Genomic DNA, 576,716 nt, shown 5'->3' with positions numbered 1-576,716 from the left:
AGGCTCATTTAGTGTCAATGGTCTTGAGCCTGTATCATGGAAATTTATGTGTAAAATTATAGCATGTGACTGTACTTTTCCTTACAGAGGAATTGCGGTAGCCAATCTGGGTTTGTTTTCATTTTCTGGGTCTACATCATACCTAACAGTCAAAGAAGTATGAAGACAAAACCTTGGAAAGTGAGTCCTGCCCCTTCCTGGGCCTCGCTATCTCAGATTCTCTTCTTGCTCCAAGCCATGCCTGGTCTCTAGGCCAGTCTCAAGCATGAAGAGGATGTGGAGAGAGAACAGTTTGAAGCAATGCTCAGTACATTGATGTAGATGAATGGACCTGGCTTGGTTATAGGAGGAGAACGAGGCAACCAAATGGAAGGAAGGAAGGAAGGAAGGAAGGAAGGAAGAAAGGGAGGGAGGAAGGAAGGAAGGGAGGAAGAAAGGAAGGAAGAAAGGAAGGAAGAGAGGGAGGGAGGGAGGGATTCTGTGGCTTGAGTGGGTATTCCAGCAGAACCCTTTTATTTTTAATTCAGACTGCTTTAAGGAAAAGGATAAAAAAAGGATAAAAGGAGAGGGAGACAACCAAAAAGGAGAAACACACTGAATGGAAACCCTCGCCCACCCACTCACTCACATAGATACATACATGTATATATAGAAAGCTGAATTCAAGGCTGAACTAGTCCCCACAGTTTGTAAGATATAGTTTAGAAGCCAAATATAGCAGGCAAGGCTACTATTAAACACAATAGTGGAGACTTTTTATTTTAAAAATGGAAGAAATGGAACCTTTATTCTCTGGAAAGAGAAGGCAAGTTCCATAGCCAAAGACTAGATAGATCTTGGGTTTGGAGAACCCTTTGCTTTTTCATTGGCACTTGTCCTCTATTTACAGCATGCCCACAAGGCGGACCCAGAATTGCACAAAACCATGCTCACACCAGGAGTTGGTTTCCATGGCCAGAACTGGAGCTCTTATACACACAAATCTGTTTCTGTTTTTCCTACACAGTGTTCTTGATTTTAGTAGTTTAATTTAAGAAAGAGGAAAAGCACTTGGGTTTGTACAATTGTTAAAATGGTTGGAGTTGGAAATCATGGTTCATCTGTCCCAGCTCACTGGGAACTCTTCCAAGGATTTATCTACTGCTGCTCCTACCTTAGTTTCTGTAAACACCCAAGAGCTATTGTTAAGGAACATTTACTCTGCGTAGCACTAATCACCCTGGGGCTTCTTTGATACTGTTTGTTGCCAAACACTGATTCCAAGTTGGAGGTTGAAGCTGTTTCCTATCATTGATTACTTTAATCTCCTGGTTTTTAAACAACTAGCCTATGGGCAGGGTGGCAGGTTCTCTATGGAGCAATTTACATGATCTTTTTCAATTTCTAATTTGTAGGATTAGCTGATGGAGTAAGGCAGATGTTTCTTTGCCAGGCTAATTCAAGGGCAACAAGAATGCAGATCAATTCCAGATGGTAATAGAGGCAAACATATAGTCTTGCTGTTCACATTACTTATCTCTTTAAATATTTGCTTGCATTATTGCAGCTAAGAAGTCAGAGAAAGTATCTTTTTCCTGTGTGTATACATGTATATGTGTGTATATATTCACACACATATATACATACAGACATATATACACAGCACTTGATTTTTTTTAAAAGGAAATATTCATAACATAACTTCCCTCCCAATTTTCCCACTAATTTCATATGCAACCCACAAGTTTGTTAAAGTGCTTGGAGTTGTACTCTATCAGTGGAAGTTTGCAAGAAAAGATTGGACATTCATTTGTCTGGGATGTTATAAGGACTCTTGTCTTGAGCAGGGGTTGGACTAGAAGACCTCCAAGGTCCTTTCCAGCCCTATGATTCTGTGATTATAACAGTATTTTATCAAAAATTTTATAAAGCTCTGGAATTATGGTCCTTTAGGTCCTCAACCTCCTAGTCTGTATAAGAAATCCAACTCTCTACAGAATGCATTTTATTTTGTTACCTTATAATTAGCATTTTCAAAAAAATGTAAAACTTTAATGAAATGATCCCTAACACCCCTCTCCCCAAATAGTCTTTTGTATACACTACATTGGAAGTATATGTGTAAGGATGGAAGTATATGCCAATGAATTGCTGATCCCAAGTTTACTAAAGCCAGCCTATTTCAAATAATGATATAAGAAAATGTCTTATTTCAATAAAGCCTATTTAACATCAGTTATACTTTAAGGTTTGGACATAAAGGTAAGTAGCAGTTACTAACTTCTCTCTTGTTTTGTTGGAACTATATAACAAAACCCTTTTAAATAAAGTTCATGTAGAGAGCAGGGGGAATGGCCTGAGGGACAGGAGGAAGAACAACTACCAAGTAATAAGTTAGTGAAGGTCTCAGATAAACCCTCCCTTGGACAATTCTCAGAGAGAAAGGGAGGGAGAAGGAAAGCTTATTTGCAAGAGTCTGTTACTATTTGGCTTTACAATAAAAGTAGTACTGACCTACATGGCACTGATTTCCTAGACTGACCTACCTTGATGGGCTGACAGGTTATCCCTTTGTTATAATGAGGCTTATATTATGCTCTGTCCAAACCAGGCAAATATCTTATTGAATATTGTAATCTAAATATCTTGATAAATATAGGTGATAAGATTATAACAGTTGTCTTATCCCATGGATTATTTTTATACTTCTGCCTAGTGCATCGAGATTGAACTGGGCTTGTCAAAAATTTTAATAATATATTTTTAAATGGTGCAATACAGTAACTGAAATTAGGCAGAATGCAATTACTTCTTTGGATGATACTGTTTCTTTGTCGCTTCAGTAACAGGTTTTAATGTTTTCCTTTTGAACTGATGATGTCTTATTCAACCCCAAGATCGCATGTTTTTACCAATGCTGTGTTTTCTCCTTATTGAAAGTTATAAAATGGTACACATCAAGTTTCCCATCTTTCTCCCCCCTCTTTTAGCTGCTTTTGAAACATTTTAGAACTTTTTGCTAGTGCCACTAGTAATTCAGAAAAGATTGGAGCTATTGCAATAGGTAAGGAAGAGGGTAAAGTTCTGCTGCATGTAGATTGTATTTGTTTCATCAATGAGACATTCCTGGTTTTATTTCTTTAATACAAGAGTTTAATACCTGATCTGATTGCTCTGTAAATTGAAGCAAATAAGACTTTGGTTTGGACTTCAGTAATACAGTAAATTTGATATATTTAAGACTGCCCTTTTAGTACTGACTCCCATGTTTCCTTGGGGCATAAAGATTCCTAGAAACTTGTTTAGCTGGTAGTAATGTATTTATCCTAGTTTTGGCATAACTGAAACCAGTTTTAGACAGATGGTCTAGCATTCGTTTGAGTACCTGAGATAAGATAAAGGTAATTGGGATAAAACTAATTTCAACATTGATTTATGGTTTAAGACAGAGGAGTCAAACTGTCGGTCTGCGGGCGAGATGCATCATAGAGTGTGCCCACCCCATTGCTGGCAATAGCAAAACAGTTGTGAAATGTCATGCCACGTTGCAAGTTTGACATCCCTGGTTTAAGAGGACTTCCTATTTTTCCCATTCTTTTGTATATGCTATTTAATAACTGTCTTTGGCAAAGCATGCTTTGAGATTTTATTGTAAAAATTGAAATTACTAGTTGGAAAGGTGGAGTTAATTTTGCAGACTCCCAGTCCTACGTTTATTGAAACTTTGAGGCTGGAATAAAGACAGTTAAAATTCAGTTCCTCTTTGGACTTAACTGGATAGTTACCATTTGGCACTGCTAATGTTTTTGTAACTATGAGCATATTGCTATGTTCATCTTGGTTTCACTACCTGTATTATCTATTGGGAATGAGATGAGGCTGTTATTATGTGGCTGAAGGGGAATGTTAAGACATTATGATACCATTATCATTAGCAAATGGCAAAAGATTAGAAATTTGAATTTTGGAAGGCATAACCTGTTTAATCCCTCTCCTTTTCAGCATCCTGGTTTTCATAATGAAAATATGATGAAATTGGCATAAAAATACTATATTTCAAGACTCACCCATAGTAAAACCAATAATTTCCTGAACTAAGCTAAAATACATCTTTTTTTTCCTCAGAAGCTCAGCAAGATGAATTCTTTGCCTTGATCATTTGCAAATGGCCTGTTGCCAATCAAGATCAAAAGTTGTAAAAGGCTCACCCTTAGAGGAGCCATTAATCACTGATGACCCAACTTTCAGGAAGAAAATATCTAGAATTCCTAGAAATGAGATTCATGAAAGGAATGAAAGTATTTGAAGACTGATAAAGGGAAAAGCTTTTTACTGTGGCTGTACTCTATTCCCATCCACAGAGTTATGATTCCCTTCTTTTCCATCTTAGAAAGATATGTAAAACATAACGAGATGGAAGAGGCATAAACCAAATGCAGTGTTAAAATTTATTATGCAATAATTAAAGAGGTTCAAATGAAATTTTATCTTCCATTTCATCATCATTGTTTTCCTGTTGCTTCATCCATTTTTTTTTAATTAGACAAAAAGAATTAAGAAGAGAAAGAAGGGATTGATGTCTTTTGGTTGATCGCATGAAGACACATCCATTTTGAGGCATCTATGTTACAGGCAGCTTATTCACTCACAGAGCTGAAATTTGATTGTTCCTGTTTGGCTAGTTGAGAAACTATTTCCTTTCTATTTCACTTTTGTGAATAGAAGAAAACGTGGGCTATCCTAGGTCAGGGTCCTCCCCCTCCTTTCTAAAAAAGCAAGGGTGACTAGAGAGTTGGTTGAATACAACACTCCATGGTGACAATTAGCTGACTCTTCTGCTGTCAACAGCTGATAGATTCTTAGGACAGCCATTCATTCTGTTTAATTGTGTATACATTTTTAACCTGTTGTTCATTAAACACAACAACAACAGCACTGTTAGAATCCATTTACAGCTTTAAAAATACAATTAAAAATCAACAATCCAGTTGAATCCTCTCAAGTAACAAGGTTTAATCCATAAGCGGTTTAAAGGCTAAAATACAGGAAAATAACTGCCTGGGTGAATGGATATCTCTTCAAATGATACAGAAAGTTGCTCAGCCTCAACCATATTTGAAAGGTGAGGAAATTACATCACCAGGGCTTTTGTATGATGAATATCCTATTGGGTGACAGTTTAGTGAATCACCACCCATCACTAGATCCTGGTTGATGAGGAATAGAAATGTGTAAACTCACAGTTTAAGGGGAAACAAAAAAAAAACAACCCACATTTTGTCTTCAGTTGATACTAATCCAACCATTTTGGGAGTGTTCTGAAATTAAATTTATTCATATTTCAAATTTATGAGGCCACTTAACAGCATTTCTTTAAAAAGGGAAGAATGGGAACTGGGCAAAAATTATCCAGGACTTTGAACCCAGGCATAGCTTAATGAGTAAGGTGCTCTTCCAGATCACGATTTGTTGCCCTCAAACTCTTAGGAATTAATTTCAGCTCCAGCTTTCATCAGATCACAGTGATGGAAATGCTAGCATCAAATGAAGTCCAGCAAAAGGCTGCTTTGTCTCCTTCAAAAACTCCCTTTCTCAAGGTTCCAACTTTTTTTTAAAATAAATTTGTGTTCAAATAGCAGTACTTTCTAAAAGTCATACTTTATATTGAGGGATTTGCATTTTAAAAATCTTCATCAGGAAAATTTTAACATGTCAGTGAGTAAAAGCATAGTGTTGTGCATTTTTTTCCTATAAATATATCCTTTGTTGGTTTATGTTAACAGTTATATAAATTAGGGGCAGATGCAGACAAATTGTCTTTCTGTTATGAGACGTGAATGTGAAGAGTTATGGAATGTTCTACATTTTAAAGGAATACCACTTGGTTGGAATAACATTAACTTGCTGCTCTTTGCAATTCTTGTAAATTCTGGTAAAGAGAACAGGATTATTATTTTTTTTAAATTAAAAGTTTTAAAAATTTTTTACAATATATAACTCAAAACCCTCCCACCCCTCCCCCCTCCCCCACTTCCCAGAGCTGATTACAGGGTTACAAATAAACAATCATAATCTAACTAACATTACCCAACTCTATTAACAATCAAATCCATAACATACTTTAACTTTTTTTTCAAAACAAATATTAACAAATTAATAATAATAATACAGTTAAACCATAACACTAAAAATAGTATAAATTCAATCATATTAAACTATTAACAATAACCTAAAGTCTACTCATAAGCAAGATAATACTTTTCAGTCTCATATTTCTTTTGAATATAATCAATCCATCTTCTCCAAACTGAAATGTATTTTTCTTGTGAATGGTCCTTCAAATAAGCGGAAATTTTCGCCATTTCTGCTAAGTTAGGCACCTTAAGTATCCATTCTTCCATAGTAGGCAAAGAGTTTTTCTTCCAATTTTGCCCCACTAATAATCTTGCAGCTGTTATAAGATTCAACATCAAATTAATTTCTTTAACATCAAAATCAACCGTAATACCCAACAAAAATAATTGTGGAGTAAACTTTATCTCTCCAGGATTATTATTTTTAAACAAGTTGTACATTTGTGCTTGAAACCGACTGAGGATGGTTACTCTGCTGATAAAACAGAGTCAGTCCAATGTCATTCCACATTTGTGTTGTTGTATAATTTCCATGATTTTGCTGACACAAATGCATTGCAGGCATGTGGCTTCTTATATGGAAATGTTTTCCATATAACAAAATTATCAGAGTGAAGAGAATAGCTCAGAGTGAAGGGTGTTCGCTAATTTTGAACTGATCTGAAACACAAAAAGAATTTGATAGCGTAAATGTGAGGATTTTTATTGTGCTGTCAATGTTAACATTTCTCTAGTGAATAATGTCGACAATAGAATGTTAACTACCTTTTTCTTCTCCTCCCCTTCTTCTTTCTTCAATATCAGTTTATTTGGGGGGGGGGGGATAGACTATTTTTTCCCAGAGTTGGTGGAAGAACATCAAAGTGGCACTTTGAAAACTATCTCAGGTTATAAATAGCTCTGCAGGGAGATTCCGGCTTCTGCTTGGCAGAGTCAGACAGAGGCTGCTAGAAAAGATGAGTTATAAAAAAGAATTATTCATTTTCCTCTTCTAATTAACGAGGTATTGGTAAAAAGTCCTGGGAGAGTTGGGCTGAGCAAAGTACAGCCCTTTCCTCATGCCCCTTGTGGTATGCATCAAAGGAAATGCCATTCTCTGTCAAACTTCTCCCTCCCTCTTTCACATGTACGGAATGGCAAAGTATTTCCTCCCTGACACAGTCTTGACTGAGATTAATGGGAGAGAAATGGAATTTGCAGACTGCTGATCTAACACAGGAGATTGTACTTGGTACGGGCATGGAATACTGCAACTCCGTGAGTCAAAGTTGTTACTAGGGAGCCAATACCTGCGGAGAGCTGGTATCTCTGGAAAACACCTGATCCGGATTGAGCCCTGAGGGGGCCTTTGCAGCAGCTTCTTCCAGCCACAGCTGATTGCTCAGAGATACTTGAATAAGTTACATGGGTCGAAGCACTGGGGAGAAACAGTGCTGCGCTCCAGCAGCCTGTTCCATGTGACTTAGAAGGTAATACTTTGGGGGCTAGTGTAGCTCAACTTTACCTAATTTACTTAAGCATAGGTTCTCTTCAATTATAGATGCTGAGCAAGACTAATTACAGAGCTTGGAAAAACTAACCAGGGCAGCAGGGGGTGGGGGCTGGGTTACAAAAAGGTACCTATCCGTTAAATGAGTGGATTTCATGCTGCTGAAATCTTTTGCAGACTGACAGGCCAATGCCTAGAGGCCAATGTCCTTATTTCCATATCTGCAGCACACAGAGAAGAGGGCAGATTTTTACTCGCCATTACTATTAATTATTAATTTATTTATACATTTATTTAAAAGACTTGAATGGTTGCCCACCTTAAGCAACTCTGGGCAGCTCACAGCAATAAAACCAATGACTAGAAAACAATCATGAAAACAGCAAGACAATAAAATAATAAAACAAAAACCTTACACCTTAGTCATCTCCTTAGGATGTCCCACAATAAGCTCCAGTTGCTCTCCTTCCACACTTTCTGTCTATACAATCTTATCCCAGCACCTTGGTAAAATGCCAGGTCTTGGTGGCCTTCCAAAAGGTAAAAGGGTGTGGGCCTGCCAAATTGCCAGGAAGGAAAGTGTTCCATAAGATAGGACAGTGTGGTGGAATGTAGCCTGGAGTCCCGGGAGGGAGGGGCTGCTTCCCAGAGACTGAAGAGGCAGTGGGGCTTGGAAGGTCTGATATGCTGGAAGAGGGTTAAGACGGCCCCTCCTTAGTAGTTTAGAGCAGTGGTTCTTAACCTGGGTGATATTGCCCCCCAGGGGGCGATTTCATTTTTCAGGGGGGTGATGGAACGAAAAGGGGTGATGCGGGGGCAAAGGAATGAAAAGGGGGTGATATGGGGGCGATGGAGCGAGACGTTTTGGGGACACTTTTGAGACTTTTTCGTGCAGTGAATCGCTGTATATCTGTATTACAAAAACATCAGATCACTCACTATTCGTGGATTGAATTGTGTTTTCAAATGTTCCTCCAGCTAGCTTCAGTACAGAATGCCATACATATGTGAAGATGCATCGCTTATCTTCATTCATGTTGCGCAACAGCCTCTACCCATACAGTGGCGCGCCATTGGCCAGAATATGGGAGATATGGGAAAAAGACTGGAAATAAATTATTTGCATCAATATGTCCTGATGACAATTTTAAAGAAAACAAAAAAAGTGTTTGCATAAATTGAAGAATTGAGAGGTTATGTTGGGGGAGGGGGGCGATGACAACTTCCTCATTGACTCAAGGGGGCGATTCATTCAAAAAGGTTAAGAACCACTGGTTTAGAGAGTATATCTATAGTTAAGCAGATAGTTGTTTTCATCTGGCAAGCTTTCTGCCGGTAAGTGAACAACAATTAAAAAGTACTACTCAGAGGATAGATGTCAGCCCTCCCAGGCAAGCTAGGGAGGAAAGACAAGATGAAATAATTCTATGGTATTGTGAGATTACATTGTAAGAGAATCTTGCACGTCTGAAGGCACAAAATTCCCACCTACACTTCTAATTACTTAATCCATTAGGGTGGGACTTTCCTAAGTCTCTTTCTCTGATTGTTAAGTGACTTTAAACTCCTGCCTCTCTTTTCTGCATCTCCTCCTCTCTCTCCCCAAGGTCATTTCTACATTCCATTACACATAAGCAGGAACATGCACCCTTTGAGGCTCCCCCTAAATTTGTTGCCTGCAGTAACTAGCAGTGGTTCTGTATGGTTTCAAACAGGAGTTTTTTTGAGCCCTATCTTTGGCGTGCAAAATTTGTGCTCTGCTCCACGTGAGCTGTAGATATCAATGAAAGATGGACGCACCTACTTTGAAATGGGTACTTCGGTATTCATTTTGGACTGCAAAAAGGCTATGTGACATGTTCAGTCTAAGGACTGTAAGATGTCCACATGATGAAATATAGGAATTTGCAGATTGGATAAAATTTGTAATCCAGCAATCCAAACAAATGCCTAAAATTATACAGTATCTGAATCAATACCTGTGTTGCAAATACATTGTATGTAAACTTACATTATCTGAGACTCAAACAGTGACAGTGGTGATGGCCCAGGTGCAGAAGAAATTTTTGTGATTGTTATTACTAGATGAAGTTAGACTGTTGGGACTTAAAGCTTCTGTAAATGAATGGAAAATGAATAAAAGTCTGCTCAAAAAAGCAGGTTGATCCAAATAATTTCCTGGAATCTCTTAAGGTTTAGGGGCAACCAAAATTATTAGGTAACAGAGCAATTTTAAGGGAAGGTTTTTAGCTTTTAGAAGTAACTAAAGGATGCTAAATTCTGCATGTTATGGATAACAATATGTTTTTCTTCTTCCTTCATAATGTTAGAACTTGGTCATCTTTTACAAGGAGGAGATTCAGCACTGAGTCTCTGAAGTCAGAGTCAGTTTTGAGTCAGAAGGTACCTAAACTGAATAAATTGAAATTGAGTAAAAGTAATTATTTACACATTATATAGCTAAACTGTGGAATCTGCTGCCATGACATGTAGTGATGACTCCACTATGGAATGTTATCAAACAGGACTGGACAATCCTATGCAGGCTTTGGTGACCAGTTCTTAGTATCTCTGTCACTACAGGCAGCAAGCATTGAAGCAACTCAGGAAAAGGGCTACTGATTCTGTCCTTCTTGATGAGATATATGAAAATAGCAAGTTCAACAACCGAAGCCCAAGTCTTGACTGATTTCCCACAGCAAATCAATGAGGCTGAGATTTACCAGAATCTTCTGCAGAAGTGAAATTCCACTTTCCTCAAGTTTAGAAAGCCTCATTCTACCAGAAAACCTGCTAAAAAACTATCCAGAAGCAACAATTTGAATGCTAATTTTAGACATGACCAGTTGCGTTATTTTGGAACATCTTCTATAAAATATCTTTTCTTTCTTTTGGGGGACTATTTGTTATGGGAATGTTACTTCTGATGCTGCCAGTTTATAAACCTTATTCCAAAATCACTCACAGATGATTAGTATACAGTACATTTCTTTCAAATTACATACCATTATGCAGCAGTTGTCAGATATCACAGGATTGCCACCATGCCTTCACACAACCTCTTATGAGTTTTGCAGACATTGGAATGTCACTCTGCTGCCTCCAAAGCTCTCTTCATTTTCTTGGGCTCTTGTGAAATGTGCAGTGGATAAAAGGCTTAGCTGGATAAATACTTTTCAAGCAATAGGCACCTAACTGTCATTGAGGTGGAAGCACCTTCCAAAATCAGATCTTGAATTTCAAGGGCAATTCTGTTTAAACTTAGACAACATTAGTATTTATTTAATTGGAAAAAACTAATTACTTTAACATACTCAATAAAGGGAATGATTAAAAATAAATAAATCTGCCTACTACAACAATACCACTGATGGATTGCCATGAAGAACTTTACACTACAGTTATGATGACTCTGGGTGATGGGCTAAATATGTCTAATAGCAATAGTAATAGTACTTAGACTTACAGTATATACCACTTCAGAGTTCTTTATGCCACTCTCTAAGCATATTGCCTCCAACAATCTGGGTTCTCATTTTACTGACCTTGGAAGGATGGAAGGCTGAGTCAGCCTTCAACTGGTCAGGATCAAACTGCAGGCAGTCGGCAGAATTAGCCTGCAATACTGCATTCTAACCACTGTGCCACCATAGCTCTTGAAAGTGAAGTGTATCTGTACAAATCAGATAAGGGGAGATAAAAGAATTCTGTTGGATTTTTGTGGGAACTGAACTGAACCAGGTGTTTTTCTCTTATCAGTCTTTGCAGCATTATCCACATGAGCATCAACAGTCATTTTCCACTGACTAAAAATCCACAGATATATCTGAAAAGAATGTATGTAAATAATGGAACTTTGACCTAAAATGCAGCATGTCAGATAAATCACATTTTAACTCTATGTATCAAAGGACAAACAAATGCAGAATGATTTGAATTTTAAAAAGTTCTTGGCCAATTTCAGTTAGTCCAAGATTAGTGAAATGTTTACAAAGCTTTTGCACTTACTATACTGTACTTGTTACAACATTTTCTACATTTTTTTAAAAAAAAAAAATCCAGTGGAAAATATCACCAAACAAAAATATATTACAGAAATGGAATCTTTAATGATTTGTATATCTCTCCAGTACTATAGTGCTTTGGAACAGCAAAAAAAATATATATATATATTTTAGTTTCTTGGACATTTTTCTTCTTTTAAAAATGATGACAATGACATTACTCTAACATGGATCATTACACATTATTTTTCCTTCCTCTCTTGTTTTTAAAGCATGAGCTTTTTTATGTAGTGTAAATTATACTTTCTAGCATGCATGAAACTATGTCCATAACTTCAGAATGGCAGGAATTACTAAAAGTATTTGGTAAAGGCCATTACAAATATTGAAAAAAAAAGTTGAGCTGATTGTTCTAGACATCACAGAGAGATTGACTGTTAGATGGTTTATCAGCTGGCCTGAAAAGGGTATTTTACAGCTACAAAAACACAAAGATTTCAAAAGCCTTATTTATATAATTTGTTGTTTTGGTCAATGCTGCTCAAAGTAGTATTAGAATTTTAGTAAATAAAGCAATCCTGATTACCCAGGGATAGATCCTTCCTTCCTTCCTTCCTTCCTTCCTTCCTTCCTTCCTTCCTTCCTTCCTTCCTTCCTTCCTTCCTTCCTTCCTTCCTTCCTTCCTTCCTTCTTTTCATAGAATGACCACCAACCATCGGCAAGGATTGAAGCAATTTACAATAGAAACACTACCAATATTTTATTTTTAGTTAGTTTCTGATCCTAGCCAAATTCTTCTTCTTGACTTTCTAATCAGTTTGACATAGGCAGGCAACTTAATCTGTTCCAGATGTTCCTGGAGAAGATGGCTTCCTTTTATCATTTACTATCATAAATACTAGCAGCCAATGGGAGATGTAGTTCAAAACATCTGGCTGGCAGCAGGTGGCTTATTGTTTCATGATGAGAGAAGGTGAGAAGGCAGCGTGGTGGTGGTGGTGGTGGTGGCCTGCCCAGTATGTGGATGATTGTAGTTTCCAGCAAACATCCTTTGAGATGAAGAAAAGAAACTCCAGAATGGTTTCTGCCCATCCCACCTCACTTTCTCCCCATGACTCCTCCTCCAATCGTTTGTGTAGTGGCAAGGCTAGGCAAATGAGGATGTTTCCCCAGTTGTCATAGCAACATGATGCATCTTTCAGTTGCTACAGTAACCTGGGGTGCTTTTTTAAATTCAGGACAGGTAATTCCCCTTGCCTTCCTCTCCCCTTGCTTTAATTTCTTTTTTATCGCTTTCCTTCCAGGAACACGCCCCCTTCTCCTTGTGCCACAAGCAAAGTGGGATGGTAGAGATAAAGAGGCCAGTGCAGTGTCAGTACTGAGCCTCTGCAATCAGCTGAGAGAGGCCGACTCTGCAATGAGGAGCAGGGAGAGAAGGCTGTTCCCTACTAAAGGAACAGGCCTGTTGAAACCGCCCTTCTCTCTGTGAAGGCAGCTTGGGAAAATACACAAGGCACTGTTGGAAGAACTTTCCAACAACACTGCAGTTAAGACCGGAGCTGAGCCATGCCCATAACACCAGAAGGCCTTTACATGACGCTGCTTGCCCCTCACTTGCCTTCTGCCTCTGTCTCTCCTTCCTTTGGCTGCTTGGAAGGAGATGGCGAGGAATGGGGAGGTTTATTCTCTTTACTTGTTCAGAAGCAGAAAGGAGCATTGATGTTATAGATCTGAAAATGCAAGCTCCTAATCCTGGTTCCATGTCCCTTGTTCTTTGGAGTGACAGCATGGCTCCCTAGGAATGTCCTTACAGTGATGCAGTGGGTGGACATCTCCCTTTCAAAGGCATTAAGTTTACAAATAGGCATCAGGCTATTGCAGCTGATTCAACAGCTTGTTCTCTAAGGCAACCTCCTTAGTTTCTTGAGCAAGCATTTCTCTTGATTGAACTGGAAATTTTATTTCTGTGATAATAAGACACACATGATCATTCATACACACACACACACATGCACATGTATATAACGGTGTTGACAAATCTGATAATTATTTTGTTACTGGATATTAAAATGGGATTTTAAGCATCATGCTAATAAGACAGGTGAGTTGAGGAGAAATGTTAAGCAATCAGAATTTGGCTTGGGCCTGAAATCTGGATCAAAATCCATGAAAGAATAGTCAATGTCTTAGCACAAGAGAGCTGATGTTGACAGAATTAAAGAATCCAGAAACTGTCCCAGGTCAAAAGGTGAAAGCAAAGCTTATGTTAAGATTTGAAGAGCTGAGTTCCTGTTGGGGTTAGGAAAACAGCCTTATCCACAGGGTTAAAAGTACAGGATTTTCGGAAGCATGAAAGAGCTAGTGTTGGAAACACAAAGCCTTTTGTTCAGTGAAGTGATCCACTCTGGTTTCTGGAGCAGATTCCCTGGGCAATTCCCAGGAGTCATTAGTTAAGACTACAGTGTTCAGTTTATGGGGATGAAAAGTGAGTGAGAAGGTTAAAGGCCAAGGGCAGACTAGACACGAAGACAGACATTAGAGTTAGAAGCAAAGCCAATGCGAAGGCAGTGATGAAGGAGGAAAGGAGCACATCTCCTGCATGTGTGCAAACAAAACAGGCAAAATACAGACATGCAGGCAATGCTGACAGGCACAGTCAGTCAGGATTAGGATAATCAGCCACAGCTCATTCTGTAGGCAATACACAGAAACAGCCTGTTAATAGGTTGTCACAAAATGGTGCTGGGGATGAACGGATTAGCGTAAATCCAATCTGTTTCTGTTTTGCATGTTCTCAGTCATAAGCCTATTTTGCCAAATGTCCACAGTAGCAAATTAAATTTAAAAAGAATTTAAAATGCATACACAAGAACTTCCAATTGATTTCATATACATTTTTATGTATACATGTTCCATTAGGATACTTGTGGAACAATTTCCTGATATAGGCATAGATTGCTTTTTTTTTTGATACACCCATATGCCTATTTTATAAGAATGTATGTAGCTGAAAATTACTGCAAAATTACAGAGCCTTCCACAAGGCTATGTAATGGCATCTACACTATTCAACATACATATCAGATATGCCGGTGACAAGGGGATGCAAATTTGGATTTGCTGATGATTTGGCCATAGCAGTACAAGAAAAACACAAGGAGGTAGCTGACTGCCTCCTGTCCAAAGATCTTAAAATCTTGGGAAAATTATTCTCTGACTGGAGGCTTACTCCTAGTACCATCAAAACAGTAACAACGTGCTTCCAACAAACTTAACAACAAATTAGCACATGAAGCCCTTGAAGGTCTACTTAAATAACAACTTACTCCCCTATGATCCCCATCCAAAGTACCTGGAGTAACATTGGACTGGACTTTCTCCTACAAGACACACCTAGAGAATACGGTGGCAAAAATCAGTACTAGGAAGAACATACTCCAGAAATTATGTGGCACTAAATGGGGAGATTTAGCTGTCACCTTCAGGTCATCAGCAATAGGGTTGGTCTTCTCTGCAGCAGAATACTGTGCCCCTGTATGATGTAATAGCTGCCATACTAGTAAGTTAGATGCCAGACTCAATGACACCATAAGCGGTTGTATCAAAACCACTCCAACTTGCTGGCTTCCTGTTCTGAACCATATGGCACTACCAGCTTTACGAAGGCATGATGCACTACTAAGAAAATACAGAAAAATTATGAACAACTCACTCCAACGGGGCATGCTGGCCTTCCTCATTTATCAGCAGGAAGACTCAAATCCAGGAAGCCCCAAATGGCACTTGCACAACATCTGCCCAACAACTTTAACATCAATTCCCAATGGGAAGCCAAATGGGTCGCTGAACACCCAGTCATAGAAAGACATATAAATGACCTCATAAAAATGGTGGCAGGCTGTGAACTACCACACCAACAATGGACAATCCTGAATAGTTTTCGCCCCTTAGGGCGAATGTCTCCCAGGATTGTTTGTATAAATGGGGCATAGTATCCTTCCCTCAGTGTGACTGTCAGGTCCTATGTCAAACTGTAGATCACATTGTGATCAGCTGTAAACTGAAAGCATATACCGGTCCAGTATCTGATTTTTTAAAAATATAAATGATGGAGCCTTCCATCCTTCTGGGATAGGTAAAATGAGGACCCAGATTGTTGGGGGCAATGTATATATATATATACATTGCTTACTGGTGTACACCGCTTAGAGAGTGCTTGCACTTAAAGCGATATATAAGTCTAATAAATAAATAAATAAATAAATAAATAAATAAATGGTTAGATGGCCTGGACAATGATATTTGAACATGGATTTTTTTAAAATATTTATATTTTATTGGGTTGTACTAATCTAGTTGAAATGTTAATATATATTGCTAGTCCACGTATGATATGCCATATGCTAAATAAATAAATAACTGAAAAATTTGGAGAAGAGCAGAATCTATGTAATGATTAATAATAATTACAGTAATGTTGTCAAGATGTATTGATACTATATAATACAGTATCTATATAGTATACTGTAGTACACTATACTATATTACATAATCTATTATTCAAAAGTCAATAGTATAAAAGTATCAAGATCTGAAAACTGAAATATTATGGCATAAACCAGATGTAGTGATCCCAGTGATTATTGACACATTGAGTGCCATATAGCAGCAAAATATGTTGAACACACTTGGAAAATCTGCATTGAAAAATTTCCATTTGTCAATTGCAAAAGGCCACAAAGCTTGGATCCACATTGATACATTATAACATCCTAAGTTCTTGGGAAGAACTTAATGCATATGAAGGACAAAGCCAGCTAAAGAACTGACAGCTGTGATTTCACATTGTTGTATGAATAACAACAACAACAACTACAACAAAAGTCAGTTTGGTCTAGTGGTTAAGGCACCACATTAGAAACCAGGAGACCATGAGTCCTACTATTTGCTTTTTATGCACTGTATGGTAAATTGAGTATTGCCCATCTGTTTGAAACTATTTGATGACTTCAAAAAATCAAGACAAGAAAGAAAGAAAGAAAGAAAGAAAGAAAGAAAGAAAGAAAGAAAGAAAGAAAGAAAGAAAGAAAGAAAGAAAGAAGGAAGGAAGCTGTTTTCTTCTTCCAGCATGATAATTTGTTGGTATATTTTCTAAGAATTCTCTTGGCGATCATGTTGGCAATCCTGTTTTTATCAGCAGCCGCATGAAAAAGTGCTGCTGAGTTTTGTCCAAACCAGTCCCTTAGATTTTGAAGCCACAATGTTCTTCTTCTTCTGCCTGGACCTCGTTTTTTTCTGGGTGTCGCATCACATGTCCGAAATATATTATATATGTTTGGGTTTGTTTTACAAAGACTGGCATCAGGCCACAGAATACACCTGAGAAATATTGGAGTGTGATAAGAATTTTAGTGCTGAAAATTGCTCAGTTGAACTCATCTGAATCTTAGAGCATGAATTAAGCCAAGTGGCTCTAATTTCTTTCTTCTATTAATAGAATACAGTACAATTCATAACAACATGAGAACATTATAATTTGTGCCAAAGTTCAGAGAAAGTGCTAGGGCTTTTGAGCTTACACATAATATAAGCTATTTTTAAAAAAGTCCTTTTAAAATGTTTCTTTTTCATCCCAATAGGCTGATTTTCAGGAATCATTTTTTTGAGTTCCAGTAAAAGATTAAGCATACCAAATTTTATGCAAAAATAGGGCAACATTTTAAGCTATGTTCCTTTAAATGTTAAGTTTTAAAAAAGGAATAATGAAATTTGTCTTTATTTGGGACCTAAGGTAATGAAATATACAGTGAAAATGGACTCTATGGCAGGGGTGTCAAACTGCCAGCCCGCAGGCCAGACACATCACATGGAAGCCGTGCCCCCCCCATTGCCGACAATAGCAAAACCATCCCAATATGTTCAACAATGTCACGTGATGTCACGAGTTCGACATGTCTGCTCTATGGAGAAGAAGCTGTGTGCCAAATTTCAAGCAGACCGAATGATATGTTCCAGGGTAGAGTGATAGTAGTGGCAAGGTTCATTCTTAAATACAACGGAATTGATGGTTGGCTAGGGAGTGGTATAAAAAATAAACTCACTTCTTTTCTTAAACAAAAACATGGTTCTCAAGTCAGTTAAATAGAAATGAGAAATTTAAGTAAAAGCATTAAACAAAGGATTCTTTATTAAGTTCCCCTACAGATGCTGTGATTGGACAAAACATGATAGTCTGATCACATGATTCATTCTGATCTGAGAGCAGTTCCAGTAGTCACTTAATCCAACACTCTCTCTCCTTCTCCTTTCCATGAAAGCATTTCATGAATACAAGTAGCAAAAATCTGCAAATATTTTTTTCTCTTTAAACACTCCTTTTTGGTATATAGTCCTGCTCCCAAAATAGATATTGGAGGCAGAGCCTTAATGAAGGATTTTGAACCAAGGATAGGGAAAATGAACTGTTGTTTTGCCTTGAGTGAATTAAACATCAACCAACATGCTCAGAGCTTTGGGATTTGCAGAGTTAATTCAGAGTCCTAAAAGAAAGCATTGATGTCCTTTCCACAGGGCAAGCTTGATTTTCCTGAATTTTAATGCTTTATAAGATACATATTTAATCAGATTCAGATTTGCTCTTCTATGTTCCTGTTCCAGCACCAATAAAGAGTGTGTGTTTGTGTAAGTGGGTGGGTGGAGATAGTATCAAATCAGCCAGCCACTCAGCTGTAATCCAGGACAACCCATGGCAATCAAAAGAAAGATGCATTTTTCACATTTGCATAGATCCTGTCATCATATTTTTCTATCCCATTTTGCATTAATTCACATTTTTAAAAATAATGATCATACTTAAATATGTATTCAAATACAAATTTCCCAACTTATTTATTAAGAAATGCAGATTGATTGATTTAAGTCATGCCTTGAAAAATGAGCAGAGGTGAGAAAATTGGGGACCTTGATCACTGGTGAGCTCACCATTTTTGAGTCCACAGAAAATAATACCAGTCTGAGCTTTACTATCAAGAGTCCCTCTCCTGCCTCTATTAGCTTTCTCCGCCACTATTTTCGGTCTTCTGACTTCCATTCAATAAGACTATTTTAAAAAAGAAGGTGGCTGGGGTCACAGAACATGCTGAATCCTAAAACATTATGTTCATATCATGAACCGTGTTCAAACACGTAAGCCAACTTATAGTTGAATGTCATCCCCCGAACATGCTCAGCTTAATAACTTTGTTTAATGATTGTTCAAATTTATGATGGCACTGAAAAAGTGACTTATGATCCTCGCATCTACAACTATTGCAGCATCCCTGTGGACATGTGATCAAAATTCAAGTGCTTTGCAACTGGTTGGTACTTATGATGATTGCAGCATCTCAGGGTCATGCGATCACTACTCATGAGCTTTCTAGGAGGCCTCAGACAAGCAAAGTTAATTGGAGAAGCCAGATTTGCCAAATTTGCTTAATTTGCTTATTAGTGTGATTCCCTTAATAACTGTGGTGATTCGCTTGATGACTGTGGTAAGAAAGGTTGTAAAATTGGGCATGACTCACTAAATGGTGCATTACTTAACAACAGAAGCTCCACTCCCAATTGTGATTGTAAGTCAAGGATTACGTGTAATTAGTGATTTCCCATACTATGCGGGACCCCCAAATATTCAACTGTCTTTTAGTTTAATTTAGTGTGTTATACAAGCCTATCCAATATTTTTCTGTAATGGAAGTCCAGGTTTTTGGGACAATCCAATGAATCAATAGCAGCTGATAGCTCACCTCCCTAGGAGATGTCCTAGTTTATAGGTTATTATAGCATTGGAGGGCTGGCAACTATTATCTTGACTATCATGTATCCCCATTGTGGCCTCACCTTCAGAATCCTGAGAATTAAGACATTATATATGTCCATGTAAAAAATCAGACTTGGTGACACCATGATTGCATAGCACAACAGCTTTCAGTGAAACCTGTGCACAAGGAGAAAACATGTTGTAGATCGTGCTCCTAAGCAGATGCAATGGAGTCATCAAACATAATATTTATCTATAAAGCTCCTCATTTGGAACCTAGTCCTTGCTGAAGCAATGTTTCTTTCACCATGTTCCAGATCAATTATCCCTAATCAAGGGGTGCTTGTTTTAGCAGAACATAGCATTATCATTGCTTATACACTAAGAGTGTCATGCCCAGTTTAGGCATTTAACCCTCAGAATCACAAATCAGTTCAAAGCAAGTATTAGGCCAGGCATTGTAGAAAGGATATAAGATGGAGTTGCAATCCAGTGAGGACAGAGTTGCTCTGTGCTTGAGAGTTATTTCCCATTCCCCCATCATTATGCCATGATGTGACAAGGATCAGTGCAAGACATCTCAAGATGTTTCTTGATCCTGAGTAATTTTTAGCCTATCCCTAGCAAGGCAATTTGGCGATTTTGTGGCTGCAGGCAATTGATGCCATGGTTTGTCTCTGATGTTGAATTCCATTCCAGTACATTTTCCAATAACTAACTGAAGTTGCTCTATCTGGCACAGTGTAATGGCTGTATTATCCATGGCCCTTTGGCCTTGAATCATTAATGGAACCTGTAAGGACCGTGATAAACACTGACGAGCCTTGAACCAGAAATGGCAACATATAATTGCACTGCAAAGTTCAGGGGGAAGGCCAGAGCAGCTTAGCTTTCTACAGACCCAGATTCTGCACTAATGAGCCAGCCTGGCCCCTGCTGCTGAGGGGCTCTGCAATTGCAGAAACAGAAGGAAGGAGTGGTGGCAAGGGTCCATGTGTGGCTGCATGAGTAGGTTAGCATTCAGAGCTTAATTGGTTCATTGTCAGTCTAAAAGGGGGAACCTAGAGGGGGTAGGTTGAATGCAGAGGCCATGTATTGAGGCCATCAGGACTCACATAAATATAATGGACCACATTAATGCCAAAGATAAGCAAGTAGCTGTATTATTAATGTCAGGGGTGATAGGAAACAACTATGTGTCAAAGTTGTCTGGACCAATTATTCAGTACATTAAGAAATATTTATTAAAAAGACTTGCTGCAGTTATACATTGTGTTTGCCAATCTTTCTAGTTGTTATAACACTCTCCAAGCTGGATCCCTAGAGCTTGCTGTAAACTTTTTTTTGCATTGAAATATGACATATGCGGTCACCTAAGTCTATCATTTATCATGACAGTAACTTCAGAAAACATCTATAAGGGGGGACAGGCATATTTGGAAATGGAAGATATTATAGCTAGAGATTCTAAGTAGTGGCCTAACAAGTTCTTGGCCCATGTCCAATTTTGTTAAGTGGCCCTAGGCAAATCTTAGGCTGTAATGGTAGCCTTATTTGTAGGCCTATTTTAAGGCTCATCGAGGAAATACATATGAAATGCCTAGACTATCTGAAATGCCCCAGGGATCAGATGGGGAAGAGGATATTCTGTGTTAACAAGCTACATTTTATTACATTTGTTAATAATGCTTTTGTGCCATTTCAGTCATTTAACTCTAAATAGTTTAAGCAAAATATAAAAATATTTTTAAATATCAATTTTTCAAATATACCAAATCATCATCATCATAATAACACCATCAGGATTGACAAAATTATTACCAGTCATTTGCAAAAGGCAGCTTTACTTGGAACAGCTTACATCCTGTGACACCTATAACACTCTCAAATAAGAACATCTGCCTATCCCAGGTCCTTGGAAAGGACTTGATGGGTGGATGGAAATATTAAACCCAATCTGAACCTCTGGTTGACTGTGTGATGAACAACAACAACAACAACAACAATAGTAATACCTGTAGTAATAGGCATCTTGGGTGCAATCCCAAAACAACTGGAAAACCACTTAACCACCATCGGCATTGACAAATTCATCATCAGTCAACTGCAAAAGACAGCTGTACATGGAACAGCTTACATCCTGGGACAATATCCATAACACTGTCAAACATCCAGATCTGCCTATCCCAGGTCCTTGGAAAGGACTCAGTAGGTAGACAAAAGTACCAAATACAGTCTGAACATCTGGCTGACTTTGCAGAGAACCATAATAATAATAATAATCAACAACATGACAGAGTAGCAGCAAAGGCGCATTGGAAGACCTGCAAGTGTATTATTTGCCTGCAAGCAAGAACTGGTGGGGCCATAAATAAAGTCATAGAAAATGAAGAAACTAAATTGCTCTGGGACATTAAAATTCAAACAGACAGGTACCTACCACATAATACCTGTAATACCATCTAACATCCACACCTGCCTATTCCAGGCCCTTGGAAAAGGCTCAGTAGGTAGACAAAAATGACAAATCTAGTCTGAACATCTGGTTGACTGTGCAACAAATCCTCCTCCTCCTCCTCCTCCTCATCGTTATCCTCCTCATCATCATCACAACCATGAACAAATCCAACATAGACCATAATATCATAAATCTGTAAGACCTTATAACACTGAAGCATTTGGATTTTTTTTCATCTCAGCAAAATTTACTATTCTTACCTTAGTCCTTTAACACTCAGGGTCATAAAATGAGATCCCAGAAGCTCGAGTCACTATAACCAAAGATGTATGATACCAGGAGTGATAGTTCTAAAGCAGACATGTCAAACACAAGGCCTGGGGGCCAGATGCGGCCTGCAAAGTGGTTTCATGCGGCCCACAAAGCCATCCTGGAAACAGTGAGGGAACAGCCCCCTCTGCCTTGGCCCTGGCCCAGGCCAGCCAGGAGCCAATGTACAATTTTGTGGTGGCCATCTATGCTGAAATGCATTCAGTCTTAGCTCCACAAGGCTGTCTGGAAATAGCAAGGAACCAGGAGAACCTTGAGCAGCAGCCTTGAGGAAGTGGGGCTGGGCTTGGTGCCGTGGGTGCTCAAGGGCCAGGCTGGGCATTTGACCTCTGTTGCCCAGGGCTCCTGGCAGCCCGCACCACCATCCAGCCCCCCCTGCATGGCCTGAGAGGAACAGTGAGGCTCTTCCAGTGGACCATGCCTTGGCACTTGCCCTGGTCCCACCCCCTTCTGCCAGAGACCCTCATATCTGTCCCACTCCTGCCCAGGCCCACACAGGCACCCTTGACACGAACAATGTAGAGCTGGCCATGCCCACCTAGCAGGCCACACCCACTCCATCCAAGCCCACCCAGTAGGCTGCACCCACCCTGGCCACACCCACCTGGCCCCCTGAGGGCAACCACAATGCTGATGCGGTCCTCAATGAAATTGAGTTTGACACCTCTGTTCTAAAGCATGTGCAACACCATGCGTTCTCCATAGGCTTGTAAGTTTAAAGTGTTTTATTGTGAGACAGAGAGGGGTCACTACCAGTTAGGAATCAAGAAGGATAATAGTAATCTTCCCTATAACATCAAGTTAAGATTATGTAGTGCTATGTGGAATTTATTCACATGATTTTTATTGCGAGCACCACAGAATCTTGGGAGAAAGAGGGTATAATTTATTGTACTAGTAAGAAAAAGAAATGATGATTGAGTAAGCTGTAAGTAAAGTAACAAAATATTTCTTTAAAAAATCCACAAATGGCATCATCAAGTCTGGGTTAGTTGGCATTATTTTAATATGGATGTGGTAGCAACAAGATCTACAAGAAACTTAAAACCAAGATAGTTTGTTGATCCATCTAGCTTTCCATTGTTGTTTACTGAGGGCAGCTTTCCAAGATTTCAGGCAATGTTTTTTCTACACGTCAATTTACATGGGCTCAATGGCTATCCTAGGATTAAATGATTGTATGAGACATCCTCTCTTAAGCCTGTACAAGTATTGCTTGACAAAGTGGAGATGCAGCCTGTCAATTGAATGCTGAATGCATTTCAGGGAAGGCAAGAAGAAAATGGTTGAAGAACCTCATTCTTTCTTTTGTTTTGCCCCAATCATCAACCACAAAGGATTGTATAATTCTATTTATGCTCTTTAAAAATGCTTACACGAAGTTTTCCTTCTCTGCACGTTCTAAGTTAATGAGAAATTCTGATTCTGATTTCTGACCTCTTAAGACTGCCAACTCAAGAGTTCATCTGAATTTGGAAATGCGTGGTGGTTATCCTGATCTGGAGGCTTATGCGGACATTCTCTGCTAATTAGCTACTGTCTGAAATGATAATGCCAGACGAAAGTCTAGCAGTCGTATTTCATAATTTACTGAAATGTCATAACTTTGCAGAGCCCTATCAAATTCCAGCAATTAGAGCAAGTATTAGCCTTGTGTATATATGTGTGAGGGAGGGAGTGTTAAGAATGCCAGGAAATATGAAATATAAATTTGCAGCAAAACAAAATAGTAACTTGTGGAATACATTTGTTCAATGTATGTATGTTGGAACACAGGAATACAACTACTGTAAAAAATTAAAAAAGTTGGTGGAGTTGGTGCCATTAATTAAATATGTGTCATTAATTCTGTTTTGACTATTATTGACCACTTAGATTTTCTCCAGGATAATAACAATAGCACTTAGACTCATATACTGCTTCATATTGCTTTACAGAATTCTCTAAACAGTTTACAGAGTCAACATATTGCCCCCAACAATCTGAGTCCTCATTTTACTGACTTTGGAAGGATGGAAAGCTGAGTCAACCTTCAGCCATTCAGAATCAAAATCCTGGAGTAAGAAATAAGTTAACCTGCAGTACTGCATTCTAACCACTTGCACCACCACGGCTCTTAATATGATAATATGGGAACATACTAAATACATAAATGTATGGCTGTGTGATTCACACCCACATAGACATATACACATACACATTCATAAATGCACATCAAATATGCAAATTTTGTGAATGGTGAAGCTAGAGATTCAGTTTAAAGACAATTAGCTCACGGGTCCAAATGAATTGATTTACCATGTTAGATATTCAAATTAGAGCTTCAAAACTGATTTTAAAAACTTGATGAGATTTGTATATGTGCAAAAAGATTTTTTTTAAGACTCAAATTCATGAATTGATTTGAATCCACTAGATTGGATTAGTTAATCTGGTCCTCCAAATAGGTTAGAGTTCACAATATTTTTCAAGTGTAATAAATTATTCCAGTTAATCAGACCTGAATTGCATGAGCACACATAGCTGCTAAGCATAGATTTGTGACATTTCATACTCTGACTGAATTCTGCAAACAAGGATATATTTTTACCGTTTTAACAAGAATCAGGATACTATTCACTTGAATATAGAAATTTTATGTTTCCTTCTGTCTTCAAATGAATATGATTATCTTTTCATCCCTCCATAGGAGTGAAAAACCCTGATTTTTTAAAAAAAAAGTTATATCAAATTTCTGACTAATAATTTAACAATATGAATTACATTGTAGTTATATGAGATTTTATATAGAAAAGTTATTTTTATTCAAATAGAAATGGGCACACATTGAAATTCACATGTGTGCTAATTCCAAGACAATATGTATATACTACGTCTAAAACACCATAAAACAAACTCTGGCAAAATAATTGTTGTTTAAAATTAAACAAAGGAAAACTGATATTTGAAACATAGATAAATCCAAAACCTTTTCTACTTAACTCTGGCTAGTGCTTATGGAGATTCTCAATCAACCAGGATGTCATGGTTGTCCCAATGGTGCTTTTCCAAAGGCAACTGGACTTTCTTGATTTTTTTCCTTGAAAACATTTTGCTTCCCGTCCAAGAAGTATCTTCACTTCTGACTAGTGTTAATATTTTTTTTAAAACAACAATTTCTTATTGTGGAAGTGAAGTTTTTTTTTTTTTTTAAAAAAAAAATTCTGATTGAATTAAAAGCATTAACTGAGGTAAAAAAAATATAACACAGAGAGAGGCTGGGTAACATTAGGATAGCAGTCTTGCTTGTGGGAGAGTAAACTGGAGCACTAGGATAGGGAATGGAAATAACTAGTTCTGTCTGATATGAGAGCTATAGGAGAGAGCAAAGAACAATGGAGATATTTGAAAAATGATGTAGCCATCAGCTAAAAATGGTTAAGGTTTAACTTGGCTTCTGATGCTTTCAGGTAACCTTGGTATTTCCTAAATTAAATGAATTGGTAAGAACGACATGGGACACCTTGTTGAAGATTCAGCAAGCCAAATGACATATAATCTCATAGGAATAATGGCAGGGAGAAGAAAACCATCAACATGAGAAGATGAAACTGTGGTACCTGTGCCACAATTGCATTTCCACCAATCCTGCATTCTTTTTCAGATTGATTCTCAGGGAAATTGCCAGCTTTCATTTGATGCAAAGTCATTTAATTCTCAGATGAGTTCAGTGTCTCATATAATCACTGTGTCAATGATGTTAAAGGTCTGAGATGCCTTCCAGAACAGGGTTTGTTTATTAATATTTTGACTACTTTGACACACTAGGCAGGCAGGTTGGCAAAAGGAACTTAACTTCCAGACTTAAACAGTTGAAACTGTTAATTGGCCTGCCAGAAACATTTCTTTGGTAGCCACAGTTTTCATACATGTGACAAGTTTCACCAGGCTGTGGAGGGGCCAGTTTGCATGAATTTAAGAATTATTGGAGAACTCATTGGAAATGTGGGGATTTTTTTTTTATTGTCTTGGAAGGAAAAGTACCTTTTGAAAGCACAGTTTCCAAACATGCTACAATATATGAGCAGTAATAATATATTGGCAGATAATAGCAGCCTGAAAGTATCCTTTGCTACAATTACATCACCATAGACTAGAGGTGAAACACTCAACCTCTAAATTTTCTGCACATTTTAACAGAATATATTCTGTGACAGCAAGTATTTCATATTCAAGCCAGCTTTTTCAACAAATGTAGCCATTTAATTGCATTGTTCAAGGAGTTAATATCTCACAACAAGAAGGAAGAGTCAACAATGCTCATCCATTTAAATCTCCTAAGAAGCATTTCCTCCAGTAGGTGAACTTTGATGTGACTCTAACTTGTAAAGTAGGTTGCTCTGAGACTGATCTTTACTGCTGGGGTTATGAAAGGTGCTATCCAGATCATATGACATCTCTGAGAGATGGTACCCTGTGGTGTCTGATGATGTTTATGAGATAAGTTGAGAGTGCTGCTCTGATATTCTCCATGCCTCAGTTGGGGTTGTGAGTCTGGGCTCCCTGTCAGTGACTCGGATTCTGTGCTCCACTCTCCTGTGGCCAGAAAGACGCACTCATTCCTCTAAGAAAAAGTCCAAAGAGATTAACAAAGCCCACCCTTTGCCTTTGGTAATAAGAAGCTTAAATAAAAATCCATACTCTGCTGCTGACCTCTGACCATCAAGGGGGCTTTGCAGAAACTTTATTGCCTTCTTAAGAAATGAACACAAACCTGTCTTTAATTCCTTCCTGGAGCCCCTGTGAACTGTGTGGCTCAAGCAAAGGTAGCCTGGGACTTGTTAGGAAAGAATTTATGTGACATCACCTAGCACTGAAGGGGGAGGGAGGCTTAATCATTTTTAATTACATCCCATTGGAGCTTTGTTGGTACTTTTGAACATGATCACTTTGTTGGCCTCCCCTGACTCACTGTCACTCATCCTTTTGGCATGATGGCTTAGCTGATGGCTCAGCTTCAGCTAGTCCTGTGGTGATGTCCATCAAGAAATTCATTACCGCTTCCTCTGTGCTAACGAGCTGTAATACAGGGCCTTTGAGGGAAAGCCAGACAGATTTCTCCTTTATAGGCCTACAGAAAGCTTAGGGTCATTTAGTGAGAGATTGAGGAAGCTGACATTTTTTTTATGTTGACTGTAAATTTAATTCTTTCTATGTCTAGAATGGCATTACAGGAAATAGTATTTCTAAGAGGAAGCCAATGCACCCTCTGGATGAGGGCCAGGAGATCAGAAAGGAAAAAACAGAAATAGAATAGAGAAGCATCTCATCATTCACTAAAGTAAATCATGACTGCATGGTTTAACCCATGAATGGCCATCTATTTTGACCTCGTATGCATGGGGACCCATCACAAGAAGACCAGGATCTAACGTAAATGTTTGGTTTGATTTAGATTTAAATTAAAGTTTAACCTAAACCCATTAAGCATTTTGATTAAGTATTTAGCATGTTTTACTTCTGTTTCATTAAAATTATAATTAGATGGCAATTAGAATTGTTCAACAATAGAAGAGATTTCCTCAGGAGATAGTAGATTCTCTTTCACTGGACAGAAGCTGGATGACCATCTGTTACAATGCTCTAAGAGTGGATTCCTGCACTTTCGGGAGATTGGATTACATGGTATCTTCCAACACTTACATTTTATGATTATGCAATTTCCCTAATCCATAGTTAATACTAATTACAGTTCTAATTAGATGTAATACTAATACCAATAACAGTTCTAATTAGATTCAAATGTAATGGCTTACTGCATTCACTCGAAAATTGAAGTGAGTTTTCTAATTTCTTAAAGGGGATGACCTGCTAATCCAAGTCTCACTCAGGCTCATTTTAGAGCGTAATTGTATTTAATATCTAAAATCAGCAAACATTTCCACTACAATGTTTCTTCATATTATGAGCACTTACAGTTTCTCTCATTTTTGTAAATATGTCAAATCTGGGTCATCGACTTTGATTCTGTGTTTAAAAATGTTTACATAAACCATGTCTGAATTTCATATACATCTCCCCAAACACACAGGGTTCTTCACTAACAACAGATATTGCCTGTTCCTCTTCTCACTACTTCATCAAATGTACTTATTATCTATCTATCTATCTATCTATCTATCTATCTATCTATCTATCTATCTATCTATCTATCTATCTATCTATCTATCTATCTATCTATCTATCTCCCACCTTTATTATTTTTATAAATAACTCAAAGTGACAAACACACCTAATACTCCTTAGTAAACATGAGACAGTGTTTGATTTTTCTTTTTGCACTCCATGAGAAGTTCATATAGCAATTCCAACACAAAAAGTCATTTACAACAAGGTAACAGGGAGCCAATTTGGTGTAGTGGTTAAAGCATCAGGCTGAAAACAGGGAGATGGGAGAGTTCTAGTCTCATCTTAGGCACAAAGCCAATTGGGTGACCTTGGGCCAGTCACTCTCTCTCAGTCCTAGAAAGGAGGCAATGGTAAATCACTTCTAAAATCTTGCCAAGAAAACTGCAGGGATTTGTCCAGACAATTGCTAGGAGTCAGCAATGACTCAAAGGCATGCACACACACATTGTTGGATACTCCTTTAATTGTTGGAAGTCTACAGTTATTTTAAAAATATTTAATCTATCAACCTGTTTTATGTGTCTCAAAAATATAGTTATGTCCTTTATGATTGTGTTGTGCTATTGCAACACTGCTTTCTAATGGGAACTATCAATTAATACAAACTTCTAGACAATTGTTTCTTAACTTTGGCAAGTTTGAAATGTGTGGACTTCAATTCCGAGAATTCCCTAGCCAGCATGTTGGCTGGGGGATTCTGGGTGTTGAAGTCCATACATCTAAAAATTGCTATGGTTGAGAAACACAGCCTTAGGCAAATGGTCATGTAGATGAACCAACTGTGCAAATTCTCATCTTCTCTGGACATTTCTTTAGCAGACTCATTTGCAAATTTGGATATAGACATGAAATATTAATTAAATTATTTAATTCAGTTATTTCCCACCTGGCATTAATAATCAGTTCATTAATGAGTTAATCAGGAATTAACCATGGCTTTTAACAGTAGCAGCACTAGTACAAGTATTGCCAGATTTGCTGGCCCTCCCTCCAGTGCCCAACTGCTAAAAAAAAATCCTTTCAAAGGAATTTCTGTTTTGGTTAATTTCAGATTCATCAATAAAGCACATCCAAGTTTGAAGCTGGTGGAAAGTCAAAAGTCCCTCCTTGAGGAAAAAAGATAGTCTAGAAATGCAAAATATTAAATAATAAATAAATACACATCTAACAATTTCTTAGAAGAAATGTTTTTGACAAGCTCTTTCTAAATATTGTTGTAGTAGGCAAAATAAAATGACCAATGTGATAACTGAACACATTTGCCACAGTATCTGGCCTATGGTCTCTGATGGATGGGGTACTCCTTAAGACGGGTGTCAAACTGCCGGCCCACGGGCCAGACGCGTCATGTGGAAGCTGCGCCCACCCCATTGCCAGCAATGGCAAAACCGGCCCAATACATTGTGCGACGTCATGTGATATCGCGAGTTTGACATGCCTGCTTTAAGACAACCTCTGCCATTGGTGGGCTTGAGACATGCTCCTCCTGTTCCTGTATGGAGCTGGGTTGAGTATGTTACACTGGCTGGATTTAGGAGATTGTCAATAGCAAACTGCAGGGAGACATGTTGCCAGCTGCTTTGGAGGAGGCTGTAGATGCCTCCATTTGGATCTGGCCATTTTTTTACAACTCTCACCCAATCTGCAGTTTTCCATTTGTGGGGAAGATTATTGAACAGCTGGTAGGAATACTGTAATACTGCATTTCATTTCTTTGTACTGTGCCTAGTTCTATAATACAACTGCATCTACATAAATAGCAATAGCTCTTAGACTTATATACCAGCCCACAGTGCTTTACAGCCAACTCTAAGTGGTTTACAGTGTCAGCATATTGCCCCCAACAATCTGGGCCCTCATTTTACCAATCTCAGAAGGAGCCTTGAGCCCCATCAGGATTGAACTCTTGACTGTGGGCAGAGTTTGCCTGCAATACTGCATTCTAACCACTGCACCACCAGGGCTCTTAAACCATCGGTATCTGCACTTTGTTCCAACATCAGTAAAAACATTAATAACATTTTATTAATTATTGTTGATACTGGCATTGCAAAATTTAGAGAATAATAGTTTTCCTGTGATAATTGCTTTTTTGTTTATATACCAGTCTGAAAATATAAAATAAACTTAGATTCAAATTCAAACTAAACAAATGTCTCTCCTACCTTTATTGAACAGACTCTCCAGCCTGAATGTGGCTCCTTTTCCCCATTCTCCAAGGTGGTTATGATACCAGTTTCAGCTTAAGTACAGTATTGAATCGGAACTAAGCCTACTTGTTAATAACAACCTCTATACACAGGCTACATGATCCCTGGATTACTTTAAATAAGTCGTTTAATATTGTGTCTCAGTTTGTGCCTGCAAAAAGGGACTAATATTATTGCAAGATAAGGAGGCTGGGTATTATTGAGTGGCAGGTGCCACTTTAATGTAAAAGGATGAAATCAGTGAAATGTTAAGAAGTATATGCGGGTGGGGATTTATTGCAGTTGTTAATTTCCTGCCTAAATACAGTATTTTTTTTTAAGAAAAGGAGTCTAGTTAAAAATAAAACATGGAATGTATACTTGCTGAGATCTTTAATGTGGTGCTTATCTAGATCTCTTAAAAATAATTTCAACAAAGTGATTCACTTTCCTTTAATTCTAGGATTTAAAGTATGTTTATTGCAGTTTTTCCATAAAAGTCCCATAAAATCATTTACTGCGCAGAAAAGATTTCATTTACCCATAAACATTAGGTTTCTGTTTTCTGGCAATGAAGGAATATCCATTATCTTCTCAAAAAATCTCTGTACTTGAAAATTTCTTTTTACGTAATACCCAGAAGAACTAATGGCATCGTCATTAATTGCAGTCTCAGATATCTTGAAAGAGAGCTGTGTGTTACTGTCCACCGTACTTACTTAAAACATGCTTATTAAAAAAGAGAAAGCAAAGAGGAAGAATAAATAGACAATTTTCTTAATGGAAGGAAGTAAAAAGTGGAATCTCTGAAGGATATATGTTGGAACTAATGCTCTCCCATCTATTCACAAAAAAATCTTGATTTAGGGGCGAGGAGAGAAGTGGCCTTGTTTCTCAATGATACAAAATTATTCAGGGTGCTGTTGCTGTTAATTGCGAAGTCGTGTCCGACCCATCGCGACCCCATGGACAATGTTCCTCCAGGTCTTCCTGTCCTCTACCATCTTCTGGAGTCCATTTAAGTTCACACCTACTGCTTCAGTGACTCCATCCAGCCATCTCATTCTCTGTCGTCCCCTTCTTCTATTGCCCTCAATCTTTCCCAGCATTAGGCCTTTCTCCAGTGAGTCCTTCCTTCTCAATAGGTGGCCAAAGTATTTGAGTTTCAACTTCAGGATCTGGCCTTCTAAAGAGCAGTCGGGGTTGATCTCTTCTAGGACTGACCCGTTTGAACGCCTTGCAGTCCAAGGGACTCGCAGGAGTCTTCTCCAGCACCATAGTTCAAAGGCCTCAATTCTTTGGCGCTCAGCCTTTCTTATGGTCCAACTTTCACAGCCATACATTGCAACTGGGAAAACCATTATTCAGGGTAGTGGAAACCAAAGTGATTAACACATTTCTTTAAATTGAGTGAATAGCCAACCAAATAATAAATTCAATTAAATTGAAATTTCTAGTGATTCACATTTGTGACAAAAAACCTTTACTATACTCTGATGGTCTCTAAGCTGTCTGGAACTAACCAGGAAAAGATCTTGGGCTAATAGTGGATTTCCCAGTAAAAATATTGACTTAGTCTCTGGTTACTGTGAAAAAGGCAAATTCCATGCTACAAATAATTAGCAAAGAGACTGAAAATTAAAAAGTCAACATTGTAATGCCCTTACACCATTCTATGATGTACTATGTACATTACTATGTATGTACTATGATGTACTATGTATCATTACTATACTAGAAAACTAGCATAAAACATAATATGAACTGAAAAAGTATAGAAAAGGGCCAAAATGACCAGCACATCCAAATGGCTTTCCTATTAGAAAAGGCTAAAGCATATTTGGTTCACTTAGCTTGAAAAAAAGGGAAACATGCTGAAGTAAAAAAGAAAAGATAACTGAGGTATATAAAAATGTGACATTGGGAACAAGAACCACCCAGTGAAGCTTAGTAGAAGGGAGTTTAAAATAGGGGAAAGGCAACCCTCCCCCCCTAATAATAATGTATTTGTAGCAGTCATTACTACGCAACATGTTGATGGCCATTTAAATGGTCGATTTTAAAATGGAATTAAAATGGATAGCTCATAAAGGAGAGGTCAATCAAGGATGATGTCTTGAACACTTCATACTTGTTCTTGGATTGGAAGCAGCATGTTTCAAATACCATTTGCAGGGAACACTGGTGGGAAAGTGATATGTCCTTTTTCTCTTCCTGGTGCTGAGTACTTCTGAAACACCTTGTTGGCCTTTATCAGATAAATTTTTACAGCATTGTTTGGTGACTGGGAACTGGGATCTTGTTAAGTTCTGCTGTGATTAGTGACTGGGAACTGGGATCGTGTTAAGTTTTGCTGTGATTAGTGACTGAGAACTGGGATCTTGTTAAGTTCTGCTGTGATTAGTGACTGGGAACTGGGATCTTGTTAAATTCTGCTGTGATTAGTGACTGGGAACTGGGATCTTGTTAAGTTCTGCTGTGATTAGTGACTGGGAATAAGTTCTGCTGTGATTAGTGCTGAATCCAGCATCCTCTCTGAGTGTCCAAGGCCTTTCCCATGGGGTATCCTTAACAACCTTTGGACCCACTCCAGCATCCAGAGGGCTGCTGAATTTTCAGAACTTTCTGTACCTAATTCCCTGGAGAGGCAAAAATAGAAATGGATATTATCACTACACTGTTTACTAGGCTCCAGATCCTCAAATGATGTCAGCCAATAGTTGCATATTTGTCAAAACTCTGTTAGACAAAGCATTGTGGGTAGGGCAAGAAGCAATGGATGGGAATTTGTTAAAGAGAGATTCAACCTATACATGAGAAAAAGTTTCCTGAGAGTGAGGACAATTAATCAGTGGTATGGCTTTGCCTCCAGAGATTGTGGGTGCCCCAACACTGGAGGTTTTAAAGAAGAGACTGGACAATCATTTGTCTGGAATGACACAGGGTCTCCTGCTTGAGCAGGAAGGGGTTGGACTAGAAGACCTCCAAGATTCCTTCTAACCCTGTTTTTCTATCTTCTATGTTTCTCAAGAATACTCTCTGGAGCCTCCTAACTATGTTGCCCTCTTTTTTACTTTCTTAGATTTTCCATCTGGGATGCAAGTAATGATTAGATGAGGTTGAACATTTTCTTTCAGTTATTATACAGAAAAGATAAGAGCACAGAGGAGATGAAGTTCTCAGGCAGCATAAACAGTTGTGGGAGTTTCAATCCCATCCTAAATAGTATCAAGTGGAGGAAAGTAACTATACTGTCATTAAGCCCAAGATTAAAAACAACAACAACAACAAACATCCTTTATTGACTGCCTCCCTTCTATTGTCTTCCCCTAATATTCCAAAAAGTATTTTAATCTGTAAATTCCTTACATTCCTTTCTTATTCCTTACATTCCTTTTTTATTCCTTACATTCCTTTCTTATTCCTTACATTCCTTTCTTATTACATTTAGTACAAGACAAGCAGGTTAATAATGCTGCAAAAATAATGCAAACATTAGATGACCAACCATGTCCCAATGCTTGTCCCTTTGCCTGGTACAAGTTGTCAACTGGGGAGACTGAAGTCTTTTCTTTTGTGAGTTCTGGCTAGGAGTTACATATGAAACCTTGGCAGGTGAATCTTCCATCTAGTCATCCTGTCTAATAGCCATTTATAGATCTCTTTTCCACAAACCAAGCAGCTTTTTAATATATGCATTTGGGAGTAACCAGAGACTGTATTGAGTACAGAGTCAGGCTCAAAAATAGAAGAGCTGAGATTTGATGCACTTAGTCTTCTGGATCCAACTTTAATCAGCTAAACCAACCAAATAAATAAACAGGGGAGAATGCCTCCTTCAGTGGTTTGTTCCACATAACATCATGGCAGATTCTAATACACACACTTTATACTGATACAACTTTTCCAGAACTATCTTGTTTTAGGTAGCAGATAGAGAACAACATGTTTGACTGCTCCCCATGTCAGAGTTTTGCCTGCTTATCTGCCGGCCCTACCCGGTCAAGCCTTCAGTTGAAGGCTAGGTCTGAAAAATGTATCTGTCTTTTTTCCCCCCCTTATAAGAAAGGGAATTTTCTTTCCCTTCTCAAAGTTATGGCCAGACTCTACCCCCCCTTTCCCAGCCCTACAATTTGCACTGCCTTAAAATGTGATACTATCCCATACAATTCATTTTTATCTTTACATTCTGTCATCAGATAAACAGTGACTCTGCCTTTTATATTAAAACAACAGAGGTTCTGGCATCTTAAACTAACAAGGTTTTTATCAAGTGAAACATTAATGGATCATAGCCCAGTTCATCAGATGCATGGGCTACAGCAACAGGTGATGGGTGAAGGAGATTTAATTTTGCCCCCAACCTGCTGCGGTGTTGGAGAAGACTTTGGAGACATTATAGGAAAGTTTTTTCCAGCCTGGTGGGTGGAGGAATAAATAGAAGCAAGAGGCATATGAGAGGTGAACGGATTTAGTTTTTCCCCTTCAAATGGCATATAATCATGCTGTCAAATGTTGGCTCCTAAATGGGTGATTTGATGATGTGATTTACTCTTAATTTTGAATGTTTACACACACACACACACACACACACACAAGAACTCAATAACAATCTTAGGGTAGGCACTTGGACAAGCTCTTGTTCAGACCTTAGGTTTTCAAGGAAGGCAGATACATCTGCAGAAACATTCATTCAAACTCATGCAGGTCAATCCCTGTGCACAATATCTGTTGCCAGGAACAGAGTAGCTGTACTGAGAGGGAAATGCTGGATTTGACAAAAATAGTGCAGGAAAAAGCCTTAACTGATCATTTGGAATTTTGATTAGTATATGTTCAATTAAAATATGCCCTCTGACAGATCAGATCTTGTGAATATTTTTCCTCTAAGGAATAATTGAAAATGAGTAAGGCAGATGATTTTGAAGTCCAATATTTTCGCATGCTTCTGTTGCTTCATTCACATGTAAAGAAATCAGAGTAGTCCCAACTTATCTCACTTTATTTCTGTACATAGTTAACAAAAAGTGGGTTATAGCTGAAGACATATGTAAGGCTCCAGGAAGCTTGCTACAGATACACCAGGCTCATGAGATATGCTGGACTATAAACTAAGCAATTTGTACGGGCTTATATGACATGTTAAGCTTCCAAACAACAAGTTAAAACTACTGTAACCAAGCTTCAGAAATTGTGAAAATGAGGTTACAATTAATACCTTAACTTGTTCTCTGAACTAACCCTCCTTCAGTTATGGTCAATGAACTATGCAAATATACTAATTTCATCAGTAGTATACTTTAACCAACTGGCTAAAAACATGATATCGCATAAATAATCTCAAGCTTATACTCAAATATAGATGGATAAAAAAGTACACATATAGGTTGGCTAAATAGGAGCACATATAATACCCAAACCTCTAATTTCTTGCTGAAAAATCAGTGGTCTGGTTTTCAGTTGTCAGAAAGACAGGACAAAGTCTTTGTTTGACCCTTACAGTGGACTAAAACAAGTTGAAAACAAAAATATTATCTATAGTATTTTTTTAAAAAGGGAATCCTAGCTCCTTTCCCAATTGTGCTATCTCCATCTATTCCACCCTATTGTCTCTTTGAGCTTAGTTTTTTTAAAATGTAAATGCACAGCAACCGAATTAACAGAATAACAGAGTTGAAAGACACCTCAGAGGCCTTGTAGTAGTCCAACCCCTTGTTCAGGCAGGAGACCCTATACTATTCTGGATAAATGGCTGTCCTATCTCTTCTTGAAAACCTCCACTGATGTGGAGGCAAGCCTTTCCATTGGTTAATTGTTCTTGCTGTCAGGAAATTTCTCCTTGGTTCTAGGTTTCTTCTCTCCTTGATTAGTTTCCATCCTTTGCTTCTTGTCCTGCCTTCAGGTGCCGTGGAGAAAAAGTTGACACCCTCTTTGTGGCAACTCCTTAGATATTGGAACACTGCTATCATGTCACCCCTTGTCCTTTTTTTCCTTAAACTAGACATACCCAATTCTGGCAACTGTTCTTCATATGTTTTAGTTTCCAGTCCCCTAATCATTTTTCTTGCTCTTCTCTGCACTCTTTTCAGTGTCTCTAAATCTTTTTCATATCATGGCGACCAAAACTGGATGCAATATTCAAACTGTGGCAACAAATACAAATACACGTGAAGCCTGAAAACGTGTTTTGGGCCAAGAGAATCCCACCTAACTAGCAGGTACCTTAAATGACATTCTCGATGCTTTCCTTAAGCTCTCTCTTGCTTTTTGTTCTTCACCTTCTCTGGCTGGTGCTGGATCTGAACAAACATGTCTGCTCTAATGAGCACCCTATAAAACAGATCCTACAACTCTGCCACCCTTCCTTCTTCACAAAGCAAGGACACAATAGGTTTACTATTTGAAGTCTCTTCTCGGGGGTCTTTTGTTCTGCTAGTCTGTTAAATTTCCCTGGTCTTCAGCCCATTCATGATGAATGCTGATGCCACTGTCAGAGAGCCCCCAAGTCTGTGCTTTTATTGTTCAAATGACTGAGGTAATGAGGTCCAGATTTGCTGTGAAAGAAGATGAATGGCATTTTGTTAAGTGGACACATATACAGAACGCTCAAACTGCAGACTTTGCAAGAAAATTACTCCCCTACTCAAAGCAAAAGACTGACAAGTATTTGCTCCTCTACTCTTTAGATATTCCTGGGAAAGAAGCCAAAGATTCCATTGTCCCATATGACTTTTGCAGTGGAAATAAGTAACTGTGTTGAACTTTGTGGTATACAAAACTTCTCTAAGTTGTCAAAAGGTAAGATTTTTCATCACACCTTATCAACCTACCCAGAATGCTGTGGCTAAAAGAGGCCATTTCTTTAAGTCCATTTCACATTATTAGTTCTTTACACCAGTATAGGGAACTACAGCTTTACAATAAGGTATAACTTAGAACAGGGGTGTCAAACTGCTGACCCATAGGCCAATTTTATCATACCAAAGCCGCGCCCAGCCCATTGCTGGCAATGCAAAAAGAGTCGCGATACATCACACCATGTCACATGACGTGGCAAGTTTGATACCTGTGACTTAGAGTGAAGGCACTGATCAGGTTGCTGGATCAAAAGGATCATGGCATGATAAACACTGCAGAGTGAATATCTCTCATTAAAGCCATAGTTATACTTTTGGGTACAGATTTCTTCCATTCAGGCACATATGAATATGTCAAGGATTCCCAGTAGACATAATTGCATGACAGATTGGAGATATGTTAGGGAGCTATGACATTTAGCTCAATATTTGCCTGTCTGCTGACAAGCCATAATTTCCCTAAAATTCTTTGTTACATTTTCTGAAGAAATTGGGGATTGAATTGGGGCCTTCTGAGCCCTGCCTATTTCAGTGACAATCCATTGCTCATTGTGAGAAGGACTTAAGGTAAAGATTTACTTGGCCCATTGCCAATAAGGACATCACCATACTTGAATGCAGGAACAGATCCAGGAACAGATGAAGATGAATAGCTTTCAGGATACAGGATCATCATCCTCTACTTCCAATATCACTGCAAATGCACCCAGCATTTGCCCTGCCCTGCAAAAGATTGCTGTTTTCTGATTGCCATCCTCTTAGGTCCTGCACAGCATTTGGTTCTGATCACTTTCTTTCATTCTAGCAGCAGCCTTAGCTTGGATTGGCTGCAGAGCCTGGCATACCGTTCCACCAGCTGCCAATTGTTGCCTAGTGCTCTCAAGCTACTATGTTTCATTCATTCATTCATTCATTCATTCATTCATTCATTCACTGCATTTATACAGCCATTCACGTGACTCTGGGCAGCTCACAATACAAAGTATAAAAACAAGAAAGAAAGCATTAATATAAAGCTGAAGTCTCTAAAATCTATAATTCAGTCTCACATATTGGGCTCTTCTACCTCATCTCAGTGCCTGGAGAAAAAGCCAGGTATTCAGAGCTTTTTGGAAGCCTACCAAGGTTGGGCCTCATACAGAGCACATAGCAAGAATTCAGTTAGAATGAGTTACTAAGGCATGAGTTACTAAGAGTAGCATCTTCCCTTCCAGGAAAGTTGCAATTTGTGTATAAGATGAAATGACTTGAAGGCTTACTGTGCACAGCTGCCATTTGCTTGTTAAACAGCAGCCCTGAACACAGAAGGGCTCCCAAATTGCATTAACTCTGTCAGAGTCCATAGTAAAAAAATGGGACATCCTCAGATCCAGGAGGATGTCTAAAACCCAAAGACACTCTGTTTGTCTGGGATTGAGTTGAAACCTGTTCTTCCCCATCCAGACCTTCACAGCCTACATGACCTGGAAAAGAAGCTTGATGGCATTGCTTGGGTGGCAAAGGCATAGACAAATAAATGAGTATTATTTGCATACTGGTGGTACATAACCCTCTGCTGACAGATGACCTCACTTAGTGGTTTCATGTAGATGTTAAATGGGAGAGGGCAGAGAACTGACTCCTGAGTCTTGTGGCCAAGATCACTTCTTGAGAGTTGCTGGGTTGTATGCCCACATGTGTGGTTAGGAATAAGATAGTGTAGGAGTTTCTCTGGAGTACTGGCTATTCTATTACTCATTAGGATTCCTCCCTGAGCTATTGGACCTGGTTGCCAGCCCAGTTCCAATACAGCTCAGGAATTCATGGATTCCAGGACAACCATCAGCTTGTCCCAACCCATCTTGTTTCTAATGATATGGATGTTAAGCCTGTTTTGTTTTTCTTTTAACTTTGAGCAGCTGTTGCATGATCTGGATGTGAAGGATATTACCATTTATCAGATGTCAGATCATTTTCTGCTCAGTTTGTGATTTATTGCCCCTCCCTCTCTCCACAGAACCAAATTTGTTCAAATGATATGCCTTGGCTGTAGGGTTTCCAAGAGATACTGGAGGAACTGCCAACAGTCTGGCAGACGAAGTGGCTGAGGTCCTGGTTCACCATTGGCAAGAAGCAGCATCTCAGGTTTTTGACCTGATCAGTGCTGAGTAGTGTCATTCTATTGGACAATCCCAACTGGTCCCTTGGTTTTCTGAGATCCTTTGGCAGATGAAGTCCCAGAAGCAATGTCTGAGTTAGGGATAGGTTCTAATGTATGGTTCATCCTCTGCTCCTCCTACCAGGGTTCACTCAACTACCTGTCTTATTCAAAAGTCCTTGTAGGCATTTACAGTTGAGAAATAATTGTACCATCAAAGAGGATAAGTGAAACAGAACAGGAAGCAGATAACCAGCAAGTTCTCTTCTTGTATTTTTGTGGAGGTAAAAGAATTACAGATTGTCTTGAACCTATGATTACAATTGGGACACTTTTAAGTGGTGGGATCGTTAAATGAGGCATCCTGTGCCTGACCCAATCTTATGACCTTTTTTGCTGTGGTTATTAAGTGAATCACCTCCAATCATTAAGCAAGGCATCATGTGATTGTGACTTGTAACCTCCTGCCATCTTTCCCATTGACTTGGTTTGTTTGGAGAAGCTGTCTGGGAAAGCTGCAAGTTGCAATCACATGACTGTAGATTGCTGCAATTGTTGTTGTGAGTACAAGGCAGTTGTCCAATACCCAGATTGTGATTGTGTGACGGCAGGGACATAAGTGCAAGGACAAGTTGCAAATTGTTTTTTCAGCACTATAGTGACTTTGAATAGTCACTAAATGAACGGTCTTAAGTTGAGGATGACCTGTAATTATCCAACTGCTATGGGGCAAGGACCTGTGGACAGTCAGTAAGTACAGTAATTGATCAGTCAGCTTGGATATCTTCCTGAGGTTATAAAACTGATTCAGTTCAAAAAGCAATGAGATCAATGAGAAAACTTATGGGGAAAAAAATCAATAAAATTTACACTAAGCCACAATCTGAGGGAAAATTGGTACAAAATGTTCTTCAGATGATAAATAACTCTGTCAACAATTGCCAAAATGGATAAATCATATAGCAATAAACATTGGAGATGCCATAACAAAAAATGAAACAAGTTTTATCATATGTGATGGTTATGTAAAAAACAACAACGAAAGCCCAAAGTACTGGAAAGAAATACATTAAAACAGCCAAAAAATTCTCAAAATAAAAAATTAATTATAGCCACAAATATTTTTATTAGTTATGATCCTAGAGAACAAATGAAAAGCATCAAAATTTATTAAGATATATTGTGACAGCAGCAAGAATCAATATTGGAAAAGAGAAATCTTGCTGTCAATATAAGACTGGGAGACAAAAATTGAAAAATACGCAGCAATGGAAAATCTGTCAGTCTATATTCATAGCAGAAGTTTAATCAAATTCAAGCAGGAATGTTTTCCTTATATTCAATATATATAGGCAAAGAAAGCAATTGGTTTTTAAGAAAAAGAAAAACTGTTTTAAAGTAACAAGAATAGCAATAGAAATTTAGTACATACATAAATAAAACAAATATAATTCAAACAAAAATGAATAACAATGTTCAAAGTAAAATATAAAAACTTTCAACTAGCAGTTAGTGGCTGGGTGGGGGAAGGTGGATGAGAATGAAATAAATATTTAACATTTTTAATATTAACCATTTTTAATATTTTCTTTCTCAAAACTCATATACATACACATGTGTCTATAAAATCTTTTTGTTTTTTCTTTCTTTTTTCTTTAATGTTTTACACAACCGATAAAAAAGCTTAAAAGTTTTGGGAAACGCCAAAACTTCAATAGGTTTTTAGATTACATCTTTTAAAACAAGAAATAGTATTTAGAAATGACCTTATTACTTTCATGTTGTTGGAGTTGTATTGAAATTAACAATTTATTTAAAGATATTCCATTTCAGTAATATGTAATTATATGTACTATCTCGGCTTTGAGATTCAATGTTTTTATATGTATATATTTTATTTTAATCACATGGGACTTGGCTTCTGGATAAAGGAATGGATTTATAATAAAAAGATTTATTTTTCAGCATCAGAAACACAAACATTTGGCTCTGTCTTTTCAGCAGTTTGAATAACTGATTAATAGAGTTCAAACATGAATGACTATAAGGAATTATGGCATCAATTCATTGATCTATGTATATGCTAAATATATGCTTTGTATGTTTGTATGTTTTTGTCTCTTTTTTCAGGTTTTTTAAAAAAATTATATATTCTTGTTTCATTTTTGGCATTTAGTTAATTGAAAAAGAAATTGATTCAAAATATGTATTTGTTATTACTTTTGAAATGTCTTATACTTTATGAAGATGATGCAATATGTTTTCAAAGACAAATTAAATACATTTTATATTAATTTTATACTGTTACTATGTGAATTTTGTATTAGTTTTTTTCTTTTTCATGTTTAGATTATTTAAATCACTATAATGTATGCAGATTCTTTTTTTTTAACCACACAATCACTGGTGTATTTTGTAGTAGTAACAAAAGTAGTGGTTGTTATTTTTCACCAATTAAAAACTTAAAGTGGGCAAATGAAGTAATCCTTTGGTCAGCTTGATTAGCCATTCCTTAGCTACTGAACTAGATAGAATATAGCATTATGAATGTTAGGCATCGTACAAGATGTTATGCTAAAATGTGAATAACTAATCTATGACTCAATGTGCTATATAAATATAGTTTGTTATTTTAAGATTGTTTGATTTTATCCAATTGGATAGTTCAGTAAGCCATGGCTTAGTGTGTGTGCATGTGTGGACCAGGCATGACAATAAGACATGGATATCCCAAAACTACAGTAAAGCATTTCATTTAAGCTTGTGTTTGCAAAATGCGATTATTAGTATGGGCTGGTCATCTGGAAACACTCTTAGCTATGGGATTCCCCTGCTACCACACAGCTTTTCTTTAAATCAAAAAGTCTTTTGAGTTTTCATGACTGACAAGGCCTTCAAGAATCTGCTCAAAAGTAAAGATCTGAAGCTGACCTTGGCTAAAAAATCACTGACATAAAAATGTCAGCATGAGTTTGCAGACAACCTAAAGGCAGAGCTCATGGCATTCTTTTTCCTACAATCCACCTTCTAAAGTAAATATGGCTCAGAATCAATGAAATATTGTACCAATCTTTAGCAAACTCGATTTGCCAAAGCTTCAGATTTAGGAAGCAATATGGTTAGCATTTGTTCTACTTTCTGCAGCTGCATTTGCTTCAGTCCAAAATGAAACCTGGGAAAAGAGGGATGTGGGAATAGGTAGGGGGAGAAAGAAGTAGTGCAGCTGTCTGCATTAAGATTCAGATGAATCTTTCAAGGGCTGCTACTATTCCTGAGAAGGAGGAAGATGGAATGAAAGGGAATCTGTCTGGCTCTTGATAAAAGGGAATGTCTGATTTTTTTTTATTATTATTGAAATTTTTTAAAATTTTACAGAATAAGAAAAAACAACCCTCCCCAACCCACCCCAACCCTCCCAGTCCCTCCCTCAACTTTCCCAGAGCTGAATATAGGCTTAATTAAATTTTCTTGAATTCTTAAAAAAATATATACATAAACCATAGATAAGTCTAAATACATTACTTAAATTACTAATAGAATAATTAACAATAATATATATATATATAAAAAAGAGATAAATATTAAAGAAAAAAAGAGAAAATACCTAAAAAAAGAAGAATAAAGAGAAAGAAAGAAGAAAAGAAATATAAGAAAATAAAATAATAATAAAACATATAAAGAAAAAGAAAAAATAATACAATCTATAAAATATTAAAATTTGTATATAAATTATTGATAAACTAAGTAATATTTTTTATATCCAACTTATGTTGTATAAAATCTATCCATTTTTCCCATACCACAAAAAACTTCTCTTGCGATTGATCCTTTAAAAAAGCCGAAATCTTTGCCATTTCTGCCAGATAAGATACTTTAAAAAACCACTCTTGCAAGGTAGGCAAAGATTCCTTCTTCCAATATTGCCCTACTAACAACCTTGCGGCTATAATTAAATTTAACATCAATATAACCTCCTTAGTATCACAATCGGTAACAATACCTAGCAAAAACAATTGTGGGGTAAATTTTACCCTCTTTCTAAAAATTCTTTGAATATTCCACCATATCTTAATCCAAAAGGCTTTTATATTTTTACACGACCACCAAATATGGTAATAAGTAGCATCCAAACAACCACATCTCCAACATTTGGGCTGTAAGTCGGGATACATACGAGACATTTTTTGTGGATCAAGGTGCCATCTATAAAACATTTTATAAAAATTCTCCCTTAAGTTCTGGGCTTGTGTAAATTTAACATTTCTCACCCAGATGATTTCCCAGGTATCTAGTAGAACTGGTTCACCAAAATTTTGTGCCCATTTAATCATACATTCTTTAATTAATTCTGGTTCTGAGTCCAATTCTACTAGCAACCCATAAATTCTCTTAATATGAGTTCGTCTTTGATCTTTTACTTGTTTAACAAAATTTTCATCTTCTCTAAGCAAGCCCACATTACGATCTATCTTCCATCTGTCCGCTATTTGTAGGGAATGTCTGATTTTGAGTAATCACCATTACCTGTTCTGACCTTTAGGTTGTTAGGTTAGAGGGTATCTGGTGCTGAAAGTAAGCAACCTTCAGCTGCTTTGGGATAGCAATAGCAACAAGACTAATAGACCGCTTCACAGTGTTTTACAGGCCTCTCTGAGCAGTTTACAGAGCCAGCATATGGCCCCCAACAATCTGGGTCCTCATTTTACCGACCTCAGAAGGATGGAAGGCTGAGTCAACCTTGAGCGAGTGAGAATCGAACTGCTGGCAGTTGGCAGAATTAGCCTGCAATATTGCATTCTAACCACTGAGCCACCATGGTTCTATAATATAATTATGAACACATAATAGTCCTATTTTGTAATAATCTGGTTCTGAGCAATTATTCAATGGGAACATAACTGAGGGGAGAAGCAGTTCATTTATGTTCCTCCAAGGAATGCCCAGTAGTAAGGGATGCTAATTGTTCCAAGGGTCTGAGATACCTCATCCTTCTTTTGTACACAATTTGAGATCTAGTGGAAAGATTTTCAGGTGCCAGGAATGATAAAAGGTGGCTTAACAGTAGCAAGGCAAAGATTCTCAACGGTGCTGTCTAAATATATGGAATTTGTCCATTTACTAAAGCAGAGGTGAGTAATGGTGGTTTTTAGATGTTTTGGATTTTAAATCCCATCAATTTCAGTCAGTGGGACCAGTGAAAAATGATTTGGTGCAATCTCCCTATCCAAAATATCTTTGAGTTACCTACCTCTAGGTCAGAATAACAGAAGCAAATGATTTTCATCAGTTTTACATTCAGCCAAATGGCTTACAATTTTCATTCCAGGTAGGCTTCTTTAGCAGAGTAGATAATTTGCCATTAGGTATGCTTGTTTATTTGCTAAACATGTCTTCTTTAAAATCTCTACACTTATCTGTATGGAATATGAAGTTATTTTATACTTGCTTTTAGTTATTGGAATTTGCTTAGAGTGGTAGGAAAGCATTAGAAAGATAGAATACAAATCATTTGCTGGAAGTAGATATCCTATTGATTAAAAGGTACCATGGATGTCTCACCCAAAAACCAAAACAATAAAGAGCCATACTACAAGTCACATGTTATGAGGGAGCAGTTAAGTTTCCCCAGACCACAGGTGTCAAACTTGATCGTATCACATGACATATCATGACGGTTTTTTGCCTTTGCGGAGCCGGGTGGGCGTGGCCTGCGTGTGGTGCATCTGGCCCACGGGCCACCAGTTTGACACCCCTGCACCAGACCATTGCTTGTTTGGGGGGGGGAAGTGACTATACTGCTTTTGCTGGTTCATAGTGAGCAACATTGAATCACCTCTCAGAGCTCTAGCTATAATGAAGTGGCTAAAATGGATACCAGTTAGGAAGGAGTTAATCAAGACATAGTTAAATAAAAAAAACATATTAGATTCATGAACAGTTATTTAGGGCTATGTAGGGCATCCAATGAATTCCCTTGTGGATAATTAGGCCTGGGCATTGTACAGCATTTGTCCCATTTAATGAGTATTTTTTTCTTTTAAGGGTTTTTTAAAATCATACAGAAAGAAAAGTTTTTGAATTAATGTTCTGAAAGTGGCAGAGCATTTGCAAACTTTTAAAAATAATGCAATGAAAAAAAAATGCCCACTACCTCCTGCACTGGAGAAACAGGAATTATATCTCTAATTGTGATCTTGTGATTTCTGAAACCACAAAAGCAAAACAAAACAAAACAAAAAACCCCAGGAGAAGTATCTGCTTTAGTGGTTGTTTTAATTAATTGGCAAACTGTGTGGTTTTGCAGAACATATTTGTCTAAAATGAGGCTGCCTAAAGCATGCTTCAATTCACCACAGATCAGTGTGTTGCACAAAGACTGCAGTTGATTTGTCAATTTCAACTTTCCTCTCCTTAGGAGAGAAAAAAAATGCTTGATGAAATTCAAGGGCATCTGCAGGAGAAAGGCAAAAAAGTCAAGATGGCAGCTCTGACCATGCAACCAAAGTCTTATCCTTTTATGTGTGTTGTAGTATTTCAATTTCTTGGTTGTGGTTTCCATCTTAACCTTTTTGACATACACCCCATTGGATGCCCTTGGTAAAATGGCTTACATCCATTGAGAAGCTGCTCTTACAAATCCTGGGGTTTGCCTTTCTCCAAACTGCAGAAAAATAGACAAAACAACAGAAGCTCTTTTGAAATGCTGGTTACCAGGTACAACTTTAACTGGCTGGTAGGTTAGGTTGCATTCCTCAAAGAACGAATGCAAATCTTCAGAAATAACTCTGACCATATTCATAGTCAGCGACAATGTGGCTTGCTTTTATCTCAGAATGCTGCGTGAAGCTATTGTGGTTAAAACCAGGTTTATGACTTACTGTTATGCAAACTGCAACCAATTATGGCTTATTCAACAATGTGGCTAAGTAGACTATGATTTAGTGCAAAGTTCAATCCAAGCTTCCAGGGAGTCACTATGTCTAGAGTTGCCAATTGACCAAAAAAATCCAACAGCTACCTCTTTGTTGGATTGTTTTGGAGACATGAGGCATTTCAAGGCAGAGAGAGAAGCATTATTGCCAAATTAAAAAGAGCCCTTTAGACCTATTCAGTATAGAATCCAAATCAGAACATCACTGACAGATGGCAGTCCAGCTCTGTTTGGAAGGGAAATCAATCACTACTTCTATAGGTAATTGATTCTGTAGTCAGACCATTATTTCCATATTAAGATGCTATAAAAAACATAGGAAAATGGGTTGAGAAAAATCTGGCAACAGTTATGAAGCTGCTACAGATGCAACTGCTTGGCAATATATAGAACTGAAACACATATTGACAAAAGAATATGGTCCAGATACTTTAGCAACTTCAGGGGCTTCTGGAATTCTAGGATCCTTAAGAAATGCTGTTCTTGAAGCAAAGGCAAACATTCAGTTTTATGTGGAATTAAAAAGTAGGATGGTTAGAATTAGCAATATATGTGAAAGGTGGAATGAGGAATTAAAATATCCACTGTTGGAAAATTAATGGTTCCAAGTTTCAAGGAATCTAAAATACATTTCTTATGATTTAAAAATGATGTTATTGATCAGAAAATATTGCTTCATGTTAATCGGCTTTTTTAAATGTTTGTTTTAAAGCAGTTGGATATTAGATTGTGTGTGTGTGTATGTGCATGCATTGATGTTGCAAGTAATTTAAGGGGTCTTTGACTCACGTATTTGGTTTTGCCCAGTCATAATTCTGTTTTAGTTTCAGGTTATTGAACACAGTGATGGGAAAAATCAGTAGTTAAGGATATAAATATGTTTATACTGCTTAAATATGGAATGTAACATTTTCTGAAGAGCTTTAGCATTATTGAGACTTGCCAAAGGGAATACTTTTATGTAGATGTCTTCTCTTGATGTTAACAAGTAGTTTACAATTTGTATTTGCTACCAGTTTTTGAAATATTTTTTCCTAGTTTTTCTCCCTCTTTTGTTAAGTTTACTTTCATCAAAGTAATATATATAGATTTTAATAAACTGTATAATCATGGGTGTATTGTTTTTTTGTCATAGTAGTAAACATTTAAAATATATAAAAGATCCTCATGAAGTAAATATTGTTATCCATGATATATTCTTTAAGAGTTATGTAGGTCCATATAACTAGGTATAATAGCATGACAATGACTCAGGTAATTCTTCATTAGCTAGAGCTGCAAAGGCCGGTGAATGTGGGAGCTGGAAGGCCACATCTGCCTATTGATTTATGAGTGATGATGAATAACGTGGCTCACAGGATTGACTTTTCATTGTTTTACCCCAACATGCAGTAAAATAGTGTTAATATGGCATTTGTTTCTCCAAATTTACATAACTCATCAGAGCTTTCATTAATAGCCTGACAAGATTTTCCATAGTCCTAAATATAAACAGCTGACACAAACTCCTGAATGTTGTTGGAAACTGGATTTTGGCAACCAATCAAACATAATCCTTCATGCCTCAGGATTAGCTGAGTGAAAGGACCTTGTCTTGTAAAGCTGTCACTTAGAAGGTTACCATTGATGGAGGGCCACAAAGTCTTGAACCCTTGACCTTGTCTAAACCCATCCATTACAGCTTCCCTGCACCCTTCTGACAGAGAAAGGGGGGTGCACACAGGCCAATCTGGACTGCAGAAAAACACATACATGTGGTGACAAGTCAAGCGATTCACGCTCTATTCTTGGCTCTGAAGCTCATTGTGTGACCTTGGCACTTTTTTGCAAATCATTTTGAATGAGTCACATCTAACCTGCAGGCATTTGTAAAATGGATTTAATAAAAACTGGGGGAGGGAAAGTTATTGCTGCTAGAATAGCTGAGGGAATAAGAAATGATTAGACAGGTTAAAGTTTTGCAAAGTAAAAAAAAAAAAAGATTTTCCCCAGACAAAAACATTAATCCTCAGCAATGTGGCTGGCTCACACATTACACTGACCCACTGATGTGGATGGAGTGGGTGTGGCCTACTGGGTGGGCATGGCCAGCTCTACATTGTTCAGGTCAAGGGTGCCTGTGGGGGCCTGGGCAGGAGTGGGACAGATCTGAGGGTCTCTGGCAGAAGGGGGTGGGATTGGGGCAAGCGCCAAGGCATAGTCCATTTCTTCATTCCTCACAAAGGGTGACACCTCCCCAGCATGCACCCGGGGGGGGCAACATGGCAGGGCTGGTTCCTCGCTGTTTCCAGATGTCCTTGTGGAGCTAAGACTGAATGCGTTTCAGCATAGATGGCCACTACAAAATTATACATTGGCCAGGGCCAGGCAGCGGGGGCCGTTCTCTCACTGTTTCCAGGATGGCTTCGCGGGCCACATGAAACCACTTCGCAGGCCACATCCGGCCCCCGGGCCTTGTATTTGACATGTCTGACCTACTCTATATAGCAGTGTTTCTTAACCTTGGCAACTTTAAGATGCATGGATTTCAATCTGCAGAATTCTAGGAATTGAAATCCATATGTCTTAAAGTTGCCAAGATTGAGAAACAATGCTTTACAGGCTAGTAGCTTCAAATGTATTAAACTGAAGCTCTCTGAATTCCAGCTGGAAACTCAGCGAATGACCATGTTTCACTGAAAACAAGACCCAACCAGAAAATAAGCCCTAGCATGATTTTCCAGGATACTTGTTATATGAACCTCACCCCAAAAATAAACCCCAGTTAAGATCGTCAGCCAGATGGACGCATTTTGTACCATATTTTCCCCAAAATAAGACCTATCTGAAAAATAAGGCCTAATGCATCTTTTGGAGCAAAAATTAATATAAGACCCAGTCTTATTTTTGAGGAAACACGGTATAGTGCAATACTTCTGGAGAGCATTACTGTGAGTACCTAGCCAGATCCATTTATAAAACATACAGTAGATTGTGCCTTAATAAGTGGGAAACTAGCCACCACAGTTAAAATTTCAACTTATATTTGCATTGCACCTTAAGCTGCTTCTGCTTTGTGCTCACGCTGGCTTGACTTTAAGCCAGTTTAAGAAAATTCTGTTTAGACTGAGATACTTTGGCAATAGGTTGTAAGATATTCCATCTAGTTTGCAGACTAAAGGACTGACTTACTTGCAAGATCATATCCTCCCACTTAACAATTCCTCCCATTAGACATTTCCCCTACTGTCCCACCTTCTCATTACAGGGAAATAATGGCCATTTGTTTTCCTTCTTGTGGGCAGGTCTTCCTAGAAATACATACCTCTCTCACAGAGAGAGAGAGAGAGAGAGAGAGAGAGAGAGAGAGAGAGAGAGAGAGAATCATTCACACAGATACCTAAAAATATAAATATTTAACATTATGTTAAATGTGTATATGCAATGTTAACACATTTTTGATGCAATACAATCTCCTGGAAAATAAAAAATTCGCCCACTGCCACCATGTTGTGCTCTTATATCTTCTCCAGCTTGCCATAATAGTAGCATTGAAAGAGTTCAGTAACTTTGGCTTAACATTTTAAACCAACAAACTGTGATATACCAGGCAAAGGTCATAGCCACTCTGCCATTTCAGCATTGCTGAAAAAAGGAAGTTCTAAAAGTTATGACAGCCATTGGCTGAGTTCAGCAGCTGTTCTTTCCTCTGTGAATAGAAGAAAAAAATGTAGAGTAGGAGTTATCCTGTAAGAATAACTCAAGTGGTTTAAATCTACAAGAGGAAAATGTGCTCAGGGACAGTTTTATGATGAGGAGAGGGTAAATACAGAGTAAGGCTGTCCATTTTTGGCTTCAAACTAAGTTGCTGGCTGGCAACAGGGCAGTGAATAGGCCTTGTATATGGAGCATCCCAGATCCAATCATTAACATTTGTAGTAGGTTTAGAAAATACACCTTTCTGAGATGCAAAAGAGTTAATGCTATTATTAATTAATACTAGGAAAAACAAATAAAAGTAAAGCTCATCCTCATTTAGCAATCCCGGGTGGGACCAGAACCTTGATCATTAGATGAAATGGTCACTAAGTGAAACCAGAACTGTGAGTACAGTCTTACTTCAGCTTTTCTTTGCTTTAAGAACCTGTGAAGATTGTAAATGCAAGAGTTGGTCACAAAGCTGCTTTTTCATCCCTACCAGAACTGCGAGTGTGGTAGTTTGCATGCCAGTCACTATAGGAATAAAGATAGGTACAAAGCAGTGAGGGGGGAGTGTATGTACACCTATGCACAAACCTGCACTGCAGAGTATATCCCAAATGATAATGTGAGAACAAGATCCTTAATCTGAAAGAAGGGTTTATGGACTCTGCAGGAGAAGATTTCATATCCCTCCCCTCCCCATAGGTAGGAACAGGACAGGCCTCTGGTGGAACAAGAGATTAACATTCATCACCAACTTCTAGTAACTGGGCCCTTCAATTGAGTTTTATTAGCTACTTCTTAGTGGCAGCTAGCAGCTAGCAGCCAAATCTAGCTCTCCTTTCCACCAAGGGAACTGTGAAGCAAAGAACCTTTATTACAGTTTGACTCCCAGACTGTGTATACAAGAAAGAGTTCTGAACATACGCACATATAAAACTGACACTGATTATCAGGGAGGTGAAAACCTGGAGCTGCAGGTGTTCTCTCTGGGTCCCAAGACCGGGGTAATCAATCAGAGTCTGGCCCAGGCTCCTCTTCCTTTCTGCAAGCTTGCAGTGCAAGAAAACTGTTTTTTTTGGGGGGGGGGTTTAAGCAGATGGGCTCTCCTGAAGTCAGGGCTGATCTGGGGAACAACTGCCTGTCTTCAGGTAAAGAGCAAGAAACCACAGAATTAGGCCCAGCACTTGTTTGTCTCTCTTTCTGGCCTTAGCATAGTTTCTGCACCCACCACAATCCTGTAACCCAGGGATCCCCAACCCCTGGTCTGTGGACTGGTACCAGGCCGCAGCATGCCAGCAACTGGTTTGCACAAACAAGCAAACCCCATCCGCGGGATGCAGGCAGTACACGAAACCACGGCCCCTCTGGTCCGCGGAAAAACCTCTCTCCACGGAACCGGTCCCTGGTGCCCAAATGTTTGGGGACTTCTGCTGTAAGCTGTTCTGCAGCTGTTATGACTGGAGACTAGATTTATAGCCCGCAGAAAATCACAGGACTTTGGGGGCATTCTTGATTGCTTTCCTTCCAGTCCTAATGGAAAAATGAAATCTTAATATTCTCTAGGAAAAGAAGCATCCATTTAGTATTGAGTCTCTGTAGTTTCAGGTTACCTATGGGAGAGAACACTGCACATGCTCAAAGATGGGAGAGGGGCTGGAGATTTGGATCGCCTTGGCTATGGACCCTGGGCGTATATAACCAGATATGAATGGGTGGTCATATCAAGTCTCTTTCTTGGGATCCTCTAACTCAGTGGTTCTTAACCTTTTTGAACGAATCGCCCCCTTGAGCCAATGAGGAAGTTGTCATCGCTCCCCCCTCCCCCAACATAACCTCTCAATCACAACATAGGAAATAATTCTTCAATTTATGCAAACATTTTTTTTGTTTTCTTTAAAATTGTCATCAGGACATATTGATGCAAATAATTTATTTCCAGTCTTTTCCCCATATCTCAACTGTTTGAAAAATTTTGCTGCCACCCATCACTTTATTCCCAAACTTTGTGATACATGTATTTCATTATTATCTTATTTATTCAAAATACTTAAATGTAATGATAAGATAAGATAACCTTTATTGTCATTTTGGCACACATCACAATGGCACACATCAAAAATGAAATTTAGTTGCCCATTCTCAAAGTGAAACACATACATGACACACACCTAAACACACTATGAACAACATATGTATAGACCCACATCCCTATATATACAGTACGTAGCAATAAATATTAAATATTGTCCATCTTGAATATATAACGGAAGGAGGAAGCCTGAGAGTTCGCAAGGTTAATGCTGTATGGAATGAAACTCTGAGAAGAAAAACAGTAACATTTAATGATTGAATTACAAGTGAAATTTAAGATGCAAAAAGAAATATAAAAAGGGTAGAGGCTGCTGTGCAACGTGCATGAAGATAAACGATGCGTATTCACATATGTACGGCATTCTGTACTGAAGCTAGCTGGAAGAACATTTGAAAACACAATTCAATCCACTAATAGCGAGCGATCTGATGTTTTTGTATGACAGATATGCAGCGATTCACTGTACGAAAAAGTCTCAAAAGTGTCCCCTCTCGCTCCATCGCCCCCATATCACCCCCTTTTTGTTCCTTTGCCCCCCTGAAAAACGAACTCGCCCCCTGGGGGCAATATCGCCCAGGTTAAGAACCACTGCTGTAACTGGCATATGTTGCTCTAATTATTCCTAGAACAGAATAACAACTATTAAAATGTTTTAAAACCATTTTATCCTTCAGAATCAGAAGTAACTTGATGCTGATTCCATTCATCTCCATAGCCTTCATGGATTCAAAAAAGAAGAAGCAGCTCAATGAGAGTATACCTCTGCAGTGCTGTCTGGATCCTGGCAGTCATGGAAATCTTGAACATTTAAAAGAAAAATTCATAATAAAGCTTAGAATACAGATAGGATCGACCTGTCCCCCAAATAATGACATCAAATGCATTATAAAATGCCATTTGAGCTGGTATTAGATGATAAAAAATGCAACTGCTCAAATGACCTTTTCCATACAACTTCAACACACATTGCCATGAGAGGAGACATCACCTCCAAGGGCATCTTTGGGAAAGCTCTTTCACATGAGAACACCAAAATCCTGCTGACGAAACCATTGGAACCAAACTGAATCTAACAGCGGAAAAAACTTTCTGCTTGAAAATTATTTTCTACTTTTCCTTCTCAGGATAATTACTTCTTTGGATGGTAGTTGCCTCAGTTGTGACTGGAGGATGGTGGAGCACTGCAGTCTCTGTCAGGATTACTGACACATTTCACCTGTCTGACAGTATACCCTCAAAGCATTCTGGCCATTATTATCCATAATCTGATTATAAATGACTTATCTGAAAATCATTGAGATTTTTCAATAATTCTCTGCTCTGGGATAAGAGAAGAAATTATCAGGAGGCTTCTGTTAAGTCTTACTACAGCCTTTCCCATCCTGATGCCCTTAAGACAGTGGTGGCAAACCTATGGCACACGTGCCACAGGTGACACTCAGAGCCCTCTCTGTGGGCACGTGTGCTGTTGCCCCAGCCCCACCTCCCCCTACAACCCCCTCCTCACCAGCATCCCCCCTGGTGGAGAGTCACTCCCGGGCGGGGACCACGTGGAGCAGCACAGCCAAGCACCTGGCAGCCAGGCAGCGGGCAAGACTCCGCCCTCACGCCCAGTCGCACACAGATGATGCATGGAGTGTGGAGAGCATGGCCACCATGGGGCTGCTGGGTCGCCTGGGTGATCTGTGATGTGCCGTGGAGGCAGTGAGTGGCCCTGCGGGCGGGGCAGTTTTTGGACACTCGGTTTCTAAAAGGTTCGCCATCACTGCCTTAAGATATATATTGGACTATGACAATTGTATTTTTCTTTGTACTCATGATTTAGAAGTTGCCTTAAACTCTACAAATGTCTGACGTTTCCTAATCATATTTTCTGAGAGTGTTTGCTATTCACTTTATGACCATCCCCTGCCAGCACTTCAGTGTTTTTCCAGTTACTTTTCTTCCCTCCAAACACACAGATACAGCATTCCAGACAGTTTTTTGCAAGGGACAAAATTATCTTTGGAAGTTTCGACAAGGAGTTGGCAGGTTGAGAATAGTTTAAGTGTCTACTCCACAGCAGCTTCTCTTGCTGAAATTGCCTTTTTCCAATAGTGTTTTGCAGTGAAGAAGCCAGCTGTAAGATTTTCTCACCTGTATTGTTATGTACAGTCACTGAAATGTTAATTGTCCCTTAGTTCTAATTCTCTTTAGATAATGTTCCCTGTTTCTAAGGTTTAAAAAAGGATATAAAAAAGCCACCCAGAGTCACTTCATCATGAGATGAGTAGCAAATAAATTTAACAAATAAATAATCAGGGTACTGCAACTTGCCATGGTTACAGCGAGAACTTTGACCCAATAATCCACTGAACTGTTCTCTCAAGACCTATTTCAGCCATATAATTTTTGCCACAATGCATTCCTTTAGTAGAGGAATCTCCAGCATACTTTGTCTGAAATGGTAAAGGGTTTCCTGCCTGCGCAGGAGATTGGACTATAAGACCTCAAAGGTCCCTTCCAAATCTGTTATTCTTTTATTTTGTTATTCTATTATACTTCTCTCATTTGACAGGAATTTGAATGAATTCCTTTTTTATTTTGATCCCACACATAACTTTTAAGCCATAAATATGAAGGAGCATTCTGCCTTGTATCACTCTCAACATCACCCTATATGATTAGATCCCATTTCTATTCTGTCTAATCTTGACCTGCCCTTTCATTCACCCATTCATATTTCAACTTATGTAGGCATGATCATATTCAGCATGCCTTACTGGTGATATTTTTACAATAAAAAATACAAGTATTGGAGATGTATTTATTTGTCCTTGTGAAAATGCAACATAAATATAAGAACAAACCGCCCAAAAAGATAAAACACAATTTGAAAAGGACAGCAAGATCTTGCAGATAAAATAAAATAAAAGCTAAAATTAATACTATGGAAACTATAACATGTGTACATACCTCACAACCAATTGAGGAGAAATTTCAGAAGTAACAATGTTTATCAATTTATTGGAGACTGATGGCATATTTGTGGAGTATAAGATTTATTTACATACTTATTTAGGCAGAGGTAAATAATTCATATTCACACTCCCAAAATTATAGTTAGATCTATGAGAAAAGATCTCTGCTGGTGCAGTAGTTGGATGAGGACCAAAGACACTTGATTCCAATCCAAACAGTTTCGTCCAACCACAGAATCTCATCTCATGACTTTGAGCAGATCACGGCCTCTTAGCCCAACCTACTTTGTGGGGTTATTTGGAGGGGGGACAGATTTGAAGAAAACAGTATAGTGTATATTGCCTTGAGCTCCTGAAAACTAAGAAATTTAAAAAAAAATGGATCTGTTTTGCTATCTCACATTACTAGACAAGACAAGGCAAGATACTTTATTAGAGTCATAGTCAAAGCAGAAAGAAAACTAAGTACAAATTACAAATTTTGAAAGAATCTGGGGATAGTCATTTAGACTAATTCCTCAAATAATAACATTCAGCATACAGAATACACTTTTATGAATAATAGCACATTGTATTACTGGAAGAAATTTTCCGCTATATTTCCATATCCTAATACAATTCTTTTTCAGTTTTGTCTTTTTTGGATTTTCTTTTTAAATTAATTTCACAAAGCAACCCTGAATTCTCTCAGTTGGGAAATACAGCAATTGCTCCCCTCTACATGACATTTTCTATTGTTTTCCTGGATCTCCACCCTACTCACCCACCCCTTCTGAAATGCTGGTATGTTGTGTCCATCAACACAAGTCCAAGTGGTTTTTTTTTTCTCTATCCTTCAAACAATTTTTATCTTGATTCCTAAACTGGGCTTCTAATCCTTGCATAATAAATCATTTGCCAACACTCATGTTCACTTAGGCAAGCAATGCTAGTCCACGTGGGAAAAAAATTCTGGAGATCCCTATAAGACAGCTTCAAGAAAAGGGAGCTGGTTGCAATGTTATGAACTAAAAAGGACACCTCCCTTTGCATTCCCCCTCCTTAAAATTCTCAGTAAATCCCAGTATAATCCTACAACCCTTGGAGGACTTGGAAATGTCCCTGCCCCCAAATCTCTAGGATCCCTAGCATTTTTTCCATATGGCTTGGCCTTGTTTTTATCGTTAGTGGAACCTTCCATTTGCCCACGTATTTTTAGTAAGCGCAAGTAGCAAAGATACACAAGGAGGTGGTATATTATTTCAAGGATCTGTAGTTTAGCATGGAGAAGGGGAATAACATTTTCCAGAAAAAGGCTTCCCATTTGAACATCAATTAGAGGTATTATTACTTTAAAAATATTGTATTTTTTCCATACAAAATTCATAATATAATTTAAGAATGCAGTCTTATAATGGGATTAAGACATATTAAACTCCAAGTAATTAAGCTCTGAAGAGAGAGAGGTATAAAGGATTGTCTTGCCCAATGCTGTATGTCAATGTGAAAATCCCCTTAAAGGTTATCTGGTATAATCCTCTGCAGATATAATCATGAATTTCCTGCAACACCCCTCTAGGACTGATGACTTGAACAAGACTTCAGAAATTACTAAGTCTAAATGAAAAGCCTTTAGAAATAGTGCTATGTGACACAATCATACCATAGAAACCCTTATTGCAAACACTTCATTGACAGAATAGTTTTTTTTTTAAAAAATAATATTATATCAATATATTATAATTATAAATATGTCTGCAGATGAGTTCTAAAGCAAAGGAGATGCAATCATCTCTCTCAAACCATTTGCTCCTCCAGTTGTTCACGCTTTTTATATATTCATTCTAGCCTCTAATTCTTTATTTCACCAGGCAGATCCTCCATCTATAGAGATAGGTGGGAAAAAAAGAGTACAAATTCTTGAGCACCTACAATATTTTGCCCTGAAATTCCTTCTCTTAGAAAAGGCTATTAAACTTTCAGGTTTTATTCATCCTCACTGGTAAAGGATGAATAAAGCTGAATGTTCATGTAGTGGAGCTAGCTGAAAGGCTTTGCGGGAGCCTGCCCAGGGAGAGGGAAGCTCGGACAGCTGCTGCTGGTTTTGGGTGTGGTGGGCGTGGTTCTGGCAGAAGGAAAGAAAGGGGGTGGGGGTGGTTGCTGTTGCTGTTGTCGGAGAGAGACCAGGTGAAGTCAAAGAGGGATCTGAGGTTTTAGCTGATCCCTTTCTGTGAAGGAGAGGAAAGGAGAGAGTGAGAGTGAGAAGGTGGAATTTTACTGCTTTCTTTCACAGGGAGGATATCCCGAGCAGAGGCAAAAGAGAGAGTGAGGAGAGAGAAAGTTGCTGGGGTTGCTAAATTCAGATTTTAACAATAAAAGAAAGGGGGGAGGGGTTTTGACACCGACGAGACCTGAAACTGCAAGCAAAGACAGAAGAGAAGGAGAAGCTGGTTGCTACTGCTTTGGAAATCAGCGACCATCCGAACTTTGATTATTGTTATTGTTATGAGTTGCCCTTGTGGGGTGAGCTGTTACTGCAGAATGCTGACTATCTTCGTTCGTTTTCCTATCAGTGCCTGGAGCTGGCATTTCCCCCATCTCACTTGTTTCCAAACGGTCACTCTGAAATCATTGACTATTGCTCCTATGATTGCCTGGGGCTGTTAAACATGATAGTCATGCATTGACTATCGGGGCTAGGGGCTGGTCATCTTTGTTCCTGAAACCCCCCCCCCCCTTAACGACAAGAGTCTATGCCACCTCCTCACTTCGCATGAGCTTCTGCTAGAAAGGACACTTTACCAACACCTTGAGACCGCAGCTGCACAGCGCGACGGAGGGGAGCAGGCTGGGAGAGTCTGGGCTTTGGTGGCCTCTGAGAGTATAACGCTACTTTCATTGTCCCATGTAAGCCTATATGTAGTATGTTAAGTTTCAGAATTTCCAAGTTAGCTGTAGTTTCAAATCCCAGTCAAAACAAGGCATGATTAATCTGGGTTGATTGCCCCTTCCTTTTTTTGAAGTGCGAAATCATATCCCTCCAAGCATAAATGGTTTGTGTTTGGTCCTATTTCCATTCTTTCCTGTGTCCTCTCATCCTCCCCTCTTAATCAGTAGGGCTGATTGGATTTCTATATAGCATGCTTCATTTACAATATGTCACTCTTACAGTGCTGACTGTGGCCGCTTTGAAATTTTTTAAAAGTATAATTGACCCAAAATTGGATTAGTGAAGCACTTGTCTTAAATACAAATGCCCAGAAGCAATAAATACCTTTTTCAGATCCAAAGTGGAGTGGTGAGAAGAAGACAAGTGTGCTGTATATCCTGTCACAAATCTCTATGCAGGTAAATGATCTTGCGTGTGCCTGGTGATACAGAGCATCTCATTGCATAGCAATTACTACAGGTGAGGATCTTGTCTTATAAGCATTCAGAAACATTTTTTTTTACATCTTCTTATCTCAGCAGAATTTCTCTCCAACCCTTTTTGCTAACAGATCCTTTCTGAACTTCAAAGCCAATTGAAGGGCACCTAGACTGTCCCTTTTGTTCTTATCTTTGAAGGTCCCTTTCCTTCTCTCCTTTTTCCAGCATGATTTACATTACAAAACACACAAAAAGGAGGATTTTTCTCCTCTTTCTTTTTCCGTGTGTGTCACCTAAAGATATATAATTGGGAGCAACGGGGTAGGGATCAGATAGGTGCAAAGATATGAAGAAATTGGATGCGGTTAAAGCAATTACTATGTATACAGCTGAAGTTTGAAAAAGAGATAAAATTGGTCTCTGAGCGAGGAATGAAAATAGACTTTTAAAACTCAGGAACTTGGTAAAAAACACTGTGTATCAGGAAATCAGATGGCATAATCAGAAGCTGAAAATTCAGAGGGCAAAGTATATATGGCTGAATGCACCAGTTGCTATCTGTAGAGCAGATGTGATCCTGTGCTTTATCATACAACTGCAGGGAGAACTGTCCCACGTGGAAGGAGAGGTGGCAAGACACAAAGCCAAGATTTGCTCTTTTCCTAAAACTCATGGATGCATTCTATCTTCAAGATTATCTTTTAAAAAAAGTGTGTTTTATGGAAATGTAAGACAGGAACCATAAATATATTTCTCTGTTTGGAGAAATCCAAGTGAATTAAAATAGATCAAATAATATAGTTGTGATTATAGCCTGATTTCAAATAGGGAAACAACTGGTTTTTCTAGTTTAGGATCTACACATTGCTGTATGGATGACCAGTACATCATTGTCAGCACATGTACAACTTTGCATTAACAGAGGGAAAGGCAGTAGAGGGAAAATGACTGTGTTGTAGGTTTTTTCTTACACACATACACACACACACAGTGCTTTTTTTCTAAAAAAAAAAAAAAAAAGGTGCCGGAACTCACACACATCATACAGCCCACCTTGCCTACCCTACAAGGTTCCATCCAAAAAAGGTGCCGGAATTCTGTTCTGGGCGTTCTATGAGAAATATATATATATATTTCTAAAATTTGGATTGCTAGCAAAGAATTAAGGGAGAACTGGAATAGCTATTTCGAACTCTTTAGCTCTTTTCAACCAGACATACCCTTCTGAGATTCGAACCTGGGCTGTCTGCATGTTAGGCAGCTGTATTAACCTCTAGGCCACAGGCTCTGTCTCACTTTTGCCAGCTGTGTTAGGGAGGGAAGAAACAGGGGAGGAGTTATCTAGAATGCTGTATGTTACACCCTGTTGCCCAAATATGGGAGAGAGAAATCTTTTGCCTTGTATCAGCTCAAACTAGAGCCATCCACAGGCAGCAGTCACAACTGTGACATCATATACATTTCTAAAATTTGGATTGCTAGCAAAGAATTAAGGGAGAACTGGAATAGCTATTTCGAACTCTTTAGCTCTTTTCAACCAGACATACCCTTCTGAGATTCGAACCTGGGCTGTTTGCATGTTATATATATGAATTCTTTTTAATGTAAAGTTTCATTTATTATCAGGTGCTTGAAAATATGGCCTTCTGAACATACTGCCATCTTCTGATAGTGTCTAAATCAAAGTTATCAATCTGAGGAAAAACAATTTACGTTAAAATAAAGGTGGACAGATTTTCACTTTTCACAGCCAGATGTGGGCTGCAAAAATCCAGATGACCAGTTGACGTCCTTTCTCTATTTCTTAACTGCCATCTAGTCCCTCAGTAGAGCAGTCTCTGATGTCAAGCACACTGAAGTACATGTCACTGATGTGGGGACACTTCCTTTTATTCTGTTAAAGGAAAGAATTGCAGCGGTGGGCAAGTGTTTGTCTGCAAATCTGAATAGAAAGAAATGAAGGAATAGGCAGTGCACGTCTGCATGAATGAGGCTGTTTTAGAGACTTCTACACATTTATTTATTAAGTTCTGGAAGTGCACATTAAATATGCTCAACCAAATGGATTCTTGTGTTTAGCCACATCTATAATACTGGAGTCTGAAAGCTACTTTGTCCTCAAGCAAAATCTTTTCAGCTTCAATAGAATGTATTCTCACCCTACCTTCTAAAACCTTAATAGGGATCCTAAGGGATGACCCCCTCCCATCTTCTTGGGGCAGTCCATAAGTTAAAGGATATCACATATACAATAGTTAACTTTTTAGAGATTTTACTTGTGTCATTAGAACAGTACAGGTAGTCCTTGACTTATGACATAGTTGAGCCCAAAATTTCCATTGCTAAGTGGGACAGTTGTTAAGTGAATTTTGCCCCATCTTATGACATTTCTTGCCACAATTGTTAAGTGAATCACTGCACTTAACATTGCACTAACTTAACACTTGTTAAGTTCTTAACGTGATTGTAAGGCGAATCTGGCTTCCCCATTGGCTTTGCTTATCAGAAGTTTACAAAATGTGATTACATGACCCTGCGACACGGCAACCCTCATAAGTATGAACCAGTTGCCCGGCATTCAAATTTTGATCACATGATACTGGGGATGCAGCAGTAATCATAGGTGTGAAAAATGGTCATGTCACTTTTTTCAGTGCCGTTGTAACTTCAAATGGTCTCTAAACAGAAGGTTGTAAGTTGAGAACTACTTGTATATGGATACATGAACAATATACACATTAGTAAAATATGGACATTATACTATATTATTGAATGAACACTCCTGTAACTTTTCTGCTTGTTTCTGCAATACTTTTTCCAGCTGATTTTTTGTTATTGCTTTCATTGGTTGGGACTTAGTTTCTCTCCTCTTCCTCTCATCCTGTATATGTATGTTTCTAAGAGACTCTTTTTCTATTCTCCCTCAAATTAGCTTAATTTTCTCCATTCTGTCCTCTTATGGTTGCCCAGTTGTGAGGGTTGGGGCTAGTTAAACTATAACCTGGAGTCAACAGATATGGGATGTGTACATTTTCTTTTTCCAAAATCTGTATCTCCATTATCTGCCATCCTGGAATCTAGTTATTTAATTCAACACTTTTAACCTCTCTTGCCTTGCACTGCATTTTCTCAAACTCTTGCTGAGCTTGTCAGTTGGATAGCTGACAACCTAGGTTCAAAATCCATGTACCATGTGATGGGATGAGCTCCCGTTACTTGCCCCAGCTTCTGCCACCTAGCAATTCAAAATCAGGCAAATGCGACTAGATAAATAGGCACCACTTCAGTGGAACAGCATTCTGTATGCCTCTGCGTATAGACATGTTGGCCACATGATCACTGACGTTTGATTTCTACAAGTGAAACAGCTAGTAGCTCATTTTGGTCAGAAAAAAAATGAGCTTTTGCTATGTTGACCCTCCACTATGTTGTTATTTTCAACCCATACCATTTTTAATTTCTCTCTTCAGTTACAAAGACTGTCCATTTTTCTCCTTGAAGAAAACCACTGCAGTGGGAACAACTTGTTGAGAGAAATCATTAAATAAACTCTGTAACATCCACCTTAGCTCCTTTGCATAAAAAAAGAGAGGAATTTCCCACCCAAAAACTATAAATATAAGTATGATTTGATCCTTGGAGAGTACTTGAAAATGGAAAAATCTATCTATTGCCTATCTCCTGAAAAGTAAAAATTACTCCAGCTGATATTCGGAGTCTACTAGAGGAAGGGCCACATTTTCTTAAAGGATATGCTGAGGTTCACATTTGACCTCTGAGTTCCAGAGGGAGAACCTACATTATGTGGCAAAAATGTAGCGATTAGGCTCCAGCCATGTATTTTATTATTTCCCCCTTCAAATTAACATTTGAAAACAATGTGTAGAAATGTCTGAAGGCCAAACCAAAGCTTTAGACCTGTGGTGGCATAGTGGTTAGAATGTAGTACTGCAGGCTATTTCTGCTGGCTGAAGGCTGCCAGCAATTTGGCAGTTCGATTCTCACTGGCTCATGGTTGACTTAGCCTTCCAGCCTTCTGAGGTAGGTAAAAATGAGGACCCAGATTGTTGTGGGTAATAGCCTGACTCTGAAGAGAGGACTGTAAAGCACTGTGAAGAGGTATATAAGTATACAAGTCTAATTGCTATTGCTATTGTTATTAAATACATTTCCATCCATGACAGCTGGCCAGGAAAGAGACAAGCATAGATGAACATTGGCTTGCAAAGAAATGGTTGATTTATTTACAGTATATTCATTTCCAAAAAGAAATGGATGCGGAAATATCTACTCTTGAGACTACTCAGGGACTAAATAAAGCACTAGTGGATCAACATGAGAAATTAAACTGCCATCCATCATCTGGACAGGACAGTGTACAGCTGAGAGCAGTGACTATGGAAGCTGACAAACATGTTATAGATCTCAATGTTGGATATGAGACTGAAAAACTTCAAGGAGGAAAGGCTGGGATTTCCAACCTGTTTTTCGAATAAGCTTTAGGTGATTCTAAAGTTCACGAGTAAAACCTGAATAAAATACTGCATTTTGAAGTGTCTGTTAAGCATTCCAGCTAATTATGGATATTTAGATAACGAATGGGTGGCATGTAAATTTAATAAAAATAAACTAATCATCATCTTTCTCAACATTTTCATTGTTTTTCCATATCCCATTTTCCCCCAATTATCGGTCTGCATTCTGCCTCTCTTGAATATCTTTAATCTCCGCTGAGTTATTTAGCAGGTTTTTAAAAAAAGTTTCTGAACTATTACTAAATTTCCAAGACTTCTATTTTACAAATGAAGTTGTTTTGTTAATAAGGCTAGTGAGAAAGGTCCCTATACAACCAGGATAACAGCATCTTGCAACAAAATCTTACAATGTGTCTCTGGTCTGCCTATTTTACCCCCAGGATGTTGCTTAGGGGACTAGCAAAAAAACCTCTCTAATATCAAAAACAAGAATCTCTTCTTGAATGTTGGTCTACTTCTATGTGCATTTACAAAGAATAACTTTTTACCATTGAAAAATACAAATACTTAGCATTACAGTTGATGGTGTTGCAAAAGGTTTTTGAATGAAATTCAGTGTACGCTTGGTTTGGTCTGTCTGGAAGGAGGCTTAAGTAGACAATTTGAATAAATTGTTTTCTGCTGCTACATGAACTATAAAGAGAGGTTAACTGTGAATTGCCCTGCAAGGCTATTGAAAACTACTTTTTCAACTCAGCCTTCCTATGGCTTTTAGAGCTATTAATAATGAAATACACTGCCAGATTATGTTGTATACTCCTCTGTCAATTAAATCTGCAGTATGGGGCTAAAAGCAATGGTTAATATCACAGAACTGAGCTGATCCTGTGGACAATACAGTTCAAATATTGGTAAGCAACACAATAGTTTCTAAAAAAATACACTCAGGGTTTGATAGGCAATCATTTTCAGTTCAACTCTAAGGCAAGCTGGCATAAGCCACTCTCTCCTAACCTCATCTCCTTCCAGGATGGCTTTGTAATTTAGCAAGATATTTTCAGAGGTTTCACACTAAGAACTAAGTATGAAAGAATAGGAAACTCTCTTCACTGCTACTTCTCTAGGAAACAGACTTGTTGCGAGTAAACTGATGCACAGTCACAGCTGTGCATGTCTAGACTCCCATCTTTGAGGAAAGTTTGAAATAGTTTCTCAGTGCGAGCCACAAAATTATCAGTCCAGATGGTGAGATATTTCTTTTTTGACCCTTTTTATCTCTTTCTTCACCTCCCTCCTCAGTTACTTCATTCCATTCCTCCTCCCACATAGTTGTCTCTTTCCTCCTCTGCCTCACCACCTGAATTTTTGTATAATGAAATCCTTACTGCTGACACAATTTCCATAGCAAAATACTAATAAAAGTTAGGCTTAAATTATCCCTGGTCTTATTTTTATTCCACCTTTGTCTTCTAACATTTTTTTCTCCCTTCATCTTGGGCCTTGGGATTTTTTAGAAGTAAAGAACCAACACTGCATTTTTGCGAAGAAGAACGGATTAAGAAAGCATAGAGGTATTGTGTTTGTAGACATACACTTGCTGTACAGAAACAACTTTAAGGCATGAGATCACTCATCCCACCATTTTTAAAAGGTTAGTAGAAGACAAAGTATCTAAGAGCAATTACACTGAATGGAGCTGGTTCTCTGTGGCCAACACAAGAGTGACTTAAAGAGACAAACTGGTGGTGGTCTCTCTCACCTTCTCCCTGAGTTAATCCAATAAGGGGTGAGCCCTGTGGAAAAGCAATGAGATCTAGTGCAATAATATGACCCAGATATGGCATGTTTCTAGTCCTACTTAAGGAGAGCAATCAGCAGGAATAAAGTGGAGAACACAGATTCCTCTGGAAATAGCACTAAAATGAAGGTAAAGGTAAAGGAGTCCCAGCAGATTTTACTCTGCTAGCTATTTGCAACTATAGAGGGCAGTGCTCATCTCCATTTCTTCACTGTCCGAAGACATTTCTGGCCAGCATGATGTCATAGAGGGCTGTTACCTTTCCAGTGAAGTGGTACCTATCTATCTACTCACATTTGCATGCTTTCAAACTGCTAGGTTGGCAGGAACTGGGGCAAGGACGGAAGCTCACCGCGTCACATGATACTCAGGTTTCGAACCTGGGCTGCCAGCTTTCCAGCTGACAAACCCAACATCTTAACCACTGAGTCAATGTGCCACCCCACTAAACAGAAGAGATCAGGCTAAATCAGTTATCATGCTTAACCAATTTAATGAGCTGCCTTAGGAAGTAAGCATGATTGAAACACCCAATAGAATACGCCAAGGATCCCAACAAGAAATTCAACTAAAAGTGAAGAATATTTGACACAAGCAGTCACCCTAGCTTCCTTGTGTCTGCCTTGCTTTTCTCCCCCAGCAGTGTAATCTTGCTGGGGGAAAAGGGCAGGGAGCTGGCTAGAAATAAATGAATCAAGTGACTCTTTGATACCAGGGAGAGTGGCATGTATGGCTTGGGAGAGCTCCTGTTACTCTTGCTGTCCCACTCTAATTTGTCCACAATGCAGACAGGCTTGGGTTACCAAGCACTAATGGATTTGTGACTGTATTGACAATTGTCCCTTTGCTTTAAGACTTTATCTGTTATTGCTATTGCTGGCTAAGGCTGATAATTGACAAAGGTGCCTTTGCTATAAGCATTTTCTGGCCTTTGCTGACCACAGTAACACAACTCTGTTAGGAATGTAATTTATACTCAGTTCATTTTAGCTGGTGAGGGGGAAGGGGGCCATCCAGATCTTGGGGTGGGGTGTGGGGTGGGGAACCTCTTACAGAGAAGGCACACTTCACATGTCTACTATTGTTTAAAAGAGTCATGAATTATACAAAGATTCCAGAGATCAGTATATATCAGTATTTGTAAAAGTATACGTAAAACTCTGGTTTATGTGAATATTAGTTTTAGCAGTTATACCCATGCTTTGGAAATAATATTTAACAATAAAACCCAATAAAATAAAACAATAAAATATAATAAATAAGGGGGGAAAATCCATGTGAATGTATACATTTTGGTAATTATGGAAAGTCAGATGAGTTAGGGGCTGACTTTCATATTTAAAAATTAACTGTCAGAACCACTTTCTAATACTTTTTGCTTTAAAGCTTTGCAAGCCAGCTATACTTTAGTAAATCCGCATAAGTGATTGATCGTTAAAATGAAGGTAAATAAAATATAGTTATTTATCAAGGGACTTGGTTGTTTTTGAAATTTTACCAGTAACCGTGTGATTATTATTTCCTGAAAACTTCCCTAAAATTTTAGGAATTACTGAAGTTTTATAAAAATATTTATGACTTCTGTAAACAATATAGAATTATCAGTTCTCCAGGGGGTCATATAATAAAGAAGTTTATAAAACCTATAAAATGAACATGTCAGATGGAGAGCAATCACTATCTTTTCTGTTCTTATGAATATAGTGTGGGAAGGTCCAAAAAATCCCCCACTGAAACTATAATTAATTAATTAGACTTATATATTACAATATACCCATACTGTAATCACAAAACTGGGCAGCTCTCACAAAACAATAAAAACACGCAACACCCCCAAACTACCAGAATAAAACTCATAAAAACTGAATAAAACCTTAGTGAGTTTCCTTTCCTTTTATAGTTCAAGTACACATGGTCAAATCTACTCCAGGAAACTGGAGCAGGAGAGAAGAAAGATTTTCTGTTCATATGATGTTGTATTCCAGTATGTGATCTACTATATTATGGCAGAATTCCTATAGGAGCCTCCTTGAAACATTCTCTGTAATTGCATTTAATCATTTTTTAAAAAAACTTAATCAATGTTCTCCTTATACAGTGATACAGCTGGGCTGAGACTGCTGGGAGTTCTTGTTCAAAACACTCAGAAAATATTTTGTGTTGGAATGAAACTTTCTTTTTTTTTCCTGATGAAGACTTGAAGTAGAAAATCGAGAAGCTATATTGTCCTCTATATGAAGGACAACCATTCTTTATGCTAAGGTAATTTTTGTTTTCCTTGATGTCATGTTTTCTCAGGCTGAGGCTGTAACAATAAGTTGACTGATTATGCCTGTGAGAGCTTCTCCAGATCCCTCAGCTGGGAGATTCAAAGATACCTGGACTATGTTCTATGCACATCTATCAGTCATTTGGGAAACTCTTAACTCAAAAGTATTTCACTGACAAATATAGGCCAATGAGGGAAACAGAACATTTTAAGCCAACAGAAGAGAGTCCAAGGCATTTTTCTCTTTATGGAACCATCACAACCTTCCCACACTCTTAAACTAGTGTTTGCAGAATGGATCAGAATTACTTGAAATCTATAATCCATACTCACTGACTATAGAACTAAAATCTCCTGGAGTTGCCTGACAATGAAATGGATGGCATATAAATTTAATAAATAAATAAAAATAAAGTGCAGCTGTCACATTATAGCCTTTCAGATTGTGGAAGTAAGGACTTCTGCCTGGCTCTTTTGAGTGTTATCACTGGTAGGTTTTCTGGAAACAAAAGTTGATTATGCCTGTCTATATAGCATATTCTGAAATAAAATGATGAGAATTTGAAAAAGTTTTTTTTATAAGTTGTATAGGCTTTGTTTCTATCTAAATTCTTTTCCATTTAAAATTGGATTCTATTACAGCATGTGTGAGATGGATACCCAAATGTAGATTCAGTCTTTGCTGATATAAAATCAATAGATTGATCATTGACAACTGTATAGGCCAAGATTTGCCATACGTCAAAGGACAATACCATGCTCATCACTGTCTTTTCATCAAGGCCATATCATTATGTGTTATGGTATTATCATAAATTCAAAATAAAGGGAAGTATATTTCAAACTGCATAAAAGCAGGAATGAGCAGCCATCTCTGGACTACATGAATCAGCAGATGGATTCTGCAGTTATAACTGTGTTTGCCCACTTGTACCCAGGCACACCCACACGGTGGAGGGATTGGCAGGGAGGAAAAAGCTTCAGTCACTGAGATGATTTATCCTTTCAAAGCCTTTGCTCAATATTTATTTTCCAATAATGGCAATGGGAAATCAGAGAACTTCACCTAAGTCAAGAGAGAGGGAGAACCAGTAATTTTTAAAGAAGTTACTGTGGAGGAAGGAGAGAAAACTTATGGTCTCTTCTTTCAGTTTGATGCAGATCCTTTGTTGCCTGCTACCAAGTGATCTTTTTTTTCTTCCCCACTCACTTTCTTCTCTATAGATCACTAGTTTTTCACAGGGCCAGTTTGGGGTCATGATTAAGGCATCAGTGTAGATACCAGGAGACAGTGAGTTCTACTCCCACCTTAGGTTGTTTAATCAGAAGCCAAGAGTTCAGAAGGAACTTGAAGTCATGAACCATTCTTTTAGTGGGAGGGTAGCCCTGCCAAGAGCAAATACCAGAACAGATGGTACTAGGTAGTCCAGATATATATATTAATGTCCAATAAATCCAATAATATTGGATTTAATTTGTTTAATTTCAGCTTGTTTTGTCCCTTTCCTCATAGGTCCCAGCATCAGCTGAGGGATTTGACAACATTTCTGGTTCAGCACAGAGTAACAGTATATAACTGGATATCATCAATGGCATCTCAAAGTGTTGAACATCTCTCCCAGCAGATTTCATGTAAATGTGAAATATTGTCGGGGAAAATACTGAGTCTTGAGGCATCCCCAATGAAATTCTCAAAGCTGATTCCCCATGATCATTGATTGGAATTGCTCACTGAGATAGGAATAACATGACAAATAATAATAATAATTGTAATAATAGACAACAATGTCAAATCCAGTCTGAACATGTGGCTGATTGCATGATGATCAACAACAACAACAACAACAATAATAAAGTTAGAAGGGATCTTGTAGGTCATCTAGTCTAACCCCCTGCTCAGGCAGGAAACCCTATACCATTTCAGACAAATGACTGTCCAGTCTCTTCTTAAAAACTTCCAGTGTTGGAGCATTCACCGCTTCTAGACGCAGGTTGTTCCACTGGTTAATTGTTCTCACTGTCAGGAAGTATGTAAGTATATATCTTAAAATTACAGCCTTAATCTCTGCAGATGGTCCAGAAGGACACATGAGTGAGGCTATCATATGCCTCCAGGTGGTTTAATAGAATCAAAAGGGACAAACTCCTCTCCATCTAGGCTCAACAAAAGGCATCAACCAAAGCAAATAATGCCATTTCAGTCCTATAATAATGTAGGATTCTTTGTTGCTGGGAGTCTGCATGTTCTTAATATAGCTTAAATCTAAGGATATTCTATATTGTAAGACTCCAGAAAAATCTATGGTTTGTAGGTGAAAAGGATAAAGAGCTATTCAACATTTGACTTTTTTTGTTGCAGATATAGGCAGTTATCAACCATTAGGAAAGTCCCAATCAAATCCATATTTCCAGATAAAATGATCAATGAACCTGCCTGGTTATTTTTTATTTTTTTTTGGTGGGTGGGTAACTAGACACCAGCCATTTTTTAAATTAACTTTTTAACAGTTTATATCTAGTTGAGAACATGTCATTGATTTTTTCTCTCTCAATTATAAGGACAATATACATAAATTAAGTATAACTATGATTTCTATGGAGAGGAAAGGATGATTTGTTTTGACTAACTTCATGATGATTAGTTTCAGGAATGTTTTAAATATAGAGATAACTTTTGGAGGTGTAAAAGCCATGTTAATCTCTTGTAACCAGACCTATTTCTATTCATTGAATTTAAGGGATTTTCCCCCTTCAGATATGATTTGAGATAGATTTTCAATTATTTATATTTAGGGTAATATTTGTAATGGGGATCTTAGCATGCTTTCCATGCTAATAAAGTGCCTTGGTTCTTAATGTAGCTGGGTGCCTAACACAGTAAAAGTAACTGTACCATAAACAGATACTCCTTTTTAACTTCTAACCCAGCCAGATTACATAACAGCACAAAGAGCATACAGCAAGAAAATATACTCAGTGTATTCTTAAAAGATTGTTGAAGTCATTCCTTGGCTTCAGTTAATTAACTAGTAGACTAACAGATATTGTTTCCAATCAGGAAACATTTGAGCAAATATTTTATCATCCCCTGAGATCATGTAGAACAACCAAACATTGTGCAGGTGGAAGAATCCTCTGATCCTCAGACTCACCCTTGCTCTGTTTTCAGACAGTAAAATGATCCTTGTTCAGAACTTGGCAGATCCAGAGACACCAGGCTTGGATCAACTTGCATGCAGCAAGAAGTGACAGAATAAGAACCTTTGGGGACCAGACCCAAAGCAAGCATAGCTTGTAAACAGATTGTAATCTGACCAGGTTAATCATTTTCAGCCCTTCAGGATTTGAGGTTATAAGTATTTTAGGATAAGGGAAGCTCCATCATGTCTGTTAGCTTGCCTCTGATGGGACTGAGACAGCAGTAATCCTAGGTCTGGTTTTTGTTATCACTACTACTGCAGAGTTACTATAGCAACACACTAGGGCACAGAGCAGATTTTCACTTCATTATGGTACATGTCTGAGGATCAGAGGCACAATTCCATGCTGAAAGTACTGTAGGACTATGGGGTCCATTTCCTGCATCCGGTTCTTCATTCTTGATTAGTTTCTATATGTACAGACATAGACATTGAAACACTATCTTAAGATCATACACGTCACTATTTTTGCTTTAGGAATTCAGAAAAAAGAGGTATGTTTGTTCCTTAAGATAATAAAATTCATAAACTAGATGATCTCAAGATAGCAATTAGTGCTGGATGTCTGTAGTTCAAGTCCCTGTAGGAGATCCTGAGAGATTCTTGCAGTCTATTATGGCCACAAACTCTTCATATAAAAAATTGTGGATGTTAATATCCATAGCAATGCTTTGGAGTGTTTCTTTAAAAAATAAAATATATTAATAAGGTCAGGTAGACCTCTAAGTACATTTCCTTAGTAGGAAATCTTATTGAATTTTACTGCTGAATAAAATATGCCATCTGATCAGGTTATATATAACAGAACAACAGAATTGGAAGGGACTTTGGAGGTCTTCTAGTCCAACCCTCTGCTCAGGTAGGAAACCCTATACCATTTCAGACAAAAGGTTGTCCAGTCTCTTCTTTAAAATTTCTAGTGTTGGGGCATTCACAGCTTCTGGAGGCAGGTTGTTCCACTGATTAATTATTCTCATTGTCAGAAAATTTCTCCTTAATTCTAAGTTGCTTCTCTCCTTGATTAGTTTCCATCTGTTGCTTCTTGTCCTGCCTTCAGGTGCTTTGGAGAATAGCTTGACTCCCTCTTCTTTGTGGCAGCTCCTGATATATTGGAACACTGTTATCATGTCACCCCTCGTCCTTCTCAGTATACTAGACATACCCAATTCCAGCAACCATTCCTTATATGTTTTATCCTCCATTCCTCTGATCATCTTGTTGCTGTTCTCTGCACTCTTTCTAGAGCAGGAGTGTCAAACTGCCGGCCCATGGGCCGGACGCATCATGGTGAAACCCTGCCCACCTCGTTGCCGGCAATGGGAAAAAAGTCACGATGCATCATGACACGTCATGTGACATTGAGAATTTGACACCCCTGTTCTAGAGTCTCAACATCTTTTTTACATCGTGGTGACCAAAACTGGATGCAGAATTCCTAGTGTGGTCTTACCAAGGCATTATAAAGTGGTATTAACACTTCACGTAATCTTGATTCTATCAATTTTATTAATATTTGTAAGCTTAAATATAATTTAAAAAATCATCTCAATTAACTTGATGAAACTTAAGTTTTGAGAAAATATTGGCATATTTGTGCTGTAAAAGAGCTCCTAAATTTGGAATGATTTTTGCTACATTCATTTGAATCAAATGAGAAAGAAAATAACTCTCAGTATTGTGGTAAGTGGCAGCTTTGAAATCATGCTAACCATGTGGAAAAATAGAATTTTGAAAGGAAATAATTGTCACAGAATCTGTTACCATACATCAAGAAATAGAACCAGTTCCTTAATATGGTACAAAATAATAAAAAAAGAACTTCCCATTGTTCTGATTACTAACCTCAGTGAATTCTTTATTAAGAAACATTTCATGGATGCAGGCTTAAATGGAAGTAAAATTGAGAATTAATAAGAGACATTTTACAAATATGTAATAAGCCATATTAGTGTTAATTTTATCATTTTTCTGATAAACATTTTCTAAACCATAAAATAGAAATGTTATTTCTTGTTTTCTCTTAAAATAAATTAAAGAAATATTAGCAACAAAAATATAAATTTACCTTTCATAGTTTAGAATGGATGATGTTTTTAATTTGTATATTATTAAAATCTCATTGTTATAACCTTTACCTGGGTAAAATGTGCATCATATGGTGACAATTTGGGACCCATGACTCTCAAGGGAATGAAATTTTTGAAAAATTGGTGCTGTTTCAGGGCTAGTGGCTGCTCCTGTGCTGCTGTGGAAGTCTCAGGGGCTATGTGAGGGCCTGCCCCATTCTCATCTGGTTTCCAGCAGCTGCGGAAGAACACACCTCATTCTTGTGTTGTTTCTACAGGTGCCAGAGGCTCTGGAATCATTTTAGAAAAAACCTCATGTGTTCCCAGAACTGCCTTGAATATTCTGTGGGGACTCCTCAACAGAAGGAAAAAAAAATCACCTGAAGGTAAGGGGCACTTGAGAATGCCAGGCCAGGGAGGAAATCATGCAGTTTCCAAGGCTTCATATCTTTGAGTTGACATTTCTGAGCAGTGGTGACAATACTAGGGCTGAAGTGGACTCCTGGGGAAATGGTAGCTGGCTGAAGCCATTGAAGGAACCGGGGCTCTCTTTCAGGCACAGCCTTAGTATTGCCACTAATTACTCCTGTTCAGGGCAGCCTAGATGAGGAGGAGATAGGGAGGTGGGGGAGAGTTGCATTGTCTACATGATCATAAGGAATTGTGCACTGCCAAGCATCCAGGTTTTGATCACATGACCACATGGGCTCTACAATAATTATAATTTCAAGTAGGGCTTATAATTCCTTTTGTTCAGCACCATGATAATTTTGAATTGTTATTGAATGAACACTCGTAAGTTGAGACTACTTGTACAGTGTAAATGCAAAGCAATCTTTCTTCAATAATTTTCACTGAAGGAATGGGAAAGGCATTTGTTACCATCTTGATCCGCACTTAACTTAGGGGAAGGTAGCTATTGCTGCAGTATCATGCGGTATTGCAGCAATATTGATGCCTAATGGTAGAACAGCACATTCAGGATTCAAGATAGCTCTCGGTGAATGAAAATGTGCATTGTAACCTTGAAAAAAAAAACCCTCAGTACTGTAAAGTTGCTTTGACATGCAAGGCAATTGTTAGGGATGTGAGCCCCATGATTAGAAGGGAGTAGATTTGAAACTGGAGGTTGGTCTCTGCAAGAATGAGGTCACTGGGGAAATTTTAACCATTTGCTGTGGTGGTTTCAATCAGATTCTACTAGTTGTGAAAGGAGGAAATGATGCTGATGTGAAGAATTCAGACATTAAAAAAAAGCATAGTTTGAAGAAGGTTTGTCAAATTTCAATTGAAGAGAAACAGATGATTATGAAAGATCTTCACCCCAAAAATCCCATTGTAGCAAAAATAAGCATTGGTTCATTCAAAAATGGCGTTGTAATGATTCCAAAAATTACATTCAATTTATCAAAAAGTCATGCTTTGCTCTCACTATATATAACATGCAAGGACAGACCACGGAGAATGTGTTGATTTATCTGGAGAAACTGGCATTCTAGCATGATCAGCTGTACATCACTTTAAGCCAAGGAAAAAGAAGTGAAAACATTGAGTATTCTTAAAGAATGGCAGATCAACCACAAATGTTGTCATCAAAAGTGTCCTTTGTTAAATGAAAAGCATCAATGTTTGTTTAACTATGCATCTTTCTTCTTTAATAAAATAGTGTTTTCTTTCATTTTAAAGCCAAAACAATAACAGTCCGCCCATGCTCATTTTGTTTCTCTATTTAGGTAAGGAAATACCTCTAAAAGTATGACCCAACAGGTCACAGGTTGTCTACTCAGCCCTAAAATTGTTATTGACTACAGTACTCTCCCATAAACCTCTTCTTCCCTGTGTTGCCTCCTCTTGGTCCTTCTCAAATATTTTACATGGCCCAGCTGAGATTTAACAAGCAAAGAAAGGAAGCAGCTGAGGCCTGCCTGCATGCCTGACATAAGCAAAACTTCTTTAGAAGTGGTGGGAAGAAACATTACTGCTTCAGATAGGAAGGCTTTGTGAAGAGTGGTGAGAAGGACAGAAAAGATTAATCGGCAGTTCACTTCTTTCTAGCCAGGACATAGCATATGCTTGATCAGGGTCCACAGGATTCTCTGGGACACTACACTTCTGCCTCACGATCTGTTTTCCTTGTTACCTTCTGGGAGGAGGCTTCGTGGCATCTGAAGCAGAACATCCAGATTCAGTCACAGTTTTGTTCTATATGGCATCAACCTTGTGAACTCTCAAATTTCCTCTTTCTGCTATGTATTCAAAAAGGACAGTGATTAATGTGTGTGTGTGTGTGTGTGTGTGTGTAGGTATATGTATATAGCATGTGTATATGTGTGTTATGTATGTGTATGGGTAGATATATACCTTCTTTTGAGAGCAGGCAACAGTTTTATTTTTAAGGTGGGCCAGTGTGCTCACAGTAAAACATGACAATAAAGGTTGATGGGATGTGACCATCAAAAGTTCCTGAAAATCTAGAGATGTGTCATCCATGTCTGACAAAACTTCACACTTGCCGAAAGGGTAGGTAGTGAAAATTTGCTATAACGTTTTAGCAAAATATAAACATTTCCAAGCCCATTTCTATGGATATTGACACAAGAGACAATTTTTCTCTTTTAAACTGAAGGGGATCCGAGTGTCATTATGAATACTGTTTGCCTCACCACCAGCAGCTACCTTCAGTAAACTTATGAAGGGGGCTGCTATCTTATTGGTTAATATTATGCCTAGGTTTCTTATCATTTATTCAAAGGAAAGTTATTGATTATAGAGAGTCCTCTGAAACAGGAGCAAAGCTGCTGTGAATCTCACGAGTTTGCCTTTTAAGCTCACCTTTCTATTGAGCTTAATGGTTGGGCACTAATGTAAATGAAAATCTTATATTCAGCCTTTCCTGAAGACAGATAGTTTCTATGAAATTATATTAGGCTGAAGTCTTCATTGTTGAATGCTTAAATGTTTTTTTAACACCAAAAAAGTAGGACAGGAAACTCAATAGACAACAACCATTGATCTGGATCCTGTATCTGTAATTGCTGTTGGTGGCTTCATTTAGCCAGAAAGAATAGTAGTACCAGGTAATATCAATCTGGTGGTCTTCCAATGTCTTGGAATGCAGTTCTAGAAGCCCCAGCCAACACAGAAGATAGCAAACTGGGAAAGGCCAAAGTAACAAAGGGGTTGAAGAATCAGTCATTTCTGACTTGCTCCCTTCTAGCACTGTCGGGTAATGACTCTACAGAAATTCATCCACATAACTTCTGGCCTTGGATTTCATCTATGTTCTCGGGATGGCTAATTCATGGCATAGAGCAGGGATAGTCAACTTTGGCTCTTTTATGACTCGTGGACTTCAACTCCCAGAATTCCTGAGCCAGCTGTGCTGGCTCAAGAATTCTGGGAGTTGAAGTCCACGAGTCATAAAAGAGCCAAGGTTGACTACCCCTGGCATAGAGCTTACCTGATTTATTGGATTAAAGTCTAAAACAGATATGAGAGAGAGTGAATGAAAAAAAGGGGTAAGAAAAGCACTAATATAGTCTTACTGCCCTATATTCCATTTACACCATGCAACCACACTTTTTAAGAAGGAGCTGAGACAGGACTAGATACTTTCAAGTACTGACTTGGTTCTGCATTATGTACCTTAAGTACAAGATGGTGCATCATCATCTGGATGTTTTTACGGTTGATGTCAATGAATTCTATGGGCAAATTACATAATGCATTAAGAGAAACTTCCCTATGGTATTTTCTGCAGAAAATTTTTAGAAGGGGAAATGATTGTGCATATCATTCTATATCATATTGACACAAGAAAAATAACACTAGAAAAATATGAAGAGGATGTGTATATCTAGTTTTGTATGTAATAATAGTAAGAATTGTATTTGTTCAGTGTTGGGAAAATGCAAACACTATGGGAAGAAGAGAGGATCAGGGGAAAAAAAACTGGATTGTGCAGCATTGAGCAAATTTATATTGAAGAAGCTATGATGCAACATTGAGTAACAAATGTACCCGGACATCATGTTGTTTACTAAGCACTTATGATTTGTAATAATAGAAAATAAATAAAACACTGAGAGAGAGAGAGAGAGAGAGAGAGAGAGAGAGAGAGAGAGAGAGAGAGAGAGAGAGAGAGAGAGAGAGAGAGAGATCCCTAACGTATTTTCTGCAGAAAAATTTCAGAAGGGGAAATGATGGTGCACATCATTCTAAAATAAATTGTTAAGAAGCATGTTTTTTTCCCCCTCATCATTCTGTCTGTGGGTTTTATTAATTTCCACACAGAAAATGATACTGGTATTCCTAAGGTGAAATGTGTCTTATTAGTGTTTCTTCTTGGATGATCTTTTATTACCTTAGGTTGAAATGACTTCTTTTCCTGATTGTCCTTCCCGTTCTTTATTTTGTCTTCCTCCATTTGTCTCCAGGGCTCCCTGATCATCCCACTTTCCTCTGGTCAAGCCCCAGGCTGATGATGTTCAAGCTGACTTTGTGCCTGCTTATTTATCTTACAGTGAATGTCACAAGTTTTCATTTGAAGAGTATTCATAGGTTCCAGGATTTCTGGTAGAAGAGATTGTAACTGAAGTGGTGCATACCTTGTTTGTTTCTCATTTAGATTATTACAATGGTCTCCCAGACTTCTTTTTTCCTTCTCTCCATATCCTGATTGCAGTTTGGAATAGTACCATTCAGGTTGTACTGGACTTTCTACACTATTATTATGACTTGCTTTATTGCTTCATTGGCTTCCTGTCTGAGCCATAGTGCAGTTTGAGCTATTTGCGCTTGCCTTTACAGCCCTTTATTCATGTACACCAGGATTTGGCTGCCAGTTACTCCTACATTCCTTCTTGCTGTGGCTCTTTCCCAGAGGACAAAGAATCAGGAAAGCTTAGAATGTCTGGTAGGCAGGAAGAGGGCAAAGGGAGACCCTCCCTAGTAATTTGCAGAGTATATTCAATAGTTATGCAGGTAGTTGTTTTAGTCTGGTAAGATTCTACTGATAAACAACAATAAAGAACTTCTCAGAAGTAATTCCATGTGTTGTGCTTGGTGTCTTAGGCCTTACATTTTTATATTTTAAGTATGGCTGCTGGGTACCAATACTTTTATGTTCCTTTTAGTGCTGATTTAATAATGCTACTTTTCCATTCAGTATATATTCCATTTTTGAATATTCATATTATATATGCCATTATTCTCTGGATATCTTTAAGTAGGATTGGCAAATGTTACTTAGTTTAACAATTTATCTCTTATTCCTGAATAACAACAGCAACAACAACATCTACAACATCACTTGAACACCACCAGCAAAGCCCACCATCAATCAATTTCAAAAGGCAACTTTACTTGGAAGGGTTTACATCCTCCAACAATCTCTTTAATACCATCAAATAACAGCATTTGCCTATCTCATGTCCTTGGGAAGTACTTGATAGGTGAATAAAAATGTCAAATCCAGCCTGAACATCTGGCTGATTGTGCAACCAACCATAATAAGATAAAAAAAAAGTCTGGATAGTGAACATGGAAGATCCTGGAGACAGCAGAAGAGAAAGAACTGGAGAAAATCACAAAATACAAAGATCTGCAAATAGAAGTAGAATGACTGTGGGAAAAGAAAGCAAAGATAGTATCAATTTCAATAGTCACCTGGGGTGCAGTCCAAAGCAACAGGAACACCATCAGCATTTACAAAATCACCATCAGTCAATTGCAAACAACCTCTTTATTTGGAAAAGTTACATCCTGTGATAATATCTTTAATACCATCAAACAACATCTGCCCATCCCAGGTCCTTAAGAAGGACTGAATAAGTGAATAAATATAACAAATCCATTCTAAACATCTGGCTATGTGATGAACCATAATAATATCTGATTGGGGTTGCATATCTAGTTTCACAATGCTCTCTAAGTGAGTGCAGCCGCCTCCTATAACTCAGCTCAACAATTTTGAGTTGGAAATTTAAAATCCGGAATTGTTGCCTTCCTCCTCAGGGTGCAGGCTACATGGTTGATTTGCAAAAATGTGCCTATAATTGAGTTAACTTCTATCCCTTTGAAAGAATACGAGATGGGGGGGGGGAAGTATCTTCACTGGCAGAATTGAAAAAAGGATCTGAATCATTAAAGGCTAATTAGACATTTTCACAGTCATTGTGCTGTTTGCCCCCCATCAGGATGAGGCTAATGCACCTGAAGAAGTGAGTGAAGAAAGGTGATGAAGTGCTGAGCTCCTTCCAGGCACCAGCACCAGCGTTTGCAGGTTGTAGTAGATCTGGGGGAAAAGGAATGTAGGTCAAGAGAGATGCCATAACTCTATAAAGAGCCTTTGCAAAAGAAGAGACTGGATTTTAGAGGAGGGGGGGGGTAGAAAGCAGAAGGAATAAAGATATTCCATGTCTTATCAGCAGGGAGTGAGAAAGCATCTTACAGAAGAGGTGATGATAAGAAAGAATCTCTTGAGAACCAAAATAAGAACATTATCAGATGGGTTGCAGGAGATGGACAATGTGAGCTTTCCATGGCAATGCATTCACACATCCCTGCCAGTTTGCTTTTTTCCATATGCTTGAGTGGCCACGGGAGGGATGTTCTTTTGTAGAAAGCTTCATTGATGCAGATCGATGAGTGATGTCTCCTCACCTCTGCCATAGATCATGAGGTGCTGTTCCATCACTTAGAGACAGACACACTTGTGTGGGGAGGGGAGGGTCTTGCAAATGCTAATTTAGAGAAGGCAGAGAAGTGTTAATGAGGAAGTGTTAAATGAATACTTTGATCCTCCACTCCCATGGAATTCAAGGAAATAATTCTTCCCTATGAATAAATTGCATATGATGCCCAGCAATTGTATGCGGATTGTTCCTGACTTGTCTTATTTTTATGAAATGCAGCTACAAAGAATGCAATGGTATGTATGGAATCTGTATTTAGGATTTTTTTTCCCCTTTAGGAGTCTTCTTATCTTTTCCTTGCTGATAATTTCCCCCAGAAATTGTCTCTCAAAAAAACCATCTTTTTTGTAATATAGTGACCAAAATTGGCTGCAGTATTCCAGGTGTGGTCTTACTAGGGTTTCATAAAGCAGTATTAATACTTCACGTGATCTTGATTCTATGCCTCTGTTTATACAACCCAGGATTGTATTAGTTTTTTTGGTTGTTGCTGCACACTGCTGGCTCATAGTCAAGTGATCGTCCACTAGGACTCCAAGGTCCCTCTCACAGTTACTGTTTTTAAGCCAGGTCTTGCCCAGTCTGCACTTGTACCTTTGATTTTTCTTGCTTTTCTCCATATTGAAACTCATTTTGTTGGATAGGGCCCATTGTTCAAGTTTGTCTAGATCTTTTTGGATCCTGAGTTTGTCTTCTGGGGTATTGGCTACTCCTGTCAGTTTGGTGTCATCTGCAAATTTGATGAGTTCCCCTTCAATTCCCTCATCTAAGTCATTTATGAAGATATTGAAGAGTACTGGGCCTAAGACAGAACCTTGTGGTATCACACTGCTTCTCTCCATGTGGATGTAGTGCCATTGAGGACTACTCATTGAGTATAGTTTGTCAGCTAACTACAGATCCATCTGGTGGTGATCTTGTCTATTCCACCTTTTTCTACCAAGGAGTAGGTTGTGGTCTACTTTATCAAATGCCTTACTGAAATCTAAGTATACTATGTCCACCGCATTTCACTGTTTAGTCACTTTATCAAAGAATAAATATAAATATAAATAATATAAATATAAATGCAGGGTGAGCAGGCACTACTTGAAAAACAAAAGTTAACTTCACTTGATAAGAGTGGGTTTTTTTAAATGGAGAATAATAACAAGAAATTTCTCCCTCTAAATGTATTTTCCATTTTAGATTTAAAATGCTATTCAGCTGTATTTTGAAGAAGAAATGCACCGATTAAGAACAAGCTACTAGTAGCTAAGGTTTATGAAATTTGTTCCTCAACAGACTGGAAAGAACAGGTTCTAATAATAATGTACTTTTATGTAATATTTACAGTTATTCAAAAGGATTCCTGTATATTAGCATATTTCAAACTTGGCAACTGTTTAAAATATGTGGATTTCAACTCCTAGAATTCCCCATCCAGCATGCTTCTCAACTTCCATCCCACTCCTGATTGAAATCTTTGGTTAGCCACTTAGTGAAGAATGAATTTGTGCTTTTAAAAGGGCATCATCTAAGCAACATGTAGCAGTAGGGGACATCAAGAATGGTACTGGCAGCATTGATAGTGCTGGAGCCTGCCAATCATTGGCCACTGTAAAAAGATCTCAGAAGGGACCTGTGAATTGACTATGCACAAATGATACCAGACACTAAAAATTATTCAGTGCTCACAGAATCACTTTCTATAAAGGATCCATAACTGATAAAGTATTAGAATTTCACTGCTGGAAAATGTGATGTGATAGACCATGTTAATTGAGAAAAAGACATCTGATGTTCCGGTTCTTTCAACTAGATGAGATTGAAACTGACCTAGGAAGGATTAAGATCACATTCTATGATAAGACTTTTCTAAAGAGTTGCAACTCATCAAGGGAAGAACTGTACTTTCCCCAGGTCAAGAGAAATGTCCATCCTTCCTTCTTTTGAAACAACCACAATCAATGTACAATAATAGTACATTTTAAAAGATTTCAGAACTAAGAAGAACAGATGTGACAACAACTGGAACCTGCTATTGGTAGCAAAATAAAGAAATCATCAGATGGACTTTCTAATCTACTTCTTCCATAGTTATGAGATGTCTGCCTTGTATTCCTGTCATAAATATAGGTGATATTATAGATACTGTTTCCTATGTAACATAGAGCAGGAATTGCCCTTTAGAAACCTGCAACCACTGAAATTTTCAACCAGCCTTACATGTTGTATAGTGGAACAAGTTTGCATGTAAATTGAGCAAGTTCCTGAGTTTCCGTAGTTGTCTCCATCCATGGGTTCTTTCCTGCTGCTCAGTCATGTCCAATCTTAGAGACTGACAAGTCCCCATAGTTTTCTTGGTTTTGCCATCATCTCCTTCTGAGGGCTAAGAGAAAGTGATTGGCCCAAGGTCACCCAGCTGGCTTCATGCCTGAGATGGGATTAAGGCTCACAGTCTCTGTCTTTCCTCTCCCCCTCATCTCCCATAGCCTGATGGCTTAACCACTACACCGAACTGGTCCTTACTGTTTTCATTAGGAAATGGCTTTTTCTTCACTGTATCATGTTTAAAAGGATAAAGATCAGGAAACACAGCACAATTATTCTTTCACAAAATGTGGTCTATTTGCATCTTTCACCCTTACTGCAAGCCTCAGAAAATGTCAACATCTCTTAGATATCCTTGCAAAACTCAAAGTCAAATAACATTGTCTTGGCAAAACCATCTTCTCTCCAGTTTGTTTTGCAGCTTCCTCTGTCTAATCTCTAGGTTTTAGGTTGGAAGATTAATTGTTGGTATTGGAGGAGGTTGAATGTAGGACCTGGAAAAAGGTTTTTACACCCACATATACTCATTATGCTATTTCCTCTTCAAAGAAAACAGTGTGCAAAGCCCAGAAAAGAAATAGTAAGCCAAAGAAATTAAAGATATTAAATAAGAAAAAGAAACAACTAAATCTGGTTTGTACCAAAATTCCTTGGTAAGGCTGTACTTTTTTTTTTTTTTTTAATAAAGCCTAAAGAGAGATCTGCCAATTGCTGGATGGAAGTGTACAATTTGGAAGGAGCAAGAAGACATAAAGTTGCCAAAGAAGAGTCAGTGCCACTAGAAAAAGATATTTTTTAAAAATACAGATCTTCTCTTTCTCTCTCTGTCTCTCGCTCTCCCCTAATGCTCCAATAGCTGGACTACTTAGCATGTGTTACGGCTACAGTTCAACGTGATGGTTGCTACCTTTAAATCCCTATATAATTCAGGACCTGAATATCTACATGACCAAGGGATACTGTGAAGTAGAAGAAGTGGCTTTTTCTGGATCTCAGGCTTGCAGAAATTGTCACTTGCAAGGATCTCAGTTAGTCATTCCATCACTGTCCCCCTTCTCAGGAATAGCATTCCTCTAAGAACAGACAGGCTCCAACCTGCCTGTTTTGTTTTGTTTTTGCAAAGTTGTTGCGATGATGATGATGATTTTACAGATCATCTGTGGAGTCTGAGGGATGGCATCTAATTTGTTCCCTCCTTGTGTTGAATGTTCATATACGTGTGCTGGTCCTCAATGTGGGAACATGTTGTTATGGAGATTCTTGTATGTTGTTTTATTCCTGCTATTGGTATAAAAGTGAGCCTGCTCAGTCAATTAGCATTGGAGCTGCATATAAGCCCGGTAAATAAATAAATGCATACACAGAAAGGAAAACAGGGATTGTAATTTACAGGCTTCAGTTTGTGGCTTTATTTACTTTACAGTTTTCATATCTTGCTTGCCTGAGTCAAAACATTCTGTTTATGTCACAACAAAGCAAAAATTTGAAAATAGCAATAATTACCCCAAACCCAACCAACCAAATGAATGCCAGCCATGTTCACTTAGAGTTGAAGGTTCTATGGATGAAGCTGTTTCAATAATGTTCTGAATGCGATGAGGAGTGGAGCTCTATGAACCTCTGGGGGGTAGAGAGCTTCAAAATGTGCTGGCTGCCACAGGGAAGGGCTGTGGAGCCATCCATCTCTCCTACTTTCAGACGGAGGTCTTTCCTCAACATTCTCACCAGCCAGGTGGGTTTGGATCTAGAAAGTCGAAAGATCTGGTGCTTGTTGTGGGAAAGATTATGACCAAGTAATCATCTACAGCTCTTCAGAGATTGCCCATCTTAGATGAGGGAAAATTGAAATCTCACAGCTTTTAAAGCCCCTTTTCTACTTGGAGTTGCATGTAGTATAATGCTACATAAATCTGAAAAGTTTTCTGAGTTTATATGTCAGGATAAATCCTAACTCTTTTGTTTAGAAATGTCTTTAGTCTTAAAGGAAAGAATATGTCTCATCTGAGAACAAACTCATATAATCAATATGTCTGTGGTTATTTACCTACAGCTGGGATCAGACATCTGTCAATTTTTAATGTGCTTTCTGTCCAAATTCAAATATGTGAATAATGCGGGAACATATGGACAATATATTTCTTTTCCAGTAAAAGTAGGTTGTTATAAATGAAGAATTTTTCATCCCATTTCAATACATTTAACAATTCGCTTGGATATTATTTATTAATCACACTTGTCATTTCTGAAAAAGAAAAGGATTTGCAAGATACTGGCATTGCTGAACAAAGTAAAGATATTAAATAAAACAAAATAAGGAAATAAAAGGGCCTAAAACTGGACAGATCATAATGTAGCTATTTGCTTATATTTCTTGCAAATTTAGGGGGGGGAAATCAATATTTTGGTTAGCCAATCTTTAGATCAAAACAAGAAGCACAGATAATCCATGGAAAGACTCATCTGACTTAAAGTTGATGTTCTTGTTGGAAAGAAAGCAATACCTCATTAACCAATATTTGGCTCTGGTAGAGAGGTATCATATTAGGATCACCCTATATGTCTTGAAATAACAAGATTAGTTGGAACACTCAATTGTGCCAGAGACATTGGAAAGAGAAGGTATAGGTGCAGGCAGGAAGACTTCCTAGGAAAAACTGGAAATCGTGTTCTACCTAGGGAATATGATTTTGCCACAAACATAGTCTTCCAGTGTAATCTGAGTGTTTTCAAATAGTAATATAGTAGCTGTGGTGTGTCTTCTCTTCCACTGGAACAGTGGGATTTAGAAATGGATACCATGTACAGACATAGTCAACCTTCCATCAGACTGGTTATGTCACATTTGGATTATTGCCATGGTTGTGGTATATGTGGGTCTGATTCTGAAGAAATTTCAACCAGTGACAAATATGGCAATGAGACTTGTAATTAGGGCCAGGTATCGTGAGCATAGTATGCAAATCCTTTTTCACCTGAACTGACATTTAAGAAGAGACAGGACAGCCACTTGTCTAGAATAGAATAGTCCAACTCCCTGCTTGAGCAGGGGGTTGGACTAGAAGATCTCCAAGGTCCCTTCCAACTCTTTTATTTTGTTATGTTCTGTTATGTTACATAGTTTGTTCTTGAGCCAATTCAAACTGCTGGTTTAACCCTGCAAAGCATGCAAGAACAGGAAGGCCAATATCATGTGTCTTGATCTAGGCTGAGATTGGCTGCAGGACATAAGATATTTTTGGGTGATAGCTCCTCAGCAATGAAATATTGTTCTTCAGGGAAGCTTGCCAACACCTACAATAATAGATTGCTATCATTTTAGTTTCAGGCATCTCAAGTAGCTTAACTTTTAGAAATAAATTTAAGGTGTGTATTTTAGTTGCTGAAAGTGTCTTTAGCTGCTGCACCTGATTGCTATAGTTTTTGAATATACATACAATAACATAGTTCATTATTCTATATTGCTCTGGGTTTTTAAAAATTGTGATAAATGTTATTTCAGCATTACTGTAGTTTGGCAATCTTGCCTTTAATATATTGTTTTAACTTGCAATGTTTAATATTTAGCACAATCAGTTGTGTGCATGGTTGGCAAAGCTAGACTCATTATTGAGCAAATTCTAAATTTAATTGCAGGTCCCTGTGCTATTTTCATCCAAACGAAGAGATTGTAGTGCACATTTAACTACAGGATTTTTTTTCCCCACTTCACACACTTTTCAACTATGAAGATAAGTGACTGACCTTGGGATAATTGAAGGACCTGGCATCACTGACTGAAGGCATATCCTAGCAAAGAACAGAGCAGTCAGAACACCCCATCCCCTTTTCATGCTTTCAACCAATATTCCTACAGTGACTCTTTAAAAAGGCAAATGAGATCTCTGCCTCATTAGCAAAGATGGGGAGAGAAAAATATAGCAGCAGTTGAAAGAATGTCTGGTATTGTGTCTCTGAGGTTACTGTAGTTGTAGCTGGCCAGTCTGGCACTATTTCTAAAAGGTCCAACTGACCCTCTTTCTGTGGTCATGTTTGCTCCAGCACTGCATCCTGAATATAGCTGCCACAAATAGGGTGACTAATCTGAGTTGCTTTTCTTTCTTTTTCTTTATTTTTTTTAAATAAATACCCTAAATACCCCATCCTACACCACCAACAAGAAAGAATGATTATACGATGAAAAAATAAATCTTAAATATATTACAGTGATTAAAATATAGTCGACAAAAAGCTAGCAATATAAACATATATTAACCACAGATAAGAGTATAAAATTAATTAAATCCTTAAGCTGGTAGTTAGATCTAGTCCATACATAAAAGATACTGCATCATCTTCTCATTTTTAAAGCAAATGAGCTTTTCAAACCTAGATAATAAGCTCATATCTTGGATCCAGTCCTTAAAATCAGGAGAGTACTTTCCAATTATGTAACATTGTCCCCATTTACCCCTGCCCCAAGCTCAACTGAGCCAAAACCCTTTGTGAAATGACAGATTCCATATTTTAGGAATTTAGTTCCATATCAGGTAAGATCCTTAAATATAATATCTGCTCATTCCTTTCTAAACATTCTTTGAGAGGACTAATGGACATAAAATTATAAGTGTAGTTCATTTCTTACCACTCAGATCCACTGATTCTCCACAACTGGATATTGCAGTTCTGAACATGGATTTTCTTCTCCCTTGACCAGTTTCTGTGCTGTTTGAAAATGTGAGATTTATAGTCTCAACAATGACATATGTATATTTTACCTTAATATCATTCTTAGCATCAGGCTTGCATAATTACATGAATACTAAATCTATACAGCATACATAAAGTAGTTTTTCTATAGTGCATGCTTGTCAGGATATTTGAATCAGAAGTATGGCACCAAGAAAGATTAGGCTCTGCCTGGTTATTGCCTCCATGCTATTTCCCTGACTTAAATTGCAACACCAAAGACACACACACAAATAAACTCTATAGAATATTAGTATTTGTGTCCTCCCTTACTCTGTAATTAATTGACAGGACAGCAGAGACAGAGACCATATCACATCTTCCGCTTAACTTGATCCTAACAACTAACAGCCAACATGTACAGGTAATATCTGGGGTAAGGACAAGAGCATTCAGTTTAAATGGGGAGCTGTCCAGCATGACCAAGAACAATTGCTGCAGCAATGGCAAAGTTCCAGCTGAAGAGCTGTAGAACTTCTCTTGCTGCCATCCCATCTTTTCTTGTCATTCGGGCCCTAATTCAGAGTCCACCTCCTCCCTGTAATCAGAATTTATGTGTATTTGAGGTGTGGCCAAGTTAATACTCTCCTGTAAAACTCTATTTTAATGGATCACAGTTTAATACTCTTTGGATGCAATGGACTTTTGTTTTTCCATTTGGTTTTCATCCTCATTTAAAAGAGTAAGAATTTGTCCATTAAATCCAGGGTTTCTTGCAAATGATGTGATTTCTATTGATCACCTAATCATGCTAATGATGTAAATTGATGCAAATTATGTATCTTAAGATTTAATGTCCCCTCCTCTTTCTGAATGACCTGCTAAGGTTGAAATGTTGCTGTCAATTCTAGGTTGCTACCTGGATCCACTATCACTTTATTCCGGGGAAGTCATTCAAGTGGATTTGGAGCACAGAGTTGTGAACCAGCATTCTTCTCATACTACTATATATCCCTTCCAATGATAGGCTTGAAACTCTTGAATCCCTATTCAGAATGATTCAATTGGCTTGATGTAAAATGTCAGTGTTCTTTCCTATAAATAATTCACATGTTCTACAGTTACTATCTATATCTATCTATACACATATACAATACATATGTGTGTGTGTGTGTGTGTGTGTGTGTGTGTGTATGCATGTGCACACACAAGCACGTGTGTATGAGTGTATGTATCCCTGAATCCCTAGGCTAGATTACTGTCCCCCCACCCCCGATGCCTGCCAAATGTGTTGAATCAGGAAGCACCAAATATTGGCCAGAGTAGCATAAAATAATGTAGTCCACAACAGGGCATCAGGCTTTGAAAGAGGAACTTACTATAAGATATTCAAGGTAACACCAGGTTTATAACCTTATGGATTTCTTTTTTCTAAAATGGTTTAGACATGCAATGGACATTGACCTTTATTTGTAAGTATTGTTGACACGTACTTATATATCAATAGGAAATTATATTTGTGAAATGGGAAGGAGTGGGGGGGAATGACATGAATATAGTACCACAAGATGGGAATGCGGATTTTTATGCATCTGCCCAGAGATTTTCAATTTTATTTTTTTATATCAGAAAAAAAGAGAAATGTTTATACATAGTGTAAATATGCCTGATTTCTGGATAGTGGGAAAGTAGAGAAGTGTGAGGTTTTTTCAACGTGTTAATACACTCATAAATTTGGGATCAGATGATTTTTCCTGCAAAATGTTCATGCAAAAATGAAATAGAAAAGTAGGCTTTGGGGAACATTGTGCTTCCCTAATGCACTTCTTAGTACAACTAGAGGATTTTACCCAGGGGAAAGAGGCAAATTTATCCATTTCTGAATTAGCATCAAATCTGTCTCTCTTCCATTTCCTGAAATAAAGAAAAGAAGTGCTTGGTTGAAACTGCAACCATAGCATGTGTTTATAAGATTTACAGAACATATCACAAGAAGACTTGACAATTTAATTATCTCTGATATGGATTTGGATGTGGAGAAATATCTGGATTTCTCTCTTGTTCTCTCTTTTGTATAGTTTCTGATGAAAATTTAATGCACTGGTTCTCCAGAAAGAGTTGACCTTCTAACCCAAAAGGGTAATGCTGCAAGTACACTCTACATGGGGCTGTATCTGAAAGCTTCAACTGCTACAGAACGCAGCAGCACAAGGAGATATGTGCACTCCTAGAACAGCACATGCTATGCCTCTACTCCAAGAGCTACATTGCTTGACAATTTGCCCCTGGGTCCAACCTGAGGTGCTGATTTCAGTCTTTATAGCAGTGGTTCTCAACCTTTTTAATGCCACGACACCCCAACCGGTTGTAAGTCAAGGACTACCCAACTGGTCGTAAGTCGAGGACTTTCCCTGCCCGGGAGCACTGCGCATGCATGGTGCCACACCCTGCACCGGCCGAGGCGTAGCTGGCAAGCAGCAGAGACGGAGCAGGCCGGCCACCGGCTGGGCCACCAGCTGGCCCAGCCCAAGGGAGGTAAGGCACCCGCAGGGCCACAAGCGCGCCAGCAACCCTCCCTGCGCCCGCCGGCTTCCCACCTCCCACCCCTGGCCCTCTTTTACTTACATTTTTAGTAGTTGCTCAGCAGGGAGGGGGGGAAACTTCCAGACAGCTCGCCTTCGCTGCAGACAACTTGCAGCACCGTTTGCAGAATGGGACTTTTGGCGGGCTCAGCAGGGCAGAGACAGCCTGGACAATTCCTATTGGCTTTTGAAAGCCAATAGAATTAGACTCTATTCAAGAGAGTCTATTCTATTGGCTTTCAAAAGCCAATAGAATAAAAGGGAGTAGCACAGCTAAGGAAAAGGGGAAAAAAATGGCAGACTGCATTGTTTGGCGACCCCCGTGAAATGGTCGTTTGACCCCAAATGGGGTCCCGACCCACAGGTTGAGAACCGCTGCTTTAAAGCCTTTCATGGCATAGGACTGGATTATCTGAGGAACTGCTTCTCCCTGATTACATCAGCCCACCCCATCAGATCTTGCAGGGAAGGTATGCTATGGGCACCCTCCCAGATGAAGCCTCTTGTTTGACGTAGAGCCCGTCTTGCAGAATATCCTTCCCCCCCAAAATTACATTGGTTCCACCCTTTTTAATATTTTGAAAGGGCCTCAAGTTACGTGACTATGTCCGGGTGCCCCCAGAACCAGAGACTTGTCTAAATAGCTCCATTGCTAAGGGGATCATTTTTTATTTTCCTTTCATTTAGGTTTTGATATTATGGGGTTTTAGGATATCTATTATGTTTTTTATATTTGTATTTCTGTTTTTATATTTATTCTTTTTGTTGCTGTGCACCACCCAGAGATGAGTGGGTGAGATGAGTGACTATATAAATTTGACAAATAAACAAATGAATAAATAAATAGCATACTTTTAGATCTCTCAATTTCTGCCTGTTTGACCCATGAGAAAGTCTTGGTAGAGCTTTGGATCTTTTATTTTAAATGATCAGACAATTTTAAGCTGTATGTGACATCAGCCTTTTCTTTTTTTAATGGCCTAAATAAGGAGGGATTGCTCAGAGGTCTGGTTTGTGTAATATATTAACTGAACAAAAATATGGCAAAACATGGCATGATTTGCACAAGTTTATGATTTCTATGGCTGTTGGCTTCCTCACTGCAGTGATAAATGCTTTTATAATAAGTGTTTATTATTGTAGGATCAGAAAGCATTTGTGTTCAGTTTCAGGCCAATAATAAAGTTTAGGGCAAAAAAAATTACAAATAGAAATACATCATTAATCATAAACAAGTTCCTTACAGACAAGGTCAACTTTCAGAAGCATATTTATTATTTTATCTATTGCAAAGATATAAAAACAACTCCATATGATAAACCTCTCCAAAGCAGTGTACAGCAATGCTTAAAGATCATGAAGCATAGTAAAGCAGTGCTAAGAAGCCAAAAAATGACATGCTAGTAGTTGAAATCAAAACACCATATATAGAAAAGCTAGGTCTTCTTCAAAGTGACCTTGACTTCTGCTAACTTAATGGACATGTCAATGCTATTTTCCTGGCAGCAGGACAGAAATGATATGTCCTTGTCTTTTCTGGATGCTTTTCAACTTATCAGTCTAACTCTCAGCCCTGTGTTTCCTGGAGAAATCCAAGTATTAACCATGCCTGTCCTTGCTTAGTTCCAGAGTCCAGACAGGGTCATCCAGGGATAGCAATTTGCCAACTTCCCTATCCCCTGTATCTACAATAACCTCTAAGAGTATTGCTAGTCCACCATTAAGGTAGCAGTGTCCACCCTATCTCTTGCCCTTAATTCATCTTCTGTATCATGTTATGTGAAGTTCTGAAGTCCAGTATCTTATGAACATAATTGTCATGTTGAATTCTACTCAAAATAAAGGTGCCTATGCCTATTTCAAGAACAATTCAAATTATGTAATAAGTCAATATCTTTATTAGCCAATTCAAAGCAACAAAACAACGACATATTCCATATTTCATGTACTTAATTGGGTAAACAAACTCCCAAAGGAGGAAAGTAGGTGATGTTGAAACTGCAAGCACTGCAATTATTAGATATGAGGATAGAATGTCTTAAGGCAATACCAATGTGATGTTTACACTATTTCTGGATTATTTCTATACTCAAACAATCTTAAACTACTGCCTTTGTTCAACAATTGAACTATTTTGTTTCTAGCTCAGTTATGCTTCAACAGGAAACACACTAAATCCAGTTTTCCATATCTGAATTTTGCAAACCTTGAAGGCAGACTATTCTTTTATATTAGCGGGCAATTCCCCCCCCCCCCCAGCCTTCCTCACAGAGATAGCAACTTGCCAGCATTTCCTATCTGCCTCAAACTGTGCAAAGGGAAAATACTTTGGCAGTGTTGCAGCCCACTCACTCTCCAACTGCAAATGCTCAAATGTTTTTAAAACATTAAATGCCCACATAGAAGTCCTTGAGTGGGCAGGATACCCTCATTTTCATGAGCTGTCATGTATTGTTATCTCTTGTGGAGCTTTCTGTGATTGGTCATCAATAAAGAATTTAGCAAATGACTTGAAAATTATGAGTGCCTGAGGAATCAAAACACCTAAGATGCAGAAGGGCTGGGGGGGGGGGAAGGGGTGAGGCTTCTACGGTTTGGGGTTTGCCCTAAGACTTCCACAAAGTCTTTAAGTAAGAAATAATGGATCAAGTAAGGCATAATGGTTTGTCCCCTATTTTTGAAAATATGTAATCCAATTCTTACTTGGAACCCACTGGATAAAGCCTATAAGAGTCTGGGCCATGTGAAAAGATTCTGAATCCTGTTGCTAGAAAATCTAAATTAAATAGAAATTTTACAATTTAAATTCTGTGTAAAGTTCAGTTTACAAACTACTAAACATAGGATTTCGGATCATTTTATCTGCTACAGAATCCTATGTATGTTTCACCTAAAGGTGGAGCTGGATGCAAACAACAGCAGGATTTTATAATACTTCATCTGTATATTTATTGATTATAGTATCTAAATATAAACTATCATGCACATTTGTCATAGGGAAAGTTTTACGCTGGGAGCAATTGCGACAATATATTGCATAATTATATTTTAAAAGCAGGTAAACAGTGTACGAAATTATCCCCCTTGTACCACCCGGAAAATATTCAGCCACACAGTCATATTTCATAGCAGAGTATGACTTTAACCAATTCCTTTAACACTAATTATGATTCTTGAGTTGTATTATTACAGACTTATGTTTATATAAGTCTGAACTGGGTAGACATGAATGACTTTGCTAATTCAGGATAAGGACCCAGAAAACGTTACTGCCCTTGCAAATTAGCTGCTTTTGTGAACTCTCATATAATTACATGCAATTGCATACTCAATGGCCTGGCAATCTCTTTCTTTAAAAAACAAAAAAGGCACAAACAGAAAGGTGGACTCACTCCATCTACCCACCAGCAGGCAGTAAGTGAGTAGAAGATGACTTCAGTAAACTTGTCAGTCTCCCATACAACCCCCCTTTCATGTCACATTTAGCGCAATCCAATTATCACTTAGCAGTGAGTAAATACAATTTGCGAAATCGGCATGAGAGAAGAGGCAGCATCTTTACAAGGGAAAAGATGGGAAGTCTGTAGGATCCAGCTGAGGGAAATGGATGTCATAAGCTTGATGCTTCTCTGATGGATGAAGCATTTTATTAAGTTATGATGATCTGGGCAATTGTCATCCATCATTTCTACTTTCATGCCTTGTACAGCAATTATAGATTCAGACCAAGAATTTTTCTTTAATCCAATTTTAGTATGTTTGCTAAGGGCTATTGGCTACTATTTAGGATCCTCATTTCCATTTGCAATATTAAGGTGAGGGGAACATTTGATTGGGGTAGAGGTTATGTCTTAGCATATTTATGAGATGATGTATGTACTGATTTGTATAAAGATTTATATCCCTCTCTCCTGCCCTCATAAATGCATATGCATTATTTAGAATGTCTTAGACTCACAGAATTGTAGTGTTGGAAGAGACCATTTAGGCTTCTGACTTCACTCTCTTGCTCTATAGAAGAATGCAAATTAAGGATCCATGACAAGTCGATCTGCTTCAAATATTGGAAAGATTTACAATAGTTAAAATCACACCAAACAAAAATATTACTACTCTGTACAGAAGCATAAAGGCAATGCTCAGATGATACATGAACTACCCGACTGGCCAAAAGCTGTCAGAATTAAAGTATTCTTAACTTATGGAAAAATAGTGGAGAAGTTTCTTTCAGAATTGCCAATGAAAAGGCACTCCATAATACTTCTGCAAACTTTAGGAAGGCCTTGTTTTTTGCCTCAATCAGCTGGGTTTCAGAGAGAAAGGCTTTTCTACTTTTTTTTTTATTGCTGAGGCAGCCCTTTAAGTATTCTGAATCAAAACACAAAGATAGGACAAAAAGCTTAGATCCCATCCCTGGAAAGTTTGTATTAAAAGTCCTAGCTTAGAGTTATTATGTGTTCTCTCTCTCTCTCTCTCTCTCTCTCTCTCTGTGTGTGTGTGTGTGTGTGTGTGTGTGTGTGTGTGTGTGTAAAGAGGAACTTTCACACTCCACCTTTCCTTTCACACATCATTATTCTTTCTTCCCTTCTCCTTCTTGCCCTGGAGTGAGACAGACTTTCCTACCTCTGATATATTTATCATTTAAAGAATGAGAATGAAAGAAACCTTATCAGGCAAATAATCGTGGTATGGGCTACTGCCAAGTTTCCCAACTTCCCAAGAGATGAGCATTCTTCAAATTGATACCAAACTTTGTATTTGCCTTAATCCTGGCTATGAAAGGGGTCCATCATTTAACAACATCAGGAGGTAGCTGGACAGCTAACAGGCCTGAGAAGTCCTTCTGACTGCTTTGTTTGTTGGAGGCTTGGAGCTGCTGTTTGATGTCAACCCATCAGCCACCCCTGCCAGGAAGGGGGGAAAAAAGGTCTACAGGATGTTGCTGGGAAGCAAACACTGAGAATATTTCCTATCAGAAATGATGGATTAGATCTGAGCAAGAACTGAAGCAAAGGGAGGAGTATAACAAGAATAGGTGCAAGCTGGGAGGTGCTTCTCGTCCTGCCTTAATGAGAACAGGAAAACTCCCTGTTACTATCTTCATGATATAACCTGAGGAAGCCTTGTGGAAATGAAGATATCTGGCAGGACAGCCCAGAAACAAAGAACTAAATTAAAAAGTGAAATCTGAAGACGGCTAGGAGCAATCTGTAATAATGGAAAAAGTTATCCTGCTGTTTTCTGTGCAGATGTCTTAAAAGCTGGCAAGCAGATCACAAAGGGAACAGTCTCTGCCTGTCTTAATCCAATATTTTTACCTGGCAAGATCTGTGAGATATATCTGCCTCTGGATATGTCTTCGGGTTATTGTGATGGCTCCCCTAGTGCCACTCTAACATGGCTGTGGTAAATAAAAGGCATAGGAGGATTGTTAAGGCCTTAACCAGGAGAGGCAATCTTGTGCTGTCTTATCTCTTTTTAAATCATCATCCACTTATCTTTGGGAGAACTTCACAGTAGCCTAAAGTACTCTCATATGTTCTTCAATTGTGTTAAAAATATTATGAGGGAATTGCAGATATAAACTGCAGTGGGGAGTGGACATGTGCGGGATGAAATATTGAGGTTATTTCACTATTCCATTATTTTGTTGAAATAAGGAGGTGCCCATGAATATTGTTTCTACTGGTATCTAACATTACACTTGAGTGGCTTACCTGCTCTGGGAATAATAATGAAAAATCTCTAAATCAGTTTTTGACCAATTCTATTCTCTACAGGCCTCCTTTTAAATTCCTGCTATGCTTCTTACCTTACTGCCTGCCCTAATTCCTTTCGTATGAATAATTGCATGGTCCATACCCACCCTCAGATTATATATTAACTCAGTCAGACTTTTCAAGTGCTTTCTGTTGCTGAAGGCCATCCAAAGCATTTAAAGATGCAAATTGAGAGGCTTTGAGTCCATTTATAAGGGACCAGGTATAAGGGGTTGCAAGGAACATTCTCTGGATCTTTCCACCATGAGTTGAAATTGTAGGGTTTGATGTAAATCTTTTTCATGGCATCGCAACTAAGGTTAGCATCTTCTAATAACTCTCTACCTGCTTGTAAATTATAATAATCCCAGAGATCCACATGCTGATTTTGCACTTCTTTTGACCATGGGTACAATTTTGGAAGAGGTTCACATGGACCACCAGTGTGGTATGAAGTGTTGAGATGAGAGACCCAGGTTCAACTCCACCATCAAACTCACTGTGGCTTTGGGCATCTCATTCTCTCTTAGCCCAACTTCCTTTACAGTTTGTTGTGGAGAAAACATGAAAGAGGAAGTTTATGCATGCTGCCTTGAGCTCCTGAGAAAAAGTGTGATAGAAATCTAAGAAATGCATGGAGAATTATAATTGTGAATATGCCAACAGGAATTCCAGTATATTTTATAATTTATCATCACATCTCAGACTTTTGGCTAAGACCATGTTATAGTACATGCTACCTATATCTCTTGAAAGAGACTTGTAGCTGAATGCTTCTTTTGAATATCTGATAGACAGTCCTAGTGAAATAATATACATCAGGTCCCAGTAAATCAGAAACAACTAAACAGCAAACTATAAAACATAGTAATGGAGACATGACAATTTATAATATATACAGACAGGACATTTTTTGTCATAGAACACACCAGAACAGAGTTCCAGCACCTTTTTTTTATGGATTTTCCAGAGTTGCCTTGAACAAAATCCTAGTCTTTTAGATACACTAAAAATTGAAGGGTTTTTTTCAACTACAAAGGTAAACCTTGTAGGGTAGGTAAGGTGGGTTGTATGACGTGTTTGAGTTCTGGCACCTTTTTTTTTAACAAAAAAAGCACTGTATACAGTTATAAATGTATAGAGACAGTGACAATACAATATTAGAATACAGAGTTGTCCATTAAATAAGAGGCAGGAAAATTCAGGACAAGCAAAGCAAATATAGTCAAAACAGTTTAGATAATTTTAAATGAATTCTTGCAGGATTCTGTTAATGTAGCTTTACAATAAAGTAGAATTAGCTTGTCTGGTTGTGTTTCCTGTCTGGTCTATCTCATAAGGCTAACATCAATTTTGCAAGTATAAAAGTACATCTCTCTCCCCCCTTTCCTTTATAGCCCAAGAAATTAGGGAGGGTCTCTCCTGGGCCTCTTGCCCAACCTACATTCCTTCTGTGGGTCAGCTGCTTTTTATCTGACCATTCTCTTAACTGTGGCACTTTACCTTGTCTCCCCAGGTCCATACACCATTACACCATGCATGACTGCTTGCAGCAACTCATTGGCTTTTTCCAACTTCCTAAATCTTCTTCTAAGATTGACTATATAACAAAGTAAAACAAGTAAGAGGAGAAAAAAAAGTAAAATAAACTCTCCTTCACACCTAACCCACACCAATTCTCTAGATAATATTTCTATATGTTTATTTAACAAGAAAAAAATACTACACGTTTAGGGCAAACCAACCTTCCATCCATCTATAATATGTACGGTAAGCTGATGTGAAGGAGATATAGGCTGGGACCAAAAATCATCATCACCATCACCATCAACTCATTAAATGTACAGGACATCCAATTTCTAGTGACTCTGAGTGATTTATAACTCTAAGGTCCCAATAGATGGCATTTTTTAATTGAAGGAAATTGGAGTGTGCTGACCCTGCCAAATTGGATTTAGCAGGATCAATGGGACTCCACAATGGAAGACGGGTGACCCCTCAAATAACCAGGTCCTATGCCTTGAATCACCACCCATTAGGAAATTAGCAACCAGTGCAGCTCATGAAGTAGAGATGTTACATGAGCATGCCAAGGCACTGCTCATCACTGTCTGTGCTTCTGCATTCTAGACCAGTTGAAGCTTCTATGTGTCTTCAGCACTAGTTATGTATAGAACACATTGCACTAGTCAATCTGGGAAGCAATCATGGCATGAGTGACTATTCGAAGGCCCCCCAAACCTTTTTCTCCAAGGTTCCCATCAACTGCAGACCAATCATTTTCTCAACTTGCTTATAGTTGAAAGATATTTCCATATTGAAGGCTATTTCTACCTTCTGCTCTACATTTTTATAAATAAATAGTTTTCCCATTCCTTGGGAAAGTTTGAGATAACTGCTGAATGTGAAATGTAGAATTATGTTCTGAATAAGACCACCAACTATTGTCTCAGTAGAGAAATACCTTAGTGGAACAAGAGTATTTTGCGTGCTAAAAGATTATTTCAGGAAGAGAGAGGAAATACTGTGTAGGTCGGATAACTATATGATCAGTGTACTTCAGCTTCTTCCACTGTTGTTGGAGTTTGACTGCAATAAGTTCCAGTCTTCATTATCAAAAGCTTCGTTAACCCAAAATGAGGAAAGACAAAACCCACGATGTTTAGAGAATATAATATTTAGTGAAGATGTTACTAATTAAACCAATAATCTCTTCCAGTAAAAGTTAGGTACTAGTACTTTTCTTAAGATTCATGAGGGTTAACATTCTAAAACTTGGATAGACTGGATCAACCAACAGACTTTTTTTTAACCTCCACAGTTATTTTTAAATGGATGACATGGAAACAAATCAAATTGAAATTAGCCAATACAATTGAGCCTCTATATTTAATACTTTTATTTTTCAATCTCAAAGCTGGAAGTTCTTTGGAGAATCCATTTTCTTTTTCCTTTCCAATAAATGGAAAGGAAATACAGACTTTCTAATACTGAATGCAAGAGATCAAACTTTCACCTCCCAGCCGGCCTGAGTAAATTACCCTTTCCACGCCAAAGAAAACTTCAGTGTCAGAAAGAACCAGATGTTTGCAATTAACTGTCTCAGGTTCCTTCTGCCCTCCTGGCATAGCGCTTCCCAAGCCTTGGGAGGAACACGCACATAAAAAAAAAAATGCAGATTTTAAGCTAAATTGGTCCAATGTCAAGTTACAAGCTTGTCAACAGTCTTGGAATGAAGGACACCAAAGGAGTTCTAGGATAGCCCCAGTTTTCCTCTTGGAATAAGGGACTCTAGTCAGAAGGGCAAAAGTTAGGAGGAATTGGTTTGATATTAGCATTGTACTTGAAGTACCTGGGATCAAAAGGAAAGCAGCTTGGAAGGAGTAACCACAGTTGATTGCCTATTTAGTTGTGGTTACCTTAAAATATGGGTGAGCTCTTGAAACCAAGATCTGCTTTTGCCATTTTGAATGGCAAAGAAGTAGATATATCGAAGACAAAACTTACACCGAATTTGATGCTATTTAAATATAGCTAATACAAGTGAGTCCAGTATATTTAATACTTTTATTTTTCAGTCACATGAACATTACTTTTCCTTGCCAACTGTTGAATTGATACTGAGGATCCAAACAAATCAAAGGATTTGGAGGACCACATGCAGCTTGGGGATCTCAGCATTCAGATTCTCAGATCTCATATTTCAGACTCCAGGTTCTGCCACAAAATCTATACCTAAGGGGGTCTCATCATATACAGTATTTCCATCAGATGTGGAACCTTATGAAGCAAGCTTTTTCAGATCAGCATGTAGATGTTTGAAATTTTTTTTTTGTCTATGACCATATATTTCAGCAGTCCCCAACCCTTCCAGCTCTGTGGACTGGTGGGGGCAGTGGCAGTGGTAGCGGGGGGGGGAGAGGTTTGCGCCCACACCCACTACTTGTGCAAATGGACTTTGGTGTCCTCACCTACTTGCTGCCTGGTTTTCAGCAGGCTGCAGCCTGATACTGGGCCATGGCCCAGGGGTTGGGGACCCCTGATATATTTTAATGAATTAAAATCAAAATTAGTTTCTTATTCTAGCAGTAGGAAATATTGCATTAGTATGAAGATTCTCTTTAAAATTGGACTAATGCACCAGATCTTTTGTGTGTATCAGTTTTTACAGAAGGAAAAAGTCATTGACGAAATAGTCATTATGTTATAACCATATCAGAATGAATTAAGAGCTGTGGTGGCACAAAGGTTAGAGTGCCATACTGCAGGCTAATTCTGCTGACTGCCATCAGTTCGATCCTGACCAGCTCAAGGTTGACTTACCCTTCCATCCTTCTGAGGTTGGTAAAATGAGGACCTATATTGTTGGAGGCAATATGCTGACTCTGTAAACTGCTCAGAGAGGGCTGTAAAGCACTATGAAGTGGTATATAAATCTAACTGTTACTGTTATTGCTATTGTTAATGTTATACTGCTTGGTGAGCAAACTTAGGCAGCATGGACTGCTTTGATGTTGTGCAAATGAACAAAAGCCAAATGCTGAATGTAGCAAAAGTTCTTAGTTTATTTTCTTTCTTCTTCTATTTGCCATGATATGCGCACACAAACAATCTTCACTTGGGCAAGTTGCACTGAGTCTAGAAAAAGATCAGTCTGCAAAACATCAATGGGGTTGACTTTCCTGAGTTTGCACACCGATTTACATGGCAGTGAGCTATGCTTTCTTACCTGATTTAAAATTGCTATGTTACTATTGCAAGTTCAAAGAGAAACATGACACATATGAAGGGGGAAAGAAAACCTCAAGCAATTTGGCAGCAAATGAAAAGGCGTTTTGAAGAGGGCTGGAAATTATGGAATTGTGTTCAGAGTTCTGTCCTCCAGAAAAACTTGCACAAAGTCCTTAGAAATTTGCACAGCAAAAATTGAATCCACGTTGTCCAAGAATTCAGGCAACTGGTGTCATGTGAAATGTGCTTTGTGTTAGCTAATAAACCACACAATAAATCTGTGGCAGGAAAAGGCAAATTGCATAGATGATTCCAAAACTACATTCTCTGACCACCATCCAGGGTGAATTTCACCATGAAACTCTGGGTGACCATTGCCTGCCTGCCATCTTGTCAAGGGGGTCCTAGAGATAATAAACCAAGGTTGACACAGGATCAAGATAATTCAAAACCAAGCCCCACCAAGTAAGAATCTGTACCATTCAGTTTGTATTACCATAATAGACTCTTTCTTTCTTTTGTTTTTGTAAAGGCAAAATCCATAAGTTATGTGATTAACAGTTCTGCTAGATGACATGCTTCTACAATACAAATATGGAAGAATAATAGTATGTCCACTAACTACGTATTAGTTCTTACTAAGAACACATCCAGTGTGACATTCCATTGTCACAGCATCTGATTTGACTGAAATCAGCTTTGTTTAATTAAGAAAGGCAAGTCAGAAAACTGCCATAGTAAGCAACTTCCACCTCCTCTTAATTCCCAGCCTTGCAGGAGACTGGCAGTCCTAACATGCATACTTACTGGACCCCATTATCTCCTCTGTCAAAGGAAAGATTAAATGCTTGGGTGTCAGAGACACAAAAGGAAACATCATTTTTAACTGTCGTAGGGGGGTCTCCCTATGTTAGTTCGGGACTGGTATTCTGAGAATTTTTAGCATCATTCAAAAAGAGCAAATAGGAACCAGAAAAAAACTGGGTTTAAATATTTGAGATGGAACCCAATCAAATGATTGGCAGAAACTCAGAAGAATTTTTTTTTACTTTATTTTACATGCCATTTCCATGACCACCCTGACTTTCCTATGCTATTGATATTAGTGAGAATAATTGCAACTAAGTTTATATGGCTTTCAGCAAAATTTAAAATGTAGTGAGCTTTCTTCAGATTTGGGACATTGACTCTTTCTCTGTGAGCACTTAAATGTCAAGACCTCACTGCCATGCTGTTCGTCCCTGGGTCTTAGCTCTTATGTAACTCTTTTAATTGTTTTTATATTTATCTTTTTTAGTGTTTGTAAGTCACCCAGAGTTGCCTTATCAGGGAGATGGGTAGCAGATAAATTTAATAAATAAAAGTAAATAAAATAAATAAATAAATGACAATCTGAAAAGTTCTATCAGGAATAGTGAAAGTGAATCAAATATGGGAGCTCTTTCTCCAAGAATGTTTCATAGTATATTCTAAATTAAAAATAAAACAAATCAAACCATGAGAAAGCTGGTGATAGCAGAAAAGAAGAACTATTTCGATTCAATTTTTTTGTACTTGTTTAGGCAGAAAGCAGCAGGATATTAATAGATCTGTTACGACTAAGATTAGTTTGTTGTATACCTCTCTAACTCTCAGCAACACAACAAAAGACCATATGATATTGAGGTTTTAGGAGAAGGGTTTAAATATTTCTCTTCCTACTACTTGGAATTAAAAATGGACTGTTTCCAAAAACTGACTCTTGATATTGATCATTTATCCCAGAATTTGTTTCCAGTATTTTTTTTATCATATGGCAACTTCATCAATAATATTCAGTGTTGCCTCCAGAAGTTGTGGATGCTCCAACATTGGAGATTTTAAAGAAGAAATTGGACAGCCATGTGGACAGCCATGGTATTAGATTTCCTGTCTAGAAGATCTCCAAAGTCCCTTCCAAATCTGTTATTCTGTTAAAAGATGTGTGGATTTCGATAGAGTTATTACAATTAATACATCAGTATGGAAAGGTTTCGGGTTTTAAAATAAATAACAATAAGACTAAAATATTGCCTAAAATATGACTAATTTGGACAAGCAGACTTTGGTTAAGTTGACAGACTTTGAGGTTGTTAATAAGGTAAAATATTTGGGGGTTATTTTATCTGCTTCTAATGCAAAACTGTATAAAAACAATTATGAAAGGCTGTGGGTCAATATATGAAGAGATTTGGAAAACTGGGAGAAGTTGCAATTATCTCTTTTGGGAAGAATTGCGGCGATCAAAATGAATGTTTTGCCAAAGTTTCTTTTTTTATTTCAAATGATACCTATTTTAAAGAATGAGGTTAATTTAGATGAATGGCAGAAAGGTATTAACAAATTTATCTGGGCAGGGAAAAAACCAAGAGTAAAACTTAAAATTATACAGGATATTCGAGAGAGAGGTGGACTCAAGGTACCGAATTTGAAATTGTATTATGATGCTGTGGCTCTAACATCAATAAGTGATTGGGTTAACTTAACAAATGTAGAAATACTCCTCTTGGAGGGTTGGGATTTACTTTTTGTATGGCATGCCTATTTAATTTTTAATAAAAAGGTTGATAGGGCCTTTAAATCTCATATTATAAGGATCTCTTTACTTCGAGTTTGGAGGAAATATTATAGAAGTGATTTTAAAATTCCGTTATGGGCTATACCGGGGCATGCGATAGAAGGGTTAAGGAGAGGAGTTAAGATGGATAATGTTTCTTATGCACAATTACTTAGATGGAATGGTAAAAATTGGCAATTAAAATCTTTGGAAGATTTAATACAAGAAAAAATTATTTATTCATGGTTTTATTATAGACAAATAGTGGAGAGGTGGAAGATAGATTGTAATGTGGGTTTACTTAGAGAAGATGAGAATTTATTAAAACAAATAAAAGATCAAAGACGAACTCATATTAAGAGAATCTATGGGGTGTTAATAGAATTGGATTCAGAAGCAGAATTAGTTAAAGAATGCATGGTTAAATGGGCACAAAATTTTGAAGAACCGGTTCTATTAGATACTTGGGAAATTATTTGGGTGAGGAATGTTAAATTTACACAAGCCCAAAATTTAAGGGAAAATTTTTATAAAATGTTTTATAGATGGCACCTTGATCCACAAAAAATGTCTCGTATGTATCCTGACTTACAGCCTAAATGTTGGAGATGTGGATGTTTGGATGCTACTTATTATCATATTTGGTGGTCATGTAAAAATATAAAAGCTTTTTGGATTAAGATATGGTGGAATATCCAAAGAATTTTTAGAAGAAGGGTAAAATTTACCCCACAATTGTTTTTGTTAGGTATTGTTTCTGATTGTGATACTAAAGAGATTACATTGATGTTAAATTTAATCACAGCGGCAAGGTTGTTAGTAGGGCAATGTTGGAAGAAGGAATCTTTGCCTACTATACAAGAGTGGTTTTTTAAAGTTTCTTATTTGGCGGAAATGCCAAATTTCCAAAGATCTCGGCTTTCTTGAAAGACCAATCGCAAGAGAAGTATTTTTTGGTATGGAAAAAATGGATAGATTTTATACAATATAAGTTGGATATAAAAAATATTATTTAGCTTTTCAATAACTTATATTTAAAACTTAAGATATTTCATAGACTTTTTAGACTTATTTTTTCTTTTTTCTTCTTTTTTTTCTTTTTTCTTTTTTCTTCTTTTCTTTTTCTTTCTATTTTTTTGTATTCCTTTGTATTTTTGTCTTTTTATACATATATTATTGTTAACTATTTTATAACTTGTTTAATTAATGCATTTAGATTTGTTTATGGTTTATATTTGTTTTAAGACTTTTTGAAAAATTTTTAACTAAGCCTGTATTCAGCTCTGGGAAGGTTGGGGGAGGGTAGGGGAGGGGGGGGGGTTGGGGAAGGGATTTGTATTGTTTTGTAAAATCTAAAAATTTTCAAAAAAAAAAAAGATTCAACTCCCAGAATTCCGCAGCCAGCCATGTTGCTCAGGTTGAGAAACACTGATAATATACATAAGTTGCAATGCCTAGAGCTCAATTCAGACTTTTAAACAGCTCAGGCTGAAATATTTACTCTTATAAAGCTTATAAACCAGAATTGACTTATTCTGATTCTTGCAGATTATAACAAATCAAATGTTTTTTTAATGAGTGAAATAATATACAGTTTGGGAGAGTGGAGACAGGAAGGAGATAGTGAATGTGGAAATTCTTTGCTTTGCAGTGGGGTAAGTGGGGAATGGTGACAAGCCTGGGCAGAAAATCTATGAAAATTCAGTTCAGTTATTGTAGAGTTATTGGGCCTTTGGATAAAGTACTGAGAATTAGTTCAAAATCTGCCCACTTTACCAGAGAGTTAATTTTTTTAAAGGTGGCAGTGGGATTATCTTGCCTTTTCAGGAATGTTTTATGTTTTCTAGCGGGAGGGAAGGAATATAAATTCATTATGAGGGGGTGATGGCAAGGGTTATTTTTTTTCTTTTCTTTTTCTTTTTTACTGTAAATGATCTGTTTTATGATTTAAAAAAATATGTTACTTTATATCTGGAAAAAGTCTCCTGGGCACATCTCTCTTATTCCTTTGGTGTCTGCTTTTGTAACTAGTCTTTCATTAGACTGATATCCTACTTTTCCTTCAAGAGCTCAGTACAGCATGCATAGTAGGCTCTCCTTCAGTTTTCTCTAAAACAACGCAGGTAGCTTGGATTGAGGGAAACAGACCCAAAGTCCTCTGGTAAAGTTCCATGGTGGTGAACATGAACTGGGTCTCCCTGGTCCTATTCCAATAACCTAACTCCAACACCTTCACTACTACACTGTGTTCCATATTTGATTTTCAAAGTACATTGCAAGTGAGTTTGTTGAGTACTACAGCCAAGTAGGAAAAATAAGAAAGAAGGGGGAAAAAATCTTATTGGTGGCATCCACATCCATGGGGCAGCAGAGAGAGATCAAAATGATGTAATCCCTGCTCTTTCCTATGAGCATTGCATGAATGCCTCAAAGGGGTGCACATCAACATTAGTTTCATCATTGTGATAAAATTAGTGAGAGCCTGCAGATGCTGCTGGTTCTTCCCCTCTCAGAATAATTGTAGCATGTTCTCCCTGGAGTTCAGACTTTCCACACCCTTCTTCCAAGCTCTGAAAAAATACTACTGGCCCTGCAAACACTCTTCATGAAAAACTGAAAATACTGTCTGTCAAGAGTGTGTTATTTTGCCCATTTTTGAAGTCACATGTAGTTGGAAGTCCCAAATTCTCCAACCTTGATGGTCTTGATGTTCTGTTGGTTGTAAAATGACACAATTAATTACCAGAGTTTTTTAGGCAAGAGCACATAAATAAAAAAATAGGGAATGTTGAGGTGAGAGAGTCACAGCCATTTTCTCTACTGCTAATTTAAATGTTAGATTGACCTGAAGCATTGAACAGCAAACACCGTTTGAGATAAGGTGAAAATTTCAGGGAGGGAGGGAGGGAGGGAGAAAGAAAGAAGGAAGGAAGGAAGAAGGAAGGAAAGTTTAATTATTCTGAACCTCTTTTCTAGTCTTTTTTTTTTTTATTGAAATTTTTCAAAAGTTTTACAAATAAAAATCCACCCCCCCCTCCCCAACCACCCCACCCCCCCCCGACTTCCCAGAACTGAATATAGGATTATTTAACAAATATTTTAAAAATAACATTTGCAATTTATAAAATAATTGATAATAATAATAAAAATCACAATAATAATATATATAATAATAATATAGATAACATAAACTTTAAAATGAATAATATATACTAAAAAAAAAAAAAAAAAAAAGAAAAAAAAAATAAAAAGAGAAAAGAGAGAGAGAAAGAAGAAGAAAGTAGACGAAGAATAAAGCATATATATATATATATATAAAAAAATATATGAATAATAATACATAAAAAATGTATATATATAAAAAAGAAAAAGAAGAAAGAAAGAAAGAAAAAACAATCATTACAAATTATAAAAAGGCTAAATAATATTTTTCCATATCCAAATTATGTTGTATAAAATTTATCCATTTTTCCCATACCGCAAAAAATTTTCTTGAGATTGCTCCTTTAAGAAAGCCGAAATCTTTGCCATTTCTGCCAAATACGAAACTTTATGAAACCATTCTTGTAAAGTAGGCAAAGATTCCTTCTTCCAATATTGTCCTATTAACAACCTAGCGGCTGTAATCAAATTTAACATCAATATAACCTCCTTAGCATCACAGTCAATAACAATACCTAGTAAAAATAATTGCGGAGTAAATTTTACCCTCCTTTTAAAAATTCTTTGAATATTCCACCATATCTTAATCCAAAAAGCTTTTATATGCTTACACGTCCACCAAATATGGTAATAGGTAGCATCCAAATATCCACATCTCCAGCATTTCGGCTGTAGATTAGGGTACATAATGGACATTTTCTTTGGGTCAAGGTGCCATCTATAAAACATCTTATAAAAATTCTCTCTTAAATTTTGCGCTTGTGTGAATTTAACATTTCTTATCCAAATAAGTTCCCAAGTATCCATTGAAATCGTTTCACCAATATTCTGTGCCCATTTAATCATACAATCTTTAACTAGTTCAAGTTCTGAATCTAATTCCACTAAAACCCCATAAACTCTCTTAATATGGGTTGGCCTTTGATCTCTTACTTGTTTTAAAAAAATTTCATCTTCTCTAAGCCAGCCCATTTTACAATCCATCTTCCATCTATCCACTATTTGTCTATATTGGAACCATGAATAAGTTAAGTTTTCATGTGTTAATTCTTCCAAAGATTTTAACTGCCAGTCTTGGCCATCCCATCTTAATAACTGTACGTAAGAGACCTTGTCCATATTTACCCCTTTCCTTATACCTTCTATGGCATGCCGAGGTATAGCCCATAATGGTATTTTGAAGTCACTTTTATAATACTTTCTCCACACTCTTAGCAAAGAGTTTCTTATAATATGAGACTTAAAAACCCAATCCACTTTTTTATTAAATATTAAATAGGCATGCCATCCAAAAAATAGGTCCCAGCCTTCCAAATGAAGTATTTCTGTATTTGTTAAATTCACCCAGTCGCTAATCAATGTCAATACTACAGCATCATAATACAATTTCATATTTGGTACCTTGAGTCCACCTCTCTCACGAAAATCTTGCATTATTTTAAGTTTCACCCTTGGTTTTTTCCCTGCCCAAACAAATTTATTAATACCTTTTTGCCATTCATCTAAATTACGTTCGTTCTTTAAGATAGGTAACATTTGGAACAAAAAAATAAACTTTGGCAGGACATTCATTTTAATAACTGCAATTCTGCCCATAAGGGATAACTGTAAATTATTCCAGTTTTTTAAATCCTTCTGTACCTCCATCCACAGCTTTTCATAATTATTTTTATACAATTTTACATTAGAAGCAGATAATGTAACCCCCAAATATTTTACCTTATCAACAATTTCAAAGTCTGTTAAGTTAACTAAAGCCTGTTTATCACCATTAGTCATGTTTTTAGCTAATATTTTGGTCTTATTATTATTAATTTTAAAGCCAGAAACACGTCCATATTGTTGAATCAATTGTAATAATTTCACCACCGAAGAAACAGGTTGAGACAAAGTAACAACCAAGTCATCTGCAAAGGCTCTTAATTTATATTCTTTTTTATTAATTTCTATTCCTTTTATTTCTTGAGACTCCCGAATTTTAATCAACAAAATTTCCAGTGTTAAAACAAACAATAACGGAGACAACGGGCATCCCTGTCTTGTTCCTTTTTCTATTACAAAAGCCTCTGACAAACCCCCATTTACAATAATTTGAGCAGTCTGTTTTTGATATATATTGGATAATACTTGTAATATATTTTGTCCAAAATTCATCTCCTTGATTAAACACAGCATAAACTGCCAATTCACTTGATCAAAGGCTTTTTCAGCATCCAAAAATATCAGGCCTGCAGGGACTTGGTTATTCTTTTCTAAATACTCTAATAAATTAATAATTTGTCTAACGTTATTCTTCATATACCTTCCAGTTATAAAACCCGATTGATCCCTATGTATAAACTGCTGCAAGATCCCCATAAGCCTGTTAGCTAAAATTTTTGCAAAAATTTTATAATCCACATTTAAAAGAGATATAGGCCTATAATTTTTAGGCAAAGTAAGATCTTGACTATCTTTTGGAATCAATGATATAAATGCATTACGCCAGGATGGAGGGATCTCTAACCCCTGTAATAAATTATTAAACAGTTCACACAACGGTTGAGTCATCTCTTCTACTAAAGCTTTATAATAAATAGATGTCAACCCATCCGTACCCGGCGCTTTGCCCAATTTCAATTGTTTAATAGCTGTAACAATTTCTTCCTTAGTAATTAAACCGTTAATCTTTTTTTCCTGATCTTCTGTTAATTTAGGAAAGTTAACTTTGCCTAAATAATTATTTATATCTGTAATTTGAATATTAGTACCCTTATATAATTTTTGATAGTATTCTAAAAAAGATTTCTTAATCAATTCTTTCTGATAAACCAATTTACCATTATAATTTATTTTATCTATATTCCTCTGTTTCTGTTTTTTTCTTAACTGATAAGCCAACCATCTCCCTGGTTTATTAGCATTACAAAATGTATTTTGTTTCATAAATAGCAAATTAGTTGCAGCTTGATCAGCCATCAGCATGTTAAATTGTGTTTTTAACAATTTTAAAGCTCCTTTAACCTTTTCATCTAAGGGATTTGAAATTAAAAGTTTCTCTTTTAATTTAATCTCCTCTTCCAAGTCTTTCCGTTTCTGAGTCTGTTTCTGTCTATGCAAATTATTCATTTTTATCAAAATACCACGCATAAAAGCTTTACTTGCATCCCAGACCATTGACATTGATGTTCCCTTGTTCATATTTAAAGTAAAATATTCCTTTAAACATTCCTTTAATTTATGAACATTTTTTTCTTGTTTAAATAAATTCTCATTCACCCTCCAGGATCTCCTATCTTCCTTCTCTACAAACAGTTCCATCCAAACTGGACTATGATCGGACAATGTCCTAGGAAAAATTTTTACATTCTTCACCCTGTTGTATAAATCTGTTGTGATCAAAAAGAAGTCAATTCTAGAGAAAGATTGGTGTCTATCTGAGAAAAACGTAAAATCCTTTTCTTCTTGATTACGTTCATGCCAATAGTCTCTCAATTCCCAATCTTCTTTCATATCAAAAAAGGCTTTAGGTAATTTAGCCTGTTTAAAAAAGGTAGAAGAGCCTTTTTTGTCCATTTGTGTATCTAAAACACCATTCCAGTCTCCCATTAAAATCACAGATCTATAATCCAACAAAGTTATTTTCTGATGTAGTAACCTATAAAATTGCTCCTGTTGCTGGTTTGGTGCATACAACCCCACAATAAGAATTTTCTTGCCATATAAACCAAGTTCAAGCATAACATATCTTCCGTAAGGGTCTGATTCTAACAAGGTAGCGGATAAATTCTGTTTAACATAGATTACCACACCCCCTTTCTTCCCAGGGGCGGGAGATACAAAATGAGATCCCAAGCGAGGATTATTTAAATATTTTTGATCTTTAGCTGTAATATGAGTTTCTTGCAAGCAAATAATATCATTGTTATGTTGTTTCAAATAGTGGTAAATTTTTTTTCTCTTTTGAGGAATGTTTAATCCATTAACATTCCAGGACAGGAGCTTTGCCATCTCCCTTGGCCTTCAGCCTGGAGAAGATCCGCTCAAATTCTGCTGCTGATGAATATGTAGCAGAGCTTTTGGGTCTTGCTCCTCCCACCGGCACTGAAGCAATTTGCTGAGTAGATTCTTCAATTTCTTTTTCTTTTTCTTTTTTCTGTTGTTCTTTTTCTTTACGTTTATGTGCTGCACGGGTCATTCTCTGTTCTTTAACCTCTGGTTGAGACATCCATACCACCTGTCCAGCAGTCATCATCCCTGTACCTTCAGATTTCTGTTCCATCTCTTTATCACTCAAGACTTTATGCATCATGGGCAAAGGAGAGCCTGCTCCCAGGACCGTTTTATAAAATTCCTTAGCTTTAGCAACTGTATTAAGTCTATAACGTGTCCCCGCATGGCTCAAAACAATGCCCATCGGAATCTCCCATCTAAATGGCATTTGTCTTGCTTTAAGTTCATTTACTAAAAAAGCAAAATCTTTTCTGCTTCTTAAAATTTTAGGTGGAATTTCCTTTAAAATAATAATATCTTGGGCAGCAATCTGAAATCTTTTATTATAAAAAGTTTGTAGAATCTGATTTCGCAAAGACTTCTTAGCAAAATATATCACCACATCTCTAGGCAAATTCCTCTGTTTTGCAATCCAAGAATTAACTCTATAAATTCTTTCCACATCCCCACGTAACTCTTCTTTATCAATATTCAAAATAACAGCCAAGTCATTAATCACCATTTCCATCAAATCTTGAGTTTTATCTTCTTTCAGACCCCTTATTCTCAAAGCATATTCCATCTGTCTATACTGGAACATAAGAATATCATCTTGTGAAGTCTCCACTTTTTTCTCCATATCTTGAAATTTATAATCCAAAAGTTCAACTGTTTCTTCAATTTCCTCTACTCTGGAGTCCAGCTTCACAACCACTGAGGCCATTCCAGATAGAGCTAGAAGTATATCATCCCTCAAAATAGCATTATTCTGTTCTAAAAGCTCCTTCATTTCTTTCTTCATTTCCTCCTTAGTTTCAGATTTATTCTGGTCCAAAAGTTGTTTCATTTCCTCCCTAAACTGTGAGACAGCACTTACCATTATTTCTTTAATGTCTTGTGCTGATGTGCCAGATGGGGGAGGTGAAGGTGGAGTGGATTTAGGTTGCTGCACTGAGGGTATTATTTTAAGTTGTTGTTGCACAGTAGAAGTAGCAGGAGAAGAAGTTACTTTAGAAGCTGCAGTAGCTGGTTGTCGTTTTGAAGCCATTTTAATTTATCTTCCTTTCTTCTTAAAAATACCGATAAAAATAAGTAATCCAAAAAAAAAATTAAAAATAAGATAAAATAGAATAAAATAAGATCAATCTAAAAGTCCCCAAGAATAAAAAAGTAAAAAAAGTAAAAAAAAAGCAGTATTAAACAACAATTCAGCCGATCCGTCTTTTAAAGGAAAAAAAAACTTTCAAAACGCCATTTTACTTTCACTCTCACTTTTCCGCCCGAAAAAAAAGAGAAAGCTTAAAAAAATAAAAAAAAATCAGCGTATACTAAATAAACTAAATAAACTAAAAAAAAATAAAATGAAGCTAAACTATAAATAAAATCCTTTAAACAGTTCTGTCCGGTTTAAGATTACTCACGGTTTCTTTAAGTACGGAGATGGTAGCGGCGTCTCGCTTTGTTTCCGAAGAAACAAAGACAGCTGAGAGGCGGAGAAGGCAATGAACTCCGAGGGAACCCTCTTTCTACCCCCCTAAAAATAAAAATCCAGGGAGAGTTAAGAGGTTCTACCTCTATTCATGCGATCTCTACCCCTTCCCTTCGCCCGGGAAGGGGATTGCGAGCCGCGGGCCAGCTGGTAAACGCTGTGCTCCGCGGATCTGACACCTTCTCAGGAGGACGGCTACAAAGTAGCCGCCATCTCCACCGCTTTAACCACCGGAAGTCCGACCTCTTTTCTAGTCTTGAGCATCAGAGGAGGCCCCAAATTATAGGCCCTTGCCCCTTGGATACAAAGAGCTAATGATTTAGAGCGCCTTACCTTGCCTTAAATGTTCCAGGGTAAAAGAATGTCATTCATCATAAGAATATGCTTGTATTCTAGCATATTTACAAATTTGTGGCTGACCTGAATGACATTTTCCATCTTGTCAATTCAACTTACATTAGTTCACTCACAGAAATGAAGGCAAACAGGCTTGGTGGGATTTTTTTTTTTAAAGGAAAAATGGGAAACAAGTTCAGACATAGAAGAAAAGTCAACAAATTGGGTATGTTACAAGATTGTGGCTTCCAGAAAGTGTGTAGTAATCCCACCCACCCTCCACCACTACCCCCAGAACTCGAGGCTTCCTCTTCAGAGTTCATCATGAGCACATGTTGGGTTGCTACAGTGCTGGGAAGGTGAGCTGTAGGAAATTAGCGAAAGACCAAAGTTCACCAAACAGGCCGGGGAAAGTCTAATGAGTAAGTAATAAATTCTTGCTTTGGAGTGTCATTTTTAGTTCCATCTTGCAAGATTTATGGTAGGAAGTTGGGAGTTATGGAAGTTGAGAATTATGGAAACCAAACTCCAGGATATTTGTAGGCCCCTACTTTCAAAAAGGTGCCTAAGATAGTGGCAAGTATTGGGGATGATTCCATCATGACCCCAAGCAGAACTTTTTATGGTCCAACTTCAGCTAATGCTGGGGCAAATTACACTGGCTTGATGGGTACTTTCTTGTAGCGATTCTTGCAAAACAAGAGAGGAGCAAATGTTTATTTTATAAACAAAAGTAAAACAGTCACGTCAGTCTTCTTGCAGTCTTCTTGCAATTTCCAATCATCTGCCTCAGGGGAAGCAGGCAGAAGCCTGTCTCAGAATTCTTGTTGCTGTGTTGTTGTGCCACTTCCCAGAGTTGTTTGATAATCACAGCTGCAGCCAATGCAAGAGTCATGTCACGTCCATACTGTCACAAAACAGTTCACTTTCCAGGAATAAGGAAGAAATTTGCAAAGAAGGAAGCATTTTTACCTTTCTTCTGACTCCCTTCAGAGGGTCTCCATTATGTGTCAGGAAAACCAAATCAAGCTCCTTAAATATTAAAAAAAAATGACCAGAAAGAGAGATGAAGAGAGATTATGGTTTGTTTTAACCATGATTTATTGACTAGCCCTCTTTGGCTAGGAGCAATTATGCAAATATGTTTTTGTGGAAAAGCCACAATGGTTTAATTTGCATGACAAACAGATTCTGAAACAGACAAAATCCTATGGTCTATTCAGTTGCAAGGCTTCCAACTTCAGTCACCCTTTATTTATTTACTCCTTATATTTATACAGCTGCTGAGTTCACAAAAAGTATCTCTGGTTGGCATACAACAATCATAAAATGACAAATATGTAAGAATAATCATGATAAAAATTAAATTATCATTATTAAAAATGGAAATCGAAAATTTAAAATGTACACATCACACTGAGACAGTCAAAATCTCAGCCTTTAGAGTTGGCCTGTATCATTCCTTGGATAAGTCTTCCCTTTTGGTTTACATATTAGCATTCTTCAAATCCTCAAAGGGTGCTTTGCTTTGGTGAAAGTTCATGCAAAACATTTACTTCACCTTTCTTTTTTCAAACCTCATCAGTTGTTTCATTGCATTTCATCATCCCTGATATTTACAGTAATTCTGTGTTTAAACATTTTGTGACTTTAGATTGTAAGCAATAGATAATGTTGAAGCAAATTTCTAAGATTTTCACGGTTGGTGCTATATTGCATTTTTTAACCTGACCAAGACTTACTAGACATTTTATTCTAGGCTATCAGATCATTTTAATTGCCATATTTCTTATTATGTGAAGCATAACTTTCTTGTAAGCAATATTGAACAAATTTGAGGAGACTGCTCCAATTAGATGTATACTAGGTCATCACTCTTAACCCAATCATCTGAATCAAAATGTACCATATATGTTAGCTGTATGGCTGCAATTAAAAATTATCTACTGTGATCTCATCCTATAGTTTAAAATGGTAAAATAAGCATTTTAGGAGGTTTCTATGTAACCTGAGAAGATTGTACACAAACAGAATTTAAACTACCTCTATTTCATGAGGATATGGGGTTGAATGCTGAAAATTATGTCATTATAATTCCTCACATTAACCAGAATCTGTCATTCTTCTTTTAGATGTGAATTTTCTTCTGAAATATTTCTTTCAGATTTTTTGCCCCTTATGTATTTTTGGAGTTGAGGAATGGATTAGGTTATAGAGAAAATGAAATATAAGATGTGTAGTTAATCTATATGAATTATATTTCTTTCTCTTCTTTCTTGACAAACCGGGAAAACTGGAAGTAGTCAAAATAGTTATCCCATTATTACCTCTGGCATCTGATGATAAAGACAGTCCCATTTCAATGTTTTGTCATGTTCTGCTCATTGCCTGTAGGACCTCTTGAAATGATCTCTAGATTGGCTTTTGGAATTTAGTAAAAGCCAATTATAAATTGGGAAAATATCTTAAACATGCAAAGATGTGAATATTCCTCAGGTAATACGTATCTATCTTTAGCACTTGTAAGTAGTATGATTTATAGTGTTCATTTTTATGCTTACTTTTATTATTTTTAACTGCATTATTATTTCTTGTTGAGAAACAGATTATACAATTACACTAAACTATGGCAGCATGTGTTTACTGTTCATTATACTGATTAATTTAATTTCACATGCCAAAGTATTAATCTGAATTACACCAAAGTCACATGTTTTTGGCATGAGTGTCAAATTGCCCTTAGTATCAGAGTCCCACTGAGGTAAGAATGAACCCAGCTAGAAACTAGATTTTTATTCTATTGCAGGAAACAAGAGTCATAAAATGTATTTAAGTATTCAGAAGTTCTCATACTCTTCACATTGTCTTCTGCATTGACCTCTCAGAAGGAGAAATGTGGATTTCCTCTTATTCTCCTCAAGTGTCACACCCAAGTTCATAGACAATACAGTGAAATCCAATCAAGTTCAATCCTTTATTAGTTTACATCTAATGAACAGTGTCTTAGTGCAGCAACAGGATAACAGAGGATAAACTGGGAGATGAAGGTCTGTTTGAGTAGTTCAAAGGTTTACTGGGTTTTGGAGAAATATTCTTGGTAAACCAATTAAAAGAAAAGAATGACAAAATCAGGAATGAATTTCCAGAAAAAGTTGGTAAAACCAAGAAACCATTATACATTTTTGGTGATTATTTGGGGGGGGGACAAGGACAAAATACATTTTATTTCAGCCACGTTAATCTTTTTCATTTCCATTCCTTATGAGGTTACATGCTAGCCCATATAATCCAAGTAGTTAAATCAAGGGATATTTCTCTAGATTGACAGAATGGCTGTAGTCACAGAGGTGCTGAAGGACAGCACAAAGATGATCACAATTCTGCATATGGACCTCAAAGTAAATGAGCAGGTTATCCAGATAAATTTTTAAAAATTGTCCATAAAATCATGAAAAATATACCTAACTCTTTTAAATATATCTAGAAAATCAGCCAAACCAAAGGGAATGCCCATATATTCAAACTTCCCATAGGTAGCAAGACATGTTATTAAGGATTCATACCCCATGTTCATGGAAACCAAATCAAGGTACAACTTAGTGAATGATTACTTCTGCAAAGAGGGATAGAGTGAAGTTTTCTCTAATAGCTATGGAATTAAATCAGCATTCTAAAAAGAAAAATAGTGGGTGCACATTGGCATGGGGAGGAAAAAGAGCAAGTAAAATCTCTCAGTAGGTTTCTGTAAATAAAATTGTTCAGACTGACCAACTCAGATTCTTCCATGGGATAAAAATTAAACATGGGTAAGTGTTGTACAAAAAAAAAATCATAATGCAATTGAAAATATGATAAGGTAATAGGATTAGGGAAAAAATGAGATCTCTCTTTTTAAATGGCAACAAACATGGGCTATGACTCTTGTTGAATATGGGCTTGGCATACTGGAGAGTTAATGGTGATACAATTAAGGTTTGAAGAAAGTGTTCTGTTTCATAGTTGCTGGCACACACACTGAAATATTTGCTACAGTTAAAACAGATAGCAACGTACAGGAATGTAATTTGATTTCCTAGCAGAGAGTGCTTGCCTGAAAAATGCCAACACAATCTAAGAACCAAAAATGTAGTCCAAGTACATTCCAAGAATCACAGAAAGCCAAATCAGGTAAATAGTTGATTTTTTTTTAGCCTTCAGACCTGTCATCGTCAAAGGGTCATGAACAAGAATAAGAATCACAAGATGGAAAGTCAAACATTTGTTTTCAATGAAGATTGCAAGTAAAGCAGCTACCATTGAAAGCTGGCTGCAATCACTTTCTTCAAACCTTAATTGTATCACCATTAACTCTCCAGTATGCCAAGCCCATATTCAACAAGTTCATGTTTTGCCTTTTGCCTAGCATGGAGTGAGGAGTGTTGCTCTGCTTGTCTTTGTATACATCTAGGCCTAGGTCTTGGGGGGTGGGTTATGTCTCCTCATTTGCCTGCTCCAGTTGAACAGGAGATGCCTGTGGCTGATCAGCCTCAATTGAATCTGAGCTTACTGATACCTGAGGCTGAAAATCCTGAAGTACAGACTCAGCTGGAGCAACATCTTCAGATTCAATGTCAGAATCAGGTTCTGAATTGTGGCTACAGACTGGTATTGCTGAATGAAGTTCAGATGATTGCCAAGGGTGGGTAGTAATAGCTCAGTGATCTCAGGTCTGAAAGATAAAAGTCAACCAACTGTGATTTGCATAATAATAGGAAACTGGACAGGTTGGGTAGGTAGGCTGTTGTGTGTTGTGGATTTATCAGTGAAGTTGCCAGTGGCAACACTAGTCTACTAAGGCCTGAAATCAGATATCCATGTTGGAGGGTGTTATCAACAAAACCAAAATGAGGAAATGATTATTAACTCCAGGCATCTGGATTCCTTGTAGCATAGTTTCAGGCAATCCCAACTTTAGATGTCTTGGTGACCAGAAGTAAGCTATCATATTCCTTGGGCAGAAATAACTTGGATAAGTTTTCCCAAAGATTTGAAATTATCCAGCTAGAACTAATTATTGTTAACTTAAAAATAATAGCCATTACAGACAGTCAACAGTCACTGAGCAGTTAGGGCTGGCTCCTGAAATGTAAACTCTTCTTTGTTCAAATCTAGAGCTCTTTTTCTCCTCTTTCTGTGTTATGGATTCTTAATAGCAGTTTCATGTTTACCTTCTCCACATTCCTATTAAACAAGCCCTGATACTGCCATTTCCCAGTAATACTTCATACTTGAGCTTAATGGAACACTTACTTATGTAATGGCTGCCCTTTCCAAAATGCAGATTCTGATACTTGGAATTAGCATTCTGTTCTGGAAAAAAAATGCCATGGTAAAAGTCTTTCCTATGCCAGTTTATTTGTCCTTTGAGTTTCAGATCATGTATTAAACTGTTAATTTACCATCTAATGCTATATCAAAAAACATTGTGGGAGGTGTTTCTAGTACTCTTCATTTCAGTTAGGTCCAGCATTGTTTTGATTGGAGCTCTAAGGCTTGATTTAGAAAGAGAATCACAGAATACCTTAGAAATAATTTTACCAACCCCACTCAATGCAGAATCCATTAGAATATCTCTGACAGATGATCTTCCAGTCTCCGTTGGGGGATCGCTAGTGCATCAGAGCCCATTTTTCTGTAGAGCATCCTGTACACTGACAGACGGCTTGTATGGTCATAACATTCCTCCTGAAGTTTAGCCTGAGCCTCCTTCCTTGTAGTTTTAACTCACTGGCTCTACTCCTGCTCCCTGGAATAATAGAAAATAAACCCAATCCTTCTGGGTGGATCTAAGTATCTTTAGATTTTTGAAGATGGACATACTGACATATGGACACCATGTTGAGATTTTTATTTTCCCAGTGGGATCAGAACTGGTTAAATTGATTTCAATTTTAGTTACAAGCATGACATTAATAATACTTGATACAATGCCAAGCTGTACAATGAGGCTTTATAGCAGCTCCTCCCTTGCCTGAAGAGAATCCTGAACTTGAGTTTCACATAGGATAGAAAAGGAACCCTCAAACTATTTTTATTTCCAACATAAACACGGATGGACAGATACGTGCATGGATGGATGATGGACAATATAATATTGTACCCTTCTTCAGTCTCTTGCTTTTTGGGTTGCAGCTTCCACAATCTGGGGCCTTTATGGCCAAATTCCAAAGATCTTGAAGGCACCAGATTTGGGAAGGCTGAAATGAAGAAATGGAGTCCTCCGTCAAAATATCATTTCCTTGCTGTCTCTCATCAGGTTTTTGTTGTTGAGCAATAAAAGGCAAGGATCACTGTTCAGTTTTTATCATTCTCTATGCATCCATGTTTGCCTGGTATGTGCACAAAAGTAAATTCTGATTGTTTTAAGAGGTTCTACAAACTCAAACTCAGGAGTAAAATAAATTACATAGTATTCTGTGTAATGTTCTGTTGGTGTTCATGCTATTTAAGTGCAGGGCCAATTAAATATATAAGAAAAATGAAGGGGGGGGAAATGTTCAACCTTTTGACTGATAGGCATATGTTTTTCCAATTCAACCCATTCATGGCTTATCCCCTTGTAGCAAAACAGTGGAGAAAAAGCAAATGAATGTATTTTTACAGTACTTGGAAATACTAAACATTTCTGTACATAGCCCAAGGTTAGGGCCAGGCTATCGCTCAATATTGTGGTTGTGGCAATTTTTTTAATACATGAAGCACTGAAGGGAAAAAGATATACAAGAGTCCTGATATCAGCAGCCCTATCAAAGATGATCTGGCTCCTAATTTCTCTTAGGATTAGGATCTAATTTAGTCTATTATATGGTTATTATATGTGCATGGTTATTTTTAAAAAATGTTTCAGATATTTCAGTGAATTCTGATTACAACTTAAACAAAATTAAGTTTCCAACTCATTTAATACTATATGAGATCTCAATCTCCAAAACAAATTACTTTTGAAGTTTAAAGATATTTATGAACTTCAAGGATCATAACATTTGAAGACTGGACTCCAGCATTAATCAAAGGCAGGATACCATTTAATTAATCCTTTCAACTTACACTCAGGCAAATTCTGATGTGTTAACCTCATGTCCCTTGTTACTGTTCCCTTCTAGGTCTGTTGGTTTTTTTTGGAAATTCATACATATTTATTTTTTTAAAAAAAAAGAAGGTGAGGGGGAACAGGGAAAACCACTAGCCATCATGAAATGAGAGATGATGTCATTTCCTCTCCAGCTGTCATAGTAATAATAAATAATGATGATTGCGCAGTAGATGAAGGGAAATCAGAAGGGGAACAATATGAAGCATTGGCTGTGCCATCCCTTTGAATTGTTGGAGTGGAGCAGGATTAAGATTCTGGAAGCCATCAAGAAGTAAAGCAGTTAATGATTTTTGTTACCTCTGGGGAGTGAAGCCTGGAGCCAGATCTGAATGTTATTTGATTCCAGTTTAACCTTGGGAAGAGCCGGCGGTAATTGCTGTTTCCCAAAGAAGATCTTTTTCTGCAATTTGAGTGGAATTCTGGAACGGAGTTCAATCAGTGCTTATCCCTTAGAAGAAGTTCCATTTTGGATGATGGCCATGTGGATAGACAGTTAGGTTTCCCATTCCACCCTGGGATATTCTCCTTCAACAAACGTTGATCTCTTTGTGGCTGTTTAAAATAAGTGCAGTGAAATTGAGAGAAAAGGGCCAACAGCAGTTATGAGCAGGGAATACTCTGACTAATAGCACTGCATGATTTGGCTTTTACAGTGGAGCTGGCAGCACATTTGTACCATGGAAACTCAGAAAACTGACTCTCAGGAGAAAGTAAATACTCTTTTTCTGATTATTTTTAATAGCTAACTAGGCAAAGTAGCCAGATTGGAGGAATGTTTATTTATTTATTAGATTTTTATTCCACCTTTATTACTTTATTAGTAACTCAAGGTGGTGAACTTTCCTAATATTCCTTCCTCCTCCTGTTTTCCACACAACAAGGCTGTGCGGTGAGTTGGGCAGAGAGGGAGTGACTGGCCCAGAATCTCTCAGCTGGCTTTCATGCTTCACGTGGAACTAAAAGTCATGGTCTCTTATTTCTAGGCCAGCACTTTAACCACTGCACCGAACTGGCTATTTAATCATCATCTAATCTTAACTTATCAAGAAGGAAATCCTGGAAATTAACCACTAACTTGTAGCAGAGCTTCCTGACTTGGTTCAAAGCAGTTTTATTCCTACTCATCTGAGATAGTTTTTTTCCTTATTCTGTATATGTATCATTATCTGTATAAAAGCCCTGCAGAAAAGATAAAGTAACATAATTTCATTGAGGATAAAATAAAGATGAGAACAAAATCATAGAATTGCAAGGGACCATCTGCAGTACTGCAAGAAACATGTAAGGCAAGGTTTTATACCCAATGGTATCACCCCATCCCACTCAATCCAGAAGTGACATGCTACAAGGCCCATCAGTCTCAGAGTTTCAGCTGGCGGTGTCTCAAAGACCAGTTCTTTTCTTCTGTGTCCCCTGCTTTTTGGAATATCTTGTTTCCTGAAATTAAATCTGCTCTTACCCTCTGGAAGGGCATTAAAACCTGGCTCTGCTGGTTAGCCTGGGGTCCTGACAGGTCACTCTATAACTGAGATGGTCGGTGGTTTAACAGCGAAGAATCTACCTTTTGCTTCTTGTCACTTTATTTAATGCCTTTAATATATTTATCTTTATGATTTTAATGGTAAGCCGCTCAGAGTTGCTTTGCAGAGTAAGATGAGTGCCATATAAATTTAATATATGACTAGTATTTATTTAATATTAGTTTAATACTTAATAATATTTAATAACATTTTGTTGGGGTTAAAGTTTCGCAAGACATAAATATATTATTTACTTTTAATTATTTCCTATGATTAAAGATTCCAAGTTCCTCCTAGTCTTCTGATCATTTTCATTGCCCTACTTGAAGTCTTTTTTTTTTTTCACTTTGTTTGAAAATGCTTCTTAGAATATGGCATTCAGAATTTGACACAATATGAAATGGTGTCTGAATAACTATTATTTCCTGTGAACTATATTTCTCTATATATTCTCTGGTGGGTTAGACAGCATCACCACCAGATGAATCCGTAGCTGGCTGACCGGCCGTACTCAGCATGTGGTCCTCAATGGAACCGCATCTACTTGGAGAAAAGTATGTAGTGGGGTGCTCCAGGGCTCTGTTCTGGGCCCAGTGCTCTTCAACATCTTCATCAACGATCTGGACGAAGGGATAGATGGGGAAATCATCAAATTTGTAGATGACACCAAGCTGGCAGGAATAGCCAACACTCCAGAAGACAAGCTTCGGTTACAGGAGAATCTGGACAGACTTGAACACTGGGCGCTATCTAACAAAATGAAATTCAACGGTGAAAAAAGTAAGGTTCTACATTTAGGCAAGAAAAACCAAATGTACAGGTATAGTATAGGGGGTACCATGCTCAATAGTAGTAACTGTGAGAGGGACCTTGGAGTCCTAGTGGACAATCACTTAAATATGAGCCAACAGTGTGCTGCAGCTGCCAAAAAAGCCAACACAGTGCTGGGCTACATTAACAGAGGGATAGAATCAAGATCATGTGAAGTATTAATACCACTTTACAATGCCTTGGTAAGGCCACACTTGGAATACTGCATCCAGTTTTGGTCACCACGATGTAAAAAAGATGTTGAGACTCTAGAAAGAGTATAGAGAAGAGCAACAAAGATGATTAGGGGACTGGAGGCCAAAGCATATAAGGAACGGTTGCTGGAATTGGGTATGTCTAGTTTAATAAAGAGAAGGACGAGGGGGGATATGATAGCAGTATTCCAATATCTCAGGGGCTGCCACAAAGAAGAGGAAGTCAAGCTATTTTCCAAGGCACCTGAAGGCAGGACAAGAAGCAACGGATGGAAACTAATCAAGGAGAGAAGCAACCTAGAACTAAGGAGCAACTTCCTGACAGAACAATTAACCAGTGGAACAACCTGCCTCCAGAAGTGGTGAATGCTCCAACACTGGAGGTTTTTAAGAAGAGACTGGGCAGCCATTTGTCTGAAATGGTGTAGGGTTTCCTGCCTGAGCAGGGGGTTGGACTAGATGACCTTCAAGATCCTTTCCAACTTTATTATTATTATGGATCATCGCACAGTCAGCCAGATGTTCAGACTGGATTTGGCATTTTGTCTACCTATCGAGTCCTTACCCAGGACCTGGGATAGGCAGATGTGGATGTTTGATGGTATTACAGGTATCGTCGCAGGATGGAGCCTATTATTATTATCGATCATCGCACAGTCAGCCAGATGTTCAGACTGGATTTGGCATTTTGTCTACCTATCGAGTCCTTACCCAGGACCTGGGATAGGCAGATGTGGATGTTTGATGGTATTACAGGTATCGTCGCAGGATGGAAGCAGTTCCTATAAGGCCGCCTTTTGCAATTGACTAATAGCGAATTTGTCAATGCCAATGGTGTTCAAGTGGTGCTCCAGTTGTTTTGGGATTGCACCCAAGGAGCCTATTACTATTGGTACTACCCTTGCTTGCTTTTGCCACAGTCTTTCTATTTCTATTTGTAGGTCTTTGTATTTTGTTATCTTCTCCAGTTCTTTCTCTTCTATTCTGCTGTCTCCAGGCACTGCCACATCCACTATCCAGACTTTTTTGTCTTTCTTATCGACAATTGTTAAGTCTGGGGTGTTATGTTGCAGGTGCTTGTCTGTTTGAATTCTGAAGTCCCAGAGCAGTTTAATTTTATCATTTTCTATGACTTTCTCTATTTTATGATCCCACCAGTTTTTGCTTACAGGCAAATGATATTTTTTGCAGATCTTCCAATGCACCATTGTTGCTACTTTGTCATGCCGCTGCTTGTAATCAGTCTGTGCAATCTTCTTGCAACAGCTTACCAAGTGGTCCACTGTTTCTTCAGCTTCTTTGTTATTATTATTATTATTATTATTATTATTATTATTATTATTATTACTATTACTATTACTATTATTGTATGTATGTATGTATGTATGTATGTATGTATGTATGTATGTATGTATTTTCGAGCCAGTGATGTATCAATGTAATTGTCATGCCATCCATCATACTCTTCAGTGCTATGCTAATCAGAATGTTGTGTGGTACTTTTTCAGATGCTTCGCTACATAGCATTGCCACAATCTGCTGATCAAGTCACCTGATCAAAAAATGAGATAATGTTACTCTGGCAAATCTTCTTGAAAAATCAGTGCTGACTTCTGGCAATCACCACATGGTTTTCAAAGTGCTTGCAGATTGTTTTCTGATATGCTCTACAATCTGCCAGAATCTCTCCAGGGGTGGAATTCACTGCCTGCTGCCTTCTCAAGTAATTGTATGACAGGGCAAAAAGCTAAACTTTAATGCAAACAGATTGGTCGTCTTGTAAGCAATGATCAATTCCCTCTGTTTAAACAAATCCAAGGAGACCTTAGTTCCTGTGTTTTTCTTGGGCCAGTCCAAATCCCCTCTTTCTTACCCACTTTTGGAGGCTTTAGCATTTCTGCATTCTTTCCCTCAGCAGTGTATAAAGCGCTGTTCTTGTCTTAAGAACTTGCCCTATCCAAATGCTCTGACAGTTGTAACTGAACCTTTAGGATACAATTTATCTAGTCACAGAGATTTAAACTCATTCAAAAATTTTAAAAGGTATTCTCTGATCCAGTGTTTCTCAACCTTGGCAACTTAAAAATGTGTGAATTTGACACTCAGAATTCTGGGAAATGCTGGTTGGGGCATTCTGGGAGTCGAGTATCTTATATATCTTAAACTTGCTCAGGTTGAAAAACACCGCCCTGACCAATCATTTTCAACTAATCATGATTTCCTAACCTTTTCTTTGTCTGATGTCAAACAAAGGTAGCAAATAAAGATTTGCTTCTCTTATTTTTAAACATAGTCCTTGACTTCCAACAGTTCATTTAGTGACTGTTCAAAGTTACAACAGCACTGAACAGAGTGACTTATGACTGTTTTTCACACTTACAACCGTTGCAGCATCCCTGTGGTCACATGATCAAAATTCAGATTCTTGGCAGCTGGTTCATATTTATGACAAATTGCCAGGTCCTGGGGTCACGTGATCAGCTTTTGCAAACTTCTGCCAATGGGGAAGCCAGATTCACTTAACAACCATGCTACTAACTCAACAACTGAAGTGATTCACTTAACAACTGTGGCAGAAAGGTCATAAAATGAGGCAAAATTCACTTAACAAATGTTTCACTTAGCAACATAAATTTTGGTCTCAATTGTGGCTGTATGTCAAGGTCTACCTGTATTGTAAACTTAATCTCAAAAGTAATTTTTGCTCTGCTGAGTTCATGCACCTTAGTTCTGAGAATTGTTTTTCCCATCACTATCTCCACACTGTCTCTTCTGGATTATCAGCTTGTTATTTGCCCCACTTTTCACCTTCAGGAGTCAGCACAGTAGAAATCATAAAAAAAATCATAAATCACAATAAATTCCATTTGTACCAATAAATGTCTGATTTAAAATATCCTGTAAGGGTGAAATAATTTATTTATTTATTTATTTTATGAGACTTATATACCGCTTTAAGTGCGAGCACTCTCTAAGCGGTGTACACCAGTAAGCAATGTATATATATATATATATATTTACATTGCCCCCAACAATCTGGGTCCTCATTTTACCTACCCCGGAAGGATGGAAGGCTGAGTCAACCTTGAGCCGATGAGATTTGAACCGCTGACCTGCTGAACACAGTCAGTTAAAGTAGCCTGCAGTACTGCACTCTAACTGCTGCGCCACCTTGGCTCAATAATAAGTTTTTTTATGTAAAGTGAAACCCATATTTTGCCAAATGCTGTATAGACCCACATATAGATAGTCCTGTAGGAGCTTGCCCATTATGGCCATAGGTTGTGACAGCACCTAAATGATTACCTTGGTTAATCACCACAATCCCTGCTCTCTCCGTTATGGTTGTTAAGCAATCGTGCAGGTCATTAATCAGAGAACAGGATGTCTTAGGGGTTGGGGGAGACCCTGAAAGGCCTGGCATGGGCCAAGGCCCACACTGCAGGACCTCCTCACTTCACCCCTATCCTCCTTAGGTCTCCCTCAACCTCTGAACACCCTGTGCTCCACCTTCTGCTTCACTGTGTCCTCACAGGCCTTGAGTCTGCTATCTACCCTACTGGGTTCTACACTGCCTTCCCCCCACCCATCACAATTCGGTCCACTTGACTTTTTGATAGAATATCTTTGGGAAGAAGCAGTCAATCACAGGCATACAATCATACAATTTTTAACTAATTCGTTTTCTGAAATATTTTACCAGCGATTTGTAGCTAAGAACCAGCAATGCTGTGAGTCTGTTTTATAAGATTTTCAAATTCAAGCAAAACTTTAATTGTCCTACCTTGTTTCTGCAGTGCTTTTGTTACTATACTATTTATCTGAGCCGAGGTGGCGCAGCAGTTAGAGTGCAGTACTGCAGGCCACTTTAGCTGACTGTGTTCAGCAGGTCAGCGGTTCAAATCTCACCGGCTCAAGGTTGACTCAGCCTTCCATCCTTCCAGGGTAGATAAAATGAGGACCCAGATTGTTGGGGTCAATGTAAATATACATATACATTGCTTACTGGTGTACACCGCTTAGAGAGTGCTTGCACTTAAAGCGGTATATAAGTCTCATAAATAAATAAATAAGTCACTGAAACTAGTCAGAGAAATTCTGACTAGATTTCATCTTTGCCTTCTTAATAATAAAATACTAAGGGCTTTTTTTCTCATAGAACGCCCAGAACGGAGTTCCGGCACCTTTTTGGGATGGAACCTTGTAGGGTAGGCAAGGCGGGTTATATGACGTGTGTGAGTTCCGGCACCTTTTTTTTTTTATAAAAAAAAAGCACTGAAAATACTGCAATCTATATGAATTGCTTTCTCTCCATTGAACACGTGTCTTTCTTCTGTATGAATGTAAATGTTTCATAACAAAACAAAGGGGAATAAATCTGTACTATTTTTTCTGTATTTATCTAAAACTTTCAAAACACTGACTATTATTTTATTTTATGATCTCTTAGAAACTGTTTCTGGGGGGGTGGGGCATGAAAGGAACTTCCTCAAAGGTTGCATTATTTTTGGCAATCGGGTTTCTCCTGGGCAATAGTGTTGTCACTAGCAAATCCTTTCAACCCAGAAGTGCCCTTTGGTTAGCTTTATAGGTGCTTCTGACAGAAATGCAGACAAACTGTTTCTATTTGCATCAATCCAGAAATATTTATGCAGATCATCTGAGAATCTCCCACTCTATACGCCTTTTTTCAATTTCTAGTGCTAAAAATTAGATGGGCATATCGGTCAAGTAGGCCCAAAATTAAGGCAAGAAGTCTGAAATCAGATAAAGATACATTCTATCTCCATGTGTAATAAAACCCTGCACCCAGAAACCCCTGCAGAATGTTTACTTCTTAAGAGAACAGTGGAAACAAGTTCATCGGTTTCATATTAACTTATATTCATAGATTTGAAGCATTGCATGTCATCACATGTCAATCTGAATGAATGAAACCCCTACTACATTCGCACCTATAGGAACCAGAGATCATGCTTGCTTAACTAGTCTACAAAGTCAGCACAAGCTCGTCACACAGCTTCCCACAAATACTTCTCCTAGAACAGTGGTTCTCAACCTGTGGGTCGGGACCCCATTTGGGGTTGAACGACCATTTCACAGGGGTCGCCAAACAATGCAGTCCGCCATTTTCCCCCCCTTTTCCTTAGCTGTGCTACTCCCTTTTATTCTATTGGCTTTTGAAAGCCAATAGACTAGACTCTCTTGAATAGAGTCTAATTCTATTGGCTTTCAAAAACCAATAGGAATTGTCCAGGCTGTCTCTGCCCTACTGAGCCCGCCAAAAGTCCCATTCTGCAAACGGTGCTGCACCAGTTGAGTAGTCCTCGACTTACAACCGGTTGAGTAGTCCTCGACTTATGACCGGTTGGGGGTCACGGCATTAAAAAGGTTGAGAACCACTGTCCTAGAAGAAAAGAGATTGTATGATTCAGGCCCCCATAACATGTTTAATCCATAAATGAAATGTCATCATTTTTTCCCCTCTACCTCCATTTTTCCCTAGTAAAATAATCCATTTGCAAGATCTTTCAAAACCATTCATTCCCCAAACTCCCCAAACTTCTTTTGGTTGTCTTGTATTATTATGGTTGGTCACACAGCCAGATATTTAGACTGGATTTGGCAATATACCATCTACCAAGTCCCTCCCAAGAACTTGGGATAGATGGTATATTGATCGATGGTATATTATCTGTTCACAACAATATGAAGTCACCGCTGCCAGTTCTTAAGCTGGTTGGTCTTCATAAGCATCAAGTACCTCCCAAGAACCTGGAATATTGTTATGTATTGGCATAGTATATGTGCAGATCCAAGCCTTTTGTGGCCTTTTGCAATTGACAGATGGAAATTTTGTCAATGTGCAGTTTTTCTAAATGCTATCCAAGATTTTTTGGTATGGCACCCAGTATCAGTATTATTATTATTAGCCAGTCACTCCAAAAGTCTCTGTGGAGCTTACAATATATCAAAATATATTATTAAAATAGTTAAAAGCAGGACAACAAACATTGCATTCCAGACAAGAAAGCTGCCATACCAGTAAAAACAACCTAACAAAAAAACAGGACAAATGATCCACAAGCTTCCTAATCCCAGGCCTGGGGACAGAGCCAAGATTTAAGGGTCTTCTGGAGCCCTAGGAGACTGGGCACCATGCATATTTCTTGTGGGGATGCTATATCAGGGGCAGAGGCTGCAACAGAGAAATAATGCTTCCTCAATTTCATAAACTGGCAATAATTGAGGCTACCAGGGGACCACAAACTTTGCCTGAATGAATTAGCAGAAACTGTTGCAAGACAGGCCATGACAGAGACTTTATGTGAGATGACTAGCACCTTGAATTACACTCAGAAGCAACTGGCAATCGATGAAGCTCCTGGAGCAGTGTAGACATATTGGCATAATCAGATGTGTTTGTTACTGTTTGTGTCACCTTGTTTCTGGATGGTCGTCAAGGCCATTGTGATACTTCAGTCATAAGGGGATTAGGGCGTCAGTCTGAAGGGCCTCCTGGTCAAGGAAAGGATGCAGCTAGTACACAAAATGGACCCGTGCAAGTGATCTCTTGGCCATAGTTGCCACCTGCTCTTTAAACAGTAGCTGGGAATCCTCTATTTCATTTCTTTCTTTCTTTTAAACTATTATGAAAGTTTACAGATACAAAGATAAAAGATTAATACAAAAAAGAAATATATAAACAGTAAAGAAAAGAAAAAGAAAAGCTCAAAGAGATAGGAAAAACAAAATAAAAGCAAGAAACAAAGGTATATCATAGATGACTCCCCTCATGCCAGATAAATATAAACTATTTGAGTAATTCAACACCTTTTAAAATATTTCAATAAAAAAGAAATCTCTTCTTCCCCTATCTCCTCCCTTATCAATAATTAAATTATAAAAACTTACCATTCAATTCCAATCAGCAAAAGTCTACTGAGCTGCTAGAAATAGTAACATATTATATCTTAATCCTAATCTGATAGGTCCATTTTGTATTTTAATTTATCACTTTCTCTAAGAAATAAAGGAAAAGAAATCTCTCTCCATTTAAAAACAGATCTTTAAAGCCTTGTCCTCAGTCCTAATCAAAAAGAAATTCAAAAAGAAACTACAACACAGATATTTACCCTGATAAAATAAGTCCACTTGAATTTCTTCTGTTTACTATTCTTGATCTTTAATCTGGTCAAAGAATGTCCCACAAGCTGATTTCTTATCATTTTCTCTTTGTCTCCTCTCAGGAACAGCTTCATTCGTTTAACACGTACCTTTTGTAAATCCAAGATAAGAAGGCTTTCCAAATGGCTCTTCTGATTTATTTGTATGTCCCTTTTAATTATTGAGACATTTGTAAATTCATTGTGACATCTTTTTCCATATCATTCTTATATTCTGGTGTTTTTAACTCTGTTTCTGGACCCACAGCATCTTTTTAATGTTACTTTTGTAATATGGTATTTTTAAAAAATCCAAATCCACATTCAAATCAGTCTCAGTCCCTGGTTTATCCAATGAAAGCTGTTCTTCTTCTATATCCCCTGCTGTAGTATCAGACAATCTTGTAAATAATTTGTACATTTTTCCCAAATAGCTTTCATTTCTTCTACTACACCATTTCTGACAGATGACAATCCAGTCTCTTCTTAAAAGCTTCTAGTGATAGACCGAATCAGGAAATCAATTTCACAAATAAATGGATTTTACAGGTAGTCCTCAACTTATGACTGTAACAGAGCCTGCTCATCACGGCCTTATGATGATCATAAAGATGAGTTGGTAGTATGGCCGATTTCGTGACCTTTTTTGTGGCAGTCATTAAGTGAATCACCACAGTTGTTAAGCAAACCAATGGTTCATTAGGGGTATGTTTTTCCTGGAAACCAGAACTAAATGCTGGTTTTCTGAAAAATGGTCATAAAATAGAATAATCACAGAATGCTGCAAATGAAGGTGGATGAATTTCAAATCCAGGTCAGAAAACCCTTGGGTGTTGGGGAACTAGGGATGACCTCTACAAACAGTGTCAGAAGAGGTTGTGTGGAGCTAGACATGCCAGTTACAATTTTGTTGTGGTCAAGAAGACATTTAACCAGCTTGAGAAGTTCCTCTTCAAATGTATCAAGTTTCAATGGATCCAACTCTTTCTCAAGTTGTCTTAATCGAAGTTGGTTTTGATCATCTTGGTTGCTCTTCTCTGAACTTTTTCTAAAGTAGATAAACCTACAGTCTCTTTGAAGGTGCCAAACCACAGCATAGACAAGATGATTCCCCTCCTGGCTCTTAGAGCTATCAAACCCTTTGGAGATCCCTATTATATGATCTCTTTGCAAAGAGATTCTGTATGGAACAATTTTGTGGATTGATCCTTGTCTTCTCTTTGATCCTCAGAAGACTTCAGAGGAGGCAATCCATTCACCGGCTGCTTTCCCTGCCCCCCCCCCACTCCCATGATTGTCAGATCCACAAAAATAGAGTCATCTTCAATTAATTATTGCTGTCCCCAAAAGTCAGTCCTCTGCTTCATTTCTGTGGGTAGAAAGTACTGTCATGCTATGCAGAAAAATGTTCTTAAAATATCACAGTGCATTTTGGGAACCAGAAGAAGGAGAAGACACTTGAATTGATTGGAAAAAGGACCAAATCCCCCACCATTCCCAAAAATGAAGATATTATTCCTAGTATGGACATAATCACCTTCCCTAAGCAGCACTCTATGGTGAATTGAATAATTCAGTATTGAAATATAACTTCCAAATTATAATCTGTACTGAATAGGAATCTGAGAGTTGTAGACCAATACATTTTGAGGACCCTAAGACTGGGAAAAGCTGACCTGAAGATTTATGTTCCTATGTGTCTAAATGCAGCATTTCTTAACAAGGCCTGCAGTAACCTGAAACAAGAAAAGGGAAGCTAAAAAGGCAAGGATTCAGTGCAAGCAATTACAGTTAAAAATGTTGAAGTTACTAAATCTCCACTCCTGTTGACTCTTGGAAGTTTAGACAAGCCATTTTCTATTGTTTGGAATGTTGGCAGACTCTTGTTTAAATTAAGAACATTTTCTAAAATCAAATGAAATACGAGTTTTGTGGATGCAATGTTTTATGTTATAATTGAGTGGGCCAGTGTAAGGATTTCATGTTTATTCAATGGCTATTCAGAGCATATGGAATATATATTGTCTGTCTTGAAGAAAAGGGGCAGAAAATCTGTAGAACTGCCCTGCAGAGGTTTATGAAGTCTGAAAATGTGGTCTGCAACTTTTTATGTGGAACATCCCATATATTGGATGAAGCACAACGTACACCTTTCTTCAGTTACTTATTGTACCTTACTAATCAGTTGGGGACATACTGTATTGAATGGAAAATGGAGCAACCACATGTGCTGAACCGAGTGTACAAAAAGCAGCCAATCAACTGGATTTAAAATAACATCTGCAGGAGTTCATAAAATTCCACTTTCACAGATCTGAGAGATTAGTCATCCATCCACTCCATATTTCATACAGATGGCTATAAAAAAAATCTTCTAAATACTTTCTATGTTCTCATACTGTTTGCAATACATCTAACAAATTACCAGTAGATCTTGGGGACACCACCTTTTAAAGACTCTGAAATGTCTCCAATAGAAGGATGATTTGAACCCATTCCCCCCACCAAAAACCTGTATTATACCTACCTACCTACTGATGTATGTATTTCTCCACTTTTTTTTAGACTGTTGGAGAAAGTAGACTTGTAAATGGAAATAGGTGGAAAATCCAAAATATGAAAAATACTTCACATTATATTTAGCAGATTATTTTAATTACCTCTAAGGAGAATTATCAGACTATATGGTTATTCTAAATGGTATATTTTCAGTTATAGCCCCTTCTACCTGTTGGACTCAGAGCAACTGTTCCCATCATCTCTCCTAAAAAAGATCCTGCAGCAGACAGCTGATCCAATGTATCTTGGACCTCTTTGATAGATTGTGATGCCTTCATATTTGTACTTAGAACTGTCACTTGGACAACTCTTCACAAACTTAAATAATATTTTCCTATGAAAATATTACTATTACTATTCCACTATTACTTCTAACATGAATGAAAATCTATGCAGGTGGGTGAACCAGGCTCTATCCTTTGCACGCTTCTTTAATTTTCATATGAAAATTATGCTCTCTCCCTGTGACCAAGAATTATCAGAAAAGCCCCAGAAATGATGTATTTGGTGAAGTAAACAGCATGCATTTCCTGACGTAAACTATATCCACAAAAAAGTATGCCAAATAACCTTTTGAGATTATGATTCACTTCCTCAAGTGCAACCCCATCATTAGGCTGAAAGACATGGTCACCTCAGTTGTCCAAACTGGATGTCATGGGAAGATAATGCTAAGAGATTGGCCCTACTTTCCTACAGTAAGGAACTCAGAGCAGTCATGGAATTAAAATCCTTGGACAGATCTGTAAAATATTGCAGATACAAGCAACCCAATTATGATGGATAACAGCTTCTAAAAGGCTGAAGACCTGTTGGTATACAAACATTTTTCTAATGGACTGCTCGTAATCTATTTCTTATGTGGTTCTCACAATGGTCAGTTGGCTGTACCTTCAGTCCATTCTTCAGCTATTTATGTCTACCAAGAGTCATTTTTTTATTGTGGCAGAGTACCAATGGAAATTAATCAGTTTATTAATGAATCTCCAGCTTTGCTGTCTGCAATCGTCAGTAGCAAATTGATCCTTAATACCATATTACTGTTTTTTTTATTTGCTAATAATTGGAAATGGGTTGGATTTGCTATCATATATGCCAAATAACAAAGGTACTTTATATTCTAGGCCAGGAATCCCCAACCCCTAGTCCGTGGACCAGCACTGGGCCGCGGCATGCCAGAAACCAATCCGCACAAACAAGCAAAGCCCCTCCTTTGGGATGCAGGCAGCACACAAAAACACGCCCCCTCTGGTCCACAGAAAAACCTCTCTCCCCGGAACCAGTCCCTGGTGCCCAAAAGGTTGGGGACCTCTGTTCTAGGCTACCGATGTGGCCAACAGGAGGCTCCCTTGGCTGCTCTAATGCAGGCAGCAAAACATTGTGGTATCAGTAGGAAATGGACTATGGAAAGCATCAGCAGTGGCAGATTAATAAATGCTAACTGATTTTTTTTTGTATGAAATAAATTGGTAATAATATGCTGGGTGCTGTTAATGCAGTTGGTAATAAACGTTAACATAATTATGTAGTTATTAAGTTCCATTACCATCACTGGTCTCTACTTCCTTCTTTTCATTTCCCTTTGACCTCACTACTTCTTCCCAATCACTACCCCTATATGCTATGTCGCTAAAATTCAGAAAAATTCTTTGCGCATCTTTTGGACTATATGCCACACAAGTTTTGCTAGCCTTTAAGCAGCAAAACTCATTTTCACCTTTGTAACAACATGCCAGCAGGATAGTTGTGGTATGCAGACACTGCGTTCTTGGAAGTGCCTTTCCTCCCTAACCACCCTCACCCCACACATTGGATATTTTAACTGAACATAACTCTCTTGCTGTTTCCTTACTAGGCCACAACAAAGAGATGATTACAATAATGCAAGGATATAAAGGGTAATGATTCTTACTTGTGTTTTTAAAATACACAAATGCTTAGTTAGCAAAGGGACTTGGTTCCCCAAATGAACTTGTGAAACAATATGTGGCACCTACTTAGACTCCTCACAGACCTAATCCTATAAGCATCTTAAGGGGTCCTGCTGACATTAATTCAGAAACACAATAATGCCTTAAAAACACTATGGGGTTGGCCTGCCAAAGTAATCTCTTGGGCAGTTTTATACGGCAGACAGCTTAATGCTTTACAGAAATATAGGAGCTCAAAGCATTTCAAAGAACTTGAGCGCTGGTAAAATCAGATCATTTTTTTAAAATAGTTTACACTGCTACTCCACATATCAAAATGTTTCATATTAGTGGGGATCCAGTTCATTATAGGAACATTGTATTCAGCGCTTTTAGGTAACAGCTATGGGGTAATACCTTGTTTCAATAGAAACGAAAGGTTGCTTGTCCTTTTGTCACATTACTCAGGGGTCATATGCTGATGATGACCAAATTTTAAAATTATGAAATGGGTGGCGCCAAACAAGCTGTATTTTCATTCCTCCAATCACAGCTTTCAGTGTGAGTCATGTAATAAGAGATGAAGTATCCATTAATTCAGTATCACACTGGTGATGCTACATTACTTTGATTAATGCCGATGACTAATGAGCAACACTTCTTTAAAAATGGAGTTGGAGCATTTTTGAAACAGAATTATATAAATTAATATAGTTCATTTAATAAGTAAATTAATATAGTTCAGTTGAAATCAAATTATGGTTATTATTTGAGGCCGTTGTTTGTAAATGAAACCAATAGTTGGATGCAAGATTTTATTTATTTATTAATCAATCAAATTTATATAGCTGCCAATCTCATGAAGAGTGATCTAGAATGCATATAATCATCAATGAAAACAATGTAAATATAAAAACGGGCATCTAAAAATATAAAAATCAACTTTTAAAGTAAAGATTAATTAAAGCTAAAATATATACAAAATTAATATGAGCCAGTAACATTAAGATAATTTGAGGATGTATTAATAGAAAGATCGTGGCCAGATCCCAAGAAATAATTAGCCCATTTGATTCTGTGCTGCCCAGTTGTAACTGAAGTTTTTAGCCCAGTTCTGGACACTCCATGTTAATAATAACATTAACTTATTAGATAGCATCAGAGGAGGATAATCTAGTTGATGAAAGATCTGAAGGTATTTAACTAAAGTCTGGTTAATTAATAATTTAACTAATAATTAATAATTAACTAATTGGCTAGTTATCCCTAAGAAAGCTAATCATAGTTACCTTCAGATTGCACTAGAAAACTTTCATAACTGCACCAACTCTAAAATTATATTACTCTGATATCCTAAAATGTCCTTGTTTATTGAAAACATGCCTGAAGCGTTTCATATTTAGATCTGAGATAATGTGACTGTGGCTATTATAAACTGGGAATAAACATAGTGCTTTATGTAGCTTTTAATGCAGTCATAGCATACAAGTTACAGTACTCTCCTCAGGTTTAGTTGGCTGCAAGAAATAATTAGTTCAGCCTTTTCCAGTTTAGGTCTTTTTAGATTTGTTGTAACGGCAATGTTAGAATTCAGTCCAAAATTTCCCAGGTAGGGGAAATTTCAGGCTTAGATAAATTTACTATTAACAATAGCAATTAACAAACCCTCTAGATCAAACATATGGAAAGTTCTCTTTCCATCTTACTTGTCTTTTGATTGCCATCTTATTTGTCTTTTCGTTTTTCCAATATAATATAATATAATATATATATATATATATATATATATATATATATATTTGTTTTCTGAGGTTTTCGCGGGTATTTGTATATAGGTCTTTGGTTGTTCGGGTTTTCTCCCGCGTAAAATTGGAAGTGTCTTGGCAACGTTTCGACGAAGTCACATTCGTCATCTTCAGGCTGGTGTTTTTAGCTTCTTGCTTTGAGCAGCAATGTGTGGTTTTAGCTGTTTCTTCCTTTTAACTGCCAGTGAGGGTATGAACTGATTGGATGGGAGCTTGGCTGTGTTCTGATTGGGTGGAGGTGTGTTCTGAATGGTTAGGGGCTTGGCTGTGCTCTGATTGGCTGGGGGAGTGTTCTGTTTGGTTGTGCTCAGGATAGTCTGAGTTGCAGAGGGGTTTAAGATTTTGGGGTTAGGGAGTCGTTTGTCAATAAGGGCAGGTTTCCAAATGGCTGGTAGGCGGGAGGTATCATCTCGCTTGTTCATGCTGTGTGGGCGTTTTTCTATCTCGATGGCTTCTCTGATTATTCTGTTATTAAAATGTTCACTTTTGGCAATGGTTCTGGTATTTTTAAAGTCAATTTCATGTCCTGTGGCTTTAAGGTGTTGGACCAGGGAAGATGTTGGTTCCTCTTTTTTGACTGAGTTCTTATGTTCTTCAATGCGTGCACTTATTCTTCTGTTGGTTTGTCCGATGTATGTGGTGGGACAAGTGGTGCATGGGATTTCGTATACTCCTTGATTTTCTAATTCAATTTTATCTTTGGGGTTTCTAAGGATGGTGGATATTTTTCTGTTTGTGCAGAATGCTGTTTTGATGTTGTGTTTATGAAGGATCTTACTGATTCTGTCTGTGGTGCCTTTTATGTATGGGAGGAGGGCTTTGCCGTTTTCTTGTTCTTTGTCTTGGATTTTGGTGGGGGTTTCTTTTTGGATTAGGTTTGTAATCTTATTTCTAGGGAATCCATTGGATGTTAGTACATTGGTGAGAGTGTGTAGTTCGGGTTTTAGGTGTTGTTCGTCAGCTAAGCGTTTTGTTCTGGAGATGAGTGTCTTGGCTACAGAGTTGATCTGTGCTGGGTGGTGGTGTGAGAGAGCGTGCAGATAGCGGTTTGTGTGTGTTTTCTTCTGGTAGATGGTGTGTCCTAGGGAGCCATTGGATTTCTTGTAGACTAAGACATCCAGGAAGGGAAGTTGGTTGTTAGCTTCTGTTTCCATGGTGAACTGTATTTTGGGGTGTAGGCTGTTGAGGTGTGTGAGGAAGTTGTCCAGTTTTTCTTTCCCATGTGGCCAGATTATGAAGGTGTCGTCTACGTATCTGAGCCAGAGTTTGGGTTTGTGATCCGATTTTTCTAGAGCTTGGGTTTCAAAGTGTTCCATGTAGAGGTTGGCAATGACAGGTGAGAGGGGTGATCCCATGGGTGCTCCTTCTGTTTGTTTGTATTTTTGTCCGTTATAGATGAAGTATGTGTTGGATAGGCAGTGGTTGGTCAGATCTAAGATGTGTTTGGGGGGGTTATATTTGTTTTGAATAGCTGTCAAGGCTTCTTTGATAGGCACTTGGGTGAAGAGGGATATGACATCGAAGCTCACTAGTAGGTCGCTGGGCTGTAAGCTTTGTTTCTTTATGATCTCTATAAACTGGAATGAGTTTTTTACGTGTGAGGTGATGGATTCTGCATAGGGCTGTAGTTGTTTGGCGAGAAAATTGGCTAGGTTTTGTAGAGGTGAGCCTATGGAGCTGACTATAGGTCTGAGTGGGGTTCCTTCTTTGTGTATCTTGGGGAGACCATAGAGTTTAGGGCATCTGGATGATTTCTCTCTGGGAATGATTCTTTGCTGGATCTCTTCGCTAATGGGGGAGGCTTTTATTTTGGATCTGGTGGTTTTTTCCAGGTAGGTGGTGGGATCTGTATTTAGGGGTTTGTATGTGGAGTCTTGGAGTAGGTTGGTTAATTTGGTTTGGTAGTCAGATGTGTTCATAACCACCGTGGCGTTGCCCTTGTCTGCTGGTAGGATTATTATGCTGGTGTCTTCTTTCAGGTTACGTAGTGCTGTCTGTTCCTCTTTGGGTAAGTTGCTTTTGGGTGGCTTGCTGGTGCAGAGGATGTTGGTGATTTTGAGTCTGATTTTGTTAGCGTCATCGGGGTTGATTTTGGTCAGGCTGGTTTCAACTTCACATATAATGGTTTCAGTGGGGATGTGTTTGGGAGCGACTGCAAAGTTGAATCCTTTGGAAAGGACATTGGTTTCGGCTTTGGTGAGGATCCTATCTGAGATGTTATGCACTGTTTGTTTCATGTGTGGCTGTGAGGGAGGAGGGGTTTGTTTCTGGCGTTCTTGTAGTCTTCGGAGTTTGTTGGTGTGTGTATCTGTCTTGAGGGTGGTCTGTGTTTCGGCTCTCCAGACGGCGAGTTGTTTGGATTTGTCCCAAAGTGCGGGGTGGATCTTGTTGCTGAGTTTGAGGTGGAGTGTGAGGAGATCTTTGTTAATTCGGTCTAGGAGGAATCTTTTTGTGTGAAGTTCATTTCTGATTAGGGCCAATTCTGTTCTTTTCAGGATCCGTTTGGTGGCTGCAGAGTTGGAGTGGAATTTCAGTTGGAAACATGTGGGGATTAGATTTTGATCTCGGCAGTTACGTAGGAATGCGAGGTCACATAAAATGGAAGCTCTTTGGACTTCAAGTTTTTCATAGGTCCTGGTCAGATGGTGGATTTCCTCCCCGTAGAGGTTCGATATTTGTTTTCTGAGGTTTTCGCGGGTATTTGTATATAGGTCTTTGGTTGTTCGGGTTTTCTCCCGCGTAAAATTGGAAGTGTCTTGGCAACGTTTCGACGAAGTCACATTCGTCATCTTCAGGCTGGTGTTTTTAGCTTCTTGCTTTGAGCAGCAATGTGTGGTTTTAGCTGTTTCTTCCTTTTAACTGCCAGTGAGGGTATGAACTGATTGGATGGGAGCTTGGCTGTGTTCTGATTGGGTGGAGGTGTGTTCTGAATGGTTAGGGGCTTGGCTGTGCTCTGATTGGCTGGGGGAGTGTTCTGTTTGGTTGTGCTCAGGTTAGTCTGAGTTGCAGAGGGGTTTAAGATTTTGGGGTTAGGGAGTCGTTTGTCAATAAGGGCAGGTTTCCAAATGGCTGGTAGGCGGGAGGTATCATCTCGCTTGTTCATGCTGTGTGGGCGTTTTTCTATCTCGATGGCTTCTCTGATTATTCTGTTATTAAAATGTTCACTTTTGGCAATGGTTCTGGTATTTTTAAAGTCAATTTTGTGTCCTGTGGCTTTAAGGTGTTGGACCAGGGAAGATGTTGGTTCCTCTTTTTTGACTGAGTTCTTATGTTCTTCAATGCGTGCACTTATTCTTCTGTTGGTTTGTCCGATGTATGTGGTGGGACAAGTGGTGCATGGGATTTCGTATACTCCTTGATTTTCTAATTCAATTTTATCTTTGGGGTTTCTAAGGATGGTGGATATTTTTCTGTTTGTGCAGAATGCTGTTTTGATGTTGTGTTTATGAAGGATCTTACTGATTCTGTCTGTGGTGCCTTTTATGTATGGGAGGAGGGCTTTGCCGTTTTCTTGTTCTTTGTCTTGGATTTTGGTGGGGGTTTCTTTTTGGATTAGGTTTGTAATCTTATTTCTATGGAATCCATTGGATGTTAGTACATTGGTGAGAGTGTGTAGTTCGGGTTTTAGGTGTTGTTCGTCAGCTAAGCGTTTTGTTCTGGAGATGAGTGTCTTGGCTACAGAGTTGATCTGTGCTGGGTGGTGGTGTGAGAGAGCGTGCAGATAGCGGTTTGTGTGTGTTTTCTTCTGGTAGATGGTGTGTCCTAGGGAGCCATTGGATTTCTTGTAGACTAAGACATCCAGGAAGGGAAGTTGGTTGTTAGCTTCTGTTTCCATGGTGAACTGTATTTTGGGGTGTAGGCTGTTGAGGTGTGTGAGGAAGTTGTCCAGTTTTTCTTTCCCATGTGGCCAGATTATGAAGGTGTCGTCTACATATCTGAGCCAGAGTTTGGGTTTGTGATCCGATTTTTCTAGAGCTTGGGTTTCAAAGTGTTCCATGTAGAGGTTGGCAATGACAGGTGAGAGGGGTGATCCCATGGGTGCTCCTTCTGTTTGTTTGTATTTTTGTCCATTATAGATGAAGTATGTGTTGGATAGGCAGTGGTTGGTCAGATCTAAGATGTGTTTGGGGGGGTTATATTTGTTTTGAATAGCTGTCAAGGCTTCTTTGATAGGCACTTGGGTGAAGAGGGATATGACATCGAAGCTCACTAGTAGGTCGCTGGGCTGTAAGTTTTGTTTCTTTATGATCTCTATAAACTGGAATGAGTTTTTTACGTGTGAGGTGATGGATTCTGCATAGGGCTGTAGTTGTTTGGCGAGAAATTTGGCTAGGTTTTGTAGAGGTGAGCCTATGGAGCTGACTATAGGTCTGAGTGGGGTTCCTTCTTTGTGTATCTTGGGGAGACCATAGAGTTTAGGGCATCTGGATGATTTCTCTCTGGGAATGATTCTTTGCAAATCATTTTTCAAACGCCCACACAGCATGAACAAGCGAGATGATACCTCCCGCCTACCAGCCATTTGGAAACCTGCCCTTATTGACAAACGACTCCCTAACCCCAAAATCTTAAACCCCTCTGCAACTCAGACTAACCTGAGCACAACCAAACAGAACACACCAAACAGAACAGCCTCCCCCAGCCAATCAGAGCACAGCCAACCTCCACCCAATCAGAACACAGCCAAGCTCCCACCCAATCAGTTCATACCCCACTGGCAGTTAAAAGGAAGAAACAGCTAAGACCACACATTGCTGCTCAAAGCAGAAGCTGAAAACACCAGCCTGAAGATGACGAATGTGACTTCGTCGAAACGTTGCCAAGACACTTCCAATTTTACGCGGGAGAAAACCCGAACAACCAAAGACATATATATATATATATATATATATATATATATATATATATATATATATACACACACATACTAAATATATATATATTTAAAGCTGTTATTTTCAAAGTAATAGCTGCCTTCTGGAATTCATGTGACCTTTTAACCCATGTCATGGAACTTTAGAATTGGAAGAGACCATTTAGACCAGGGGTCTTCAAACTTGGTCCTTTTATGACTCGTGGACTTCAACTCCCAGAATTCCTCAGCCAGGCATGACTCCTGATTTAGACCATAATGTTCAACTTTTGCTCATTTCTGGAACCCAACTTAAGGTATTCATGGCCAATGGCTGTCTGGCTTCTGGGTGAAAATCTGCAGTGAAAGTGAGGCCATCACCAACATTCCACTGTCAAGCTGTTCTTATTGGTTGGAAATATGTGATACTCTTTGAGTTCTCTTCTTTGAGAAAGGCATTTCCAGCAATGCTGGTTTCAAAAGAGTCTTGTTGTTTTCCCCTCAAAACATCAAAGCAAGGGACAACTTTCACAAACAAGTTTCCCTTCCCTTCCAGTCTGAGACCTCTCAAATGACTCATAATTTGCCATTAATAACATTTTGCTTTAAATCAAAAATATTGTACAAGTTGTTTCCTAACAAAAGAGCTTCAGAATAAGTCAACAATCAGCATTTTCTAAGTTACATTGGTAAGACAAATAAATAAATCTCTTTATCAATCAGTTCCCTTTAAACAAAAGAAAAAAGAAACTGTTCTCAGATTAAAAAGTAACATTTTGAAAACAACTATTGAATGTTAATGCTTCTTTGGTGCAAAAGATTATCACATAAACTGGCAAATATTATTTGATAGCCCTTGGCAGTATGTTGCCACTGAATCATAGTAAATAGAAAATAGTTTTATTGCTAACCCCTCCCAAAAAATATATTTCCAGGCAATATTAAATGTTTTTTTATTATTTTAAATACAAAGTATCTCAGATGGTAAATACACTCATAATAAATACTTTATTGTAATAAGGATGAGGGTTTACATTTCAGCCACTGAAGAAGAAAAAGGTTATTCTTTTTATATTATTTGTTCTTACATTTACTATCTGTTCCTAAACTTAGAAATGAATCCCATTTTGTTTGGGAAATGTTTTTTCCCCCCCTCCAGTAAGTATGTTTGTTTAGGCTTGCAGTTCTAGTTCTGTCTTCAATCTTCTTTTTGATGCACCCACTTCCTCCAACTCGCCCAAGCAAATAATCAGTTGAATTACTGAACAAATGCTTCCTGATTCCTGACTAGCAAATTGCAAACCTAACCAATTCTGTTTTTAAAAGCATTGCAAAATATGCATTACTTGGGAAATTGGTTAGGAGCTGTGAAAATTGTTGCTTGTTTCTGAAATAGGCAATGTAGTCCTGTACTAAGAGAGAGAAGACAATACTTCTACAGGAAACTAAGAAAATGGCAAAAAAAAAAAAAAATATTACCAAGATATGCCCATGATTTGTTTCCTGATCATGCAAATTCTTTGCCACTTTTATTTTTAAAGAGTGGGGGCTCAAGATTTCTTAGTTCTTTTGCGCAAGTCAGTGTAGAACTGCTGGAGATATGGAACCACTTTTATTGTACTCATTATGATTCTTTCATTCAACCAAGCTGATTCTCGTTTATCAACTTTTCAATCTTCTAGATATGAGGAAGGTAGCCTGAAATATCAAATTGGCTGCTTTATCTCTCACTTTTTATTTTATATTCTTCCCTCATCCTATCTTCTGTCAATGTTCTACTCTCTCATTCTATGGAAGCTTTTTTATGCTTAAGAAATTTTTTCTTCTCCTTCCCTGGGATACTCGTGCATGCACACTCTGAAACACACCCAAATGCATGCACTCTGAAATACACACCACAGAGAGAGAGAGAGAGAGAGAGAGAGAGAGAGAGAGAGAGAGAGAGAGAGAGAGAGAGAGAGAGAGAGAGAGAGAGAGAGAGAAACAGTGATCAGTTCTAGAGACATGGTAGACGTACTAATGAACAGATAAAAGGATATAGCACAGTTTTGTGTAGACCATCGGGTGCAAACCTATGTACAACTTGCAATACTGAAGAAGCTATGATTATTGGGCTGCATCATCCCAGCTCACAGTTTTAAAATCTATCTGTTCTGCAACAAGCAGGTGTGAAGAAAACAATAAAAAATAAAGTTGGGGAGCTAATAGATGGCACTCTTTCATGTGAATAAACATCTTAATACCCCTTTGGCATATGCCAAAGTAGGACCGTATTGCTATTTTTTAAAAATACTTTGCTAATATTTCATGGCCATTGAAAACTTTGTTTTATAGGTATCTCTCTAAACTTCTTAGCAGCATCTTTAAACAAAGAGTAGTGTGCAGGAAATGTTTGTGATACTTAACAGAAATAAATTAAACAGATTACTTAGCCCAGCATCTAGTGTAACCCATATTGTCAGGTGACTGCTGTACTTGCAATCCTAATTAAAATTACTATAGAAGTAAGTCATCCCCCCACACACACATCAAATACTACTATTCTGCTTCATTTTGGTGGAGTTATGGTCCTGGGAGGATAACTAAAAAATGCCAGAAGTATATACCAATAGTTTCTAGTCCTACGACCTAGGATGTTCATATATGGCATAAAGGTAATTCCAGGTGTGCAGTTAAAACAAGCAGGCATCTATATTGGACAACAACAACATAAGAAGGTGTTGGAGTCAAATGATCATTTTAATGACAATGGCAAAGGCAGCATTTCATACTGCACAAGAAAGGGAAATGGTAAATCACTTTTGTATTTTACAAAGAAAACTACATTGGCAAACAAAATAAAGTGATTGATAATATGGAGCAGGATGATGGGCCCTCAGTTCATATGGCACTCAATATATTACTAAGGAAAAGATGAGGATTTTTTCCAAGTCCTAATGGTATTTATGACATGGCTAAGTTAAAACCTGTCAAGATATTTTGAATTTCATTGAAAGAGAACTAGAAAAACAGTGACATGAAATGAAAGATACTGTTAAGGATGAACGTGAAAAGAGACTTAGCCAAAGACTAAGAAACAGAAGAAACCAGACCAATGCAAGGAAAAATTAAAAAAAAAATGAGAAAGAAACTTAACACAGAATTTCATAAAGTTTCTGGAAGAGACAACAAATGTTATTACAATAACATCTATGAAGATATCAAAGATGAAAACAACACACTCTCCCAGGGACAGATATACAAAAAAATCTCTGATGTCAGAAGAGGGTTGCAACCTTAAATTGGTATGCTAAATAATACCAATAAACAGATAGTAACTGATTCAAAGATGAATAAACAGAGATAGGGAAGGATGATTCTGTATAGAAGATATTCCCTGTTTACAAAAACCTCTAATTCTAGTCAGATTGGCACTTCAGTCATTCTCAAATTGGAAAGTTACAGGAATTCATGGAATATCTACAGAAACATGGCAAATGGTAGAATCAATAGAAATTCTAACCCCAAACTATTCCAGAAAATCTGAAGATGACATGGAATCCAACAGATAAGAGGACAATATACATGCCAATACCTAAGAAAGTATATTTTACAGAATGTGCAAACCATTTAACAATATTTTTAATTTCATGTGCTATGAAAATAATTCAGTGCGGCCTTAAATGGGAATGAGATGCCATATGTCCCAGTTCATTTTAGAAAAGGTCAAAGAACAAGATAAATAATTGCTGACACATATTGGATAATGGAGAAAGGCAGAAGGATACCAAAAAGAAGTCAGTCAGTATGTCATTGATTATATAAAGGCTTTTGATTGTGTTGAGGATGTCATGTTCAGCCCTTAGGAAAATAGATATCCCAGAACATCTCACTTTCCTCATGTGAAGCCTATACATAACAAAGGATGCAACAGATGGAACATGGGAAAACATACTGGCTTGGGACTGATAAAGAAATGAGACAAGACTGTATTCTTCTCTCTTATTTATTCATTTAATATGCTGAATATATACTGAGGGAAGCTGGAGTGAAAAATGAATGTAATTTTAAAACTACAGGAAGAAATATCAGTAACCTGTTGATGATACTTATCTGGTAGCTGAAAGTGCAAATGATCTGCAAACTTTACTAATGAAAGTCAAATAGTACAGTGAGAAAATAGTAGTGTATTCTTTAAATACAAAGAAGACAAGATTAATGATAGAAGGTATAGCAACCAGTCTTTAGAAATGGCAAAAAAAAAACAACCCAACAACAACAGTGAAGTGGTGGAAAACTTCTGCCTTTTATTGACTATCAACAGAAAAGGAATCTGCAGTCAAATATATGCATAGAACATAGAACATAGACTTGGTAGGATACACAATGAGGGCCTTGGAAAATATATTCATATGCCCTGATATGTTTGTAGGCAGTGTTTTTCCCTGAGACAATCTATTGAAATGAAAGTTGGACTTTGAAGAAGCAAAACAGAAGGGTTATTTCAATGGCACTAGTATTTCAAATGCAAGATATGAACAAATAAAATACATTTGAGCTGATTAAAAGAGACATGGTGACACAGTGGTTAGAATGCAGTATTGCAGGCTAATTCTGCTAACTGCCAGAAATTTGGTTTTGACTGGCTCAAGGTTGACTCAGCCTTCCATAATTCCAAAGTCAGTAAAATGAAGACCCAGATTGTTGGGGGCAATAGGCTGACTCTGTAAACCTCTTAGAGAGGGCTGTAAAGCACTATGAAGGGGTATACAAATGTCCAAGTGCTAAATGCTATTATTGGCATTTTTGAATGAAGGTGTTAGAAAAGACTCTTGACAATAACCTGGCTAGCCAAGAAAATAAACAATGGACAAGAGAAGAAATCAACGCAGAGTTCTTACTCAAGGCACAAATTACCAGACTCAATCATGTTTATGACACATTAATTGAAGATCATATTCCCTTGAGAAGTTCCAATGCTGCAAAAAGTGGAAGGAAAAAGAAGATGATGAACAGCATCAGGGTGAATGAACTTGATTATATTATTGATGGGTGCATATTGGGATACTCTAAGGGCAGACTGGGGAGAAATTATTCTGTAGAAGATCCATCTATGTGTTGTCTAAGTGTCAATACTAAATTGATGGCACTCAGTCAATCAACCATATGGAAATGAGCAGGGGGTTGGACTTGATGAGCTCCAAGGTCACTTCCAACTTTTTATTATTATTATTATTATTATTATTATTATTAAGAGACGAGGTGGCACAGCAGTTAGAGTGCAGTACTGCAGGCCACTTTAGCTGACTGTGTTCAGCAGGTCAGCGGCTCAAATCTCACCGGCTCAAGGTTGACTCAGCCTTCCATCCTTCCGGGGTAGGTAAAATGAGGACCCAGATTGTTGGGGGCAATGTAAATATATATATACATTGCTTACTGGTGTACACCGCTTGAAGAGTGCTTGCACTTAAAGCGGTATATAAGTCTCATAAATAAATAAATAATAATAATAATTATTATTATATCTGTTGATGAATGTGATACACATTTTTCATGATCATTTCACAAGTTATGTTGTATTTATTTTGTCCTATTTTGGTTCAGCAATATTATTTGTTGGTTGAGGGATTTTCTTCTAGGAGAGTTTGGTAACATGCATTTGTTCAAACACCTAAATTTTGAGGAATTAGTCTGTGAAAAAATCAAATTGCACATTGATGGAGAGGATATGTTTGGGGAGATCTTAGCCTACTATATTAAAGATGAGGTCTATAAGGATATAACTTTAAATGAGTGCCTGGTACTAGGATGATTCACACTTTTCTGATTATGGAACCATAAGTGATCCAGATGGTTGCCAAGAAGTAAATGTGTGTGATTAGGGTAAGTTGAGTGTTTGTTTATATAATTTTTGAAACATTGCATTTGTTGACAAAGTTTGACTTTGCACTGTAAGCATAGGATGTGATCCAGCTGGTAAGAGGAACATATACTGAGTATACTGAACATATACTGTGTTGAGATTTTCGATATTAAAATAAAGAAATGGCTATCATGTTTGAACTGAGGTAAATACTGATCAAAACACCAGACAGCCTCTTTTTAATGTGGATCAAGAAAAAGAGCAGAATTTATGCAGTGAATACAAAGGTCTTATGTATTTCAGGCAGAAAAAAAAACTGGCTGTATGCTTCTGTGAAAGTCCAAGCATCCCTGATTACTATGATTGGGTAGGCAGTATTTCCCCTGCTTCATATAAGGAGACTGGGTTGTATTCCATTGACATTTAGTGGGATTTCATATTTTATATTTTATAGGAAGAGACAAAAAAAGTATGGTCCTAATCCAATATATATTCTAATGCTGTTGTTGTTAGTGAAAAATAATAGCTATCTTAATATTAATAAGAGGAGCAGCTCATAGACGAAAAGAAAAAGAGCAACAGAAGAAGGAAATAAGAGAATCCACACAAGAATCTGTTTCTGAGCCTGTGGGAGGAGCAAGACCTAAGAGATCTTCGATGGTAGATCTTCGAGCAGTCTTCTCCAGGCTTGCAGCCGGAGGAGATGGCAAAGCTCCTGACCTGGAATGTTAACGGCCTTAATTTTCCACAGAAAAGAAAGAAAATATTTCATTATTTGAAGCAGTATAATAATGATATTGTTTGTTTGCAGGAAACTCTTATTATTTTAAAGGATCAAAAATATTTGATTAATGCTCGATTGGGTTCACATTTTGTATCTTCTGCACCTGGGAAAAAAGGGGGTGTTGTTATTTATGTTAAGAAAAATTTGTCAGCTAAATTAATAGACTCTGATTCTCAAGGAAGATATGTTATGATTGAAGTGGGATTGTATGGTAAGAAACTGCTTATAGTGGGTTTGTATGTTCCTAATCAACAACAAAAACAGTTTTACAAGCTTTTACATCAAAAATTGACTTTATTGGATTATAAATCTGTTATTTTAATGGGGGATTGGAATGGAGTTTTGGATATACATAAAGATAAGAAAGGACTTTCTACTTTCTTCAAGCAAGCTAAACTACCTAAGGCTTTTTTTGATTTGAAAGATGACTTGGAATTGAGAGATATTTGGCGGGAACATAATACGGAAGAGAGAGATTTTACATTTTTTTCTGATAGGCACCAATCGTTTTCAAGAATTGATTTTTTTTTATTACTACGGATTTATATTTTAGTGTTAAAAATGTAAAAATTTTCCCAAGAACATTGACTGATCATAGTCCTGTATGGTTGGAATTAATTGCTGAGAAGGAGGAGAGAAGATCCTGGAGGTTGAATGAAAATTTATTTAGATATGAGGTGAATGTACAGAAACTTAGAGAATATTTAAAGGAATTTTTTATTTTAAATATGTCCAAGGGAACTTCAGTGGCAATGGTTTGGGATGCCAGTAAGGCTTATATGCATGGGGTTTTGATTCAAATGAATAATGTTTATAGGCGAAAACAAATGCAAAAACGTAAAGAATTGGAGGATGAGATTAAAATAAAAGAAAAAGCATTAATTATGAATCCTTTGGATAAGAATGTAAAGGCTTCTATAAATTTGCTTAAAACACAATTTAATATGTTAATGGCTGATCAGGTTGCAACTAATTTACGTTATATGAAACATAACACATTTTGTAATGCAAATAAGCCGGGTAGGTGGTTGGCTTATCAATTAAGGAAGAAACAGAGGTTGAGAATTATAGATAAAATAAATTATAATGGTAAAGTGATTTTTCAGAAAGAAAATCTTTTTTAGATTTTTACACAAAATTATATATGGGTCAGAAGGTACAGAGTTTGGATATAGATAAATATTTACAAGATGCTCATTTTCCGAAATTAACAAATGATCAAAGAGATGAGATTAATGGATTGATTATTCACAGGAAATTATTATGGCAATTAAGCAATTAAAAGTTGGTAAAGCACCTGGTACTGATGGATTGACATCAATTTATTATAAAACTTTAAGTGAGGAGATGATAGAGCCTTTAAAGGAACTTTTTAATAGTATATTATTGGGTTTAGAGATACCTCCATCTTGGAGAAGGGCTTTTATATCCTTGATTCCAAAAGAGGATCAAGATCTTACTTTACCTAAAAATTATAGACCTATATCTCTTTTGAATATAGATTATAAATTATTTTCAAAAATTTTAGCGAATAGACTTATGATTGTTTTGAACCAAATGATACATACTGATCAAACAGGTTTTATAACTGGGAGATATATGAAGAATAATGTTAGACAAATCATTAACTTAATAGAATATTTGGATAAAAATAATCAAATTCCTGCAGGTTTGATTTTTTTAGATGCTGAGAATGCTTTTGATCAGTTAAATTGGCAATTTATGTTAAGGTTGGTTGAAGAGATGAATTTTGGGGATAAAATTTTGCAAGCTCTTAGAGGTATTTATCAAAAACAATCGGCACAACTTATAATTAATGGAGGCTTATCTGATGTTTTTCAAATTGGAAAGGGTACAAGACAGGGATGTCCATTGTCCCCTTTGTTGTTTGTTTTAACATTAGAAATTTTGTTGATTAAAATTTGTGAATCATCTAAAATAAAGGGAATAATGATTAATAAGAAAGATTATAAATTAAGAGCTTTTGCTGATGATTTGGTTGTTACTTTGTCTCAACCAACCTATTCGGTATTGGAGTTGTTACAGATTATAAATCAGTATGGGCAAGTTTCTGGTTTTAAAGTCAATAATAATAAGACTAAAATATTATCTAAAAATATGACCAATTCGGACAAGGAGATCTTAGTTAATTTGACAGGTTTTGAAATTGTAAAAAAGGTTAAATACTTGGAGGTTTATATAACTGCTTCTAACGTAAAACTGTATAAAAACAATTATGAAATGTTATGGCTTAAAATGCAGAAGGATTTGAATGATTGGAAAAAATTGCAATTATCTTTGTTAGGGAGAATTGCTGCAGTTAAAATGAATGTTCTGCCAAAATTTCTTTTCTTGTTTCAAATGATACCTATCTTAAAGAAAGAGGTAAATTTAGAATAATGGCAGAAGGGTATTAATAGATTCATTTGGGCTGGGAAAAAACCAAGAGTTAAGCTTAAAATTATACAAGATGTTTGAGAGAGAGGAGGACTCAAGGTGCCGAATTTGAAATTGTATTATGATGCGGTGGTTTTAACGTTGATTAGTGATTGGGTTAACTTAACAAATTCAAATATACTTTTTTGGGAGGGATGGGATTTATTATTTGGATGGCATGCCTATTTAATTTATAATAAAAGGGTGGATAGGGTTTTTAATTCCCATGTTTTAAGAATTGCTTTATTGCGTGTCTGGAAGAAATATTATAGATTAAATTTTAGAATACCATTGTGGGGAATTCCTGGGCATGCAATAGAGGGGATAAGGAAAGGAGTGAAGATGGATAGGATTTCTTATAAACAATTGCTTAAGTGAGAAGGGAATAATTGGCAATTAAAATCTATGGAGGAATTAATGCAAGAAAATATTATTTATTCTTGGTTTCAGTATAGGCAATTATTAGAAAGATGGAGTATAGATCAAAAAGTGGGTTTTACTATGGAAGATGTGAATTTGATGAAACAAATTAAAGATCAAAGTCGAATCCATATAAAAAGAGTTTATAATGCTTTAGTGGAATTGGATTCAAAAACAGAATTAGTTAAAGATTGTATGGTTAAATGGGCTCAAAATTTTGAAGAGCCGATTTCATTAGATACATGGGAGATAATTTGGGTGAGGAATGTTACGTTCACCCAAGCTCAAAATTTACGAAAAAAATTTTATAAAATGTTTTATAGGTGGCACCTTGATCCACAAAAGATGTCTCGTATGCATCCGAATGTACAGCCCAAATGTTGGAGATGTGGTTGTTTGGATGCAACGTACTACCATATCTGGTGGTCATGTAGAAATATAAAGGCTTTTTGGATTATGATTTGGTGGAACATCCAGAAAATTTTTAATAGAAGGATAAAATTTATACCACAATTATTTTTGTTAGGTATTATTGAAGATTGTGATGGCAAAGAGATTATTTTAATGTTGAATTTTATCACGGCATCAAGGTTATTGATTGGGCAATATTGGAAGAAAGATTCCTTGCCTACTATGGAAGAATGGTTTTTTAAAGTTTCTTATTTATCAGAAATGGCAAAAATTTCGGCTTATCTGAAAGACCATTCACAAGAGAGAGATATCTTGGTGTGGAAAAGATGGGTAAATTTTGTACAGAATAAATATGGGATTAGAAAGTATTATTTAGCTTTTGAATAATTTATAGTTTAAAATGGGTATTTTTCTTTTTTTGGGATTTGTTGTTTTTATGTATTGGAGTTAAAGTATTTTAAATTTTTGGGATGTATGTATAGTTGATTGATGTTCATTTAACTTGTATGTTTTTTTGTTTCTTTTAACCCTGTATTCAGCTCTGGAAAGGAGGGGGGAGGGTTATGGGGGGTGGGTGGGAGGGAGGTATTTTATTGTAAAAAGTTTAAAAATTTTCAATAAAAAAAAATATTAGTAAGAGGAAGCATCTGGAAGACTGGCAGGATTTTTAATATCTGTATTGACTTGGAAAATGTAACACAAAGACTAAATGTACACCACCCAGAGAGTGTGTGTGGTGGGTGGCCTTATACATTTAATAAATAAATAAATAAGTAAATAAATAAATAAATAAATGGAAATTGAGTCTATTGTTGAAAAGTCTGGCCTGCAATAGATACCAAAGACAATTGTGTTGGTGCAGACTCAGCGTCTTACCACCCCAGGTTCTGGGTGCAGTCACTATGGTTGAAGGATTAAAGCAAACTTGTTTTACTTTGAGTCTGAAATATAATGGGAAGACTTATTAATAGTTGCTGAATGTACAGAAGAGAGACAGTTTGGTGTAGAGGTTAAGAATTGGGCTAGAAAACAGAAGACAATGACAAGCCACTTCCAAAATCTTGCCAAAAAATTTGCAGACAGACAGTCGCAGGAGTGAATACTGACTCAAAGGCACACACAAAGACACAGACACAAACACAAACACAGAAATGTGCAGAAGTAGCCTTAGGATAGCTTTTTCAGTAGCATGAGCTTGGATCCATTGGAATGTTCAAATTTATGAAATCTGTAAAATGACAAACTATGAACAAGAAGCTAATTTGATAGCATTCTCAAAATATTTTTAAAAGATAGTATAAAACTATAAAACAGAATGTGGAAAATCATCCCATTCTCAAAGAATGTTCAGAAACAACTGTTTTAGAGTAGGACCACATCTAGAACTTCTGGAAGAATTCTTTCCAGAATCAGGATGGCCTCTTCTATAATCAAAACAGAAAAGACCAATTTTAAGCTCACACCTTTTTCAGTACAATAGGAGCTACCTCTAGGATTGAACATTTCACACACACATACACACACACACACACACACACACACACACACAGAGTGTAAAAGGTTTAGGTTAGTTCCAGTCTATGGAAATTAAAAAAAAATACAATAGTAGTTGTGGGATCACCCAAAAGATATTCTAAATAGATGGGCTTGGAAAAATGCCTAAGATCTCCTATTGCCTTGCAGACAAGGGATATTGGTCTCACTCATCCCAGTGTAAAATCTTCCCTTCTTCCCTTTTGCAGTTCTAACCTTTTGCTGGTCCCTCAAATTCCCAGTCACTTCACTCTTAACAGTCCAGATGTGAGACAAGAAGAAAGATCACATCAATTCAGGGTTTATTGGCCCAGGAAGGGAATGAACTAGGGATCTAGAGAATCCTATCTGCTAGATTTTTAGTGTTAAATAATGTGGGATTGGTTTTTAAGGTCTTGGGTAAACAGCCTTCAGCTGTTTGGGTAAAGGTCCTCCTGAATATGTTTCCGGCAAATGTCATGTGGGAACAGCAGTAATTCTATAGCAACAATACTTTCCTTCCTTGTTCTCCAAAGGAAAAACAAAGTTATGCATGTTGCTTAAATGAGAAAGTGAATGAGTGATTTTTATGCATGGGACAAATTTAAAACATAATTAAGACTGTGACTGAGTGCAGTTGTGAGTCAAAGGCCATTTTATATTGAAAATAACAATCACCGTTTTTGTTATGACATTAGAAGGTACACTTTGCAGAGTTCTATTCTTTTTGGAAAGGAGTGTAAGTGAAACAAAAAAGAGAAAGAAGTATGAAAACAAGGACTTAATGGTCTGATGATGCTATTGACATTATTTCAAACTTGTCCTGAAAGTATGAGATTTGCAACCTAACATATTGCTATATTTCATATGCATAATTTAAAATATTTTAACTATAAGAGCGCAGTGGTTAGGATGCTGGGCTGATGATTAGCAGGTTTACGTTTGAGACCTGGTTGCTGCCATGTAGCGGAATGTGCTCCTGTCACTAGCTCCAGCTCCTGCTGATCCAGCAATTTGAAAATAGATGAAAAAAAAAATTAATTAAAGTATATGCTTTGAGATTGTCTAGTTCAATTCAGGCACTTTTTTCCTCTCTTGATAAAAATCAATATTGTATTTGAAAGTATCTTTTATATGCTTGCTTGCATCTTGCTAGAAATAGCTTATTTTGTTTCTCCTACCACTTTTCCCCTTACAAAATGTGGTATGGTCTCTGGAAAGCAAATATGGCTAAGTAATTCGGATTGGTTCTTTGCCTGCACCTTGGTTTCTTCTTTTTCTAAAAACAGATTATGAAATATTTAGATCACATGTATTAAAGTAATCCTGGTCCAAATTTTAATAAAATTAATGTCTAATTATTATTGATTTTTTACACTCTAAAACATAACAATAATCAATGATTATTTTCTTCCTTAGTATTAATGATTGTATTTTATTTATTATAGAGAACAATAGTCTTAATAGTCTTAAAAAGGTTTAATTTGTATGATTTTGGAACTTTAAAATTTTCTTCTACTGTAATCCTTCCTTCCTTCCTTCCTTCCTTCCTTCCTTCCTTCCTTCCTTCCTTCCTTCCTTCCTTCCTTCCTTCCTTCCTTCCTGTAACAGATAGACAAGTAGTCATTTTGATAATGAGCAGATGTCCATTTGTTAAATTTACAATGTAAAAATGAAGTATCAAAAATTTTGTCACTGTATGGACATTCAATGAAAATCATATAAATGAGGTTCAACAACAAGTTGGAAGAACTTTTAGATACTGTATAGAAGTTCAATATCATCTTGATACTCTCCGAGGGCTGTGATTAATCCCAGAGAGGCCAATGTGATGGCCACTTACTGTCAGGTGTCTCCTGTAGAGCAAGTAGAAAGCAAAACAATTGATACAACAAATTTAAGAATTTCTTATACGTAGACTTATTAATAATTTATGATAGCTCCTCAGCTTTTTAAAACTCCAATGGCTATTATATATCAAACATAAGTACTATTTATAATGAAATCTATGTTCAAATTCTCGTGTCTTCACAAGGGACTGGACAACACTCTCTTTCAGGCAAGAGACTGGTTTCCAGCTGTCTTATGTTTTGATAACAGACAGATCAGATATCAAGTTAAATTCCTCTGACCTTGAAAGAACTAACTCTCATCTCAATCCAGCTGGTTGTATTGACAAATACTGTGTACACAAGGATGTATACTTTATCAGTGTGAGCTTATGACCATATTTACTGGGAATTCCTCATTTGTGAGTAATAATTGCACTCCTCATAACAAATGGCATTCAACAGATTACCTGCATCTCTTGATGTAGGATAGACGTCTGTTGAGCCTTCAGCATTCAGCCTTTAATCCTCTCATTGTTTGTGGTAGTTTTTTTAACTCCAAGTTTTTATATTCTGTGACTTTAACAAGAAAAATTATCAGAAACTTGTCGCCTAAGAGTTGCCCATTGAAATTCTTAAACTTATGTACGCTAAGTTGGTGAAGCAGCTGGGGTGACAAAGAGAAGAATAGTCTAAGCCAGTGGTTCTCAACCTTTTTAATGCCGCAACCCCAACCGGTCGTAAGTCGAGGACTAACCAACTGGTCGTAAGTCGAGGACTAACCAACCGGTTGTAAGTCGAGGACTTTCCCTGCCCAGGAGCGCCGCGCATGCATGGTGCCGCCCCCTGCGCTGCCTGAGGCATAGCTGGCAAGGGGCAGCGATGGCGCAGGGCAACCACCGGCTGGGCCACCAGCTGGCCCAGCCCAAGGGAGGTAAGGCACCCGCTGGGCCCCACACGCGCCAGCAACCCTCCCTGCGCCTGCCAGCCTCCCACCTTCCACCCCTGGCCCTCTTTTACTTACATTTTTAGTAGTTGCTCAGCAGGGAGGGGTGAAAACTTCCAGACAGCTCGCCTTCGCTGCAGATAACTTGCAGCACCGTTTGCAGACTGGGGCTTTTGGTGGGCTCAGCAGGGCAGAGACAACCTGGACAATTCCTATTGGCTTTTGAAAGCCAATAGAATTAGACTCTGTTCAAGAGAGTCTATTCTATTGGCTTTCAAAAGCCAATAGAATAAAAGGGAATAGCAGAGCTAAGGAAAAGGGGGAAAAAATGGTGAACTGCGTTGTTTGGCAACCCCCGTGAAATGGTCGTTCGACCCCAAATGGGGTCACGAATCACAGGTTGAGAATCGCTGGTCTAAGCTAACCTTTATAACTCTTGAAGCCCTTCTTGAAAACCAGATATTTACTCAGAAAAGCTAAGATATTCCTCTGCTTAAAACAGAGAGGAAGAGATGCTTCCATGGGATGGAGGTAAGCAGCTGTAAGCAGTGCCCTTCCAATACTTGCGCTATGAAGGTCACATCTTAGTACGAAAGTGGCAGTACTGGATAGCAATAGGAGTAGCACTTAGACTTGTACAGCACTTCATAGTAATTTACAGCCCTCTTCTAAGTGCTTTACAGAGTCAGCATATTGCCCCCCAACAATCTGAGTCCTCATTTTACCGATTTCAAAGGGATGGAAGGCTGAGTCAACTTTGAGCCAGTCAGGATTGAACTGCGGGCAGTCGGCAGAGTTAGCCTGCAATACTGCATTCTAACCACTGCACCACCGCGGCTCTTATTACTCTTCCATACTGCGATAGGTGGCATATACATTTAATAAACAAACAAACAAAAAATCTGTAGATGCCTCTAGAGTTTAGCATCTCTGCTTAGGTTTATGGCATATAACTGCAACTCTGTGTATCTTTGGAGAAATGTCCATTGAATTCAACAAATGAAGTGGTATAAGGATGGCTTCCTTTTCTGCATGTATAAAGATTGCTTTATTTGTTCAGTATACATAATCTTCCACAATTCAGCGTAAAATGTTAGCTTTAATTAGCTTGTTAGCTAATATGTTTAAATAACGTACATGGCTGTCAATCTTATACATCACCCTCGGCAGTTGGCATGCATTGTGAAAAAATGGTCACTGGACTTTAGAGTGAAAGAGACTGTTTTAAATTGGACAATGTTTTAGAAGAGACATAGGGATTGTGGTCCACAGTAAAAATGCATTTTAGAGACTGCTGTCCTGACTGCAGACTCTTTGTCCTTGACTGCAAAGTTATTTGGGATTCCAGAATAGCTGTGTTAGTCAGTTGTAGCCAAAACAACAAAGAAAATTGTGGTGCTGTGGAGGCTCAAACAATTATTGTGGTTTAAGTTTTTTTTTCATTTTGGTCAGGCCCACTTCATCAGATCTATGAGTTGGTGACTCAATATATGTATTCTGAGAACAGAAAAAAATATGATGATATACAAAATTGAGCTAACAAAGCAAGGGAGAACTATACCATATATCTGATACATTTAATGCATAACCTCAAACTCTGAAAGATTGTTAAAGCAACAAATAAAAGCAACATTCAACAGGCTTCAAATAACAAAACATTACAATGTTATGCAATAACATTTATTATTATTAAGTTTAATCACACATTCAACTAGTCATTTAGAGACTAGATTTGACAATTTTATCTCCCTATCCATTCTTTCCCAAGGACCTAGGATAGGCACATGTTGTTATTTTATGTTGCTAAAGATATTGTTGCAGGACGTAAGCTTTTCCAAGTAAACCTGCTTTTTGCAATCGATTGATGGTGATTTTGTCAATGGTTAATGGTGTTCAAGTATTACTCCAAATGTTTTGGGATTGCCTAATACTATTGGTACTATTTTTGCTTTCTTTTGCCGTAGTTGTTCTATTTTTATTTGCAGGTTTTTGTATTTTGTGATTTTCTTCAATTCCCTCTTCTATTCTGTTGTCTCCAGGTACTGACATGTCCACTATCCAGAGTTTTTCATCTTTCTTATTGACAATTGTTCAGTCAGGGGTATTACATGGCAGGTGCTTGTCTGTTTGAATTCTAAAGACCCAGAGCATGTTAGCTTTTTCATTTTCTATTACTTTGTCTGTTTCATGGTCCCAGCAGTTCTTGCTTGCAGGCAAATGATATTTCTTGGTAGACATTCCAGTGCACCATTGTTGCTACTTTGTCATGCTGTTGCTTGTAGTCAATTTGTGTGATCTTCTTGCAGCAGCTAACTAAGTGTCCACTGTTTCTTCAGCTTCTTTGCAGAGGCAGCACTTGCTGTCCGTCGCTGTTGTTATCTACTATTTTTATTGTACTGGCCATGTAATACTTTGCTGTGCTATGTGTCTTTTCTATTCTTCATTTGGTCTTTCTTCTTCTTCTTACTATTATTATTTACTTCACGACTTGTTTTCCTTGTTACCTTCTGGGAGGAGGCTTTGTGGTATCTGAAGCAGAACATCCAGATTCAGTCACAGTTTGTTCCATACAGTATTAACCTTGTGAACTCTCAAGCTTCCTCCTTCCACTATGTATTCAAGATGAACAGTGCTTAATATTTATATGTATTTATATGTAACGTAAGGGTGTAGGTATATACATATGTTGTATATAGCATGTTTATATGTGTGTTATGTATGTGTACACTTTTGAGATCAAGCAACAGAATTTCATTTTTAATGTGTGCCAGTGTGACCACAGTAAAAAAAATGACAATAAAGGTTATCTTATCTTGTTTATCTTAAAATTTACCATCAAGTCTTTTTGACGGCTAATGACACAGACAGATTTTTCTCCCTGACAATCTATCCTTAACTTGGTGTTTCAGGTTGTTCTAACAGTCCATTCATTGCCACTGTAACTGAGTTCTTCCACCTTGTAACTGGTCATTCTCTTCTTCTCTTTTCTTCCACCTTTCCCAGCATTAGACCCTCTTCCAGACAGATGCATCTTCACATAATGTGTCCAGGATAATTTTGAGCCTGGTCATTTGTGCCTCAAGTGAAAATTCTGAGTTGATTTCTTTGATGAACCATCAGTTTGTTTTCTTGGCTGTCCACAGTATTCTCAGGAGTCTTCTCCAACACCAGAGTTCAAAAGCATCAATATTCTCCTATCCTGCTTCTTCAAGGTCCATGTGAAATAAAAGCAGTCCTAAAGAAAATCCCTCACATACATATAAACCCACAGCCAGTAAGACAAATACCACATAGCAAATCCAACAGGCAGATAAATAGGTTTTTATCTCATCCTGAAAAGGGCCAGTTTGGGAAGGGCTGTAATTAAATGGCAGCATGCAGGCATTGCCTGACAAAGGTCAGAAGATCAATCCATGGGAAAAATTCCATCAGCAGAGAGTTTAGAGCTACAGGGCACAGTTGTTGCCCTTCCTTTGCAATAAAAGGTTTGGCTGAGGATAGCAGTCAGTGTTTCCAGAATCAGTTTTGTTAAAAAAAATATTTGAACAACTTTTAACCTTGTTTAGGCTGGAAAGAAGGATGGATGGATGGATGGATGGATATCACATTATGTTGTGTGTGTGTGTGCTACAATGAAGATTAGAGGTATGTTTTGCATTACAAAGATATACATATTTGTTATAAAATAGGATATGTTCTATTCATAGTACAAGTTGTGCATATAAACTAAAACAAAATTGTGATAGTGTAGTGACTAAAGAGTTAACCTTGGATTGGCAGGCCCAAATTCATGTCCCCACTTGACCAAAGAGCTCATGGGATGGCCTTGGGACAAGCACTCTTTTTTAATTCAATCCCTTTACAGGGTAGTTGTAGAGGTAAAAGTATGGGATACCTTTGTGCAAACTACTGTTTGTTCTTGGAAAAATACAAGTTCAATGTCTATTATTAAAAAATAATAATCACAAAGTGTGTTGGAAAAGCTATTCCATTCCCAAAGGAAGGAACAGGGTTTCATCTTTTTAAATCTGGGGGCTAAAAATAATGCAAAGTCTTTGAGAGAAGATCAAGTTTATTTGGAGGGGCAGAAGAGGTCCAGTTCCCTTAAAACAAGTCTTGGACTAAGCTGTTCCTTAGCTGCAGGGCTAAGATAATAATGATTTGATGTGTGTATATATGCTAAATTTGGGGGGGACTGCTAACAAAGAGTTAAAGGGAGACTGAAATAGCTATTTTGATTTCTTCCTCCCATATTTGGGCCCACAGGGTGCATCAAAAAAACACTCAAGACATACATAGATAGATAGATAGATAGATAGATAGATAGATAGATAGATAGATAGATAGATAGATAGTTAGTTAGTTAGTTGGGGGGCTGCAAGGCAAAAGAGAGTATTAAAAAAAAGTAGAACTGCGGTATAGCAGTCAAAATGCCAAGGTGTAATCAATCAGACTGGTCTGTCTGAAAAATATATATATACACACACACACATATATACATACACACCATATACCATATACCATTAATATACATACCATTTATATACATACTATATATACACATACTAACATGCACACAGCCCAGGTTCGAATCTCAGAAGGATATGTCTGGCTGAAGAGAGTTAAGAAGCTTGAAATAGCTATTCCAGTTCTCCCTTTATTCTTTGTTAGCAATTTAAATATATATATAGCAATTTCCCTTTTGTCTGACAAAAAAAGAATGCCTCTTCTAAAATAATACTTGAGATAACATATTTCTGCATTATCCTCAAAGCAGTATGTTCTCTGAAATCAACCTTGTAGGCTAAATCACGAAGATTTCCTTAATCCTTTTTGTCTTTGACAAGAAGGCCTAAAGTCTGATATAGTCCACATCCTCTTCTCTGATTCCTCTTTTTTAGTGAACAAACTAGATGCATTTCCACATGCGACAACTCCTCTTTTGAAACCTTTAGTTGTCCTATTTTTCCAGTATTTCTTATTTGCACCTTTTTGCAATTCAGTGTTGAATATTTTAGCAGAAATATGAACAATCTGCTATAAAAATCATACAAAAGTACCCAAGAGTGGAAAAACATTAATTGAATTGTGGATATGGATCAAGGGATATTATAAATCAGGCAATGGATCAAGGGATATTATAAATCCACAACATTCAACTGGGAGTAAGCTCCTTCAAATTGCTTCCAAATTGGTACATTAAAAAGTATGTAAACCACATTAGGAAAAATCATAGTAAACTTACTGGGTTTTATAGTTTGAATATTCTTACATGGGTATGCAGTGCACAACAGTTTTAATCAATAGTGCATATTTAATTGTGGACAGATGCAAGTAAAAAGTTGTGTATTTATTTTTGCTACTGTGATCCTGCAGTGGGATAAAAGAAAAGAAAGAAAGAAATATTCAAAATAGTGTGTTCTTTTATTACCTAACATTTAGCAAAGGAATTATGTGCTATTCTGTTTTATAAATTCTAAGTTAGTTCATAGCTTAGGAAGGGATAAACAACTTATTTAAATTTATTGCTTTTTTAGCATCTAAAATAGAGAGTGGAAGAGAGGAAGGGAAAGAGAGAGAGAAAGAGAGCACAAAAACATGTACATTGCAAGCATTGTGATTGATCTGTAAATTTGCATATCTACTCTTAAAACTTTGTAACACTGATTCCACTGGGTAGTGAATTGACTGCCGACAGATATCAAGAACACCTATTATAACAGTTGCAATTGAATAGATCTGTGCTCTAAAGATCAGACACGGATTTTATCTTCCACGAGATATGACAGTGATCTTAACCCTCAGTAATAGGGGCTGCATGCAAAAGTACTTTGCAAATGCACTTCAGAGATGTTGTGACATTAGAAAAACCCCCACATAGAGGGGCTGTTGAAACTTTCTGCAGTTTTTAACTTAACTGTACACACTAGAAGATGATACCGTGTGCCAAAGAGCCTCTGATGAATTATTCATCAATGTGAAAGACATAGGGGGAAAAAAGGGGAGGGAGGAGAAGGAGGGGAGACAGAGAGTAGAGACAGAAAAATTATGCATCCTTCCTAGTTAGCCTTAGGCCAGAACCTGTCATGTGGATTTTTTTTTTCAGTGCAAAATTTTTGGCTGGTCAATCATTCTCTGTCCATGGTGTGATGGGGAAAGGATGTGTGTATGTGTGTGTGTGTGTTTGTGTGTGTGTGTGTGTGTGTGTGTATCTCTATAGCTGTACCCAGATTTATTCTAATATGGAAGTTGTCTGCAATGTCCCGCTTGCTACCTGCATAGAATTAATATTTTAACTGCCTGGGAATTTAGATGGTGTCTAACTTCTAATTATAATAGTATCTATTTTGCTCAAAAACCCAGGATCAGAACATGCTCAGGGTGTATCAATTTTATGCAGGGGGAAAAAAAAAGAATTGTTTGCAGAAGCTCTTGCGGCATGCACACAACATTAAATGAAAATCTATGTTTGCAAAAATCATATAATGACTCTCCTCACCACAGCTTACCACTCTTTCTTATGCATAGAGGAGAAAGGAGCTTTTCCTGGTAAAAATCAGGGATTCTTAAATTACATGCATTCATTGCTATGTCCTCTCTATTTTGACTCCCCATCCCAAAATAATAAACCTGAATTGATTTAGTTTGCATCTGGCCAGTGCTTATAATGTCAGAGTTAGCCTTATAATTGGATTGACTGTGACAGTTATTTCAATTGACAACATGAGAATAGCCTTGCTGGATCAATCCAAGGTTCATCTAGCAAGCCTTCTGCCTCCCATGGTGATCACTGAACAAGATGCAATCAAGGAGATCAAGCCATCTTCTCCCAGTTTTTCTTCCAGCCCCCAGACTGATCCCAGGCCTGAAGGAGATATCTTATCTTCAAGCCAGTTAGCCCTGCCCTCTAGAATGATAGAATAACAGAGTTGGATGGGACCTTAGAGGTCTTCTATTCCAACCCCCTGTTCAAGAAGGAAACCCTATACTATTTCAGACAAAATGATTGTCCAATCTCTTCTTAAAATCCTCCAGTGTTGGAGCACCCATAACTTCTGAAGGCAAGCTAACCCACTGAATAATGGTTCTAACTGTCAGGAAATTTCTTCTTAGTTCTAAGTTGCTTCTCTCCTTGATTTGTTTCCATCCATTGCTTCTAGTCCTAGTGCTTTGGAAAATAGATTGACCCTCCTCTCCTTAGATATTAGAAATTAAATATTAGAAATTTGTCTAGTCCTTTTTGAAGCCATCTCTACTAGCAGTCAGCACCATATCTCGTGACACTGGATTCCACAGGCTGATAATTGTGGGGAAAAAATGTCCTTGCATCAGTTTTAAATCTTCCACTGCTCACTTTCATTGGGTGTCCTCTAATTTTACATTATGGGAGATGGCAAAATCTTCTCCCTGTTCATCCTTTCTTTACCATACCTCATTTTGTAAAGTTTCTTGCTTGCCTTTTTTTTTTGCACTCTTTGTACCATTGCCACTAAGATGTGATGACACGAATGCTCCAAATGTGGTTATATAGTTTTGAATGCTGGCATGATCATTGCCACTGATTTATTATCTACCCATTTGGTAGATGATGCTGGGAGATGCTGTGGTACCACACCCCTGGTTAGTTCTCCTCAACCTCCTCACTTCCCCTTCATTCCCTGATGCCAGTGATGGCAAACGTTTTAGAGATTGAGTGCCCAAAATCCAGCCCCTCCCCGCCACCCCCACCCATCCCTGCTCCACTCCGCCCCACCCCTGCCCATTCCGCCCCTGCTCCGCCCCCATCTGCAGTGCCACCCACTGCCTCTACGGCCTGCCACAGATCACTCAGGTGGCCCAGCAGCTCTATGGCAGCCACGCCTTCCACCTGCACCCCGCAGCATCAACTGCGCACAACAGGGCGCGAGGGCAGTCATGTCTCTGCTGCCCAGCTGCCATGTCCTTAGCTGCACCTCTCCGCGTGGTCCATGCTCGGGGGTGACTCTCCTTGGGGGGGGGGCTGCTGGTGAAGAGGGGGCCATGGGGGGAGGCGGGGCTGGGACAATGGTCCACGTGCCCACAGAGAAGGCTCTGAGTGCCACCTCTGGCACGCGTGCCATAGGTTTGCCACCACTGCCTCATGCTCTTCAAATAAGCTTCTTCCTCAGATGTAGCATCTCTTCTACCACTGAAGTTCAGATTGGCAGCCCAATCAGCTTTTCTACCTGGAAGGGAAAACTGCTATCTTACCTATTTACTCAGGTGACAAAATGACCTGCTCCCCTCAGGCAGAAGTTTAATCTGGCATCCTGACTTGTAAATGGACCCTTCTTCCAAAGCTGATGAGGAAAGCTGAGCACCCAAACAGAAGCATTTCCACAGCTCTCAGTTTGCATCTCAAGATCAGGATGGTTCCTCCCAGGCAGGAAGAGGGGTAGGTTTCCTCTCTACTCCTCTCCACCAAAGAGTTAAGTAAGCTTGCCTGAGCAGATTAACTGAGCAAGGAGGCATCCGGCTCGGGTGGGGAGATAACAGTCTCTCCTGCTGTCAATTACGCCCGAGTTTTCTTTGTTGCGGAGAGTGTGTTTCTTGAAGGATGTGCCTGGATGGATTTTTTTTTTTTTTGCAATATTAAAAAGCAAGGCCCCATCTTTTATCCCCCACCCCCCACCCCGTCATCCATTTGCTCTCACTCGGGTATTCTTCCCTTCTTCTTTTTTTGCTTTCTACCTCTTTCTCTTTCCCTTCCTCCAACGCCCCCTCCTGCCTCCTATCTCTCTTTCACCCCCATCACCATGCTTCCCTCCCCACCACTCCCTTGCACTTCACAGAATAACTCAAGTCAGAGAGAGAGAAAGAGAGACAAAGGACTCGCTTTATTTATTTATTTATTTATCCCCTACCCCACCCACCCACCCACCCACCCTTCAACTTGCCTCTGGATTTTTTTTTAGGAAAGTCAGAGGGGGAGGAGAAGAGCGAGCCGTGTATGTGCCCGAACACGGGCGATTCCAATAATAGCCTTGGGTTCGGATCGCGTTGCTTGCAACCGGGCCGCGGATGAAAGCCGCCGCGCAGGACTGCTGGAACCGTCAGGAGGGGATGGGTGGAAGGAAGGCAGAGCCATTCTCTCTCTCGGGAGACGGTGGCCAATCCACCTAGCCGACACCCAGAGCGTGCTGGAATCCCGCGGCTCCCCGCGTCCGCCTGGCCAAGCGAAACCCAGCTGCAGGGAGGGGCGGTACAGGTGGAAAAAGAAGGGGGCGCGGCGGGGAGGGGAACGGCTATGGGTCCGTGCCCCGCTTGAATGGCCGAGGAGGTGGGAAAGGGGCGGGGCTATGCAAATCGCAGGCAGTAGAAGCCAATTGACTGAATAGGCTTTGGGTGCTCAATGCGAGAGAGGGGGATTTGTAAGCGTATGTGTGTAGTGGAGGAAGGTGGCGGTTTATTTCCCTTCTTTTTCTTTTTTTTTTTTTCTTTTTTCTTTTTTGCCAAGTGGGCAGGAGTGTCCACAATCCTTATTTTTATTCTTTCTTCCTGCCTTCCCTTCCCCTCCTTTCCGCTCCCCCCCTGCCGCCCGCCCGTCCGCCCCCACTTGCGCCCGTGCGCTCCTGGCGATCGGCCTGCAGCAAGAACTTCGGAGGGGCAGCGCCGCGCATTCGGGGCTGGGAGAATCCGCGGGGAAAAAAAAAAAAAAAAAAAAGTCAGGAGCGCCGCTCGGGGCGTCTCGGAATCCCCACCCGATTTGGCCGCCTTTCTTAACTTGCTCCGCCGCGAGCGCCTATCTATGGATTGGGAGAGGAGAGCCGGGTTCAACTCCTGAATCCCCCAAGTCCCGAACTGCGGAAGGCGCGGCGCTTCGATCGGGAGGTCACCAGAGCGCTCGCTTTCCTCCGGGCGAAGGGAGCGGGAAGGACGGCGCCGGTGGGACGTCGCTCCCAGGACAGCTGGTAAGAAATGCCCGCTTGGCGCCGAGAAAGGGCTGCTGGGGTCTTCTCTCTCCTCTCCGTTCCGGGTTGGCGGAGCTGGGAAGCGAGCGCTTCTCCTCGGCTCCTCGGGCGGCAGGAGAAGCGCCTGGGCTTGGGTCGTCCGCGGCGATCCGCTTGCAGGCAGAATCTAAGTACGCCTGCCCGGGGAGAGGATTAAGCTCGTAAGCAGATTTCTCTTTTTCCGCGAATCGCCACCCCCGCGCCTTCAGCCTTCACCTTTGTCGCCCCACTTCCAAACGAACGAATCCGGCTCTGTCGGGAGAACAGCCGGACGGCTCTCCGCCTCGGCAAAGGTACGGGACGGGAGGGGAGAGGAGGGGGCGCGAACCGAGAAGGGCGGGGAAGCGGAGGTCAGGGGGGGACGTCGCTCGGCTCGGGCTCCGGGTTCCACTTGCGGAACTCCTCCCAACCTTGAGTCCCGGACAGCGAAGCGGGGAGGAGAGGATTGTCAAGCGGCGAGCGGGAGGTCGGTGGAGAGGAGGCAAAGAACTATTTCTGATTGCAAACTTTCTGCGGCCTCCTCCCCATCCGGGAAATAGCTAGTTTGGCCCTTGTTTTAGCTCCGTTGAGCAGAAATTCGAAAAAGTGGGGGTGTAGAGGAAGAAGGGAGCCGAGGCAGAATTCTGGACCGCTTTCACTCGAAGCTGTTTTTTTTTTTTTTTTTACTAAGGTGGGATTGGAATCCTTTCTCTCTCTTTGTTAATATCTCCGGCGAAAGCCCTTTGATATCCCTGCCCTATAAAAAGGGGGACTCATTTAGCAAGGTGTGCGTGCGTGCGCGTGTGTGTGTGTGTGTGTGTGTGCGCTGCTAAGAACGCGGGCAATTTTGTATGTTTGAATGGCTGCATAAAGCGGGAAGAACCGCTTTTAAAGTCCAGGAGTTACGAGAAGGGTAGTAGAACAGGAAAAGGAGCTGATCGGTGGAAGAAACCAGATGACTTGAGAAAAGTATCACCTTTCCAGACCAAAAAGTCTCGGGGTTAGGCGCTGGAAAGCACGAGGGCCTGAGTGCATGTGTGTTTCCGTGACTTCCGGGTAACCAAGCCGCCTGAAGTGGTAACCTTCAAAGTTATTTCTCCCGAGAGACCTTTTCCCTGGGTCGATAAAGGCCGCTTTAGCATAGGCGTGCTTTAGAAAGGTCGCGCCGCATCCGAGACCCCCTTTCTTCGCCGGTGCGCTCATCGCTAGTGGTCCCGTCCAGGACAGGAATCCCGAGGCAGTCTGAGATGCGGGGCGCTTAGTCTGGACCTACGGATCGCGGGAGGAGGAGGAGGAGAGCAAATAAATGGCGCTTCTTGTTTACCTGAGCGGGAAATCACGAAGATCGGTCTGGGACTGTGGCGCGGTGGCGGGTTTGGCGAAGACTTGAACTCTGAGGCTTCGGGAGAAACGAGCCGGGTAGGACCAGACGGTCCAAGTGGCCCCTATTCTCTCTCCCTGCCGGGCATTTTCCGGGCGGCTGCGAGGGAGGGAAAGAGCGGACGCGCTCCGAGTTGGCTGGTGCGCAGCGAAGGTTAGAGGCTCTCATTTCGGATCGCCCTGAGGACGCACCGCGCCGGTTTCTCGATTGGCGACGCCTCGGGGAACTCGAGTGAGGCTGACGTTTCTCTTGGCCCGAAAGATCGCGCAGCCTCCTCGCTTAAGCGGCCGGCGGTGCTGAGCGAGCCAAAGCCTCGCTCGTCCCGTCACCCACCGAAGTGAGGGCTGGTGCTGCGGCTCTTGCTCCCTCCACTCTTCCCCGTCGCGGGGATTCGGGAGAAAGACCCGGGCCGGCTGCTGAGCTCCGGGACTAGGCGGGCCCCGCCGCGCCCGCCTTTGGGCGAGTTGCTTTTCCTCGGGCCGCCGGCTGTGACTCGACCGAGGGGAAAGCAACTGGTTTCCTCCGGGCGGGGTGGTGGTGGTGGTGGTGCGCCGAAGGAATTTGTGCTGCCGATGAACCTTACGGGGAAAGACCCGCCAGAAACGCGGTTACCATAAGCTTCCTAATTCATTTATGAACGAAGCCATTATATTTGCGTGCATGAACGTATAAGAGGGAACAATAACAAGAGAAAGAGAAAGAAAGAAAGAAAGAAAGAAAGAAAGAAAGAAAGAAAGAAAGAAAGAAAGAAAGCTGGACTTTCTTGGCAATTAAATGAAATGCAGGTAGGGCCTAGCTAGCCAATACCATTTTAAAAGGTTCCCAAATCCAGGCTCCAACAACTCAATTGTGGACAAGTTTCTGGATCTTGTCAGATGCTTTTTCTCTTCTTTGTCAAGCAAACCACCAAATACTAATATTTTCCCTTCCTGCTCTTGAAAAGCCCACTGTCTTTTTAAAATACGGACTTTGGTTTAAAATAACATACAAAACACTGTGTTGTAATTGGGATATTTGTGGAGTCCAGTCTTAATTAATTCAACAAGTAATACTACAGCCCTTCAGAGCATGAATGAAAATGCCCAGCTACCCAAGGCAGGTGATTCCTTCCTTCCTCAGTCCCTGTCCAGAGAACCCTCATTTCTCTCACTGCAGCATGAATGACAGACAGTTTTTATGAATGAGGTTTCAATAAGTAGAGGGATGTGTCTCCTGATCGCCATGCATGGCAGGATATGGCCTTGAATAAGATGGGGCTCCCTTGTGCTTTCAGTCTTGTGCAGTCAGCATTTGGGGAACTTTCGCAGGGGACAGTTCAATTCATGTACTGCTCAAACTAGTCTGTTACGATGCCAACATAAAGCTTGGTTAACTTTAAACCATTTTCTGTCGAGTTCCTCTGGTGCATTGTGTCATGCACACGCAATATTCACATCTGGCACAAACAGGGGAAGAGAAATCCAAGTAGATTTCTTTTTCCATTATTACACATGAACTGAAATGCTAAAAGAATACTTATTTTCTTAACCAACAGTTAGTTTGAAGAATTTACCATGATCAACATACTCAATGTGGAAGCCATTATGATCCACTCTGGGGGCCACTGGAATAATTGGAATCCCAAGGAAAAACTGGGAAAAGCCAATAAAACTCTGTCTACAGGTAGCAACAAAGGCGGTTGTGGAATGCACTCTCCTTCTCAATGTGTTTCTACACATACTGTAACTTTTGGGAATTGATTACTATAGGGCAAAGAATTCAGTAAACTTGTTTTGTATTTGCTACCAGGTGCAAATTATCAGAGGACAGATAACATGCATAGTTATGAAAGTGGGACTTTGCAGTAGCTGGGGGAGGGGTTGGAATTACCAAATAGCTCTGCCATTCCTCTCTCTTCACTGATTTTCAATTAATTTTCAATAGTCACCCAGCCAGCACTAAACGTTCAATCTTCATTGAGCTTATATTTTCTCCTCTTGGTTTTTCTGCAAACACAGGGATTTCCCTGTGTGTTCTGCTGATGCCTGCCTTTTATGAAGGGTTGCCATTTTGACTACATAAGGAGCCCCACATTCAAGGCATCCATACTGCCTTGCTTATTGATTAAACTAATTTAATACTTCTGTTTGTATTACAGAAAGTTTTAAGCTGGCTAACAAAACAATAGAATTATCCTAATAAACAAATAAGGTAATACCCTGACAGACAAACAGACAGACAGACAGACACAGAATAACACAACAAAAACATAGAATCACATGAAGCTACTTGAGGCTAGCAAGAAAAACCCTTCTTGATCTGTGAATGGCAGCCATTCCTATTTCAACAAGCCCTCAAAACCAGCTTTCTAAGTTTGGGCAAAGTGGTGGCGGACCCCTTTCGGGAGAACTGGGTTGCAAATTCATCCCCCCCCCCCAGATATTTCTTTTTTATATTTATTGTATTGTTTTCAACTGATTGTACACCATGCAAAAACAAGAGCCTGTTTGGTGTGGGGCTAAGGCAACAGGTTAGATAAACCATGAGCTGTGAATTCTAGCCTTGCCTTGCACCCAATTCAGCTGGATGACTTTGGGCCAGTCATTTTCTCTCAGCTTTGGGGAAGAAGTAAAGGCAAGCCACTTCCAAAACCCATTGCTAAGAAAATTGCAGGGACTTGTGCAGGCAGTTGCCAAGAGTCAACACTGACTTGAAGGCATGCACCCCCAAACCCCCACACATGCACACACCACCCATAGTCCCATTGGAGTTGGTCAGCCTATAGGTTTAATAAATAATTGCCTCTTTCTTTGCCTGTTCACCTCATCTCCTCTACCCAGAAGCAAAAGTTTACCTTCAGAGGAGCCTAGCGAGCCCCAAGAGATCACCCCCTCCAGTTCGTCCCATGAATATCTTTCTGCTTCCGCTCCACCAAGAATATCTGCCTAAGGTGGTTGCCCTATTATACCTAATGGTAGGTAGGAAAACACTGTAAATAAAAGGGAGATCTGGGCTCCTCTACCCCCCCCCCTCAAGAAATGATTGTATGAAATCCCTACCAATAATTGGTCATATGGAATGAATGCTCTGGGCATTTTCTGCCTTTCTAATCACTTCTAGGAGGCACAAGAGAGCACAGGAATGTAGCTAATAGCAACACTGTAGAACAGGCAGGAGATTTCATGAGGCTTTTATATGGCAATGTTAGGAGACCTATGCCTAGATCAAAAGCTGTAATGATTTCACTAGTATCGTTGCCCATTTGTGGCTTGCACATATTAACAGAGTTGTTAATAATTTTCTCACATATTCCTTCTCCCCTTTCTTTCTTTCTGCCATTCTCTAAAGATAATTCCTGCACTGTAAGCTTGTTTCTCTGAAGGCCTGGTGGTAAGCTGAGTGTGATCAGAAACCCCTCTGTGAATTGACAGAGCCATCAGGAGGTTTCCCCAATTTTCTTTAGTTCCCCAAAGGTTCACCTCACTTATGGTTCAGTTGATCTCCTTATTTATGTGAGAGGAAGAGAGGTTTAGCTCTAACATATGCAGAAGGATACAGTTTCTAAGTAAGGTACATGGTAAACATATATAGGGATGTGTTAGTCAGTTGGGTCTATTTCCCTCAGCAAAGTGTACAAAACTTTAGAATCAGGGAACGCTGCTGAAAACACGGCTTCTCTTCATTTATGCAGGTGTTTATTTTGCATTTATCTCACAACTTTCAGCTACTTCTATTGCTTGTCTTCTCCTTTTTTCTTTCGTTCTTATCCTTCTGCCCGCCCCACTCTTTCCCTTTGTTTGCCATCTCACTTGCTCTCACTGGCACGCTCATCACCATCCAAACGCAACAGCATTATCTGCCAGAACTATTTCCCAAGGCAGGCAAGGTTTTGATTCAACTGCAGTTGATTGCAGCAGTTATTTCGCAGTTAATCGGATTTTAGACATTCTGGTTCCAAAAAAAAAAAAAATCCCAAAGTGAGTGCTGAGTGAGGAATCTGCAAAAAGGGAAGTGCGAATGTGGGCTGAAAGAAAGGGAAATAATACAAATATTTACCTAGAGCAAAGGAAATTGCTATGATATATTGCCCCTGGGAAACTTTAACTCCTCCAATTGTGGTGTATTGCCCACAACTGAAGAAAGCTCTGTCCTCCTATGGGCCCATCCATTATTCTGAACATCCTTACAGCAAGGTTGGATTTGTCTGACTGATTCCAAGGATTTTCCTGTGAAATCCCTGAAGTTTGTTTCTGTCATTAACTCCTGCTTCTCTGCATCTTACCGGTTAACCAGAGAGAGCAGTACTGAGAACATTTAAGCCCCGGCTCCCTTTGTTCTGCTTGTCCCAAGCAGAATATAGCTGTGCTTGGCTTGCTTTGCCTTTGTGTTTTGTTTGTGTGTGTGTGCATTTCACTGCAAATTGTTCTGGATCAGCCTAAAAAAGTATCTTTTTTAGAAACTCACTGTAGTGCTAATAATGTGTATGTTATACATTAGTTTTGAGGTTTTTCAGATACCCTTGTTGGAGAAGAGCTCTAAATACCTAAACAGATTTTTTTTTTGCCTGTTCACATGTAGGCATACTGTTTGAATCATTCTAACATGGTTTATAACTGTATCCAGATGCGCGTTTAGTACAATAGAAATAAAACAAGAAAGGAGGCTTAAGAATGTAGAAGTTACCATGTTTCTGAGTTTCAAGCCCCTGTAATCCATGCAAAAAAACATTCTTAGAATATGGGTGGCACCAAATGGCCTGTTTTCTTTGCTTGGAACAAGAAGAAAAGAAGGAAAAGTCAGAGGTCTCCGGAGGCAAGGCAGGCTCAGCTGGATAGAACAATGTTCTGCCTTCTATTAGCAGAAGGAAAATTCAGCTGTGCTGCAAAAAAAAAAAAAAAAAAGGCAAATGCAGTAGATGGGACTTCCTGGGTCCATATTTTAAGAGCATCTTTAGGTGATGCCTTCTGATTGTATTTACATGGCAGGAGAGTCTGGATACTATGTAATCCTAACAGGCTGAAGGGATTTGCATACATGATTTTGTGTTTTGGTTGCCAACTCCTTTGGATAAAGTTTAACTCCTCAGAGCAAGTATCATCCAAATATAGTAAAAATCAATTACTGTAGACTCATTGAGAAATTGATTAATTAATTAGTTTGTTTATCACATTTATTTGCTGCCCATCTTGCATCCAACAAATCTGGGCGGCTTTTAGGAAGGCGAATTGCACTCAATGCCTTTCTGTTTCATAGAAGAAATTGGTTTTCCAGAATATTCAATGAAAGGTTCCCATTTTATACTAGTAGTAGGACCATCATTCTGAGAAAGTCATTTTTCTGAAGTACTTTGATACAATTTCAGATGCCGAAATTGTGTGGAGGAATAAATTCAATCACATTTCTGCTTTTATAAGCCTCCACCAACTGCAACCACAGAAAGCAGACAACTGTACTGTAATTAGTTGTCCAGTTGTCAGAATGGATACTTAACCTGTACTGTATTCTGAAAAGGCAGATCTTCTGGGAAAGAAGGCCAGGAAGCCAGTTCTGATCCAGAGGGACTGGGTAAAGGGCAAAAGTGTTATTTTTTTAAATGAGAAAATGTTTTGTCTTGAGGAAATGATGAAATGTTCCTATGAGGAAATGTATGTTTGTCGTCATCACTGAAGTGGGGAAATTTATGTGTAACTTACACCCAACAAAGGGAATACTGTAAATTACACATACAGAAAGTCCTGTTTGAATTCTGGGTAGTTACTTTCACTGCCCCCCCCCCCGCCCTGCACTCTAGCCAGGCAAAGCTGTCAGATCTCCTCCAACTCAGCTAGTCTAGTACATGCAAACTCTCTCTTTTCCTTCTCCTCTTAAAGAAAATGCATTTTGTCTTTTTTTTTGTCATTCAAATAATTAAGTCCAGATTTCTCCTGCCTGGTAGAAAATGGAGACTGTACTGTGCAAGTGTTCCTTTCCCTGATTCACTGCTTTTCTGTGCTCGGCACAGAGGTGGAATGAGCAGCCCCTCTCTGCCTCCGTCTCCGAGGGGGAAGAGCTACTCCCACGAGAGCCCCTGGTGGGTGGGCTGCTGGCTCTGACTCTTGCCACCACGAGATAGGACTATAAGGACTCTTTTCATTCCTGCAAGGAGACAACTTGATTACTGCCCCTCAATCAAAACCTGTTTACTTTACCAAATGAGAGCAGCATGTGAGCTTGTTAATTGCAGTTGGGCTCCAATGGCCTGGCTGGGATTCATGCCTCCAGTGAAAGGGAGCCCTTCTAATGTTCTAGCTAGTAGGGAGACACAGCGACCCCAGTTGCACTCATCGGGTGAAAAGTCTCCCCCACTCAGGGTCCACACTTCTATTACAGCAGCAACTTGCTTTAAACTTACTGAGGACGCTGGCAATATGTCTGATTCACTCTTGGGGTTATCTTTGTAGCCAGACATGAAACACTGTTGTAACAAAATCATCTTGAAATATGTACACCAACTTGCTCAGTCCTTGGATCTCTTTTCTTCTAAGGGAGGAGACAAATTTATCTACATTGAAAAGTATGGTATTCGCATTTCTTTTGAGGACTAGAAATATTTACTGTATAGAAAGCTAAAAGTGATTTGGTCTAGAGGCCTTCTTAACATGAAGAGATTTAGCAGAAAACCCAGAGGGCAGCAAAGGATTACACTTCATCTAGGAAATAGTCCGAACTCTGGGTTTGTGTGTGTGAGAGTGTGTGTTTGTGTGTGTGTGTACACATTCAGTACTAGGCAGTCTAATGCCAAGGAATACCCACATCACTCTAGAATGGGGTTAATATCCAAGATACTTTGCATTTGCCTTGCTTGTATAACATTTTTCTCTATGTGCTCAGATTAAGCTAATCTGGTTCATACATCACACAAAGAAGTGATTGCTTACTGTCTTGTGTGATCCCACCACTGTGATTTCTTAATTACAATAAGAATTGGAGAACCATGGTTAATGCAGTGTGTGGATCAGGTGGTCAGGATGATGGTTTGGAATTTTACTAAAAACATGAGAATTTATATGGTATCTGCCCTTAGATTTGGAATGTGACAACAGAATTTTTTTATAATTACTTTAAACACACCATGAGTATTGGAATCATGTTCACCACAAAGAAAAACCACTTTGGTTCAGTGCCTTCTCAGAGCCTACAGAAGATATATGTTCCAGGTAGTCATCATGGCATTTATGCAGACTATTGGAGAGAGGAGAATATCAGACACCATGTGCACTGAAATGCTCTTGTGCTCTGAGGGAATACTACACATACTAATTCTATTTATTTATTGAACATATCCAACAAATATTCTTCCTTCTTTTTTCTCTTCAACAACCTCATGAATGGGTGGCTGAGAGAGAGTGACTGACCCAAAGTCACCCAGCTGGTGTTCATGGCCAAGGATTTGAACTCCTGGTCTCCCATTTTGCCTTAACCACTAGACCTAATTTTAAACTATTGATGGACCATCTCACACCAGAATGGGAGAACTCATTGCAGTCAACTCAGCACAGCTGACTGGCTACAGTCAACTCACCACAGCCAATTCACCATGGCCAACTCGCCATGGCTAACTCGCCATAGGACAGTGTTTCTCAACCTTGACAATTTTAAGGCACATGGACTTCAACTCCCAGAATTCCACAGCCAGCATTGCTGGCTGTGGAATTCTGGGAGTTGAAGTCCACGTGTCTTAAAATTGTCAAGGTTGAGAAACACTGCCATAGGACAACTTGCCATGGCTGACTTATCACTGCGGGACAATTCAACAATTCAATTTAATTATTTAAAATAATTTTAAAAGTTATTTTAATTTTTGACATTCAGGTTTCATTTTGTCTCTCCTTTGGCATCCTTTCTTCAATAATTCTATTCTACTATTTGTTCAATATTAGTGTAATTCTTGTCCTGTGGTGAGTTGGCCATGGCGAGTTGGCTGTGGTGAGTTCTCGTAGACCCATCCCACACAGCATCAATTTCTTTGCCAAAGCATCCTCTTTCCTGTTCCAAAAGTTGAATTTCTCACCCTTAAATCTGTTTATAAGAAAGCAGAGATTAACTCCCAAGTTCTGTGTAGCTGGAGGATAGGATTCTGAATGGTTTAGCTGACAGGTTAGTATTTCTTCAATTCCCGTCTTAAAAGTTGAGGAAGTAACATTTTCTTTTCTTTTCTTTTCTCCTTCTTCCTCTGCTAGAGTGGCTGAGACGTCTGCTTGGATTTTGGATCCTCAGTTCTCTGCACCATGCCCCTAGTTGGCTTCCTGCTCTGGGCCATCCTTCTCATTGTGGGCTGGTGGCCCTCATACTCCAAGGATTACCTCTTTGCTACTCCAAGGGTGCAGCTCACTTTCAAAGGTAAGGACCCAGTTTCTGAGTTAAAACAACATTAATAGTGTGATGGTAAACTTATTTTGGGTTTTACTTTCTGGCAATCAAAAGTTCTGTATCTGGAACATAGGTTGGATACAGAGCAAGCTCCAGACTTGAAAGCCCAGTTTCAGTGGCTAGTTTATCCGAACGATTACTCTATTTCCAAGGAAGCTGCTTGAAGCAATTCCTTTTCTTAGGACTCTAGCCATGATTAGAAACAATGCTTTTCTAGAACAGGTTCCGAGAAGCCCCTGGGCTAGCAGCCTGCATCAATCAAGCACATGGCACATTGCACTTCCGTGCCTCTCTCCATCTGGAGAGAACTAGCCTTGCAGCTTGTGCCTTTTCCTTAGATCTTTGAAAGAGTCAAGCACCATGGCTGGCAGTGCAGGCAGCAGATTGACAGCTCAGTGAACCCAAGCTGCTGAATGCGCTGAAGAGTTGGCAGCCACTCATATACTGAAATCCCTAGGAAGGGACTGGGCTACGATGAATGGACCCTCTGCCTGTTGCTGAGAAGGAGACAGGTGTTGGGATGCACTGTCTGTAAATGTTCAGGGTTAGCTGGTGTGAAGCAATGATTGCCTGTGAAGGATGCTGAGCTGAGTTGACAAATGGAGCTCCAAGGGTAGGAAGCTGACATGGTAGCCTCAGCATGTGACTACCCACTAGGAACAGATGGTTGTACCTTATGTGTCATTTCCTCTTAGCTTCCCTTCCTTTTCCAGGCTGCTACTTATTATGGCTGATGTACATTTAGGCTGCCCCTTCTGGTTCACCAGAAGGGGATCATGAAGAACCCGCCTTTCAATATTCCCATTAAATATTCCCTTAACATATATTATGTTGAGCATGGGACAAGAGGTGTGTTATACAGTTCCTCAGAGGAGACCTTTAGGGGAACAGCCTCTGATGTTTTATGGGTCATAACTGAAGGCAATCAATAGGTTAACCAGCTGAAAACTATAAGGGAGTAGGAAGTTGATTTTGCACCTTGCCTAACTTGCTTATCTGTGAACACTCTGAATTCTTGAAAGCCCAGTAGGAGAATGTTGATTGTTTCTGCTGCTCTTCTTTCTCTAAACAAACATCTTTTCAGAATCTGTGGTGATAAATTGTGAACATGGAAGATTTATTCTATCTACATATCTCTTTAAATCAGAAAAAAAGCAAACCCTGTAATTTTCTTCCACATTAAAAGAGGGAATTTTGGCTGGTGTAACTTATCAGACAGAGGTGAGTGAACTGTGAGAAGTTCACACAGATCATCTTTGATTGTATCCACTCATCCTAATTTTGGAAATGTCAATACGGTATGAATTAACTGCCATGCTAGTGGGTTCAAAGATGAGGTTGAGGGGCCTAGAGTGTAAAAATACTATTAGATGGATGCATTGCATCACTGGAGACACTTGTAGATACTATGAGATTCTGTTTATGACTGCTCTGATTTCTATATTTCATTTTTGACCGTATTTGAATTTGTCCAGGTTTAATTCTGTCAAATGGGTCTGCGGTCAAGCCCATTCATTTTGTGTGAATACAGGCTATTTCTATGCTTGGAAATATGGGTTGAGAAACCTATGTCATTTGTTACTTGCTCAAGGTTTCAAAATACACAGAAGATATTAAGAATGTCTATGCTTGGAAATTGAGTTACATGCCACAGTGGCTTGTTCTAATCTACCTTTTCTTACATTTTTCTGCCTGAGGCAAAGGACAAGGTGGTTCCCCCACCTCTGCATTTACTTTTGGGATGCTGATTATATTTCCATAGTACTGATGGGCTAGCAGTCTTCACCAAATATACAAGAAACCTAGACTAAGAACTGCAATCAAGGCTTACAGAGCTGTGCCTTCCGAAGGGAGGAAAAAGGGTAGGCAGAGAAGTGCAAGAGGACCATCTGAGAGGATTATGCCTCTAGTATCTGCTGCCCCAAGTTATTGCTTATGCATAGGAAAGATAGGACAGCTCTTGTCTTTTTTGAAATTATTATTATAACTTTGCTTTGCCCAGAGCTGTGTTCTCTGCGCGTTCATCTCTTTTACAAAGAAGGATATAGTTCTGGAGAGCAATCTGACCTTTTCTTTGCAGTATGAAAGGAAGAACAAGAGTGGATGGAAACACAATCCATTCTGCCTTTAAGTGGTGTGTGTGTGTGTGTGTGTGTGTGTGTGTGTGTGTGTGTTTAATTGAAATCCTCCTTTTGGCTTGTTAAAGATTTCTGCACCCTGTGGAAGGGAGAAGTTCAGACTGAGGACTTTGAAAAATAGTGTCTTTGAGGTCTTTATAAAGAGGTTGGTTTCCTGTTGTTAATCTACATTTTTTTAAAAAAGTGGAAAAGCACTACCTTTGCCAGGGAATTGAGTTTTTTCACTGGATCACCTGACCCAGGGTTTTGCAGCCTTGATAAAACAGCAAGAATAAATCATAAGACTTGGCAATAGAGCTGAAGGCTGCTGGGAAAGGATGGCCAAGACAGCTAAAAGGATGGAAGAACTTGAGTAGCAGAGGTTGAGTAAAAGCTGGAGAGAGAGAGAGAGAGATGTGAAGTTGCAGGAAATGAGAGAAGAAGCTGGACTGGCTGGTTAAAAGCATACAGTTTAGATAAGCCGGGACTCTGGAGAACAATCTAAAAACAACTCAGAGGCACTAAGCCAAGGATTAGGAGAACAACATGAATGAAATAAGAGCTCAGGAGAGGAAAGAAGTGTTTTTTATGGGATTACTGAAGAACGTCTAGGACGGCCGTTTCTACAAGAGATGGTGAATAGATGGTGAATTGAGGAGTCTTGGAATTGCATTCTTCCTGGGAAAGATTTGATCTAATCTGATGGGTACATCCAAGAGCATTAAGTTTATTTCCATAGCTCTATGTGTGTAACTGGAGCAGAGGGTAATAAAAATGCAAAAAGAACTGTGGGAAGAGGATCCATGGGGAGAATGGGAATATTTATGACTGGTAATATGCTCAATGTTCTTCTTCACTGACTATTCTTCCAGCGATTCCTGCGTTTGTTTAAGATGCCATTCTCATTTGCATGATATTGCTGAGTTACTGTCACCATATACTTGTATGTTCAGCCACACAAGCCTTAATGCAATTATTCCTGAGCATATCTGCATGTTCAGGGACAGTGAGATTAGAGCTGAAAGATAAGCCTTATCACGCAAAGTATGTAGCAGAAAACACGCTTTGGACATGCTCACTGTCAGATCCATTGGAAGCTTTTTTTCTGAATCATCTCTAATTTCTCAAAGCCAGAGCTAGTTTACACTACAGCTTTGTAGTATGACAGATGCTTTTTAATAAGCTCGTTCTAAATCTGCCCACTAAGGCAGGCTAATGGTCTCATGGCCCATCTAAGTGTAGATTAGTCTTTAGCACTAAATCAAAAATGAATCCAAGGCATAGATAAAGAGATAATCCCTAAGTGAGTAGGCGGAGATTTCTGTGTATGCTTCCTTCATTTTTTAGCAATATTTTCCCTCAACAATATGCTCCCATTTTTCATTCCCTTTTTCTCCATTTCTATTGATGCCGCTATTATCAGTGATCACTGTGACTATGTTTATTTCAAACAACAGACCAAGAAAAACTAAGTTAATAAGGCTTTATTGATTCATGAGGTTATCACCTATTATACGTCTTCATTCTTTTTTTTTTCCTTCACAATTCACAAGTACAAGTGGGGTTCATGATCCCTTTTGCAAAACAGTTCCATGGGTGACTATGCAATGAGAGATAAATGATGAAAAGTGTGTGGTGACATTGCAACCCGGACACTATTCTTTTGTGCAACACTGCACTGCAACTCTGAAAGGCCCTCTAGGCAATCCTGTTTGGTTCTATCTCTGGTCAATTTTCAGAGATAGCTGGGATGCTTTTCTGTTGTGTACATTACAAAAACATTTCTAAATTTAAGGAATACATAATCTGTTGGTACCGCTTACTGCTTTGAAATGAGTTGTTATGTTAAAGGAATTTTGAAAGCATTTAATTGGTTTGAATTAGGCCTTGATGAGATATATATTTAATCTGAGCATTTGGGGATAAGAAAACCTCAGTATCAAGGAGAATATAATCCAATTCTAATTTTAATGCAACTAGCCTAATTAAAATGTTATATATACTTTTCAATTGTCCGATTGCCAGAAAGAAATAGTAAACTCATTTTGGAAGTCAGAAATGAATGGTACCTTTTATTACTACCCCACTCATTCTCAAAAACATCTTAGGACAAGTTTTTCTGCCCTATTTTCAAAGGGCCCGTTTTTGTAGTGTTGCTCCAATACTATTGTCTGAGCTACACTGATTTAGCTTAATGCAGACTAATCTCAGCAGCTAATAGGCCTATTTTGCCAAGAAAGGACCATCCCTTCAACTCTGCCAATGCTTATCATGCAGTCTAGTAATTTCTATACTTCCATTTCCCTGCACTGCTGTAACAGCAGAGTGGTTAAAGATCTTTGTTTAACCAAGCTTTCTTTTTTCCTGAGTCAATCATTTGTGCATCCGTATCTTTCTCCCTTTTATCAGTGTGGCAGATGAAAAGAATTGGAGGAAGGGAGGAGGTCAGTGAGAAAGTGGGAAACATGGGAAGGAAGAGTTAATCATTATTGGTCCTTAACATGGTCCAAGCCACCAACATTGCCAGTAATACTGCAGTCCGGGCCTTTAGAGAAAGGTGAGAGAATCAATGTAGAGAAAACCACCCACTTCCCTGGGGTTTTTTTTTTTTCTTGGCAGATTAATCAGCGGGGAAAAAAGCATAATTCAGTATCAGCAGGAAGGGGAAAAGTTATAACAAGGATCAGGTTGCAAGCAGCATTGTGATAAGCATTTGTGGGAAGTCCCCCCCACACACACAGAGAAAGAAATATTTTTGGAAATATTTAAAAGGCACAATATATTTCCATAAAGGATTTTAAAAGCAGAAACCAATCCTGTCCCCAAGTCTCTTTGTCCCAAAAAGAAACCAAGTTTGCAGAATGGCAGATGTGATAATCTTGTCAGAAAGACTGGAATTGGGAAACTGGGATTAGGAAGAAAGATCCCTCGAATCAACACCAAAAATCTAAGAGTCATCAGCCACAGATACAGGGAAGCAGGAACATAATAGAATTAACCCACCACCATCGGAATACCAGAAAGGCACACTCAGACTCAGGTCAAAGTTCATGCCACAGGAACAACTCCAAACAAAAGGCTCCAGAGGATATAAAAACCAACTCCCTACATGTGCTCACTCTCTTTTTCTTCCAGAGCCATCTTTCTGCCTTCAATAAACTACAACCTTATTCCTAAAGCTGTCGCCATGTTGTTTATCCCCGGCTTGGACTGAACCATGATGAAGACTTTCCTTCAACACATTGTTATGAATGTGCAGCCCTATATTAAATCATGATTTGGAATAACAATAGTGGAGCTGGCAATAGAGCGAGACTTATAGCTGCCATTTTAGTAAGTAAAGACTCTTTCCAGTTGATGTCAACTTCAACATGTCAGTTTTATGGCAGCAATGTGGAAGCAATTGGCCACTGCCTACTACTGAGACCTTTTTCAATTCTCAGTTTAGCCTACAGATGAGCTTCCAGGCAGGTTCCCTACAGTTAATACTGGGCATAGACACCAATGACCTATCCTGAAACAATGAAGCTTGAAATTAAAATAATGTTAGGATTTAATGGCTCTTGGAATTTTGAGAAGTATGACCTGTATAGCAGTAGCCCTCCAAAGAATTTGGAATTGGATTCCTTCAGCTTCAGTATACACAGGAGAAGCAGGAAAGAACTACAGGTTATTTTATCATTATTTTCTTCATCTGATCTAGAGGCTGTCAGGTGCATATGGGAATGCATCCAGTGTGCAGACAACTTTGCTCACCCACATGCACTTGCCTTTAACTAAGATCAAAGGGCCCATTTATGGTAGAGTGGCATTTCTCCCATTGCTCATGTGATGAATTTTACTGCTTTTGATAATATTACCTGAATATGGCAAATCTCTTTTTTAAATGTGGTCAGAAACGGACTCCAGGTTTTCTGACCAAAGCAGAATAGAGAAACTTCTTTATCTCTTGAAATGGTTTATTTCATTGATGCATCCTATTTGGGTTAGAATTAATCTGTCACTCTTTTTGTGCTTTTGTGATAAGAAAAAGCATATATATATATATATATATATATATATATATATATATATATATATATATATATATTAATCTAGGAGCTCAGTTGTTAGAAGGAGCATGTGTATCATAAAGTCATTTCACTTGATAGTGAGATTGCATTTTCAGAGTGTAGACCAGGGTTGCTCAACTGAAAGTTGGGACTGAAAACCATACTTGGTCTTTCATGTGAAGGGTGAATGGTACCAAGGTAAAGCACAACTGGGCTTACAGTAAATTAAACTGAATTGAACTAAATAGGATTACACATCCCCTATATTTAATGACTTATTTTTTGTCCCAATAATATTAAAATTGGATTGCAACTTTTGAGGGAGGATGATGTCAGGACAGAAGCCAGAATTACAAATTTGGAGGGTGCACGTGTGCCATTGCTGCATATTGGGTGGTGCTTTCCCTAATCCACTCCTGTTATTGAATTTTTAACCACTTAATCCTTGGAATTTAGAAAGCAGCACTGATTACTAAAGACTATTGTCTAGAAGAGCAAAAGGCTATTGTGTAGAGAGCAATGAGTTGAGATTAACCATCTCTGGAGATATTAGGAAGGCAGCAATGATGAGTTTTTATTGCAATGAGGTTTAAAGTGCTTCAAATAAATGATCAGAACTAATCTCATCACCTTCAGTTGCTAGTGTCAATCTTAACTGCACTAATGTATCTCACTTTTCACAAAGAATTAACACACCCACAAGCCAATACAACTGATAGCTTCAGTCTTAAAAGCAGGAAGGTATTACAACTGTCATGTCCTGAAGTGCTACTGACAGACATCTGGTTGGCCAACATGTGGACAGAATGATGGAGCAGATAGACCTTTGATTTGATGCCAACGACTCTTCGAAAGCTGTTAGTTCTTCAGAGCATTTGCATGATGCTGTTGAAAACTGAGCATTGGACTCAGAAGATGACACATGGCTCCACTGAGATAGCTGTTACATTTCCTAACCATGGTTAATGGTAAGGTAGAGGAGAATGCGCTGATAGGACAAAGCTGTGAGGAGAAAAGATTGCCTGAGTGACTACTTTGGAAGCATTGCTGTCCATCTGGTAAAGAGTAAAACAGTTTGCTTCCTCACTTCCTGCTGCAGCCAGTTCAAAATGCCTGTTATTCTGCTTATACCAGTGTTTGTACTAACACTCAGTAGGAACACCCAGACCACTGCTGCTGAATCATAATTAGATCCCTGAGATTAGCCTGTCAGTGTCATTCTGCAAAGAAATGGTACATACCGTATACCAGGTTCATTCCAGCTGAAGAACTCAAAGGCATCAAGAATCACTGTCTTACATATGCTGTCTGATTTATCAAGTTAAAATTATATGTACTGGCAATATGAGTAAAGATTTTGATAATTTTTGTTTCTTAAGTCTGAAAGTTGCTGGGGGGATGTCATTAGAAGAGAGCAGAGTATATCCTCTTCCCAGGGCTTTTTTTCTCATAGAATGCCCAGAACGGAGTTCCGACATCTTATTTGGATGGAACCTTGTAGGGTAGGCAAGGCGGGTTGTATGATGTGTGTGAGTTCCGGCACCTTTTTTTTATATATAGAAAAAAAGCACTGCTGGCTCTTCCCTCGAACAACAAAATTCTGATTAGCCACACTCTGCATGGATTCTGACATATATTTGTTGCTTTAAATCCACATGAACAACAGTTTTTCTAGACATCCTTCATACCTGAGCATTTATTTAGTATTATTTAGCTCTGACAGAAATATTCAATTTTACAATAGCAAAGTCAACCCATAATAGAAACATCTCATCTGAATCTCTCTACTCCATATTTCAGCCCCATGCAAAAAAATGGGGACATGTCTTCAGAACGGAAGTAACCAGCAATGAAAAATTTGGCAGGATCCTGACTGGCTCCCCTATTTGCAATTAAAGTTTGTTTTCTGAGGAAGGATGAGATGGGGGAAACTATCTATTTATATCATGTTGATATGTACATTTTGTTTCAGGATTCTTCTCAGGAAAAACAGGTTAGCTATTCTTAGCCAAGAGCTCAATAACCTTCTTCCCACATCCCTTCTTGTTGCATGAATTTGCTTATTTAGACGGTTGGAGTTAGCTGACAAGCAACCAATATTTTACCAACTTGCCACCTCTTCTATGCTGGATGGCAAGAACATAAGGTGTGGGGAGTGTGGCTGGAGTGAATTCTGCTCTATTTCTGTTCTTTGGTTGAATGAAATAAAGAGGAAAAAAATGAAGAACGTAGCTGTAGTCCATAACCTAGTTGGCAAGCAAGCTGTTTTCTTTGTATATGAATTAGTGATTCAGGCTGGCCTAGGAAACCATGAATGTAGGTTTACAGCTTCTACAGTCATTCCAAATGCTGTCACAGCATTTAGAGTGGCCTTGGGAACCCTTTCACGTTCACTTCTCAATCCAATGCATGGATGTGGACAGAGCTATTCTTTCTTTTGCAAGGAGGAGGAGAGAAATGTTATCAGCAAGAGGAGAAAAGGCAACAATGGGCATCTTCTCCAAATTTTGTTGATGGTCTTCCCCACCATTTGTTTCTACCTCATTTCCACTGACATGTAATCAGTCATGAATGTGGCCTTCAATAGAACAAAAAGTCCAGTATAGGCCCAGAAAAACATCCCTCAGGGAAGCGAGTGTTTACAAGATCATGATTGCTGCCTCATTATAACAAATAATAATAACTCTCTGAGTATTATTTCATAGTTGTTTTATAATGCCTATCATTTTTACAATCCGTCTATGGCTTATTGGGTCTTATGAGTAAGACTAACCAAGCAATATTATTGACGACCAAACAAAGCTTCAAGAGAAGAACCTGGAGCCTTGAGATCAAATCAGAGCGATTTGCAAGAACTCAGCTATGAATTAACAGGAGCAACCTTTGCCAGACAAAGTTAATTCTCAATTAAAATCGGTATTACTTAACAGAGTGACTTTATGCCAAAAGCAGCATGATATAGTCTCACTGAACTCCTAGCAGCAAATTAAAAATGATAAAAATAGCTTTAAAGAAGAGTGCCTGCATATCAGTTACACTGAAAGATGAAAGATTCCTCAACATCCTTGGTTAACGCACTCTACTGACACACTAACCTGAATCATGTGTGAAGGGCACCAGTTACCATGCATTGATGGCACAAATGCTTCTGTGACTTCTTTCTCCGCTAAAGCCAGTGCATTGCACATTGTGCAAGTGTATTGTCAAGAAGCATCTCCAGAGCTTCTCTTCTCAGAAGTAGTCTTATGTGTAGGAGAGTAGCAGTTGATGCCAGCAGGCACCTGTTGTAGGATGGAAACCACCATTAAGCAAAATGAGGCAGCCACTATGGACAAGAAGTTTTGAGTTATCATGTTGGTTGTGGCTGAATTTTTACTTCTAAGGACAGAGGGAGGGGAGAGACATTTTATTTCAAAGCAACTTTGGTGGCATGTGAATTGAGGGTGAATTCATGGAGAAGCAAATAATGAAACAGCAGTATGCCATCACAATGCTTACTTCATCATCAAATCTTCTGCTCAGATGAGTAGGAGCGGTCTTTGATTGTTCTCTTTCAGGCTGCAAAATGTCTTGATGAAGCCTGTTTCCCTCTATTTAATTTCTATCAGTTAGAAATATATGTGCTTTCTCTGGCAATTCCAGTGGAACCAGCAAGGGCATAAGGAAAAGGAGAGGCAGCGGTTGTGGAAAATTCAAGTTTAAACAAGAAAGGAAGTACTGCCAATTACAATAGCCAACATTTTCCATCCTGTAATGAGCCCGAAGTTGGTTTCTAATGGCTGTCATTTCCCCCATTTTTCTCACGACAAGGATGTGCTCAGGGGAGATCCTTGCCTCTGCCCAGCTTCCTGGTCACATGTGAAGAAACCCATGGGAATTGAGCAGTATAATAGGCAGTTGTGGCAGTGTATGTGCTGAATAGCCCTACTCCACCCTCTCCAAAGATATCATTCGGTGACTGCATCTGGCGATGCTCCAGCTGGGACAAGAAAACGTAGTTTTGAAAGAGCCACCCATTGGTGGGAGCTGCTTTGGAACTCTGCCTTAGAGAACTGTTTGTTCTGCTTCAAGTGCCTGGGTCTGGTCCTAAAAGAAAAATAAGCTGGGTATATTTGAGCAGCAGGGACAATAACTGGAGTGCAGTGTAGCTTTGGTGGCTCTGTTTCCCTTCGTGCAGTTTACACTGGGGGTGTGCAGAGGCAGTGAAACCCCCTTGGAGAAAACAACCTGTTGCTGAGGGGGGAAGAGTGTTTGTGTGTTCCACCCCACCCCGTTGCTTTCTGCAGGGGAATGTGAGGGAATGGCAGAAGAGAAACAGGAGTCCTGTTTTCAGGCATAATTTCTCCCTGCCTGCTTGACTAAGGTCAAATCATTAGACTTGCCCTTGCAACTCCCAGCCGCCAGCAGCATTGAAGTGGGGCCTCCTGTGAAATGAGGCCAAAGCCTGGAGTTCTAAGAATTCTAAGAATAATATGATTTATCCCCTACAGCTGTCCTCTCTATTTAAATATTTGCACAAAATAAAATGATAAAATCTCCCTTCAAACTGTGCTCGACTGCTGACAACTTCTTGGATACATCCATCTAGTTTCCTTGGCAACAATATGGAAGCAGCTAATCTCTGCTTCTGGTACTTTCTGGTGGCCTAGCCTACAGAGCTGGTCTCCCATGCAAGTACCGACCAGGCCTGAGCCTCCCCCCCCACTTTTTTTTTTTTTTAAAGAAAATGCTGGTTCATAAATAGCAATAGCACTTAGACTTATATACTGCTTCATGGTGTTTTACAGCCCTCTCTAAATGATTTACAGAATCAGCATAACATTGCCCTCAACAATCTGGGTCCTCATTTTACCGACCTCAGAAGGATGGAAAGCTGAGTCAACTTTTAGGGGGTCAGAATCGAACTCCTGAAGTGAGCAGTAAGATAGCGTGCAGTACTGCATTCTAGCCACTGTACCACCACAGCTCTTCCTGATGTACAGCATTTGTTCTTTGTCTTAAAGACCACGTAGGAAAAATATATGGCATGTATATATAATTGCCACTTCCTTGTTGAATTTTAGATATTTCAGAGGATATGTTGGCCCTGGTTATCAAATGAGGCACAATAAGACCACATCATTGTGGCTGTGGAGATGGAATCAAGAGACTCTTCTTTGAATGCATCCATTTCAGGGCTGCTACCTCAATCATTTTCTCCTAATATTCTGTTGATCTTAGTTTTGTGGACTCCTTAGTTCTGCTAAACCATTCTCTTTCCTAATTATGGGTGGTTCAGCAATCTGCCAACTTTCTTGCTTTTTCTATTGAAAATGGTATGTATATTCTCTTTATTCACCCCTAATAGTTTCCATTACATCCTATTCTTGGATGCCTGATTTTTTTTGGGGTATTCTAGGCATAAAGAATATTGGGTCCTATGCTTTAAATTTCCTTGCCAAGAGAAACCATTCAAGTTAAGTACTATAGCCTGAATCATATTACCTAGGCTGTGGAAAACAGAGTGGAAACAATCATATCAATGTAATTTCATTGCTATTATTTTATTACAATGAAAAAATATCAAGTCACTATTAATAGAAAACAGTGTGCCTTTCTCAAATATTATTTGCAGATTGCTCATTGAGAGATCTGAAGAATTTCTCGAATCTCTTGTTTCTTATAAGAATGAGCAACATCATGCATACCACACATGTGGCTTTTAGGCTTGAATATGAACTCAGTCTGTCTATAAATTATTGATGGAGTTTAGCCAAGGGGTTTCAATGAACAATTGAAATTGTCTGCACAGATTTTTTTTTTATTTTTTAATTTTCAAAATGCCAAAGCCTCATCATTTGGGTTTACAAATACTTATTAATCTAAGAGTATTTCATGTGCCTAGCCCTATGCAGTAGTTTTGTTTTTTATGATGGCAGCATCTAACTAATCTGTAAAAAATAAAGTATGATTGGGTCTGGGTAATATCTGGATGGTGGACCATCAAGAACTTTCAAATGTGCAGACTATACTGAGAAATCTAAAAACATACCAAACGTGGCAAGTTATTTTTGCTCTGTGGTCCAGAAAACAACATGGTCATGTCCATAGAATCCATAGAAGGAGACTTTTTTTTTATGATTGATTGCTGAAGGGGATCTGAGTTAAATATTCAAAGGGAGAAGAAGCATGACAAAGAGTTCTGATACAGTGGAGGATCCCATAAAATCAAATCAAAACCATAAGCAATCAATCCATCAAAAATAAAATATATAATATTAGAACCACCATGCCTGGGGGAGTATCAATATGCCTATAGGTGTAGGTCAGATGGGATAATGGCATGATGATGATGATGATGATGATGACAATGATTAAAACAGCTTCTAGTTTGCAATTAAGAGCACTCTCCAGCTGTATTAGTTTTGAGCCCAAGGTATTTATGAGGAAATTTGCAAAGCAGTTTTTCCTCAAATCTGGCTAGCCAAACTCGAGGCTTTTTTTAGTTGGTGGAAATTCTTGTAATGATCATTATTCTCACTTCTTATTGCAACATCAGAAGGCTGAAGGTAACCACTGATAAGATGAATCTGGAAGAATCAATAAAAAAAGCCACAGCAATAGTTGGAAGTGCTGAAAAGGTTCAATAATAACGGCTATGGGAATAGGAATTAAATAGGAATTTGTTTTCTCCATTGTGCAAATTATTCCCCATCCCAACACCCACCCATGTGTCAGCTGAACTGAAATTGTATCAGAACTGTGACCACAGCAAAAATCTCCTCCACAGAAGGAGAAAACAAGGAGCCTCGGGGATTTGGAAGTGAAGATGGCACCTTTCACCTCCAGGTCAACAGGGCAGGAGAGTCATTACCAGCAAGGAGATTTGAGGCCTAAGCAGAACAAGTTGGTGGTCTTAAATCAACCTGGCTTCACCATGTCTTCTTCTATTTGGAATTCCAGAAAAAAAAGTCTGTGAATTGAACTGATAGGTAATGCCTTTCAGCAGACATGATGGAAAACTGCTGCTGTCTGATGCTGAGACTTTGACTGGAACTGCCCTGTGGATCTTAAATTCTGATACACTGGAATGGAAGGACTAGATTTAGTTCCCATCTACCTTTACCTTTAGGATGTATAGACAGCAACAATGGATTTCCTTAAATTCATGCATATATCTTACATTCTGTATCTTACATTTGTGTGTGCAAATATTTGTATGTGTAAGTGGAAAAAGTATTATACTTATGCTATGGCTGCTTAACCAAACTCATTGAACTCCTTAACTAAATGTTAAAAGTTGAAGTACTGATTGAGAATATGATATACTTTCAAAGAAAGACGATCCCCCAATATGGAGAAGCATTTGAGATTCTTCTCTGTGGTTCTTGCACAAAGATTTTCATCCAGTGAAATCAATTTTGAAGCATAAAGGTAAATATTATTTCAAAGTTATAGAGTGGTCCAAAATATTCTAAAAACAACTGATAAGAAATCAAAATATATACAGACCAAGAAACTCAGGATTATTTAAGATCTCCTTATACATGTCCATGTCCTTGCAAATAAGTGGCCCATCTTCTATACTGGGTGAATTTTAAACTGTATTTTTTTTCAGTGGACAAAATTATTTATGTAGGTATTTGGGTTCAAGTACAGACCATCTATATATCTATGATTGACAATTTTCTTCCTGCCCCTGTTGTGCTTCTTATGATTGATCCTATGTCATAGCACACAGCAGGCAGGTGGTCCTTGACTTATGACCACAATTGAGCCCAACATTTATGTTGGTAAGTGAAACGTTTGTTAAGTGAATTTTGCCCCATTTTACTACCTTTCTTGCCACAGTTGTTAAACAAATCACTGCAGTTGTTAAGTTATTAACATGGCTGTTAAGTGAATCTGGCTTCCCCATTGACTTTGCTTGTCAGAAGGTTGCAAAAGGGGGGGGTCACATGACTTTGGGACACAGCAATCGTCATAAATATGAATCAGTTGTCAAGCATCTGAATTTTGTTCATGTGACTATGGGGATGCTACGGTGGTTATAAGTGTGAAAAATGGTCATAAGTCACTTTTTTCAGTGCCGCTGTAACTTTGAATGGTCACTAAATGAATTGTTGTAAGTCAATGACTATCTGTATTTCATAAATAAATGTATCATTAATTAACTTCTTTCCTTCCTTCCTTCCTTCCTTCCTTCCTTCCTTCCTTCCTTCCTTCTTTTTTTCTTTCTTTTTCTTTCTTTCCTCCCTCCCTCCCTCTTCATGTTTCACAAGCCTATGTTTGCACTACAGCTGAGGCTCTGCTGAGAAAAAAGTGATGGGAAAAAAACCAATGGGAGAACTAGCAGTAAATGTATGCTTATAAGGAGTCATAATTTTTTTAAATAAATAAATAAAATTTCCTGGCATAAACTTAAGAATTGCCTGGTAACTGCTATAAACAAGGCTGTTTTCTACCAGTCAAAATTCACCAGAATACTAAGTGGACACATACTGTTAAGTTAAAATACACCAAATCATTTTGTTTTATATTGGAGGACCTCAGCACATGACATACCTTCTCTCCAGAAGGTCATGAGCCCTTTCTTGTGCAGACACATTCATCCTTAACTTGACCTCCTTCACATTAACCACACTGGCTCAGTGTGTTCTGCTTCTCAAAGCCATTATTTGTCACCCTACAAGCTCTCTGCCAAAGTGAGTTGGTGCTAATCATCCTATCCTGAGGTTCTAGAATAGTCACCTAAGAAAGGAAACAGTCAAAATTTCACTATTTGCCAATCCTGAAATTATCCATTCTCCCCAATCTTCACTTAAACACAAATGCTATTAAGTCAAGTCTGTCCTTTTCATCTATTAAACTTGCTCTCGTCTTTATTGAATTCTTGCGCTAGGGAGGGAGAGACGAAATTCTAGAAAGTCAGAGGTACAAGATTACCCTAACAAAAATAACATCATCGTATGTGACGTTTATGATTGAAAATGAAGTTTTGAATTTATGATTACCTTAGACCTGGCTTCAGTACAAGATAAAAATTTCTTGAAAAGCTACAAAGCATAGTTTGGGATTCCTACCATACTCTACTACACAATCTTCTTCAGTCTGGCCCAGATTTTGGGCCTGGACAGAATTTTAGAACATCTAGGACATTGGGAGACCCTATACCAGGGGTAGGCAACCTTGGCTCTTTTATGACTCGTGGACTTCAACTCCCAGAATTCCTGAGTTAGCATGGCTAGCTCAGGAATTCTGGGAGTTGAAGTCCACGAGTCATAAAAGAGCCAAGGTTGCCTACCCCTGCCCTATATCATTCCCAACAAATGGCTGCTCAGTCTCTTCTTGAAAAATGTCCTCCTGAATGAATGCTTGACATTACATTTTTCCTGTGTTTTGTAACATCACTTTGCTAGTCTTTCCATTTTGTTGCTAATTATTCTGTGTACATTCCCCTGGATAAAATTCATAGGACCAAGGAGATTTTCTATATATGTCTTCTTTCTTCATGGGAAATAGTTGGCTTTAAAACATTTTGGGAGTCAGGCAAGAATTACGAATTTTATTTTTAAAAAGTCGGAGCATGTTACATTTTATGACTTGTTTATTTTTCTTTAGAAATAATGTATCATTCTGCATAACACTGTGTGCATTTGTAAAACAACTCACACTGTGCATTTGTAACATAGATGAAGGAACTGTTTCTGGCAGGCAGCCTTGACAAAGCTGCTAGCCATTCTTAAGTGTCTCTCTCTCTCTCTCTCTCTCTCTCTCTCTGTGTGTGTGTGTGTGTCTGTGTCTGTGTGTCTGTGTGTGTCAGTGTGTCTCTCCCAGTCATGGAAACAACTATAGTTATAAAAATCACTTGATTTTCCCTCCGTAATCTTTGGCTTTGTGATAAAATATTTCTGGAGTAAGAATAATATATTCTATCTCAAAACAATATATTTACTGTAAATATTGTATATTGTACATACATAAATATTATAAATACTACAGTATAATATTTTTGATACAAGAGTAGGATAGGGTAGGATTAGGATAGGATAGGAAATAATAGAAATAGAAATAATAGAATAGAATAGAATAGAATAGAATAGAATAGAATAGAATAGAATAGAATAGAATAGAATAGAATAGAATAGAATAGAATTAATTGGCCAAGTGTGATTAGATACACAAGGAATTTATTTCCAGTGTAGAAGCTCTCAGTGTACATGCAAAGCAAAAGAATCATCGTCGTCATCATCATCATCATCATCATCATCATCTATTAATAAGAGATGTAGTAAAAAAGATAATAAGGATATCAACAGCAATACAGCCCTACTACATGGGTAAATATACATGGACATTAGACAGTACTATGAGAATTAGATGTTCAGCAGAACATGTATGTTGCTGTATCAAAATAGATTTTTTTGAAACTAAGAAAACAAACTGATCAACACACAGAGAGAAAGAGAGAGAGATGTAGGCATACTGTACATCCATTAACTCAAAAGTCTGAAGATCTAATTGTAGCCATCTGTTTTATCACTTGAAAATGTGAAATACCTCCTTGTTGTTTTTCCAAATGACAAACAGGAAAGAAGTTAAGGCTGCAACCTTTTTTCTATAGAAACTATTGCTTGAAAGTACAGCTTCAACCTGACAGCAGCTTTATCCAACCTGTTGCCCTCCAGCTATATGAGGACGTTTATTCTCAGAATCCCCAAGCAGTTGGGGATTGAAAATTCTGGGTCAGAGTCTTCCTACATCTGAAGAATGCCAATTGTGTTAGGAGACAATCCTAACATCTGGAAGGTGCTAAGAATGCTGAGAGGTGCAGTCTCAAGACAGCTGGTTGGAGAAGTCACAGAGAGGCTGTTTTTTTTTTTAATCTATTCTATTCATACATTGTTTTTCTCAAATTTAGTTCAGTAGTAGCATTTTTATTTGATGCATGCTTATATCTAAGTGCAACACAAATCATTTTTCTCACAACAAGAAGGCTGAGTTCAGAGAAATTAGTAGCCCAAAATCACTAGAGATGTCCCAAAGGTGCTTCTTCAGGGGGCCACTGGACTTTCTTATTTTTTCTTTGAAGATATTTCACTTCTCATCCAAGAAGCTTCTTCAGCTCTATGGTGAGGAATGGAAAGACTTATATTCCTTGCAGACAGCTGGTCATTTTCAAAGAAAAGCAAGCAAGTCCAGTGGCCTCCTGAAAAACCACCTTTGGGACAGCCATGACCTGGATGACTGCCAACCTCCATAGACAAATCACCAGGGAGTTTCCATGGCTTGGGAGTGGGGTGGTGGTGGAGCTAGAACTTGGCCTTCTCCATTCCAAGTCCACCACCTTAACCACCAGCCCACCACTAGCTCTTAAATTTTAATCAAAAAATTACTCGTGTCAAATTAATTTCATAATTATTATTTATTCTCTTATTTTACATTCTGCTCCTTATCTGAGATTTGAGAAAAGAGTAGCAAATAGATATAATTGTCAAGATTTTTTTAAAAAAATGTATAGCCCTACCTATTTTGTGGCATTGCTTCATACACTCCAACAAGATCCTTAACCCTCCATGTTTGCAGTATTTCTTCATGCAGAGAAATGTTAACCAACCAGTTTTGTACTATGCTTTTATCCCTGCTGTTTCAGCTACTGAATGTGGACATTCCTGCTCTGCCCTTCTGAATTAGTCTCTATTCATGAGGAACAGCTGGTGTATATCTTGTACCAGTTCTTCCAGTCTGTAAAGGCATCTTTCAGAAGTTGACAGCCAAGAACTTGGGAAAATATTTGTTTATTTGAACACTTTCTTTGTTTAAACTTAAGAACTAAAAGCCACAATATGCATCTGAAGATGCCAAAAAGGAACAGACATGTTAATCTGAATCACAGGTTGTTCTCCGTGATAAGCTAACAGGGGTTACTGCATGCACACATTCCCTGCAGGACTTAACAAAAAGTATGTACACTTATAGTAGTATATGACATTATCTGATGTGTGGAAAGCAGAATGCATTTAGGGTGCAACATGAGACATAAATTTAAAAGATATCCTCCATAAGGATATTTGGAATTCCATATAGAGCAAAAAAATAAGCTCAAAACTGAGTACAGGTAGTCCTCAACCTATGACCACAATTGAACCAACATTTTTGCTGCTAAGCAAGGCAGTTGTTAAGTGAGTTTTGCTCCGAGTACATATATTCTCAATAGTATGCTTATATAAGTCTGCAGAACTGAAGACAACTGAACAATATAGAGAAAAAAATACTACTACAGTCTACCAATAGCCTCTCCTTTGCATGTATCAAAATAACAGAAAAACCCATTTAGCTCAACTTCAAAAACCAATTGTCTTTCTGCTTTGATTTCTCTGTTCCTCTCCATTTCATTATTTTGATTCCATTGTGATTTGGTTCCACTATGACTTCTCACACTTTTTTTTATTGGACTGGGACATAAACATTTGGGAACAACACTCAGTACAGACCACCACATGGTCATGTGAAGGCAGTATATAATTCAGGGATATGGCTGTTACAATGTCTTCAACAAATCTAACTGTTGTGCCTAAATCAGAGGAAATATTCCAAAATTTAGAACTAAGATCACATTTGGCTTCATTTAAATAGATCAACTGGTGCTCCATCCATCTCCATTCATTGTCCTTTCTTTCACCCTTGTCTACTTGATTCATCCAGTAGACTATCTGGGCATCTTGCCTTGCCAACACACAATTAAAGTAATCAGTGCTGTGCAAGGAACTAGTGGAAATGAATTAGGGTTAAAAAAATAGAGTTTCACCATTTTTACAAGCCACGCATAATATATATAAATTATGCGCAAAAACTGGCCAACACTATAAAGAAGACTCCCATCGACCTGTTTTAAGCCCTGATGATGTCGGTAGTTGACCGACGAAAGCTTGGCATTAGATTAAAGGTTTTTAGTTTAAATTTTTTCCTGGTGTTCATGTTTATTTGTTTTTATAATATAACTTCACCCAGGATTCGTGTTTTTAATGAAATTAGAAATATATATATATATATATATACACACACACACACACACACACACACATACATACATACACATACATACACACACACACACACACACATAGAGAGAGAGAGAGAGAGAGATAACAAATACAGATACAGATACAGATAGATAAGAGATAGAGAGTGTGTATTTCAGGATAAATGAGGGAATCAACAAAAAGCTACTGGTCCTGTCTCAAAGGTGCTTTTTTCAGGAGGCAACTGGACTTTCTTGTGTTTCTTTTGAAGACATTTTGCTTCTTATCCAAGAAGTTTCTTCCGCTCTGACTAGAATGGTGCAGAGTGGAAGGATTTGTATTGCTTTCATACAGATGGTCATTTGCATTCTTTTAGGTTTACCTGTGTCCTAAAGGTCACCTGAGAAGTGCAAATATGTGTGGAGCCTTGATAGATAGATAGATAGATAGATAGATAGATAGATAGATAGATAGATAGATAGATAGATAGATAGATAGATAGATATAGATATATAGATAATAGATAGATGATTGATAGATGATAGAGAAATCCTTTTCTCATGCACACAAAGAGAGGCACTTCAGAAGTTGAAGTCTCAAATTATTCCCAGCACAGAGAATTCAGTGTGAAGAAGATATAATTCTGCCCTTCTTTTCCACATGTTAATTGAATGCCTGGGCAAGCATGAGAAGAGGACTAGCATTGGATCCGAGCTGGGGAAAAAGGGGTTTAAATCCCTAATCGCTCATGAACTTCCCTGAGTGGGTTACGGAGAAAATTATTGAACCTAGCCTATTTCACAGGATTATGCCTGATACCCTACAAGGTATCCCAAGGTTCTGGGAGGAGATGAGAGGTGCAAATGTTGCAAATCAGAGCATTAATAACATTCTACCTTTCTAGACTTTAATAGAACATTCTTTAAAATTGCATTTGAATTAGGTCTTTGGGGGGGGGATTGCCTTTTTGTTGCCCATTTTGGTGTATCTGGGGACATTTGATTAACCTGGTTTTTTTTGTCAGATTTGGAGGAAACTGCCTTGAAGATAGGAACATGCAAAAAACAAAAGCCATTCCAGATCAGAAGGAGCTCTCATGGGACTAAAGTGGATGACATGTTTATCTGGAAGCCAGTTCCTTTGGCTTTTAAGGGTCGAGAGGAAATTTGGGAGGGGAAAGAAGCTGGTGGAAAATACTGGGAATGTCTGAGTGATTTATTGAAGGCAATTAGCCATGGAGAGTTTGTTTTCTCTAGGCAAAATAATAGTGTAGACCCAGCAAGGATTTCCGTCCTGAAGACACCAAAAGTCTCCATATGGAAAATGAAAGACCTTGACATAGAGATTAGGATTTTGAGGCCAAGCTTCTTTCTTCTTACTTCTGGCTTACTTTACATTTTACATTCCTCTGTGCTATAAGCAAAGCACAGAGTGTTGACTAGGATAAGGAACTTCATATTTGAATTTAAGTTAGTATTCTTGTGTTACTGTTAATGGTTTTGCTAGCACTTCTGGTATGTTCTATTCCTTAACTTAGTACTCCTTTCAAGGGCATAATTAATATCATCCCCTATTTTATAGTTGAGGAATTTAAGTTTCTTACTGGTCCCCAAGAAGTTGAATGTTAATTTTTTTCAGCTCCATTTTGGCTTCCTCTGCTGAACCCTTACTTTCAAAAATATTGAACGGCATGCACTTTGCTGGACCCTTTACCACACAAATAAGTACCAGGATAACCCTTAAGTGGAACAATTAGCAAATGAAAAAATTCATCTCATCAGCCGGTTTTCAGTTGGTTTTTGGTATCTTAGTTCTAGCTAAACTCAGTTCTGATTCTGCCTATCATTTGGAGGACATCAAACAACAGAGCTGCCTGTGAGATTTTAAAAGCCATACATTTGCCTAAAGGTGATGGTTTCTGATTATTCCGGCATTGTGCTATGTGTTTGTGGAACATGTGGCTGGGCCATTGCTTTATTTAGGTATATTGGTTTTGATTTGCTTGGCCCATTTTGTCTCAGCTTCTGGTTGCATTACATATTTCCTCCTTTGGGGTTGTGGGATCAGGCCTTTTCTTTCATTTCTGAGGAAAAGTGCTAAAATGATAGACAGTTGTTTATCCTTATCCAGGCGACTGCCACAGTGTGTGCAGGAAAAAAAATTGATGGAGGCTATGTCTGCACAAGACAGTAAAGCAGCCAGGATTAGCATCCCCCTCTTCCTCCCCACCCAGAAGAAATCATCAGAAGAAATTAGCAAGGTGTCCATGGTGAATAAGTAAATATGCGCATAATCAGCTCATATTTTTAAAAGAAATAAAGGCTCTGATAATGAGGGAGATGGAGTATGACAATGACCAGCATAAAATAAATTTATTCAAATAATAATGGAGGAACAGTGTGATTAAATGACTGTTTAATGAAGTACAAATCATGGCATAAGGATACCAGAAAACACCGTTCTAAACTCAGCTCTTTGGATAATAAAACGTGGGTTTTAATATTATGGAGCACAAATCATGTAAAAAAAATTGCACTGGCACTATATAGTAGCAACCATTTCTTCTTTACTCATTCTCAGAATGAGTGAATTCATTTATTTTTTTTTTCAGTCCTCAGTTGAGGACTGAATCATCCCAATAGTAAATATAGGCTCAGACAATGGGAGATTGCAAGTCATGATTTCTACTGGCAGCAACTGCGACAATTTTATTAATCAACTAGTGTTTTTTCTATGTAACCATCAAGACTAATTTTTGTGGTAATTATCTATCGTCTGACTGTCTGTCTATTCATTCTTTGATTTATTCCATCAGGTCTATCATTTTTGCTACCTTTTATCAGTTTTATTGTAATGGTCTTTGATTGTTGTGAGCCACCCAGAGTCACTGGGAGTCAGGTAGAATACCAGTTTAATGTATTTTATTATGACTGGATTTGGCATTTTTATCCACCAATCAGGTTTTTCCCAAGCACCTGGGATAGGCAAATGTTGTTGATGGTGCTAAATATATTGTTGCGCAGGATATAAGCTGTCCAAATAAAGCCGCCTTTTGACTGATGGTGATTTTGTCAGTGCTGATAGTGTTCAAGTGGTGGTCCAGATATTTTGGGATTACACCAAAGGTATCTATCACTATTGGTACTATCTTTGCATTCGTTTGCACAGTCATTCTGCTTCTATTTGCAAGTCTTTGTATTTTGTGATTTTCTCCTGTGCTTTCTCTTCTATTACGCTGCCTCTAGGTATTGCTACACTCAGTACAGAGTCTTTCTTTTTTCTCATTCTTATTGACAGCTGTTAAGTCTGGGGTGTTATGTGTCAGGTGCTTGTCTGTTTGAAGTCTAAGTTCCAAAGTACTTTAGCTTCTTCATTTTCTACTTGTCTATTTTGTGATCCCACCAGTTCTTGCTTACAGGCAAATGGTATTTCTTGCAGATATTCCAGTTTACCATTGTTGCTACTTTGCCATGCCATTGTTTGTAGCCAGTCTGTGTGATCTTCTATAGCTGCCTTACTCAATGACCACAATGCCATTTCTCCCAATGTGGTTGTTAAGCAACTACACAGGCCATAAAGTAGAACACTGGGGAGAGGGGCCAAGTCTCCCAGGAATGGTGGGACACCACACACTAGTGGCCTGGGCCTTCTCTCCATCCTACCAGGGAGAATGATCATGAGAACAGTGGCATTCACTAGTACTTTCCCCTCTGAAGGGGAAAACAGTAGCAAATGCCCTTGTTCTGAAAAGCTCAGAATGCATTTTCCTATCAGCTATAGGACTGTGAATGTCATCAAATGACCAGTCAAAAGTCAAGGACTAACTATATTTAATTTCTCTTTTTGTACTGGTATTGTAAATTAGTTTTTAATTGATTTTATTATTGGTCACTGCCCAAAGTTACCTGTTTGAGATGAGCAGCCAATCGAATAAAAAGATAAATAAAATGGTGAGAACCATTCAGAACCCTTCTAGGATACCACATTCAGAAGGAGAAATTGATTACCTTGCTCAGTGCTTTTTTTCTTTAAAAAAAAAGGTGCCAGAATTCACACATGTCGTACAACCCGCCTTGTCTACCCTACAAGGTTCCATCCAAAAAAGGTGCTGGAACTCCATTCTGGGCATTCTATGAGAAAAAAAGCCCTGATCTTGCTCAATAGTAGTAACTGTGAGAGGGATCTCGGAGTCCTACTGGACAATCATTTAAATATGAGCCAGCAGTGTGCTGCAGCTGCCAAAAAAGCCAACACAGTGCTGGGCTGCATTAACAGAGGGATAGAATCAAGATCACGTGAAGTATTAATACCACTTTACAATGTCTTGGTAAGGCCACACTTGGAATACTGCATCCAGTTTTGGTCACCACGATGTAAAAAAGATGTTGAGACTCTAGAAAGAGTACAGAGAAGAGCAACAAAGATGATTAGGGGACTGGAGGCTAAAGCATATAAGGAAAGGCTGCTGGAATTGAGTATGTCTAGTTTAATGAAGAGAAGGACGAGGGGGGACATGATAGCAGTGTTCCAATATCTCAGGGGCTGCCACAAATGAGAGGAAGTCAAGCTATTTTCCAAGGCGCCTGAAGGCAGGACAAGACGCAATTGGTAGAAACTAACCAAAGAGAGAAGCAACCTAGAACTAAGGAGAAATTTCCTGACAGTTAGAACAATTAATCAGTGGAACAACCTGCCTCCAGAAGTTGTGAATGCTCCAACACTGGAAGTTTTTAAGAAGATACTGGACAGCCATTTGTCTGAAATGGTATAGGGTTACCTGCCTGAGCAGGGGGTTGGACTTGATGACCTCCAAGGTCCCTTCCAACTTTATCATCATCATCATCATCATCATCATTGTTGAGTCCGTCGTGAAATGGTAAGACACGAGAAGCAGTTGTAGTTCTCAGGAAACCTTTATTCTTCAGTTCAGCTTACATTGGAATATGGCGGCAAAAGCCCACACCTCGCAGCCTCCTTTTATAGGACTTTCCCGGGTCAATGTGTTACTTTTCGCGTGCCAGCATGCGCACAAGCACTGGCGACAGCCTGTCTGGTCCCGGGCAGCTTGCACCTGCCCGGGACCGCCTGCAATGCCCCGAGCCCGCTTGCAAGGCTCAGGACATAACACCCCTTTCCCCCGGGCTAAAACTACGACCAATGCCAAATAATACACAACCCACTCTTAGTACAATGCTCTGCTCCCCTCCATGTTCGGAGTTCCCCCATTTTCATTGCCTCAGTGTTTCTACCCTTCTACTGGCTCTGTTTAGCCAATAGTGTTATGTAATCCTCTAAGTACTTAGGAGATTTCCTTGCTCTCTGTGACCTCCTAAGCTCTGGGTGCTTGCTAGGTACTCCCTGACTGAGGGGTGACGTGTGCCTGTTCCCTCCATTATGCCTTGGTGATTCCCAAGGACTGTGCTCCAATGCCTGGCCTGCTTGCTTGCTCACCGGGCTCCTCAGGCCAGGGCTTCTTCCAGTGTATGACCTGGTTGTCCCGCCTAGCTGTAGGCTCTCTGGCCCTTCTAAGTGACTGTCACTGTTGGGCGTTTCTGTAGAACCTCCTAGGTCCGTCCAAGACCTGTCAGGATGCTGTCTATCCCCTGAATCCTGTTCTGTATCCGGGCTTGTGTGGGTTTCAGTACTGTCCCAAAACTCAGTTGTCCCCTGAGTGTAGTCAGAGGTGTTGTAGTCGGGATTTGGTTCCTCGACCACTTCCCTGTGTGTTTGCCCCCTTCTAGGGACAGGGTTGAAGTCAGGCCAACTAGGAGGAGTGTGTGCCAGCTCTCTTGCAGGGAATGGATTGTTGGGATGCTCCCAGGTATTCTCTCTGACTGAAGTACTGAGTGATGCGGGTGAAAAGTGATCATGCCCCCAGGGTGACTCCCTGGCTGGAGTAGGCATTGATGCCTGAGTTCTAGTTGGGCTCCCTGACTTCCTGTTCGGAGCAATTGCGGAATTTTGGGATGGGCTGTTTGTGGCTCCCTCATTGGTACAGGGCAGCATTCCATGCCCCTCCCTTTGCCCAAAGGGCTCCCCCTCCCCCCCTGGAAAAGACCCAGGAGTCTCAGCGGGAAGGTCCCGTCTAGGGCAAAGTTGGTCAATGTGCCGACGCAGGACACGGCCGTTGTCCAGGGATACCTCGTAGGATAGAGGACCTGTGACCCTGGATATAGATACGGGGACCCATGTATGACCAGGCCCGTAATTACGAGTCCAAACCGGGGCACCCACAAGTAGTTGCCTAGGTGCCCTGGGGTGTGAGACAGAAGGAGGCAGTTTGTCCGGATGCAACCGGTCAAGCTTGGTAGTCAGTTTGCGCCCCCAACGAAATTCAGCTGGGCTTCTCCCTGTAGAAGTGGATGGTGTGGTGCGATAAGAAAGGAGGAAGTCAGCCAACCTGTGATGCCAGTCCCCGTAGGTGAGCCTCTTCAAGGCGTCCTTGGTGATGCGAACCATGCGTTCAGCCATACCGTTGGTGGACGGGTGGAAAGGTGCAGAAGTGGCATGACGAATCATGTTAGCCTGCAAGAAAGCTTGGAATTCGGAGGAAGTGAATTGAGGGCCATTGTCAGACACAATGACGTCTGGGAGCCCGTGTGCAGCAAAAATCCCCCTCAGTACCTGAATAGTCTTTGCAGTGGTGGTGGAAGAGACAGGTACAACCTCAAGCCATTTTGAATGGCTGTCAACGAGGACCAAGAAGAATTGACCCTGAAAGGGCCCAGCATAGTCAATGTGCACCCTAGACCATGGAGACTGTGTTTCCTCCCATCTATGCACAGGAGCTTGGGGCATTTCAGGGCGTGAACGTTGACAAAGGTGGCAAGCATGCACCTTAGCTTCTATGTCTTTGTCTACCCCTGGCCACCACAAGTGGCTGCGTGCAAGAGCCTTCATACGAACAACGCCAGGATGACCCTCGTGGAGGGAACCTAAGACCCTAGTCCTCATTGAGGTGGGAATGACAACCCTGCTTCCCCAAAGCAGACAACCCTGAGAGATGGACAACTCGTTCCTTTTAGACCAGAAACTCTGAAACTCAGGACTAGGACAGTGCTCAGGCCATCCAGACAAAACCCAAGAAAGGACACGTGAAAGTGTGTGATCTGTGCCTGATTCAGCAGCTACATCCCTGGCATTCAGGGGGGATTCGGGCAAAGCTTGAATGGAGAGAATATTGATGGCTGGCGCGGGGTCAGCCTCTATTACCGGCAGGGGTAATCTACCGAGGCCATCAGCATGGCCCATTTCCTTCCCAGGCTTTTGAAGTAGGGAAAAATCATATGCAGACAAAAGATAGACACCTGAGCATCCTGGGAGAGATGATTTGGGGAGTTTGTTTACGTGTGGTAAACAGTCCCAGCAAAGGCTTATGGTCAGTGAAGACCGTGAATTGCCTACCATATAAAAAATCATGGAATTTTTTAATTCCAGCAACAACAGCTAAGGCCTCCCTGTCTATTTGAGCATAGTTGCACTCAGCTGCAGACAATGTCCTGGAGTAATATGCAACAGGAACCTGAGTTCCATCAGCCCTGAGGTGGCTCAGTACAGCACCCACCCCATAAGGGGAAGCATCACAAGTGATGCACACAGGAAGGGACTCATTGAAGTGTGCAAGTACACTGTTAGAAGTGAGTAAGGCCTTGACCTCATTGAAACTAGCCTCATGTGTTTGTGACCACTGCCACACTGCCTGTTTATCTAATAGCCTGTGAAGAGGCTCAGCTACACTAGCCTTATGTGGAAGAAAGGAATTGTAGAAATTCAGAAGGCCCAGAAAAGCCTGCAGTTCGGCCTTAGACTTTGGCCTAGGGGCTTGCATAATGGCTTTTAGTTTGGATTCAGCAGGATGAATCCCAGCAGCATCAATTTTGAACCCCAGAAACTCAGTAGAAGGTACCCCAATTTTACATTTGTCCTTCTTGAGTTTGAGTCCCGTTTTCCTGAACCTTAACAGGACAGCCCCTAGCCTTTCAGCTAGAATGTGTGTGGAGTCTCCTGCAATTAAGACATCATCAAAATAGGGGCAAACCCCTGGTATACCCCATAGTGTGTTTTCCATTATGTTTTGGAAAATCCCAGGAGCAACATTTACTCCAAATTGAAGTCTCTTTACCTTGAAAGCCCCTCTGTGGGTCACAATAGTCTGAGCTATAGCAGTGTCATCATCAACAGGCAGCTGTTGATATGCTTGAGCTAGGTCAAGCTTTGCAAAAACGCGCCCCCCCTTGAGGGAGGCCAGGATATGACTGACCACAGGAACAGGATAGGCATGTTGCTGCAATGCCTTATTTAGAGTGCATTTGTAATCAGCACAGATGCGAATGTCCCCATTTGCCTTAAGAGGCGTGACAATGGGGGTCTCCCATGGACTGGAGTCAACAGGTTCTAGAATTCCTTGTTGGATCAGTTTGTCCAACTCAGTGTCAATTTTACTCTTTAAAGCAAAAGAGACCCTTCTTGCTTTAATTCTAATGGGAGTGACCATGGGGTCTAACTTTAATGACACAGGGGGTCCTTTGAATGTGCCCAGCTGGGGGCTGAAAACGTCTGCAAATTCTTTGCAGACTTCCTGTAGGTCGAGTGTTTGTAGGCTGTTGAGCCCTGTGACGTGTATCCCCAAGGCCTCAAACCACTCGAGTCCTATGAGACTCGTTCGTTCACCCTCTACTACTAGTAGGTCTAGTGGACCCTCAAAATCCTTATACTGTACGTTAAGGGTGGCCTCCCCCTTAACACACACTCTGGAGTTTTGAAAATCCGTTAGCACAATGTCAGAAGGCCTCAACTTGGCCTGGGTTCCGCTGGCGGAACAAATCTTCCTAAATGTGTGCATAGAAATGATCGAAAGTGCAGACCCCGTGTCCAGTTCCATAGTTAATGGAACCCCTTGTAGCTTCACCTTAAGTGACAGCTTTTTCTTAATGGGCTTGTGTGTGCCTGTCCTGTAGATGCTTCTTCGCAAAGCACAAAACCCCACCCTATTCTGGCTGGGGACCCTGGTACCTTTCAGGCGCAATTCTTCCTGAGGTTGTACCTTCTGACGGTCCAGGCACACAGCTGCAATATGTCCTTGTTTTCCGCACGCCCAGCAGATAGCGGAGCGAAACTTGCAGTCGGCTCTCTTGTGGCGACCTCCACAACCGATGCACTTGGGGAGAGCTGAAGAGCTTCCTCTTGGTTTTCCTTCCTTTGTGGGGTGGAGACGGTCCACTTCCTCGTCCGGATCCTCCTCGGAGTTTCTTTGGACTTCTTCCTGGTGCACGGATGCAGCATCTGGACTGTTTCTGATCGGCCGCATGTTCTTGATGGCGCCGCCCGCTGCTTCTTCTGCGGTGACCTCTCTCAAGGCATCTTGGAAAGACAAGTCCTCCTTGGCGAAAAGTCTCTGTTGCAACTCTCGATGCCTTAGCCCGCACACAAATCGGTCCCTCAGTCGTTCTTCGAGGTCCTTGAACTTGCAATGTTTGGCGGCTTTCCTCAGTGCGGCGATGTACTCCTTGGCCGATTCTCCGGGTCGTTGATCCCTCTGCTCGAAGGTGTGGCGCCACACGATGACGGACATCTTAGGTTGGAAGTGCTCCTTCAGTAACTTTTTTAGATCTGCGTAGCTGACAGACTCTAAAGGAACAGGTGCTGCGAGGTTCTCAGAGATTTCGAATGCGTCTTGACTGCAAATGCACAGCAGGGTGGCAGCCTTCAAGCTCTCTTCCCTCACCTGGTTCACTTTGAGGTAGTTTTCCACCCTGGCTGCGTAGGACTCCCACCTCTCTGGGTGTGAGACGTCGAATTCCGAAAGCCTTCCAATCCTCGCCATTTCGTATCAGGAAGGGTCTATCAGCCGGCCTACCCCCGAATGCACGCTGGATTGGCGGGTAGCTGCCGAGTCAACGCCGTTCCTGCCGCTCAGGACTCACTCGGATAAGCTTACACCTTCTCTTTTCTGATGTAAGGCAATCCCATCCTCGTCACCGGTGTTGAGTCCATCGCGAAATGGTAAGACACGAGAAGCAGTTGTAGTTCTCAAGAAACCTTTATTCTTCAGTTCAGCTTACATTGGAATATGGCGGCAAAAGCCCACACCTCGCAGCCTCCTTTTATAGGACTTTCCCAGGTCAATGTGTTACTTTTCGCGCGCCAGCACTTGCGCATGCGCACAAGCACTGGCGACAGCCTGTCTGGTCCCGGGCAGCTTGCACCTGCCCGGGACTGCCTGCAATGCCCCGAGCCAGCTTGCAAGGCTCAGGACATGACAATCATCATCATCATCGCTGTGCTAATAATACTCAGTTACAAAGTTACAGGTAACTTTAAGGTATATGGACTTCAGCTCCCAGAATTCCTCGGCCAGAATGTTGGGAACTGGGGGGGGGGTAAAGTCTACATATCTTAAAGTTGTTGAAATTGAGAAACACTTTGTTAGAGCTTTATAAATGACACTGAAGTTATGAATCTGAATTAGGGCTGATCTGGGTTCCTGTGACATGAAAAGCATTTAACTTTTAGAATGGCTTCCTACATAAGGATTTTTTCTCTATTGTTAGTATTCCTGAAGAGAAGTTTGATCCTGAATATATATATATATTTAAAAAAAAGCTGACTGAAAAAACCTTCCTGCTCATTTTCAAGCATGAGAGGCTTTGATTCCTGCTGCGATTCCAAATCAACCTCACTGACTTGATTGTTTCTGAATTTCCTGGAGGATGTTAGGTTATCACATATACCAAAATGCCTCTCAATTTGAGAAGTGCCTTGCATTAAAAACACTTGAGAGTAAAGAAACATTTCATCCCCAAGGTTTTTTTTTCCAGTTTCCTACCACCTGTGAATTTGTTAAATGGGAAAGAGCTTGGCTCAGAGCTAGTAGGACTCTCATTACTTGTAATTAGCTTAATTACATCATAAATAGCCCATCAAGGGTAGGAAACAGAGAAACAAATCAGCAATTCTACTTTGTGTAACACAACCCATATGGAACTTTGATCAAACCAATAACAACAAATGAGGATAAGAGAGAAAGGGAAAAACCCCTCAGTATGGGCCTTTCTATCTAAAGTCCTATCTTTGCTTTATGCTGAAATTGCCAGAAACTGAAGGTGCTGTTGTAGGGTCTGCGTCAAATAAAATGCAATGTTCTATAGCAGGGGTCTTCAAACTTGGCCCTTTTATGACTTGTGGACTCCAACTCCCAGAATTCCTCAGCCAGGCATGCTGGCTGAGGAATTCTGGGAGTTGAAGTCCATAAGTCATAAAAGGACCAAGTTTAAAGACCCCTGTTCTATAGTGAGTTATAGCAGCTTCTTCTCATTGTGTTCATTTTAACTGGGTGGGATCTGCTATCCCAGTCTGAAAAGCTAGGCGGTGTTTCCAAGCAGCAACAAAAACCACATTATTAATAAGTGCAGGAAAGAGTTGATCTGTAGATTTCCAGGTGTGTGCCAGCCTGGAGTAAGGATGTCCTTTAAAAAAGAACAACAGATTATTTTGGGTACTTGCATTTACTTTCCAATTTATTTGGCTATCTTTTTAGAGCACCTATTTTTAGAGCACCATTGTAAAGTCAAATGGCTATGGAGATTCTCAGTAGTCCAGTTCCAGTTCATGGTTGCCCCAAAGGTGCTTTCCTTCAAAAGGCAATTGGACTTTCTTGTTTTGCTTGAAGACGTTTCGCTGAACTGAAGAAGAAGCTTCTTGGATGAGAAATCAAACATTTTCAAGCAAAATGAGAAAGTCCAGTTGCCTTTTGAAAGAAAGCACCTTTGGGATATTACAAAGTTAGTGTCGGATTAGAGTGCCTACAATTCTGGATAACACATCTGGAATACCCTTGATTGGGGAAGGATGCATTTACACATTGTCTTTGATGAACCAATAAATACAACCTGGCTTGTTTTTTTTGCTTCGCATTTTTTTTTCACATTTGCCCTTGTTTAGGAGCCTATTCACATCAAAGCAACAAGCATGCTCATTCCTTTTATTGCTGCTATTCCATATGAGAAAAGATAGGCATAGGTGCTTGCAGGTTATGTACATGGTTATGTACATGGTGAATCTTTGAATGAGAAACAGGGAGTTTGAATTTAGACTGGAAGATGTACTCAAAATATATTTGTCTCCAGTTGCCCTTGGCTGTGGATTCTGAGAGAGGCAAGATTGTAGGAACAGAATAATGAGTTCTGGTCTTAGGATTCAGGTCCTCTACTGCACAAGCCTTAAAAGAACAAGAACCAATAGGGTAAAACCGGCAAAAAAAAAAAAAAGCACAGACAGAAGGAGTAGTGATATTTTCTTTGTTAATAGGTTGTTTTTCTCAATTGTGTAATTTTATTTTTGTTCTGCACAATGTCTGTCATTTGCTAATTAAAAATAGTTATATCTTAGATGCAGATCTTGGCCTTCCATGACTTGGTTTATCTGTCTTGTTTCTCATGAACTCTGCTGTTTACATCTTACTTTACAGTTGGATTATGTATTCCAAAATTTCTGGACCTGGTAACTTGAGTCATTAGTCCAAAATCCTAGTGGGTGGAAAGAAGGGAAGCGAAGCGAAGCGAAGCGAAGCAAGGAAGGAAGGAAGGAAGGAAGGAAGGAAGGAAGGAAGGAAGGAAGGAAGGAAGGAAGGAATCTTCCTGCACCAGAATAAATGGTTGCAGCTTCAGCTATAACTGGGAAAACAGATATAGCCAAACTTCCCAGAATGCAGATAGAGGATAGTAGGATGGAGAGCTGAGAAAGGACCTTTCAGTTTTGTGTTACATGGTTGTGATAGATAAGGGCCATGCATAGTTTTAAAAACACCAGCAATTGCAACTCATGGTGCCCCCCACAGCAGGTCTTTTAGTTTTGATGTTTCCTCCCATACACTCACTGAGATTTCCCACAGATTTAAAGGCAGCAAGCTCTGCAACCATGAACTATGAACTGACCTTTTGACAGCAAATAGCGATTATCTGTCTCTGGACAGCCTTTATTTATGGAAGCCTCAAGGAAATACTTTGGTTGCAGTTTGACCCACCACCAGCTCCTCTGCATTCTGCTATAAATGTTTCTGCCATTCTGAATTCTTTATAGTACTTAACAGGGCTATAATAATGACAAGTGAATTAAAAATATTAGGCTGAAAAAGAAAATGCAGTTTCTCTGCCAAATTGAAACTGATTCCATCTGCCGCAATGCCTCGCTCTAGGTGCTGTTTCTTGTTCATGTCCCATGAGGATTGGAAACTGTGAAATCTTTTTTAAAAAAAGACAGTCACTAGATGATCACAGATAATTAATTTTCTCTGACTCCTCATGGCAATCTAGAGCTCACTGAGATTTGGTAGCCCTAATCTTTTCCCCTCTTCACATCCTCCTTATCAAGAAAAGCAGAAGAAAGAGAAGTCTTTCTCCCAGCATCAGATGGATTGCTTATCATTCAGAATGCACACGAACCTTGCCTGGGATATTGATGAGTGTAAATGTATAGAAAGAGGGATTTGCAGTCTCAGCCACAGGCTCCTATCAAGTAAGCTCCACAAAAAGAGATCTTGCCTATGGAAGCTTTTACCTGCATATTATGCAAATAGGTGTATCCTTCCCAGCCTGTGATCTGACCTCTGTTTATCAAGGGTATAGACCAGTGGTGGCGAACTGATGGCACGCGTGCCAGAGGCGGCACTCAGAACCCTCTCTGTGGGCATGCATGCTGTGCCCCGGAGATGGCGAGAGACTGGCCCCCGCTGCCCTGGCCCCGCCCACCCAGTCTGCCATGACCATCGCGCCCACACACACCCGGCACCCGGTGATAAATAAGTGGGTTTGGGGTTGCAGTTTGGGCACTGAGTCTCTAAAAGGTTCGCCATCACTGGTATAGATCATGCATAGGCCATCTACACATATAGGTTATATGATGGTTGGACTTTGAATAGATGGGGGTTAAGGAAAGAGTCTGGGCAAAGCCTCAGTTTCCCCTTCTCATGTCTATATACACTGCATATCTGCACATGCTGAGCGGTGTATGTGTCTATTCTGCATGGTAGATCCTTAATCTTTTTCTGCCTATTAAATAATGTATATACGCTGTATTTAGCATCTGAAAACACTTTAAACACAATGGCTATTATCTTTGAAATGGAGACATAGAAATAATTTTAACATTTGGCAAAAGGACAGTTCTTCATGCTCTTCAGACTTTACCATCCATGGCAGAAACAAAACATTAGCCATATCCTTTGCATAGGTTTAAGAAACCAACTACACACGTTACATTGCCTATAGTTGTTCCCTTAAAAGACACTTTTGTGTTTGTTGTAATTGTTCCAAATTGTTCCAAATTATACTGTACACTGCTGAGAGCTGTGAGGGATATGGGTGGCCTATACATGTAATAAGTAAACAAATTAGCTTACAAATGTTACATATTACATGGAAGAAAACAAAGCCCAAAAACAAGGGCAGGATAAAATTTACTCTTTAACTTCTGAAGTTGAAGTTGCTCTTTATATAAATGCATATGTAAATACATACCTACATAGCTCATTTGGAGATTCCTTGAATATATTGTTCTGTAAATGTCTCTTATTCTATAATATGTATGTGTTTATTGTATGCCATCCACAATTTCTGAGTTGGGAAAGTTTACAAAAATTGTAAAAGGAATAAAAATAATCATCAAGTGAGCTATTAAGCCAAAGGTCTTCAAACTTGACCCTTTAATGACTTGTGGACATCAACTCCCAGAATTCCTCAGCCAGGCATGCTGGCTGAGGAATTCTGGGAATTGAAGTCCACAAGTCATAAAAGGGACAAGTTTGAAGACCTCTGTATTAAGCAAACATGGACTACTGTGTTACTCTTTGCAACACTGCGAACAAAGTTGAAATGTTAGTAGAGATTCCACTTTTGTAGAAAAGCAAGCAGACCAAAGCAAATACCACTATACTATTCTATACTTTATTGAGCTATCTTCTATGAGCTTCTGTTACCTTTCCCCTGTTTTGTTACAAACAGCTCAGAACCTATTAGAGCAGTATTTCTCAACCTTGTAATTTTAAGTTGTGTGGACATCAATTGCCAGATTGCTGGTGGGGGATTCTGAAGTTGAAGCCCACACTTCTTAAAAGTTGCCAAGGTTGAGAAACATTACATTAGAGTATGCATGATTTTTTTTTAATACTTGCTGTAAGTGAAGGGCATTTGTCATTTATTTGTCCATTTACCCAGTTTAAATAAATCCTTTTGGGGCCTTACCAATGGCTTTTGGTGTTCCTCATTTTCAAATGTTTGTTATCATTTTTAAACTTGGCTGCCCATTGCTTATCCTTTCCTTGATGAGGAAAGACTTACTTTGGGGGAATCTATACTAATTGTCCTTCAGCAGTGCTTGTTCCTCTATTTGCCTACTCATTTTTTTCTTTGGTTGCTTGTTTATACCAATTTGTCTGGAATTGGCATTTTGCTGACTGCCTTATTATTGGATCTCCTTTAGATCTGTTGCTAAAAGTTGGCATTACAATGGCTATCTCCCAGTCCTCTTGTACTAGAGCCAATTTTAGACATAGTTTTGTTAGATTAGGCAGTCCACAATTAAGTGCTTTAAGTACTTTTGGTGGATGTCTTTAAGGCCTGGAGATTTCAGAAGGTGCAATTTCTCAAAATATCCTAGAATATCTTTCTCTTTTAGCTCATTATGCTTTAGTTGTCCCGAAAACTCAATATAAGCTCAGCTACTGTCCTGTGTCTTCAGTAATAAATAAAGATGCAAGAAAGTAATTTTGTTTCTCTGCAATTTCCATTTCCTTCCTGAGCATCCCTTTACACTTTTGTTATCTTAACAGTCCAGCTGTTCTCTTGTCCTCCCTTTTTTGCTTCAAATATATTTAGAATTCTTATTGCTTTCCTTAATGCTTTTGGACATGCGCTCTTCAAACCTTCCTCCTCCTTTTTGCATTCTTTATTATCTGTACACTTTCTCCCAGAGTTTGTGTGCTCCTTTTTGTTCTTCTTGTTAGGACAGATTTTCCATTTCCTGAAGGAAGCTTTTTTAACCTTTACAGCTTCCTGAATGTTACTAGAAAGCTTGGTGGCCTCTTCCTGGAGTTAGTCGAACCTTTATTACATGGTGGGATATATTCCATTTGAACCTCATTGTAGTTTTAAATAAACTTATAGCACAGGGCAGGGATTGGTCTTTCTTGGATTTTCACTCCCTTTCACCAGTCCCCTCATTTTTGAGAAGGGTATCCTTTTGCAATCAAATATGACTGTATTGGATCCTTGTAGGTTCCCATTTCCATGAATGCTAGATCCAACAGTTTGGTTAGTTTATGTTTGTGTGAATCATAAAGGGGCTACGTTAAGTGTGTTGGGCAAATCCAGCTGATGTGTAAAAGTGCTTTAACTCTTTGAGTCATGCTGTGATCCCTAACTAGATTTCCTTTTTACATGCTAAAGCAAAAGTTATTCACATAAATTGACCACTTTTTAGAAATGTAAACCAAAGACATGGGGTCAGGACCATTTGAACCGAGGTCACTGTGGGAGGTAAAGAATTAAAGTCATCTTCTATGTTAGGATCTCAGTCTGGTTCAAATCCTCTGCATGTCCTTTTTCCAATGAAATATGGTTAAGGATAAATATTGCAAGTAATTCGACCCATACAGACAGTTTAGATTAAGAATGAGGGGTTTGCATCTGTGGTTTTGTTTGGTTTGGGTTTTGCAGCATCTCTAAATGGCCATTAAAAGTTTTCAAGTGTCACCAGTGCCTCTGCAGAGACTCACTGGATAGTATCTGTTTGACCTTCTGATCGCAGGTCAACCTCTGTATTTTCTTTCAGAATCCAAAGAACAGTTCCCACCAAATAACAGATGAAGCAGCAATTCTGTGTCTGGACTGAATCACTCCAGACTTTAAAGGAGGAATGTAATATAATCCAATATGCCTCCATATCATCAGTAATCCATCATCATCATCAGACACATAGAAATTTAATTGATTGATTTAAAATATTTGTATGGCGACCCATATTATATAAAACAATTGTGGATGGCTAACAGCAATCAAGAAAATAACAAAAGACTAAAAATTACTTGACCCAGCTGAGGTTGCCCTCTCTTTGCCATGCTGATTTCCTGAATTTACTTTCTCTTCTGCTCTTTTTGAGAACTAGATCTATCTATATCCTGTGAGATAGATGAGTATAGGAGCAGAGAATGATATCTACCTGGAAAAAGCAAATTGCCCTGAAGGCTGTTTCTCAATAAACCAAGGAGATGCCAACCCACAATGCTAACCTCAAATATATTTTTTCCCCAGAAGCAATATTCATGTTGCCAGGAAAAAAATTACTTGGCTGCCATTATAAGCCAGAGCTCAGGTTGTGGGATGGTTGGATGCCTCTGTCCTAGCATGGAGATCAATTAAAGTTCATCTCAGTTCCAAAATCCGTAAAAACTCACCTCCTTGGTCTGGTGCTGTCAAATGGACTTTCCTCCTCTATTTTACCTTCCACTCCCCTTTGCTTGTTATCTACAAAACTTGGTTATATAAATTTGAGGATGGTCTCCCTCTCTAGTTTGATTTGTATACCTCAACCTTCCCCACTTGGTTGTGTCTTCCAGGTGTGACATATTATAACCATAACTTGATCAAAATGTAGTCTGACATATCTGTAAGGCACCAGGATGGGCAATGCTGATGTATGGTATCCCTGAGCCTAGTTAATAAAAATAATTATATAATGATTCCAGTGGGTATCAACCACCTTGATTATAGTGTGAAACATTTTATTTTACAAAAAGTGTAAAACATTTTACAAGTAAGCCTTTCAGATATTTTCTAAAATAATTTCCTTTTATCATTTCACAATATGGCATCTTAGCAAGTGTGATGGACACCGTATCTTAATCATTTCTGATTATCTAAAAAAAGTGCCTGAAGAGGGAAGGGGCATTAAATCTGTGTCTGCATATATGTATGTATTTATCGTACGATACTATAGAATACATCTGGAAAAAAGTGTTTTAGAAAGAAATGCATTTGTTCATTTATAAAGCAACTAGTCTCATTATTCAAGCATAAGATTCATAAATCCTCAGATCTTTACAGTCAGGATGAAACAGTTTTGACTGACATTTCAAAACAGGCAAATTGCTCCAGAAATTATCCTGCATTGTTCTCAATTGGGGAACCATTACTGGTGCTTCTATCTCATTCCTTCATCTTCGGACTGAATAATGCATGTGGATATGCATACACTGTGCATGGGGTGGATTCACCAGCTGAAGGGGAGGGGACCCCCTCTAGGGAGAACAGAGAAACATTCCAGCTTGGACTTGATTCAGGGAGGAAACATACAGTATGAAGTCAAGGCAGACAGTCTGGTGAGAGTCTTGTAATATAGGTGATCAACAATAAAATATCAACTTGGTCCCATTCACAGAGTGATTCTTGTTGCTTGTGCCTAGCAGTGGAGGGGGAAGCACTGGACAGAAGAATAAGGATATCAGGGCTAATCCCACCCTTGAGCCTACAGTCTTGATATCACACAATTTCAGCTCCTCATCCGTGGTCTCTGGAACCATGTACTTAGAGGACAGCCTGAGCCAGTTTTTGTCTTATGTACCCGGGTATTATTGTGGTGCAGCTGATAACTGTAATTGTCTCCACGCTCCTCCAAAACCATACATGTGTTCAACTTTCTCAAAGCTTTCAAAAGATATTTACTGACCTCGGAGGTGGAGTTTCTAACATGAGAGAACACTATTCACACCTTTTAATTACTTCTGGTAGTAATGGTTGGATGAAAGCATACTCTTAGCATCAATACATGTAAGTAGCAATTATAATGATTTATTTAAAGCATATTTTCTGGACTGGCTCAGTGGAGTCTTGCCAGATTTTTAATTTTTAGGTTTATGATGAAATGTTCTATAAACAAACAAAATGACCTTTACAAACACTGGGGCCCGTCATGACAAGATGGTTGGATTACTTGCTTAACAAATGATTGCATCTGCAAGGCAGAATTTTAAAGGTCACACACACACACACACACATATATATATATATATGTGTGTGTGTGTGTGTGTGTGTGTGTACACACACACACACATACATACATACATACACAAAAGGAGAAAGGCAGAATACATGTGTGTTCTGACAACCTGATACGATAACCCTGGTGACTTTAAAATCATATAAGAGGGATTATGAATTGCGCAGTGGTTTAGTGATTAATTGCTTGAAGGCGGGCCACACAACCACAGCCTTTCTTTAGGCATTCACATTTTCAGGTAGCCTCCGTGGCCCCCAGATTGCTAATTGTTCTTTAGAGGATACTTTTGAAACCCTATAAAAACAGCTGTGTATTTCTCCATAAGGTTAGGCAACACACAAAGCATCAATCCTCTTTGAGTCCCTCTGGCAGAAGCCAAGATGAAACACCAACATGTTGGATATCTGTAATCCTATACCTGCATGTACTAAACCAACCTCATTTTGTATGCAGAAATCTCAGAAAGAGGGGTGTTCATGCTGTGTCAGGGCACCAGAGCTACTCAGTACAGACCCATCCCTGCATTCATTTTAACTAATAGCCGAAGAGAGCTTTTGTCATTCTTTCATCCAAGAAGGTGATGAAATGTTCTCACTTACACAGCCTTCCTTTGGGACTTCCAAACTCCTAGGACTGCCTCAAGCAGGATAGACCAACACTGCTTCTAGCTGCATCTCTTTCTTCTGGTGGCAATCAACATCTCTTTGGCTTTCATTCCTGCCTATGCCTTGGCAGCGTTCATCTGTCAGCTATTCCCCATGCCTCCTCCCTCCTCTGCATGCCTTTCCTGAGTGTTCTCCCACCTCCAGTAGGTCTTCCTGTCTTCAGGGAGGAAGTGATGGACTCCTGATTAGAGTTACAGCTTCAGTCCATTCATGTGGTTAATTTGTTATCTCAAAGGAAAGAGACGCATTTCCCATCTACTGTACTATAGTTTCCCCTCTCCTTGGGGAAACTGGCTGGGCAGTCTTGGTTTGGCCTCCCTCCCATGATCCCTGCACACAGCAACCAAGACTTCAGTTTTTATGCACGCAAAGAGCTGCAGAGCACCTAGGAGCTCGAGATCTTTCTATACAATGGACCTTCTTTTGTCTTGCAAATAACAAATTGTAGACAGACAGTCAGACTGAGACTATACAGCTGTTAAGCTAATAGGAGCCAGTTCCATTATAATAACGTAGAGATGGCATTGAGATAGGCACAAGGAAGCCAAGTGGATGCCTTTGCCTTTAAGTGTGAATAATGGAAATACAAGGTGGAGGTTTTTTTGACATCACAATGGCTACTCATCTGTTTCTGCCACCAGACAACAACTACTACTACTACTACTACTACTACTTCTTCTTCTTCTTCTTCTTCTTCTTCTTCTTCTTCTTCTTCTTCTTCCTTCTCCTCCTCCTCCTCTCTCTCCATCTCCCTCCTCCTCCCTTATATATTGTTTTATATATATATAGATTTATATACACAACAACATATTGTATATTTTGTTGTTTGTATTAACCTCTTGTAATGATTTTGTGATTATTTTTATATGGGTTCATTTCTTGCATTTTTTTGTTTTTATGTTACTTTTATAGGCTGCCCAGTGTCATTAGAATCAGCAGCATTAAAAGTGAATAAATGAATGAATAAATAAATAAATATATTAAGGTTAAGTGAAATCAAGCTTTTTTAAAAAGCTGCATCATGTTTCTCACTTTTTGGCACATTCCTTTGGGCATGCAGATTTTCTTTTATGAATAAATTAGATAAGTATGGGACAGTCAGTAATGAAACTACCCATGTCAGTTTGGTTTTTATTCGTTTGGATATTGTAGATATTGTATTGCAGTTATTTGATTACCACACCATTCTATTCCCTTGAATACTAATAATTCTTATCAATTCCTACCAGATCTTTCTGAAAGAGACAGCCTTATATTATAAAATCTCATGGAAAAGGTAGAACGTTGAAAAACCTATGGAGATAGGTTAGCTTTTTTAAAAAATGTTTTTGAGAGATGAAGCCAAGGAAGAAAAGGCCTTATTTGACAAGACCAGACCATTTGACTGGGATGGTATAAGGCTCCTGCCTTGAGCAGAGATTGGACTAGAAGACCCCCAGGAATGATTTTTGAAGGCCGAGTACAGTTAACGTAGGGGCCAGGAAAAAGGCGGTATGTGATGGTGGAAAGAAGTAAAGGAAAGAAGGACAGATTATAACCTGTAGGAAATGGAAAATGCTAAACAAAAATATATCTGAGAGATTAGAGATTGTTAAAATTGCTGTGGGATGGAGGGGGCAGAGAACAGCTTTCTCTAAGAGCAAGTGCTTCTGTTGGAGATATACCCACACTTCTTTCCAATTCATCAATTCACAGTATGATCTTGGATATATACAAGTAGTCCTTGACTTCCATCCACAATGGAGCCCAACATTTTTGTTGCTAAATGTGACATTTTTAATTATTTTTTCTTGCCACAGTTAAGTGAATGACTGCAGTTGTTTAGTTAATCACATGATTTTTAAGCGAATCAGACTTCCCCATTGACTTTACTTGTCAGAAGGTCACAAAAGATGATCACATGAACCCAGGACACTGCAACCATCATAAATATGAACCAGTTGCCATGCATCCAAATTTTGATTACATGACCGTGGGGATACTGCAACAGTAATAAGTATGAAAAATGCTCATAAGTTGCTTTTTTCAGTACTGATGTAACTTTGAATGGTCACTAAACTGTTGAAGGCCAAGGACCAACTGCCCAATCTCCGGAGACAGAGTAAAACAGTTTTTCCCGGACGCCCTCAGATATGCTGGACACTAAGTCCCATCCTCTCCAGCTGCATGGATTCTATCTATCTAATTCTTTCTGACTATTCTCCCACACACACCCCCACACACACACCATGTCTTTTGTGTCTCTCTCCTGGTTTCTAATCCCTTCAGGCAACTCCTATGCTCTTCCCAAGGGGGGAGGGATTATCTTGTGTTTTGGTGCCTTGGGTCAACTTACCTCTATCTAGTGCTTCCCCTTTATGGCTTTGGCTTCTCAGCATGGGACTTCGCTGGGAGGCCTCTCTATCCCAGTGCCCCTCCTTAGGAACAAGTTGCCATTAAGCAAGGGTACCTTTTGAGGTGGTAAAATACAGTACGGAATCACTCTGACGGCATTTCAATTAAATTAAATTCAGTCAGCCAGCTTAGAAAGGAAGAGACGAGAAAAGCTGAGCCCCATCCTACACAGACGCATAAGCCAGTGCAGCTCCCGCTGACAGGAACACTGGGAAGCCGTTATTGAATATAAACACGCTGTGTAATTTACATGTTAATTATGTTGAATGTGCTACAAGGCCATAATTAGAAACTAATTGGGTGAGAGCACATGTAATTGGTTTTGCTGGCATAGCGGACTTCCTCCTGATGCACCTGGGAAGGCTTTCTCATCCAAAGGATTAAGTTTTGTTGATTGTAATGACAACTTCTGGTGCCCAAGTTCCTTTAAAAACAAAAGAACATATACCAGGGATATAGAAGTATCGTATTATTGGCACATATTAAATGCATATCCTTGAAACATTTATGAAGAATGCTGTCTTCCAGATGGATCTGCCTGTGGGAATTAAAACTATCTACTCCTTATCTAAATCCAGAAGTGTAATTTTTGTTAGCTAAAAGCCAACCCAAAATATTTCAGAAAATGTTTAGTGTTAAGGAATTCAGAAGAGAGAGATCTTCCTTTTCACAATTGCTGGGTTTCTAACGATCAATCCAAAGTGGCTGAATTGAAAAAAAAGGGCTACTGATTATTTGCATACTTTAACTTATTCACAGATATGCCATTTTTCATTTCTCCATTGCTTAGCAGCAAGGCTGAGCTAAAAATACATTTAGCACTGGGAATTAATTGATATTCACTAAAATGCCATCCATGTGGGAGGTATGATACAGGACAGAGAAAGGGCACTGGGATTTGCAATCTGTCTCAAATGGACAAAACAAAGACTGGGGGGGGGTGTCTGTCAAATTAATTGCTAAAACAGCATAGAAGATAATTTTGTGCCTGCCTAAAATATTTGATCATTCTAAGCCATAGGATAACGAGGAATTCCTCAGAGTCTTTCGCTGTATGGCAGGCATTCAGGGCACATAAACAGTGAATTGTATGCAGAAGAAGTCTTGGCACTGTCTAAAACATTGTCATTCCAAATCACAATTATGCACTAGACGAGGACTCATGTCATCCAGCTGGCCATGGAAGCAGGGAAGCTTTTTCCAACAAAATGAACTTGGACGTGTAATTTGCACAACAGCAAGATGGCTCAACCTGTCAGGAGCTCTTCTAATGTCATGCCAGAAAAGGGGGCCCAGTGAAAACATACATATATGTAGACATTTTTTTAAAAAACAAAATCTGGTTCTCTAGATAATTTTGTTTAAACTGAACCTGTTTAAAGAAATAAATTCTGTTCCAGGATTCACTGATTAAAATTATACTCACAGTATGCTATTCTATCTGCAGTGAATACTATGGGAAAGGAAGTAGGAGAAATAGACAAATAATAGGATGTGAATTGTATTGGTAGGGGGGTGGAAGAATTAGATAACTGATAGATGGGTTGGACAAAGGAGCAGATAATGAAAGTTGTTGAGGAGAGAGAGAGATCTGTGTTCGTACAACATACATAACCAAATCAGTTAAATAATTATTGGCTCCATTTGTAGAACATGATAAACTTGCTTCATCATGGTTAGGTTTGTGGAGTTGCACAATCCAGTATATGGTTAATTCAGTAATTAGTAATCCAGTGCAGGGCCATTATTGCCTTAAAGTGACTACTCCTTCCGTCTACTACAAAGAATTATTTGACCAAGGGCAATCAATTTTACTGTCTAAGAACCATGTGATTGGCCCACTATTAATGCTTCTTAATGGGCTGATATGGCAGTGGTTCTCAACCTGTGGGTCGGGACCCCATTTGCGGTCGAACAACCATTTCATGGGGGTCACCAAACAACGCAGTCTGCCATTTTTCCCCCTTTTCCTTAACTGTGCTACTCCCTTTTATTCTATTGGCTTTTGAAAGCCAATAGAATAGACTCTCTTGAATAGAGTCTAATTCTATTGGCTTTCAAAAGCCAATAGGAATTGTCCAGGCTGTCTCTGCCCTGCTGAGCCCGCCAAAAGTCCCATTCTGCAAACGGTGCTGCACCAGTTGAGTAGTCCTCGACATACGACCGGTTGGGGGGTCGTGGCATTAAAAAGGTTGAGAACCACTGTGATATGGAGAGGAATTCAGATGGCAATCAAGGAAAAGTAGGTGCTACCTGAAAACAACCATAAAATAGCAAGGGTGGAAGGTAAATGATATGTAATTAAAAGTCACACTAGAAATGAACCACATTTGATATCCCCTCTCCTGTTTCATAACATGATAAGTGGAATCACCAAAATCTGTTAGAAGTCTTTAAAATTTTAAAATTCAGTTTGCAGAATTTAAAGCCAGTGATTAAATTATTTTGGTCTTGGACTGCAGACTTGGTTTAATTATAAAACTGGATTCTAGGTGTCCAAAAGGTGCTCTTTCAAGAGGCAACTGGACTTTCTTTTCTCAAAAAAGTCCAGTTGCCTCTTGAAAAAGCACCTTTGGGACAACCAGGACCTGGATGGCTGAGAATTTCCATAGGCATTTAAATTCTAGGTGAAGAAAAGCAAATTGCCAATGAAGTTGAATTGAGACATTTGATTCAGCAAGATAAAATATATTCTTATAGTTGGAAAAACTTTACATATCAATGTCCTCTAGATTATAACTGCAGAATTCCCTGTTAGTCATGCTACCTGGGAATGCTGGATTGTAATCCCAGCTCCTCTTGGAGGTGTGGAAAGCAGGCAAAATGATTTCAAACCTGAGCTGTGGAATGGAATATATATTATCCATCCATTTGTTACCCATCTATCTAGATAGCTTGCAAAGATTTTTCTTAATTGTGCCACCCAGTCTGTTTCTTAAGGAAAATGTTGTCTGTATTGAACCATAATATCACAGAATAGGAAGGCAACATTTAGGGCATTCAGTTAATGCAGGAATCCCAATTAAAGCATCTTTATGCTTTTTGCTGTGTTCTTAGCTTTTTTTTTTTTTTGCCAATCTCAGCTCATTTAGAAACTTTTTATTACAATCTTTACAGTTTTGCGTGACATGTACGGTATATATTCTTTTTGGGGAATCTTTTCCTTATCCTTTTAAAATTTCATTAAGATTGTTGTGTTGGCTTCTTCTAGTGCTTTTCCCATTTTCTTCCTCATTGGAATTGTTTGTAATCATGATTTTAATACTCTATTGTCTTCTTTAGGAATTCCTATTATCATGATTCCTTCTTCCATTCCTCTTTTGACAAGGAATCCTCATTATCATTGCTGTATTAAAATCAACTATTTTGAAGTTCAAGATTTGCTTAAACTAAGAGAAGAATATCACCATTGCCCCTCAATTACCTCCAATGTTCCTGTTATTTACACTTCCTCAACTAAATCTTCCCTGTTGGTTAGTTCCAAATAGCTGATCTTTCATCTTCTAAAAGAGAAAGTTGTCAGCACCACATAATCAGGAATTTACTGAAAGGACTAAGCTTGGCAGAATTTGTCTCCCAACAGATGTAAGAGTGCTTTCAATAAAAGCCCCCTACTAGTATACTTCATGCTTTTTTGAATGATCTGTAATTTGCTTTTGGAAAGCATCATCCATATCTACTCTTTCACTGGGTGGGTGATAGTAGACACAAAGAACAGTATTGTTTTCATTTGTTTCTCTATTATTTTAACCAGATGCTGTCTACTGTGCCAGTGAATTCATTCATTTGGATTTTTGAGCAGGTGATAACTCTTTACATCATCACCAAGTTCATTCACTTGGATACAATGCCTTTCTATTATTTCTGGGGTTTTAACAAATTGCATCCTTTAAATTCTACAATCACGAGAGTCATCCCACCACATCTTGATTAAATAAAAGTATTTGCATTCCTATACATTCAATTCAGTACGCTAACTCTGTCATTAATGGACAGATAATGAAGCTTGAACCATTTATGAACAAATAGTGTTTCTTTCTGATTTTTCAGAGTAGTTTAATAAGTCTTACTACAGCAGTTCATTATAGCTATCTCCTATAATTTCAGAATTCAGTTGAAACCCACCCCATCAAACTTGCCATGCTTTTTATGCATTTTGTATTAATAGCCCATATTCTAGAAAATTCAGACCTTAATCCCAGAAACCAAATATTTCCCATAGACACTATTTGTATACTCAGCCATTCATCTGTAGTATTCAGTCTACCCTTTCTGGATCTCTTCCAGGATGCAAGGATGGATGAAAAACACCATATGAGCTACCAGAATCTTGAGTTTGCTTCCTAGATCCTCAAAGTCAAAAGTGATACAATTGCAGCTGTCCTCATGTGATTTAGTAGGGAAGAGTAATTGTCCACTTGACAATTGTCAACTGAATTTAATAAGCCGTGTAAGTTGTTTCATCACATTTTTTTTAATTTTTGCTTCTGGTAAATGTCATACATCATGAGATTATCAGACAATTTAATTTCCAGATAGAAGCGTCTCAGGCTGCACAATTCTTCTGTTTGTCTTATTGCAGAACCCAACACTGTTTGGGGATCTGCTGTCTTTTTCTCCTGTTTGCTGTATCACTCAAAGTCTCTTTCCTCTGCAAGGGCTCAAAAGCTTTTTCTTTGTGATAGATAGCAGCGCAGTATGTCCTCATCATCTCTTGCTTAATCTAGTCCCCTGGGGGTGGGACTGTGTTTATCTTCATCTGCCACTATTTGTTGTAGAGCTTCCTGTCTTTGATCTGATTTCACCTGCTAGAAATATAGGCCAGGATGTTCCTCTCAGGCAGGAGTACAGACATGCTACAACTACACATTTCTGTCCATTGATCTTCATGTTGGTTACTTAAGGTACCAGCAATCAAGGCTTTTATTTTTTTTCTTGCTCCCTTCTCAGGTTCTCAGATTAGCCAACTACACACTGTCGGCTTACAACATTTGTTAAGGATTTTGCTTTAAACTCCCCTGCTGAACTTCACTGGCAATCTCTTGTTTGTTCTCCCTATTCACTCATGCAGAGTATTGTAAAATATTATCTAATATCTAATGCCTCCATCAAATAAAAACAAGTGCTATTTTACCCCAAACGTCCAGGAGATGCTATTACTTTTCATCATACTGAGTAGTGCAAAGGTCATGTCAACACTAAAACGCACTGGGAAATGTGTGTTTGTTTCAGGAAAAAGCAATTTTTGTATTTTAAAGACCCTTCCAAATTCATATTCTGCTTTTGGCCCAGGACACAGTTTTGAAATGTTCATTGGTTGGACAGAGCCTGGGAGTTCCGGCATTATTTTCTATCCACAGCCAATTAAAAGAGGATTAGGCTGTCGGCCAGCCATGGCAATGAGTTTTTGTTGATCTCCTCCAATATAGGGCTGCCGACTGTTTAGTGAGATAAGATATTTTGCTAAAAAAAATAATCAGTTGCCTTAATGAGTTGTTCTCTTATAGTGAGTAACTTGTTTCATTTGGAAACATGGGTGCTGTGGAGATACCAAGTCTCAGAATTTCTCACAAAGAAGAATTCCCAGGGAGAATAGAGAGGCATTTCCCAAGTCCTCAGAGTGAAATGGCAAGAGAGCACTGGGCAGGGGATCTAACTTTCTCAGAGGGCAAAGAGTGCCTCTGCTGAGCACCCAGCCCATGTCCTTCAGCAGATTCTGAATTCAGAAAGACCGAAGAAAGAATATTCACAACAGAAACTGTGGATTACAGGGCATTGATTGGCACCAGTTCCCCAGCATGGTGAAAACAGGCTGGCAGAGAGTGAGTAGTTTTCAGAATTCAGGGATTCTGAATTAATAACCACCTATTCAGATTCTTAGCTACGTTTAGAGGATTGATAGGCCAATTCATGAAAAAGAATTCTGTTCCACTGGGAATTCAACTCTGTTTTTAAAAAGATCTGAGTCTTTTTTTCCCCTCAAATCTGAAAATGGAATTAATTTTTATTTCTGCTGGAAATTCAGCTGGTCTGCAATGAATTCTGTTCAATCCACTTGTCTCGGGTAAATGTGCTTGGATCAGTAGGGGATAGAGAATATTATTGACTATAATAATAAGGGATGGATAACATTTCCGAACAAATCAATGTTTGGTGATCTGAAGTGGCTGAATTGACTTAAGAAGACAAATGTTAAGATTCCACAAATAAGGGCAAGGCAAGATGAAAACCTCCCAAGCACCAGGCTGTTTAGGCATTTGGATATTTATACCGCTAAGGAAAGTTGTGGAGACTATCAGGAAGAAGTGCTGCATTTTTAAGAAAATCCCATAGTAATAGGAAGACTCTTTTTATTTGAGTACCTGTTCACTATGGGTGAATGGACTGTGAGAACAAAACTAGATCTCATGTCACATTAGCCACTTGAACCGTTGCAAAGTTTTTGCACAAATGGCACCAGCTTTTCAGCCACTGCTCATTTATGGTGATACTGTTGCATTCAGCTTTAGTGGCACATCTTATTTTTTTTTTCTACATCCTTGGACCATTCCTTACATGAGAGAGCCTGACAGAGGGAAAGAGATGGCAGCCACAGCTGCTATTTTTGCCTCTGAGCATGGATGTCAGAGCATTCTAGGAGCCACACAGAGCAATCCATGATGGAAAAAAAAACTGTTATAGCTACTCATAATGATTTCCAACTGCTTTAAAAACATAGCAGTTTTAAGAGCAGATAATGTTGGAACTGGTAAATTGGGGAGTAATAAATTAGGAGAACTGAATCTAGAACAGCGGTTCTCAACCTATGGGTCGCGACCCCATTTGGGGTCGAACGACCATTTTACGGGGGTCGCCAAACAACGCGATCCGCCATTTCCCCCCCTCAGGGGGTGCCGCTGCGCATGCGCACCGCACATGGGGGTGCCGCTGCGCATGCGCGCCGCACATGGGGGCGCCGCCGCGCATGTGCATCACGCATGCACCGCGTGCCGCGCATGTGCATCACGCATGCGCAGCGCGCCACGCATGTGCAGCGCTTCCGTGTGACCGGGGGTCGCCATATAAAAAGGTTGAGAACCGCTGATCTAGAAGTAAGTCTAGGTCTTATTACTGGGACAGAGAATTCAATGTCCCATCCTGCAGCCTCACTAACCTAGCAAATGGCAAGAAATTGCAAGTCTTGCTTTCCAAAAAAAAGGACTTGGTGAGAACCAGATAGCCTGTTTTTGCCCTAAATGGTATTCTCCTAGGAGGTGCACTAGACTTAAATTAATAGCAAACTTTGTTAGCTTAATGTCAGTTTGAGTGCACACTGAGTAGGGATGTAAAAGGAATTATGCACAGACCTTTATGGGAATTAATCTGTGGGATCAGTCACAGTGACTACACCCATCAAACAGCGGCACTGGCTGTTTGATGGATATATTTTTACAGTCAGATATATTTTTAGTGCAGCATATAAGAAATAATAATTTGAGGGTTTTTTTAAAAAAAAATGCCATACACCAACTTCTATATGTATTCTTTTGTCATCCATCATCCATGGTTCTTGTTTCCTGTCAGCCTTGTGAGTTAGTCCACACAAGAAGCACACCCAAGAGTACTAGCTCTAATTTTATTATAAGCTTACATTAACAGAATCTTGCAAGCCTGAAAATACTTCTGTTCCCCTCACCTTTACAATCCAAAAAACTAGGGAGGGTCTCTTTTGAGAATTTGTTCTGTCCCATTCCTTCTGTAGACTCAGCTACCTCTTATCTTACCATTGTCTACTCTGGGGTTTTTTTCTTCCGGTCTCCCAAGGTCATTCTCACATACCATTCTCTCTTTCCCATCCAGCCAGCCAGCCAGCCAACAGAGTGCAGTCTCCCCCCTCACATCTGTTCTTTCCCCTTGCCCCAGTGCACCTGGTCTTAGAGGTTCCATGTGAGTGCATTGTGCAAATTGCCATAGAGGAAATATCAACACCGTTAGGCCTTGTAATCTGAAAGTTACCCTCAGCCTCCCTCCAGAAGAACCCCACAAACTCCATAGATTTTAGAAAATAAACAAGTGGAGATGAGGCAAAACAAACCAATGAGGGCAAAACATATTCATTGATCCTGAAATGGTGGCTGACTTTTTTTTTTGGATGGTGTTGAAGAAGAAATGAAATATCTTTTTAGAGGATTGATCTCCAGAAGAGCATTTCATCTCACAATATCTCTTTAGCATTGCCTTAGACTCAGAAGAACCTGTTAACTAGAAGGTGTGATCTGTACAAAGGAGAGGGCCGAAGACTCTCCAAGTGCTCTTGCCTCACAGGGTCTTTTTAAATGCATCTAGAATGAGCAGGATATTTATATTGCTTTTTTTAAATGCATCAAGAACGAGCAGGATATTTATATGGCTTTCCCAGATTATAATGTGACCTCCAATATTTTTCTTCTCCTCTTCCCCCCCCCCCATCACCTAGAAACTTAGGGATTAGGCCGCTCCTAAGTTGCTTGTCACCGTCAGCATTTTATGGGGACTTAGACTGGGGAGCAGGTCAGGGGTCATTATGTAGACTCTACTGCCTGTCCATCACCTTTACAATACTTAGATTAGACCCCCCCCCTTTCCTCTTCTTGGCTGTCACTGTGAATCAGGCCTGCAGTCAGTGGGAGTGATAACTGTCTATCAGAGCCCCCTTGGCCTTCTGTTCCCCCTTCACCAGCCTTGTGGGCTCCTTAACTGGATGGGTGTGTTCATCCACTTCTGATCACTCAGGCATGATGCCTTTTCAGGTTGGCTTTGTCTGTGGCTTGACGTTTGACTTTCAAAACAGGCAGGGGTATTAAAAGGCTTTCAGTGAATAACAGGGGCTGCAGCTCCATGGAGGCCTCTCGATGGTGCTTTCCATTCACCCTCCAGGAACAGGTTAACCCTTTTATTATAGAGAAAAAGGCCCTTCAGAGTACAGCTAAGAGTGACGGTGAAGTTTAAAGACCAAGGAACAGGTGCAAGAGCTTTAAAGAATTTCTAAATACCCACAAAGACATTTTCGTCTGAGACCAGCTATAGACAAGGCTAGGACACCCCATCTTGGTGGGGATTCAAAGGCCAAAATAGAATATGATCAGGAGATATAACCCCAGAGCAATGCAGTCTCTTGCCACAATGAAGCTATATCATTAGGTTTGTGTTGGGGACAAAAGTTGGAGAAAAACTAAAACTAGTGGAAATGCTAGAAATTTCTAAGACTGAATACACCAAATCAGATATTCAGGATTTAAGTACATTATATGGTATCTGATCTGATCCTTTGCCCTACAGTTAATTTCTTGAAAGCTATACACATCATGGAATGTATTACAGAGTTCCAGATACTTTCACAAATGCCAGTGTATTCCAATGGAAAAACCATCTATGCTACTTTGATATATTTTCTCTGAAACTGGTTGAATATTTTAAGGAGATGATAGACAGGATCATGGGACATGACAGTAGAATTTCACATAAAATAAGAGGAAAAAGTTCTTCCACTTTTAGTAAATGCAACACATATTTGTCATATCCTAACAATTGTTGACCACTTGTTTTAAAATGTTGATGAGATGTGCCTTCTCTTCATTATTGTGTCTCTTTGGCTTGTCACAAATCTTTGCATCTGTGCAGAAATGTAAACTACTGTAACTAACTCCCCATAGTAGAAGAGAGCTTAAATTCTTAGAAGGCGTAGCTATCATAGCAGCGGCATAGAATCAGAATTAGCATCTTGTTGGTCTTAAAATAACTGGATGACGAAGTTAACATCAGAGAGAATTCTGGGAAGAAACAACTTGATTATGGCAGACATGGCTAAAGTTAAAGGCACTACAATGAGTGGAATGGATTTAGATCACTCTAGTGGCTGTTAAACATGCCCTGTTCATCTTAATACAGAGAAAGATTCTAAAGTGGATTAGAAAGGTTTTCATCTATTGTTGAAGGCTGAGTAGGATAAAGTCCATGAAGGGTTGAGAGTGAGACTAAAAGAAAAACTCACAGAAGAGCAAAAGTGCTGTAGGAGGAATCTAAGATACCATTAGAATATCTAATAATTAACAGAGAGCCAATTTGATGCAGTAGTTAAGGTTCTGACCTAGAAACCAGGAGACTGTGAGTTCTAGTCCCACTACAGGCATGAAAGGTAGCTAGATGATTTTAGGACAGTCATTGTCTCTCAATCCAACCTCACAGGGTTTGTTTTGTTGGGACCATAGGAGGAGGAAGGAGTGTTAGGCATGTTTGCTGCCTTGAATTAGTCATAAAAATAGAAACAGATGGTGACTATGCCAGAAGACACAGAGGAAAGAGCAAAGGTAGATCTTAGAGGTCATCAGCTGGATCCAGGTCATCAAAATGAGAGAAATAGAATATTTGCCCCTAAATTCTGTAAGCGCATTTCTGATATCTAAAACAAGAAGTTATAGCATTTAGCAATACTGAGGATGCATGTGTATTATTGCAGCTACGCATCTATTCATTTCTTTCCTTGTACATTTGCTATCATTCAGGAGGAAGAACCATTTATCTAAAAATCCAAAGTAGCTGTGATTCAATTAGACATGAAGTCAGGAAAGTGAAACTTCTTGCTTTTTCTAAATAAATTTGGCTGGATTTTCTTCTTGCTGTCTTTAAATGACTAAAAAGAGAGAGAGAAAAGAAAACAGGGAACATATTTGGCTCTGCCTCTTTCAATCAAACCCATATATATATATATATATATATATAAACAATATGTTTTCCTCCCAAGTAAGTTAAAAGTATAATTAATATGTGCTAAATTAATGGATGAGGTACAAAAAAGTGCCTCATATTAACTATCCTTGGCCAAAATCAGTGTCTCTCAACCTTAGCAATTTTAAATTGCATTGATTTTTTTAAAGAAAGTTTCAGCAGTAATACTTGCTAGATTCTTGGAAGTTCTTGAATCAGGTAGTTTTAAAGATTTGGTTCACTGTCTTCTCACGGCTGTTGTCTCTTCACTTCCCCCTTCTTTCTTGGCTTAACCTGCAGAACCATTCAGTGAAGATGCAAGGAAGATAGTACTCTGTCTGCTCAGTTTTATCACTTCTTATCATTGTTTTCATACCCAGCACAGGAATGTATTTGTGCATGTGTGTGTGTGAGAGAGAGAGAGACAAAGGGGATTGACAAAATGAAGATTCTGAGGTATCACTCTCTGAGGATGCTCAAAAATGCTTATCTCTGATGGACAGTTTTATTCTGAAAGCCTTGGTTTTCATTCAAATGTCAACATAGCCAGCCAGTCAACCCAGCAGCCAATATTTCTGCAAGCTTCTATTTTGTTGAAACTTTCCAGCCCAACATGAATTCCATTAGCTTTCAGATATGCGTGTTCTGCAGCAGATTCTGCTTGAAGCAGTATTTGTTGCTTCTGTAATTGGAAAGAACTTTTCTTTCAGAAGGTCTAGTAGAAGATGAATCCCATCTGTGCCAGATGATACACAAAACCAGCTTGGCATAGTCTGGGAGCCCACAATTCCACACTGAACATGCTTTATCCCTAAAATTTGGAACCACCAGACTCTTCTTTAAGAAGGTGATGATTAAGATCTGAAGGTTGGGTCCAGGTGACATCAGCCATATCAATCTGCCCATTCTTTGAAATCAACTAGCAGTATAATCTTTCTTTTTCAAGACAGAGAGGGCTGATGTGCAAGCAATGGTGCCTGGACCCCAGAATTCAGAACTCTGTTTCAACTGGCAGCCAAGGGACTATTATTACAGTTTTTCAAGAATGCTCTAAATCAGAGGTCCCTAGACTGTGGGCTGTGGCCCACTATCGGACCATGGGCTGTTGGCCACCGGGCCACCTAAGTGGCTGGCTAGTACATGCATGTGTGTGCGCACACTCTCCCTACTTGTGCTAGCATCACAATGGCATGTGGGCACTAGCATTGCTCGAGCGCTTGTGGTCCTGTTTGCATTGTGCATGAATCATGGCCCCATTCGTGCGTGCACTTGCAGCTCCATTCATGCACTTATGCGTGTGCATGTAAAGGCATTTCCACACACCCCTTACGGGCTGCCAACAAGAAAGGTTGGGGACCCCTGCCCTAAATATATGTATCTGATTGAACTGAAGAGTTTATTATCTATTTATTTATTTATTTATTTATGAGACTTATATACCGCTTTAAGTGCAAGCACTCTCTAAGCGGTGTACACCAGTAAGCAATGTATATATATATATATTTAGATTGCCCCCAACAATCTGGGTCCTCATTTTACCTACCCCGGAAGGATGGAAGGCTGAGTCAACCTTGAGCCGGTGAGATTTGAACCGCTGACCTGCTGAACACAGTCAGCTAAAGTGGCCTGCAGTACTGCACTCTAACTGCTGCGCCACCTCGGCTCTTAAAGTTAAAGTTTTATGAAGCTCTGTTATATTTGTATAAATAACTGCTTATTATTGGACTTAATTCATAACCTGGTTTTATTGTTGTTGTGCTTCATTGACCTTTTAGATGACCTTAACAGCCATCTGCACCAAGTTTTAAAACCTATCTTGAGAAGGTTTATTGTGAAAGGCAAGTGATAAGTAATTTATTGTCATAATTGTGGTACCCCCCAGTAACAGATTCAATGGTACTTTTATCTGTTGCTGCCGAGAGAGCCATCAGCATCAATGTGCCACAGGTATGTCCCTCTATTAGGGGGGGACTCTCTACCTTTTTCTTTTCTTGGATTAATCAAAAAGTAATATATAAATCAAAATGAAAAATAAACTCTCCCAGAATCTATAGAAAACAACAGAAACATGTTTTAGTTTTGTCTCCTACCATGGATGTTTCTTTAAGCTCCCATCCAATACCCTTCAGACACGATGGAAGATAACCTCCAAAATTTCTAGCCGTAAACATTAGATGATTGGGATATAAATATTTATATAAATACAAAATCCAGGTTGTGGGTGAGGAAGACTTTCATACTTAAGCCTTAAATAATCAGATAGGCAAATACTGTATATTTACAAAGTTCTTAATATTTTGTTTCTGAAAATTCAAATTCTAGATTCAAAATAAATATGGTAAAAATTCTCTTAAGTCAAACTCAGGTCTGGATATCTACATGGATATTTAATGTTCTTGACAACAATTCAAATGTGGTTTGCCATTGCCTTTGTCCAGCATGTTTTTTCAACAACCCAGCTTTTGGCCCTAGCTTCTGGCCTTCGGAATTTGTGATGGCCTCCCATTCAAATTCTAGTCTGTTTCAAGCCCCTTACCTTTTCTGAAGAACAAGCAAGGTCAGCTGAGTACTTTCATCCAACACAAATCTGTAGACTTTTTTCAGTGCACATGCATCACTTTCTACCTAGTGTATAGGACTTTTTTTCAAATTTTTCAATTAATTTTTCTATCATTACATTTGATTAGCGCTTAATAAACATTGTGTTGTCTGGGTTAATTTGTTTGCTTAATAATACAAGTTACAGTCTTAGTCTCTACCCCTATTTTCCCAACTATTGATAAAATAAATTCCATGTTTGAAAATATTTTGTATCTTCTTTCTCTTTGATCCTCAACGTAAGATTGTCCATTTCAGCACAGTCTAGTATCTTCTTGATTATCTCTTCGTCTAGTGGTGTTTCTTTATTCTTCCAGTGCTGAGCAAATACAATCCTCACTGCTGTTAGTACATGCAATGTTAAATACACACTTTGCTTATCAGATTTTTCTGGTATTATACATAGTAAGAAAAGTTCAAGTTTAAAATTGACATGTTTTCCTAACATCTTTTCTAACCAAATGTGTATTTTTGTAATGATTGCTTGGAGAGCTTTTAGAACTATTTCAAACATTTACTGTATTTTTCTATGTAATGTTTTTCTCTAATGTTGAAATGCAACATCAGCAAGTTTTCACTGTTTTAGATGGTGGTATTTTAACAATATGCTGAAAGTTTCCAGCTGCAGTTGGTTTCTGGGATTCTACCCCTCACCCCACCCAAATTTCACCCTTGATGTTCTGAATTTGTGTGTTATGTGTTTTATTTATTTATTTATGAGACTTATATACCGCTTTAAGTGCAAGCACTCTCTAAGCGGTGTACACCAGTAAGCAATGTATATATATATATATATATATATTTCCATTGCCCCCAACAATCTGGGTCCTCATTTTACCTACCCCGGAAGGATGGAAGGCTGAGTCAACCTTGAGCCGGTGAGATTTGAACCGCTGACCTGCTGAACAGTCAGCTAAAGTGGCCTGTAGTACTGCACCCTAACTGCTGCGCCACCTCAGCTCTTATATTTATCTTCTTTTTGATGTGTAATTTAATGATGTTGTAACTTTTTCTATTGGTTCCATTCTTTAGCTTTTTAAATGGCCTTGTGAGCCTCTATAAAACAGACAAATGTTTTAGCTTTTTTTTTGTATCACTTTGGCTTGTAAATGAATATTGGTAGGACAGAAATGTGCCTAACTTTCCTCTAGATGGTCTCCAGTTGTGTGCAATCTTCAGTCATCTTTCGCACTGCTTGAGTGTGCTGTACAATGCCTGCTGTCAGTGAATACTGTTAGTATTTGGGAGTGAGAGTGTAGGAAAGCGTGCTTTCCTCTTCTAGTGCTTCAAAGAAGGATCACAAGAGCTTGAATTAGAATGCATTCTTGAAAGTATTTAGATTTTCAATACTATATCTGATATTGTAGATTGTATCTTGAAGGTAACTTCCTGAATTCCCAGATGAAAATTTCTTGAAGAAAGAAGACAGGAACTATCTATAAAATATTTGCTCAACTGCTGAGCCATGGTCTTTCCCTAAAGATTCATATGTGACCCATGTGTGAAGCTTAAACTCACCCGTTGGCATCATTCCGAAGTCCACTATATTCCTGTAAGTTTTGTATCTTGTCAGTTTGTTCCATTGGGAATTGTTTTGGGCAGACAGCTTCTGTGCAACTGCTAAAGCTTTTTCTTTACTCCTTTTTTTTTCCTAAAAAAATTGCAGCAGAAGTTCAGGAAGAGAGAGAGCAATTGCAATTGGAACACTCTTGACAATTGAACAACAAAAGTTTCTTCTAACTAAACCAAAAATATCAGCTCCTGACAATAATATTTTTTATTCCCTGGGTTCTGACTATTTTCAAACCATGGAGGATCTTTTTTACAAGGAATAAATGTGTTTTTCTATAGGGCAAAACCAAGAACGATTTCTTTGGGGCCTGAAAAGCATACATATTTATTGTGGTGTCAGTTTTTGTAAGATAAAACCCAGAAATGTAAAACGATGCTTATTCATATAATATAAAATGATCCCAGGGCACCTCCGAGAAATAAAATCATTAGCTAGCTTTGGCTGATCTGAAGATTGATATCTATTGCCTCATTTCCTGAAGGAAAGTTATAGAAAATCCTTCTCATTGTTTAAGAATTTTTCAAGTTTAATTTTAGATTTCAAGTACCATTCCTTCCTTTGTTTTCTTTGGAGAGATGACTTCAATATGAATCAGAGAAAATGTGCAGATTTTAGCCTCCTAAACTTTAAAATGTGTTATCTTTGCTGAGCTGGGATTTAAACTCTTTCCAGGTTTGCTATGATGGAGAAATTAATGTCTATTGCATTTCCAGCTTGAGCTCATTCTCTTTTCACAAAGTTGGATTTGGTTCCTATTGGGATCTTGATTTGTATCTTTGTAGTAGGTATTGGGATGGTTGCAGGATATATTGGGCTCTTGTAAACTGAGTTCTCACATTCTCCAAAACTAACACCCCCTCCTTCCCACAAGCCTCTAAATTAACCTGTGCTTGTACTGTAATACACAGATGTTGGCTATGGGATTGGCTGGGAGTTGCTCAGCTCCTACCATGCAGATTCTGTCTCGTTGCCAGGTTCTTATCCTAAACTACACTCAGCAAGGTGCAACCAGAAATCAGTTTGCAATTCTATAATTGGTATAGGTTCATGTTGCCTATGTTAGACTACAATCTGTGCTTACAATATTTTACACACAGTCTGTAAATGTAGGGCCAGCACTGGCATCTGTTCTTTCACACACATTTACATGATTCAAGCAGGTGGGAAAAACCAGAACTATTACTTCATTTACCTAGTTACTTACTCTATTTATAGACTTCCTCTCAGTTATTTTGGTTCTGAAAACCATTTACAATTAAGAATCATTAAATGCATTCAAACCTAAACATGAATCTAGAAACCATAGGGCTAATTTTTTTCACCAAATCAAAGCAACCACAGAGCAATGAAAGAGAACATCAGATATTTAGGGAGGTGGGGGAATGACGACAGTTGTTTAATTTAACTGTGAAATGCCATAGAAAAAAAGACTTTTTTTTTTTTGTTCCACTTCTGAAAAAGAGAGAATCGGAAGGTAGGGAATTCCAAAATCAGAGTCTTTATGGCATTAGCACAGATGGGAGAAAAATTATTTAATATGTTACAGTGTAAGACAGGAACCTTTTATTGGAAAGAATTGGCTGGCAGACAGACAGAAATCACGTTTTTCACATAAATAGTAAATTCTGCAAAAAACCTACTTGCAGCCTAACCGATAACGTTTGCGTTCATTTCTTTATAAGAATTGGTCCTGCACTCATTGACTGTGGATAAAATATTTTACGTATGGATTGCAGCATGAGCTAATTTTGAACATGAGCCAAGCAAGCATTGTCTGTCATTTAGAGAAACCTGGGGCTGTTCTGCTGTATGGTTCAAGAGAGGCCTCATCATAAGAGTTGAACTGAACATGTGTTTACTGCCAGCATGTAGTTTTCCCTAAAGCAACTGAATGGTTTTACTATTTCCATCCACCATCTACTTATGTGTACAAATGAACAATTGTGCAGAATATCTAGCTAACTAACCTGCATGCAGGCACCATTTCATTATGTTTCAAGCTTTCCCCCCTCTCTGACATAAGGGAATGCAGAAACGCTCTCAGTTTTGCTATATATAATGTTTATCCAAAATCTTAAAACTTGATTCAAGTGAAACAGAAGTACACCTAATAGGGCTGTATAAAAACTCAGTCCAGACATTCAGTGTTTATGTAAGTCTCCAAGAGAAAGTGATTTTTCAGATCAGAACATTGATCCAGATTGAATAATCAAAGAGAATTAGTTGCCTCTGAATTGCTCCAAAGATTCAGTGGCCTTCTGCATTTGTACAAACAGCATTTTCCCTAAATTAAATTAACTTGCCAAGTCTGATCACAACATGATAAGATGGTCTGATCCAGAAATCCAAATCAGTTTAGAGAATCAACAGTTTGAATCACATCCGACTCCGTTCACCTACCCCTAATCTCTGCTGACCTCCAAACTAGAATAAATCATTTCCCACTTACTGTAAATTTCTTTGTAGATTCAACTGCGATTTACATAGAAATGACATATGCATAGCATAGACCTGCTTGGGGAAAGTTGAATTGCTCAGTAACCATGTTGTAAAGGGCCCACTGGAAATTCCAAACTTCTGTTGGCTCCTTTAAATCAAAGTAGTACTGTGAATATTCTACCTAGCATCCAGAATAGAAACTGGTTTACCATTAACATTTTTTATTTCTTTTTCAGAAATAAAATATAAATAATGCAGCCCCTTTCAAAGTCCACCAAACTCTTTTAATTACTGAGTTGAGATTGGTGCTAAAAAGTATAAGGGCACAAATCCTTTTCTTAGGGAGGGGGATCCATAGAAGATAATATATTTGGTTACCTAGTCTATCTTTGATCAGCTATTTTAATTTCTCACACACTTCTCCCTTTTCTGTGTCATCTTGTATACTCCCTATTCATCAGTATTCTCTTTTCTCCTTCTCCTTTTTTGGAATGGGGCAACTCGCCACACTCAACTCACCATGGCCAATTCACCATGGCCAACTCATTGTGGGACAATTCAACAATTCAATTTAGTTATTCAAAATAATTTAAAAATATTTTAATTTTTGTCATTCACATTTCATTTTGTCCCTGCTTTGGCATCCTTTCTTTAATTATTCTATTCCACTATTCCTTCATCATTAGTGTAACTCTTGTCCCATGGCCAGTTGTCCTGTGGCGAGTTGTCCCATGGTGAGTTGTGGTAGACTCCTCCTTTTTAGCTGTGTGGATGCTTCCTATGGTCTTGATTTTCCTTGCTTTCACCCATCACTTTTCTTTGCTTCTTTTACATTCCTCTCATCTCCACATTGTTCTTCTGTTGCCTTTCCTTGTCTTGCCTCTCTTTGGATCTGCTGCCCTATTGCCTGTTCCCCATTCATCTTTTATTCTCATCCATTCCTCTCACAACTTGCCTTCACGGTCTCCAATTTTTATTTCTCTTATTTCTATGATCTCCATCTCACTTAATTTCTTCTTTCTGCTTCCTGGGGAAAACTTCTCCCTTCATAAAACACCCTCCTTCCCTAATGTTGAATCCAATCTGTTGTTACTGAAATAGGAGATTTCTAAGAGGAGGTTGGACCAACAACGCTATACAAGTTCTCCAACAGGTAAAGTCCACCATGGAAAACATAAATATCTCTTACTATCAAGATCTAAGTCTAATCCATTGTCTGTTTCACCCAGCATTTTCATACATACATACATACATACATACATACATACATACATACATACATACATAAAGTAAGAATCTGGGCTGGATGTTTCACCAGAGTTATACTCCTTGGTTTGAAGTTTGAAGTTCACCAAGCAAAGCAGAGACTGTCAGAGAGGTCAGGATCTGGTATTTGATAAATTAGTTCTGGGCTGCTCTGCAAGTCTGATGGATGTGAGATGCAATAAGCAGCTTAGTGGATTAGCCATATAGAGCAGGAATAGGCTTTTGCTTAGTCTGAAATGTAAATAATCCAAATAGAAATGCAATAATGGTGATAGACAACAGTACTTAGGAGAGGACAACAAAGAATAGTAGATTCAAAGGGGGACTACTCTCTAAGGTACAAGTCCTTGGGTCGTATTGTTCTCTATGTGCCCCACTAATACCCTAGCTGAATTACCAGATGCTTCTTTGCATAAGCAGGGTTATTTGCCTTGAATGTTGTGGCATTTTTGATAAATGTTTGTATTTTTGCCCATTATTATGCTGATTTGTTATATTATTTATTCTCTATGGAAAGTGACAAGCTGGACATTAAAGGAATAATTTGAAGCTGCCCTGTCTCTTTGCTTTCTTTTCCCTGCCAAAAGGGTTGGCTCACTGTCAGCTCTATAAGTAGAATAGAGTAGGTGGGAACTTGTGGAATAAATGCAAAACTATTACAGAGAAGACATTATCTCTTTTCCAGAAAAGCTTGTCAGCAATGATCTCCATCTAACAGGTTGAAAATTCAAGTACATGGTTGTAAAAATAGATTTCCACGGTAAAGAGGCTGAAAAAGGAGGAGGAAAAGTAATGGATTATGGAAGTGCATGCATGAAGAAGGAGGGATGAGCGGATGGGGAAACAGCTAGGAACCTGAGCCTCTTCTGAGTTTATGAAAAGGTTTTCATAATCCTATTAGAGCCATCAAATGACATAAAAGATTGGCCTTGGCATCTGATGGGGAGGGGTACAGGTTCTGCCAGCCTCCTGTGCACACACCAGATGGATTCAAGGGGAAAAAGGAATGATAGGACAGCCAGAAAGGAGAAAGTGGTCTATCCATCTCTCAGTTAATCTCCCCTTGGGATTGAATTAGCCAGGTGGAGAACCCTCTGGTGCTCTGCTGGAGATGGACCTGGATGAAAAGTCCAAAACAAGGCTGATTTGATGTTCCAACTTGCCTTTCTATAACTTGGCTGCCAATCAGAGACCGACATGGAGTCGACAGGGCTGCCCAGAGAGCAGACCAGTTAAGATAGGAATTGTCCAGAACTATTGTAGTAAACCCATATACAATGCTGCAGGTGTTGTGCTTTGACTTCCCTCATGGACATATTAAAACTCTTCTTGTCATCCTCTTAATAGTAGAACATCAGTGCAAAATAAACGAATTATTCTACTTACCACACAAAGGCAAATATCACAAATTGTATTTATAAATAGCATATAGCAATTGATCTTTGGGGAAAAATAAATAACTTTTAATATTAATATTAAATATTTTATAAATAACAACTATTATTATTTCCAAACCATCTGGGCACTAAACCTTTTTATTTGTTTCTGTTTTGTATTTCTCTTAAATCTCCTTGTTTCAGTACAAGTGGATTTGCTCTCTGGGTGATGGCGGAGATGTTTTTAGTAGCCTTCCTGACTTGCTAAAGATTATGTATATTGCTCTTTCTGTAGGAAATGGCTGTCAAGTGATTGGAGGTCAGTACACTAGTGGCTATATGAGGCTGGAAGAGAACCATTCATCCCTTTTTAGCAGTTAGAAGTGTGTTTTGTGTGTTTGTGTGTGTATACACCCATTTGAGTCAGTGTTGATAGCAATAGCAATAGCACTTAGACTTATACACTGCTTCACAGCCTTCTCTAAGCAGTTTACAGAGTCAGCATATCACTCCCAACAATCTGGATCCTCACTTTACTGACCTCAGAAAGATGGAAGACTGAGTCAAACCTTGAACCGGTGAGATTCAAACTGCTGAATTGCTGGCAATTGGGAGCCAGTAGGATTAGCCTTCAAAACTGCATTCTAACCACTGTGTCACCACAGGCTCTGCCCTGTAGCTTGCATAGCAAGATTTTGGAAATGGTCTGCCCTTGTCTCTTTCTAAGGGCTGAAAGAGAGGAACTATCCAGCTGGCTTCGTGCCCAAGATGGACTAGAACTAGTCTCATGCCTTAAACACTACACCAGACAGGCTCAATATTCAAATAACTACAAAAGTTCCCAGGAGGGAGGCATTTGTTGTGCTTTTCCAAAGCAACTTATATATTTTTAAATAATATTTTATTAATTTTCTAATTTTACATTTAGGTATTTAAAAAGCAATGTGGTGGCTGGGTTAATCAATAGTTCAATAACATACAAAAATCTTTAGTACAAATCTCAAGTTACAACATCAAATATTTACCCTCTTTTTTCCTTAATATCTACTATCTCGTATTTAAGCTAATACAGTTCTTATTATATCAACTAAATAAAGACATCATTATTACATTTATCAATAAATTTTTAGCTTATACATCTTAATTACTTTTACATTCAATCTTTATAGACAATCAATGTCCTGTTATTGGTTTTTCCCAGTTTTTAGATTCCCATCAATATTCAAATTTAACATTTGATATTTATAATTTCCAGGTTTTAGGTAAAGCTTGCCAGCAATGACAAAGTTTTCCTTATCTCAGTTCATAACAGAATCTAATATTCAAAATACACATCTTATCTATTTGAGTATAGTCTTGTTCTATTTCTTAAAAGTTATCTTTTCCCACCATATTAAATCATCTAATTAATAATACAGTATCCCCTTTAATAAATCAAAACCATTATATATATTGTCTGGGTTAATCAAATAAATCAAACATATTCATTTTTTTTCTTTTGATTTGCCATTGTGGCTGCCACGGCCACTGGAAGGCAAGCTCCGTCTTCCGCGTTCAGTTTCGTTTCACTGGGGGACCCTGGAAAGGGTCAAAACTCACCCTGTAGGGGCAATGAGCAAGGAGGGGACCCCTGCTTGATTACGGGAGGGCAGCAGCTCTTCCGCTTTATCCGGGGCAGCCCTTCAAACTGGTGGAGGAAAAACCGACCATAGCAATATGGCTTGTCACTATGCTGCAGACAGCCGAAGTCAAACTTGCCACCAAGCATTTCTAAAGCAACGCGGATGAAACTGGGTGAGATCTGATCTTCTCTTTAAGATCCTAAGTATTTTCTTTTCCTGTAAAAGCTGCCCAAAGTATCTTTCCCCCAGTAAGGAGAGAGGAAGGTAATTTCTACCCCACCCTCTAAGAATAGCGGCAACTGACTACCCAGGGGAGTTAAAGTACTAAAAGAACAACTTTAATCTAATTGGATTTATATGTTTCTGAAACTTAGGGACCAAAAGTTTTCTTATTTTTACTGGAGACTTTTGTTTTTATCTACAAAAAAGAAATACAATTGGAAAAAGGATTATAAAAATTTTGGACTTAAAAAACTTTAAACAGCATTGGTGACATCTTGTGGCGAAGCTTGGTATTACAACTTGTTATTGCCTAAAAGAGACTTGGCTTGAAGCCTAGACTACAGATAAAACTCTTTCAACCTTGATAGATACCACCTGTGAGAAACTCAGCTGTAAAGAGAACTTCTGGGCAGCATAACTGGCCTGCTTCAACTATGAATGTAAACCTTTACTGACTTTCAGAACTATATGTGGGGAATAACTTTCCTATTTCTTTATCTGAGGAACATTGGTTATTAGATGAGATGATGAAACACGTTGGACTATAAAAGCTTACTTGACAAACGACTTCTACTATAAAGACTACCTACAAACACGTGAAATAGAGGTCCCATACCTAGTTATAAAATTATTTTTATCGTCTGATTTAACACACTATTAAGAGAATATGAATGAAGACCGAGAAAAGATTCTTTCCATGTTGAAAGCAATTCATAAAACCATTCTTTCAGCTTGTGACAAAATAAGATATAAAAGAACAAGATACCAGCTTAGATATACAAACCCAAATTTTGACTACAACCAAAGAACTAACAATGCAGAAGATAACAGAAGAAGTGGAACAATCAAATACTAAGACAGAGGACTCAATTGACCAACAAATACAGTTAATGGAAAATCCAGAAAAGAGAGTGACAACACTGAAAATGGAAAAGATTTTCTATATAAATCAGAAGAAATTTGAGGAGAAAGAAGAAGAACAGATTGAATGGAAGATAAACATATCAGGACAATCATGGGGAATTGGAATAATAGGGTGATGGTCTAATGAATACAAATGGACTAGCCCTTCCAAAAAAATGGCAACTAAATGGTCTCTCTTATTAATAATATATAGAGGGAGATCTATTTGATGATTTAAAAGCACTGACATGGAAGGCTAGTTGGCAAAGGAAGAAAGCCAGAATAAGGCTGAAGAAAATTGGGGTTTTGATTTATTAGAGGGGATTTCGTATTATTAATTAGAGTATTAAAGGGAGAAGTTGAGATAAGGGGAATTTTAGTCATTAAATTTAAAATATTTGGAAATTAGTTGCAAACAAGGATTCTATTTGTTTAATATTTAAAAATTAGACCCAAAGCAACTTACTTTTGTGGTATCTCCATTTTGAAAGCATGCAGCAGGAGATGAATGTACTTAATACAATGTGTGCCATAACTTCTTTAGTATGCTTTCAGAACTATATAGTGACAGTAAGGGAGAATCATTATCCCACATTTTGGAAACTACAATGTCCCATCCAGTGGTGGGATGCAAATATGTGAACAACCGGTTCTCTGTGTGGATGCCGCTTCCAGAAGTCCATTCTGAGCCTGGTCAACAAAGAATTAGCTACCACTTCTGCCGAAGTGGTGGGAACCGTCCGAATCCCATCACTGGTCCCACTCTCTCTCTCTCCAAAAAAAAAAAAAAAAAAACCAAAAAACACCTTTTTTTAAACTGTCCAAAGTTTTAGAAACTACAATGTTTTTTTTTCCAAACTAAAAAAACTTGTCTTATTACTGATTTATATATCACTTTTCAGGATACAGTATTGCCAGACTGATTAAGAAGTAACTGTTAAGATCATTCATTTTAGTTGACATAACTATAGCGGGGAGTGAATCTATTGTGGAGGCAATGAAATTTGTGAGGTCAGATATTGTATGTTTAAGAACCTCATACGGTGAGAGTAAGGCTCACTGTCTGGTACAGGGGTCTTCAAACTTGGTCCTTTTATGACTTGTGGACTTCAACTCCCAGAATTCCTCAGCCAGGCACGCTGGCTGAGGAATTCTGGGAGTTGAAGTCCACAAGTCATAAAAGGGCCAAATTTGAAGACCCGTGGTCTGGTAGAAGCACAGGACAAAATATGCAACCTGATGGCATTTCAGAAGAGAATCTCTCTCATTTCTTTAGTTAGTAAACTAGCACTATCAGTCCCTGGTGCACATATCCCAACCGCAATATGTGCACTGTATGTCTTTCAGGCTCTGGGCATCATCTAGAACCATTTGGAAGAAATTAGGCAGGACCAGCAATTTCCTAAGTTTCCCTGAGTTCAGATTCAGCAGCCAATCCCTAGTCTGATCTCAGGAAAGGAAGAAATAGAATTTGTACAGCTGTTTTAGGGAGTCATTTTCAGCCACTTTATAAGTGAGGAAGATTCTGCTTCAGCGGTCTCTTGGGCGGCTTCTGAGCAAGTCTCCCTGGACATCGCAACATGCTTTCTATCTCATGTCAAGAAACTGTCCTGAGGCCTGCTTCATCAAATAATTATCCAGTGAGTTCTCAAATAATATCAACAAATCTGCCCCAAACAAGCAATTCATCATCCTTATTGGAAACAGATCGGAGAGGCATAAACAATCTCAGCCTGGCCTCTGGATCTCCCTCACTCTATTTGTGTGTGCATGCGTGTGTAAGCTGTGCTCCCATCAGTTGGGCTTCCTTGGCCAGCTGCACTGAATAAAACAAATACGGATTCATTAATTACCAAGCTTTCCATCAGGAAGGCCTCTAGAGAGCACATCACCCTCCAAAATCTGAGCTGTCTTGCCCCAGGTCAGGAAAAGCCTTTTTTTCATTTAAGGCAACATGAACTTTGGGAAAAGGAAACAAACCACTCAGTCAGGAAGAGATGCAGGGGCTCGGGAGACCCCAGGGGAGTGAAGTTCAGGGGCAGTGGTGGCTGCTGATTTAATATCCTTAGAAGCAAGATGAGTCCTGGCATGGCTGAGAGAGGAGGAAGAATAAAATGAGCATTTGACTTTGTCACTCGACCACTAAGCCTTCTTGTTTCCCATCTATTTTCTAGATAACTGTGAATCATTTCAGCCAGTAAAATGTAAATTCATTTCCTTCCACGGAAACACTCCCTTTACCCTGGAAATGGCTCCATTGTCAGTTTGCTACAGTCACCCCACTCCTTTCTTCTTCCATTTTTTCCCTTGCTCAGAATAGTTGAAAGGAGAATGAGTCACCCAGGAAGATGATGGAAGCACTACGATGTTCTGGCTTCCTGGAGTGACTCTCCCATTTCCTTGGTTGTACTGAGGAAATGCTTCCGAGATACACGATATCAGCTGTAAGTTTACAGGGCCAGGAATTTTCTCCCATTCCAGTATCTAGCATATTGTATATGAAATGAGGTAACTCGTAATACGTTCCCAAGCATATTCCTATTTTTCTCCAAGCAGATTCTGTTTACCACCCAGCCCAACCTAATACAAATTGCAATAACATCATATTGCTATATGGTGAGCTCTTAAGGCAATCTTGGAGTCTTCAGGCTTGAAATTATTTCCAATTAGTTGCAATGGTTCAAAGACTGCTGTTTTTCTGCACACTTCTTTTTTTTTTTTAAGCAATTCTACCATACATTTCAAAATAAGCGGTTTGAGATTGAAATTCTTAATTCAGGGTTATTCTATAAGGGGAGTGAGAAATTAATAACTGTTTCTGAATAAGTGCCAAGAATAAACCCTTACAGGAATTCAAGGAATGCAGACCATATCAGGTACAAAATCAGCCTATTCTGCAGTCCAAATCTAGATGTTTAGCATTTCAGAATAAAAAAGCTGCCCTTGGAGATCATTTAGTCAACACCCATGGATCTCTAGGTTTTGAATCTGCTACTTAGAGGATAGGAAAGATAAAGGAATAATATGAGCAGTCAGTTTGTTGGGAAAGCAAGGTTACCCATAATTGAGATTGGAAATTATGGAATTAGCAGCCTCGCAGTTGTTACAGCCGAGATCAACCTTCTGCAGTTCATCTTCTGGACTGGAGAAGAATGCATTAAAAGACTTCACACTAGTCACAGAAGTGACATCCAGGGTCAGGCAATATACTGATGCCAGTAGGGTCTCTTGCAGAGCCCTTCAGAAGACCAAGTTTTGAGCTCCACACTTATGCCTGTTACAGATATAGGCAGGCCAGCCAGAATAGTAGCAGTTAAAGTAAGTTAGGGACTTCTAGTAATCTTGGATGAGATTGCAGTTGTCACTTTTCTTCTCTCATCAGCAGTAATATGTGGCTTGCCTAACAGAAGTCTACAGGATAAAAGTAGATGCTTACATGTCTTGATCAAATAGAAAGAAGAGGAAATATTCAGACACAGAGGACTATTGATTGGTGCTGGGTAAATCAATAGCACTTTGAAGAGAAATTGGAAAGAGCTTCTTATGGAAAGAAAAGAAATGAAGACCTTGGGATTTTCTTTATGCAGTATCCCCAAAAGAACTTTCCATGTGCTTGAAGCAGCAAGGTTCTGCTAAATCAGACATTCCAAAATGCAATACAATCATGTTCATTGCAGAGAGTATTTATGATACCACCTGTAATAATATTACAGCCCAGCCATTAATTTTTGCTCCAAGGAGTATGTGGTTTGGATGTGGCTATATATTTGTTATCCTCAGTGCAGACAGTGACAAAGTGCAGCTAGACCATAATAAGCAAATGGTAGGGGATTACTTGTACGTCTCCCCCTGTTCAGGAATGTCATGAGGACCTCTCACTTTCCACTTAGTACAAAAAGTCTTGTACTATCATTAAAGAGGCAAGGGAATTCATGCTGTTTGGCTGATACATTTGTTATTATACTACATATTATACTGGGATCTATTTCTGTGAGGTAAACTGCCGGAAATGAAATGACTCATAGAGTTGAGAGTTGCCATTCAAGAAACTAAAGGTGGCATTTGGATAAAGGCACTTTTGTTCAGAGAAAAAGCATAAAAAGAACTAGATCTTGTTCCCACTATGCTGTTGGCTGTATCTCAATATGTACGTCTTTGAAGCAGCCTTGATGATCAATTGCAATCTTGCCCCTGAGGTTTTGCTTCTGTTACGCTGGATAATTTTGGGCTATGAAAACTGTCTCAATTCATTCTTCAATTTTAGAACCAATCCATTGAAATGAACGAAACATAAATCAGTATTGACTTCTTTTTATAGGTTTGAATGTTTCTAAACACAGTTGTTGCTGGGATTCAGTGCATTATATTTTTCAGGAAAATTGTTTCTCACCCAACCAACTGAGACCTAGTGTATTTCAAGAAACACAGACTGGAGAAAGCTGGTATATGATTGATTCAGTTGTATATACTGAATATACACAATATATAACCACTAAGTCAATTTGTCAGGAATATCTAGGTGTAACCCACAAAGGTGTAACCACAAAGTCAATTTGGCAGGTGTACATAGTCTGAAGAGGGACTATGGAAGCAGTTATGTCAAGGGCTGTGAGCATCGGCAGTTATTCCATGAAGAATGTCAGTAGTCTCATTCCAGGTCTCATTCCAAATGGTTGGAAGCTGAAATTGTCTTGCGAGGACTTTCTAGATGAATTTTCCACAAAGCCTGCTCCACAAAGCCAACAAGTAGGCCATACACAGATGATGTCTGATCTGATTTGAATCATTGATCTGAATCAGAATCAGAATAGAGCTGGAAGGGACCTTGGAGGTCTTCTAGTGCAGCCCCCTGCTCAAGTAGGAGACCCTATATCATTTCAAAGAAGTGGCTGTCCAGTCTCAAAAAAATCCCAGTGATGAAGCATCTACAATGTCTGAAGGCAAGCTGTTCCATTGGTTAATTGTCCTCACTGTTAGGAAGTTTCACCTTAATTCCAGGTTGCTTCTCTCCTTAATTAATTTCCATCCATTGTTTCTTGTCTTGCCTTCTGGTACTTTAGAAAATAAATTGACTTCCTTCTCCTTGTGGCAGCCTCTCAAATACTGAAATACTGCTATCATGTCCCTCCCTAGTCCTTCTTTTCTCTGGACTGGCCATTCCCAAACCCTGCAAGCATTCTTCATACGTTTTAGTCTCCAGGCCTCAGTTGCTTTTCTTTGCAGTTTTTCCAAAGTCTCAACATGTTTTTGTAATGTGGTGACCAAAACTGGATGCAGTATTCCAGATGTGGCCTTACTAAGGCTTTATAAATCAGTACTAATACTCCACATGATTTTGATTCTATGCCTCTGTTTATATAACCAAGGATTGTATTAGCTTTTTTGGCTGCCGCTACACACTGCTGGCTCATGTTTAAGTGATCGTCCACTAGGACTCCAAGGTCCCTCTCACAGTTACTGTTTTTGAGCCAGGTTTCGCCTAATCTGTATTTGTACCTTTGATTTTTCCTAGCCAGGTATAAAACCTTGCTTTTCTCCACATTAAATATCATTTTGTTTTATAGGGCCCTTTGTTCTAGTTTGTCAAGATCTTTTTAGATCCTGAGCTTGTCTTCTGGGTTGTTGGCTATTCCTGCCAGCTTAGTATCAACTGCAAATTTGATGAGTTCCGCTTCAATTCCCTCATCTAAGCCATTGATGAAGATATTGAAGAGTACTGGGCCTAAGACAGAACCTTGTGGTACCTCACTGCTTATTTCCCTCCATTTAGATGTAGTACCATTAAGGAGTACTCATTGAGTGTAGTTTGTCAGCCAGTTACAAATCCATCGGGTAGTGATGCTATCTATCCCACATTTTTCTAGTTTACCAAGAAATAGTTTGTGGTCTACTTTGTCAAATGCCTTGCTGAAGTCTAAATATACTATGTCCACAGCATTTTGCTGGTCTACTAATTTAGTCACTTTGTGAAAAAATGAAATAAGATTGGTTTGGAATGATCTATTTATAACTTTATTTGTTTCTAGAAGTTCACAGATCTGTTTTTTGATTATTTTTTCCAGTATCTTCCCAGGTATTGATGTCAGGCTGATTGGTCTGTAGTTTCCTGGGTCTGTTTTTTCCCCTTTTTTGAAGATGGGAACCACATCAGCTCTTTTCCAATCCTCTGGTAGTTCCCCAGTGCTCCAAGATTTTTTAAAGATATGATACAATGGTTCTGAGATAACATCTGCCAGCTCCTTCAGAACTCTGGGATGTAATCCATCAGGTCCTGGTGATTTATATTCATCAAGGTCAGACAGATGTTCAATTACCATTTTCTTACTTATTTTAATTTTTATTTCTAGTTTGTCTTTTACAGTTATGTTTTTGGTTATGTTTGTGATTCAGATGAGCCAGTTGACCTGGTTCTACAAAGCACAAATTGGTTCCAACCATCTATTCAATATGAAGTGTGAAAGGCGGTCTGTTATATTTTCCAAATGAGCATCTGTCTGCACAATCTATTTGGAACTGCCCAATTTGATGATTCTGTTTGACTTTCTGATCCATATCAGAATGTCAGTTTGATTGAAAGATTTGATTACATTGAGTTCAAATTAAATCTCTGCACTGGAGGTTTATGCAGGCTATTGTTGCTTTAGAGAAAGCTAAGTATGAATCAGAGACCATATTTCAGCTGATGTTGGTATTTAGATTGATCTATTCCCCCCTTTCTACATTCCAGTTAAATGAAGACAAGACTAATAATAACTGATAAAAAGACGAACATCTTTTTTTCCAGGCAGTCTTCTGCTCCCCTTTTCTTGGAATGACATACCTCTCATTATGTAACCAGCAGTCACACAATACCCTGGCTTGAGCCTGCCTGCCTTTCAGACACACACAGAGCTTACTAGGCTGTGACGCTAAAGTTAATGAGAACCTGCCATGTCCTTTACTTGGTCTGCTTGCAAGGCACGGGGGGGGGGTCCTTCTCCGATGGGTGCTTTACTTGCTTGATGGGATTTCTAATGCAAAGGGACAGCAGCCAGCCTAGGAGCTGTAGCAGGCCCACAGCACTCAGGGAACTGACTGGCACATTGCTCACTGGAGAACAGAACAATCTGTATTTCTGTGCTACTGCTAATTTACTTTAATTATTTCTTGTCTAGGTATGAGTGACTGAGCCATTGAGCAGTTCCCTCCCCCTTCTTACATGAATTCTGTCAGAGCTGCACTTCTTTATTATATAACTGTATACTTACAATACCAATTCTTTCCTGGGTTCTGTTCAAGGCTCAGCTGCATTAATATGTGAGTGATTATTGTTTAGGAAAAGCTTCTATAATGCTAGCAATGTTGTTGTATCAGCAATAGCTTTACTATAGAGACATACTTCTGTGTGTTACAATTAACATTAGACCAAACAAATGTGGAGAAAATCCATGAAAAATCTTCTTCGTCTCAGACTTGCAATTAATCTAAAATTGCAAACTTTGTACTTTGCAATTTATTTTTATGTGACTCTGTGATTTGTTCCTTCAGTTCATTTACTTTGTTCTGATGTAATTTTTAACCTATACTCTATTGAGCTCAGATCTGTGGATTTCAGAAAGTTTATTAATATTCTGGTTTGATTATGGGAGGTTTTTTTTTTGTTCTGACCTCTTTAAGAACAAGTATAATGTATAATGTTTCACTGATACCTAAGTGAGAACTGTAGAGATTTTACTTTCTGGTGATAAAAAGTGTTTATTATGAATGCTGTGTATCATGTATGCAATATTCCATTCATATCTGAGGCCACATATTTCATGATGAGAACTGCATATGTAGAGATTCTTGTGAGTTAATAGCTTCAATAATCACTATAAGATACCTTGTTACTTTAACATTTAATGTGTACATTCTTAGTGTTCATAATCTAGGGATGCCACTAATAAATAATCTAGTCTGAAGGTTGAAATATATGATCGAGGAAGCAGAATATATTCAGTATAATAAAATATGCTTTTTAAAAAATGTAGATTGTATCCTGTCTTCCTCCTAAAGTATTTTGTGCTTTTCCCCCCTTGCTTTTTAAAAAATTTTACATGGCAAATGGCAACAAAAAACTAAAACTGGGGGTGTTATTACAACATGGATATTGAATTTATCCACTTTCTTGATTCACACAACTTGGAAAGCCACTAAAAAGCAAAAGAAAACAAAAAACAAAAAAATCTTTTCAAGATTAGTATATTGTTTGAATGCAACTGCTAATTCTTTAACAGATCATTTAAGCACACGGGTTCTGCATTTTTATTACCTCAATTCAAGCAAAATATTTACTTGGAGCACTGTGGTAGATTAAGAATCAATATGTTATCATTAATTATTTTGCTGAAGCTATACATAAGGAACCATGCCCTTTTTTTAAAAAAAAAAATGCAGTGAGCTGTTGCCAACAAACAAATTGACAAGTCACATGGCAATGCTGTCAGTCACTCTTCCTGATCACTGTAATTTGGGAGTGCAGTCAGAGAATTTCCATTATTCATTTTCCAGATTCAGAGAAGGGAGGAGAAATGTACGGTTACTTCCAGTCACTGGTCAGCTGTTTGCACCAATATGAGCTTAGAGAATAAGAGAGGAGAGACGTACCTAGCTCTAGTACTGTAAAGCAATTAATTGCTCATTAATGTTTTTAAACACTTCTGTAAATGATCAGAGAGTATTCAGATGAATAAGGACAAGAACAGGTATCACCAGGATGCATAGAAGTGCCAAGAATTTAGAGAGTCAAACAAAAGAACTAGGAGAAAAAGGCTGAATAGTATAGATTACAATATTAGCGGCTGAGACCTTTCTGCGTATTAGGATAACACTGTAGCATCTGGGATTGAGTTGTTTCTCCAAAGGAAATATTGTTTTGTATTTTTTGTATTGTTTCCCTGGAGCTGTGGCAGGCAATTTTCCCATGGACGGGAACTTTTGCTTATCCCATCTCCTGATTCTGGAGATATCTTGCCTGCCTGCAGCAGTCAAGGCACCATTGATCCATTCTGCTGCTTTCCCATGAATCTTTTCCTCCCTATACACTGAGCACTCCTCCCCCCCCCCCTTATCCTCACAACATAAATGGATGCAGCAGTGTGAATTGCGGGCTGCTGTCAGCTTTTGCACCTCTCCATTGACCAGCTAGAGGGAGCGCTGGCTGACACATGGAGAGCTCTGTGCAATGAAGACGGGGAAGTGTAAAGCTGTTTCAAGGATTTGGGATGCACAGCCAGTAGCAGTGTAGAATTGCTCTGAAATTATTTTTTTCTGCTCTGCTACAACTTCCTAAGGTTTCTTTGTATTCAATGATATAACCCTCACTGTACCCCCCCTACTTCAGTACTTATAATTCTGCCAGGTTCATACAAAGAGATTAGAAAAGGAATTCAGAAGAATGTCTTATGAACTTAATGAGAGGCTCTGTCTGTCTGTCTGTCATCTATCTATTAAATTCCTATACAACCCATTTCACAGATACGGTGACTCTGGGCAGTTTACAATATAATAAAAATTTTAAAAAAGAAAAAGAAAACAATTAAAATTAGAAAAGTTGAATTTTGTTGTTAATTGCAAAGTCGTGTCCGATCCATCGCGACCCCATGGACAACGTTCCTCCAGGTCTTCCTGTCCTCTACCATCTTCTGGAGTCCATTTAAGTTCATGCCTACTGCTTCAGTGACTCCATCCAGCCATCTCATTCTCTGTCATCCCCTTCTTCTATTGCCCTCAATCTTTCCCAGCATTAGGCCCTTCTCCAGTGAGTCCTTCCTTCTCATTAGTTGGCCAAAGTATTTGAGTTTCAATTTCAGGATCTGGCCTTCTAAAGAGCAGTTGTGGTTGATCTCTTCTAGGACTGACCAGTTTGAAAGTTGAATAGAAAAGCTAAAAACCAAGATGGCAAGTGACCTGGGATTGTGGGTCTTCTCTGCCTGGTCCACCACCCCCATTGTAGCAGGCCCCTGTCAGGATCCCAGGCCAAGCGGCAGAACCAAGTTTTTAGACTCTTCAGAAGGCCAGGAATGTGCAGAGGCCCCAGCAGAAAAAGCTCTTCTCTTGGACCCTGTCAGCTGAAATTCTTTGGCTCATGGGATCCAAAGTAGGCCCTTTCCGCTAGAGGGAATGGAGTGGGGTAAACACAGTTCCTCAGGTACCCTGGATTCATGGTACAAAGGGCCTTAAAGGTAATGACCAATACCTTGCATTGGACCCAGAAGCAAATTGACAGTCAGTGCAGCTCATGTAATAGCAGTGTCACACATGAGGCACCTGAGGGGCCTCCAGAACTGTCCCCGCTCTTGCTTTTTGTACCAATTGTAGCTTCTAAATACTCTTCAAGTTAGCCCAATGTAGAGCACATTGCAATAATCCAACCAGGCATGAGTGACTACACACAGGGCTTCATGATCCAGGAAAGGGAACAAATTTGCACAAAGACTCTCCTACTTCCTCTCTTTGCCATCTCTTCTTTGAGCAGGAATTGCAAGTCCAGGAGACCACCAGATTGTGCACCAAGTCTGTCTAGGGTAGTGCAACTCCAGAACTAAGGATGATAAACCCCCCTGTTTCTGAGGCCCTTTGAACCAATACCCACTCCAGCGGAAGCCTGCTGTCCCCTATCCAAACTCCTATAGCAAACCTCCATTCAAACCCCTTTCTGTGTAGGATGGAGAAATATAACTTCCGTTTGTAAAATTAGTACTAAGCTTCAGGAACAGCCATAATTCAGTAATAAGGCATGTGTTTTGCACGCAGAACATTTGAAGTTTCATCCTCAGCTTTCTAGGTAAATCTGGAAAAACTCTTGTCTGAAAACCTAGAGAGCTGCTGCTGCCAAGAGTATAAATATTAACAAACCACAAGGATGAATTATCTGACTCCATGAAATGCAGATTCCTGTATTCCCTACATAGGGAACAGCTCCATGCCCTGGTTCTTCCCTTTTTTTTCCCTTTGTGGCATCAATACCTTAGAGAGCAGAGTTCATGATATTAGTACACCAGTATTCTGGTACACTTCCATTGCCGGATATTGTGATGCTACATAAGTTCTCTACAGAGTCAATAACTGATCCAGGTTATTCATTGACACAAATGGACTGAGGCAGGCCCAGGGATTGGGGGGGGGGGATATGTAGGGAGAAGCATGTGAGGAAGGCAGGGGCCCCTGCTTTCCTCTGAGGTAGCAACAGCTGGGGAGGATGCAGAAAAGGCAGAACCCAAACAAGGTTTAATACTTCTCTGGCCTCATTCACCCTTTCCTGGTCTACCCCCCTGCCTGCTATATGGGGGGCCTTCCAAATGCTGCCCTGCTTCAGTGCACTGACAGGCAAATTATGGAAGAAACAGATGTTGGAGCTGCTCCAGATCTTTCATCCAGATGTTTGTTTGTGTTGAACACAGACACAAATACAGACTCACCCCTGCATTGACATTTGGCCACACTGAGAGTTGCATATGCATTTTCTGTCAACATGCTTTTCTTAAGAATTGGATGAATGAATATATTCAGAAAAAAAGGCCACCACATGTAACTCTTACTTATATTTTGTGATTCATGGAGCCTGTAAGTGCACACACATTTGCATGCATAGTTCCAAACACATCTCTTCTGCCTTTAAGGACTTGCCAAATGATTACAACAGTACTGTATTTTTTAAAAAAATAATTCTGTTTCTTTTCACTGTGACAGAAAACAAAGAGCTGACTTCAGTATTGAAGCAATAAAAAGTCTTTAAAAATTAGCCATATTGGCAACATCATGGTTTGCTACTAACTTATTCCAAGCATAATGGATAAAGGAAACACATCTGAATTTAAGTATAAATAATAGTACATTTATGAAATAACAAGGCAAGGGTAGAAGAAGGTTGTAAACAGTTTAAGTTAGCCTTCCCCAACTGGGTGGCTTCCAGATGTGTTCGACCAACTCTGAGAATTGCTGGAGATTTATGGGAGTTGAAATCCAACATATCTGAAAGGCACTAGATTGAGGAAGATTGTATTAAGTTCCTGGATCATGGTTTAGATAGGTATTTCTGCACTGCAATAGTGCAATATAGGAGCACTGAGCCCTCAAAAAAAGAATGGAAACTGAAATGTAAGGAGACTCACAAAGTTATCTGGGAAAGCAAAGAGAAACTAGAGCTGCCCCAGAGGTTTTGCTGACTGGTGCAAGGGACAATCCTTCCCATTGTTTCACAAAGAAAACCCAACAAATTGGCAATGAGCTGTTATTTCAACAGAGTCAGTGTAGTTCACTGTCCCAAAGGACAGCATACCAGCCACCTGGCAAAGAGCTCTCCCCAAATTCCCGCATTCATTTGTTCAGTCCTTGGCCTGTTGCTTCTTCAAAGGTGTGATCTTGAAAGAAGAGCCCCAAGTTGCTCCTCACATAGGTTGCTGAAAGGCATGGCTACTAGGCTACTGATCTACTTCCTTCCTCACTTCAGTGTTTAGTGTTTTGTGACATTCCTGGCACAGCTTAGTCAGTCATTCTTCTGAATGGCTTGGAAATTCTTACAGAACTTCCATCAGGAAAGAATAGAGTAGAGTAGAGTAGAGTAGAGTAGAGTAGAGTAGAGTAGAGTAGAGTAGAGTAGAGTAGAGTAGAGTAGAATAATAATAATACCATCAAACATCCACATCTGCCTATCCCAGGTCGTGGGTAAGGACTCGATAGGTAGACAAAATGCCAAATCCAGTCTGAACATCTGGCTGACTGTGCAATGATCCATAATAATATAATAACTCAGGACATGGCTATCAAATATCAAAAACATCTGCCAGACTATCCCATCTCCTTTATATGGATGATCTAAAGCTGTATGGAAAAACATCATCTGAAATAGAATCGCTGCTCAACACTGTCCGTATATATAGCCAAGATATTGTAATGGAGTTTGGCTTGGACAAATGTGCCACACTTACTATCAAACAAGGAAAAATATGAAAACTGAAGGAATCAAGATGCCCCACGAAAATAACATTAAGAGTCTGGATGAGGAAGAGTACTACAAATACTTGGGTATCCTTCAAGCTGACAACATCAAGCACACTGAAGTCAAGAAAAAGATTAGAGGTGAATACATCAAGAGAGTAAAGAAGATCTTAAAGTCCAAACTCAATGGAGGAAATACCATAAAGGCAATCAACACCTGGGCAATTCCAGTCATTAGGTACACAGCTGGAATAGTGGACTGGACTCAAGTAGAACTAAAAGCAATGGATAGGAAGACCAGAAAAATAATGACAATGAATTATGCCCTTCATCCACGCAGTGACATTGACAGACTTTATCTACCAAGGCAAATAGGTGGGCGTGGAATGCTACAAGTACATCAGATGGTTGAAGAAGAAAAAATGGCTTTGGAAGAATATCTGAAGAACAATGATGAAGATGTACTGAAATTAGTATATCAGGAAGGCTTACTGACTACTGGAGAGACCAAACTGGCCTACAAGAAAGACCAAATGAAGAACAGAATAGAGGCATGGGAAGACAAAGCACTACATGGCCAATATGTTAAAAAAATAGCTGGGAAAGCAGATAATAACAAGACCTGGCAATGGCTAAGAGCAGGAAAATTGAAGAAAGAGAACGAGGGACTAATTCTGGCTGCACAAGACCAAGCCTTAAGGACAAATCTATATGGAGAGAAGTGTGTAGTGGGGTGCCCCAGGGCTCTGTTCTGGGCCCAGTGCTCTTCAACATCTTCATCAACGATTTGGACGAAGGGATAGATGGGGAACTCATCAAATTTGCAGACGACACCAAGCTGGCAGGAATAGCCAACACTCCAGAAGACAGGCTTAAGATACAGAAGGATCTGGACAGACTTGAACACTGGGCACTAACTAACAAAATGAAATTCAATGGTGAAAAAAGCAAGGTTCTACATTTAGGCAAGAAAAACCAAATGCACAAGTACAGCATAGGTGGCACCATGCTCAATAGTAGTAACTGTGAGAGGGACCTCGGAGTCCTAGTAGACAATCACCTAAATATGAGCCAGCAGTGTGCTGCAGCTGCCAAAAAGGCCAACACAGTGCTAGGCTGCATCAACAGAGGGATAGAATCAAGATCACGTGAAGTATTAATGCCACTCTACAATGCCTTGGTAAGGCCACACTTGGAATACTGCATCCAGTTTTGGTCACCACGATGTAAAAAAGATGTTGAGATTCTAGAAAGAGTACAGAGAAGAGCAACAAAGATGATTAGGGAACTGGAGGCTAAAGCATATAAGGAATGGCTGCTGGAATTGAGTATGTCTAGTTTAATGACGAGAAGGACAAGGGGGGACATGATAGCAGTGTTCCAATATCTCAGGGGCTGCCACAAAGAAGAAGGAGTCAAGCTATTTTCCAAAGCACCTGAAGGCAGGACAAGAAGCAATGGGTGGAAACTAATCAAGGAGAGAAGCAACCTAGAACTACGGAGAAACATCCTGACAGTGAGAACAATTAATCAGTGGAACAACCTGCCTCCAGAAGCAGTAAATGCTCCAACACTGGAAGTTTTTAAGAAGAGACTGGACAACCATTTGTCCGAAATGGTGTAGGGTTTCCTGCCTGAGCAGGGGGTTGGACTAGATGACCTCCAAGGTCCCTTCCAACTTTACTATTATTATTAGGCAGGCAGGAAACCCTATACCATTTCGGACAAATGGTTGTCTAGTCTCTTCTTAAAAACCTCCAGTGTTGGAGCATTCACCACTTCTGGAGGCAGATTGTTCCACTGGTTAATTGTTCTAACTGTCAGGAAGTTTCTCCTTAGTTCTAGATTGCTTCTCTCCTTTCTTAGTTTCCACCCGTTACCTCTTGTCCTGCCTTCAGGTGCCTTGGAAAATAGCTTGACTCCTTCTTCTTTGTGGCAGCCCCTGAGATATTGGAACACTGCTATCATGTCCCCCCTCGTCTTTCTCTTCATTAAACTAGACATACCCAATTCCAGCAACCGTTCTTTATATGTTTTAGCCTCCAGTCCCCTAATCATCTTTGTTGCTCTTCTCTGCACTCTGTATACAGCAGGGGTGTCAAACTGCTGGGCCCGTGGGCCAGATGCATCATGCCAAAACCGCACCCAACCCATTGCCAGCAATGGAAAAAAAATTATGATACATCACGGCACGTCACGTGACATTGCAAGTTTGACACCCCTGTTCTAGAGTCTCAACATCTTTTTTACACTGTGGTGACCAAAACTGGATGCAATATTCCAGGTGTGTCCTTACCAAGGCATTATAAGGTGATATTAACACTTCACATTTTGTTTTTAATCACGTGTGTGTTAATTCTCTCAGAGAGTAATCTTATGGAATTGAGATGAAATTATATTTTTTAGAACAACAAGAACCTGCATCATGCTTTATGTTGCTAGGTGATCATGGGTAGGCAAGCTGCACTCCCATTTAATAGGAAAGTGCTTTGTGTCAGGCAGGAGATTCCCTTGCTATCTACAAGCAGAGAGAATTTTATTTCATAAAGAGAGAGAGGAGGAAAGTATTCATTCTCTTTATGCCCAAGCTACACAGGACATGGATATCATTCACTTTTTTTAACCAATGTATAATCAAGATACCATAAGCAGCCTGCAGTTAAACTGAAAACCAGGATGTGTGAAAAAGAAACCCTGTTGTGCTAAGCATTCTGTTGCTCCTGAGTTTCACCCACAACTGCTTCCAGTATTTTGCTTTAGGGGAAAAGGTATGTAAGATAATTAAATATTGGGCCAAGAGTGGGGGAGTTACTTGAGCTCAGTGACATATGGTTACTTGAGCTTGATTGGCGCATCTGAGTTCTTGTCTGGCAAAGTTTTCAAAGATAAAAAACAGACCCTTATGAAACTTGGTGAATTCTTGGGTCCTACAAAAATATTGCTTTCATTCTTTTCAAAGAGCAGAGAGAGAAGCATGTCAATTTTTTTACAGAACAGCTTTGAATCACTTCCCTTTCCACAGTATGAAGTAGAAAACATTTTCTTGCTCCAGATGCTTTTTGTTCCTTTTTTTTCTTCCACTTTTTTTTTTTAAAAAAAAATAGTGATTCCTGTTGTTCAGGTGAAATGCAACTGAAAGGAGTCTCTTGACCCTGGAAATTAAACATGCCAGGCCAGGCTGGCACTGAAAACAGTCACCACTGCTTAGACCCCCCCCCCCCTCCTTCCCACCCTCACATGTCTTGTGTCACTTCCTACAACTTCCTTCTTCTGGAAAAGTTAGAACTCAAAGGGAAAGAAACCTGTATAGCAAAAATGCCTCTCCTCAGGCATATTAATTTCCTCTCCCTTCCCTTTCTTGTTGAAGTACTTGGATGACCTTGAAAGGCTTATTATTTCAGCAATAACGGGCATAGTTGAGATTGCAGCAACTCAGAAGAGAAATGAAAACAGGAACATTCCTCTGGGCTGGCTTTTTTTCCCCTCCAAAGAATATAAATGGATTTGGAGTTTCAAGGAAGAGGAGGGCCCCAGCACAGTCGGAGGTTTCAGAGGCAATGGCTGCTTGACTGGTGCTGGTCGGTGATCAGATCAACTGAGACATTAGCACCAGCCACAGCACCACCATTTTGTTGCCTCATGAATGGATATGAAAAGGTTGTCGCTAAAGTTTTGCCGTGCCAGTTGCTCTCAGAAGGCCTTAGGTAGCTTTGGACACTTTCAACATAAAATGTTATGTTAAAACATAAAAAGTTCATTCAGTAATGTAATATATCATTTAGAGGGGGGGACATACTGTAACTGATGCTTCCACACAACTATTATCTATCACTTTTGCATTCTGCTTTGTTTCCTTATTAACATATTTATAAGTTTTAATCTTAAAACTTAAAATTCTGTATATAAGAAAAGATTAATACAATTAAACCAAGATAACAAAAGAGCAGCCCAAACCCTTCAAACAGACTAAGATTTGCATGGGTTGTGATGGCTGAGTAATTTGTGTGCAGTGGTTAGAATGCAGTACTGCAGGCTACTTTTGCTAATTGCTGGCTGCAAAAGGTAAAATGAGGCCCCAGATTGTTGGGGGGCAATATGCTGACTCTCTGAGCCACTTAGAGAGGGCCATAAAGCTGTATATGTCTAAATGCTATTGCTATTGTAGTCAAGTGTTGATGCCAGGTGAACTCTCCTCACTTATAGGTATTCTACCAGCTGACCCCACTGCTGAAAATAATTAGCAGAAAGAGGTATATAAGAGCACACACTACATTATCATGTTTTGTTACCCTGCTTTGTTGAATAAACCACAGTGACCAGTTTATGTTTTGCTATGCCATGGACAAAAGTTTATAAACCATAACAGTCATCAGTGTGCAAAATGATCTGGATCTTATTTCAGAAGGCCTTCAGTATTGTAAACTGGCTATTAGTTTGGAGCTGGCTAATAATTATCAGATTATTTAGAAATTGCCAACCTTTCTCCTAGACCCTCTTTAATACATTGCCACCCACCTTCTGGAGGGCTCATTTTATAAGATTCTTCTTGAGGTACAAACATGTCTGTGAAGGTCAGGTATGTTCAAGATTGCTAGCTACATCTTACTTTATGTAAACCCATTGGATTGTGGCAGCAACCCTGAAGTCTCAAGTGATGCCTATTTGTTTAAGGCAGGGGTGTCAAACTCAATTTCATTGAGGGCCACATCAGCATTGTTGTTGCCCTCAGTGGGCTGGGTAGGTGTGGCCAGGGTAGGTGTGGCCTACTGGGTGGGGGTGGCCAGCTCTACATTGTTTGCATCAAGGGTGCCTGTGGGGGCCTGGGCAGGAGTGGATAGATTTGAGGGTCTCTGGCAGAAGTGGGTGGGACCAGGGCAAGTGCCAAGGCATGGTCCACTGGAGGAATCTCGCTGTTCCTCTCAGACGATGCAGGGGGGAGGCTTCTATAGCTAAGACTGAATGCATTTCAGCATAGATGGCCACCACAAAATTGTACATTGGCTCCCAGCTGGCTTGGGCCAGGGCGAAGGCAGAGGGGGCCGTTCCCTCACTGTTTCCAGGATGGCTTTGCGGGCCACATGAAACCACTTCGCGGACCGCATCCGGGCCCCGGGCCTTGTGTTTGACATGTCTGGTTTAAGGTGACCTAATCCAAATCCAGCAGTTACTATCCTAGTGTGTACATTGATTCTGTGACATGTTCTAGTCATGTCTAATCAGATATCACTTACCAGCTTAGACTAGCAGGTAAAAGAAAGGTTGATGGGGCTGGATGGATACGAATATGAATGGGTGAGAATATTACTAAGCAGAGGAAGGCCTGCTGTATTTCTGGTTACACTGAGGATGATAGTGAAACTCTGGCTTGTACCCAAGGCATCTGTAGCACTCCTGGCTGTCATCTGTGTGCCTCATTTAGTGCCTGAATATTCATGACCCTCATTAAATTCTTTCAAGCACTTCTCTAGCATTGGAACTAAAAATAGCTGGTGAAAGATGGAAAATTTCCTCCCCCTATGTACTGTAAGATAGAATCTGGAACCTGGTTAGCATGTAGGGCTGCCTCTTATCTTGTCTCCTGGAAAATATATTTCAAAAATGTGAGCTGTAAAAGAATTGACACTGCTAGGACATGCATGGTGGTGATTTAATACTTCCTTGGCTTCATGTGCTGTCGATTTTCTCCTGAGTGGGTTCTTGGAGGAGCCACAGTGAGACTATCTTCGTGCCTACACGATATTGCTTGTCACAAAGTAATTGGGACAAGGAGCTCTTTAAGGCTTGAAAAATCTGCTCATGTGTGAAATGCGAGAAGCAGGGTTGCAGACATAAAATGAATTTTTATTACTAATCTTAAATCCAGCACCTTCTGAAACTTGCAATTTTCATGCTGGCTGTCAGAATTTAAAAGTCTGATTTTCAAAAACCCACCAAATCTTAACATCCTTTGATGAAAAGCTACAAATTAATATTATGTTCCCAGTGGTTTTTGCATAAGTTGATTTTCACCCATTACCGAAACTTCCGCAACTGATCATGAATGAGTGTGAATGGGTTTAAATTAGCAAAATATGATATTTTGGGAGAAGTATGTTGTGATTCATTTCTCCCCTCCCAAAGCTGAATACAGGGAGAATCAAATGACTGGATGTAGGGAGTTGTCTGAAGGCTAGAGCAGGCAGGCAGAGGGAGTGGATAGATGGAGTTGGCTGAGTGCTTGTTAAGCAGTGAAGCAGCTAATGCCACCCAGCATTCAGGATTCCTGAGGAATGACATCTGCAGGGTTCCTCCTTCGAGGAAGACAAGTGCACTAGCAGAATCCCTGGGCACAGATAGAAAATTGTTTCCTTTTGGGTGGCTTCTTTGCACACCCTTTCTACCATATCCATAACTGAGGCCAGTGAATCCTATGAGCCAAGTGAGCTAACCTCACTTCAAGAGTTTTGAAGGTACAGGGCATCCTTGCCACACATGTTGAGAATCATTAAAAGTCAGAAGATGTAATATAATATGAAATACATAACTGGAGGCCCTAGGACATTCCCTACATGCACTTCTCCCAAAGTATTGGGTGTACATACCCTGAGCTCCTCTAAACTTGTCCACAACTTTTGTTTTTGAATATGGCAAAATGTCACTGGGTTGCCTAAAGTAAGCTCTAACGAAATTGATTTTTCAAACGTTGTATGTCGTCCTGGTAACAATATCTGCTAGTCCAGTGATGGTGAACCTTTTAGAGACCGAGTGCCCAAACTGCAACCCAAAACTCACTTATGTATCGCCAGGTACTGGGTAGGCATGGCCAGCTGGGTGTGGCTACGTTGAGCATGGCCAGGGTGAGCATGGCCAGCTCAGTGTTGCTCCTGGGGAGGGACGCCTTTGGAGGCCGAGCAGGGTTGGGGGAGATCCAGGGTGATTCTGGCAGGTGGAACGTGGGCAAGAAGCTCGTCCTGCAGGGTGAGACGAGGCAAGGTGAGGCAGGGTGGGGGTGCCATTGTTGCAAGGTAAGGTGAGGCAGCGGCCGGGGTGGCTGCTGCCTGACACCATCGGCCCCCGCACACAAAGGCCAGTGAGCGCATGGGTGCTGGGATGCATCTGGCCACGTGGGACCTCAGTGAGTTAGCAGGCGGCTGGTTGAAGAGGATGGTTGCCATCTCCAGGGAATGGCACGTGTGCCCACAGAGAGGGCTCTGAGTGCCACCTCTGGCATGCATGCCATAGGTTCACCACCACTGTGCTAGTCTGTTTTGTTTTAAAATTAAAGTTAAGCTATAGACAATTCTCTCTCTTCTCTCAGTGCAAAGGAAGACCAGACCAAATCTTAGGAGCATCTGAGTCCAGAGACTGTTTCCCTACAATGTACATATACAGAGATCAACACATGACCCAACTGTGACAGCTACATCTAGTTGACCCCTTACTGGATGAGCTGGGATTTTTCAAAATTTGGAATGTAACTTCATCACTCCTCCAAGTACTTAAGTAAAACTATGTGCGGCATGTGTCCTCCCTACCATTTTTTGTGTATTTTAACAAAAAGTGAAGTGTTTCTCAGTTGCTGTTAGGATGGGGAGGCTTCTCACTTCTTCCCAATACTGTTTGCTTATTCTCCGTGCCAGATATGTGACTAAATTATGGAAGGCAAATGCTGCCATCTCACTGTGCCAGAGAGACATTCGAACCTTTACAGGAATTTTTTATGGAGCAAGAGTTTTTTCTTCTTCTAAAGATCTAAGATCTTTTCTTCTAAAGAACTTCAAACAGAAACTTTGCACTTGGGGTTTATTATTTTTTTTAATGGCTGGGTGCCAAAGAGAACAACCATCAAGAGTCAAAAGTGTGGAGGACAGGTAGGATGGAAGAGAAAGGGGTGTGAGTAGCTTGGGCAAATTCCAGGGAGAAACATTGTTTTCCAAACCCCAGCAGTGTAATGTAAAATAATTTTCCAATGTAAAATAATTTTCCGTCTTGCTGTGCTTAAACAAAGCAAGCCCCAGCCTGGCTTTGAGACTGATCTGAGATATGCGGAATTAATGTCCTTATATGTTTGACTAAAGGTAACCAGTGGTGCTTTGCTGCCCCCTTGGCTGGAGTGAGTGAGTTTCCAAATAGCAGCTTTCTAACTTTCCCAGGACTTCTCACTAAGTAGGCCTCTAGTCAATGTTTTTTGAGGGACATTGATGATATTTGCTCCAGGCCACACTTTGAGGGAGTCTTCCACTGTTCAGGATTGGAAATGATCTTTTACTATTTCTATTCAAATCAATAGAATAAACTAATTGAGTTGAAATATAATTTCTGGAGTTCCTTCCAGATTTAGTCTACCTCACACTTTATAATTGACTTGCTGCTCACTTAAGAGGACAAAAATGTGGAAGACAAAAATTGCATTGCCAAAGGAAGCAGTGAGGGTAAAGGGATGAAAGGGGCTGTAGGAAGCACTCATTTCATGGGTTCTTCAAAATCTTTAAAATGTCTTACTTTAGCCCTCAGGAAATTCTACAATGCCTCTCCTGAACCTAGAGAGCTTAATGTGTTCATTGCCTATAACTAAAAACAAAGTCTCAACTAAAATCTCAGGTCCTTTCTTTAGTATCACGAAAGATGAAAAGTAAATAAAATGTTGGAGTCACTTAAAACCCACCTCTTTGGGTTTTAGGTGACTCCAACATTTTACTAACTAATATACAATATATGTTTGTATATTTGTTTATCTATTTGTCAGCTATTTCAGACAAACCTGACTTTGTTACTGCTTAGCTTACCTCAGAGGCTCTAAATTTCTAGCACTATCTTGGTTGTAGAATACACAGGGAATACACAAGGAAGAAAGGAGGGAGGACTTCTGGATCAGTAAGCATGGATGTGTGTCTCCAGATAATGGCTGACGACAGTAGTTCGGTTGTGGGATGGTTAATTCTTGCTTAGAAGTTCTGCTAGTTAATGCTTACAAAAAAGGGCACCTTTGGTAGAGAGTGATGATTAGGGCTGACATAGTGTTTCTCTTGCTTTCAAAGAAAGTTTGGCAGTTCAGTCAAGTGGCAGAAACAACATCATACAATGCAGGAGGTGAAGATGGCTGATCTCACCCAAGAAAAGCAAACTAGTTAAGCTAACAAAAGCCGAGCTTTATCTATTGAATGAACCTGATTAGAGAATTCAGGGCCATTTGGGAAACAATGTTGAAAGCCACTGGGCTAATCCGGTTTTTTTTTTGCCTTCTCCATAGCCAGTCTTTGGTCCATGACCAAATCTCAGTTCCCTCTCCTGGCAGCTAAGCTTCTTTTCTCTGCCTCTTAGGTGGGTTTCTGACACAGGCTTTTTCTGAAAGCAAACTCAGGAGTGCTTCAGGATTTCTCTTTTACCCACTGTTGCTTTGTGGAGCATAAATAAGAGGCAAAGCCAGCCATGGTCCTGTATTTCCAAATACCAACTGACCTGTCCTGGTTCCTTTCTCTGTCACTTTTTTGATAGACAAGAGCCTTGAACTGTTGTCTCTTAGGGGATGGGAAGGGAAAGGCTTAGCCATTGCATCTTATTCTCTTGCTGCCAATGGATGAAATATTTACTTTATTGTCATAGCATATTTGCCTGCTGCTGCTGTCTTGAGCACCTAACCATTTGCAGTGCATTCCGTTCTTAACCCAAAGTCTTGAAATTCTGATGCTTGGGCAGGCTATGGAATTGGGGTAGTCAAACCCTTGGACCTGTATTCCTAAGTAGGTTGAAAGTTAAAGTCTGACAATGAATACTTCTGATGACTGTCCCAAAGGTGCTTTTTCAGGAGGCAACTGGACTTTCTTTTTTCTCTTTGAAGATGTTTCGCTTCTCATCCAAGAAGCTTCTTCAGCTCTGACTGGATGGTGGGGAATGGAAGGATTTATACTCCTTGCAGATAGCTGGTCATTTGCATTCTTTTAGAGCAGGCATGTTAAACTGCCGGCCCGTGGGCCAGATGCATCACGTTGAAACTGTGCCCATCCCATTGCCGGCAATGGAGGAAAAGTCGTGATATGTCGTGCGATGTCACATGATGTCGCGAGTTTGATATGCCTGTTTTAGAGAGTTGTTGAGGCCACTTGGAGGTTTATCTGTTTCAAGGTCACCTGAGTGGTGCAAATGGATGTGGAGCCTTCTTGGAACTGTGTTGTAAACTAGAGATAGATGGTGTTGTATCCCTCCCCCTTTGTTGAGAGAAGGCTCTTCAATTTTGATATAGATGGCCTCTTTAACCCTTCTTTCAAACCAGCAGTCCTCTCTGTCCAAAATGTGGACTTTACTGTCTTCGAAAGAGTGGCCTTTCTCCTTTAAATGCAGATGGACTGCTGAATCTTGTCCTGATGGGTTCCATTTCCCACCATCTGAAGAAGCTTAATTAAGATTAAGCCATTTGTTATAATCCTGTGTTTTCATCAGCAGAATCTATACTAGAGGCATTTTGTGGTGCATTCTGATGCTAATATTGCTGTATAATAAAATTGCTACAAAGTGGACTCACCAGTATGAACATCACATAGTGTCTGCTTTGTTAAAATGGGAGTGTGTGAAATACACCCACCAATATACAGTGTTCTAAATCCAAGGAAACAGAACACATGCTAAAGGGCATGTGAATGTCTCAGACTATTGCATTCCATTCATGTTCTTTCTCTCTCTTTTTGCACCTATTAATTCTATTAAACCCATTTCCCTCATGTCAATGAAACAATGCAGTTAAAGAATTAATATTTCATCTGTTCACATCTGCCTAACATTGTTATTGCACAGTGGGAAATAGCTGAAGAAGAAAAAAGCACAATTTTGAGCTTGCAAACTTCTTCCCTTTAGATCACTTAAAGAAACTTTAAGAATTAACTGTTTGCTGATACTTATTGTGCTAGAGGAAGAACTTGTTTATTTGCATAATTTGTTTGGTCCTTTTGTTTCCTTCTCCTCTTAGTCGTATCCAACTATTTTAAGGCAATCCAATGAGTGATGATGATTCCCTTACCTACCCTGACATAGAAGATGGCAGGGAAGACCCAGTTGTTTTCTCCATGTAGCCAGACCTTGACACCATTCTCACCAGTACCAGAAATAATCCTGCAATACTTTCCCTGGTAGTGCCTAGTTCTCAAATTTACTCCAAAAGTCTACCATAAAAGCAACTTATGGAGAAATTGAATGTTGGAGAAAAAGTGTCAGGAGAACAGGTTAGGGGTGGCATCACAGTGAGAGCACAAAACTTCTGTGTGGATTTATCTCCAAGTGCTTTCCCCATATCACTACACATATCCAGCAGCAGAATTGTCTTAACTTCCCATCATAAGAACCATTTGTATGGACTAGGGGTTGTATGTTCTGAGGAATAACAGTAGTTGGATCTATCAGATATTTGGGGTGTCTTCCCAGAGATTACTGAACAATGAACTTTAGAAAGCATTTTTTCTATTTGCATGTATAATGCTCTTTATTGTTTTAAATGGCTTATATTGAGTTACTATATTTTCATTTGAATGTGCTATACATGCAAATGAAAAAAAATAAACGTATTGATTGATTTATTCTTTTGTTGCTGGCTCATTTCAACTCATAATTGGCTACTTGCCATCATGTCCAGATTTCTTGACTTCATACTTTATGCTTTGCTTGATGAAAAAATAACAAACTATCCTCTTCTTCCCTCCAACCAGCAGCAACCTAAAAATTCATGAATCTTTTTTTCAGAATCCCAAAGTCTTCACTCACACAGCTGTAGTAACTCTGAAACCTCTCTTTCCTTAATGAATCACCGGTTTGAAGCTTTCCTATCTGAAACAAAGTACTGATTACATGTTGCAGAAACAGCTTTTTTTTCTTTACTAGTTGCTCCAAAGTTACCAGCTGGCACTAGATCATAAGGAAATTATGAAATTGTTTATTGGAGTACTAATTATTATAGTTCTGGAATTTGTTTTAGTTCTAGAACTAAATACTGTCACAATTCTCTAATATTAAACCCCACTCCCCTCTTCTGAAGCAGCATAATTTGGTGAGAAGCAGAAAGTAATACTTTTGCTGTCATGGTTAAAGAGAATGAGTGAAGAATTGTTGCTATTTAGCACAAATCACCCAGATGTTGGATGATTTCTACCATATCTTTTGCTTCTTCTTAAAGTAGAGAGTTGAGGCTACCTTTTTGTTTCTTATCCTCCTCCTTCTCTTTCTTTTAAAAAAGGGTTTACTCTGGATATTACATTTGTCTAGAAAGAAGTTTGGACTGAGCATATTAAAGAAATGCAGCTGTATATTAACTTTGGACAGCTCAAAACTGCATGGGCTGTAGCATACTCAAAGTTGTGCTTTTGGAAAGTAATTATCAAGTGTACCCATACTTTTGGCAATAATTTCTGTGACAAAATAAAGTGCATTGAATTGTAAACAAATCTCTAACAGCAAATAGCCATATTGGGAAAGATGGAATGGACATTCTCAGTTATCTGAATGTATCTGGTTGTTTGATTAATCTTTTCAGTGTGTTAATTCATCAATGCTGGTCAATCTCTTATTATGTCTGGATTCGGAATACATTTCATATATTGCAATAATAAAGAAGATGTGGCCTAATTGAGAGGTCCCCAACCTTTTGGGCACCAGGGACCGGTTCCACGGAGAGAGGATTTTCCACGGACCGGAGGATGTGTGGTTTTGTGTGCTGCCTGGGTTTTGCTTGTTTGTGCAGACCAGTTGCTGGCATGCTGCGGCCCAGTGCTAGTCCACAGACCGGGGGTTGGAGACCCCTGACCTAATTGTTCTGTGGAAACATGTGTTTAACAAAACTCTCTCCCTCTCTCTCTCTCTCTCTCTCTCTCTCTCTCTCTCTCTCTCTCTCTCTCTGTGTGTGTGTGTGTGTGTGTGTGTGTGTGTATACACACATATACATATATTTTCTGGGGCTGCTGGAAAGGTACAGTCAATCTGTTTCGCCACCAGATAATGTGCCTGATTGTTGACCAGATGAATTCAGCTATGCTTTTCTTCACTACTGGTACAATTTCTCTTTTCTCCTTTGGTCTCTTAAAGCCTTTCTGATTAGCCTCATTTTTACCTGCTTCTTCCTTCTGGTTTATATCATTGGTTGGACTCCTAGATGCTCTTCTGGGGTTTTGACAATTGGAAGCATCATGGCTCCATTGGCAGTAATCATCCAAAATGTGTGGATATGACAGAAAAGTAGGGCAGCTTCAGTGCAAGCCAGTGTTTCTCAACCTTACTGACTCTTAGTGAATCCCTGCTTACCTTCCCATCGAAGTGGCACCTTTATTTATCTAGTCGCATTTGCATGCTTTCGAACTGCTAGGTTGGTAAGCGCTGGGGCGAGGATGGGAACTCACCCTGTCGCATGGATCTCAAATCTGGGCTGCCAGTTTTCCAGCTGAAAAGCCCAGCATCTTAAGCACTGCACCACTGCCCTGCCCCAGATCACATAATAATCACCATGAAAACATGGGATGAGTCTTTACTGATAAGCTAAATAACTGAGGTGGGGCTGTTTATGTAGACTACAAGTCCCAGACCATCCCACCAACAACAGGTGAAAGAATTGACAACTAACTCTACAGCCCTTTGATGATAATACAATAACAGTCAAGGAAACAAACTATTCAATAATCCTTAAAACAGAAGTGAGAACAGAATTCTGAATAAGTGTGTTGGCTCCAATTTTTCTTCTTAAAAGAACACTTGTACAAATTAAGAATGATGTCTCTGCCTAAGATGCTGGACTCACAAGAATTCAGGGTGGGAAACCTGCTTAGCCTTATGCCCCCTTCCACACTGAACAGCACACTTACACAAACAAAGGACCTGTGTGAGCTCAGTGCCCAGCTATGTAATTAATTCACTGGCAGTTCACTGGCAAACAGCTTCCTCAAATTAATTATTTGTTTTTTTAAAAGGTAATTATATTGACATATTGTACAGAGGTGTAGGGAACATTTAGTAGCAATTATCAACCACTTTGCAGCAACTAAAGCTGCCCTCTTTGCTCTCAATAAGTTGGAAGGCTGATTTCCACGGAGATTTATTTCCAGGAAAGATCTCATTTGAGTGAAATGACGATTCCTCACTGTATTGTTTTGCTGACCTTCATATTCCTCCAGGTTAAAATTCAGCGTCAGTAGATTGTAAAAGGAACTGCTGTTAATTTTAAGTGTGCTTTTTATTTGAAGTTGTCAGGAAGAGTAACATGTGAGTGGAATCAAGGTGTGAAATCAATCTCAGGCATCAGGTCTCATTCCTGGAGCTGATTTAGACTCTGTAGATGTAGGCTATTTCTACAGCAACACCTAAAATTCATTTACAGGCATGTAAAACTGATATGATAATACATATGGATAAACTGTGCCACTACTCTGTTCCCTTCTGAAATCCCACTTTCCAAATGCTCCAAATTAGATATTTATTGAAAGGACTACAGTGAATATCCAATATGAAGCCATGTTGTTTCATTGTATGTAAGACCGGACAGAATGTTTTATAGAAATACTTTTTAATTTATTTTTTTTTTTATTTTTTCTCATATGTATCATAGATGTTCTTGGGCCCCACAGATTGACAGTCTAGTAGAGAATAATGTAGAGTTAGATGCTGGGAAAGTCCTCGGCTTTCAATAATTCAAGTTAAATCTGGGTTGATGGAATCTCATGAGCTAAATTATGCTTACACATTGCATTGCTGCAAGAGGAGTGTTTCTTTGAATAATTTGTTAATGTCTACACACACAAGTATATTGCTCTATTTAAGAGTCAAATGTCTTACTGAGTTTTGGAGCACTTCGATTTCTCCTAAATCAAGCATACTATTCCCAGAGGTTGACTATTTTGGAATCAGGGTAGAAAAAGACATTTAATACAGGTCTTTCCTTCTGTTTGTTCCTATAGAGCTCAAGGCCACTGGAACTGCACGCTTCTTCAATTTCCTTCTCAACTCAACAGACTACCGAATCTTGCTGAAGGATGAAGATCATGACCGAATGTATGTGGGGAGCAAAGACTACATCCTCTCACTAGACCTTCATGATATCAATCGGGAGCCCTTGATTGTAAGAATGTATTTTTAAAAAAAAAATTATCAGGAGTAGGCAGAGGGAAATTCTGTTTGATGAGGAACAAAATGCTTCTAAATTTATGCTGAATTTGCAATAGAAAGATATTGAAGCAGATGAATCTCTCTGGAAAAGTAAGTTGGAAATAGGATTGCTTTTTTTAAATTGATCTTTCTACAGTTGATATATCATTTTTTTCTAGCGTTTAATGCAATGAAGAAAATATTAAACAAACATTAATATTTGTCCAGATCTTTTAGGAAGGGTTTTGTTTTGCTTTTTTGGAGTGTATTTTGTCTCTTCAATAGCCCAGAGATTTTTTTTCTTTTTCCTACATTATTCAATATAAGATTAGTCTACCAAATATAAAACAAAAGTATTAAACTCTTGACAGGCATCTCTTATTTATTTATTTATGAGACTTATATACCGCTTTAAGTGCAAGCACTCTCTAAGCGGTGTACACCAGTAAGCAATGTATATATATATATTTACATTGCCCCCAACAATCTGGGTCCTCATTTTACCTACCCCGGAAGGATGGAAGGCTGAGTCAACCTTGAGCCGGTGAGATCTGAACCGCTGACCTGCTGAACACAGTCAGCTAAAGTGGCCTGCAGTACTGCACTCTAACTGCTGCGCCACCTCAGCTCATGTGCCACAGTGCCATTTATTTATCTTTTTTTTTTTTTCTTGCTCACTTAAAGCCAAGTTTCCTTCGGGATCAGAGGGAGGCTCAACACGTAATCTGTAGGCTATTTGGTCAGAAAAGATTCCTATGGAGAATCATTTTTCATTTTTAACTCAGGAAAGAGATATGAATGGAGAGAAATAACATGTAGATCTATTCAGGAACACATAACTATTTATATTCGTGCCTTCAAGTCAGTGTTGAGCCCTAGAAGCTGCCTGGCAAAGTCCCTGCAATTTTCTTGGCAAGATGTCAAAAGTAGTTTGCCATTGCCTGCTTCCCAGGGTTGAGAGAAAGTGACTGGGCCAACTTCACCCAGCTGGCTTTGTGCCAAAGACAAGACTAGAGTTCACAGTTCCTAGTCTGGTGCCTTAACTACTAGATCAGTGTTTCCCAAACTTGACAATTTTAAGGCATGCGTTGCTGGCTGTGGAATTCTGGGAGTTGAAGTCCTCATGCCTTAAAATTGTCAAGTTTGGGAAACACTGTACTAGATCAAGGTGCAACTTCATAAAAACAGGTGACAAAATGGTGACGCCTTAACCAAGTGAGAGAAACATTGCTTATATCTATGCAATTTAAACTGGGTTTCATGATCATTCCTGTAAAATGTTTTAAATATTTAAATGTTCTCCACTTCTAAACTATTAGTTATGAAACAGTATAAGTTTAAAATCTGTATATGTGTATGTATGTACTTGTTATTATGATTCCAAAACAACCACATTGTACTTTGCACCTACTAATAAATAGGGTTTTTCACAGTCAAAGGAATGGAGTAATTTCCAGATGATCCAGAATATTTCTCCTCCTCCAAAAAGGTACTGCCTTTAAGAAACAAACAGCAAGGTGATGTGACTGCTGGCTTCTAAAATAATCACACTGAAAAACCCCAAGTGATTTCTAATGCAAAACCTCCAATTCAATATATTCTCTGGTTTGGGACCAGGGTTAAGGAGAAAATATGGGAAATTAGAGTTGTAACTATGAGATGTTGTTTCACTTGGCAGATCCATTGGCCTGCATCACAACAAAGGATAGATGAATGTGTCCTGTCAGGGAAGAACAATAATGTAAGTACTTCTGATATTATCTCCAAAGCTCATTCAGGGTGGGAAAGTCCTAATATTATGCAGGAAAGGTTGCTGGAAGTTCATCTTCACCTATTTTTAAAATAGAAATCACCATATACTCAAGAGGGGCATTGCTCACGCCTCCACAAGGATTTCAGGCAGACAAGAAAATCAGCAAATACTGACTGTGCTTTGCCACCTTTCCCTGCCTCATCCCACCTCCTGTTTACTCTCACCCTTTCAGCCATGAAGTCCAGATACTTTAGGTGACAGCTAATAATAGGATTCTGTTGACTACTGTGTTTGCTAAAAGATGACCCCATTTTAGGTCATTTCTGCACTATTCCTACAAGTGGTTTATGATCATTTGGGCCTCAATATTTCTATCTTAAGATACATTTGTACCTTAAGAAATATATAAGATTTGTATCTTGTGTATCTTATACAGTACCACACCGCAAGTTTGAATATAGGTAATCCTCAGCTTACTGCCATATTTGAACCCAAAATTTCTGTTGCTAAGTGAGACAGTTGTTAAGTGAATTTTGCCCCTTTTTTACACCACCTCTCTTGCTATGCTTGTTAAGCGAATCCCTGCAGTTGTTAAGTTAGTAACACAATTGTTAAATGAGCCTGGCTTTCACATTGATTTTGCTTGTCAGAAGATTGCAAAAGGTGATCCTGGGACACTGCATCTGCCAAAAATATGCACCAGGTGCCAAGCATCTGAGTTTTGATTGCGTGACCAGGGGGAATGTGTGAAAAACGGCCCTAAGTCACTTTTTTCAGTGCGGTTGTAACTTTGAAAGGACACTAAATGAACTATTGCAAGTCGAGGACCACTGATTGGTGAGAAAGAAGAAACAGTAAGCTGGTTTGTATAAATTTTTTCAGACCTTGGCAACAACGTCATGAACATAAGAACTGACAGCAGTTGTACACCTGCATTTCCCAATATCTTTTATAAGAGGACAAAATAAGGGCTAAATCTGGTGGTTTAGGTTTTTGATTTGAAGACAGCAACTGCTAACAGATTAGTACAGAATGGAAGACAACCTGTGGATTATGGACTTCGTGCAATCTTTGGTTTACCTGGGACAAACAGATCTGCCAGGAACCTTGCCCATTTTGCTCAATAATAACATCAGAAAATTGGCAGGAAGAAATTTACGCTTGGTAAAATCATGTCCCAGGATTTTCTTTTTCTGGAAATGCCAACTGGACAGTTGACATTACTAGGGAAGAGCTGTCTTGACCCTCTTTCTCCCAACCAAACTACCTAAACTTTACTTTCTTTGGTCCTCTAGAATACAGTCCCTCCCTCCTAGGAACCCAGGCTATGTTCTATCACAATTACAAAGCTACACAAATCTCACACTCTTCCATGATTCTTTCTTGTGGTTTCTTCTAACAGAAGTCCAAAAGTTTCCTGAACAAATGTTCAAAATGGAAGCTTGACCAAATGCCATAAACTTCACAGAGTTTGGAACATCTCCTGTCTCATGTAGGCTAAAAAAAAAAAAAAAAAAGTTTGTCTGGAATGTTATAGGGTTTCCTGCCTGAGCAGGGGGTTGGACTAGAAGACCTCCAAGGTCCCTTCCAACTCCGTTGTTGTTGTTGTTGTTATTTGTCTGAAATCTCTGGTTTTCAGCTAGTAATGGCAGCAACCTACACTAGCATGAGTAGTGAGGGAGGAGAAGGTTGTCTTCTCCCAGCAATCTTGTTCAACTGAAGGCTATGTTGGTATGTATAGTATGCAAGTGGATGTAACTAAAGCTCATGAACCCCAGCCTGGCAATTTCTATAGTTTTTGTGCCTGAAAATATTTTTTTACTTCTGTGCATGCAGATGAAGAAGCCTTATCAATATTAGATTGTAGGAACCAGGAAAATATGTTCAGCCAGAACTAAGTTCATTGGCAATAATGCATGCTATTTATTTGATGATGATGATGATGATAATAATAATAATAATAATAATAATAATAATAATAATAATAATAATTGTTTATTTGTTTGTTTGTTTATTTATTTATTGTCTTAATAGAAGGAAGTGAGGTTAGAGATTACCAAGCTGTTTCCTGCAAGGCCTAGCCAGCCTTTTGACCAACTGTCCTTGAACTCTGTCTTGTTGACATCTCTCAGCTGCTACTGTTTGGGTTTTAATTTCAGAGGAGCCAAACTCCCTGAGCAAAGGAAGCTGCATTTGCTTGCACATTTCCCTTCCTCTTGAACTTTATTACCCTTGGCTCCAGCTGAGATCCTCCAGACTGAGGCATGAGGCAAGGAGGAAACATGAGCTGTGGAGAGGAAATGGGACTCCATGCTCAAACACACTGCTTTATGCTTCATTCCTGGTCCTAGATCCAGTTAATTAATAAGCTTAGGCCTGGCCGCATGTTGAGAATTCTCTGCTTATTCTCTGGTGTTCTCTGTTGTCACTTACTAAATAGTCAGTATGTGTTTCATTAGCCAAGGGTTTCCAAGCCTTTTTATACTGTTCAATGAAGTATTTTTTTTTAACTTTGACAACTTTCAGATGTATGAACGTCAACTCCCAGAATCCCCTAGCCTGGGAGTTCGTACATCTTAAATTTTCTGAGAATGAGAAATATTGTTCTCTAACAGATCCACTCCATTAAATGGCCGTCCTAGTCATCAGTTTCTCCTTCTGAATAAGGAGACGGAGAACTTCAGAAGGTTTTTGAATGGTCCTTGCTATTTTGAAATGCAGTGCTACTAAGCTATCAACAAGCATCACATTTATCTTTGTGCAATTGCTAAAAAAGGAACATTAAATAAGATGAAAAATGACTAACATGGCATTATTTTCGCTGCTTAGGCTTCACTGCATAACAACAACAACAATAATAATGATGTCTTCCAATGATTTGGGGTAGCTCACAATAAAATAAAACTACAATTAAACTGATGAAAGATGGTAAAGATCAAATCAGAGGGAATAAGGCAAGGAGCCCTCACTCTCTCTTGCCAAAAATTCATTCATTTGTTTAATACATTAACACATTATTTATATCTAATTATTTATATAACTTTATTATTGTGTGCTGGCTGGGGATTTCTGGGAGTTTTTAAAATAATGTTTTGTTGCATTTCAACTAGCAACAGAAAAGAGAAGAAAAAAGAAGAGGCAAAATTGTACATAATAAAAAAGACATATCAAGTGTTTAAAATGAGTGTAATTATAATTATGTAATGTAAATATAGTCATTTCTAATATACAGTATAGCTATGATTTGTGCTGACTAGGGATTTCTGGGAGTTAATAATAATAATAATAATAATAATAATAATAATAATAATAATAATAATAATAATAGCCATTTGTCTGAAATGGTGTAGGGTTCCTGCCTGAGCAGGGGGTTGGACTCGATGACCTCCAAGGTCCCTTCCAACACTACCTTGACGTGGTTGTGGGGCTTGTGTACTCTGAGGAAGATGAGAGCTATGCCAGAGGTTCAACCATACTGGACAGGTCTCATCAGAGGAGTCAGACAAAGAGTGTCTCTCCCATAAAAAATATGGTGAGACGTAAATTTCAGAATGCCATACCGGCTCGGACGTCGCCCGGGTTAACAAGGTCCGCAGTAGATACTGGAGTTCCTGGATATCTGGTGAAAAATGGGTTACAGGACTCAGGACTGTTGGCTGAGCAACCAGGGCCAGCAGCTGCAGAACTACTGGAAGAAAAGGTGTTTACCCGTCGCAGATACACAGTGATGGAAAACAAAGAAATAATGATCTGTTACTACAGATCAAGTCCAACAAGAAGAGGATATCTAAAACGAATGCACCAGTTCTGGAAAGAACAACATCCAGAATCAGAAATAACAGAACAGAGACTAGCAGATCAACGCCGATTTATAACACGAAATAAAGTATTCACAGAAACAGAATTGGACGAACTGCAAAGGTTTACCCAGGGCAAAGAAATCAAAGCCTTACCAGAAGTAATTCAGAATGTAGAGGCAAACCAGGGGGAGTTGGCAGTGAAGGAATCCAGCAGAGATATACAACTGTTCTCATTTGGAAACCAGGCACCTCTTCCTCAGGAAGAACAAAACCCTCTAACTAAAGAAATAAAAGAATTGAAACAAAGAATAACTGAGCATCTAGAACAGCACAAAAACAACAGAATAAGGCTACCTGCATTGAAGCTTGTTCCAAAGAAACAGCTAGCACAAGCATTAAAAGATGCAAATACTGCAATATCAAGTATAAGCACCAATTCACTGCAAGAAACAAACCAACTAATGTACAGCACAGCTGCAGTTATAACAGAATACCTGGGATGCAAAATCAACAAAGAAGAAAAACAAACAAACAGTGCACCAGAAAAATGGAAGGTTAGACTAGAAAATAAGATCAGCAAGTTAAGATCACATGCAAGCAAGCTAGAACAGATGAAAGAAAAGAAGCTGAAGAACAAGAAGACCAAAGAATACCTAATCAAGAAATACCACTTAGAAACAAGGAAGATCAAGGAAGCACTGGAAATAATAAAGCAACAAATAACAGCTATAGCCAGGAAAATCAGTAGATATGAAGCTCGAATTGCAAACTATAGGCAGAACCTCCAATTTCAATCCAATCAGAAACGTTTCTACCAATCCATCAATGGAGAAACTGCAAGGAATCAGTCAGTACCTGACAAGGAAGAAACAGTGCAGTTCTGGAAGCAGATATGGGATAACCCAAAGAAATACAACAAGGATGCGGCTTGGTTAAAAGAGGTGGATGCAAATAAAACAGAAGTTGAAATGAAAGAACTAGTAATAACAACAAAAATGGTAGAAAAAAGAGCAAAGAAAATCAAAAATTGGTCAGCACCAGGTGAAGATGAACTGCATGGGTTTTGGTTGAAACATCTAACTGTTATACACCCACTCATTGCCAAACAGTTCAACAATATACTACAAGGAGGAGAAATTGAAAAGTGGCTAACAACTGGGAAAACCTACCTAATAATGAAAAATCCAGCAAAAGGGGCAACACCAGGTAACTACAGGCCAATTACCTGCTTACCAACAACTTTCAAATTACTAACTGGTGTAGTAGCTGATGCAGTGCAACAGCATCTAGTTGAAAACAATCTCTTTCCACCTGAGCAGAAAGGAAACCGCCCCAATAGCAGAGGAACAAAAGATCAACTCCTAATAGACAAAATGATCTTGGAAAACTGCAAGAGAAGGAAGACCAACCTGAATGTGGCATGGATTGACTACAAAAAGGCATTTGACTCTCTGCCACATGATTGGATAACAAAGTGCCTAGAAATAACAGGAGTCAGTAGAAACATCAGAAAATTTGTGCAAAGATCGATGGCACAATGGAAGACACAGTTGCAGATCAATGGTGAGAGGCTGGGAGAGGTTAATATCAAGAGAGGAATATTTCAAGGAGATTCATTATCACCATTACTATTTGTTATTGCACTGTTTCCTCTGTCAACAATACTGAATAACTCAGGACATGGCTATCAAACATCAAAAACATCTGCCAGACTATCCCACCTCCTTTATATGGATGATCTGAAGCTGTATGGAAAAACATCATCTGAAATAGAATCGCTGCTCAACACTGTCCGTATATATAGCCAAGATATTGTAATGGAGTTTGGCTTGGACAAATGTGCCACACTTACTATCAAACAAGGAAAAATAGTGAAAACTGAAGGAATCAAGATGCCCCACGAAAATAACATTAAGAGTCTGGATGAGGAAGAGTACTACAAATACTTGGGTATCCTTCAAGCTGACAACATCAAGCACACTGAAGTCAAGAAAAAGATTAGAGGTGAATACATCAAGAGAGTGAAGAAGATCTTAAAATCCAAACTCAATGGAGGAAATACCATAAAGGCAATCAACACCTGGGCAATCCCAGTCATTAGGTACACAGCTGGAATAGTGGACTGGACTCAAGCAGAACTAAAAGCAATGGATAGGCAGACCAGAAAAATAATGACAATGAATCATGCCCTTCATCCACGCAGTGACATTGATAGACTTTATCTACCAAGGCAAATAGGTGGGCGTGGAATGCTACAAGTACATCAGATGGTTGAAGAAGAAAAAATGGCTTTGGAAGAATATCTGAAGAAGAATGATGAAGATGCACTGAAATTAGTATATCAGGAAGGCTTACTAACTACTGGAGAGACCAAACTGGCCTTCAAGAAAGACCAAATGAAGAACAGAATAGAGGCATGGGAAGACAAAGCACTACATGGCCAATACATGAAAAAAATAGCTGGGAAAGCAGATAATAATAAAACCTGGCAATGGCTAAGAGCAGGAAAATTGAAGAAAGAGACCGAGGGACTAATTCTGGCTGCACAAGACCAAGCCTTAAGGACAAATGCATACAAAGTCAAAATTGAGAAGACAGCAACAGACAGTAAGTGCCGCCTATGCAAAGAAGCTGAAGAAACAGTGGACCACTTGGTAAGCTGTTGCAAGAAGATTGCACAAACTGATTACAAGCAGCGGCATGACAAAGTAGCAACAATGGTGCATTGGAAGATCTGCAAAAAATATCATTTGCCTGTAAGCAAAAACTGGTGGGATCATAAAATAGAGAAAGTCATAGAAAATGATAAAATTAAACTGCTCTGGGACTTCAGAATTCAAACAGACAAGCACCTGCAACATAACACCCCAGACTTAACAATTGTCGATAAGAAAGACAAAAAAGTCTGGATAGTGGATGTGGCAGTGCCTGGAGATAGCAGAATAGAAGAGAAAGAACTGGAGAAGATAACAAAATACAAAGACCTACAAATAGAAATAGAAAGACTGTGGCAAAAGCAAGCAAGGGTAGTACCAATAGTCATAGGCTCCTTGGGTGCAATCCCAAAACAACTGGAGCACCACTTGAACACCATTGGCATTGACAAATTCGCTATTAGTCAATTGCAAAAGGCAGCCTTATTAGGAACTGCTTCCATCCTGCGACGATATCTGTAATACCATCAAACATCCACATCTGCCTATCCCAGGTCCTGGGTAAGGACTCGATAGGTAGACAAAATGCCAAATCCAGTCTGAACATCTGGCTGACTGTGCGATGATCGATAATAATAGTAATAATAAAAGTTGGAAGGGACATCAAGTCCAACCACCTCCTCAGGCAGGCAACCCTATATCATTTTGGACAAATGGCTGTCCAGTCTCTTCTTAAAAACCTCCAGTGTTGGAGCATTCACCGCTTCTGGAGGCAGATTGTTCCACTGATTAATTGTTCTAAGTGTCAGGAAGTTTCTCCTTAGTTCTAGGTTGCTTCTCTCCTTGAAGTTCACATATCACAAAGTTACCAAGGTTGAAAATCACTGGTTTAACAGGATCAGCTTTATTGAAGTACTTTTCCCTTTTTTCCAGAACCAATAAAATCAGAAAGTGCTCTTTTGGGTCCATTAGAAAGATTTTCCTTTCATGTTCCTTCCATGCATTTGTATTCAGATCATTTTCCTTGTGTTTGAAAATAAGCAGGACCCAGGAGTCTGGCATTTGCCATCCCGACACCAAGATAGTTCTCTGGAATTGTACAACTATTATTTTCTCAGACTGAAGAAAAATTGCCAAGGACAAGAAGGAAAGCTTTGACCTGCACCATTTATAGTCTGTTTCAGCTACAAATGTGCTGTAACATAAGACATGAAAAAAAGGAATGTTGGCTCTGAAATGGAAAATAATTCAAACTTCTTAAAAAAAACAGAGGGAGAGAGAGCACCATAAATAGGGCATGCAGAAAATTTGTTTTGCAGAGATATCCAAAATCTCCTTGGAAGAAATGCTTCAAAATGTACATTTGCTGATTCTAAAGGGGCACCAGGCCTTATTTGCTCAGTCTTAAGTGTCACTTCATTGCACATAAGTACCTGCCCATAGGACTTTCTTGTTGCACAAAGAACTCTCTTTAATAGTAAAGCCATTTGCTGCAGAAGATCTTGTACATTTGAGTCCTTCATTGGGTCGTGAGGAAGAGAGGATGCAATTACTCACCTCCCCTTTTTGAAGTGGACACAATTTTACAGGAGCTTAAGTTAATGTTCCATTTGTCTTCTAGGGTGAGTGTGGGAACTTCATCCGACTTATCCAGCCCTGGAATCGAACACACTTGTATGTCTGTGGCACTGGCGCATATAATCCTGTCTGCATCTTTGTCAACCGGGGTCGCAAAGCACAGGTGAGGTGATGTTAGAGCATATGGCTAGAAAAGCAGCCAGAGTGGTAATAGGGAAGCATCTGGATGTGGCCTCAGCCTACACTGGAAGAGCAGAATCCAGATTACACTCCCATAGAACCTGGTGGGGGAAATTATGTTCAACAAACCATCAGAGGCTGACCTCTCGTTTTGAGAACTGAGACTGAGCCTTCGTTCATTTAGTCCCATGTTTAATCCCAAAGGCATAAGGTAATGTGCAATAATTTCTCCTCTAAGACTTGATATTGGCCTAAAGATACTCCTCCCCTGGATAAGTGAATATGTCAGTCTGAATCTCTTCAGTTGTAGACTCTCTCTATAGTCGTAGTGTTACAGTGACTCGCAAAGTGAGAAAAAAAGAGATATGTAATTAGGGATAAAGTAAGATCATTCTTGCTCTTGATGCAATTTAGACTGTCCTCTTTAAAATGGAGGTATTGAACCATTCTCCCTATCTACTGAGCATTTAATTCTTAGAAAGAAAGTTCAAAGCTGCATATGGCTTCCATACTTCCTATAGCTGGAGATCAATTATTCAATAAAACCCTTTAAAAGGCTCTGCTGAGAATCTTACAAAGTGGAGCCCATTTATAAATCCAGCAACATTAACTCAGGTAGCACCATTTAGTGTTTTAGTACTCGTGACTGCTGATATACTATGAAATCAGAACTAGTGTGATGTGTTTGGTATTTCTCTAGCATTTAATTTAATGAAAACTTGCAGAAAGATATTTGGATTGTTGCACTTCAGGTTGGTGGAGCAAATTTCTCTGTTCAAGAAAGAATTGGAAATTGTCTTTGCTGCTCATTCCCAGGACCATATATACAACTGAATATGAGATGGGGCAGTATAACTATGTAATACAGACTGCTTCCCACCCATATGGCATGAGACTGTCTCTCACTGTTTGTACTTATATTAAACACTTATGTCATATCTTGGTTCCATAGCTCTTACCAGCAGCATTTGATCTCTCCATGGCTGAGATCAATGATTCCAATGATAATAATGCTTTGCCCTTACCTACCAGGTATCCTTCTATATACCTACAGATCTTTGGAACTAGTAGGTCTTGAGAGACTATGCCACAAAGAAGCAAAATTCTTAGTCAAATAATGAATCTTATATAAAAACAATGAAAGAAATCTCTCTCCTAGAGAATGATTTGGCTCAGTAAATCAGTGTTCATAATGTTGCTTATTCTGTTTTAAGCTTATTTTTGGTTGGCTCTGGGAAATCCCTCAAAATCTGTAAAACTCTTTCATTTTTAATTTAAGCTTATTTTTCCCCCTATGGTAAAACACTGCAAGTAGAATGAGACCACTATTTTTATGGGTCTCAAAAACATTTCCATGCTTAACCTGTTTACACTGCCATCATTACAGGAAGTCTTCCTGGAAATGACTGAAGTACCTGCTTAAGAAAATGTTTACAAATTCAGGACCAAGGATTACATTTTTATGTTAGCTCAAAGGCAAGAGTCTTAAGCAGAGATCAAGTCCATACAAACAAATGGTTATACAGCCATTCTCCAGCCAATGCTAACATTTTTCTAAGCAAATAGAGCAATCAGGATTTCTGTGCTAGGTTCAACCACAAAGTTCATATCCCTGAGGCTTGCTGTAACAACTGCACAATCATCAATGTTTCCATTTGTATGTACTAGGAAATGTACGTACCATTTGTGTGTACTTGGATATTTTTTTTCTCTATGCTTAAAGGATGTGAGAGATTTCAAGCATTATGATGGTCCATGGACCTCCATCTTCTGTCCATTGACAATTGGGGTGTATTTCTGTAATGGTCACAACTCTGAATAAGGGACTAAGGGAGAAGTATATGCAACACTTAATGGATGCATAATTACTTTGGAAATTTGATCAGCTATGATGGAAAATGCACTTGTTTTGAAAAGGTGTTTTTTTTCCAATTCAGTGTGTATTCATGTATCACTAGGAGGATGATTGCAGTATAAATTGCCAGGAAGGCAGAAAATGAGGAAATGTTTCACAGATTCTGTTACGTAGATGGAATTTTGAAAAAGATAATATGAAACTCATTTAAAAAGGACCACAAAGTTTGAAGAAAAAAATTGTAACAGAATTTTAAAAATGGTCTATAAGTGTCTGGTGATTAATTAGGTATCATATAAATCATATAAATTATGTATCAGAATAAATCACGCTGATCTCATTTAATATCTGTGGTTTACAAAATAGGCATCAAAGAAATAGAATAATAGAACGCTGTAAGAAAACAGAAAAATTATAAGAATATTAAATGTACATTGCTTTATTACATATAGCCCAGTACAATGCATTTTATTTAGCAATAAACTGCCATTGCACTGAACAGAGTTCAAGCCCAGGAATGCATAGAATTATGACATGTTGTAGTAATTGATCCAGCATCTCAGGATATGTCATTGAAGTTGTCTACAATTATGTTTTTAAATTATGTTTTAAATTATGTTTTATTATGTTATTTGCATTTTGCATATCATTCATCACTTTTACAGTCTGGAAGCATGCCATGTTTTTATTGTACTATTAATAGAACATTATCCAAGTTTCATTTCCCAGCAACCAGAGGTTTTGCTGTTGTTAACATGTTTTCAGTTAACAGATAATTGACACCATCTTTGACGTTAATGGGTCTGTATAACCTCCATCCGGTGTGGCTTGGTACATGTTTATAATATATGTAACATCAGCCTTATCTTTGCCATTTAGCACACCTGTAATAGTTTGTGAGACTTTTTTCATTGTAATTTGCTTCGACTTACTGGTTTTAGTTATCACTGATCCTTAAAAATGATATAAAGAAAAACTGCTTGTATAGCAACGGAAAATGTTTTCACCATTAAACTATCTTCTCATAATCATTTTCCTCAAAGGTTTGCCTAGTTTAATTTCAAAACAGACCTCACAACCAATTTCTGTCACAGGTTTCTGTATCATATTGCTGCTATGACTTTCAGTTATAACTAAATGATAAAAAAATATAGAGATATAAATAACGTTAATGCTTCAAAAAGGACCATTTCTTCCCAAGATCCAAACAAAAAGCACAGCAATTATTGAAAAGAAAAGAAAATCTTTGCTGCATACTTGTTCTGTCTTTAACTACAGCTTATGCCTCTGCAAAAACCAAGTTAATGGCCCACCGAGTCCTGATGACTTACAGCTCTAACTCCTTGATCACACTGACTAGAAATTGTAATTTAGCAACATCTGGAGCCCCGGATGCTCACTAAAAGGTTAAAAATGTATTAGCTAAGCAGCCAAATCTTTGAGTTCTGCATTTTGACAATATAGCTGAGATGCCTCAGACCTTCTCATTCTTGACCCACCCAGGTATGACATTCTCCAGAGAGCCCTGGAGAATAGCTGACTATCCTACTCAGACCATAAAGAGGATATAACTATTTCTGAAGGCAATCTTGGTCTCAATGGTGATCAATATGTGTACATGACAGAGACAGTGAAGCTTCTGCATGCTCTCTGGCCAGACCCTGCCATTCCTGCTTCTCTGGCAGATGATGCTGCCAGTGCTAACTCTCTGCTCCTCCTCTCCTCAGGCTTTTGAGCTGAACCAGTCCATCCAGCAGGGAGGACGGGGAAGTAGAGCAGTTGACTCCTCCCTCCACCCGTCTCCAGTGGAACGCAAGGTGGGAATTGCGCTCTGCCTGTCCTTCCCCAAGGACAAAATGGCTCCTTCCCTAGCATGCCTGAGCCTGGGCTCTCTAACCTTCATTTTCAACTGGCATGCACCTAACAGGCAACCAACGGGAGGGGGGAGGGCCCAGTGTGGCCAGGATCGACACATGCCCTTCCAGCAATGAGCGCGCTTCCTGTACAGCCTCTCCTTGCGTCTCCTCTCTCAAATTAATTCCTCCTTCCCCAGGTTCACATCAGACTTGAGTCAAGAAATAAGTCTCTCAAGATTTTTGACATTAGCGTACAGGACAAGATCCTGTATCCATCCACTTGAAATGTAGACACATGAGATTGTTATTTCAAGCAAATGTTGAACTGGAGAGAGGCCGCCTCATAAGCTGCAAGTAGTTTGGAAGGATCAAAGTCATAATGAAAATGGGAGGTGGGGGTGGGGGAGATGTGGATTGGATGTATTTCTGTATGCTGTAAGAACACACGTTAACAGTATGAACAGAAAGGAAGATCCAAGAGGTTGGATGCTGCTTACCAGAGCATGTTTTAATTTGGGGGATAAGCCAGCTGGATGCATCCACAATTACAAATTCTAAATTTATTTTTTTTAGCTGTCGGAAAAAGAGGGAGGGAGGGAAGAAGGAAGGAAGGAAGGAAGTAAATCATGTAGTCCATTTAGTCTGGGGTTTAGAATTACTGGCCATGAGATTTGTTTATTTATCAAATTTCTACACTGCCCGTCTCACCTTAGTGACTGGGGGTGGGTGGGTTACAACAACACAATAAACAATATAAACACATGAATAAAAGCAGAGGTTAAAAAATTACAAATTAACAGTTAAAGAGATCTCTTTCCTAATATGTTTCTTCTTGGATTTCAATGTGATACAAATCCTTTGCCCTTCTTATATTTGGCAACAGATTTCTACATTGAGTTCAAGATGATGCACCTAAAAAGTTCATGTGAATGTGCAGGGCTGCACAATAGGCTTTCTAAGGCTGAACAGATTCTTTTGGCCATAATATCAAACTGTTGCCTGACTAAAGCGTTCTACAATAAAATCTAGACTTTCAAACATTTGTCTGAGCATATTAATTTCAAGTGTTGATATTTTGTAACATTTTAGTTCATAAAGTCCTAAGAATGCAGTCTAAATAAAGATTGTCTAACTTATGTAGTGGGCCTGCTGAAGGCATCAAATGTAATTCTTTCAAATGAATAGACTTTTTTTTCATCAGGTATTAATATTCCACCTTTCAACAAGTTCGGGTGACTTCTATTATTAAAAATAGGCAAAATACATAGAAAATTGATAGTGACTGTGTTTAGATAGATAGAAAAAGTGTTTACACACACATGGATGCACATGTACACATATGTGCGTATGTGTGTGTGTGTGTGTGTGTTTGTGTGTACACACACAAACACCTCTCTATAAGTATACACCTATATGTATATGTATACATATACATACCAGTGATGGCGAACCTTTTAGAGATCGAATGCCCAAACTGCAACCCAAAACCCACTTATTTATCGCCGGGTGCCAGGTGGGCATGGCCCACTAGATGGGTGTGGCTGTGGTGGTCATGGCAGATTGGGTGGGTGTGACCAATGTGGGTGTGATCACCTCGATGTTGCTCGTGGGGAGGGATGTCTGTGGGGGCTGGGCAGGGTTGGCGGAGATCCAGGGGGTCTCTGGCAGGTGAGGCGGTGGGCAGAAGGCTCATCCTACAGAGTGAGGCAAGGCAAGGCAGGGCGGGGGTGCCATTGTCACAGGGAAAGGTGAGGCATGGGCCAGAGCTGACACCATCGGCCCCTGCACAGAAGCCAGCGAGCGCATGGGTGCTGGGATGCATCCGGCCATTTGGGACCTCGGACAATTAGTGGGTGGCTGATTGAAGAGGGACGGTTGCCCTCTCCAGGGCATGGCGCGCGTGCCCACAGAGAGGGCTCTGAGTGCCGCCTCTGACACGCGTGCCATAGGTTCGCCATCACTGATATAAACTGTACACATATACACCTGTACATACATATACAGTATACATACATATATATATTTGGGGGAAATAAAATTACTTATAGCTGAGATAAACAGACCTCAACAGAAGTTCCCCTGGAAAAAACAATATTCTGCCATTGGTCACTAGAAAAGAACAGATAGAAAAGGGAATCCTTCTAGAAGAATGCAAGGTCATATATGTGGCCAGGTGATCTTTCAACTGTCCTTGCCCCAAGAGAAAAATGATCCCCTCACTCTCTGTCAAAGCCCTGCTATTATTCAAAAGCTCTGTCTACATGAATTTCTGAGAACATTTTGATGTATCTGGGCTTTATCTAGTTTAATATTGCTTGGCATTTGGAGCCCGAATGAGACTATATGCTCTCCAATTCCTTATAGGCATAGTCACATCTATTCTTTCGGCTTGTTCATTCATCTCAACAAATGTCCTTTATGTCCTTTACACTGACTCAGCCCATTTTTAATAAAAATTGTTGACTTTAGCCATTGTTCAGGGGAAGTTGGGCCACAGTTTATTTTGCTTAGACAAATCCCTCTTTAAGATGGCATTTATATGAAACCCTAATGGCATGAATATTGTCAAAAGGAGGAACCCACTAATAATTAATATTTTAACCATATAACTCACATTCCCCCTCATGATCTCTTTATCTTTGGATGCAAAGCTGTTAAACAATTATGATTTCCATTTGGGGTGTTGAAAATAAAGGCCCTAAGAAGCTCCTATTTTTATTTTTATGAGAATTATCTATTAATAAATAGCCACAGTTCTTGAACAGTATCTCTACAATGCCTGGTTATCTGCCTAAATTTGAGCTTTTGACTACAAAATACAGAAAAACATGTTGTCAATCAACAGTGTCCAATCTGCCGCATGTGGTCTTGGACAGCTAGGAATGCAGCTCCATAAGATAATTAGAAATATTTAAAAAAATTAAGAAAGTTTTTTATTTATATAGATTAACTATAATATATATTTTATATGCTTCCCAAGACCATTCCTCTTCACTCAGTGTGGCCCAGGCAAGCCAAAAGGTTGGACAACCATGTTGTAAACTATAAAAAACATGTTGCATACCATATTTTACATGGCTAATAAAGGTCCAGTTGTGCTTCTTAACTGACTTTGAATGTACTTTTGCTTTGAAATGGCTTTGTTAATATTTCTGATAAATTTATTTTAACATTTTCAATATGGATTTTCCCCAAGAGATTAATAGCATAAAACAGTGATGTCCCTGTCATATTTATTTCAGGATGGATCAAATAAACAATGGGAATTAAAAGTTATATTAAGTGTTATGCCAAGTCAATCAATCTGTCAAAACACAAAACTTTTACAGAGCATTTGCTTTTTTTAAATTTCCTGATGGTGCTAACACAGTAAAGCAATGATTTCCTAGCAATTTATTAACAAGACCTGGACTGCTGTTTTTCAAAAAAGTGAATTCTACCATCCTGGTTAGGCAGGACATCTGCATGGCTCTTTATGCATCTACAGCCTTTTCCAGCGACTCTTAAAAAGAGCAGAAATGACCCTCAACATACCATATCAGGGAGTAATTAATGTCGTTTACTTTAAAACTTTGAGCATGACATCTAATGTCTGGATCTTAGCAAACCAATTCAAATTTGTCTGCTCTTGAATATCTTCACAGAAAAGTGTGATTAGATTTGCTACTACATGTTCTTTCATATAGCTTGTTACAAGACAATTAATGGTTATCTGAAGGTCCCTGAAGTGTTTACCAGAGAGATATGATTCATGCTGTATTCACATTTATCTCAGTTTAATATCTCCTGATTACACTTCAGCACCAATTCAGATACTGTCATAAACAATGTGTCGTGGCATTATTTAAACAGTCCCATATGGATAGATGGATGGATGGATGGATGGATGGATGAATGTCATTTAAGAATAATTTGGGGGTAACTAAACACTTTCCTGAAATGTGCAGTTATTTCTCTCCACTGAATGCTTACAAGCAATGAGAAATTCTGCCTGCCTGCCAATGGTCTGAAAAATATGATATAGCAGGTCAATATAACAGGAAAATATGGGCTTCCTTGAAGAGGTTCGTCCTCTTTGCTTTGAAGGTGATTTATGATGTTTCCATGACTTGGCGAGCTCTAGAAGTAATATTTTGCATGCAGTGCCTTGTAACATGACAGCATGCAGGAAAACCTGGCAGAAAATAGCACTTTAATATTAACTATTCCTTTTTCCTATCACAAACAGACTTATTTGGGCCAAAAAAAATATTATTTTGGCAACTCAAATGTAAAACAGATACTTGGGGGACTTGATTAACATTTCCAAAATAAAGTGGTTGGGAGAGCTGTGATGTGGTTGAAATACTGATCAGAACTATAGCACATGAACAGCACTGCCCTTGCTAGAATGATCTAGGAGCATCTAAGAAAATGTTCCCAATGTAATGCATGGTTTAAATGTTGCAATTTAAACCATGTGTTAAAGACAATGCCTACTGTAACTTCTCTTGCCGCCATTGGACCGTCTAGGCCAATGTTGATGGAACATTCAAAATATGGACTCTGCTTTGCAATGAATCTCACTGATGGGGGAAAAGCTGTCTTTTATGGGGTGAATCATTTGTTTTCAACATGGTTTGGAGATATTTCTCCATTCTCAAACAAGAATAGCATTTAAAAAGGACATCATGGCACGGTGGTAGTGTGGATGAACTGATGTTCTCCCCACTGATTTACCCCAGAATCAGTTTTCATGAATGGTTCAAGGCCACTTTGAGGAGGCAGACATATTCTGGGTCAGAATTGCTTGAATTCAAGTGTTTGTAACTCTATTGCATGAATGTTCTACTCCAGAAAAGATAACTTTGTGCTCTATAGTTCATATATGTGTGCCTTATATCTGAGATGGTTGGAGGTATCCAGAGTAAAGGTATGTGATAACACAGATGGCATATCCATCTCTTGCCTTCTATTCCAGGATTATATATTCTACTTAGAGCCAGAGAAGCTGGAGTCAGGCAAAGGGAAATGCTCATATGACCCGAAGGTGGACACAGTATCAGCATTAATAAGTGAGTTTCTTGGCTGCATAATGTCAGTTTTTCTAGTGAGTATTGTATTAGTCAACAAAATCCCTTACAAGAATACTTTGCATCTGAAGGAGCCACAAAACTCTAAAATCGCCCCAAAAGTTGGAAATAAGATTTTTTTTTATCACAATGAGTTTCTGAGAATTCTTACGAAGAAATGGAATGAAAACTATTTAGATTACGTTCATTCATTTTCATTTATTAAAGAAGGGATTGCTTCTCCTATTGACATATGACACTGAATTTATTTGTATTTATTTATTCAACTTATATGCCGTGCATCTCATCTGGAGACGATTCTTGGTGGCTTACAATCATTACATTGTAATGATTTAATATAGAATTAAATAGATAATTAGCAGAATTAGTAGAATTATCAACTGTTGTTCTGTCATAATTAATTCATTAATTTAGTGAACTTGATATACCATTAATTCTTGAACTCTCTTAGTTCATAATAAAAATAAAATACAATCAAAGCATTAGAAACAATTAAGATAGCAAAGAAAAACCAAGGAAAAGAACTAATAATTAAAACAAACAAGGTTTAAAAGTTCATTTTGAAAGTGAGTATAAACAAACTTTGTAAAAGCTAACAAAGATCTTAGGCCAATGATGGCGAAACTTTTAGAGACTGAGTGCCCAAACTGCAATCCAAAATCCACTTATGTATCATCGGGTGTCTGGTGGGCATGGCCCACTGGGTGGGCGTGGCTATGGTGGTAACAGCAGACTGGGTGGGACTAAAAAGTTCAATCTATCAATTCCAACTTTGCAAGATCTTTTTTTTTCCATGAGAAGTTGAAATTGATTGATTGAACCTTTTTTTTTTGCATTGATTGAACCTTTTTTTTTTTTTTTTTTGGTTTTATAAAACCCAGCTGAAGGCCTAGGACTGGGGCGATGGTGCAAGTGCCCACAGAGAGGGCTCTGCGTGCCACTTGTGGCACGCGTGCCATAGGTTCGCCACCATGGCCTTAGGCCCTTCAGCACTGCAGAAACTATATTCTAAAGAACAGGGCTGGAAACAGAGATTGCCACTGGATGAGGTTAACTTCTCAGAGAATTCAGCAAGCATTGAGATAAATATTATTATTATTTACTAAATGTATATGCTGCTGATCTCATGGCACATGGGAGATGTTTTATTAAATATTCTGGACCCAAGCAATATAGAGCTTTAAAGGTATCCCATCAGGATGTTGAATCCATATTAATTCCACTGATCATGCAGAGCTGCCATAATTTCCTCCTGCAGTTTTAATCCTCTAGCCTTCCGTCTTTTGATAATCAACAAACTGTGTGCTTGGCCATATGAAAGAAAAGGGGAGGGACATGTCTTACTGGTTTTTATCCTCATGCAGACCTTTCTGCTTTATGCACCTGCAGATCGATTCCAAGCCTGGACATTCTCTGAACTTTGGCTAATGTGGTGTCTCCCTTTCCCAGATGGCTTCTCCATCTCTTATGTGGGAACTCCAGTTCCACAGATATTTTCCTTAGGAGGAGAACTGGAGTTACATAAGCTCACAGCAGGAAGATCATTAGGAATGGTATCATTGTCCTGCTTACCCCAGATTAACTAGTGGCACAACAGCTGCACTGTATCTCTCCACCCCACCCCCCACCCCGCCCAGTCAGTTCACGGACTGACCAGAGTTCTTGCTTCACACAAAACTCACAGCCCCTTGATGTGGCCTGCCAGCCTCTGATTTTGTCCAGACAACAGTATCCATTTACAGGACAAGCCCTAAAGTTTAAAATTAATTTGGCAGCAGCTGTGACCCCAGTTTGGGAAAAGCAAGAGTTGTACCCTTATGCCAGTGCATCAGGGCCTGATGAACAGCCTTGCTAGTTCCATTTGGTTCATTATTAAGTCCCCTATTATGAGCTTTGGAGCAGTAGCATCAGCAGAAAAGCCCAATGTCCCAGGCACACACGCTTTATTTGCATATTTGCTTAACAAAACTGTCAAACAAAAAGATGTTTGCTTTTTGCCCCTGAAAGACTATTTTAAGTCTTTAAGTGGACGTGAGTGGTTAATAGAACAAGACCTACACACCCTGGCCGCCTTCCTGCCTCAATTTTCCTAGTGGCTCTTTAGAATTTGGCAGAAGCTAAGAGCTTGGCCTCGGGCTCATTATGAAATAGTTAAAAGACTTCTAGGTTTGAATTAAGCTGACCTTCAGAATATAGGGATTCAGTGGGTTTATCTTTAGGACAGGGCCTGGAAATTAGGAAAAATAAGGAAATCTGTGTACTTCACTCTTCCTCTTTCCCATATCTTTCTGCCCAATATTGCTCCCTTTTGAGGTACAAACTACACAGTCCCATCTACTACTAGCTGCATGTACAGTATTTAACATTTAGGTTGCCTATTGAAGCACTAACCTGAGCAGCAGTTCTTGTGACTAAAGGCAAAGCTGTGACAATCCAGTTGTCAATATACTTCAGTATTGTTATAGCTGGCCCCATTCAGGAAAAATACATTTTGGATTCAGTTTCTTCTTCTCTTGACATTTATATTAAACACCAAAGTCATCACTAAAGGTTCCTCTTTCTGTTTTCTGAGATGGGCCAGGGAATAATCCCCCTAAACATGCTTTTCTTCCCAATATTCAGTTCACATATAGGTTGCGACCCACAATTCTTGTGTATGGGGGGAGGGGGAAACGGTCAGGGGGAAGCACCTTTCTAGTCTTCTTCTGCTCTGTTCATAGAAATATTATGAAATATCCAGACAGTGCTGTCTTCTGTTTGTAGACATCTCTTTCATTCAGCAAATCAGTGGAATGAGTAAATGGGAATCCTAGCTGAGTAGAGTACACTTGCTTTGTTCCTAGCATAGGAAAGAGGGTTATTTATCATCATATAGCTTAACTTTTCCAACCCTAATGCCCTCAACAGAAAAGTTGTGTTGGACAACTTTTTCCAGGACACTCTGCCAGCATGGCAATACAGTCATGACAAGAAATTCTATAAAGCATTCCTTAGAATAGAACAATTGTGTTTTCTTCCTCCCCTCCCCCTTTTTGCCTCTTGCTCACAGATGAAGAACTCTACGCTGGTGTCTACATTGACTTCATGGGCACGGATGCCGCCATCTTCCGCACTTTGGGCAAGCAGACTGCCATGAGAACTGACCAATACAACTCTCGTTGGCTCAATGGTAAGTGAGGGGCATAACACAACAGAGTTTGTGAGGGAGGACAGAAAAGGAGATTGTGTTCGACAAGTGAGTCCAGTGTACATGCCACACTGTGGGAAAAAGAACTGGTGCTGAAACTGATTTCTTAAAAATATTTTTCTGTCTGAAAGCAGCAGAAACATTGTCTGTGCAGAGTTGAAGGGTTCCTACACTCACTTTTTTATTGTATGTTCCTTTAAGAAAGAAATACCAATTGGCACACCTATACACTAATTTGCTATCATTATGCTTGTGGGAATACCCAGCTATCTCCTTCCTTATTTTTAAATCCCCTCTGTCAATGTACAGCGTGGTATATGACACTCCAGATTTGATTTCTTCAAAGTATATGGTATCATGTCTGGTCATATTAGCTTTCTCTGACTGGTTTCTTTTATTTATCCATATATAGCCTGCTCCTAACTCAATTATGAATCTTCATTAAGCTCTTTGGATCCAATCTTCCTTCTTGGTGCTTTGCGGGTCTTTTTTAATTATATTTCCATTCCCATGACACTCTCCATATCTTTCTGCTATATCCTCTTTCATATGATGCACACATTTCTTTTTCAATCTTCATAATACATTGATTCCTCCTTTCTGTTCTATTGTCCTTTGCTCATGCTGTCTATCAATGTTCAAGAAAAGGGAATAGAGTACTTTCTTTTTTTCCATGCTTGTAACATCAACAGATCTGAAATGCCTCATGGATGGGTGGTTTGAAAAACAGTGTTTGAGGAATATATACTTGTTGATTTGATGTTGCTCAATGCCAAACAACTTTGGATGGCTTGCATTTTAAAAAGTAAAAGCAGTAAAATATTTCAAAAAACCCAAATGATAGGGATCTAGAACAGTGGTTCTCAACCTGTGGGTCGGGACCCCATTTGGGTCAAATGACCATTTCACGGGGGTCGCCAAACCACACTGTCCGCCATTTTTTTCCCTTTTCCCTAGCTGTCCTACTCCCTCTTATTGGTGGCCACACACACTTGGGGGTCACCACAACATGGGGAACTGTATTATGGGGTCACGGCATTAGAAAGGTTGAGAACCACTGATCTAGAAGAAAAAAAATGAACAAAAAACAACCGAAAGAAGTTCCCAAGACCTGGGAGAACAGCAAAACCTTAAAAAGATTTTGGAACATCATTAGAGTGGGAACCAAATGGATCTCTGGAGGGATACTATTGCAGAGGACAGGCACTGTGGCAGAGAAGGTCCAAATGGGTGAACAAATAGAGGAAACCTCGAGGGGTGTGTCTGCACAATCTTGGGAGATGGGCAGAAACAAGAGAAGATAGGTAGTTCCACAAAGATCCAGGCTTCATAGATGATAACCAGTCCCTGGAATTCACCAGAAATCCCAGAGGCAAACAACACAGCTTGTGGAGCAGCAGTGTTACATGGGCATACCACGCCACATCCGTCATTGCCCAGGCTGCTGTACTTTGGATCAGTTGTAGCCTCTGGGTAATCTTCAAGGGCAGCCCCATGTAGAGCAGACTGCAGTAATCTGCAAATGCTCATTTGTTTACACTTAGCAATATCAGATAGCTGAAGATGACATAACTATACCAAGTGACAACTGACCTTTATATAATTTTGTTTAGCCAGCTGGGGAGGAATACAACTATTATCAGCTGGAGGGCCCCTTTGTTTGCTTCCATGCCTGTGACATATTTCCCCTTCTGTTAATTCAAAAGCAGGCTGTTTCTGGCATTATTCCTCCCTACAAAGTTGATGGTAAAGGGCAGATTTGTATTCTTGTCATTTTTGATAACTGATCCAGAGCATTTAATCCTTCGCCACATCTTGTCCAGCATGCATCATGGAATGGGAGACAATAAGAAAAGATCTTAGCCGCCTGTTGTTTGCAACTCCAGCTGTTAAGGAACAGCACAAGCAGCTGAGTAAACTGAGGTTGAGTATCATATTTAGAGGAATACCATTTTAGTAACTTGAAGAGAGCTATCAGTTGGATTACATGGGATATCACATGCTTGACAGTTCTTAATACTGATGTTCAAAAAAAAAATAGCCAAACTTCTCCAAATTGCAAGCCTCCTAGAAATTCTTAGAAGTTTCTGAAAGTGGACAGGTGTTCTTGCAGTAACATAAATCTTATGGCAGAGTCTCATACTAAGGAATGTTTGGTAGAAATTTTGGTTATTGGAAATTGACATCAAAATAATCAGTTTGGATTTACGAAATATTCCATGTCTTCAATAAGAAAAAGAAATGAGTGGACTTGGTATGCACTTGGCTGTATTCAAAAGAAGATATAGGAAGTATATTTCTGCCAATGCAGTGGCAGGCAAATGAAATCGCCTGAACACATCTTCGTCTGCCTGTTTTACAGAGACATCTACTACTGGCTAGATTGCCAGGCCATACAGATTTCAGGCTACTTTCTGATTCCCACATAATGTATATACTGTCCAACTACCTGTAAAACTTCCTAGGTATTGGACAGCTGGCTAGAACCAGTCCTGGTCAACACATGCCCGAGTGTTACGTTGCTATCTCTAATCTGTGGTTATTCAGCGTTGCAAATTCTATTGCAGTAGTTTTTTTTCTTGTAGTTCCTTTTAGACAGCACAGTTTATTATCTTATTTTATTTTATTCATCTGTTGAATTTTAGCTAAATTTTAATTTTAGTTAACCTACTAGCTTTTTTTAGTTTACACTTTTATAGCAGTTTTATAGCTTTTCCCCTTACCTTCTTTTAACTCTGTAGTCTTCACAAGTCCTAGACTGTTCTTATGTTATAGTTATCAATTCTATAGTCTCTGTAGAGTTGATAACTATAGTTATCAATTTTATAGTTGTCAATGAAGTTTTTACTTGATTCTGGTAAAAGTATTGGACTGTGGACTTGTAAACTGTGGCAGTTTAGCAAAGATGCAAACAAATATTTTAAGGCATCGGTTTCTGGCATTGGTAAATTCAGAGCAGGTCCACAGGGAGGAAGAATTTTAGTTGTAATATGAAAAAAGATTTTAGTATATGCCACCTTTAAATTTACCTACAGAATATTTTATGAAGTAATCCACCACTGCTTGGCGTGGATTTAAATATTTTAATGAAATATTTCCAGCTCTAAAAGTCATGAACTGATCAAAACATATCATAAACTAAACTTACAGTAAAAAGTGATGTTAGCAAACACCTCACGGAAATCTAATTTTGCTGGGGAAATTTATGTAAGGACTAGAACACAGAAATTTTAACAAAAATATAGTTTCAGAGTGTTATATTGATTTAATTAAGATCATATTACACCTGCTGACAATTAGCCAAAATGAAAATTTTGATTTAGACAATCTGCAAACAGAATCTATAAATAAGCTAAATGCATGCATGACGTGATGGAAGCAGGGCATTTTTATATTTTACTAAATGAAACAAGGTGGCATATCTGTGGCTACAGTGAAGGCACAACTGAACAAAACTTCATGAACTCTTTGTGAAGGTGCAAAAGCTGTTTTGTTGTTTAGTGAGGGGTTTTGGGGTGGTATTGATGGAAATGACCTTTGCAGTATGGCAGGAACCTTGATGAAAAGAAGTTTAACAATATAGAAGATTTCAGAATCTTCTTTACAGCAGCTGAAAAGAAAACTATTGTCCATAAAAGGACCTGCAGGGTTGATCAACTTACTCATAGCAACATTCTGTTGACACACACACACACACACACACACACACACACACACCGAAAACATAGGGTATGTCTAAATAAATTCTTAATCTTCTAAGTTATTGTTTTCCTGAATGTAGCCCAAACCATTCCATGAAGTACTGTGATACAGTTTATTATCTGAAAAGAAGCTTTATTTCTTTTCTTAACCATCCTATGCAAGCAATTGAACTACCGAGGACACCTTTTTTTATATGCTAATACATAGGAGGAATCTTTAGAAGCTGAACAGAAAATAAGCTGATGCAAGAAATAAAGCCCTGAGTGTGGTTTCTATTTAGATAAGGGTACACAGAACTAATAAGTTTGAGATGACTTTGTTTCTAAATTTTGAGAATTAGTATTACCCATGCATTCCTGTTCACTCATTTCAAGCACTGCTGTGTAAATAAAGAATTCTTTATTTCCTCATTTTACATTACAAATGGGATAATACAAGGAACAGAATTCAGAACACCACTACCGTGGACTATAGCCCAGTTAATCATGCTGCTTGCTACGTTTTCTGCAGAGCTGTGGTGAATAGCTGCTTAGCTCACTGAATACTGTGTCAACATCTTTTTTTCTGTTGGCTGAGATAAAGACTTGCCTTGAGTACAACTATCATCACATCCCAGGAGGGTGCTTCAGTGCAACAAACGGCAAGGGGTGCGGAATTCTTTCCAAAAATAGTTGAGATTTTTTGGGGGGAGAGTGGTGGGGCTGGGGTATGAAATATTGCCTAAAGAAATTTTTAAAAACTTTTTGAAGTGTAAAACATTTAAACAATAATTAATTTACAGAGGTAAATCTTTAAAGCAAATTGCATGTCAGAGGTCAGTAAGAAAGGGATTAAAAATCGTACTATCAGCATAGCAATGTTCTCATACAAATCTGTGGCACATCCACATCTACAATCTTGTGTACAATTCTGGTGGCCACATTTGAAAAAGATTATAGCAAAGCTGAAAAAAATACAGAAGAGGGCGATCAAAATCCCCAGGGGCTTCAAATATTTTCCTTTAAGAAAAAACTGAGTCTTTACATAGCATGTAATTAAGCTATGAATCCATTACCACAAGTTATGGTTGTGGTCACTAACATCAATGAGTTTAAAAAGAGATTTGATACATTCAAGGAATACAGATCTGTTGATCCATTTGTCTTCAAGACTCTGGTTTCGGTGTGACATGCTTCAAATTGCAAGAGAGCCAAAGCAGGAGATTGACATATCTCCATCTCCTGCTTCTGAATACCCAAAAGGCCACTGTAAAAAACCCAAAATGTAGAAAAAAGGTTCACCTTGGCTTGATTCAGCATTTATATAAATATATCCCTTCCTCCTCCTGTTTTCCCCATAACAACAACCCCTGTGATGTGAGTTGGACTGAGAAAGAATCACAGGCTTTCATGGCTAAGTTGAGACTTGAACTCATGATCTCCAGCTTTCTAGCCCAATGTCTTAACCTCTACACCAAACTGGGTCTAATGTGCATGAGCTGAGATAGGTTGGACAAACTGAAGACATAAGGACATACAAAAATGCCTGGCCCATACTGGTCCCTGACAATAGGCTAAATACTGTATTTAGTTAATTTATTGCTTGAATGCATAGTTGATTTTTATTTTTGCAAGTGTTTTATACTATGTTTTTTAATCTTTCTATAAGTCACTTTATGGAACCTGAATTTTATTCATTTTATTACTGAAAAAAACCCAGTGAAGTATATGACTTCTTAAATGCTAACTTAGTTGTTATTGGCAAACCAATAACAATTGGTTTGTTGCACCCAAACCAATTTTGTTAGATTTAGTAGTCTTAAATAGTCCTAAATTTTGCAGTGAAAACAACAACAAAAGCAACACATTTAAAGGGTTCCTTTTTTTTACTCAATTAAAATTCCAATATTCTCTTAGGATCCAGAAAATTCACCAAATTACTTCACATATGCAAAAAAAATAAAATAAACCAAGATTAGTTTGAGCATGCACTTTGAGAATGAAAATATAAACTAGTGCTGGTGAATCTTGCTGCAGTTGCATTATTAAAATTGCTTTTATTCTTTGGCCAGATAATTTATGTTCTAACTTTTGGAGAGGCAAAAATTCAGATTAAGAATCTGGTGTAGTAGTTAAGGCATCAGGCTAGAAACCGAAAGACAATGAGTTCTAGCACAAAGTCAGCTGGAAGAGCTTGGGCCAGTCACTTTCTCTCAGCCCTAGGAAGGAGACAGTGACAACCACTTCAGGAAAACCTTGCCAAGAAAATTGCAGAGACTGGTCCAGGCAGTCACCAGGAATACAATGCTGACTGGACGGCACTAAATAATAATAAAAAAAATATCAGATCAGGTTTCTGGTATATGAGCACAGATGTTTCAAGCTAATTTCAAGCGAGACCCAACTTTTGGCATGCAACAACTTTCTTTCAGTCTAGATCATTTTTCAACTGAGAATTTAATTTCAGATAAAAGAATTGTGTCCCAGACAAGGCTACAGAAAATGTGAGGCAAATAGCTGCAATTAACAGAACAAGCAATATGTTCCATTATAATATGCTAGGAAAAATTGCCAGTTGATAGAGTTTCGAGCCAGTTAACTTGGCAGTGCTTTGTATTCTGGAACAATAAGCTAAGTTCAAGCCTTAACTACAGCAGATTTGGAGTATGAAAAGAAAATGGAAGATGTTCCTTTTGCAGTGGGTGAATCCTGACACCAAAATGCTGCCGAGGAATTGTACAGATTTTGTTGCACTTGTATTCTCTAGATTTTGGTGTGCAAGGACCACATTTTCTTAAAGGATATGCTGAGGATCACATTTGACCTCTGAGTTCCAGAAGGAGAATTTACAGTCTGTGGCAAAATTGTAGCTACTGGTATTAGGCTCCAGCCATGTATTTCATTATTTCCCCCTTCAAATTAACATTTGAAAACAATGTGTAAAAATGTCTGAAGGCCAAATGGAAGCTTTAAAGCTGTGGTGGTGCAGTGGTTAGAATGGAGTTCTTCAGGCTACTTTTGCTGACTGCTGGCTGCCAGCAGTTAAGCAGTTCGATTCTCACCGGCTCAAGGTTGACTCAGCCTTCCGAGGTTGGTAAAATGAGGACCTAGATTGTTGGGGGCAATATGCTGATTCTGTGAACTGCTTAGGGAGGGCTATAAGGCATTGTGAAGTGGTATATAAGTCTAAGTGCTATTGCTATTGCTATTTAAAGGGGTCAGTTTGGGTACCACCGCTGTAAATTTCTGGAGACTGGGAGGAATATTTCTCCAATTCTTTTCTCCTAGTAATTGTCTTGCTTTTATTCCCCTCTGCAGATCCAGCATTTGTCCATGCAAAGCTCATCCCAGATAGTGCTGAGAAAAATGATGACAAATTGTATTTTTTCTTCCGAGAAAAATCCACCGATTCACCGCAGAGCCCAGTTGTCTACTCCCGCATTGGACGCATTTGCTTGGTGAGTGCAGAAAAAAACCCAGACTGGATGATGTTGAGAGTTTCCCATACAAAAAAAAATAAATCTACATAATCCTAAACATTTCTGTATTCCCTCATCCATCCTTTTCAAAAGGTAAAAACCTCCTCTGCTCTCATTGTTATTACACCTCTTATCATAATTTAGTACATTGTTCTATAGCTAGAATATCTGCCCAGTCCCATACAGTCATCTCTCTCACTCCCAAAGTTTTCCCTTGTGGGAACATTTTTTGTTTTTTAAAAAAAGAGTCTAATATTCTTGTTTAAGAGCAAGCCTAAAAATAAATCTATTGATTCCAGCATGATTAGGTTGCAGTTGTAAACTATAGTCTATGTGGCTTTGTTTAAAAAAAAAAATCACAACATTTATATCCTAGCCAGAACATATAAGTACTTCTCTGTTGTTCATTATGCCAACAACCTGGTGAAGTGAGTTTTGCTGAGTGTGAGAGAGCGACAGGCCCACCCTTAACCAGTGAAATTCCAAGACTGAGATAGAATTTCAGCCTAAATCTCACTCTTCTTTGGTTTAGAATGACGATGGAGGCCATTGCTGCTTAGTAAATAAATGGAGCACATTCCTAAAGGCACGACTCATCTGTTCTGTCCCAGGGCCTGATGGAATTGAAACACACTTCGATGAACTCCGTATGTATATTCATGGCAGGGATTGCATGGCGGGGGGGGGGGGGAGGGAGGTGAATGGAAAGAGATGAGGGAATACATAAGAGAGTCATTGAAGCCCTAAGCAATTTAGGAGATGGCCTAGTCTGCAAAGCTCAGATAGATTTCCCAGTGGCAGCCAATAGATTGGATCTGCTCTGTAGACTGTGCTGATATCCCTGGAAAAATATGTTTGTATAGTTCTCATTTAAAATGAAAAACTCCTCCCCCCCAAATTCTAAATAAAAGTGAGGGTAATTTCCTGTCAGTGTACAGAGCTAAGATTTTTTTTAATTGTGTATGCTTAAGGTGGAAAAACAAGAAAACTGCACTGAAGTTTATCTTTAGGATATCTGATAATATTTCACCTCTGTCGTCCATGAGGATTATGGATGGTGGAGCTACTTCAGGTTACTCCAAGGTGTCAAGCTGGGGAAGTCTGCCTTACATGCAAAGTATCCCAGAAGTTCGTTGAGTAGGTTATATAATTTGAATGATTTTTTAAAAACTAGTATGGCTTGAAGAGACAGCAGATACATTCCTTTGGGTAACCAAAACCATGGATATTTGCCTAAATCCAAGAAAACTGAACTAATATTTGGAAAGATTCAACATTAAAAGTCAATTTTAATTGCTTTGATGGTTAAGATTGAAGGTCAAAGGGGGGGGAGATAAGAAATAGTAGCAGCAATGACTTTTGACAGGATTTTTTGAAATGTGTGATTTGTCAACCATGAATGAAATGCTTTGCAAAAAAAAAAAAAAAAAGTCATTTTTCTCAAAGCAAATCTGTGTGCCACTGTCCTTGTGTCCTGCCTGGAGGCTTTCTGGAGTTTGCAGTTTAGATGGCTGTGGTAGGAAACAGGACCTTTGTCATAAAATAGGCCTTTTCTTAAAGGATTTCCTTTAATATAAGCAGCACTGTAGCAAAACCTGATTCTAAACAGATTGGTCAGATTCATTTTGGAAGTCCCATCACAATTTGTTTCTTTGTGTTACATTGACTAGCTTGCAGCACTTGCTAAAAAGGAAGGATGAGAGGGGAGAAGGAAGCTTTGAGTTACCAGATGTAAAGATCAGGGCCAGCTTTGAGATAATAGAAGATCACTCAGGCAGGGAGCCTGCTTAACCTCCTGATAGATGTTGTGTTTGGGGGCAAAGCAAAGATGAGGGGCTCCAGGACGGGTGTGATTAATGTTGGGGATCCCATTTGCTAGAAAGGCAGCCGCAATCGCTTAGCAGGGCTGCTTGTCAGCTTCCTTTCAACACCTGCTAAACAAATGGCTGTTGGTCATTTGGGGAGAAATCCCATCGCAGCTTTTAGCATCATCAGAAGCCTTTGATGGATTCTCTCCTGCCAGGGCACAAGTTAGCATTGGGCCTTCCTTATGCTTGCTTCGCCTCACTTCCTCAAAATTATTACCAGACGGTTCACTGGCAATCTTCATTCCCTAGGTCCTTCTGGAATCTCTTGGCAGGGTTCCTGCCTGCTTACCGGAAGGATCTCTTCGATCAGCATCTGAGGCTGAATTAGAAGCAACATCTGCATACTTTCCTGTACAGGGACATTTTTGATTCCCATTTGGAATCGAAATGAGAGGTTAAATAAAAACTGAAAGTTGAGCATGCTTGAAAATCTGCTGAAACATGCCAAAAAAAAAAAAAGAGTGTGGTTTTAGATAGTCCAAGTTGAATGATCATTTCTTGTATTTTAAACATTTTTTTCTAATCCAGCATGATAAAAAAGAATTTATTTGGTGCTTATTAGATGTAATTGTGGATTAGTTGGAGAGTACTTTGTAACTGATTAATGGAATTTGATTTAACCTCTGTCATCATCCATCCACCCCACCCCATGACACTGTGCTGGATTGATCTGGGGTAGCTTGTTTTGCCCAAGACAGTGAGTTTCCTGGCTATTTGTACCACTTTGTATGGCAGAATTATATACAGTACAAACAGGGAATGCAAAGCCCCAAATCTGTTTCTCTTAAGCTACCATGGATTTGATTAGTTTTTAAGAAGAGACTGGACAGCCATTTGTCCGAAATAGTGTAGGGTTTCCTGCCTGAGCAGGGGGTTGGACTCAATGACCTCCAAGGTCCCTTCCAACTTTATTATTATTATATTATTATTATAATAGCACTTCCACACACAGCAAAGATAGGCAGCTCCACAAAAAAAGCCAGGATATCAGTCAAGAAAGCTGTTCCCAATATATCTGGGTTAACTTCAGATTCCTTTGATTATCTGCTGCTGAATCATCAGGACAGTCAGTTGTGCTGTGTGATTGACTATCTCCTTTCTCTTCAAGAGGATGTCTTCATCCAGCAGACCCAGGATGTGAAGAATCCCATCATTTATGCCGTTTTTGCAGCCTCTGGGTGAGTGCTTCATCCGGTACTCATAATAATCTATCTTTTAGGCTTCTTGAGCAAAGTCCCCTGGCTTAACTTGAAGTCAAAATAATGGTAAAAGCAGATGCCATTGACCCCATTCTGCTCTCTGCTGAACCAAGGAGGGTTTGGAATTAAGGTTGGGTTGTTGTAGATTTTTGTGGCAGAGCTGGAACACAGCCCAGACATATTGGCTGCCAAATGTAGGGTTTTCACACAAACTCCACTCTAGCAACTGTAGCTGATGACTTGGTGGAAGGCAGGTGTTGGTTCCTCCCCCTTCCCAGGATCAAGGAAACATCATGTCTTTCTTTAGATCAGCAAGCAGTAGCAGCAGCTAATGCCATTTTCCTCCATGCTTCTAACTGTAATGACTGATACTAGAATGTTATCTTGTTGAGAACAAAGCAGGATAACTCCAAAACAGGTATTTGAGACTGGCCTCAAATCCCAACTTTGCTTTGTCTCTCTAACACTGATATCAGTGTTCCAATATCTAAAGGGTTGCTATAAAAAAAAAGGGGGGGGGGGTCAACCTATTCTCCAAAGGACCAGAGGGCAGGGAAAAGAAGCAATGGATGGAAACTAATCAAGGACAGAAGCAACCTAGAACTAAGGAGAAAAATCCTGATCATTAGAACAATTAACCAGTGGAACAGCTTGCCTCCACAAGTTGTGAATGCTCCAAAATTGGAGATTTTTAAGAAGAGATTGGACAACCATATGTCTGAAATGATATAGGATTTCCTGCTTGAGCAGGGGGTTGGACTAGAAGACCTCTGAGTTCCCTTCCAACTCTTTATTCTGTTATTCCCTACCTTACCCCAATCTTTTGCTAATCCTGGCATCTTGGGATTTTAAATCATTGCACATGCGATCAGAGGTTTAAAGGAGTTCCAAGAGTTTGCCAGCAACCAAAGATGAATGAAGAAGAATGTTCCCCCATTGAAACAATGAAGGACAGGGAAAAAAATACGGACGATAGCCAGCATTTTTACATGAAAGAGATTATTAATGTCTGAGATGAATGTGGAATTGTTGTTTTGTCTCTCTTTACACAGATCTGTGTTTAAGGGTTCTGCCGTGTGTGTCTACTCCATGGCTGACATCCGCATGGTCTTCAATGGACCGTTTGCCCACAAGGAAGGTCCCAACTATCAGTGGATGCCATACACAGGCAAAATGCCTTATCCCCGTCCAGGCACCGTAAGCATGGGGTTAGATCTCCAGCAGGTTCCTTCTCTCAGAACGCTGGCCTTGGGATGTTGATCCCTCTTCCTGATGAAAATATAGGTTCATATAGGTTCTCCTAAGAACACCCATTTTATTTATGACCATTTGCCCTTTGAATATATACATAAACAAGTATTTATGGACTGAAGTGTGTATAAGACAGAGTGTGCACCAATGCACAATTTAGGAGTCATTTGTGTGCACACTTACATTAATAGAATTCCTTTGTGATGTCAAAGTTTAAAATGAAAATCATTTATAGGAGAAAGAGCATTTAAGAAAAAAATTACATGTTCTTTGGCACCTCTAGCTAAAGGATTTTAAATACGAGGGCTAATAAAGAAGATGTTTAAGTAAAATCCCAAAGAAATACTCCATAGTTGTGCAAGCTAGAAAGTCCTGGGTGCTGACTAAGCTCTTCCCCTTTCTGCATTTTTCACAGTTGCAGTGAAAGACATTATGATGACATTCCCTGTTGGAAAGGGTCTTAAGCTGCTCTTCCTATTGATCCAATTCCTGCTTCGGCAGCCCAGTTTCTCCTTCTCTTCGGTTCCCCTTCTGCCCGCATGCTGGGATTCTCTGACACTTCACTGCATTCCCTTCCCGATGCTTCCCCAGCCTCTTTTATATCATGTCCTTTGGTGCCGCACAGCTCATCTCTTTCAGTGCTCGACATTTGGCCACCACGTGTGAGGCTGATTAGCATTTCCTCTCTAGATTGGTGGTCTCTCATTTAACTGGCATCCTTTCTTTGTTGGCAAAATATCCCAAAATAAGGAGAATTCATTGTTACATTTCATTGGCTCGGAGAGTGTGGTTTTCCAGTCTCTTTTACTTGTACAACCCCCCAGGGCCGGGGGGAAAAAAAAAGCTGGTCTTTGTTATATATGGGGAGGCTTCCAGAAAACCCAGAGAGCAGGCTGGGTTTGGCTCCCACAGCTGAGCAGCTGCTTCAGATGGGATTCTGAGGTTGTTGGTTTTTTTTTATGAGCATTACTAAAACACTCCACAATCTAAGAATTACAGTGCTGTTGGCAAATGAGAGATGCACAAAGATATTTCAGCCTAAGCGGGTCAGCCTGGTAAAGCAATGAAAAGTAAACCGAAGGATATGCTGAAAGAGTTGGATCCCTTTAAGGCGGTGGAGGAGGAGATCTGATGGCTCCACTTGGCAACAAATTCTCTTGCCCTGTAAACTCCTCAAATCTTTCCTTCTCCCAGAATGAAACAATAATTTTCTTTTAATTTAGTTGGAAAGTTTACATCCCGCTTTTCTAATCAGATGAATACCCAGGAAAGCCAAAAACAAAAATATAAAAATGCTGAACAAAAACTTGCAAAAGCATGCTAACATGAATGTACACAGGCCTATCCCACAATATTTTGCTAGCTGATTCTTGTGCCTTCAGGTGAGGAACAAAAGAGAATTCTTTTATGGAAAGCAGCCAAGGTGCTTTATATCCATTCACTGAATTTATATCTTACTTTTCTTTCAGGAGTTTAGAGTGGCGCCCTTACCACTCTCTCCTCCAATTCTTCCTGAGCTTCCATGGCTGATGGTGGATATGTACTTAGCCATTGTCCTACACCAGGCCATAGAGGAGATTACACAGGAAGTGGGGAGAAATAGAAAGCACATGGAGTATTGGCTTTAAAACATTTATATATTGGCTAAACCATATCTCATACTAGTATTTTTGCCTTCGTTTTTCAGTGCCCAGGGGGAACATTTACACCCTTAATGAAATCAACCAAGGACTATCCTGATGAGGTGATCAACTTCATGCGCACTCATCCAATGATGTACAATGGTGTCTACCCCATACACCGCCAACCTCTTGTGGTGAGAACCAACGTCAAGTACAAGTTCACAACTATAGCTGTGGACCAGGTGGATGCAGCTGATGGACGCTATGAGGTGCTTTTCCTGGGCACAGGTACCCACTGATGTGGATTGAAAAGAATACACAGCACTTCCACCCACCAATCCCCAGCTTGGAAGATGAGCATTTGGGTTTTATGCAAAACCAATTAGGATAAGCAGTTCTAGGGGAATTCATCTAAACTTTACTGTATCTTCTCTTCCCCCAAGTTTTAGTAAATTTTTGGGAGTAATTTATCTTGCAATGCAATCAGTTGGATGACAGTCACAGAGTTATCAAATCTCAACTCCAACTTTTCCATTTGTATTAGAATACTGTTTCAGGAGCACAGGAGAACATTTGGAATTTCTGCTTATTGAAGTCAAAGGAATTCAGGCTAGCATTTACTACTCCATAAGTCACACTTCAGAGTCCTTTTCTATAAAGAATTGACTCTTCATTTCCTATGGTTTCCTGTATTACTTGCAAGGCTGCTCCAGATGCAAGAACAGAATTCTCGTAATGTTTCTCAGTTTGAGTGAATAAGAGTCCCCCTCTTTGACTTTAACAGAGTAAAAATATATCAAGCAAGGATTCTAATGGATTCAGTCTCTTATCTATAAACATGCCCTTCTAGAAGCTCCAGAGTAGAATTTATCTGAGCCAGCAAAGTTCCTACCAGATATGTTGGGCTCCAGTGCCTATAATCCCGTGTCTGGATAGGAAGGCTGAAAGCCATCATTCATATTTGGAAGGCTATTAAGAAAGGCTGATGTAATATTATCTGCCAACCAGGCAATGTTGACCCATCATTCTCCAAAGCTTTGTTGGAGGTATAATTAATGCAAAGCGTACAATTTTGTACATGTCCAAGTCTCTGCTGAAGTGAATGGAACAGTACTGCTGATTACTTTAAGCATAAAACACACACAGCTCTAACGACATGATTTATCAAAGTGCAGAATTAATATTGAGGGAAGGCATGGCTAGCAGATGTTCCTTGCACTGGTTTGAATCTGATGTAGTTGAGTTCCTTGCCTCCCACAAGTCAAAGGAGACCAGCCAACAGGGCAAGCAGGTGGCCAAGAATACTAACAACCAAGGATGTTCCTCATTAGCTTGAAAATATTGCGTGTCTGCACAGTTATTCTTTGGGCTGCCCAATTCACTGCACAACATCCAACAGCTGTACACAGTCTGGCCATCTCCTGTCAAAGTCCGCAGGGAGTTTCTGCTTTCTTTCTAGCAAAAGGTGTAATGAATCTGCAAATCTTAGTTATTTCCTGTTGCAGAAAGAACCAAGTTCAGGGATCAAGGTACTGTTTGATGGAATTCATGGCTGTAGGTGGCATTCAATATAGAAGGCATATAGAAGAGGAATGGTTGGGTTTCTCAGATAGAAGTTCTTGCTTTTAATATCATCTCCAGCCATTGAATTCATAACAAGGTTCAACAATCAGAAGTCAGTCTTGTGAGCTCATTGTCAAAATGTTGAAAAGTAGTAGCAGCCAGCCCCACCTCTATGTTTCAGACCATATCTAATGTTTTCTCAGAAGCATTTGTGTCTGGTTTTTAAAATGAGTTACATAAAGTAATCATAAGGACTATTTCTATAAAAAATACCATTTAAATTTGAATATATCCAGCTGAAGTCTTTAAATATAGTTACAAATATTTTCCCTCACTTTGAAGTCTATATACCTACACATGTCACAAAATTCAAAATGGTGTTTGTGTTTCATAAGATGAGACCTAATTCAGCCTTGAAGGAAGCACTTGGAACCCATCTTTCAACACAAACAAGATAGGAATGATCAAAAGTCTTCCAGAAAAGCATTCAGAATTAAATATTCTTCTCCATTTTGTTTTTAAAATTTTCCCTCCCAAGTGGTCACTGCAAGAACAGACAATTTGTTTGCTTTCTTGCAATGTATTGCTTTACTCTTGCAAGTTAGGTAGAGCCACGGTTTGCTTTCATGAGTGGAAACTCAAAGTTGTCCTAATGCCAGGAGTTATCTTAGAGATGGCTGAAGATCTGCCTCACTTTCAGTTAACTAAAGAGAAAGGAAGAAAGCAAGATCCTGCAAAGATTGATCACACACATCCATTCTCAGCCCATGCTGCTTGCTATGATTATTATATTAGGAAGTCAAGTTGGTATAAAAATGAAAAGGCTCTACAGAATGATGAAATGAGAGTCCACTTTAAATATATTTTATTAACATTTTTAATGAATATTGACTTTGAACTGTAATCCTTCTTCATGACTGGCTAGCTCATGAAATTGAGAGTCCATGTAATAAAAAGCAAGCTCCTTACACTTTAACACACAGACACACAGAAACACACACACACACACACACACACAGAGCCATGCAGTTCTTTGAGGTTCATATAAACTGAAAAAAATATCAGTGCAGAATTTCCTTTATGTGCAGTTCTTTTTCTCTTGGGTTTAAGTTATTTCTGATTGTTATATAATGTGCTTGTTAGGTTTCTTTCCTTCATCTCAGGATTGTGAGCTATTCTGTGGTTCTGTAAATTCACGACAGGAATGGGACTTTTTTTTTGCAGTGGCCAAATTATGAGAAAAACCTGTCAGTTCAACCAGTTCTTGTATGGAAAATGAGAGCTGAATGAAACTTGACCAACATTCTCTTATGGCAACAAGCTAACCAGCCATTCCCAGACACTTTCCAAATATGCAGATACTACCATTTAAAAAGTTGTTAATGCTAGTTAAAATGGAAACTACACAAAAGAGAAGACCTACATAAAGGTCTGTTTCTATTATATTGCAGATCGTGGGACCGTCCAGAAAGTCATAGTTTTGCCCAAAGATGATTTGGAAACAGAAGAATTGATGCTAGAAGAAGTTGAGGTGTTCAAGGTACAAGTGATGATTATCTTATTCTAAAATTTTAATTACATGTGTGCTTGAAAGCAAGAATAATGTAGTGGCAGAATGGAAGATGTGAAGGTTATTGTTCACATTTCAGTTCAGCTATGATTTTACTAAGTAGTTCTGTCATTTGCTATATGGAGTCTGGATGGTGATCTCTGATTGGATCAATATGGTGGTTATGGTTAGGGTTAGGGTATGAGATGAACTAGGCTGAGAAAAAGTAACTGGTCCAAGGTCACCCAGCCAATTTTCATGCCAAAAGCAGAACTAGAACTTACATCTCCTGACTTCTAGCCTGGTGCCATAACCACTAGATCAAACTGGATCTGATTGAAATATTCACATATGCAACCGAAAAAGATACGTTAGTCTATTAGTATATGAAGAAACAAAAGATCTGATCAATCTTATTCTTTATGTATGTAAATGCACAGTATGCATGTAGACATCCACAACCAAACCCAAAACCTTCTGTTTAAAAGTGCAGTGTTAAAGGTCAGTAGGTTTTGAAGAGATGGAGCTGATCCAAATATTAATAATAATGAATACATAAATATTGAAACATTACCTTTATATGTAAGATCATATTAAACAATAATTGTCTAGGAATGGTGCAAGGGCTAGATTAAAATAACATATTTTGAACACCCTCCCCAAATCAATAACTGAATGCTTAGAACTGATATTCATAAAATTGCAGGCCCGATTTTCTCATTCTCCCAGTTTTTCATATAATTCTTTTAATTGGCAGGGATGCATCACATTAATTGGTCTACTCTCCCTAAACTATTTCAGGGACTAGTCATTCTGTTTTATACATGGATTAACCATTATGGATTAACTGTTTGGTTTCTCTACAGATTCCAGCCCCAATCAAGACTATGACCATCTCCTCCAAAAGGGTGAGTACTCTCTTCCTGAGAGTGTCTATGGCACAGGTCGGCAACCTGCGGCTCCGGAGCCGCATGCGGCTCTTTGAGCCTTCCCCTGCGGCTCCCAGCCTCCTCTGCCTTTGCAGAGAGAGACAGAGACAGAGAGAGGAATTGCGCTTCTCTCTCTCTCTCTCTCCCTGTGTGTGTGTGTGTGTGTATGTGTAAAAGAGAGTGCACTCACAGTGTTCTCCGAGGAGCTGAAAAGCTTTCTGGGCGGAGCTCCTCCCTTTGCTGCGTCTCTGCAGGAAGCAGGAAGCAGGAAGGGCAGGAGAGAGCTAGCTAGCCCAGCTAGGCTGACTCAGAAATTCTGGGAGTTGAAGTCCATGAGTCATAAAAGAGACGAGGTTGCCTACCCCTGATCTTGTTGGACAACAGCTTGAAGCTTGTCAGGTGAGCAGCAGATAGGAGAGGGGGGGGGAGAAAGAGAGAGAGAGAGAAAGAGAGAGAGGGAGGGAGAGAGGAAAGAGAGAGAGAGAAAGAAAGAGAGCGGGGGAAGAGGAGTGGCAGACCAAGGGCAGGTAGAGAGGGAGAGACAGAGAGAGAGAGAGACCCTTTTGACATCTAAAATGAAGATAACACTGCATATATCCTTTTTTTACCTGTGTGTGTGTGTGTGTGTGTGTGTGTGTATGTATATATACATACATACATATACATATATATATACACACACACATACATACACACACAGAAACACACACACACACAAACACACACACACCTATAATAAAGGTAAAAAAAAGGATATATGCAGTGTTATCTTCATTTTAGATATCAAAATGGTTTTGCGGCTCCCAGTGTTTTGTTTTTGGTGGGAAACAGGTCCAAGTGGCTCTTTAAGTGTTTTGGGTTGCCTACCCCTGATCTATGGAGATTCTCAACCATCCAAATCATGGTTGTCCCAAAAGTGCTTTTTCCAAAAGTCAGTCGGGCTTTCTTGTTTTTTTTCTTTTTCTTTGAAAACGTTTTGCTTCTCATCCAAGAAGCATCTTCAGAACTGAAGCATCTTTGGGACTTTTCCTGAGACAATTTCTAAATCTGGTTCAGAGCTGGTTCATCGAAAGTGTGCTCCCCCCCCCCCCAACTAGTGTTCTTCTTGGCAAAAGGCTAAGATACTTGGAGGTGTCCTCTCCTTCAATTCTAGCACTTTTCTATTTCTTTGAGTATGTATACTGCCTTGGGTTTAGTCCAAAGGTTCTTGATTATTGGGGTGAAACTCTGGGTAAGCTGGACAAGGCAGTGTTTCTCTCCACTTTGTCTCAAGGAAATCTATATCACCACCATCCCCATCATGGGTAAATTGTGGGAGCAGAAGAATCTGTATTTCGGTCAATATCTGAATGTTACTATGCCCCAACAGCAACAGCTCTATGTATCCTCAGCCATTGGGCTAACACACCTGGCCCTCCACCGCTGTGATGTATACGGAGAAGCCTGTGCTGACTGCTGCTTGGCCAGGGATCCCTACTGTGCCTGGGATGGCAAGTCCTGTTCCCGCTATTCTGCTTCTTCCAAGAGGTACTTCCAAGAGGCTAGAAAGACTGCTATTTGCTCTGGATAGGTAATCCTTAGCAAAGGGACTTCCCAAAAAAAAAACAACTGGGAAGTCAAGAACCGGGACATAGAAAGGGGTTATTTCTAAAAAGATCTGGAAGTATATTGAGCTGGTTTTACAGTGGAAAATTAGCAATATTGTCCTTATGTCTCACAGGTATAATTCCATCTGGGACCACTTCTGAATCTCATGTTATAGCCTATGAGGTAGCCTGTGAGCCATACATATATATATTTATACCATTCCCTTTCAGGTTAAGCAAAATTATGGAATCTTCAGAAAAAAGAGCAAGAAGTAATAAACAACAAACATGAGACTTAGGAGAGAAAGTGGGGTGGCTGGGGGAGGAAACCTCACTAAGTCTAGTTTACATAAACACTCTGTTATATTTCTCCATCACTTTCTTTCCACCGCAGCCATCCACCACTTTACACATTGCCATTTGCTCTGTAAACTTTCCACCTCTCTCTGAGTACGCTCATCAATTTCACCCGACCACAATTTTGTCAGTCCTCCTCTTCCTCTCAACCTCTTCACTCTTCTTTCCTGTATTCATCAGGTGAATTGATCTTTATTCGCTTCGTTTGTATAACCAAGGAATCTACAATGTACTTCTTTCACTTGGGTCACTGACTTGATTATTTAATCCCCATTTGTTCATGGTGTGGTGGTTCTGCGGTGAAGACCGCTGGGCTTGTCAGCTGGAAATCCAGGTTTGAGACCCGAGTGCCACACAATGGGGTGAGCTCCTGTCGTCGCCCCAGCTCCTGTCAACCTAGCAGTTTGAAAGCATGCAAATGCAAGTAGATAAATAAGTACCACTTCGGTGGGAAGGTAACAGTGCTCTGTGATGTCATGCTGGCCATGGAAATTCCTCCAAACAGTGCTGGCTCAATGGCCTTGAAATAGAGATGAGCACCACCCTCTATAGCCAGCAATGACTAGCGGAGTACAATCCATAAGGACTCCTTTACCTTTTACCTTTATTTATCACCCATCCATTCTTATTCTTATCTTTTCTGGTTTTACCACACACACCTCGTAAGTAACTCTATATCTCTGACATGATTGTCTTTTACTTCCATACAGCAAAACAGGAGCAGCTTGTTCTTATTCATAGATGTTTTCCCTTCTTTCAGCATGCATTCTCCCAACTATCAGGCGCCGGTAGAAACAGCAGCTATTGTTCAATAGGTTGCTCAGAATTTTATAAGCAAACAAATCCACTTTTCCCCTTTTAAACCACAACATCTACAGGTTTATTATTTTTCAAAACTCCAACAGCATCTATGATTACTCTTCATATTTTTTTAAACATATCCCTATCTTGTATTTGACATACCACGGTCATTCCTATACAATTCTCCAAAATACACCTTCCAGTGTTCCCTCTTTTCAGTTTGATCCCAGATAATTTCAGTACTTCTTAATTCAGTTCTTCCACTTCGCTGAAGAGGGCTTCTTGTTTAGTCCTCTTCAAAGCATTTTCATTGCTTATCTCCATCAAAATCTATTTTCTATACCTCTTTTAACTGCTTTTTGCTCTCTTCAACTACTACTTCACAGCTTTTTCTCTCAGTACATAGAATAACAGAAGGGACCTTGGAGGTCTTTTAGTCCAACCCCCTGCTTCTAATACAATACTTTTTACTCTTTGTTTGCAGCAATTATTATCTAACTTGCGTATGTTTTAATAACATTTTCATTTTCACATTTCATTAAGCATCTTCTTACATATTTCCTCATTAACAGAACTCCACATCAGTGGCATTTTGTAACTTAATACTTTTTATTCTTTCCTAAAAAGCTACTAGGTCCTCTTTCCTTACATTGTTTCACAGAAACACAACCTTCATTTCCTTAATTTAATTCATGAATTCAGACACTTACCACTTACTCTTCTGATACTCCTAACTATATTCCTGTATGCCATGTTTGCCCATAGATGGCTCATATGAAACTAAACTGTCCAAGACAACTTCAGTTAATTGAGGTTTTTCCATGCTGCTTTTTAGTAATAGGGGGAGAAAGTAAACTAGGTTGTCACCCTAGTCATATCAGTGTCACGTGTGGAATTCCATGATAACTGTGAAGACACATTACTAGCCAGTTTTGAAAAAAAAAAAAAACTGGCCATCATGCCATAACCTCATCCTACACCCCAAGCAAACCTATGCTGTTCTGTCCAAACTAGAACTAGAAAACTAGTAACTTCCTTGTAAGCCAGCATACTGGTTCGATGTTAGAAATTTTTCATTATTGGCTAAGAATTATTGAAGGATTCTCTGCATGGGTACGGGCCAGAAAAGTAGAACGATGAAGTCAATTATAAGAGCTTTCGATCATGTTGCTGTTTCTACTGTTAGCGGTAAGACCTGAGATTTCAGTTGCTGATCCGGCTGCTTCTTTCCTCACTGCAGACGTAGCAGACGTCAAGACATCCGGCACGGTAACCCTATCCGTCAGTGCAGGGGTTACAATTCCAACGGTGGGTACCAGATTCTTAGTCTCTAGGAGACAGAGGTTAGCATATCCTGCACTGGGGAAGTCTTGGGGAACAGTGACTCTGCTTCTTATGGACCGCTGTCTGTAAAGGTGGTTGCAGCTGCATTTCACGTACTATTTTAATCCATACAAGAGATACAAAGATGGGTAGTTTACCAAAAGAAATCAATGAAGGGTGGAACATCTTGAGGTTTGGGTACAACCATGATATCTTTCTTCCTCATATCTCTATAAGAAGATTCATGAAAGGTTAAGTCCTAATTCTTTATTTTTGTTTTGTAGGATAAAAATTATAACAACCAAAATTTCTAGACATTGCAGTTGTGCAGATTCATTTGTGGGATAGGTGAAAAGGCAACCATAAAAGGATTCACTGATCCAGTGTTTTTATTACAAAAGGGGGACTTTATTATAGAAGGGGAACTTATCAAATTTGCAAATGACACTAAGCTGGCAGGAATAGCCAACACCCTAGATCAGATATGTCAAACTCACGACATCACATGATGATGTGTGACGTATCGGAACTTTTTCCCCATTGCCGGCAATGGGGTGGGCATAGTTTTCTCATGACGCATCTGGCCCACGGGTCAGCAGTTTGACATGCCTGCCCTATATGATAGGCTCAAGATCCAGAGGGATCTTGACAGATTTGAACACTGGGCCCTACCTAACAAAATGAAATTCAACGTAGAGAAAAGTAAAGTCTTACACTTAGGAAAGAAAAACCAAAAGTACACATATAGATTGGCGGAAACCAATGTGTTAATAGCAGTAACTGTGAGAGAGATCTTGGAGTCTTAGTGGACAATCAATTAAATATGAGCCAACAGTGTGTGGCGGCAGCCAAAAAAGCCAACGGAATCCTAAGTTGCATTAATGGAGGGTTTTGATCAAGATCATGTGAAGTACTAATACCACTCCATAAAGCCTTAGTAAGACCACACCTAGAATACTAGAGGTTCACCTGAAAAGGATGTCTGATAATAAATGTGCTCACTTCTTTTGGGTAGATAGCCTTTGATTAGTCTAGAATGATTATGCTACAGCAGTGGTTCTCAACCTGTGGGTCGGGACCCCATTTGGGGTCGAACGACCATTTCACGGGGGTCGCCAAACAATGCAGTCCTCCATTTTTTCCCCCTTTTCCTTAGCTGTGCTACTCCCTTTTATTCTATTGGCTTTTGAAAGCCAATAGAATAAACTCTCTTGAATAGAGTCTAATTCTATTGGCTTTCAAAAGCCAATAGGAATTGTCCAGGCTGTCTCTGCCCTGCCGAACCCGCCAAAAATCCCATTCTGCAAACGGTGCTGCACCAGTTGAGTAGTCCTCGACTTATGACCGGTTGGGGGTCATGGCATTAAAAAGGTTGAGAACCACTGTGCTACAGAGATGTCATGTCTCCCTTTGTAATCTATCATCTGGTTAATTCTTCCTTCTCCCACTTCCAGCCAGCAAGAACTCAGTGGAGGCTGTTCAATATGGAGTGGAGGGAAGCACAGCCTTTCTTGAATGCCAGCCTCGCTCCCCTCAAGCCACCATCAAATGGCTCCTCCAGAGAGACACCAGTGATCGAAGGAAAGAGGTGAACAGACAGGCAAGGGAGAGAAGGCCATCTTTGGAAAGTAGTCAGGGAAAGGGGGTGGAGATGTTTAAACACATGGTAGGGAAAGGAGGAATCTGTATCCTCTTTTATCTTGAGAGAGATGTGGCTCTTTCATTCTTTCCCTTGAGCCTGCTTTCAACCTCTTCACTGACATCAGAGTATTTTTACCCATGCTCTAGATACCAAAAGGCACACACAATTATCACACAAGCTAGCGGGCAACCATCCAGGACACCTCCATATCTCACAAGCAAAGAGCAGAGCTGCCATTGATCTTGTTCAGCTAAGGCTGCCTCTCCCAACCTAGAACTTTCCATGTGGATTGGGCTAAAGCTTCTTTCATTCCAGACTGCACAGCCATTGGGCATGGTTGGTTGGAGAGGATGGAGTTGAGGTCAATATGGAGAGTGCCAGATTGAAGGATGCTGGAGTATGCTCTGAAAGTCTTTTCAACCTATTTCAGCTAAAGATGATCTTTCTCAATCCCCTCCCAACCCACATGATTTCTCGAGCACAGATACGGGGTTTTCTCAAGCCCTGCCTAAGCTCTCATTTCATCTTGAGCAAGAAGAATAGGAAATGGGCAGTTGGTAATGATTGATTACTCATTAGGTTTGCAGTAGAGGTTTTCTTAAAAAACAAAACTTTAGTAGTTGTAAGAGGAAATACAATGTGAATTGTGACACAAGAAGGCTACAAGTCCTAAAGGGATCCAAGAAGACAACTATGGTTGATGGTGACCTATGGCTACTTCCTTCCCTACCATTGTTTTCTAATATCTCCAAGCTTGGCTGATTCACCTCTACTAACCATTTTTTCTGCTGTTTCTCTTTCCACAGCTCCGCACTGATGGACGTGTACTGAGGACAGATCAAGGGTTGTTATTGCGGTCCTTGCAGCTCTCAGATGGGGGTTTGTACTCCTGCACAGCCACAGAGAACAACTTCAAGCACACCGTAGCCAAAGTGCAGTTGCATGTACTGAGCAGTGAGACTGTCCATGCTGTGCTCTTCCAGTCAGAAGCCCCCGTCCCCTCTGCAGCAGCCATGAGAGCTGGCCTGCCAGGCACCTTCAGCTCTCAGTACCATGACCTTGTCCAGCTGCTCACACAGCCCGAGATGGGACTCATCAATCAGTATTGCCAGGGATATTGGCGGCATGTGGCCTCCAATCACAAGGAGATTTTGGCTGGTCTCAAAGCCAAAGAGTTGCATGACCAGAAGAAGCCACGAAACCGCCGGAATCACCAACCAGAGATGGATCAGCACACATGAGAGTGGCAGCTGAAGGGGACTATGTGATGACAGTTCTATAATTCACCATTTTCATATATATATATTTCTCATATATATATGAGAAATCTCACACCACCACACACTGTTCCCTATCAAGACAGTATTTATTTGTAGGTTGTATATAATCCATGGGTCTTGCCTGGGTGTGAGGTGGCAAAGAGCTTGGAGGCATCCCCCATGGCAGCTCTTCCTTCCCACATGTATCTGTGGTACTGTAAAAGAATTGACATCTTGGAGGGTAGAGAACAGAGCCAAAGCAACTCTTCCCTTTGCCTCTCAAGTGTGGATAGCTGACCCCGGTCAGGGAAGGAGAGGTTCAAGGATGTCCAATGGCAAAGTTACTGTTTCCTTAGCACTCTTTCTCCATTATGGTCTTAGCACAGTTGGGCACAATGCTCTATGGATCCAGAACAGTGTGGCAATGACTTTTAAGGCTGGCCCATCCTCAGCAAAATTGAAATATTGCTGTTACTATCACTGAAACCATTCCTTTTTGGTGGTGTTTTTTTTTTAAGGCAGCTGTCAGGCACCAAACATTCTCCCAGTCCTACTCCCCTTACTACTACACACCCAGAGGTGTACATAAGCCCCTGCCACACCTACAAAGCACTTTCTTCCTCTTCTAGACATCTCTCTGACTCAAAGCACATATTGATGGGATGCCCTCCAGGGAAACTTGCTATGGAGACTGCAGCTCTTAGGGAGCCCGAGCTATTTGAGGAAGAAGGAAGTGCTCCATCAAGGATATCTATATACGACCCATGCGGTGCTCTTCCTGCTACTGAAAATAAGCCAATTCCACTAGGAGTTCAAAAAGGACTTTCTGATTGGACAGTGCTTCAACTGGAGTGCCTTCCCAGGATGAATGGGATTTGGCCACTCCGGGCAGAGGCAGCTGGTTTGGTTGAGCAGTTTACCATTGATGGACACAAGGGCCATATCCAAATGAGTTATGCCAGGGAGATGTAATGTACATATGAACCAAAGCTACTCTCCTGTAGTGCATGCATCAGGCATTTCCAAGACCAAAGACAGCATGGCCATTGAAGTAGGAGAGAGGATAAAGCATTGGTGCATGGCCATCAGGATATCTGGTTTCTGCTTTGCTAACCCATGGAGGAATCGGTGCCTTGGTTTCCCAACTTAAGTTCTATAATGTATTCATGTCAGATTGCCTGTAAGGAGTCCAAAGCTTCAGTATGATATCCCATCGAGCAAAGCAATATAAACCAAGGAGAAGTGTAACCATCTGACCGAAGGTGTTCTGTTAGTCACAGAAGAATTCTATAGCGTCAACATTACTGAGCAGGTCACATGGCCAACGTAAGAAAAAGACAGGCTGGCGAGAGCACGAAAGGGGAGATTCAGGGAGATCTGTTTGTCTTTCTCTCAATTGTAATGTGAGTTTATGAAAAACAGGCTGAAGATTAATAAGCATTCAATTGCATGGAATCATTGTCTCCCCCCAACCTTACCGTGATCTCGTCTTCAGAAATGAAGCCAATGTTGCTAGATTCTCAGTCTACCTTTAAATTATAATACAGGTAGTCCTCGACTTACAACGATTCATTTAGTGACTGTTCACAATTACAATGGCGCTGAGAAAAGTGACTTTATGATTGGTCCTTGCACCACAGCATCCCCACGGCTGCAACCAACATGTATTCAGAACAGTGCAGTGACCCGGGATCATGCAATCGCCCTTTGCAACTGCCCAGCCTTCTGACCAGCAACATCAATGGATTCACTGAGCCGCACGATTCACTTGAGAATTGCAGCGATCACTTAACCATGGCAAACAAGCTCATAAAATTGGGCATGACCCACTTAACAACTGCCTTGCTTAGCAACAGAAATTATGGTCTCAATTGTTATAAGTTGAGGACTAGTTGTAATTAAACATGGAACATGAACATGAACAGGTCACATGTTTCTCACCATCAGATAAGCACATTCAAAGAGGGAGGGGGGTTCCTGGGTGAAAAGGTGAATATTCCAAATTTATATCTTTATTTACGCTCTTGAATGTCTTCCCACTGAGCTCATTTTTCCCCTTGCTGTAGTCTTTCTTGAATGTCTTCCCCCCCCCCCTTGGAAAACAATTTGGTGCTCTTGGATCTATGAATCCAAGTCTCATTGATATAGGCATGATTTTTATCTTCCCCTAACTCCATGGGGAAATGAAATTAAAAGTAAGCCACATGGCATCTACTTGCAGAGCTGCAGCATTCTGCATATCCTGAATTTCTGATTGGACTAATCTGTGCACTGATGCAAGGAAAACAAATGCTTTCCTATGGCTATGGATCTTGTTAATATGGAGCTAATTACAAAAAGCTACAGGGACTACCATTACTGCGCATGGTAGGTATAGAAAGTATCTTGCACAGAGCTATATCACATTACCCTAAATGTATAGCTGGAGTAAGTTAGGGTGATAGAAACTATATTGTTACTGCTTCTGTCTGCACAGCAAGAAACTATTCGCAGCAGACCTGAAAACTGTGGAAATCTGCAGTTTATGTGATTCTGCCTACCCCCCCCCCCCAGGTGTATACCCACCTGCTGTTGACAAAAGGTATTCATCTTTCATGCTTAGAAACACAGGACCTTCTTCATTCACCCTCCCTCCTAAAAGCAGGCCCCCTTCCTCTGCCAGTCTGAGTGATGTGAGTATACTTTCTCTTGTAAATAACTGTAAATAGAAAAATAAACCTGAGATACGGGGCATCTGAGCAGTAGCTCCACATGATGAAGTCAGGCACAAAGCCACATTGCGCTTGTAATGTGAGATTCCTGTGGACAGAACAAGCTAATAAACACTGGCTTTGTTTTTGGAAACTCCAGACTCCTTCATCTTCACTCCCATCTTTAACTGAGTGCTCTTTTGTCTCACTGGCCCGGATTAGGGCTGCAAATTTTTCTATAGCCTGTCCCTCTAGGACAGTGGTGGTGAAACTAGGCACGCATGCGGGACTCAGAGCCCTCTTTGTGGGCACATGTGCCATGCCCTCTTCAACCAGCCGCCCAAGGTTCCACGTGGCCGGATGCATCCCGGCACGGCTGGTTTCCCTCCCCCCCCCCCCGGTTCCGTCCCTCCTGGCCTCACATGCTCCTCTTCCTGGGCATGACCCATCACCTCCTCAACTGTCAGCCAACTGTCCAGAGTGTGCTGGTCAAGGAGCCAGCAGGCTGTGGCTGCTGACGGACACCGTCGGCTCCCATACGCTCGCTGGCCTCTGTGGGGGGGGCAATGGTGTCTGGCAGCAGCTGCCCTGGCCCCTGCCTTGCCTTGCCCCACGGCAATGTGTCCTGCCCACCACCCCACCTGCCAGATACCCCCTGGATCTTCCCCAACCCTGCCTGGCCCCCACAGGCGTCCCTCCCCACAAGCAACATCAAGGTGACCACGCCCACTTTGGCCACACCCACCAGTGGGCCACGTGGCACCTGGCAATAAATAAGTGGGTTTGGGATTGCAGTTTGGGCACTCAGTCTCTAAAAGGTTCGCCATCACTGCTCTAGGATAAGCTTGTACAGCAGGGGTGTCAAACTGGTGGCCTGCGGGTCGGATGCGCCCACCCCAGCTCCGCAAAGGGAAAAAAAAGTCATGATACATTTTGTGATGCAATCCAGTTTGACACCCGTGTAATACAGTGCTAAGAATATATGCTTGTTACTGAAAGCTAGACTCTTTTACTCGTAGAGAAAGTACAACAGTGTTGGTTTTCACACAGCTACCATCACACACGCTCGCTCACATGTTTTAATCTTTCTGCCTCTTGCTGTTGTATTTGCAAAACTCCCCAGTAAATTTTTGTGACTCAAAAGACCAAATTTTGCACACTCTTTAATAAAGAGATTGGATTGGCTGTACCAACTTCCCATTACAGCTGTATCAGATTAGAACTACCACATCACACACTTGTTTTGGAGAGAAAGGAAGTCTAGGTCCCCTTCTGAAAGCAACATATTAGGAAACTAGCATAGCTTTCAGTATCATGTCATCCAAGGAGACACTTGGTATTAGTATAAGGAAGCCTCCAAACACAGAAGCTCAGAGAAACTGCTATTTGAAGTGGTGATACCTATTCCGTTATTGCATTCTCTAATCTTTGTTTCTTAAGCAACCCAAATTGGGGACTATTATCCATCATGGAAAAAAATGCATTTTGTCATTTGTTTGGGAGTTTTCCTTTTTGGTTTATCTACCTACATTTCACATTATTTCAGCTTCTCCTAGGGCAGGGGTAGTCAACCTCGGCTCTTTTATGACTCGTGGACTTCAACTCCCAGAATTCCTGAGCCAGCCATGCTGACTCAGGAATTCTGGGAGTTGAAGCCCATGAGTCATAAAAGAGCCGAGGTTGCCTACCCCCTGTCCTAGGGTTTTATGAGAAAGTTAAAAAAAAAAAAAACCCACCCTATCTAGCTGTTTTTTGACATCTTGGGTAACTTTACAAACTTGTATCCTGCTCTTCAGTAGCCCAGTTTCTCAAACTCACAAGCTCCAAAGATAACACCATTCCCATTTCTTCACCTAATCATGTGGGCCTTTCCTGCTTTTTCAGCTCAACAGTGTCCTTTTCTCATATCTTTTTTGAGAAGTAGCACACAGAACTGTGCACACTATGCCAAGAATGGTCACACCTCAAATAACACATCCAAGCAGTTCCACGCCATCTATAAATATGGCCACAAAAATCATGACTGGAAATTTCTGGACTCACGAGGTTTATACAGTTCATTATTTTAAAATCCCCAGGATAGATCTCCATCAGAACCAGAAATAATATAACGAAGCCCATTAAATTGTGGATTTCAGATTTTGATTTGAAAGCCATAAACTGGTTCAGGTTTCATTAAAGGGGGTATGAAAGGGATAGTAAGAAACTAAAGTTGACATTTGTGCAATAAACTCCACAGTCCAGAGACTCATTGCATTAGATGTTAAGCCCAACACCTGCATTTCAGTGGATGAAAACTGAAATGTCTTGTTTCAAGGCTATTTGTGCAGAAATTCCACTGATGTGTATATAGCTGTTGACCATAAAGTCACCCAACCAGAGCTTGTTTTCCATTTATGGAGCAACAAGTTAACCCCTATCCTTTCTTTTTCTTTTTTTTTAATGGAGCAACCAGTAGCTGATTTTATGCTGCTTCTGGTTGATGATCAATCTGGAAAGGACAAATGGTAGGTTTCTTAGGCCTGGCCCTGGCCCTCCATGGCCTGAGGCCTAGAGACAAAGAGGTCTTGTTCATAATAAAAAGAGAGAACAGGAGCTCCTGCCTCTCTAGGGTGTGCTGAAACAGCTGGTTAAGCAAACACACCGGGAAGAAGAAATCAGGGTCATGGACTCATTTCCTGTCCTTTCCTGCCACTGGCTAAGTTGGGGAATTGGATGGCCCATCAGGGACAGGTTTGCCACCCCCCACCCCCCCAAGGCTGTCACAGCCTTTTTCCTGCTAGGGCACAGTTGTGAAGCTTGACAGGGATTTTGTGTACCTACTAGTCTTTTGTTCCTGAAATGGCTCCTTGGGACAGGTGGTCATGGGAAAAAAATGAGAGAAGGAGGCATATTGCTCTGAAATGCTTACATTTCAGAGCAATATGAATGGTCCTTGTTTCTTGAGATGCTGAAGAAGAGGCAGCTTCACAAGTTCTATCGGCTGGTGAAACTTCATGACAAACTCGGAACTGCTACTAGGTAGAAGGCCAGGCTGAAAGTTAAGTCTGACAATTTTTTTGTACAGGCTCCAGGCTTCTATCTATTTGCACTGTTGATGAAAGGGTTTATTTTATGATGAAATATCTGTGGGAAGTCTTTTGCGAGTCACCATAAATGAGAACATTTATAGTCAGAACAGAAACCCAGCCAAATGTATTTATTCATTTTTCATATTTATAAAGTGCTCCAATCAGTTGTGCTACTGGACAGTGAACAACAAAGCAAAACTAAATCAAGCAGAATACTAACAAAATTATTAAAAATCATGATATCCCTATAGATCCAAGATGAGTATGCCAAAGCAAATTGGGCCAAAGGCATGGTAATATCTGTAGTTTAGTGCCGAGTCTTATAAGGCTTTAAAGGTGATAATGAATCAAGCCTGGAAGCATTATAGAAATCAGAGCAGTGAGCTTAGAATAAATGTTATGCTGAAGTGGCAAGTAGTCCAATTACCAGTAACAGCATTCTGGACCATTTGCAGCTTCTGAATCCTCTAGGCAAAATGCATTGTGATAATCCAACCATTATTAAAGTGGGGTATTACTTTTATGTTCTAGTCTATATAAAGTTGTACAGTAATTTGTGTACCAACTGAAGCTGCCATGGTTTCCACCATTTTTTTTTAAAGAAGAACCCCCAAGTCTAAAATTACAAACCAACTCCAGAACACAAACAACCCATAAATATTGATATTGATAGAGTGCCCAGATATTCAGGGACCAATAAAAACTCCTTCCTAGGATTTAATCAGAGCTTGTTTAACCCCATCCAGTCTCTAAAATCTTCCAGACTCCAAGGCATCTTGCTTGCCTTGATAGAAATATATATCATAACGTTGTCAGAAAATTGATGAAACCTCACCTCAAACTGACAGATGCTATTAAGCTTCCCAGTAGTTTCCTGTACATACAGATGTTAAATAGCATCCATCCCAAAATGATTTGAACATCTTTATCCACAAAGAAATCTGTTTGCTCTGCCAAATTTTCTCTAAAGGGATTTGGATACCTCTGGACAGTATGCAGATAAAACAAGCACAAAAAAGTAATGCTTATACACTTCTATTATTAGTATGTAGGCTCACATGTGTCAGCCCTTAAAAGTAGACCATACTAGGATACTGAAATCATGCTGGCCCATATTATTTTTATTATAAAGATATAGTAACAGAATATTGCAAGTCTGATTATGCTTCCTCCTTCCCTCTCTACCTTTATCTTTATGAGACCTCAGAGAGTCTTTTATGAGATGTTTTTTTCAGGTTACAATTCTGCCCCAGACTGAGGTTTCTTTTATCTGACTGTTAACTTAGTAGTGTCTCTTCCTCCTGTCCCTCAAGACCATTTCCTCTTCCCACTACAATATATGAGCAGTTTCCAGTACTCCATCATGGCTACTTTTGTGATCCATCATGGTTGCTACAGTATCTTTTCAGTTACTTAATTCCCCTCACCTCCTCAGTGAAGTAAGGAATGGCTTGGGACCAGTAATGGGGCAGAGGCCTTGTTGAACTAATCTCATTCAGCGCATGCACCAAATTCTCGACAGAGCCAAATTGCCAGAAAAAAAATTCCCAAGTGTCCTCTAGAATCCTGAATCCATTAGTCAATTGGGACAGATCCTTTCAAAAGGCCCATTGCCTCTGCAGATGTCCAGGGCTTCTGTGATCTGCAGTTTGACATTGTGGCAAAGGAGAGATGCCAACATCCTCCACCTTCACATCACATCTTCCATTATCTTTGCTCCAAAATAAAGACCAGTGGTGAGATCAGTAGCAAACAAATTAAATAAATAAATGTCTATCTTTATCCTTATGTTTTGTAAGCAACAGTTTTAAAAAAGTTATCTTTCCTTACTCATTAAGATGATGCAAACTGATTTTCCAGGAGCACCTTCTAATCAGAAGGACATTTTGGAATTTTAGAACTAATAGACCAGTGTTTCCCCACTTTGGCCATTTGAAGATATGTGGACTCAGCTCCCAGATATGCTTGCTGGGAGTTTTAAGTGGCCACACATCTTTAAGTGGCCAAGTTTGTGAAACACTGCACTAGACTATCATAGTGCAAATCTTGGGGTCCTTGGTGCTGATGTAACTGATGATGTTACCCAGTTAGGTAATGAAACATCTGCAAGAAAACAACCAATCTCAGAGAGCACCAAGGACTCTGGAATTCAATCCTGAGATACAAATATACTCTTCTATCAGTTGTGCAAACCTTGAATGAAAGAAAAGCAAGAACGTCTCATGTTCCTTCTTCACTACCAGCGTTTCCCCCAGTGGGCAAATAAATGCTCCTGGAAAGCCCACAATATAACAGAAAAGCAACAGACCATCACTGCATATCACTTGAATTTGGCTTTCATAGAAGTAAGTGGAAACTTTAGCATACATATTCTGATTCCTATCAGCAGCAGCCAGCTTGATTATTTCTGCTTTATTTACTATACATTCCCAAAGTCTGCAAATCTCTCAGGCATTCCAGTATTTAACCCTCATTTCTCAGCCATCCAATTCTGTTGGTATTCATCTTCATATTTGCTATAAAAATAATATTTTCTCTGAACATGTAGACCCCTGATGATGTCCCCCACCAAAAGTAATTCAGTTGCAGCTCCTATACTACCAAAATCTTCTTTTGTTTATAAAACTCAGCTTTTAGAAGTTTAGAAAAATGATCTCATGATTTTATCTGGAAGCTAGAGAGCAAAAGAACTGGATTTGGATCAGAGAATTTGGGTTCACTTCCGAACTTGTTTGTGGACTCCTTGTATAGTCACTGGAGACCCTCCACTCCAGCCTCTTATTTTCTTTTTGCAAACAGCAGCAAGCTAATTTGTGTTGGAAGTATGACTTCAATGGAACTTTCTCTTCAGCACTTCCCAGCCTTCTATTCTCAAAGAGCAATGCAATGTAGACTGAGAATTAATTGTTTACTCTGTATCCCCCAATCCATACTACATTGTGGATTTTGCTATAAGATTTCTCACCTCAAGAGACTTCCCTCTGTGTCCTTAGTTCCCAGGCACACATGCACAGGCCACTCGGTCTCTAAGTTTTTTTCTGGCATGATACACTTAACCTAGAGCTAGGTCCTGCCTCTATAATGCATTTATTTAAATATATCTCCTGTTATACAATCTCCCCCCCCCCCTTTGACAATCATTACTTAGGTCAGATTCTCATTTGTCAGACACAAACAACCAGAACCACGCAAGAATAGGCCCAAGTAGATGCTTTGTTTCTGACTGCCGGTATTGCAAGAACCTTGCCAGGATGTTGGCCTTCCCTTGGGAAATGGCAGATATAGACCTCAGGGGTTTTGCTCAGTTGTTTGTTCCCCCGAATCAACTCCAGGCTGGAATGACTTTTTATTTCCCTTGGAAAGAGCCCCTCTGCTTCCACAGATGATTCCACCACACCACTTGAAAATCTACTAATTAACTATTAACAGTGATGGCAATGGATTATGATAGGATTAGTAGCTTTATTAGCCAGCCTCTCTTTCTATGTTTCTTGCTCCCCACATCTTTTCTCCAAGAGGTGTTATTATTTTTGACATGGGGGGGGGGTGATGTCAGCCATATGATATTTTAAACCATCCTTAATTAATCATAATTAATATAATTTACCCATTGCTGGAGTGAGATCAAAGCACATGAACCATCCTCAGCAGACCCATTGGTGCTTTGTCCTGTGCAATAAGTATGGCAGGAACAGGAAGGGCCTGAAGGAAGGAATAGTACTCCTTCAAATGCTTGTCCAGGTCAAGGGCAGATGAAAAAATGGAAACTGCTGAGTTTAGCATGTGCAGGGATTGATGGAGCATTATCTCAGAAATGCCTTTAAGCTACTGAGCACATGATTAGAGCCTGGGGAAGATCTTGGGGCAGCCTCCTCGGTGGCCCTTCTTCAGTTGACCTTGCTCCACATTGGTGCTTCAGAACACCTGATCCCCAGTTCGGCAAAATCCCTCTAAGCCAGAGAGAGGCTGGTATTGGCTCAAGAAGGGAGCAACAATAGGCACTGAAGGCGCTCAGGAGAGCAAGACAAGAAAGAATCTGTCTTGACTTAAGGCTGGGCTAGAGAAGAAGGCAGCTCCAACAGGAAAGCACTGGAGCCCCCTCCCCAGGTTTTCCTGGGATCCCCTTTCACTGACTGAAGGCAAAAAAACAACAACACGGTGATGGGTGCAGGTGCGAGTGTGGAGGAAAAGCACTCTCGGGAGCTGGAAAAAAAGCTCAAGGAAGATGCCGAGAAGGATGCCAGGACAGTTAAGCTGTTGCTTCTTGGTAAGTAACTCCTCCAAAGAAAATCACAGTGACCTTGTCCACACTGTGACGGGCATTATCAAGGCGTTCTCCCTCCCCTTTCCTACATTGTCTCATTCACTTGCATGACTGGGTTGAAGGAGAGCAGTGCGCATTTCCTTCAGAAGCAAAGCAGTCATAACCCAGAAGGTCTTCTGTCCCATCATCTGTATAGGCAGAGTGGACAACAACATTAGGACGTTGTGCGAAGGCAAAGCTTTAATTCAAGTCCTATGAAGATTTATCTCCATGTATTTCTTTATCAAATTTTAAAATCGCCCATCTCCCTCACAGAGGGACTCTGGGTGGTATACAGATAAAATATCAAGCCATAAAAAGATGGGCAAGGGGTTGGACTAAAAGGTCCCTTCCAGACTTATATTTCTATTCTATTCTAAACCCTAAGCAAGGCTGAGAGCCATGTTTTTACATCTTTCCAGAAGGCCAGCAGAGTGGCCTTATGAGACAAACATAAGAGGAAAAGATACCTGCATTTTAGAGAAATGGGAACTTAAAGAAATTTCTTCTAGGTGCATCCACTGAGACACAGATTATTCTGAGGGAAGCTTAAGGCATCTCATATCAGCTCCTGTTGCATGTTGATGCTGATTTCCTTTGTCATTTGGGGGCTATACATTTAAATCTCCCTGGATCGTTGCTGCTTCAAGACTTTTGCTGACATAGCTCTGCTAGATCCTCTGCTTTAAATATAGAAGCTGTACCCTGCTTTTACACAGATGAAGGGAAGGATGGACTGAAGAACTGTAAGGATGGTTACCTTCTCTTGTATTCTTGGCAAGGCTTACTAAATTGACCGGGTTAGTTAGCTCAGCTTTCCCAAACCACATGTTCTGTAGATGTGTTCGGATTATATTTCCAAGAATTCCCAGGCAGCAGAGCTAAAGGAGTGCGCCAAATTAAAGCAGGATGAAATATCTAAAACAACTTGGGTCTACATTTACTATTAAGCAGCTTTAAAAAAAAAAAGTTAACATTGCACTGTGTTACACATTCATACAAACAATTGCTGCAACTGAAATATAAGGAAAGGGCAGAAACACAATGGGCATTGTGAAATGGTTCTTTGTCAGAGAAAAATGCATTTAAATATTACAGAAGTGCACGCTGTTATTGGCTCATTTCCATAACCTCCAAGAGAGCCATTGGTGTACTTTTTTAGCAACTTTGTTCCAGAATATTGATGGACATTTTCATTAGCAATACCAGCCAACCCACAAATTAGTACAGCTGATGGGCTTCCTTTTCCCACATTATTATTAAGGGAGTTAAATGAAGAACTGGCCCATGGGAACTGTTTTTCAGTCTTCCCTGGTCTGACTAGACCATTCAGACGTTGGGATTGCAATTCCAGACTGCCATAAGTATATGCCTTCTGCACAGTACAGGATAAGAGACAGCATGCCTCAGTTTCCCATCCTCAGCTGTGATGTTTTTATACCTTTGTAAGCTAGAGCTGTTCTTTTTCTATGAAGCACTGAGAATAAGCTGGTCTATGGCCCAGTTCTCATTATCTTATTATTTCTCCTGGAAAGGTGACCAAGGTTGACTTACAGCATCTTATCCTGACACCTTTGGTGGTGGTAGTCCTGCACAGAACACTTGTTGCAATATAATATGGAAAAGTCCTAAAGAGAAGTTCTTTAGAATTTAGAGGAAGGAAGGAAGGAAGGAAGGAAGGAAGGAAGGAAGGAAGGAAGGAAGGAAGGAAGGAAGGAAGGAAGGAAGGAAGGAAGGAAGGAAGGAAGGGCTTGAATTAGGTCATAAGGCCACTACACCTTTAGTTCAAGCTAACACAGTAAGCTTTAAAAATATCATGTATGAAATATTTTTCTTTCGCTTTTTTTCTTCCTTTAACACATTGTTCTTCCTAACAGAGCTGTCAAAATTTGAAAATAAAAAGCAATTAAGAAAGTTTGATCAAACGTAGAGCCAGTAAGAAAGAGAGAATCTCTGTGCTAGTCAAAGACCATTGAAGCTGACATCAATGTAGAATATTAGCTGGAAAGATTTGCACATAAGGCTGGTATGAAATGTACGGGTACAATAATTTATCTGAAAAAATGTCCATGCTAGATTTAAGCCCTCTTCCCCAAATGGAATTCTTATCGTATTCTGTTCATTGCTGAAATAAGTCTGTAATAACCACCCAGTTAGTTACATTTGGCTAGGGAAATAGGAAAATAAATACACTAAATTGAATCTGAATCTTTCCACTTCCAATCCTGAATCTTAACCACCACGTCAAAATGGTTTAATGCCCACTGTAGTATTTAAAATTAATGACTGATATGATAGTTGCGATTCAAGTTTAGGAGTAATTAGTAGAGTTAAAAGTCAGATGTAGACAAGTTGAGCTTGTTTAGTAGTTGAAAAAGCATTGAATTCTGTTGCAATGGTTGAATGTATAATGAAATTTGTATAAAACTGCTGCTGTTAAAAAAAAATCAGAATAGAATCTCCATAGATGGGAGCAGAATAAATAGAGCATAGGGATTAAGAAGCAAAATAAGGTGCTGTTTGGTTAAACAGGAGACAAGGTAAAACTTTAAAGATGTCTAAATGAAAAGGCCTTGTTTTTCTAAAGTGCAATGATGCAGAAATGAATTGCAAGTTAGGAGAGTGTAAAAGACATGCACAAAAAGAGGGGGGGGGGAGAAATGGAAGTGTCAATCCAGTTAGCTACAAGACTATGGTAAAAAAACAGAAGTGACAAAAGGGAATTTGGAAGTAGAACTGAGTGTCTTTTTCTCTCTCTGCCGCAAAAGGGGAGGGAAGGTTGAACAACAAAGAGCTTAACTGGAGAAAGTGGAAGGAGATAGCTACTTTCTTTTTTGCAGCAAAATATCTAGTAGAGATTCCTCTCCATATGGAAGAGACAGGAGAAACAACCTGGAAGCACAAAGGAGTGTCAGGCAGCAATTTGTGGCCAACATAGGAGAACCTGGTGGATGATGGATCACCAATAAGAGAAAAGACCCAGAGTACTGACCGAAAAAGATTATGGTTTGAAGAACCCAATGCAGGCTACATCAGAGGGTCGAGGATAGAAAAGATATAGCCTGGAAGAAGAGACCAAGCTGCAGTGTGGGAGGGTTAGGAATGCTGCTACATGAGAATTTGCAGACTCAGCTGATGATTTAGGGTGTTCTGCATGAAAGTATATATTGTGCTTTTAATATTTGTACTTGACCATTAGAAATGCTACAGCAAGAGGATTAGCTTCACAGCAACTTGAAGAAGGGAACAAATAAAATATATGTTTCTATATGTTTGTGTGTGTATGAGAGAGGGGGGGGGAGGGAGGGAGAGAGAGAGAGAGAGAGAGAGAGAGAGAGAGAGAGAGAGAGAGAGAGAGAGAGAGAGACCAACTGCCAGTTCTGAACTCAAATCAAACCACGTTTGTTTGAAGTTCATATAGTTGTGTGATATTGTTTAATCTATTGTGGACCTCTAGGTTTGATAAGGTTTAAATGTATTATTGTTTACAACCAAAGTCTTCTAATCTTTCTTTAATTTCCTGGGGGGGGGGGGTTGGGAGGTAACTGATATTTCTCTCTCTATTCTTGGGCACCAGGTTCTTAAAACAAAGTGCAAAATTATTGAGGAGAGCCCACCAAGGATTTTTGGGGAAGAGCAATTTTTGCATTCTGAACAAATCTATGACTGTGGAGGTGCAGCAAATGGGATCTGATGTTAATTTGAATTTGGTGCCATATAGAAAGGATTGGGAACTGGGAACAAGTACAGTTTAGTCACTTTTCAATTTTTGTTCCACAGGAGCTGGAGAATCAGGGAAAAGCACCATAGTCAAGCAAATGAAGTAAGTCTTCTTCCAACAATGTCAGTTTTTCCAAAAACATTACCTATCCTTGCTCTGTGTATAGTCCTCTATATACTTTGTGTTTCAGGAAATTAAAAATGTACAAATATCCCAACAGCCACCTTATTCTCATTTATTCTATGTCTATCCAGTAAGTTGCAATATTTAACTGAGTATGACTGTTCTTTAAAATCAAAGTATGATCAAGATAGATGAATACTTAGATGGAATACTACCCAGGGGTATAGGCTACATTAGAAAATAAGTTCTATAAAAGACTGTACATGATGTGTACGTGTAGTCATCCATCATTTACCATGATTTAAATAAGTATTTTTCACATACTATATTTTTAGGTGCATATATAAAAAGTGTTGGGTATGCAATCAAGAAACATATTTGTCAAAGAGGTAATTCAAGAGATTCATACACAACATAAAGCCACCTTGCAATTGGCAGGTTTGAGGTCTACTATGTTATGTAAACCCATCCCAATGAAGAACCATGGTTTATATAGGACAAAAGAGGGTATTGCATCTTCTGTTAAGGAAAGGGCAGACAAATCCCATGTACTAACATTTAGATTTAGCATTATTTGTGAATTAGATTTCAAAGTATCTGGTGAAATTCCTTTCTTGAGAATATTGAAAACTTCCTTGATAACAGAAAAAAGAAATCCGGAGGTAGCTATAATAAAAAAAAAAAATGCAAGGGAAAATGAATGAGAAGCTGGGTCTCTCCATAGCAAGTAACTTGTCAGAGGAAAAAGAGACAGTTGCATTTTGTTCAGAGTTCCTTAGATATACTTAGTGCAGTGCTTTTCAAGCTTGGCAAATTTGAGATGTGTGGACTTCAACTTCCAGAATTCCCCAGCCAGCATCTAATGTTCCTGAGAACTTCTGGATTGATTTTCTGTTCTTATCTTCCATAGAATTATCCATAAAGATGGTTACTCTTTAGAGGAGTGCTTGGAATTCATCTCCATTATCTACAGCAACACCCTGCAGTCCATGCTATCCATAGTGAGGGCAATGGGCATCTTGAACATCCAGTATGGAGACCCAGCCAGGCAGGTTGGTCACTGAGGAATGGTTATGTTCATATCTGGTTGTTCTTTGGGCTTTTATTTATTTATTCATTTATCAAACTTATATGGCTGCCCATCTCACCAGAACTGACTCTAGTCACAATAAATATATCAAAAACGATCATTATAAAAGTATAAAACAATCATTAAAAGTTAAAGCAGTATTAAAAATTAAATAATTTGGTATCTTGTCACTCTCTTCCACAACAAAAATGGCTGATAAAAAATAAAAGAAAATGGACATTGGACAATGGGTGATGGACATAATGTGATTTGGAGAATTGGGATTATACAGGCTTCCAGAGAAATTAATTCCAAAGATAACAAAAAAGATGTTGGTCAGAGAAACTTAAAGTAATCATTTTTGCCCAGACTACTCTTTTCAGCAAAGGAAAAAGTGAAGGACTCTCCCTCCCTCCCTCAGGAATGTGTCATTGATTGAGCTTCAGACAGGAAGCAGAGAGTGGTGAAGATGGCAGAAAAGATTATTGGCAGTTCCTTCCCTTCCATCCAGGACATAGCACATAAGCGTTGCTTGAGCAAGGTCCTCAGGATTGTCTGGGACACTACACATCCTCTTCACAACCTGTTTTCCTTGTTAGCTTCTGGGAGGAGGCTTTGTGGTATCCATAGCAGAACATCCAGATTCAATCACAGTTTTGTTCCATAGAGTATTAACCTTGTGAACTCCCAAGCTTCCTCTTTCTGCTATGTATTCAAGATGGACAGTGATTAACATTTATATGTTATTTAAATGTAAGGGTGTAGGTCTATACATATGTTGTATATAGTATGTTTAAATGTGTGTTATATATGTGTACACTTTGAGAGCAAGCAACTAAATTTTATTTTTAATGTGTGCCATTGTGCCCACAGTAAATAAAGACAATAAAGGTTGTCTGTCTGTCTGTCTGTCTGTCTATCTATCTATCTATCTATCTATCTATCTATCTATCTATCTATCTTTTGTCTCAATTGTAGGATGATTCCCGCATGTTGGTGCACTTAGCAGATACTATTGAAGAAGGCACCATGCCTAAGGAGATGTCTGACATCATTGAACGACTCTGGAAAGATACAGGCATCCAGGCCTGCTTCGATAGAGCCTCAGAGTTCCAGCTGAATGACTCGGCTGGCTAGTAGGACATCTTTACTTAGAAACTTTGAAATGGAGAACATGGCTTGGATCTGGAGATAGTTACGAGTGTGCAGGATGATTCCCAGCATGGCTTAGTTATAATGGCAGAGACAGGAGATAGATGGAGGCATTTTATACAGGCCCTATGCTTGTTTGGGCCCTTTTCTAAGCAGCTGAATTCCTATATTTCTGCCTCAGATGGAAAGAGAATGATTGTTCCCACACTCCAGGCAGATGCAATGGCATATAGAGTTAGAGGAGAGTGGTTTTATGACCAAAGTGGCAACTTTCAACCATCCCGGTAGGCAATGTGTACCATCCACTTCCTTCTAGGAACTCCTCTAAAACTTAGAGAGGACCTTAGCTGGATCCCTTCTCTGAGTGGGTGTGAGGGGAAGAGAAATGCTCTCTGGGATCCTGCCTGAATATTCTACGTCCAAACTCTGTTTCTCTCAGACCCCACTTTCCTTCAAGAAAAAAGATATTTCAAAATTCCACACCTTGCCTAATACCTTAAAGAACGGAAGCTGAAAGATCCAGGGTTCTTCTGTATTAATTACATTATGGAACCATATTTCTATGTTTGCAGTTACCTGAATGCCTTGCCACGGCTGGTAGTTCCTGGATACGTTCCCACAGAGCAGGATGTTCTCCGCTCTAGAGTTAAGACCACCGGGATTATTGAAACCCAGTTTTCCTTCAAGGATCTCCACTTCAGGTATTGTATGTCCTATAAGCAGTGATCCCCCAACAAGCAGATCATCCTCTGAGTCTAATGGCCTTACTTTCAAGAGGTCAGAAAATAGTTTTTAAGATTTTGAATGTTCAAAATTGTTCACTGGAGAACAAGATAAAGGCTAAGTGCCTATGGATATATGTGATTAGGTTTGCATGTGTTGTGGTTGGTTAGGAGCTGTAAAATCTCTCCTGGTCACCATTTCTAATGGAGTATGAGATGAATCAGAAATTCTGTTTTGTGATGTTAGGATGCAAGAAAGTCTTTGCTAAAGTCTTCTACAATAAAGAGAAATGGTTGATATAATTCATCCCATGGAGACTCCCCAACATTGTTGTTGGGGATAAGTTCTCCTTGAACTCCAGAAAAAAAGGTGGAAAATAAATTTCCATCTTTAACCTAAGGAAAAAAAAGTAAAAATTTAAAAACTGGAATGAATGTATCTTCTCAGAGCATAGTACAGTGATGGCGAAACTTTTAGAGACCAAGTGCCTTAAAACCGCCCCCCTGCCCTCCTACAGGGCCACTCACCACCTCCACGGCCCACCGCAGATCACCCAGGCGGCCCAGCAGCTCTACAGTGGCCACACCCTCTGCCTGCGCCCTGCAGCATCATCTGCATGTGACAGGGTGCGAGGGCGGAGTCTTGTCCCCGCTGCCTGGCTGCCACGTCCTTGGCTGCACTGCTCCTCATGGGCCACACCTGGGGGTGACTCTCCTCCGGGGGGGCTGTTGATGAGGAGGGGGCCGTGGGAGGAGGGGCTGGGGTGACGCTGTGCATGGCCACAGAGAGGGCTCTGAGTGCTGCCTCTGGCACACGTGCTATAGGTTCGCCACTACAGGCATAGTATCTGAAATTCAGATCATATACATTTATCTTTCACACTGAGCCTTGAAAACCAAAATAAACATTGAAGACTAGAAGTAATCAAATAATCTAGAACAGCTAATGAACAGAAAACAGGAGGAGGAGAAGGAGGAGGAGGAGGATGGGAAACTGATCATATCTGCTTTGTTTGAAATACTTTATATGCACTTATCCAGGATTATGAAAAATTAGCAGTTTAATAAAGCTACTCTTTTTATTTTTGTGAGGATGTGCTGCCCCCTACTGATGCATGGTTGGAATAACCAAATTTCCATCTGCATAAAGAGATTTTTAAAGGCATTTTATTATTTTCTTCAATAGCCCTTCTTTTCTTGTAAGTACACCTCCATGGAGTTTTCCTAATGACCCCTTTTCCCCATATGTGCATCTTATATCTCCATATTTTTCTATTTCAATTAAATTGATAAGATTTCTTTTGAGATGTTATTAAAAAAGAAAGATATTTTTGCAATTTTGCAGTTTATCCCAGGCTGTAGCTGAAAGGAAAATACACTTGAATTACTGTGAAAAAGGGTAGCCAAAGATCTTGCAGGTTTGTTAAAATCTAGCCTTTGATCTTTTTCTTGGCTGTCAGAGTTGACAGTGAAATATGCAAAGTTGTTCCAATGAAAAAATTCCTTGCCACTTAAAGATTCTTCAGCCCTAATCAGTCTTGGTCCACAGTTCCCAACTTTCCAACATCCCCTAACCCTAACTTCCTTCCTGCCTACATGAATATCTTCTGCCTCTAGATTGTAGATGAGAATTGGTTCCGTTTTCTCTTGTTTCTACTTCACCTTCCTGGGCTCACCATATGCTTAACCCACTAGTGGTTCTGGAAGCATACCAGCTCAGTGACTGGGATAAAAGTCACCATTTCAGGGAGGCTTGCTCCAGGAAGTGCCTGAAATCCCCACGAGTCCTTATGTAAGGAGAGTCCTAGCATCTTCAGCCACTTCTCCATCAGGTAGACACGTAATGGGATTGACTAAATGAAATTAACCCAATGTTTCTCAGCCTTGGCAACTTTAAGATGGTGGACTTCAATTCCCAGCATAGGAATTCTGGGAGTTGAAGTCCACCCGTCTTAAAGTTGTCAAGGTTGAGAGACACTGGGTGTTAACTCCATGCCTGCATTTACTTTTGGATTAAATGTAAATATCAGGATAGATTCCATAAGCTTATGGATTTTTTTTTTTTTTTTGGTGTTCCTTTAATACAGTATCCTCCTACAGTTAGCTTAGTTTTAGAAGTGTGGTTGATACACTCGAAGTACTTTTTAATATCCTGGGCCGTTTTTTCAAATTATTGCCTACTCTGCCCCACATCTTTATTCTCTCATCATTTTTCAACCCCCTTTACCTATTATCCCTTCAAATTCTTTCTTAATTAGTTTTCTACAGTTCCTTCAGTCGGCTTGCTTTTTCACATCTGTCCTTGAGGGAGCCTGCCTGATTTTCTTAATTAAATGATAGGACTTATTTTCTCTGCAAAACTATTGTTGGCCCTGCAGCTTTAAATCCTGCCAGACAGATAATTTTGCTTCCTCTCTGAAAAAATAAACTTTAAGCATTCTGATGTAATTCTTTCCTGAATAGCAGGAATAGCTCTGAAATGGGAGAGCCACTTCATCATGAGAAGTGCAGTAAAGTATTAACAAGTCACAATTCTGGTTCTGTCTATTTCTGTTTGGTCCATTCCTCTTCTGCCAATATTGTCTGTCTCAGTCTGTTTCTGTGCTGGATGCAAATTTGTCTTTCAAACATCAGTGCAAGAAAAGAAATGCACTTTTGTGTGCATTCTTCTTAACATAACTCTGAAGACGTTTCCAGAATAAGTTTGTGAAATATTTTCCTTAATATGGATACTTGGGTATATATAGCTTTAAACTCTGAACTGCATTTTTTTAAAAATTGAGAAATGGAGGTTTCTATTATGTAAGGCTATTCTATTTCAAATATTCAAAATAGTTACATGTACTCCTCAATTTACGACTGTAATGGAGCCTGGTAATTTCCATGTTAAGCCATGACAGACAGAAGTTAAGGCACCTACATGACTGACCCGATTTTAAATTTTTGTGGAAGTCATTATATCAATGCTGCAGTCATAACGTGAATGCCACTGTGGTCATAAAGCAAATGCCACAGTACTTTTTAATATCCTGGGCCGTTTTTTCAAATTATTGCCTACTCTGCCCCACATCTTTATTCTCTCATCATTTTTCAACCCCCCAAATACACTCATTTCTATGGGTGTTTTTTTTTTTTTTTTTTTGCCAGAAACTGGCAAAAAAGATTGAGAGCAAACTGGAGGGAAAAGCCATACATTGAGGTCACATGACTGCAACCATCAATAAAGGTGAGCAGGATGTCAAATGCCCAAAATGCAGTCATGTGACTGTGACTCTGTGCATGTGTGTGTGTGTGTGTGTGTGTGTGTGTGTGTGTGTGTGTGTGTTTGTGTGAGTGAGTGAATGACCACTGGAACGCCAGAACTGGGTCATAAGGAGCTTTGGAGAGGGGTGGAGTCCATTATAACTTTGAGCAATCGCTAAATAACTGATCATTAAGTGAGGACTTAATTGTGTATTTGTGTAATTGTGTATTGTGAATGAAATAAAAATATGAAATTAAAGCAATTCTTGATCACTCCAATTCTTCACCTTCCTCGCAGGATGTTTGATGTTGGAGGCCAGCGCTCAGAACGCAAGAAGTGGATCCATTGCTTTGAAGGGGTCACCTGCATCATCTTCATTGCTGCTCTCAGCGCCTATGATATGGTCCTGGTGGAAGATGATGAAGTGGTAAGGAGCATCCAAAGTTATCTTCCAACTCTTCTGATTATAGCAAATGAAAGATATTACATATTTTTTCAACCAAGATTTAAAAGGGGCAGTTTTCTATTCTTGGAGAATAAGGAGATTGCTGTAACCTGAAGGCACGTTTCACAAGTTTCATACCATTCTATGACTTGTAGATAATGGAGGAGAGTGAGGACTATACATAACTCTGCTAAAATAAAAATCATAGGGATCACCCCATGATTGTGGCAGACACACAAACACACACATACACACACACACACAATGCATTTGCTTTTCTACTCCCTTAGGAATCCCACTATAAGCAGCAAGGAAATTATCTTTAATTTAGGAAAGTTTTGTCAGATTCACCCCAGAATAAAACGTCTGTCCCTGATAAAAGTTCTGGGGAAGAGTTGTTTGTCTTGTGTGCACATCTTTAGGTACTGAAATGTAGCTGAACTGAATAAAAAGAACAAAAAGGGCCCTGGGCGTCTGTTTCTTGTTTCAGAATCGTATGCATGAGAGCTTGCACCTCTTCAACAGCATCTGCAATCACCGATACTTTGCCACTACTTCCATTGTTCTTTTTCTCAATAAGAAAGACGTTTTCCTGGAAAAGATCAAGAAGGCCCACCTCAGCATGTGCTTCCCCGATTATGAAGGTGAGTTCCAGTCAGCAGCATACATGTTTGTGTGGAGCTACTTGAAAGCAGAGTATTACAGTCAATTGTACAATGATGTAGGAACATACAAACGTCACACCAGGTAGCCCGGAAAGTAACAAAAAACCATATATAGGTCAGCAGGTCAAAACCCAAATGCCTAAAGAATGGCATCTGGTTTTGGCAATCTATAAAATGATTATTAAAATTCCAAAGAGAAAGTAGCAGATGCTTAGATCTGCCCTGCTGAATTAATCTTCTTCAGATGTCTGGATCATAATTTCCATTGGTTTGCAGAGCAACAGCTATGCTGGCAGGGACTGATGGAAGTTGTAGTACAACACATCTGGCTGATGCCAATTTAGGGAAGGCTGATTTAGATCAAGCCAGACAGGAAATTATCATGTTCCACTACCAGGAAAGAAATCAGCAATAAAAATGAACTTTAATATCATCAACCATGGTCTCATTCTTCCATTTTTGTCTACACAAGTTCCCTCTGTGGAGGAGAAAATAACTACTCTTAATGTACTCCAAGAAGACCTCCAAGGTCCCTTCTGTTATTTTTTTATATGGTCAGCATTATACTGGGCCTAAATCAGTGAGAATTTGTAGAACCCATTCCCCTCTTTTATTTACACCTACCCTTGTTATTTTGTTGGCTTTCTATACAAAGATATACTTGCTGGGATGGATGTAGTTGAAATTTGACAACCATATAAATTACAGGTGGTTAATTTTGTTCATGTCATCCAAAGGTACAAGTAATGAAAATCTTTGCATTTGATTTCTTGGTCTTACTACTACACAACTTTGGGTGGAAAAGGCAAGTTATCTTTTATTTCCCTTGCTTCGTCCACATGATCATGAGGAGAGGACCTTACTTTATTACAAGACATTAGTTTTGGAAAATAAACACTAGAGGGCATCAGTCCCCTATGAAATATGGAATACTTTTCTGCCACGTAAGCCAGAATTTATTATGGGCTGTTTCTTCAAGGAATACTTGTGTACATGCGGTATTTGTGGTTTTACACTGTAATTTTAACCATCTTTAAGAATAGGACCCATGTTATTGTTGCAGAGATGCTTTTCTTCTCAGTTGTTCCAATACTGGAAGAAAATACAACTTAATGGGAAGTTCAAAGTTGATAAGAGAGTGTTGGGCAATTCACCCACCAAAACTTCTCAAAAAGTTTCCCTTTAATAAACTGTGTTGGGAGGCTTTTCAATGACTGAAAGGGCAACAGAAGCCCCATATGTTTAGTCAGGTCAGTCATACTTCCAGAATGCCTGCTCTTCAAGCATTCAGAAATGAAGTTTCTTTCAACATTTAAATAACAAGAAAAAAGTCAAGTAAACAGTTGGTCCACGAAAGAGAGAAGATGGCAAGGAAGTAACAGGCAGTAGAGAAAAAGCAGAGCTGCTTAACTCAGTTTTTGCATAAGTTTTCACGCAAAAAAACCTATCAAAAACATAACTGTAAAAAACAGACTAGACATAAAAATTTAAATAAAAGAAAATGGTAAGAGAACACCTGTCTGATCTTCATAAATATAAATCACCGGGATCTGACAGTTTACATCCCAGAGTTCTGAAGAAGCTGGCAGATGTTATCTCAGAACCATTGTACCATATCTTTAAAAAATCCTGGCCCATTGGGGAACTACCAGAAAAATGGAAAAAAGCTGATGTTGTTCCCATCTTCAAAAAGGAAAAAAAAAAAACAGACCCAGAAAACTACAAACCAATCAGCCCAGCATAAATACCTGGGAAGATACTGATTATAACTAGAAGCCAGCATGGGTTTATTAAAAACAGATCATGCCAAACCAATCTTATTTCATTCTTTCACAAAGTGACTAAATTAGTCGACCAGCAAAATCTATTATACTTAGATTTCAGTTAGGCATTCGACAAAGTAGACCACAGCTTATTTCTTGGTAAGCTAGAAAAATGTGGGATAGACAGCATCACAACCAATGGATTTGTAACTGGCTGACAAACCATATTCAATGAGTAGTCCTTAATGGTACTATATCTACATGGAGGGAAGTAAGCAGTGAGGTATCACAAGGTTCTGTCTTAGGCCCAGTACTCTTCAATATCTTCATAAATGACTTAGATGAGGGAATAAAAGGGAAACTCATCAAATTTTCAGATGACACTAAGCTGGCAGGAATAGCCAACAACCCAGAAGACAAGCTCAGGATACAAAAAGATCTTGACAGATTTGAACAATGGGCCCTATCCAATATGAAACTTAATATGGAGAAAAGCAAGGTTTTACACCTAGGCAAGAAAAACCAAAGGTATAAGTACAGATTAGGCAAAACCTGGCTCAAAAATAGTAACTGTGAGAGGGACCTTGGAGTCCTAATGAGCAAGAACCACCAAAAAAGCTAATATAATCCTTGGTTGTATAAACAGAGGCACAGATTTAAAATCACATGAAGTATTAGTACTGCTTTATAAATCTTTAGTAAAGCCACACCTTTACTAAAGATTTAATACTGCATCCAGTTTTGGTCAAAAAAAATGTTGAGACTTTGGGGGGGGGGGAGGAAAGTGCAAAGAAGAGCAACTAAGATGATTAAAGGCCTGGAGACAAAAACATATGAAGAACGGTTGCAGGAATTGGGAATGGCCAGTCTAGAGAAAAGAAGGACTAGGGGTGACATGATAGCAGTATTCCAGTATTGGAGGGGCCGCCACAATGAAGGGGGGATCAACTTATTTTCCAAAGCACCAGAAGGCAAGACAAGGAACAATGGATGGAAACTAATCAAGGAGAGAAGCAACCTGGAATAAAGGAGAAACTTCCTAACAATGAGAACAATTAATCAGTGGAACAGCTTGCCTTCAAACATTGTGGGTGCTTCCTCACTGGAGGTTTTTAAGAAAAGACATGGTCAGCCATTTTCTGAAATGATATAGGGTCTCCTACTAGAGCAAGGGGTTGGACTAGAAGACCTCCAAAGCAGTGGTGGGATTCAGATATGTGAGCAACTGGTTCTCTGTGTGGATGCCACTTCTGGAAATCCATTCTGGGCCTTGGCAACAAAAAAATAGCTATCGGTTCTGCTGAACTGGTGTGAACCGGCTCTATTCTGATTGATTGAAGTGATGTAGGTGGGTGATGTTCAGTAAAACAGGGAAGACTTGATGATCAAGGATATTCCCTGGAAGGAAAGCTTAGTACAATGCAGCTGATCATTGAACAATGAATGTCAAACTGTTATTAACAATTGCAGTGTTCAATGATTCTGTTTAATACAGATTGGAATCATGTCCTTAAATGTGCTTTGTTTCATTCTGGACAAATTAATAATATTCTGAGCTAAGACGGTTTGTGTTACTCTATAGGTGAAGCTATTCCTTTATCACCACCCATCTCTTTGCAGGGCCCAATACGTATGAAGATGCAGGTGCCTATATCAAACTCCAGTTCCTGGAACTGAATATAAGAAGGGATGTGAAGGAAATCTACTCACATATGACCTGTGCCACTGACACAGAAAACGTCAAGTTTGTCTTTGATGCTGTCACTGACATCATTATCAAGGAAAATCTGAAGGATTGTGGCCTCTTCTGATTGCAAGTGTTCGTTTTTCCTAACTTGGTTGGCTCTGGCCAGGCAGGATCAGACGGATGGATAGGAAAGGCGAGGCGAGGAGGACCTACCTTGAATAAAATCCAGTTCATTGAAGCAATATATATATATATTGCCTTATCAGATATAGTCTAATGGCAAGTTGCAATAAGGGCTCTTCCAGTTTATTTGGGAGAAACAAAAAAGATTAATTTCCCAGTTCTTGGAAATATATATTCCAGCTATTATTCTCTTCATGCAGCAGTAATGTACTGAGTGATTTTTTGGAACCTGGAAAGACTGTTCCTTTCTATTTTAAATTCAAAATACAGTAGTTAGATGACAACTATCTAGCTTAGGCATCTCATGTTTAAAAAGAAAACAAGGAAACTCTTGTCAATGAAAATTAGCAATTTACCACTGAATTTCAGTGGTGAAATCTTGGGTCAGTGGGGAATTATTAAAACTGCAATGAAAAATTATAGACCCCTGTGATTGGAGTAAAATAAATTATTGGCACTGAGGGATTTCCAGAGATTTACAGTAGTGAGGGCCTGCAGTCAGAGGGTTTGTAGCTTGTTCAGAATGTTTCCACAGAAATGTATGACTTCTAGCTCTGCTTGTGGTCTTCTTCAAGTCATTGTATGAACGATGTCAAGCAGACTCAGAATTAAATGCCTTGATCCAGCTGACCTCCTCTGATGTTCACAGAAGGTGGTGTGACTGAAAGAATACAACACATGAAGCCAAAATGAAGCCAGATACTGAAGGACCTCAGTCCTCCTATGTAATACACTCTTTCTACAGACATTCCTGTTCATCTGTCAAGCCCCGGGGAAATCAGAAGATTCAGACAGTTCAAATGAGTATAAAGATTAATTGCAAGCTTAACTTCTCTATAGCAGTGTTTCTCAACCTTGACAATTTTAAGGCATGTGGACTTCAACTCCCAGAATGCTGGCTGTGGAATTCTGGGAGTTGAAGTCCACATGCCTTAAAATTGTCAAAGTTGAGAAACACTGCTCTATAGGAATCTGAACTACTAATGGTTAAGGGAAATTAATTTGAACTACTAACGGTCAAGGGAGTTAAGCAACAAATTCAAGGTGGGCTGGGCTTAAGCTTTCATGACTGATGAGAGCATTTGACCCCGACATCATCTTGATTAAAATCAGCATTGCCAATTCAGCTAAGGGCAATAATTCCTATATTGCAGTTATTTTTCCTGCAAATTAGTATTGTCTGGAATAATTATCCAGACTCAAGAAAATAGTTGTTCCATCCTAGGAGCTGGGCTACAGAAGTCACGTGTAGCTTACCAGCTTTTTTAAAAAAAAAAAAAAAACTTAGAAAAATCTGCTACTAGATGTTCCCCAATATGGTATGCTTGCTTTTTGACATTTCTTCATTACTTTCACTTTCAGCAGGAAAAACAGGCCAGCAAATTCTTTCTTCCAGTATCTGAGCCACAGCTGTGCCTCTAAGGCTGTTAGCATGTGTGGCCTTGCCTCAATTATGAACCTGCTTGCTGATATTGGCTAATTCTGCTAATGCAGTGGTTCTCAACCTGTGGGTCGGGACCCCATTTGGGGTCGAACGACCATTTCACGGGGGTCGCCAAACAAGGCTGTCCGCCATTTTTCCCCCCTTTTCTTTGACCACGCCTCTGGCACCCAGTGATGTATAAGTGGTTGGGGGTCACCACAACATGGGGAACTGTATTATGGGGTCGTGGCATTAGAAAGGTTGAGAACCACTGTGCTAATGTCTTTTTCCTTGTTCAAGCTTGATTTTTCGTTAATGACACTACTTTCTCTGAATGATGGAAACACGGCTATTATCAAAACTATGCATTATATTTTGGACAGCAAAAAGTAACGCCCTGCTGTTGGAATAATTATAACATTTGCAAAAGTGTAATTGTAACAGTTATTCTGCAAATAACATTTTTCTTCTAGTTTTGCACACTTGGGAGCTTCTATGGACAAGCTTGTCAATGTGTTCACAACAGAAAGGGGCAGTAATGAGACCAGACCTGGGAGTCAGAAGATGAAGATCAAATAGAAGCCTGCTCAAATATGGTGATGGTCATCCCCAACACACACCATGGCAACCAAGGAGGGGGTGGAGTCTGGCTATTTGGGATCCACGGTAATGGGTCACTCTTCTCCTCCTACAAGTTCTAAGATTTATGATAACTTCCACTTGTTAGTCATGAATTTGACCCTTTGGGTAAACTTCATCTTGGAAGATATTAGTCAAGTCACTTGATATTTTTGCTACCGGCAAACTCATCTATGGTCCTAATTTTCTTTTTGCTGTACTGTAATAGGTCCTCTATTACGTAGTGCAAATTGAATGCAGAAAACAAGTAAAAATGACTGTTTACATTGTGAACATTATGAAAAATATGTACAAACAACTAGGACCAAGCTACAAATGTTATATATGGCTTATATGTGTTATACTCAAATAATGTCATAGATAATACTGTACGCATTCAGCATACTATTTCAAACATTTCTGTATCAGTACGTATATTTCACTTTGGGTATTACAGCTGTTTAATATAGATTGTAATACTTGCAACATCCAACAAAACGTGGATGATAAGCATATTGCTGAAAAATGCATATTTTTTCCCCTTCTTCCATAACATCTGATAAAATGTATTATTACAACATCTTTTTCTAAAGTCTTCCTTTATCTGTTACCAAACTATGTGCGCATTATGGACATTTCCATATAGATGCAGTAAGAACAATCCTGGTACATTGCTTTACTACTGATTTTTGGTATTTTCAGGTTAAAGTCTCTGACTGAATGCTTTTCTTGAAAACAAGAAAGTTTTTCTTTTGTGACAATAGGTAAGGACATTTCTCTTAATGCCTCCCACTAGTCCAAGCAAGGAGAGGCAGCCAACATGCTAGATCAGACATGTCAAACACAAGGCCCAGGGGCCGGATGCGGCCCGCGAAGTGGTTTCATATGGTCCGCGAAGCCATCCTGGAAACAGTGAGGGAACGGCCCCCGCTGCCATGGCCCTGGCCAGCCGGGAGCCAATTTTGTGGTGGCATCTATGCTGAAACGCATTCAGTCTTAGCTCCACAAGGCCATCTAGAAACAGCGAAGAACCAGCCCCTGCTGCGTCGGCCCCGCCCCGTAGTTGCATGCTGGGGAGGTGTCACCCTTTGTGAGGAATGAAAAAATGGACCATGCCTTGGCGCTTGCCCCAGTCCCACCCCCTTCTGCCAGAGACCCTCAGATCTGTCCCACTCCTGCCCAAGCCCCCACAGGCACCCTTGACATAAACAATGTAGAGCTGGCCATGCCCACCCAGTAGGCCACACCCACTCCATCCACACCCACCCAGTAGGCTGCACCCACCCTGGCCACACCCACCCGGCCCCCCTGAGGGCAACCGCAATGTTGATGCAGCCCTCAATGAAATTGAGTTTGACACCCCTGTGCTAGATGCCCTCACAGATCTTCAAGGGCCAATACTTCACTGGAGCACGTGGGAAGACCAGAGGTTTCTGTACTTTCTTCAGTATTGTCTTCTAGTCCAACCCTATACTATTTCAGACAAATGGCTGTTCAATCTGTTCTTTAAAATCTCCAGGGTTGGAGCAACCCCAACTTCTGGAGGTCACTCATTCCACTGATTAATTGTTCTAACTGTCAGGAAGTTTCTCCTTAGTTCTAGGTTGCTTCTCTCCTTGATTAGTTTCATCCGTTGCTTCTTGTCCTGCCTTCAAGTGCTTTGGAGAATAGGTTGACCCCCTCTTCCTTGTGGCAGCCCCTCAAATATTGGAACTGAAATATTGAAATATGTTATATGTATGTATTTAAGGAAAGACTATATTTGAAGACTATAACACATTTCCCTTTTTCTATATTTATTATTCATAACTTATATTTTACCTTTCAGCCTTATGGGGCATCAAGTTTACATACTTCAGAGAAAAAAAAAGCACTCATCCAGGCCACAAAACTCTTTAGAAAGACCAAACATATGGAGAAAATGATAGCATGTTTCCAAAACAGGGATATTCCCACTTTATAGTGTGAGCATGTGCAATGTAGTGTTGTTTTTTTTAAGATGTTTTGGGCTACAACTTCCATGTACCTCAATCATAATATCCAATGATCTCGCAACTGTAGTCAAAAACATCTCCAAAGTTTTGTTTTTGTTTTTAAAAAAAGGCTAGGAGAAGCTCACAAACTTGTATCATGAGCCAAGGAAAATCATCCAGTCATTAAAACCCACCATGAAATACTGTGCTCAAATATATTTAAGAACGATGGAAGAAAAGCAACGCAGTTCAAAGAAGGCTTTCTTTCTACTTTTTATTATTTCAAACCATGTGAACAATTTGGTAAAACGTGATAAAAGCTAGGCTGCGTCTGACGGTTACTAATGGCCCAGTGCCCATCAACTGCACAGCAGGCAGGACCGCTTACATACAGCAGCGTTTCTTCAGCTGACACTACAGTTAGAGCTAAGAAAAGACATGAAAATAGACCTGACATTACAGCAACCTCAGGTGCACCCTCGGGCCCTGGGGTGGGGCACAAAGGAATGGAAAGAAGTTGACATTGCTTAGTAGAATCTTAGCCCTTAGGAACCTAATTCTGTGTCCAGGAAGAAACATGTTTTAATGCATGGGCACTGCCCCCTCATAAAAAGCTTGGCCTGGTCCACAGCAAAAAAGGGAGAGAAGGGCTGGAAAACGGGAAAGAACCCACTGTATTCTATTCTAAACACAATGCACGTTGAAGCAAACTAAGGAACAGATGTAAACATAACAGACACCCTCAAGGCACAAATTTACTAGAGAAGATGAGCTCATACTGGGCAACTCAACCGTTTACTACTGGACATTTTAAATATGATTTTTTTAAAAGGGTTTCTTATAAAACAATAGACCAGCTTTTCCTGCACAAATTTACTCTTAAGGAATGTTATTTTATTTTTTGCTGGTCTGTGCAAATTACAGAGGTAGGAGCTGAAAAACTTGCTCCATGGCAAGAGCTCCACTTGATGGAAGGTAAAAAACAAAACAAACAAACAAACAAATGAACTGTAGATTGCTTTGGCAGGGCCGGACAGAAAGTTGCTTGGACAAAAGTAAAGCAAAAGGGGAAAAAAAAAACACTCCCAAACCCCACTTTGTATCTTTAAAAAGAAGGTAAAGAGCATGGCAAACATATCCAAAGCCCTTTGACTTGCTACCATCTGGATTTCAGTTAAAGAAAGAGAAAAAAAGGGGGGCATGTATGGAAATGTTACAACTATGGCAAGTCACCAATCATTGGTACTTTAGTAAGGCTTTGTGGGCACAGGGAGAAGACAAACAGCCTGCAGGAGGCAACTAGACAGCAAGAGCAGGGGAAACAATGGGCCCTGTCCTTTGGACAGGAAGAATTGCCAAAGTCTCATCATTAGGAATATTTAAAGGAATGGAACAAAACTTAAGAAGCAGAAGTTGTTAAATGATGCAGTCCTCCCTTCATCAACACCAGCCTCTTCCTCATATGGAGCAGTTCAAGTATCCTGCAGTGGGAAGAGCAAAAGGAAGTTAATATGCATATTTACAGAAAACAATGGAGTTACAAAACCCTGTATTTGGAAACAATGCATTCTGGGGACTCAAGAAAGTTCCATTTTGATTTGGACTAAGCCAATTCAGTTGTTCTATGACAGGCAAAACATTCTCCTGAAAATAGGTTTTCCAAAAAGTGAAGTGATTTAAGTACACTTGGAAACTTCTAAAAAATCTTCCTGGAATAGCTAGATCAGTTTGGTTTGGAGGACTTCTTTTCTCCTGGAATACTTGGTTCCTAAAATGTAGTGTTTTGCATATTCCTAAGAGCATTCAAAATAAGGCTCAGATCTGAAGTGGTCTGCTATATACTACTTGTGTAAGCAAGAGAATGGGATATTTGTATGGTAAACGGTACACACAAAAACACATCAGTGCTCAATCCAGTACAGCATTCACTCTGCCCTGCGTATATACTTATTTAGTCTCTGAAGTTAATCTGGAACCTTGAATACTTAACCCACCAATCATGGGTCCTTTAGTAAGGCTTTGTGGTTCATAGTAGTTTAGACAATTCCAAATTAACGTAACCCCTACCCAGATAAGATCTAGATTTTGTCAGATATAGAAACCCATCTTATATCCAGAAAACCATGATCTTTACTGTATATGCTGAATATCAATGACAGTGGTTCTACCTCATCTTGGAAAATGAAAAATATTACTCCCTTGCATCCAATTAGATTTGTATATTTCCTGAAATGAGACACTTCAGATAAGTGCTTTCAGTTTGCTTTCAGGAAACTGGCATAGACACCTTTATTTTAAAGTTCGCAAGTGTGATTATTCATCACAAGTAGCCTTAAACTGTCTCATTATTCTACTAACCCCTCACCTTTCTATTTTCCTCAGTAGATGCCATCTGAAGAGCTAAAAGAGCCCACAGTCCTTCAGGTTGTTTTTGATGATGACATCAGTGACAGCATCAAAGACAAACTGCACATTCTTGGTATCAGTGGCACAAGTGAAGTGGGTGTAGATCTCCTTGGTGTCCTTTCTCTTGTTCAACTCCTCAAACTTGTTCTGAATATAGCCTGCAGCTTCATCATATCGGTTGGCCCCTGAGAAGGTCGGGGAGAAAGAACAATGATTAGAAAGATTATTATACCATAACTAGGTGCATTGACTCAGTTTTTAGCTTGGATCCTTAAAGAAGCAGTACATTAGCTTAAAAAGAACCATCCTCAATCCATATAAACAGTATCAGGTTAAACAGCCAGCAAATATAAGAGTTACTATGAAAAGATTAGCAAGACACTCCAGCCCTCAAAAAGCTGTTTTCCTCCTCTGCCAGATATTGAGTTAGCAAATAGGTAGGGGTGGAACAAAACTAATCTGTGGGAGGGATAGGGGAAAAGGGAAAGGGAAAGGAAGGGGAGGGGAGCGAAGATGGCATTTTGCTGGCTCCTTTCCATGGAACTCTGAGCAACATGGCTGAGTAACATCAGGAAACTAAACTTAAAATGATCCAATCTATCAGATCTGTAGTTAATACATAATCTCTCTGCACAGAAGGAAGTGGCTTCAAGAGAGAGATAATTTGCTACAAATTCCCCATATAGCTATTATATGGATTGAATTTTTGAATCAAATCCATCTGAGACTTATTTTTTACAGAACTCATAATTAATTGATCGCCTTTCGTTGAGCTCCCTAACCTCCCAACCGTTTGAAAAGAAGATACTCAAAATATTTTTAATGTCCCAGTCTATCCTGTAATATTTTCTTCCACTTGTAAAGGCAGAAATTAAGAGTCCAAATCTGGTTTGTCTGTAAAACTGAAAATGCTGGAATGTTCTATATAAATCTGCATGCTGAAATCTTATGCTCAGCCAAGGCTGCTAACTGTGAGAACTGAACATTTTTGCTCAGTTTTGCTGGCCTTCTTGAGTTATAGATTGTCTAGAACCATGGTGGCACACGCACTGTTGCCCCAGTCCTAGGCCTTCAGCTGGGTTTTATAAAACCTTTTTGCTTTAAGCCTCCGTGCCCATGTGCAAAAAAAAAAAAAAAAAGGTTCAATCAATCAATCAATCAATTTCAACTTCTCGCGAGAAAAAAAAAGATCTTGCAAAGTTGAAAGTGATTGAACTTTTTAGTCCCATCCAGTCTGCCATTACCACCGCAGCCAGGCCCACCCAATTGGCCACACTCACCCAATGGGCCACACCCAACCAATAGGCCACGCCCACCCAGCACCCGACCATACATAAGCGGGTTTTGGGTTGCAGTTTGAGCACTCGGTCTCTAAAAGGTTCGCTATCACTGGTCTAGAATCTTGGAAAACATTAAAAAAAATGACCCAGGAAGGAGAGGGGGAAGAATGGCATCTGATCAGATATGCGTATACATCAGAGTATTTGGAATGTGATGCTGCACTTTTACATTTTTTTACCCTATACTTTAATAGCTATTAAACAAGAACTAAGTTCTTATTGGCTAACTCTCAGCAAACAAAAATGGCACAACTTTTGCTAATATAGAATAAGTTCAAAACCAGACAACTTCCTTTTCCCATTGCCAAAATTTTAGAACTGCCCCTCTGGCATCTACCATTTAGTACACACACAATAAAACCGTACTTGTTGAGCAAAATGCAGACTAGTTATCTCCTGGATTTCAGTTTCATAGTAAGACTCCAAAAACCACATTCTTCCCTCTCTACCACAACCTTGTTAAGATGCAGACTTCACATAGCCACTGAAATGATATATCCTAACTATAAGGAAAATCTTAAATACCACATACATTTATCAAAAAGTAAACTTGTATCATTTAAAATATTTATTGTACCAAAGGTTTACATGCCATAATCAGGTACATTTTAAGACAAAACCCTTTTCTCATTTTTGGATTTACAGAATTATTTGCATGGCCACCTTTAAGAAATTTAACACAGTATAAACACAATCTCAACATATGGCCACACAAGATTGTCCTCCAACAAACAGAAAGATATTTTATCGAAACTTAAAATGCACAACTTGCACAAGTAGATTACTGTTGCTGCTATGCCATTAGCGATGACAATCACAGGACAATGGTCACAATCATTGCACAAGGAGAATGCAGTTAGAGATTTAGCAGAGTCAACACCTGCTACTATACATACTTAATATATATGTTGTCTCAAATACACTGAAAAAACCCAGGAAGATTGTTTTAGAAGCTAGTTTGTATTTGATTAATTCAACAGCCTCATTCTGATCTTTCTGGGTGATTTCAACAATAAATGAGAACTTTTCTCACTTCTGAAGTAGCATGGGAAAAGCCTTTTCTGCTATTTTTTTCTTCTTCTTCCATGAAAAGAGGAACCAGCTATTTTAACTATACAGTGAGGGGAAAAATTATTTGATCCCCTGCTGATTTTGTACATTTGCCCACTGACAAAGAAATGATCAGTCTATAATTTTAATGGTAGGTTTATTTTAACGGTGAGAGACAGAGTAACAACAAAAAAATTCCAGAAAAATGCATTTCAAAAAAGTTATAAATTGATTTGCATTTTAATAAGCGAAATAAGTACTTGACCCCTTTGCAAAACATGGCTTAGTACTTGGTAGCAAAGCCCTTGTTGGCAATCAGAGGTCAGATGGTTGTTGTAGTTGGCCACCAGGTTTGCACACATCTCAGGAGGGATTTTGTCCCATTCCTCTTTGTAGATCCTCTCCAGTCATTAAGTTTTCGAGGCCGACATTTGGCAGCTCGAACCTTCAGCTCCCTCCACAGATTTTCTACGGGATTAAAGTCTGGAGACTGGCTAGGCCACTCCAGGACCTTAATGTGCTTCTTCTTGAGCCACTCCTTTGTTGCCTTGCCTTGGCCATGTGTTTTAGGTCATTGCCATGTTGGAATACCCATCCATAACCCACTTTCAATGCCTGGCTGAGGGAAGGAGGTTCTCATCAAGATTTGACAGTACATGGCCCTGTCCATCATCCCTTTGATGCGGTAAAGTTGTCCTGTCCCCTTAGCGGAAGACACTCCCAAAGCATAATGTTTCCCACCTCCATCTTTGACACAAAGCATAATGTTTCCCACCTCCATCTTTGACACAAAGCATAATGTTTCCCACCTCCATATTTGACAGTGGGGTTGGTGTTCTTGGGGTCATAGGCAGCATTCTTCCTTCTCCAAACACAGCGAGTTGAGTTGATGCCAAAGAGCTAGATTTTGGTCTCAACTGACCACAACACTTTCACCCAGTTCTCCCTCTGATTCATTCAGATGTTCATTGGCAAACTTCAGATGGGCCTATACATGTGCTTTCTTGAGCAGGAGGACCTTTCGGGCGCTGCAGGGTTTCAGTCCTTCATGGCGTAGAGTGTTACCAATTGTTTTTTTGGTGACTATGGTCCCAGCTGCCTTGAGATCATTGACAAGATCCTCCCATGCAGTTTTGGGCTGATATGATGATGATGATGACAATAATAATAATAATAATAATAATAATAATAATAATAATAATAATAATAATAATAATAATAATAGTTGGAAGGTACCTTGGAGGTCATCTAGTCCAACCCACTGCTCAGGCAGGAAACCCTATACCATTTCAGACAAATGGCTGTCCAGTCTCTTCTTAAAAACTTCCAATGTTGGAGCATTCACCGCTTCTGGAGGCAGGTTGTTCCACTGGTTAATTGTTCTAACTGTCAGGAAGTTTCTCCTTAGTTCTAGGTTGCTTCTCTCTGGTTAGTTTCCATCCGTTGCTTCTTGTCCTGCCTTCAGGCGCCTTGGAAAATAGCTTGACTCCTTCTTCTTTGTGGCAGCCCCTGAGATATTGGAACACTGCTATCATGTCCTTCTCTTCATTAAACTAGACATACTCAATTCCAGCAGCCTTTCTTTATATGCTTTAGCCTCCAGTCCCCTAATCATCTTTGTTGCTCTTCTCTGTACTCTTTCTAGAGTCTCAACATCTTTTTTACATCGTGGTGACCAAAACTGGATGCAGTATTCCAAGTATGGCCTTACCAAGGCATTGTAAAGTGGTATTAATACTTCACGTGATCTTGATTCTATCCCTCTGTTAATGCAGCCAGCACTGTGTTGGCCTTTTTGGCAGCTGCAGCACACTGCTGGCTCATATTTAAGTGATTGTCCACTAGGATTCCGAGGTCCCTCTCACAGTTACTATACTATTGAGCAAGGTACCCCCTATACTATACCTGTACATTTGGTTTTTCTTGCTAAATGTAGAACCTTGCTTTTTTCACCACTGAATTTCATTTTGTTAGCTAGCGTCCAGTGTTCAAGTCTGTCCAGATCCTCCTGTATCCTAAACCTGTCTTCTGGAGTGTTGGCTATTCCTGCCAGCTTGGTGTTGTCTGCAAATTTGATGATTTCCCCATCTATCCCCTTGTCCAAATCGATGATGATCTCATGGATCATTGAAACTCCACAAGTTGAGATCTTGCATGGAGCCCAAGACCAAGGGGGATTGACAATTATTTTGTGTTTCTTCCATTTGCGAATAATCTCACCAACTGTTGTCATCTTCTCACCAAGCTGCTTGGCGATGGTCTTATATGTGCCATTCCAGCCTTGTGTAGATCTATTATCTGTCCCTGACATCCTTGGACAGCTTTTTGGTCTTGGCCATGGTGGACAGTTTGGAATCTAATTGATTGATTGCTTCTGTGGACAGGTGTCTTTTATACAGGTAACAGCTGAGATTAGGAACTGTTACCTGTATAAAAGATACCTGGGAGCCAGAAATCTTGCTGATTAATAGGGAATCAAATACTTATTTCACTCATTAAAATGCAAATCAATTTATAACTTTTTTGAAATGCATTTTTCTGGATTTTTTTGTTGTTCTTCTGTCTTTCACTGTTAAAATAAACTACCACTAAAATTATAGACTGATCATTTCTTGTATGTGGACAAACATACAAAATCAGCAGGGGATCAAATAACTTTTTCCCTCACTGTACATTCCATAATTTGGTTTCCACTCAAACCATATACTGTTATGCACCATTTTGTTCTACTTTTCTGTGATCATTTTAGTGTTCAGAGGAAATGCTTAAAAAATCAATATTGCTATATTTACCTAAAGTCTAATCTACGTTTTGTACTATTTTGTTCCACAAAGTTTAGTTTGGTTCTCCCTACTTCAAAAGTGAGAAATTTACCATTTTTTCTCAGATACTATGTTGGTATTCAGTAAACTTGAACTTTTTCAATAATCTGATGGACAATAGTTCCACAGGATGATCTACTAATAACACCTTTGAATTCTTGTAATCTCATCTTCATGGTATTAGCAATAGCATCCAGCCATCTTATCTTCTCTGGCTTTTATCTTCTACTGACTCTGATTTTTCCATTGTGGCTCTCCAAAAGCTTTTGCTTTTGGCATTATGTGCCCCAAATATCAATATTTACCTTTATTTTAGTGTTTTCAATTAACAGTCTGGTTTTATTTCAATCCATATTGAATAATATTTTTCTTGTTGTCCAGGTACTCTCAACCATGTTTTTCAGCACAATAATTAAAATGCATTACTTTTTCTTCATTCAGCCTTTCTGATGATTTGGTTTTCACAGCCACGTGTTACAACTGGAGAGATCATGGCTTTGACGACATATACCTTTGCTGGTACTGTGATGTCTCTGTACTTTTTAAATCTATTTTTGTCACAGGCTTTTTCCCAAGAAGCAGACACATATTTATTTAATTATTACAATCTTTAACCTTATGGGTTTTGGAGTAAAACAAAATAAAGTATATTTTTATTTTCACTACATCTTTCACTCCATCTTTGAATTTGGATGCTGTTAAAAGTTGACATAACCATAGTTCTTTTAATATTGACTATCAAACCAGTTTTTGTATGCCTAACCTTCATTTTCAGCAAAGGATTCCTTAAGTCTTCCTTAATGCCAGGCCCCCAAAGTAGTATCATCAGTATATCTGATGTTACTAATATAAGTGCTGTTTTTAAATGCATTGAAATTGATTAAGAGAGGATACCATTCAAAAGCCAGTTTAAGTTGGTGATATTGAAGCATCTGCAATAAATAAGTAAAAAGATCTGAAGAAAAATACTAAAGTGGACAGGAAGTTTTATGTCCAAAAATGCACATGCTAACAGAAAGGAAGTTGGAGTATTATGCAATTTTGTTCTTAGGTATAAACAGTCCTTCCTGAAATTGTTCCTTGTCAAGTGTGTTTGAGCTATAATCTAGAAGCATGATGGCTAAATATCATGCATGGGTGAGGATTAAGGGTATTAAAGATACTGAAGAGTGCACTGAATTTTGGAAGGATTGTTTCCACTAGTGGGGGATGAGTTTATTTAGAACTTTGTATTTGGGGTTTTATTTCTGTAAGCCACTCACGGTTACCATGAGTTAATTGGCTAGCCATACAAATTTTCTTTATAAATAAACAAAAATAAATAGACAATATATTTCCCCTCTCCAGGTATTCTAATCAAAATGTACAAATAAACAGTTCAATAACTTGTTAGCACTCCATTTCTCACATTTATATGTTTCTATGCATTATAAATCTGCAGATGGCAAATGATTATTTTGCTTTCATTTGATGTCAATTTATTCATGTTTAGATTGATATATTCCTTCCATGGGTTCTTGTGCTTTAGCAACTGAACTTCAGCTGAATAAATTTTTCTCCCAATACCATCTTGAAGGCGATACAGAATTTTGCTGGGTTAATGTGTTTACTTAAATTGTGGAACACATAATCTTCGACACATATATAAAGTCTGTACAAACGTGAAGTTCTTACACCATTGCAAAATAATTGGCCTCCTTCTGCAAAATTTCTTTTTAGAGTAACAGTTGCTGTTTTCTTTTGCGCTTGGAAATTTTGGAGGAAGTTTCACAATTATAATACCTCCTGTATTGAGAGTAGATTCCACAGATAGTCTCCATAGCTACCCTTTCAAGTAATGTTTTTTTTATTACTTACCCAGAATGAATTCATTAGTGCTGATAATAAATTCCTTATATTTCCCACTATCACAATATAATATAAAGATTATTTGCAATTAAAAGCATGTGTATTTGCAAGTATAATTAACAACTTCTTGACTACTATTGATGAACAGTGTGCTACTTGGATTGGTTTAGTTTGGCTTGGCTGAGGTCAATGCACTGTCATTCTGAACTGGTTTGTGGAAACGTGTTTGCTCGTAGTCTTCTCCCCATCAACTTCCTCCTCCCATTCCCAGTGTTTTTCCATCTCTGATGCAATTTGCACGAAATGATCTAGAGCAGGGGTAAGGAACCTTGGCTCTTTTATGACTTGTGGACTTCAACTCCCAGAATTCCCGAGTCAGCATGGCTGCTTCAGGAATTCTGGGTATTGAAGTCCACAAGTCATAAAAGAGCCAAGGTTCTCTACCCCTCATCTAGAGGAATTATTCCATGAAATATTTCTTTAGCTGCATGTAGCAGCTTGGCTGTTGGACCATATGGCAAAATATCAATGAATCGTCACTTCAAGATTTCCTTTTCTTTATAGAATTCTCAACATTATTGGACGCATACCCTATTTCTGGATTGAAGTTTTTAGCAATATATTTATTTATGAGACTTATATACCGCTTTAAGTGCAAGCACTCTCTAAGCGGTGTACACCAGTAAGCAATGTATATATATATTTACATTGCCCCCAACAATCTGGGTCCTCATTTTACCTACCTCGGAAGCATGGAAGGCTGAGTCAACCTTGAGCCGGTGAGATTTGAACCGCTGACCTGCTGAACACAGTCAGTTAAAGTGGCCTGCAGTACTGCACTCTAACTGCTGCGCCACCTCGGTTAAAACTTTGCTGCTATTATCCTCTTTATCATTAATTGTACGAGGCTCTGGGGACTTTGGATTTGTCTGAAGTGTACTTTGAACATCTCTCTAGCCCAGAATTTTTTCTGCAGTATTATTCTTGAAGATTATAAATATAAATACAGCTGCCTCATCAAGTTTCATAGTGTTTAAAGGGATAAAATGTACTTGAAAAGAAATATCATGTAGGTAAAAGGCAGAGTTGTATATGGGAACACTATGTGTTTAAGAGCCTAAAAATACATTGGAATGTTCGGTGTACTGTGGAAAATACATGGTAAATTGTAATATCCTGCTGTATTTCAAATAGTAAAAACTATTTCTAATATTGATGGGAACATGAAAGAAAAGCCTTGAAAATTCATAAAGGAATCCAAAGGAATTGAAATAGTGGAGAAGTTCAGTATTTTTAATAAATTTGGCTCATTTTCAAAGTGAAAGTACAGAAAGAAAGTGAAAGTTGTTCATTTACAGTATGTTTGGAAAATGGAAGGAACAGCAGGAGAGGTTCCTATTCTGGGTTTGTATTTTTCCCCCTAAATGGTTTGCTTACTAACTGGTATTATGATGATTAGGGAATGCAGATAATTTTTGTTTAACAACCATTCATTCAGCAATTATTCAAAGTTATGACAGTGCTGAACAACTGGTACTTATGACCAGTCCGTGAAGTTCTGTCCATGCCAGCTCCTCTGTGGTCACATGATTGCTTGGCAAATGGCTCATACTTGTAACAATGGCAGCATCCTGAAGTCAGGTGATCACCATTTGCAACTTTCCCTCCCAGTTTCCCACAAGCAAGGTCAACAAGGAAGCCAACAGGGAAGGTTACAAGTTGCTTTATGAATTGTTTCCCCCACTTCCTCCACTTAGTAGCAGCTACCCCCACCCGCACCACGTTCACGCCATACCTTACCTGTCAGTCAGCAGCTTGTGAACCATCTAGGACTTGCTTAAGGACCCATAACCCTTGCTTAATGGTGACAAAGGGAAATGCCAGGATTGCCATCGCTAAACAATATGGTCACATGATATTGCACTTTACGACTGCATTGATTAGTGCTAGAAATTCCAGTTCTAATTATCATTATTAACTGAGGATTATCTGTAGAACAGATTACATACTGTTTTTTTTTTTAACACAGTTCCTCAGTGAACCCGAGCACCATTAGAGGGTGTAGGAGTTGACCTAAGGAGACATTCATTGTAATGCAACAAAAGGATTCTATCAGCTTTATTCTTAAGCTAAATTAAGTCTATCATTAACTCCATGTAGGACATGGAGATAATAGAGCAAGTTTAAAAGGAAAAAAAGGAAATGTTTACCTGTGTACTCTGGGAAGCAGATAGTCAAAGCACTGTGGACGATCTTCTCTTCAAAAAGATCCTTCTTGTTGAGGAAAAGAATGATGGAAGTATCTGTGAACCACTTATTGTTACAGATACTATCAAACAGCTTCATACTTTCATGCATCCGATTCTGTCAAGATAGAGAACATTCTCAGCCAAAAAATGAACTTACTGCAAGAATATTGTTTTTATAATGTTTAAATTAAGTTAATGAAAGACCTTTTCCTTATATTTATTGAACACCTCAGAAAATGTTTCAGAGTGACTGATGTCAACTTCATTATGCTGAAAGCATATTTCAGCATATGGTAAAGGCTTCATCCATTATCATTTCATTATGGTTTAAGGTCGATGTTGATGATTTGGGGAAGACGAAATGTGGTTTTAAAATGTAGACATTATTATGTAAAGAAGTGTGGCTTTAGGAAGGGCAGGGAAGAATAAAAAATATTACTTTTTTTATCATGGACCTACAATGCCAACCTGGATTTACAAGCATGGACTGATGCAGGTGTTTGCTCTTTGCTTATACACTGATTCTCTCTTTTGGTGAAATGAAAGGCTGAGCAATCTTACTCTGCATGTTCAAGGTATAATGCTTGCATTAAGACATAACTTGTTTCCTATATGTTCCAGATGTTTTTGTCCTTTTACTTTTTGTCCTTCTGTTTGTTTTATCTTTTTTGCAATCTTTTTGTTAGTTTTTTATATTAACAAAATGTGAAAAGTGTTATTTTAATTATTATTTTTTAAATATTTTCTTTATTTTAATTCTTGTTAGCTGCCTTGGATATCCACGGAAGTAGAAAGTCAGCATATAAACTGAACAAATCAGTAAATACTCAGAGACAGTTAATAGGTTTCCTATATTTCATGTACAGTATATGCAGTTTTAAAACCCCTTGCACTCTTCAACCAGTACCAAAAAGATGAATTACACTCTGCTATTTTATGATGTTATAATGCACAAAATGAAACCTAGTACTATGAACAATACTGGGGAATTGCTCTACATCAGTGGTTCTCAACCTTTTTAATGCCACGACCCCCAACCGGTCGTAAGTCGAGGACTACTCAACCGGCCATAAGTCGAGGACTACTCAACTGGTGCAGCACCATTTGCAGAATGGGACTTTTAGTGGGCTCAGCAGGGCAGAGACAGCCTGGACAATTCCTATTGGCTTTTGAAAGCCAATAGAATTAGACTCTATTCAAGAGAGTCTATTCTATTGGCTTTCAAAAGCCAACAGAATAAAAGGAAGGAGCACAGCTAAGGAAAAGCGGGGGAAAATGGTGGACTGCGTTGTTTGGCGACCCCTGGGAAATGGTCGTTCGACCCCAAATGGGGTCCTGACCCACAGGTTGAGAACCACTGCTCTACATGGTGCAGCCCTTGAAGACACGTGGATATTACAGCTGGAACAGAATGAAGCAAGCAATAATAAGTAATATCAATATATCCATATTACAGCCCTGCTACATGAGCTGCTCTGGTTGCCAGTTAGCTTCTGGCTGCAGTTCAAGGTGATGGTTATCATCTATATTCATTACATGGTACTGGGTCTAGCACCTAAAGACAACTATAATCTCTGATTGAGTCTAGCTATCCTGTTCATTTCAACAGAGTCAGTTTGCTTTGTATCTCATCAATTAAACAAAATCATCTAGCAAGACCCAGAAAATTGTCTTTCTCTGTCATCACACCTGCCTTTTGAAACAACACCCTTCTAGAAATCCAAGTGATCCTCACCCTTATGCTACCTCTAAAAACTTGCTTTCCTGAGGCCTTGCGTTAAAACGTTTCAGGAGTGTACATTTTAATGGGGGTGGCAGATATGTTGCAATATGTTACGTTGTCCTTTTAGACAACTGTTGTGCTTTTATATAAAGTATCTTCATTTTATATATAATGTTTACTTTTTAAAGTTGTGAAACCACTCATATAGTAAGTTTGGAGTTGAACAGGCTAGACATTTGACAAATGAATAGGTCAGATACAGTACCTGCCTTGCATGCAGACAACTGAAAATTCTGCACAATAGACTAATGAGTAACTGCCAAATAAGTGTAGAAAATACTAAGCTTAAGGGATTAGTAATTTGACTTGATGTATGATAGCTTCATTTATTATGACTGTATCCTTACCATTTCTTCATCTTCAGCCAGAACTAGGTCATAGGCACTAAGAGCAACACAGAAGATAATGGCTGTAACTCCTTCAAAGCAATGGATCCATTTTTTTCTCTCAGACCTCTGGCCTCCAACATCAAACATCCTGCAAGCAAAATTACAGAGTTACTGATGTCAAACTGTAACTGTAGAACAACCACATCACTGAAAATCAAAAAGGCCATTTATAAACATAGAAACAAAACATAACTTTGAAGAAATCAATGAATTTTCATTTACTAATGATGCAACAAAAAAACAGAAAGTTAAATCTATAGCTGATACTATTTTCATACCTAACCCTACAAACATCTCAATAAAGATAAAAGTTCTCTTTGAGTCAAGCGTGTCTCCTACTGACTTCATGGACTTGTCCATGCGCTTTCCATGGAAACCGTATAGAATACAGAATTCTCTTTTTCTGCTTGTATGACTTTTCAGTTGAAAACCTGAGCTGAAAAAACTTTCCAGTTTTCAGCCCAGGTATTCTCAAGTACTCTCCTATCCAATTTACTAATTAGGCTTCATCTAGCTTAGATTTGAGTCCAAACAATTATAAATCAGGGGTTATTATCTGAGGTAAATCAGTAATGCAGTCTAAAACTTTTGCAGAAAGTCCACTATACAAATAGCATTTAGGAGTATTTCTTGATGTGTTTAAATAGAGAACATTTTTTTCAGTTGTGAAGATAATATAGAATCCATATTTGGAAACTTACACTTTGGCTGTTCAGTATACTGTCTTTAAAGTCAACAAAGTCCCTATTCAGCAAAAACAGAATACTAACTAATTAACTTCAAATATAATAAATAATACAATCATGCCAATTCTATTTTAATTCCCTTAAAAACACCTTTAGGTGCACTGTAAAACTTATTTTACCTGGGGGGGGGGAAATACCCAAAAAGACACATGCATGAATATATGGACAAGCACCAAAGCTAAACAGCATTTGAAGGCTAATCTATATAGAAGATTATCAAGCCAATTTACCACAAGATAATATTTTTCCATATTCCCAGAGAGGGATGCACTTCATGTGAAGCTGTTGTACTTGACAACATCGTGCATTTTATAAAACATGTAATTCAGCCTTGAGGCATAGAAAAAGAAATGACTCTGCTGCTTCTTGAATGTACATAATTCTAAAAAAAAATGTTTTTGAACGATAACTGCACAAATGGTCTTTCTTAAAGAGTTTTATATCAAATCAAAGAGACTGTTTAGGTATTTCTTACTACACACATTGAAAATTATATTTAAATGCCTGTCTTGTTTTATTTATTTTAGAAAACAGCCCAGACATCAACAAAGAAAGCGTAACAAAAGATCAAAATATAAATAAATCTAAACCAAATGTGCACAGTAATCAGCAAGAGAAATACATATTAAATATACTCAGGTTCGGCAGAATTCTTAAAAGAAAAATAAATAATTTCTTCAGAAAATGAAGAACAACAAAAGCAACTAAGCTGAAACATCTGTTAAGAGCCTATCCTGGATCTAAAAGTCTCAAGTATAGGAGCTTGGCAACTTCTCTTATGTATCCCAAATGACTGAGAACCTTCATAGGCATTCCCTTGTGTGTATTCCATTCATTCCAAGAAAGAACCTGCTTTAAACTTTCATCACCTGAAACTCAGTCATGACTGCCTATTAACATCTGCAGACATCTGTAATTAGTTGGTGTTTTAGTTTAAATATCAACAGTTATCAATTGGAAACCTAGGCTGCTCCTCTCAGATTTCATATGCATATTTATAGAAGCTAATCTGAACACAATGTTTAGTTAGTTATAGCTGCAGACCATTTGGTAAAGTATTTCTAAATTCATGTTGCATCTTCCAACCTTGGTTTTGGGAGAAGAGGCAATTGTTCTGTGCTAAAACTGCAAAAACGTGTGTGGGCTGCAACACAGTGGATATGACTATAAATCAAGGAATTATTTTCAACAATTGTGTGAGAGAAAATCTTTAATCTCCCTAATGGATCAAGAAATCATATGATATTCCATGTTACTTAATGAACTGTTAAGTTGTCTAATAAGAATAAAAAGGTCCCTAATGGATTAGAAATTACCCTTTATAATTCTAGATGAGTTCTCAATTAAGTTTTGTATGACTGTATATCTTATCATCATGTTCGAAAGCTGAAATATTAGGTTCAGTATTCCAATGACTGCAGGTAAAGCATGGCAACTGGTCCCACTGATGTCATAAGAAAACATATTAATACTTTAATTTTCAAAAGAACAATAAGAAAGCTTTCAAAAATAACTCAAGTAAAATATTTAAACAATGGAAATTAGCTAGATAGCTAGATAGACAGATTCCCACACACACATACACACACAACTTTTCATTCATTGAGCATAAAGATAGCCAGAGCAATGTTTCATGTTAAGCTACTTAGTGGTACAGAGAGAAAGAAAAAGAAAAGGAGCCATATACACCTAGGAAGTCATAACCAAAGAAAAGAAGGAAGGAAGGAGCTAGTTTAGCCGGTACTGAATAAGAGTATTGACCCAGCTATACAGCGCTCAGAATCTTGCACTACTGGATGAAATTCTGATGTACTTCCCTAGACTTGCAGTTGCTCAAAGGTCTATAGCCGAAAGGAGTGGAACTGATTAGAACATTTTATTTTAAGTACAATAGGGTTTGTTGAAAATGGAGAGGAAAGATGGAAGAAAAGGTTCATATATACATACTTATGCAATATTTACTTGAGGGTTAAAAAAGCTATGGCCATCTCAAGGGTTCTTGACTCCAGTAGATATTAACTTGACATAGCTAAGCAGAATATTAATCCAATTATATCTGAAGTGCCATAGGATATTTTATTCTGAAAATGGACTACAAGCTGTGAAAAGCAATTTATTTATGAAAGTATCCTTAGTTTTTGCATAAGTTAGAAGTAACTATTTTCTCATGGTATTTAATATGAGTAATTTCATTTTATATTACACTTTATGACACAAAGCAGCTAACAACTAGAATAAAAACAGTTAAGTTTTAGAAATATATATATATACTTTAAATAGAAAAAACAAGTATAATTGTTCAGGATCATATGATATAATTACATTAAGATTTTTTTAAAACTTGCATCTTCACTTTGGATTACTGAAAATAATTCAGATACCAACCATACATGAAAAAATGCAGAATCAATAAAATAATGGGAAGGAATTCTTGGTAAAATCTGAATGATTATTTGAATAAATGGAAACCTCAATATCACTGCTTATATTGGTAATTTAATGTTCATGTTTAAATTTTATAGTTCCAGGACTAAATATTACATTCTTCTAAGAGCACTTTTCAATCTTTCTATTAATAGTTTAAGGGTATTAGAGTATTTCATTTTGCAAGAAATTGCAAATGAACTGGCCAAAACATCTAATACTAAAAAGCAGAAAGCAATGTATTAAGAAAAAACAACAACTTTATGGTATTTGCATTAAATATACTGAGATTTGTTGTATGTCACTTAAGAAAGGTAAATATAATACGTTCAATACCAATACCATAATGTTCTTTTTTTTAAAATACATTGATTTCTGCATTCTTCTAGCCAAGAAATGTAAGTGTCACCCATGGCTAGAGATACATTTTGTTTTCAGGAATGGGTGAGCAGCAGAGGCAGGGGGCAAGAGAGAGACTGATCCTACTATGCTCTCCTTGAATGCTAGATACAATCTTACAGAACAGTGCCAAACTTTAACTCAATATAAATTCAATATCCTACATCCTCCTTGAAACTGATTCTGATCTGTGATCTGTGACTGAATTTTTCCTTAATTTAATACAAACATTTGGAAAAGAAAAGATTATATGTGGTTTATTCTTGACAGAGGCCATCAGCCAGTTTTTGATGGCTAAATGACTTGACACATTTCTGAACTTGAGGCAGTCACATTTCTGTACCCCAATAAAATTAATAATTCTCCTCTATGCGTAGTAATACCTCACTCTAATCAAACTGAAATGATAATCAGTTTTTTTAACTTAGGTTAATGAGAAATGTTGCTCAAAAGTAGAATTTGGAACAGCATAGGCATAGACCAGGGGTGTCAAACTGCCGGCCTGCAGGCTGGATGTGTCATGCCAAAACCGTGCCCACCCCAGCTCCAGCAATGGGGAAAAAGTCATGATACATGCGAGTTTGACACCCCTGGCATAGATAGTCAGCTCCATGAAAAACATCTGGAATATGAAACAAGTAACAAAGGATCTCTCTCTCTCTCTCTCTCTCTCTCTCTCTCTCTCTCTCTCTCTCTCTCTCTCTCTCTCTCTCTCTCTCCCCTCCCTCCCTCCCTCCTCCCTCCCTCCCTCCCTCTCTCTCTCTCTCTCTCTCTCTCTCACACACCACACACACACACACACACACACACACCCAGGGGGACGGGAAGTTGAAGGCAGGCAGGAGAGAATTCTGTCAGTTGTAACTTTCAGATTTCAAGAAATACCTTAAAAATGTCTTGATCTTGATTAAATTGCCACTATTTTTCCTCAAATCTCCAATAATTTTCAAGAAAGTCCACAATATTATCAGACTTGACTGATTATGTGCCATCAAATTGTTTTTTTTATTACTAACAACCACATTGATAGATTTTCCCCATGAATACTATCCACAGAATTCTCACTATAATACTTTGCCTATGTGTGTGCAAAACCACATTCACCTGACAGCCCTAACTTCCGGGAGAAAAACTGAAGTAAAAAATTTAAATGCATAGCAAAACAACCCTGGAGCATTATTAAGTACACTCTGCCTCGAAATTGTCAGTAATTGGGGGGGAATCAGAAAAGCTCTGAGAATTGGCAAGGGACACTGCTGTGGGTGAGCTTTCTACCCTGCCAAAATTTTCTGTATGAATTCTTGCCACTTGCAACTGTGTTCTCAGAATAGCTTCCTGCCAGCCTTAACATGGCTGTTGAGACAGGCCACAGACACTAAGAAGCAAGCCAACCATTCAGTTGAACAATGAGAGGAAGCTGAGTGGGAATTCCATTTTTAGGCAATCAACTGACATTCAAGCAAACACTACTTTCCTCCTGATAAAGTGACACACAACAGGGTTTTAATAAACCCATATCAGATTCTCTACAGTTAAGTATTCAACAGCTTTTCCATATGTCAGGGAGATAGGGAGGCAGAAGAACACTCTTTGTTGCCATTACTATCCAAAAGTTCTTTGCCCCACAAATATTGTTCTGAATACTCTTCAATACTTCCTAGTTTTGCCAGTGGAAAAAATGTACCAAAGCAAGTTAACCAACCTATAATTCTCAGAGGAAAAAAATGTTGTTTTCAATGTTAATTCATTATACATATGTCAACTGATTACTCTTGGTTTTTGGCAGGATAACCTTAAACCGACTCCCCTGAGAAGTATGATGTTTAAGATTCCCCTAATAGCAGCATCCTTATACCACATCTAGTCATAATTTAATTATATTATTTGGCAGTTATTGGCCTGCGTGCTTCATACCCCCAATCCTTGTTGGGAACAACTCTTCTGTTTCCTGACCTGTATTCCCACGATGTCCTGTTTTGCTCTGTCTACAAACTGCCTTGAATTTCTCTTGGCATTTCTGAATTCAAAATCTTCAAGCTAGCAGCTTGAGACATTAGCATAATTTATAAAGCATACAACCTTTCTTTGAACTCTCCAAGTCTTTGTTATTCTCTCTCTAAATTACCAGCCCTTAGCTCTGCCTCAGCTACTAGGGAAAGATTTACAGCATGCTAATCAAAAGCTCTCAGACTTGTAAATTGCTTTACTTTCTCTTTTCACCAATCTAGGATACAACTTGGGGAAAAAAATATTCCGCTAGGTGACATGAATAGATAGACTGGAACAAGTTAACAAGAGTACAAAAAGAAAAAAGAAACTGGACCATTTAGAGACTCAAGAATGAATAATGAACATCCGATTAGAAAAAAAAGATGTGTACTTCAAATACTTGCCTGGAGCAGAATATTTTTTTTTCACACATAACCACAGAAATACAAATGAATACAAATCTAAGGGCATTATTGATTTTATTTATAATGGGTGAAATGAATTAAACAATGACTCTCCAGCAAATTAACAGAATTAAAAATAATAATTGGGAATGAAGCTAAGGTAAGGAACCTTTGGAGACCTGTAGGGGTATTACAATGATGTCAAGAAAATGGAATTAATTCAAATGTTATAAGTACTAATGTCCAAGAATGATGAAAGGAGTTCATAAATGTTGTGAAATATTTAAAAATGATAAAACTGCAATTATAGATGACATAGTTCAAGAAGTCTTAAAATATAAATGAAGTGTGTTTACGGAATGGTTGCATAACTCATTTACATGTTTGTGAAAACTGAATCTGTGAACAGTGAGTAAATGTAACAATATGTGGGGAGGGGGAAGAATCATAAACTAGACAACCATCAGGTAAGAGGCATGGTAAACATCTCAGAAGGAATCCTCCCTAGTTTCTTGGATTGTAAAGATAAGTGAGGAAGAGGGTGTATATTCAAAATTGCAAGAGTCTGTTAATGTGTTAATGTAATGCAATCTACTAACTTTAGAATAAATGTTCTGGGTGTGATTCTTGTCTCGACTACTTGCAAAGCTAATAGCAAGGCTAGTATTCTTCTCCTAATGCAAACAGAAATAAGCATAAGTGAATTCAAAACCTAAAGAGGGATTAGCTACCGTAAATGCCGGCGTACAAGGCGACCCGGCATATAAGACGACCCCTGTCTTTATAGCCGGGCCACATTCCTAGAACGTCGTCTTATACGCCAGAAACTACCAGTATTTCCGGCATATAAGACGACTCGGCGTATAAGACGACCCCCGTCTTTGGCGCCGATTTCAGCGCTCGCGGAAGTCGCCTTATACGCCGGCATTTACGGTAGTTAAGTATACTTGGGAAGATGGCAGAAGTCTAATTTATAAGATTACCATAGTATAAACAAAATTTCTGAAGCCTTATTCCAAATGAAGGATTTGCAGGCCAGATTTTTGCTCTTCAAAGATTTTAATGACTTTTAAATTTAATATCATAATTAGTTGCAGCACAATTTTAAATTGTATCATTTTGCATTTTGTCATAGATAGAAATCCCTAATATTTCCCATCTATGACAAATTTAAATCCACCTGCAGGGAACTGTATCTATTCCCAACTCCAGATAAAGGAAGAGGCTTGGTTTCCTGTTGAAGAACCGGCACGAACAGGCACGAACCTCTGGGAATGGAAAAGAAATGCCAGACTGAAAAAAATAATATGTTCAGGCCTTTATGTGTCAGCACAGTCTGTTGACTGAAATCACAATGCTGATGAAAAACATCCAACTGGCCAGATAAAAGGCAAACTATGAAGTCAAGTAAATATCTTAAATTGATTACTAGAAATGTCTGAACTTGCCTCCAGATAAGACACTGTGAAATAATAGTTTGTGACTGGACTAGAAAACCTCCAAGATCCCTTCCAGCTCTATTCTGATTGATTGATTTTGATTGAACCATATGGCATAAAATTTAAATTGTGGCATTATCAAAATTGTGACTTCCTTAATCTGGAAATTTCCACATGATCTTGTTCTACTCTGCTGGCTAGAATCATGCAGAGTGTTGGCTTTGCTTGTAGACTGCGTAGTTTCCAAAAGTACTGGAACAGTATTTAAACAAACTAGAGTTGACTGGCAGTTTTGCCCCTTTCAGGAACAATAAAATCATATATAATTGCAACTTTGGCTTCTAGAGGAATAAGCACAAATAGGGCAAAAGAACAATTCTATGCACAGTTACAAATTATCCTGAATTCATTACCTAAAAGAAATTAATCTTATTGCTGTTGACTGGAATAATGCTCATGCTGGCAGCAATCAAAAAGGCTGGGAATTACTGAACAAATGACAATGGCCTATGCTGCTTATTATTTGCAGGAGTGAATGAACTAATAATTAGAAACAACTTATTTCAGCACCCACTAAAATATCAATTAAGATAGAAGTCACTCAGTGGAAAAAATACATCAGACCTTGACTATTTTCTTAGCAACTGTTGGTTTTGAACATCATTCCTGGAAATCTGATAATAATAATAATAATAGTAGTAGTAGTAGTAGTAGTAGTAGTAGTAGTAGTAGTAGTAGTAGTAGTAAAGTTGGAAGGGACCTTCGAGGTCATCGAGTCCAACCCCCTGCTCAGGCAGGAAACCCTATACCATTTCAGACAAATGGCTGTCCAGTCTCTTCTTAAAAACTTCCAGTGTTGGAGCATTCACCGTTTCTGGAGGCAGGTTGTTCCATTGGTTAATTGTTCTAACTGTCAGGAAGTTTCTCCTTAGTTCTAGGTTGCTTCTCTCCTTGATTAGTTTCCATCCGTTGCTTCTTGTCCTGCCTTCAGGCGCTTTGGAAAATAGCTTGACTCCCTCTTTTTTGTGGCAGCCCCTGAGATATTGGAACACTGCTATCATGTCCCCCCTTGTCCTTCTCTTCATTAAACTAGACATACCCAATTCCAACAGCCATTCCTTATATGCTTTAGCTTCCAGTCCCCTAATCATCTTTGTTGCTCTTCTCTGTACTCTTTCTAGAGTCTTCACATCTTTTTTACATCGTGGTGACCAAAACTGGATGCACTATTCCGAGTGTGGCCTTACCAAGGCATTGTAAAGTGGTATTAACACTTCACGTGATCTTGATTCTATCCCTCTGTTAACGCAGCCTAGCACTATATTGGCCTTTTTGGCAAACTGCAGCACACTGCTGGCTCATATTTAGATGATTGTCTACTAGGACTCCGAGGTCCCTCTCACAGTTACTACTATTGAATAAGGTGCCACCTATGCTGTACTTGTGCATTTGGTTTTTCTTGCCTAAATGTAGAACCTTGCTTTTTTCACCATTGAATTTCATTTTGTTAGATAGCGCCCAGTGTTCCAGTCTGTCCAGGTCCTCCTGTATCTTAAGCCTGTCTTCTGGAGTGTTGACTATTCCTGCCAGCTTGGTGTCGTCTGCAAATTTGATGAGTTCCCTATCTATCCCCTTGTCCAAATCGTTGATGAAGTTGTTGAAGAGACATTGATCAATGAGAGACACTGATTTTAGTTCTAACTATAATTTTTTATGTACAATCCTACAACTGAAATCAACTGCTCCTAATGCAGCCACTCCCAAACACTATGAATGAGTGAAACTACAAGATCCTACTTCCACAATCAATCCAAATGATGCTCACCAACCAATTTGTATCCCTGAATGTACGGAAGATGTAAGTAACTGAATGCTACGGTTCCCAGAAATAATTAACAAAAGCACCAAAGAATTTTTTCTATATTATAATAGTGAATATGAACACGGATTTCACATGAATGCCTAACACAGTAGACAAAGGATAAACAATGTAAATCCAAAGTTATAATACAATATTGACAGCTTAATAAGGAACTCTACACCTGCCTGAAAACAGTATGGTCTACCTATTGGAATAGCATTGCAGAAGAATTTCAAGAAACTACATGTTTCCATAAATATTGCACAGTTACCACAGATAAATTTCAAAGCATGCATAACAACATCCAAAAGACAGATGACACTTTTATAGGGTTAGAATTGAACTGATTGGTCACTGGCACGAATACTTCCAGTTCCTTTATAACCTCCCTGTTTTTAACCCCCCCCCCCCAGATGGAACCACTTAAGAATGTGAGCTCAAAATCTCTGAAATAAAAGCTGTCACCCATCAATTAAAAAAGTTTGAAAAATGTTAGAGCAGATGAAATCACCATAGAATCACTAAAACTCGGTGGTGATACACTAAATTGTCCATTTATTCCTCCAAATGAACGGTCATACTGAGGAAATAAAGGCAATGAAAGTTCACATTTTCAATAAAGAAGACAATCAGATGTGCAAGAACTACCACTGGGTTACCCTGGTATTAATTACAGATAAACAAAGAAAAATAGGCTGGCTTCTAGTCTGAAAGAGGATGCTGTGATCAAATATGTGTATGTATCAGCAAATACTTGAGGAATGCATCATGTGTGGAAATAAATCACTCTGGGTTCATTGACTTTATAGCAGCTAAGAGCATGCACCAGCCAGTGCTATGAAAAGTACTCGTAACAGAAAGTATACTGGCTAAAACAGTACATCTCCTGCAACAGATATGGGTAGTCCTCAAATTAACAATGGTAATTTGGATCAAAATCTCAGTCACTAAGTGATGTGGTCATAAATTATGACACCATGTGACCGCATTGCTCAGTGAAGGCAATCCCAGCATTCCTTGTTAACGTTATTAAGCAAGTCCCAGGCAGGTGCCAGCAAACAACAGCAAGCAAGTTGTGGGCAAGGTGTTTAAGTGTGGTGAGGCTGGGGGTGGCTGCTGCCGAGTTGGAGAAGATACATGAGTGCCCCATGAGGCATGGTATGAACACGGCTGGGCAGGCAGGCTGCTCTCAGGTAAGGGGGCGTGAGTGACTTATTAGAGGAAATGGCAAACTTCCCTGCCTGCTTTTCTAATGATTTTGCTTATGTGAGATGTAATTCCAAGTTGTAAATGACTGTGTGGGAGAATAAATTAAACTTAAATAAATTGATTTACTGATTTCAGCAGGTGGATTTCATGGTTTGGGAGACAAATGTCTTCTGTGCTGTCATCTTCATTAAGATGACATTTGCAGCCTGGGATCCTTTTGGATCTAGCAATGAAGCTGGCAAAATGATTTTAATGTTGAGGAGAAGCTGTTTATCCACTTTGGCATAAGTACAATTCTATCTGAAGGAGAGATATCTCATTTCATTTAATAAGGTCACTGTAGGGCATCCTTTGAAGAAAATCCAGAAACTGCAATTAGGCCAAGTAGTGAATGGCATCTCTATGAAAAATTACATATCAATATTGAAACAGTATCACTAGTTGCTGGTTGCCTTCTGAATCCAATTCAAAGTGCTCAAAATTTCTTCTAAATTATCTATTCCCACATAATCCATCTCTCACTCTCAGGTCTAATGCAGCATCTCATAAAATTCTTGCTATTGAAGCATTTGACTCCAATTCTATTTTCTTCATGTGAGGTCTCTTTTAAGGAACAATGTCACTGATATAGAAAGAAATCTCCTGATTACACAATTTAGAAAGTGCCACAATAGTTATGGGATTGGACTTTAAATGCTAGTTTTGGGTTTCATGTTTTAATGTTGTTTTTACATATTTTATTGTATGTTTGTAAGCCACCCAAAGTCATTAAGATAATGAGTGGTGTATTGATCTTTTAAATAATTAATAACTGTAGCGTGATTTTTCACATTTTTCATAAATGGGAATCTAATCTGAGTGTCACTACTTAATGAGTGGCTCACCCCAAATATATAGTTTTTCAACTTTAAAAACAGTCTTCCTTCCTTCCTTCCTTCCATCCATCCATCCATCTAGTAGTAGTAGTAGTAGTAGTAGTAGTAGTAGTAGTAGTAGTAGTAGTAGTAATAACAATGTTGGAAGGGACCTTAGAGGTCATCAAGTCCAACCCCCTGCTCAGGCAGGAAACCCTATACCATTTCGGACAAATGGCTGTCCAGTTTCTTCTTAAAAACTTCCAGTGTTGGAGCATTCACCACTTCTGGAGGCAGGTTGTTCCAATGGTTAATTGTTCTAACTGTCAGGAAGTTTCTCCTTAGTTCTAGGTTGCTTCTCTCTTTGATTAGTTTCCATCTGTTGCTTCTTGTCCTGCCTTCAGGTGCTTTGGAGAATAGCTTGACTCCCTCTTCTTTGTGGCAGCCCCTGAGATATTGGAACATTGCTATCATGTCCCTCCTCGTCCTTCATTAAACTAGACATACCCAATTCCATCAATCTTTCCTTATACTGTATGTGTATATCTTTAGATAATATGAAAATATGTATGTGAAACTATACTAAATGTGACTTCTAATTATTGCTATAATGATAGTGTAAGTATCCTGCAAAGAAGTGGAAATGCTATGACAAGCCTGTTTCAATAGCTTGGTAATATCTATCAAAAGCAACTCCATAAAAAAGTTACTGACAAGAGAAACACTCATCAGAAGTCAAGTAACATTTCTGGAGTAATATGGACCTAACCTTCCTGAGATAAGGAATACTAATGGAGAGAAACCAGCCATGTCTTGGTGGAAAATATAAATGTTACTTTTTTAATGAAAATATTTCATAGCACTCCGTTCATTACTCACTGCTTTTTACTGAATAATTTCATTTCTATATTCCAATGATTGCAAATTTAAATGTAGCTCACCATAAGGGCAAAAGACCAGAATAATTTCAAAATAATTTCCTTCCCTTGGCCTGCCACACAAAGTGCCAAGTCAAATGAAGATAAGGACCATTTGCTGAAATCTCCTTAGCATCAACAAATTTTCTTCATTAAAATTACCTATTTCTTCCTTAGTGAGATATGGGAAAGGTTATTTTTTTAAAAAAAAACCATGATAACTTTTAAAATACTTCTTGTAATAATGGTTTTAATACATTCTCTAATGCAATTTTTACCTGTTTTTCCTTCAAGAATGACTCTGAGCAAAGCATACTCATTTAAAATGATGCTGCAATGCTCAACTCTTCTAAATTATTCATGTAAAATAGTTATAAGACAATTGTATAATTTTTGAGGCTTCGGTAGATAATAAAGGCTCTATGTTTAATACGATGACTAAATGTGTTGTTCTGTACTAAAATGGTAGCAAAAATTCTATTTCCCTGTTCTTTAGAAGGGGAGCAAACTGACTTTAGGGGGTGTGCTTGATGCTCTTTGAGCTTGGTCGTTTTGGATCATTACTCAAATTACCATAGGTAACGTCATCAGCACTAGTCAAGGATTAAAGCAAAAAATTGGAACAGATCTTTTGCTTTGGCATCTTTACCTGAGGAATATTTTTCCACTGTATTGTCTTCCCCAGAGAGCTTTTAATTCTCACAAATTCAACTGTTTTGCTGTAGATGTTACTCATTTGGTACACACTACCTAAATCTCCCTCTGAACTATCACAACTGTTCTTTTTATATGCACACACACTTTTTAAACTTCTTCCTAAAGCCTGCTCTGGTAACTAAAAAAAAGGCCATTTACTTTTTCTTCCCTTTTGCTGCATGGAATTAAATGTACTGAATATTAACTTCTTGAGAGAAGACTGCAGCTAATTCTGTCAACGATCTAACTGGATTATGTCAGATGAAAGCAGTAAAGATGCTGCTGCTAATAAAGATGAGATCAGCCCAAAATCTGATATTATAGAGGAAAATACTGCACAGGTTTTGGGACGCATTCTGCTTTCATCTCCTTATCAAATTATGCTAACTGTTCCATATCAAAAGAGCCTAAGTTCTGAACTTTTAATTACCAAATATCATTCATAAAGGGGAAAACTGAACAACAATCTTCTTCATCCTTCCCAGAAGTCTTTATTCATTACTAAATAGCTAAGATTGTCAAGGATATCTCAGTTCGTAGCAGCCTGTTTAAAGCTCAAAGCAGGTGAGGAATGATATTTCCATATACACCATTCATTCACGTGCAAATGTACCTAATGGTTTCAGAATAATCGTTGGCATATAAAAGTGATCTTTCCTGCTTTTGCACTCACAACCTTACAAGCCCCACTTCTTCCCAGTAGATTTAAGTAATAATGTGCAGCAGTTTAAATATTATATAGGTCTTATAAATTACAATATTCCCTGCAAGATGCATATAACATGGTACCTCTGAATTACATGCACAGAGAGCCAAAATCCAACTTCATTCTTTGGCTGCAATGAGTTCCTTTTGTCAAAAAACCCCCAAAAGTATAATTTTATGAACTTACTTGAAATGCAAGTCCTTGAAGGTAAAATGAGTCTCTACAATGCCTGTAGTCTTCACTCTGGTTCTCAGCACATCTTGCTGGGTTGGAATATAATCCATTCTGCCTATCCTCTCCAAATCATTCAGGTAGCTGCAGAAAAAAAATGTTGGCAGTTAACGAACTATTTTACCTGATGTCCTCAAGATGTAACTAAACTATATACCAGCTTAGTAAGCGCTATCATTCACAGCCCGTATAGCTATTATCTCATATCCTGAAGAAAGCTGCTTTAGAAAAATGAAACCTGTTTCTACTGATCAACAGAGATAAGACATAGTGGGGGGGGGAGAGATGGAAAGGAACAGAGTAATTCTCCTTATTCCATGTGTCTTAATTCTCATAGAGTATCTCTTCCTAATCAGTTGTCCTAAAGGGGCTTTTTCCAAAAGGCAACTAGACTTACTTGAGTTTTTTCTCTGAAAATATTTCACGTCTCATCCAAGAAGTTTATTCAGTTCTAACTGAAGAACTAATTTCAGTTCTAACTTCCTAATCAGTTATTTCTATATGAATGGAGACTAGCATGCTCACTGTGTATAAAAGTACCTCAAGTCAAAGGGATGTTTTACCATGCATGGTGGATTTGTGAAAAAGCCATGAAATTCTGGTTACAAATATATATAATCATACAAAGAATGTTAAAGATTACCATTGCAAAGAAATCATATTTTTTAAAATTTGGAGTAATGAATATTTAATTAGAAAATACTCGTGGAAGATTAATTTTGTATATGATAATGGCAACAAGATTATTATATTCACAAAGATGGAAGAGATTTACTTTGTCCTCTCCCCCCACTCCCAAGCCCAGAGATATGAATAGTCCCAATTTTGTCTGTTATTATTATATAAGGCAGCTGAGGAAATTAAGAGGCCCTCTGGCCCCTAATAATGTTGAATCACAACAGTCATCTATGTTTAATTTTGGGGTTTGCTATACACTAATTAGAACTTTTGGGATTGGACTGACTATCATTATTGAAATAAGAGCGAGGAAAATAGAATCTTACCTTGCCAACTAAGCTATATCACTCTCCAAAATTCTTCTAAAATTTTCCTACCTCAAACCTACACAAGAAATCAGTTCCCCGCCTCTCACTTGTAACCTCTGATAGTATTTTTAGAATGAGATAAAAGCAAGAACAAGAGATGTAATTACTTTAATACAAGAAAGCTATTTCATGAAGCTTGACAAATGTCAACTGATGTTCAGGCCACCATTTTGATGGTGATATCAAGTTCACATTGATATAAATCTTAAAAAATTGTTGCTGAATTGTAAAATGGCTGATCTTGCCACTATCACTGAACATTTTATATTCAGACTTTGTACTTCAAATTTTATAAAAACAGTAGAGGAAGAAAAAGTCATTAAAGGGGAAGTTCAATTTTGGCAAAACTGAAGTGGTGTTACAATGAAAGAAGCTATTTGCACATTGTCATATTTCATTATACTGAGCTGTGCAACACTTGGAACTAGCAGGTGCCTAACATTCTTGAGAAAGATACCCAGGTCTGCAGTCCACTCACCCACCATCATCATTTTAAGTCATTTATGGCTGCCTAATAACATACGTTCGTTAGAATTTTCTGGAAAGAGAAAAATATTCATCACTATGGCAACAAACCAGAGAAAATGTGCAAACGCAGAAACAATTTACAGCTACGTGCCATTTAAAGTCAAAACACCACAGCTCTCCTTCCTAATAGCAAAAGGGAAGTCTTTGGGGAGAAGAAAGGGGACAGTTAGTGGAGTGTTTCAGGCAGAAAACATCAGAGTAAGAAAATAAAACCTCTCTCAAAGGCCAGGAAAAAAAAAAAATCCAATTTGCCAGTGTCCATTGTTTCATTTGCAAAGCAGGAGGAAGAAAAACAAGGTAGTCAGCAGATCAGAATCCCTTCAATATACTTGTTCTTTAAAGTTTTATTTTGCTGTTTCATTTTTATATTTCATAGAAATATTTTATTTTATTTTATTTTTAACCAACAAAACAAAGCAAAACATAACACACATACACACACAGTATATACTCCTCCCCTTTTTTTTAAACAGCGATTACGTAACGGTAATCGTCTATTATTTACATTTCCCCTTATTCTTCTTTAGAATATTTGTCCTTATTGCCCCGTTGTTTCTTATTTACATTTTTCTTCCTTCATATTCTACTTCTTACTAAGAATAATTCATATTATTATTATACATTATTATATACATATTTTCACTTTTGACCTTTCCATATTTATTCTCCTCTATTATTTCTAGTCTCCAACCAGTCATACCACTTGTTCCATGTTATATAGTACTCTGTGTCTTCCTTTTCTTTTATCTCTTTTGTTAATTTGTCCATGTCAGCACAGTCCAGGATTTTTCTTATCACTTCTTCCTCTGATGGTATATTCTCATTTTTCCAGCACTGCGCATATGCTATTCTTGCTGCCATTATTATATGTAAAATTAAGTGCCATATTTCTTTATTATATTTTCTGTTTAAAATACCCAACAAAAAGATCTCTGGTTTCCAGTCTACGGGTTGGTCTATTATTTCTTCGATCCATTTTCTTATTGTAGTCCAGTATTTTTTCGCAACTGGGCATGTCCACCATAAATGATAATATGTTCCATGTACATTTTTACATTTCCAGCATGTTGACGAATTGTTCATAGAAATATTGATTGTAATTAATCAGTGCCTTGTCAAAGAGAAAAAAATATTTCTTTAACCAATGGTGTTAACCTCGAATGGAAACCGACTGTTAAACCACACATAAGGACCTCTGTGGGCTGCATATTGACTTAGAAAACCACACTTGTTTATATATTTCTTTTTAAAATTAATATATCAATACATTAAATCAGATGAAATATATTGCTTCCTCCCCCTCCCTCCGTGTGTGTGTGTGTGTGTGTGTGTGTGTGTGTGTGTCTGTATACAGTATTACACACACAAACACAAACTACTCTCTACATATAGCAATCCTTAACTTACAACTGTGATTGAGCCGGAATTACGGTCATAAGTTGTTATTAGGGTAAGTCAAGGCATCATGTGATTGAATTTGAAGTTATGACCATTAAGTGAATGCTATGGTTAAATGAATCAATGAGTGGGTGTAGACCTGTCAGATATTTCAAAAACTACACAGTTCATCTTCTGGTGCTGTCCAGGTTTTGGTTTTCCTTGCTCTTTTCTCCACCATTTCTGCAATTTATTTGTTTGAATCAACAAATTAGTGGACCAGAGGAATGCTGTGGATATAATTTACTTGGATTTCAGTAAGGCATTTGATAAAGTAGATCACAACCTACTACTTGATAAGATTTGTAGCTGGTTGACTGGCCGTACTCATCATGTGGTCCTCAATGGAACTGCATCTACATGGAGGGAAGTGTGTAGTGGAGTGCCCCAGTGCTCTGTTCTAGACCCAGTGCTCTTCAACATTTTCATCAGTGATTTGGATGAGGAGAAACATGGGGAACTCATCAAATTTGCAGATGACACCAAGCTGGGAGGAATAGCCAACACTCCAGAAGATAGGCTTAAGATACAGGAGGATCTTGACAGACGTGAATATTGGGGGCTATCTAACAAAATTAAATTCAATGGTGAAAAAAGTAAGGTTCTACATTTAGGCAAAAAAAAAAACCAAAAACACAAATGCACAGGGATAGTATAGGTGGTACCTTGCTCAACAGTAGTAAGTATGAAAGGGTTCTCGGAGTCCTAGTGGACAACCACTTAAATATGAGCCAGCAGTGTGCTGCAGTTGCCAAAAAAGCAACACATTGCTAGGCTGCATTAACAGAAGGGATAGAATCAAGATCACGTGAAGTTTTAATACCACTTTACAATGTCTTGGTAAGGCTACACTTGGAATACTGCATCCAGTTTTGGTCACCATGATATAAAAAAGATGTTGAGACTAAAGAAAGAGTGCAAAGAAGAGCAACGAAGATGATTAGGGGACTGGAGGCTAAAACATATAAGGAATGGTTGTTGGAATTGGGGATGTCTAGTTTCATGAAGTGAAGGACTAGGGGTGACATGATTGCAATGTTCCAATATCTCAGGGGTTGCCACAAAGAAGAGGGAGTCAAGCTATTCTCCAAAGCAGCTGAGGGCAGGACAAGAAACAACAGATGGGAACTAACCAAGGAGAGAAGCAACGTAGAACTAAGGAAAAATTTCCTGACAGTTAGAACAATTAACCAGTGGAACAACCTGCCTCCAGAAGCTGTGAATGCTCCAACACTGGAAGTTTTTAAGAAGAGACTGACAGTCATTTGTCTGAAATGGTATAGGGTTTCCTGCCTGAGCAGGGGGTTGGACTCGATGACCTCCAAGGCTCCTTCCACCACCACCACCACCATCATCATCATTATTACTATTACTAGTATTTCAGCTTCTTTTTATTCCTTATTTATTATTTTATCTGCCTCCTTTGTCCAAACTCTGTTCCTTTGTATTTCTTTGGATTGTTCCATATGTGCATCCAGAACTTTATTGTTTTTTCTTTGTCAGGTGCTGATTGATTCACTCCAGTCTCTCCAATGATGGATTGGTAGAAATGTTTTTGATATTATTATCCCAAAAAAATTATTTCTATAGCCTCAAAATCAAATACTGTTTAAGCAACTTTAATGCTTTCCAGCTCCTTACTATATTGTTGCCCAAATTATTTTATTATATATTACCAATTTATAACAAAAGATTTCTGGGCAGCTCACATGATGGGTAATATGGTCCCAAGGCATTTATGATTAAAAGAAGATGGAAGAGTTGCAATAGAAAAGATTTGACAGAAGAAAAATGAAATATATTACCAAGTCTGTGCTGCAAATTCTTCCTCTAATAAAAAGCAGATAAAAAATATATTTGAATGATACATTTGTACTTTATTATTCTTCCTATACTATCCATCAGAAATTTGCACAGATATACTGATGATCAACATTTGAGAGATTAATTACATTTTTGGTTGCTGTTATTCTAGTTTGTACAGATGTATAAAATATGTTTATTACATTAGTCTCCTCTATGCTAATGCTGAGAATTGTGGGAGCAGAAAGCCAGAAGTTGCAATATATCTATACGGTACCACATTAGAGAACGCTATCTTGTACAATGCAGAAGGAGTTTAATAAAACATAAATACATAATTTTTATGTTTTCAGTTTATTTGATCAAGAGCTTTTGGGTTGGGAATATAGATAAAAATCTATTAAATATAATAGGGCATTTAAAGCATTATAGTCTTTCATAACTATTATATATTGAGTAGAATTATACCATCCATATTAAATAATCCTCTCTAATTACAGATGTTCTGTTTCCCTCAGCATGCTCTAAAAGCTTTGTATGTTTGTTATTAGCAGCACCATACCGTCCAAATTGGCTTTCTCTGGCAGGATCACTGTTGTACTCTGCAGTGAGTCATCTGCATACACAGCAGTACAGAAACCTAACATTCTTTGCTTGTAACCACTTTCAATTAAATGTTGGCATTCTATTCTCTTTTTGAGAGCCCTTCAGTTCTAGCTTTTTTCCTCACCCACAGGCAACGATGGATTTAACAATCAAAACAAAACTCTCTATAAAGAAAACAGCATCGATCGCTCACAAAGAGAAATCAACAAGCCTTCACATGAACAGTGTCAATATTATTTTATTAATGTATTCTGTAGCTTATTAATTGGTATATTATTTACAATTTTAAGCAGGTTACAACATGGCTATAATACTGAAGAAGCTACAGCATCTTTCTTATATTGTTATTTAATGTGGAGTTAAATGGATGAAAAATGGAGACAATGGATGAAAAATTCCATTTGCATATTATGGTGGCTATTACAACTAAAATTATTAACATGGTCATGAAATGAGAGTCTTAGACATCTACAAGATGTAAGGCTACCATTTTCTCCTTAAAAATCCCCCTAACTCTCAAAACTATGAAGGGGAGGGATATTTTGGGCCACAAAAAATTGCTAATGAATTGTGTATTTTGCAGCCTTATCTTAAAGCTTAAGGCAGTGGCTCCCAACCTTTTCTATACCCCGCACCCCTGGAACACTTCTGATGTATTCTTGCACCCCTTATAAACGTTCAAAATAATGGCAACGAATTATGCATATACACTGTATAATTTTGAAAACCCAAGTTTTTGCCCCCCCTGGAATATCGTCTTGCACCCCTGGTTGGGAACCCCTGGTATCAAGAGTAATATAATCCAACTCTTTGCCCAATGCAAGAATTCAAATTAAAGCATTATTAGCAGATGGCTTTCTATTGTCAATTTGGACCTACTGCATTTGGCCTATAAAATACCACTGGATTTTTCATTAACTGAAATAACAAACAATCAAAATGTTTTAAATTTTGGCTGAGCCAAATCACAGACCACCTAGAACAGTTCAAAATACATACTCTGTTTAACGCACACACTTATTTTTATTTTTTATTTATTAAATTTATATGTTGCACTTAATATATAATCCACAAAAACCTCCACATCCCAGATTAGAGATTATAGTGCAATAAGAATTCTTAATTTGGATGTTACAGAAGTAACAAAGACATGGTAAATACTATCTTATAATGATGAGTAAATATTGTTCATGTTTTCAGAAAAAGAGGGAAAAGATTACCAAGATTCGTCAGCTTGATGCCAATAACAAGTAAAATTTTGGAACAAATTATTAAGCATTTAGTTGGTGAGCAATTAGAAAAGAATACATTGCTTGGCCGAAGCCAACTTAAATTTATAAATCATGTCAAACCAACCTGATTTCCTTTCTTTACTGTTTTAACTGACCAGGGTAATGCAATGGACTTACTGTATATTCATTTTGGCAAAGCATTTGATAGTCTCCCAGGAGATTCTACTAGAAAAGTTGACAAAATGTGAACTGAACTATGCTATTACATAAATGCATTGCCAGTTGAACTACATACCCAATGAGATGGAGGGAAATGTCAAAAGATATACCACAGACTCAGTCCTAGGCCCTACATTGTACAAAGTACTTATGATTTGAATCTGAGTAAGAAAACATATCAATTTTTTTTAGATTACCCAGTGATAGGAGAGACAGCAAATAGCTTAGCAGAAAATGTCAAGAGTTCCGAAAGCTCTTGACAAAATGTAATATTGGGCAAAACCCAGCAATATGAATTTCAAATGGTCAAATGTAAAGTCTCATACTGAGATATGAGAAATCAGTGTTGTATCCATTTAGTAACCATTCTGATTAATGACTATGTCATTGGAATGGAATGCAGCTACTAAACAAGAAGAGGGCACATAGGATTTGTACAAAGATCATACGGGGCAGCAGTGGATGCCTTGGTGGATCACAAACTGAATATGTTACAGGTGCAGAAAATAATAAATGTATTCATAAGCTTCAACAACAACGTACATTGTTAAGATTAAATTACAGAAGACATCTAGAAGAGAGCAACCAAAATGATAAGGGGCCTGAAGACATGAGGGACAGGGTAGGGGATTAGATTAGATCAGTGATCGTGAACCTTTTAGAGACCGAGTGCCCAAACTGCAACCCAAAACCCACTTATGTATAGTCGGGTGCCTAGGACGGGGGCACGCGTGCCATAGGTTCGCCACCACAGGACTAGATGAAGACTGGACAAATATTGCTTTGTGCTATTTTGCAAATCATAAAGCGCATCAAACCAGCATGATAGATAAAGATAAAAGAAACTGAGTAATCTTTGAACATCTTATTCAAATTAGAAGCAATGTCCTGATATAATAAAGGGGCTCAATGGTTTTATCAGCTATATCTTTTGCAGCTTACAGCATTAGCATAGCCACAATGTATAAGATAAACAATTAAGCTTATACAGACTTCCCCACTTTTACATATTTAATTATAAATCCCATCCTCCCCATCAATGTTAACTGTTGAATAAGTGTGATGGAAGAGTGTGATGTAATCCTGCACATTTGGAGAAAATCAAAGTGGTGAAATCTGACTTAGACTGCAAACTCCTTACGGAGAACTCTTTTATTTGTTTGCAAAGCTCTGAACACTCATGTCAGCACACACACACACACACACAAATTACTAGTCAGCTTTATACTTAAGAGGTACCATGTTTTCCCCAAAATAAGACCCTGTCTTTTTTTTCCCTCCAAAAGAGGCACCAGGTCTTATTTTGGGGGGGAGGGCTGTCTTTTCCACTCACCTCCAGCACGGGCAGCCCTGCCCAGACGGCCCACTTCTCTGCAGCTGAAGGACCAGCTTCATTCTGCAGCTGAGAATGGAGCTTCACCCTGCATTTTGCAGTCAAAGGCCTTTCCGGAAGGCCACTGTAGCTGAGAACCAAGCTATGGATTGAATGAATGATTAAATACATAGCTCAGTTGTCAACTGCAGTGCCTTCCGAAAAGACCTCTGACTGCGAAATGCAGGCTGGGGACTCCACAGAAGAAGTGGGCCGATGATGAGAGACCTGACTGTAAGGTAAATGTGGAGAGGGGGGCACGTGGGGCAGCTCCACCCACCCAAGCTTGATTTTTAGGTGTGTGCCTCACCCCAAAACTAACACTTATTTTGGGTACAGGGCTTATATTAGGCCCACCTCCCAAAATCAAGCAGGGCTTATTTTCAGAATAGGTCTTACTGAATAAAGGCAAAAACAAACAAACAAACAAACAAACACAGGATATAGCCAGAGATATACAGTGATGCAATTATTAAAGGAAAACTGTAACCACTTTCTAATGATCACAATACAACTCAAGCACAAACGATTTACAAGCAGGAGACTTGGAAAGCCACAGGCAAAATGATTGGCATACCATCAAACTAAGATGATTTTTTTCAGTAGGGATGTTTCAACCAAAGTTGTGCAGAAAATGATATTTCCACTTCATACTTGGGAATCCTGAAAACGTACACCCAAAAATCTCAGTGGGCCATTAAGAAGTCACATCTTAATGCAGCTTATGTGGCAGGATAGCATTAATTAAAGTGAGATGTATTTGTGTTTCTCTCTCTCTTTTGCCTTCACCATTCTTTCATCCTCTTTATTTTTAGCAAATGCTTAGCTAGCATCGTAAAGTTGTTCAAAGTGCAGAGTATATATACTGAAGATAATTTATATACAGAGAAAACTATTTTTCTGCAACACAAGTAAATGCCATGGCAACTAACAAATTTTGATCTTTAAGTAGGGTCAATAGGAAGTTTCTGTTATTCATTTATTTATTTTGTTGCCTGTCTCACTGTGGGGCTACATTATGGAAAAAATAAGAAGTTGCTGCTCAGGGTGAACAACACTATGGCTTTTCTCACTACCAATTTTCAACCTATGCAATGAAAACTACTGTATAGTTAAATCAAGAAGGAATGTCCATTCATTGTCTGGCACATGTAGAAATTCATGGACATTAAATGCAAAGAAAAGGCACTGGCTCTTCTTCCCTAAATGCTCTCTAATGATTTTTTCTCTAGCAGCAAAACTATTTACAACAGCCAGAGTTCCACTGTGAAATACTCATTTCGAATAACAGTCTGCATACTTAAGAAGTTTGATTCTGTGATTCCGTGATGGAGATAGGCTATTTAAAAAGTGTTATAAATAAATTAATAAAAAGAAATATAAATTTTCTCTTCATTTCACCCAATTACTTAAAAGGAAATGCTGTTAGTTTTCGAGGTTTTGTGTGTGAAACAGTTAATCTTTTATCTAAAAAAAGTACTGTAGACATATGCTGCAGAAATTGTTATAACATGCCTGTCTAATAATAAACACAGACAGATACCAAAGAGGTAATGCTAAAACAAATGGAAATCAGCATCCAAGATAAAGGATTTGTTTACTCTAAGCCATCATAAAGACTTAGGAATGAGTAGAATACACTGTTCAGTTTGGTAACTGTATTGTAATACAGTAATAATTTTACAATAGAATAAAAAGATCATTCAATTATTTTTGCCAAGGAGTTGTTCTGGCAAAGTTCATTTATGCTGCCAAACAAGGAATGTAAAGGTAGATAAATGTGTTTTTGCAATTGTTTCTAGATATCCCAATTTTTAAATCAAAACTCAGGTGCAATGAGGTCCAAGCCATTCTCCCATCCACACCCCCATTCCCAAATCATGCAAGTTTTGACCAATTTCCCTGCAAATTCTAGGGGCAACATCGCAATCTTGCAAGATTTGACTATCTATGTCTGCTATTTTTTAAAAGATAAAGTTGAGTATTATATTTTGAATTAAAGGTGAAATGGAAGAAGCATACATCTGACACAGAGAAAAATGTATAACTTCCAAAGATAAAATATATGGAAATATTTAGAATGGTAATGATTTCAAAGGGCATAAATTATCAATGCTAAAAAAAAATTTTGAACCTGAAGTCAATTTCCATATAACCTCATGAGCAATGAATTACGGTTTCAAACTATTATAATAGCTGCTTAAGAAAAAAAAAATTGGAAGCCAAACCATGCATTCTGTAGAAAATCTTAGATCCAATGTAATAATACTATATTGTTTGCCTAGCTTGGCCTAAAGGAGGTGCACAGTATGATATTTTAACAGAATGTAGCAATAAGGATGGATATATTTTCTTAAACATTTTCATACTGTTTTTCAAAAATTAGAAAATAAACTTGAAAGACAATCAACAAGAACTGAAACACTTCATGACTTTATCCAAACATTCAAGTCATCTAATTGTTTGCAGAAAAAGAATACTAAAAAATTTAGTGTTCTGATTAAATTGCCTGTGTAATTACAGGTAGTCCTTGACTTACAACAGTTCTTTTAAGTGACCGTTCAAAGTTATAACAGCACTGAAAAAGTGACTTATGACCGTTTTTCAAAGTTATGACCTTTGCAGCATCCCCATGGTCATGTGATCAAAATTCAGATGCTTGGGAACTGGTTCATATAGTATTTATGATGGTTGCTGCATCCCAAGGTCATGTGATCCCCTTTTGCAACCTTCTGACAAGCAAAGTAATGGGGAAGCCAGATTCACTTAACAACTGGGTTACTAACTTATTAACCACAGTGATTCGTTTAACAACTGCGGCAAGAAAAGTTGTAAAATAGGGCAAAACCTCACTTAACAAATGTCTCTCTTAATAACAGAAATTTTGGGCTCAATTGTGGTTGTAATTCAAGGACTATCTGTACATTCATTAAGCCACTTCTTCCAAATGTATAAAACAGAAAAAAAATGTTTAGATGGAAAATTAAGAGCTTCAGTGAAGACAGTACCACAATAAAGCTCTCCAAGGAAACTGCGGCTATACTGTTCTGAGGCATGAAACAAAGCTCAGATTGCCTTTTTTTTAAATGTATAGTTTCGATCCACTCGGATGAACGCTGTATGTTGTTACAGCAGCAATTTTTTTAAAAAATATATAATTTTCTTTAGAACTAGATAATAAAAGTGGGATTTCCACTAATTAACTGTTGTTCTTGAATTTCCTCCTCCCCTCTCTCTCTATATACACATACACTTACATACTACATACATACCTACACACACATATGCACAAAATGATGAAATAAAAATGCAGAATTGAAAAGGAAAATATTTATTTATTTATGAGACTTATATACCGCTTTAAGTGCAAGCACTCTCTAAGCGGTGTACACCAGTAAGCAATGTGTATGTGTGTGTATGTATGTGTGTGTGTATATATATATATATATATATATATATATATATATATATATATATATATATATATATATATATATATATATATATATATTTACATTGCCCCCAACAATCTGGGTCCTCTTTTTACCTACCCCGGAAGGATGGAAGGCTGAGTCAACCTTGAGCCGGTGAGATTTGAACCGCTGACCTGCTGAACACAGTCAGCTAAAGTGGCCTGCAGTACTGCACTCTAACTGCTGTCACCAAAACTGAAACAGAAAAATATCTTTACATCTTTATCTTTATTACTTTCTCTAAAAGTGGGGGGGGAGTTAAGTAAGGTTTTTAGGGGAAGGAGAGTGGGCCTCCTCTCTCCCTTCCCCACTCCTGGAAGGCCTCAGCTGAGTTGCAGGCCCAGTGGCATGCAGGCCTCCTGCCTCACTCTCCTAAGAAACCTATCCTTTACTCTCTTCCCCATACCTTTCCCAGAAGCCTCCTCAACCTGTGGCACAGGAGTCTCCTCAACCTGTGCACTACTGGGCCTAGCCAGCTGAAGCCTTCTACGATTGGTGGGGAACAGAGAAGGCCGAGCTTCTTTGGAGTAATAGGAGGCAAGAAGGTTATGCGCCACTGGACTCAGCTGGCCAAAGCCTTCCCGTCCAGGGCCACATTTTCCATGCACCAGTGGGCCTGGCCAGCTGAGATCTTTAAGGAGGGAGGAGAAGGAGGTGGAGGAGCCCATGTACTGCTGGGCATACCTGCCTGATGCCTTCCAGCTCACGACAGATTTCCACATGCTGGTGGATGCTGGGCCTCCCTAGTCCCAAGGCACCACTGTGTGGTCGCTTAACAAATACAACAGAGAGAGCTGGGATTGTGGTTATTGAGCAAGGCAGCCATGTGAATATCTTCCCTGTGGTTGTAAGTTGAGGAATACCTGAATACAATCTCTACAAGGTTCTGAACCTTTACACAAGGATACAGCTCATATGCCTTCTCAGTTTCTGCTTCTCTTCTTCCCACAGCATCTTCCCAGAGATTCAGTTTGCTGCAATATTACTGAAGTTTAGGAAAAACAATTAAAACCTGGTTATTTCAGCAGGACTTTGAGGGAGAAAAGGATTTTTATTTATGACCGTTACAGCGCCCCAGGGTCATATGATCACCTTTTTCAAACTTCTGACAAGCAGTCAATCAGGAAGCCAGATTCACTGAACAGCCGTGTTACTAACATATCAACTGCACACTTAACAACTGTGGCAAGAAATGTTGTAAATTCACTTAACAAATGACTCACTTAACAACAGAAATTTTGGACTCAATTATGGTCTACTACCTGTATCTGATTTTCCACTCCTAATTACAATGCTGTCTCCTGATAACATTCAGCAGAATGCAAATACTTATTACACAACTCATTTTTTCTAATATTCTACATACTTATCCTATTTTAATATATCAAATATTAGACAAAATCAAAATGCTGCTTATAATTTCCTAGTAACCTTTCCAGTGGAGATAGCTAAGATTGGTTCCCTGGGATTTCTAGCTAGACAAGTCTATCCTAATATAGGTTAGTATTTATAAATATATTCATAGGAAACATCAATAACTGTGGAATCATACAGTTTACTACTCAGAAGCCAGTTTCACTGAATTAAATGGTTCTTTCTTCTAAATAAGTACAAAAGTAAGCAGGTAGACATACGATTTCAGCATATTAACTGGTTCAAGTATCATGGGATAAGATTTTTTTTATACATTATTCAATTTATGTATCACCTTTCTGTTTATTGGTTTCTGATCAAGGATTCATAGTACTTAGGAGATGCTAGGGATAATCCCTAAATGAAACTCATTTATCTGTATCTGTTTCATCTTTATCTTTGTCTTGTCTATTTTTATCCATTTGTCTTTTCTCCAGTATTGCCACTTCTAAAGCCAGAGTTGTGATATTATACAGAACTACATTATTTTTCCAAGACTGTTTATTAGTTCTGGCTTCTTGTCTGACATTTCCTGTTCTCACTAATTCTGCCTAATCACTGAATCCAGTTTAGTTGCATGGATGCTTCAACCTAGGCAGATTTCCCATTTTTAGACCCTCTCAGTAACCAAACAGGCCTCCTGTTGCTCTCCCATTTGTCAGGTGAAATAAAAAGAGAAAAAACCTGAAAGACCAGGCCAAGACCTATAAAACGTTTTACAAGCCATCTCTACAAAAATTGAAGCTTTGCCAAACAAAAAAATCTGTCTCCCTCTCAGAATATTTATAGATATATTTTAACAGTACAGAGGAAAGAACAAGCATGTATAGATATAGATATAGATATAGATAGATAGATAGATAGATAGATAGATAGATAGATAGATAGATAGATAGATAGATAGATAGATAGATAGATAGATAGTAGGTCTTTGGTTATTCGGTTTTCTCCCACGTAAAATTGGAAGTGTCTTGGCGACGTTTCGACGAAGTCCCATTCGTCATCTTCAGGCTGGTGTTTTCAGCTTTGTGCTTCGAGGAGCAATGTGTGGTCTTAGCTGTTTCTTCCTTTTAACTGCCAGTGGGGGTATGAACTGATTGGATGGGAGCTTGGCTGTGTTCTAATTGGGTGGAGGTATGTTCTGATTGGTTAGGGGCTTGGCTGTGCTCTGATTGGTTGGGGGGTTGGCTGTGCTCTGAATGGCTGGGGGGTTGGCTGTGCTCTGATTGGCTGGGGGAGTGTTCTGTTTGGGTGGGGGCTTTGTTGTGCTCAGGTTAGTCTGAGTTGCAGAGGGATTTAAGATGGTGGGCTGCCTTGCTATTTTTTGGCTTCGCATTCGTGGTCGTGCCTCATCTTCATGGTGGGTGTCAGTTTGCTCCATGTATGGATTGGAGGGGTTTAAAGTGGCTAATGATGCAGCTGTGGTCTGGCTTCTGGTTTGTGGTCATGCCTCATCATCGATATGGCTTTGGGTTTGCTTTTTGCATGGATGTGTGGTGGTGACATCCTGTGTGGTTTTTGTGAGTGTGGGTCTGGTGTCATTTTTTGTGTTAGGGGTCGTTTGTCAATAAGGGCGGGTTTCCAAATGGCTGGTAGGCAGGAGGTATCATCTCGTTTGTTCATGCTGTGTGGGCGTTTTTCTATCTCGATGGCTTCTCTGATTATTCTGTTATTAAAATATTCCGTTTTGGCGATAGTTCTGGTATTTTTAAAATACACACACGTACATAACAGCTAGTTAAATATATTAAAATCAAAGATACCACATTAAGATGTTACGTCCTAAAATCAGATTAATGAGTTTCACCAATTATATGTTTCTTTGCTTTACAAGTAGTCCTCACTTAACTATCAGTTGTTTAGTGACCATTCAAAGTTACTATGGGCAGCCCCCTCCCAAGCTACTTAAAACCTGATTTCAGAGTTCTGACAGTGCCCCCACCCGCATTTTGGCACTTGGCAACCAGTTCACCTTTTCAGCATTCCACAGTCATAAGACCATGATTTACAGCTTTTCCAGCCTTTTCACATAGCTGGCCATTATAGGAACAGAATATGGAATAAGGCTCCACTTAAAGGAGCCTTGATCACATTGAGTGCTACATGCTTCTATGCACCTAGAAGGATTAACTTTTCGGCCTCTTTCTCTGAAGACAAATTTGTCTTCCAAGTCATAAATAAATAAAATGACTCTTATTGTGAAGGGAATACACCAATTCTGTTCGCAATTATAGTGAGTCTTTGATTTCCAACCATTTAACAAGGGTTAAAAAAAAAAACACTACAGCCTTGGGAAAAGTGACTTATGACCCATCCTCAAAGTTACGACCATCACACTATTCCCTACAATTACATTATCGCAATCTGGATTATTGGAAAACAGCTTTCATTTGCTATAGTTGCAGCATCTTGCAATTACATGATTGTGATTTCCAACCCTTCCAGCCAACTTCCAACAAAGTCATTTGACCATGTGATTCAGTTAAAGGCAACCTGATCTGCTTAACAACTATGGTGATTCACTTAATGACCACAATAAAATGGTAATGAAATCAGATTTGGTCATGTGACTTAATGACAGCATTGTTTAGCAACCAAAATTCCAGTTCCAATTGTGGCCATAAGTTGAGGATTCGAGTTCTTCTAGATTTTGCATTGAATATTGGCCTTCTCAATTTAAATTTGTGCAACAACTGCAATCTATTTAAAAATAAGATAGTATGCTTGTATTGATTACAACTAGACTAAAGAGTAACATTAGTAGTCGCCCAGCATTACCCTGTGGTAAGATAGGCAATCAACACTTTTAATAAAGAAAGAAACACTTGATCATGTCACTCTTGGCTCCTGGTGACAAGTTTCTTGGCAGCAATATAGAAGTGGCTTGCCATTGTCTTGTTCCAGGTTGTATTTTTTACTTTCCATTCTAGTCTACAGCCCTGATACTCCCTATAGGTCTTCCATCCAAGTTCTAATCATATCTGATTCTGTTTAACATCTCAGCCCAAATTAAACTACTGAGCCACATCCAGACCAGACTGTTGCAAATGTGTTTTTATGACAATACTTTTGAAGATAATTTTTAAAACCACAGCTGTTACAAAAATAGCATTTTATTTATTTAAAACATTTTTGCCCACTCTTTATTTGAAAGGAATCCCAAAATGACTTGCAAAGACCAATCATATGCTCACAGGGCTTATAATCTAAAATATATTACACAATATAATAAAATGAATAAGGAAAGGCAATGGAAGAAACAGCAAGCTCAGAAAGCTGCTTTTGCAGTTTTTATACCAAAAATTAGTTCAGACAATATGACAGTATGATAGATGTTAGATCACAGTAGAGGAAGAAACAAAGGTAAATTATTGTCCTGTGTGAAACTATGGAACAGCCAAAATTCATTTCTGTGTTTTTGCTCTGCATTTTATCAAGAATGTATATATTATACAAATACTATAAAGTTCTTTGGGTTTTTTTTTTACTATGAAATGATACTATTAGGTTATATTGTTTATACATACAGTGTCATCTCTTGACAAGATGTTGTCCTAAAACGGTGGGCTAGAAATACTTGAAATAATCAACACATCCAAAATATAGTTATAGTGTTGCAATATACTACAAAACTGATATAGATTTACAGGGTGAAAAACTGCTACAAAAAATAGATTATTGAACAGGGTAGATAGAATACTTGAAGAAGGTTCATCAGCCCAGTACACACATACTATCCAAGTACAGACACTTTTTGGTTGTTGTTTTTTTACTACTGGGGAAAACTGAACATGCAAAGCTCTATCATCTTTATTTAGTTGGGCTCTGACTGATTGTTACTTCAGTTACTAAAGTCTGCCAGCTTTTTATACCACATCACACTAATTTTCTGAATGTGTAGCTAGTTGGCATTACTCAAATACTATTTAAAGTTCAAAATATGTTGCCACAAGCAAAAATATTTCAAAGAAAATTTACTCACTAAGCTGCAGAGTCATTCAGCTGATACTCCCGGGAACGATTAAAGCAGGCCTGGACTCCATTGTCTGCCCACAGCCTCCGAATCACATTGGATAAGTCATCTGGCATGATTCCTTGCTCCTCTGCAGTGCAAGAGAGTGCAAACAACTGGCGAGCATCATCCTACAGGCAAAGTAAATTTGAGACATTTAGGACCATGTATTAGCTATTGGGGGAGGAGCAACTGTCACATTACACTGAAGTTCACATTTGACTCCTATCCTCTCTAAACTCACAAACAATTCTTCCCAAAGGGAATCATATTTTGTAAAGGAAAAAAAAAAACCTCCCTCTAGTTGTAAAGCAGATGCCATCTCTAAATGTGTATCATGAAGAAATCTATGCTTAATAATTTCTATGGGTAACAGTTGACAGCTGAATCCTGAAACTGAGCTTAGATTAGTCCTGAATAGTATTTGGATCAGAACCACAAGGTAGTATGTTACAGAAAGAATTTCAGTGATGTAACACCTGAGAACTGGTTCAATCAGTTTAACAGTGTAAAAAATTTATATACAGGTACTCCTCAACTTACGACAGTTCATTTAGTGACCGTTCAAAGTTACAATGGCACTGAATAAAGTGACTAATGGCCATTTTCCAAAGTTCCATCTTTGCAACATCCCCATCATGGTCATGTGATCAAAATTCAGATGCTTGGCAACTGGTTCATATTTATAACAGTTGCTGTGTCCCAGGTTCATGAGATCACCATCTGTAATCTTCTGACAAGCAAAGTCAATGGGGAAGCCAGATTCACTTAACAACTGCGTTACTAAGTTAACAACTTCAGTGGCTCACTTAACAACTGTGGCAAGAAAGGTTGTGAAATGAGTCAAAACTCACTTAACAAATGTCTCACTTCAGAACAGAATTTTTTGGCTCAATTGTGGTCGTAAGTCGAGACTACCAGTAGTAAGAGACTAAAGCCCAATGTAGGTATTATTGTACAGAATTGTCTATGGAGGCTCTCAGTCATTCAGGTCATGATTGTCTTTGAGGTGCTTTCCAAAAAGTCAGCTGGACTTTCTTGATTTTTTCTTGAAGATGTTTCACTTCTCATCCAAGACATTTCTTCAGTTCTAACTAACTGGTGGGGAATGAAAAGGGTTTATTTATATAGTAAATCTTTTCCATTCCCCATTAATTAGTCAGAACTGGAAAAACTTCTTGGATGAGAAGTGAAACGTCTTCCCAAGAAAAATCAAGGAAGTCCAGTGGCCTTTTTGGAAAGCACCTTTGGGATTATACAGAATTGCTCTGAAAGAGGCTAATTCAATATTGACATAATAACAAAGGGAGTTGCTACCAGGCTTTGGAACTCCCTAAAGGGGGAGGGCAGTTTAGATGTATCTGGTGACCCTTTCAACTATGGAAAGATACTCTGATTCAGATAAACGTTAGGCATTTAAATTATGATCTAGAAGGTGTTCTTTTTTAGTATCATGGAATTTTTAATTAATGAGATTTATGTTTCAATTATAACTCTTTTTTTCCCTTTTTATACTCTGGGTACTATGAAGCAAATCTAATAAAGGATCTGACCACCTAAGGACACGAAAAGGAAGCAGTTAATTTTCATACCAGGGGTGCCTCCCCAATTCGGAATCACCAAATTCATTGGCTATGTAAACTAAAGGAAACAGGAGTTAAAGTATGACACTTTGGGAGGATATCAATATAGTGAAGGAAACTTTAAATCTAGCCAGCGCAGAGCAGATAATCTTGATATAATAGGAAAAAAATGGACCTACATGGACTTATGTCCCTGGTACTGGTTAGCTAATTGATAAAGAATGCAGATGTTTTCACAGATAATAAAATACCTGAATGTGCATGTTTACAAATTTTTGATTGCTTGAAATGTTTCAGAAGTAGCCAGTACATTCCTTTACTTTACTATGAAATTAATATTTATTAGATCTCACTGTTGCATTTTCATAAACTACCAAAAAATCACCTCTGAATAATTTTGGGGAAGCATAACAATTTCTTTCATAATGGTTTGCTATCCTTGTGACTAACATTAGCCTGTTTCTTCAGAAAGTTGGGTTGCTTTGCCATCCAGATTACTTAACTGTAAGTGGTAACTAACTTGCAATCATGAGGAGTTGCAGTTATATCTGGAAATCCATAGGTTTCCCATTCTTGATACAAAACAATGTTTTCCTCTGACAAGTGATTTTTGCAGAAATACTGAGTGTTTTATCATACTGAATACTCCTTCGAGGCATATCAATCAGATTCAATCATTAAAATTAATATTTAATTTTTTTCCAAAGAAAATCACTGGGAAACAGACATACAAAAGCCTATTAAAGAATCTCAGCATCAAGGTTTATATCGGAATGAATGAATGAATGAATGAATGAATGAATGAATGAATGAATTCCAGACTGTTCCCCACAGAGTCTGATTAAAATTTAAAATCTCTAAGAAGCTGGAGAAATCCAGTAAAGTAAATTGGGAAACTTTACTCCAGGAAGCTTCTATTTTTATAGATTCAGGTAAAACATATAATTGGAAATCTGCAATAAGATTTTAATTGATGGTTTTGGGTGGCTCTATGTCTCACATTTTCATGCCTCTGTACCAGTTATGGAACTGACTGTTTAAATGCTGCCTACATTCCTACTTCTTGCTCTACTTCAGAAGATACACTTTCTTTCTTTAGAATTTCTTGGGGTCTGTAAAAGTAATTTGAAATTCGGCAGTAAGTATTTGAAGGTTCTAACAGAAAGCATTTCACTTGCACTTTCTTTTATATTATTTCTTGCCCCTAAAGGCCTACAATCTAATATTTAATTTTTTTACATTGCATTTAAAAAAAAATCTCCTGCAGGCAGTCCTTACGTTACAATGGCAATGGGATCAGGACTGCCATCACTAAGTGATGTGGTCATAAATTGTGGCATAACATGACTATACAGCCAAGCAATGGCAATCCCACCAGTCCTAGTTGCCGTTGTTAATTCCAGGACTACGTAGGTCACCCTACTATTTAAAAAAGGAGATATCATCTGAAACAATTAAAAACTCTCCAAAGTAAACATAATTTTGATCTAAGGGGTGTAATGTTATAATAGAATGGTTTTCTCAGTGAATTATTTGAACAAAACAATATGCATATTTTATATAAACAGATGCCATTTTTGCTTACAGAAAGAAGTGTTTAGAAGCACTTTAGAATGTGCATAATCTTTGCTTTTCTTATCAAATTTGCCCAACAGAAGAGAGATGTTCCAATCATTTAAAAAAAAACAGGCAATATATTCATCTTTGAAAGACAAATCCAAGTTAGCACAAAATGAAGTGAGCTTATAGAATTCAAGTATACTACACTGATGTATCTCTTTCCTAGGCAGCAATCTCTATATTATACTTGGGTTTCTGTAGTATTGTAATTCTAAAACATTTAGTGAGTGGAAAAATCCCTACCATTTAAAACTATTTTAAAAAAGGAAAACAAAAACAGAGTAACAGGAAAATGACCAAGAAAGTCTGTATCATAAATTTACACCTTGTAAGGACAATGCTCTCCCAATATATAATTCCTAATCTATAGGGAAATGCTTTTAAGTATCTATTAGTGAAAGAAATAAAATATACTCCCAATTTTGATCTTTCATTCTTCTCTGAACAATTTCCAGTAAGCTATTTGTCTTTCAATTTCCACTTTGCATCATAATTCCACAGAACACAGGTGTTGTGTTGTTATATATTTTGGTTGCAAGCTTATAATTGAAAAAAATTTGCATCTAAGAAGAGTTGTGCTGAATTAACTCTGAGGTGATTACTTAGTTTCCTAGTTATGCTGTATTTGTTATAGAGAGCAGTTCTGCCATTCATTTTCATCTTGTCATCATATTGACTTTTTCTATGACTCTTCTAACCTTGTGATTAATAAAACCTCTTTACATTATCAGCTTTAGAAAAATGATTGTTGGGTTTGCTTGATTTGAACGGAGAGATGGGGAGCTTCTTCTGTGTGCAAATTCAATGCTTGAAAGTGCAGCAAACTGCTGAATTTTCAACCACCCCATTTCCTCACAGACGAAGCTCCCCATCTCCCCAAGGTCTCCGTTTGGATAAAAGGTATTTGAGCACATAGGGATAACCCAAAACAGAGCGAATCGCTGGGTTTCCAAGGGTCCCATAGGCACTCAAACACCTTTTATTCGAACAGAGACCTTTGGAAGATGGGGAGCAAATGGGGTGGTTGAAAACACAACAAATCGCAGGATGAGATGGAGTTCCCCATCTCCCTAAGATCTCCATTTGGATAAAGTGTTCCAGTGGTGGCAGAAAGGAATTGAGGGGAAGCAGGAGATAGGCACAGAGTTTGCACTGAAAATGAAAATTTCTGGGGTTCAGAAATGAGAGTTCAGATACCCATTCTCTGCAAAAGAAGATGGGTGCCTGAACTCGCCCGATATTACAGCATCCAGGAGCTTCCACTGACTCTCCTCTCCCTCAAAGGAAGAAATCACGGCAGAGAGGAGACAATCTTCTCAAGATGAATCCAGGGCAGGAAGGGAGGGGGAAGCGAGGGGGGGGAGAATAGAGGGAATATTGAAGAGCCTCTGCAGTCTTTCATAAGGGCGAACAACTGCCATGATGCTGCAACATTCGTAATTTTGGGACTAAGGGATACTTATCGCGTAACTTCAAACGAGCATTAAGTGAATGCTAGTAATTCGGGAACTACTTGTAGTTTGGGCTCTGTGCTACAGGAACTGATTAAAGAAGAAATAAAAAGAAAGCCAGATAAATTTGCTTGTGTGACAAGAATCCAGCTGATAGGAAACTTTATCCTCAACTCAGAAATTAGCACTATCCCAAGTTGTCCAAAATCTGGACTATAATTTAATAAAATTGGAAAGCTTCCCATTTTTTTGAAATAATAACGTTGCAAAAATAGATCCTATTTCGTGCCAATTTTCTATTACTGAGGAAAGGATAGGACAGACCAGGATCAGTCGCAAATCAGATAGGCACCTAATTAAGAAAGATGCTAAATTTTGAGGAAAGAAAGGAATATTTATATAATTATTTATTAATCAAATTTGTATGGTTGTCTGTCTCACAAAAACAACAACAACCTGATAAAACAACACATATACAAATAGTCATTATAAAAATCAAAGAATCAGTATTTAAAAAATATTATTAAAAGCAAAATATACAAATCCTAGAGAGAGAACAAGAAATATCCACCTTAGTAGTGGAGCCATTTAGACATTATCTCCTTCCCTGTGATTCCCAGATTTGGTAACCTAACCTGATCTTGAGAAACTTCCAGAACACTAAGAGAAATGGTGCTAATATAATTTTGGGGAAAAGAATATTCCATAAGGTGAGAACCACCAAATGAATATTCCTAGATGATGATACAAAACAAATGAACTTCTGGGGATGGAAAAATCAATTACCTTGTTTCACTAGGATTGCCAATGGGTAGCAGAATGGAATAATTATAAAAATCCTTTGAGGATGGATTAAAGGTGAATGTCAAAAATAAAGGGAAAGAAGAAAAATAAGATTCTATAAAAGTAAATACTCCTTAAATCCTCCAGCTAGAAGTCAGCCACTAAACATTTTACATTATTTGAAGACAGAAGTTGAAAAAATCTAAAATGAAAAAATAATTAAACTATGTCAGTTTCTCTCCAGCTTCCACTTCTGAAGACATCAAGACTGAATTGCATGATAATCTGATTGCAAAGGCCACTCTAATACAAGGGCAGACCTGTCAGGTTTTTCTCCTCCTCTTCCCAACAAAGTATTTTAGAAGGCTAAGACAAGCCTAAAGGTTGAATCTAAATAAAATTATTTTATCCTTTTGATGGACAATATCTTCCTTTCTACCCAACTTCCAAAACTGTATTCAAATCACCATTTCACAGTAGTTTGAATTGGTAATTGGTAAAATTAGAGGCACAGATATCACCTCAAATAACTCCTGAATCTACTGATTCAACTATGATTTTGATTTTTGTAGCAATATGAAACAACTGTTTCTTTTAAAACCAATCATTAGATTGTAGCTTTTTACACAGAGAGCAGAATGGAAAATTTACTTCCTCTATATAGTTTCATTTTGAGCACTGTGTTGGGAAATAAAAAATAAAAACAGCAGCTTTCTGCATGACTAATGACTGTTATTAATCTACCTTCTAAGTGCCACTTCCCTGCACAAAACTTGAGCAAATACTGCACTAGATGTCCAAAAATGTTGGTTGATTTTCACATTGTCAGTATCCGTTTCAATGGAATTGTTGCGTGAAAAACACTGTTTGATACAGTTATGCCAAAGCCACTTCACAATCACTAAGCAAACAACACAATTAACTTTGCACAACATGGTATTTACTTAGTGCAACCCCAATTGAGAAAGTGCAGTTCATTGAGCTACTTCCTGTAGGCTTAAAAAAATGAGGTTATATAGAAGCATCCAAAGAAGGAAGGGTAGATGGGGGAGAGGTTGTTGCCACTTTGACACTGAATGGCTAGGATTCTTGACACGTCCTTGCTATAAAACTGCTAAATAATTCCTTGCCTCTTCCCCAAACACGCTTAATCATATTTACATACATCATCAGGCCTTAAAAAGTATACCAAGTTGATTTTGTAGAAAAAGCCTGGAGTCCATTGTTTTTAAACTGAAAAGGTGATTTATGTAAAAATGTACATTTGAAAGGTACCAAGTATCACTAGTTTCCTCCTCTCGTTTTATGTTGTACTAGCTAAGCTACAGCTATTTACAAGCCTTTCATATTCAGCAAACAATTTTTACCGAAAACAAGCACCATTTTTCAGAACTGGATGAATATATACCTCAAGATTTTAGACGAGCATTGTGATGCCCACAGAGGAAGTTAATAAACAATAAGGAAGTAAAAATGAAAACTAACTGCTCTAGAAGGATCACCAAAGTCAATCTGCAGGTTACCCATGGCTTTGATTATAGCCATAATGGATTGGATGGTGTTGCTGTAAACCACTGCTTTGTACTGTCGGCATTCCTCTTCTGAGTATCCATCTTCATGGATAATCCTGGAAAAGAATAGAAGAGGAAAGATTTTAAAAATCAATATACCATGTATCTATAAAGGATTTAACATTATTTTGCACAAAATACTTTATGAAAGACTCTTTTCTATAATGTAATGTCACCAGTATGAAATGAGTTTGCCTTATTCCTGAGCTGACCCACAATTAGTGATAAGAATATGCATGAAACCAGGGACAAGGAAGTGTCAACAATATGCTGATGATATCCAGTTGGAACATTTCTGTCAGCCGTCCAAGTGAAGCTGCTGAAGTTCTGTCCCAGTATCTGGAGGTTATGAGAGTTGGGATGGGGAAGAACAATGTAATAATTTAAGCTCAACACTGCCAAAACTAAGCAGTTATGGATTCTGAGCCATGCAGATCCAGGAACTGGAATGTTGTCATCTTTGGTTCTGAACAGTGTGACTGTGATTCAGACTTAGTGCAGAATCTGTGGGTTCACTTGTATACACAGTTCTTACTCAAAGAGTAAGGGGCAGCTGGGGCTGCTGGTCTTTGCACAACTGTGTGTTATATGCCAGGTGTGCCTATTCCTAGACTGGCAGGCCTTGGTCATCTCCTGATTGGACTATTGCAAGAACTTCTATAAGTACCCCTCAACTTAGAACTACAGTATAGAACTATGCTATAGTAGAATTTTTGTCACAAATTGTTGCAAATGTAAGTCAACCAAACCCCATTTTATAACAAATTTTATGATGGATGTTAAGCATAGTCGTTAAGTGAATCCAACTTCTCCAATGAATTTTTTTGCAGGAAATTGGCAAAAAAGATCACAAATTGCAAATCACAGGACTGTGGGATGATGCAACCAGTTGTAAATGTGAGCTGGTTGCCAAGCACCTGAATTTCACTCACATGATCATGGGGGTGTTGCGACAGTTGTAAGTCTCAGTACAGCTTATAAGTCACATTTTCCAAGGCCACCATAACTTCCAATGGTCATTAAATGAATGGATGCAAGTTGAGGACTACCTATATATGGGGGGCTGCCCTTGAAAGACCATTTGGAAGTTTCAGGTTGTCCAGAATGAAATAATGTGGTAGTTATGGGTACAACATGTTACACTCATGTAACACTACAACTTATCCAGCAGCACTGGCTCCCACTAGGTTTCTGGATGCAATACAATGTGCTTTAAAGCCCTACCTGACAGAATACTACCATGTTTCCCCAAAAAGAAGCAATAGTTTGGGAGCGAGGCACACATCTAAAAATCAAGCTAGGGTGCTTGGAGCTGCCCCAAGCACCCTACACCCAGTTACCTTGCAGCCAGACCTCTCCTCACTGGCCCATTGCTTCTGTGGCATCTTCTGCAGTCAGGCCTGCATTTCGCAGTCAGACCTTTCCGGAAGGCCACCGCAGCCGAGAACCAAGCTATGGATTCAATCCATAACTCAGTTCTGCAAGATCTCTGCAACTGATAACTGAGCTATGGATTGAATCCATAGCTTGGTATTCGGCTGCAGAGGCCTTCTGGAAAGGCCTGACTGGAAAATGCAGGCCGGAACACAGCTGCAGAATGAAGCTGCTCCTTCGGCCTTAGAAGAAGTAGACTGGCTGGGTGGGGCTGTCAGGGCTGGAGGTAAGTATAAAAGACATCCCCTGAAAATAAGACCTGGTGCCTCTTTTGGAGGCAAAAAAATAAAAAATAAGACTCGGTCTTATTTTCGGGGAGACACGGTTGGTTACTTTTGCGACCACCTTCTCAAAGGGCATTTGCTTACTCTATAGCTTCCATGGGGAGAGTATGGTCCATCTCATAGGAAGTATGCCTTTTTGGAGACCTCCCCTCCAAAGCAGCAAGGCAGAAGTATCCCCAAAGCGGATGCCCGATGAACACTACTGGCTTCAGAGGGAAAATAGAGTTGTTCCTGGAGCTCTGGTATAGGGTTCAATTGAGGCTTTAGTCACCATTTGAAATAAAACAGTGACAATGGCCTTGAATAAGATCATGCCAACGTGGAAAATCTGTATGTAGGGTTCTGAGAGGACCATCTGGTTTTCAGTGGAATTCCAGTAATGAAACAGCATAGGAGATCTCTAAAGCACAACTGAAGGAAAATGAAGACTGTCCCTGATCAAACATAGGGAAAAGACTTTCTTAAGATTACCTTATGAAAAGGGAAGTAAAATATAGTTATTTTCCCATGAATATCATCTACACAGGGAGACAATGTTTAGGGTAATCCAATTTATATGTTAGAAGAGCTCTCCTAATGCCTTTAGCACTATAAGTAAAATGATCATGAAACAACTTCCTTAACTAAACAAATCTTACAGAAGCTCTCCTGTGGTTTATTCCTATTCACTATGTGCAAAATTATGATTAGCTCTTATACAGATGAATTTTTAATTATGGTTTCATCAAATACAGTTTAAGAATAAAAAAAAATCTTAGGAAAATATCTGTAACACAGCACAGAAGAATACAACACTTTTTAATAAAAAAAACAATGCTTACTTCATCTGTTTTACAATTGTGCTCTTCCCAGATTCTCCTGCACCTATAAATAAAAAAAAGAACATCAGAAATGGGCTTTGATACTAGTATTTGTGCTATATAAATTAAGATGTTAAAAATATGAACAAGAGTAAGATTTATCAGTGCAAGTCTCTTCATTGCAATAACCATCATGTTTCCATTGCGGAATTTTAGAAATCTGAGGTTTGGATTATTTAATATCACTACCAAAAGAAAACTTAATTGGAACACCTTGGAATATTTTCAAGATATAAGTATATTTGCAAATACAAGTTATCTGAGTAAGTCTAAAAGTCAAGCATTCCCACAGAAATTATTTTTAAAAAAAAAATTGAACCTGATTTTTAAAAATATGTTGATAATGGATTCCAAACATTGATCCCATTACTTTCATTTATTTCCAGTGATTATTTTTCCCGAAGCCAATATTTGCTCACAGGTCTGTTCAACTGTCTAAAGAGAATTAATAGTTCTGGGTCTTCTCATATCCATTAATAATTCTTACCAAGTCAACTTTACATAAAGGAGAAATGTGAGAAGTCTGTAGTACAGGAATGAAATCCCTTCTGACACGAGAATGTTAACCAGCATTATTCAACTTCTGATAGATTTCTGATCACATCTCGATTCCCAGAAAAAAAATGCTAAGTAGATTACATATGCAAAAAATTGTATTATGGGGAGAAAAAAGCAGAGAACCTCATTTCTATGTAACTACAAAAAAAATCAAGGGTCAGTTCCGGTTCCGGTTGGCGGCATCACTAGTCTCACAGGGAGACTTCTCTCCTCATCGACTAGGTTTCCCTCCATCGGTGGACCCTTATACAGGTCCAAAGTCGCCCTGGAGGGTGCGACTTCTGTCAAGGAGACTGCTGTCCGGCTGCGGAGGAGCGGCGGCTCCTCCAGCTGTCCGGACGAATCTCCGAGGGCCGACAGAGAAGAAGATCGGCCAGTAAAATGGCCGATCGCCCTGCCGCTTCAGATCATAAGTCAGACAACATCTAAGCTTTGAGTGCTCCCGTGGTGAATCCGGGTGAGAACTTCTTCTTGTTTTTCTCTCTTTTCTGCTTTTTTTTTGTTTGTATACTTGTAAGAGCTTTTGGAATTATTTCCCTTGCTTGGAAAGGCGGCTTCTGCTTTTTTTGGGAAGAAAGGCATTTTATAAACACTGAAAGACTATATTTTACTTTTATTTGCACACTAAAAAAGAAAAAGGTTTTCTCTCTTCTTTCTTTTTAAGAACTCTATTATATATATATATATATATATATATATATATATATATATATATATATATATATATATATATATATATATATATATATATATATATTACTTTAAAGGATAGAAAAAAGGAATTGATTTTTGGAAAAGACTTTCTTAATTCACTGAGGGTATCTAGTGGCAAAAATTTAATACTGCAACTTTGCTTATTTTTCTACTGAATTACAAAACACTAAAGATAAGCTGTGCACCTGTGAAGCTGTGGGGGTGGATGTTTCTGCATTAAACAAAGCCTCTACAAAAAAGAAAAAGAGATTTTCTTTTAAGCATTAGTATTAAAATGGAGAAACCTCTGATACAACTGAACTGTGCACTTATATTGGAAAAGATTTATGAGGCCACTGCAGAAATTTGTGCTACATTCAAAAACTGTAGTTTAGAATTAACATCCAGAGACTCTACTACACTTGTTCAAACTGATGTCCAGGTTACAACTGACTATGGCATAAATCAAAATGTACCAGAAGAGGAATCTACAGAGATAGAAGTGGAATTTATTTCATCTGACAATCCTTTCTTCAGCAACTTAGAGAACCAGAAGAAGCAAAGACTAAGACCTCAAAATACAGAGCAGCTACATCACAAGGAGAAAAAGAGATTTACTGCAGAGGAAGGGATTTATATTTTCTCAAAGATTACTACAAGCAACAAGAACGGATCTATTGGTTGAAAGGGGAAAAAGACGTTTACTGCAGAGAAAGGAACTTATATTTTCTCAAAGATTACTACAAGCAACAAGAATGGATTTATTGATTGAAAGGGAAGCGCTTTTGTGGAAGCCTGTGTGGCATAGAAAGAAACCCAGAATTAGACTGAAAAAGAAATTTAAAAATGTTTAATGGAGTAAAAGGCAATGCTGATTTTATGGATTGTTTTAAGGATAATGATCTAGAGCTAGAAGTAAGAAAAATCCAATTATATACATGCGTGTTTAAATTAGTAAGTACTTAAATTGATTAGGTGATTTTTATGTATAATATGATCTGATAAGGTATGATAATTAATTGGATGGAATTTGAAGTTTGTGTAATGAATTGAAAGGAATTAAGGTTTAATATTATTATTATTTTCTTTTTTTTTCTCTTCTCTTAATTAAGTCAGTTATAACTATATACATATGTGTTTAAATTAGTTAGATCCTTTCTTTGTTATATGGAAATTTGTTTGGATTTTAAAAGAACCTTAGCTCTATGGATTATATTAAGGATAAAAAATATATAATCATATATATATATGTGTGTGTGAGTGTGTGTGTGTGTGTGTGTGTGTTTTCTGAGGTTTTCGCGGGTATTTGTATGTAGGTCTTTGGTTGTTCGGGTTTTCTCCCGCGTAAAATTGGAAGTGTCTTGGCGACGTTTCGACGAAGTCCCATTCGTCATCTTCAGGCTGGTGTTTTCAGCTTCGTGCTTTGAGCAGCAATATATATATGTGTATATGTATATGTATATGTATGTATGTATGTTCTGGAATTGAAAAAAATGTTCAGTCATGAGAATGTAATTTTGACGTGCTTAAATTGATTAGGTGATTTTTGTCTATAATAATATGATCTGATAAGGTATGATAACTAATTGGATGGAATCTGAAGCTTGTGTAATGAATTGAAAGGAATTAAGGTTTAACATTTTTTTAACTAAGTTAGTTATCACTGGAAGAAGAAATGAATGAGATTGGTGATAAGAAGAGGGCTGAGAGAGATTAAGAACTTCAATATACTTGGTAGAGATACTTGAAGTGATAATTTGTTGATGTAAAACAATATTGATTATGGTAATTTTAAATTGATAAAGCTTTAAAACAGGTGTAGTAGTAACAGAAATTTAAGCTAGAAATGGAATATATTAAATCTGTTATGTTATTTGTGAGAAATAGAGAGATGATAGTGAATGTATTAAGTTGAGCTGTTTATGTATGTTTTTTTACCTTGAAATGTTTGTTTACCCAAACACCACGGTGTGTCTTAAGTACTTTTTGTTAAAATTAAAAAACCAATAAAATATATTTTTTAAAAAATCAAGGGTCAAATGAGGATATGGCAGTTTTTACAAAAATGACTACAACTGTGTAAAACTACTTTAAGGAGTGGTGTATAGAAAACAAAAAACAAAAATTAAATTGTAAAACTAGAATATTTTGATCAGTGTTTGGCTTTTGCAAATTTTCTTTCATTTTGCTTTCTTACATGATTAGGACAAAGGTATGCATGGGATTCTCTTTCATATCATCTCTTATTGTAACATTCCTAGTATTTTGTCAATCTCTATTCTATGTAATAAGTTGAAATAAAGCCTACAGATAGCTAGTAAATGAGATCCAGGTTCACACGTATCATTTCACTCAAATCTCTCCCCAAGTGCCCTAGATCCATATGATTGCCAATTGTAATTTCTCTGCCAACTTCCCCAGAAAGTCAATTGGGGAGCCAGCAGAAGGTTGGAAGCCTTTCTCAGCCTTTCAAAAAAAAAAACCTGTGCTAGCAATTTTTCCCCTCTGAGAAGAGGAGAAAGCACTAATGAACAAATAAATGTTAGTTTTCGAAAAGCAGAAAAGCTGGTATTTGCTTGCTGGTCATTCCCCTCTCCTCCAGAGGGGCAGAATCACCTCCATTCACTAGCTCTTTTTTAGCTTTTTTTTTTTTTTTAGTGCAGACGGCTTTTCAGAATACTAGAAATAGGTTTTCTGAGCTAGCGAACAGCAGCAACTCCACCCCTCTGGAGGGCAGGGGAAAGTGCTAGTGAGTAAATGCCAGCTTCTGAAGTAACATTCGCTCACTAGCACTTTCCCTTCCCTCTGGAGGGCAGAATTGAAGCGTTTGCTAGCATCCTGAAAAGGCTTCTGAACTTTCCAGAACACTAACAAGTGCCATTGTTATCCCAAGTGTAGTAGGGAGAGGACCTGGGCCTCTCGAGTACAGTGGGAGGCCTATGCCCTCTCCCTGGCACTTTGCTTAACCTGCTTAATAACTGCAACTGGGATTGCAGTCACTGAATGAAAGTCACATGGTTTCTCACTTAATAACTGCTATACTCAACAACCATGATTTGGGACCCAATTCCAGTTGTAAGTCGAGGATTACCTATATCAATATTTTTAACTAATTGATGGTGTTAAGTCATTTTCATCAATGAGGTTCGCAATCATTGAAAAGAAAATGAATAAATGCCCACTCTAAAGCCCCTAATATTTTTTTTTTAAAAAAACCATAGATAAGTCCCAAGAAAAGGACTCCTTTGTCACTTTCTCTGGTTTCTGCTAGTCTCCTGGAATTATTTTTTCTGAATTAAGTGAAGTATTAGAAAATCACCAAGCGTAGATTGCGCACATTGACATGACAGCTTGGAACATTGCTGAGAATTGGTTAAATAAACATTTTTAAAACAAATTAACAAGAAATTTTGGAGGACCCCAGAACTTAAGGGAGAATTTTTACAAAATGTTTTATAGATGGCACCTTAATCCACAAAAAATGTCTCGTATGTATCCTGACCTACAGCCTAAATGTTGGAGATGTGGTTGTTTGGATGCTACTTATTATCATATTTGGTGGTCGTGTAAAAATATAAAAGCCTTTTGGATTAAGATATGGTGGAATATTCAAAGAATTTTTAGAAGGAGGGTAAAATTTACCCCACAGTTGTTTTTGTTAGGTATTGTCACTGATTGTGATGCTAAGGAGGTTATATTGATGTTAAATTTAATTACAGCTGCAAGGTTGTTAGTAGGGCAATACTGGAAGAAGGAATCTTTGCCTACCTTGCAAGAGTGGTTTTTTAAAATTTCTTATTTGGCGGAAATGGCAAAGATTTCGGCTTTCTTAAAGGATCAATCGCAAGAGAAGTTCTTTGCGGTATGGGAAAAATGGATAGATTTTATACAACATAAATTGGATATAAAAAAATATTACTTAGTTTTTCAATAACTTATATATAAATCTTAATATTTTATATTGTATTTTTTTCTTTTTTTCTTTATATTTCTTATTTTTATCTTATTCTTATTCTTTTAATATCTCTTTTCTTCTTTCTTTTCTTTTTTATTCTTTTTCTCTTTAAGTACTTTTTTTAATACTTATTCTTTTTTTTCTTTTTCTCTACATATATATTATTGTTAATTATTTTATAAGTTGTTTATGTAATGAATTTATATATACTTATGATTTATACTTTTTTAATCTTTTTTTTAAGATTCTTAGAAATTCTAACTAAGCCTATATTCAGCTCTGGGAAGGTTGGGGGGATGGAGAGGGAGGGTTGGGGTGGGTTGGGTAGGGTTGCTTTTTGTTTTTTTTTCTTCTTCTTTATTTGTAAAAATTTTAAAAATTTTCAATAAAAAAAAAAGTAAGAAATTTTGGAGGACCAATTTTCAAATACCACCATGAACAAAGCACTTGAATGGCTTTCTATCCTCACTTTCCTTATTGAATTGTTGAGAATCAACTAGGGAGAGGAATTTCCTACATTGCTTCAAGGTTCATGAAGAAAAAAAATGATCCCAAAATAGTGTAGAATTCCAAAAGTTTTGAATAAAATTGTTTTTTTGTTATCTTTTGATTCAGGAATTACGAAGAACCAGAAGCTTCATCCACAAAAAATCCAGTTTAAACTCTTCCTTTCTCTCAAATCTGGCTGTTTACCAGTCTTGAGATAGACTGTTGAATAGATGGTAGTTGGATTGATATATTAGGTCTATGCTACTTTAAGATTTTCAAAGGAAATCTATTTTTCTAGCACAGGAAATATATATGTATGTCTGGTGAAATTACAGCTTCCTTGGGAGAGAAAAGGGGATTCATAGCAAGGCTACATGGTACTAATCAGAAGAAAAAACTTAACTACTGTCTTAACACATTCATTAACAAGTTCAGATCTGCAAGCTGTTATCTACAAATGATCAGCTGTTTGAAGTTTCACAAAATATCACTCAGTTCCGGCCTCTCATTTAGGAAAATTACCCAGCTAATCTAATTGCTATTAATTACTTCTGAATGTGTAAGAAATATTATACAAAGGGACTTGCAACAAATTTGGCCACAATTTTTCCACTAGAATTAATAGCCCCTATTTTGACCCATGCAGCAGGGCAAAACTGATGAAAATTTACCTACATGTAAACCAAAATGACCAGTTGGCAGAATTTAAATATTCTCAATTTCATTGGGAATTGATTTAATTCCAAATTCAAGTCAAGCTGCTTCTTTTTAGTCACTCATACTTGCTAATTAAAGCCCAAAGAAAACACAATATAGTTGATTAAAGACAATTCGTTCCAGCCCTCATTAGCACATGAAGTAACAAGGACCAGTGCACAATTATACTATGTTCATTGTTTCTGGAAGTCACTGAGCCTTGAAAACAGGCTTAAAGTTGGAAGTTCTTAAACCCAAGGAAAAGCATTCAGGCAACTTAAGCAGCTGCAGCCTAGCTAGAAAACAGAGAGAAAACAAAAGTGGGCAGTTTATGGTTCAGATTAGCTTTGGATTCACTGAAACAAAATGAGGGATCACACAAAAAATGCATTGGAAGCAGATTTGAAAGCAGTCCTCAAGTGAACACTATTTCCCCAACATTAGAGTTTTTCTGATAAGTATAAAATAACGCTCTTGTTATGTGTGCATGGGAAGGCATGACTAAGAACCATAATGAAGTTAACAGTTCATTTTTAAAATATGAATTCGTGCAGGCTATCTCAATAGCACCCTTGTCTCTCTCTTAATTTTAAAAATTAAGACAAAATCAGTGCTATATGCCAGATCTGTAGTTTCTACAAGAGATTCACAAATAAAATATTTTACTAATTATCAGGTGTTACTATCTAATACTGAATTTGTATCTGTCATATAGAGTAACTATGTTATATAAGATGAGGCTGTTCTTCCTAATGTCAGCTGGAAGGATCTCTTCCTAGTTATCCATAGGTATCATCTGATAGTGATGTTATCCATCCAAGTCGTGTCTGACTCTTGGTGATTCTAAGGGCCAGGCTTCTCCACATCTTCCCATCTTGCATTGCTTGAGTTTTTCTTTGCTCTGGCTGGTGTCAGCTTTGATGTTTTGTTTTTTTTTTCCATTTGACAGCCTGGTTTCCTTTTACCAGTAACTCTTCCCAGTATAATTGCTTTCTCCAATGAATTCCCCTGCATGACATGGCCAAAATAAGTGAGAAGCAGTTTTGTGATTTTTCCTTCTAGTGACATGTCTGGTGTTATGCATTCCAGTACTTGCTTGCTGGTCACCTTTGCTGCCCAAGGAATACACAGAAGTCTTCTCCAGCATCACAGCTCAAGCCAGTGAATTTTCTTCCTGTCTTGCTTTCACAACCATAGATAGCTATGGAGAACACAGTAGAGAAGACTAACCTATATTTGGTTGCCAAGCTGATGTCCTTGCTTTTCCATATTCGGCTCATGTTCATCATTGCTGTGTGACCCATCTGGTAATACAGAATTATTTTCTAAGATAATATTACCTGATGAACTGTGATAAGAAAATATACATATTCCACCTGTGCCTTCCTCAAGGACTATTATGACTCCCTTCAAATTAATATTTTACATTTGAAAAAGGCTGAAATACAAAAAGTATTCTGATTTTATGACACTAAAAACTTTAATGATACCTTTAGGCTTTTAAAAAATGTTACATTTGCCATCCATCTCTACCTATGACAGAAGCCTTTTTATGAAGTTTGGTAAAAAGAAATTGAGCTGTTTTTGTTTTTGGTTTAATAATCATTCAGAAAAAAATCGTAATATGCTTCCATGTTGAAGAGACTCACGGACTATTCTTTAGACAGTTTTCTAACAATCTCAATAACCAAAAATATTAATTAATTTATTAATCCAAAGCTTCTGGGCTCTGCATTATAGCCAAATACTCTTTCTGCTCTGTCCTTCCTAACTATAAAAGCAATGTCATTTCTTCCTTTTGATGCTTTCTTTTCATAATAAACAATGGGATCTTCTGATTGAAAAGGTCCAATCAGAGTTCATCTCAATTCACTGATGCCCAACCTGTCAATTGTAGTTGTTTAATTTCATCTTTTCCTGTGTTGAGCTTTCCCATGTTCAGGCTTCTTATGTCCCATGATCCTACAAATTCTATCTTTAATTCTATCTTTGCAGGATTTTATTTTCCTATACAGCAATATGACCAAATATATTTTTCAAAGACCTTAATCTAACCATTTCATAAATACTATATACTATATCATCAATCATTTTGTAGTTTCTATGTGGTTTTGTTTGTAAAAATATGTGAGTGATTTACCATTGCCTTCCCTTGCTCAGTATGCATGAATGCCTCGCCTTTGTTATTAGATAGATCATCTGTCTCTGACATCATCCTATATTGCTGCTAGCTAGTATAGGTGTTGTTTCTTTTAGCTGGCTTACCTTCACTTCTTGAGTGATCCTGTTGGAAAATATACTCTTGGCATACAGCCCAAAATTCTTCATTCACTGAATCAATGGCTCCCTCCAATTCCATAATTTATTAAATCAGTTTTATGCTATATCACATTTACACTGCTTTTTTTGTAAAAAAAAAAAAAAAAAGTACCGGAACTCACACACATCATACAACCCGCCTTGCCTACCCTACAAGGTTCCATCCCAAAAAGGTGCCAGAACTCCGTTCTAGGCATTCTATGAGGAAAAAAAGCTCTGCATTTACAGGCTATTTTGAAAAATTCAAGTCATTACTGAAAAATTTGATTTTTTACAACTACAAGTCATCACATTTTTCTTTTTATTGAGAATGTCTTCCTTATATTGCATTTAATAAAGCTCTTAACTGCAATTTGACAAAACGGGGAAAATGCATAGATGGCTATAGAATATGGAATGTTAATTTCTGGCCCTATAGTTTTCACTATAAAGCACATTAAGTATCTGAATATATTTCACTATATTAAAAATAAGTTCTAATTTTATAAGCTATATTTTTTCTTGAAAGTTACTACTCATCCTCAAAATATAACTGATTCATCACACTTGCCATCTTTTATCTTTATCTTTTTGTGTTTTATTGATTTTATTCTAATTTATTTGTTTACTAAGAGCTATCTAGTCACTGAGAGTAGAGCAGCATACAAGATTATTATTATTATTATCATCACGATCATCATCATCATCATCGTTATTGTTGCTATATAGAACAAAGTGAAATCAGAGCTGCCACTTCTTTAGCTGATGTTGGCCTTCAGAGCTTTCCAAAGAACTTGGGATGTTGTAACGTATGAGGAAAATATACTGTATGTGCAGATCCGAGCAGCCTGGCCTTTTGCAACTGACAAAATTTTTTTCTCAATGTGCAGATTTTCTAAGTGCCATTCAAGATTTTTTGGTATGGCACCCAGTGTGCTAATAACTACTGGGACTTCCAATGCTGATTTATGCCATAATCTTTCAACTTCAATGTTCAGATCTTGATACTTTGTGATCTTCTTTGTCTTCAAGTCTACTATCCCGATATAGCCACACCTTCTTCTTTTCAACCACAGTTAAATCTGATGATATAGACAGTGGTGGCGAACCTATGGCACACGTGCCAGAGGCAGCACTCAGAGCCCTCTCTCTGGGCATGTGCACCATGCCCTGGAGATGGCAACCGTCCCTCTTCAACCAGCCGCCCATGGCCAGATGCATCCCAGTACCCATGTGCTCACTGGCCTGTGTGTGCAGGGGCTGATGGTGTCAGGCAGCAGCCGCCCTGGCCTCACCTTGCCCTGTGACATTGGCAGCCCCGCCCTGCCTTGCCTTGCCTCGCCTTGCCTCGCCTCACCCAACAGGACAAGCCTCCTGCCCACTGCCCTACCTGCCAGAGACCACCTGGATCTCCCCCAACCCTGCCCAGCTCCCACAGGCGTCCCTCCCACGAGCACCATCGAGGTGAGCACACCCAACTTGGCTATACCCACCCAATCTGCCAGGACCACCACAGCCATGCCCACCCAGTGGGCCATGCCCATCTGGCACCCGGTGATAAATAAGAGTGTTTGGATTGCAGTTTGGGCACTCGGTCTCTAAAAGGTTCGCCATCACTGATATAAGACTTGATCAGACTGTATTTGCAAATTCCACAGTATTTTAATCTGCTCATTTTGGCAAGTTTTTCAACTATTATTTTCACCATTTTGCATTACTGCTACATGACATTTTCAGAGATGTTCCAGTCAATCATTCTGGCAACTGTATTATGATGTTGTTTAAAAGTTTGTGCAATCTTCTTTCCTGAGCTGAGTAAATGGTCTACTGTTTGTATATCTATACTTTGAATCATTTGATGATTTTTCAATTCGGGCCTTGATTACATAACTTCAAATGGCTTCTTCTTGCACAGGCAAGATCAAGCCTTCAGTAAAATGTATCTAACCATCTCCTTTGTCACTAAAAATAATCTATCCATTATCTCTTATGGTCCAGTTTGGAAGTATTAAAAGGGTGAAATAAAAAATTAAAAGAAGGAATGTTCAAAACTCAAATCAAAACATGCAAAACAGAACTCTGAGTGTTCCAACTATTCCAAACATACTGTGATTGGGTTATTATCATGAAGTGTGTGATTGGCTCGCCTTTTTTAATATTCCAGTTCATGGCACACCATCACAGAATAGTCACTTCTGGCAACTGGTTTAGACTGGATGAGAAGATGTGGAAATGGAATGCTGAAAAGGAAGCAACAATTAAGTATACGGTCAGACAGAACACTACTTGCAACTGCAAACTTGCCTAGTAACTTCTGCTTTTAAAAATTACTTTCCACAAGGAAAGTCCACATGGGTGGTACTGTTCATCATTTTACACAACCTACCAGATGTCAGCTGTCTTTAAAAAAAGCTACACAGAGTAAGACTGGGTTAATACTTGAATGCGAGAATGCCAGGAAATTTCAGGGCTGAAGCCTAGACTGGGAAGTTCAAATAACATCTCAGAAAGCAATGATAAACCACTTCTGCATTGTTGTCTCCAAAACTATATGGATCTCAAACTCAACTCAAAGACATTTAATCTTTAATGAAAAGGGTTAAGGTATACTACAGTATTTTGTGCACCAGTGTTTATTAATTTGCTAAAGCCATGTAAATGCAAACAATACAGTATTGTTTTGAACTAGTTTGATGAACTCTGCTATGTTTGTGTTCATGTTCTGAATCCCCTCATGCCTTTTGTGGGGGAGTGAGGGGAAGTATCTCTATGCAAGAAAGGCTGAAGGTACTGAAAAACTCTTAACCTTGAAAAGATAAAACAGAGGAAGATTCGATAGTTTTCTTCAAATGCCTAAAGAAAGTTAATGTAAGGTCCAAATTGTTCTCTGTATTCCTAAGAGCTGGATAAAAACCAATGAATTTAATCTAACTTAATGTTAGAAAAAAATAATAAGAGCAGTGTGATGGTAGAACTAATTATCCACAGAAAAAGTGAAGTACACTGGGCTTGTTCATGCAAAAACTAGACAGTTATCTGTCAAGGATCAGTGATTTGGATTTTTGCCCTGAATATGAGAAACTAACTGGTCCCTTACATCTCTTTGATTCATTCTTATCCTGTATTGGCAAGGATTTGGAAGCTGTGAGATACCCAACACTAAAAAATAAAGATCCATAAAGACATTGGCATTCCATGTCTCTTGATTTATGCATGTTATAAATAAAAATGTATGTCCAAATCAGAAATATACTTGTTAAATAGTATTTACTATAGTATTAGAATGTAATGTTTTAAGAATATTCTTATTTAAAAAAATACTACAATGAATTGAACCACAGAATTTTTAATCAGAGAGAACTATTTCTTTTAGTATTTTTATGCAGAAAAACATGCAGTGTAGAAAAATCAATTGCAGTTTACATCACTGATTTAAACAGACAATAAGCTGACAGTTTCATGACTTCCAGTCATTTGCAGCTGGCATTATTGCATTAACAGGAAACAAGAGAAAAAAGCATGAAACTCCATGGGACAGAATTAGAAATAAAAGCAGATATAGGACAGTATTTGGAAAATGGAGTATACAGGCCAATCTATATACAATTAAAACTCTCATGTCTTTAATTATTAACTAGGTGAAATGGTGCATCATAAGGCAACAGTTTTTGAACCAAGCTGTCTCAAAGTGCTAATTTACAGAATGTGTATAAAATATGGAATCCATAACTCTCATGGAATTGAAATTTTGCAAATTTTATAAAATATTTTATTAAATAAAATTTATCATAAAACAGCTTATGATATAATAAAAATGCCATAAACCATTTTCTGTGGCCAACTACTCATGTTTGACTGTTGTACAGTTCAACATGGGCTGTTTTCAAGGTAGACATATCTCTGAATATCTCCCTGAATTTTTAAGAACTTTTCCAGCAATATTAGTAGCTCTGTTGATTTTGAAGACATTGAGGAATCTGGTAAGGAAATATCTTTGAAATAATGAAATGGGTCGTAGGTTGTCTAATCTTCGTCTAAAGTAGTATTTTTTTGCTTTAGCAAGAACTGTTCATCCCATCAATAATTGGTTACAGACCATGACTATCTAAAAAGAAATTGTCATCCTAGCAGTTCAATACACAATAAAGCCTATTCCATTAGTACAAAGATAGTATTTTATTTATCTGATCTTCAACAACTGCAGCATTAGTTAAACAAATGTTATATCTAACTGCAAACCCAACCCAAATAAACACCTATCATTACTGGAATATTTCAACCATATTACAATCATTCCTTGAATTGAAAGAGTATGATGGATACTCTTTTTTTGTTAGTACCCTAATCCTCAACTTACAACTGTAATGGAGGCTGCCTATTATGGTGTATGTTATAACAGCCATTAAGTGAAATAGGCCTTACCCTGCCGTGACTGAATAGTTGGCCTGGGAGCCCACCAAGGCTTGCGGAACCCAGAGAGGCAGAGGGAGGCCTTGGGAAGCACTTCGGTGGCCAGATAGATGCAGGCTGAGGCTTGAGAGGAGCCAGAGGGATGAGTGGGGGTAATAAGTGGGGGGGGGGGAAACGCTGCAGCATCCCTGCAATCAGTCATAAGGGTGAATAATGGCGGAGGCACTACAGTGACTGTAACTTTGAAACCAGGTCATAAGTACCTTTTGGAGGTATCTGTCATAACTTATGACTGGTCGTAATTCAAAGACTGCCTGTATAAAGTTTGAGGAAAAACGTAAGTAGCCAATGGCCTGCCTAGCATATTCCACATCCAGATCAAATTATTTTAACATCCTCCTTCATCACTGCTGCACTGCACATCTTTGGACCTACTGACCCTCCAGATACAATAGTTACACGTACATCATATGGCCTTTGTATTATACATGTTGGAGAGGGGGCGTTGGTCTTACTTGAACGCCTTTTCTCAGCATGACGATGGAGAATCCACCAATGGATTTTCCTTGTCTTCTGCCCGTAGACTAAGTAAGCCAATTTTGCTCCGCCTCTCCTCTTGAGACCTCCCCTTCCCAGTCTTGACTGAGGCGAAAGCTTTTGGCTACGTTTCCTTGTGTTGGCCCAATCGTCTCCCCTCACAGGACCTGGCTGGTCTCAAGGGTGGGAGTGGATTCTCCATCGTCATGCTGAGAAAAGGCATTCAGGTAAGACCAACGCCCCTTCTCCAGCATGATGAGTGGAGAATCCACCAATGGGAAAAACCAAAGCTTCACTGTCCCTGTGGGTGGGGAACAGTCTGGGCCTGTGTCCCAATCTCTGATACTATGCATTGGAGCACCCTCCTGCCAAAGGAGGCCTCTGCAGATGTGAACCTATCTAACTTGTAGTGTCTTATAAAGGGGGAAGGTGACGCCCATGTCGCCGCCCTACATATTTCTTCAATCAGTGTCTGAGTCACTCACGTTGCTGAGGTGGCAGCGCTGCGCGTGGAGTGTGCAGTGATTTGTCTGGGAACCGCTAAAGACTGCCCCCTGTATGCCTCTGCTATGCACCTTCTAATCCATCTTCCGATTGTGGATGCAGTGACCCTTCGACCTCTTGTGTGAGAGTGGAAGGAGACGAACAGGGCTTCCAATTTGTGGGAGGGTGCCGTTCGCTTGATGTATTGTTTTAAAGCCCTGCGAACGTCTAAGGTGTGCCACTTGTGTTCCAATTCATGGAAAGGCTCTGGGCAAAAGTTTGGTAGCACCACCTCCTGTGCTCTGTGAAATAGGGAATTGACCTTTGGAACCAAGGAGGGGTCCAAACATAGTACCACCCTGTCCATGTGGAATGTACAAAGATCCTGCCTAACTGACAAGGCTGCTAACTCTGAAATGCACCTTGCTGAGGTAACAGCGACTAGAAAGGTGACCTTAAGGGTCAGGTATTGTAAATTGCAGGTCCGGACAGCTCAAATGGAGTTAGGGTGATGGCCTGTAGGACCTTAGGTAGATCCCAGGAGGGATATCTGTGGACCATGCGTGGACTGTTGTTTGTTGCGCCCTTAATGAAGGATCGCACCACTGGGTGTCTGGCTAGTGGCTCAGAGTTACCATAGATGAGGATGGTGGATAGGGTGGCCACCTGTCTACGAATTGTGTTGGGCGCTAACCCCCTATCCAGACCCTCTGCTAAGTAGTCTAAGATATCCGGGATCAAAATACTAAAAGGGTCTAGCTGTTGTCTAGTGCACCAGCTGCAATAATTTTTCCAAGTGGAATCATAGATCTTGTTAGTTGTAGGCCTTCTAGAGACCTGGAGTGTCCTAATGACTCTTTGTGAAAACTTATCTCTTTCTAGGAGACTCCGCTCAAGTGCCAGGCGGCTAATTGGAGCCACTGTGGCTCTGGATGTAGTAGGGCCTGGTTGAGGGAGATTTGGTCATGTGGAATCCTCCATGGTGGGGATGTAGAGAGACTTATGAGATCGGCAAACCACGGCCGTCTTGGCCAGTGTGGTGCAATGAGTATCACCTCTGCTTGTTCCTGCAATATTTTTCTGATGGTTGCTTGTTATCAGAGAAAAGGTGGGAATGCATACAGCAGTCCTTTCAGCCAATGACCTCAAAGTGCATCTGCTCTCTCTGCTCCTGGTGACGGAAAACGGGAGAAGAACCTCAGGAGCTGAGCATTCTTGGGGCTGGCAAACAGGTCCAGCACTGGATGGCCAAATCTCTCTGATGCTTCTAACAGAACGTCCTAACCGCGCTTCGCAAAAGCCAGGAAACAGGAACGTTGCAGTATTCAACAAGCTTTATTCACTATGTTGAAACTAAGTTAGCACTGGAACGAAGCTCCATTCATTGCCCTAAATACATTCCTCCACCACACCCAGAGTACACACCCCAATTGACGGTTAATTGGTCATCTGGAATCCACCTGTCCCCCTCCCCATACCTGCCTTGTGATAGTCCTCCACCCTACCTACGCCCCGATCCAGCTAGTACTTATGTTCAAACCTTACATTGAGTCCACGCCCCGATCCAGCTAGTACTTATGTTCAAACCTTGCATTGAGTCCACGCCCCGATCCAGCTAGTACTTATGTTCAAACCTTGCATTGAGTCCATGCGTTCCGTTCACGCCATTCTCATCCCTAATGTCCCACTCAACCTCTTCCTATAATACCCCCTCCCGGTATCCAAGTGTTGTCAGACCCAGCGTCCCAGTTCCCATCATTCACAGAGTCACGGTTCCAGCAACATAAGCCATAACAGTTTTAACAGCAGTCGGCTTCTCCATATTCCATTTCTATGTAGCCTCCGTCCGGTTATGTGCTGGCAACATAGGATGTTCATGTGACCCGTTCGGGCACCGCTGTTGGCGATGTAACTCACGAAGCTACCGGACTCGGCTGGAACACGGGGTTAACTGGAACATTCTGGACTTTGGAAGGTAAGTATCACGCTGGGTCTGACAGCTTCCCTGAAGAGAGCAAGGTGCAGGCTCCACTCTGAGTGGTTTATCGTCACCCTTAGGAACTGTGCCAGTTGTGATTGTAGGTGTGCTCCCCAACCGAATAAGCTGGCATCCATGGTCAGACTGACTCGGTCAGCTTCTTTGAATATGTGTCCCTTCCTTACCATTGGGGAGGACCATCACTGGAGCGACCTTATGACCTTTGGCGGAACCCTTACTCTTTGATTGGAGGAGCCTATTCCCCTTCTCTGGAACGGGAGTAGGAACCACTGCAGATCTCTGGAGTGTAGCCGTGCGAGGCATGAAAACATCTTTCCTAGCAATTGCGAGAGTGTGGACAGTGTCGTGGTTCGTTTCCTTCAAATCAGTCTGACCAGGGCTCGAATGCTATGTTGACGATCTCGTGAGAGATGGACCTTGCATTTTTGTGTGTCTATGACCACTCCCAGATGAAGGAGGTGGGTCGAAGGAACGGTCTGACTTTTTTGAAAATTTACTGAGAAGCTGTGTTCTTGAAGGGTTGTTAGAGTCAGTGCCAGATCTGACTGTGCTGACGAGGATTGGATGACAATGTCATCCAGATAAATTGGATGCGCACAGGAATTGTTCTCAGATGCACAGCGAGTGTTGCCAATACCTTTGTGAACACCCTGGGTGCTGAAGAAAGTCCAAAAGGCAGGGCCCCGTATTGAAAATGCTGTCCCGTGTGGTAGAACCTGAGGAACCTCCGTTGTTCCAGAAGTATGGGAATTTGAAGATAAGCCTCCGCCAGGTCTATGGACGTCAGGTCTCCCTTTCTGATGCTTGCTAATATCAATTGGAGGGTTTGCATTTTGAACTTTCTGTATGCCAGGTGCCTGTTTAGGCTTTTTAGGTCTAGTATTGCTCTCCACCACCCCCCGAACTCTTTGGGACGATGAATAAGATGGAATAGAATCCCTGTCCCCACTGACCTCTTTCTACCGGTTCTATGGCCTGAATGTCCAGCAGGTGCTGGATGGCCTCCTTGATGAGATTCCTTTTGGTCAGATCCCTTGGAGATGGGCAAGGGATGAAGCGGTTCGGGGGTGTTGAGATGAATTCCAGTGATAGGCCGAATCTGACAGTATTTAGGACCCAAAGGTCCATGGTGGTGGCTTGCCATTTGTGAGCGAAGAGAGCTAGCCTGCCACCAATGGGGGAGCCCCCCCCCACCGTCACTTGCATCTATGGTAGGGGCGCCCCCCCACTCCTTGAAAGGGTCGCTTTGATTGGAACTGTTGTCTGAACCTGTCCCTGTTGCCGTTTCTCTCTCGGTCTGACCTGGGCTGATAGGGGCGAGAAAAGGAGCTTAAATATATTTATTACTGGATTTACAACCTGCTTCTTAAAATATTTGATTACAACAAAAATTCAGATAAAAATAAAATATTAAACAAACAAAAATATGTATTTTACTAGCAACATGAAAATCAAATGCATGTGACTTGACATTTTGTATTCCACAATTTCAGAGCAACGTAAGAAAATTCCCTTTGCGACACACTGGCTAGACAAGTTTCTATCTGAAAGAAAATCTTCAGAAAGATCTCTTCTATTATTCTAGGTAGCAGAGCACACAATCCTGATCAGAGATTTGTTTACTGACAACACCATGAATATCACTGATGGGCAACTGGAATCCAGATAGAAACTTTCAGTACAAACCCTATACTTCTATTGATCAGCAGCCTTATCACTACTGTGTACCAGCTGCAATTTCCAAATATTTTGCAAGGATAGCCCCATAGAGCTCACTGCAGTAGCCAAGATAGATTGTAAGCAAGGCATGGATAACTGTTACTAAGTTCAGTTGGTTCAGGAATGGTCATTGAAATCCTGCAAATACTATAGTCACTACAGCTGCCATTTTCAAGTCCATTGACAGTGCTCCCAAATTGCAAACTTACTCCTTCTGAGAGTAGACTCTCAACCAAAGCAAGTTTCATCTCAGTCCAGATTCCAACTTTTTCTTTACTAATACCTGCTCTTGTTTTAATTTTATCTTAAAATTAAATTGTCCTGTTCATAATCAAGGTGACACAACAATGAAGAATACCAATTCATTCTTTAAAGTTTTAAGATACAAATAAAACTTGTATTAATGATTCCTCAGCAGTTTTTCACACATGTTAAAAAGCAAGAGACAAGACAGAATCCTAAAGAATGCTATGTTAAAGAATAGTCTTCAGTTGAACTTTCTATGCATGAAAAAAACCTGGAAAAAGTGGAACCACTGCAAAATAGTGCCCTCAAAACACAAATGTCCAAAGCTGCTGTGAAGGACAGGAGTCCTTGTAGAGCCATTTTTCTTTCATCTAGTTTTTAGATAGATAGTTTATCAAAGTAATCAAACCTGGATGAAAACCCAACTTATAAAAGTTCAGAAAATCAGTTTTTCATACACATATAACTGGATCTGATCCTCTTTTTAATTGCCCTGCCTAACAATGGAACAATTACAACTGGCTATGAGACTGGGTTTTGGGTCATGCGGTGGACTTCTATTTCATAATTGTTTTCTAAAAGTAGTTAGAAATATGTACTCAAGAAGGAAATGTTCCCAGGGCCAGACCAGGACCAGCTGATTTTACCCCAAGCATGTCAAAGTCAAGTAAACAAGTAGCAGCTCATTTATTTGCATGCTCAGAAAACTAAAAAAAAATCCACAGGAATTTGACAGGCAATTTTCAAATGGTGCTCCCCAATGGTGTATCCCAATATCAAAGATAACACTGAATCAGATCAAAGTTATTTGGCAAAGAATGATGAAAAATGTCTCAGTGACTTCTTTCAGGGCTCTCTCTCATCCCAATATCTTGATGGAGAAAGTGTAAACAGCATCAGTGGCATATTCTAGGATGATACAATGGCAGAAAAGAATGATATTCCTTCATTGTATCCATGTCAGAAAGGACCGAAAAGCCCCCCCCCCTTTTATATTCCAAACGATTCTCATAAAAGTATTTAATCCACTGCCCATCCTCTGGTAAACTAAGTAATGAGTACTGAACTCTATTAGTTGGAATGGGACCTCAGGTGTAATAATACAAACCAGGGGTAGGCAACCTTGGCTCTTTTATGACTCGTGGACTTCAACTCCCAGAATTCCTGAGCCAGCCATGCTGAGGGAAAAGGGAGAGGTTTCCAAGCTGAGCCATACTGGCTCAGGAATTCTGGGAGTTGAAGTCCATGAGTCATAAAAAAGCCAAGGTCGCCTACCCTGGTATAAACTATTTCAATGATCTCCAAATTTTACATGGATAAGATGGGACAATTTCTCAATAAATTCAGGATTATCCAGTTCCATAAGGCACTAGGTTGGATCATTTTAATCAATCTACCATCCCAACAGAAGTATCAGAAGTTGCCAGCCAAAATTTGACTGGTGATTTGCTTGTGACAATGAAGTCGCAGAAAGTTCTTGCACTCTTAAGATCACGAGCACCAGGCAAATAGAATACCAAATGTAAAGTTTCCTGCTACATGTACCAGATATCAGTTGAGACAAGTCCATACGTAGCACCACAGGTATGCAATCTTCAGCCACTCCTGATTGTGCAACTTTGGTATGGAACTGAGTTCCTAAAACAAGAAGTCTGGGATTATGCAGTGCCACATTAGAAACTACCACAGCTAAATCATGGTTTTCAGGAGTAATGGTATTCCTATACTATCCTGGCCATCCAACACCTCAGCAAAAACTGGTAAGTTGGCAGTTTCAACTGTCAACTGCACTGTGATGGAAGAAAATTGTGGTTACTTTGTTACTTTGTTTTCCCAATTACTCTGTAATTGGGAAAAACAGCTGCAGCCAGGCAAAAATGCTTCCTATCCCCACTTCTCCAAGGATAGGCTTAGCTCATCCCTCCTCTCAAAGGGTAATAAACGTTTATAGCCCAAGAAACTTGAGAGGAAATGGGCTCATTCACTCATTCTCCGGTCTCACAATTTATTCACAAGTATTCAACCTGGTGTTGTAGATGTCTGCCTTCTGTGTTTTAGAAAGGTGCTGACCTCCACAGGCAGCCTCAGCTATCCTGGCTTTTAGTCTAAAAAATTGCAGGTATATAGAAGAGAAAGAAGACAACAAACAGAAGAGAACATGGGAAGCAACATATGGAATGTATGACTATTACAAGCAAGCAAGCAAGAGAGCTGTTGGTCAACTGCCAGGACCATAAGCTACAGTAAGCAGTCCATCATGGTGTGATTCCTGCCTAGAGCTTGGCTGAGAATCTGTCTTGGTAGCAACCAGAGCAATCATTATGCAGCAGTACTTAACCCCAACTAGTGCAAGAACCTTTGGAGAGAGGCAAAGGTTGCTTGCTTTACAAACTGTAAAATTTGTATTTGTTCTAAAGACTAGCCATTTAAAGACTTATTTATATAACTACATCAATTTGCAAGGCTTAGGAAGGTGGTGTTAACTCGGCAACAAGAAAGCTGTGTGCTACACTAAAGTATTTTGTATGGTTCTCTGCTGCACTGTGGCATTCCAGTCCTTGGAAAATAAAGAACCTTCACAAGGCCCTTCAGGTCAATGTGATAAGAGTTTCTATATACTTCAACTATATTATTTCCTTGCCTACAAATTCTGCCCTGTTGCCATATGGAGTGCCCCTAAGACAGAACTAGGTGGGCAGAGAGTAGTCCCCGCTCTTCTATTGGGCAAGTCAGTGGTTTCATCCGGTATTAAATCCTAAACAATATGTGCTTTATCAGCATTTAATGTTAACAAGCAGATTTGAAAGGTCCATCATCACTGTCAAGACTTCCTTAGTTATATAATGGTTAGATTTGGTGAAGATGTAACAGATAATAATACTAAGTGTTCGTTGGCTTGATCAAGAGCCTGCCTGGCAGATATAAGAAAGAAACATCCTCTAGAGCAGCGGTTCTCAACCTGTGGGTCGCGACCCTTTTGGGGGTCGCACGAGCTTTTCACAGGGGTCGCCTAAGACCATCGGAAAACACATATTTCTGATGGTCTTAGGCAGGGCTTGTCAACCGCCTTCTCTCCCTCCCCCCCCCTCTGCTCTACCTCACTTGTTTCTGGAAAATATGCTGCTTGGCGGCAGCCTGCACAAACTCTACCAAATGTGCCCTGCAGGGGGCGCATGAAGAGCACAGGCGCAGAGCAAGGCCCCACCCTCCTCAGAGACTCATTGTGCAGCAACCGGATTGACTTCTTCTTGTGCATGCAGGTCAGCGAAGGGGAGGCCACGCAGCACCCAACTCCTGCGCCTGTCAGCTGGCGATCCCTGAACTTGCGGTTGTCAGCCGGGAGGTCTGGCGATGGCTACTGGTCTCCTTTGCCATCCCGCCCATCCTCAACTCCTCCTCCGCCCGTTCATGTCGAGCCCGCCGGGGCTTGACAGGGAGAGAGGGAGGGAAGGAGGAAGGGACTCCTCCTCCTCTCCTAAGCTTCAAAGCACAATCGGCTTCCCAAGGGCGCCACAATCCTCACGAAAGCGGGGGGGAGAAGCAAAGGGGGAGAGAAAGCTCGCGGCGGGCTCGAAGCATCACCTGTCAGAGTTGGTGACTTCTAACAGTCACTAAGCGAATTCTTGTAAGTCGAGGACTACCTATACTTTCCCATTTTTTCCTCTTTTTTGGGGTCAAGTTTTTGATCCCCCCCCCTCCGGCCAACTGGATGGGGGGTTGGGGGTCACCACAACATGAGGAACTGTATTAAAGGGTCGCTGCATTAGGAAGGTTGAGAACCACTGCTCTAAAGCATTATCAGTTAGGTAGCAATTGCCCAGTAAAATATTCCCACAACCAACTTGGAAATATAGCTAACTAGAATCCCATTCTAATGATGACTTTAATCTAATTAGCAAACCTTAAATTCAAAACCAGTGTACTTTTCTTGGCCAACATAGCTAATAAACAGCTGGTGGAGTGAATGAAATTATTTGCTATAATATTAAATGCCAGTGCTAGTGCATGTAGTGATCATTCCAACTGTGCAAATGAAGAAAAAAATGTAAGTAATTTGAAAAGCTGATTTTGCTGGTAGAAATGTCAAATAATTGTCAAGGAAGAAGCAATGAAGGTCAATCAATTCAGGCAGCACATCCAGTAGTTTAACCACTCTTCTAATGCTATAATGGCTACTCTGTATCAAACTGTTGTTTTCAGGTAGGAGCAGATGGTCCAACACCAGGTATGGAAGCTAAAATGTGTCAAAGAGCTTTGCGAATAGGCTAAAAAGGACAACAGACATTGGAATTTTTACTTGAGGATATATGTCTGCCAGTCTTTTTAGATTTTTAAAATTAGAGAATACACAAGATTGAATTTATCTCTACATGTACATTTGCAGTAAAATTGCCATTTGTGCATTTTGATGGAGAATAGATACAGTCCATTTTCTTTCAATGAGAAAAGAAACTGAAATAGTTTTAATGTTATACTTTGCCTAGGAGGATACATGAATAAGTAAAAAGGCACATTGTAATTCACAGAATTTTTTGCTTAAAAGATGACTAGCTGCTTCTGAAATCTTTGAAATTTTCTGTCAAAAAAGTTGAATCAGCAATTCTACTAGAATCTTGATATAGGAACTCTCCATGTGGACAATCACTTAAATATGAGCCAGCAGTGTGCTGCAGCTGCCAAAAAAGCCAACACAGTGCTGGGCTGCATTAACATTAATCAAGATCTCGTGAAGTATTAATACCACTTTACAATGCCTTGGAAAGGCCACACTTGGAACACTGCATCCAGTTTTGGTCACCACGATGTAAAAAAAATGCTGAGACTCTAGAAAAAGATGATTGGGGACTGGAGGCTAAAACATATAAGGAACAGTTGCTGTTTCTTCCCTCCCTAACACAGCTGGCAAAAGTGAGACAGATCCTGTGGCCTAGAGGTTAATACATCTGCCTAACATGCAGACAGCCCAGGTTCAAATCTCAGAAGGGTATGTCTGGTTGAAAAGAGCTAAAGAGTTCGAAATAGCTATTCCAGTTCTCCCTTAATTCTTTGCTAGCAATCCAAATTTTAAAAATATCTATCTATCTATCTATCTATCTATCTATCTATCTATCTATCTATCTATCTATCTATCTATCTATCTATCAGGAACAGTTTGAACTAAGATGCCTTACAGTGTGAAAATATGCATCCTTAAAAACTAGTGCAACAACTAGTTTCCATGTTGTAGTAAAGGGAAGATGAGCTGACATACACCTGTCTTAAACTTCTAGGACTGAATCTGTTCTTGGGGATCTAGATCTAGGGCAGAGCTTCTGTTCCACTTAGAAATGGTAGAGTAGTTCAAATAGAAACCCTGAGATGTCAATGGTGTTTTTAACTGGGTTATAATATTAATTTGGGCTGGGAACGTACTGGAAACAGATGGTTGGCAAAACCTTCCTGAATACTTCCTGAAATAAAATTTAGGGCCCAGGCAACAGAGGTTTGTGATGGCTACAGATGATTTTGAAAAGCAGCAGCTGCTCTAGTCTAAGTTAATCAGGCCACGGTGTTTATTGTGTATTGTTTTTCTCTACTGGCATTGTATGATTTCAAGCCTGTAATTTCCCTTGAGGACCCTTCACTATTAATGAGTTTTAGAGTAGAGTCTTGGAACAGGAATTTTCATTTTTTGCAGCTTATGTGGCTTTTTGCTGTTTTACAGTAATAATATCGGTAAAAAGAGAAGGGCTACTGGGACACATGCTTTGAATGTTCCATTTGAATGGTACTATGTCCCATTAGTTCCACTACTGTTAAGCTTCTGTGGTTTAGTAAAGCAAATTAAGTATTTTATTTATTTATTTATTTAATTTGTTTGTTTATTTATTTAAATTTAATTTAACTCATGATGAAGAAACAAGGTTACTACAATAGCTATCACACCTATAATTAAGCCTATCGATCAGCAGTAAATGTCATTATCTTCCTTAGAGAAGTAGACTACACTTAGACGGCTGCTGGTAAGCTTTAAACATCACAAATCACATTGTGATGACAGTTATACTGTGGGACAAAAAGAGACAGATCATCTAAACAGCACCTAGGGCTGAACTTAGTCAAACTCTGTAAGCTAATACTGATATAATCTGATAAAAAGACTGGTTATACAATAAGCCTGTGTATAAGAAAACTGCATGATTCAAACTCATTCTCTAAAAATCTTGCTGCAGACATAAATAACTTTTAGAAAAGTCCTGATCAGTCTCATAGCAGATTAAATTCTCTTGCCTCTTAAATTATGATTAAATCTTCTGGAGAGTTTTCAGTCCTTCTTTGATCTTTGAGGAAAACTAACATACAGTATATACAGTACACAACACTATGTGTGTTATAGTCTGTAGAAACCAAACACCAACTCTACCAGATGTCAGCTATAACAGAGGTCACCAACCTTTGTTGGTTGGCGGAGCAGAAGGGAGGGGCGACGAAGGCCTGTTTTCGCACCCTGAGGTGTGGCAGCGGTGGCCCGTTTTCACGTCCCAAGGCGTGGTGTCCTGATTTTGCACCCCGCAGCACTAGTGCAAGTGAGGGGATGTGCGCACACTGGCATGCCTGTCCCACTACCGGGCTGCATCCCACAGATTGGGGACCCCTGAGCTATAACATACTAGTTGTGGTTAAGCATCAAGTAAACATTCAGCATTTAAAAATTGTCTTGTGTTGCTCTAAAATAGATTCCAAATGTTTAATAGCAAGTCTTCTTGCCATATACTAAAAGAATTGCAAAGGAGAAAAGATACACTGAAATTAACCTGACAAAATATAGGCAGTTGTTTAAAATGGAAAAAAGTGAAGGTACAATTAATTTTTAAACATACTGAACATTACATTTAAACAACTGACTACACATATGTATTGTTTGCCATCCTATAATAATTAGTAAGTAACTAGTATGTGATGATAGCATGCAGAGAGGAGAGGTTTAACCATTTCTTGTACAGGTAAATCCTCAAGTTACGAATATAATGAAGCCTGCCCATTCTATTCGTAACTTGAGGATTTGTAGGAGTGAATTGCGTACCTTGAACACAATCACTCCCTGCTTTTGCCCAGGCATTTGCTAATTGAATGCGAATTGAATACATGGCTCATTAAGCGCACATGAGGTATTTCAGGGTGGGGAAGGCCATGGGGGACCTAATGATAGAACAGACAACCTGCTTAAAGTCACCTATCTTGTGAAGATCTAGTGAGCTGTCTCCTCTTCACCTCTCGCCTCTGCAGCCTCTCTGCCGCACAAGATCACGGCACCCAGAAGCTTCCAGTCTCCGCGCAAAATGTTTACCAGTTCACGGAAGGCTTTGGGTTAGCGAAATCACTGCCTCAAAGCATCCGGCCAGCTTGCAAACATTTTGGGCGCCGAGATTAGAAGCTTCTAGGCACCATGATCTTGCTGCCTGAAATCCCAAGAGATCACAGCACCCAGAACTTTCACTCTCGGCGTGAAAAGCATTTCGAAGCTGACTCTCCTCTCCCTCAAAGGCAAAGAATCTGCAGCCGAGAGAAGTCAGATCCTTGCAAGGTGAGTCCAGTGCAGCAGGATAGGGGGAAGCAGTTGTGGGGAGCAGGGGTGGAATGGGTTGAATGTTACAGAGCTTCTGCAGTCATTCGTAAGGGCAAACAACTGCCGTGGTGCTGTAACATTTGTAATTTTGGAACTTGTTCGTAAACATTGGGACACTTATCACGTAACTTTGAATGGGCACTAAGTGAACTGACATAATTCAGGGACTACATGTGTGTGTGTGTGTGTGTGTGTGTGTGTGTGTACCAAAAAGAGTTATGCATTATGTAATGCATGCATCATACATGCATTACAGTTAGAAAAAGAAAAAACATATAACAGTTCTATACAATTATTTATTTTACATACCCATCTGCACAATCAGATTCTAGTAAATTTGTAGCATATATATAAGGGAAAAAATACAATACCATAATATAATTATGTTTAAAATGTAAATGTTTAAAATGCAATGTTAAAAATGTTTATTTTTAGCTGTTTATCAAGCAACATGGGTCACAGTTTCAGCAATGGGCATACTATCTCTTTAAGACAAGTGGTTTTAACCTTCCTCTAAGAAAGCACTGATAGCCTCCACGATTTAATCAAGAGACACATATTAGGCTTCCCAAAAGGACAGATAGTGCACACATTCCTAATTCCAAGTAACAATACACATAGGATTGGAACAAATTTAAGCAATGTTATCAATGAAATGTTATCCCAAACTCCCACAATACTCTTTTGGCAGTCCTTGTCAATTCTCACCTCTTAGGGTTAAACAAGATTTCTGTTACTACTATGCTATCTACCAACAAAAATATTTGGACTGAAAGCCATATAATTCTACAAGTAGCCCTCGACTTGAAGACCATAATGAGCCTGGAATTATGGTCGTAAATTGAGCCAACCTTTAAGCAAGTCGCCATACGCAATGGCCATTAAGCAGTGAAGCGGTAACTAAGCAAAGGGGCGTTGACTTACCTGAACGCCTTTTCTCAGCACGGAGATGGATAATCCACGCAGCGGGTTGAGACTGTATTCCTGGCCAATCAGATCAGTCAGCCAAAGTTGCCACGCCCCGTCTTGGACCATGATCCTCCAGTCTTGACTCGAGCGCAGCCATTGACTGACAGTAAGACGTTTTGGCTCCACTAAATATACCCTATTATTCTAGTCTATAAGGGTGGGTGTGGATTATCCATCTCCGTGCTGAGAAAAGGCGTTCAGGTAAGTCAACGCCCCTTCTCCAGCACTGGAGATGGATAATCCACGCAGTGGGACATACCAAAGCCTATTGTCCCTTGGGTTGGGGAATAGACTGGTCCCGTGTGCAACTTTGGTCTAGCACCTGCTGGAGAACCCTCCTACCGAAGGAGGCCTCTGCAGAGGAGTACCTGTCGATTTTGTAATGACGAATGAATGGAGAGGGCGAGGCCCAAGTGGCTGCCCTGCATACCTCTTCAATAGAAGCCTGCATGGCCCATGCTGCTGAGGTGGCAGCACTCCTTGTGGAATGGGCCGTGATATGCTTGGGGACTTGCAAGGACTCCGCCTGGTATGCCCCCGTGATGCATGCCCTAATCCACCTACCGATGGTAGAGGACGAGACCTTCCGGCCCCTAGTAGCAGGGTTGAAGGATATGAAAAGCGCTTCCGAGCGTCGGAATTCCGCTGTGCGTGAAATGTAATGTCTTAGTGCCCTGCGTACGTCCAAGGTGTGCCATTGTTGCTCCAGGGGATGAGCTGGGTTTGGACAGAAGTCTGGTAGGACTATTTCCTGTGATCTGTGAAAAAGGGAGTTGACCTTTGGAATGAATGAAGGGTCTATTCTTAGGACTACCTTGTCCCTGTGAAAATGGCACAGGTCCTTCCTCATTGAGAGAGAAGCTAACTCGGATATCCGCCGAGCTGACGTGATGGCTACCAAGAATGCTACCTTATGGGTCAGATAGCGAATGTCACATGTTTTGAATGGTTCGAAGGGCGCTCTGGTAAGAGCTTGTAGTACTCGTGGTAGTTCCCACGATGGATACCTATGCACGGTTGGCGGTCTGATGTTTGCAGCCCCCTTGAGGAAGGATCGTATTAAGGGATGCTTGCCCAAGGATTCACCGGGGCTGGCAGAAAGTATAGTTGAGAGGGCGGCGATTTGCCTGCGCAGTGTGTTTGGCGAGAGGTCCCTCTCTAGGCCATCTAGTAAAAATTCTAGGATCTTGGGAATTGTGATCCCTTCGAGTAACAATTCCTGTTTAGAGCACCATGATTGGAAGCTTCTCCACGTGGCCTCGTAGATACGGTTCGTGGAGGGGCGCCTTGATGCCTGTATGACCCTAATTACACCCTGTGAGCAAGCCCCCTTGGCTAAAATTGACCGTTCAAGAGCCAGACGGCTAGTTGTAGCCATTGTGGCTCTGGGTGGGAGATCTCCCCCTGCTTGAGGGAGATCCTCTCCGGAGGAATCCGCCATGGATTCGTGCGGGAGAGACTCCTCAAGTCTGCGAACCAAGGTCTCCTTGGCCAATAAGGGGCCACAAGGATTACCTCGGCCCTTTCCCGCAGAATCTTGCGTACTACCGCCGGAAGGAGAGGTAAGGGTGGAAACGCGTACAGGAGCCCCCTTGGCCATGGGCTCCGTAACGCGTCCGTCTGCTCTGCTCCCTTGGATGGGAATCGGGAGAAGAAGCGAGTTAGGTGGGCATTGGAAGGAGAGGCAAAAAGGTCCACCTGGGGAAGCCCGAAGCGGTGACAGACCTCCCTGAAGATCCTCGGGTGTAGTTGCCACTCCGAGTGATCTATTGTTGATCTGCTCAACAGATCTGCTTGGATGTTTGCCTCCCCCGATATGTGGTCGGCCTTTATGGAGGCCAGATTTTGTTCCGCCCAGGCCCCCAGTAGGAGGGCCTCGGCCGAGAGCGAGCGAGAGTGTGTGCCCCCCTGACGGTTTATGTGGGCCTTGGCTGTCACGTTGTCCGTCAGGACCAGTACGTGCCTGCCTTTTATGCTGCTGTGAAAATGCCTTAACGCTAGGTGAATAGCCCGCAGCTCGAGCCAGTTTATGTTGTGTCGGAGATCCACCGCTGACCAGCGGCCCTGTGTCCACTTGGTCCCCAAGTGGCCTCCCCAGCCGAATAAGCTCGCATCTGTTGTGACTACTACTCTGTCTGGTTCCCTGAAGGGGGACCCCCTGAGGAGAGCTGGAGATAGCCACCACCTGAGGGAGTGTCGTACTCTCAGAGGTATGCCTACCCTCTTCCGGGATGCACTGATTTGTTGTCTCTGAAACGGGAGCATGAACCATTGCAGTTCTCTTGAGTGCAGCCTTGCCCAAGGAACTATTGCTATGGTCGATATCATCTTCCCTAGCAGCTGGGAGAGGCAGACCAGCGTCACTGACTGACCGCGGCTTACCTGTTTTACGGCTTTCTTTATGCTGCTGAGGCGTTCCTGTGATAGGTACACCTTGCATTCCTTTGTGTCTATGACCGCTCCCAGGTGGAGTATTCTCGTAGTTGGGGTTAGATGGCTCTTTGGAAAGTTCACCGAGAAGCCGTGGTCCTGCAGCATTTTTATCACTAACTTTAGGTCCGCCCGAGACTGCTGGGCGGACGATGACTGGATTAGAATATCGTCCAGGTAGCACTGGACTCTGACTGGTACGTTTCTTAGTTGTGCTGCCAGAACCGCCAGAATCTTGGTGAACACCCTGGGCGCTGATGACAGGCCGAATGGAAGTGCCCTGTATTGAAAATGGTGCCCCCTGTAGGCAAACCGTAGAAAGCGGCGGTGAGCCAGAGAGATAGGGATGTGCAAGTATGCCTCCGTGAGGTCGATCGATGCCAGAAAATCCCCTTTCCTTACGCTTCCAAGGATGGAGCGTAGTGTCTGCATTTTGAATTTGCGGTATTTTATGTAGAAATTTAGCCTTTTCAAATCCAAAACGGCTCTCCAACCCCCCGAGGGTTTTGGGACCACGAAGAGGATAGAATAAAACCCCTGGTCTCTCTGGTTCATAGGCACCGGCTCTACGGCCCGTATGTTTAGAAGGTGCTGAACGGCCTCGTTCATGAGCCTTCTCTTTGTTGGGTTTGTGGGACAGGGGCACGGGCGGAAGCGGTTCGGGGGCTTTGAGAGAAATTCTAGATATAGACCATGACGTATGGTGTTCCTGACCCATACGTCCGTGGTGGTCTCTTCCCACTGGGGAGCAAACCCTGCTAGTCTGCCCCCTATGGGAAGGTCTGGGCGGGAGTCATCTGGTACGGCGGAAGGGGCGGTTGTTCCCCCGAAAGGGCCGTCTTCCCTGTGTTTGCCTATGTCTTGTGTTCTGTCTGTCCCCCTGTCTTTCCCTATCCTGTCTAGCTTGGAAGGGTTGGGAATTTTGAAAGTAGTTGACCCTGGCTTCCGTACGAAAGGATTGTTTCCTTCCCCAGGAGCCGGGTCTCTTGTCCTGCCTTTTAAGCATGTGTTTAAGGACCTTGCGCTTGTCCTTGTTCTCTGTCAGGTATGGCGTTAGTGCCTCACCAAACAGCTTTGCCCCTTGGTACGGAGCCGAAGCCAATTTCCACTTGGATTTGGTATCCGCCTGCCAGTTCTTTAGCCAGAGGATGCGCCTGCTCGTGTTGTTTGCCGCCATTGCCTTGGCTGAAAACTTGGTCGCTAACAGTGTTGCGTCCGAGGCATATTCCGTGGCCGCTACCATTTTGCTGAGTTCCTGATGAGTGCGTATATCTTCCATGGGAACCCGGCCCTGTAGCTCACGGAGCCAACAAAGTGTGGCTCTGGTGAAAAAGGACGCGGAGGTAGACGCCCTGGTAGCCCAAGCTATTGCCTGGTGCGTTCTCCTGTAGTTGGACTCACTCTTTCGGTCCTCGGCTTTAAGAGCCTCAGCAAAATCTCCTGATATGGCCGTGTCCGATATCAGGGGACCTATGGGTTCGTCCACCACCGGCACCTCCAATGTTCCCTCTAGCTCCCTTGCTACGTTAAATAGCTTCCTCTCCGCATTGCTAGGAAGCGGTAGGGAGGTTGGCGCTGCCCACTGTTTCCTTATTGTGTTTAGGAACATGGTCGGGCATGGTATGCGGTGTTGAGTGGTTACCTTTTCGGCGAACGTCGGCTCAGCCTCCGTGTCAACTGTGACAGGCTCCGCTGGTGTCCCATGCCCCAGATGGGCTGTGGCCTCAGCCTTGCGCAGAATAGTAACAAAAAGAGAAGGGTTAAACAGGCCGCTGAAGGACGGCCCTTGAGGTGAGGTGTCCTCCTCCTCCTCAGACATTTGAATCCCTTGTGACGTACCTGGCTGGTCCAGGTAAGCTTCCTCAGAGACCGACGAGTCTGAGACGGAGGAGAGGTCCTGATGGTCCTCCGTTTCCTCCCGATGCCTCGTTCTAAGTCCTAGAGACTTGGCTTTTGAAGTTTGAGCCCTGGCCTCAAATGCACGGTCCACTGCCTGTGCTATTAGGGTAGCTAGCAGATCCCCCGTCAATGCAGGAGGAGTGACCATTGCCTGCGACCCTGCAGGTGCTGTGGTTAGCATGGTCCTCGGGGTTTCCTGTAACCTCCGTGGGGAGGGGGATCGGGAGAGCGATGAGAATTCGCCTATCCCACCCTCTGTTTGGGACTGTGATGAGCTCCCTAATGACCAAATGGCCCGTGGGGATGAAGGGAGACCCAGCGGTAGATCAGAACCTATTCCCCCATTCTGCCTATTTTCAATTCTGGCCCTTTTCTGGGCTCTGTCGAACTCTTTTTCTAGGGCTTGGTGTCTTCTGATTGCCTGTTTGTCAGCCTTCTTTGATGACTTCCTTGCAGCCTTTCTAGGGGCTGCAGAGGATTCCGAATCCTCTGAAGCAGGTGCTCCAGAGGATGAAGGCGGGGCTCCAGTGGAGGGAATGATTGCTTCCTCCATTCTCCACTAACGCTGGGCCGCGATAGGGGGGACCCAGGTAGTAGGAGAGCTCCAACTTTGAGTAAGGACAGGCGCACTACTGGGGGCGTCTGGAACTCAGGAGCAGACTCTGCCAAATTGTCAGAGTTAGTCACTGTGCACGGATAAGAACAGGCACGCTAATGGGAATGCCTGGAACCCGGCTTGACTATGGTGGGTAAGGACAGGCACGCGACTGGGGATGCCTGGAACCCACCACTAAATCCAGAGGCGTACGGGCCACTAATGGGGGACCCGAAGTCTGGAAGGAGCCAAAGGCAACTAAACACAGTTAGTTATGAAAGGTTCTTATTTACTTTAGGTAGAAGACACCAAGTCCTGGAACCAGTAGCTATGTGTCTGATTTGAATGTCTCTGAATGACTAATAGATGCTTTAGTACCCCAGTACTGCTTGCCTATTATTCACTCCAGCGGCTGAACCTAGCTTTCTTAAGGAACTTTAACTCCCCTGTTTGGACAAAAAATATGGCCGCCGCTGCCAGGAAACTACTGCGCATGTGTTAACAAGGCTGCCTATGCCACGTGCGGTTGTAACAAAGAGCTGCGCGTGCTTCCAGCTGTGCAGACAATGGCGCCTCGTTTAAAAAATCCTGAGCAGCCTGGAGTGAAAAGACTGCTCCTTCGCACGCCAGCTGTTTCCCTTAATCAATCTCCCTCCCAGCATGCGTCCCCTTTGTCCTCCGCTTCCCTCGCTAACTGCTTGCCTTTCTGTCTTTTTTTTTGTTTGTTTGTTTGTTTGTTTGTTTTAAACGCGAGGGGTTGCCCGAGCCTCCCCGTTTGTTTAAGGCGGCTGCTGGCTGCTGGAAGGTGGCTGGGGTTGGTTAGGGAGGGGAGTTAGGGATTTCCCCCTTTTAAGTGGGGGAGGTTTCCCCTGTAGGAATCTGACTTCCTGAGTTTTACAATTTAGCAAGGAAATTTTTGAGTGGTCAATTAAATTGAATTAAATTATCTCTAATTAACTTTTAAACTAAGCAATTTCAGCTACTAGAAAAAATCCCCCCTAATGGAAAGGAACTATACCTGCCCAGGAGCCAAAAGTTGTAGATGTCTCTTCATGGCAAGATCAGTCAAGACTGGAGGATCATGGTCCAAGACGGGGCGTGGCAACTTTGGCTGACTGATCTGATTGGCCAGGAATACAGTCTCAACCCACTGCGTGGATTATCCATCTCCAGTGCTGGAGAATCCATTATCGCTAAGTAATGGTTGTAAGTTGAGGACTACCTATATTAGTACTGAAATTCCTGAAAGCAAGATCTGCACAACAATAGAAAATATATATATAAAGCTTTTCCAGCCCTGGAGTTTTTTAAGAAAGAACCCCCCTTTTAGTGCCTTGAATATATACTATATTTAAAGCCATTCTGATTTAAAAAAAAAAACAGTAGATTTCTCTAAGCATTTAACTCCCCAACAGTATTAAACCTTCTACATCCTTCTTATAGCCTTAAAACCTATAAAATAAATAGAGTATCAGTACATGTACCAAGTCTAAATATAGTATTAACTGAGAAAGTAGTATTAACTGAGAAATCATATGCTAAGTGCAGGATGATCAGGAACAAAGGAATTAAGCTGTAATAACTCATTGAAATTATTACAGAGAATGACCAGAAAATCACAATAAAAAGGACACTGTATTTTACATATAAGAATTTTGTTGATTGTTTATCTAATCATTAGCAGACTAAGAATTGCTGTTGCCCAGCTACAAAACTCTGGTAAATAGGAAAATATATTATTATTTCTTTAACCAATGATCTATACAAATACATTAGTATTTTATATAGATACACATATAAATTTGTCATGTATTAACTTTCTGGTGAGAGAATATGTATATGAGATGTTCTCTGGCTATTTCAGATTTTTAAAAAGGGGGCAAGCTGTTTTTTTTAGCAGCCAGAACAGAATGCAGTTTTGCTAAGAATTTAAAATATTAGTAACATTTCAGTAAATATATTGTCATATCACCTTATCTATTATCTCATTGACACAATATTATGACTGAGTCTTCTTCCTTATGTTGCAGAATGTATTGATAATAATGTTAATGCATTTTCTGCAGATTTCAGAAATTCTTCTGGATATTCCAATACTGTAATATTTAAGCCTGTTATATCAATGCACCTCTTACAGAACACTTTATCCTGTACTGTCATGATATTTAATTGTATTTTATTGGATAACGTGCAAAATCAGTCTTCATGAAAACACTTCATAGACATAATATTAACAGCAAAAGAACTCTAATTCATGTGCTTACTTGGTGAACAAATGTCAGTGCTAGAGCTTTCTTTGTACAACTCTCTAGTTCTGAAGAGAAGAGTGGAAGAACTCTCCAGAAACTAAAAGATTAACTGAAGATAATTCACATATCACAAAAAAGTTCATCAATGCACATTTGTACACTTATTAAATTCTTAAAAATATAAAAGTCGAATGGCAGGAGCTAATCCCGGATTAGCTTTGAAATAAGAATGGAGAAGGAAGGGATAATGGAAGAGAAAAATAGAGAAGGTAGGACACTTTACTATGCAAATGAACTATTGTGTGTTTCCTGTACCTACTTTCAGATGCAAAATTCTGTTGGAAGTATCTGACAGAAAACTCTGCCTCCGAAATTAAAGAGAGCCAAATAGGAATTGAAAAGTACAACCAGATGGAGGGAGGGAGGGAGGGAAGAAAGAAGTTCTATCCAAAGATTCAAGTTTACATCTCTTACACTCCATCAAATTATAGAAATGATCACAACTGGGACCAGCAACTCCATCACTAAGCACTGCAACACCTAAGTGGAAAACCATGTGACAGTGACAGGTTTATAATATATCCCATTCAGTCATTAAGTGAAACATTATGTGAATGTGACTTACAATTTTATTTTTGCAGTCTCCATTAATTCTGCTTGTTGCAACACTGTTGGAAAGCATGCAAATTATGATCATGTGACCGTGGGATGCTGCAACAGTTGTAAATGTAGGAGTTGGTTGCAAACCTTTTTTAACAGCATTTAACTTTGAACAGTCGTTAAAAAAGGCAGTCAGTATGTGATAACTATTTGTATCCAGGTTTATTTGATACAGTCCATGAGTTACTATGTTTTCATTTTTTAAAGCACTTATACAGAATTGCTAATGTAAGATTTACAGTCATAAAAAGAAACTTCGCAAAAGAAAATCAATTAAATGTTATTGCATTAACTATATAACTAAAAAATAAATACTATTTAATCTGGTAGGCAGCTATAAGAAGATTGAATAGTATGTGCAAATATTCATGCCCTAGAAAAGTAATGTATCTGAAACACACTAGCCCTTCAGGCATTCGGCCAATTAAATCACAGTTACTGACTGTACTGACATATGTGCTTACATTCACAAGCTATCAGAGCCTCAGCTCCCTTTCATCCTTTCCATATCAAAAGCTGGGTTATACATGCATCACATTCTCATCACACTTTGAGCTCCTGAAGTTAAAGGATCTTGCTGGGACTAGTGACTCAGGCACAAATTTATCTACTATATGTAGACCGTTTTAAATGGTTTAAAAATAGTTTTTATGCTTAGAGACAAATATTTAAAAGAGACCATGGAAGTATCCCTGAAAAATCAAGTCAGCAATGTTAAAATCATTTAAAATGTAGGTTTGTTATGGTTAGAAAGAGAGGGAAAGAGAGAATTTGGAGACAAAGTTTTCATGTTTATCCTACAATATTGATGGAGTCACTAGTAAACTGATCTGCCCAGCTGCACTTCAAAGTCTAAAAAGTTAATTTTATTTTCCAAAGGGCAATGCTTATCTTTCAATGAATTGCATTAAATGACAATGGCCTATATTGTACTCTACACACAAACATTTGGAATTCAATTGGATGCTGCATTACAATATTGCTAAAGCAAGAATTGTTTAAATCAGCCTTCTTCAATGTTGAAACATAGCTCTCTGTTCTTTATCCGGTGTTCTTCCATGAGAAGAAAGCTTCTATAGCATGTTTCCTCTCATTTTGGGATCTAATGTACTACACACCATGAAGCAAAAACTGAAACTATTTGATTCGAAAGCTGGAAATTTAACATTCCAAAGCTATTAAGTCAGTCACATCCTAATCAGGGCATCATGGGTAAAAGCCTTTGGGGAAAAAATAAAACAAAAACAAATCTGAAATAGATGGGGAGATTTTTATTTTTTAATCAGGTATCAGCAGATTAGAAAAACACCAGCAGAATACTCCTGTGCGTTTCATGAGGATTGAAAGTCACATAGTTGCCCTTTGTTGTGTTCAATGAGCATGGTCTATTTCTTTCTTTTGTGATAAACCATCTATGCTAATCATCCATGAAGACTAAAATAAAATGTATCTGGTACATCTTGCTACTGAAAACAGTACAACGCATTCTTTTTTGTAAAGCAATTACAGAGGAGACTGCCTCTGTAAAACAGCGCTCCTCACATACAGCTTAAAAGTCATGTGCTCAAGATTGCTGATGCTCCACAACTCAGTTTTCTAAGAATTCACTGATTGTACAGACATAATGTCTGTATCATATTAGAAATAGTTCTGGTGACATGAGAGATCAACAAGTAGCTCTAAAGCCATTTTTATTTCCAATTAAGAACTCAAAAACTCTTATCTGAACTGATTCAAATTTTCCTCTGCCATCCCTCCATTTAAAATTGTCCTCTGCGTGCTAATTGTTAAGGGAGACAGTTATAGCAATAGCAGCATGTGTTCTTTCCTTTAGCTGACACCAAATTCTAAAACCACACATCTCCACCAATGAAATGCCATTTGAAGGCCATGGAACAAAAGCAATATCTTGCTGTTTAATTCAACAAAGCTTTCTTGTGATTTCTGAATTCAAATGTTAACATTAGATTATGGTATTCAAATATGCCTACCAATTCTAGGATTGTTATTATTGAGTGCTTAACATCAGATCCATCTTTAACATTACCAACAGGGAAATTTCTTCTAGCCAGAGAATTTAGAAGGACAGTCCCAAAGTTTTTGCATTTTTTCCAGTGTTATCTATCAGCAATTACAAATACTTGCTGATCACTGTCCAAATCTCCGGAAAGTAATAAATAGCATCTATTCTTTTAATGTAACAATTACCTGGAAACTAGCCACACAACACGGAAGGGAGAGCCCTTCCTGATTTCTGATTCCCTTGTGCAGTTTAAAAACAAGGGGAAAATCTAAAAGTTTTTAAGAAGTTGGGAGGATAAGATTGCATTAATTTTCCTTCTGTATATATTTCTATTCTCCTAAAACACTACTGTAAAGAAACAACATTTTACTCCATTTTTTTTCTTTTAGCTTATAAAATACCATCACAATCTTCTACTGGGCTTAAAATAAACCGACTCAAAATTCTATGACATCCCATTTCACTGCAGAAAATCTTAACATAATATTTTCTTATGTTCTCAAGGTGGTCTCTTGCAGCACCCTGAGATGAACTGGCTATTATGACAGGTTGATATATTAGGCAAGCAGGTATTCTGAAGTCAAGCATATCTTGCAGCAGCAGAGATACCTGCAGTCATTTATACCTCTATCAAATTGTTTTTATGTAAAGAAAAAACTATGTATCTTTCTATCCAATAGATATATAAATGAAAAAACAGAACTTGCAAAATAAATCATTTCTGGAGAATTAAAGGGCAATCTAATTCTGCAGAAACATTTTAACAGTATTTGAAATGTCATTATTGGTATCTCATTTTGTAGTTGTGGATACAAACAGCTTAGTAGCAGTTATCAGATTAATACTTAACTACTACAGTAAGCAACACAGAAACGTCCATTGTCTGAGTACAATTATATCCTGTAACCAACATTAATTATCTAACTGGAGCATATTTTATTTTGGAAAAAAAAATACATGTCATCAAGTTGTTGTTTACTCTTAGCAGTCACATAGATAGATTTTCTCCATGACAATATGTCCCTAACTAGGTCTTTCAGTATTTCAGTGAGGTACCCGTCACCATGGATAAGGGAGTTCATCTACCTTGCTGCTGGCCAATAATGTTCAAAATAATGTCATGACTTAAATTAAATCTGGCACACAATTAAACTATATCAGACTTACTGACAATTTTAAGACCATAGTTTAATATATGGATTAGTACCACACTCAAAATTTAGGTTTTTCTATTCCCAGATTTTATATTTCAAATTTATAAGATATTTAAATTGGAACAGATATTGATAAAATATATTGACTTTATTATAGCAGATTGTATTTACAATTTATACTGTGCTTTTGATAATCAATTAAATAGATAGACCAGTTCAGTGATGGCTAACCTTTTAGAGACCGAGTGACCAAACTGCAACCCAAAACCCACTTATGTATCGTTGGGTACCAGGTGGACATGGCCCATTGGATGGACGTGGCCCATTGGGTGGGCATGGCTTCAGTGGTAATGGTAGACTGGGTGGGATTAAAAAGTTCGATCAATCAATTCCAACTTTGCGAGATTTTTTTGCCCACGAGAAGTTGAAATTGATTGATTGAACCTTTTTTTTTTTTTTGCACACAGCGGCGGAGGCCTAAAGTGAAAAGGTTTTATAAAACCCAACTGAAGGCCTAGGACTGGGGCGACGGCGCGCGTGCCCAGAGAGGGTTCTGCGTGCCACCTGTGCACGCGTGCCATAGGTTCGCCACCACTGGACTAGTTAATAGCAATTCTTAGTTTTTCAGCATATACAATATATTCAATTATTTACAACTAATGATGTCAGCTCTACAACGAACCTGGCTGCAGTCGTTTTGCTCGTTCTAGGTTGCCACAAGAATGGGAGAGGGTGCGGAGGATTTCTACTAGTCTAAACATTTTACTGTCCCATGAGAACCACGATCATTTCTGTCTGTTAGATGGGGGGGCTGAGCATTTGGTTAGAAGGCCCATCAAACTCTTCTATTGGGGAACATAGCTGATTGCATAGCATTGGGGTGGGAAGTTCAACTTTATTATTGTCTCTCTTTGAAGGGAATTTCAGACTTGGTTTCAATTTGGACCGTGCTGATACCATGTAACCAATAAACATGTTGTTTGAGGAAATCTCAAGTTTCAGAGTTCTGATTTATTTGGTCTTTGTCTATCAGAACCTTGACAAATGATACATTAGAAAGCTATACTTCCACAACATTTTAAAATCCCTGAGTTATTCACTTGTATCACTAAATATTCTTTCATCTTTTTTCATGTTCTTTCTTGCATTTGTTTATCTATTTTAACACATTCAATTAAAACAAAGAATTCTGTCAAAACATATTGATCCATCACAGTTGAAGTATAACTGTAATTTTATAGTACCGATAATATTAAAAACCTAAAGATGCAAGAATCTGCAATCAAAGCTATCATTTTTTAATTACTATCCTGCATACGATGCCTTTCACACAGTCAAAACATATGACTTGGAAAGGACCTTGAAAGTCATTCAGTCAATCCTCTTGTTCAGTGCTCTGCTTCCAACCATATTCAATAACCAGGATAAGCATTAGAAAACATAATGAAAAGAGAACTGGGTATTAGAACAGTATATTAACTCTTATCAATAAAAGTAGTTTTATATAAGGAAATGAAATGGGCATAAATAGTGTTATAAGAGCAACCCTGCTACTACTAAGTGTAGAAAAAAAACTTGGGAAAACTGAGCCATGAAGGATATGAGTATGTAAATAAAGTCTTGGTATCATTCCCTGGCATGATACATAATCAAGGTAGATATCAGTGATTGCTGTGCAAAGTTGAAAAATATCTTGATCAACAATCATTTGTTGCAATGCACAATCTCCACATTAGGGCTCTCAAATAAGTTCAAATAAGATTTTATCCCTTTCTGATTTCAATATTTCTGCCTTTCATGCCCAGACTGCTACTAAGTTTCTTTCTTTTTTTTTTTAGGGTCACCAAAATACATCATTTCTTAAGTCATCTGTTTCCATTTACTAAAATGAGAAAAACAGCAGAGAACCAAAGAACATTCTCTTTGGATTTTAAAAGGAAGACTGGAATCTAACCAGCTAACAAGCTTTAGATATTTTCTGCAGCAGTTTTGCCCTTTGTACAAGATTACATGCACTCAAATAACCCAGTATGTTAAAAAAAAATATGGGCATGCAAGAAGAAAATTCATTTGCTTACCAAATAATTCAGATACAGTTCTGACCAGACCAAGGGCACACTCTTCTATACCCAGGAGTATCATCTTTTAGTCTTAGATGAGGTTGCACTATCCCAGAAAGCATAGCTGGTGTAACTTTGGTGGGGGGTCTACTTAGACTCATAGCTGCTACTCAAACAGTAGGCATATAGCGAGGAAAGGCTTATGGTCAATTTCATGTTGTGTGTCAATTATGCCCTTTCCTGGATAGGGAGGTTCTCCGCTCAGTTATTGGTGCCCCGGTCATCTCCTTTTGGACTGTTGCATGTTCTCTGCATGAGGCTACCCTTGAATACTATCTGGAGGCTTCAGCTGGTGCAGAATGTGGCCACAAAAGCAATAATGGGTGCCTAAAGAAGCACAGTCATGGGGTTGGCTGGTTCCCTGAGAGCCTGCCCTTAATTTTTTAACAAACTTTAACAGCATTCAATTATCTTTGCCTCCATTTAACGTTTTGATTTGTATATACTCTTCATATTTTAACATTTTACTGTGCACTGCTTAGAGTGCCTCTCAAAGACAGACTGACAGTTCAAAAATGTGATAGATAGATAGATAGATAGATAGATAGATAGATAGATAGATAGATAGACAGATAAATTTTAAAAAAATAAAAATAAAAGGGATGAAATCACATTCAGCTTTCCTTCTCTTTTGCCTGTTTCTTTGGAATTGTTTCATATAATAGTATTGGCTACTTATCTTTTAATCTGTTGATCTTATTCTTGTGGAATTCAACAAGTACATTCATACCAGTAAAGTCTTACGTACTTGGTGATTCCCCCAACCCCTCTTTCTTTAAATAGGGAAGTGGACACATAAATCATTTCTGTCTGTGAAAATTTGCAGACAGAAATGAGAGACAATATTTGATATCTAAAAAGTCAAGTGTAAGAAGGGAAGGGGAACGGGAAGGGGAAGAGCAAGAGCAAGTGAATGTGCTTTTGAAATCTAGAAAAATAACTTGAAACTTGAAAACAACTGTAAGCTTTCAGGTCAAAAAAGCATTCCTAATCTATCTTCCTATTATTTGTATGGTACACATAGGTCGACAGCAATGTATGTATATATATATATATTGTAAAATTTATATCCACTCACATTCAAAGTCTCTAGCTACCTTTCAATATACTATATAAAATCTATTCACAACTAAATCAATTATCCTTTAAAATAAAATAAAAATTAAAAGTAACTTTAAAACTATAACCACCAATGTAAAAATAACAGCAACACATCACTGTAGAATACACACAGCAAAACAGCATTACCTTTGCTTCTTACACACAGTACTCGTGTAAAACTGTGTCATTGGTTCCTAGAAACTTTTACTATATCTAGATAGTTGAAGTAGAGGGAATTTTAAAGTAAATTTTTTAAGGAAAATTTAAAATAAAAATTAGTAGCATTTTCTTCTAATTAAACTGTCATCAAAGAATTCAATATAGGAAAAGGGGCGTTGACTTACCTGAACGCCTTTTCTCAGCACGGAGATGGATAATCCACGCAGTGGGTTGAGACTGTATTCCTGGCCAATCAGATCAGTCAGCCAAAGTTGCCACGCCCCGTCTTGGACCATGATCCTCCAGTCTTGACTCGAGCGCAGCCATTGACTGACAGTAAGACGTTTTGGCTCCACTAAATATACCCTATTATTCTAGTCTATAAGGGTGGGTGTGGATTATCCATCTCCGTGCTGAGAAAAGGCGTTCAGGTAAGTCAACGCCCCTTCTCCAGCACTGGAGATGGATAATCCACGCAGTGGGACATACCAAAGCCTATTGTCCCTTGGGTTGGGGAATAGACTGGTCCCGTGTGTAACTTTGGTCTAGCACCTGCTGGAGAACCCTCCTACCGAAGGAGGCCTCTGCAGAGGAGTACCTGTCGATTTTGTAATGACGAATGAATGGAGAGGGCGAGGCCCAAGTGGCTGCCCTGCATACCTCTTCAATAGAAGCCTGCATGGCCCATGCTGCTGAGGTGGCAGCACTCCTTGTGGAATGGGCCGTGATATGCTTGGGGACTTGCAAGGACTCCGCCTGGTATGCCCCCGTGATGCATGCCCTAATCCACCTACCGATGGTAGAGGACGAGACCTTCCGGCCCCTAGTAGCAGGGTTGAAGGATATGAAAAGCGCTTCCGAGCGTCGGAATTCCGCTGTGCGTGAAATGTAATGTCTTAGTGCCCTGCGTACGTCCAAGGTGTGCCATTGTTGCTCCAGGGGATGAGCTGGGTTTGGACAGAAGTCTGGTAGGACTATTTCCTGTGATCTGTGAAAAAGGGAGTTGACCTTTGGAATGAATGAAGGGTCTATTCTTAGGACTACCTTGTCCCTGTGAAAATGGCACAGGTCCTTCCTCATTGAGAGAGAAGCTAACTCGGATATCCGCCGAGCTGACGTGATGGCTACCAAGAATGCTACCTTATGGGTCAGATAGCGAATGTCACATGTTTTGAGTGGTTCGAAGGGCGCTCTGGTAAGAGCTTGTAGTACTCGTGGTAGTTCCCACGATGGATACCTATGCACGGTTGGCGGTCTGATGTTTGCAGCCCCCTTGAGGAAGGATCGTATTAAGGGATGCTTGCCCAAGGATTCACCGGGGCTGGCAGAAAGTATAGTTGAGAGGGCGGCGATTTGCCTGCGCAGTGTGTTTGGCGAGAGGTCCCTCTCTAGGCCATCTAGTAAAAATTCTAGGATCTTGGGAATTGTGATCCCTTCGAGTAACAATTCCTGTTTAGAGCACCATGATTGGAAGCTTCTCCACGTGGCCTCGTAGATACGGTTCGTGGAGGGGCGCCTTGATGCCTGTATGACCCTAATTACACCCTGTGAGCAAGCCCCCTTGGCTAAAATTGACCGTTCAAGAGCCAGACGGCTAGTTGTAGCCATTGTGGCTCTGGGTGGGAGATCTCCCCCTGCTTGAGGGAGATCCTCTCCGGAGGAATCCGCCATGGATTCGTGCGGGAGAGACTCCTCAAGTCTGCGAACCAAGGTCTCCTTGGCCAATAAGGGGCCACAAGGATTACCTCGGCCCTTTCCCGCAGAATCTTGCGTACTACCGCCGGAAGGAGAGGTAAGGGTGGAAACGCGTACAGGAGCCCCCTTGGCCATGGGCTCCGTAACGCGTCCGTCTGCTCTGCTCCCTTGGATGGGAATCGGGAGAAGAAGCGAGTTAGGTGGGCATTGGAAGGAGAGGCAAAAAGGTCCACCTGGGGAAGCCCGAAGCGGTGACAGACCTCCCTGAAGATCCTCGGGTGTAGTTGCCACTCCGAGTGATCTATTGTTGATCTGCTCAACAGATCTGCTTGGATGTTTGCCTCCCCCGATATGTGGTCGGCCTTTATGGAGGCCAGATTTTGTTCCGCCCAGGCCCCCAGTAGGAGGGCCTCGGCCGAGAGCGAGCGAGAGTGTGTGCCCCCCTGACGGTTTATGTGGGCCTTGGCTGTCACGTTGTCCGTCAGGACCAGTACGTGCCTGCCTTTTATGCTGCTGTGAAAATGCCTTAACGCTAGGTGAATAGCCCGCAGCTCGAGCCAGTTTATGTTGTGTCGGAGATCCACCGCTGACCAGCGGCCCTGTGTCCACTTGGTCCCCAAGTGGCCTCCCCAGCCGAATAAGCTCGCATCTGTTGTGACTACTACTCTGTCTGGTTCCCTGAAGGGGGACCCCCTGAGGAGAGCTGGAGATAGCCACCACCTGAGGGAGTGTCGTACTCTCAGAGGTATGCCTACCCTCTTCCGGGATGCACTGATTTGTTGTCTCTGAAACGGGAGCATGAACCATTGCAGTTCTCTTGAGTGCAGCCTTGCCCAAGGAACTATTGCTATGGTCGATATCATCTTCCCTAGCAGCTGGGAGAGGCAGACCAGCGTCACTGACTGACCGCGGCTTACCTGTTTTACGGCTTTCTTTATGCTGCTGAGGCGTTCCTGTGATAGGTACACCTTGCATTCCTTTGTGTCTATGACCGCTCCCAGGTGGAGTATTCTCGTAGTTGGGGTTAGATGGCTCTTTGGAAAGTTCACCGAGAAGCCGTGGTCCTGCAGCATTTTTATCACTAACTTTAGGTCCGCCCGAGACTGCTGGGCGGACGATGACTGGATTAGAATATCGTCCAGGTAGCACTGGACTCTGACTGGTACGTTTCTTAGTTGTGCTGCCAGAACCGCCAGAATCTTGGTGAACACCCTGGGCGCTGATGACAGGCCGAATGGAAGTGCCCTGTATTGAAAATGGTGCCCCCTGTAGGCAAACCGTAGAAAGCGGCGGTGAGCCAGAGAGATAGGGATGTGCAAGTATGCCTCCGTGAGGTCGATCGATGCCAGAAAATCCCCTTTCCTTACGCTTCCAAGGATGGAGCGTAGTGTCTGCATTTTGAATTTGCGGTATTTTATGTAGAAATTTAGCCTTTTCAAATCCAAAACGGCTCTCCAACCCCCCGAGGGTTTTGGGACCACGAAGAGGATAGAATAAAACCCCTGGTCTCTCTGGTTCATAGGCACCGGCTCTACGGCCCGTATGTTTAGAAGGTGCTGAACGGCCTCGTTCATGAGCCTTCTCTTTGTTGGGTTTGTGGGACAGGGGCACGGGCGGAAGCGGTTCGGGGGCTTTGAGAGAAATTCTAGATATAGACCATGACGTATGGTGTTCCTGACCCATACGTCCGTGGTGGTCTCTTCCCACTGGGGAGCAAACCCTGCTAGTCTGCCCCCTATGGGAAGGTCTGGGCGGGAGTCATCTGGTACGGCGGAAGGGGCGGTTGTTCCCCCGAAAGGGCCGTCTTCCCTGTGTTTGCCTATGTCTTGTGTTCTGTCTGTCCCCCTGTCTTTCCCTATCCTGTCTAGCTTGGAAGGGTTGGGAATTTTGAAAGTAGTTGACCCTGGCTTCCGTACGAAAGGATTGTTTCCTTCCCCAGGAGCCGGGTCTCTTGTCCTGCCTTTTAAGCATGTGTTTAAGGACCTTGCGCTTGTCCTTGTTCTCTGTCAGGTATGGCGTTAGTGCCTCACCAAACAGCTTTGCCCCTTGGTACGGAGCCGAAGCCAACTTCCACTTGGATTTGGTATCCGCCTGCCAGTTCTTTAGCCAGAGGATGCGCCTGCTCGTGTTGTTTGCCGCCATTGCCTTGGCTGAAAACTTGGTCGCTAACAGTGTTGCGTCCGAGGCATATTCCGTGGCCGCTACCATTTTGCTGAGTTCCTGATGAGTGCGTATATCTTCCATGGGAACCCGGCCCTGTAGCTCACGGAGCCAACAAAGTGTGGCTCTGGTGAAAAAGGACGCGGAGGTAGACGCCCTGGTAGCCCAAGCTATTGCCTGGTGCGTTCTCCTGTAGTTGGACTCACTCTTCCGGTCCTCGGCTTTAAGAGCCTCAGCAAAATCTCCTGATATGGCCGTGTCCGATATCAGGGGACCTATGGGTTCGTCCACCACCGGCACCTCCAATGTTCCCTCTAGCTCCCTTGCTACGTTAAATAGCTTCCTCTCCGCATTGCTAGGAAGCGGTAGGGAGGTTGGCGCTGCCCACTGTTTCCTTATTGTGTTTAGGAACATGGTCGGGCATGGTATGCGGTGTTGAGTGGTTACCTTTTCGGCGAACGTCGGCTCAGCCTCCGTGTCAACTGTGACAGGCTCCGCTGGTGTCCCATGCCCCAGATGGGCTGTGGCCTCAGCCTTGCGCAGAATAGTAACAAAAAGAGAAGGGTTAAACAGGCCGCTGAAGGACGGCCCTTGAGGTGAGGTGTCCTCCTCCTCCTCAGACATTTGAATCCCTTGTGACGTACCTGGCTGGTCCAGGTAAGCTTCCTCAGAGACCGACGAGTCTGAGACGGAGGAGAGGTCCTGATGGTCCTCCGTTTCCTCCCGATGCCTCGTTCTAAGTCCTAGAGACTTGGCTTTTGAAGTTTGAGCCCTGGCCTCAAATGCACGGTCCACTGCCTGTGCTATTAGGGTAGCTAGCAGATCCCCCGTCAATGCAGGAGGAGTGACCATTGCCTGCGACCCTGCAGGTGCTGTGGTTAGCATGGTCCTCGGGGTTTCCTGTAACCTCCGTGGGGAGGGGGATCGGGAGAGCGATGAGAATTCGCCTATCCCACCCTCTGTTTGGGACTGTGATGAGCTCCCTAATGACCAAATGGCCCGTGGGGATGAAGGGAGACCCAGCGGTAGATCAGAACCTATTCCCCCATTCTGCCTATTTTCAATTCTGGCCCTTTTCTGGGCTCTGTCGAACTCTTTTTCTAGGGCTTGGTGTCTTCTGATTGCCTGTTTGTCAGCCTTCTTTGATGACTTCCTTGCAGCCTTTCTAGGGGCTGCAGAGGATTCCGAATCCTCTGAAGCAGGTGCTCCAGAGGATGAAGGCGGGGCTCCAGTGGAGGGAATGATTGCTTCCTCCATTCTCCACTAACGCTGGGCCGCGATAGGGGGGACCCAGGTAGTAGGAGAGCTCCAACTTTGAGTAAGGACAGGCGCACTACTGGGGGCGTCTGGAACTCAGGAGCAGACTCTGCCAAATTGTCAGAGTTAGTCACTGTGCACGGATAAGAACAGGCACGCTAATGGGAATGCCTGGAACCCGGCTTGACTATGGTGGGTAAGGACAGGCACGCGACTGGGGATGCCTGGAACCCACCACTAAATCCAGAGGCGTACGGGCCACTAATGGGGGACCCGAAGTCTGGAAGGAGCCAAAGGCAACTAAACACAGTTAGTTATGAAAGGTTCTTATTTACTTTAGGTAGAAGACACCAAGTCCTGGAACCAGTAGCTATGTGTCTGATTTGAATGTCTCTGAATGACTAATAGATGCTTTAGTACCCCAGTACTGCTTGCCTATTAATTCACTCCAGCGGCTGAACCTAGCTTTCTTAAGGAACTTTAACTCCCCTGTTTGGACAAAAAATATGGCCGCCGCTGCCAGGAAACTACTGCGCATGTGTTAACAAGGCTGCCTATGCCACGTGCGGTTGTAACAAAGAGCTGCGCGTGCTTCCAGCTGTGCAGACAATGGCGCCTCGTTTAAAAAATCCTGAGCAGCCTGGAGTGAAAAGACTGCTCCTTCGCACGCCAGCTGTTTCCCTTAATCAATCTCCCTCCCAGCATGCGTCCCCTTTGTCCTCCGCTTCCCTCGCTAACTGCTTGCCTTTCTGTCTTTTTTTTTTGTTTGTTTGTTTTAAACGCGAGGGGTTGCCCGAGCCTCCCCGTTTGTTTAAGGCGGCTGCTGGCTGCTGGAAGGTGGCTGGGGTTGGTTAGGGAGGGGAGTTAGGGATTTCCCCCTTTTAAGTGGGGGAGGTTTCCCCTGTAGGAATCTGACTTCCTGAGTTTTACAATTTAGCAAGGAAATTTTTGAGTGGTCAATTAAATTGAATTAAATTATCTCTAATTAACTTTTAAACTAAGCAATTTCAGCTACTAGAAAAAATCCCCCCTAATGGAAAGGAACTATACCTGCCCAGGAGCCAAAAGTTGTAGATGTCTCTTCATGGCAAGATCAGTCAAGACTGGAGGATCATGGTCCAAGACGGGGCGTGGCAACTTTGGCTGACTGATCTGATTGGCCAGGAATACAGTCTCAACCCACTGCGTGGATTATCCATCTCCAGTGCTGGAGAAGCACTCAATCTCATTTGAACACTCATTAGGCCTACAAACTCTAGAGCCATTTCTATATTTATGTAAGGAGGGCTTATATTACGCCCACCCCCAAAAATCAAGCTTGGGCTTGATTCGGGGGGACTTCCTGTGGGAAGCGAGAGCACCAAAGTGGCAGGTGGAGGTTCGGGGAGGGAGGGTGCTGAAGCAAGCAGACGTCTGCTGTCAGCACCCATGCCGGGCTGCCCCTTCCCCGCCAGAGCCAGAATGTCACTGCGTTTACCCTAAGTGCCAGTAGATGTCGGCCTTCTCTCTGACGGGCCTGGGCAGCTGCGGAACAGAGCGCATTTCAGCATCTTGCCACCTGCTTTGCAGCTCCATCGCAGTTCTCTGCCACCGTGGAGCTGGAGAGCTTGCCACACCACTGCCCAAATGTTCTCGCTTCCCCCAGGAATTGCATGTCTTTGCTTACCTGACTTCCAGCCCTGTCCCATTTCTCCTTCACGCTCCTCTGCTGCCATGTGCAAGGAAATAAAAGACATTTGTGGGGGGGGGAGGTCAATCTATCAATTCCAACTTCACGAGTTTTTTTTTTTTTTTTTTGGCGCAAGAATTTGGAATTGATTGTCCGAAACCAGCCATGGAACAAGCTGGGCAGCGGTAAGGGACTGGTATACCATTGGTTAGTGGGGCACATGGGTTAGATGGGAGGGATCCACCAAGCCTCATGGCAGAGGCATTAGAAGGCATGACGCGCAATGTGGCAAATGGCCACAGCCAGCCAAAACCAGCCGCAGAACAAGCCGGGTAGCATGAGAGGTGGCAGTAAGGTATACTATAGGTTAGCAGGGCATGTGGATCAGATTCCCCCCTCCCCCACTGGCAGCTCCCCCCCCTTAACCTCTTGTCTATGGTAGAAACCAGACGGAATCAGCAGCTGGCCATCTGTGCAGGCTCTTAAGTACAGCTTACTTTGGGGGGAGGGCTTATATTAGGCCCAGCCCCGAAAATCAAACTTTGGCTTACTTTCGGGAGGACTTACTTTCAGGGAAACATGGTACTCTAGTGCTTAAAGCACATTAAGTTGACACTTTCAACTTTATTTTATTTATACATAAATCTACAAGTTGCCTTATCCAAAGATTCTAGGCAGCTCACAGTAAAATATTAAAAGATATTGCATATTAAAACCATACCTGCACAATATGAAATGTGTTGTGTGATCTCTGAATAAAAAGAAATAATATACCTTCAGTACAGTTGCTTCCAATTATATTGCAACTTCCACCAATAAGGCTTATTAGAAATTCAGAGTATAATATTACAGCAATCATACTATCAAATTACGTTTATGATGAAGGGAATATTCAAAGAAATGCTGTCCCTAAAACTAGTCAAGTAATTTAAAGGAAATTTTAAGCAGATAACAGAGATCTAACTAGTAAACAGACCCATTGCTCAACCATCCAGAAGAGGCAACAAAATAGGTCCCAAATATTTCCCCTTTCTGCTACAGAAAACCCTAGCCCTTTCATTAATTCTCTCTTTCCTATCAAAACTGATGTAATTTATATTGTGTCCTATGTAATCTGTTTCAACCTCGTACTTGATTAATTATACCACTATGAACATGCCTTCCATATTAATACAAATAACCATTTAATTTTCTTCATCCTTTGCATTAGTAGCTGAGAATTATGGAAAAAGTAATTCAAAAGTCTACTTAAAATAGTCCTTGTCTATTTTATCTTTTCTATTAATTTGTTCTTTAGGGAACCTGCCCCCTATAAAGAGACAGTAAATATTTACACATCTCATCCTTCCCACCAATTGATTGATAAGCCAACTTGACAATGGAAAGCAATCATCTTTTCATCAAGTATAGAACACTGTTTTTCCATATTTATGCCTACAAATAAGGTAACTAGATAACTCATATATACCTGCAATCCCAAATATATATATATATATATATATATATATATATATATATATATATATATATATATATATATACACACTACTGCTATTACTGTATGTAGATGCATCTATATCAGGGGTGTCAAACTGCTGGCCCACGGGCCAGACGATTCATCCGGAAGCCGCGCCCACCCCATTGCCGGCAATGGCAAAACCATCCCAATATGTTGCGCAACATCACATGATGTCGCGAGTTTGACATGTCTGATCTAGTTAGTTTACTCCATACAAGCTGCAGTAAAAACAAAGACTTTATTGAAGTACTGAATTGTTTTCTTTGTAGAGAAAGAAAGAAAATGGCTGAAAGGATAAAGAAACATATGCATGCTTACTCAGTATTAAATCCCATTGAATCAATAGGTTTAACAGACATGTATGCATAGAAGTTGTGGCCTATTCAGCCCATGCACTAACTAACTTCATTGTTCTCTTATTTTCTTTCATGGGTAGGAGATTAGTAGCTGCAATCAGAATCCTGATTTTCCTAAATCTTCTATCAAATGAAAATTCTCCATAGATAGATAAGGCTCTTCACTGCATATACTCATTCTCTAGGGCAGGGGTACGGAACTTGACTCTTTTATGACTTATGGACTTCAATACCCAGAATTTCTGAACCAGCCATGCTGACTCAGGAATTCTGGGAGTTGATGTCCATAAGTCATAAAAGACCCAAGGTTCCCTACCCCTGCTCTAGGGCAAGGCTATTAAATTCAGCCCTGTCCCATTGAACCAATTGCAGAAATGTTTTCTCTCTTAAATCTTCAGCCAAGTTGTCTTCATTATTTGTACTTCCTACCTATTAACTCTCTTTCAACAGTGCAGTTTTACTGTGGTTGAACCACACCCCAGTAGGGAGCATTACGTTTCTTTGTTCCTCTATTGCCCAGTGAAACAGACCGGATTCCTCCTCCTTATGTATACATAATTGTTGTTGTTTTTAATCATTTTGGATAAATTTAGTGTGTAATTAGAAATATTATAAAAAGAAACTAAGCAAATCTAGTATAAGTTTGCAGAAAAATAAAAGATTCCCTGTTTGCATTCAAGGTCTTTGTTCATCACTTCCTGTCTTCTTAAAAAAATAATAATAATAATAACCTCACAGTTTAGCCACTGTTCATTTTGAAGAAGCAAATTTGTTACTCTCTGTTACCATCATGCATCCCTTAGTGGACTGAAGCTCCTGTAAAACTATACTGTGTTTTAAGTTTGGCCCTTAAACTCTGTATGTAGAATGTTACCAGAAGCACTGAGCTCCTCTGGAAAAGTCTGATAAGCACAATTGAACAGAGTTCCCTTTATGAATGCACCACGCAATGCAAGACTGAACTGTCCATCCTCAGTACTGAGCAGCACATTCAATGAAGAACCAAATGAAATAGTTTAATTAACAATAGCACCACAAAATGAAACAGTAGGCTGCAAAGATTGTAATCATCCAGGGTTTTTTTTTCTGAGAAACAGAAAGTTTACTGCAAGCTTGGCACAACTTAATTTGACAAAGGGAAAAAAACAAAACAAAAAAAAAACAAAGACTCACCCTACTCAGCCTTCCTGCATGAATGATTTCCTGTGCAATCAATGAAAAAACATCCATGCCTAATAGCTGTTTTCCACAGATATTCTTCCACCTTTGTGGCAAGCCCGTGAAAATGCCTAATACATATCACCACATATTATTGTCATTCCAACAACTAAAAACTAGGAAAACAGAAGCTCAAATAAAATCAAAACTCTTTTCCTTTTATAAAATTATACTTATAAAAGTTAAGAAAAGAGGATTAATTGCACATTCCTATGCATGTTGGTTCAAATTAAGTCCAAAACATCTGACAGGGCTTCTAAGCCATAGGAAAATAGTATGATTTTTACAGGGAAGATAGATAGACAGACAGACAGACAGACAGACAATCAAATATTCAAATGTTTTTTCATAAACATCTTGAAAAATGAGGAGTTAAATTAAGTACATAAAGAACACAATAGCTCTTTACAAACTGAATACAGTACTCTAAAATCCAGGAGTGTGTTTTCAACAATGCTAATACCATCAAAGCAGTTCCACAACTGGTTTCCAAAAATATTATTAGGCATCTATAAAAACTTAAGTTAGTGGTTAGCACACTTAGATATTATGACTACTGCTAGTCCATAAACCGCTTCTTGCTACTTCGCATCAAAAATAAAGATTAACTGTCAGCAACAGGCCAGACAATTCCTTCCTTTCTTTTTTCTATAATAAATGTTTGCCCTATGGTAGTAAACGTTTTAAATCTTCCTCTGCACTCTGCAAATGAGAAAAGCTGACCTATGACAAACCAAAATTATATTCTGTATATAAAAAGAATTTAGCTCCAAGCCAAGCAAATGAAAGGCTTTCACAATGCTTCTGAAAACAAATCCCATGATCCAGCATACCTCCAACGGAAGGCCATTTCATAATTATGAGCAGCCACTGAAATATTCTCCATTTCCTGCATTCACTACAGAAAGTTAACATTTTCGGGTTGGCTTACAACATAAAATATAAATATGGAGGTGGAATGCTGTTTTTCTGTTCTTATAACTTGAAACATACAAGCAATATTCTCATGAATGAATGACTATAAATTGCATCACCAGCTGCTTAGAAATATTCTCACATCTTGTATTACATCTACCCGTCAATGAGACTACATTGCTATAATTCTGTAATACTTAAAAGATATAACTTAATTTAAGATTAAATAAGCTTTCGAAATAATAATATATTCTCATGGTCAAACTGTGTGTTTTTCAAACAAACCTCTGCAAGCTAGTTGTTTGCTGAACAGTTTTTAAATTAGACCAAGGGTATTAAACTGCCGGCCCGCAGGCCAGATGCGTCACATGGAAAGCATACCCACCCTATTGCCAGCAATGGCAAAACCGTCCCGATACACTGCGTGACGTCTCATGATGTCACGAGTTTGACATATCTGAATTAGAGCATCCTGAACTCCTATTTGGTGGCAACATAATAACTTTTATTACAGTCGCAGACTGCATTATGCCGGTTTGAAAGGTAGTCTCTAAATTAGAGATCCTAACTTGCACAGAAGACAATGAACAAGCTTTTACTTCAGTTAAGGTGTGACATATTAGCAAAACATACTAAATTGACTCATATTGTTCTTATCGTTTACAGGGAACACTGCATGTGGCAGTTATTTTTAAAGTTGATAGCCTAGTTTACATCTTCACTATTTGTCAAGCAAATATTTGTTTGCTGCCTTGCAGGATTCAAGGTGGTTTACAAGGTATGTACTTTTCAAAAATAGTGCAACACAAAAAAATAAAACAAATCCATCTAACTAAAATGTGTTTAAAAACATTATGAAAAAGCATGATTGACTAAAACTGACAATGAAGTTTAATTTCTATAGGTCAACTGGTGATGGCCACAGTTCATGGAAGATTATGATGTGAATAAAAAATATGAAATGGTGAAAAAAGCATGGATTAATGGATGAGACCCAGTTTGGTCTAGTAGTTAAGGCACTAGGCTAGAAAGTAGGAGGCCATGAGTTCTACTTCTGCCTTAGTCATGGAAGCTAGCTGGGTAACCTTGGGCCAGTCACTCTCTGCCCAGCTCACTTCACGGGATTTCTTCTGTGGGGAAAACAGGACGTTGTTTCTTGTCACTATCTTTAATGATAGTGACTGTTTGTTCAGTGTCTGTGTTTCAAATATTGAAGTAAAAGCATTATTCATATGTGAATATCACAAAAGAAGGAAACATGATTGATTTGGTTGTTTATGATCAATGAAGGATACAAAATAATGTGAGAATTTGAACATGGGACAGATTGTTTGGTAGTGTCAAGAATAATTCTTAGGGAAAAACTGGACGTAGAAGAAAAAGGGGTAAAGTGATAGTAATTAATAATAAAAATAGAAAAGCTGGAGGTACCATGCCTGTTTAGGACTGAATAAAGAATTGTTATGTTATTGGAAGTACAGCCTCTATATGAAAGTTTATAAAGACAAACTGATCTCCCAAGTGAATGAAGGGATATGGGATATAAAACAGAAAATATGGAAACCACTTAGAGCAAAATGAAAACAACTGCTACAGAACAGTGAAATATGAAAAGGGATGCTTGGTAAAATGCAAAAGAGTGCGGATGAGAAAAATGCTTAAAATGCAACGCTTGCTACATAAAATGAGGATATGAAGAAGGTGTTATGTAACATTTAGAAAAAGAAAAAATAGCAAAAAATATAAATGAGCAAGGAATAGGACACATTAAAAAAAAGAGGCAGAAAAAATGCAAAGTAATTTTTGGCAAAAAAATAAACAAACCCCGATTTAAAAGATGTATAAAGAGGGATGAAACTAGAATGAGGTGAAGCTGAAATAATGTTTCAATGATTTATATAGGAGTGATAAAGACATGTTGAATCTGAATGAGTGCTATAAATGGTAGTATCCATAAAAATGATACAAAAATTATAAATGTTAGTAAAGTGTGCCTCTTCGAGGCCATTCCTTTATCCTTTCTTCTTTCTCTCCAACATCATCTTCAGTCTTCTGCACAATTCCCCTAGGAAAAACAGTGGGCATGGATAGAGTTTCCAAGTCTGTCTTCAAAACACAGATTCAACAGGAAGATGCACACATTAGCATTACTTGATTGCATTAACATTGATGATCTTACCTAGTTTGGGTAATGAAATATCTGCAAGAAAACAACCAAGTTCAGAGAGCACCAAGCACCCCACATCACTTGATTGTTTTGTTTCTTAAAAATCCCTCTAGGATCTTTCATTCTCTTTTGATTGCCTAACAAATCATTTTCATCTGAATGCCTAAATAAGTATTTTATTCCCATTGTTTTAAAATTCTTATTGCTGAACCTCTTTTAAAATAAGGGTTTGCCTTCTTAACATTATTAAAATGTCCCTAACTAAAATATTTAGCAAAGAATGAGGCATCATTTTAGATCTTTCCATGATTTATTTTTTGCATGTATTATTTCAAGTATTCGCTGTTAACTCTTTTGTAAATAATTCTAAAATGTGTTGACTTAGTTTGCTGTTATTTCTTTGATTTTACTTATTTATTTTTGCTTCTCTACTTATTACATTGTAAAATTTATTCTTATATCTGCCACTTGCATTTAACATCTTACTTTGGAGAATTTGATCAATATTTTTATCTTATTTATTATTTTATATTCCAGAATTTCTTGGCACAGTTGTTAAGTGAATCACTGTAGTTTTTAAGTTAATAACACAGTTGTTAAGTGAATCTGACTTCCTTATTTACTTTGCTTGTCAGAAGGCTGCAACAAATGATCACACGACTCCAAGACACTGCAACTATCATAAATATGAGTCAGTTGACAAGCATCTGAATTCTGATCACATGCTCATGGAGATGCTGCAATGGTTGTCTGAAAAATGATCATAAGTCATTTTTTCCCATGCCGTTATAACCTTGAACAATCAGTAAATGAACTATTGTAAATCGAGGACTGCCTGCAATGAAAGCGGCTTTGGAGTTTACTCCCAGGTATAATACTTCCCTTTTGGGGGGGGGGGGGTAGGGAGTGGGAGAGAGATAAAAGGAGACCAAAAGAGTCTTTACATCTATTGCAAACTTAGGAGAAGTTGCCAAACAAAAATGACAGTGTAATAACAAGAATTATACCAAGTACTTAAGCTTACAGCAATACGCTTTATCTGCAGGCATTGCCTGCAGTAGTGTTTAATTGCACTGTTCTGATAAGATCACTATGGTTACCAGGTTACCATCTGTAGCCTTCTCTAGCTTTATTTTGGCTGAGCCAAAACACCAAAAAATCTACTAGAAGCAACCAGGCCAAAGGTCATCTACACAGCTCATGATCTACAGGTTGCAATTACTCCAGGTATGTAAAACTATTAGTTGAGAATGCTAGTTTCTCTTTTCTGGTGCTCTTTGCAGAATTAGAGCCCTGAGCCTGGACCGTCTCACTGGTGTTCAGTTGGTGTCTCCTGTGGCCTCCTTCTCTGCTGCCTTAGAGGGCTTCTTGCCAGGAACAGCTTTGGCTTTGGCCTTAAGCTTTCCTGCAGCCTTCAACTTGGACGACTTGGGATTCCCTGGCACAGGAGTGCCAGGCATACCCTGCGCAATCTGAGGTGCCCTGCCAACACAACTGAGATCCTTCAGTGTTGCTCTGAGAAGGATCTCGGGATATGGGAGCAGAGCGCTAGGTATGGTTGTGATCCCAGATACTGGCAGAGCAGTAATTGCTGTAGGCTATGGTGGACGCTGGACCGGTAGGCCTCTCTCACACCAAAATGCTGATGGCTTTTTATCGATGCCTGAGAGCGCACTGATAGAGCAGTGGTCAGGTGGACGGAGCGGCCAAAACCACAATTTGGCAAGTGCCAGCACACACGTCCCTTGTTAGTGGCAGCAGATCACCCTTAATAAATGCCTGTCCTCCTTTGATGTTGTGAGGATTAGCTGTGGTAATTTAATAATACTAATTTAAATTAATATTAATCTTTTTAATTAATTTAACCAACAACTTAATAATTAATAATAATTAATTTAATTAATTAATAATACTTATTAATTACTATTAAATCAACTAGTAATACTGGCCTGGCTAGCTGAAGATCAGGCCTGCTTGGGGCAGATCATCTGCTCTGGACCGAAGGCTAGTGTCTCTGTTGCTGATTCTAGCCGATCAGCTGGTCTCCAGCTGAAGCAGCAAATTTAAAGGTACAAAGCTGTGCTGGCCGCATGGTCCAAGTTGGCGGCCACGAGCTCAAGGCAGATTGACAGAGGAGTCCTTGGGGCCGAGGCTCAGCTGTCGAGCCTCCTCTGGTCTGAATACTAGCCTGCTGCTGATTCTGCTGATCAGCTGGCCTCCAGCTGAAGCGGCAAGTTTCAAACGGCAAGGTTGTGCCGGCCGCGTGGTCCAAAATGGTGGCCACACGCCGAAAACGGAGCACAAGAGAGTCCTTGGGTCCGAGGCTCCGTTGTCAAGCCTCCTCTGACCCCGATGTATTGCCCCTGCCTCCCCTGGTCCCCTGCGGGTGTCTGGATAAGAGGAGGCAAGCAGCGCAGTTTAAATAGATGGTGGCCGCGATCAGTGCATCAAACATGACCGCCACTCAGCTGTTCAATTCTCAGCTGTCTGGCCCTCAGCTGGCTTGGTGAGGGCCTCCGTTCCCTGCCAGGAACACTGAGCCCAGGGCTTTAAATTTTAAAGAATTTTAAATTAAATTAAGAAAATGAAAGTTTTGATTAAATTGAGTCCTGATCTGGTTGAAATAGGAGACCCTGGGCTTTGGGGCAGCGCTGATCTTCCTTTTGAGAGGTAAAGTTTCTGAGAAGACAATAATGCTGCAATTTCAGAGAATTCTGAAGGAAGTCGATTAGGTATCTGGAGCCTTTTCAGCCTGGTTCCACGCTGAAGAAAGGCCGAAGGGAAGGGCCTTGTACTGGAAATGTCTGCCCCTGTAGCAGAACCTTAGGAACCGTCGATGAGCTGGATGAATGGGGATGTGGAGGTACGCTTCCGTGAGGTCTACTGGCGCCAGGAAGTCTCCCTGTCTGATGCCTCCCAGGATGGACTGGAGAGATTGCATCTTGAACTTTTTGTAAGTGATGTAATGGTTGAGATGCTTGAGGTCCAGGATCGTTCTCCATCCCCCTGAGGCCTTGGGGACCACAAAATGGATGGAGTAGAACCCCCTTCCCCTGTGGTCTGTCGGTACTGGTTCTATGACCTGAATCTCTAAAAGATGTTGGATGGCCCTGTTTGAGTGGATCCCTGGAAACGGAACAGACAATGAATCAGTCCAGGGGTTTGGCTAGAAACTCCAGGGACAGACCAAACTGGATGGTTTGCAGGACCCAGTTGTCCGTGGAGGTGAATTCCCACTGATGGAAGAAGTGGGCTAGCCTTCCCCCGATGGGAAGAGCAGTGTAGGAGTCACTTGGACCTTCTATATGGACGTCCTGCCCCTCGAAATGGCCGCTTAGTCTGTCCCTGTTGTCTGGGCCGAAACCCTGGCCTGTCATGAGGATGGTCGTACGGCCTTTCCTGTCTGGGAGTGTATGAGCGGGAGGGCTGAGTGACTGTTGTACCTGCTGCCTGCCGAAAGGACTGTCTACGAAAGTAGGGAGTGGGACACTTGTCGGACTTCTTGTTTAAGTGAGCCATGACCTTGCGCTTGTCCTTGTTCTCCACAAGGTACGGGGCCAGGGCCTCCCCAAATAAGTTGTTGCCCAGATAAGGAGCAGTCGCTAGATTCCATTTGAGCTTGGCGTCAGCCTGCCAATGTTTTAGCCACAGCATCCTTCTGGCAGTAATATTGGAAGCTATAGACCTAAAGGCAAAGATGGCAGACTGAAGCGTTGCATCCGCAGCATACTCAGTAGCCACCACCATCTTACTTAGGTTCTGGTGGGTTCGCAAATCCTCAGCAGGTACTCTAGCCTGAAGCTGGCATAACCATAGAAGGGTGGTTCTGACAAAAAAGGACGCACAGCTGGCCGTTTTAATTGCCCAAGCTGCTGATTGATGGGTCTTCCGAAATGTATGTTCCCATTTCTTGTCATCAGCTTTAAGCGCCTTCGATAAGTCCCCAGCGATCGCCATCTGGGATACCAGAGGGGTCCATGCTTTATCTACCTTGGGGACCTCCAGTGCATCGGTGAGATCTGTAGAGGTGCTAAAGATCTTTTTGTCAGTCCCGCTTACGGAAGGGAATGAGGAAGGGGAAGCCCATGGTTTCTTGATCCCTTTCAGGAAAATGGAGGGGAACGGAACGTGATGTTCGGTTGCCACCGTTTCAAAAAATATCAGATTGGGGCTGATATCCGATGGAGCCTGCAGTTGAGGGAATTGATCTGAGCCTATATTTGCCATTGCTGTGGCCTTACGTAGGATTGAGAGAAAAAGGGCTGAATTGAAAAAGCCTCCCGAAGGGGAGGGCTCAGAAGGAAGTTCCTCCTCCTCTGACAGAATGAGATCCAGTTGCTCCTCACCTTGAGGGAAAGAGTAAGCGCTCATGGAAGAATGCGCGGGAGACGTAGGCTCCTGGAGTATGGGGAACTCCATAGGAGCCCCATAAGGAGGCATACCTGATGTGGTAGCTCCTTGATCGGGTGACTGAAAGGAACGCTGCGCTAGAGCTCTATCCACTACCTTGGATAGTAAGGCCTCAAGGCGTCTGTCGGAGAAAATATCTCCAAAGTCCGGTCCCGAGTCCCGCTGCCGTGGGAGTAAATGTGGCCTCTGGAACTGTGCCTGGAGCTATTGTAATGTGTTGAGTCACTATGGGGGTGACTAGATGACTGGCATTCCTGGGATGGACCATACGTCTTGAGGTGAAGTTGAGGGACCTAAGGGGAGATCAGCTTCGGGGGCCGCCAATTGCATCGCATCTAGTCCGGCCTGCCTCTGTGCTCTGGAGAACTCCTTCTCCAGAGCCTGGTGCCTCCGGCTGGCTTGCTTCTCCGCCAGCTTGGAAGACTTCTTGAGTGTCTGCTTAGTCTTGGACTTGGACTTGCCTGCCGCCTTCTGTTCAGAGGATTTATGGCAGCCGTAACTGGAGGATGGAGAGGCGGTGCTCATGGATTGAGGCAATGAGGAGCCCTCCATCCCAGTGGAGCAGTCTCAGAAAAGCTGAGGTGACACTCTGGCAGGCAAGTAACTGGCGGGAGTGAGATTGGAACAAGTAATAAGACTGTTCCCCTGACCACCCGACCAGAAAAAAATTTCTCTCTGGGCTTTGATCACGGCACTTGAGGTAGATACCGAAGGCACGTTTGGAACCATTCTCTGGGCTCTGCCCGGAGGCCTTAGCTGGCCAGTCAGTGTGCACCAGTAAAAATGAAAAGGCAAAAAAAAAAAAAAACCCAAAGGGGCGCAGAGGCCTAAGAGGAAAAAGGTTGTCCTGAAAAAAGGTTAGATCCGATCTCAATTGGCGGCTGCTATTCGTATTATGAGACCTATCTCTGTAAATACTATGATTAGGCCTAGTTGAGCCTTAGATGCAACCACGTGGCATTCAAAATGGCCGCTCCTAATGCGAGTAAGCCTACTGGGCCTGGAGGAGCCCTCATTAGGGTAGCGGCCTTCAGGGGTGACCCCACAAATTGCGCCCTGTGAAAGTTGAATTTAGAAAATAATTTGCTGAAATGGGCTATGGTTGGGCCACCGATGGGACTGAGATGCTGCGAAACTGTAAATAAGGCTGCTCCCAGCTCCTTGTGCTTGCCGAAGCTTCAAAATGGCAGCCGCGACTCATTCTCGGCAGAGAACAGTCTCCGCGGCCTTGGTAGCAAGTTCCTTGATCCTGGGCAATCGCGGAGGCAGTGCTAATCGCTGCACCGTAATTCACCTTTGTGAGCTGCCTCCCAATGGCCGGCAAACCCATGAAGTCTAAATTGGTTCCATTTGCCTGAAACGGCAAACAAAATGGCATCCGCGACTGCCTCTGGCTGCCTAGGATGCCTCCGAGGGTCTGAATTCAAACTTGAATTCAAACCTGCAGCCTGAAATCTAACGCCAGAACGAGGGACTGGTAAAGAGGTAAATGGGAAGGAATGCGCTCCTATCAACCCCTGCTAGGAGTTTTCCCCAGAGCCCTGGGGAAAGAAAATATGAAGGCTGCAGGGAAACTTCCCCCCCACCCCACACACCTCAAACATGTTGAAATTAGTACTGAGCCCAGTACTTGTGGGGAAATTTGTTAAGGGGATTGTAATTTAATGTTTTGTGCCGAATTAAATAGGGAGAATTCACCAATGGATTTTTTCTCTGACCTACTATCTGCTGAGAGCCAAACGTGATAGGTCTTCAAGAACTGAGACCAAGTTAAGACTGGATCTCCTAGCAAGAGGGGGCGTGTCAAGTTTGACTACTTGGTCTCAAGAGCAGGCAGACAGAGAAAACCCATTGGTGGATTCTCCATCTCTTGTACTGGAGAAGGCAATAATGCTGCAATTTCAGAGAATTCTGAAGGAAGTCGATTAGGTATCTGGAGCCTTTTCAGCCTGGTTCCTGGCCTTGAGCAAGGAAGCAAACTTGCATTGATTGTACTTGTGGATGATTTCTGGTAAGAACAAAGGTAAGAGCCGAGGTGGCGCAGCAGTTAGAGTGCAGTACTGCAGGCCACTTTAGCTGACTGTGTTCAGCGGGTCAGCGGTTCAAATCTCACCGGCTCAAGGTTGACTCAGCCTTCCATCCTTCCACGGTAGGTAAAATGAGGACCCAGATTGTTGGGGGCAATCTAAATATATATATACATTGCTTACTGGTGTACACCGCTTAGAGAGTGCTTGCACTTAAAGCGGTATATAAGTCTCATAAAATAAATAAATAAATGTCCATGATCACTTTTCTTGACTTCTCAGCAACTTTTCATACTGCCATGCTATTTATCTGGATGAATTTTGGGGATTAGGAGTGAGAATCACAGTGCCACATTGTTTTCCTCCTTCCTCTGGGGCCAGTTCTAGTCAAATTTTTGGGGAGGAAAAAGGTCTAGCCTTTAGCCCCTGATTTTCAGGGTGCCTTATGGCTCAACATTCTTCCACTCTTCTTGAACAACTACATAAAACTGCTGGAGAAAATCATTCACTGGCATGGAGTGAGGTATCATTAGTATGTTGATGGTATCCAGTTTTACATTTCATCCCTGACTAACCAACTGATGTAGTGGAGTTTTTGGCTCAGTATTTCAAGACAGTGAGGGTCTGAATGGGAAAGACTTCAGTTCAACCAAAGTTGAATGGCTTTGGATTTTAAGGCTTTCTGAAACAGTTGAGTTTCCATCTCTTGTTCGGGATAAAAGTATACCATTCCAAACAGAATTGCTATGTATCTTGGGGCTCCTCCTGGACTCTCACCTCCTCCTTGAAGAGCAGGCAGCCATGGCCAGGAGGGCTTTTGCACATCTTCACCTTGTGATCAATTTAGTGCTTTCACTTATACACTAGTTACTCAAGTGAACCAATAATGCACCTTAAGTGGAATTGGACTTGATGAGCATCCAGATGTAACAGCTGGTACAGTCATTTTATTTATATATTTATTTATTTATTAATTTTAAAAATTGTATAGCTGCCCAACTCACTCTCAGTGACTCCAGAAGGCTTACTAGGATGAAACCCCAATATAAAACCCAATAATCCCCACCCACCACCTGCTCATACAGTAGCAGAAGCAGTTATGACTGACCTTGATGCAAATATGTTACATCTGGTTCTGCAAGCTGGATTGGCTTCCAGTTTTCTTCCAAGTGCAATTCAAATTGTTTGTTGTGATTTATAAAGCCCTTAATAGGATAGGGTCAGGTTAGGGTTAGCCTCTCTCCAACTTTCTACCTGTTCTTCTAGATCCAGCAGGAGAGATTACAAGAATGTAATTCTTGTAAAAACCAGAAAGTAGTCCTTTTTTATTGCTTTGTCTGGAAAACTGTTCCATCTGAGATCAAGTTGGTCCTAACAAAAGACTCTTAAGACATGAATGTGTTCCCAGGCATGTGGGTCAAATTGTTACTTAGAGTCCATGGTGTAATTCTAATTTGTTATATATTCTGTTGTTTTATTGCTTTTAACCGTTGAAAGCCACCCAGGGTAGCTGTTATGAATTGGAGGCTATTTAAATCAAATAAATTATCAAATTGACAATTCATACCACAAAATACAAAAGGGAGGGACTTCCAGACATGTTCAATACTATGCATATGCTTAAGACCAGCAATAAGTGTTTACTATGAATATTCCCACAAATTGGAAATAGGAAGTTTGTCTTTCACTGAATCATATAAATGCACAATGAAACTCTAACATACCAGCACTACCAGCACAACTTTTGAATGCAGTACAAATAAAAATTCTAACAAAAATCCCTCCAGAGGAAACAATAATTTTTAAGTTCTTCAAAAAATATCACCTTGCTCAAACAAGACAAGGATACAAAAAAACAGACTCAAAAGACAGGTCACTATCACTTGAGAATTACTGTTAAGGCTTCAATATATACTTTCACAAGAATGGCTGCTGAATAAATGAATCATTTGACTTCTATTAACCACAGCAGCCATTTATATGATAAATAGAGGCTCTTATAGAGAAAGTTTCCATCAACCAAAATTTCTAGATTCAATCTAATAATAAGAAGCACTAAATAGGTTGAAGCTCTTACAGTCCATGGTTAAAAGCAGACATCCTAACTTAGTGGAGCTAAGTATGTCCATCTGCTTAGAAAAAAACTGTGGGAAATCATGAAGAGCATACCTTCTGGAATTCTTTCCAACAATTCAATAATAGCTTCACTCTGGGACATGTGTCCAGTGTGGAACATTTGAAGGAGCTGCCCATCTGCCTCTTTCATAAGGATGCACTAGGGGCAATCTTCTAGGGAGTCCTCCCCCACCCTACAGTGTCTGGAGAGCTTTGGCCCATTTTTGGACTCAAATCTTTTGCTGTACCAAATGCTGAACTTATGCTGTTCAATTTTCAGAGAATTATTCTGCTGACAAATAAAGAGTGTGAGCCCCTTTACATAATTGCTTTACCATATTTCATTGAGCTGGAAAACAAAAACTCAAAAGATCAGCTGCTGTGATGGAGAAAATGGAAGGACTAGCCGAGGGACTCACAATTATGAGTTTTGGTGATGTATTACATCTTGTAGTTTATTAAATTACAGCTGCAATCTTCCCCAACCTAACAACCTCCAGATGCATTAGAACAGAAACTCTAAGGATGCATTGTCAGGATGGCCAATGTATCCCAAGAGCATTTGAACTGGGAAAATGGTACTATTGTATCTCAATAGTTTGTTCAGTAAATCACCATTGGCTGAATTCATGCAATATACTAAGGATATACTGTGGTTAACAATACAATAACTTGGATCTTACACAACTAAAACCACAGCAGGATTTAGTGAAATATACAAATCCAATTGAAGAATCCTGTAATAGGAACTTAACAGTTGCTTTAATATTTTTAATGCACAGAATATTTTAAAACCAGTTAAGATTGGAGTACTCACAAATGTTACAGGTGAACAAAAATTTTCAAAACTCAATAAATACAAAGTGATTTCATACAACAGAATGGTGCTTTTTTATTTAAGATCAAATGCTGGTTTTCAAACCATCAGGCAAGCAACATTAGATTTTGTCCCCCAGAGACCATTATGCTTAGGTCTTTGCTTGGGTAAAAAAATCTTCCCAGCTGTTACTATAACACTCTAATTCAATAAATGACAACTCATAGAAACCAGCATGCTTGACATTTATGTATTAGGTATTATGCTGATTCCCAATTTGATAATTCCTAATCCAGATTATTTGGCAGAATAGCTGCACAAAAATGTTCACACTAATAACTACGCCAAATCCCAAACACAAATAAAAAAGGTTGTTACTTTCTGCTGCACTTCCTGGGAGGAGATGCTATTCACATGTTCAAAACACTTCTATAAAATGAATGCAACTGAATCATTAATAGGAAAAGTGAGGAACTTGTCATATCATGTTGACCTTTATATGGGAAATAATCCTTCCTAGGATTTAAAAAACAAAGCTCAGCAATATGAATAGGAACATTCTGATATTTTTTTTTCTCTTTGATTCTATTGTATCACATCTAAGTGTCTGTATTTTATTAGGAACATTTTTATTTTTTTTTTCAAAAAAACCCCTTTGAATCAAATTAGGTTTGACAAACACAATATATGTACTAAGCATATTTTAAACAACAAATCAAATGGATTATTATGTGGAGTCCTTGGTGCTGAGCTTGATTGTTTGCAACAGTGGTAGAAGGAAGTGGGGTTTGTTCTTTGTTTATACTGAGTAGCTTACCCTGTCATTGTTGGCGGTAGTGTTTGCTGTTTATTGTTTGATTGTCTCAGTCGATAGTTTCTTGATTGTTTATTATTTACTGCTTGATTGTTTGTCTGGTATTAATCCCTGTTTATTTGGGTGTTGATTGCTGGTGAGGTGTTCTGGCCTTTTTGCTCCCTTTTTAGCTTTCATTATTGTCTCTTTTGAATGGTATGCAAATGTTTGTGCTGGTTGATGGCTAATTTGTCCGGATGCCAAGCTTCCAGAAATTCCCTAGCATTTTTTGATTTATCTTAGTCTAGTTTCCCAGTTGAAAGTGGTTAAATCTGATTAATAAATGCTCAAAATTAGTGATGGAATAAGAAGTGATCCAGAAACCTATTTAAAATATGGTGCTTATAGTCATTATAGACAGTTCCCTACTGATGGATTACTTTCTGAGAGGCTATTCATAAGTCCATTTTGTTCATAAGTCCAACTAAGTATTTAAAAAATGAATAGTACAGTTCTTATCTTACATAAGTTAGATTTCTTCCTCTCAACCCAATCACAGACCAACCCAACTCTGGTGCCCTCCAATCAGCAGCCAGTGCCTTGACTTTCTTTTATCCCTTCTTCATGGGGGGTAGTTGAGGGACATCCTCCTGGTAATGGGAAGAGCCCAGCTCTCCATTGTTGATCCACCACAGCTTCAGCACCAGTGCAGGGATAGGCTAGTCATCCCACAGGCCGTTGGGACACTCGTTGGAGAAGGGCTTTTTGCAAGATAACCAAGTGCCGCCATGCTGCATAACCTATGTGCAGAGGGTTGAGATGCATGCTGGTTTTGACCCAACAAGGAGTGGTGGGAAAGCCCACTACCACTACCTACTTCATGGTGATAAGTTGAGATGTATTTGGTATGGGCTTCCAAGCAGTAAAGGGCCCTACCTCCAGGTCCTGATAGCCATTCTTGTGTTGCCCCATTTCCCTGCCATGAGCCTCTCTGAGGGTGTTCAGGGGAGACATGGGTGCAGATCATCCTTCCAGGCAAACCCAGGCTCATGCAAGGTTTGCCTTTTTTTTCTTCTACACCTTATCAAGTCTCTTTCCTGGTCTACATTCAGGCAGGGTGAACGCCTCTCTGCCTCAATGACCTGCCCCCTCCAGAGACACTTAATCTCTCTTTCTGGTGGGTCTACTCCTGCCTCTATTCTGTTAAGACAACTCTGTAGTTTTCCAAAACTATTTATTTTGGTTATGAATCAAATAACTGTGATGCCATTTACTTTCCAAACTGATTAGGTAATTATGAGTAAATATTTTAATCATTTTAGTAAGAAAAAAAGTTAAAAGAACATACTCAGAGAGTATAACTGTGAGTCAAATATAACTGAGGAATAAACCAATCTCTATATAATTTAGGTCTTTCTAAAATAACAAATCATCAAGCTTCCTTTTCAGGTGCATCTTTATCTCTTCAAGAAATAACACATATATTGAAACAAGAAAACCTTCCCTCCTGGCTCATAGTTTGTCTGAGAGTATATTAAATTCTTTGTCTCAATATTACTAGAAGTCTATAATGTCTTTTAAAACAATTTTTACAATCTCCTTAGGGGATGTTTGTATGAATATGATTTGATCCTGCTGGGTTTGTAAGCTATCATTTGATTTCCATATTAAATGTTGATGCAGAAATATTGCCAAGGACTTTGACTCAGAGATAATAGATGATATTCCCTTTATCTTGCACATAAAATGTCATCAAGTATATTAATTGACTGACACTGTACATATATATTCATAGTGGTAGTCTCACAATGCAATAAATGTTTATAATATGGTGTACTCAAAATTTGGGGAACTGTGATTTTTTTTAATCAACTGAATTAATGAGTGGTATTTTATTGCCAGCAAAATTCTCTCTTCAGCTATCAAGATATTTCACAGAATTCATCAAAGACGTTCTTAATCTCTCCTTATTTGTCATTTGATACTTAAAGCTAGTCAGTTTTAAATATATGTAAGAGGCATCTGCATTGTTTATGAAAGGGCAATTAAAGCATCTCTTTATAATTTGATAAAGATACTTTAGTAGCATACAAAACTCCCAAAACATTGTTAATATGTGCTTTGAATTATTCTAAGTCTACTGTATATTTTATAAATAATTAAAGAGTATGGCACCACTTAAAGAACAACAAATAGGCACAAAATCATTTCCTTTCAATCACTTTCTTATTAAGTAAAGTTCAAAACATTAAAAAAAAATCATACTAGAAGGCACAGTACCAGGTTATCTGTAGAACTGCTTTGCCGTTTTGACACAAAAAGAAAATACAGCCCAACCTACCAAAACATGCATAAAAGACAGGCTAGGAATACAAATCAAAATAAGCAAGAAAATGGTAAGAGAAAACCTGTCCACTGTAGACGGGTTCAGATCCCTGGGACCTGAGAGATTACATCCCAGAGTTCTGAAGGAGCTGGCAGATGAGATCTCGTAACCATTGTAGCATAGCTTTCAAAGATCCTGGAGTATCAAGAAACTACCAAAGTACTAGAAAAGAACTGATGGGCTCGCATCTTCAAAAAAAAAAAAGGGGGGGGGGGACAGATCCAGGAAACTACAAACCAATCAGTCTGACATCAATGCCTGGGAAGATTCTGGAAAAGATAATCAATCAACAGATCTGTGAACACCTAGAAGCAAGCAAAGTTATAACCAGAAACCTACATGGGTTTGTCAAAAACAGATCATACTGAAAAAATATTATTTCATTCTTCAACTACATGATTAAATTAGTGGATCAACAAAATGCAGTGGACATAATATACTTAGATTTCAATAAAGCATTTGATAATTTACATCACAACCTACTTCTTGGCAAGCTAGAAAAATGTGGAATAGACAGCATTACCACCAGATGGGTTTCTAATTGACTGACAAATTGTACTCAACAGGTAATTCCTCAATGGAACTATATTCACATGGAGGAAAGTAAGCAGTGGGGTACCCCAAGGTTGCATTTTAAGCCCATTACTCTTCAATATCTTCATAAACAAGATGAGAAAATAGAAGGGGAAATCATCAAATTTGCCGCCAACACTCAAGACAAAGTTCAAGATCCAAAACAATCTTGACAGACTTGAACACTGGGCCCTATCTAGCAAAATGAAATTCAACATAGATAAAAGTAAGGTTTTACACTCAGGCAAAAAAACCATAGGTACAAACTAGGTGAAATTTGGCTTAATGCCAGTAACTATGAGAAGGATTGGAGTCCTAGTGGACACTCACTTAAATATGAGCCAACAGTGTGCCACAGCAGTCAAAAAAAGCCAATGCAATTCTAGGCTGCATTAACAGAGGGATAGAATCAAGATCATCTGTCCTCCAATTCATGCAAGCATGTAGGGTTTTCTGTGGTTGATATTGGTAATCAGTTAGACAACAGTGAAAATGATGTACAGTAACCCGACTCGTATGCCAAAGAACTGACCAGTGAAGAACTTATGGAACTAGAGTAGTCTTCTTGTGGAAGAAGATTGGGACCTAAAAACTATAGAACTGAAGACATTTTTGACAAAAGAACTGAAGCCTTTTGTCTCACTGAAGGAGGAATGGCAAAGTTAGAGGAGCAAGATCTTAACACAGAGAGTTACACTAAAATTTACTGTATAGTTAGCAAGGTCCTCAGCTACTACAAGGCCATTTATGATGAAAAAAAGAAAAGTTCTGTACAAGCCTTCGGAACAACAGAGTTGGAAGGGACTTTGGAAGTCTTCTGGTTCAACCCTATACCATTTCAAACAAGTGGTTGTCCAATCTCTTCTTTAAAATCTCCAGTGTTGGAGCACCCACAATTTCTGGAGGCAAATCATTCCACTGATCAATTGTTCTAATCCTTAATGCCTAGTTGAAGAAACTGACAACCAAACATAAGTAACTAACAGTCACTTCATCTAAGTTTAATCATGCCTGAAATATAGATATAAATATGTAAGTGCTTACTAATATTCTTTTGGATAATTTTTTTAACATCAGTGTAAACTCCCCATTTCATTAACCCTTGCAAAGCCATTGGCAAAGTCCTTAACACTGAAAGTCTTACTTGATTAAACATATATCTTTTACTCAGTTCAATTTGCATCAAAAAAAAATTATCTAAGAGAAAGCATTTTTCAGTTTTAGATTATGCACTTCATCATTTGCCATTTTTATAATATTTACTAATAGTGTCTTATTAGTAAATGTTTAAATGGATTGATTCGATGCTAAGACCCTAGTATTTCTATAGAAACCAGAGAAATTATCTATTCAAAAAAGAAATATATTTCTCCAAGTTCTCTGGTTTAAACAATCTCTAGTTTCAAATGAATTCAGTTCAATTTGCACATAATGATTAATCATGGTTTAATTTTATGAAAATAATCCAATCTCAAGCCTACTTGTTCCCACATCAGCAACACTCAAAAAGAAAACGTGGAAGCATTTGACTTTTTCTTTTACATTAACCTCAACTTCTTGTAATATTTCAAACCAAATGAGCTCTAGTCTCAACTACTGTTGGCAAACAAGCTAATTTCAAAATATAATTTGCAAACCTGACTGGCTTCAACAAACCACAAATAAAATTAATTACAGTTAAGATGTAAGGCTGAAATGCAGTTAATCAAAACCAGCAGCAGAATTGTTTCACTTCATCTCATGCCACATTAAAGAGAGCCAAAGTAGGATATTCAAACCCAGGGATACTGCAGTTTTTGCTTTGAAAAACAAACCATGTATTTCTATTACATGCAAGAACAACGGTAAGAAACAGAATGTGTCCATTTATATGTATTTATTTTTACCTATAATTCAATAATTTGTTTTCTTAACTATTTGCATTGGTAAAGCCCACCTGAATAATGTTTACATTTTTTTGAGAACAAACTGGGAAATAATGTTATTAACACTATGATGGAGAGCTATTTATTTTTGTATTACAAGCAAGCCCATATAATTCAGAATTTCAATTTGACAGGTAAACTGGTTTTAATATTTAAAATGTCTAAATAATATTAATAAGTATATTTTATAAGTATAATTTAAAGTTTTAGGATTTGTTTAAAATTACATAACTGCATTGCTGATAAGTTAGCCTAGAAGTGGGTAGCATATCAGTATTCTAAAATAAACTAATTATATTTTGCAACACTCTTCCTTTTTCACTGTCTGAGAAAAAGGCCATGAATATCAATTCAACTCAAATGGATATTCAAAATATTTTATTTTTATATTGTCATAATTTTATTATTTAAGTTGAAGCTGCTAAGTGGAATTCATCACTCTCATTTCAATGACAGAAACATCTGTGTATATCAAAAATAGCTAAACCAATTATTTAAAAAGCTGTTAATTCATTCCCAAAGGATACTTTAGATTGAAAGACACAAAAGCAACAGCCCCGTGGGAAAAACTGCAAGTTTAAGGTCAGAGATTTTTGAGAGAAAAGAAATTCTACAGTCTACTAAAAAGTTCACAAAAATCTTTCTGCATGCATAATAGTTAATTTCTACAGAAACACACGTTTGTGTATTAGGCAGAGGGATTCATAGTGTGGTTGAAAAAAATTCTCAGTAAAAGCTATGATAACTCTGAAATATATGGTTTAATGCTGACACATTTCCACTTTCTTTACGCTATCAAAACAGAAGTGGAAACTTTCAGATTATTGCACATCTTTTTCAAAATGTCAAACTTTATACTACATACTATTGAAATGTTTTTAAATTTATGAGCTTTTTCAATAACCTTTAATAACTAAAAGTGCAGACAGCCACTGATCAGCCATTTATCAAGAATGGTGGGGAAATTCCTGCACTGTGCAGGGGATTAGACTAGAAGATTCCCAATGTCCTCTTCAATCCTATGATTCTATGAATTATACTCAAATAATACATCATTAAAAGTTTTAGGATGTTAATATATAGCACTGCTAGAATTAACTACTGGATTATAATGCATGTTTAATTTTAAATCTGTTTAATAATAAAACTACAGCTCATTACTTAACTAAAATCAGCACTCTTTTTCACAGATTCATGCCAATTAAGAAAAAAACTAGTCTGAAACTACAATTCAATATAGTTACACATGATGGATTATTTATCTCTATAAGGCACTTGCTATGTCTAACTGAAGAAAGCAAAATCTATAGATAGGATTCAAAAGTAAAAATATAGTTTAAAGTGCACTTCAAGCAGAATCAGCTAAGATTTGTAATTTAAGAAGGTATATTATGATCATCTCTGAAAATATACATACATACGGTACATCGCCCCAAATATACTTCTGACACAATTTTAAAGTTACAATGGCTACACGCAGCCCTGCAATTATGTGATTGCATTTTGGATGCTAGGTAACCAGCTCACCTTTATGGCCATTTGCAGTGTTCCCCAGTCATGCAACTGCAATTTTTGGTGGGTTTTGCCAGTTTTCGTCAAAAACTGCCCATTGGTATCATGGATTCATTTAACAACCATCACATTTGCTTAATAACCACCACAAAAATGTTGTAAAGATAGGTCCAGTCATATGGTGATCCACTTAACAACCATGACTTATGATTATAATTCCAGACTCAATTATCGTCATGAGCCAAGGACTCCTTATACTTAGGTTTCAATAATATCACTTCAAAACAAACTTTTTACAATGCATTTGCCATCAACAAGTCTCTAATGCGATACACTATTTATGTGTGTCATCACTTTTTTTAATGTCAGTTTGATTATGTAGAAGTGTGGGAGGAAAGAAATGTCTTTGAGAAGACAACTAGCAGAGTAGGAGCACAAAAATACCCTTCCCTCCAAGAGCTGGCATTAAAAGGCATCCTGCTTTGGAAAGCTGGGCCATGACTAGCAACAGCCATATATTTGTCTAATTTAGTCCCTTGGAAGGCTGGGGGTCATGATGTTTAATTATTACATCATGAAGATTAATTATTAACAATGTGAATTTTACTTAATAAAACATATAGAAAAAAAATCTTCATTATGCATGTCAACTCCACCTAGTTTCTGATGAGCCAATCATGCCTTCCTAGTCAAGAAACAGCTGGGTCTTTCTTTTATAAGTTTCCCTGTTACCATAACAGAAAAAAAAAATACTTGTGTCACATGTTATATCAATCCACTCATTCATTTTTGTCCTTTTTCCAGAATTCCTGGCTCTAACCTACATACTCCTGTTCAATGACATCTATTTTCATGCATGGAAATGAAGTTCACCCAACTATTCAAATGAAGAACTATTGAAAAGTACAAAGAAAGCACAGATGTTTGGCTAAACTTCCTTTAGCTTGTGCAATGAGGGGTTGTTTTTTTTTCAAAAAAAAGGAAGGAAATGTAAAACAGCAAACTTTTATAAAAGAAACATCACCAAACCCTACTGAGAGCTAAAAGACAGAAAAGTTTAAATTATCTTAACCAAACACAGAACATGCTTGAAATTGGATACTGGGAAGCAAAATCACAAGCAAGAATTGCAGTTTTCTGAAAGAAATATTCCTTAACATGATGTTGGGGGAACAGTAATGTCATTCTTGTTATTGATAAAACAACCTGGTGCTATCCATGTATATACACTCGTGTATATACAGGTATATACGAGCACAATTGACCTATGAGCACAACTGAGCTCAAAATTTGTTAATTGAGACATTTGTTAAGTGAGTTTTGCCGCATTTTAATGGCTTTTTACCACAGCTGTTAAGTGAATGACTGCAGTTGATAAGTTAGTAACCTGGTTGTTAAGTAAATCTGGCTATCCCATTGACTTTGCTTGTCAGAAGCTTGTAAAAGGTGATCACATGACCCTGGGACATAACAAAGATCATAAAAATGAACCATGAATTTTGATCACATGATTTTGGGGATGCTACAAAGGTTGTAACTCTGAAAAACGGTCGTTAAGTCATATTTTTAATGGTTATAACTTTGAATGTTCACTAAATGAACTGTTGTAAGTCGAGGACTACCTGCATATGTACAAGAATGTGAGGGAGCCTTCAATCACAATATTCAGAGGGCACCAAGTTATTTTTCTTTGCTGGGAAAACTTCTTTCCAATCTGCCATCTTCTAGCTGTGCTTTAACTTACAATTCCCGTCCTCTACAGAGGGACGCTGGGTGAATAGGATAGGTGGGAATGATACAGCAACAATCCAACACATTTGGAGACCAGAAGGGTTTGCTTTATAGAACAATTGTGGCTTCCTTGCCGTTGAAATTATTATTTCCCCAAGACTACCACAGGTGGCAGAAAGTAGCAAATGCGGAGCCACCATCAACGGTTTTATCCACTGATAACGGAAACAAAAACGGTGAGGCCTGTGGGAGGAATGCAAAACATACGGGGCAGGGGAGGGGTTCAGGCATGTTTTAGGTTGTGGCCTCGCTAAGTTTTCAGAAGGATCACCCACTATAAAAGAAAAGCAGCTGAGGACTGGACGTGCCAAGCCAAATTTAGAAACCGAGTAGGCTAAAGAGGGAGGGAAAGGTCTCACTGGGGATGTATTTTACAGACTGATTTGGGAGCATGGCCATGTCAGCTCTCCTGAGAAGCAAATGAGCCCGCGACGGGGGGGGGGACCCTAACTGCGGTCATGAGGAGCCGAGCTGTTTAGCTTGGGAAAACAAAATGGGATGCTCGGATAGGGCGGGTTGGCCCCCTGGGCTTGTAACTCTTTGGACGCCGCATAAAACTACACAGCCCCGGCTGCTTACTAAGCGGGGGGGGGGGGGATGGCGCGGGGATCTTTCCCTCTCTGTGCCCGAGGCCGGGATAGGGATATGGCGGCCGCCGAAAAGACAGAGGCAACCATTCAGCAGCACGAGATGGATCCAGCCGATCGGAGAAGCGGCAGAATCGCGGAAAGTCCCTCGAGTATAGAGGAAGGTAGGGGGCGCAGGAAGGGAGGTGGCGGAAAGCAGACGTCGGGCACGGAAACCAGGCGGCCAGGGCGTGGGCGCGCTGTCCTCCCGGTCCGTTTTGTTGGGCAGCCAGCCCGGCTGCGCCCTGCTTTTCCTCCCAAGGAAACAGACAGAGAGGCGAGAGCCCCACAGACCCAGCGCTGGGGCTGAGCGAGCGAGCGGTCGCCCGGGGGTGGGGGGTGGGGGGGGAAGGGCGCTGTCGGGCAGGGGACCTCACCGAGAAGCAGCAGCTTCACCTCCCGCGCTGCCTTCTCGCCGTCCTCCCGCAGGTTCTTATCGATCATCTTGGAACGCTCAGCGGCCGCTTTGTCTTCGGCGCTCACCGTGCAGCCCATGGCGCCGCTTGGCTCCTGCCGGCCGGGCGAAACCGAGGGCGAGCAAAGGGGACGCGAGTTCGGGCTGCCTCGGCACCACACTCGAGCGGAGCTGACAAAAGGGGTGGGGCGGGTCGTCGCTGCCCCACACGGGCGGCTAGGCTGCTTCTCTCGTCCCCTTCGGTGCCGGCGCGGCTGGTCTGAGAGTCCGCTGGCTCGGATGTGGGAAGGGCGGGGACCCGGAGGCGGGACCGTTCCGCTCAGTCCTGGCTCTGCTTCTCTCTCTCTCGCCGAGGAAGGGAGGAAAGAAGGAGGGGGAAGAAGACGGAGGGCAGTTTGGGCGGGCTTGTCGTCAGCAAGAGGAGAAAGAAGAGGCGGCCCCAGATACGCAACGGGGGGAGGGGGTGAGCGCAGAGAAGCGAAGGAAGGGGGACGCCCTGCAAGAGTAAGCGACGTGGAGGGAGAAGCTGAGGGGTGGGGGGAGGGCTCGCGGTCCCTGGCGCTAAGCAGAGCGAACCAGCCCTGCGGAGCTGGGGCCGACCGCTTTCTGAGGACTGGCCGGAACAGCTCGGACGGGGCGGACAAATGCCGTGAGATTCTAAATCAAACACCCGACGGATCGCGGCGAGGGAATTTGGGCAGCTAAGATTTCGGCTGCGGGAGAGACTCCGCTTAAGCCTTAAGCGATGACCAAAACACAATTGTCTAGATGGGCCTGCCGCTGAAAGCAGCTCCCCTATCTCCCCTGGGGGGTTCTGTCAGAAGTACAAGAGACGCCCATTGCTTTATTTTTCTGTACTGGATTGCACACATCTGTCAGGAATGTAAACGGAGAATATTGAGACGGACCCCCTCCACGGTCGAGTAGACGGTGGAGAATGTTGCTGCTTTCCAGGACGTGATGTAGGGAGCACATTAACCACGACTATGACGGCGGTTCCATGCTTTGTTGTTCTGCGTATCACGTGTTGGCAAGCCGTACGGTGAGGGGGCCGAATTGTAATGATCACCGTGTTGATTAAGTGCCCTCACGGTAAATTTCCTAACCCTACAGGCATCCATTAGTATTAATAACCATCATAAAGTATGGTAAATTTGTTGGATTAAAGTTACTATTAGCGACATTTTTATCGAAGAATTTACTGCATCAAGTGTACTAGTTATCTGTAAGATAGTTTGGACGCCCAGAATTCTCAACCACCATGAACTTTACAATAGTGCCTCTGATCCAGATCACTTGCTTTGCTGAACAATATGATTCATGTAGTAGGAGGAAATGCAATTAAAGTTTAAACATTGTATGCAATCATTTTCCTGTTTTTCAATATTTATACAGTAATTCTCTTCATGTAAAAATCTGGGGGGAAAATCACAATATGGCTCAATATAACGGGGAACAATGTGATGTGCATTCACATGCACCAGGTTACAATAACAGCCTTATGATGATCTGTCAGATCAGAATGAAAGAACTTAGCTAAGGAAATACTTTTTTATCTATCCTGTAGTTCAGAGTATGACAATCCAATCAAAATGTAACTTGCCAGAATTTAGGAGAGATCATAGTTTGCCTTTTAAATGTAATGGCCTTAATAAAAATATGATTCTGCTGCTGTTTCTTTGGACATAGGTATCTTCCCCACAAAACCTTCCACAAGATAGCTGGCCACATACATTTGATCAATAAATAAAAATTATTTAAAAATTATCTTAAAACTCTTGCTTGACTTAATTTTACATTAGCAGTTGCATTACAAGAAGGCAACTCAGAGTAGTCCACAGCTGTTCCATTCTTTCTCCTGAATTTTTCACAAGGAAAAAAAAAATCCTGAACAAATAGCTAATGCAAAAGAAGTCTTATTTTCCTGCAAAGAGAATTGGAGTTCCAAAACGGGAATTCTTTGTGCCCAAATGAGAGCGATTCCTTCTCAGCCAGGAACCCCATTTGTTTGCAAGACCAAATCAGGAGGCCTAGCCTGAACGAAGTAAATGGTAAAAATGTAGATAAAATACAGGTAGTCCTTCATTTAGGACCACAACTGGGACCAGAATTTCTGTTGCTAAGCAAAGCAGTTGTTAAGAGAGTCACACGCAGGATTGTATGATCTTTTTTGTCATGGTTATTAAGCAATTCACTGCAATAAAGTAAATCATGTGGTCATTGAATCAGTCCATTGAGTTTGCTGGTTGGGAGCCAGCTAAGAAGGTCGTAAATACCAATCATATGACCCTAGGTTGAGGCAATTTATCATAAATACATGCCGGATGCCAAGCGCCTGTATTTTGATCACACAACTGTGGGGATGTTGCAATGATTGTAAGTACGAAGATTTGTTGTCCCTTTTTTCAGTGGCATAACTTCAAATGGTCACTAAATGAATGGTTATAAGTCAAGGACTATCTGCAGTAGCATTACATTCAAAATTGCAAAGATACCCTTTTGGACTACTGAGCAAACATATTTAAGACACTGAATCAGAAAACTTGTTTTGCCTGCGGGCACACTTGAAAGAAAGCTTGAGAAAATATGGGTGCTAATAGGTGGGATATGGGACAATGAGGGCTTCCCCATACAGAAAAGACAGATATTGTGCATTGTATATCACAACTTACAATTTAGCATCTTGTCTGAGCCAAATCAACTATTCCTTAACAAATTATGATTAAATGAACAATATCCTAGCCATGTCTACTTTTCTTAATATGGTGAACAATGGAAATAAAATGACTATATGAGTTTCAGGGAAGCCTCCCTTAGAACATTTGACAAATGAGTCTATGGAACAAAACGCTGAATTTTTTAGACATTGCTGAAAGAATTTTCCTGTGTGAATTTTTTTTTAATTTACTTCTACAAATTAATTGTCTTTTTTGACTAATGCTTATATAATCTATTATTTTACTGTAGATGTATTAATAAATTTATCTGATTTTTGTTTAACCTTTAACTGTTTTTGAAGATTAAGAAAAATATCTACAATAGCAAGGTAGAGTCATACTGATGAGATGTGTGGTCAAATTAACTGTACACATAAATTAAGCCATAAATCCATTGTCAATCCTTCAAGGTAGGCCAAACAAGAAATCAAAACCATGAGTAATAATGCTACTTTTATTTTAAAATTACAATGAAAGAATCTCACAAGTTTGAAAGCATTTCCTCCCATCCTACCTTTGCATCCAGAGAACTAGGGAAGGCCTGCCCTGAGATGCTTTCTCCACCCCCAGCCCTCCTTTGACTCACATTTCTCTTATCAGACGTTGTCTAGGTTGAGGGTCTTCCTCCTATCTCCCAATTTATTCTTGCAGTTCATTATATACATTCAGTTGTGAAGTCAATTGCTAAGAGTCACATGTTAAGATTTCACTCTAGGTATACAAGGTTGCATACATAACACATACACATGCTGACAAGTATTGTTGTGTTCAATTACTATTTAAATATAATGAAGTAAGAAAAATGCATCGGATTTTCTTGCCTGAAACTCTAGTACGGTAATACTGCATTAAAACACAGCAATATCTGTTTTTGAACTCTTAATATTTTCCCAACTCTTCGGAATCTTTATGTGACTATGCAGAATCCAATGTGAACATACGGTGGATTCTAAAGTTCTGTTTAGACAAACAAAAGATTTGTAGTTAAAATGCTAAAGTTAGCAATTTGTTGAACAAGAGACAAGAAAGGAGTACAGGCAAGATGGTCAAAGGCCACAACATCTGCAGTTTTGTAATGCTTTTAAGCAGGGCAACCAGATCCCTAGGATTTCTGCCTTAAGGTCACAATCATGGCTTTAATCTCGGGAGGAAGAAGGCATCATCAATTTCTTTAGCTCCGTGGTGGCGAACCTATGACACGTGTGCCACAGATAGCACACAGAGCCCTCTCTGTGGGCATGTGCACCATCGTCCTAGTCCTAGAGCGCCTTCAGCTGGGTTTTATAAAACCTTTTCACTTTAGGCCGTCGTGTGCAAAAAAAAAAAAAAGGTTCAATCAATCAATCAACTGGTGGGGAAAAAAAAGATTTCACAAAGTTGGAATTGATTGATTGAACTTTTTAGTCCCATCCAGTCTGCTGTTACCACCACAGCCATGCCCATCCAATGGGCCACACCCACCCAATGGGTCAAGCCCACCTGTCACCCGACGAAACATAACTGGGTTTTGGGTTGCAGTTTGGGCACTCGGTCTCTAAAAGGTTTGCCATCACTGCTCTAGCTGATGCTTTCCGACATCAGGAAAGCCCGTAAGGGAATGTAATATGGGTCTGTTTATGGTGTGCAGGAAAATTTAGATCCGCCATGGATCACAAAGGGTATGAAAATTCTTTTTTTAAAAAAAGTGAAATCTGCTTCTCCTTTACTTCCATATTATCACTAGTTTGGATAATTTAGAATGATCTGATATAAAATATTCTTCGAATGGCATCTAAATTACCCTGCCCAGATATCTTAAAGTGCTTCCTACACTTTAAGCAAAATGTCTCTATTTTAATTAAAGTTTTGTTCTCTCGTGTTCAGTTTCAGAACCACTGAAAAATTCAGCCCGTAGTTCTCTCAACAACTGAGAAAAGCTAATATAGGTTCGAACAAAATCTTCACAGCAATTACCAGAGTGATCTCAGGCATATTTCCATTACTTGGCCTGATCCACAAGACAAATCTGTTAGGCACTCTGAACACCTTTTAAAAGTTAGGATAAACATGGGTAACAAATACAGAACTGAGACACACAAGCACCTTGCTGTGATATAGGTGTACCTTGTTAGCTGTAACAGAAAGGTCCTTTATTCCAGTAAATATTTCTTTGAAAGATTTGGCACCAGCTGCTGTGATTTTATGCTCTGGTGGTTGCTTTTTTTTATGACTGCCATAATTTTATTATGGTTGTTTTTTATTGCCTTCTGATGATGAACATTATGTTGTTTCATTTGTGTTGTAAGCCATCTAGAGTGTAAGGAGAGAGGACAGGGAATTAAATTTTATAGTAAAAACCAGGTAGAGGGTCTAAATCAATGTGGCAAACCTATGGCACACGTGCCAGAGGTGGCACTCAGAGTCCTCTCTGGGGCACACAGGCCATGCCCTGGAGATGGCAACCGTCCCTCTTCAACCAGCCGCCCACTAACTCGCTGAGGTCCCACATGGCCGGATGCATCCCAGCACCCATGCGCTCGCTGGCCTCTATGTGCAGAGGTCGATGGTGTCAGGCAGCAGCTGCCCCTGGCCCTGCCCCACCTTGCCTGTGACAATGGAACTCCCGCCCTGCCTCGCCTTGCCTCGCCTCATCCTGCAGGACGAGCCTCCTGCCCACCACCCCACCTGGCAGAGACCCGCTGGCAGAGACCCCCCAATCCTGCCCAGCCCCCACAGGCACCCCTCCCCACAAACAACATTGAGGTGATCACGCCCACTTTGGCCACTCTCACCCAATCTGCCATGACCACAGCCACGCCCACCCAGTGGGCCATGCCCACCTGACACCTGGCGATAAATAAGTGGGTTTTGGGTTGTAGTTTGGGCACTCGGTCCCTAAAAGGTTCGCCATCACTGGTCTAAATTATAGTTGCATTCATATTGTACCTATCATATAACAGCTTGGAAGATTTATACATAGAAGGAATGTGTGAACAAGTTTATTTTTGGAAAAACCCTGTTACTATTTTCAAATACTATTGTTCTAAAGGGTGATTTGCATAGCCTTATCGAGGAAATTACAACCTCTACCTGAGAAACTTACATCTAAACCAGGGGTAGGCAACCTTGGCTCTTTTATGATTTGTGGACTTCAACTCCCAGAATTCCTGAGTCAGCATGGAATTCTGGGAGTTGAAGTCCACAAGTCATAAAAGAGCCAAGGTTGCCTACCCTGATCTAAACTAAGTCTTCAAATAAAGCAGAAAAGAAAAGGGATATTCAAAGATAATAACGGATTATTGTTGTTTCACTTTGATTGCTTGATAAGGTTTCCTTGGAAAAATCTTTCCTACTGTAGCACCTGAATCTCCCAAAGTATGTTTCTGTAAATCTCAGAACCTTAATGATTGGTAAAGCAGGATGGGCTCAACTGAACATGGGCAGGGTGTGTGTGCTGAATATCAAGCTGGAATTCTTTTCCATACAAATGCAATATCTTTGAGCCCAAATCAACCAAAAATATTTACTATTACCACGGATTATAGATTAATCAAGACCGGTTTGTTTATTTAAAAGACTCTGATGGCTGCCCATCTTAAAACACACAGCTTGGTGACTCACAGCAGTAATAAAAACTAAAAATAGCATTAAAAACAATAAAACTAAAGCCTGGCACCTCGGTCATTCTTTTCCAACATATCTAGCAAAACTATAGGAGAAGAGCCAATTACGTGCATCTTCATATTCAGTGCAAAAGCCAGGAAAAACTATATTTCAATAATCTCTGATCACTCCTTGAAACGGTGAGAGTTTATAGCTTTTCAGAACAGTAAGACCCTTCAGGAATATTTTGTCCCAACCTATAATGTTGCGTTCTATTATTTATTTTCTATTTGGCTACATTTTGGTTTGGACAAGAAATGGGCAGTTGCTTCATTCAACCCCAAAGCTTAGCAACAAAGTGATTTCCTAAGGAGGGAACAGGAAAGTCTAAAACTGTGTACCCGTGCACCTTGGTAACATAAATAAAACTCTTTCATCTCCACTCTCATCTTAGGATCAGTGAGCCGCAGAATTTCCCACTGTGGGGAGAGAGAAAAATGCAAATTTTCTACTCTGGGCTAGCCAAGCTGACTCTCTTTTATGTCTGAAGCAGACATGTAACAGGCAGTTCTTTGAATAAGCAGCTGGATGGATGGCAATTTAAACAAATTTAAATTTCAAGTTTCGTGGAATTTTATTCCAGGGGGGAAAGTTCAGAAGGCCTGCTGCAGTCATTATAACTTATGTCTAGTGGTTACATAAGAAGTGCTATTCATCAACAAAGTTATGGATTAATTTGAGGTGAATTTGAAGAAATGCTGGTATGCTAGATTTTTTTTTTAATTTGCATGAGAATGATAGAAGGTATGTTAGCGATTGGAATTGAAAGATATGTTGTAAAGCAGGGGTCCCCAACCCCCAGTCTGTGGACCGGCAGCAAATCAGGGCATGCCAGAAATCAGGCCATGCAAACAAGAGAAGCCCCATCCACAGGAACACGTGAAACCACAGCCCCTCCTGTCTGCGGAAAAACCTTTCTCCACAGAACTGGTCCCTGGTACCCAAAAGGTTGGGGGCCACTGTTGTAAAATGCTTGGTAGAAGAGATATTTCTTGGAGAAATTGCATTTTTATGGCTTTCTGCAAGAATCTCTCCCTTTGGGGTATTAACAAGCCAAGAGAACTTTGACACAATATGCTCTGGACATGGAAAGATGTCACGATCAGTCTTTACTGGCCAAGAATGTTTTCTGATCAGTCAGTCTTATGTTTTTAGACCAGTGAAATAATTAAATTACATTATAATATCTAAATTAAGACAACCCTTGACATTGGCTAAATTGGATGCTCTTCCTTCCTTCAACTATTTTGGAAGGCAGACATAGAAAGAAAGAAAGAGAGAGAGAGAGAGAGAGAGAGAGAGAGAGAGAGAGAGAGAGAGAGAGAGAGAAGAAAGAAAGAAAGAAAGAAAGAAAGAAAGAAAGAAAGAAAGAAAGAAAGAAAGAAAGAAAGAAAGAAAGAAAAAGTCCACATGCTCTTTGACTATTTTCATATGATACAGGAGCCATAGAATCTATTGTTCGTATTTTATTGTACTAATTTTTTTACAGATAGAAACTGTTTTAGTTCCCATTAACTGGTAAAATACTCAAGTCATTCTGATATCTTCTATACAAAAACTTTCCTTTTGGGATCAAAGGAATTATACCTCCCTTGGCATTGCCAAATTCTACTTTCCTTAACATAGTACAGTGATGCCTAACCTTTTAATAATACTGAGTGAGTACATAGATAGAGCTTATTTTTTGCTTTTGCCTTAGAATTTTAGTTTTTTAAAAAAAGATAAATTAAAGGGTGGAGTTATGTGTTATTGATGTTTTAATAGTCAAATGATGAAAAGGAAGTCACAAATGCTTTAAGAATATTGACAAATTGTGAAGCCACAGGCATTAATGATGTAACTAGAGAACTGCTAAAATATAAATGTGGTTTCCTTACAAAGTGGCTATGTGACTTGTTTAATGTGTGGGTGAAGACTGCACTGGTGCTTGGAAGAAATAATACAGGTATAAGAAGATATGCAAAAATACTAGTCTCTTGAGTGAAGTAATTGTGTGGTAGAATTGTGGTAGAATTATGCTCAAAAGGCGGTGAGAAATGACAATCAAATTTTGAAAAACACAGGACACCAGATTTTCAATCCCCAGCAGATGATTGAGATATGTATGAATGTGAGAAAAGGAAATCTACTGTATTTTTGTTAACTTTAAAAAAGGTGAACACCTAGAATTATGTTGGTGCGAATATGGAGTTTGCTAACAATTTTCATGATTGTGGAGTTGAGTTGAGGCTAAATGCCCTGAGGACCTAAGATGGAAATAAAGCATGAATGTGAATAAATAGAATGTTTAGACAATGGTTCAACATTAAGCAGAGAATAACAAAGTGTGACATTCCTTGCTTGTTTAAAGATTAAAGGTAGGTTGCCTAGGATTATGAGCATATAATTACTTTTGCACATAGAGGATGCTGTGTAGTTCGGTAAGAAGCCAAAAAGATCTGCAAAGAATGTTAGGAGTATGGATTAAGTGTGTAAATATTATATATAAAATACCATATAATGCTATACAGGTAGTCCTCACCTTACAATAGTTTATTTAGTGACGGTTCAAAGTTACAATGGCATTGAAAAAAGTGACATGACCATTTTTCGCACTTATGAGCATTACCGCATCCCCATGGTCAGGTGATTTACATTCAGATGCTTGGCAACTGATTCATATTATGACAGTTGCAGTGTCCTGGGATCATGTGATCATCTTTTGCGAACTTCTGACAAGCAAAGTCAATGGGGAAGCCAGATTCACTTAAGAACCGTGTTACTAATTTAACAACTGCAAAGATTCACTTAACAAATGTGACAAGTAAAGTTGTAAAATGGGACAAAATTCTCTTAACAAATTTCTCATTTATCAACATAAATTCTGGGCTCAATTGTGGTAGTAAGTCGAGGACTACCTGTATATTATTAAAGTAATACTAGAAACCTGTGACCCCCTTGGGTCGTTGTTTCAGAGTTATTTCCTTACTGGATTCCCCAATGCCTTTCAACAATGGCAAAGCTTCTAATGCCCTTGAATATGACCCTGATAAGGGGGATACCAAGAGTTCCACCCACCCAGTTTCAAATCATAGTGCCACTGCTCCAATAGGAGCATCAAATTCAGAATCTGACCACTATCCTGATTGGGCTCCAGATGATCTGGCTGCCATGGAAGCTATGAACTCTCAAGCCACCCTTGAGAGAAATTAAAGTCCTCCTAACCAGAAATTTGGGTAATTCCACTCCAACATAGAAAAGGCATCAAGGAGCTCAGGTAAGAAGTTTGTTATGAAGCAGGGAGGTTGGTACCATAGCAAGAATCCCAACTGATCGCTAGAGCCCAACTTAAGGAACAGGTTCACAACCAGGGTTAGCTGTGGAGCAGGGCCCCACAAAACCATAGGAAATTCCTTGCTGACGATTGCAATACACCCAACCCTTGCCCCAAACTGGGCTGGCAGATTTCAGAAACAGCAATCAAACCCTTCATGCCTCAGCCAGGTGTCAACACTGCTAACATTGGATGTTCCTGCTCTGACAACTGATGAAAATGCAGCCATTTTCTCTTCTCCTTTAAAATGCTTTTTCTTGCTTTTAGAAATCAGGTGCGGGGGGGGGGGCGGATTGTGATGAAAGCTCAGCTAGCCATAATAATAACGCTGCCATGGGAACCCAAGGACAAGCTGATAACGTTTTGGCGGGCTGAGGAGCTGAGGAGAAAGCCTGCGCTTTAAGCTAATTGGGGAATGTGCTTTATGACAGTGTATTGGGGGTAGGAATTGCACTTTGTTACTTTGTATTGGGGGAAGGGAATTCAGTTTTTGGGTTGAACTATGTAGTGCCGATACTTTGCTTCCCAAATAAAATGTTCTTTAAGGAAGAATTTTGCCTCAAAGTTCTTTTGATGGGTTTCATCTATCGGAACTATGACACCAGGTCTTGGTAATATGTTTTATCATGGTTCTATTGAAAAGAGTTAAACTTCCAGTTTTTAGAAAACAGATTTTGCCTAAAAACTATGTTTAGAAATCTCCCAAGTTTCTTAATTTAAAAAACAAACCTTTTTTGATTTGCCCTATTAATATTTTTATAATGGTCTAGCAATTTAACTGTGTGAGGGCTTCTTACAGTGGCAGAGTTAACAGATGAAATGTTAGCATATGATGAGAAATGGCATGATTCGAGATTTAATTTAAGTATAATCCCTTATTAAAGCATAGTTAAAGGGAAGAGTATAGTCTCATTCATTTAAATAAAGACTAGGATTTGCGTAACAATCATCTGCTCGTATGCCCCAAGAGACCTTTTTTTCTAATTATCACTCCATGAAATTATTTTGATCAGTACATTAGTCTCCATATAAACAATCTGCTAACAAGAAGTATTGTTTTGCCCTAAATGCTGAGTACTCCTGTCCCTGTCCATATGTTTTATTGCTGTATCTGAATATGTTTTTTTAAACTAAGTTTTCCTATCTAATTTTGTCATTCTGCCCCCTTTTCTTGTGCAAATCAAACTGCTCGCTGGATCTGATGGATGGTAACTTCCACTGATTGCAATTATTCAACCTTCCTATAACCTGAGCTACAATTTTGTATTTCAGTTTAACAGTTGATGTAGTGATTCTATCTGATCTCTTCCTTTAGAGCCTGAAACAGAATATTCCCCTGCAAAGAGAGTTTTAGATTTGCTTTCCCACTCCCAATCCTCTTTTGACACAAGAGTTACAGTGCTGGAAGATGCACAAAAGGGTCATCTTGCTGGCAGAATCATGTACTGTTTGAGCCAAAGTCCTTCCAGGCCCCACCGAAAGCTGGGCATAAACAATTCCTCCCTTTTAATTTTACTGTACCAAGAGAAATGCTCCTGCTCTGTCTTATCTACCGCTCTGGGGAGCTTTTGGATGAGACATTTGGATGACAAGCCAGCCTTGCCGACAGAAGGCTTCTTTCATCCAAGATCCACCCCCTGAAGAATGAGTGAGACTGATCATTTAGCTTAGCTGGATGAATTTAGATGCAGGAAAAGTTGACTGTAACTCAAGAGTCATGTTTAAGTTGCACAGCTTCTTCATTTCCCCTGCATATAAGCAATAATGGAAGAAGAAAGCCAAACTTTAATTCTGTTTATCATAGCTCCAGGAAAGGCCAGATATTTGCTGCTGCGCTGCTGCTACTGTAAATATTACTACAACTAAACATGTAAGCAATAAATAGCCGTGTGTTTAGCACAGTGTTTCCCAAACTTGACAATTTTAAGGCATGAGGACTTCAACTCCCAGAATTCCACAGCCAGCGTTGCTGGCTGTGGAATTCTGGGAGTTGAAGTCCTCATGCCTTAAAATTGTCAAGTTTGGGAAACACTGGTTTAGCATATAGTTCTAAGTCAAAAAGATTCCAAGGTCTGTGTTCTTCCTCCTTTGGCACCATTAACAATCTTCGCAAAGCAATTTCAAGAGAAAAGCTATAATCTCCCAGGGAAATGGGCACGCTTTAGCCCACTGATGACACAGGGTAGATAATCCCTGTATGAAAGTTCCAGGAAAGGAGAACTCATTTAAGACAGGGATCTCGACAAGAGAAACCTTGCGACCCTTTTATGGTTTTTGTGTTTATTTCAGAATAAGCTTTTGGGGCTACAGTGCATATCAGATGGATGAACATGCAATCCTTAATTGCATATTTGAATAGGAGGAGGAGGAATTGTGAATGATGAAGCCAGAGGAAAGTGATACCAAAAATGTAGACCATAATCAAGAACTGGGCTACTAACAGCAGCTTTTTAAAAGCAACATCAATCATAACACTGTAAACCTGTGTTGGCAAAGCAGTGAAATTTCATTAAAAATTCATTATCCCAGTTAAGATATACATGATATGAACTTTTGTAACACTTTTGTAACACTTCGCTTACATTCTCGAAAAGAGGCTTCCAAAGGAGTTTTGGTTTTGGTTCCACTGAAAAAAAATACATGTTACTTTCTATGGAATCCTGAGTGTTAAAAAACAAAAAACAAACCAATGTTCATTGACAATTTAGCCAGATTCCACAGTATCTCATGAGAGGGCTGAAGCATTGTTTCTCTTTAGTTCAAGAGGAAGAGACTCTGGAAACCTGGCGGTATGTACAGGTGACAGAATACACTTCATCTAATTCTACCATATCTGGAATGTGAAAATAAAGATAACCATTAGGTAGCAGCAAAGAAACAAAGAGAACTCTCTTTGCTGCCATCTAGTAGTTCTCTGGATTTAGCAGTCCAGATTTGGTAGCCCCAATTTATTCAACACTGGTCAACAACACTCTGATAACAATCTCAGTAAGGAGAAATAATCATTTAAGACAGGGGTCCCTAATCCCCAGTCCATAGGCCAGTATCAGGCCATGTCTGTTGGGAACCAGGCTGTTGGGAATCAGGCAGGCAAGTGCTCAAAAGCTCCATTTGCACAAGTGATAGGCACATGAGTGAACTCATCCCCTCCTCACTGCCGCCACTACCAGTCCAGAGAGCCAGAAAGGTTGGGAACCACTGATTTAAGATATACCAGAATAGGAAGGCCTGGATTTTTAAACTCATACCTTTTTGTAAAAGGATTCCAATCAAGCTCTGCTGACGGTATCGTAAACAATATCCAGTAAGAACAAGGCCTTTTCAGTGGATGCTTCCCTAAGATTAATTGGGCTTTCCTACTTATGAAGGTGGAAGAAAATAGATTTTGTTATCATGTTTTTATGAAAATCAAGGCATTTATTAACTGAAATAAATGGGAGCCAGATATTGATACACAATTACCGTACGTTACTGGGTTTGCATTTTTGTATCAGGTGCGTTTTATAATACACACAATTTTACAGATGCTGTAACTGAAACAGATATTTTGCTTTCTTGACTACTTTGTTTTTTCCTAGGGGTAATTAATTAAGATTCATATGCTTGCTAGCTGAAATAGCAGCAATTATATATTTCCCCAAGGTAATAACTGATTCCCTGACCAGAAGCTTTTCCCTTGTCACAGGAAATGATGCTATTCAAAATGTGCATAGCTGTCTACAGTCCAATTTACAAGTGATTAGTGCAAACTCAGTAGGCCATCCCTGTAAAATCAGCTACTGAGCATCACAGCAGGAAAATGGATGAAATGTAAGTTGCTTTTTAAAGCTGCAATTTAAAAAGCAAGTCCCTTTGTACTCAGTCTTATTTACCTCCGTGCAGACATTCATAAGTTCAGGCGGTAAGTTATTTTGCATGTTTGTTAGACTTACACCCCACCTTTTATTCAGAAGATCAAAGTGGCCTACACAATGCTGATTTCTTCCTTTGTTTCTCATAACAATCCCATTAGGTAATAGTGACTGGCTCAAAGTTGCTTACAGAATGCACCCAGCCTCCTTTCCCTCATGTTCTGTAGCCATAGATTGCTTCAGACAATGAAGATAATATTCAGCCAGCATTTCAAGTGTAGCCTTTATCCTATAGGAGGCCAATCATTTGAAGTCCTTCTGGCCACCACAATTGTTCTAGAATGCAGGGGTCCTCAACCTTGGCAACTTTAAGACGTGTGGACTTCAACTCCCAGAATTCCTCAGTCAGCTTTGCCAGCTGAAGAATTCTGGGAGTTGAAGTCCACAAGTCTTAAAGTTGCCAAGGTTGAGGACCCCTGATACAGCATTTCTTTGTCCACAACTTCTCAACATAAATCTAAATGCTATTGCTGTTGCTATTCAGACTCCTGACCTAGCAAAGGACTGATATAAAATCTGGAGCATCCCTAGTTGGCAAACTTAATTTCAGATTCAGGTGTCATAAGAAAAAGGATTTTCTCCTCGGGACTGATCTGTTTTCAGATATATTCAGCAGGGTGATGCAGCATTTCAGATTTGAAAGCTAAAAGGCATTTCAGAGCATGCATGGATATGAAGCAATGGCTCTGTTGCTGTTTCCTGAGATTGCACAGCAGCTGCATGATTCCAAGAAGAGGCACAGCTGATCTGAAGAATCACCAACAAATGCTATTTTACTGCTCCTGTATGCTCCAATACACCTTTTTTGCCTATCCAGCTCATTCCTTCTTATTTGCCCTTTTTCAAAAAATGAAGAGCTCTGAATATTGTCATTTCCCCCCCCCCCCCCCGGAGGCATTTGCTTTAGCATCTTGATACTTTGCCCTTTCCTGCCTTCCTTTTTTTTATAGCTTTTCACCATCCTTTTTAAGGCATGTTGATTAGAACAGTAAACAGTATTCTAAGTTCCACCATGCTGCTAGTTTTATATTTCACAACTTAATGATTGCTAGCAGGGAAGTAAGTCTTCTTTTCAACAGAAGCCTTATGCTGAATTTACATTTTTGTTGTATTGTTCATCACAATGTTTTCTGCTTCACCACTATGAACTTGGGCCTTATCCATGTGGAAAGATAAGATTTTTGCCCAAATGTGAACGTTCCATGTTTGTCTACATGGAACCTAATTAGCCATTTAAATTATCATTCTCTAAGCTTGTTCCAGCAATGGGCAATTTTTGTCACAGCCAGTTGCTGTGCAGTTTTTTCTTTGTTCGTTTGAGATTTGGAGGAAGCAGGAGTTACATTTCTGCTGCCACAGAGGAGGTGGGGTTAGAAATCTGGGCTCCTTTTGCATTTTATAGAGCTCACAGGATAAGTTAAGCAGATGCTGTAAGGCTTCCAGAAGCTTACCACTTATTCTTCACTTCTGTGCTAAAATTCACACCCTGATCATTCAGTGTCTTCCTACCAAACTGACTTCCTCTCTGCTCACAAGATACAGATCCTGTATGAACAATTAGAATAAATATTTTGTGGACTTTATAATTTATATTCCACTATTTACAGATGCAATGAGTGCAGACTGGAGGACTCTTATAACTCCTTAGAATGCCTTTTGCAGTCACCAGAACCCTGTTCAAGATTGGTTCAAACTGTCTGCTGGGTTTTTTTTTTTTTTCAAAGTTGATTTTTGGGCTGTTAAGGAGTCTTGAGGAAATGAAAACACTCATCTCTTAAAACCTGAATTGTTTTCAAAAACAGTTTGATGGCTGGTTTTAGAGTACAGCTCCGGACCTGCCACACAAAGCCTGGTTTGGTCCTCAAGCCAACAAAAGTTGCTTAGCCATCCTGGATTGCAGGAAATTGTGGTTACTTTTTCTACTTCCTATTGTGGAGCCATCCCAGAAGAAATCTCATCACTTGCAGATGCAGCCAAGTAATATAACATTGATTAATTAACTGACCACATCAAGAGTGAAGAACTTGGTAAAAAGCTTTTAAAAATTCCCTAGAAACATTGCCTAAAAGCCCCCTCCCCTTGCCACAGGTTTCTTTGCGTTTTGAAAGTACTGTGATCTAAATCTAAATACCAGTAGTCCTTGACTTATGACCACAGTTAGGGGCAGAATTTCTGTTGATAACAAGACAGTTGTTAAGTAGTCATGTGCAATGTTACAACCTTTTTTGCTGGGACTGAAATTGACACAACATATTTATTTGTTTACTTGGTGGTGGTGGTGGTAGTAGTAGTAGTAGTAGTAGTAATAATAATAATAATAATAATAATAATAATAATAATAATAATAATAATAAAAGTTGGAAGGGACCTTTGAGGTCACTTAGTCCAACCCCCTGCTCAGGCAAGAAACTCTATACTATTTCAGACAAATGGCTGTCCAGTCTCTTCTTAAAAACTTCCAGTGTTGGAGCATTCACTGCTTCTGGAGGCACTGATTAATTGTTCTAACTGTCAGGAAATTTCTCCTTAGTTCTAGGTTGCTTCTCTCTTTGGTATATAGTATTTATTCATTGCACAATACCTTTTAATTAGCCAAGATAATATTTTTCCCAGCCAGTCTCTGTCACAAAAAATGCAAAATAATAAAATCAAGCAGTTCTACGTATGCATGAAATGAATTTTCCTTGTGACGTATTAGGCTGTAATTCATCTTCACAAATCTGTCATCCACTTGTTCTTTTCTGTTCTGTTCTGTTCAGTTCTAGTCTCTTTCTCCTGATTACTTATAATCTGAATTCTCGTACTTGAACATTTCACAAATTCATTTTAATATATTGTCATTCCCAATGGGTCTGGGCTGTGATATACCTCTTGTTTTCAGAATTCATTATGGCTTTATTGGGAGTAAAAATGAATCTTGCAGTGTAGAAAGGCAATTCCTTTAGAAGAAATGATATTAGCGTGTCATAGGTCTCCTATTTAGCTTGTCTCTTGCAGAAACTGGGTCCTTTCTTAGCCTGCTTCAATGAAATAGGTTTCCTTAAAAATACTTGAATCAGGCTACCTCAGGCAGCAAAATGTGAAAAGATAAGAGGAGGCCATCTAGCAAACAGCACGAAGCAGATGGAATAAGTAACACATTAAAGCAAATATCATAAATATGAGACCATAAATCATGTGCGGGAGAGCAGGTTTCTCACAGAGGAGAGGAGAAATGCCATCTGAAGGCAGAACTGCTGGCTTTAGATTGCAGGGGACTGTGAAAACACTGCTGAATGGGAGTTGTGTTCTTTGTCCCTGGAATATATCTCTTCTAACTGGAAAAAAAAGGGGGGCAAATGGCAGGAGGACTCAACTCCTATTGGCCTGTTTTCCCTGTTTGTTACTACTTTGGTTAATTTGAATAAGAACATTTTCAGTGTGTTTACAATAACACAGTTTAGACCAGAATATTTGGAGCCCCTGGAGTTAATGCTGAGCTGAATAGTGCTCATGTGCTTTTGAGGTATCATTGCAGTATTTTGTAGTCTCTCCTAAACAGAAGTTTTGAAAAAATAATTTTAAGTGCTCCTGCAATGCTCGAGGTAGCCCCAGGCTGGCTGATGCTTTCCTTTCATGCTTTTGTTTTTGTTACATTCAAGAAAGATTCAAAATTTTGAATTCAAGGGATATCAGATGGTGATATTTCTAGCACTGCACCAGCAGCAATATTAGAAGCTCTGTAATGCAATTTTAAATTATATTTAGACTTTTCTGAGATTGGATATCTAGCCTGACGTTTACTGTGCCAGTCATACAGAGAAGATCTAACCCAGGCTGGATGGTTAGATCTTCTCTAAATATATCCCACTATTTGCTGTTAGCGATTACTGTAAAAATGGAAGAGGATGAGAAAGTTGCATAAAATGCCTAAGAGAAAACTAAGGAGCTGCCTTCCCCTTGTCATCCTCTTAGCCTACTCGGTTTTCCAATGCCTTGAAAGCATTTTCCAGCTGTCTTGTTATGTATGAATTGGTAGCCAGAATCTGTACTGGCCTGTGCTTGCTCTGCCTCTCCCCGCCCACCAGGCTCCACATCTCCATTCATCTGGCTTTGTGTCAGTTCAGAACCAGCTCTGCATCTGTGAGACTGCAGAATATTCCATGTTGTTAAATAACTCCTTGGCAGATGTGTTGATGTGGTTATTCAACTTCAATAGAATGTATAGGATAAAATTCTACAGAGAATACAGTAGAGTAGAGTAGGATTCTGCTATACAGGATAATTTTATATGGTAAATTATTTGCGACTGGATCAAGGCTAGAAGGAGTTTGTTTTTGATTTGCTTTTGTTACTGTTGTTGTCATTACAATATGGCAGCTCTGCTTTGCTTGTGGAACACCTATTACCCTATGGAAGGTAACCTGTGCCTCACCTACCTCTGAGGTCCTGAATGAAGGAAAGCATTCTGCTTCCCACTCTCCCTGAAGAGCTTCAGCATCCTGTTCCTAGCAATTGCTATCCACGTATCTTTTTTCCTCTCCCGCACTCCAGCTCTTTCAGAAAGATGCAGCCATGGTTACAGCTTCTGGGGGAAGGACTTGATTGCAAAAGTACCAGCATGTGATCATTTCACCAGCATAACTTGCAAAAAGCTTTTAAATTCAAGAGAAAAGAGTGGGGAATATGGAGTTTATTGCAAAAAAAAGGAAAGAAAGGGGAAAAAAAGGGGTTGTGTATAATGGCAAGGTAGAAATTTAAAAGTAAAAGCTAGGAATAGCTTACTGAGGAAGCCATGTTGAATGAAATGGATCAGAGTACTTAAGAAGTATGTGTGGTAAACAATTTAAAACAGCATTTGGAATAAACACATGTGGAATGAATATGAATAGAAATCAAACATGTGTGACCAGTATGAAACAAGCGTTTTGAAGTGGCTGGATCTTATAGAGAAAAGGAATGAGGTTCAAATCATAAAACAGACAAAAGAATATGAATGGATCAAGAGTCAGTGCAGGGCCCAAAACACCATAACTGGATGGATTTAATGAGATCCTGGAAAAAAAAAACTCATAGAGGCAAAATGTTTACAGAACAAAAGGCAATGTATGAAGCACTGCACGATGCATGACATGGTACAAACAAGGATGAACAGAAAGATATGGAGAGGAATGGAAAGATACTGAAAGGTCTAGGAATATTTATTTATCCAGTGCCTTTAATTTTTTGGCTTACTATTTCTTACTATTTTTCTGTTTCGTTTATCCCAAAAAGGAACAGTACGGTTTTATATGAAGAAAGCTTTCCTCAGTAACGACTCAGATTTTGTTGCAAATTATCAGGCAAACATACATAGCATGATTTTTTTTCCTCCTTCTTTCAACTTTAGAATAGAACAGAAATGAGACGATTTTTTTGACTCCAGGTGTAGAGCAGCAACTTAGGGCAAGATGCCAATTGAATGTCATTGTTTGAACTCTTTTATCCAGCATCTAATGGGACGATTGATTGGCTCCTAGTTTTCTCTGCTGTTCTCGGCTTTTGAGTTGGGCAAATTCACACAGAAGTGAGATTGCCTTAGAACTGGGTTTTTTGTTTGTTTGCTTGTTTGCTTGAAAGGCTGAGAGGTCGATAAAAGTAGCAGCTTGACCATCCAGCTGAAGCTGGGAACAGAAAGCCTTACTTCAACGGCAAATGACTTGCTGGTGTAAATCCTCCCAATTTTAATCTTGAGATAGAATTAGGAAAGATAGAATTAGGAAAGATATGAGACTCTACACTAGGCATGTCAAACTCGCGATGTCACATTGTGTCGCACAATGTATCATTACTTTTCCCCCATTGCCTGCAATGGGGTGGGCGCAGTTTTGGCGTGATGCATCTGGCCTGTGGGCCGACAGTTTGACATGCCTGCTCTACACAGTTGCTGTCAGTGACAGTAGATTATACTGAACTAGGTTGAAGAAAGTGAACCTTTTCCTCTTATTATCCCTGCCAGATCCTGTTTGCTGCTGTCAATGTAAGAAGAAAACTCTGGATGGTATAGCTGGCTAATCATAGTCTAAACAGGCATGTGCTGTTTTGCAACAAAAGATACAATTTGAATCTAGCTATATCTGGTTAAATATACCAGTGAAACATGGACCCTAACCTCACAAGCAATACAAAAGCTACGAGTGGTGCAAAGAACCATGGAAAGATACATGCTCGGCATCACAAGACAAGATAGAAAGACCTGTACATGGATAGAGAACAAACGAAAATATATAATGCCATCAAAAGAGTAAAAGAATTGAAGTGGAAATAGGCTGGTCACATAGCAAGAAGAACTGATGGCAGTCATAGAATGGATACCACTTGATAAGCAATGACATCAGTTAAGTATTGCAGGCCCAACTGGCTAAGGAAAGCTCAAGACCATATTGAATGGAAACATGCAGAAGAGGCCTTCATCCTGCAGTGGGTAGACAATGGCTAGAATGATTATGATATCTGGTTAGATACAGGGCAATATATTTTCATTATTGAGACCCAGGTTGGTGTAGTGCTTAAGGCATCAGGCTAGAAATCAGAAGACCGTGAGTTCTAGTCCTGCCTTAGGCACAAATCCAGCTAGGTGATCTTGGGCCATCACTTTCTCTCAGCCCTAGAAAGAAGGTAAATACTGTAGCAAACTACTTCTGGAAAACCTTACCAAGAAAACTGTAGGGACTTGCCTAGGCAGTTTCCAAATTGGTCATGATTGAACAGAAGAAGAAACTGTCTCCATTTTTAAAAAAGGTTTTTTATTTTTTTTAACAGAGTTCAATAATAATTATTCAACAAAAACATGTTGTCTGAGTATCTTATTCATTAATTCAAATTAAATTCCTAATACCTAAATCTTTTCTCTAACCATTGATAAAATAGGTCCCAAGTTTGAAAATATTCTGTTTCTTCTTTTTCTTTCAACCTTAAAGTAAGGCTGTCCATTTCTGCACAGTCTAATTTTTTTTATTATTATTTCTTCTTCTGGTGGTATTTCTTCGTTCTTCCAATATTGTGCAAATATAATTCTTGCTGCTATTATCACATGTAAATGTACTTTGCTTATCATGTTTTTCTGGCATTATACCTAGTAAAAAAAATTCAAATGTATAGTCTATGTGTTTCTCTAGTTCCATCAGCCTTTCTAACCTTGAGATCTCGTGAGAAGTTAGAAAGTCTGATGGAAGTTTTTTGTTTTTTACTGATAGTCCCACAAACACGTGGCGAAGGCTGAGAAGCGAACGGAGAAACGGAATGCAGCTGAAAGGCAGGTTAGTTAAAAAAAAAAAAAACGCTTGGGAGAGGCAGGGGTGGGTGCAGCAACCTTACCCTACATGGGTATTGATGCAGGTTGCTCATGGACGAGACTGAAGGCCTTGGACTGGGGCAACGGCGCACATGCCCACAGAGAGGGCTGTGGCACACGTGCGATAGGTTCACCACCATGGATCTAGTATTACCCTCAAATTATTTTTTTATTTGTCTCTTAGGCAAAAATCCATTTTGATCTGGGTGTATAAATTCAATCAAAAATCTTTTCAGCCTCTCAGCTATTATTGAAGTGAAGATTTTATAGTTCACATTTAGTAGTGATATCAGTCTATAGTTTTTGATCTGGGTCAGATCTGAGTCCTCTTTTGGTATCAAAGTAACATTAGCTTCTGTCTATGTATTTGGGAATTTTGCCTCCAATAAAAGTCCATTACATACATTTTTCAATAGTGAAACATTTATAAAACTCTGCCGGGAGTCCATCTGGTCCTGATTTTTTTTTTTTTTTTTTGGTTTTTTTGGTCTTTTTATTGCCTCTGTCAATTCCATCATTGTTATTTTTTCATTTATCATAATCTTAAAGTTTTCTGGAATTTTTGGTAAATTATTTTCTTCCATATATTGAGTCATTTTCTCCCATGGAGTTTCTTCCTTGTCATACAGTTTCTCATAGTATTCTTTAATTATGTTTAATTGGAGATTTCAATGCAATAGTAGATGGGACATTAGACTATAAAAGCAGTAAATCAGGGAAACAAGGAAGAAAAAGATTACCTAAGACTTTTTTCAATATGATAGAGGAAATTGGTATACAAGATATCTGGAGAGAAACGAACCCAGGAAAATCACAATACACATTTTATTCTAATAGTCATAAATCTTGGTCCAGAACTGATATGATTTGGATGATGTCTGAATTAAGGGTTAATATGTAGGAAATTGAAATAGAATTAGATAGTTGGGCAGATCATAACCCATTAAAAATGGTGTGGAAAGGAATGCAGAAAAAATTAAGATGGACTTGGAATCAATCTATATTAAAAGAGAAAGAATTTATAGACTTAGCAACAAAAGAAATGGATTTTTCCTTCAAAGAAAATAAAAAAGAAGATACAACATTCCAAAATATATGCGATACAGCCAAAGCATGTAGTGATAACATACATGGCGAAAAAAAATAAAGAAAAGAGACAACAATGTCAATTGTTAAGAGAAGAATTTAAAAAATTAGAATTTGAACTACAAATAAACCCATAAAAGAAAATATTGAAAAGACAAATGGAAATAATAAAACATAAATTACATTTAATAGAATCAGAAAAATTGGCACAACAAATTAAAAGGGCAACGCAAAACATTTTTGAAAATGCAAGCAAACCAGGAAGATGGTTAGCTTATAAACTTAAAAAACAGGAGAAAAAATTGATAAACAATTTAGTAGATGAAAAAGGCTGTTTACAATTTAAAAACAAAGCAATAAAAAAGATAATTAAAAAAGAGAGAGAAACCATCTTCATTATAATATAGTACAATTTTCTTGTTATAAGATGGGCACCTATCCACATGGTTTAAATATATTTTTTTGCTTGATCCCTTATCAGAAATTATTTAATATGTTGCTTTTTTACATATTTTATATTTTGCTGTATATTGCAATTGATAGTCATAAAGGTTGTAAATGTCAACAATGGCTGCAATCATGCAATATGTTCAGATTGTTAAGACCAACTTGGTAAATGTTAATTGTGATCAGTTTGTTTTTACTAGCTGTGTGATTCCAACTTATGTAATTAAGTTTATAGGTCAATGCGCTGTGAAGTCAAAAAAGATAAATTCAGTAAATGGGTTTAAATCTCCTGTCTGAGCTCATTTAACATTGATTCTTGAAATATATTAAGAAAATCAAAGGGCTTCCTGAATGCATAAAATATTTTATAAGACAGAGAGCCTAATCCAAACTAATATTATCAATTTAAGAACTTTAATAGCTTGTCATACTTTGGAAACCTTTCCTATTAATCCTGCAAATTTAAGGCACTGGCATCAGTGAATAACAAGCAAGGAATTTGCTTCTATTTCCAGGTTTTCTTGCTGTAAAATAAAGTGCTTCTCTGAACATAAGAAGCAAATTCATGTAGATTGCTACATATAACCACTTCTATTATTTTTACATTATAGCTATTCTCTGAAACCTATTAACCAAGAAATCTTTTGCTCATAATGCCTATGTTGAGAATTATTTTTAAAATCATTTGTTTTAGAACTAATGAGCTTTTAAACTATTCTTTTTTTTCAATACAAAAAATAATTCAAAGCCCTCAGTTGGTCTTCAGGAGCTACATGCAATAACTGCTGCTTTATCTGAAAAATCAGATCTTGAAAACAACCTTCTCATATTTTTCATCAATTACATTATTAGGCATGTTTTCCTAAACTTTCATAGCTTAGTCATAATGAATATATATCCAACAGAGGCAGTCATCAACATATGATGACCATCTGTGAAGCCTGCACATTACACTCGTATGTCATAAAACGGGTCAGACACACAACCAACCTGATTTTATAACTTTTTCTTCAGGAGTCATTAAGCAAATGTCATAAGGCAACCATTGTAGTCATTAAGTGAACCAAAGGTTTGCTATCGGTGAGGTTTTGCCAAAAGCTAGAAGTGTTGGCTTTCTACAAAATAATTGTAAAAAGTAGCCACATGACCAGGGAATACTGCAAACAGCTGCCAATGTGGTCTTGTTTGCTGAGCAGCCAAAGTTTGGTCATTATGACAGTGGAGACAGCCCGACCATCAGAATTTTAAATCCAGGTCATAAATCCCCTTTTCGGGTTGGTTGGATCTTTGAATGGCCACTAAATGACATGACTTGACTGGACAAGACCTACCTTTATTGGAGGCTAAAAACTTCTAAATATTGATTTAGGAGTGGAGTCATGCTGTTGGCATCATGTCCTTATGAACTATTCACTGTGTGAAAAGAAGACAGAGCTAATTAGTCTCATCTAGCAAAATTCTTATGTTTGTTATGGCCACAACAGAATATACTATCCAGATGAATTGGAAAAGGACTAATGTTTAAGAAAGTTTATATATTTTAGTATCTGGAACCTGATACTAAACTGAGACCTAATTATTGCCATCCTTAGTATTAGAAGTTGATGGAAAGTTCTATGTATTGCCTGTCCATACACATGCATAAATATATACATACATTACTAAAATACCATCATTAACAATCTAGCATGTATAAATTTAGGAATATGGTGTAATGTAGGTCCATAGATATATAAAAACTGTTTTTTTTTATCCTTGAAGAAGCACAATCTAAATACAGGAAGATGTGCAGAACTTCAGGAATAACTCAAGGGACTGCAGAGCATGTAGGACTATGAAGACAGCCCATCTCTCTTTAAAGGAGCTATATCTTTTCCTGGGTATATACAGCTGCTTTTGCATATTCAAAAGCACCTTTTTGGAACTGAATTCTTAGCAATACATACAAGGACTCCATTTCTGACATCAACAACATCAAAATGGTGGGTGCAATTTGAGGCACTGCCCCTTTTTAACATGCATCCCATGCATTGTGCAAATGGAAATGAGGAAGGACTTCAATTGCCCCATTGTGTCCACCATTCTGACATCACTGACCCCCTTGAACATAATCTGAATGTATAGCCTTGTTATGCATGGGAAGTAGTAATTGCAAGAGGGATCCTGGAGTCCTAGAAGACAATCATTAAATATGAGCCAGCAGTGTGCTGCAGCTGCCAAAAAAGCCAATGCAATCCTAGGCTGCATTAACAGAGGAATAGATTCAACCAATACCACTCTAGAGGACCACACTTAATACCTGGTAAGACCACAGTTGAAATACTGCATCCAGTTTGGTCAACATGATGTAAAAAGATGTTGAGACTCTAGAAAGAGTAGAGAGAAGAGCAACAAAGATAATTAGAAAACTGGAGGCTAAAACATATAAAGAATGGTTGTTGGAATTGGATATATCTAGTTTAATGAAAAAAAGGACTAAGGGTGACATGATAACAGCATTCCAATATCTAAGGGGTTGCCACAAAGAAGAGGGAGTTAACCTATTCTCCAAAGAACTTGAAGGTAGGATAAGAAATAATGGATGGAAACTAATCAAGGAGAGAAGCAACCTAGAACTAAGGAGAAATTTCTTGACAAGAACAATTAACCAGTGGAAAGGCTTGCCTTCAAAAGTTGTGAGTGCTCTATCACTGGAGGCTTTTAAGAAGAGATTGGAGAACCATTTGTCTGAAATGGTATAGGGTTTCCTGCCTGAACAGGAGGTTGGACTAGAAGACCTCCAAGGTCCCTTCCAACTCTGTTATTCTGTTATGAGGAGGACTACTCCGTGGATGTTAATAAGATCTCTTGTGAAACCAAGAACAAAGCATGTGAAGCAGTGGTGGGATTCAGATATGTGAACAACCAGTTCTCTGTGTGGATGCTGCTTCTGGAAGTCCATTCTAGGCCTGGGCAACAAAAAATTAGCTACCGGTTCTGCCGAAGTGGTGCAAACTGGCTGAATCCCATCACTGATGTGAAGTAGTAGGTTGTGATAGAGACTCTCACTTTTTCCAGCTGCCAGTGTTGAACTGCTATATAGAAATGGATGATTACATGTAGGCAGTTATCACAGAAAAGCCACTTAAGGCCATTTTGTAGCCAGTGGTTTTCTGAAAACCCACTGCTTAATTCTGCTAATGAATAATTCTCCACCAGCTGGCCCAGAACTCAAAACTCGAACAGAGATGTAATTGCTGGTTGACCCCAGATTATTGATTTCAGCCCTTTTACAACCTGCTTCCCATTGCTCAAGGCTGGATGATGAGGAGATGTACAGGATGCAACCAGTGAGCTATTGTCACTGAACAGCAAGTGACCTAAATTCTTTCAAAAGCAGTATTGACTTTTCCAGAACAGACACATAATGAAAAACCATTTCTGTTTTCTCAGGTCCAAATAGGCTTTAGAGATAAATTCATGTCTGAGCTTTTTTCCTCCATGCACCAGAACAAGGGCTTTTTACCTCCTGCAGCATTTCACTTTTTTTTAAGCATTGATCCTGATTTTTTTAAACAAACAAACAAACAAACAAAGAAGCAAGCAAGCAAGCAAACAGGAAAATGATCCATGTTGGGAAACTCAAATGGTGAAGCTTCCCATCCCTGCCAGGAAAAGCTTCACCTGCTGAATTTTCTGCAGAGCCATCTGACCAGAAATGAAACTGGGCAGCAGTTTTTGATGGAAATCTTGCCTGGCACAGAATCCAAAGATTAGATCTGCTATCACTAAACCTCACAATCCTAAAAATTTATGTCCACAGGAGGCCCTCACTGGCATCATTCACAAGGTCTCATTAATGGTTGAAAAATAGTCCTCCAGTTGCAGAAATGCAAATGAGAGCTGAAAGCCTTCAGAATTAGAGGTGTGCAGCTTTTGTGATTAACAGAGCAGAAGGACAGAAAAGCCAGCGCGGGGGGGGGGGGAGTTAGATTCATTCCAGGTGAAGGGAAGAGCAAGGGTCCAGAGTTAGACCATTTCTCCGTTGGCATTGATGCCTGCCCTTATTTTTAACCCCCTGCTAAATGCCCTTTGCAAATCTTTCCTGTAAAACATCAGATTGCAGATAAAATAACGAGCATTCACACATCCGTGGAAGGAAAGGACATTCTTTGCTGACTTTCAGAAGAAGAATCCAGGTTGTCCTGTGTCTGAGCTTTAACTAGCAACTTGGTTTGAGGCTCTTGGTAGGTAAAGCTTTTATTATTTATTTAGAAAATTTATATTGCCGCCTACTCACACATGGCGACTCAAGGCGGCTTACACAGATATAAAAACACTCTATAAAAAGAATAAAAATAACAAAATTTAAAATAATAAAATAACAAACCCACCCCCCACCCCGGTGACAACAGACATTCAAACTTTTCAGTGTGCGATGATAAAAGCACCAAGCAGTTGGCAATGGGTTGGATCCAAATATTGTCGCACCTGTTCGGTAGATCTATTGATCCCTTGGGCTAACAGAGGAATCCTGCTCAGAAGATGCTGAGGCAGTTGCAGACTTAATCAAAGATGCAGAATTGCTTGTAATCAGTCAGTTGACTGATACCCTGATTGACTGATTGAGCTGTTTGTACATAATGAGAAATAAAGCAGTAATTTGTTGGCAGAAAAGAAGCAAAGAACAGTATAGTATAGCAGCTAGGGAGAACAGAAAAGGTAAGGCAAGGTCACAGAGGAACAGAAAAGCAAGCTGGGGTGGGCAGGGTAGAGCAGAAAAAGCAAAATAGCAGAAAGAGTTTGTCTTCTCCCTGCTTGAGTCCCCCCAGGTTGGCTTTCTCTAGCCCATACCAGGGCGCTGTGTTTGCAGACCAGCTGCTGCTCCTTCTATCTGCAGTTGGATGCCTCTTCTTCCGCTCATGAGCAGGGTCAGCCAAGGCCATCTGTAGAAGGATGCTCTGTTCCTCAGGAAGACATAAGGGTCTCTCTGTGACTGCAAAAGCTGCCTCCGCCCCCACTTCACCTCCTCCTCCTGCCTCCCTCTCTCTTTCTCTTGTTTCTGCTCTGGAAATAATGTTGGCTTCCCTACAAAAGAGTTTTAAGTAAAGACTCTGAATGATTAATTGGTACATTGAATCAAGCAATTATAAAGCGTCATACTGGCTTTGAATGTGGTGTAAATTAGCAAAGTCTTGTTCTTCCCTCCACTCAGTGATAAAATGTTTGGCTTTCTCTCTCCTGGAAGATGATCTAGGCAATTGCCCTAAACCAATTAGACATGAGTCATTTGCATGGAAAACTTGGCCTCACTGGGTTATATATTGTCTGAGGAACTATCAGCACAAGTCAAGCCATTGTAATAATGAAGGTGTGCAGGACTAGAACCAGGAAAAAAAAAAAAAAAACAGGTTTAAGCATACTTTCAGCCAACATTCACTAAGTGATTTTGGCCAGGCACTATTCTCATTCCAGCCTACAAGATTGTTATTGTGAGGGAACATTGAAAGAGTAAATTCTATGTATGCAGCCTTCAGTTTTTTTAAGCTTCTTCTTATATTACTAGATGGGAAGGAGGGGGGGAGGGAGGGAAGGAAGGAAGGAAGGAAGGAAGGAAGGAAGGAAGGAAGGAAGGAAGGAAGGAAGGAAGGAAGGAAGACTATGACCATGCTCAGGACCAGTTTATACATGAAGGAGAATGAATTAGCTCCAAACTTCATTAGAAGAAATAAATTATCTAGATCAGGGGTGTCAAATTCGCAATGTCACATGACGTGTCCCGACATATCGCAACTTTTCCCTCATTGCCGGCAATGGAGTGGGCATGGTTTCGCCATGACGCGTCCAGCCTGCAGGCTGGCAGTTTGACACACCTGATCTAGATCCATTCATTATGAATTTAGCCTAAGGTCTGACATAGTAATAAGCTGGGTTAACTCTCTTGATTTCTGTTGGGAGAAATATGGAGGTAGTCTGTTTGATTTCCCCATTCACAACTTTTGATACTGTTAATCTTGCTGGACCATCTTTATGAGAGGAAGCTGAAGATTCAGTGACGTAGCAGTTCCACTTATATTGCAGATTATTTCTGCTCAGCCTGGTGGCATGTGAGCTCTGTAAGATTTCACCCTTCTCCTTTTTAAAATCTACTGAGAGAAATTAGCTAAATGCCTTGAAAAAGATGACCTCAGTATCAGAATGATGCATAGTTTTATTTCTTTTTGTCACCCAAACCTCTGACTAAACTTTGAAATAAGCTGGATGAAAACCCATACTGTGAAATTGAATCTTGAACTACAAAGGCACTGTGGATAGTCTTAGAATCATCCTTTAGATCAGGGGTAGTTGATCTGGGAGTTGAAGTCCACAAGTCATAAAAGAGCCAAGGTTGCCTCCCCCTGCTTTAGATCTTCTTAGAGAAACTTTATAATCTTTGGCTGGTTTCTCACTCAAGATTTTCCTGAGTAGGAAGCCTGTTTATGATATACATGCTCTGGTAAACACTCCACACCACTGGATGGATTGCTGTTTTGTTATATATGAAATTGACATGCAAACAGCTTCCTGTATTATAATTGTCAATTAGAAGTATGACCTGATTAGACAAAAATGACATATTATTACTATTACTATTATTATTACTATTATTATTATTACTACATTTATAAACATAAGGCCAGCCCTGCTATATCAAATCAAGGCCCATCTTAGTCCAGCATTTTGTTTTTCATAAGGGCCAAATACTCACAAGCATGAAATAGAAACAAAACTCCTTACTCTTGTTTCCTTACAATAGGTAAATTATACTCTGTCTTTATTCTTTGCTGTTGGAGTGGTATATGAGAAGGGTTTCCCTTCATTTTTTTCCTTACAGTAATCAGAAAGTAGGTTAGCTTGTGAGAGACAGTTTGGTCTAGTGATGAGAGCAACCGGCTGGAAACCAGGAGACTGTGAGTTCTAGTCCTGCCTTAGGCATGAAAACCAGAGAGGGTCATTGGTCCCCCTCTCTCAGCCACGATGCCAGGCTCAGGTGACAAACTGGTCAGTCAATTCTTGTCACAACCAATGGATTAATACTCAATTGATTCCCCCCCCCTCAAAAAAGGGGACCCAATGCTTGTGCAAAAACATTGGGAAGAAAAAAAAAAGGTTAGGTTGAGAAAGTGTTTCTGGCCTGCTATTCAGTGAAATCTGTGGCTCAGTGGTAACTTCAACCTCGTCCTTCCAGTCCAACACTTCATGATATATTACATTCGCTCTCTTCTTAAGCAAAGTAATTTAGCTGCTTATTTGCAATTATGTCCCATTCAAAGCATTGATGCTTACCTTAAAAGCAGAGGTAGAAAACTTGTTCAACATTGTACCCTCTTTTTTGTCAATGAAATTTGGCAACATGCCACAGAAAACCAGTGGTGACACAATTTCCTACTGGAAATTTAGTGAGAAACAAAATAAAGGACAAATTGGTCAAAGCATACCTAAACTGATCAGCATCATCCAAAATCAATCTCCCTCAGAAAATCGTGGAACTGCACAAAACTGTCCATTTGCAGTTTGCAAGGCGTTAAAGCCTTGCTTTCCTACACTCTTTGGACATCAAACACAGCATTTAAAGGATGCTCCCAACCGCAAAATAAAATAAAATAAAAATAATGAAACCCTTCAAAATACCCGATGAAGCATATCTCCCTATAACAGTCTATTTATGCAATAATTCCTCAAAGAGACTTCTTGTATCATTGTGTGTGAAGTGATTAATGAAAGAAATGATGACAACAAAGCATTTCTGCTGGAACTGAAATGGAGCATTGGTGCCACCTACATGTCAGATAAATGAATATTTCATCAATCTATTTTTAGGGCCAGATTTCCAAAGAGAAGTTGCCAAGATTACTGAGCTTGTTCCTGCAAAGATAGAGTTAGCAAATAGTTGCTGATTGTCAGCTCTTTTGAAAAACTTTATTTTCTTTGATGCCTACACAGGAACTGAGCTACTTTAGGCAGGTTTCAGGGATACTTTTAGGGAAGTGCATATCTCTTTTTTTTTTTTCCGGAAATAACTGCTATGGAATGGCTAATTTACAAAAGTGTTGCTATGGAAGGCAAAACCAATCAGAAAATACCCATTTACCATTTATTCCCATTGTCATCTAAGCTTCTCCAAATGTTCCCTGTCACCCAATATATCTTTGTTCTTTTTTCCTCTTAGTAAATTGACCAACCTTTTAATCAAGTATTGGGGTACAGACACCGTTTTTTTAAAAAAGAAAATGTATGGGGTCCTACACAGCTTCAACAGGTAATTTTAGAGATGAAAAGCTGCTCAAATGATGAATTCTTTACATTACTTTGCAGCATGACTATTTAATCTTATTCAGTTACTCTGAATAAAATTAAAGTGAAACGGAAGAATGTTCCTGGTGCATGCTTAGTGCATGAGCTCATATTGTTTTTGTAAAAAAGTTGGGCCCTTCACTGCATTTGAAGAAGCTGTGCTTAAGAGTAACAGAAAGATCCTTGGAATTGTGGATATTTTTCCTCCTCCTCCTCCTCTTCCTCCCTGTTTCTTCTTGCTTGATTATTTGATGTTTTATGTATTCTCCTTTAACCATTGAAACATAATTTTTGGAGCCACATTTTATAAATAAGAGGTGTGTTGCATAGGACAAGTATAGCTATTGTCTCCCTCTGCAACCTTTTGCATGAGCCCAAGGACTGCTTGAAACTTGACACATGGAAGTGTGTTCATAATAACTGCAAGCTAAGGATGGGAGATGGGGATATACACCTGGATATGCAGGAAGCAATAGCTGTGGTGAAAATAAATTACAAGTATTCCCTCATCTGAATGCCCTAGCTCAGCTCAGAATCCAAGAACAATCCCAGGTTGGAAAATGGAGCTGGAGAACCTCCTGATTGTATTTTTTTTTTGGGGGGGGGGGAGCTTCTGCCAGTCAGTTTAGATAGAGAAATCAATTATCTGATTTCAGAGGAAGGCAGCTTCCTATGTCTCAGACTTCCAAACACCGCTTTTTATAAAAGTGGCCTTGGCTGGAGGTACCCATTTTCATTTGCATTAGAAAGCATACCCGGTCATGTCAGCATGGGTATATAATGTATCATAAATCAGCACCATAATGCATGGTTGTAGAACCTAGTTCCAGACTTTGTGGACATGGAGTGCTATTTTATTCCTAAGAATATTACAGCACAATGCAAGACTGATATTATCTAATTCTTATTACGTTACGAGTTATATGAGGTTTTCACACTAGACTAGTTAACCAGGTGAACTGGTTATGAACCAGGGTTTCATTCTGTCTTGTGAGAATTCGAAGATGAGATGTTCCCTTTGATTTTGTTTGTGCATATTTTCAGGCGGGTAAAGTAGTTGTAATACAGCTCTCACAGAGATCAAGCTTTGGTTCTGCAAAGCAGGATTTGTTGTTACATCCATCCAAGTTGGCTCCTATCCCATAATAACCTTCAGGTGAAAGCACCAACCACCTCTTGATACATAGAGGATTCACTTGCTAAGTCACTCTCACCAATGTTGAGCAATCTCCATCCACTGATTTTTGTTAATTGAGGAGAATAAAGATAAGACTAGATTAAAGGTTCTTAATTCAAATCACCCTGCTACATTTGCCTGGCCAGCTTTCCCTGTCATTATTTTTAATTCATTTTGGTAGATCATCCTCATTGTGAGATGTTCAGAGCAAAACAAAACGCACCCACTCATGCACACACACACTCTCAAACAAATCATTTGCATTGTGCTTTCAAAGTTGTGCCAGATACATCAAAAGAATAAAGTGCTATCAAACTGCAAAGTGTTTTTATAGAGCCAAACATCCTTGACATGAAACCAAATATTATAGGTAAAATAACACTTCAGAGGTGTTTTGTTTTGTTTTTTTTTGCACTGGACTTAACAGTCATCTCATGATCTGGTTTTTAAGTTAACACCTCTGACCTTTACCTAAATATGTGATTACCGCATTTTAGAATGCAGCATTTTGATCATGTAGTAGCCAACGGTGATATAAATTTTTCCAAGTTGCACACTACTCGTCACTCATCTCATGTGAACACTAGTTCTTAAGCATCAAGGAAAGCTTACTAGCTTTTGCTAATACTTCAACTTTTGGGATTTTACCTGAGCTATAAATTTGTTCACACTGACTGACTATCGTTCCCTGAAATAGACTTTTCATGGCAGAGAGAAAAACATTACTTGTGAGAAATCCTCTTCACTTAATGGTTGCTGCTAAATAATATGCCAAGGCTAGTAGTCATATTGACCCCATAGTGCCTGTATATCATAGAATCTAAGGCACTTAAGATCAGTACAACAGAAATAAAAGGGCTCCTGGACTGATGTCTAGCAATTTTCAATCTTTAGAATTCTAGACAAGATAGATTATATCTTTGTATATTCCGATGCAATTTAATGAAAGTAGAAATTAATCACAGCATAAAGAGGATCAAAAAATGACATTTTGGCTTCAATCTTTAGCAGTAGCTTCCAAAAATGAAAGTCCTACTTCAGAGACATATGCCTTTCGTTATATGTATACTTTGGTTTTAACTTTGCCTACATTCTTTTTCTGATTGGAGATCCCTAATCGGGCTCTCAAATCTTGGATTTTCAATCACAGACACAAAGATCCATATACAGGAGAAGGTTTCACGTTTTCTTTATTATTGTTTTAAAAGATTTGTTTCATTTCAAAATATAGATCTAATTTCTACATATAATTTAAAACTGTTCTAGAAATAGGCTCTTTCAGACAAGTTCTCTCATTGCTTTGTGACTTGGAACACAGAGACAAAAAGAACAGGGATACAGAGATGTCCTGCCTGCATCATCTCTGGGGGAAAGACCTAAAGAAAGGTTTTGTCCTTTTTCTTCAGAAGTACATTTCTGTGTTGTATATCTTATGACACGTAAGTCGTATTCATACATGCTGAATCTGGTTATTGAATTAACTATTTTTCAGGATATTGAACACTACCCTGAACTAATTGGCTGGATTTGCAGAACACTCAAGTCACAGAGACCAAAAGCCCAAGGTTAATGCTAACCAAGCTATATACTATGCCATCAAATCTTTAATTCATCTGCTTAAGCATGTTGTGCAATGCACACAGAGACTGAGATACTGATGTTTAATCTATGTTGAGCTAGGCAGCACAACTTGCTTACTGTTTGCACACTAGAAGGGCAGATAGGCTACCCCTTCTGAAACCTCTGTGGGTTTGGAAAAGAAAAGAAAGGAGGAAAAGCCCTTGAGATTCTGCCTGATTGTTTGCATCAGCCAGCGCACCCCTTCATTTTATTTTATTTTCTCTTCCATTTCTACCCAGTCATTTTGCTGATAACAGTGGACCTTTTGGCCCTTAACCAAACAACCAATCTTTGTCTGGTTGCAAACAAACATTGGAACCTGATCTCTAGCTCCAGTCTAAGTTAAAGAAAATAAATAAATATTAAAATACATAAAAGACAGTTAATGTTGCCTCACGTTGAGAATGACCTGAAGAGGTTAAACAAATTGTCAGTTGGCAACAGGGACTAATAAGTAACTAGTAACCTTTTAGGAGAACCTAGCATGCCACAAGAATGGTCCCTTGGAAATTAAGCCATTGGGCTGTAACATTTGTTTTGCTCCTCCCTTGTAATTTTCAGACTTTCAAGATTCTTTACTTCATCCTACTAATAAAGATTTTTTTCCCAAAAACTGAAGCTGTTGTTTTCAAAGTTTGCTTATCTCGCAGGGCTCGACATTAATCTTGAAAGCTCACTAAAACAATTCCCCAGTTCTATTGACACCTAGCATAATTAAGGTGGATTTACTTTGTCTCTACCTCAAGTTTCCCCATTTCACCCCCTCTTCTGGTCTGAGAAGCATCCATCACACGATGCTTCTGCGGGACAACAGTTACATAAGGCAATGCAGCTAAATTGCGTATCTTCTGTTATTCTTCATCAATATCAGAAATCAGCCAGAAGATTGAAGCTGACTTCCATCATGTTTGGGTTAATAAGCAGGTCATATAAAATAACTTAAGCCAAATGTTTGTAACTGCAGATGTAGTCTTCTCTCATCAAGGCTCTTGCAACTGGACACTAAGCTTTAGAAACAGCCCCTACTACTATGAGTTTCACACCTGGCAGTAAGTTTTCTCTGTAGCTCAGACAAGAATTCTGGGATCCAATCCCTCTTTAATGAGGACATAAACATATGTACACTATACAGAGTTAGTGAGCACAACAACAAATACATTAAAAAAGATCTACTCTTATATACATTATTTATAAAAAAGCAAATTGACCAGCCACCACCCCAATACAAAAATACATGTTTCTTATTATGTGCATTATAATTATTAATCTATAGAAATAATTGATTGACATAAAAATTAGTTTAAACAACAACCCAACTATAAAATTCATAGGATGTAATATATAAATGAGGTTTTTTTTAAATGATTTTTGTAAGGTGGGACAGAAGGTTGAAGATGATAAATATAGCGGGGAAAAAGTAAAATATGACTGAGATTGAGCTATATGACTTCAGAACTCCACATACAGTCTGGATGAATATCGGGATTATTTTTTGCTCTTCTCTTCAGACCACATTCTTGGACAGTCACCTGGAAATCTATTTGTTTAGGATCACAGATGTAATTCACCTGCTTGCTTTTGTTTTTCTTTTTGTTTGTTTCATGGAAATAATGCAGAAGAGGTTTAGTATTTAGTGCAGATCTTGCTGCACCAGCTTCAGTGTGGAAATAAATACTCCACTATTCAAATGTCATTAAGAACAATTGGATTTTGGGAATTTGCTAATGCAAGGGCAGGAGCAGAGAAGAATTGTTGTCCATGTCTTCAGCTGGACATAGACTAGGATTTCAGAGTATAAATAGCTTGTTCCTGATGCTAATACCAACACTCATTTATTCTGAAGATTTGACTTGCTTAGTTATGTCCCTCAAATTCAGTTTGCAATGTGGAACAGTTTGCATTTTGGAACATTTTTGTGTATGAAACTGTCTTTGAGAGTATGAAAAAAAAAAAAGAATAATAAAGTCACTAGCTTTTCAAGGTGCAAATTATTGGAAGCTGCAAGAGTCACAAGCTACGGCAGAGGGCAGTAAAGTTTCAAGTAGTGCCTTTTATGTGCTGTGGCGCTAGAACTGATAAGCCACTTCAGTGTGTCACAATAACTGAGTGAATGCTACATTCCAACACAGTTGTGTGACACATAGTTATCCCCCACTCTGCAATCCTGTCCCACTTATTCCAGGGATGGCAGAAACATTATTGCTGAAAGTGCGCAGAAAGTGGATGTTCATAGAAAGTGAGGGATTTTGGTGCTGTTCCCCATATAGGGCCTACATGAAGTGCTGCTGTGTGTGGATAATAGCCGAAGAAAGCTACAGCCCTGTCAGTGCCAAAGTGCTCTAACACAAGAGGTCCAGTGTTTCCCATCTCAAACAGGCATTCCTTCAGGCACCTTGTTTCAGTCTGAGATTCCATTCCCAGAAACACAGCTATTTGGTTAAGTTTAGCAGCCTATCTGAACATCCGACATGGAATGGAAAGCTAAAGCCAACTGTTCTGAGATACCTATTCAATCAATGGGGTACCTGTATAAACACAATCCTCCATGAATTTGTACACTATAGGAGAGCCCTTATATTTTGAAAATGTGGTGCAGGAATGCTGAGTTTCTTGATCCAATATAGATCAATATTCGGAAGAAAAGTGCTGCTACTTACTACGTTCTGAAATATTCTGCATGGTGCAATTGGATTTGTACAACACAAAAAGCATGTTTTTGTAATCCAAGGCAGAAAGTGCATCTTTAAAATCTTGAACACAGTTCAATTTAAAGTGCTAGTATTTATAGGGCAACAGAGAAGAAATGTACTCTGTTTCGTTTGCTTAGTATATTGTTAATGAGTACTTCATTGCTTCCTATAAAACCAGAGAAGCTGCTTTGTTTGATGAATGTTGAAAGATGAAAAATGTTCTTCAGGATTATGACAGAAAAGTAGGACAATTTTGCAAATATCATTATCAGCTTCTTGTTGCATAATAAGGATTATATATTAGGGCTAAGTACTAAATATAATATACACTCAGACTAGAGATGACTGTTTATACCTGGGAACCTTTTGAAAGCTTCAGAATATTTTCACACATTACTGATGCAGCACTACAACTAGCCTTCCATTTTCTCAGAAAGAACCTATTGCATTTTTGTTCCCCTGTTGCAAGGACTAGGCTCTAGGTACAATGTAAAACAAGTATTAAAAACAGAGAGGAAAAATTGAATTTTCCAGTCTTGGAATGTTATATCAGTTTTGATTGCTATGTTTTTCATTAAAGTTCTCCACAGTTTGTACATTCTAAAATCATCTTAGCTCCATAAAATCCTGTTTGCCATATATCAGGGGTGTCAAACTGCCAGCCTGCGGGCTGGATGTGTCATGGCGAAACCGCACTCACCCCATTGCCGGCAATGGAAAAAAAGTCATGACACGTCACAACACGTCACATGTCGATGCGAGTTTGACATCCCTGCTATATATCATCCATTGTTCAGATGAAATATATTTTCCTATTCAAGGTCTTAAAATTTCATGTTTTAAATGATGGATGGATCCTGAAAGCTAGCCTTCCCATATATGATGTCATCTAAAAGTTCTAGGATTGCAACTCCCAGAATTCCCCAGCCAGCGTGATCCATTTATGTAGCATCAAGTGATGAATATTTTTTTAACATGTGAGTCCAATTAACATAGATCTTAAAACTGTGATTATTGCTACTAAGTGGAAGAGACACTTTAAAAAGCCTTCACTTTTCATTCTGTAGCCTCAGTGAAATATTCATATAATATAAAATTTGGCCCAAGTCAACCATTCGGCAGTGAGCATCAAGTGAGAGCCCTACAGTTGCTCCATTTTCTTCTGGTCCTGCTGACTTTTGAGTTCCCTCAGTGTGGGCCAGCTGGACTGGTCATCTAGAACTGAAGATACACTGTATATCATAGTAGCCTCCCCTCCCTTTCCCTTGAAATGGGCCATTTTTCCAGTTTATGTGCTCATTAGACTACTGTTAGCCTGGCCGATCCCAGACTTTGAGAGAAAATCAAATGCCCAGAGAGCTAGAGATTGGGTTCTGGTCTAGTCCAGCCTGCAGCACCTCTGGCTCAGCGAGAGTGTGTGAGGATTTCATACTGGAATAGCACCCGTGGCTCAGAAGGTAACCAGGGATGAAAGAATGATACAGTACTAACACAGGGCAGGGCAGGAAATGGATCCAAGCCAGTTGAGTTTCCCAATGCTTGGTTGCGCATCACAGGACTCCAGATTTTGCCTAGTGGCTGCCTCCACTCTTTATGCCACCTAATACCCAGTCGATGATGATGAAGCTGAGGCTCATGATCATGAAGAGCACCCCGAGGCATGCAAAGAGGGCTGCCTGCATGGAGAAGAGACAGGAGAGAAAGAGAGTGTCACTTGCAGAAAGGAACCCCTCCCCCAAATGTGGAAGTAAAAGCATCTCCCCTCCAAAAATGAATCATGCAACCTTTATGGCTGAGTAGCACTGCAACTAGGGAGGAAAGACTCATGCCTTCCTTGAAAATCGTGGTTCTGTTCCAGACCAGTCTTTCTCTTTGAACAAAGATATTGCACATCCCCATATAGCACAAATGATGATGATATTGATATTTTAATAATAATTATAATGATAATTATAAATCATGCATTCAGTTTGAAATCCCAAAACTATGATAGCTTCCATAGATAATATGCAGGACATGCAAGGCGCATTCGCCTTACCCCTGCTAAGAAATTACTGCCTAGGTTTCACTATCAGGTGGACTGTCTAAAGCGGAAGGGCCTTTTTCACATGCAGCAATCCATCCTTTGGGACTCTTCATGAATAACTAAAGTAGCTAAACTAAACTGTTAGAGATTACATACCAGGATCTTTGGAAGGGATTTCATAGGTTCTTTGTCCTTGGGTATGATCCGAATGTAGAATATTGCTGGAAAGATGAATATCAGGCAAGGAGCTGAGGTGGCACCTGGGAGAGTCCAACAGAGGACAGATTTAGGATCCTCAGAAAATGAAAATACCCTGACATCCCTTTGCTTATCTTCACTAATATGTTTTGGGGAAAACATGACAAGCTCTGACAACGGGGCCTCCGGGCCTGCCCCTCATCCTTGGCAGAGGCCAAACTAACTATTGATTTTCCTCCTAGGATAGTGTTTGAGTTTAAAATCAGGCAACTGATGAGTGGCTAGGAGCAAAAAATCACAAAGAAGATCCCTTTAGAATTACATGGCAAACAAATAGGTTTAATAAGATGGCCTTGATCCTGGAAAAACAGAACACTGAGGAATCCCATGGATGTTCTCAAAGGAATATGGAATAATTACTGTCCTGATGCAATTTCTATTGTTAGGAGCTTGTTTATTTATGAAAGAACTTTGACTCTCCTTATATTTAGAAATACTTTTCAGCAACATTTTTCAAAATATAAATGATTTTATCTATATCCGTAAACAATATACAGAGTGGATATTTTGTCAAAATGCAGAATCCATTTTTGTTGTTGTTAATTGTTGTTAATTGTGAAGTCATGTCCGACCCATCGCGACCCCATGGACAACGTTCCTCCAGGTCTTCCTGTCCTCTACCATCTTCTGGAATCCATTTAAGTTCACACCTACTGCTTCAGTGACTCCATCCAGCCATCTCATTCTCTGTCGTCCCCTTCTTCTATTGCCCTCAATCTTTCCCAGCATTAGGCCTTCTCCAGTGAGTCCTTCCTTCTCATTAGGTGGCCAAAGTATTTGAGTTTCAACTTCAGGATCTGGCCTTCTAAAGAGCAATCGGGGTTGATCTCTTCTAGGACTGACCGGTTTGAACGCCTTGCAGTCCAAGGGACTCGCAGGAGTCTTCTCCAGCACCATAGTTCAAAGGCCTCAATTCTTTGGCGCTCAGCCTTTCTTATGGTCCAACTTTCACAGCCATACATTGCAACTGGGAAAACCATGGCCTGGACTATACACACTTTTGTTGGCAGGGTAATGTCTCTGCTTTTTAGTATGCTGTCTAGATTTGCCATAGCTTTCTTCCCCAGGAGCAAGTGTCTTTTAATTTCTTGGCTGCAGTCCCCATCTGAGGTGATCTTGGAGCCCAGAAAAATAAAATCTGTCACTACCTCCATTTCTTCCCCATCTATTTGCCAGGATCCATTTTACACAGTGGTAATAGTTTGACACCAGTAACTTTCTTATATATCCTTCCTTCCTTCCTTCCTTCCTTCCTTCCTTCCTTCCTTCCTTCCTTCCTTCCTTCCTTCCTTCCTTCCTTTTCTTTCTTCCTTTTTTTCTGTTACTCTGTTTCTTACTCTCTTCTTTTGCTCTTTGCATTTTGTAATTCTTTTCTATTATTTTTTTTGACAATAGTTTGTATTATCCTTTAGTACTGTTAAAATCCTTAAGAAAAAGTATCTGTTTTTTAAAAAGAAGATTCCTGGAATGCAAGACTTACCAATTAAGCCAAAGATTCCCAAGATGGAGGGAGCAAAAATAACAAGCAAATTAATAGATGACAGTAGCACAAAAGCAATGATAATGTGCCGAATCCAGCTGAAATCCTTGTCTGGAAAAAGCATCTGCTGGATTGCGCGGCGCACCTGAAGAAAGAAAAGGCAATCAGATTCACCTTTTAGAAACATTGCAGAGTTCTTCACTGTACATATTTTAGGTCTGTCTTGATTCCTGTACCATTTCATCACAGCTACTTGAATTTATCTTTTTGCCCAATTGACTAGACTTCTGATCTAATGGCTCAATTTTTGACTCCAGTTCCCATTTCTAATTTGGTGGACTATGACTACAACTCCTCCTTAATTGTCTACCAGTGCTTAGAACTTACATGCTATTATCCCCTGCTTGTATCTATCACAGTGGTGCTATAGTTTTGAACACCAGTGGTACCTTGGTACTCAACTGCTTTTAAACTCATTGAATTTGGTACTCAACACATTTTGATGTGAAAATTTATTTATTTATTTATTTCTAAAATTTATATGCCGCCCAATCCCGAGGGACTCAGGGCGGCGTACAAAATTAAAACAATAAATATAACAATAAAATAGTAAAATAAGTACATTCATACAGCATGCCCAATCGTATCCCGCCCCCCGCCGGGGACATCAGCCCCAGGCCTGCCGGAACAGGAGAGTTTTAATGGCTTTCTTAAAGGCCGGCAAGGTGGGAGTAGTTCGAATCTCGGGGGGAAGTTGATTCCACCAGGTCGGAGCCACCACAGAAAAGGCCCTTCCCCGAGGGCCCGCCAGCCGACATTGTCTGGCCGACGGGACCCGAAGGAGGCCCAATCTATGGGACCTCACCGGTCTCTGGGAACTATGCGGCAGTATGCGGTCCTGTAAGTAACCTGGTCCTATGCCATGAAGGGCTTTAAAGGTGATAACCAACACCTTGAATTGCGTCCGGAGACCCACAGGAAGCCAGTGCAGCTCGCGGAGGATAGGTGACACGTGGGTGTACCTTGGTGCACCCACAATCGCTCTTGCGGCTGCATTCTGAACCAACTGCAGCCTCCGAACGCTCTTCAAGGGTAGCCCCATGTAGAGTGCATAACAATAATCCAGTCTTGAGGTGACAAGGGCGTGAGTGACCGTGAGTAAAGCCTCCCGGTCCAAATAAGCCTGCAACTGGTGCACCAGGCGAACTTGGGCAAAGGTCCCCCTGGCCACAGCCGATAGATATTGTTCCAAATTTAGCTGTGAGTCCAGGAGGACACCCAAGTTGCGTGCCTGCACTGAGGGAGGTAAATTTACCCCCCCCCCCAGGACTAATGATGGACCATCAGGTTGACCCTTGGGAGGCAAGGCCCAGAGCCACTCGGTCTTGTCAGGGTTGAGTCTAAGCCTATTCACCCCCATCCAGACCCTCACATCTTCCAGGCACCGGCACATCACGTCGATTGCTTCACTGAAAGGACAGGGGGTGGAGATATACAATTGGGTATCATCCGCATACTGATGATACCTCACCCCGTGTCGCCGAATGATCTCACCCAGCGGTTTCATGTAGATGTTAAAAAGAAGGGGGGACAGGACCGAGCCCTGAGGCACCCCATAATCGAGGTGCCTAGGGATCGATCTCTGTCCGCCCGCCAACACCGACTGCGACTTGTCAGAGAGGTAGGAGGAGAATCACCGCAATACGGTGCCGCCCACCCCCACCTCTCCGAGACGACACAGAAGGATACCATGGTCGATGGTATCGAAAGCCGCTGAGAGGTCAAGAAGCACCAAGATAGAGGAATGACCCCTATCCCGGGCTCGCCAGAGGTCATCGGTCAGTGCGACCAAAGCAGTCTCAGTGCTGTAGCCAGGCCTGAAACCAGATTGAAAAGGGTCCAGATAATTGGTTTCATCCAAGGATCACAAGAGTTGGGACGCCACCACCTTCTCTACAACCTTCCCCATAAAGGGGAGGTTGGAGACAGGATGAAAGTTCTTCAAAACAGCTGGGTCCAGGGAAGGCTTCTTGAGGAGGGGCCTCACCACCGCTTCCTTCAAAGGTTGTGGGAAAGATCCCTCCATCAAGGAGGCATTGATTATCGCCTGGAGCCAGCCTCGTGTCACCTCCCTACTGGCAGAAACCAGACAAGAATGTCACCTCCCTACTGGCAGAAACCAGCCAGGAGGGGCACGGATCCAATAAGCAGGTGGCGGCATTCATTGCCCTCACAGCCTTGTCGAAATTTTGTCCCAGTACTCATTGTTTGTTTGGTACTCAACACACAAGCTAGAACTTGTTGATGTTGGCTGCCTTGTGATTCACTACATTATTTCTTATGGGAACAAATTACTTGGTACTCATTGTTTTTGGTACTCATCATGCCTCCTGAAACCAATTAACAATTAACCAAGGCACCACTGAAAACAACGACCTTACCAGTTTATAGCCTAGGCTGTCTTGATATTTATTCCTTTTTCAATTGCAAAAAATAGATATCAAGAATTCATGCAAGATAGGAATTAGATTTTAGACTGAGATTCCACTTTAAAAAACACACAGACACACACAACACAAAATTAGTCTCCTTCTGTCAGTTTTCTGACAGCAAAACTCACCGGGAAGAGAACAATGGGCACCGTTAGTGTCACAGCAATCAACACAGCTACTCGCACACACAAGATCAGCACATCAAATAAGTCTACTCTGCTGTAGGTGTGAAGCAGCTCTGATTCTACCTGCCCTGTAGGAGACAACCAAGAACAGAATAGCAGCATTGATCAGGCTAAGTATAGAACAAGGAGTTTCTTTGTACAGCACTCCCAAACTGTTTTGTTGTTGTTGTTTTGTTTTGTTTAGAAATGAAGACTGTAGAGGTGTTTGTTGTTTCTGGAGGCTGCAATCATATGGCTGGTGGCATGGACAACTTTGTAAAATGCTAATTACAGTTTTCTCAAATGAACATGTAAGTGATTATATTGCACAACAGGGAAAACTTGATATACTATTATGTCTTTGTGCAGGATACAATGCAAGGATTCAGCTTTCTTTTTCGGAGGTTCTCTAATGAAATGCATGAAACAGGCCAGTCCAAAGCACAGCTGAGAACGCAAGCTTTGCAAAATGTGAAAGGATCACTACTGTTGGTGCTTTACAGTATAGTTCATTAGTGAGCTGAGCATCTAAACAACATGTAACTGCCTGCAACTGCATTCCAATGGTTAGTCCTCGAGGGATAAGGCTACAGCTTTAAAAAGACAGTACTTTCTGCCCTCAGTATCTGCCTTTGCTCCATTTAATTAGGAAGCACAAAACATGGGATATATTACAAACTTTCTGTTGGCTTGAAGGCTACCCAAATCTTTGTACAGTATGTTGGTAGGCATATTCCAAAATTTGCAAGAGATGGATTTCAGAGGCTTAGTATATACCTCACAACCCCCACCCACCTGCAAAACACTAAAAAGAACCAAATTCTAGGCGTTACAAAAGGGATATTGATGGGCTGGATGTGGTCCTCAGAACATACATGTACTTTTAGGGCAATGGAAAGGAACTTACCATAGAATGTGAGATAACCAAATAGGGCAGCCAGGAAGTACATAATATACATGACTGAGATGGAAATGTTGGAGATACACTGCATCTTTTTCTTGGTTGGGCTAAAAGACATACAAAATCTCAATGAGAAGGATTTAACTTATGTTAATCATGCAGTTATTTTGATTTATTAAAAGAGTGCATTATTATCATTTGAATTTATTTCAACTTTGTATTTTTTTTAAAAAAAACCCTGAACATTCATCCTGTGAGATCATATTACATGACAAGTCACAGGAGTTTGGATGGCATGTATATCATTTCTCTATCATGGGGTGAGAGGGCACTATTTGATGAAAATCCCGAGAAACACTAAGTGGTTTTTAAATTAAAATGAACCTCTGTCGCACTACCCATGCTATGGAATTTTAGTGGAAAACCATAGCACTGATTCTCAACAGTGCAATTCTAACAGATCACAAAATACAAGTTTCCCTTTTGACTCTTATGCATTTTTGAACAGGTATTTGTCCTATTGCCTACTGAGAATCAACATTTCTGGAATAACAGAAAAGACACATTTGCTGAACAGAACCCACCAGTTTGGCCTTTTGTACTTAGAGCTGCATGTCTTTCCTTATGACATAGAAGGGAGCTGTCCAGAATTTGCAGTAGGCGATGTGCAGAAAATGTGTGTGTGCATGGGAAAGAAAAAGAACTGATGTCTTAAAACATCATCTTTATATTCATCCTCTAAATTCATTAATCTGATGCCCATTCTGTTTGTTCACTTGCAACACTACTTCAGTGATGTCAACAGTGAGGTATTATTAACATATGTACATACTCACTTTTTCAACTCAGTGTAGATAGGAAGGACTTCAGGATGACACACAAAAGCAAATGCCATGATAGGGATGGTGTAGGCTGTCTGCAAAGTTAAAAGAGAGAAGAGATGTTGGGGAAATGTCAGAGAAGCTTCTGCATGCAAGAGTGATGCTTTTAAAGGTCTCAACAATACTCAGGCAAAGAGATTGCACACCCCAAAATAGTGTTAATAAAAATTAGCAGGGAATAGAAGAAGTGAAAATAATTTTTTACAGAAGTGTGACTCCCAGAAACTCAGGTCCCTGAGCCCCAATCTAGGTGTGTTATTGTGGCCATTCTTCCATTCACTTCATCAGACAGCAGTAACCACTAAACCAGGGGGCCCCAACACCTGGGTTGTGGCCCACTACTGGCTTGTGGCTTGTTCAGAACTGGGCCATGAAAGTGGCGGGCAAGCACCCACCCACCTGTAGCTCCACTTCTGCATACATCAGGCAGGTGAGTTCATGCACCACTTCTGTGGAACCATCCCCTCCCCCCCCCGCAAAGCCAGAAAGGTTGGAGACCACTGCACTAAAGGATGGTTATGCCACTTCAGTCCTGAACTTTTTTCAAGTTTCCCTTTATACCTTTACATATTTTATATTTCACCTCTTTCATTCCTCACTCTTACCTTGTTTTTTGGCTGTATGGTTTTTATGCTCAAAACTGTTTCTCTACTTTTGTAAGCTTCCTGTTTGCCTTCCTAGTCTTTCTACCAATTAATTTCTTTCTCATTTCACCACGCCTGCTCCATAGTTTAGATCAATATAACCTCTGCCCCAGTTAGCCTGGTAATCTGGAGAATCTCAGACTGGAGAAGATTGGTTTAAACTATTTGTATCATATTGGCTCTAGAACAACGATTAACATTTAATAATAAAAGGTCAATAATACAGTAAACAACTGATATAATTAATTGGGTTAGATAACTATTCTCTAATTTGGACACTTCCTGATATTTAGGTCAATACTCCCACCTACAGCCAGCTGAATGAAAATTCACACATCTAGATGGCACCTAGATTGATAAATGATATATTAATTACTGCTGGCTTCATCATGGATCTGACCTGAGAGTTGAGCGTGAACAAACTTGAAGAGCAAATGTCTTCCTCTGTAGCCTGCACAGTAGTGTGTTCGTTTTGATAGCTGCTTGTACCAGCCAAGGTATAATTCAGGTTGCCTGTGTGGTTGATCCGCTCGGGAAGCGGACAAGGAATCTGGAACTTTTTGTAAATGACCTGAGGAGGAAATAAAACCTCATAAGTTCTCATCTGCTTGATGATACACAGTCACCAATACAAGGATCTTTATTTGCCTGCTTCACGTATTTTAATCATATTGTCATCGGATGAACTCAACATTAGGTAAGAAATCAGCTATATTGGATAGCTACGTGTTATCTGAGGAAGGAATGGCTAATGTCTGTGTCGGAGTCAGTGATTGATGACCTTAAGCATCAGTGTACTTCATGGCATGGGGTCAGGTTATTTGCAGAACTGCCTGTCTTCAAAGATTTCTGTTTCTCCAATGACATCTGGCACAGCAGCAGCATGCTTTGGGTTCCTACTATGAAACAGTTTCTTCTGTTGGGACCCAGAAAGTTCGCCTTCTCTGTCACAGCACCTGCCTTGTGAAACAATTTTCTCTCCAAGGTTGGACCTGACTTGTTGGTATAGAGCAGAGGTGGCAAAACTTTTAGAGACCGAGTGCCCAAACTGCAGCCCCAAACCCACTTATGCATCGTCGGGTGCCGGATAGGCGTGGCCACCGAGTGGGCGTGGCTACCAAGCTGTCGGCTCATGCTCGCTCATTCGCTCGCTGTCCGCTCCAACTCGTGCTCGCTCTCAAGCTGTCTGCAGCAAATGCTGCTTCTGCAGAAAGTTGCTCCTTTTATAGCCTCTTACTTATTGCAAGACTGTGCATGCGCGGAAAGGAGGAGGGAGCAGTTCGGCCCAGCAATGGCTCACATGCCACCAGAGAGGGCTCCACGTGCTGCCTGTGGCACGCGTGCCATAGGTTCGCCACCACGGGCATAGAGCCTTAGAAATCTGGTTCTTCCTCTGAATATTAGCCTAAAACGGGTAGGCAACCTTGGCTCTTTTATGACTTGTGGACTTCAACTCCCAGAATTCCTGAGCCAGCATGGCTGGCTCAGGAATTTGGGAAGTTGAAGTCCACAAATCATAAAAGAGCCAAGGTTGCATACCCCTGGCCTAGAACAAAGGAAGAACCCATGATTTGAATTATCATAATGTATGTATCTTTTAATACAAAAATAGCAACACAAATATACAGCCTAAGCTTGTAAGTTCTGGTAATTCTTATTATTTTTTATAAAAAAATTATACTGTGCTTATTCTTATAAAATAAACTTAAAATAGGTTATAGACAAGCCAATAAAACACAATAAAACTACTCAAATTGCACTTTGAAAAACAGTTGCTGAATTCATTCACTGTTATAAAAAACAGGATAAAATAATACAAATTAAAATCAGAAAGATAGAACATTAACTCACACCAAACCCCATTGAGTAGCTTGCCTAAAGCATCAGCCAATAAGTAAATTAAATGTCTCTAGGTGGGAGGTATCACAGTGGAAGTTCATACCCTGCATCAGCATGAAGCTTGTAAAACTTGCTAAGCTTAGGCAACATGAGATGTCACCAATGTATATCATAAAGGAGATTTACTTATATAGCTTACTAAAGACATTTTACCATAATGCCAGCAGATTGCAACTTTTTAAAACTAGAAGTTTTAAAAAGTAGCACAAATACTCCAGTGATAATTGCACTACCACTATTTTTTGCAAGAGATCACACTACAATTATTTATAGGGCTGGAGTGTTAGAAAAAAAAAATCAAGCTAGCAAGCCCTTCGGGATTGTCCTTATTATAATCCAGGACAAAAGCTACAATTTGATTAGCTATGAATGTCTTCAATACAGTAGTTCATGATTTAAATTACCGATAAAGGAGAATATTTGTAGGTCAGGATTGAAATAAAGGGTCCTTGGTGCTCTCCGAGCTTGGTTGTTTTCTTCCAGATGTTTCATTACCCAAACTAGGCAACATCATTGATGTCATGATGACGTTTCCTCATTTGGGTAATGAAACATCTGCAAGAAAACAATCAAGTTCAGAGAACACCAAGGACCTCTGATTTTAAACTAAGAACTACTTCTGATCTGAAAATATATGATAGCTTGAAGAAGAGTAAAAAAAATACTCCCTTCCCCAAGATTGATAGGCACTTTGAAATTATATTTTATTAGTACGCATGCTATCCTTCTGAGGGCTCTGGCACAATTTCCTGTTTTCTCCTGTTTTCCCTCATAATGCTTCTTCTCCCAGGAATAGATCAGTGTTTCTGACAAGGCAGTGAGAATGTAGTGATGCATCTTGCAAAGGCTGGAGGCAAATTGCTTGCAAGCTATTTACTCTGAGAGCCTGCACTTGAGAAAGTAGCACCATCCAATTTTAGCAATGGCAGGAAATACAAAATCCTCCTCCTTTGCCTTATGACCCCAAAGGAAAAAGATTTAGGACCAGATTCAGAGTCTCGATGCATCTGGTTTGATGAGGATAGAATCTAGCAGAAATAATTACATAAAGATCTGTGACCGTAGGTTGGGACTGATTAAAAGTCGTAATCCAAAACACCAGCACTGTTGTATTGAAAAGATTTGTATTAAAGTTTCAGCGGAGCCTTCAAGCTCAGAATAACTCTCTCTTTCTTAATCTAACCCTTCCCATCAAGTTGCTATGTGAATAAAGGAAGCAGGAAAATGTATTTGTCACTCTTAAAATATGGGCAAGATAGAAATATATGTACAGGTAATCCTTGCTTAACAACTACTCATTTGGTAGTTATGATAGTGCTGAACTAGTGGTAGTCAATGACTGGTCTCATAATTGTGGCAGTGCCCCTATAGCATGATGGTGAACCTTTTAGAGACCGAATGCCCAAACTGCAACCCAAAACCCACTTATTTATTGGCGGGTGCCAGGTGGGCGTGGTCCACTGGGTGGGCATGGCTGTGGTCATGGCAGACTGGGTGGGTGTGGCCAAGGTGGGTGTGGTCACCTCAATGTTGCTTGGGAGGGATGCCTATGGGGGCCGGGCAGGTTGGGGGAGATCCAGGGGGGTCTCTGGCAGGTGGGGTGGTGGGCTGGAGGCTCATCCTGCAGGGTGAGGCGAGGCAAGGTGAGGCAGGGTGAGGGTGCCATTGTCGCAGGGTAAGGTGAGGCAGGGGCCAGGGTGGCTGCTGCGTGATACTATCGGACCCTGCACACAGAGGCCAGCGAGCGCATGGGAGCCGACAGTATCCATCAGCAGCCACAGCCTGCTGTCCCTTTGACTGGTGCACTCTGGGGCTCCGCAGCTCACCACCAGCAGTTCAGAGAAGTTGCCTCTGAGCTGGACAGCCAACCGACAGCTGAGGAGGTGATTCAGTGGGTCATGCCTGGGAAAAGGAAAGCATGTGAGGCCAGGAGGGATGGGATGTGGGGGAGGGAAACCAGCCATGCTGGGATGCATCTGGCCACGTGGGACCTCAGCGAGTTAGCAGACGGCTGGTTGAAGAGGGACAGTTGCCATCTCCAGGGTATGGTGCACGTGCCCACAGAGAGAGCTCTGAGTGCCTCCTCTGGCACACGTGCCATAGGTTTGCTACCACTGCCCTATATTCACGTGATTGTAATCCAGGTGCATAGCAACCAACTCACAGGGATGATGTTGCAGCACCCCATGTTCACATGATCACCAAATGCAAACTTCTCTGCTAGTTTTTAACAAAGTCAATGGAGAAGCTGGCAGGAGGTCACAAATGGTGACCATGTGACATTACCCTTAATGTCAGCATAAGATTCACTTAATAACGGCAACCAGAAGTGCTGGAACTGTTGCTGATGCTAAGCAGCACAGTCATCTAAAAGTTGTGCTTTACAACCTTACAATTCCTGTTGTTAAGTGAGAACTACTTATAGTTACTAATTAAAATTTCAGCTTTATGCTCATTTTTTTTGCAAGTAGATCATGTTGAACTTAATGGATCAAACTTCTGAATAGACGTGAACAGCTCTCTATCAAAAATAAATCTTACATAGAGTTAAAGAAAAAAGACTTTATAATGCATCATCGTTCAAACTCACTGAAATAAGGAAGAAGACCATGCAGCTGAGAGAAAACCCACTGGTATAACCAAGATAACCTGGAACAAGAGAAAACAAAACATTGCAAGGGATTTGTAATGTAATTTGTAAGCTTTTCTGTAGTGCTAAATTTCTACCTCTCTTTTTCTCTCTGTCATTCTTTCATTATTATTGTCTATAAGGAGGTCTAGCTATTAGAAAGCCTCTATTGAAGCACGTGTTCCTGAAAGTATTTTGCTCTCAAGGAATAGCGCTTTGAGTTTTCCTTTTTGTAAAGTCCAAGATTGTCCAGTTCTAAATAATACTTTAATCCTCAGTAGTAGATAACCTAATGAGGAGCATTTCAGTGGATGTGGGTATGGGGGGTGATTCACATGCTTTTTAGAAATGCTTGGCAAAACAGAAGTCCCTGTTCACGTATACTAGCAATATGCATGCTGCTTTTCCTGCTAATTCCATCTTTCACTGCATAGTCATTAAGTGGATAGTCAAAGTGTTTGTCATCCTCATAAATGAGAGTTAAGGAACTTAAGCAAACCTTACCAAGTTGTTTCATGAGGGCCAGAGGAAGGATAATAGTGATACTGACAATGATTACCAGGTAATTTCCATTCGTATACCAGTCCCTGAAATGACACAGTCAAAATTATATCATTTGTAGCCACTTGTTTTTTGAGTACCATGCCATAAGGTATTTCTCCAAACTAAATGCAGCCAAAGCAAAAAAGCGGGCGGGTAGACAGTTAATACAATTAAATCATACTAATGCCTTAAACACAGCTAATATGTATGGATGCACAGAATGTATCCTCACTGTCACAATGAAACATTTAGCTTATATAGGATCTGGAGGGGGGGGGACTGAGGATCTTGGGGGGGGTCACATGGTCCCCTTGTGCTGTAGACTGTTTTCTGAAATCATACAATTAGGATTAATCTCTCTGTGACTAGTAGACTCTGGCTGCAATACTCTGAGACAGTAGTCTTCCTATATGGAGCTAATCAGTCAGACCACTCTATTAATTAAAACAAAATTACCGACATCAGCTTTTCAAATTTAGGCTCAGTTTTGCCAGCCCAACTTGGAAAAACAGGACTGAATCTTGAACCTTTAGCACACACTGTATGGAACTCAGCCACTGAATCACGGCACTTCCTATATTTCTGAGAGAGCTCTGTCTGTCTGTCTGTCTCTCTGTCTCTCTGTCTCTGTCTCTCTCTCTCTCTTCCCATTTGTCTCTAACCTGAGCCTTTGAAATTTTAATCCAAATCTAAGGAAATCTTATCAAGTTTCCTACCAAAGAGAGCTCTAAGGCAGGGCCTAGTCTAAAAGCACACAAGGAAAAGCTCTGTTTAGTATTTCAGTACCTCACATATTTTTCCATGAGGCTAAGGACAAGAAAAGGAAACATTATAAGCCAGGAAACCAGAATTCTGCATGACTCATGTAATATTTAAAGACAGATACATTTGGGTATGAATAGGCTTAATTTTCATAATCCAAGAAAGAACATTATTTTTGAAGGCAATTTTATATTAATTATTTTATTTTATGGGAAAAGCTTTGGGATTAAAAAGGGTGGGTGTGGAAACTCATAAAGAAATGAGAGACATTTCAAGCAAGCAGAGACAAATATTTAAGAAGCGGGAGAGGGGACTGGTTATAAGAATTTCAGAGTATAAAGAAATCCTTGCCCTGAATCAGGATCTGCCAGACTCTGAGTCCCTTGAAAGTGAGCCCAGGGTCTTTAGTCTTGAATGGCACTGTAAGATGCAAATCAGAGGGCAGAACTGCGACTCCTTCAGTCTTGGCCCATGCAAAGACCTCTTGTAACAAGAGACAGTCCAAGAGGAATCAAAGCAGGCTGTAAAAGGAGACTGCTCTTATCCCCAATTTACTCTTGCAGCCTGTTCAGGTTGAGTTCCAGAAACAGACCAAAGCTGAATCTCCACCTATTTTACCCATCCTGTTTCCTCAGAAGCAACATTCTCACTCTTCTTCCATTTTAAAAGTCCTAGTTTGACCTTTAGCCCAATTCTTAGATTGGCTATAATTAAAGGTCATCCAGCACAACCTTTCTCCAAGTACATGCTGATACCTCTGCTGAGCTTGTGGTATCCAGCTTTGCAACTTGGGACAGTCCAAATCCTGCCAAAGATATATCTATTTCCAAATGAAACCCCTTACTCAATAGTGCCCTTAAAATATCATTGTTTTCAGAGTTGTTTGGTACATGTGCTGTGCATTACAATAACTGAGTGCACACATTGCACCACATCATAAATCACGATACGATCCCACAATAGTTGGGTTCATACCGCAGACTAAGCCAAAGCAAACTGACCATATCATTGTTTAGGGCAATAGAAGAACCTAGTTGCTATTTTCAATTTTCTTCTTTGCAGTCAACATGTGTTCTGCTTCTTCAAATAAGATTTTCCAATGATAATGAAATATTCTATTCTGCTATCATGCTGGCCATGTATGTTTTCAGAGTGCCCAGTCTTGGGACTGATGCCAGATAAACAGACCGCTGATAATACAAAACACCTATAAGAATTTCTTGGATGCATTTCACACTGAAGGAAAGAAACAAACATAATGGTGGCTTTGCCCTCTTCACATCTCAGGCCTAAAGAAGAGTGATACATTTTGGGGTCTCTGATGGCAATTCATACATCCAAGGGAGAAGATCTCTCACTGCCTACTACTATACTAATTTCCTCAACTAACCTTTCCACCAGGGGAAAGATTTCCTTCAGTTTTCTAGGGTGGTAGAAGGCGTGCTGAAGCCCAGCCAGCTCAAGAGCAGAAACAGAGATCTGACTAATACATCCAGGGCAGAAAGAAGTGGAGCATCACACATGGATTGGCAGTTCACTTTGGTTTAATCCTGTGCAGAGGGTTTATTCAACGTTGGCATCCATCAAAAATAGTAGTGGCTTAATGCTGTGAAATCCCTGTAACAGATTGTCCAGAGGAGATAAATCTCTATACTACTAGAAAGACGTTAAATGGAGCTGAGCCACAGGGAAGGGGAAGGTGGGGAGAGCAGAGAGCTCATGAATAAAGACAGGAGAAGAAATGGGTGTCTGAGAGTCCAGAAGTGAGGAAACGCACGCAACGGTTTAAAGTACAGTACGATTCAGGCATTTCTATAATAGTATTTCTCCCCGCACTCCGTTTCTCTTTGGGGCCTGGTCTAATAATCCAAAAGTAGTTTTGTAATGAACCAGCTGTCCTCTTTGCTTTGTTGCTTCCCTCTGGCTGACCACCCAGCTTACAGATACCACCTTGTCTCCATTGACCATGCAAAAGACTAAGAGCTGGGGTATCAGGATTAGACAATAAACATCATTGGCACTCACCATAGTGAGAAATTGCACTTAAATTGGAGAGACATAAACAAAACAAGCACGTAGACCAGTGGTTCTCAACCTTTCTAATGCCACGACCCCATAATACAGTTCCCCATGTTGTGGTGACCCCCAACCACTTATACATCACCGGGTGCCAGGGGCGTGGCCAAAGAAAAGGGGGAAAAATGGCAGACAGCCTTGTTTGGCGACCCCCGTGAAATGGTCGTTCGACCCCAAATGGGGTCCCGACCCACAGGTTGAGAACCACTGACGTAGGCTAAAGCAGGTATATTAAAAAAATTCTCCCTGATGTTACTGGTAATGCATTTGAGGGTACAGATATATACATTTATGAATCCAGCACATTTTTTTTTCAAAGCATTATAGCCAAGCACACTATCCATTGCTGACATATTCTCCTTAGGCAGAACAATGTAAATATGGCATATAGGTATAGAAAATGTAGAAAAGAGCCACATGGGGACACTTACGTTGTTTTCTCCTCCAGGGTGAGGAAGGTCTCGATGACTAGAGGCAGTTCAGATTTCACAATGTATAAGTAACTTGACATGGCTGAAGAAAGAGACAGAAGTTACCAGAGTATGGAGGCCACTTAAGATACAGAGGGAAAGTTATTTAGGAATGCATTTTTCCCTGCATGATTCTTTCTTCTACAATGCTTTCTAGGAAGTCTAGGTAAAAGGGCTTTTACAGTATTTAGAAAGGGTGAGGTGATCCTGACAAGTTTCCTCCTACCTCCAATGTTTTGTAGTGTTATAGCAATGGCAGCTGCCAATTTCCCTGGTGTCCCAAAGGCTCTGTAACCCAGTTGTTCATAGGCTCGGATTCCTACATGATATCAAAAATTAACAAAAAGAAAATAACATATGAATGAAACCACAGCATTTCAGTGACATAATGAACAATGTTTTGGGCCAGGTCCTTTTCTCATAACAAAAGTAATTGGAATAAAAACAACAGCTGTTCTTACATACACAGCAACCCCTGCAAATTACATTTCTAAAATAAAACATACAAAGTTGACAGAGATTTATGTTAATCTCTATCTTGATCAGTTTTTATTATAGTGAAAATTTCTTTCCTCTCCACCGCTTAAGTGGAGAAACAATCAAGGCATTTAGCAAGAGTACTAGCAGTTCAGCTGAAGACTAAATGTAACCTTTGGGATGAGATTAAGTGAAACCACCAGCAAAGTCAGATTTAAGAAGTTGAACCAGCTCTACCATTAGAGCAATTATACCCCCCAAACCCCCTCTTGTTTATTTTAATTATTTTAATTAATTCATTTTTTATGCCACCTATCTCCCCTACAATGTGACTCTGGGCTGATAGTTCCCTAGCTTTAGGAATAGACTTACCAGATAACAGCGTGTAGAGATACAGCTGACTGAAGGTAGAAAAGATACTCAGATCAGAGTTTGCTGAGAGGGGATCGATGCAATTGCCCCACAGTCTACTTATTTATTTAGCAGTTATTCCATCTTTTGTCCATCATGGAATACAAGACAGAATAAATGTAGTCTCAATTGATCTTCTAGCTGAGTACATTAAGTTAGTCACAGCCAGATGCCGTATCATATAGCATAGAACTGGGTATACTGAACCCTCTGTGTATTTCTCAGCAGGTTTATCACACTTACCAACAATCCCTGAGGATTTAAGCAGCAAGTGTATAGAATAGCTGGACAAGAGAGCTACAGTAGTCAAGAGGAATCTAGGGAAAAAAGAAGATATTTATATGATTAAAGAACTGGGATAATATTGGACAAAAAACATTTAAGAGGGAATCTCAACTTCTTTTGCATCATAGTGGACAAGTCCAGCAGGAGAGAGTGTGGTCTTCTAACAGTTTTCTGAAGCCACAACTGGAGCATATCTCAATTACTTTGTCTTTTTTGTGAAATACTTCCCAAATTTTATCTAATTCCAAAAGCAATTCTCTAATTTCTGAACGGGGTATCTGGAGTTTTTAAATTAGACATTACAGAATGAAAGCACTCTATCAGTGATCACAGAAGAAGCACTTAGGTGGCTTTCTTCTAATTCAAATTCCTGTCCTGGATGATGTTGGACTACAACTCCACCATCCACAACCACCCTAATCAACTTCAATGTCATTGCAATCCCATACATTTGGACTACATGAGGTTTTTCAAGAGAAAAACCACAAAGAAACAAAATATGTTTCTATGGTCAACAAATGGTGCAGATCTTTAAAAAGAAACCCAAACATTAAGAAACAAATGCATACTTATTGCCCAGAAATATGATTTAGTATAGCTTTACCATCTGATTACTTTCTTTACTCCATCCTACTTGATAAAACTCACAGACTGAGGGTGATGTGAGGAAGGTGCAGTTTCCTAAGAGCATTAACTTGATATGAGAACTATTAGGTTTCATGAATGTGGCTATCAATATACTATTGATATGAGAACTATTAGGTACCGGCTCCCCTGAAGAGGTGCATACAAAGCTGCAGCAGCAGTATATTATGAACTGTACTAATACGAGTGTGTTATGTAACCATTTAATTTATAAAAGATGAATTAATTCTACCCAGAGGATAATATATTGCAATGGAAGCCAGGAGAATACAGAGCAAAACCCACATACGCATGAACACACCAACAGCTGGGAAAGAATTAGTTATCCTACATCTGGACAGAGGTTTTATTCATTCAAGACTGAACTATTGTTTCAATCATTGAATTCATCATTTCAAGAACTACCTCCATGAATAAATGACATGTAAATAATTTTATTTTAGTTCAGTACATGTTGCCATTATCAAAAAGAGAAAAAAATTAAAAAGAGCTCCAGAAGATAATGTCCCTATGCTATATTCAGATTCTATAGTATAATCACATGATTGGAATATAACATGATCATACTGAAAGAAGCAATGCTGTTTTGATAAGCTTTGAAATTGTTTACTGTGTATTAAATTTTCCAATATCCTGTTTCACATCCTTCCTCTCCACCCGGCACATTGCTATCACCACACATAAAGATGAAAAGGAATGAATTGTTACCCAAAGAGGCAGATGAAGAAAAAAATGCATTTATGACAATATATGTTGCTAAATATTCACTAGGTCAGATCTGAAATACCAGGATTTTCATTCAAATTTGGAAGTAATTAGAAACACAGTAAATAAAAGAAAAAGAAATGTTGCTACCATGGCTACTTAACTGTTTTGATATGCCCTTAACTTTGTATCAGTCATTCCCATCCTGGCATCAAGTAGGCTAAAAATGATGGGTTTGATTACTCAACATACCTACAATGAATTCTTCCAATTATAGCACAAATTTAACAACTGTCTTACTTTAAAGTAGGTGTCCACAGGTGGTAAGAAAGGTCAAGGTGGTAGCCACATCCATGAAACCAAAGACCCGCCCTTTCTTTATGGGCTTGGATTACACTGTTGTAGGCACCATCTGGACATTTTTGATGCCTCCTGACAGATATTCCTAATGTAAAACATAATTGCTGGAAATTACCTGACTAGGTGTGGAGTAACCCCCACCTGTCCCTCTTTCAAAGTCTGTTTTTCCAGCCCAATTTTGTAAAGAGGCAGGGCCAGCACATTAATGCCTATCCTTTCCCAGTTTCCCAAGTGCTTTTTCTGAATCTTGTCCATGATGGAATCACTGCTGGTTTTATTTTTGTCCTGTTCTCTGAATCAATCTTCGCTTTGGATTTAGTCTAATTTATTTGCATTTCTAAAAAAAACCTTGCCTAAAGGGCTCCAGAGAATTTCCTGCATGTGTCATTTTGCCTGCTGAGCCACCAGTCCAGACTGGACAGGAATGACACATAATTGCCAGCTCTTGACTAAGATTGCTCCTGGAGTTTCCTATCCTTGGGCCTTTAATGTTATCTGAGTATAATGCCTACTACCCCAGCCATCATTGCTGATGGCCGGAGTGATGAGAACTGTAGTATAAGAACATCCACAGTCCCAAGTTTGAACTACCACAAGGAAAACAGTTATAATTTCAGCCCCTACTGAAATAGCAGAGCCTTCTTTCCAGACACTGGCATGTTACAAGGGCAGAGAAAAGTGTTTCTGGATCAATTTTTCTTTCAGTGAATCTCTGAGACTATTCTGTCTTAACAGCCCATCTAAAATAGTTAAGAAGCAGATGGACCTACTAAACCTATAAGCAATGTTTGGCATGAAAAGTCACATTCCCCTATGAAATATAACTCTGCCCAAACACAGAAATATCAAATGCTTGAATTTCTCCATGAGTTGCCTATAGAAAAGGTAGAAGTGGGACAACTGCAGGCTGAACAATCTCTTGTGGGCCACCAAGTGAGAACACAGGAGGTTTCCAGACAAATACACCCCAGGGTTATTCTAAAGAAAGGATAATCAACTCTATGGGATGCTTACAGTCCAAAAGTACAAGCAGCCACTAAAAATAGGAGTAGCAGGAAGGACGGGGAATGAATACTTCTATTCTCCAGAAGAAGGTATTCTAGAAAAATTGGGGGCTTGATCATTTTTGCTTTGAAAGTGACATGAAATTTTCCTGGTGAAAGAAATGTGGCTTGGCAGATTGAGGACAGGCACGCCAGCACTATCCCTGGCTGAACTTTGTGGCTGAACGCAACCGAAGAACAAAAGCAAAGCTCTCTGCAGGGTACCGCATGATGCTGAATTGCTTCCCAGAACCTGGGAGGGCTTGTGAGCCCATGTTTTGCTCTTCCCAACAAGAAGCTCAAATAAAATGAGAAATCAGCCCCAGGGAGCCTCGGAAGCAGAAAACGGATCGCTTCACTGAAAGCAGTTCATTCCTCCCAACATGCAGTCATTCTCATCCCTGTGAAGATGCAAATGATACAGATGTCCACAAGGTGCAGACAAATGGAAGAACAGGAAATCTTAGGGAAAAAGCATGCATGAAGCATTAATGAATCCAGCGGTCTGAATTGGATCTACTAGTGGATGATTCAGAGAGTAGATTTAAAATGGGAGAGGGTGAATGAACAGCTCTGACCTAGACCTGGCTCCCATGTTGGTTGCAGACGTTTTGGCCCTGCACCTTGGTTTGTATGGTCAACAAGGATGGTTAACACCCAGGTTAAAATTACTGTAGGGAAAGGAATTGATACAAGCAAGAAGAAATCTTTTGAGGCTGGTGACTCTTAACAAATAAACAGAAGAATGAGCTAATGTTTACATAGCAAGAGATATCCAAGTTAACTAGGAGCTGGCCCTGTCCTCCATCCCATTAACTGTACAGGATGAAATAGCAACTCTACTTCAGGCAAATGCCAGAGGGAAATGACTAGTAGAGGCAAAGCAAAGTAGGTGGCTGTGTTGCTGCTGGCTACCATGCAGTTTAGGAAGGATCCTTCCCTTTCTGCAAGGATTCTATGAAGTAACACATTCTATGAAATAGAGCAGATCCATACAGTATTTCATGATGGGAGTCATCCTCAAAGATCTTTTGCAATGATCACTTTCCTCCACTGTTCTTTTCTGACTCCAGTTTACAGGCACCTGCTTGTTCCTCCCCATTTATGCCATCCCAATGTGGCTTTTTTGTCACTCGGGATCAGGCTAAGTGTTATATGGAAGGCAGAGAGCTCCTGGAGGCTTTGTTTTCCAAACAGAGGCTTGCTGGCTCCCTTCATTGCAAAGGAGCATCCTTTGTGTTCTCTAGTATAAACTCCTGCTCCAAACCATCAATAGACTACAGTTCTGTTTGTCCCCAGACTAACCTGCTCCAGCCCACCTTAACTTCCCACATTATGGGAACCTAACAAACCTCCTTTGTCTTTTTCCTTCCCAAGGCTTCTGTGCACCCAGCTCAGCTGATTTTCTGATTATGGGAGTTCCATTTGCCTATAACCTTAGCTTAGGGTCAAATTCTACCAACTTTTCTGTTCATTAATGTGTAAATAAATGATCCAACATCATGTCTGTCCTTAAGCTAAGTAGTTTCTTATAAACGCAAGAAGCATAAAATGATGTATTTATAATTTGACCAGCTTGTATATTCTCAGATCCATTGAATCATAAGTTATCTTAGTTGTGGGCTGCAATTGCAATTGTGTGTGTCCCACTCTGTCTGTGTTGGTTTAGTAGCTATGTTTCTGAGTTTATGACATGAACAGGACATTGATTGGAGTACCATTTCATTAGAATAAGGCATTGGTGTAACAGACTTTGAATAAAACAGGAAAAAAAATCCATTCTGACATTTCCCAAAGTAATGGACAAATCCACTGTATCCCAAGTAATCAAGACAAGGCTACATGTTAATCCTCCCTGGCAAGGAAAAGCTACCAGAACAATAGCACAAGGATCTGCTTTATCAGACAGTATAAAATTCCCTGGAAAACGAATACTGTATATAGAGTAAACCAACAGAGAACTGCACAAGCTACCCATAGGTATCAGAGCAGTGCAGATCCTCCAGGGATTTAGGATCAGAGTGTCCAGAATCCCCACAATCAGCATAACCTTTCATCATATTGGGAATCCCCAAATTTGTGGAGAGTATCTGGCTGAGAAAGGAGAGGGTGGCTCCCTCTCTAGCTCTTCTGATGATGAGCACAGCACTTACAGAAAGAGGAGGATGCCAGTGTTGGCCATAGCATATGCCAGCCCAAGGATCCCACTGCCCATGATGGCATTGCTGAGATTGAAAACAGACATCCCAAAAGAAGTCTTCCCTTCAAACTGAAACAGAAACAAGAGTGTGCATCTGAGAGAGAGTTGTATGCCAGCATAACACTTCTCTGCCCTGTGTCTACGCACTGTCCTCACCCCTACCCCCCCCCCCCGGTCAAAAAGGAGTAGGGCATGGTCTATGCTAGCCATCTTTCATGTTTTGTTGCCCATATGTTTCTTATCATGAGCTTCAGGAAGAGAGCACCCCTATGCAACATCTGCTCTGAAATCCTGTTCCCTCTGGACTAAAGTCCAGGTGAACTTCCCAGACTCCCTAAAATTGTACTGCAATTTCTTTTTCTACTGGCTACTGAGAAAGGTGAACTCTCTTTTTACTTATCCCCTCTCTCAGCCCTGGGCTTGAGAGCAATCTTTCTTGTATTAGTGTTATCATAGATACATGTCCTTCCATTCTGATTCCCTTGCCTCTGACCTGACATCTGGGTGGGCAGAGCAAGGAGGAAAGACCATCAAAAATCTGGTTTGGGTTCAGAGGCTATTTGTTGTAGACTAGAAGGACACAACCAAAGATTGCATCCTTTTTTCTTTTTTTTCTTTTTGGAATGGATTTGTAGGGCTGTTGTCCAGACCACCTGCAAAATATGCACTGGTCTTCCATCTTTCTGTTAATAGTTTCCCTGGAGATGTATGACTTAGTTATCAATGAATATCCAAATTGCAACCATCAGTCCAGAATAATATACCAAAACTTACATCTGTGAAATGGGTCTGTTTCTTTTCAGCACCATGTGGAAGAAACTCCTCCATCTCTGTTACATTTGCCTGGTTCTCATCAAATCTGCCACAAGATAATAGGGAGAGGGGAAAAAAAAAACACCTTTAAGCAGTCTTCTCTTAGAAATTCTCCCTTTCCCAACTCTGGTTTAAGAGATTACTACCAATGTTAATAGTGTTGCAGAATTATCTCTCCTTTCCTTAGGATCTGCTTCTTAAACACACTGAAAAGAAATAATCTTATTGAGGAGTCTTTTCACACAGAATCTAACTCCTTCCTATTCTAACTTTTGCTATGTATTCCCAAAGTTCCTTCTTATTTTCCAGAGGGCAACATCATTTGTGAAAATAGCTTCAAATATGATGAAAGAATAGAATGAATAAGCCTTAAAAATCCATTTTTCCAAATACATTTTTGCTTTTCAAAGAGCAAGGGATGCCATGCTGACTTGTACAACACTATATTTACTAAGAACATATTTGATATAATAAACTCAGCTTGCTGTGATTACAGGAATATGTCCTATTAATTTTCTTAAAAAACTAAAAAGTTTACTACTTCCTATTACCATATAAAATAGTGCCAGAAAAAGTGCTTGTTCTTAGTAAATGCTCCAAAAACTAGCAGTTAACTCTAAACATAGACTTTAGCGTATGTTTCTTGAAAGTTCTAGAGAGAGGCAATAAAAGTATGATCTGGGGGAAAATATGATCATGTGCTGGAAAACTGTAGCATTCCTGTCAGCTGTGTATCTGATTGCAAATTTGAAAGCACCATAAAATCAATAAGAAACAAATTTGCATTTATTAGCTGCCTAAATAGAAAGTCCCAAAGCTTCCATTATGTCCATCTATTGGTAAATCAGGATTTATTGCTGCTATGAATGTTCTTCTTTTCCCAGTTAGCAGAACTCAGACATTCCCCATAAGGTTCCCCTCATGCAGAGTACATATGAGGAGACGCATAGCCAATGAGGAGTCAAGTCCTTTTGTCACAGAGACACAGAGAGGAACAGAGGGGAGACTAGTAAAACAAAACAGAACTGTTTCTCGAAATGGCTGTCTCTCATAATATAGGCAAAAGGGTTAGCTACGAATATTGAGTTAAGTTGAATCTTTATTTATCATGCTGTACAAAAGTCTCACACTAATATATACACTACATAACTGTGTGTAGTTGAGTGTTTTAAACATATTCTCAGACTGAGCAAGAGGAATAACTTATCTTGTCTGATGGATAATAATCAGTGTAAAGTTTTATTTATTTATTTACTTATTTATTAGATTTGTTTGCTGCCCATTTCACTTCATTTTTCCAATATCTTTCTATAAATTCAGGCAGAAATACTCATTTGTAGCAGAAAATGACGTTTTGTGGTCCACTGCAATCTGTTGTAAATTTTCTGTTTTAATCAGCTAGTCTTCCCCATATTTTCAACAGCTATGTAGTTGATCTCTTTCACTGCTAAATGCTGGTATTCTGGATGTTTAAAGTTAAAAAAGGGGATATGTATAGTTTCGCATTTCTTTTAATAAGAGATTTACTTATCTCTGATAAGTTAGTTTGTCTCTTCAAATGGAGAAGAAAGGGTGAAACCTCAAAATTATAGGCCCCTGAACTACATAGCCAGAAAGTTGCAATATAGAAATGATTTCAGCATTTGCATTTTTGATCTTGTAATCACCAAAAAGGCAGCACAGGTTATAAAAGCCTTATCTCTTTGACACCCATAAGGGATAGGAGAAAGATATCAGATGAGGCAACCTCTGGAAAACAGGTCATAGCAGCAGAAATGACAGGTACTCTGCAACTCACAGCAGTTTGTTTAGTGACCGTTCAAAGTTATGATAGCATTGAAAAAAAAATGACACGAACGTTTTTCATACTTATGACCATTGCAGCAACCTCATGGTCACATGATCAAAATCCAGATGCTTGACAACTGGTTCATATTTATGATGGCTGATCCCCTTCTGCAACGTTCTGACAAGCAAAGTCAATAGGGATGCCAGATTCACTTAACAACCATGTTACTAACAAAACAATTGCAGTGATTCACTTAACAACTGTGGCAAGAAAGATCATAAAACGGGGCAAAACTCACTTTAAAAAGTGTCACTTAGCAACATAAATTTTGTGGTCATAATTCGAGGACCACTGTACTAACCTAGTAGGACAAAGTAGGTCATGGGGCTGAGATTTTAAGATCAATTAGTTTCATTCTTCTATTCTATTTGATCTTGTGTTAAATAATAAGTACAGTTCTGTACTTACTTGAGAGGTTTTTTTACTTGTATGTTTGGGGTTAAGAGCCAGTTTTGCGCAGCGGTTAAGGCATCAGGCTAGAAACCATAAGTTCTAGGTCCACCTTAGGCACAAAGCCAACTGGATTTTATCTCAGCTGTAGGAAGGAGGCAATGGCAAAACCACTTCTGAAAAACCTTACCAAGAAAATTACAGGGACTTGTTCAGGCAGTCTCCAAGAATCAGACTCAACAATAAATGTTTGGGGTATCGGCAGGTCACTAATTAGGTGGCAGGATTGATCAGGAGGAAACAGCAGCGTTCTCTAATCATGGGAAGAGGGCAGATTAAAACAACGGAAGTGGAAACAGCAGCACAGAGTGAGTGGGTGGTAATGGGCAAACATTTGTGGATCAGAGAATGACGTGACAGTAATCCCGTTCACTACAAAAGATAATCTTACATCCAGGACAAGTGCATTAGCTCAATCCTGCAATCTGAGTCAGTCAGATAAGCCAGGCCTTGCAAATCACCTCACCTGTCATTTCCCATGGAAGAGGTATTTAATACTGAATGTTTTCCATTTGGTACAATGTCTATCATCTCTGTCTGGATGGGGATTTCCGTAGAGTTCATTTCTTCTTTTTGAAGTCAGTACCTTCCCTTCTTTGGCAAACAGTTTTCAAACAGGCAGCAGATGCTGGACTACTGAGAGGTCCTGTATCAGCAGAGGGGGGGGGGGAGGGAGAGAGAGAAAGATAGAGAGATCAATATCTGGTATTTGTTGTCACAAAATAAAGCTTGGCATAGGGAGCAGAATATGTCCAGCTTGGGGAAGATATAAAGATAGTGCCATACAACAGCCCTCATCATTTTAGCATGTCCTAACTATTTTGGGATATCATCTTAGAGTTCCCTGCCAGTGTTGGAAATGTCTACCTGAAAGGTGTTCAATAGAGTAAGACTGGTTTATACATTTTGATATGATGAACTTGCATATAATATTTCATCTCTCTTAGCCAAAGGAATACGAGCTACAATTATTCTATAACGAGAACTATGTCATATATAGCCCTCTGCTGATAACATATTCTCCAATGTTTCTGCTAAATTGAGAGTACCATGAAGTGAGACAAGATGAGTTTCTCTCTGATATGTCCTAAACTATTCAGCAATATTCAACTATTCACAGATGACTTTGCTGCATGTCACAACTCTAGTACATTGTATAAAGAAAAGTTAAGAAAAAGAGAGAACATAAAAAGAAAAAGGGTAGAAAGCAATACAGATAGAAAAAGAAAATTAAAAAGGGACTTTGAATCTTCTTTGTAGCAGTTAGAAACATAGTCAATATCCTTCCTCCCTCTGTAAAATTACTTTACATAGTTCCCTTCTGTCCCATATTCAACCCTTTTTATTAACAAATCCAGAAATCACTGTTTCCATTTCCAGCAAAAAGCCCATAAAAGGTTTCCATCCTTTTAAGAAAATATATTGTTTTATTCCTAATCAAACAGGTCAGTTTTTACCTCTGATCAAATAGTTCTATTTCCATTTCTGCCACACACTTACATACGCACAATCTCACATACTTTTTCTGTCTTCATTTTATTAAGAATATTATTAGAAAAAGTCAGAAATAAAGATACCACAAAGAAGAGGGGGTTATCCTATTTTCCAGAGCACCAGAGGGCAGGACAAGAAACAATGGATGGAAACTAATCAAGGAGAGAAGCAACCTGAAATTAAGGAGAAACTTCCTAAGAGTGAGGACAATTAACCAGTGGAACAGCTTGCCTTCAGAAGTTGTAGGTGCTTCATCACCGGAGGTTTTTAAGAAGAGACTGGGCAGTCACTTGTCTGAAATGGTATAGGGCAGTGGTTCTCAACCTGTGGGTCGGACCCCATTTGGGGTCGAATGACCATTTCACGGGGGTCGCCAAACAACGCAGTCCGCCATTTTCCCCCCCTTTTTCTTAGCTGTGCTACTCCCTTTTATTCTATTGGCTTTTGAAAGCCAATAGAATAGACTCTATTCAAGCCAATAGGAATTGTCCAGGCTGTCTCTGCCCTGCTGAGCCCCGCCAAAAGTCCCATTCTACAAACGGTGCTGCACCAGTTGAGTAGTCCTCAACTTACGACCGGTTGAGTAGTCCTCGACTTACGACCGGTTGGGGGTCACGGCATTAAAAAGGTTGAGAACCACTGGTATAGGGTCTCCTGCTTGAGCAGGTGGCTGGACTAGAAGACCTCCAACATCCCTTCCAGCTCTGATTCTGATTGATTGATTGATTGATAGCATGAATAGATAATGTGATCAGTGCTCTTCAACTACACTGTAGATAAAAGGAAGTCCAAATGTTTTTTTTAGTGGAACAGAAGATAAACCTTATTTGTTTATTCAGTACTGTCAATGATTCATTTACAATCATCGATATCATCCTTTGATATTTATCAAAAAACTGCTAACAATAAGCAAAATACTACTCCATGTTTTTCATGAAGCCAAGTTCATGATTTAGTTCATTATTTTAGAAATTCAGCAAAGTTATCATTTCCAGGCATATCCTTTTCTATGGCATTTCAGGTCACAGGACCCACTAGTAAAAAAAAGACTGTGACAAAGGGAATGGGAACAGAGATAGACAGAAAGTAATTGTGGAATACCAATATCACATTTAGAAAATTTCTTCAGAAGATTTGAGCTGCAATTCAATTCTTCTGCGGATGAGTAAATTCCAACAAATGTTATTGGGGGTATTTCTAAGTAGACGTTCATAGGACTGGAATCCACTGGAAAGATTACAACTGGGGAAACTTGCCCAATAACAAATAAATAAAAAGTTCACTGTGAATTCACATGCATATACATGTAAGAAATCAAAACAATATCTTATCTTAGATTTTACAGGTGGAAATCTAAGGCAAGCCTTTTCTGATTACTACAGAATTCCCTTTTTTTTTTTAAGGGTTATAAATTCAAGCAGTGCTTCACATTTTCTGTTCCTACCATGGCAATAAAACAAATGGCAATAAAACAAAGCGTGGAGCTGCTTGGATTACTGATTTCCTGCTCCAGAGAGTTAAGCACCCTCCTTCCCAACATGGGCAATCAGCACTGATGAATAGGGACAGTTTGCACATTTTCTGGGCTTTGCTTAGCTATACTCAAATTTTCAGAATGTGCCATTCCCCCACCTGACCCCTGAACTACACACACATACAAAGTCATGCACACAGACACACTCACAGAGAGAGACATACACAAACATGTAAATATATTGCTTCGTGTATCTTCAGTGGACAATAGGGTCCTGAATAAAGACAGAAAAGTCCAGCTTGAAATCATGGGTTAGAAGATGATATTAGCATCAGCCTTGGGAATGTCAAGTAATTATGTCTAGATTGGACCCTGGGTTAATCTAAAGTCACAGCAGGCCAAATTTAGACAAACTTTGAGCCTACATCTACTACTATTTGAAAGATGATCACTTCCCAGTCTCTTGCAAGCTATGATAATGTTTAGTTACTCTCATAGTAAAAGAATGTGTCTTATTTCTTAGGTACATCTGGGTAGGTTTAATTTCCAGCCCTTTGGTATTGCTATTGTCATTTCCCATAAAGAACTATTAGCACTTTTGTTTTGATCACCATAACCAAGTTAACTATTTTTTTAGATGCTAAACAGGCTGAGTGTTTTAAATCTCTGGCTGTAAGCAGAGCTGCCTCTGTCCCTTTCAAGTGCACAGTTGCATTCAGATCAGAACTGCGAAAAGCACTCGCCATGTGCTGTACAGGCAGCATCCCTGCTCTTGTGCATGAGCAGAAGAAAGTGAGAAGAGCAACAGAAAAGGTAGCTGCAGCAGGAAAAGAAGGCCGTTAGGGAAATGGGCTAAATTTAATGCAGTGGGGCACAGAAGACCCACAATTAAATCTGAAAAAAAGAAAGAAAAGCAATTACAAAAAGAATCCTGTCTTCTCTTTCCTAATTAGACTTTTGGGCACAAATGGTAAGATTCCAATTATGGATGGAAAATAGCATCATCTAATTTTTTGCAGGAAAACTGTAAGCAGGAATATATGAGGTCATTAGTTGTGCTAGTTCAGACAAGATTCTGCATTTTATTTTGCTTACTGGAATAACCCAGCATTCATTTTTTTTAAACATTTACCAATTCTTCATAAATTCCAAAACTTAACCTCCAGAAAAATTCTGACCTGCTGCTCAGAGCAGAGGGTTGATAATACCTACTGTGCAGCATTGACAAGAAAAATATTGAGGGGGAAACAATTAGCTAAGGAACTTGGCAGGTGGAATGTGGTTTTTCTCATTTATTCAGTTGCTGAACTTTTCTAGGCCAGTAATTTTTTTAAAGGCCACAAGGCTTTATGTAGAAAGGGAAATTAATCATCTCAATTCATCAGTAAGCAAGATGAACATCCTTAACAACCACAAATACTGCCCCAAGAGTTCTCATATTCTCACAGGAACAAAAGTTTAGCCCACCTGGGGCTGGCCCTCAGCTTATGAAAGGACTGACGTCTCTGAGAAGAGCGACAGAGGGACTGGAGGCAAATCTCTGGCAGGCTACTTTGCTAGGTTTTGAAAACCCTCAGACATGCTGGCAGGCAACACAAAGCACCTTCTGTTGGGCTTCCTAGCTCTCCTTAGCTGATAGTTGGAAAGTAGTTTCCAAAACAGAGCAACTTTAGAGGCAGTTGGCGCCCAAGAAAGAGGGGGACTACATCCCAGCTTCTCTTTATCACCATTTTCTTTTGATCATCTTTCTTCTGCTAGCTCAAGAAAGTTTGTTGGGCTATTATTGCTCTTACAATAATATTTACATTAGTATTCCATAAACTGCAATTGATATGATGTGATCTAATAATTCTATTTCCAGTCTACTTCTCCATATCGAATATGCCTCTTGGGGCTCACCTGGAAAAACTCCTTCCTCCACACAATTGTTTTACCATTTTTGCACTTCTTTTTTTTATTTAAAGAACTTACTGTATATTGCTGCTTAAAACACACACTGATCCTGTGGGGCTCATAGCAAACCTAACCAAGCAAAATCTCAGGTAGAAAGCTATACCAAAGGGCCAGGGTAGAGAAGGCATGCCTACCAGACCCAGTAGATAACAAATTTGAGGAAAGGGAGTCTAACCTAGTGTGATGGACAGATATCCTCAAGCAGAGGCCATCTGACAAATAATCGGTTACTGTGCTACATAGAGCTTTGAGAGGGGTGAAAATCAGCACTTTGAACTGTGCCCTTAAAGCAAATGGAAGCCAGTGCAGCTTGTGTAGCAGCAGTGTAACATATGCAAATCACAGCATGCTCTAAACCAGTTGTAGCTTCTGGGTGGTCTTCAAGAATAGCCCGGTGTAGAGGGCCTTCATCCAATTGGGAAGGGATTACGACAGGAATGACTATGAAGATGGCCTCTGGTTATTCTATAAAATATGAGAACTAAATTATTTCCCATTACCAGTCTTGTGGTCTTTCATGAATATATGCCCACCCGCACACCTTTTTTTGCCACTCTATCAGTTATGATTAGAGTTGAGCAGCATAAATGGACCCAGCACAAAAGGCACAGAGATATATCACAGCCACACAAATATGAGGTGATTCTTAATAAAAGATTTTTGTTCCATTTCAGGTTTTTAACTCTACTATGATTTTCTCTTCAAGCTTAATTTTTTTATTATATTTTTTCTTATATGAAAAAATATGAAAATTGAAGGGCAGAAAATAGGTATTATGCAGGGTATCACGTAGCTTGAGGCTTTATGCTTAGTGATCTTTTTCCTTCAAGAGGCATGTTCTGCCCCTACTCTCAACAATCTACCAGTTGCAGGCACTTACGGTACTTGTCTTCTGGTATTTAATCTGAATTAAAAATAATAATCTAAGTTTTCTCTGCAGAGATTCCATTTGTCTAGCTGAACTGAAGAGTTATATAAGAATAGCAATCAAAAAAATTTCCTCATCAAAATGAGAATTTCACTTTTTAAATCAAAATATTTGTCACTATCATAAATTTCCTGAAAGAGTCCATATTTTTGTGAATTCATCTTCTCTCATAGTGAATTTTCCTTACCAATAGTTGCTTCATCTCTTCATCTGCATAAATTTACAGTCACTATGATCTGGGATTTGCTTTTTTTTGTGAATTCATACATTTTAAATTTAAAAAGACACCAAGAAAAAGCCCCAGGTATAAACAAATCCATGCCTATAAATCATGTTCACAACACTTTGAAAATTCCTGTTATTACACTTGCTATTTTAAAAATAAAATCAAGTTGTAGGAAATATAGCAAGTATTCAATGGCAAATCATCTCTTTTTTTTTCTAAGATAGATTCTTAACAGCCCAGGGTGGCAGTGGCTATGGTTACGCAAGTGCTCTCAAGCCTCAAGAGAAGTGCTTTTGATTGTCAAAGTGATTCAGAAAAGCTCTGTTTTCAGCAAGCAGTTAGTCAGCAAAATATCCAGTTACATGATATCTGGAAAAATCTTTCAAAGACTATGAAAGCCACATCAGAAACCCAGAAGTACACTGGAGAGATGTGCACTCAGCATGCACCCAGCTTTAACCATTTGCCCCCAAAAGTATTTTCCTTATAGTTCTCATAATAAAGGATGTAACAAAGAGGGTGTAACAAAATTGTAGGACTCATAGCAGAGACTGTAATGTAGATTTTGGCATGTAGAAACTTTAGCACTTCCATGGATGCAACCAAAGGCCTACATCTGGTATGTAGACAACATCTGTAGACAAAAATGGAATAACTGGAGAAGACACATGAAATAATCAACAATATCTTCATAGGAATAAAATTCACAAGGGAAGAAAAAAATAACAACACACTATGCTTTCTAGTTATTCTCATGACTAGAGGAAATGGCGGCAAATTAGAAACATCTACCGATAAACCACTCATAATAACCAACTGCTCCACTATCAAACAACAACCCAACCTCCCACAAGAGAAGCTTTGTAAGAATATTATTCAGAGAAGCACAAATGCACTGCAGCAACCCAGAACACTAGAAAAAGGAAACAGACCATCTATACATCTTCCAGAAAAATGGACACCACACAACTTGATCAAAGCATTCAACCCACTACAGTACAACAAACACAAGCTAAACAGTTAGAAGACACAATGAAAACTCCTTAACATATGGAAAGACTTAACCATAGTTTCAACTGGGAAGCTGTGAGCATCATAAACCAAGCTAAATCCAAAAATGATAGGGAATTTCTAGAAGCCCGGGACTCAGATAAATCAGTCATCATCAGGCACATAAATAATATGTATACATCATTCAAAAGAGACAATATAAAAGCTGAAAGGGAAACAAAAAGACTAGAACACCAGCAAGCAACACTCAGAATAAGCTGGGATTAACACCAAGAGCAACACCAGACAAACAATCAAGCAGTAAACAATACCCTAATAAAAGAACTACCAACTCAGACTCAACATCAAGCAACTTAATCAAGGAACTGCTAAGGTGAGAACTACCTCCCTCCCCCCCCCCCAACACTGGCAGGGCAAGCTACGGTACATAAATAGAGCAAACCCCACTCCCTGTCAACACATATGTTGTTATCTAGTCTGGTAATGAAATGTCCAGAAGAAGACAGGCTCAGAGAACACTAAGGATGTCACAGTTCAACCTTAAACTACAAAGATTGGTAGATTCATTATCCTATTAAAAGATTTAAAATCAGTTTAAACAAATGAAGAATAAGAAATGAAGAACTAAATTAAAATGAGAAGATTTGTAAGGATAGACAGGTTTAGAGAGGCACAGGTAATGATACCAATGTAAACCAAATCTAACCAAAATTTGTTAGATTTCCTTTCCTTGTTCTTGTATCTCCTGTCTCTTGCCTTTAATTTCTTTTTCTTCCTCCTTTTCTGTATTTTCTTAACATTGTTTTTTTGTGACTTTATTTACTGTAACAGGGAATAGTATAATTAGCTTATATGCATTTACAATATATATTACACATATTACAGTAGAGTACATTACATCCAGAATCATTTAGGTGAGATGTGTAGAAATTTAATAAAAAATAAATATGAAAATATGTGCAATATTTTTTTAACCAAAATGACCAAAAAACCAATGATTTGATCAAAATGATAGTTTGGTTAATTTTATTTCAACCAAGAGAACAGCTTTAAGTCTTCTTGACTTCATTTGGAAGATAAAAGGCTAAAACTATTACAGTTTGCCGAAGTATTTTCAAACTGTATCTAACATTTTTTTTCTTATTCCTACAACAATAGATTTGATAAAGTAACCTAAATTGCAGTTTTGAAATCCTGAGTCAATATCTAAATAACTTAGCTGATACCATAATTGCATTCTCAGGGGTGGCCACATATGAGACCACAGGAGCTTAACGGGATTTAGATAGCTCTTGAAATTGTTCTTTATCGAAATCTAAGACTTTATTGTACTTGAGTCAGAACTGCTTTAACTTTAAAACCCTCATTTGCACAGATTTTCTTTTTTTTAAAAAAAATCAAGTATTTAGAAACCCACAGTACATGTCAAAAACAAATATAGCATCTGCTGTAAAATTTACTGCTAACTTAAGATTGAATTAAATATCTCTTCTAAAGCTCCATGTCATCAAGTTCTTTGGCATTTGCTATAAGTCATGATGAGGTCCCACACATTTGCATCATAGTGCAAATTACATACTTCGCAACATTTGCATGATGGTATTACTTTCTTCCTTCCAATAAATTCAAGCCTTGATGTAATGAATATTGGACAGTTTCATTCAGACTGCATTGCTTCTAATTCTTTGTGAGGAACTTGGCATGTCTAGTATAATGAAGAGGAGAACTAGAGGTGACATGATAGTAGTCTTGTCAAGCGCAAGAAACCAGGAACCAAGATTGTTCAAATAAATACAAATTTATTCCATGCTAGTGCGCTACAAGAATCTGAACTATTAACACTCAAGATAAGTTGGCAATAGGTAAGGGTCAATGGAATCCAAGGAGGGCTGGACTTAGATCTCTTGTAGGCACGAAGGGCTTCCAAATTGATGATGCAGTTGACCCAGTGGGGGAATTTTTTGTTGCATCCACACAGAGAACTGGTTGCTCACATATCCCACCACTGGGTTGACCCCACTCTCATGCTTAGCCTGGTCATTTCCTACAAGTCTTCCAATATTTGATGGGTTGTCACATAGAAGAGTGCCTATTCTCCAAGGTCCCTGAGGGCAGGACAAGAAGTAACAGATGGAAAATATCAAGGAGAAATCCAACCTAGAATTACGGAGAAATTTCCTGACAGTAAAAATAATTAATCAGTGGAATGGCTTATCTCCAGAAACTGTGGGTGCAATTTTAAGAAGAAATTGGACAGCCAGTTGTACGGAATGATATAGGGTCTCCTGCTTGAGCAGGGGGTTGAAATAGAAGACTCTAATGTCCCTTCCAATTCTGTTATTCTGTTAAGTCCATCCAAAGAAGATTCTAGTAATGCTTTAAGGAGAGAGGCAAACATTACAAAATGGGAACTAACCGAGAAAATAGATTGTCTCAGTCCTTCTCAGTCTAAATTTATATCCAAAATTGGCACAGATTTGGCCTTGGTTGCCCTGGTAGATAATCTGCACTGGGTACCTTGGAAAGAGGAAGGAACTCCAGATAATATGCTGTGTTGCTCAGAGCCTTTGATACCATTGACCAGACTGCCCTTTTGGAGCATTTGAAAAGCCAAGGGTGGGAGTTGGGGGAACAACAGTTGCAGTAGTTCCATTCTGTGAAGAAGAAATACCTTCTGCACAGTTTAATTTGGATGAAAATACTCATGAATGAAATAATAGACAATGCTCAAATAAAAAAGTATTTGGCAGTACCAGCTAACTAAAATACAGAAAGAGCTTCTGGGAGAAAAATGACAGCTAATCTAATGGAGAACATGGTACTTCTGTTGGCTGGCTTCTGGTGCTATCTTCTATCAAGTGATAAAAATGGAAATTGAAGCTTGCAGGGATCATAAAATGGAGGGTGTTAATGTCATAAATCCACTGTGTATTTCTTAAATGGCAAACCTCCAGAAAAGTGAGATAAAGTTGTAGAGAAGATGTCTACTCTAGAGATATTTCAGGTTTGGGGGATAATGGCCTTAACTGCTTCAGGAATATTTTAAGCTGCCTGTCACAAGAATATTTTATGATGTGGGAGAAAAGATGATGTTATCACAGGTTGTCTGCTTATAATTGTCAAACGTGAAGATGAATTATTAGGTAAATTAGACAAGAGAAAGCATAGAAACAATTGATTGAGAATCTATTTGTTATTCAGTGGTGGGCCACTACCACTCAATTGTACAAACACACACAGGAAGCAGTTAAGGCTAGGTCATCAGATATATTTGGTTTCCCTGCCCCTTTGTATTTCTGTGGGATGGCTTTTGGTCCCTCCTCTAGTGACTGAGTTCTAATCCAACCATATGGTCATTAAGCAAAATGGTTACTAAATGAACAAGAGAGATATTGAAAAGGTCACCAATTGCTGTCATCTCAGTCCGATAAAGTTCTCTCATACAGCTATGCCAACATTACCCCCACTCCAGCATGCATCATTGTCAGGAATATGAAATTTGGTCATAAATACACACATTGGTTGGAAAATGAAACTTTTATTACCATTTGTTACCGTTGCATTGTGAATAGTTGCTAATTGTTGCTAAACAAGAAGAGTTTGCACTGCAACTAGCCCAAAATAAGAGAGTCCAGGTAGGCTTGGAAACGGCTGCCCTGCTTGCCAGTTGCTTTCCAAAACCCAATTAATGTGCTTACTCTTACATACAGAAGTTTATATGGCTTAGGCCCAAATTAGCTAGAACGCCTTCTACTTCAATTCAGTAACAATCCAAAGGTATAATTTACTTCCATTGTATTTTCTTATGAAAACAATTGTGATTTGTTGGTTCCATAGTACCTTAGATTCTTAGTGGATTAAAGGATTTTTCTTGACAAGATGATAAACTTGCCATTTTAAGAAAGCAAGTAATAGCAAGTCTACCACCCAGCTAGAGATAAGTGTCTATTTGCTTTCCTGCAAGGAAATTGCTATGAGATGCCAAGCCTGATGATCTACGGATAAGCAAGTCAGAAAGGACACCACCAACACCAGAAGGGGAGGACAGTGAGATATAAATCAGAAATGCTTCAAGTTGGCTTGGAAGATGCAAAGCCCACATCCTTAATTCAATCAACAGCATGCAAGGCTCTGATGGAACTCCACAGGAAGTTGTGACGAGGAAGTATTATTTAGCAAAACTTAATAAGGGTTGATTTTGCCTCTTTTAAATTTGGATTTGGGTGTGGGAGAGAAATCCTCCCAAAAATACTTGCAGTACTGGATATAACTGCAACATATCATTTGAGACATTGACACATAAGATCAAGAATTTGATTTCCTACCTTTCGTCTCCTTAGCGCAGGGCTGTTCAACCAGTGGTATGAGTACCACCTGTGGTACATTGGCACCCGGCAGGTGGTACGTGACCATCCTAGAAAAGTGGTAGTGGGGGAGGGGAATGAGCTGAACCGATGGCAGCACCGCACAAGCCTGAGCGAGAGATGGCTGGAGCTGCAGGGCTGTCAGGGCTCAGGGGAAGCCCCAGGATCAGCGCCAGGCTCCAGCTGGAGCTCGGAGCTGATCCTGGTGCTTCTGTTGAGCCCCGAAGAAGCACCAATCAGCTGGAAAACAGCACTGATTCTGGCACTTCTGCTGAACCCAGAAGAAGCGCCGATCAGCTGGAATGTTGCAGCATCTCCAGAGTCTTGTGATTTAGATTCAGATGCTTGGCAATTGATTCATATTTATGATGGTCACAGTGTCCCAGGGTCATGTGAAGTGACCAAAACCTGCTGCAACTACCCAGCAGACAGGGGGAATAAAAACCAACCCCCCCACCCCACCCCCACTGCCAATCCTCAACCGAAATGCTCACAACAATAAAAACCTCAGACAGGAGAAAGAGCGCCACTGGGCGGGCAGGCAGGTGTCTTCCTCGGCTGTGGCTTGCGGGGCACTTTTTTCAGTGCCATTGTAACTTTGAACAGTCACTAAACAAACTGTTGTAAGTCGAGGACTACCTGTACTTTATCACTTTTTTCCTTTTTTTTTTTTTTGGTCATCAAGTTTTTGACACCTTGCTAGGCGACTGGTGATACTGGGATGTTGCCATATCCTAAAAGTGGTACAATGGGTGAAAAAGTTAAAAAGCCCTGCCTTAGCAGATGCATAATGACTTCTCTATTGGGAAGCAAAAGCAGTTCCAAGCCTCATGCAAGATTTGGACAGCAAGTCCCGTCAGTTATTACAGGAAGCCCTGTGTGTGTCTGTGTGTGTGTGTGTTTTTTTTAATCTGAGACTAAAAAGCTCTTCTTTTTGTTTTTTTGCTCAAAAATCTTGTTATCCTATAATTAAATACCCATTTTTAACCCTATATAATACAGAACAGTTCAGTTACTTGAGTAATGAATACCGTGCCATTGCTAAGCCACATTTTCACTGCTCTTTGGTTAATTTAATGTACAAGAAAAGATTTCCGGCTCCTAGCCTGACGAGATGAAATTCCCAGGGCGAGTGGGCCTCTGCTGACAGCTGGCAGGATCTGGCAGCAACAGCATTCGTTCCATAGCTGGCGTGCTTCCCAGAATGCAGTTCAGCTGGGCACCTGATTAGCAACATTAATGTGGAAATGAAGGAGTCGTGCATAGTACTAATTATTTTTTTAAATACTTATTTGAAAACTATTTTAACAAAGTAGCAGTGGGAAGCGGAGAGAGTTTTACAAATAGAAAGATGGGCAACAAATCTTTCTTAATACTATTTGGTTTCCTTTGCTTTCCTTTCCTTTTGCTTTGCAGTAACTCCTTGCAGAACAGCCAATAAATCTAACTTTATATGAAAGGGGTCAGATGTAGTCCACAAATAACCTTACTCATCTGAATTTTAAAGTCTGAACATCATATCAACACTGATGTTCACCTTGGAATTTCTGTGAGAAAACACTGTTATATGCCCTTAAGTTGTACTTTGGAGTCTATATCTGTCCTCGTAAAAAGTTATTTGGGTTAGGAAGTGAAGTATATGACAGTACATGAAAAAAATCTCTCCGTGTGTATGCTATAAGCACTGAATGCAGTGCCTGTAAAGGGCATTTATGTGAATATTATGCATTATTGTGTGAAATGTACTTTACAGTTTTTCCTTTCTTCCCTTTCACCCACGTATTATTGGAGCTATATTAAAATTCTCTTTGCATGTCCACACTAGAAAGTGTCACAGTGAATAAAATGAATCATCAAGCAACATATTCCATGTACTATGGCCAGCCATTTTCATGTATCAAAGGGCTAGAGAAGCAGAGAGCCACATCAGATAAATAAAAACTCTGCAGGAGCCTCTATGTAGAATGGGTTAACATTCTTACTGTGTGTGTGGTTCTGATATCCAGCCAGCAGCACTCCTGTTCTTCCAGAATTGGTTCCCCTGCTCCAAAATACATATGTGTACAGTACATACATATACGCACACACACCCCAAAAAATACCTTCACTCCTTAGCGATTCCACTGAGCTCACCTCAGTCTTTAGTGTTCCTCAAGGAAGAGACATAAGTCAGTGCTGACGTTGCTAGAAAAAAATTTCCAAATGCAATCCTGACATTTACAACTATGCCTTGAAGAATCCTGCCTAAAATCCAATGCAGTATTGCCAATCAGTGTGGGCTAGACGAATCCACGTTTTGATACTGCAGAAGGCAGCTTCCTATGCTTCCACATTTTCATCAAAAGACCCTTCAAACTTATTTAAATTCTTCTTTCCAGCTTAATCTTAAATCATCAGGATAAGCATATATTCTAAAATTGTCAAACGACAGCCAGGGTCTATTCCAGTAATTCTGCAGTCAGCATCACCCTATTCCTTTACCTCTGTTGCATTCTACTTACGGACAACCATAATTAAGTCAGTGGATCTAACTGATTTTTCTTTCCATTTAATATTTTTTTCCTGTGAATCAATTTAATAAATGAGCAGGCAGACCTATTTTGAATTCACATATATAAACATTATTTTCACAAATCACTTAATAGAGAATTATTATCTAAGAAAAAAAGTCTTGCATGCTTTTCCAACCCCCCCCCCCATTAAGGACAATTACAGAAGATAAAATAAATCTTGAAAGCTGCTTATTCTCAACAAGCAACTTCCTTCAGGCTGATTAGGAAGTGGCTCGGTTTCTCTCACTTATAATGCTGATGAATGAGTAATTCAGCTATTCATACAGTACACCAGTAGATGGAACTGGGAATTGCAAGGATCATTTATAATATCTCAAGGAATATTAATGCATTTTAAATTAAGATCAAAAATTCCAGTTTTAAAATACTTTTTTAAAAAAAAAAAAAAAAGTCAAAACAATTAATCGGCATACAGATTTAAATTTTTTTGACAGCCACGTTTTGGGGGGAAATAGGAGGGGGTCAGATAACCTATAAATCACAGTAAATTACTAAATTTCACCAATTAAGCTTAACATTTAATAAATTTTCTGCAGCTGATTTATTATGAATGTTATTTGCTCTAACCGCTCAGGCAATGCCAAATAACATGCTCATTACCATCATTCACTTACAGTTCTGTGCAATGATGCTGGCTGTGGAAAAACTAACCCCTCTCTGTCCCCCAATGTTCAAAGTAAGATTGCTATTAGGGGAGGGAGCATAAGGCAAGGGATAGGTACCTTCCTGTATGGCCTACCCCAAAGAGGGTGTGGAATCTTCTTATCTGACCTGCCATACAGTGATAGGTCAGAACACCTGATGTTAAATGGTTTCAACTCCGCTCTGATTACAGTGGAATTTTGTCCTATATGAGATTTCACTAGAGTAGAAGTTTTGGTCAATCGTTAACCACCCGCTTCTTACAACCTTATTCTCACTTCAGACATACATTCTGGAGAAGAAGCCCTAGATAATGCAACAACACTTGATTTCTTGTAATACAAATTACCATTATTCAAAATACATACAGTATCTCTTTCTGTACCTTCTGGTTTGAAGATTGAAGACCCCTGTATTAGCTGAATCACCAACTGATTCCCCTTTTGAAACCCACATCTGCAGAAACCCCAGATATGGTGAGTTTAACACCCCTGATCTAGAACTTCCATGGCTGAAGGTGAATAGGGACCTTGATTTTCCAGGAGATTCTAATTCAACTTATTTAATTTAAAACATTTATATAGCTATTCATCTTATAACCAACTCTGGGTAGCTCTCAATCATAAGTTAAAATAACATACAAAACCATATTAAAGTTATAAAATTAAACTCATTAAAACATTTTTTAAAAAAACACCTGATGCCAAGTCAATCTTCTAACATGCAATCATCTAATCTTATCCCAGCACTTGTATCAACTACTCCAGAGGAACCAGCTTGGCCCATGTGGCTGTCCTGGCTATGTCTCTCTCTCTCTTCCCTCCGCCTCACCTCTACCTCCAATCAGATGTGGAACACAGTTTGTTGCTATGTATAGCAAGGCAGTAATCCCCAATTGCCTGCTGCTTAAATTCTCATTAATCCAAGCATCCAGGATCTTTGCTGATTGTTGCCATTGTACTGTTTATTGTAAAAGAACATTTGTTATTTCTAGTGGAACATTCCTTCGCCTTCCTCACATTTATTGAATAGAATCCAGTTCCCCAATTAATCTGAACATTAATTGGTTGTGGCTTTCATTCTATTTCCCTTTGCTCTGTTCTTCTCATGAGATACAAGCTGATGCCAGTAGTTGTTTATGAATTAGTTACCCGACTGTTGCATAATAATGTTTATACAATAGTGTAAATTTGACTATATGATCCTCATTAGTGTAAACTATAAATACATTCTGCAACAGTTTCACTGAAATCCAAAAGAATTGTTACAGTCCTGAGGGACAAGGCATTTCAATCTCAATCATCAGCCAGATAATTAAGGGTCACCAACACTCTTCAAGAAAAAGCCTCAAAGTGTTAAGGTCAACTGAGAACAAATTGGATATAAATGCTAACTTACAATTCTCTACATCTTTCATCTTTCTTCCCTTAACTTATTTTTTCTGTACCTTGACTTTTAGATTAAATGTTTACACAATATAGTAAACCATGATTCTTAATTTGTCTTTATTTTGCTACACTACTGTCACACACAAATCAATCAACCTGGGGCTACCCTTGAAAAGTATTCGGAGACTACAGTTGGTCCAGAATGCAGCCGCCCGATAGTGGGTGCTCCTCGATACACCCACGTTACACCTATCCTCCGTGAGCTGCACTGGTTGCCTATTGGTCTCCAGGTCCAATTCAAGGTGTTGGTCATTACCTTTAAAGCCCTATATGACTCAGGGCCAGGCTATTTGCGAGACCGCCTACTACCTCATAGTTCCCTACGTCTTCAGGCCCCGTTGGCCAAGCAATGCCATTTGGCGGGGCCATGGAGGAGGGCCTTCTCTGTGATGGCGCCCACGCTTTGGAATCAGCTCCCCCCGGAGATTAGGACCGCTCCCACCCTGTTGGTCTTCCGTAAGCTACTTAAGACCTGGCTTTTCTGGCAGGCCTGGGGTTTATAAAACCTAACCCCTGGATGATTGTCTTTGTACTGTTGTTTTGTTATGTTTTATGTGTTTTTTATTGTTAGCCATCCAGAGTCCTTCAGGAGTGGGGCGGCTTATAAATTTTAAAAATAAATAAATAAATAAACCTCATTTTAGCCTGCTGAATTGACAAAACCGTGTCCAGTTGGTTAGTTTATGGCTGTTATGCAAAGCCAAGAAATTTGGTTAATTCAATGAATTAAAAATCATTGATAAATATATTGTGTGGACACAACTATTGCCTTTTTAAAAAATAATGTGGACAGTCATAGGACCTATGCTTTTTAAATCAATTTTATTGGAAAAGTTGCTATTAGATTCTTTCAGATGTCTTGCTACTGAACACTAAATGTCTCTCCTATAGGGGAGAGAGGGGGGGGGAGAGCACAAGCACATTCCCTCAAACCAGTTGAAGCAAAAGGGAAACTGCAAAAACAACAACAAAGAATTTTCTGGCATCTTAAAGACTAATCAATTTAATGTGGCAGAAGCTTTTATGCCATGGAGACCCATGAAATCATATGTCATAATAAATCCATTAGCCTTTAAAATGCCTTCTGTTAAAATAGCTCTTCTGTTTTGTTGCAATAGATTAGCCTTGCTAGCATTCCAGAAACTGTGAAAATAAGAGGCCAAGCTAGCATGTCTCTCTCCATCCCACATGGAATGGACACTATTTAATGGAGACAAAGAGAAAGACACATAGATTGGTCTAGAACAGATTCATTGACATTTGGGGGGAAAAATGTCTGTTACACCACAGAAAACAAGACATTCCTTCATTGGTATGGCCAACTGTCAGCAGCCAAACAACTTTGTTATATTAACACTGCAGTCTCCTGGCTAATGTAACATCACCATATGCTAAATAATAATTACTATGGTCCAACCTCCAGTTGTCTGAACTTGGCTTTAAAACAAAGATGTGAAATTAGAAAAGGAAGTTAAATAGTTCAAATTCATTTTTGTCCTGGACCAGAGCTTTTGGAGCAAAACTCCAGATTTTCCTCTTTAAGGTCACCTCACTAGTGTAGATGGCCAGGGACATTTAAACTCTTTGTGCATCTTGCATTTTTTCCTTGCAGATTGCTTTTGGGAAAGCATTGGGATTTTGGCAGTTTTGTTTTTTTTTTACATGTGGCATTTAGGAAAACTGCTACAAAGCTGTACTTTATTCACCAACAGTGTATCAAACACTTAGACATTCTAGAATCTTCCCCAATTCATACTTATACTTAGTACTTACTAAAAAAAAATCTGATCAATAAATGTAAAACTACTATTAGTGTCAAGGTCTTTGCTTCAGTTTCACCCGGATGTAAATATCAACAGTTCTACACCAACCTCTGTAATTCTTACTTCTCCATCTGTGATCTATGAGTAATAACAGAGGCCAGCCAACCCTGCAATTAAAGTACAGCAGAGTTATTTAACTGCCTCATTTATTCTAAAATACCAGCTGCAGCCCTCTACTTTTTTATGCCATTTGAAGACAGGGTAGTACATGACTTTGCCATAGCATTGTCATTCTGAGTACACAACTACAACCACAACCACACCCCCAAATTGTCATTCTTTGGGGAAGATAACACATCGGGACACAGCTGGACCTAATACATCTATGAAATCCTGCTCAAAAAAGCTTCATCTTGGAATGCTAACCCTCAGTCAGGTATCAAGGATACGGTTACATTTATACACTCCAATGGTGCAGTTGCTGAATTGCTTGCTTTTGCTCTGCTTGAAAACAAGTGCTTTTGAATCACTCAGCTAATTCACAATGAAGTTGTTCTGTACCTCTGTTCAGCTGAACTGAATGGAAAAAATGCAGCCCCTCCCCCATATTTTATGATCAGAATTCTTCAGAGAGATGACTGTCCAATGAATTTTTATTCACCAAATGATTTGACTGACATAAAAATAAAATTCTTTTGCTTTTGACAATAATCACACAATAACCAACACAAATGGTTAAAATACAATGGAAGTTTTTAAGAAGAGACTAGACAGCCATTTGTCCGAAATGGTATAGGATTTCCTGCCTGAGCAGGGGGTTGGACTAGGTCCAAGGTCCCTTCCAATTTTTTATATTATTACTACCACTACTACTACTACTACTACTACTACTACTACTACTACTACTACTATTATTATTATTATTATTACAATAATTAACATCAACTGTCCTCTAATTCAAGCTGAAAAGACTTAGCTAAACAGAAGGTGTAGCATCAGATCAAAAAATTCAAATTCTACTAGCAACTAGAAGAGAAGAATTGTTCAAATATTTTCAAGGAGAAATAAATATTGCCTGACCTTTCAGGATGTGTATTTAATGAACTGGATGGCTATTTCAAGATGTATTAATTCAGTAATCAAAATTAATTTGTTTCCTGCTACACAACCAGGTTTTCATCATGCAATTCTCATTCCAGGGGTTCCCCAGCAGCTGAAATCACAAAGAGTTCCAGATAGAAGCCCTGTGGATTATTTCCCTTCACTCTCCAGAGGCCTGGCATAGAAATGGGAACTCAAAGCTACAAAAGGAAATAACAAACTTCACGCAGACCCACATCCAAACTATCCTGCATTATGGTCTAGCAAAAACAACGGTCTTGCAAGGAAACAAAGCCCCAGGGATTCTGCTAAGGTATCATTAGTTGCTTTTGCATGTGGTTTACAATCTCTGGACCTTTCAGCCCATTCCTATGGTTGAAGGTGCCAAATTTCAAGAAAAAAAAGTGAAAGCAGGGCCCCATCATGTGGCATACAGGGATGTCAATTGCTGATAGCCAAGAGTCTGCCTTGAGTCATTTCTTTCCTACCAGGAGCCCTCCATTATCATAAAGATAGACTTGACTCTAATAGAATGATTTAAATGTGTTCAATATTCTGCAAAGCCTACCCATATAGGTCTGGATCCCCCTGGATCCTGAATTCAGCCAATTCCACAAATTCTCAGAAATGGTTATGCTGATTGGGGAATTCTGGGACTTGTAGACCATAACCTGGAGGATGGCCCTCTTTAGCCTAGCCTGTCCTAGAGCTTTCCAAAATACCTCCAGTTCCTTCTCTTTATTTGCTGCTGTAACTCAGTGGTAACAATACACTTAACTACCCAATTCTGGTACCTATTTAATTATATTCTTTCTGTACATTTAGGGTTAGTTACTAAAATATAAAAAGAGTGGAAGGAAATACAAATGAACAATATCTAGCATGGCATACATTCTAGATTTATGGATGAACTGTATTGCTGGGCCATGGGAAGGGAGGAAGGAAGGAAATCTGAAAAGGTGGGAAAACACAGGAGAAAAAGCACAAGGGAACACATTGAAGATGATCTTATTGTATCTTTTGTAAAACTGAACAAAATCCATGCTTGAATGACCCCCCACCCTTCATCAAATGCTACATATAGGAATGAATGCACTTGAAAGAGGGTAACACATTGCCAAAAGTACCACAGTGTTCAGCTCTGAAACTTACAAAGAAATATTGTTAGACATGGTACATCACCTTTAGTGAGATATACTGGCCATATGCTGATAGCCAAATATCCCAGTAGCCATCTATATGTCCCAGAGAAATGAGGTGCTGGCTGACACTTGTCCCTTGCCTATGTGGAGTTCTTTTGGCTTAGTAAGTGTGGGAAATCTGCCTGCCACTTGGTAAGAGAATAATTGAGAAAAAAGTTGAACATGAGTCTTGGGGTCTCTTTGGGTGTCCATTTGCCTGAGCAATTTTTAACCATTTCAGGAATAAATAATTAACACAAACCTAATAATCTTGGAATAAAAACACAACACTCCAGATTTTTACTGTGATGTTTTTGGGCTTGACACATGCTGTATGTTCAACTCACACATCAGCTTTTGGGGGGCTGATTCTTCTTACAGTCTTTCTCATAACTATCTTAAAGTGATGAAAAAAAAAAAAGAAATCACTACTACATGACAAATCTGATTTCCTTTCCCCTATTTGATGTGTCTGCATTTCTCAAGAGTCTAGGAAGCCTCTTTCATGATGTTTAACAGCCTGTTTGTTAGAGATTTAAACAGGCCTGCATTGTCACTCAGCAATTGACAGATAGATTTGCTTTCTTTCCTATAGGGTTGTGTGAAGTAGGCAGTAGGAGAACCATGAGGGAAATAGGACTGCTGAAAGCTGAAGATGCTGGAGAAAGCACAAAAGGTTTTTAGAAAACTGACAGCCTTCAGAAAAGGATTGCATTTTTTCTTGCTTTTCTTGTGAATCAAAGTTGCTGTTAAGAAGAGGAAGAAATAATCCAAGGAGGGCAATAATGAGGTGTGAGAAAATGTATGAACGCAAGACAAGAAGCCACAAAGCTTTGGAAGAACCAGATGAAAGGAATATAGTATGGAAGAAGGGAAAAGAAAGGAAATTGGGTGAGAGGAGAGGATCTTTTAACTTTCATGAAAAGCCTAAGGAGAACACCAGTTTTAGAGCTTTATCTGTTTGATCCTGCCTTTTTGGAGAGCCAGACATCTGGAGATTCTGCACTATAATTTATAGTGGTAGGAAACCACATTCAAGTTTTTCTTCTGAAGCTCCCAGCCTGGAACATCAGAGATCTGCAGGAGTAATACTTCAAGATAAGGCAAATATTTTCCAAGAGGAAATGCATGCAGTGTTGCAACTAATTCAAATGACAATTGTTTCAAATCATAATGAGATTAAAAACAACTTTGATGACATAAATGAGTACATCTTTAACCTAAGCTCACAATTAAAAAACTCTCAGAAAATGATGATAAAGGATGAACAAATACATCAGACGATAGAACACAAACTAGAGGAAAGTGTCCTAAAAATGGAGGCTATAAACAAAAGGAACTACAGCCTAGCACAGGCAAAGAAAAATTTGCAAGATTCTGTTATAACATTGGAAAAGGAAAAGACATTTTATCTTTCAGAACTTCAAAATAAACCAGAGGATAAGAAAGAAGATCCGACAAAATGGGTTATAGAGATGCCAGGAGAACTACTAGAGTCTGCTCCACCTAATTATCTTCCCTAGCTCTAATAACATTCACAAAAATACAGGAAAAATTCCCTGGCAAACTGAACACACTGACTCGGAAAGCTGTCTGGCAAAAGAAAAATGCTAAAGTTAGATTTAAGAGATCAGATTATTTGACTTACCAGATGGAGTATTAAATGACTAAATACTTGTTTGAATATGGCTAAAAGAATAGATAAATTTTGGATATAAATGGGTTCTATAATAAGAGAGATATGATTTATAAACAGTATAATACTTTGGGGTTTTTTTCTTTTTACGTTAAGAAAAATATAAAAATACTGGGATGGCTTATCTGAGTGGAATGTCTGGACATTTAAATGTAATTAATTCTGAGAAAATTATAATTGATAAGAATGTTTTGAATATTGAGGGGAAACTAAGCTTAAATAAGAATGTTGAAAACAAGACCTATGGTGATTTAATAAAATGACTCTTTGCAAATACAACTGAAATAAATACTGATTAGAAAAGATGTTATATAGTGATATTAATGCTATTTGTATAAACACTAGAAAAATACATTTAACTTTATATGTATTAAAAGCACTAAGAATTGTATCTACTCAATGTTGGCAAAAGGAAAATACTATGAGAAGATCAGGAAATGTATTACTAACTAGTATGTTGATTATGGAATTATAGAAACTAACTATTATTGTTGTTAAATATATGAACCCAGCCAACACATTGTTTACCAAGCACTAAAGATTGTTATTGTAAAACTTTAATAAAATATATTGAGAAAAAAAAAGAATATTTGTGGAGCCATAATAGTATGCAGGAAGAAAGATATTCCAATATACAGTTGCTGACTACTAGATATTTGATTCAAAATCCTTTAAACTCCAGCTTCTGAAGGCTGGAGATAAGGAATGATATATATATGATATATTTATTACTTATTTACAAAACTTATAACTTTTTGAAACTTGGCAACTTTAAGATGAGTGGGCTTCGATTCCTAGAATTCCCTAGCCAGATTTCTGGAAGATGAAGTCCACACATCTTAAAGTTGCTCTTGGCTAAGACGTGCTCAAAGTCACCCACCTGAGGGTGTACTTGAACTTGGCTCTCTCCAGTCCCAGCCCAATCCTTAAACCAATATATCATATTTTCCATTCTTACACAGTTCAAAGGATTGAACTGTTGCCTGTCAACCTTTGAATTAGCAACCTTCTTTTTTTAAGGTTATCCCTAAAATAAAAAAAAATAACAATAAAAATCTATTCCTCCACTTGCAAAGACAGATAATCAGTGAATGGCAACAGGCCTGGAAAAAAGGGGAGAGCCAGAGTCACCTCTTTGGCTGAGGCATCAGGAAATTTAAACCTCTAACACAGGGTTGTCAAACTGCCGGTCCAAGGGGCCGGACGCGTCACGACGAAACCGCACCCACCCCATTGCCAGCAATGGGGGAAAAGCTCCAATACGTCCGCGACATCACGTGACATTGCAAGTTTGACATGTCTGTTCTAACACATTCCTTGAGTTAAAACCTAACAACAATTTCTGTCACAGAGATTTACTTTCTCATGCCTTCCAGAAAGGTTGTATAGGAGCAGCAGAGCAGGTAGCACCTTTAAAAATTCTTTAATAATGCCTTAGTGAGAATTATCTCTATGTTTGGATTATGCTTGTGGGAAAACATGGATTTGTACTCTTTAAAACTTACTTTTCTAGTCTTGGCAGACTTTCTCTTCCATTCCCTACTTGTTACCCAAAAGTTCAAGGTCCCATAACAGTTACACTAGGGGTTGTTGTTAGTATTAGACCTGGGGTGTCAAACTCAATTTCATTGAGGGCCGCATCATCACTGTGGTTGCTCTCAGGGGGCCAGGTGGGTGTGGCCAGGGTGGGTGCAGCCTACTGGGTGGGTGTGGATGGAGTGGGTGTGGCCTACTGGGTGAGCGTGGCCAGCTCTACATCATTCATGTCAAGGGTGCCTGTGGGGGCCTGGGCAGGAGTGGGACAGACCTGAGGGTCTCTGGCCCTCACCTATTTCACATATCTGGCTTGGTGGGCTCTGGGGGAGGGGTTGCCATGTGCAGCATGAGAGTCAACGTTACTTGCGCAATGCCGCCCAACCCCCAGCATGCCCAGTTTCGGCAGGCAGCAAGGCACTCTCCTCACAGCGCCAAGAGTCTGAACCAGACGGTGCAACTCTAAAAACAAGTGCGAGGCCGCCCAGCTCCCAGCCTGCCCAGTTTTGGCAGGCAGCGGGGCACTTTCTTCACAGCGCCAAGAGCTGAGCTGGGTGGCATGAATCTGATGAGAAGTGCAATGCTGCCTAGCCCCCAGCCTGCCCAATTTCAGCAGGCAGCAAGGTGCAAAGGTGGCGAGCTTCGCACTGCCTGGCTGAACCTTTCGGCGTGGTGAGGAGAGCGCCCCGCTGCCTGCCGAAACCGGGCAGGCTAGGGGCTGGGCGGCATCGCGCTACTTTTTGGATTTGCGCCATCCAGCTCAGCCTCTCGGCACTGTGAGGAGAGCACCCCACTGCCTGCCGAAACCCCTCCCCCAGAGCCTATCAAGCCGGATATGTGAAGGCCTTGTGTTTGACATGTCTGTATTAGACTGTGGACTTCAATGACTTATTCTGATTTTTTATCTTCTACTGATTATTGGAAACCAGCATCCAAAATACTGCAGCCTCCTTGCCAATCTAAATGCTAGCCCATGATTGAGTTTGAATACACACCTTCTTGCAGGCATGGCCTTCAGCACTTAGGAGATTCTCTCAAGCTCTTTGCTTCGGAAAAAGTTGTGGTTTTTCTTAAAAGCAACAAGCAGAGCTATAGTCTAGCCCATGGAAAAATAAATTTCTGTGCCTGGACTGGGAAAAAGTATAGTTTCTTTCCAACAGCAATAATGAATGGCTGAAATTTCTCCAAGAGTTGCAGAATACCTCAGGAATATTTATTTATTTATTAAAATTTATAAACTGCCCCACTCCCGCAGGACTCCGGGCGGCTAACAATAAAAACACAATATAACTATAAGGAATAGTCTAATATATCTAAGGAATAGATAACTGCTCTAGTTAGATGTTGCATTAAATTTTCACTTGTTTGTAAATGTTAGAAACCTTATTTTGCTCTTATTTTTCTCAACAAAGTAATTTCAGACTGAGTTCAAGATTTACTTTCTCTATGTTAATTTCTTGGGATCCCTCCTGTCTGAGATACTAATTATTACACCAGTCCAACACCATCTTGTGGTCTGCTGAGAGCATTGCATGTATTTTTTGTAAATTGGGGATTCAAAAACCCCATATTTCAAGTTACATTGTGTTTTATTTATATATTGCAAGACTGAGTTACCTCCACAGTGGGGAGGAAGGGCTGAACCTATTAGTCACACTTCTTTATGCTACAAGGCTAAGAGGTTGCACGGTAAAAATTAATTATTTCCCCACCCCATGTCTACTCTTTATTTGCCAGGAGAGCAATATGGGTCATGGGAGCCCTCTATCTTTTTTTAGAGTGCAGTTGAGAAGAAGTTGCCTGCTAAAACTATTCCACTGGGGATAGGAAATGGCACAGTAACTACAGCTCCACCAAGGGGGCCAGGCTATGTGAACTCAACCTCTGGAATAGCAACTTTGAAACCTCCAGCGTTTTACCCTATAGGCTCAGCCATGCTACTCCAGTACCAGTAACCTAAAGAAATGAATACATCTACAGCAAGTAGGGCAGGGTACCCTTCATACTGAGATTGCAAGATTTTGTTGCAGTGCACAAAATACACAGTGCTAGCAACATTCCCTCTTTGCTGATGAGATGAAATCAAGAGATATCTCAAGTTCATGCTGGAGTCTCAATTTAAATTCATCCCGCCCGATGCTCTGACCCAGCATTCTGCTTAGGCCAGCCACTCTTTCTAAACTGTTCCCCTGTTGTTCCCACGGTGCTTCAGAAACCATTTTCATCCAGTGAGAATCTTTTTTTTTCTTTTCTTATGTCATTCCCAACTCCAGGTATCTGGCACCACAACATAAAACAATGGAAAGCTACAGTATTTTGATAATCAGTTGTGGAGTTTTCTTATCCCTTCCCAAAGGGAGATATTTACTCAGATACTTCAATGGAATTTAGATTCTGTTAGAAAATGTTGCTAGGATAACATAAACATTTTCTTTGTGGGAAGAGAAGACACTGCTTTGCCATCCTCTCCTCCTGTGCTTCGAAATGCAAGAGAGGATTTGCCCAAATGTTTGCCCTCCCCATCACTGAGCAGCTAATTGAAGGCTTTCCTCCAATCAATCTATGAAACCCAACTTCATTCCCACATCTTCTGTTAGTCATCTTTGTGTGCTTTCTGACAACTTTTAGCACTTCCGGTCAGAAGATATTGTTTCTCCCTCTTAACGGCTTTTCTATGAAAGGGGCAAAAAGAGACATAAGGGAGGTTCATGAATGGAAGACTCTTACATTATGTTTTAGCTCCCATGAAACTAATGGGGCCTGTTGTACACTAAAAACCTGATGTGGAATCTTGTCTCTAGCAATGTGCCATAATGTATCAGGAGGTTGACTATGTTCTATATCAGAGGTCCCCAACCTTTTGAGCACCAGGGACCGATTCCGTGGAGAGAGGTTTTTCCATGGACCAGAGGGGTCCATGCCATACAGATATTTGGCAATAAAGGCAGAGATGAGGCACTTCTGCTCTACAGGTAGTATTGATCAACAACTCCTTTCTTTTTTGATCATGCCACATGTTGGCTAAGTCTGCTGGGAATGAGAGCCCGGCAACACCTGGAGGGCCACAGTTTGCTCATCTCTGAACTAAATCTTGAAGACACCATTTGAACTGGTTGTAAAGAAACAAACGCACCGTTTTCTCATTACATAGTCATTCATATAAAAACATGCCTTCCTTAGAAAAATGTGAAAATGAGAACATCTTAATGCAGTTATTGAGCAAGGAAGATTTTCACATCCTAATTAAATACATTTATTTTAAATGTTTTTGTTTTGTTTTTCTAATTTGAAGGACTCCGTCACCACCTCCAATTTTTGTACAGTTTGCTAACTTGGCTTGCAACACTTTTGACGTATAGTGTTCTCTACTGTATTATAAGTTAACATGATGTTGGAAATAGGGGGTTTGCTTCTTTACTGCTCATCAAACATTACTGTATGGCAACAGGCAACAAGAAGCAAAACAGAAAAAAGGGAATTAAAAAGACTTTTCATGAAAAATCAGGTGAGAGTCAAGAAAGAGACCCCAGTGAGTGAACCTACTCTGAAATGGGTATATTATTAAGGCAATGTTTCTTGCTTTCTTGATTTATTCAGTCCATAGTTCACAAGCCTAAGGGCATCCACCTGATCTTAAAGCAGAGGTCACTTAGCCTGCTGTGGCCATAATGATTAGTCTCAGCTTGCAGCCATTGAGAAGTATGAAGAAAGAAAACATGCATCTTCTCAGATCTCCATTTTCCAGGATGAATAACACAATTCATGCATAAGTATCTGGGTATGATTCAAGAGGCGATAATGTAGCAAACAGTAACAGAAGGACAGAGTGCTTAACTCATTCTTCACCTGGTGATCTCTGCCCCCATCCTGCCCCTTCCCCATCTTTCAAAATTTTTGTTCAGAAACTCAAATACTTCGTTTAGATATTGATAAGAGGGGTTGTAAAAGAGGAAGCAGTAGAGAGGATGATTTGGAGCAGATCAAAGATAAGGCGCACATACAATGTATGTGAAGCAGGTGTCAGGGTTTTGCTGGTTATGGCATTTAGGCACTGAATGAACCATAATACAGTATATCAGAAGACTGCCAATTGCCCACATTTCCCTGAAGCAGAAGATTGGAAAAGAAAAACTGAAATGTAATTAATGCTGCTAAAATTAAAGAGGCAACATGGCTCTGCTTAACCTTTTGCCCTGACCTCCAATATGTGCTGAAGTGAAGAGATACTACAATGACTGTACAATTGTTAATTTGTAAAAATGCAAAGGTGTATGCATTTGGACTGTGTAGATAAGAACAGAAGAGTTGTGCCAAATCAGGCCAATAGCCTCTCTAGGCCGGCATTTTGACTCTACAGAAGTCCACCAGATATCTCTGGGTAGCCCAAAAGCAGGACATCAGGCAAAAACTGCCTCTCTGATCATGCTCCCCGGCAACTGATATTGGGAGGCATGCTGCTTGTTCTTTTTTTCTACCACTCACATTCTCAGTGTTCAGCTGACAGTGAAAACAATACGCCCTTCAGATCATCAATTAGGCCTTGGCCTGTCTTGCCAATTCCCAGCTCTTCTGATGCTACTGACTTCGGATGCCACTGCACCAAAATAATAGGTCAGATGAAGACCTTCTGTTTTGCTCTGGGCCATTGTTCTACTTTCTCCCTTGCGCTGCTCCCAGGTGCCAAAATAGCCATGGAGATTGGAAGTATGACATCAGTTGTCACGTCCCCAACTGCCCTTTGGAAAGGAACTTGAGTTATTCTATGTAGTGCCTTTATGAAGAGAAGGACATAGTTACTGTATTATTCCATATTACAAGGATCTGCAAAACAATGATGAAAAATGCATGCAGAATCCAGGTATCCAAACTCTTTCAGCAATTACAGCCAAAGTTGTGCTAGCATCAAAAGTTTCACTAAATAAATCTAGTTCTAGAGTTGGATTAGGAAAAAAAAATGTACTAAAATGGTGCCAGTGATGAACATATTTTAAGCCTTGTTATAAATACATAGCAGCATGTTCAGCCATTTTAGTCAATGCCAAAATCTTTAAAGAACAACCAAAAAGATGTTTGTCGATGAAACATTTGTTCTATGGGTTGCCTTGCCTCATTTGGAGAATTTTTCAGACAGCATGAATAACATAATCATGCTTTGGAGCATTTTTATCACCTCTGATTTCATAATCATGCTTTGGAGCATTTTTATCACCTCTGCCCTCAAATAAGGAGAATAATACAGACTAGATGTGCAGGAACTTTCTGTTTGAAAGCACTGGAAAAAGAGGAAAGTATACCTTTTCTAACCTTTCTCTAAAAGTAAAATTTTCCATGATATGAAAAACAGAAACTCTATACAGCACTCTCAGAATACTGTCAGTCAAGAGCTAGCAAAAAAGGAGCAAAGTAGGGTTAATCCACAGAAAACAGTTATATGGATGTCCAACCACATGACAGAACTTTGATCATCAGCCACAGCCTTCTCCAGTCTAGTGCCAGTCAACTGTGTTGAACTACAATTTCCAAAACAGTCAGCCTGAATGGCCTTGCACAGGTTAAAAAATGCCTGAAGAGCTCTCCTCCTTGAAGGTACCATAAAAACAAATGCCAAATGGTACTTCTTCATCTGGAAAGCTGGTTGCCTGCAGCCTCATGAAACCAATCAGGAGAACTTTATCTCATCACAGGCCTTTGTGTGGTGCTGGTATCTAACCACATGCATTCAATCTAGGAAATAAAAATGGGATTGAATGGGTCAAACATAATCAATATTTCCTCAAATGAAAAAAATAATCTTTTGTCCCAATCTTGGTCACTTCAATCTGCGCGAGTTTCCCTTTCAACTTCTGAATTTCACTATGGGAACAGAACCTGGACAAAGGAAGAGAATTTGGGGAAGACTGAAATTATTATTATCTAAATAGGTGCTTTTTAAAGCATTTTAATCTTTGATTTTAATCTTTAATCAATGTAGGTTAATGATATTGTCTGCAAAGATTTGATAAAGAAGTGAAAATCAAGGAATTACTGGGAAGTATCTGAGTAAGAGCAACAGGTGGCAGTAGGGAGCACATCGGTGTACTGTATAGGAAATGGAACCATTCCTGTCCAATGTGCAGCGTCCCTAATTTCATTGTCTTGCCAGGTATAACACAGCTTTAAAAACAATGCTCTGGATGAACAGGTCAGTATTCTGAATTAATGCTTTGTTTTATTAAGCATGTACCAAAGAAAACAGCCCAGACTGGAATGAGTTTGTTTACTTCAGAACTTATGTGCCTCTAACCTTATGTTTTGGGGATGCTACTGCTAATTTTCCCTTTCCGCCATGCCAGTTCCCTGACAGATATTTACAACCTAGCAAGACTTTTTCTTCTAAACTGGTTTTCCAATTCTGTTATTACAACTTCTCATGGAAGAGTTCAGTTCCTACCTTGAGTCGTTATTGGTACAGAAGTAAACAATCTATTTCTATTTCCTTAGCATGAGCTCTTAAAGAGAAAGCTCTTTAAGAGTAGTAGAGTGCCAGCATCCTTAAAACTGATTTTGCATGGTGGAAACAGCTGAGGATTGTCACCCTGGCATATTCTCTTCAAAACATAGAAAATCTTGAGGGAAGTTACACAATCCATTCACGTGGGTGAGAAACGGTGTTGATGCCACACGATACTCTAAATATGAGGAAGAGTCCACGTTAAATGTTTTCTTGTAACTAGAGAAGAAAACCATCATTTAAATTGTGAGGAGGCTTAGGGTCTCGCCCTGCCCGTACCATTGCATGGCTTGTTCCACCATGCCATCCTCCTGTATCTGCCTGAGAAATGAACACGTGGATCAACATGACGACAAGAGAATGAATGAGTGAATGAATGAATCTTGGTGATGAATCAGATGACAAGAGCCACAGGAAGAGTCATTTGAAATTACTGACAAGCATCCTATCCTCCAAGAATAATCTTCTATTGTTTCCAGAAGAAAACAGTTGTCTTTCACTTTGTAACCAGGCAGGGAAAATATCTGAGTGTAATGTTGGTCTTTATTGCAAAAGAAGAAGCACTTTGTTTTCTCAAAAAACAAAACAAAACAAAACCGAAGCAGTGTTTCTGTTAAATTAGGAACCCATACATACTCCAACCAGGAAGTCACCAGGGACCTTACTTTCTTAGGATAAATCAGTTGTTTATTGGAAGAGATTATACAATTATTATTTTACAATCAACAATTTTACTTTAGGCTCAGATTTGCCAAACTAGCATAATCTCCTCTATTCCTGCTATGTCTTACTCTTTGAGATTAGGAGGCAAGACAACCTGATTTCTACTGTGTATATGTCTCTTTTGAAAATATAGGTATCCACCGTTCGAAGTTACAACAGTGTTGAAAAAAGTGACTTATGACTGGTCCTCGCATTTATGACCATCAGAGCATCACCATGGTTATCTGATCAAAATTCAGGTGCTTGGCAACCAGCATGTATTTGCGACGGGCGCAGTGTCCTGGAGTCATGTGATCACCATCTGCAATCTTCCCAGCCAGCTACTCGCAAGCAAAGTCAACGGGGGGGGGGGAAGCTGGATTCTCTTAAAAACCACGTGATTCACTTAATAACTGTAGTGGTTCACTTAACCACCATGGCTAAAAAGGTCACAAAACTTAACAAATTACCTTGCTTGGCAATAGAAATTACGGTACTACTTATGGTTGTAAGCATAGCTCTGATAGATTGCACTTTGTAAGACTTTTTTCTCCTGTTTATATCCTCCGTAACCCAAGAGGTACCTTTACACTGGTAAGTAAACGGAAAGAATGTTATCTGACCAGGGAGGGGGGAAAAGCCTACCAGAGACAGCCATGTGCTTCTCCCATAACACAAAGACAGCATCACTAAGCCAAGCTCTATAAATATTCACCCAAGGCAGGTCCTTACCGCTGTCTTTCTATCCTGTCTACCCTCTGGTAGGATTCTCTCTTCCTTTCCCAGGAACAGAGTATAGCAAATGTACAGCAGAGTCTTAGCAATGGTCTCGTAGTCCAGCGGTGGACTATTACTGCTGCAAACATTAAGGCTGTGAAATGTGAGACTTTCCATAATCTACAACAGAAAAGGGTCTCTTTGTCTTCCAAACTGACAACCCAGGTGGAGTTGTAGAATATCAAACTCTTCAAACTTTATAACTTTGTTCAGCCTCAAGCCTATATTGGAAACTCTTGATATTTGATCTGTTCTGCAAGAGTTGCCGGAATTGGGAATCAGAAGTCACTTTCTTGCCCAAATAAAAATTAAACTGGTAAAAGTGAGTTATTTTTAATCTATAAAAGTCAGCAAATACCAAATATACCTGCTTCTTCTCAGATTACTCAGCTTCTTAGCAGATAACGTTTTTCCAAAGTTCTACCATAAGCATTGCACTGTAAAGTATGGCTGAACCTGTCTTAGCAATGAGATCAGTATACCATTCACCTCATTTTGCAGCACTTTACAGGACTTTTAGAGAAAGGAACTAATCTGGCACACACCTTTCATCTGCAAACAGGTTGGAGGAGTGTGAGATTCCACCCAAACATTCACAGCATAGAAACATCATTTTAGATGGGGCATGCCAAGGAAGTGAAGTATTCAGACTTCACTTTAGTAAACTTTAGAACAACATATACATATACAATATATACATATGGATTGAATCTAGGAGGGCTTTGCTTATGGATGGTGCCAAAATGATATTTTAACTGAGAATTTCTTTGGCACTTTGGTATCAGTTCAATGCATGGCAAAGATACGGAGATGATATAAAACAGTTAGATTACCACAGAGAATTTTGAAGCTCTGGATTGGATTATTGCGATTGATCCTGGAATATTTTCTTTCTACTTTGAACTCTATGAGGGAGATGGGAGATCTCTACATATGACAAATAAAGAAATACATTAGCATTCCTCCAATTATTAAAATCTGTGGGTGCTTCCTCTAGAGTACAAAATACCTTACAGTATTCTATTTTTCCCCACTCCTTAATTGATTTTTGGGATGTTTGGAGAATGCAGAGAGAAAGATTGCAGAAGAGTTACAGTTAGAATAAAAATGTTGCTTGTTCCCACTCCATACAATTCTGTGAATAAAATAGTGTTTGAAGCCTGTAAGCATTGACCATTCTGAGCTTTAAGCAGTGTATTGTTTTGCTTTGATCCACTATATCAAAGTGGATATATCCACTATGTTTGGGATTATAGGCTCAGGGTCAGGAAGGCAGCTGTCAGTGTAGAAATTACTAGTGTTCAAAGATGAGGGGAAAGTTTGAGAGAAATTGACAAGCTAGCTTTATTCTACCAAATCCTTGCAGCCTTCTAAAACAGTAACTAAGAGGACAGCCTTCTCTCTTCCAAGCACCTTGTAATCTGAGGTCCAGAACAGACCCCTGTGTCATTCTTGTTGACTAATGCCATAAGCCAGGATTGTTCCAAAAGTGTTTCCAAATTCACTGCTAGTTTTCTGCTGACTATCTCTACAGAGTAAGAAAATTGTTTTTCTGGTTCCAAGACAGGACACCCAAGCAACCTTTCTCCTTAACAAGGTGGAAATACATTTCTCTTCCTCTCTGCCATCAGGGTGAGATGAGTTATGACAGGAAATAAGGAGGAACCCTCCATATCAGAGGACATGCGCTAAGTGCTGTGGCCACCTGTGGTGGAGAGGGTCACACTGGCAGTGTCTGCCTGTGTCAGTGCAGGGATCTCTCAAGATGACCCCGTCCATTCATACTCTGAACCAAGAAAGACGTTTGCTTGTGCAGGAGACGCTCCCCATAAAGAAGGAAGCAAGGCGACGCTCTTCAGTCCTCTCCGGAGTCCTCACTGACTCAAGTGATCAAATAGCAGGGCTAGAAATTCAATAAGCCCAGTTCTATTTCCGTCCCTCTTTTGATGGCTCAGATGATGTGGGGGGGGGGGGGTGTCACATAGCAGTTAGAACAAACTAATCCCGTTATCACCACCATTGTCTGGGTAAAATCCGAATAGGAAAGTAAGGTACCCGGTAAGGCACATTTTTAGGGGAAAAGTTTTAGAGAGCGCGCGCAAGGAGAGGGATGCTGGCTCGGAGGCAGCGGCATAAAATTCCGGGGAGTCCAGCATTCCACGCACGAGACCCCACAGATTAATTAACCCTCATTTGTCCGAACCGAGGGGAAAGCTGCTGGCCAGATCGCTGCTGGCCAGATCGGCGGCGTCTGGGGGGTGCCGCGCGGGCTCCAGCGCTTCTTCACCAGAAGCGCGCGCAGCCCGGAGCCGCGGTCGGAAACTAAAGCGAGAAGGCGACGCTAGTTAGGAATAGCCGGCAGGGGTGGAAGAGGGGCTAGGGCGGAGGAGGAGAGAGGGCGGCACCACAGCGGGACCCGGCGGCCACTCGTTCGAAAGTCGTAAGGTTTCGCCCCAGCGCGGGACAAAGGCATCCCTGCCGCCGCTACCACGGTGAATTCGCGCCCGTTGAATGAGCAAGGAAGAGCGAAGCGTCCACGGCAAGCGGGGTCGTCGCGAGGCGCAACCTCGGCGCTGACTTACGTTTCAGGAGCTGCTCGCCGACAAAACTTGCGGGTCCCTCGTGAAGCCTCGGCTCGACTCGGCAGCTGCCCTCGCTCGTTCGCTCACTCAGCTCGCGGATTACAGCGCGCTGCCAATATTCCCCAATGAAGGGGAAGATTAAGGCCGGCTGGGCCCGCCCCTCCGGTCACCTCCAATCTCCGCGGCCGCTGGAGGAGCGTCATTCGCACCCCCTCACCCGGGTCGGGCAGGAGGCGAGCGGACGGGGGGGGGGAGGTCGGCTCCAGGCCTTGAGCCGACCTCCCGGGTCCAGAGTGCTGGCCGGCAGGGGCGGGCTCCTTGCCTTCCCTAGCGCGGCTCAGGCGGCCAGGTGAGGAGACCTCAGACTCGAGGAGATCCCGGGGCACTGCGACCACTTGGGGGGAAAGTCCTCAGTCACAGCAGGGGGACCTGGGCTAACCGTGTTAGTCAAACTCCAAGAGGACCAAGAGGTATTCCAGTATTTGAGGGGCTGCCACAAAGAAGAGGGGGTCGTCTTATTTTTCCAAAGCACCAGAAGACAAGAAACAATGGAGGGAAACTAATCAAGGAGAGAAGCAACCTGGAATTAAGGAGAAATTTCCTAACAATGAGAACAATTAAGCAGTGGAACAGCTTGCCTTCAAACATTGTGGGGGCTCCCTCACTGGAGGCTTTTAACAAGCCACTTGTCTGAAATGGTCTCTAGGGTCTCCAAGGTCCCTTCCAGCCCTATTCTGATTGTATGTGACCCTAGGTTCAACTTTCCAGATATTTGGGGATGCCCAGGATCCATGGAAGAAAAATTGTCTATTTTTGCGTTTTTGTGTCCAAACCTGTCAATTCTTCTGGTCGTCAGATCCTTGAATGAGATCCTCCACTGCCCATTGAGCCAACTGGACTTCGTTGAAATCAGGGTGTAAAGGAAGAGGATTCCCTTCCTTAACTGGACTGGCCGGACTCAGGCTCAGAAATAAGAGCATTTGAAATGAAATGAGATGCTTTGCATGGAACAGAACAGGAAAATGGTTGGAGATTTGTTTGGGATGTGTGGCTATTTGTATTCCTTTTTCTCTCCATCACCATGTTCAGTATAGTTTATATATTTAATTACTTTATTTTTATTTAAAAGACAGCTTCCTAAATATAAACATTTCCTAAATGGTCCTAAGAAGTTATAGTAAAATCATATTAAAATAAACATCAGACAGGTGTTTAAAATGGAAGAAGAGGTGATTAAACACATCTTGTTCTGTCTCTGTCAGCTTCTTCCTCTTTTAAAACTATTTAATGACAGCAACTTTGCTTCAGTGAAAATCTCTAAAGCAGTGGTTCTCAACCTGTGGGTCGGGACCCCATTTGGGGTTGAACGACCATTTCATGGGGGTCGCCAAACAACGCAGTCTGCCATTTTTTTCTCCTTTTCCTTAGCTGTGCTACTCCCTTTTATTCTATTGGCTTTTGAAAGCCAATAGAATAGACTCTTTTGAATAGAGTCTAATTCTATTGGCTTTCAAAGCCAATAGGAATTGTCCAGGCTGTCTCTGCCCTGCTGAGCCTGCCAAAAGTCCCATTCTGCAAACGGTGCTGCACCAGTTGAGTAGTCCTCGACTTACGACCAGTTGGGGGTCGCGGCATTAAAAAGGTTGAGAACCACTGCTCTAAAATGACCTGGGCCTCTCTCTTGGAATAAATTCTCTTAGAAATGCTTAGTAATTGGCAGTATCTTATATCTATGAATATTTTAAAAGCAGCAGAACAGCTGCATCTAAAACAGAAACAACATTTAAATAATGATAATAATAGAGTTGGAAGGGACCTTGGAGGTCTTCTAGTCCAACCTCCTGCTCAGGCAGGAAACCCTATACCATTTCAGACAAATGGTTGTCCAGTCTCTTCTTAAAAACTCCCAGTGTTAAAAATTTCCTTTTGCAGTGCCTAGACTCAAAAGTTCCTAGATCAAGAGTTGGCTTAGCCTATGACTTAATAATCACAATAATTGTCTCTGGTCAAATTTTTGCCCATCTGATTTAAATGGGCTTTGATCATTGGATTCAATGGTAAGAAAACCAAAAATGGACACCTACTTATAGCAGATCTCCAACAGTAATCTGTAGCATCATCTAGGATTAGCCAGCCATCACTGAGGTGATAAAAATCATACTCTCATTGCTATTCTATTAGTACAAAAATATTTGAATGACTCTAGTAAATGCTGTACCATCTTCACAGCCTGTTCACTAACACTGTTTAGTTGCAAGATACTCAGGCAAATGTCTCCCATGCTGATAGTAAATTTCATGTCATTTTAAAATAACACGCTCTTGCCTCCAGAAAAACATCCTTAAAATGCAAACATCCTTGTACTCAGTCCATTAGTCTTGTGCAAAACATATTGCAAACAGGAGAACTTCAGGCCATAGCAAAACACTTACTTATGATTTGAGGTGAGTGTTCTCTGTGAATCATGTGACAAATAGAATGTTTTCAAATATATGTTTTTTTTTAAATTGAAGAAATTAAGAAATTTCTTAGAAAATTAGAAAACCTATATGCTTTTATTACAATTATCTTCTAGCTGGCTAATGGAATTGACATTTAACACTTCAAGCTAACCTCAAGCAATATAACTGTTTTTTGCTTTTAAGGTGGAGGCAACATGTTGCAGCATAAAACAGCTTTGGAGGCAGGTGAATGAAAGAGGTTTTATGCAGAAATGGAATTTTTTTGTGTGAGAAGTTTGTACTCCCTCTTGGTCCATCCTATATGAACTGCATCTCACCTTCTTCTTGCTGACTGTTGAGAAGCCAGGAATCTATGAAATTCCATTAAATATTGATCCTCTTCTTGGGTGGTGGGATGCCTCTGGCAGGAAGCTTCAGTTTTTATTGAGGTTTCTTCTAACACACCACTCTGCCTTAAGAACTAACCACACATCCTTCAATATGAGAAAGAAAGAGGTTTTGCCATATAGATTAGGGGTAACTTGATCATTCACGTTACACCTTAATTTCAGTGATTATAGCAGAACTGAATCGAGTAAGAAGAGTAAAATCCTTTATAATCCTACAATCCAAAACTGTCCTTTGATCTAAGAATAGGCATAGAGGACACATGAAAAAAACTGGAATGAAGTATTGCACAAATCTTTTTCTTTAATCCCAATTTCATTTATTCTTGAAAGTTCTTTTAATGGGCTTTTACCTCTAATGAATGTTGGAAGATTTTTTTTAAAAAAAAAAAGCTGTTAGCTTAGATGCCGGCGAGTCTGTCTCAGCATAAAAACCTTGCCTAGCAGTGTATGTGATTCATGTGTATGAATGTGATTTCATCTCTTGGTGTTTATGCCTTCTAGTTTGAGAATGAAAGCTAGAAGGCATGAAAGGCATGAAAGCTGCCCATTGAAACAGCTCTTCTGTGGGTAGAGAATCCCGTTCTGGTTTCTCTAACTAAATTTAAATAGACTGACAAGATTAATCAAAATAAGTAATAGTAATTAATACAGATCCTTTTCAGGCCTCTCAGGATGTAAAAACTCTACACTCAAAGATGAAGGCCCCATTTGCTTGCCCAATCTCTGCCCTACCTGGCTAGTTAAATTGACCAGAATAAATTCCATGGCTACCTGTCCCTGCACACTAACTATGTTGCTGATGTAACATGTTACACCACATTCCAGTCTCCCTCCTATGCTGCTTAGTAACTATATGAAAGTCCTGGGAGATGGGATGGGGAGATCACCCAGTCCTTTGGAGTAATCTGTCATCAGTCTGCTAATAATAGCATATGTCAACCCCTTATATAGGAAGGCACAACCAAGGAAGCAAAAATCTTCAACAACTTCAATCAATCAGTCAATCAGAAAAGAGCTGGGAGGGACCTTGGAGGTCTTCTAGTCCAACCACCTGCTCAAGCAGGATACCCTATACTATTTCAGACAGGTGGTAGTCCAGTCTTTTCTTAAAAACCTCCAGTGATGAAGCACCTACAACTTCTGAAGGCCAGCTGTTCCACTGGTTAATTGTCCTCACTCTTAGGAAGTTTCTCCTTTATTCCAGGTTGCTTCTCTCCTTAATCAGTTTCCATCCATTGTTTCTTCTGGTACATTGGAAAATAAGTTGATGCCTTCTTCTTTGTGTCAGCCCTTCAAATACTGGAATACTGCTATCATGTCACCCCTAGTCCTTCTTTTCTCTAGACTAGCCAAACCCAAGTCCTGCATCCTTTCTTCATATATTTTTTGTCTCCAGGCCTTTAATCATCTTAGTTGCTCTTCATTGTACTTTCCCCAAAGTCTCAAGATCTTTTGTAATGAGGTGACCAAGACTGGATGCAGTGTTCCAAGTGTGGTCTTACTAAGGATTTATAAAGTGGTACTAATACTTCACGTAATTTTGATTCTGTGCCTCTGTTTATACAAACAAGGTTTGTATTAGCTTTTTAAGGCAGCTCCTGCACACTGCAAGTGATGGTCTACTAGGACTCCAAGGTCCCTCTCACAGTTACTGTTTTTGAGCCAGGTTTTGCCTAATCTGTACTTGTACCTTTGGTTTTTCCTGCCTAGGTGTAAAACCTTGCTTTTCTCCACATTAAATTTCATGTTGTTTGATAGGGCCCATTGTTCACGTCTGTCAAGATCTTTTTGTATCCTGAGCTTGTCTTCTAGGTTATTCCTGCCAGCTTAATGTCATCTGCAAATTTGATGAGTTCCCCTTCTATTCCTTCATCTAAGTCGTTTATGAAGATATTGAAGAGTACTGAACTTTTGAAATATATGGTACAATGGTTCTGAGATAACATCTGCCAGCACCTTCAGAACTCTTGAATATAATACATCAGGTCCCTGTGATTTATTAAGATCAGACAGGTGTTCTCATACCATTTTCTTGCTTATTTTAATTTTTATTTCTAGTCTGTTTTTTACAGTTATATTTTTGGTTATGTTTGTGATTCAGATGAGCCAGTTATGTTTTTGTTGGGCTATAGATAATTTTTGGGTGAACACGGATGCAAATAATAATTTAAGCAGCTCTGCTTTCTCTTTGCTGCCTGTTACTTCCTTGCCATCTTCTCTCTTTAGTGGACCAGCTGTTTCTTTGACTTTTTTTGTTATTTATATGTTGAAAGAAACTTGTTTTGTTATCTTTGACTTTTGTTTTCCAGATTTCATGCTTGCAGATTATGGCTATCTGCTGATATTCTGCCTTAGTTATGTGTCCCTCATTCCATTTTTTATACTTATCCTTTTTGTCTTTCAGTTTATCAGAGAGATCTTTCTGCAACCATGCTGGTTTCTTCTTGCATTTCTTGTTTTTCTTTTTTAGTGGTATTGTGTTGGACTGGACTTTTATGATCATATTTTTCAGACTTTCCCACATTTCTTGAGTTGTTTTCCCTTTAGGATTTTCATCCATGGACTTTTTCTTAGGCTCTCTCTGAGTTTGTTAAAATCAGCTTTTTTAAAGTTTAAGACACTGGTTGTATTATATTCTATTGCTTGTGTTTGCATTATATTGAATTCCAATATAACGTGGTCACTCTTGTCCAAGGTTCAACAAGAAGTGTTAATGTAAAAATTAAATATAAGGTACAGCCTTTTGGAAACTGCTACATGTACCAGCAACCCTCCCTTAAGGGAGAATCTCTTTGAAAATGTTGAAGCTCTTCTCAGATTTTCTGCAACCTGGACTGAGATCTTATTAATTAGATAAGCCACTAATAAACTGCCATCTGTTGATTATGTGCAGAGCACACATTCTCTCTAATCTCTTCACAATCTCTCACATTATGTTTTTTAATGCTTAACTCCAAGGAAGCTACCAATACCCTTGAAACTGAAATGAATTATCTTCTTTTAGGGGAGGGAGGGAGGGAGGGAAGGAAGGAAGGAAGGAAGGAAGGAAGGAAGGAAGGAAGGAAGGAAGGAAGGAAGGAAGGAAGGAAGGAAGGAAGGAAGGAAGGAAGATTTCTGATGCTCCATACTAAGAAGCAGAGGTCACTCCTGCCTGCATTATTTTTTTGTATTTCTCTGTTTACGTAAGGAAATATTTCTGAATCAATGTCCAGTTGAAACCAAAATTAAGGCCAGCCCTTAGAGTAGTTGCTGCCCAATCTTGATAATGAGCTGGATGAGGGAGAAGAAGCTGAAATTAAGTTCAGGTAAAACAGAAGTGTTATTAGTGAGTCAAAACTGGGTCTGAGATAAAACTTGTGGATGCAGTTGTATTCACCTAAAAGAGCAAGTCAATGGGGAGTGCTCCTTTAGCCCCATCAATCATGGATTTGTGGATTTGTGGATAGGAACTATAGTAACAGGTGCATTTGCACAATCATAGATAGGGCACTGACTCAACCTACATGAGCCATTCAGACTTGGTAGCAATCATTCCTGCCTTGCTTTTAATTCATCTTGACTATTGCAATATGCTTTACAATATATGAACTCACCTTTGAGAAAGGCCCAAAAATACAATTGGTGCAGAAAGGTACCAGTAGTGACCAGGTTGCTGCTCTGTCCAAGATATAAGGTTCATATGATATCTGGACTTAAAGATTTGCATTGGTCAACCTACCAGGCATAATTTAACATGGTGATGAAACTGTTGTTTCAGTTTGATAGGTCTTTCTGAAGATGCCTCTTGATTAGCTATTTGTCAGTACAGGGGAAAGAGCCTTATCTTCTATGGCAGGCTATACATGCATGCCCTAAAGAGGCCTATTAAGCTTCCATAATCCCAGTATTTAGGAAGATGGTAAGAACTCCATCCTTTTGCCAAGTTTTAAAGCAACTATTGCAAGGGCTCATTTTAATTTTGGTTTCAATCCATGCCTCGTTGGTCATCAATTCAGAGATTTTTCCTTATCCAAACAGTGAAACACAGGATAAACAATTAGTGGAGTTACTTCTGCTTCCTAGTAGGAAGCATCAGAAATCTTCTTTCCTTCCTTCCTTCCTTCCTTCCTTCCTTCCTTCCTTCCTTCCTTCCTTCCTTCCTTCCTTCCTTCCTTCCTTCCTTCCTTCCTTTCCTCCCTCCCTCCCTCCTTCCTTCCCTCCCTCTCCCTTCCTCCCTTCCTCTCTCTCCTAAAAGAAGATAATTCAGCTCAGATTTATGACTTGAAGGTAGCTCCAGTTAAGTGCAAAAATGAAATATGCTATGCTTCTAGCATGTTATCTCAACCTGTGTCCAGCATTTCTGAAATGAAAGGTGTGAAATAATAATGGAGCAAAAGCGATCACTATAAATATGTATTTATTTCAAGAATTCCTATTCCAATTATTCATGTCAAAATGCTAATAAAAACACCAGCATCATGTAATTTTTAAAAACTAAATAATATAATGTTAAGCAATATAGTTCAGCAATGTAAGAAGCCCTTTAATATTTTCTACTCCTAATCCTGCAGAATACAGCACATCAGGCAATATCTGTAGCAAGGCAGATTGGTGGCCAGTTGCAGTACCACGATTAGCCCCCTCTGAACAACTTCCAACATGGGCTGAGACTAGATGGCAGCTTTGTCTGCAGAGTTTCTCTCAAACTCCACCCCTATCCTGCAAAGTGGAAACCATTATCGCAGCATTTCCAATCTTGGCTATTTCTAGGTGTATGGACTTCAACTCCCAAAATTCTTATCAATAGCCGTGCTGGTAGTGGAATTCTGAGGTTTGAAGTCCACAAGCCCACCACAAATGGCCAAGGTTAGGAAACACTGCCTTAGAGGGAAAGGCCTTGTGCTAAAGCTGGCTTGCACTAGCCAGGTTCATTGTCAGCATTGATCTACCAATTCTGTGGATTATATAATTCTTGGAAGAGGAAGTGCAGGCTCAGTTTAAATGTGAGAGTTTCGGGCTGGGGACGCTCTGATAGTCTAGGCCAGGAGTAGGTAACCTTGGCTGTTTTATGACTCATGAGCCAAGGTTGCCTACCCCTGGTATAGGCTCAAGAGCTTCCAGTGTCCTGGGTTTGGCTTTCAGATCTGTTCTGGTGCTTGGAGGAACTGAGGCTAGATGGACAATCACAACTGAAGATAGAAACACCAAATAATATGTCTTGCAACTTTCTTCACTTTGGAAAAATACAGTCTCCAGTTAGAAAGCTTGCTGAAATGCTTCTTTGCAGTTAGCTGAAAAGTGGAGAGATTTTGAATCTCTCTTAGGAATCCATTCCATATCCCCTGGACTACAACATAAAATATCTTATTATTGATTCTATGAATTAAATATTAGGGGTATAGGCAACATAATTTGTACTGAGGGTTGGTATTACTGGGCTGAGGCACTAGCAATTCTCAGATATTAAGAGAAAATTTTTCTGCCATTAGCTTCTATTCATGGAAGTACATTTTATCTTGTTGTTTTCTACCTCCCTTATAAAAAAATGTTTCTCTGGGAACAAATGGAATGGGAATCAAGATCACGTGAAGTATTAATACCACTTTACAATGCCTTGGTAAGGCCATACTTGAAATACTGCATCCAGTTTTGGTCACCATGATGTAAAAAAGATGCTGAGACTCTAGAAAGAGTACAGAGAAGAGCAACAAAGATGATTAGGGGACTGGAGGTGAAAACATATGAGGAACGGTTGCTAGAATTGGGTATGTCTAGTTTAACGAAGAGAAGGACGAGGGGGGACATGATAGCAGTATTCCAATATCTCAGGGGCTGGCACAAAGAAGAGGGAGTCAAGCTATTCTCCAAAGTGCCTGAAGGCAGGACAAGAAGCAATGGATGGAAACCAATCAAGGAGAGAAGCAACCTAGAACTAAGGAGAAACTTCCTGACAGTTAGAACAATTAACCAGTGGAACAACCTGCCTCCAGAAGTGGTGAATGCTCCAACACTGGAAGTTTTTAAGAAGAGACTGGACAGCCTCTTTCCGAAATGGTATAGGGTTTCCTGCCTGAGCAGGGGGTTGGACTCGATGACCTCCAAGGTCCCTTCCAACATTATTATTATTATTTTATTTTTTGTTGTTGTTGTTTGTTATTATTATCGATCATTGCACAGTCAGCCAGATGTTCAGACTGGATTTGGCATTTTGTCTACCTATCGAGTCCTTACCCAGGACCTGGGATAGGCAGATGTGGATGTTTGATGGTATTACAGATATCGTCGCAGGATGGAAGCAGTTCCTAATAAGGCCGCCTTTTGCAATTGACTAATAGCGAATTTGTCAATGCCAATGGTGTTCAAGTGGTGCTCCAGTTGTTTTGGATTGCACCCAAGGAGCCTATGACTATTGGTACTACCCTTGCTTGCTTTTGCCACAGTCTTTCTATTTCTATTTGTAGGTCTTTGTATTTTGTTATCTTCTCCAGTTCTTTCTCTTCTATTCTGCTATCTCCAGGCACTGCCACGTCCACTATCCAGACTTTTTTGTCTTTCTTATCGACAATTGTTAAGTCTGGGGTGTTATGTTGCAGGTGCTTGTCTGTTTGAATTCTGAAGTCCCAGAGCAGTTTAATTTTATCATTTTCTATGACTTTCTCTATTTTATGATCCCACCAGTTTTTGCTTACAGGCAAATGATATTTTTTGCAGATCTTCCAATGCACCATTGTTGCTACTTTGTCATGCCGCTGCTTGTAATCAGTTTGTGCAATCTTCTTGCAACAGCTTACCAAGTGGTCCACTGTTTCTTCAGCTTCTTTGCATAGGCGGCACTTACTGTCTGTTGCTGTCTTCTCAATTTTGACTTTGTATGCATTTGTCCTTAAGGCTTGGTCTTGTGCAGCCAGAATTAGTCCCTCGGTCTCTTTCTTCAATTTTCCTGCTCTTAGCAATTGCCAGGTTTTATTGTTATCTGCTTTCCCAGCTATTTTTTTCATGTATTATTATTATTATTATTATCAATGTATATTTTTACTGACCCGCCTTTTCCCCTCATATAATATCAATTTGGTTGCAAAAAATAGTGGGTATCATTAGGGACTTCGGAGTGGACGTCTATGGCTCCACAATAGTCAGGAATATTTCCAAGTGCAGCATTCTAGCTGGTTTATTTTGCAAGAATGGAATTAAATGGGACACAACAATATTGAGACTTAGGTTGAAGCTGCCATAACCTAAAGATGAGGCAGGTGAGTAAGCAGAGAGAACAAAAGCCAGAAATCTTATCAAAATGATCCCTTTGGGGAGGTAGACAAGAAGTAAATAAGTTGTTAAGGAGTCAAAGGAAAAATGTCACCTGAGGCAGGCAAAGGAGGCTGGGCCTGAGCACATGGAAACACGCTTCACAAATCTCCCCAAATTTCACCAACAGCAAAAGTAGCTTCATTCATTCTTATCCTCATCAAGGTAAAAGTAGCAGCCAGACTTGTGAATCAACAAAGTAGGAAGAGCCTTGAAATCTGCTCACTCCTTGAGTTGTCCAGGATCCAGAATGGATCCAGTTTGGGCAGTTTAGTTGAGAAGGACATGGGTAAGTGGAGATGAGAGTCTGTGTGAGAAAGAATAAATTAACTGTAACTAGTAAATTTTACTTTAAATTCATTGGTCTCCATATATTCTAAAAGAACCTGATATGCCTAAGTGTTTGATTGAAAGTGATTTGTATGTCTTCCTAATTATTTCCTGATTATTGACCAGGGTTGTGGGTTGCATCTCCTCTACCACATTTATCTGGAAACTCAAGTAGAAAAAAGGCGGGCTATTAGATCTGAGTACCTCAACAGGCTGTGAGTCCATGACCATAAGCCAAACCTGGGAATGCATTCAACAGGTCCAGTTTGCATGGTCTTGTTTTCTTTTTATGTTGATCATTTATAGGAAAGATACTTACGAAAAATTCTGAAAAACCTGAAAATGTAGAGCTCAGTCTATAGAGGAATGGCAAAGAATAATACCTCCAGATGTGAATTATTATATCGTACTGCCTTCCAACCAGTTTAGCCAAATACATAGGGGACATGTTGTATCTTTCTAATTTTCACTTTAAATGTTTAAATTAAGTTACATGAATTTTAATTCAAATTGTTTTGCCTTTTAATTTCATTATGAAACCAAGTCAAGTAGAAAACTATGATTTTGCAGGTAAAAATGATGAAATCATAAGCAAGAATGGTCTTATATAACTGGAAATTTTACATTCATTTATCATATCCACCAATACAAATAAAACTGTTTGTACTGTACACATTATGAGGTAAATGCAAGTACCCAAAGTCAGAAAAAAAAAGAACTCAAGGTCCCAATGTAATCCTAAAACTGAATTAGTTAATGAGTAACGTTGTCCCATTTGTCCATTGGTAAGTTATTTGAACTTTTCAGGGGTCTGTAAGACATACTGATAAATAGAATGACTTGTGACCAATTCACAGGGTGCTTCCGCATTTTCCTGCTAAAATTACAACTGGAAATTATTTGAGTTCTTAAGATTTTATGGGTGAAGGATGCTCTGGTTCCATAATGCTAATATATTTTATTTTATTTGAAAGGTTCTCTTTTTTAATTAATAATCACCGATGCCTTTTGGAAATCATGTTCATTTTGAGATACTAAACAAAAACAGCTTTGGGATGAAGAATTACTATAATTTCCATGAGACTCTAGGCTCTTTTGCCCTATTCTAGATTAAGATCTTTAAGTGAATTATCTTTGAGAATATGGAATCCTAAATTTTTGTGATTATTTGCATAATGAGTGAGTGAAATAGCATACAATCCTTTTTTGGCCTCAAATTCTCTGATTGTAACTGCTGAAAATTAATGGAACAGTTTCCCACCATTTCATAAGTATTTGTTCACACCTTGATAAAAATGAAAGAAACATTCTAGAAGGAGAGCAATCCACTTGCTAACATTTCTGTAACTTAACTTCTTTTCCATTTAATAAGTCTTGTTAAAATATGTATTTCAGTGAACTTAGATACTCAAAAAGCTGGCAGTTCTATGTGTGAAAATACATGAAAACTGCACTGCGATTCCTAAAATAGGTATAATATTTACATATATTATGAAACCTTACCAACCTAGTCCTATCCATCCCTCAGCTACCAAAATATATTGACAGAAAATCTTGGCAAGTGAAAAGTTGTCCACCTTTGATTTACATAATATCATACATGATGATAAACTGATAATAATTATGATATATGGCTACTGTTTAATAATATGTCTCAAATATATAAATGAGATAATCATGTAAAAAGCAATGAAAAATCATTAAAATAATAAGATAAAGTTACCATCATTATAGTTAAAGCAGTACATGAACAGGTTTTTCTCAATCAAAACCTATTGAGTTAAGTTTATGTTTCTATACCCGCTTATCTGGAAGTAAGCAACACTGGACATATTTTGCCTGTTTAGAAAATTTATGCATATATAATCCTGAGTAGCTAACAACAATCCACAAAAATATGTAGTAAGTAATAAAAGCTCTATCAATAAAATATAAAACAGGGTTTGAAATAATCATAATATAAAGCCAAGGCACCATAACAGATTTGTAACCAATATCAACATCTGTTCTCAGAAGATATGCTTAGGATTGTACCTGTAATTATCTAAAATAGGTAGATAGATAGATGGATAGA

At 39.3% G+C, this 576,716-nt stretch overlaps 4 protein-coding genes and 1 long non-coding RNA gene across 13 annotated transcripts; 2 read left to right on the top strand and 3 right to left on the bottom strand.

Annotated features, from left to right (window-relative positions):
- The first annotated feature begins 161,944 nt into the window (after positions 1–161,944).
- Positions 161,945–313,660, top strand: SEMA3F (semaphorin 3F). Of its 5 annotated transcripts, none has more exons than XM_039333742.1 (19): positions 161,945–162,945; positions 172,543–172,702; positions 264,587–264,747; positions 266,452–266,514; positions 274,602–274,721; positions 278,321–278,410; positions 283,410–283,503; positions 286,571–286,690; positions 293,707–293,846; positions 294,400–294,514; positions 296,844–296,913; positions 297,987–298,131; positions 299,873–300,095; positions 302,822–302,910; positions 303,786–303,827; positions 305,218–305,375; positions 307,833–307,900; positions 309,370–309,503; positions 310,364–313,660. In XM_039333742.1, exons 2-19 carry the CDS (start codon positions 172,591–172,593, stop codon positions 310,796–310,798), a joined length of 2,379 nt encoding a protein of 792 aa, XP_039189676.1. In that variant the 5' UTR covers positions 161,945–162,945; positions 172,543–172,590; the 3' UTR covers positions 310,799–313,660. The 5 variants fall into 5 exon arrangements, with proteins under 5 accessions (XP_039189676.1, XP_039189705.1, XP_039189689.1 ...); XM_039333755.1 differs by lacking the exon at positions 161,945–162,945 and adding an exon at positions 162,999–163,277; XM_039333750.1 differs by lacking the exon at positions 161,945–162,945 and adding an exon at positions 163,306–164,382.
- Positions 178,957–191,022, bottom strand: LOC120303892. Its single transcript, XR_005555551.1, has 3 exons — positions 190,408–191,022; positions 181,997–182,182; positions 178,957–179,903 (listed from the first exon to the last, which is right to left on the bottom strand). It is a non-coding gene; the product is annotated as an uncharacterized LOC120303892 (long non-coding RNA).
- A 6,850-nt stretch (positions 313,661–320,510) lies between the features above and the next one.
- On the top strand, positions 320,511–338,275 carry GNAT1 (G protein subunit alpha transducin 1). Of its 2 annotated transcripts, none has more exons than XM_039333728.1 (9): positions 320,511–320,844; positions 324,661–324,703; positions 325,635–325,776; positions 326,772–326,929; positions 327,518–327,646; positions 331,209–331,338; positions 331,847–332,000; positions 335,405–335,603; positions 337,551–338,275. In XM_039333728.1, the coding sequence occupies exons 1-8, from the start codon at positions 320,739–320,741 to the stop codon at positions 335,593–335,595; spliced, it is 1,053 nt and encodes a 350-aa protein (XP_039189662.1). In that variant the 5' UTR covers positions 320,511–320,738; the 3' UTR covers positions 335,596–335,603; positions 337,551–338,275. The 2 variants fall into 2 exon arrangements, with proteins under 2 accessions (XP_039189662.1, XP_039189654.1); XM_039333720.1 differs by having other exon boundaries at positions 320,513–320,844; positions 335,405–335,597.
- Positions 338,276–339,926: 1,651 nt separating this feature from the next.
- Positions 339,927–467,914, bottom strand: GNAI2 (G protein subunit alpha i2). 2 transcript variants are annotated; one of them, XM_039333702.1, is made up of 9 exons: positions 467,514–467,914; positions 394,119–394,161; positions 391,494–391,635; positions 384,542–384,702; positions 367,386–367,514; positions 353,514–353,643; positions 351,345–351,498; positions 342,034–342,259; positions 339,927–341,149 (listed from the first exon to the last, which is right to left on the bottom strand). In XM_039333702.1, the coding sequence occupies exons 1-8, from the start codon at positions 467,629–467,631 to the stop codon at positions 342,069–342,071; spliced, it is 1,068 nt and encodes a 355-aa protein (XP_039189636.1). In that variant the 5' UTR covers positions 467,632–467,914; the 3' UTR covers positions 339,927–341,149; positions 342,034–342,068. The 2 variants fall into 2 exon arrangements, with proteins under 2 accessions (XP_039189636.1, XP_039189642.1); XM_039333708.1 differs by lacking the exon at positions 467,514–467,914 and adding an exon at positions 404,994–405,016.
- Positions 467,915–500,641: 32,727 nt separating this feature from the next.
- On the bottom strand, positions 500,642–564,318 carry SLC38A3 (solute carrier family 38 member 3). 3 transcript variants are annotated; one of them, XM_039333670.1, is made up of 17 exons: positions 564,181–564,318; positions 530,709–530,888; positions 527,905–527,989; positions 527,084–527,199; positions 522,136–522,209; positions 521,231–521,323; positions 520,966–521,047; positions 518,483–518,503; positions 517,658–517,740; positions 517,115–517,173; positions 513,026–513,196; positions 511,937–512,016; positions 511,107–511,207; positions 510,164–510,288; positions 507,544–507,688; positions 505,962–506,065; positions 500,642–505,455 (listed from the first exon to the last, which is right to left on the bottom strand). In XM_039333670.1, exons 2-17 carry the CDS (start codon positions 530,804–530,806, stop codon positions 505,351–505,353), a joined length of 1,542 nt encoding a protein of 513 aa, XP_039189604.1. In that variant the 5' UTR covers positions 530,807–530,888; positions 564,181–564,318; the 3' UTR covers positions 500,642–505,350. The 3 variants fall into 3 exon arrangements, with proteins under 3 accessions (XP_039189604.1, XP_039189614.1, XP_039189623.1); XM_039333680.1 differs by lacking the exon at positions 564,181–564,318 and adding an exon at positions 545,293–545,865; XM_039333689.1 differs by lacking the exon at positions 518,483–518,503 and having other exon boundaries at positions 564,181–564,315.
- Positions 564,319–576,716: the final 12,398 nt, after the last annotated feature.

The sequence above is a fragment of the Crotalus tigris genome, unplaced genomic scaffold (assembly GCF_016545835.1).
Source record: "Crotalus tigris isolate CLP2741 ecotype Arizona unplaced genomic scaffold, ASM1654583v1 scf7180000017625.6296891, whole genome shotgun sequence".
Classification (NCBI taxonomy): domain Eukaryota; kingdom Metazoa; phylum Chordata; class Lepidosauria; order Squamata; family Viperidae; genus Crotalus; species Crotalus tigris.
Note: the sequence above shows the minus strand (reverse complement) of the source record. Positions and strands in the feature narration are given on the sequence as shown.

What these genes read in the sequence shown, in the direction of transcription:
- SEMA3F (XM_039333742.1), top strand. Translation starts at nt 172,591, where the DNA reads ATGCCCCTAGTTGGCTTCCTGCTCTGGGCCATCCTTCTCATTGTGGGC. An exon ending in TCAATCGGGAGCCCTTGATT is followed by an intron (nt 264,748 to 266,451) that starts GTAAGAATGTAT and finishes TTCACTTGGCAG; the next exon opens with ATCCATTGGCCTGCATCACA. An exon ending in GCCGTTTTTGCAGCCTCTGG is followed by an intron (nt 296,914 to 297,986) that starts GTGAGTGCTTCA and finishes CTCTTTACACAG; the next exon opens with ATCTGTGTTTAAGGGTTCTG.
- GNAT1 (XM_039333728.1), top strand. Translation starts at nt 320,739, where the DNA reads ATGGGTGCAGGTGCGAGTGTGGAGGAAAAGCACTCTCGGGAGCTGGAA. An exon ending in ATGGAGACCCAGCCAGGCAG is followed by an intron (nt 325,777 to 326,771) that starts GTTGGTCACTGA and finishes TCTCAATTGTAG; the next exon opens with GATGATTCCCGCATGTTGGT. An exon ending in TGGTGGAAGATGATGAAGTG is followed by an intron (nt 331,339 to 331,846) that starts GTAAGGAGCATC and finishes TTCTTGTTTCAG; the next exon opens with AATCGTATGCATGAGAGCTT.
- GNAI2 (XM_039333702.1), bottom strand. Translation starts at nt 467,631, where the DNA reads ATGGGCTGCACGGTGAGCGCCGAAGACAAAGCGGCCGCTGAGCGTTCC. An exon ending in GGTGAAGCTGCTGCTTCTCG is followed by an intron (nt 394,162 to 467,513) that starts GTGAGGTCCCCT and finishes TTTTATTTATAG; the next exon opens with GTGCAGGAGAATCTGGGAAG. An exon ending in TGGCTGAAGATGAAGAAATG is followed by an intron (nt 351,499 to 353,513) that starts GTAAGGATACAG and finishes CTATCTTGACAG; the next exon opens with AATCGGATGCATGAAAGTAT.
- SLC38A3 (XM_039333670.1), bottom strand. Translation starts at nt 530,806, where the DNA reads ATGAACTCTACGGAAATCCCCATCCAGACAGAGATGATAGACATTGTA. An exon ending in AACACTACAAAACATTGGAG is followed by an intron (nt 521,048 to 521,230) that starts GTAGGAGGAAAC and finishes CTCTTTCTTCAG; the next exon opens with CCATGTCAAGTTACTTATAC. An exon ending in AATCCCTTCCAAAGATCCTG is followed by an intron (nt 505,456 to 505,961) that starts GTATGTAATCTC and finishes TTCTCCATGCAG; the next exon opens with GCAGCCCTCTTTGCATGCCT.